The sequence below is a fragment of the Sorex fumeus genome, unplaced genomic scaffold, assembly GCF_029834395.1.
Source record: "Sorex fumeus unplaced genomic scaffold, SorFum_2.1 ptg000051l, whole genome shotgun sequence".
Classification (NCBI taxonomy): domain Eukaryota; kingdom Metazoa; phylum Chordata; class Mammalia; order Eulipotyphla; family Soricidae; genus Sorex; species Sorex fumeus.
Genome location: NW_026606108.1, coordinates 37,675,360 through 38,148,619, shown reverse-complemented (window position 1 = coordinate 38,148,619; position 473,260 = coordinate 37,675,360). Strand labels below are relative to the sequence as shown.

The window sequence follows — 473,260 nt, the reverse complement described above, 5'->3', positions numbered from 1 at the left end:
AAGAGTGGGGGGCTGGCAGCTCCCCTTCACCCTGGAAAGAAGGTTCCATGCTTTCTCCCATGGGCATCTCGGTGAGATAGGGTCAAGCCACCCCAGGTGCTCAGCCTGGCTGGGGGCAGAGGGAGGGGCTCAGACCTGAGGGGCAGGGGTGTGCTGGGGGATGGAGCTGTACCCCAGCCCCCACCCCCACTCGGCCCTGCACCCCAGCCCTCAGCTCTGTGTACATGGAAAACAAAACATTTTTAAAGTTAACAAACACTTCACATTCACTCTTTCCTAGTGACTTTGAATCTAATTCAGGTCAGCCGGTCCATTTGGGGGGCAGAAACATGGCCTGTGGGGCTTCCAGCCCTGCCTTTGGCCTGCAAGCCACAGGCTTGGGAGCACTCATAAGCGAGGTTGGGAGATGCTCTAAATCAAGGCTTAATGTTTTGTTGATTGTCTAGAGTCTAGACTGAAGAAAATGTTAATGCCAATTAAACTTAAAAGCATGTCATCTTAGCACAAAAAATTGAGGAAATTGTCTTACAGTGTTTGAACAATTATTACCCGATTCAGCAAAGAAGTCACTCACTGCCAGGTGAAATCCCCAATTCCATCCTGTTATTCTTCCTTCACTGTCATCCTCTTCCCACCCCCGCCCCCTGCTCTCTTTGTGTGATGCAAGGATGGAAGATGGAACTCGGGACCTCATACATTACAGGTAGGTGCCCTGCAGCTGAGTCACATCCCAGCCACTGTCTATACCTTAAGTAAACAAAAGTATCGTCTATACCTTAAGTAAACAAAAGTATCGCCAAAAGGCTGCGAGATTTCAGCACCCTCCCTTCACCCATGTGGTTCCCTTTGAGCCCAAAGGGCCCCATGGAATTTCCCATATTGTGAATTGTGGGCCAGTTTCTCTATGAGTGAAATATATTGTGAATCAATGTGGAGACACAGTCCTCAGTTTAAGATGATTCTTTTACTTTTAGGTTTTTTTTTGGCGGGGGGGCATGCCTGATGGTGCTCAGGGCTTACTCTAGGCTTGCACTCAGGGATCACTCCTGGCAGGCTTGGGGTGCCAGGGAACAAACCCGGCTTGCGCCGTGAGCAAGGCAAGCTTCGGGCCCTTAAGATTCCTCTAAAGACTTGCCCACAGGAAAAATGGAAAAGTATGAGAAACTGGATTGGAAATCTGACCCAGCTGCTGTCCCTGGTGTTTGGAGAACACCGTATTTCATGTGACCATGGTTCCTTGTCAGTGTGTACGCATACCACTGTGTCAGCAACGGCCCTCTCCTGATTGTTTTAGATGAGGAGCAGTTCAAAGAGTTCTGCAGTTGTCTCTAGCACACAGCAAGCCTTTTCTTGGGTGAGGGGGAGGACACCGGTGCTGTCTCTTCCCTGTGTGGTGAGGGATGACACTTCTGTACGCCAGGAGGGGAACTGTGGTACCAGGGATGGCAGTACAAGGTAAAGCAAGGTCATTACCTATTACTTCAGTGGCTATTAGTGTAATTAGCACAAACGCGATTTTGGAGAGATCACTCTTAAGACTCCAGAGTGTTCAGCCCCCCAACTGGTCTTTTTAAAGTATTGTGGGACTCCACAATAGCTGCCCTCTTGGTGTTCTGGGCCTTGAGTAAAGCAGAGTCTTGTCCACGTGGAGCTGATGGCACCCGGACAGTCTGCAGTGCAGTGCTCTGGGGCGAGCCTGGACCGGCTTTAGCTGGGGTTTCTGCTCAGGGAGCTGGAAAGTGCGTTCAGGTGGGTGCCAGAGCCTCGCACTGAAGGGGACACAGCTGAATGTGTCTTTCGGGGGTCATGTGATAGTTATGCCTAGACAGAAGTGTGGGGTCCAACATAGCCCATCCACGTTCACACTTTAACCGAACACTTGGCTTTTGTTTCTTTTGGTTCCTTCACACTGAGAAGCCATGCACCATGTGAATTGTCTGAGGGGTCCTCATGGCAGGTGGGGTCTCCTCCTTCCTACACTACTCTAATGACCACTGGAAACTGAGGTCATCAAAGTATTTTTTAAACTAATTTTGGGAGCAATTATATAATAGCTAATTAGCCATAATTATATGAAGAGCCAGTGAGCAGAAGCAGTGAAAAGCAGATACTGGAAGTTGAGAAAGGCAGTTCAAAAGGTGAGTGTTAGGGAGAACTCAGTATGTTGGTGGCTATTAGACTGGGGGCACTGGAAACCATACCACACCACTACTGCTCTCAATCCCCGTGTCAAAGCACGGTATTTTTGTGTTCCAAGGCCAAGGGTTTCTCACTACTCAGAATTACTATTCCTTTTTTTGTTTATTGTGAGAAATTATATATTTCACATGCTATCCCCTAGTACTTTCACCCTTTCGTTTATCAGGAAGCCCTCCACCCATTGTACAGCAAACTACGCATGGTTTTAATCTTTTCTTACTATTAATACTTAATAGTATTCCATTAAGTATATGGCACAATTTCTTCATCCATCTGTTGGTTGCTCCTACAATGAGCTTAGATATAGATGTATCTTTTCAGATTAGCGTTTTTGTATTTGAGGGATAGATGCCAAGAAGTGGAGCTCCCCGTGACATATTCGATATGCCAAACACAGTAATAACAAAGTCTCCAATGGAGACGTTACTGGGCCCCCTCGAGCAAATCGACGAACAACGGGAGGGCCTTTACTTTACTTTATCAAGGATGTAAGTAAGATGACGGGAGTTATATCAAAATGCCACCAGGATTCCAACATGTCCCTGGAAGTACAGTGTGGATTTCAAAAGTGGGTATGACCTTTCCCGATGGGCCATCAGCCAGGTATAGCAAGCAAATAAAACCCCACTACTCGAGCCTTTTTGGTTTCATAGTGGACTTTATTGGGAAAAAGTTAGTGTAAAAAACATCAATTTCATAAAATTTAAATAAGACAGTAAAATTATACCTTGCAGCTATAGTAATCGCTATAGTAATCACAAATAAGGTAAAGGCTAAATTATTGCCTAAGCAAACACTATTTTGTCAGGCTTCTATGGCAAGCCCAAGGCAGGAAACATTCCAATTATTAGAGTGAGTCCAATGATGAATTTGCATTGAAACTAAAGAAAGGGAAAAAGTGTGTTCTGATTATGGCACCACAACATTCTAGCCTGAAAAAAGCAACTTTATTAATGTCCTGCAGCAGAGTGCATTAGTAATTGTAACCATGCATTAAAATTCTTATTTTATGTCATAGAGTAATCATTTTTATTCATGATACCTTTTCCCCTGACTGAGCTTCATGGGGTTTCTCTCTGAGGGGAAGACCTTCCTGAAACATTCCTTCTCCAGGGCTGGCCAGATCCCTACCTCTCAAACCCTAATGCTAAGACAGCACAGCTTGGTCAGGGGTGTTACCAACAAGTGAAGTTGGGGTTTTCTTTGGTTACAGAGTTTTTAAGCATATAAAAATATAACTAGAAATTTGCTCCTGAATTCCATAAGTATTTTTTGCCAACGTGAACAAAAACACAGTTCTTGCAAAATTTACCACCTGACCAGGTTTAAAATCTGCCCATTTGTTTCCCTACTGAATCTTAACATTAGTGTTCTGTTTAGCAAATACGTTTGAATGAAGAATAGTGATAGATCTTAAGGAACATTAAGGGGTGGGGACAACTGGCGTGGCGGCCTCAGATACTGTCCATAGCTTTGAACTCGCTAAGCGCCTGCACAGGGTTCACGTGCTTCTTCTGCGATGCTCGTTTAATTTTGGTCTGTGTCTCATCCTGTTTCTCTCTCTTTACCAAGGGCTTTTTCTCAGGCGCCTTCATCTTCCATGACACTGCAGGGAGGTTCAGAGAAGCCATCCCCTGAGACTTTTGGTACTTGGTGGAGGCCACGTAAGATGCCTTCACAGTCTGCACCACAGCATTCATCAGGTTCTTGGCAGCCTGGATCAGGGACATGGCGCTGTCGACCTAGGAGGCACAGAGAGTAGTGAGGGACAAAAGGTCTGGGGGAGAAGGGTTCCATGGGTGGGCAGCTGTTCAAGCAACGATCTGTATGTCTGAAGAAGGGAGGGTCTACCGGCAATAGCCACCAGCCTGTCACCAAGACAAACCCCAGCCTTCCCCTCACCTCCCTTAGAGAATATGTGTAACAGCATCTATAGTAGCAGGTGAGCAACTGCTAAAACAATGCTGCTTTAAAAGGAAGTTCCATGGCATCAGCCTCAGAGATGTCTTGTGTCCTGTTCAACCTGACAAGGGGTGCAAACCAGGACATGGTGAACAGATGAGGGATGGAGGATGCTTCAAGAAGCCTATCTATGGGTCTTTACAAATTTTGAACAGGCTCATTTCCTCTCAGAGGCAAGGCAAGGGAGATAAAAATACTTTCCCCCTGTGGGAGGGGGTGTGGCCACAGGCCAGCAGCATTCCCTGGAGCCCTTCTTTCCACAGAAAAAAAGGGTACTTACCCCAGAGACCACGAGTTCCCCACCCAGGTTCTGCACTTCAGCCTTGACCTTGCTGCAGATGTTGAGCTGGTGGCAGTAGAGGGCAATGCGCTGCAGGTAGGCCAGCAGATCCTGTTTGCAGGCCGAGTCAGGACACTGAGGAGAGAGCAGGCCGAGCCTCAGCACTCCAGTCTGCCTGAGCCCACCGCCCCCTGTAAGGAAGGCTCACCAAGCACGGGCCTGAGTATGGAGAAGAGTCAAGAGCACTTGAGCTAAGTGCTAACCAAACAGCCCTTCTGCACCTGCCAACGCCAGAAGGGCCAAGGGCGGGATAAATGAGAGGACTTGAGTTCCAAGTCATTTTGTCCATGCTGCTAGAGGCGAGGTGGAAGCTGTGTGAGCAACAGAGTGGCCAGTCATGGCCCATGAAGGTCTAGAGCTGATATAGCAGAAACCAGACAGAGTCTAGCTCTCTGCCCTATGAAACGACCAGCTCAAAGATATGAGCACTTGGGGCAAAGGCTTGTGACAGGTACTGTTATTACCTCAGGACGAACTCTGTAAGCAACCCACATGGCACTTACATGGTCTGCGATGGTTCGGCCGAGCTTATCCATCCGGGATCCTGCTTCAGCAATTTTTTTGGCAGCACTAATCACATCTGATGTGTTTTTGAGAGGGCCTTTACCTCTGGGGAGAAAAAAAAAAAAACCCATAAGAATCTAAGAAGTCCCTCCTAACTGGAAATGAACAAAGGAGAGAACTCCCCCAACTCCCCCCAGGCCCACTCACCGAGTGAAGTCCGTCATCTCCATCATGATCATGCACATCTGCTTGGCCAGCACGATGATGTCATTGCCACTGTCATCCCACTTGGAAACTTCGGCATCCAGCTTGCTCTTTTCTTCCTGGAAGCTGGCCACCTGTTCTGCAATCTTTGCCTTTTGCTCCTGGGGAAGCTGAGCCATGATCGCCTAAAACCGGAAGCAAAAAGAGTTCATACATGAAGAGAAGATGAAGTTCTCACAATGCACTAGCCAAGAGTATTTTCACCAAGCAATCTCTGATTTAGGTAAGATAATGCTTTAGTAGGTTCCCTCTGCCTCCAGGGCCATTGCTTCTGATTTTGCAGAAGTTTAGAGCAGCCTAAATTCCAGACCCACTTTTAAGAACAAATTTTACTTCAGAGGAAAACAGTGTGAGGGGTAGAAGGCGTTAGTCTTTGTGTTCATTCCTGCTCAATTCTGTGGAAGATTGTTCCAGTTCCCTCCACTGGGGAAAAGAGATGGTAAGGGCGAACAGCACCTTTCCCAGGTGATTTTAAAATGTAAATTTTTGAGGACTGTTTGTTTTGGCAACTTGAGGTGGCATTCATACCTGACGGAGCTTCATCACTCAGCTTCCCAAAGTATTACAACCCGGTGAAACTGAAAGCAAAGCCTCCCTGTTCAAAATTATTTCAGTGAAAGACTCCTTTAAAATATTTCTTGGCATCCCCCCAAAAACATAAATGCTATTGATTGAAGATTTAATGACTCAAATGAATGCAATGTTCTTTCAACTTTCTTGAATATACCACTGTGATTTTTTTAAAAAAATCCATGAATAGCTCATACTCATGGTATCACTGAGATGGGCAGAATCTTTTTCAAATTTCACAACTCTGTTAACAACTAAGAGCACTGAGTAGCTCCTAGGACTTCCCTGATGCAAGGCTCTGCATTAAACCAAAGCCTCAGGGTACAAGCGAGGAGACACCGGAAGAACCTCCAAGACTAGCAGGTGCCACAGAGTAAGAATAGCATCACTGGTGTGCATGGCTGGAGGGGGAAACAGTATTCTCAATGATGAGGTTTCCTGCAAAGGAGAAAGCCAGGGTCTGCAAAACTTGCTACACTACACCCATTCTTTACCCGGGCACTTTGGCCAGCTATCAGCTGATCATCTTCTGTCTGGACGCTTGTCCTGCTCCTGACATCGAAGTCTTCTGTTTCAAAGTCAGAGTCATCTAGCTCCTCAGGGGTCTGCCAACAACAGAAAGACCATGAGTCAGAAGTACAGATACACAGGATTATGGATGCTCAGGGTGACACATACAATAAAGAGTCGTCTTTTAATGGATTTGCACTTCTTCAGCACCTGCATTTTAAGACATAAGTGAGAACTTCCCTGGGTGGAAAAGATACAGTATTAAGGAAAGAAATCTTAGCCATCACGTGACAGATCCTGACAATTTTCCACTACATGACCAAAAAATGAGTGAATTTACTAATACTGTAGTCTTCTTGGCACCAAAGTCTGCTTTGAGAAGTAAAAATAGACCATGTATTTTCACTATTAAAAATCAATTATCAGAGGAAGAGAGAATCTGGCAGCAAGAACTTTGACTACCAAAGGGTTTGATTACTTGGTCCTAGCTCTGCTTTAATTATGAAATAAAATTCTTATTTTGCATAACCTCTTGTGATTAGCTGCTGTCCTGAAGTGTAATTCTGCCTTCAGGAAGGTATCAGTAACAGGCTGCAAGCGGATGCGTAGGTCTAACACAGCTAGTTGACCTGTGATAGGAAGGCAGGTAGTGAGGTAAGTCCGGCACCTCTACCTGCTTGTTGACAGGTTCAGATGTGTGAGAAAACATCTGAAACCTGCAGGGGTAGGAGGCCTGGGTTTGATCCCTGGCACGGCATGGACACTCTCTACCCCCTTCCCCCCAACAGGAATATCTTGTGTTTGTGTACATGCAATAGTCTTCACTGAGGTGAAGACTAAAGAGTTACTGCAGAACAACAAAGAGCATGTCCACACAAAAGCCTGTAGTCTGTTCCAGAAGCACACATGCCCATTCTAACCCTGGCACCTTTAGAGTTTGGTGACTTTCGAAAGAGCTTTCTCAAAGAGCAACTGCTATCACAACCTTCATATTTGGATCACCAAGGACATGTTGCTAAGAAAATGAAATCCCTCACTTTTATTCCTTTACTGAGTACCTCTGTCCTAAGTCTGGAGATAGGACATGACTAATAAAATGGAATTACTTGACTTAATACAGAGCAATCAGTGCTATGACTGCAATTTCATGTGGTTGGTCAAGACAGTCTTGTAAGGTGACATCTGAGCACAAACCTTAGAATGGAAGAAGTCTTCTAGCATGAAGGAGTTGCTGTAAAAAGAGCCCAAGCAAGGAGCTTGCTGAGGGAGGTAAAATAGGAGAGGCCAGAGAAGGAATCGGCTCATGTAAGAAGGAACCCAAGGAGAAAGGGGACGGGGATAGGCAGTGGAATCTGAGGAGACACATCCAAGAAAGCCTTGTGGTCCAGTTAAAATTGAATGACATGCCATTTTCGGAGGGCTGAGAAGTGGAACACTTGAGCTTGCTCTGAAGCCTAAGATGGTCACCAGCAGCTCTGTCAATCCTAAGACTAGAGGTGTGAGTCCAGGTGACATGATGGTGTCAGGACAAGGGAGGGGACAGTGTTCAGATTCCATTATTTCTTGTGAAAGAAAGTCCAACAGGCTTTGCTGATAGATCAGATGTGGGATGAGGCAAAAAGAATTAAGGGGTCAACCAAGAATTGGTGCTGACCATGTGGACGACAGTTGCCATCCCACGATAACTCAGGAGCTCACAGGTATGAGTTCAAAGTAAGCTAATGCTACACTAGTAGTGACAGAGGAAGCAGGCCTGGTGGCTGAGTGTGAACTCGAGTTAGCAGGTTCCACAGTTTTCTCAGGTTGGTGCAAATCTGATGGTGAGAGGTTTAAAAGACAAGAAATTCCCAAAGGAAACCAAGGAGAGGGGTGCCCAGCAAATCCCTGCCCCCCACCAACAGATGAGAGAATCAAGAGGAAATAGGAAAGGGGCCAGCGCCCAGAAAGGGCAGGAGCACTGGGACATCACAGAGAACATGCACAAACAGAGCAGGGGGCAGTGCTCAACTGCTTCAGTGTTGTCTGGGAACCCAGCACCGCGGAGGGAGTGGAGAGGAGGAAAGCATGTGGCTGATGGTCACAGGGACAGTTCCAGATTCAGTGGGCACATTTTTCTACAAACACTCAGTAGAAGATGGACACCACTCAAAACAGAGATCAAGTCTCAGGCTTCTCTGATGAATTCTCTATGTAAGTGTCAAAGAACTATTACTCATCCCGTTGAAATTCTTCCACAAAGTCAAAGGGAGCAGCTAGGGGTGGGGATACATCCTAAGAGGCCAATATTACCTAGGTCCCCAAATTAGAAAAGAGCAGCACAGGAAAACTAGAGTCAGGCTCATGAATCTTAGCAGCAGTAACACAGGCGGTAAGGCATTTCCACATACAGGAGTGGAAATGCTAGATAATCTCCCTCATGTGTGGTATATAAAGCAATGGCCAGGGAAAACAAGCCTTTTGACTCTTAAGGGCTTCTTCAGAGAGGAGCCATGTGTGAAGTGGACTGGAGGGCTTGGGGCATTCAGTGGTGGTGCAGGAACTTTGTATGCTAAAAGCATATACATTAATACTGTAGACCATGTTACCACTCAAAAATGAAAACTAAAAACACACACACAACAAAAACAACAACAAAGGGAACGAAAAACAAAAACTAAACTGTCCAGCACAAACACTGGCCTACTTGCTCTCCTTGACCCAAGTTTGGGATCCAACTTGGAACTAATTTATTTTCAGACTATGTAATTAAGTCTATTTCATTCTAACAGTTTTAGAGTCCATGATGTGTTGCTGAAGTTTAGGGAATGATAAGAAACTGTTGAAACATCTGAAATGCAGTTCCTCACCCTTATCATCAGCACGGCTTTTCTGATGTCTCGGATGCCGTCGTACACCAGGCGGGAGGCATCAATAAACTCGTTCTCATCCATGGGCTGGGCAGGGTCCGAGCTGAGGGCCTCCACAGCTGCTTCGACTTGCTCAGTAAACCGTGGCATGACTGCAGAGGAAAGAGGCTTCATCATTCTACCAGCCCCCCCACCAAGTCCCTCAGTCAGATGGCAAAGGGAAGGAAAGTGATAAAAAGGCCTCTGCTTTTACCTCTACAAGAATTTATAGTTAAAATAAATTAAATGCCACACTTTACAAAGACTCAAGTCACCATTGTTGTCTCTGACCAGATTCTACAATAAGGGATCTAGTGGTTGAGGACTTTTACTTGAGGACTTATGTGATAACGGAACCCTCCTTAATTTATTATTTATTCACCAAAGGAGAACTTAATTTGCAACTTCATCTTAAACAGTATGTTCAGAATAATTCCCTTCATTAATCATGGGTCACACGAAAGGGAACTGTTTATGAGACTTAATTTAGCTTTCAAAAATCAGAGGCATTACTCAGAGTGCTTGTCCTAAGACCTCCTATTCCTAGCCATAGGGAGTTGCCTACCCGAGCGGCCTTACTCCAGCCAGGCTGTGTTTGGGGAACACTCAAAGGGAGGACGGCAGCCCCTTACCGGTGTTTGAGAGCAGCTTGGTAGCTTCCAGCACTTTTTCTGTGTAGACCCCTGGCTCATAGTTGTCCATCTCTGAGGTGACCACGTGAATGACCCGGGCTGCCCGGCCTCGAATTGCACCAGCTGTGCGATCAAGCCCATCAACATCTTTCTCTTGGAGAGCAATGACGCATTTGTTCACATCTTCCAAAATGTGATTCTCTGAGAAAGGAGCAAAAAGCCTGAATGAGAGACTGACCCCTCACTCGAAAGGGTATAACTGGAAACTGGGCCTCATTAGTCCTGAGTGGCCACTCTGAGCCAGTTAAAGTGCCAGAAGCTTTACTTGTGTCCTTTCGTTGGATTATCTGCTGGATTAACTGATCCAGAAACTCAAGTTTGTAATCTCCAATAATAACCATAATTTTTCCAGGTTTGAAAATGGGCATTTTTGAAGCATTTTTTTTTAATCCAGATAGAAAATTCAGCCCTCGGAAATCTATTTAAAAACTTAAATTATCCTTAAATCATAATAAGAAAAACAATAATAATAATTTCACTGATTTCCCATCTAAAGCAAAACAACCAAAGTTCATTATAAGACTTGGTCCTTCCCCACTCCTTCCAGCATATGCCAATGGTATTCAGACAATAGACCAAGCAGCAAGTCTCTTTGGCAGAAAGGGATGGGTGTGTGTGTGTGTGTGTGTGTGTGTGTGTGTAGTCCTCAGTGACGTCCTCATAGGGGAGTGGGCTTATGTGACTTATGAAAGCTACTGGATACTATTACACCGACACATGGCTCCTACTTATATGGAGCTGGATTTGAGGGGTCCACCAAAATTCAAAGCAAGAAGCCTGGCACCAGATTTCAGGAACCCCAGTGCAAGCAGCTCACTTCCTGCTAAGAAGTGTTAAGACATACAAGAGCTCTGAGCGGCAGTGTCTGCTGCCCTCCTTTATACCAAAGGACTCAGCCACACTAGGGAAAGTCCTTGTTCTTCTGGAAGAGTCAGAACACGTGGAATCAGTTTCAGTCATTTTCTTGCCAGCCCTGGATTTGGTGATTATTCAGGACTGGCTCCAGTTTGAAGCCACTTCCATTGCTTCACATGCTCTGTCACATTACATATGAATGTCCCAAACAAAGGGAGACAAAAGATAACTGGGTAATTCTGACCACTTCAGAAACCTAAAACAAGTTGGCCTGGTGTGAGAGAATAGGAGGGAAGGTGCTTGCCTCATATGGAACTTCAGCTGCCGTGGCCCTGGATCAAATCCGCAGCACCCCCCCTGATTAAGAAGCCTGAGCATTGATGGTGTCCAAACACCACCACCACCAAAAGCCCAAAGCAGAAAACAGTGATGATGCTATTCCTTCTCCTTTCAAGGAAAGCTGGAGGCAAGTACTACTGAAAAAAGAACAAAGCCTCCACAATGCCCTGCAATTGGGCCCCGAAAGACAAAGTCTCTTCCTTTCAGTTCCCAAGAGACTGCAGGAGTTCTACAATGGTTCTTTTCAATTCAAGACCACAAAAAGATTAAAACTCCCAATAAGACTGTAGCACTGTCCTCCTGTTGTTCGTTGATTTTCTTGAGCGGGCACCAGTAACGTCTCCATTGTGACACTTCTTGTTACTGTTTTTGGCATATCAAATACGCCACAGGGAGCTTGCCAGGCTCTGCTGTGCGGGCAAGATACTCTTGGTAGCTTGCTGGGCTCTCCGAAAGGGGCAGAGGAATCGAATCTGGGTCAGCTGTGTGCAAAGCAAACGCCTAACCCCCCCCAAAAAAGTTGGTAAATCTCAATAAAAAAATCAAGATAGATTTGGTAAAAACATCTTTCACACAAAATTATACATACATTTACCATATGATTCAGCAATCACACTCTTCAGTATTTATCCAAAGGAACTGAGAGCTTATGTCCTCATAAAAACCTGCACACATTTATAGCAGTTTTATTCATGACTGCCAAAAGTTAGAAGCCACCATGTCTTGCGGTAGGTGAGCAGATAAAACTGTAGACTGCTATTCAATACTTAAAAGAAAAAATCCTATTATGCCATGGAAAGACATGTCAGAACCTTAAATGCATACTGCTAAGTGAAAGAAGACAATCCAGTAAGTTAATATACCATATGATCCCAACTACAATATTTTCTGGCAATGGTAAAACAGAGAAAACACTAATGGGAGGTATGAAGAGGATTTTTAGGGCAGGGGATATTCCATGAAACTATCAAGATCAACACATTTGTGCGAACCTACAGGCTTTCCATACCACCAAGACTGAACCCAAATCCTCGTATGAACCCTGGCGTGACAGCGATGTGTCCATCACAGTAACCACAGTTTACTGTGGCAATGATGCTTCTCTGGTGGGGAAGCTGAGGGGGCAGGAAACTATAAAAATCACTGTACCTAGCTATTGATTTTGCTGTGAAGCTAAGATTGCTCTAAAATTCCGTTAATACATAAAAGTATTTTTCTTAAACGTTCAATGACATTTTATGGTATGTCAGCATATATTGAGGTTTTTTCCTTATGAAGAAAACTATGGATTAATATTATAGCTAAGAAAATCATAACTTAGAATCTACTAATTAAACATTTAAAACAAATTCTCAGCAGTATACAGACCAATTATATAATATACTTTAAACTTACATTGGCTTTCTACATAATAACTTAATTTAGAATAGTAGTAACAATTGTCACAATGGGGATGTTACTGGGCCCGCTCGAGCAAATCGATGAACAATGGGAGGACAGTGGTAGAATAGTAGTGAGCCTGCCCACCATATGAAGCCTTTGGGTTAATAACTTGAATTTTATTTTTTTTTATTTTTTGAATTTTATTTTACATAAAATAGGGAAGATTGCATTGGTGGTGGGACTGGTGTTAGAATATTGAATGTAATAAATCATGGACAACTATATAAAAATAAATACATTTTAAAAATAGTTTATGCTGGTATCTTGGTTTCACTTAGCAATAAAAAGGCAAGGAAAAAAATGTTAATAAATCAGCTATACACTGATGCCAGATATATGGCCCAGGGGGCTGCAGTGTATGTTTTTATTTTAGTTTTCTAAAATTTCTTGCACTACAGGGTCCCCCCCTCGCCCCAAGTGCGGGCAGGAACCACTGCCAGGTGTTTACTAGGGCCTCACACATGCAAGGCAGAGCTCTCCCACCAAGCACGTGCGGCCCTGCTGCAGGGCTGTCTGCGGGGACACTGAATGAAGCATGGTGTCTTTCTTGGTACATTCAACAAAATGGCTCAAACTTCCACCAAGCATTTGTGAGCTTTAGTCTAGACAAGTCTGTTTTTTAAAAAATAGTTTAGACTTATCTTGAGTTTAGACTAGCTTTCTTCTGGATGAGCCCCAATAAGGGATAGGTTTGCTATTTGTTAGCAAAACATGAAGCTTATTTCAGGATGCTAACTAAAGTGACATTCTCAGCTCTTCCTAAACAGCTTTTTCTAGGGAATCCCAGACTGCTGTGGGCATCACACCCCCAGGACACTGAGTCAACACACTTTCTACCCATAAGCTTGAAAGGAGAACAAAGTTTCCACTGGGCATATCCATACACGGAGGTTATATGGTGCCCACACTGTAATACTTTAACTGAGTTTCCAATTAATTATAAATTGACATAACAGTCTGTACCCCATTAAAGATTGAGTGTTTGCAACAGAAAAAGAGTCATAGGCACATATGCAACAGTCTATCCCCAGGGTATCGTATAACAGAAACTATGGCATCTGTTTCACATGAAAACCTTTCTAGTCTGCATCCACAGATCTACATGATCAACCATAATGGCTACATGCCACCCCAGTGAATAGATAAAGGGCTCAGAAATTCTTTCACCTCGTCTTTTTTAGACTTTTGGCTGAAGTGAACATTCTGGACAGGTATCTTGGCAAACACCTATAAATCTATCCCTGGATAAATTTTCTAGCAACTGGATTACTAAGTCAAACAACATACGTGTTTAAAGCAGATGTATAATGTCTAATTGCCCTTCAGGAACCAAGCCAACTGGCATTCTCCAGAAAAACTATGTGAATATGTACATCAGTTTACACTGTACAACTGAGCTGTTCTCCATATCCTCTTTCTAGAAATCTCTATCAGTGCTACCTTAGTTATACACAGGAGGTAATACTTTATAGAGAGGGCTTTAATCTAAAACAGAAAAACTTCTGAGTGCTTGTCATTTAACATAACATGATAAACATTCTCCTAAAAATCGCAATGAACCAAAAACACACACACACACACACACCCCAACAAAAAATCAATGTTGGTCACACCTGGCAGCGCTCAAGGGCTATTCCTGGCTCTGTGCTCACTAGTGAACCCTGGTAGTACTTAATCAGTACTCCAGGATGTGGTGCCAGGGATTCAAACCAGAGCCACAGACGACACAGTCACATTCAAGGCAAGTGTCTTCCCTCCTGCACCTGCACTCTCTCTCTGACCCATAATGGTCTCCTTTCCTTTGTACAGTGTGACACTTAATGAAAAAGGGTGCCATTCATCTGTCACCTGAAAGTACTTAATGCACTGTCATTTATTTCCAAGAATATCAGGTCTGGGAGTGGGGTGGGGGTTGCAATAGGCCCAATTAGTACCAATCCGACCATTCGCTTAATTGGAAAAAAGCCAAAAACAAAACAAAACAAAAAACCCCAGGGAGCCAGGGTGACAGACTATTTATGTATTCCCTGGTTTTTAAGAGGGAAAAAAAAAGCAGAGGAGGGACCAAAACTTCCCATATAAGCAGAGTAAACGAAAGTAAATTACATTTCCACAGAAAACATTTATCAAATACAATTCAAATGAAATTCAAATAATCTTTATCGCTTTGATAAATTTCAAACCAATGTCCTTGAGGAATCAGTCAATATAAATATGCTCATGGTTTGCTAAATGTTCTCTAGTACCACAAAGCATCACTAACATTTAAAGGGGAAACTAGGAGTCAGAGAACTTGAGACCTCCTTCCTCGGCAGCACACATGCTCCTCTCTCAGTTTTCAAGTACAGATGTCACACTTGATACACACTCATCCAGGATTCTCTTCCGCTGTGGCCACAAGATACATTGACAAGATTTTGGAGACTTTGCCAGGTTATACACAAAATGACCGTTACTTTTAAAGTCACAAATCAGGACATGACTTAAGATAAATGACAGAATTTCTAGAACCAGTAGGACAAAGTATGTGGGGAGAGAAGAGATAAAATAGCAGAGGGCCCCATGAGTCCTGTTCTCCAAATAACTTCTATTAGGTTCTCAGTCTGAGGATAGGACTATAGCCAACATCCAGTCTCCACAGATTCCAAGAGAGTGGAGAGATTCCTAAACTACTCACACTGGGACATAAGGCCCCAGAATACAGCAGAAAATAATCACTTCAAAGAGTGAAGCAGCAGAACCCAGTGATCCGCCTTATGCTAAGACCCTAAGTTGAGCCTTTCCCTGCAACTCCCTATCTCAGACCAGTGGGCTCGGGCACAATAAACATAGCAGATCTGTGCAAGGTCAAGATGTGGGGTCCTATCTGACACAGGGACAGATGACACCTGCAAGTGCACAAGAGCCAAGGACTGAGACTGACTACGGCCTGCCTGGTTATAGAGGATACCTTGAGATGAAGTGCAGACACTTTGCCACAAGCTGTGTGTCAGATGAGGTGAAGAGCTACCTCTAGGTCCCCCCAGCCCCACCCTCCTTGTGCAGTCGAGGTCTAAGGATATAAAGGAGTCTGAACCCTAAAATTAACTGGCCAATCCGGAGGACTCTACAGAAGCACTTGTTAGCTTTCCCCATCATTACAGTATACCAAGAAGTCAAAGGAATAGTGGACAATATAAATACAGCCTTGGTCCATGTTTTTATTTGCTAAATACAAGCAATCTAAACTTTTCAACAAGCTACATCTTATACCCTTTTTGGTTTCATTTGTTTGTTTTTTGTTTGGGGGCCACACTTGGTGGTGCTCAGGGGACCATTGAGTACCCCCACTGTACTATAGCTCTCGCCCCTTAAATTGAATACTTTTTAATATTTTCATAAAAACAGAACATACCGATCAAAAGTATCTGTTAAAGTATTTCATTTTGTTTTACCATTCTTCTGTTTTATAGCACATACCCTAAAGTTACTACCTGGATTCCACTAAATGGTATTATAGAATTCCTTTTGTTCGCAGATTTAAAGAATATTGCATAAGGGACATTTGCTTCTCCTGGATCTTATTTTCCTGCAAGAAGGACTGCCAATCCCTTGAGACCAAGCGTGAGATATACCCAACTCAATCACAAGAAAGTAAGTTTAGAAAAGGAGCGTCTATCTCTGGAGGGGACTTTCATTTAGATTTCAGAATTTATTGTTTGCTTAAAAGTAAGCTGTGAAGGTGGAATGTTTTTCTCTAAACCTATGAAAAAGAATAATTCAGTACTTCATTGGGAAAAACAACAGAAGGCCAAGATTTCCCAAAAAAGCCATTGCTGCATTTCTGGCACCTGCAAAGATATGCTTGCAAGTGGATTTTTGTTTTAAAGTACCAGCACCTGCAATTTGGCAGTCCTGTAGCATTATGTTTTTGCCCCCTCTTTTTTGCAGTTTACAGACTGTCTGTACCCCACTTGCTCAAGTAGAGCCTAAGTTACTAATCCCAATGAGAGTGGCAGAGATAGGGAAACATTGGTATGCGGAACACATTGTCACCTTATATAGGTCACTGCTGGAGGACTGTGCTGTGCATATACTTAAGCCCTGCTTCTGTTTCAAGCCCCATTGCCACTCGCATCGCCCATGTTTCCAGCCTGTGGTTCCCTGGGGTGACAGAGAGTTTTAGCCCTACAAGTTGGCTGCTGATTCTGCCCACAGCTACTGGCCTCAGGAAGCCTGGCACTTCCAGAGTAGGCACTGCAGCCAAGGGCAGCAGAGGCCCTGTTAAATGGTGATTGCATTTATACTTGCTCGACTCCAAGAAGATGAATTGAAATTTATCTCTGTGTGATAAACACTGAACTGCAGTTGACAGATATTTTCTATATAAATGCAATTTACTATGCCATTACCAGTTTATGTTTATATAATGAAATCAGCTGTTTTTGTGAGGTGAATAACCAGATTTATTTTTTGCAAGTTCATAATTAAATAGCACTTAAATATTTCCTTTCTGTTTTCTATCTATGTATCAGGCAGTCTTGTGAAGAGCATGCAGTTAAGGTATAATCATTTCTACGGAAGAGAGGGAGGGAGAAGCTTTCCAAGGTGTTGAAAATCTCTTCTCTGTTTCACAGGCTCATAACCAATAGCCACAGTCTTTATCTACCAGGACACAGGTCAATGTTTTTCCTAACATTAACAGCGAGAGAAGTGGATGGTGATGAGGCAGAACAGTTAGCTGCTGCAAGACCTTATTCAATGCGAACAGGGAAACCCTGCTAGCTAGCTTTGTAATTCATGCTTCTATGATGCAGACCAGCCCCATCTCCCACTGCTAAGGAGTTAGTGGGAATCTTTTAATTAAAAAGAAAACCAGAACAATATTACTGCTAGAATAATTTACCTGTCCAGACTTGGGGGTGTTCTTATTGTCCATTATTTTAAGTGAGTCAAAAATAATTATGCACATTCTCACATGCTCCTCTGGAAAACCAGCTCATTACCTGAGACGGCCAAGAAGTCATCGATGGAAGTAATGTCATCAACAGCATCTGTTAAAACGCGAACTTGTTTTTCCCACTGTTCTTTAAAAAGATCCATGTTCTCCTGGGCCAGCTTACTCTGTGGTTTTGCTGCTAAAGCCAGGGCAGCGTTGATAACCTGCAATAATATTAAATTTCATTGTTTACTCTTTCCAAGTCATGCAAATAAAATAGGTGGTACAATTTGGTCAGTCTCAGTAGCGATGGCTTTATCTCCCCCATATTTCACTAAGACACATGAATCCACATGCTCCATTAGTACTTAAAAGATAAAGTAAGAAGAACGAAACAACAGGATATGTATGTGCATATATAGACACTGACTATAACTTGAAACACAAGTGTATTGAAACTATGGCAAGAGAAAAATTAAAATATTTTAAGTATCTTTTTAATTCAGTAATAGCAACTGTTCAATTTTTAACATTATACCCCAGACTATTTTCTATTCGTATATACATGCATGCACACATAATTAGAATTACATGTTATAATATATACATGTTACAAGTGCATCTCTAAACCATTAAATGTTAACTAACATTTTGAACTATAAACTAGCCCATCAATTGAATATATTACTCCTATATTACATAATGTCTAATTGGAACTAGCATTTGGCATTTTAGGTTCTTGATAGATTATCAAAGTTTGTAAAAATCTATTTGTAACCCAATTCCAAGCATTTCTCTGAGACATATTTTACTCAATAACTGCAAAGAAAGGGTTTAACTAATAGTTTCTCATAAAAAATTTCTCACAATTTTTATGCATACCAAATAACCTACCAAGTTATCACTTAATGACTTTAACCCAGTGTAACCACCAGCGCAATCTCTTTTAGATCATTTCACCCTCCCGAACAAAATCACATTAGCAGTCATTTCCTATTTTTCTCATGGGGTGGGGTGTGTGTGGGGGTGGGGTGGGGGCTGAGGTAGAGGGAATGCTGGGACAGGGGAGGCAGGACAGAAGCACCAACCCCTGCAGTGTTCAGGAGCTAAGTGCAGCTCAGTGCTTGCAGGACCAGGTAATGCTGGGAACTGAAAGGGCCTCCTATTCTTTGAGCTACTTCTTGGAGCTCTCAGCATTCCTTTTTTTTTTCTTTTTTTGCGCTTATATCTTAGTAAGTAAGGTACAAAGTACTTATGGATTATCAAAAAATAAGTGTCTTTATAACAATGTGACTTAGAAGGAAAACAAAGGCCAGAAAATTAGTTTGGACTGAAAATCTGGGTAAGGTAGAAAAACAGTTATGATACAGAAACATTAGAGCACACAAACCTGAAGGTCTGAGATGATTTTTCAGATGCTCAAGGTCATATACATAGTTCACAATACACTAGGGGGTAATCAAGAATGATGCTATCAACTTAACCCCTAAAGACCACCACCCACAGAATGGTGCAATTACTCTTCTTCCCTCCTAATAGGAAGTAACATGCTGTCAATTACAGAGTCTAAGCATAGTGGACTATGCTATTTCAGATTTCAACTGTTAGTAGCCCACCATTTTCAAAAGAATATGAGTTGGAGAGCTGAAGTTGTAGGAGCGGGGTTAAGGTATTTGCCTTGCATGTGGCAAACTCGAATTTAAGGCACCACAGATGGTCCCCAGATCAACCGGGTGTCTGCTGGAGTTTAAATTATAACTTATATGGGAGAAGAGCCTATACTATACTTTCTCATGTACTCTCCCTTATTCTCATCAAAACTTTGCCTCCTTTTGTTCTTACTATTTATTTCCCACTGGATGTTTCACCACTGTGAACTATGCTCTTCATTAATTAACTCATTAATTTACTAATGTATCAATGAATCACAGTGGAACTAGACCCTGCAAGAATTTTTGGCTGAAGAAAATGTTCCTAAGAGCCAAGTAAACACAGGCAAGGAATTAATTATATGTTTTAAATACTAATATAATTTTCTGTTACAAAGAGAAAATTGTTCTCTTTGTTCTGTAATATATCTTATCTTGTGAAGTATAATGAAAGAAAAGCATCCTGTCAAAGGTTAACTTTCCATTTTGATTACAAAACTATTTACATAGGACATTTCTGATGATTCATAATAAACTAGGAATAAAAGATACTAAACATATTTGAAATGATCATCAATCATGATACCTTGTGGTGAAATTCTAGAATCATCATTTACCTTAAAAACCAGGATATTGTATTTCAAATCTGTTATTAAGTAACAGTATTATAAATATTAGTTAAATAATAATGCAAAGACTTCACCTAGCCAATAAAATAAGAAGTAGAAATAATAAGGAAACACTCAGGGATCACTCCTGGCAGTGCTCAGGGGACCATATAGGATGCCAGGGATCAAAACCAGGTTGGCTGCTTGCAACGTAAATGTCCTACCCCGGCCCCAGGCGTAATTCAGTTTCAATTAATTTTCGTGCATGGTATAAGAGATGCAGTTTATGTATTAATACTCTCCCCCCCACATAGACACAACGGGATGCTTTTCAGCTGACTTGATTCTTGGAACAACATAGATGGATTCTGAGGTGATTATATTAAGTGTTGACTTCTCGACCTAGGTACAAATAGCTGTTGCATTCGGAGATGGCCGTTCCGTTGAGAGCGAATGGGACATCAGGAACGAGGCTGTTTCTCATAAACATTGTCTTCATAAGATTCAGCTATAGAACTACCTTTCCACACTCACGGTCAAAGTCGGCCAGCATTTGTGCCGCTTGGCTGATGTTTGGTGTTATTAAAACAATGTCATCAGCAAAGCGGAGGTGGTATAGTTGCCGACCATCTATCTTCACTCCCATTCCTTCCCATTCCAGTCGTCGCATGATGTTCTCGAGGGTGGCACTGAAGAGTTTCGGTGAAATGGTATCACCCTGCCGCACCCCTCTCTTGACATCAACGATCACTTCTTTGTAGAATGGTGAGATCCTGGTAGTGAATCCGCAATACAGCTCACGGAGGATCCTGATGTATTGGGCTTGAATGCCCTGATTGGCTAGGGCTTCAATGACCACTTCCGTCTCAACAGAATCAAAGGCCTTCTTTAAATCAATGAACGTTAAACAGAGCAGCATCTTGAACTCCCGAGAAACCTCAATGAGCTTGGTTATCGTGTGGATATGGTCAATGGTGCTGAATCCTTTGCGGAACCCGGCTTGCTTGCATGGTTGTCCTTCATCTAGTGTTCTGCCAATCCTATTTAGGATGACTCGAGTGAACAACTTGTAGATGACAGACAATAGGCAGATCGGGCGATAGTTGCCAATGTCATGGATGTCTCCCTTCTTGAACAGTAGTACGGTCCTGCTGGTTTTCCACTGGGACGGAACCTTGCATTCAGACAGGTAGCCAGTGTATTGATGAGTACTGACGGCAGGTTCTTCAGGTGTTCAGGTCTGACCTTGTCTGGGCTGGGTGCTGTTCGTTTCTTTACTGACGAAATGGTATGTCGGATTTCGGCGTTAGGAACGACATATCCATCCTGTGGAATTTGGTATGTCGGCACGTGGACATGGCTATCGAAGAGATTTGAGTATAAGTCATGGATAATCTCCATTGCCGTTCTGGAGGATGTGATGGATCCATCAGGACGTCGGAGGGCAGTCATCTTGGTCTTGTAGTTGGCGAAGGACAGGCAGGCGTTACGAATACTTGTCCCGGCTTCTGCCACATCTACAAGCACTTCTGCTCTTCTCTCTTTGAAGTCTTCCTTGATCGCATCTCTGCACTGCTTTGCGAGCTCGGACGTTAGCTTGCGGTTACCTGAGGCATGTGCCAAACCACGTTGGAGAATAAGCTCAAGAGTTTGAGGACAGGCGTTTTTTTGTGGCTATCTCTCTCTTGGCATTCCTCGTACAATCATGGAGGTGCTGAACCAGTCGATCGTATTCCTCGTCAATGTTGTCAACAATGGCATCTTCCCATGTTGCCGCAATAGTGCCAAAGAGTTCCCAGTTGGTGGTCGTTCTGGGAGTTCTCTTTTTAAACTTTGCAGCCCTTTCTCCCCGCTCTGTGAAGTAGAATTTTGCATGACAAATGACCTGGCAGGTGGAAGAGAGCGGCCTTCAAGAAACTGCTAAGAGGACGAAGAACCTCCGGCTCCAGGCACATCTCTTTGATTCCACTATTCTTCCTGCATTAACATATGCCTCAGAGACCTGGGCCCTACGCAAACAGGATGAGAACGCTATTCAGGTCTCCCAAAGAAGAACAGAAAGAGCTATGCTTGGAATATCACGTTTCACTCAAATGAGAGAAAGAATCCAGAGTTCCGACATCTGTCGACGATCAAGAATCAGGGATGCTGTCTCGTTTGCCAGAGTGTCAAAAATCAGATGGGCTGATCACGTAATGAGATTTAAAGATGACCGCTGGACTAGAGCTGTTACCGACTGGATCCCACGGGATGTCAAAAGACCGCGTGGCCGCCCACCTACCAGATGGTCAGACTTCTTCATCAAGATCATGAACGATCGGTTTGAGGCTCTTCATGTTCCCAGAGCGAACAGATGCCATTGGGCTACACTGGCACGTGATGGAGACGTTACTGGCGCCCGCTCAAGCAAATCGACGACTAATGGGAAGTTAAGTGATTATATTAAGTGAAATTAAGAAGGAAAATACCAAATAATTTACTTATATGTAGAAAATAAAAATAAAATAAAACTACAACATATTCTTTGAAGAATGCATGGTAGTTATTATGGGCCAAAGGAGAAGGAGGTGGGAGGGACATGTGGGTCAATTTTACATGACAAGATTGTAATTAGACATTTGGAGATAAAAAATTTGTGGTATATACATCTGTGAAAGTGCAAAGGCAATAATCCTGAAAAATGATGGTATGAATTAATGTTACCTCAATAAAAACAATAACTTCTCTGTAGGAAAGCAGAGATTACCCTGTGTCTGAGGTATATAACAATAGGAAGCAGAATACAGGTAAGAAGAAAATAGTAAAAATACAATATAAAGCTAAAGTAATTAGAAAAGTCCATGTGCCAAGATGGTTTCAAAATAATAATGAACTGAATTGAAAATGAAAGGCTATATAAATGTCATCATTCATGTGTTGAACAAATACACATATTTTTTCATATCTTAGTTTCCTTCTGGACTCTGAGAAAGCACACTGGTTAAAATGCTTAGCTTGCATGAAGCAGACCCAGAATCTTCCCCCACCTGGTTGTCCCTGCTCCCATGTTCCTGACCCAGCACTCCAGGAGTGACTCCTGAGTGACATTCAGTGCCAGTAGGTGTGGCTTAAACTCACCCTCTGCCCCTTTAAAAAAAAATCCCTCTATTTCCAAATAAATGAGAGGCCAATTTATATTATTCCTACGTTTAAAGAGCGATAAGCATATTGTTAAGAAAGGTGTCAAGAATAACCCCAAGTGTGCTGGGAGCCCAAAACCAGTATATATAAGTCCAAATGCTGAGAAACAACTAGGGGAAAGTTACTCTCACAAAAAACAAAAACAAACAAAAACACAAGCAAATGTGGGTTACTTTTTGGTCATTAAGCTTGAAAGGAGGTCAAAACTAGACACCAACACCATAGTGAATGGAAATTTTTAAACGCTGCTGGACCACAATCTATCTCTAGCATCATGCTGAACAGGATGCCCTGTCTTGTATCTTATGAAGGAAGAGTGGTCAGCTTTTCATCACTGACTACGAGTCATCATTAGCAGGTTAAAAATCCTTGCAATTCCTTTTCTCTTCCAAATTATGCTTTTTAAACCAAGCCTGATGCTGGATTTTTGTCTCCTGTTTTATTTCCACCACCCTGGCAATATCTTTTCTGTTTCTTTGCTCCCTTGCTGCTTCCAAAGCAGGAGTTCCTCAAGTTTCAGTCCTCTGCTACCTTCTTTCCTTTTCCCACTGTGAGCAATTTCATTTATATACCACCCATTTGCCAACTGCTTCCACATCCTCTACCTGCATCACTTATTTTAATCCCAAACTCACACTCCAGCCACACATCCTGTAAGTACTATTCAGATGTTTCTGGTATTTCAAAGTAAATATGTTCAAAATGAAATGCATGATTTCCTGTTTCCAACTATGCTGAATGGTTCTGACTTAAAATTCTTTGTTTTGGGGTTGTACCCAGTGGTGCTCAGGTCTTACTCCTAGCTCTATGCTCCTCTTTCACTCCTGGCAGTGCGGGGGCAGGAGCATGGGGCCATATGGGGTGCCATACCCAGGTCAGTGGTATGCAAGGCAAGACAGTACAGCCTCATTCACTATACTATCTCTCCAGTCCCTTCCTTTAAACCTGATACCACAACTTCAAGGGGAGAGCAAAGTAATCTTTGTTACTTTATTTAATTTCTCATACGTCTGAACTCTAAATTAGAATAACGGTTTCATGCCCTTTCTTTTAAATCTTTCGGGACTCTCAGATTTTTCCCTATTTAAGTGAGATGAATGCGATGGAAAGGGTATCTACATAGACTGCTGCTCCCATATACTTGCTCGTCTCTGGCACCATTCACCGCGTACCATGTCCTCTCGTCTTCCCACTGGTGCACCTGGAGTATACGGATTCTCCAATCTGTAGGCTCCATCCCAGACCAACCTTTCTATTTCTGCCCAGTGGATCTCATCCCCTGTACAACTCCAATCCACTGTGCCAGCAATACTCTTCTCTTTACTATCACTATTTCCTCTCTGCTAAGTTATTTCGAACAGCATAAAACATACTTTTATAGTACTCAGTAAGGATGAACATTCTTAATCCAATATTTACCTCAAGCTACAAACACCTATGCCTCCATAATCCTTACATAAAAGTCAAAATGGCTATTCTCAATTCCTCTCCCCTCTCTGCTCAGTCAAGTTTGTCTAATCCAAACTACAGAAAACTCTCCTGTGACCTCTACGTTGCTCAATTTGAGACCCATTCTCAGTTTAGATTCTCTATTTTCACTAGTAAATAATCACTCTTCCTAGAAACACTTTTTCACTGTTTTCCAAGTTTGTGTTCTTCTGGTCATAATAACCTTTTTTGAGACTGGATATGAAGTTAGAGATAAAATACATGATTTGCATGTGGACTAGGACTTCAATTTTCAATTATGTTTCCTTAGTTTACTGCTCCTTTCCCTCAAACTCTAAAATTCCAAAGAACCCCAGCTTTAATTCTCAGTCGTTTACTCTAATGTGTGCTTGCTTCATGTTCTCTTATCTAGGTTTGTGGTTTTAAGCACCCTGTATATACAAATGAATCCATTAAATACCCTTGTTTAATAGGATCACAAAATTAACATATCCAAAACAGAGAAGGATGAGAGGTCCCAGTTTGGCACTATCAGGGACAACACACAAGAGACCTGGAAGGACCCCCCAAACAAAAACAAACAAACAAACAAACAAACAATAACAACAACAAACAGAAAAAAACAGAGTTCCTTATTTCTTTCCCCAAAACACTCTGATTAGCTTGCTGGTGGAACCTTGCACTTGTGAAGCCATGAGTTCAATTCCTGGCACAGAATGGGCAGAAAAGAAGGAGGGGACATGAGGGGTGGGAAGATCCAAACTCTAACCCAGTACTTAACACTACTCTTGCCTGGATGGTAGCATATAACTCATTTTGGTTTCCTAGTGCTGCCACTAATGATCAAGACTGTGCTTCAAACAACACAAATGGTCAGGGAGATAGTTCATCATGTGGGAGAGCGGTGGGTAAATCCCCAACCCTGCATGGATCCCTGAGCACTAGAGGGAGCAATCCTAAAAGAATATCAACACCCCCCTCAAGAGTGCTCAAGGAAATCAAAGTGTTGGCTGACTTGTGCTCATTCTGAGGGAAGTTCAGTTCACCTATTCTTGTTTTAGAGGCTGCCCAGTTTTCTGAGACTCTTGCTTACTCATATCATGCCCCTCGTGACTATACTGGGAACCTACTTCCATTGTCTGGCAAAACCTAGCCATCAATGGTCGCCTGTTAGTTTGTTTACAAAGTCTCTTTTGTCATAACAGGTAATATATAGGTTTCAGCAATGAAGAAATGGACTTTCTAAGAAGGCTATAATTCTGCTTATCACAGCTTATTAATGGGTTCTTGCTACTTCAATCACCTCTACAGAAGTCAGAAAGTCAGAAAACGTATTGAATTCTAAGTTAGAACATGCCAATTCTCTATTCAAATCTTTCAACAGATTCCCATCTCAGAGTTTAAAAAAAAAAAAAAGCAGAGATCCTAAAAAGCCCTCACCACCCAAACCTAGGTTACAATATTTGATCTCTTTCCTTAAAACCAACACACCTGAGGTTCCTTTCACTTAGAACACTCTCCCCACAGACATACACTCTGATCTGCTGGGCACCTTCTTCAGGTCTTTGCCTCTACAACACTTTCATGGTGAAGTCTTTTTCACCATGAAGTCAACCACACTAGTTAACAATCACATCAGCATTCAAGGCATGCACTTAAAGCAGCATTTTATGAGAAATTTATAGTATCAAATGTTTAAATGTTAGTTTTGAGAAGGTCTCAAATCAATGATCTAAAAGCTTCTAACTTTAGAAATGGGAAAAAAAAGAGAACAATAAAACTTACAGCAAGCATACAGAGAAAAATAATAAAGAAATAATTAAAGAAATGCAAATTTCCAAAGCTCTCCAAGAATGAACAATTAGTCTGAGTATCCTTTATCTATGAAAGAATTCAAATTCTGTACTATAAACCTTCCCATGAAGAAAATTTCAGTCCAGATGGTTTCGTTGGTTAATTTCCCCAAAATATTTAAGATGGACTAATACCAATTGCATAAAATTAAAAAATAAATAAACAGAAGAAAGTATTTTCCCATTTTCATGATATGGGAAGCAAACTATACCAGAAAGCAAGGCAAAATAGATACATAAGTCAGTATTTCTGAAGTCTGGTCCTACAGACCTTGATAGGAGGGGGTGCTGGGAGGTGGGGGGGGGGGGGCGGGAATGTAGGTGCAAGAAGGAAGAAATACAGAAAATGTTGAGAGAAACTTTTAGTCAGAAGCATCTCCTTTGAGCTCTTCTGTGAAATTGCTTTGTAAGGAAAGATTAGAGAGTACCAGAGATGGCAAAGAGAGGTGATTCAAAGATAGATAGTCCTATGATTATAAAATAACAGATGAGTGGGAGCTGAGGCTGCAGGCTGACTGGTCTATGTGACTTGAATCCCATAATAGTTCTTTAGGGCTATATATTTTCTTACCACCTATGGGCCAGACCTGGCTGGATTTGTGGTATTATGACTCTTGTCAAGTCTGTCAGTCAAGAAAATGATCAGCATTCCCACGGCACAAGGGACTAAGAAGCAACATGGAAGATAAATTTAAGGAGAAAGAACAATTTCACAAGTAACTTCTCAATTTATTGAGTAGTACAAAAAAGGGAAGAGTTCAAAGGAAATGTAGATTAAGTGTAGTTTTAAATACTTTAATTCACCTTCATGTGAATTTCCAATAAAGGTCATGCGTTAAACCAGGCAACATGAATTATTAAAGTGCCAAACTATTATCTTAAATGTACAGTGCTCATTCTTACATAATGAATTAAGAAAAATAAAATATTAAGAGAGAACATCTCTGAAATACCCACCTCCAGAGAGGGGAAAGGGACCACAGATAATGGTGGCGGGACTGTGAACCACTGGTGAGGAACTGGTGTAGTAACTTCTGAATCTGTAAAGCAATGACTTCGACGGTATCATAAACTATGTATCTCAATTTAAAAAAAAAATCTTCCTCCAAACCTGACTCAAAAAATTTCAGAAACCTGCTGTTGATATTTTGGTTTTTATTTTATTTTATTTAGTCTATTACCTGCAGAGCTCAGGGGCTAGTCCCTGCTCTCTCCGTGGGGAACCATGGGGTGCAGGGGACAGAACCTGGGCATACAAAGCAAGAGCATGGCCTGTTGAGTTCTCCCACTGCCCTTTATTCCTCTTGCCTCTTCCCAGCCAGCACCAAATAAATTGAAAAACAAATATTTCAACCAACTACCATGAATTAAGTAAGATTCAAGTGCAGCCACAAGAAAGATAGTAACAGAAATATATGGGCTACAGATTAGCGCACTATACCAAGAAGCGTGGCTTTTTTTCCCATTTTAAAAATAGGGGGCTGAAGCTAGCTCTGCTGAGACAGGGGTTGGTCTGCTTTCTGGATATCTGTCAGTAATGTGGTCACCAGGAAGACTAAGAGGGGAAAGAATTGATCTACTTTCTTATTCAGACTAATCTCTCTCTCTCTCTCTCTCTCTCTCTCTCTCTCTCTCTCTCTCTCTCTCTCGGTCTCTCTCACTATCTCTTGTCTGTCTCTTAGGTCCTTTTTCCAAGAAACAAAATAATGTCATGTCCAAGTTACTTTCTCCTCAACTCAATCATAATCCTTCAAATATTTCTAAGTTAAAATCACTGTGTAAAGTTCTAAAGTTAATACTTTAGAACAGAATCTCCCCATTGACAAAAGTTAATTTGCTATCAGGAAAATAAAAAAGTTGGGGAGAAAACTCCTCCAGTGTTTTTGTTTTGTTTTGGAGCCACGTCTGGCGATGTTCAGGGGTTACTCCTGGTTCTGCATCTAGGAATAACTCCTGGTGGTGTTCGGACTATATGGGATGCTGGGGATCGAATCCAGGTTGATTGACTGCATGGCAAACACCCTATTCACTGTACTACTGCTTTGGCCTTTACTCTTCCAGTATTTCATCTGCTATTTCTTCCCTCCAAAATGGAACAATAGTACCTAAAGATCTCGTCCCAAATGAAGGCAGGGCCAGAGAAAAGGTAAGCAGCACCTGGGGGACCCTGAGCAGAGAGTGCAGCCTGAACAGAGCAGACTAGGTGTGAGGTGCCAAGATGACCCTTGGAAATACTAACGTGTTCCCCATCATTTAGATAAGACGGCTGGCAGTGGCCTTTTAAGAGAGAAACATGTTACATTAGGGTCAGGGGTGCAAAGCAAAGGAAGAGCCCAACCACACTCAACCCCGGCAGCACACTGCGTCTCCAGCACACACAGCACCACACTCACGCCCTACCTGAACTAACTGTCAGGCTGAGTGAGTACTGTCGAGAGTGGCCCCTGCTCCCAGAGCACTGCCTGGGAGGTCCCCAAATGAATGAAAGGTAACAATAAAAGCAAACACATAGTTTTATGTAAGAACTGTTTTCTCCACATGCTACAACATATTAAAAACCAACTTAGAATTCTTTGGCAAATGAACTAACCAGCCTAATAATTGTGTTGTCTTGCTAACTGACCTGCACAGAATTTATTTACTGAATAAGTAAATGCCTCAAGGCTGGAGTCCCCAGGGCTGAAATCACTGCCCAGGCTACACTGTAGTGAGCTGCACTCAAATCCCTCTTCCTTAGAAAGAATCATCGCTATCTTCAAGGAGAAAGCTCGGACTATGAAAGCTATGGAACGATAGGTTAGATTCCATTCCCAGAAATTTGGCTTACCTGCCTTATACATAAAACTCATTACTGATTGTTTAAAATGGAAACATAACAGAAAAATGTTATGAGTGACTTTTCTTTAAAAGTAATATGGAGATGGCAAGATGGACAGTACAGGGGTTAAGGAATCTGCCTTGCATGCAGTTGACACTCGTTCAATTCCTGGCATCACAAAAGTCCTCCAAACACTGCCAGGAGTGATCCTTGAATACAGGGCCAAAAGTAAGCCCTGAGCACAGACAAGGATAGCCCCCATACAAAAAGAACAAACTTAAGGATCATACAGCTATGAGTTGGCATGGACTCTCTGCCTGCTTTAATAATGCCACCATACCAAAGGCCCACTAATCTGCCACCAGCAACCTGTTGAGCCCCTTTTGTGAGCAAGGGTGGAATAAGCCTAGGTGAGAAACTGGGATAACAATCACAATTGGAAAAACAACTGAATCCAAAACAGATAAATGTGACCTTAGCACAAGCTCTATAAGCTCACTCCCTTTAAGGTCTGTTCTAGTAAGAGAAATGACAAAGAAAAAGGAGATGATGTCTTCTATGATGCGCAATCAAACCCAAACGTAATGGCCAAGGCACGCTTGGTCTCTGCATACTATCACTTTTATTAGGATCAACTAGACCTTCCCCAGCTATCCCTCCCACCCCGGCTTTAAAATCATTTATATAAGTACTCTGGGAAGGTGTGATCAGCGTATGCTACCATCTGTTACAGCCAATATGGGAAAGCATTGTCGCTTTTCAAGCATTTCAAAACCAAAGAGAGAACCAAAGACATTTAAAAACAAAGTGCTGATAGGGTAAAACGGCAAACTTAAGAATGCCAAATTTTTATTTTTTTAAAAAAATTTTTATTAATGAAACACCATGAGGTACAGTTGTAGACTTACAAATTTTTGTGCTTGGGTTTCAGTTATACAATGATTAAACACCCATCCCTCCACCAGTGCCCATTCTCCACCACCACTGATCCCAGTATCCCTCCCACCCCCCATCCCCCTCATCCCACCCTACCTCTGTGGCAGGACATTCCCTTTTGTTCTCTCTCTCCTTTTGGGTGTTGTGGTTTGCAAGAGAGGCATTGAGTGGCAATCATGTTTGGTCTATAGTCTACTCTCAGCACGCATCTCCCACCTTGGGAGGATCCTCCCAACACCATTTGGTGCTCCCTTCTCTATCTGAGCTGCCTTTTCCCCTAGCGTGTGCGGCTGGCCTCCAAGCCTTGGAGTAAACCTCCTGATACTTATCTCAGCTATTCTTGGGCGTTAGTCTCCTATTTTGCTACTTTATGTTCCCCAGATGAATGCAATCTTTCTATGTCTGTTCCTCTCTTTCTGACTCATTTCGCTTAGCACGATACTTTCCATGTAGTACCACTAGTATATAAATTTCATGACTTCATCTTTTCTAACAGCTACATCATACTCCATTGTGTAGATGTACCAAAGTTTCTTTAATCAGTCATCTGTTCTCGGGCACTCAGGTTTTTTCCAGAAGAATGCCAAATTTTTTTAAAAACCTGCTCCAAATTTTTCATTCAACTTTGTTATCAACAAACTTTCCACGGTGAATCAATCCATTCTGTTTATAGTCTATGTAAGTTACCAATCACTAACAGGTTTCATGATTGGACTAAAGCTAAATAATGTCCAGCAGATAATGTGAATTCCCAGATGATCCTTTTCACTACTATTTAGACAAAGCAAATCTCAGTGGCAAACTAAACAACCTGGTTGAGAAGAACATATGCCCTAAACACTAATTAGAAAGCTAGGTTAATAACTGGGCTTAATCAGCAATCCTGAGTTTTAAAAATTATTTATATGGAGGAAAAAAACACACTGGTTCATAGTTTTATTATTTTAATTTAATGGAGCATCACAAGTAGTACTCAAGGGCCCTCTCAATCAACAGCTGGATGTGAGGGCCGAGGAGCAGGAAGGATACACCGGATAGTGCCTGGGGGAGAGCATGTGGTAGTGGGGATCCAACCCTGTACTTTCTCCCTATTCCCAGGATATTTTCTTTCATTTTTTTATTTGGAGGCAGGGATGCAGAGAGGGGACAGCTCACATTCGGTGGCCTGCTCAAGGACTGCTCCCAGTTTATTGCTTGGGAGGACAGGGGGAGACCAGTGGTGCCGGGCCTGCACTCAGAACTACTGCATATAAAGCATGTGCTGTAGCCCTCTGAGCCATCTTCCTGCCCCCTCACACTGCATTTTAAAGTTAGTCATAGACATAACACAGAAGCTTCACTTTCTATGGTCTCAATTCTGTTAGTCCCACTCCTTTGTTTTACTCCCCTTTATTTGCAGTCATTGCCATTTGGCAAAAGAGAGGTAAATATGCATCATCTACTTGGGAAATGAGAGGTAATCTCTTCAGTCAAAACAAAAAAACAAAAAAAACCCAGCACTCAGAAACCCCCTATGTCTGATAAGTGTCAAGGAGCAACAGGTCACACAGATAGAATGAGTCCCCTCACAGGAGGAAAGAGGCCACGGGGGCAGCTGATGAATCCATCACTCTTCTATGTGCTTCAGAGTCTTTGAGTCTCATACACTTAACCTAATTGCCAGTCTATCAATGTGCCATTAGTAAAAGAGAAAAGTTATAAGTTTTCTTCAGTAGCTGTCTATATTGTAAGTATAACTATCATAAGCCAACTTTACAACATTACTAAGTAAGGGTTAAAGCTCTTGAAACTTGTTCTTTCCAACGGCAAGCTCAAATGTCAGGCATTAATAGGGAGTACAAGTAGGCAGCTGTCATTCTGCTAGGTCTCCAAGGGTAACTAGTGGTACCAGGACTACCATGTTTCTGCAACCCCTCAGATGGGCAATGACCACACTGTTCACTCCAGAAGAACAATAAGAATCATCAGAGTCCCTGAAAACAAATGTGATTTTAAACAATAGTTAAAGAAATCATTGATAGGAATTTCCCAGATTTGAAGATTACAGGCCTAAAGATCCAAGAGGCCTGAAGGGTCCCAGTGAAATCAGGCTCACTTAAGAAAACACCAAGACACATTATACTCAAAATGACAAAATACAAAGAGACAGAATACTGAATGCAACAAGATCAAAAGAGGAACTCACATACAGATGAAAGCCCATAAGATACAGAGCAGATCTATCAAATGAGATGCTATGAGCCAGAAGAATATGGAAGGATATAGTATAAAAACCTCAAGAAAATGAACATCTCACCTAGGATATTCTATCCAGCAAGATTATTATTCAGATTTGAAGGAGCTATACACAGCTTCATGAACAGGCAAGAGCTTAGGGAATTCACAGACTTGAAACTAGTTTTATAAGCAGCATTAAAAGAGATCCTTTAAAGTATAGGAGACACTTCCCAACATGTAGCATTGAGTATGGCACTCACTACTGCTGTATATGGTTGTCCTCTACTAGATTTAAAAAGGTTAAGAACATATGATTAATCATGACAAACTGACTTTTATTTACTGATAATCCTATTTGCCACTCCTTTAAGTTTTACTGGACCAAGGACCATGAAATAAAATTTTTATATGCCTGCCAAGGAGGCAGGCTGCAGGGTGGGAGAGAACATGGAAATATTGGTGGAGAGAAGGGGACACTGGTGGTGGGACTGGTGTTGGAATGCTGTTTGCCTAGAACAACTCACTTATGAACAACTGTATAAATCACGGCGTCTCACTAATCATTCTTGGGGGGGAAAAAACAGAAAACTAAAAACTGTATTTTTACTGAAACCAAAATCTACTTTGGTGGTAACTTAAACATTACTGCTGGCATTACTTTACCTGAGGGCACAGGGCTTCAAGCTGGCTTGCAGACATTCGCACAAGCTTCACACCTTCCTCATTATTTGAGATGGAGCAGGCCAAGTTGGCAACCTGTAGGAAGGAAACCATATAAAGATCTTAGAAGAGTTTTCCCTTCAGACTGCATGCAAATGTTTATTTTTTCCGCTACCCCCTTTACAGAACAAATGGCAGAAGCACCAATAAATGTCTTATTTCTTACAGACTGTATCAGCTTATGAGACAATTTTTTTAGTTCTGTGGTAAGGAAGTTATTCAGACTCTTAACAAAACACCTGTAAAATGATGACAGAAACTTGAAAGATTTCCAAAGCCTATGACTCATGGGCTTTACCTGGGCTCAGAACTGTCTAAGTTGAACACATGCATTTCAGATAGAAGTTATCCTGGTACAAGCAATAATGTGAGAAAAGCTAAGGAACCAAGGGCACCAGAAAAAAACTGTTGGTATTCTCATATAAAAATGTACTTTGCAGCTGTTTTTGAAGGAAGGAAATAAAAGCTCTCAGTTGCTAGTCTCATTTTATGGCAAATGAGTGTTTAAGACAGATTAGTTTTATTTGAACACAAGGCTATTTTTCAAACAAACAAACAAAAAGCATTAAGACTACATAAAGATGGACCCAAGGCCATCTTCATCAGAAATAGAAGAAGAAACAGGGCTGATGTCCTATAGCTAAGAGCAAAACTGTCCTTCAGCAGGGTTCTCTAAAAGCTGACAGCTGGTCTCTTTGCTGAATGATGCTGCTTCAGTTGAACTAGAATCTTTACCTACCCATTCAACTATCTCAGTGATACTGCTCATGTAGCCAGAAACAATTTTTCCAAATTGTGTCATCTTTCTTCTACTGAAGCTCTGGCTGTGCTGTGAATGTTGCTCTGTGGAGACTATGTCTGTGATCACTTAACCATGTTTCTAAATGAATAAGCTTGCCAATTCCATTAGCAATACCACAGACCAACTAAATATGTGGTTCCAAGACATATCTTCCCCTGCAAATTAAGTTATGAATGATATGGCAAAAGCAACAGCAAATCCTGAGATTTAAAAGCCAGTAAATAGGGCAATGGCAATAACCTCTGCTTTGCATTCCTACAGCTAACTTAAGGAGCCGGATAGTACAGTGGGTGGGGTGCTTGCCTTGCACATAGCTGATCCAGGCCCCCAATACTTCATATGGTTCCGAAGCCCTGCCACAAGTGATCCCTGAGTGCTGAGTCAGAAGTAAGCCCTGCGCATAGTTAGGTGTGGTCCAAACCAAAAATTAAAAACATCCAACTCAAGCAAATAAATGCACAAAAAATTGCACGCTATTATGGTTGTTCTTTGCAGTTTTATAGGTAATAATTACCGGTTTTCTAAGATTGCTAATCACCGGAATCCTGCAATGCATAAGCATCATGAAACAAAGGAACAAACATACAATTTAAATATGTATATGGAAGGAAACTGGAAACTAAACAGATCTATAATACTTAGGGGTCTTGAAAATCATATGAAGGAGCACTTACACTCTGAAGATTCCTGTTCAGCTTTGATGTCAACTGAACCCGAGCAATTCTCTTCATGATGATAATCTACAGAGCTGATTATTGCTGTTTATTTTTTGCTTGTGCTGAAGGCCGATCTTATGACTTCATATATGCAAGTCACGTGTTTTATAACTGGCCCATGTCCCCAGACCACCAATAGATTTCTATGCTTAAAAACTGCCACAATATATAATCTAAGGTAAATTTTGCAGAACATGCAACTGCTCAAAAAAATTATCCCTCAATTGTGTACTTGTAATGATGCTACATTTAAGGAGAGAAAAATTTGATGTGTCTACAAATCTGGAATTTCTATTGGTTGTTTCACTATCTAAAAAAATCATTCTTAAAAAACAAGTATAAAATCTGAGGTTGACTGCAGAATTAATAGCAGAATTACTAGAATAGCTTCTATTTCAATTTAATTATCCCAATTTTTAAATAGGAAAAATAAGAAAAGGCTATAGTAGGAATTCTAAACTTGAGATCACACATATGATGAATGGTTGGTAGTTAAAAGCTGAAATGGAAGAACCATCTTCCCAGTTTCAAATATCATCTTTCCTGTTTCAAACACCAATAAACAAAGGACAAAGAAGACAGTCCTGTGGGCCAGAGAGATAGTACAGTGGGTTGGGTGTTTGCCTTGTAAGTGGCAGACCTGAGTTTGACCCCCGGCATCCTATAGGGTCTCCTGAGCACTGCCAGAAATGACTCCTAAATGCAGACCCTGGAGAAACCCAAACACTACCAGGTGTGTCCCCCCACCCCAACAAACAAACAAAGACTTGGTTTTTATTTTAAAACATGTCTTTAAAAACATTTTTTGATGTATGGTTGAAGCAGCAATGTTCTCTCCAAGAGTACATAGGGCTTGCTTCTGGAAGTCATCTTGCCTGGCCTACCAGAAGTAAGCAGGCACACCGTCACCAACAGTCCTCTCCAGATGAACAAGTTTCAATTCACCCTCCAGCGACACGGCTACTCACATATTACAATGGCAAATGTGCAAATGCAACACCCCAACCACAGCTTTCTGAGAGTTTAGCCTCATCTACCAGTGCCAGCCTCGCTTACAGAGAAAGCTGAGGGTAGTGGGAATAAAGGTGGGCTTGTTTCTCAATGCTCCTTCTGGGCTCCAGAAATCCAGGATAACAACACTGAGATGGAAGAAGATTCTGCTGTTTAAATTTTTAAAACTCAGAGCGGCTAATTTCCAGAGAACCTGGCAAAGCTCTGGCTTTGTAGAGTGATGAGCAATATCTCTAGTTTTATTCTGGGAATAAATTTTTATGTTTCTGTTACCACAGTAACTTGCACATTAGCAACTTAAACATCTTTGTTCTTGCATATCCAAGAGGTGAATGCAGACTGACACTGTGATCACATGCTGTGAAGTCATGAAGGCCCCTTTTCCCTTACTTTAGCCTATTTCAAGTGAATTTTGGACCTTGCAGAAACTTGTGATCCTCTAATTTAAAAAAAAGCAGCCCTGGGTTGTTTTATTGTCTTCCCCTCCACCCTCATTTTGGAAGGAGCCCAGTAATTATGATATGGAGGAAAAAGAGTCTCAGGCTGTGTCAAACCAACATAAACAACATTTATACGGAAGCACAAGCTATTTTAAAGACATTTAGTATAGTTCTATCTTTATTACAGACCATATTTTCTTAAATACAAAGTATAAAACAAATTTCTGTGGTAGAAAATATTCCACTAATGAAATCTTTCTTCTATCATACATGTGCTGAAGACTTTAACTAAAGTTCAAATTTGTTTCAAATACAAATTGTTTTGACTGTTCTAGGTTTTATATTTGGCTGAGATGTTCACTTATCCCTTATTCTGAAATCCTGGCAGGAAGAAAAGAAGGTATTTCCTACTTCTTTCAAAAAATGAATGACCTATTCTTTTAACACTCTATACACACTATGGAAGTAAAACAGTAAGAAAAACAGTAAGAAAGGGAGCTTTTAAGTTTTATTGTCGGGGGCTGGAGAGATTGTACAGCAGGTAAGGTGCTGCTGTGCATGTAGCTGACCCAGTTTTGATTACCAGCTGGACCCTGCCAGCAGTGGTCCCTGAGTGGAAAGGTATGACCTGAGTCCTGGCCAGTTGTGTCTCAAAAACCAAAAAGCCAAAGTAAGTCAAAGCAATGTCATAAAATATAAGGAGCCGGTCACAAGGGTTCAAACTCAGCTGCTAGGTTCAAACCTGGACTGAGTCAAACAATCACTTGATTTTCTTCCTTAAAATATCTGAATATTCAAAAACTTCAAAATAACTCCCAAATCAAAAATTCTTAGTCATAAAGAAAATCCAACTCTAAGTTATACAGATTCAGAACCACTCAAGAAATTCCAACAATTTCTTCTAAAGAGAGGAAATGAAGCAAAAATGTAAGTTAAGCTTCCATTTTTCCAATTTCCAGAGAAAGTGTTGGAAAAAAATCAAGGTTAAGGCAATAGTACATGGGCTAAGGCGCTTGCCTAGCACAGGGATGACCCCAGTTCAAATCCAAGCACCTCATATGGTCTCCAGATCACCGCCAGGGACTAAGTCCTGAGTACTGTCAGCTGTGGCCCAAAACAAAACAAAGAGACCTAGAGGAAAAAAATTACATTCTTGGGGGCCAAAGAGATAGCACAGTGGGTAAGGTGTTTGCCTTGCACATGGCTGATCTCGGTTGATCCCTAGCATAGCATAAAGAGCATTGAGCACTGCCAGAGGTGACCCCTGAGTAGAACCAAATGTAAGCCCCGAGCACTGATGGGTTGTTCCTTCACAACCCTCAGCCCTTTTCAAAAAAGAACTGAATTATTTAAAGGGCTGGGATGTGCTATAGCAACAGAACTTAATCACTTAATCACTTAACTTCCCGTTAGTCGTCGATTTGCTCGAGCGGGCGCCAGTAACGTCTCCATTTGTCCCTGTCGCGTGCTAGTGTAGCCCAATGGCATCTGTTCGCTCCAGGAACATGAAGGGCCTCAAACCGATCGTTCATGATCTTCAGGAAGAAGTCTGACCATCTGGTAGGTGGGCGGCCACGCGGTCTCTTGACATCCCGTGGAATCCAATCAGTAACAGCTCTAGTCCAACGGTCGTCTTTAAATCTCATTACGTGACCAGCCCATCTGATTTTCGACACCTTGGCAAATGAGACAGCGTCCCTGATCCTTGATCGTCGACGGATGTCAGAACTCCGGATTCGTTCTCTCATTTGAGTGAAACGTGATATTCCAAGCATAGCTCTTTCTATTCTTCTTTGGGAGACCTGAATGGCGTTCTCATCTTGTTTGCGTAGGGCCCAGGTCTCTGAGGCATATGTTAATGCAGGAAGAACAGTGGAATCAAAGAGATGTGCCCGGAGCCGAAGGTTCTTCGTCCTCTTAGCTATTTCTTCGACGTTCTTGAAGGCGTTCCAAGCCGCTCTCTTCCTCCTGCGCAGCTCGGGTGCCAGGTCATTTCTCATGTTGACCTCTCGACCTAGGTAGACATAGCTGTTGCATTCGGAGATGGTCGTTCCATTGAGAGCGAATGGGGCATCAGGAACAAGGCTGTTTCTCATAAACATTGTCTTCGTAAGATTCAGCTGTAGTCCTACCTTTCCACACTCACGGTCAAAGTCGGCCAGCATTTGTGCCGCTTGGCTGATGTTTGGTGTTATTAAAACAATATCATCAGCAAAGCGGAGGTGGTGTAATTGCCGACCATCTATCTTCACTCCCATTCCTTCCCATTCCAGTCGTCACATGATGTTCTCGAGGGTGGCACTGAAGAGTTTCGGTGAAATGGTATCACCCTGCCGCACCCCTCTCTTGACATCAACGATCACTTCTTTGTAGAATGGTGAGATCCTGGTAGTGAATCCGCAATACAGCTCACGGAGGATCCTGATGTATTGGGCTTGAATGCCCTGATTGGCTAGGGCTTCAATGACCGCTTCCGTCTCAACAGAATCAAAGGCCTTCTTTAAATCAATGAACGTTAAGCAGAGCGGCATCTTGAACTCCCGAGAAACCTCAATGAGCTTGGTTATTGTGTGGATATGGTCGATGGTGCTGAATCCTTTGCGGAACCCGGCTTGCTCGCATGGTTGTCCTTCATCTAGTGTTCTGCCAATCCTATTCAGGATGACTCGAGTGAACAGCTTGTAGATGACAGACAATGGGCAGATCGGGCGATAGTTGCCAATGTCATGGATGTCTCCCTTCTTGAACAGTAGTACGGTCCTGCTGGTTTTCCATTGGGACGGAACCTTGCATTCAGACAGGTAGCAAGTGAAGAGCCGAGCCAGTGTATTGATGAGTACTGACGGCAGGTTCTTCAGGTGTTCAGGTCTGACCTTGTCTGGGCCGGGTGCTGTTTGTTTCTTTACCGACGAAATGGCGTGTCGGATTTCGGAGGGGAGAACCTGACCCTGAAGGCTTCACCGACATGGCAGCACTGAGAATGATGAGAAAGGAGAGGCCAACAAAATCTCAAGGCCGACCTAGGCTGCCACAACGAAGGAAGACAAAAATGATCGTCTGTACTTTCAATGCACGTACGCTAGCATCTTGCATCCATCGAGGACCTGATGGTACAAGCGCGAATGATCAAGTACGACATCATTGGTCTGACCGAGACAAGAAGGCACGAATCTCACCACGCCGTTTTCGACACTGGAGAAGAATTGTTCCTCGGAACATGCCATAGCAACAGAACACACACATAATATGTGAAAGGTTCTGGGTCTTCCGTATGTCAACCGCTGGAGGAAAATAAGCCATTTTGGGCAAGAACACGTTTTGTGAAAGCCAGCATAGCTAGAATGAAGATATGCAAATGATCACAAATGAAATTTTTAAAGTATGTTTCTTGTGTTAACAGAAATAAAGTATGTATATATGAGGGAAAACACTCAAAATGACTAGGCAGATTTGAGAAAGATTAAAATATAACGTCAAGGAGAAAGTAGTAACTTGTACCACTTCTGGAATTTTTAAAGACAATTGCTGAGTTAGAAATATAGAAAATCAAATTAAAGAAATTATTCAGGAAAACCAAGACATTTTTAATAATATCAATACATGCTGAACTTTAACTAAGCATACATCTGTACACAATACATTCAAAGTAAAGAAACAGACAGAAGAACATTCACTTTTCTTTAAAGAGAAAGTGACTCTGGAATGATCGAAGGAAACCTTTGATTCATAGCACTCTGCCCTCCAAAACTGTCATGGTGGAGGCCAGAGGTCCCAAGATGGAAGGGCAAGACCCCTTATCACATCTCAGCTATTTGAATCATAACTCAGTAGCTTGTCTTTTTGAAAAAAAACATAAGGGAGAAAAAAATCAGGTAAAATCTGTCATTGATGAAATCTGTGATTTTAATGTTGGCCAGAAAGATACCAAAAAGGGCTAGTGACATATGCTTTACATGTGGGTGGCTCAGGTTTGACTCTTAGCACATGGCCCCAAACACCACGCCAGAAATAAGCCCTTGAGCACCACTGGATGTGGCCAAACATCCAAACAACAAACGGATGAAACAAAATAGTGATGATTCTATTCTAATTACTCACTTTCTCTTACATAAAATCCCTGCGAAGAATTACATTTTAAAACAAATTAATTTCCCATGAAAAAAAAAGGGCTATTTCTACTTCCTGCATTCTGAAGAAATACACATCTGGTTGTATTCTGTTCTTTTGCTCCCCTTGCACCAGAAAAATGCAGCACCAAAACTGAAACGGAAGTATGGAAATTACTGTTTATATATATAGTCCATATGTATTACTTTATAAGACCCTATCTAAATCCCCTTATAAAATCTCGAAGGAAACCTAGAAAGAGTTGCCATCAAAACAATCTGTCAGCACTAGTGGAGAGGACACAGGAGTTCTATTATTTTTTAAGCATGGTCAAAATTGGAGGAAGTACTTCTTTAAACATGTCTAAGCATGGTCTTGATGCTCTAAGAACAATGGCCAATCACTGTCTTCTCTTGAACGTCCTAAAATTTGACTAGTTAAGTTCAGCCAAAACAGCTTATTTAAAATTGATAAGGTATTAAAATAGTACACGAGACACTTTTGTTTCAGAGCCCCATTCAATTAAACTTACAGATCCTTCAAAATATTAGAGGACCATGTTCAATTTGCTTACAAAATTTTTCTGAACTCCAAGGTCAGAAGTTCCCCCGAAAGAGCAGTTAACTGCTTTTACGCAAAAATCCTACAGTCTTGAAAAATTTAATTCTAGGCCACAGTACACTAGACAAGTGCTGAGAAACTACTCAAGAAGTCACAGATAATACAAGACGAGTGTTTAAAATATTCCTTACAGAAAGCCTTCTTCAAGGCCACTTCAATGTGCATAGAAACATACCACAGAATGCAAGATACACATCATTCCATTTGCAGTTAAAATGCACATTTTAAACCAATAAAGTTATACTCTACAGAATTCTAGATAATGGGAAATGCCTTTGGGAGGGGGGATGAAGGGGCATAAAACTCAAACGCACACACACCAGTTACATTTATTTTGAGGTCCTTAATTCACAAGGCAGTGAATGAAGTATTATCTTATTGTAGTAAATTTATCATAGTAAGGGGTTAATCTCAATTTCAATGTCTTGGGTTAAGAAGAAGGGATACTGAACAGTATATACATTTTATAGGCAAGATTTCATGTATAACTTTTTTCTTATTTCATACTCAATTCATGAAATTGAGAAAGGATTCAGAAAAGCACAAAATTATAAAGAGAAAAATTACTACGCTTCCACTATTAGGCTGTTCATAACCAAAGGAGGAGGACAAAGAATGAAGCAATTAAAAACAACATAGGGTTTTGCACCACTGGCAAAAAGGTTATTAGTTTGACAGAAAAAAAAATTTCACCTAAATACACTTTGAACTGTCCGGCAAGCTATTGAGAGTACCTTGCCTGCACGGCAAAGCCTGGCAAGCTACCCGTGACGTATTCAATATGCCAAACACAGTGACAACAAGTCTAACGATGGAGACGTTACTGGGCCTGCTTGAGCAAATTGATGAACAACGGGAGGACCGTGACCGACACTTTGAACTGAAGAGCAACATAAATCATGAATCTTATATGAGAGAAAGTCAAATATAAAAAAGTATTATGGTTACTCTGAAGTACAGCCATACCATTTAATAAATAGTTAAAAAAGAAACAGTCCTATATTCCAAAACAGAAGATGATAAAGTTCCCCTAGCTCACCAATACTGACCCTGGGCCCTTGTTTTCCACTCATTGCCCTTAGGGAAACCAATCCACACACATTTCACATAAGAAAGTGGGACTCAATACCGCATTGTGAAGTTCCAGATTCAAACAAGATGTGAGGCAGTTAAAGGTTCAAATCAGATTCAATAAAATAAGTTAAGAGCAACCTCAAGGAAAACACTATTTACTTTTCTTTGTAAAAAGTTATGGCCCAGAGAGATGGTACAAAAGTAAAGGCATTGTTTCACACACTGCTGACCCTGCTTTGATATGAAACATCACATACAGAGTGGGCAGAACCAGAAGCAGCTCTTAAACACCACCAGCTATGGTCCAAAACTTAAACTAAAATCACATTACCTCAAACCAAGCCATTTAATAAAAATCCAACCAGCAACCAGCACCAATTTTTTGGATACTATGTGTACATATTCTCTTAAAATGAGCATACTTTTTTTTTTGCTGATAAAATCTCCAGTCAACATGAGATTTTTATTCTTGAAATGAATCTTACACATCCACAAGAGGATATCCAATGTAAGCACCACAAAAGATTTCCACTTCTACTTTTCTTTTCCGGACCTCCATGCAGGTCTCTTCAGGAGGCCTGGGTTCCCTCCCAGCAACTCCTGGCCAGCGTGGCCAGCAGTGCAGTGGAGAAGTGGTGGTGTGCAGGCTCTGCGGTGATGGGGATTACCTGGGAGGGGTCTCCAGACCGGCACCCAGTAACATGCAAGGGACAGTGTGGTGTGAGGGGTCAGACTGGAGTTGGTCACATGCAAGTCGTATATACCTTAACCTCAAACTAACTCTCTGGCACCAAGAATTCTAGGGGTGATATACCTAATAATATTTAGAAACTTAATAAGTTGAAGTAACTTTATGTTATAACCCAGGGGTCACACCCATAAACCACCTCCTGCAGGCGCCAAATAATCTTCTCATCGACCACCCTCCAGAACTCATGGCTGCTTCTCCCGAAAGGGGGCATAAAATGAGGCCCCCATAATTATGCCACCGGACTCTGCACCAGGCTGTTTTCACCTGGCGCCCCAGAGGGGGGTGGGTGAGAGCCCTCCCTGCCCCAAGGGACCCAGCCCAGGCAGCAGACCTCCACCACCCAACTGCCACCACGCTCCAGGCCTCTTTCCACATGCTCGGGCTGAGCTTCACATATTAGCGAACATATTTCTGAACACATCATAAGACACTCCCTACCCATTTTCCATAATTACCAAACCATATTTGATGAGGTTCAGACAGTAGGCAACAAATAAAAAAAATATATATATATATACACACACACACACACACACACACACACCTCTCGGAGAGCCCAGCAAGCTACCGAGAATATCCCGCCCGCACAACAGAGCCTCACAAGCTACCTATGGCGTATCTGATATGCTAAAAACAGTAACAATAACAGGTCTCATTCCCCTGACCCTGAAAGAGCCTCCAATACTCCAATACTCCACTACTGGGGAAGACAAGTAAGGAGAGGCTGCTAAAATCTCAGGGCTGGGACAAATGGAGATGTTACTGGAGCCCACTCAAGTAAATTGATGAACGACGGGATGACAGTAATACAGTGAACTTTATGTTATACCCCAACTTCAAGCATAATCCTTTAATACTATTTTATTTGGTCTGGGGGAAAGTATTTCTATTAAAGCAATAAGCAAAACTTCCAGAAACCAAGTTAGCAAGAACCAACACATCTGCTCCAATTTTATTTTGGTCACAAATTAAAATGCTGCTTAAATAACAGTTTTTGCTCAGCTTCCATTTCAAATGCTGATAAAATGAGTAACTTTTTCTTCACATATGTCAGCACCATTTATATCACAAATATTATACTAAATTAACTATTATATAAAATACATATACCATACACATTTATTTTGATTTTTATCTCTTGCAGACAATGTGCAGGTATGGATTTTTGTTTTATTCACTGCTGTATCACAAGTACCCAATCATGTGAAGACATAATATGAATTCTATAAATACTTGTTATAAAATTATTACATTTTTTTGCTTCCAACTATACAAAGCTCACAATAATTTTTGATAGTCTTTTTCTAGTAAGTATTTCTTAAATGGACAACCTTTAAAAAAAAAAATCCAAATTCCCTCCCACCATCTCCACAGTTTTTAAAAAAGTTTTACAACTCATGCCTTCATATGCACATTATATAGAGTGAGGCACGAATCTCTTTTTTTATAAAAGTGTGTATATGTAGGGGGAAACAAGCTCTGACAATGAGGCTCAGTCACATTAAAGAATTCTGCATTTCTGAGTACAATCCTAAGAACAGAGGATCAGAATTTAGGGGGACAGAGAATGCTGAGCATCTGCGAACTCTAACATTCATTACCTTGGAGAATCAGTAATTCCATTCACTTAAAAAGTTACTGAGCATCTACTACATTCCAGACACTATTCTAGTTCCATGTTCACTAAGAACTTAAACTTTACTGAAATATGGTCTGGAGAATGACAAGAAAATAAAAGAAGCCTAGCATCAGATAATAGGTATTATGTAGGATGAAACACATGCAACAGGATGAAAAAGACTGATAGTTGATGAGAAATCATAAGTCTCTTCACAAAAGCAACATTTGAATAGAGAGTTCCCTATAAGAAACAGGCAGCACTCTAGACAGAGAATCCAGGGAATATAATAGACACTGGAAGAAGTTAGGTAAGGCCAAAGAGGCAGTTGTTATTAGAGGAAGTTGGAAGGTAAGGGAGACATAGGTACAGAGACAGCTGGAAAGGGAGGAAAAGTGTCTTATGGTTAAAAATCCAGATGGTGGAGCTGAGAGTGCAACTCTGCAGTTGAATATGTACTTCAGAGATGAGGGCTGGGTCTGAACCTTGGCACCAAAGTATCTCTTATCCTGAAGCCAAAGGAAAGAGGGAGAGACAGAGAGGGAGAAGGGGAGAAGGGGAGAGATGCTTGCCTTGGACACAGCTGACCCTGATTCAATTCCTAGCACCGTGAGCCCCCCAAAAAGTGATCCCTGAGTGCAGAGCCAGGAGCAAGCCCTAAGCATGGCTGGGTGTGGCCAAAAAAATAAATAGGTAAGAGAGAAGGGCAAAAGTGCAGAATAAGGGAGAATTCCAATGAGAGATGATGTCTATCAATTCAAAGAATAAAAGAGAAAAAAATCACCAAAAAGAAAAAAAACACCTGATATGGGGATTAGCAGATTAAGTATGGGACGGGAGGGAGAAAGAAAGATCACAAAATTTCTGGTTTGAACAAAACAGACAATTAGAAAAAGAGAATACAAGGATGTATTCTGTCAAAAGACCATATGTAAAAGATTAAAATAACCTAAATAAATTCCTAAGAGCAGGGTATGGTGCTGCCAATAGGTCAACATGTACCTGTGGGGCAAGTGCATCAGGAGCCTGATGGTGCCTTCAGGCTTCCTGACACCTCAAAATTGCTGCTGTGCCTTTGGCCAGACCCCAACAACTTGCAACCAAGTTTACCAAGAAATTAAATGGCCAAAAACCACCTCCAGCTCAGCTATACAAGCTCATTTTTGGCCTTATTTCAGAGACCCATAGATAAATCTCAAAAGAGATCAAAAGCCGCACTTAATCTCGGATGCACACATGGCTGAAGAGACTGGGCTAAATTGGAGTGGGGTGAGGTTGGCCTGTGGCCACCCAAGCAGAGTCCACAGCAGCCACTTGCTTCCACAATCCAAAATCGCCGCCATACCCTTGGCCTGACTCCACTGTCTCAGGACAACCTCACATAGATATAATCTGCTGAAAATTTTGGTATGCGGATTTTGTGACTAAAATCTCCAGGCTTTCTCGGGGTCAGGATGAGCTACCTCTCCCCACCATCCTGTACTTCTGGAAGCTTCAGCAGTCACATGCACACTGCAAAGCTGCCACCCAATTGAAAAGCGACTCCAGCCTTACCGTCCAGATAAAAAGACTGAATGCCTGAACAAACACCATGACTTCTTAACACTTGTACTGCAAATCATAATGCATAAAAGGAAAAGGAGAGAAAGAGCAAAAAGGAAAGTGCCTCCCATAGAGGGAGGCTGGGGGCAGGGGGTGGGGGATGGTGGGAGGGAAACGGGGGACATTGGTGGTGGGAGGTGTGCTGGAGGTGGAGGAATGGGTGCTGGATCACTGTACAACTGAAACCCAATTATGAACAGCTTTATAATTGTCTATCTCACAGATATTCGATTTAAAAAATTTTTCAAAAAAGTAATGTGGAGTTCATGCCCAGATAAACTGGCTTAATCAATGACTGAACAAGTAGCAGTATTCCTACATTAAAAACGAATAAATTCCTAACAGCACTGTCCTCCTGCTGTTCATCGAATTGCTCAAGCGGGCACCAGTAATGGCTCCATTGTGAGACTTGTTACTGTTTTTGGCATATCAAATACGTCAAGGGGAGCTCGCCAGGCTCTGCTGTTCAGGCGAGATATTCTCGGTAGCTTGCTGGGCTCTCCAAGAAGGGAGGAGGAATCGAACCTGGGCCGACCAGGCCAGCCACATGCAAGGCAAATACCCTACCCACTGTGCTATCGCTCCAGCCCTAGCAAGTAAATATAAATGCTGCAAACACTTTGTTATGTTATTAAACGTCTGCAAGATGATAAGAAGCAATAAAACATGGTACATTATGAAATATTACATTATCATTAAGCTTAAAGTATAGGGGCCAGAGAAATAATACAGTGGGTAAGGCCTTATATGCAGCAAACCTGGGTTCAATCACCAGCATCCCTTATGACCCCCCAGCAGGCCAAGAGTGATCCCTGAACACAGAACCAGGAGTAACCCCTGAGCACTGCCCAAAACGGTAACATGCTAAAAACAGTAACGACAAGTCTCACAATGGCCCAAAACCGCAACAAAATAAAGCATAATTTCAAGTTTCTTTTTTTTAAACTAATGCACATATAAATAAAAATCTACTCAAAATGTTCTTTTTCCTTACGCTTTTCCTTACTTTCCAAATTTCTACTGAAAATAAGCATTTCTTTTACAGTTTTTTCAAAAAGCTGTATTTTAAAATGGCAGTGTCAGAACAATGTACCAGATCGAAACTGGCACTCATCTTTTCTCCCCCTCAGCGCTCTATCACATTTGGGACGCTCAAAGATTCTTACAACACCTCTAGTAAGGAGGTTGGTCAAATGAGCACAATCCCCCTTGTTGAAAAAACACCCTGGGGCAAATGAGGTTGATAAGAGCTTTCTAAGACACCAGAGCCTTACAAGAGCAATCACATTTATCTCAAATATTTTTGCTAAAAAGGCCCAGCTTCATTTCACTGATGAGGGGCACATTTTTTAACAGACAATAAATCAGACTACACACATTAAGAAATATATAAGCGTTTATCTAATCCCAGAAGCAAGGTCACCATAAGAAAAATTTGGGGGGAAGGGAAAGTAACACTGGGACGATATTAACAGAACTTGCTCTCAGAAGGGTCAAAACTGGAATTCAAAAATATATCATACTTCTGGTAGTTCCCTCAACTTTTAATGGAATAATCATAGATGATACTGAAAAGGGACTGAGTGAAAAGAGTATCACAGATCACAGATCATCCTGTTATTCGTTGACTGTCTCGAGCAGGCCCCAGTAACGTCTCCTTCATCCTAGCCCTGAGATTATATTCAAGGCTCTTTAGGAGAATGAGACCCATCATTGTTACTGGTATTTGGCATATTGGGTACGCCACGCGGAGTTTGCCAGACTCTGCCGTGTGGGCAGGCTACATTTGGTAGCCTGCCAGTTTGTCAAAGTAGGAATGAGATGTCATAATAAGATGTTGTGTGGCCGCAAATGTGGCCGCGCAGTTCCAGGAGCTGGTTTTTATAGTCTCTGAGTCTTGGCCGCTGATGGGATTACACGGCGCCAGGGGGCCAGTTGGTGGGTGTGATCCCCGCCTACTGGAATTTGGAGGATCTGGGTGGAGGATGCTCGACTCCAATCCAAGTAGGCTTGGAGATCTCGGCCCCGGAACCCACGTGGCTTTGTCCCTCTGCAGGTACCTTCAGATGTGCGGAGAGTGGTCTCAGCATGGTGGTGGCTGGTCCTGGAGGTCTTCGGCTGCCGGGGCCCTGGTCAGGGCGGGGAGGAAAGCTCAACCCGCTCCCCTCCAAGGGGCCTCGGCGAGGAATAGCCAGGCGCGGGGGGCAGGGACTGCACTGTTCTCCCTCTTGCACAGTTTTTTATATTTAAACAACTTAAAAAGGAACCAAGTTTGATCCCTGTCACCCTGTAGAGTCCTCCAAGTCCTCCTAGGAATGATCCCTGAGTACACAGCCAGTTATCAGTCTGAGCACCTACCCCCAAAAAAAAGTGGGGGTGGGGGGTGGGACGGGGGACAGGAAAGGAACCAATAAAAAGAAAGGGAGAAGTTGAGTGATCACAAAACGATTCCGATTCCAATTAAGTATTTTACCTGTTCTTAAAACAAGTCTCTCACTAGTTCTGTTTCATTATAAATCATAAGTGGGGAGGAGAAGCCTTGTCACTGAAGAATAAAGTTCCAGCTTAAGTCAAGAACTTGAGGCTTGTACAACACTTTTAAAGAAACTAATTTCCTTTTGTGCACATATGCAATTATACATCTTAGGATCTCTATTATTATAAACGCAATTTAACTGTTTGCAGAATGATATTGCAATGACTTTGGTTATGCCTCAAACAATGAAAACCCATGTCACTTAATATACATAGGTGTGGGGGTGATGATATGGAAGGCAAGAAGAGAAAAGGTAAGACAAAGGTCAGATGGGAATTATAAAAGAAAATAACACCACACTCTAGATCCTGAAGGGCCCTTAGTAGTGATGTTTAGAATTAAATAAAAAGTACAAGTACTTAAATCTACAACTGTACCTCATGGTGTTTCACTAATATAAATAAATAAATAAATAAATAAGGGGGGGGGGGAGTACAAGTACAGGAAAAGCTTCAAAGCCATCAGCTGCTCCTAATCTTCTTATTGGGCACTAGGTGGCCCAGGAAGCCAGAGTGCTCTAGTGGCACAGCCCTCACTGATGGAGAGAAGCCGCCAGGATGGCCGGAAGCAAATCACTTAATCTAAGCCATAGTTCCCTTACCTGAGAAATGCAGTTGTGGGAAGTATATAGTGTTTACATACACCTAGTATACAGGAGGGGCTCAGCAAGTGTCAAATGTTGGCCAGGATGTCTAAGAATAACAAAATAAGCCCTAATTAAAGGGTTCTTTGGCTATGGTAAAAACAAGGGTAGCTCTCTAAGGCACTGCTACCATATTGGACACTTTCCAGTTCCATTCCTGGTTGGTACCTGTTATCCAAGCTCTTGGGAATAGTGCTGTGCTTCCTGGTTCACAATATTTTCTATTATGCAAGGTATATATAAGACATAGGCGAATGAAAGGTAACTTTTTACACTTGGAGCTTACACTTCATGCTGTTTTGTGACTATTCAGAATAAGATTATAGAGATCAAAATCAAAGTCTGATTTTAATTTCAAAGGCTGTAATTAGTAACTAGCTGGTTAGCCTATCACTGTATGACTGTCATACTGTTGGTCATCGATTGCCTCAAACAGGCCCCAATAATGTCTCCTTCGTCCTAGCCCTGAGATTTTAAAAAGTGCCACATTCGAGGCTCTTTCAGGGTCAGGAGAATGAGACCCATCATTGTTACTGGTGTTTGGCATATTAAATATGCCACAGGGAGTTTGCCAGACTCTGCCGTGTGGGCAGGATACTTTTGGTAGCCTGCCAGGTTCTCCAGAGTAAGACCTAGATAATAAGATGTCGCTTCCGGGAGCAGGGTTTTATAGTCTCTGGGTCTTGGCCGTTGATGGGATTACACGGTGCCGGGGGCAGTTGGTGGGTGTGATGCCTGGAAGATGGGGGATCTGGGTGGAGGAGGCCCCAGTCCCAATCCGAGCAGGCTTGGAGATCTACGTCCCAAGTCCCACACACCTAAGTTCCTCGGCCGGTTCCTTCATGCATGAGGCTTGTCCGAACGTGTGGAGAGTGGTCTTAAGCATGGCTGTGGCTGGAACCGGAGGTCTTCAGCTGCCAGGGCTCTGCTCGGGGTAGGGAGGGAAACTCAACCCACCCTCCGCCAAGGGGCCCTGGTGAGGACAGCCAGGTGTGCAGGCAGGAGACTGTGCTGTTCTCTTCCGGGAGTAGGGTTTTATAGTCTCTGGGTCTTGGTCATTGATGGGATTACACAGCGCCAAGGGGCAGTTGGTGGGCGTGACGCCTGGAAGATGGGGGATTTGGGTGTAGGAGGCCCCAGTCCCAATCCGAGCAGGCTTGGATTGGGTTAGCCTATGTATCCTATATATTATTAATTGTAGTAAGAATGCATTTCACGTTCAAAGAAAATTATATATAAAATAATGCACTGAACATGATTACTGATGTTTTCCTTGCAATATTTGCAATATTTTTATAGTATTAACCTGGTCTAATGTTACTGTAAATCCAAATATACATGACGTACATTTTCACAAAATATTCTTACTAAAAGGCCACTTTATCAGAGACTATAGATTATCTTTCTCAAACATTAGAGGGTGTATTAAGGTTACAGAATCAAGTAATTCTGGTCTATTCTTACTCCTGCCCCCACAACTGGCTGTCCTCACCAAGGCCCCTTGGAGGGGGGTGGGTTGAGTTTCCCTCCTCGCCCCGAGCAGAGCCCCGGGAACCGAAGACCTCCAGAACCAGCCACAGCCATGCTGAGACCACTCTCCACACGTCTGAACAAGCCTCATGCATGAAGGAACCGGCAGAGGAACCCAGGCATGCAGGTTCCGGGGCTGAGATGTCCAAGCCTGCTCGGATTGGGACTGGGCCTTCTCCACCCAGATCCTCCATCTTCCAGTAGGTAGGCGTCACACCCACCAGCTGCCGCTGGCGCCACGTGGTCCCATCAACGGCCAAGACCCAGAGACTATAAAACCCAGCTCCCGGAAGCACACAGCCGCAACTCGTTCTTACTTTGGAGAACCCGGCAGGCTACTGAAAGTATCCTGCCCACAAGGCAGAGTCTGGCAAACTTCCTGTGTTGTACTCAATATGCCAAATACCAGTAACAATGATGGGTCTCATTCTCCTAACCTGAAAGAGCACTGAATATGGCTCTTTTAAAATCTCAGGGCTAGGACGAAGGAGACGTTACTGGTGCCTGCTCGAGGCAATCCACAAACAACAGGATGATGGTGATCTTACTATGTATCAATTCCTTAAATAAAATAATGGCTAATAACAAAATATAGTTATGGAAAAAGGGGAGAAAGGCTAACTTACCTGGAAATTATCAATCTTTTCCCCTTATAAACCAACTGCTCACATACAGACTTCTTACTATTTAAAGATCTCTAATCAGCACATATTAGGGCTAAGACTTTTTTCCTCTTTTCTGGGGGGAGGGCACAGTAGGGGAAACCGAGTGGTGCTCAGGAATTACTCCTGGCAGGCTTGAGGGACAATGCCAAGATGAAGCCAGATCAGCTAAATGCAAGGTAAGCTCTCTACCTGCCATATCTCTCTGGCCTAGAGCTAAGCTTCTTAAAAAAAAAAAAAGAAACAAAAGTATGATGATTGGGTTAAGTCTGTGTCCCAGGCAAAGGATTAAATAGTTGTCATTGACATCTCTTTGGACCTAAAAATAATTGTGAAGCAGATATCAGTATCCTTATTTTATAAACAAGAAACGAAGTTCAGAGACCTTAAGCAACTTAACAGATGCAAGACTCAGGTATGCCAAAATTGATCTTTACTTAAATTAACATTATGTGGAGGGGATAGAGGGATTCAAGTGCTTGCCTTGCATTCCACTGACCCTGGTTTAATCCCTAGCACCAAATATGTGCCCTAAGCTTATTCCTTAGCAGAGTTAGGGATAGCCCTTGAACACCATAGGATATAAAAACATTTTTCTAAGATAGAGAACATCTATATTTAATCCAGCATTTAATTAATAAAATCAAAAGATCTTCATCATATAAACATCCTGTATTAATGATAAGGACTGTTAAGGAACCAGTGCCCAGAAACTAAACACCCCTGACCCACATCAAATAATTTCTTGCCTAAGTCACCTCCTAACAGGATATTGCAAAGCTAAATCTGAAACTAGCAGGTTTTTCCAAAACAGCCCAAGAAGAATCCAAAAGGCCTGCAGAGACATGCATGCATTAAGAGACCAGATATGAGCAGTGACGAAGCTGACTGGAACCAAGCTGACTGGAAGTAACCCAGAGAGCCAGTGCCCTTTTAGAAGTGCTAGACAGTAGGCCTCCAAAGAGCCTAGCAAATAATAAATGAGGTAGACAACAGAACACTTGAGAGCAATGGTCTTCTTTCCCCCAGATACGCCTTCCCAACACACATATTATGCATCATTAGTGTACTTTTCCTGGGTCCTGTCAAATAATCTTTATGGACAAGACAAGAACCTTCCTTTGTACTAAGGGATTCTCTGCCTATGACATTAGGTGAGCCCCTAAAATTTTTTAGCAGATTAAATAATGTGAATAAAAAAAGAAAAAACCCCACTATATTCTCCCAAACTTCTTAAAGTTAATGAAACTGCGAAAATGCTTACCTCAATCAATTTGTTGGCATGTTCACGGAAAACTTGGGCATACTCTTTAACTTCTTTCTCATTTCCATTCTTCGCAGCTTCAATCAACACTAAAAGCGGAACGTTGGTTTCCAGGAATGAATCTGAAACGTGGTCCATGACAGCTTTGCGAAGCTAATAATTAAATTGTAAAAATTTTTATTTCTACCAAGAAATTGCTTTTTTACACTTGTAGTTTTAAATCATATGGAACATTTACAGCTCAATGTAATTTGGCTTTACTTGATAAGAACACCGCATGTAAGCCATACTGTTATATAATCTGAAACATAGAGCGTATATATTGATGGAAATAATGATTTGCACTAAGGTTACAGCCTTTTAGTAAGTTTACTCACTTTTCACAATACTATTAACAACCTACTCGCCGGTCCCCGGAATTACAAAACTAAGGCTGATATTGTAAAGGAATAAAACCAAAAAGAAAGTAGCTCTAAATTGACCTGGCACATAGCCTCGAAGTACATGTTATCAGTCCAACCAGTTAAATAAAGATGAGAACAGAGGAAAGAAAACACTTTCTTAAACTTAATCTTAAACCAGATTAGCCTAATATGAACATTAAAGTCTGATTTGAACAATAAAACTTTCAAAAAATCAGAAATTGTATTATTACATCTTCTCTTTTAGTATTAATAAATTGTTTTATAATTTATTCAATGCTACCTTTCTGAAAAACAAAAAGTTTGATTTCAAAGCAGTTAACAAAATTATATAATAGTAAATGAGTGTCTTGCTTCTGCATCGACTATATCAGAAAACTGAATACACCAATTGTGTATCACCACATCTGTACTATACAACTCTACGAAGAAGAATCTAAGGAAACAGAGTATGTAATCAAAATGGAGTCAAACAAATAATTGCAATTTCTGTCCTCATTACATGTATAATAGTAACAAGAAATTCTTTAGACTCTTCAAAAGGTCCCCAAGTCATTTCAAATTGATTTCTTACCTGTACATCATTTTTACTCTAAGTCTAATTTATTCAGACCATCCCAGTGGGACTCTATCAACCCAGCTACCCAAGAGGTTGTATTAGCCATTTTGAAACTTATTAGTAACAAAACAGATGCAGTCATTTTGATGAAACTCCAGTCTCAGCCTAGAAAACCAGATGGGGCCAAGTACTTAATAAGATTTTAACTCAAATTACAGAGAACATTGTAAAACAATCAGCATTTCTTCTAGCTTACCTGTCTACGCAAATCTCTGGTCTTCTTGGTCATTTTGTCAATTGCAGAATTCAGTGCATCACTTCTTTCTTTACGACCAGCCTGGGAAAAAGGACAGGAAGACAAATTTTAGTATCCCACATGAAAACTAGATGATTGTTGGTTGTTACTTATGTTCAAATCAACATTAAAAATTTCAAAGTTGGAAAATACCTACCAGAGATAAAAGACAATGTGGCTTTGTTCCTAAAATTCTAGCTTACAACAGTTAGCCTCCACATAAACTAATGATAGGTACTGAAGCAGTTTTGCAAACATAAGAGGAATAGGGAGCAGAAAGATAATTTAATGATTCTGGAAACATACTCTGTACAAGAAGGAGCAAGTCCACTCCCCCTGAGAATGCACAGCTGCATGGTCCTCCAAGTTGTTGTTGCATATATATACACACAATGGAATATATGCAGCTCTCAGAAAGAACAAAATTATGCCATTTACACCAATATGAATGGAGCTATGGAATATGCTGCTGAGTGAAATCAGAAGGAAAGGGACAGATACAGAAAGATCTCACAGAATGTGGAACCTAAATAAAGATACACAGTAAGGTAGCAAAAAAGAGCCTAAGGCACACGGGAAGAAGTGACACACAACTGAGTTGATGGGGAGAAGGGCGCTGGGTTTCTTGGGAGAGGGAACTAGGTACACTGTGATGGGCATGGTATTGAAGTTATGTATATGGAAATACAAGTATTTTGAATCAGAATTTTGAATAATAAAAATTAAAAATAGACAACCCTTCTTTTAAAGTTCTTTTAAATGTATCATTTATGTATTTTTTAAAAGTATTACTGGGAGGGCACATTCTATGTGGTGCTTGGGAGCCACCAGACCTATCCCAAATGACACATGCAAAGCATTATGTTCTACCACTTGAACCACTCATGTCCTCAGCCCACTTGTTTTACTAAATTTTAAGATTCTGCAAGCACCAGTTTCATTCATGAACCTCTCCTTGAATAAGGAAGAGAAGTTACACCTGATTTTTATGAATCCAGATGTTTAAAGAATGTCACGTGTGAAAGATGACAACAGGCACTAAAACAATGTGAAACATGATTTTTAAAACTACAATGGATCCAAGTTAATAATGTATACCATGCAGCTCAAATAAATTTTTAAAAATCTTTATATTTTACCCTAATTTAAAAAAATACTACACTGAGCTTAACAAATTTACAAAGCACAAGAGTTATATAAGTCTGCATTTTTTCAGGGGGAAGGGAGGGTGACACTTGCCCAAGATAAAATTCCAATTGAAATAGGGATAATGAGAAGGCTGGGGATAGAATATATACTTTGCAGGCAGGAGCCTTAGGTTCAATCCACAGCATTGCACATTGGCCCCAGTAAACACACACACACACACACACACACACACACACACACACACACACCCCTATATGGTGCCATGGGTAAAAAATAAACCCCCTCAACCCCACCCTGCATACACACGCTATAGCAAAATAGATGGGATATGAAAGAAAAAGAGGGTACAGGTTGCTATTCCAGTTATAGCTAGCCATATGCCTTATGAAAACAACAACTAGGTTCATCTAAAGGTATATTAAACTTTTTCCCTACAATACTTCAACAAATGATGGGGCTAGAGTGATAGGACAGTGGGTGGGTGGGCACATGTCTTGCAAGTCACCAAGCTGGGTTCTATCCCCAGCACCCAATATGGTCCCTGAAGCTCTGCCAAGAGTGATCCCTCACTGCTGGAAACGAAAAGCTCTGCCAAGAGTGATCCCTGAGTACTGAGTACAGGAAAAAGCTCTAAGCAATGCCACATGCGGCCCAAAACAAGAACAATAAAATGAATGACTGTTACTTTATAATACGTATTAATCACAAGACTGATACAAATGGACAGAGAAATGTAGCTTTTGGGTACCTTAATGATATTCTGAATGGCAATGTCATCAGTATATAAGCTAGCACAGAAGATAAATGGTTGGGAATGAGGCGCTGTAGTTATGCCTTTTCTAAGTACCTTTAAAAAACACGATTACTCAAGACACCTCTTATCCCCCATCTACTATGTGGAGATTATGACACTTGGTCCCTCTGCCCCTGTATCTATGAACTGTTAGAGGAGAAAGAAAGAATACTGAGGGATATCAATTATTCAGCAAAACACAAGAAAAAAAGAAGGGGAGGTTTATGAGTATTAAGTGCTGCCATCTAAATGATAAATTGATACTCTAACTATAAAATCTTGTCAACATTATTTCTTTTACCCTTTCCCCACAATACCCATTTATTGCTAGGATGTGATTGGGCCTACTGATAAAATTAAGTAGAGTCCAAAACTATTAATGGCTAAAGTAGAGTCTCAATAAGTAGTTGATTCAGGCATGACAATTTCTACTGGAGAAAGAAACTGTGAATTATTCAAAGCCATCAGAAAAAAAAGCATAGTACAAAAACAATCAGTGACTAGAAATGTCAAAGATCATAATGCCAATATCTAAGAAAAGCAAAAATTTCTATTTTTTAAAAAACTAACCTCATAATTCTAAGTAGGAAAGTCTCGGTCTTAGATACTAAAACACTTCAAGGAAATTTCTCTAGTGGTTGGAGAAAATAGTAAAGGGATCAGCGTGCATGCTTTGCATATAGCCAACCCAGGTTCAATCCCTGGCATCACACAGATCCCCGAGTTATGGAAAAGCTATTAAGCTACTCCAAGCGCTGTCCAGGTGACACACATAATCTCCCACATGCAAAACCCCAGTACCAGCGCAACCCAAGCCCAGGCTCTGAAAAGCTGGCCTGGTCAGAAAAAACCCAGTAGGGGCGTGTGAGCCTCCTGAATGCTGAATTTGGAGGTCACAGAGCAGTTTTAATCCCCTAGTCAAAAAAAAATTTTTTTTAATTGAATTGTAGGCTGTAACTGGTTGCAAAACTGATTTTGAAAATGTTTTTCTCTAAATAATTTCACAGAACATTGTATTTCTGAAATATTGTAATCCCATTAACCATTTTCTAAGTAATTTTTTATACAGCTGTCATTGTTCCTAGTCATATTTCTAAAGTGTTTCTAATTGATTATCTGTTCCAGGAAATATCTAGAAACTGAAACCTAAACTGTAGGCTCAATGACCCCATAAGAGCTCAATCCTTTGTCACCCCAAATACCCAGAAATGTCCTCATTTTGGGTATAAATTTTAGTTAGAAAGTTATATAAAAGCAAATGCCTAAACTGACTTTTGAGGTAATTATAGAAAAATTCACTTTAAAATGCAACCCACACCATGAATCTCTTAATTCTCTCTTTGTCAAACTATCCTAAAAATCAATTTGTCTTTCTTGTTACTTAAAAAAATAGAGGTTTATGCCTCATTAACAAGGTCAGGACAATTCAGTAGCTTGCCGGGCTCTCCGAGAGGGATAGAGGAATCGAACCCGGGCTGGCTGTGTGCAAGGCAAATCCCCTACCCTCTATGCTTTTGCTCCAGCCTCTCTCTCTCTCTCTCTCTCTCTCTCTATATATATATATATACACACACACACACACACACACACACACACACACACATATATATATAGCCGGCCAAGCCAGGTTCAATATCTCCACCCCTCTCGGAGAGCGCGGCAAGCTACCGAGAGTATTCAATATGCCAAACACAGTAACAAGAAGTCTCACAATGGAGACGTTACTGGGCCCACTCGAGCAAATCGATGAACAACGGGAGGAAAGTGACAGTGACAGTGATGTATATATATGCATATATATCTCAAGAGCCAGAGAAATAGTATGGGGACCGAGGCTCTTACTTGCCTTGCAAGTAGCTGATCCCAGTTCAATCTCCACCATCCCACTGAACCCTGAGCAGAGCCAGAAGCAAACCCTGAATACAGCTGGGTGAGACCCAAAACCAAACACTAAAAAGAAATAAAAAACAAAACAAACCCGACCCCCCCCAAAATCAAAACAACAAGTTTAGGGCTCCATTTAAATTATTACAGAGATAAGCATATACACATTTTTTTAAAAAAAATACAACCATAATAATGCCTTTACAAATACCACTTTTACCAAACTATAAAATGAGATTCTACTTCTCTTTAAAATTAAAGCTGTTATGAACATATCTGTAGATTCAGCTAGGTAGCACTGTAGTACTGTCCTCCCATTGTTCATCGATTTGCTCAAGCGGGCACCACTAACGTCTCACAACAAATTGTGAGACTTGTTACTGTTTTTTGGCATATTGAATATGTCATGGGGAGCTTGCCAGGCTTTGCCGTGCGGGCGAGATACTCTCGGTAGCTTGCCAGGCTCTCCAAGAGGGGCGGAGGAATTAAACCTGGGTCAGCCCAGCCGCATGCAAGGCAAACGCCTTACCAGCTGTGCTATGGCTCCAGCCCAGCCAGGTAGCACTGTAGCACTGTCCTCCCGTTGCTCATCGATTTGCTCGAGTGGGCCCAGTAATGTCTTCATTTTGAGACTTGTTGTTACTGCCTTTGGCATACTGAATACGTCACGGGGAGCTCGCCAGGCTTTGCCATGGGGGCGAGATACTCTCGGTAGCTCAGTAGCTTGCTGGGCTCTCCGAGAGGGGCAGAGAGATCGAAGCCAGGTTGGCTGCACATAAGCCAAATGCCCTACCGCTGTGCTATCGCTCCAGCCCAGTGAAAAAAATGAATCTTCAAATGATTGACTTGCAACTACGAGACTCAATTATTAAGCACAGGCTACTCATTAATAATGCATGTCCCCACTAAGCAGTGACAAGAAGGCTTTCCAAGAAAAAGGAAAGGCAAGTTTGAAGTTTCATCATAAAGCTTCTCAACAGGTAAATACCAGCTGGTGAATACGGGGATCACTAACAGGTAAATATGGGAATGTGCAAGTTATTAGCAGGGATGGCTTCCAAAACCAGTTTTCTATAGTGAAGTGTTTTTAAAAATCAGCCTCAAAAGAACCTTCCTCCTGCAAAGACAAGCTTCTATTTAGACACATGCTTTACTAAGCTTCCACTGGAGTGGACCAAACTGCCCATAATCATTCTCTATGTGGGTTCATAATCTGAAATAAATTAATCAATAGCAACAAATAATTCCACAAGGCTCTGTTAATCTGTCACACATAACTGGAGTTAACTGGAGTTCTGAATGACAGAATAATTAGTTGAAATATTAAGTTTAAGTTATACAAGATGTTACGTTCAAGAAAGGTACCAACACCAGTACCCTTACCTGCCTTTTTGTACTAGGGATCAAACCCAGGGCCCTCCTAGAATTTCCTGAAGGATTAGATCCATTTTGGCGATGATCTTTGAAAAAACAAGTATTTTTATTCCTTCCAAAGAATGGACTGTTGTCTCAGAGAGAATAAACATTCTCCTATAATATACTGGCAACTCCTAAAACTTGAACACTTGTCAGAGATAACACAAGGTGTCAATGCTATGCTGGTGAGTATGCTCAGCAATTCTTCACCAATACCTTGCAGTCTTTGTTTTACCCAGACTCTACTCTCATCTGGCCTACCTAAGAAGGGACTATATAGAAACATTCAAGAATGATGCATATGTCCCTGGCCTAACTTTTTTTTTTAGTCCCAAGAAGTAAGAGCAGAAGTGCCTAAGTGAGCCTACTACTCAAAGGGCCAGAGAATACAGGATATGAGGCACTTGCTGTGCATTCCGATGGTCTAAGTCTGTACCACATATGGTCTCACAATCATAACCAGGGTTCACTCCTGAGCACTGAGCCAGGAGTACCACATCAGTGAGTACTACCTCTGGGTGTGGCCCCAAATCCAAAAAGAAACAAAAAGATAACAGTATTTACCCCATCCCAAACCCCACAGGAGAGGTATGCTTAGTTGTAAGATCTACCTGATCTCTTCAGGAACTTGTGCAGAGGGCTCCTTTCCTTCTTATTCTGCACATACTCTCCCTCCTTGCTGAAGTTCATATACTCCCATTGATTCAGACATAAATGTCTACAAGCATTGCCATTTTCCAAGCTATGATCACCCGCATGCATCTTTAATTCTTCAGGCATACTTTCCCTCATTCTTCACCGTCTCCTATTCTTTCTTATCAATTTTTATATGATAAGTCATGATTCTTGTAGAGCTTTTTCTTACCACCTTAACCCTAATTCCAAACTAGATATCCTTTTGAGTGTTGCCACAGCATCTTGAACCCCTCCTAATAGTCATTCTCAAATCATGCCTTGGGATAACTATCTGTTAAGCTGTTTTCTAGTGAAAGGAGAGAGCAATAAATGACTACAGACATGTGTAAACGTCACAAGGCTCTGTATGTAATATGTAAATGCATGTTAAATTATCAGCCTCCTATTTACTTATTATTAGTGAAAACATAAGGTTTTGTTTAAATAACCCCAAGAAAGTCTCTTGCATTCTTATCATTAGAAAAAATATAAGACCTTTCAAGTAATGCCACATTCTGTTTTTTCCCTTCCTTCCTTCCTTCCTTCCTTCCTTCCTTCCTTCCTTCCTTCCTTCCTTCCTTCCTTCCTTCCTCTCTCCCTCCCTCCCTTTCTTCCTACCTTTTTTCTTTTTTTGTTTTGGTGGCCACACCTTGCTGTGCTCAGGAACCACTCCTGGTGGGCTCAGGGGACTATGTGGTGCTGGGGGTTGAACCCAGGTTGGCTGCATGCAAGACTAGTGTCCTACCCACCATACTATCTCTCCAGTCCTCCAAATTCTATTTTCCATCTTCATTTCAATCTACAGTAACGCTGGAGATAATCAGTGTAAAATTCATCATTTAGCCCTGAAACCCTTATGACTGTCCAAAAGGTAAAGGAATGATTATTAAAAAATCTAATAGATAAAATTCTTTTAAAATAAAATTTAAAAATCCAGAACCATGGCATTCTATGACCCTATTCAGACTCAGAAGTCTCTTCTAAGCCAAGACAATGAGAAAGAGTTATGCAGCAGCATCTCTTCCAGGTACTAAAAGAGGAAAAGCTGCAGCTGTTGCTCAGAATCGACACTGTCTTTTTTTTAAACGATGTTTTCTAAGGGGCTGTATGGAAGCTTCAGAAAAGAATGGAAGTTTTTGGAGGCCAGCCACACATGCTAGGGGAGAGGGGAGCTCAGATAGAGAAGGGAGCACCAAATAAAGGGTGTTGGGAGGATCCTCCAAGGATGGGAGAAGCATGCTGAAAGTAGACTATAGACCAAACATGATTGCCACTCAATGCCTCTTTCGCAGGCCACAGCACCCAAAAGAAGAAAGAAACAAAATAGAATGCCCTGACACAGAGGGGATGGGGGGTGGGAGGGATACTGGAATCCGTGGTGGTGGGGAATGGGCACTGGCAGAGGGATGGGTATTTGATCATTGTATCATTGAAACCCAAGCACAAAAATTTGTTAAGTCTACAACTGTACCTCATGGTGTCTCACTAATAAAAATTTTTTTTAAAAAAGGAAGCTTTAAAATTAAAGATGTATGCCTTACAAGTGACTGAACCTGGTTTGATACCAACCTCAGCATGGGCCCCTGAGTACCCCCAAAGTTTCTGGGGAGTCACTATGTGGATTTTTCTGAAAAGGTGGGAATAGGTCAAATAAGTTTGGAAACTTATCCATCAATTTCAATAAACGTTAATATTTTAGCTCCAGATAGGGAGGCATTTGGCTTCTGAGGTATTCCACATCACTGTAGGACAACTAAGTCACGTCACTTCCCTGACAACTTTAATACAAAAGCATAATTAAATGAACTACAGTGAACAATACGTGACACCTTTCTTCTAAATCCTCTGAGTCCAGAATAAGCTATTAATCACTACTTTTTCTAGCAAGGTGGGGAGAGATTAAAAAAAAAAAAAAACACGATGATGAAATGTTAGAAAGTCACCAACAGAAATGGCCCTGCTCCACAACTAAGCTTGAAAAGAACATGAAGCCACCAATATTTCCAAGCAGACTGGTCTGGGGTGAAAATCCTGGGGCCTTCTCAGAATGGGGGCTTGCAGACAGCCCTTTGTGCACAGCTGCCTGTTCTCACACCCAATACCCTCGGACTTAGAAACAGCCCAGGTCTACAACTGAACCTCCTCAAACTGACAGGTCACCATATCATTCCAAGCCATAGGTCCTAGAACACATGGCCACATACACCTCCTAATTTCTTAGTACTGTCAGTCCAGTAAGACCACAGCAAATATGATGGAGAAGTTGCATGATGAGCATTTATACTTAACTCAGAAGGCTCAATCAGCACTAACCAGCCTAGTAAATCCGCAATGACTTTAGTAACACCATTGGAGATGTAACAATTATCACAAATTGGCTTTAATTATCTGTAGCACTGTCCTCCCATTGTTCATCAATTTGCTCAAGCAGGCACCAGTAACGTTTCCATTGTGAGACTTGCTGCTATTTTTGGCATATCGAATATGCCACGGGGAGCTTGCCAGGCTCTGCCTGTGTGGGCGGGATACTCTCGGTAGCTTGCCAGGCTCTCCGAGAGGGACAGAGAAATCGAACTTGGGTTGGCCGCATGCAAGGCAAATGCCATACCCGCTGTGCGCATGCAAGGCAAATGCCCTACCCGTTGTGCTATCACTCTAAGTTTTGATAATTCCACTTCCCTATGTGTTGTAACAGACAATATAAAGTAAATTTGTGTCCGCTAAGAGAGGAGACTGGGGTGGTAGGTGGGAAACTGGGGACACTGGTGGATGGAATGTCACATTGGTGTAGGATTAGTGTCGGAGCATTTAATGCCTGAAACAACTGTATTATTAACAACTTGGTATATCACAGTGTTATAATGAAAAAATTTTTAAAAATTGAGTCTTAGCACAAAATGAATTATATAGCTGAGATAAGTCTAATCTCTTTTTTGAGACACCAAGTTTATTCTTTAAAAACACATAGTAATCACCTACTTGTTAATTAGCTACGGTGCATAAGAAGGGGAAATTTCAAATATCTTTTATAAAGCAAATAGATATAAACTAAGTACATGAAGATCATAAACTAAGATCTTAATTTTGAAGTTACTAAAAATCTGGGGAGGGAGAAATCAAAAGACTCAAAAGTGGAGCTGTTTCAGAGGAATCTTAAGATGCTACTAATTGAAAAATAGGAATAATAAGGTCAATGAAAAAATCATAGAACTCTCTGATTTCTTAGTTGATTAAAAAAGTAATGGGGTACTAGAGGAATAGTACAGCAGGAAGGGTGTTTGCCTACACATGGCTGACCTGGATTCAAATAGTCCCCCAAGCCTACCTGAAGTGATCCCCTGAGCACCAATGAGTGTGGCCCAAAAAATAATAAATAAAGACAGCGATTAACTGTGAGGAATGACCTTGCATGTAAACTTAACTAAGAATATAAAGATAGGCTTGCTCTTCAAGCCTGTGCTCTCTCTTGTCTCTATATTTCTTTGCTTGCTTATTTCCACTCTGAAGAAGCCTGTGTTCTCTTTCATAATTCTCTCTTTATCTCCTCTCATGTCTTTCTAAATAAGTTTCAATAGAAACTTTCTTGTTTCACAAAAAAGAATGCAAAAAAAAGAGATATTCATTTTATACCAAAGGCAAAAGTATCAAAATAAACTACATGTTCATAAAATATGGCCATCGAGGCAAAAGTTATACAGCCATCTAAAACACCATGAGTCAACTACAAAGTCAATAAATACAGTATCTCTCTCTCTCTCTCTCTCTCTCTCTCTCACACACACACACAAAGATCCATCTGAGTCTCTACCATGTACACAGAAGGTATACATGTGATAAATTTCTTAATTTTTCTCTTATTAATCTATCTGATCTTGTTAATTTGTCTAGGCTCTAAAGAATCCACTGTGGTATGCGCTTATTTCCTTTGTAATGTGAATTTACTAACAAAGGAATGAAAAATCTGAAGAAATAATGCAATGGAGGACAAGGAATTGATTTCAAAATGAAGAACTGGGGGGCTAGAGCAGTAGCACAGCGGGTATGGCGTTTGCCTTGCACGCGGCCAACCCAGGTTCAATTCCCAGCATCCCATATGGTCCCCTGAGCACCACCAGGGGTAATTCCTGAGCGCAGAGCCAGGAGGAATCCCTGTGCATTGCTGGGTGTCACCCAAAAAAAATAAAAAAATAAAAAAATAAAATAAAAAAACAAAATGAAGATTGGTGCCAGAGTGATAGTACAGCAGGGAAGGGGTCTGCCTTGGTCTTTGCATGCTGCTGACCTGGGTTCAATCCCTGGCATCCTATATGGTCCCTCAAACACTGCAGAAAGAGAGGAATAAAGGAAGGAAGGGAAGGAGGGAGGGGATTATGACATAATATGAACTACCTACTTTTTCAATACACCTTCAAAAAGAAAAGAGTCATATCAATGAGGATGCTTATTTATACTCCAACAGTGGTCTCCTATGACTGCAATGAATCTCAAAGACATACACGATGCATTAGATCTATTTAGGACCATCAACTACTTTTTATCCCAATTCCAACATGACAAATAAGAAAAGCCACTAATTTTTATATATTCTATATTATAAATTCTGCTGGATGCAACTGACATGGAAACCCAGATCTGGACCCCAAAGATAAGTGAATGCAGGGTTGGCAAAAAGATATTTATTACAAGATTTTTAAGCAAGAGCAAATCTTATTGAAAGAGTACACTGATCAGAGAGACTAAGTGGGGCCAGAGCGATAGTACAGCAGGTAGGGTGTTTTTCCTTGCACGGGGCCAACACAGGTCCAATCACCAGCATCCCATATGGTCCCCCAAGCACCACCAGGAGTGATTCCTGAGCACAAAGGCAGGAGTAACCCCTGAGAAAAGTTGGGTGTGGCCCAAAAATGAAAGCAAGAAAGCAAGGGGGGGAGGGGGAGGGAGAGACAGGTGTGGTGGGGAGGGGGGAGGGAGAGGGGGGAGAGAAATTATCTCTTTTGAAAAACTTTCATTTTAGGAATAACATGAGTTTGAGGTCTCATGTGTTAGAAATAGTGCATGTTGGGAATTTTGCCACTGACTACTGGATTAATGGGGTCCATGCTTGGAATGTGTGTCTGATACTATGCCTCTGTCACCTGTGCTAACTAAATGAGTTACCGGTGCCTGGAGTCACATCTATAACATTGAGAAACTTGCAAAAAATCCATTTTAGTTCTTCTTGGAAGAAACTAAACGGACCCAGAATCCACAAGAGTTACATCTTTTTGAAAGCATTGGGGACAGGATTTGAGCTAAGCCATGTTTCACTCTGGGTCCTGATGATCTTCATAACCAAAGTTTAGTGCCAAATCTGTTATTTTTTAAAATAACGGGCCATATCAAACAGTGCTTGTAGGCAGTCACTCCTAGAGATGCTCAGGGGAGCAGTGCTGGAAGACACCAGGAAATGCTCCACTCTAATTGCTGAGAAAGTGGAATGGAGGGAAGATCATGGATGGGGCCAGGGATCAAACTCTGGGCTTCTGCATTCTACCAACTGAGTTATCTAGCCAACCCCATCAGTGATTCTTTTTAAAAGAACAAATGGAAAATGTCTCAAGTCACATTTTTAATTACACATACACACTCGCATACAGTTGAGTTACTACTAGAATTTACTGTATTTTTTCCTACCATCCTTTATCCCTTCATTCAATTCACTCTGAGCCAGCTCTAGGACTAGGGTGTTACAATTTGGGAAGTTGAACAGACTAAAGAAACATTTTTGCTCTTCAGAACAAAGCCAAAATTCCAGCTCTCCTTTCAGCATATAAAAACCAAAACTCCTATGTTTATATATTTACATCTGCTTCTCCAAGTAAGGAACTAAAAACAAACTTTTGTGCAGACAAATAAAGACAACTACACTTTTGTGCAGACAGATATAATTACAGCACCTACGTCCTACCACATGACTCAACGTGTGCAAGACCACATGAGAAAAGAGAGCTGTTACTTTCTTCTTCATATCTACTTTATATGTACCTTGTCATGAACGACTAAAACAGTGACAACTGGAACAGATCAAATGGATAGCACCTTTCAGAAGTTGTACTGCCACTTTAAGTCAGCAACCAAAGAAAGTTGCTTAAAAACAAAACAACACTGTCACTGCCCTCCCGTTGTTCATCAACTTTGCTCGAGCGAGCAGTAACATCTCCATTGTGAGACTTGCTGTTACTGTGTTTGGCATATCGAATGCGTCACAGGGAGCTTGCCAGGCTTTGCCGTGCAGGCGAGATACTCTCGGTAGCTTGCCGGGCTCTCTAAGAGGAGCAAGGAATCAAACCTGGGTCGGCTGGCTGGCCGCTGACAAGGCAAATGCCCTACCGCTGTGCTATCATGAAAATAAAATCATGAAGAGAAAAAAAGAAAAAAATAGACAGCAAAAATAAATAAGGGGCTGGAGCAATAGCACAGCAGGTAGGACGTTTCCCTTGCATGCAGCCAACCCGGGTTCGATTCCCAGCATCCCATATGGTCTCCCGAGCACTGCCAGGAGTGAACACAAAAAAAAAGGTTAATTCAGAAAGTATATGGGTTTCAGGTTTTATTTTTTATTGCTTTTGTTTTTTTGGGGCCACACCCAGCAGTGCTCAGGCTTATTCCTGGCTGGTTCACTGGTGGGCTTGGGGGACCATGGGGTACCGGGTATTCAACCAGGTCATGCAAGGCAAGCACTCTACAGGTGATACTGTCATTCTGGCACCCCCCTCTGCTTAGTCCTTTCAGCTATAGATACAAAATTCCATCTATTAGAACTGGGTACACCATCAATTTTAAGAGAAACAAATGTACGACTTCTTTAGTTCCACTACTTGGACCCTCCGAACCGAACGAGACGGCAAGTGAGCAGCTTGCTTGATAATCTAAAAGAAACTATGCTCACTGGATGCTGGAAACAGAAGGCAGTATTCTAGAGACAAAAAAAAAAAAAATCACTCCTCATTGCACTGGTGACTTCTGTTTTGTTTCATTTGGGAGTCACACCCAATGATGCTTGGGGGTTACTCCTGCTTCTGCACTCAGGAATTACTCCTAGTGGTGCTCAGGAACCCATATAAGATGCCAGGAATTGAACCTGGGCTGTCTGTAAGACAAACACCCTACCCACTGTATTATTGTTACAGCCCCTGCACTGATGCTTCTTTGGGCAATTGTCCTTACCCACTAATGTTTTATAATAGAGAGGTAACATAACTTAAGCATTTTCCATGTGCTAGTATATAAGTGGTTAAGCCCTTGAGAGTATGGTGCCGCTAGCAGGTCAAACTGTACCTGTGAGGCGAGTACATCAGCAGCCTGATGGCACCTTCAGACTCCCAGATACCCCAAAATTGCTGCTATGCCTTTGGCCAGACCCCAAAAACTTGAGGCAAAGTTTACCAAGAAAGTAAACGGCCAAAAGTTAGGTATGTGGGAGACACACCCACAAACCACCTTCGGCTCAGCTATGTAATTGGAGGCATGGCCTCTCTGGTTCCTGATCGGACTGCTTAACGACCATGATCCCAGAGACTCAAAAACAAATCTCCAAACCCAAAAGCTTTTGGCAGAAATGCATCAGGTGCCTGCAGTAGGTTACCAGCGCCGGGCCACCCCAGGTGGGAACAGGTTTCGTGCCTTGGCTTGTTCAGTGGCCGTCATCCTCCAGAGGCCACTGGAGAGTCAGGTTTGGGCCCACAGTGACAAGACACGTAGAGCCTCACGGGATAGGGGTGGAGCTGGCCCTTTCCATCCCGTCCCAACGAAACACCAAGTCGCCGCCCACGAACAGCCTTCTTTGGCTCCTGATCAAGCTGCTTAATGGCCATGATCCCAGAGACTCAGAAACAATTCTCGAAACCCAGCAGCTTTTGGCAGAAACGCGTCTGGAATGTGCAGTAGGTTACTGTCACCAGGCCAACCCAGGGGGAAGAGGGTGCTGTCCCTCTAACTGCTCCCCCTAGGCGGCTCAGTGGCCACCATCTTCCAGAGGGCATTGGACAGTCAGGTTTGGGCCCGCAGTAACAAGACAAGTGGGGCCTCACGGGATGGGGGTGAAGCCAGCCCTTTCCTCCCCACCCCAACGAGATCCTGTCACCACCCATGAACAGCCTCTCTGGCTCCTGATCAAGCCGCTTAATGGCCATGATCCCTGAGACTCAGAAACAAATCTCCGAACGCAGTGGCTTTTGGCAGAAATGTGTCTGGACCAGCAGTAGGTTACCGTCACTGGGCTGCCCCGGGGTAAAAGAATGCTGTCCCTCCTCCTGCTCCCCCTGGGCGGCTCAGTGGCCACCATCCTCCAGAGGCCACTGGGCAGTCAGGTTGGGGCCCTCAGTGACAAGACACATGGGGCCTCACAGGATGGGGGTGGAACCGGCCCTTTCCTCCCCGTCCCAATGAGACCCCGAGTTGCCGCCCATGAACAGCCTTTCTTCCTCCTGAGCAAGCTGCTTAATGGTCATGATCCCAGAGACTCGGGAGCAAATCTTGGAAACCAGCAGGTTTTGACAGATATCCCTCCAGATTTGTTAAAACTTTGAATTTCCAAAATCGTGCAGCCACTACTGCAGCCACGCAACACCGTATGTTATTCATAATCAGCAACAACACAAATTGTCTAGTGTTGCCTTTTCAGCAGATCTGAGTGTGGGGGTAAGATCTCAAATAATAATGGTGGATCTGGTGTCAAAATAGTGAATGTAATCAAAGTAGAGAGAGAGAGTAATGTGGAAATCATCTGCCCCACAGGTAGGTGGAGGGTGTAGGATGGGGGTATACTGGGGTTTATGGAGGTGGACAATGAGCACTAGTGTAAGTATGGGTGTTTCATTGTATGACCGAGACTTAAACCCGAAAGTTTTGTAACTGCTCTCAAGGTGATTCAATAAATAAAATTATAAAAAATGGAAAAAAAAAAAAGCAAGGTGGCGTTCATGCCCAATTCAATCAGCTAAGCTAGTGGCTGAATAAATAGCTGTACTCCTACATTAAAAAAAAAAAAGAAGAGGTTAAGCCTTGAGAGCAGAAAGAAACTAAATGGTGGAGGCAGGTAGGATGCTTAGTGGTCATTTGCATGCCGACCCAGGTCTGAACCTCAGCACCACCAATAAAAAAAAAATCAAGGTTTTAAAGAGAATGAGACATGAGTCTTTCCTAATTTTCACATAACTCATTCCTAATCGTGATTGCTCTAATCCAATTGACTCTAATGCTTTTCTCCACATGGAACTAAAGTGGTTACTTCAGGGAAAAATTTAAACCAGCTCCTCCAATCTAGGAAAGCTCTTCTTTTTAATCAAAGGGTGACCAGCTGGCTTTTCAATAAGGGCATTTACAATACTCCAGGGGCTTGTTTTCCTTTAAAAATATATACACATATATTTATGTTATTTACATATATGTTTGTATATATGTCTGTATATATATTTAGATATAGTTTAAGGATTTTTTTAGCTTTTGGAAATTTTGGGAGCAAAGCAAGTTCCTACAGAACAACAATCGTAAGTTAGACCCTGTGAGACATTTAGTAAACTGATCTACAGAAAATTAATTTCTTCACCAGCAAACAGCAACAGAGTGAAGTGCTTGTGCAGACTCACAGTGCTGAGAAGGTGTTACATTCATGGGCAACTCGAGTCTTGGTTATTTCCTGCGGCCTGGGAAAAGCAGAGCTGCAGTGCTATCTAAACTTCCCTGCTCTCCTCTCACGGGCATCACAACCCATATTTAGTCTTAAGATTCGCCATACTTCCTACTTTCTGCTGTCTTCTTTCTCAGACATTTTCCTTGAACATTTCTACTTCCAAGTCCCTCTGGTGTCAAACAACACACCTGCCACTGCTGCAGTTTTCACACACCTTTACACAGAGTCCTGAGACTGCCTTGAGCAACAATCAGCACAGAGCTATACTTGTTTAGAATCACTGAGAAGGATAAAGCCAAAATTTGGCCACTGATGTTCTTGTTTCACAGATTTCACGAGTAGTTTTAAGATTTCTGCCTGCAGGTCTGAGGAAAATACCCACAAAGAGTAAGTACCCTCAGGAAGGCAGAAATCAGTTTGGAAAGCCAAGTCAGTAGGGTAAGAAGACCTTACACTTTGTTGTGCCTGAAAATGTGAACACTGATTTATGCCAGAAACAGGCCTCACATTTACAACACTGAACATGGAGCTATGCATCTATAACCAAGTTCTGAGAAGTGAAGAAGAGAGAAGACAGTGTTAGGTCAGGTAAAACCAGCCCTCAAAACTCCTACGACAAAATGAGTGATGTTTTTATTCACTAGGGAGATTTCAACAAGTTTGAACAATACTCAAAGTCATTCTTAAATGTGACTGTATATGCTACTAAGTGTGTAAATAATTATTTGAGTGCCACAATGCCCCAATTCCAGGATCAGCTGAGTCAGTTGAAGAAGTAGGTAGAATTCTGAGATAAATATAAGGAATTGTGTCAGAAACCAACCATGCTCTATCACTTGTCCTAAATCATTTCTGTACCACTCTCATACTTCTAGTACACAGCACTAAATGACTACCAACCTATTCTTTTTATCCAAGTGAAATATCCCAAACCTAAATCAGCATTGTATTTCAATAGGATTATGGTAACGTGTCAGAAGTAGAGAAGTCTTCATGAGAATTACCCTAAAATTCTTGAAATGCAAAATAACCAAATGCTGTTTTTTAAGGTACCCTCCTCCACCCACCACCTTTATTCTTGGATTATGCTGTTATGCTCTTAATGACAAAGAAACTAAGCTCACTTACTAGTTTACCAACACATCTAAAACAAATTCAACAGTCATAGTTCTATTTTAACCGCGCATGAAAACAAGGTGATTAAGAAGCTTTCTAAACTATCAGAGCCAGGGCTTTGCCTCACAAAGGCTGGCATTAAATCTGTATTTCACAAGACATGCAGGCTCCTGGCCATTAGAGGATCTCTCTATGCAGATCGGCAGTCTAACACTAGCTTTCCCAAGCATTAAAAATCATCACTCTGCTAACCCCACTCACTGTTCAGACGGGTCTTCTTGAATGCAGCCTTTATTACAATTTCACTGCTGTTTCCTACACTGAAGTAACACCATGTTTTTAAGCCAGGAGTTCTTCTTTTTCACTTTATTGTAATCAAGGGTCTTGCAATGACCCTGATACTGTTACAAAGCACAGTGCTTTATAACAGTAAAGCTTCTGGAAAACCCAAACAAAAGACACGTCACCCGGTGACGTCAGCCTATATACAGTTCTGTGTGGTCGCAGCACATAAGCAAATCCATTCTTGTGCCGTTTCTCGGAAAAGCTTTTCAGTAAATGCACTCATGCTGCTCCAGGAGCTCTTCTCTGCAACAAGCCGCCCATCTGCCATCAACAAGTTAAGACCAAGAGAACTAACGGCTGCGGGAAGGAGAGACTGAAGCTTTGATTAACCAGCTGAGCCGTTAAAGAGGGACGAAATTAATAACGTGTTCAAAACTGATTTAGGAGATCAGAGTTGTCACAGAAAACGAAACCAATGCTTTCGAGAGGAATATCCTAAGAGGGGAAAAAAACAACTTATCCTAGTGGATTCATTTTGCTCCGGAAAGCTGGGGACACAGAAAACAGGAAACTGGTCAAAGGCTCCTGCATGTTTGAGCCTTTTACAGACTCACTGCGTTGAGTCTAACAATCGCGACTGAATGCAGTCTCCAATGTGCTCAGAAGAATGGGTAAGTCCATGCATTTATGTGTCTTGTACAATCAGTGAGAAATCGTGTTTTTAAATAAGCCAGTGAATGCACATTTTGAGGAAAAGCACTGTCACATTTTTTAGATTTTAGGATTTAAATAAAACCAGATAGCTTATAATCAAGTATGTGATATATATATATATTTATTTTTTTAATGATTTAAGTTTTGTTTGTTATGCTAACCAGGATAGTTATTCTGCAGCAAATGAAATAATAAGTTACAAACAGTGAAATCTTTCACCATAATGTGCTGCTGCTGTTGTTGTTATTGTTGCTGTTGTTTAATATCCCAGATGCCCTACTGAAAAAAAATATCCTATCTTCTTGTTTTCCTTAAATTATATTCTGCAGGCTTACATTTCAAGTGGCCATTAGGGGCTCCTATGCTGGCAGCAATATATGCAATGAGTATGGTTTTAAAAATGCTGCCTGCGCTGGGTATGGCGTGTCCACCCAAATGCCGCTGCGAGAAGCTGCTCTTCTACTGCGACTCTCAGGGCTTCCACTCAGTGCCAAATGCCACAGACAAGGGCTCTCTGGGCCTGTCTCTGAGACACAATCATATCACAGAGCTGGAAAGGGATCAATTTGCCAGCTTCAGCCAACTTACCTGGCTCCACTTAGACCACAATCAAATTTCAACAGTAAAAGAAGATGCTTTTCAAGGACTCTATAAACTTAAGGAATTAATCTTAAGTTCCAACAAAATATTTTACTTGCCAAACACAACTTTTACCCAATTAATTAATCTGCAAAATTTGGACCTATCTTTTAATCAGTTATCATCTCTGCACCCAGAGCTCTTCTACGGCCTTCGGAAGCTGCAGACCTTGCATTTACGATCCAACTCCCTGCGGACTATCCCAGTACGCCTGTTCTGGGACTGTCGTAGTCTGGAGTTTCTGGATTTGAGCACAAATCGTTTGCGAAGTTTGGCTCGTAATGGATTTGCAGGATTAATCAAACTGAGAGAGCTTCACCTAGAGCACAACCAGCTGACAAAGATTAATTTTGCTCATTTCCTCCGGCTAAGCAGTCTGCACACACTCTTCTTACGATGGAACAAAATTAGCAACTTGACGTGTGGGATGGAATGGACCTGGAGCACTTTAGAAAAGCTAGACTTGACTGGAAATGAAATCAGAGCCATTGACCTGACAGTATTTGAGACAATGCCTAATCTTAAAATACTCCTCATGGATAACAACAAGTTAAACAGTCTTGATTCCAAGATCTTAAACTCCCTGAGATCCCTCACTACCATAGGGCTCTCTGGCAATCTGTGGGAATGCAGCCCTCGAATATGTGCTTTGGCCTCCTGGCTGGGCAGTTTCCAAGGTCGGTGGGAGCACTCAATCCTATGCCACAGTCCTGACCACACCCAGGGAGAGGATATTCTAGATGCAGTCCATGGATTTCAGCTCTGCTGGAATTTATCAACCACTGTCACTGCCATCGCTACAACTTACAGAAATCCAACCACTGAATATACAAAAAGAATAAGCTCATCAAGTTACCATGTGGGAGACAAAGAAATCCCAACTACTGCAGGCATCACAGTTACTACTGAGGAACACTTTCCTGAACCAGACAATGCCATCTTCACTCAGCGGGTAATTACAGGAACAATGGCTTTATTGTTTTCTTTCTTTTTTATTATTTTTATAGTGTTCATCTCCAGGAAGTGCTGCCCTCCCACTTTAAGAAGAATTAGGCAGTGCTCAATGATTCAGAACCACAGGCAGCTCCGATCCCAAACACGACTCCATATGTCAAACATGTCAGACCAAGGACCATATAATGAATATGAACCAACCCATGAAGGACCCTTCATCATCATCAATGGTTATGGACAGTGTAAGTGTCAGCAGCTGCCATACAAAGAATGTGAAGTATAATATATCAATCCATCATCAAAACGTACATCAGATAAGTAATCTATTTTACATGTAGGGGGCTAAATACATAACTAATTTTTATCAATGGTGACATTCAGCCTAATTTTCCAAACGAAGTGGAAATTTAAGTTTTTGAAGTATTGAAGTATTTTTAATTTTTTAATGAAACCATATTTTAAGTGTTATAATGAAGCAATGCTCACATTAATTTGCACTCTTGTTGGAAAGTCTAAAAATGCTTACTTCAAAATAAGTAGTTCGTGTATGTAATTATATACTATTGTGTGTAAACATTTACACTAAGATCTCCATAAGCTATTTTTTCCCTATTGAAAACAATATGGAAAGAAGCTACTGAGATAAAAAAAAAAAATCAATACTTGTTTGATCATTGCTCTGCATTCCACATAGCACAACTAGCCTGCTGCTTAAAGGAGACTTAGCAAAGTTCTCTTGTATAATAATTTGGCTTTTACTCAAATCTGCAATTTATTGCCAGTGTGGGGAGTAAAATTTCATGTATGTTGAAGACTGGCAAATATTAAACACTCTTCTCAGAGTTTCTGCCTGAGATAGATGCTATTATCAAGTCCACACCATGAAAACAGAATCCTTTATGTAACTCTAATAAGCTGAGTGACTTTAATGTATTTAAACAATGACTCCAAGTGATTGTGAAAAGATCTCATTATAATGAAATCAATACTAAATAATTATACTGACTTTGTATTACATTATCTCTAGTTTGACTTATTAATTGACAAGTTGAGTTTTGTGGCATTTAGACAATTTGAATTAGTTTTAAATGACTATTTTGCTTATTAGTTTACTAAATCTTATATTTAAAATTGTATCGGAAAATTGGGAATTAGAGAGAAAAAGCCAAACAGTCAATTTAACAATTCTATGACTGATTCTCTAGAATGAAAGCACACACACACAAATATATTTATATTCTCTCAACTGTCATAATCAAAGATGCCTTGACAGAGCAGTTTAAACCTCTTCTGCCTTTTCTGATCTTCAAACCTCAGAGTGAAATTAAAAATAATTTGCTAGCAATGGACATAAATACTGGTTCTTATTAGACTACATTATAAAGAAATCAAGACAAAATTATTTTCTAAATACTAAAATTTGACCTTTTTATAAAGATATATTCACACTGTTAAGAGCAGTTCCTCCTAAGTGAAAGAAATGCATTACTGACAAATCTTCTCATGGTAGAGCAGTCTATATGCTTATGCAGCCACACAGTGGCAACTTGAAGGTGGCGCTAAGGTAAAGGGATAAAAGGAAAAGCTAGCATTTTGAAGTCTAGCTCTAGAAAAATCAGCCTGGCTAAACTTAAAAGGCAAACAAGAGTGAGGTAAATTGGTAACTGTACATAACCTGTGTCAAACAGTCAAGGGTCTGGGACCTGGGACCCAGGAAAGATGGGGAAAGAAACTCTAGGTTAATATAAACATTCCATAATTACAAATGATAATGATGCCACAGTTTTCATACAGAAAAGAGTCACAAGTATTTTGTTTCAATGATTATGACTCTTCACTGGGAAACATACATATTTGTGATTTACACGCAAGCTACCAATTTATACAGAATTTCTCTATAAAAAAATCTATATACACACACACATATATATGTATATATAGGAGAAAAATTGTAATGTTAGAATACAGATTTGATTTCAGAAAAAAATGAACATTTTTACAGACTATTTACAAAATGTGGGGGGAAAGTCATAAATCCTTAGAAAAAGTCACTTCCCCCTAAACTATTATCTTTTTCTTAACATGATTAACATGATGTTCTCCATTAAAAGTATGTTTTCTTCCCATGACTGAGTTAAATACATGACACTTTAACCAATAAAATTTAATCCTAACTTTTTTTCTTCTTTAATACTAAAAGAGGGGTAATCTACTATGTTCCAAAGACAGTATCTCAGTAAAAAGCAGAGGTCACAAATTATGGCAAAAAAGTGTGCTCAATTTTTAAGATAGGAATATTAGTTTGGCAAAGACTTAGACTAGTCAAGTTCTGCTGATCTGGAGCAGTAAGCATTTCTATCTCTTATTCAATCAGATCCTGGGTTTGACTGGCCAGGGACAGAAGCTGATTTTACTGCATCAAGAGCAGCTCACTGTTACTCTACAGAAGAGCTGGATCAGAAACCCCATTACAAATGAACGTTCGAAAAACTAGAATTTACCAATCCATTTATCAGAGTAAACACAGCCATTTGTCAGGAGACAGCTTTGTCATAATACAACTATATCCTGAACATAGGAAATTTCACTACCTGTGAAGGATACAGAGAAATGTTTTTCATCCTTCAACAGCATTTGAAATTGATTCAAATTAAGTAGCACTGTAACACTGTCTTCCCGTTGTTCATCGATTTGCTCGAATGGGCCCAGTAATATCTCCAAATGGCTGGGAATTCCCACATTAATCCTAAAGATTACAATTAATAAAGAGTAGAACAACTGGCAAACTCCTTAATGAATTTAGAAAAGTACACTGGAAAAGCAACTATTTTAATGATTTAGGGGAACAGTATACTCATGTCCACCAAGGCATACTTCATAGTAAAAAATAAATTAAAATTGAAAATGGTTATTTTGCCTTTCATTTGGGGGTTGAGGTAATGCTCTTTAAGAAAAGTTAATATCCCCAAAACATTTTTTTCCCGATTTAAAGCACAAACACCACTCTTCAGTTGCCTATGAAATGCAGGGCTTAATTTTGATCTATTTGTCCTTTGGTATCTGAAGATGAGACTGTTAGTCATAAAGTGCTCTTTATCAACTGGCTAGAGTAGAACCACATCCCAGCTTCACTGCAGTTCCAAGTAAAACTATGGTAGGTCTTTTTTTTTTCTGGTATCTACCTTTTAACTTCTTCACCCTCTCTTCTTCCGGAACACGCTTCTTTAAAATGTTCAAGGTTAAAGAGTGAATAACCACTTAATCAAGAACCAGAACAAGAGATCTCTCTGGGAAAAAGAAAGCGGGGGGACGGGGGAGAGAAAACTATGATGCTATATAATAGCTTGCCATGGATTTCTATCACCTTTCTGAAATGGAGTGGTCTGATAAATTTACAAATCCATACACAACTGAGAAACCATCCACTGCCAACAAACAGCAAAGACACTAATTTTTTAAGCCAAAAAAAATCTGTACTAACACATGTAATTTCTTAATGTGCCTAAGTTACTATCTGTACCAATTCAATGAATGGATTTGATTGAACTTCCCAACTCTACTAATTATTAAAATCCATCTGCTTATCTGAATGCTAGTCACCAAGAGCCAGCTCCATCTTTGCAATAAAAATGATAACTATGTAGCACTAGGTCTGAATCCTAAAATTCAGAACAGGTATACCATTTTCTCGAAGCATACTTCCTACACACATCTATCAGGGAAGAAAGCTATAAATGCCCTGCTCTGTAAGTATGGATATCAATATGAAATTTGAGTATTTTTAGAAGATGTCGTACATGATCATTTTCCTAATAAAGCAATACAGTGACAGACCTGTTTCAAAAATCTATATGGGGAACAAGCTTTTCATATCTTATTGATTAGAGTGCTTCTACCAGAAAAAGATGAAGGTAAAAATGATAAGGCCATCATAATTTTTTCTTTCATAGATAATTAAATATTTCTCTTCCTAACCTAGGTCAGACTCATACTACTTGAATAATTTAAGGCCAAAAACAAATAGAAAATGACTGTTTAAGCTTTCATACTGCTATTGCAAACATTTGGAAACATCTGTTACTCCTTCAACTAATCTATTTTTCTTTGGTAATTAAAAAAAAATCTAATCTATGGAATGTTTGCTGAACCTTCCTATCAACACTGAGACTGGAAACCAAAAGTCCAGTTTGAACAAATTGTGTTCAATCACTGTAAGAGCCATTGGGGGCAGGGTGGGAGGGAGCAGGGGGCTTAGGGGATAGTCAAGTGGGTTAAGGGGTGCGAAATAGTATTATACTGGGGTAGTCTGGGGAGGGAAACAATAACAAAGTACAGTGTACAGGAAAGTTTTGTTATTAAAATTGTGTATGCTGTAAAAAGTCAATGTCTTTTTCTTAAGTGTTTTCTTGACAGTCTGACAATTTTGATATATGAAACTTGAAAATAATTTGTGACAGAAAAACCTTAAGTGAAAAGTTGTTTAAACCATGTTTTCTACCATGCAAAATGTGTCCATTGAGAAGAGGGCAGCTAAATCATTCAGAGAGGCAAAACTAGGCAAAGAAGCCACCATGCTGATTAAACACTAGCCATGTAAGTAAGAAGCTAAGTCACAGCCTTCACCAATGGACAGAAGAGTTGTCCATGAAGGCAAATCAAATAACACAGACGGGGAGCTTTGAAAGGGCAATCAGTTGCCTAACTCCAGTAAAAGCAACCTGACCCCCACGCTTCATGTCAGTTCAACACCCCCGTGGTAGACACCATCGTATTAGCACCTTGTGCATCATTTCAAGGTAGAAGGTCTACAGATACTGACATGTTTAGATCTTTGGGATCCCTACATGACCCACAATGGTCCGGATGCCAGTTTAGTAAACACAAATGGGGCAAAGGAAGATTTTTGCTATAGGGGTTAGGATGCTGATAATGGAACCAGAGCCTCATGCAAAGCATGCGCTCTACCACTAAGCCTATCCCAACCTTCTGCCTCTCTGGAAAGGAAAATGAACAGGTTTCTTGTTTGGCATATACACACAATCCCAGAAAAGGATACTAGTCCTGGGGAGTACTGGGTCAGAAACGCCATAGACTAGCAGGAGTTGACTGCCAAGACTGCTAAGACACACCCATTGCTTCTCCAGCAGTGAAATAGTACAGGCAGGAAAGAAACTGGAGATAGAGAAACATGGCTACCCATTCTTTTGCCTTACACCCAAGGATAGGTATCAGAGAGGCAAGAGAGTTCTCACAGCAAGAATCTCAGCACTAATTACAAAAGAACGACAGCATAAATTTTATTAGCGAACTTATCCAGTATGCAATGGAGGGCCTAGGTAATTTAAAAATTCACAAAGGAAGACATTCCTAAACACTATTAAGTTAAATGGTAAGGTTTTAAACAAAATTCTCAAACATCTTAATCTTAAAAATCCCATGTAAAGCAACATCTGATTTACCAGTTATTTTAATTAGTTTTGCCTGTATGTCACAGTATTCTCAGGTTCCCACTCAAATTTATAATAGATTTCTTCAAGGTCTGCTTAAAGGGTTTTTTTTTCCCCCTTCTCTTTAAATATCTAACCAGCTGGGTACTCAAAATCTCAAAATCTCCCTTACAAAGACAAAATGTACTACAAATTGTCTTTTTCAAAAAAGAGAAGGGGAAAAAAGGTGAAAGCCTTGGCTTCCCAAACATCTCTCTTCAGCCTGAGTTTTACTTTCCTCCTCACTAGCCAATGACTGGGGAATAATCTTAATATGGATAGATGATGAGCCTTTGCCATCCTCTCTCTGAAGCACACATTAAAAGGACACAATCTCCAATGAGGAAATACAATGAGGCATCCCAACCTACAAAACCCTCTAACTACAAAATACTCTAAAGGCCCAAAAGCAAAATCTACTAACCCATAGCCTTGATCCTGGGAACTTCCCCTAGAAATCCCATACAGAGGAATGGCTATTCATAACAACCCTTCAGGCAGGAGTCAAAGGGCGCTCCCCACACCCAGGAAAGAAGGCTCTTTTATACTTAGGAATCAGATAATAAAACTTCAGCTCTAGAACAAGAGAAGTGATCCCCAAAGCCATTTCACAGCTTCATCAAGAGATCTTACCTTATGGTGAAGAAAAGTAGAAATATCAGAGTTAAGCAGAATTAACAGAATATTCATTCACAGTGTGTTAGAGCACAAGAGCTCTCTGGTATTTATAGCCTTCCACTACCCACCCACTCCCCCCGCACCCCAAATTCTCTCCTGGCTTTTTCTGGAAAAATAAGACCAAAACTCCAAATCCATTTACATCAGCCCACTATATTCATCATTAAGAGAACCAAAATGTTTCTCTAAGATTTTGCACAGCCTCACTGTCAAATACATAGATAACCGATAAAAAACCTGAAGACAATGTGTATCATTTATATATACAACCTACTTCAACAATATTCAATAAATATATAATTTACTCAATAAAGTTGAGGAAACAAAATAATATTTTTATATGTACAGATTATCTGATATAAGGATGTAAAAAGATTGAAAGAGTTTTGATTTAGGGCCACACATCTGGCAGTGTTCCAAGCCTACTCCCTGGAGTTGGAGGGGACTCCTTAGTGCTTAGGGGACATGCAGGGAGGTCCAGGATCAAATCAGGGCACCCACATCCAAAACTTGTGCTCAGTCTATCTTTCTGACACCAAAAGAAGGGATTCTTAAATCTAAGGGATACAGGTCACATTTCTCAGGATTCAATAACATGTTGAAATTATAATAAAAATATTGTATGAGTCTAGATATTTCTCCAGATCCTAAAAGGTATTTTAATTCACCCGAAAAAGCTCTTATACAGCAATGAAACTTCAATTTCTATTACACATCATTTTCCTCCTGATCTTTGTCTTCAACCAAGATAAAGAATAAAACCAGTGACTTTCAGCTTTTGCAACCTGGTTTTTTAGGGGAAAAAAACATTTCTTTCACCTGATAAAGAAAACACACTAGTTTGTTTGGGGGGGAGGGGGAGGAGAAGGCACAGTGAGGAAGTCTGTGAATTACTTATAAAATGAACCCCACTTCAGGAATAATTAAATAATTCCCTAATGTTTTCTTGTGGTGGGAGTATTTAAAAAAAAAAAAAAAACCTCCATATCCATTTAGAAATACACATGTCCACTTAGAGAGAGTATCTGAAAAGGTTTTGGAGATTAGGCAGACTTGTTTTGTTCTTTTCTGTAGTTTTGGTTTGGGGGCCACAGCAGTAGTGCTCAGGAGCTACACCTGGCTCAAGGGGATGGGGGATGTGTGCTCATCACTTACAGCAGTGCTCTGGGGACCAGGAAGTGCTAGGGAAGGAAGCGAGGCATCCCACATGTGCTCAGTTTCTCATGTCAAACTCTTGAAGATAAAGGTAAGGAACCTATTCAAGCCATGTTACATGCTTTGCAGTAAACTAACTTTGTGATGAACCAAGGCAACAGCCTGTAATATTGGCAATACATGTGCACCTAATTTAAAAAAGGCTAATATTTACTTTCTCCTTATCATATCCCTGGAACCCAAACTATAGTGTTCTATCATGTACCATAATGAATACCTACTATATTACAACAAACAGGTTCCAGACAAGGTTCAAGACTTAAATTTTAAAATTCTTCCAACTATAACATGAAGCATTATTTTATGTATCATTTCTACTGTACTGATTAAAATTATCAATGTTTAGGGCTGAAAAATAGGGATTAAGGTGGGGGTGGGGTGTAAAGGTACATGTCCTGCATGCCTGAAATGAGGTCAATCCCTTCAGTTATGTCCCCATCACCTGGGTGTCCTTTAAGTATCACATGGTCCCTTGAGTATCAATGGGTGTGTCCTTGGAAGATAAAAGATAGTACAGGGGATAAGGGGCTCTCCTCACTTGATGGTGACCCTAGTTCTATCCTCTGCACGACTAACAGTCCTCAGAGCACCACCAAGGGTCACTCCTAAGCCCAGAGCCAGGAATGGACCTGAGCAATGCCAGGTATAAAATAAAATCTTAAAAAGATTTAACCTTTGTGCCAGAGAGAGTACAGTGGTAAAGATGTCTGCCTTGCACCTGGACAACCCGAGTTTAATCTCCACCATCCCATATGGTCCCTTGAGCACTACCAGAAGTGATTCTTGACCAACAGAACCAGGAGTAATCCCTGGGCATCACCAAATGTGGCCCCAAAATAAAAACAAAAGACCATGTTAACAGGTAAGGTTGGAGCGATAGCACAACGGGTAGGGCATTTGCCTTGCACACCGCCAACCTTGCCTACCCAGGTTCGATTCCTCCGCCCCTCTCGGAGAGCCCAGCAAGCTACTGAGAGTATCTCGCCCACACAGCAAAGCCTGGCAAGCTACCGGTGTTGTATTCGATATGCCAAACACAGTAACAATTGTCACAATGGAGACATTACTGGGCCTGCTCAAGCAAATTGATGAACAATGGGAGGATAGTGACAGTGACTTTTCTTTTCTTTTATGAGCCTTTTAAGCAGTGCGGAGGGTTGCAGGGCTGTGATACTCCAGAGCAATACTCTAACCTAGCAGTAAGAGCTGTGCACAGGCTGGCAATGCAGTAATACTAAGGTTTAGTGGTCCTGGCAGCCATCAAGATGAAGTCCAGGCATTGCGGGACAGGGCAGAAGCAGAAGGAGAACTACTACATGGTACCAATTATCAAACTTAGGGCTAGTGAATACAACACATGCATTCCAGCACACTGAAATATCTCCTCAGCCTTTAAGATACAATAAAGATATGCTTAGAAAAAAAAAAGTTATTCAAGTCAACCACATGTGAAATCTAAGAAACAACCCATCCAATTATGGCTGACTTGGTTTCTAAGCAGATTTTCCAGAATGAAGGCTCTGAGCAGGTAGGAAATGAGAATTTAAAACCAAAAAGATAAACCCATTTATCTAATGCACAAAAGAGGGATTTGTGACAGCTGAATAGGAATCTTCCAAATTAACAAATTTTCTGTTAAACATAAAGCCTACTCAGAATTAACGTATACACATATTTAATCTTATGAGAATGTTTGATAAAACTGGTGAGATTTCTCAACTGGTCTGAACATCTTACGGCCCAGATTTATGCTCAAGTTTTAGTCAATGCTCCAAATTCCTGATCCCGGGTTTGCTCTTTCCTCATTTAAATGCACAAAAATTATCACAATACTTGCTTCTCCAAATGCTTCCAAATTTTAGAGAACACCCTAACTGGGCCTGAAACATAGTACAAAGGTTAAAGTGCTTGCCTAGCATGCGGCTGTGGCCATTTCCCTGGTTAGAATCCCACCCAGCACGATTTATAGTCCCCCAAGCACCACTATGAGTGGCCCTTGAACATCACCAGCTATACCTGTACCCCAAAACAATTTCCTTATTGAGGGGAAAGGATTCAATTACAGCACACCCTGCTGAGCCCTCACCTTTTTGAGAAACAGCTGTACTCAGTTATAAACCGACTCACACAATTTCGGAAATATCATTAGAAAATAAATCACTCATCTGAGTTATCTTTTCAGTCTATCCTTCCACTTACATTAAAATTAAGTATCAAAGAATGTTTGTTCATATTCCCTTTGCTTACACTCTCAAAAGATCAGGAATGAGTCACTTAATTAGCACCTATTCCAAATACAGTGTTTTGTAGTGATGGAGGGGACGAAAGAAAAGGGGACAGTGGTAGGTAGTGAGTTGGGTTAAACCACTGGCAGTGCTCAGAGGACCATGTAAGCTAAACCCAGTAATCTAAACCCAGTAAGCTAAAGTGGCCCCTGACAAAACAAAGGCATCCTATACTACCTTCCTGTACTATCTCTCCAAGCATGACACTCCAGGTTCTTAATCAAATAAAACCCCAATACTACTTATCTTTAATGTGAATAGCTAGTTTGCTGACTTCATTTGGAGGTAAAGAACACACCCTTAGGCCACAAAGGACAACGGCATGTAGGACACAGCTATAAATTTTTCAGAAATGCAGAATTTGTGGGGTAAAGATAAGCAGTAACACTATAGTTTAAATTGTCCTAATAGTTTTATCATAATTCCTTAGAGCTGGCCACAAATCACTTCACATAAATATTCCACCACAATTTTTTTTTAACTACAATGAAAAAAAAATCATGAGCAGTAGGCACAGCTAAGTATTTGACACTGGGACACTACAAGTGACTAGCACTAGACTTTAAGTTCCCACATTAAAGTTTTCACTATTAATCTGCTATAAAACCTTTCTAGACTTTTTTTTTTTGGAGGGAAGAGGGTTGGGCCCTACCCCACAGGGATTGACTCACACCTGTCAAGGCTTACTTGTGTCTCTGTATTTTTAGGGATCACTCCTAGCAGTACTCAGGGGACCACATAGGGTGTGAGGATGGTGCAAGGCAAGCTCCTTAATTGCTGGACTATCTCTCCAGCCCCTAAAGACCTTGCTAAAAATGCTTCTCCACCATTCCATATTTAAGTTTTCCATTCAAGTATCAAGTACTACCTTTCAAGAATTAGACATAGCCAAATCAGAAACCCATTTTTACTTTTTAAATTACAGTACAAATTCTTGCTTGTGTTGCCTTCACTCTAGAAAATCTACATAATTTTCCATTTTTAATCATGTACTCAAAAATTCTTTTTGTAAAATAGTTTTAAACTTTTAGAACAGTGGTATTGGACTCCCTAATGTGTTACATGTATTAAACAGAAATGCAACAGCACATTGTAGTGACAACCTGCTAATTTTACTCCCTGACACACTACAAAAGAATCTTACTAATAAAGTTTAATTTGTTACTTTCATAAGAGGTTCATTAATAACTTCAGTTAGAAATCTCAGTAGGACTGCTTTCTAATTTTTTAGGTGGTATGGTTGCCCAATACAATTTTTTTAAAGACCCAAATGATTATCTACTTCCCCTCTTATCACTGTATCACTGTCATCCTGTTGGTCATCGACTGCCTCAAGCAGGCCCCAGTAACGTCTCCTTCGTCCTAGCCCTAAAAGTGCCACATTCGAGGCTCTTTCAGGGTCAGGAGAATGAGACCCATCATTGTTATTGGTTTTTAACAACAGAAATTAAAGATTGGGGGGGGGGGGGGGCGCGGAGAGAGGGGATGGACATCTTAAGAGCTGCACTTCACAACAGGTCCAACCTTCAGATTTTCAAAATCTCGTAATTTCCTATCTGAGTTTAAACTCATGCCTTTGGTTCACTATCTTCTCTTGAGAAAGACTCAGAAATAATGATTTTAAGTTCTTCAATGTCTCAACCACATTTTTTTCACATATTTATTACAATCAAGACAATTTTTCCATTTATGCAAATCTTAAAAATTATTCTATGTCCAAATACTGCCGCAGACTTGAAAAAAATTCTACATTAGGGAGCCAAAGAAAGTTCAACAGGCTAAGCATATATTTTGAATGCAAGTCTGGGATTTAATCCCTGGCACTACATAGTTCCCTGAGCACTGCAATAAGTGACTCAAGAACAGAGCAAAAAGTAGGAGGTTAAAAACTGCAAGTTATGGTCAACAAGATAAAATAAATTCTTTATTAATTGTGATTTTGCCACTTTAAGGACAAACCCTTAAATCTACATTCTGCACTGCTGCATTCAAGACTTTATCAAGCTGTTTTTGGTCTGTCTGCTGAGGCTGGAGGCTAGAGCGATAGCACAGAGGGTAGGGTAACTGCCTTATACACAGCAGAACTGGGTTCGATCCCAGGAGCCCCATATGGTCCCCCAAATACTGCCAGGAGTGAGCAAAGATACCGCCTGACTCTGAGCACAGAGCCAGAAGTAATCCCTGAGCATCACCAGGTGTGGCCCCAAAACAAAAATAAAACCTAAATCAAAATAATTCCTATTTTCTTTGAAGAAAAAGACAATAGCTCTTTTCATGTCATATGATATAAAAAAAAAAACACACACCCTTTCGCTCCTTTCAATTTCAAACCTTCTACATAGGGCATTCTATCTGATTAGGAAAAGAACACTCAACTGGGGTTGGAGCAATAGCACGGCGAGTAGGGCATTTGCCTTGCACGTGGCCAACCCAGGCTCGATTCCCAAGATCCCATATGATTCCCTGAGCACCGCCAGGAGTAATTCCTGAGTGCAGAGCCAGGAGTAACCCCCATGCATCGCCAGTTGTGACCCCCCACCAAAAAAAGGACCATCTCAACCAACCAAATAAATATGTGGACAGTGGCATTCAAAGTCTTAATTGAGAAACCTGCATATCTGAAAATAAAATTAAGTCACACACCCGTGCAATTCTTAAAATTATTTTCAAGTACAGAAATCGACAGAGGTGAAGTCACTGTGAATTCTCAAAGGAAGATCTCTCAAAGGGCTAGAGCTGGGGCCAGAGCGAAAGCACAGCAGGTAAGGCATTTGCTTTGTGTATGGCTGACCCGGGTTCAATCCCGGGCATCCTATATGGTCCCCCAAGCACTGCCAGGAGTAATTCCTGAGTACAGAACCCCAGCATCTTATATGGTGCCCAGAGTCTGCCAGGAATGGCCCCCTGAGCACTGAAGGAGTTAGCCCTGAGAACTACTGGGTATGGCAGGAAAAAAAAAAGAGAAATATTTCTCAAAGATGCTACAGTAACTAGTCAGGGGAAGGGGGAGGGAGGGGGAAGGGATGTTGAGTACCTAGAGGTACTCAGGGCTGACTCCTGGCTGTGTGCTCATGAAACACTCCTGATAGTGCTCAAGGGACTGTATGCAGTAGATGGGATCAAGCTGGAATCAGTCATATACAGGGCAAACACCTTAGATGTTCTAACAGCCACAGATGCTATTAAAAAGTTCTAAAAACCTTCACAAAACCAGCCTCATAACTGGCTTCTTCCTCCAGTCATTCGGGGTACACTAATTTTAATCCTAAACATTTTAAATGACCTGGAAAAAAAGAACCAAAGAAATAATATAGTGAATAGGGAGCATGCCATGCAAGCAGCTGATGAGGTTCAGTCTCTGGCACCACATCTGGTCCCCCAGACTGCCAGGAGTAATCCCTAAGCAGAGTCAGAAGTAAGCCCTGAACACTAGAGGGCATGACATCCCTCCTCTTCCCCATCCCACCCCAAATGCCTGCAAGAAAAGATTTTTGTTTCCGTTTTGGGGGCCAGACCTGGTGGTACTCAGGGCTTACTCGTACTAGCAGGGCTCAGGGGGAACCATATAGGTGCTGGGGATCCAGCTTGGTCAAGTGCAAGGAAGTATCCTGTGCACTGAACTACTGCTCTGGTCCCTAAGAATTTTTATTAACTTTAAAAGTCCAAAGTCAGACAAGTGGTAGCTTACATATTTAACCATAAAAATTGTGTAAAGGTTAACTAGCTAAAGCAATCCTTGGGGAAAAGAGATGGGAGGCATTACCTTCACCAACTTCAAGTACTACAAACATAGTAATTTAAACAGCATGATATTGGAATAAAGACAGATCTTCAGATCAATGGATCACAATCATGATCATCCTGTTGTTCGTCAATTGCCTCGAGCAGGCACCAGTAACGTCTCCTTCATCCAACCCTGAGATTCTAAAAAGTGCCACATTCAGGGCTCTTTGAGGGTTAGGAGAATGAGACCCATCATTGTTACTGGTATTTGGCATATTGGGTACGCCACAGGGAGTTTGCCAGACTCTGCCGTGTGGACAGTTTACATTTGGTAGCTTGCCAGGTTGTCCAAAGCAAGAATGAAACAATAAGATGTTGCGGGGCTGCGAATGCGATCAATGGAATACAGCTGAATATTCTGACACAAACCCTCACATATATAATCGGGGTGGAGCAATAGCACAGAGGGTAGGGCATTTGCCTTGCATGTGATCAAACCGGGTTCGATTCCCAGCATCCCACGTGGTCCCCTGAGTACCACCAGGGGTAATTCATGAGTGCAGAGCCAGGAGTAACCCCTGTGCATCATCAAGTGTAACCCAAAAAGCAAAAGAAAAAAAAATCCCTCACATATATAATCATTTAATCCTTGATAAGCACTGTAGCACAGTCATCCCCTTGTTCATCAATTTGCTCGAGTGGGCACCAGTAACGTCTCCATCGTGAGACTTGTTACTGCTTTTGGCATATCAAATACGCCACGGGGAGCTTGCCAGGCTCTGGCGTGCGGGTGAGATACTCTCGGTAGCTTGCTGGGCTCTCCGAGGAAGAATCAAACCCGGGTCGGCTGCGTGCAACGCAAATGCCCTACCCGCTGTGCTATCGCTCCGCCCAAACTTTGATAAAGGAGCAAGAAATATGAAGTGGAGCAAGAAAAACCTCTTCCACAAGTGGTGCTGGGAAAATTGGGCAACTACATGCAAAGAAATGAATTGAGACCTCTCTCTAATACCAGGCACAAAAGTCAGATCAAAATGGAGTCAAGACTTCAATATCAGACCTGAATTGATAGGGTAGATGCAAATGTATCCATGACATTAAAGCTAAAGGCATCTTCAAAGATGAAAAACCACTAACCAAGTAAGTGGAAGCAAAGATTAAACAAATGGGACTACATTAAAGAAGTTTCTACCCCTCAAAGGAGACAATAACCAAGATACAAAGACAGTCTATGGAAAGAGAAAAAATTATTTACCCAACACCCATGTGATAAGGGGTTAATATATATGCACTGGAAGAACTTTATAAAAAATAAAAAACATTCAACCCTATCAAAAAATGGGGAGATGAAATAAACAGAAACTTCCTCAAAGAAGAAATACAAACAGCCAAAAGGCATATGAAAAAAATGCTCTATATCACTAATCACCAGGGAGATACAAACCAAAACAACAATGAGATATCACCTTACACCACAGAGATTGGCAAATATCAAAGAAAAAAAAACCAACACCGGTGTGGATGTGAGGAGAAAGGAACTCTCACTCATTTTTGGTGAGAATACCAGCTGCCCAGTCTTATCAGAAAATAATCTGGGCATTCCTCAAAAAACTACAAAGTAAGCTTCCATAGACCCAGCAATACCAATCCTGGGTTTATATGCTGGGAGCCCTAAAACACACAGCACAAACACCACCTGCACTTCTACATTCATTGCAGTACTATTCACAATAGCCAGAATCTGGAAATAATCCAAGTGCCCGAGAGCAGATGACTGGATAAAGAAACTATGGTACATCTACACAATGGAATACTATTAGGCTGCCAGGAAAAATGAAGTCATGAAATTTGCTTACAAATGTATGGACAAGGATGGAGAGTATTATGTTGAGTGAAATGGGTCAAAGTAAAAGGGACAGAGAATGGCTGCACTCATTTGCAGGATATAGAAACACACAATATGAGACTAATACCCAAATACAGTACAAATGAGGGCCAGGAAAACTGGTCCATGATTGGAAGCTTGTGCGTGAGTGGGTGCATGGGTGCGTGGGTGTGTGTATGTGTGTGTGGTGGGGGAAGGAGGCGCAGTTAGAAAAGAAAATGGATTCACTACGACAATGATAGTTGGAAATGATCACTCTGGACAACAAATGAGTGCTGAAAGTAAAGTGATATACATGGTAACCTTTCAATACTTGTATTGCAAACCATAATGTCCAAAGGTAAAGAGAAAACGGGGGTGGGGGAGAGGAGGGAGGGAGAAAGGGAAAAAGAGAACAGTGTCTGCCAGAGAGGCAGGCAGGAAACTGGGCACATTGGTGGTGGGAAATGTGCACTGGTGAAGGGATGGGTATGGTGAACGTACACTGGTGAAAAGATGTTGAAGGGAAGGGAACACTGTATGAGCAAAAACCCAATCATGAATAACTTTGTAACTGTGTATCTCACAATGATTCACAGAAAAGAAGAAAAAAAGAAATGTACTCCAAATAATGGGGGGGGGGGGGGTGCGGCAGCAGGGAGAGAAAAGCAAACTGTGCAAAGAAATTTGTGCCTGCACCATTTGTACAAACTCATTTGAACTGTGAGATTCTTTCCTAGAACCACTGAGGTAAAATACAAAAACACATTTTTCTATATGTGTTTCACACTACATATACTGTATCTATTATTGTTGTTGGATAGTTCTGTTTAAAAAATCTTAAAAACTAAGAAGTATACCTTTGTTGTACAGATGTTGCTTTATGGGTATGGAAGAGCCAAGAATTTCATTCTATGCAATAATCACTGGACTCTGGGAAATAGCTCAGTTGCTTAAAACAACGCGGCAACAAATTAAATCTACAGTGCGAGAACTAGGGTTGCAGCTAAGCAGAAGAAAGTGGAGAATGATCCTGGCAGCTCTGCTGTGTGAGTGTTGAAATTGTGCTGCTTGTGATCCACTGTGCTACCGGCAATTTGTACCCATCCTAGAGACAAATCTGTGTGTGTGTGAGAGAGACAGTGAAGACCACAATGAGTTGGTACAACTCCCCAGAGAGTCCTGCAATCAAATGAACACAATTCCCTAGCTACCACCACACTCAGTGTGTGAGTACCATGGTCAGGTATATATGTTCGACCCAAATTAGCTCAACAACAAAAGGAAGAAAATGGAAGAGAGATAAATATTAACCACGAACACAGGCATCTAAAATTAGAGCAGCAGCTAGTGTGCTAAGTAATTTCTTGCAATACAGGAATAATAATGAGCTATAATTAAAAAAACTAATTGTGGATATACAGTTAATAAATGTACATAATGTACAATTATTCATCTGTAGGCATTTTGAAAAATAAAAAATATTGATAGTGTTGAAGCACTACTAAATTGAGACCAGTTTCTCAACTGAAAATTAAAGTAAGTATGTGTAAGTATAACAATGTAGCATGGTGAAGTATTTTAATTCAGTAACAAAGATGTTAACTTAATAGTATAAATCCAAGTCACTAAACACTGTGGCACCGTCCTCCCCTTGTTCATCTACTCCAGCGGGCACCAGTAATGGCTCCATCTTGAGACTTGTTACTGTTTTTGGCATATAATATGCCACGGGGAGCTTGCCAGGCTCTGCCGAGTGGGCAGGATACTTTCAGTAGAAAAAAATAGTAGTCATCTCACACTGGACTAAGATTGAAATGGATTGATATTTTGTCTGTCCACTGTCCTCCCGTTGTTCATCAACTTGCTTGAGCGGGCCCAGTAACATCTCCATTGTAAGACTTGTTGTTACTGTGTTTGGCATACTGAATATGTCACAGGCAACTTGCCAGGCTTTGCCATGCGGGTGAGATACTCTCGGTAGCTTACCGGGCTCTCGGAGAAGGGCAGAGGAATCAAACCCGGCTCGACCGGCTGGTTGCACACAAGGCAAACACCCTACTGCTGTGCTATCGTTCTAGACCATATTTTGTCTAACTAGCTAAATATAATGTTTATTTCCCAGAATTCTCTTCCTATATTGGTAGCCTAGACCATGTAAGATATCCTTGAGAAAACTCAGAAGTCAGAACTAGCTGGGGAAAAAGTTTTATTATAATGAAAGTCAAGAAAATGCGTTCCTACCATATTAATTCTTTAGTTTAAAAAGAAAAAGGGGGGGGGGGGCCTGGAGCAACAGCACAGCGGGTAGGGCATTTGCTTTGCATGCAGCCGACCCGGGTTCAATTCCCAGCATCCCATATGGTCCCCCAAGCACTGCCAAGAGTAATTCCTCAGTGCAGAGCCAGGAGTGACCCCTGTGTATTGCCGGGTGTGACCCTAAAAGCGGGAGTGGGGGTGGGGTTGGGGAAAGAGAAGAAGAAGAAGAAGAAAGAAAGAAAAGTCAGAATCAGCAAGTTTCATGCAGAAACAGTAGTAGGTGCAGGCACCAGACATCACTGCAAGTCTCACACACTGCTGCCTCTCTATGGCCTTACTCTGTTATCAGGGGGCAGCGGGCCCTATTACTCCTACCTGATTTTCTCCTTCAGCTTTAACAACTTCTGGGTCAAGTACATGTCTGAATTTGTAATAAAAAGAATATATCAAGGACAGAGAGACAGTACAGTGAGGTGTTTACCCTGCATAAGGCTGATCCAAGTTTGATCTACGGCACCCTGAGCCCCACTAGGAGTGATCCCAAAGCACAGAGCCAGGAGTAAGGCCTAAGCACAGTTAGGTGTAGCCCCAAAACAAAAACAAGGGCCCCGAAAGAAGGTATTTTTGCCTTAACTAAGCCTCTACCACCAGAATTAGACACCTAGATGCAGAGAGAGGATGACAAGAGTTTTAGGCTCTCTACATGGCATATAGTTCACACCTCCCCCAAGAGTGACCCTGTTTTACATATAACTGTTTCTCCTTCCCATTATATACCTAGAACCAGATAGTATGTCAGATCCCTATAATTTATGCACACATAACACCATACACACACACACACACACACACACACACACACACACACACACACACACACGTTCATCTTCTATGATTGAGTTCTAAGTGACACAAAAATGTGTGCACAAAGGCTAGAGTGATAGTACAGTGGGGAGGGTGCCTGCCAAGCATACGGCAGCTGACTCGGACTTATCCCCAGCATTCCATATAGTCCCAGGAACAATGCCAGAAGAGATTCCTAAGTGCAAAGCCAGGAGTAACCCTGTGCACCATGAAGTAAGACCCAAAAAGCCAAAAAAAAATAAAATAAAAAAGGAGGAGGTGGGGGAGAAATGTATGCACAAATAATCTAAGGTGGGGAGAGACCATTTTCACAACAAAAAAATCTCTTGCCATAAACCAAAAGATAATAATATACAATGAAAATAAAATCCAAAAGGTTAAATGTAGAGGAAGGAAAGGGGAAAGTAAATGGAAGAGCAAAGAAAATGGAAAGCCTATACAATGCTAAAAGACAAATTCAAAGCAAGACATAATATATAATGGCAGATGCAAAAATAGATTACTTCTTACACAGGTAGTAGAACTGCAACTACTTCAGTTTTTATAAGGAAATAACCTATCAACATACATTCAATAAAAATATGTGTATACCAGTCAACTGAGAAACTTTAAAAAGAAAGTTAGAGATATAAACTTTAAAAAGAAAAAAGTACTGCACAGCACTGCAATACTTAAATTTTAAGCAAATGCTTGCTTTCATGAGAAAACTTTTAATTTTTATTTATTTATTGCAAACAATATACACCTGGCAGTGCAAAAAAGCAATTCCTGGCTTGGTGCTCAGGAGTGACCCCTGGCAGTGCGCAGGGGACCATTAAGTGGTACTAGGGATTCAAACTAGGGTCACAACCAACATGACTGGACACAACACAAGTACCTTCCTCCCTTACTATCTCTCCAATACTAAGAATTTTTGAGAGGGAGAGATCAACTAATTTATGGTATATGCATGCCATGAATAATTCTCAATAATTAAATGAGGTGATAAAGTAGGAGCAAAGGTGAACAGTAAAACGGCAGTTTATAAAAACAAAGATTCTGCTTTATATCAAACACCATGCCATAATAAATTCGAAGGGTGGGTGGAATGGAGGTGGGGTGGTAGAGACTATTCAGTACATAACAAAAGCAGGAAAAAAGAGAGATTAATTTCGAATTACTAACACTGGTTCTTTAGAAGAGGATATGGGCTGAGAGAAATGTTAATAAAAGGAAGGAGGGGAACAGGGGTACAGGACCTAGTATAAGTAAAAAGATCCCATTACAGAAAAGTTGTGTATCAATTTAAAATATTATCTTTGCTTTTATACACTATTGTATTGCTCCGGTTAAAAGTGAAGCTTAACTTCTTGATTTCAACATTTTAAAGGCAATATAGGCTAGAGGAAGGAACTATAATTAAGGAATAATAGTCACTGCATTCAGTAGATTTTGTGAAGAAATTTAACTACTGGGGGGGCGGGGAAGGAAAAAAGAGGAGGAATGAAAACAATGGAGATATAAAAAAAATAGAATCACTATCCTGCAACAGCTGCATAAAAAAGAGATTGAAACAAAGTACCTGCCTTACCTGAGCTTGGAAATAGTATGCAGATCTGGAGATGGATCTGGAGACACTGTTTCAAAAGAGACTGCAGGCCAGAGATACAGAATGGCAGGCAGGATTCTTGCCTTGCACATAGTCCACATAGGTTTAACTCCCAACACTCCATATGCCCCCCTCCCCCACCCCAAGCTTGCCAGAAGTAATCCCTGAGGACAGAACCAGGAGCAAACCCTGAACACAGTCAGGTGGGACAAGCCCTCCCCCCACCAGAAAAAAAAAAAAAAAGAATTAGAGGCTGGGTTAAAGAGAGAAGTATATCTGGAAGGCACTTGCCTTGCAAGCGGCCAACCTGGGTTTGATTCCTGGCACCACATATGGTGGTGGGTTGGGAGATGAGGAGAGGGATATCACACACAAACCATTACTTTAAAAAATAGTATCAGCAGTCAGCAGTCAGAAAGATAGTTCAAAGGGCTAGAGTGCATATTTTATATGCAGGAGTTCTGGATCTGCCCTTATCCCCTTGACTGGCAAGTTCGTGTCTCTCTCTCTCTCTCTCTCTCTCTCTCTCTCTCTCTCTCTCTCTCTCTCTCTCTCTCTCTCTCTCTCATCTCCCTTGTCTAGACACAGAAAGTATCCATCCTCTACAACTATGCCAGAATAGTTAGTTCTCCAGGCCTTGGTAGACTCACCACCCGTGCTATCATGGCCAACTGGGCAACATATCAAACACATGAAGGGCCTCAGAAACCAGGGGATCAGAGATCAAGTACAATAGTATCCAGAGGATAGAAACATAGTGAAATAGGACTCCAATAAAAAAAAAAAATCAAGCAATAGGGGCTTCTCTTAATCATTCATGACACGCTCTAGAAAGACTGTTTGTGAATCTATCCTGAACCTGAACTTTGTAGGCATATATCACTGGCAACGTTACATTACATTTTTTCTACTTGTACAAAGCAAAGGGTACTTTTTCTATTTTCCTAACTATAAAATGCCACTTTTTACCATGACTTCAAGGTAATGATCACTACTCAAATTAAATACAAGTATTTCTCATGCATGGTTAAAGGCCTGATATTAGAAAGCACAAACTACTATCAATCACAAAAAAAAAAAAAATCAGACAGGGTTTTATAGCAGACGTTACTGGGCCCGCTCGAGCAAATCGATGAACAACGGGAGGACAGTGACATTGACAGTGATTACCTTTGACACTCCAAAACCTGAAGTATCACTGAAAGTTAAAAACAAATGAAGGTGTTCTGTGGGGAAAAGTTAGGGTCAGAAATTAACAACTACAGGAAATGTGAGATACACAAAACTGATCCTAATGAAATTAAAAAAAAATCAAAGTTAGAAAAATGAATGAAGACAACTTTAAACCATCCGTAATGAGAAAAAGGTAAGAAATTAATGCAGAATAAAAGAGACCTGAGACTGAAATCAACATTTCAAAGCTAGTAAATGCCTGTCAGCTATACAGATAAAACACTGAGATGTGTTATCATTAACATTATTTGTTAAATAGAGGTAACCTCAATATTATATAAAACAGTCAATAAAGAGTAGTTAGCCTAACGCCACTAAAGCTGACTTGGGTGAAAAACAATTCAAACATGAAACAAAACACAAAGATTACATTCCAGGCATGTAAAACTTAAACTTCAGTGCAACAAGAGACATAAGCTAATGTCATAACGGAGAGAAAAGAACTAGACGTAAATAACTGAGAATAAAGCAAAAAAGAGAAAACAGCTTTCTTGGGAATAAAAGAATGGGGGGTGGGGTGGAGGAGGAGGGCAGAGTCACAGTACAGCAGGTAGGGCAATTGCTTTGCACACAGCTGGCCCAGTTTGATCCCAGGCACCCCATATGGTGCCCCCAACCACAACCTGGAGTTTATTTCTGTGTGTGTGGCCAGGATCAAGCCCTGAGCACAGCTGGGTATGGCCCAAAAATGACGAAGAGATAGGGGAGGGAAGGGAAGGGAAGAAGAGCAGAGTAAGCAAAGATAAAGTCATGCAATTTGCTGCGACTTGGAGGGACCTGGAGAGTATCATACTGAGTGGTGTCAGAGGGAGAGAGACTGACACAGAATGATCTTTCTCATATGTGGCATATAAAGAAATATATGACAGAATAAGAAATAACCAAAGAAAGTGGAAACAAAAACATGAGAAGTGGTATGCAGTAGGAAACATGCTATTTGAGGGAAATGGATGATAGGACAGGGAGGAGGAAACAACTATGATGGAGGAAAGCATTCAAGTGGAAGTAGAGAGTGGTGATAAAGGTGGTAAATGTTATGTATGAGATCCTATCAGCAACAGTACCGTAAATCACAGAGCAAAATCTTTTTTTTTTTTAAAGTGCCTTTCATAGAAGAAAACTAGTGGGAAGAGGCAAATGCAGTGGCAGGGAGGCACTGGTGGAGATAGGTGGACACTTGTGAAGGGATCAGTGCTGAAACAATGTATGCCTGAAACATAAATAAATACTTTGCAATTTCACAGTGATTAAATTTTTTAAATCTTCAAGAAAAAGGAACAAAAGTCCAAAATTTTATTTAAAAAGAAGCTTACCTTAAATGCTAACAATTTTTTGTATATAGTTCAACCCTCCTTGTTTAGGAAACAAAGCCTAAACTTATGTAAGTTTTACCACATCTGAAACATGGCCATTAAAACTCAACTAATAAGACAATTTTCAAATTACAGAGGAACACAGTTTAACTGTAAGCACCCTTGACAACTTCAGCACTCATCAGAGAGATGATAGCCTACAGAATCTCTTCCATTTTCAGTTTCTAAATTCAATTCCACTGTCTCAGGTAAAGAAACACCAATTTCGGGGCTCTAGCCAACAGTATAGTGGGTAGAGCATTTTGCCTTGCACTCAGCTGACCTGACTTTAATCTCTAGTATCTCATATGGTTCCCCAAGCTCACCAGGAGTGATCCAAGCATTACCTGGCAGGGGGCGGGGGTGACCCACCAATTTCATCACTATCAAGCTCTGAGCATCAGCATCAGAACTATTACCCATATATTGCCTTTCTACATACCACACAGAAAACATACTTGGATTCACAAAGATACGGCCCCCATCTTCAAGGATATCAATGAATTCTATATTCAAAATGGGTTTCACAGACAACTCCACACACTGACCTATAGAATATTTCTACTAAAAATTGGTTTCTTCCTGCCATAGTGTCTGAGATTCCACCATCAGGATTGACTTTGAAATGTTTCTCTTCTTTTTTTTTCTTTCTTGAATCTTGACTGGGGGACCACAATACAAAAGATCAGAGTCTACAAAAGATCAGACTCTACAGCAGGCAGGCTCAGTAATCAGGGAAATCTCCTGGCAGTGCTTAGAGACTGAGCCCAGGCCTGTCCAGCATGGAAAACATGCACACTAGCTCTGGCCCTAAAATTTTTCTTTTGAAATTCAGAATGAAAATACCCACCCCAATATAACAACATTAGAAAGAGGAGGGATGATTTGATTTCTTTTCAATGTGTATTTTAAAAATGTCATGACAGCTAGAAAGCAATTATTTTTTATATTCCCTCCTAGTTGCAGTAAAAGGTTAAGAGAAATTTTCATAAGTGTCTTATTAAATGTGTTTTTTGCTGCCTGCAATACACTCCAGTACAACAGCAAGCACCAGAAACTACAACTAAATAGAAAGTTAACTACTAGAATACACCTGGTGATTAATCTGACCCCTTCTTACAAGATACAATTTTACCTGTTAGTGAGATTCCCATCCTCCCCCCTTTTGTGAAGTTATTGCTGGCTTCTATGGTGGAACTAAATTAAACACGAAAAAAAATTCCTGGCCACTGAAAATTGTACTGGGGTGTAGGATAACACTGTTTTGTCTTCCTGCATAGTCTCAGGTAGTTTTGTGTTATTGGGTTGCTCCCAATCACAGTGCTCCTGTTACTCTGTGTTTATCTGTAACTTATTTCTTTGTGCTCTGTTGACTTGTAAAGATTGTTTTTCTCTTCTCCCTAAGTCCTTTGCATAGTTTATTCAGAGAAATGTCCTTTTTGTTATGGACACAAGAAGACAGCCTATGCTATGTCTTTTTAACATGATTCTCAGTGATATTTTCTTCCTGGGCATCTGTTCTTTCGACCTTGGCTGCCCTTACTTCCTAGTGCCCCCCAAAAGAAGGGTCCCAACAAGGGACTGGATGGAACCAAGGCAAGCGGTAAGCTATGTGCTACACTGGCATTGGGATGGGGCTGGCCAAAGCGCCATAATGCTTAACTATAAGTTAAGAGCTTGGTCATGGACAAATGCTGGCATGATCCAAAAAGTAATAACTAGATTGGACCCTGCTAGGGTTAGGAATGATTAATCTGGCCTGAGCGCTATAGTCTGACAAGATGTTCCCAGGAGAGCTGCCCTACAAGCCTCAATGTTATCTCTTACTATGTACATACAAAAACAACTAGTATTAAGATGTTGATGAATTATTGGACTAAGGAAAGGAGGAAAACATTACCTTAAGAGATATTTTGCCTAAGGCAGTCAGGAAGAGCTTTGGAATACCTCTTAGGTCGTGTTCCCTATGAACTTGGTGGGCCTTCAGAAAGGGCTTTCTTGTGTTGATTTGGCTATCAGACAGAGTGCAGTGTCAGTCCAGAGTGCTGGGGAGTTGGAGAGACAAGAGAGCTGAAGAGGATGAGAGGGAGAGCAGGGAAGCAAGATGGACCGCGGAGTGACTAGCAAGGGGCACAGAGAGAGAAGAATGTAGAAGAAGAACATAGGCGCAGGCATATGGAGAGAGCCCCCAGGCTACAAGACGGAGAGATGAGCAGGAGAAACAGGAGATGGGAATGAGAAGCATTGAAGACTAGAATGGGAGAATAGGAAGGAAGGAAGGAAGGAAGGAAGGAAGGAAGGAAGGAAGGAAGGAAGGAAGGAAGGAAGGAAGGAAGGAAGGAAGGAGTGAGTTAGTTTAAAGTAACTAAAAACTTGATCGTTTAAGGATGATTCAGACTGATACCTCTTTCACAAGAAATTTTAAAAAATAGGGGTGAGGGGGTGTGCTGGCGTGAAATGAAATTAAACTTGTTCAATCTGATTTCTGAGTTTTGAGCTATTTTTCAATAGCAATCCTTAACTCACGTTTACAATTAAATAAGACATTCACAGAAAATTGAAGGCCATTAGTGTGGTCACAACAAAGCCAAGACACCAAGGATCTGTTAGCTCTACCCAAAGAAGACCTTTAATGTACCCTGTCATTCTGATGTCAATAACAGACACAGGCACCATTTCAAAGTGGGAAAAAATTTTTGCTTCATAAGAAATAAATATATTGCCTTGACTCCTGTAAGAAATTTAATTTAAAATACCCATCACCTGCATATCTGTGAAAAGATTTATGAATAATTTAAACAAGCTTCTTAAGATACTTCTTAAGATGTAATCCCATCAACCGCCAAGACTCAGAGACTATAAAACCCAGCTCCAGGAAGAGAACAGCAAAGAGTCTCCTGCCCCAGCGCCTGGCTGTCCTCACCGGGGCCCTTGGAGGAGAGCGGGTTGAGTTTCCCTCCCCGCCCCGACCAGGGCTCTGGCAGCCGAAGACCTCCAGAACCAGCCACCACCATGCTGAGACCACTCTCCACATGCATGAAGGTACCAGCAGAGGAACAAAGGCATGCGGGTCCCGGGGCTGAGATCTCCAAGCCTGCTCGGATCGGGGCTGAGCATCCTCCACCCAGATCCTCCAAATTACAGTAGGCGGGGGTCACACCCACCAACTGGCCCCCTGGCGCCATGTAATCCCATCAACGGCCAAGAGACTATAAAACCCAGCTCCCGGAAGCGTGTGGCCGCATTTGCGGCCGAGCAACATCTTATTATCTCATTCCTACTTTGGACAAACTGGCAGGCAACCGAATGTAACCTGCCCACACGGCAGAGTCTGGCAAACTACCCGTGGCGTACCTAATATGCCAAATACCAGTAACAATGATGGGTCTCATTCTCCTAACCCTGAAAGAGCCTTGAAGAGCTTCTTACGATACTACATGTTAAGATATAATTCACCCCATTAAAGGACACAAATTTCAAGTATATGCATTCACAGGCATGTGCCACCATTATCACCATTTTTATATTCTCTGCTTCATTTCATAACATTAGAATGTTTTCATCACCTTAAAAAAAAAATCAACCCACCGCCCCCCCCAAAAAAAAAACACTCCAAAACCACACTCCTTGGGAATCAAGAGATAGTACTGAAGATTAAGGCAACCTGCCTTACATTGCAGATCAAATCCCTGGTATCACCTATGGTCCCAAGTACCTCCAAGGATCATTCCTGAGCACAAAGTCAGAAAAAGCTCCTGACCACAGCTAGGTGTGGCTCAATGCTGCTAATCCCCACCCCCCAAGCCCTGTACCCTTACCAATCTCCCCCTCATTCTGGCAAGTGCTAAATTTTTGGAGAAGGGTATTTGAGCCATACTCAGCAGACCTTAGGATTACATCTGGCTCTGTGCTCAGGGGGACCATACTGGGAATCAGGGATTGAACCAGGGTTAACCACATGCAAAGCAAACATCTTAACCCCTGGCATTACCTTGCCAATTCTGCAAGTCTAAATTTTAAGTAGACTATGATGAGCACACTTAGTTAAGTTCAGAAGCTTTATGCCCTTTCCTCAAAAGTAAATTTTAGTATTCAGTTCAAATTTGCTCCTTACACCTCCAGAAAAATTCTTTCTTAAAAGACTTTCAGAGAATTGATCTGTAAAAGGGGTACCAAGGCAATCAAAACTCTACAGTATACCCCTTTCACACACAAAGAAATGTACCACTTCTCACATCTACCAACAATTAAACAAAAATACATTTTAAAAAAGCAAAGCCTATAAACACAAACTATTTCTAATATAATCTATATAATAACTACTTATTCTATGAAATGTGTTTTTCTCAGGTTTAGAAGTAGAAACTGGTATCAAGTCCAATTGGACTGAACTTAACAGGGCCTTAAAGAATGTTAGACACTCTTCCTCCACCCACATTAAATATACACCCCCTAAAACTGTTGATTCACCGGATTCTCAGCTGCCAAAGAAAGTAGACTAGCTTAGTGTTTGACATTTCCTTTTGGCAGTCATTAGTCCTTAATGTGTCACTGTCTAAAGGCTAAATGGAATAGTTTCATTCCTTTCTACTTTAGCAGATCATTTTCTTGGGCCTGAGGGTAAGCTTCAAAGGCTAAATTCACCCTACAAGAAAACTATCAATGGAAGATTTTATACTATACGAATAATATGATCAAAACAACTCTTTCCCACAAGTCCCTTATCACTAGAATCTGAACAGTAAACTCTCACAAAAACAAATTAAAGGGGGGGAAAGTAATCATTTGCCGACACCACTGACAGTGTCAGGGAGCCATCCACGAAGAGGAAGCTGTTCTAGTCAATCTTCCTTATAAAATAGTTCTCTATGGTTTTTCATTCCCAACAAACCAAATGTTTGCAGTCCCTACACACTAGTGTCTGATTCTATATCCATTACTATTTCTACCTTTAATCGCTCCCCAGTGCCAGTTGAACATCACACTTGTCATTGCATATTCCCTATAATATAAATAGTTCTATCTCCTTTCTATCTTCTATAATGATAAGGCTATTTTTGAAATGGATGTTATTTGTATGTCATTTTGTTTTGTGCTAACCTCTATTATATCAACATCTCTTCCAAGTTAGGTCTTCTCATTCTTAATTTTGGCCACAAAAAAGAGCACCATAAAAAAAAAAAACAAACAAGAGAATGACATGAGCAAAGCAAAACACAGGGTGTTTATAGTCAAATAAGGCGTGTATACTCTTTCTACCTAGAGGCAATGTTTTTAAATAATCAACAAAAAGAAGAAATCAGAAATCATGCTGGCCAACAAAACAGTGTTTTGTCACTTGAAACTGTCATGAAGCAACTTCTCAATTAGTAGGAAACCTGCAGAAGTTATCTCCCACAGCAAAATAAAGAGGCCTGATTAATGCCACTTATTAAATACCATTAAACAATAAATATCTGTCTGTAGCACTGTCCTCCCGTCGTTCATTGATTTGCTCAAGCGGACACCAGTATCACCTCCATTGTGAGACTAGCTGTTACTGTTTTCTGGCATATCAAATACGCCACAGGGAGTTTGCCAGGCTCTGCTGTGTGGGCGGAATACTCTCGGTAGCTTGCCGGGCTCTTGGAGAGGGATGGAGGAATCAAACCCGGATCAGCCACATGGAAGGCAAATGCCCTACCTGCTGTGCTATCACTCGAGCCCAATAAATATCACTCATTACTAAATTTTATAATAGTTAAGTGTTTAGGAACGTCGAAGAAATAGCTAAGAGGACGAAGAACCTCCGGCTCCGGGCACATCTCTTTGATTCCACTGTTCTTCCTGCATTAACATATGCCTCAGAGACCTGGGCCCTACGCAAACAAGATGAGAACGCCATTCAGGTCTCCCAAAGAAGAATAGAAAGAGCTATGCTTGGAATATCACGTTTCACTCAAATGAGAGAACGAATCCGGAGTTCTGACATCCGTCGACGATCAAGGATCAGGGACGCTGTCTCATTTGCCAAGGTGTCGAAAATCAGATGGGCTGGTCACGTAATGAGATTTAAAGACGACCGTTGGACTAGAGCTGTTACTGATTGGATTCCACGGGATGTCAAGAGACCGCGTGGCCGCCCACCTACCAGATGGTCAGACTTCTTTGTCAAGGTCATGAACGATCGGTTTGAGGCCCTCCATGTTCCCGGAGCGAAGAGATGCCATTGGGCTACACTAGCACGCGACAGGGACAAATGGAGACGTTACTGGCGCCCGCTCGAGCAAATCGACGACTAACGGGAAGTTAAGTGATTAAGTGATTAAGTGAAGTGTTTAGGATACATGGTTTCTAACTGTGCACGATAAAGATTTAAAACCATGATTCAGGTGGAGGGCAATGGCTCTGGTAATGCTTGAATAACTGGACTATGGAATAAATACCTAAATCAGTGTTTTCTAAAGTGGGAGCTATCACCCCTGGGCAACTCTGGAAAAATCCAATAGCATCCTTGGCTGCAAATGGGGACACTTTCTGTTTCTTCACTTCAAGAAGGTAAGATTTTCAGGTGTGCACTGAGTGGTATTCCACCATTACCCACCCATCTACCCCTAACTGGAGAAAATAAACCAAATAAGTAGCAATTCCCTCACCCCCATTGTTTCAAATCCAGGGAGCCCAGAGCCACCTCAGTTAAGCTCGGATCTTCACCTTGCCATAGGCATCTTCCTAAGTTACTAAACCATCTTCTCACCGGAAGTCCTAACAGCAGAGTCAGAACTATTTTAGCACAGGCCAACAGCACAGGTTTTTGAACTCAGGATCATGCCAAAGGGTACTTAATAAGCCATTTTGAGACATTTCAGGCCACCAAGCAATGACTATTTTGACAAAAGGAAAAAGAAAAGGAAATAGACTCAACTCTTCCTCTTAAGAGGCTCCAACTTGCAGCCTTCCCCCAATCTCAGATACATGACCTATTTTTAGTCTATGCCACCTACCTAACACACCTCTGTGAAGCACGAATTAGAAATAATCAGGGGTCTCAGTAGAAAACCCCAAAGATTTTACTGACCAAAAAGACCTTAAATACAAAGTTTGTAAGAGCAAAAATACTGGGGCTGGAGTGAATAATACAGCAGGGAGAATTTGCCTCGCATGCGGCCAACCAAAGTTCTTTCCCTGGTATCCCATATGGTCCCCCAAGCACTGCAAGCAGTAATTCCTGAATGGAGAGCCAGGTGTAAACCCTAAGCATCGTCGGGTGTGACCCAAAAAGACCCCTCCCCCCAAAAAAGCAAAAATACTAATGAGAGTGCACTGAAAATGTGGGATGCTGAACATAATAAAGTTTATGAGAGAAAGTATTAATGTAGATGCTGGGAAAAGACAAACCAGGCAAGAACCTGAACCCGGTTCGACTCCCAGCACCATGTGGTGCCTGGAGTTTATTGCCTGATGAAACATGGAAAATCAGAAATCCCTGGAAACACAGTGCCTGAGCAACTTCTGGTCTTCAGACTCTTGCATTGAAACCAGCACCTGATTGGCTAAGAATTGCCTGTGGGACTTTCACACCTTCTGAGCACTGCTCAGGAGACCCAAAAAAAAAAAAAAACCCTATATCTCCATATCCACATGTAATAAAGGAGATTCTTTACTGTAACAGAAAAACAGAAATCATTGGAGAGGTAGTTAATAATCAACTTTAAAAAAACAAAGAATCTTCCTGCACATTATGGCTTTATCTATTTTTTAATCAACAACACAAAATCCTGAAAACAATAGTCCCCAGCAACAAATGTAATTATGAACTTTAAGGATCATAGCTGAGTACCACACTGGTCAAGTATTTCTTTTTGTATCTTGTGATATTACATAAGGCAATAATAAGCAATGTTTATATAAGCACAAGAACAAGCCAAAAACATAAATCTTTTCATTACTAGAAAAGAAATTCTGTATTTGAATCTATAAAAACAGTAATTCTCCCTCAAATCAGGGAGAAGTAATTAAAAATAAGTGTACTCAAATTAAATTTAAAGGTGAATAGGAAAGAAGTCTTGAAGATGACATGCTGCATTCCATTTGCTAGACTATGGCAAGCTGCAAATAATAAAACCAAAAATTCGTTTATCGTAATTGGAGTAAAAACAGAACATAGGGCCAATCGTTTCAACACATCTAAAAATACTTCTAAGACAATTTTCTATCCAGATCTCAAATAAAAAAATTTTAAAAGAAAATATCCTTATTATGTCTTCAATAATACCATTATAAAATGGTGCCCCTTTTTGTTGTCTTGGTTTGTTTTTTGGTCTTAGGGATCCAACCCCAGAACAGCCTCAGACACATAGAACATGTGTTCTACCATTAAATTAGATTTCAAGACCTCAAAAGGTGCCATTTTCAGTTCAGATAGAGAAGGGAGCACCAAATAAAGGATGTTTGGAGGATCCTCCCAGGAGGGGAGATGCATGTCGAAAGTAGACTATGGACTGAACATGTTTGCCACTCAATGCCTCTTTTGCAGACCACAACACCCAAACGGAGAGAGAGAACACAGGGGATTGCCCTGCCACAGAGGCAGGGGGGGATGGGGGGATGGGGGTGGGAGGGATATTATCCATGGTGGTGAAAAACGGGCACTGGTGGAGGGATGGGTATCTGATCATTGTATAATTGAAACCCAAGCACAAAAAAAATTGTAAATCTACAACTGTAAAAAAATAAATAAATAAAATAAAAATTTAAAAAAAAAAAAAGGTGCCATTTTCAGAGAATCACTGTCACTGTCCTGCCACTGTTCATCAGTTCTCAACAGCCATTGGCTCAAAATGTTCAATATTCTACTTTAACATAAGCTATTTAATGACAGGCAAGTACATATGTACTTAGCAGTCATCAAATGTGAACACAGATTCAACACTAAGTTAAAAAAGAGGGCAAATCACCCAAACTAAGAAAAAAAGATCACATTCTACAGTTTCACTCTTCTAATTTTATAACTAGAAAATATGAAAACTAAAGTAACATCAAGAAGGCAGCCCTGAAAACAGGAGGAAGAAATTTTCTGGTAAACAGCTTATCTGATCTCAGACAAAACTAATTTGAAAAGCTGAGTTTTTCTTTATGATCTAACGTTCATCAAAACACCAATCAAGGAGCCAGTGTAATAGCTCAATGGGCTGAATGTATACTTTGCATATAGGAGGCCTAAATTAGATTTCCAGAACAATATCATCCCCCAAGCACTTCTGGGAACCTTAGCACAAAGCAAGAAGTAGTACCCCATGGTGTGGCATCAAAGCAAACAAAATATCTAACTTTAAAAATCATTTTCTGGGGGCTGGAGCAATAGCACAGCAGGTAGGACATTCGCCTTGCACGCGGCCAACCCGGGTTCGATTCCCAGCATCCCATATGGTCCCCTGAGCACCGCCAGGGGTAATTCCTGAGTGCAGAGCCAGGAGTAACCCCTGAGCATAGCCGGGTGTGACCCAAAACACCAAAAAAAAAAAAAGAAAAATCATTTTCTGGGTGGTGAGATTGGTGCTGGAATATTGTATGCTTAAAACTCAACCATGAATAACTTTGTAAATCACAGTGCCTTAAAAAAAAAGTGTTAAAAATAATTTTCTAAACAATGGACAGAAATAATTAGGGTAAGATTTGACAAATAAGTATCCTCCCCAAACAACATGCCCTATTTCCTTTACATTTCAACAACGCCTAGACCACTGCTGTTTTCCTCTGTGTGTGTGTGTGTGTGTGTGTGTGTGTGTGTGTGTGTGTGTACGCACGGGGAGGGGGGGCGGGGGGGAGTAATACATTCAGCCAGTAGCTCCAGTGCAACTGGGCAGCACTGTTAGCTTAAAGAAGGTAGATTCCAAGGGAGCACTGATTCCCCTCCCCCCAACCCCTGAAAGGAGTATAGTAGGTCAAAGAAGTTTGAGGAATTTTGTCCTAGAGGCACTCATCAAGATTTGCTTTACTTCACTTGCAGTGTTTGCAATATGTGCTCACTAGGGGTTGCACTCTTGAAGAGAGGCATTAAGTTTTGGTTATAGTGCTTGCTAAGGGGTGGAGCTTGTACATCTTTGTAGTGTGGAGCTTGTACATCTTTGTAGTGTATTTCCAGGGTGTTGAACTCTTTGTAGTGCTGACATACATTTTTTTACAAGTCAGAAATTGCTACTAGTGCTGGAGGTTGAAGAAAACAGAGCTGCTAGGATCATGCTTGGTGTATAGGAAATACTGTGGTTTCAACTCATGAACATGCTTACAAGGCAGGCATTCTAAGCCATCGCACTATTCCTCTAGGACAAAATTCCTCAAACTTATTCAGTCCAGGAGATAGCTCAAAGAATTGGAACAAAGGCTTTGCATGCGGGACCCCACATGAGATCCTTAGCATTGCTAAAGCACTCCCCCACACAATGAGCTCAGGCATGGCCCTAAATCAAATCAAACAAAAAGAGTAAATAAGGATAATAATTTTCCAATACTAATATGTATGTACACAGAACTTTATAGCTTCAAGTTCAATTATTTTAGCTCCCTCTCTCCAAATAAAAAGGGGAAAGACACTGTTCGCTATCATTAAGTAGATGAGCTAACTAAATCTTATAGACTGGGGTGTGTGGGTACCGGAACTTTGGCTTTTTGCTACTGGGAGACAGCAAAGAACAAAACAGTCACCACTGCTTGAAAAGGACCTGCCATAGATAGAAGAGAACATCCTCTGCCTTCCCATATCACTGTCTACCTTGCTCTCATCTCTGCTTGTATTCCAACTCCAAAATTTTACTTGGTTTTGAGTGATTCTCTCTGCCTTTTAACAAGTAAGTCAGTGGTAGAGGACAGGGATTAATGACCCCATTTCACAGTTGAGAAAACAACCCTCAGGAGACACCTTGATCAAAATTAAGTCAGTACTACTCTGAACACATTAGTTTACTGAGCACCATCCATGACATTAAATGTGAAGTCTACAGGACATTACAGGAGTAGCTTGAAATTAAAAATCAAAAAATCTCAGTCTCATTGTTTTTACCTGGTATGATCAGAACTAAGTTAGTTTACTGGTTTCAGGCCACTCTAAAGCAAGAAGCTGGGTTTTAGTTCTGGTTAAAATTAATTAAGTACGCTACCATCCTGTCTATCCTCGCACTGAATTCAACTAAAATCTAAAGACAGAAGTATGGAGTACCAATTTGGGAACTAAAAAAGGGCTAAATCCATAATTATATTTAGAAACTGAAATACTCAGCAAGCATTCAATAAACAAAATATAGAAGAACTTAACAATGTCACCAACTGGATCTAACTGACAGCTACAGAACACTATCCAACAACAAAAGAATACATATTCTGGAGCTGGGAATGTGGCTCAGGGATAGAGAGCACTTGCCTCACATGTGTGAGGCCCTGAGTTTAATTCCACGCACCTCATAGTCCCCCAAGCACTACCAGTTGCAACCCCTGAACATCAGTCTATGAGTAGGCCCTTTGCATCGCAGGTTATAGCTCCCAATACCCCACATCCTGCCAAAATCTACCACACACATACAATCTTCCCAAGTAAAAATAGAATATTCACAAAAGTAGTGCTGAATCATAAAACAAGACATCAAACAACTAAAAAACTAAAATTATACAAATAATATCCTCAGATCATGCAGAATTTCAACTAAAGAAGAAATCATTAACAATGGCATTATAAGAAAAAGTGCCCAATACCTGGAAATTAAACTATGTACTGCCAAATAATACAAGAACCAAAGAGGAAAACTCAAGAGAAAAATGGAAGTATAAAAAAAATAAAGAATATTACTACTTTTTAATACAGATTCATTTAATATGAAATACTTTGTTTGTCTGAGATCTAATTACTACAAGTAATATTAAGAACGTTCTAACGCAATCCCTTGGAAACTAAAATCCTAACTATCTGTGGTCTGACACTGGGCAAGCCTCCATGTCTGCTCCATCCTGATTTGAAGATAAATAAATCACTTCATTTAATCTAATACATAAACATATATCTTTATGTATATAAAAGGGTAAGGGTCTGTCTGTCAAAACTTACAACTCTGGGGACCAGAGAATTACTACAACAGGTAGGGAGTTTGTCTTGCATGAGGCCGGTCCACTTTTGTTTTGTTTTTTCATAATTTTATTTATTTATGTATTCTTATATTTATTTACTGAATCACTGTGGGAAAAGTTTCCAAGCTTTCAGGTTCAAGCATTCCAAATGGTCCCTGAGCACCACCAGGAGTAATTCCTAAACACATAGCCGAAGTAACGCTGAATACTGCTCGTGTCACGCAAAAACAGCCTTGCAACTCCAGATACCAAAGTAGCACACAGAGGCAGTACCTGAAGTCTTAGAAAGCAACATAAAATACAACTGGGACAAAATGCCTCTCATAGTAATGGCCGTGTTTTAAAACCTCATCTCATACCATAAGGAAAAAAGCCTGGCAAACTCCCCAAGCTCCCCGTGACGTATTCGATATGCCAAACACAGTAACAATGAGTCTCTCAATGGAGACGTTACTGGGCCCACTCGAGTAAATCAATGAACAACGGGAGGACAGTGCTACAGTGCAGTGCTACACATATTTTTAGAAACAGATTTTCAAACTAAATATAAACATTTCTCTGTTAAAAGCAGCAAGTTCTAAACATATTTTGTATTTACATCTAAATTCTCCAAGATAGGCAACTCACCGAAAAACATTCTCTCAAGTCAAAAAAATGATATGCAAGTAGCCTATAGATTAGTAATTCAAGGGAGTCTATTGAAGGAAACCCAAGGGTTCGTACAAAGACAGAAATCACAGCACACTGTATATCAAAACCTAATCCCTACTGCTTGCATCAGAGCCAATTGAAACATCTTTGACCTCAAGTACCATCACAATCTAGTAATGAAAGATATTCTTAAAAGCTTTCTTATTCTGCTCAGTTCAAGTAGCCAGACAGACATGGGTCAATTTTATTTCATTGGGAGCATTTCATTTCAGTAATTTTATTTAGCTGGGAATATTTCATCTCAGAACAGCATAAAGCTATACTGTTAAAAACTCCACTGCCATTAGAGATGATAATGTAAATTCCACTTCCTGACCTGCAGAGAGCACAATGATAAAAATAATAATATGGGGGTATGGTGCCGCCAGCAGGTCAATCTGTACCTGTGAGGCAAGTGCATCAGCAGCCTGATGGCGCCTTCAGACTTTCAGATACCCCAAAATTGCTGCTGTGCCTTTGGCCAGACCCCAAAAGCTTGGGGCAAAGTTTACCAAGAAAATAAAAGGCCAAAAGTTAGGTATATGGGAGATACACCCACAAACCACCTCCGGCTCAGCTATAAAATTGGAGGCATGGCCTCTCTGGTACCTGATCAAACTGCTTACTGGCCATGATCCCAGAGACTCAGAAAGAAATCTCGAAACCCAGCGGCTTTTGGCAGAAATGCCTCCAGACTCCACAGTAGGTTACTGTCAACAGACCACCCCAGGGGGAAAGGGTGCTGTCCCTCCACCTGCTCCCCCTAGGTGGCTCAGTAGCCGCCATCTTTCAGAGGCCACTGAACAGTCAAGTTTGGGCCTGCAATGATGAGACACGCAGGGCCTCACGGAATGGAGGTGGAGTTGGCCTTTTCCTCCCCATCCCAACGAGACCCCGAGTCGCCACCCAAGAACGGCCTCTCTGGCTCCTGATCAAGTTGCTTAACGGCCATGATCCCAGAGACTCAGGAACAAATCTCAGAACCCAGCAGGTTTTGGCAGAAATCCCTCCAGATTTAAGTGTTAAAATTTCGGAATTTCAAAATTATGTGGCCACTACTGTAGCCGCGCAACATTATATGTTATTCATAACCAGCAATAGAAAACAAATTGACTACTGTTGCCTTTTCAGCAGATCTGAGTGTTGGGGTAAAATCACAAATAACAATGGTGGGTCTGGTGTCAAAATACTGAATGTGATCAAAGTAGAGAGAGAGTTATGTGGAAATCATCTGCCCCACAGGTAGGAGGATGGTGTGGGATGGGGATATACAGGGGTTTTTGGTGGTGGAGAATGGGCACTGGTGAACGGACGGGTGTTTCACTGTATGACCGAGACTTAAACCTGAAAGCTTTATAACTGCTCTCACAGTGATTCAATAAATAAAATTGTAAAAAAAATTAAGGTTGCATTCATGCCCAATTCAATCAGCCTAATCAGTGGCTGAATAAATAGCAGAACTCTCATATTAAAAATAATAATAATGTTTAGACTTTTAGGGAAGAGAGATCTCAGTTAATTTGTAGCTGTTTACATATGTACTTTTGAGCAAATAATCCAATCAGGTTATTATAGACGTAGCACTGCACTGTAGCACTGTCCTCCCATTGTTCATTGATTTGCTCAAACAGGCCCAGTAACATCTCCATTGCAAGACTTGTTATTACTGTTTTTGGCATATTGAATACGCCACAGGGAGCTTGCCAGGTTCTGCCATGGGGGTAGGATACTCTCAGTAGCTTGCCGGGCTCTCTGAGAGGGAGAAACTGAACCCGGGTCGGCCGTGTGCAAGGCAAACGCCCTACCCACTGTGCTATCGCTCCAACAATCTCTACTACAGGAAAATTGAACCACATGCCCTAAAACAAAGGGAAAAAGGAACATACCAAAAATTAGTATATTCTTTGTCCTTTATCAAAATAGAGTGTGAACTAAAAGATTACAGCAGTAAAAAGATAGGGCTCTCTCAGAAGGAGGGCTTTCCACTGGCAATAAAATAACTTCAAAGAGAACTTTATAAAACACATACTGGGCTCCAAAGAAATGCAACTCACTATCCCTGCACACACACACACTCCTATGTACCTACCCACTCCCCACACTCCTGTCTCTTCCTGTTCATTGATGCTACTTACAATGCAGCAGTGATGGGGTTGCACAGATGCTTGGCTGTGGAGCTCTCACATCTTTATAACTGTGGTGCTTACGCACTTGGCCAAGGTGTTCACTGGGGTTGTGACCCTTGCATAGGCTCACACTCCAAGTTGAGGCATGTGAATTAGGTTGTGTAGCTTGCTGTTTTATGCTGATACACATGCTACTCGGAGGTCCTACCTTTTGACTATGGTACATTGTAGGATAACACTCTTTCGTCCTTCCTCAGGTAGCTTAGGTTTGTCAGGTCACACCCATCTAAGAACACTGAACTTGTATTGTAAGCAATGTCCTTTCTGTGTGGACACAGGAAGACAGTTAATATGCTTTGTAACTTGGGAGTTGATTGACTCCGAATAATATTTACTCCTGGGCATCTGATTTCTTGACTCAGTTGCCCTTAGTTCCTAGCACCCCAAAAGCAGGGTCCCAACGAAGGACTGAATGGACCCAGGGCAAGTAGTGAGCTACCCTGGCATCAAAATGGGCCAGGCCAAAGAGTCACGATACTCAACTATAAGTTGAGGGCATGATCATGGACAAATGCTGTCATGATCCGAAAGTAAGTAACAACGAGACTAGGACCCTGCTGGAGCTAGGAAGATTAACCTGGCCTGAGGACTGCAGAATGTATAGTGAGATGTTCTCAGGAAGAACCAAACTAAATTTATATCTCTTACTGTGCTCATACAGAATGACATTGCTAGAAATATTAGAAGTAGATTTATTACAACTATTTTAGTAGATTACTAACTGAGGGAAGAACACACCCTTGTTGGGATCCCACCCTTGGGTGGATCTCCTAGTAATCTGAAGTAATCTCTGTAGATGAGATTTTATCCTTGAGTTAATATCCTGGAGGAGTGGTTTTACCTCTCTTTGTTGATTCGTCAGTATTCAACCCACCTTTATGTCACGGCCTTATGTGACTGCTATATAAACTAAGACGTAAGCTCGGAAAGGGAGTGAGAAGCGAGAGAGCTCGGGCTCCAGAGATCCAGAGTCAGAGCTTCCAAGACTGGGGCCCAGGAGAGAAGGAGGCAGAATAAGACAGGAGTGAAGAGGATTGGAATAAACTACTATTGATATAGAACGGTCTGGCCCCCGTTTCTTCTTCCGTCTGCCCTTGGCCAACAGCCGTTCCGATCCAGGCCACACACAGCGGCTCAAGAGCACCGAACGCAGGCGGTGAGACAGTGCCATCCAGTGAGCCCGTGAACACACAACCTTCGGCGTGATAAGATTTTACAGTACATCTTTGTAGTTTTGATACTCATGGTTTGCACCCCATTTTGTGGTGCTGACATAGGTGCTAACCTGGCTGTGGTATGCATGAAATTCCCTACAATGCCGGAAATTGCAGACAGCAGAGCTGTCCGGATTATTCTAAACCCTGCAGGAAACTGAGGGCTTCGAACTTGTGCCCATTCAATAGCAATAAAAGGTCGGGGGTATGGTGCCACCAGCAGGTCAATCTGTGCCTGTGAGGCGAGTGCATCAGCAGCCTGATGGCGCCGTCAGACTTCCAGATACCCCAAAATTGCTGCTGTGCCTTTGGCCAGACCCCAAAAACTTGGGGCAAAGTTTACCAAGAAAGTAAACGGCCAAAAGTTAGGTATGTGGGAGACACACCCACAAACCACCTCCAGCTCAGCTATATAATTGGAGGCAAGGCCTCTCTGGTTCCTGATCAAACTGCTTAACGGCCATGATCCCAGAGACTCAGAAACGAATCTCGGAACCCAAAGGATTTTGGCAGAAATGCGTCCTGTTCCTGCAGTAGGTTACTGGTACTGGGCCACTCCAGGTGGGAATAGGTTTCATGCCTTGGTCTGTTCCCCTTGGCGGCCTGGTGACCACCATCCTCCAGAGGACACTGGACGTCAGGTTTGGGTCTGCAGTGACGAGACACGCAGGGTCTCACCAGATGGGAGTGGAACCAGCCCTTTCTTCCCCAACCCAGCGAGATCGAAGTTGGTGCCTACAAATGGCCTCTCTGGCATCTAATCAAGTTAATTAACAGCCATGATCTCAGAGACTCAGAAACAAATCTCGAAACCCAGCGGCTTTTGGCAGAAATGCATCTGGATCGCACAGAAGGTGGCCGCCACCTCAGAGCTTATTGAAAAGCCAGGTATGAGCCAGCAGTGACGGGGCAACTGCAGTCGTCAAAATAATGAATGTAATCAATGCAGAGAAGAGTTAAGTGGAAATCATCTGCCTCACAGGCATTGGGAGGGGTGGGAAAGGGTTATATTGGGGTTCTTGGTGGTGAAAAGTGAGTACTGGTGAAGGGAGAGGTGTTTGATCATTGTATGACCGAGACTTAAATCTGAAAGCTTAGTAACTTTTCCCACAGTGATTCAATAAATATAAGAAGAAAAGAAAATGAAATTATGAAAAAAAAAAATAAGGTGGAGTTCATACCCAATTCAATCAGCTAATCAGTGGCTGAATAAATAGCAGTACTCCTACATAAAAGGTAAAGGTAAAGGCCCTCCTGTTGATCGTCGATTTGCTTGAGCGGGCCCAGTAACGTCTCCATTGGAGACTTTGTTGTTACTGTGTCTGGCATATCGAATACGTCACGGGGAGCTTGCCAGGCTCTGCCGTGCGGGCGAGATACTCTCAGTAGCTTGCCGGGCTCTCCGAGAGGGGCGGAGAAATCGAACTCGGGTCGGCCATGTTGGCTGCTTGTAAGGCGAACGCCCTACCCGCTGTGCTATATCGCTCCAGCCCAAGAATAAATAAATAATAATAATAAAAAAAAAGGTCTCTAAGACCCTGTGCTTTATTTTAGAAAAAAATTTAAGGGGCTGGAGAGATAATACAGCAAGGTTAGGGTACTTGCCTTGCATGAAGTAGACCCAGGTTTTGATCCCCAGTGTGCTCCATGGAACCCTGAGCACCTCCAAGAGAGATCCCTGAGCACAGAGCCAGGAGTAAGCTCCAAGAACCAACCAGGGGTGGTTCTCAAACCAAAGAAAGAAATAAATGAAACCCAGAAGCCCCAACCCATTAACTAATAGTTTAAATCCTACTTATTTAGGCTATTTTGTTTATATGCAAAGAAACACAGAAAATCATCTTAAAATTTAAAAAAAATACTGAGAAAAGAGGGGAGAAACTAGAAATACATAGTCTCAAGTGTTAAGAGTATTGTTGTGCGGCTGGAGCAATAGCACAGCGGTGTTTGTTGTGCACGTGGCCAACCCAGGTTCAATCCCAGCATCCCATATGGCTCCCCCAGCACTGCCAGGAGTAATTCCTAAGTGCAGAGCCAGGAGTAACCCCTGAGCATTGCTGGGTGAGACCCAAAAAGGAAAATGAAAAAAAATTTTTTTTGGTTGTTTGGTTATTATTATAATTATTATGTATATTATGTATAGCACTGTACTGTCACTGTCCTCCCATTGTTCATCGATATTTGCTCGAGCGGACCCAGTAATGTCTCCATCGTGAGATTTGTTACTGTGTTTGGCATATTGAATACGTCAAAGGTAGCTTGCCAGGCTTTGCCATCCGGGTGAGATACTCTTGGTAGCTTGCTGGGATCTCCGAGAGGGGCAGAAGAATCGAACTTGGGTCAGCCATGTTTATGTATGTATAATATACATGTATTATTCTCAAATTATGAAAAAATAAAGTGTCAATAACTTTTCAAATTCAACTACATTTTAATTGCAATCCACTCACACTTAAACCTTTAAAGATTACAAAACCTATTCATGCTATTTTTTTTCTTTCTCTAGAACCTCTACAAGGCAAAGCACCTTAGGCTGATAGAGCAGAATCAATTTATACTTAACCACAATAACCACATTTCCTTTCAAGTAAACCCGGAAGTCATTTGTATAAACATCCAATGAAATATCCAATGAATGGTCAAAAAAGCTCTACTGAGGCATTTTCATCATGTTAAGGATCAAATGCATTATTTTTAACATCAATCTCTCTTAAGAGCTTCATATAGTCAGCAATAGAGCCAAGATTACTCTTTCCAAACCACAATGAATGAAGGAGCACTAACATTGCTAGTCTCCCAATCCCTGGATCTACGAACAGTAGTTTAGTCCTTACCTAATGAATTAAATTTAATTCTTAGACAAGATATCACAATGGAGACACTACTGGTGCCCACTAGAGCAAATCAATGAACAACGAACGGGAGGATGTGCTACAGTGCTACAAGTTATCACTTTCATTCGCTGCTTATCTCAGAGTTATTTCATTTAAGCTTTCTACAAATATTATCTACAAAATATATTAAAAAATCGTCTATTGCATTCCCCCCACCCATAACACTACAGAGCAATGTTTTTCAACCTTTATAACACCTGTGAACCTCAGAACTTGCCTGACTACCAGCCCAGCAACAGGCAGTTAAAACCAAAATCGTAGACACGTTGTTTTCAACCTGTGAACCAGTATTGAAGACCATTTCTCTAGAGTGTTAGGGTCACAAGGACAAGGATCTTTGTATTTGTCTTTCACTAACACCCATGAATCAAGAATTGTTTATTCATTCTCTAAAATTAACCAGAGTTTTACTAAGCAAGCATTCATTGAGTACCTCTTTCTAGCTTTTTTACCAGATCTTGAAAGATTATTGGGAGGCATGTAGGTTGGTTTGGACCACACCGGTGGTGCTCAGGGATCAGACAGGAGATCAAATTCAGACTTCCACCATGCAAAATGTTTCTCATTAACTCAGTCCACTGAGCTATCTTTCTGGCCCCAAGACAGAATTTTAAAAACAGTTACTTCTTTTAAAAGCTTAAAACCTAGCTGCAGAAATTACATGGATAAAGGATAATATAAACAACAATTCAACAATTAGGTACAGCAACTTCAAACAGCAAAGAACAGGGTAAAATAAAAAAAATGACCTCCAGCAAAAAAAAAAAATTAATGTGAAATGATGAAATGGCCTTCAACAGAGAAGAAAATGGGTCCTACAAAAGAGCAGGTCCTACAAAAGAACAGGACTCTGTGCCAGGCTGTTTTCACTCAGGGCACCCCAGAGGGGGAGGCAGGTGAGAGTCCTCCCCGCCCCAAGGGACCCAGCCCCGGCAGCCGACCTCCACTACCCAACTGCCACCAGGCTCCAGGCCGCTTTCCACACACTCGAGCTGAGCCTCATGCATGAATGAAATCCCACCGAACCTAGGTAATGCACATCCTTGTGACCTTGGGCTCTGGGCTCAATGGGACCCGGGAGCAGAGATCCTCTGCCTGCTTCCCCCAGTCTCTAGTGACCCAGGGGTCACACTCATAAGCCACTCCCTGCTGGCACCAGATAATTTCATTGGCCACCCTCCAGAACTCGTGGCTGCTTTTCCCGGAAGGGAGCATAAAATGAAGCTCCCATAGCCATGCCACCGTACTCCGCACCAGGCTGTTTTCACTCGGGGCGGCCCAGAGGGGGTCAGGTAAGAGCCCTCCCTTCCCCAAGGGAACCAGCCTTGGCAGCCAACCTCTACTACTCAAATGCCACCACACTCTAGGCTGCTTTCTGGACCACATGACAAATCATAAGACACTTCCTACCCATTTTCCATAATTACCACACCATGTTTGATGGGGTTCAGACAGTGGGCAACAAATCGTAGAGAGAAATATATACCTCTCGGAGAGCCCAGCAAGCACGGGCAGAGCCTGACAAGCTCCCCGTGGCGTATTTGATATGCCAAAAAACAGTAACTATAACAGGTCTCATTCCCCTGATCCTGAAAGAGCCTCCAATCGTTGGGAACGACGAGTAAGGAGAGGCTGCTAAAATCTCAGGGCTAAGCGGAGTTCAAGCACAATTCAATCAGTATCAGTGGCTGAATAAATAGCAATACTCCTCCTACATTAAAAAAAAAAAATCTCAGGTCTGGGACGAATGGAGACATTACTGGTGCCCACTCAAGTAAATTGACAATCAACGGGATGACAAGTGATAGTGATACAAGGAAGAGGATTTCAAAAATATAATAAATGTTTTACTGAAGGCATAAGCTCAGATTGCCCTGAATAGGCAGAACAGACTGCAAGATGGAGAAAGTGACAAGTCATGAGGTGAAACAGAAAGGGACAAATGCCATAAATGATCAGGTGTTCATTCACACTTAAAAGCAAGCATTAACTGAATCATGTGGGGATTTTTTTTTAAATACTGGCACTTGTATCCAGTCGTTCTAACAGTATTAGGACACAACCTTACAACAAAAATTTTTTAAAGTTCCCCAGAAATTTTAGTCTGTAACCAAAGTTAAGAAATCAGAGGAAGGGGGGGACAGCAAAAGTGGCTCAAGGGCAGAAGTAAATAAGCACTTGCCTTGCATGTGTGAGGTGCTGGATTTGGGTCCCAGCACCAATCTAACCCCTTCACCAAAAAAAGGAGAAGAACCAGAGCCAAATGGCAAAACAGGATGAAGAGAGACTCAAGAAATAACAGCTAAATTTTAAGAGTATCTATAAAAAACAATGACATTATTACAAAAATCGAGAATGTGAAAAAGTAAAAATATGTGAATCCTTCTGGATATTACTACTTTGTCTACAATATTCTATGGAATAAAAGAACCAGTTTTAGTTTACCATATTGTTTCCATTCTCCACATACATATATCCCCATTTGGAGTTATCTTGCAGACCACTTTTATCACAATGTTCACTCCAAAGTATATTTCCTGTCCTCCTCCTTTATCATCAATCCATCACTTTCACTGGGTCTAGTTAGCTGCTTCATGAGTCAATACAACTAGGTAAAGGTAAAGGTAAAGGCCCTCCCGTTGTTCATCTATTTGCTCGAGTGGGCCCAGTAACGTCTCCATTGGAGACTTTGTTGTTACTGTGTTTGGCATATCGAATACGTCACGGGGAGCTTGCCAGGCTCTGCCGTGCGGGCAAGATACTCTCGGTAGCTTGCCGGGCTCTCCAAGAGGGGCGGAGGAATCGAACTCGGGTCAGCCATGTTGGCTGCGTGCAAGGCACACGCCCTACCGCTGTGCTATCGCTCCAGCCCATATCCAGTCTCAAAAAAGATAATTATGACCAGAAGAACACAAACTTGGGAAACAGCTGTGCTCCCCTGCTAGAACCTCCAAACAAACTCTCAATACAACTAAATAAAAGTAAAATGCTTTAAAATTTTTGAAAAAGAGGAGTGTAGCAAGGAACAACAGGATGGCCTCAAAAGCAATACTCAGAGGACCAGGCACCACTTGGTGATACTCAGAAAGTCAAGCCAGGTGATTCAATGCTAGGGCTAAGGATATGGTGGTGCTGCTTAGGCCGGGGGGGGGGGGGGGGGGGGGGGCACGCACTTCAGGATCTCTAGGGCTATACTGGCAATGCTGGGGCCAGGAGTCTGAGTGCTACCAGACTGAAAATGGAATTGGGGTCCCATGCATAAAAATCATGTGCCCATGTTCCCGGTGCTATTTCCCCAACTCACCTTTCCTTGTTTTGCTTGGTTTTGGAGTCACACCCAACATCGCTCAAGGCTTACTCCTGACTGTGCTCATGGCACCATATGTGGTACAAGCCATATGAAAGAAAAGCACCTATACTACCTCTCTGGCACAGAAACTATAAGTATTTTTATCATTAGGCAACTATCTCCTAAAGTTTAAGTTGAATCTACTTTCAAAACGCACACAATTATCCTTAAATTTCAGGCAAACATCATTATTCTAGTTTTCACCTGCATAATCAAACATTATGTCAATATCCTTAATGACACTGACATATGCACATTTCCACATCTTTAAATTACAAATGTTTCCCATGTTGCTTACATATATCCATGACAAAACAGATATACAAAGAAAAAGCACTATTTCTATGGCACTCAGCGGAGGTAGAAAAAGGTAATGGCTTTTCAACTAACCTCAAAATTCAAGGTATACCTTGTAGACTAGTTACAGCAAATTCCAGTATGAGCTTCTGAGAACAGATTTGTCATATCCTCTTCCTCACCAAAGGCAGTATTTTATAATGGTTACCTAATGATACTTGGGTAGTTTTGCTACTCAAAAAGAGAAATGACCTACACACATGAGTTCTTTATACCCCAGTTTGACTCCAACATCATAACCATTATCCAAATTATCCATTCTTTAATTTCCTACATTTCAAACTTAGAAATGCATTTTTTTTAATTAGTGAGACACCATGAAGTACAGTTGCAGACTTACAAATTTTTGTGCTTGGGTTTCAATTATACAATGATCAAACACCCATCCCTCCACCAGTGCGCAAGAAATGCATTTTTTAATAGGTCCTATATTTTCACTGACTTATCAACTACTTTGTTCATTTGATTCAACTCTATTTTTATGAGATTGATAGGATACAATTAAATCATGGCTTAAAAATCTCAATATAGGGGCTAGAGCCACAGCACAGTGGGTGAGCGTTTGCCTTGCACGTGGCCCACCTGGGTTCAATTCCCAGCATCCCAGATGGTCCCCCGAGCACTGCCTGGAGTAAGCCCTGAATGCAGAGCCAGGAGTAACCCTGTGCATCACCCTGAGAGCCCACCCCGCCCCAAGGGACCCGCCATGCTCCAAGCCTCTTTCCACACCCTCTGGCCAAGCTTCACATATGAGTGAACATATTCCTGGACATAAAACACTCAATACCCATTTTCCTGGACATATGACACTCCCTGCCCATTTCCATAATTACCACACCATATTTGATGGGGTTCAGACAATAGGCAACAAATCATAGAGGGAAATATATATATGCATATATACGTATTTTCAGACATATATACTAAAGCTCACATCACCCAAACTTTAACAAGTGATATTTTATAGAACGTCTTAATGGCAGCTGCCAAAATAGAACAATCTTCACAGTGTTTTCTACATGAACACTTTTTTGTAAGCATGTTCAGCAGTTCTTCATAATAGACAATACAAAATATGTTCTTTCTTTCGTTTGTGTTTTGGGACAGAGACTGCTTGGGATGGAAACATCCCAAATTTGGTGGTGGGAAGGTGTAATGGTGGTGGGATTGGTGTTTGAATATTAAATGTAATCAAATATTGTGAAGTAACTTATAAACTAAAAAAAATTTTTTAAAAAAAGTCAGAAAGTCAGAGAACTAGCACAGTGTGTAAGGTTATTCCTGGCATCCCATACAATACGGTGCCTTGAACACTGCCAAAAGTGATATCTGAGTATGTAGTATATCAGATATCTCTTGGCAGTACTGCGTACTCAGATATCAGTACTTTCTCTGAAGTAAGTCCTGAGGCACCACTAGGTGTGGCCCCCCAAAAAAGCCCTAAGTGACATTAAATTTGCAAGTAATTTGAGCAAAAGAGGAAGTAGAAAAATGGAGATTGTGACAGTATTAAAAAAATAAGTTTCTATTATAAAAAAGGGCAGGGGAAGCAGGGATGATGACATCACAAGTGTCAAGTTTGACAGTACAGGTTTTCAAACACAACCTTAAAAATTCAAAATCACTACCAAGTTTGCCTAATACTGCTCTACTTGGTAATTATCTACTGTACATGGTTCATGGAAAAAAAATTTCCTTAGGGAGGGCAGGTTCTCTGGTTCCTTCTACCCAAAAGTAGATCGTCAAAAAAAAAAAAGTTAAAGATTGCTACTTTGTCCCCACACACACACACACACACACACACACACACACACACACACACACGCATGCAAGAAAACTGATGAATCTAAACAGAGGGTATGTGGGTACTTATCACTGTATCACTGTCATCCTGTTGGTTATCGACTGCCTGGAACAGGCCCCAGTAACATCTCCTTCATCCTAGCCCTAAAAGTGCCACATTCGAGGCTCTTTCAGGGTCAGGGAAATGAGACCCATCATTGTTACTGGTTTTTGGCATATTGAATACGCCACGGGGAGTTTGCCAGACTCTGCTGTGTGGGCAGGATACTTTTATAGCCTGCCACATTTTCCAGAGTAAGACCTAGGTAATAAGATGTCGCTTCTGGGAGCTGGGTTTTATAGTCTCTGGGTCTTGGCCGTTGTTGGAATTACACAGTGCCGGGGGCAGTTGGTGGGTGTGACGCCTGGAAGATGGGGGATCTGGGTGGAGGAGGCCCCAGTCCCAATCCGAGCAGGCTTGGAGATCTACGTCCCAGGTCCCACACACCTAAGTTCCTCGGCCGGTTCCTTCATGCATGAGGCTCATCTGAACGTGTGGAGAGTGGTCTTAAGCATGGCTGTGGCTGGAACCGGAGGTCTTCAGCTGCCGGGCTCTGCTCGGGGTAGGGAGGGAAACTCAACCCACCCTCCTCCAAGGGGCCCCAGTGGTGGGTACTCATATGCTTAAAATTTTTCAAAATAAAAACTTGGCCAAGGAGCTTACAAAAATACATTTATTCATTATTTAAAAAAAAAAAAAAACTGCCCCATAGACACACAAACAAATCTCAGAACCGAGCAGCTTGCTACACAGATGCCTCCGGACTTTGCAATAGGCCACATTCACTGGGGTACTACAGATGGGGGCAGATGCTGTCCCTTCACCTGCCCCCTAGGAATCCCTGCAGCCGCCATCTTCCAGAACCCAAGGAGAAACTCAGGTATGCGGAGCAGTAGCAGCAAACGCCAGGACTCACAGGACAGGCAAGGAGCTGGTCCCTCTCCTTCTCTCCCACCCCCCTCAAAATGGGACTCTGAGGTGACGTCCATGAACTGTCTCAAGCTACTCATTAAACTCCTTAACAGCCACAACACAGAGACACACAAAGGAATCTCAGAACCAAGCAACTCGCTGCAGAGATCTCTCTAGACCCTAATTATTAAAATTTTAGAATTCCAGGAGCATGCGGCTGCTAGACATTATATGCTATTCATAACAAGCAATACAAAACAAATTGTCTAGCATTGCCTTTTCGGCAGGTTTGAATGGTGGTGGGAAAATTCCAAATAATAATGGTGGGACTGGTGTCAAAATATTGAATGTAAGTATAGAGAGAGAGTATTGTGGAAATTGTGTGCCACACAGGCAGGGGAGGGGTTGGGATTGGGGGGATAGTGAAGACTTTGGTGGTGGAAGATGTACATTGGTGAAGGAATGGGTATTTGATCATTGTATGACCAAAACTTAAACATGAAAGCTTTGTAACTATCTCACAGTGATTCAATTAAAACATATTAAAAAATAAAAAAGGGGCCGAAGCGATAGTACAGCAGGTAGGGCGTTTGCCTTGCACACAGCCGATCCAGGTTCGATCCCCGGCATCCCATATGGTCCCCCCAAGCACCGCCAGGAGTAATTCCTGAGTGCAGAGCCAGGAGTAACCCCTGTGCATAGCTGGGTGTGACCCAAAAAAGCAAAAAATAAATAAATAATTTTTTAGAAATCTGCGCCAAGTAACTACAAGAAAATTATTTGATATTTATAGTTAAAGCAACTCAAATCTATCAAATCTTACGAAAAACTCTTTCTTATATAAAACAGTTCAGATACTCACATTGCCCATGTACTCTGAGAGCAAGTCCTGCAGGGCCTGACGGACAGCATTACACTCAGCTACGATTCTCTCCCGCCGATCATCCCGAGTGCAGGAGGAGTCAGCCATCAGCGCTGCCCCACTAATAATGCTTTCCAGGCGCTCCTCTAGGGAAGGCCTAAACCGCTCTTCGCTGAAGCTCAAGGGATCCACAATGATTTGTTTCTGCAAAGGGAGAAAAGCATGATAAGGAATATAAAAATTTAAACATGAGATTTTAATAGCATGAAAAAATATTTTTAGCAAATAACAGGTGATCCCATTGAAGTTAACCTACATATGTAGATCACTTCTCAACGAACACACTGGAGCATTACTATCCCACTGAAGAGGGCCTGCATAATACTACAAATGCAAACATAATGTCACCCTAAAACTTTTGTTCCCCACTACTTATTCTGAACATCTCAAAGTAAGCCCATATAGTATTAAAATAGTCAAATACTGTATAGGTTATATAATGAAAAGAAAATCACTTCAGCCCTGATTTTACTTTTCTATATAAAGAATCCTATATGACATTAACAGAACTATTTCCCCACAAAAAAATAAAAATGAAAAAATGGCTTCTTGCTTCTTTCCTCAAAGTTTCAGAAAGAAATGTTCATAATTTCAATCTTTTTCCCTCACCTTACTATCTCACCTAATTTCATAAACATTTTAGGAGCCGTAACAATAGCACAGCACATGGAATGTTTACCTTCCCAAGGTTCAATCCCCAGCATCTGAGCACCACTGGATGTGGCCCCAAAACAAAAATAAAATACACACACAAACTTTCTCCTCGCTCTTCTCTCCACTCCCCACTCCCTTCCCCTCCCCTCCTCTCCCTCCTTCTCTCCCTCTCTCTTTCTAGTCTTATGTGATTCATACTACAGAGAGTTCCCCCTTTTCTTCTTTTTGAACCACACTGATTCAGTGCTTATTATGGGTTGCTCCTGGTGTTACTCAGGGGACTATGAGGTAGATGCCAGTGATCAAACCCAGACTCCTATATGCAAAAGATGTGCTTTAGCCCTTTGAGTTATCTTCCCAGTCCCACATTCAACATATACATCGCTCAAAAACCTTCAGGTAATCTTTTAAAAAAAGATAGAAACCCAACAAAAGCATTCCGTAAAGCATCAGTATACCAGTAAGAATAAATGCTTCATCTGTCTTCCCTTCACTGACCTGACTGAGTTTAAATTCAGCTTTACCAACAAGCAGTCACTTCAGATCAAAATCAAATTTTAAGTACAAAGTTAAACATTAACCATCCCCAGGACTGCAATATTGACCTCCCTCCAAATTCTCCAATGATACAATTAATCTTTACACTGGTAACAAGTGTGCACATATTTTTCCCTCAATTTTCTTCAAAGGGTCTACTATATTCATATTAATTTCCAACTTTATTTGCCAATTTTTTTTCTTTTAAAAGTGTTCCTTTTACATGTATACATTTCTTCTTTCCTTTCCAAAGAAACTTTAGTTTCAAAACTAAACATCAAAACTAAACATCTGAGTTCATGATTAACCTACATTTCCACTGATGGCTTTTCTTACCATATTGTTTTCTGTTTTGAGACACATTCGACAATGCTCAGGCATCTCTTGCAAGGCTCGGAGATGCCAGGGGTCAAACCCAGGTATGCTGTGCACAAGGTAAAGGCATTCCCCACTGTACAACTGCTCCACCCTCTTACCAAATTATTAAGATTTCTGTGGCAAAAATTACCTTCTGAGCAACAAAAAAAAGAGTAGAGAATAATCACAGACACAGAGTTACAATGGGCTGGAGATCATTTAGTCCAAATTCCTCACTTTATTAATGCAATTTCACTTTAGACCTAAGAAGTTAAGTGACCACGAATAGATGTAACTCATTTTAGGGCAGAAATGTCACCTTTACTGACTCAAAAGCAGCAATAACTGATACTGCCAATTTGGGATGGAGACAGTAATTGTAAGGTACATCAAAAAATTTTGCTATAATACCATGTTTAAGCTTCATGTTTGAATTCCCAATGTAACAATTCAATTCTAACACTGTGGACTGTCGACTTTACACTGCCTTTATGATTTGTGGGAAGTGAGAAATCAGGCATCTACATCAGCAAGACTCAATTACCAGAGCCAAAGTAAAGGGTAAATCAAAGGAAGAAGAGGGAAAGGGAAAGGTAAGCAAACTGATTTATTAAAAAAAAAAAAAAAAAGGCAGCGGGCTGGGCTACAGGAAGTAAGGTTCTTGTACTGCACGTGGTCAGGACCAATTTTATTCCTGGCACTGTTCTTGGGCTCCCTGAGCACTGTCAGGCATCACTCTTGAGCATAGATCTAGGAATAGCTCTGGAGCCCTAATGAATACTGCTCCCAAAAGAAAAAATGCAGGGCTAAGGAGACAGCACATTAACTGACAGCACTAAGCTGAGAGTAACGCCACAGCACCATTGGGGGGGTGTCACAATGCATTTCATTATATTGACAGTATACTTTTAAAAGAAATACTCTTTACTTTTAAAAGGATGGTAAATCATCCGGCAGGCAAATTTTCCCTTAATTTTTTTTTCAATATTAATCCCAATAGTTGGTTTAAAAAAAATTTTTTTTTTAAATCTTAAACTGCTGCCATCTACTGGAAGCCATGAAGCATTGTGGGTAAGAATTATAAAACCAAACCCCAAAAATAAAGATCAGAGTTGATACACAGGACAGTAGTGTGTGTGTGTGTGTGTGTGTGTGTGTGTACCTGCACGCACACACACACACACACACACACACACACATATACTCGGCAGGTGTGTATATCATTAACAGAAGATAATTATGCTAAAAAGGCAATATTTTTGCATTTGCTTTCCTGAAATGCAGGAAATGGGCTGGAGCGATAGCACAGCACAGAGCTTTGGGCGTTTGCCTTGCACACAGCTGACTCAGGTTCGATTCTTTCATCCCTCTCGGAGAGCGCGGCAAGCTACCAAGAGTATCCTGCCCACACGGCAGAGCCTGACAAGCTCCCCGTGGCGTATTCGATACGCCAAAAACAGTAACAAGAAGTCTCACAATGGAGACGTTACTGATGCCCGCTTGAGCAAATCAATAAACAACGGGAGGACAGTGCTATAGTGCTATGCTAAAAAGGCATTTTAATCCAAAACTTGATTACACACAATTAAATTAGGTTATTAATATAAACAATATTATTGTTAAGTAAAACAATGTAGTTAATGAAGAGTATTCCTAGACAAAGAAGATTAAGGTAACAGCACTTCAGTTATGATCACTTATGGTTTATTTTTGTCTCCCACTAGACTCAAGGTTCCCAAGCTTATTTGACTATCACCCACTTCTCAAGGAGGAACAAAGGATATCATTCAGTGGCCCCTACAAATCTATCTTCTTTCCCCCTCCCACCAGGGGAGAATGTGAATGCAGCCCCCAAATTATGCAGTCTAGTTTCCCACATTTGGGAAAATCACAGGAGTCAGCATATCGGGAGTGCAATGGACAAGCCTCACCCTGGAAAAACCACCTTCAAGATCATGGTATCTCCCGTGCCAAGAGAATCTACCTTCTTTGAACAAACAAGCATACAGCACACACTCCCAAGAAGCAGTGACTGCCCTGAATCCCGGAAACACGGCACTAGACTCTGAGTCGCTGAGGGGCAAAAGCACCCAAGAGCTCCAGTGTGTCTCCCAGTTTCCCATCTGCTGTAAGATCAAAATGTGGGTTGGAATGAACCAAACAAATCCATTAAAAAAAAAAAAAAGGCTGCAAGGAAACAAGCTGTATAAAAGAATTCACAGGTTTAACAAAGCGGGGTGAAAAGAAAAGTAGGGTGAAGGGAGGAAGAGAAGGTGGAAATAAAGAAAACACTTTATCAACGACTACTTACAGATGATCCATAAAAAGTAGGGGATGGAGGCAGGGAGTGGGTGAGAGCCACTCCTAATGTGCTTGGGAACCACTAGGGCTGCCCCCAGCAGTGTTCAGGAGAGCAATGCTCGGGGAACAAACCCAGGGCTTCCCAACATGTGGGTCATGTGCTCTACCACCTGAGCTACATCCTGACCCCAAGATTGCAAATCTAAGTAAAAAATAAGCCTTCATTAGAAATCCTGATCACAAGTATTTTCCTAGAAATTTGTTAACTTCTAGAAATGATGACAGCCTCCAGTTTCTGGGGCAAGGGAAATGGCTCAAAGAGCTACAATATCTGCCTTACATGCAGAAGCCCAGGGTTTTCCAGCATAACATGGTCTGTCCCTCACCCCAAGCACTGCCAGGGACTGGGTCACCCCTCACCCCACCTGCTCCCCTTAGGAAAGCTTCATCTCTTCCCAAACAGAACTTACATCGAAGTTGTTGAGTGCATACGCCAGTTCTCCTCCTCCTCCACCATGGTGCTGGGAGGCATCATCTGACGCAGTGGCCTGTGCAGCATTGGAGATGCCGGTGACTGCCTGCTGCAGCTGCTTATAGATCAGATCCCTGTTGGCTTTGTAGGCTGCAACATCAGGATGCTGGAGGCACGCCTGGGATGCAGTATAGAGAATCGGGACATTTTTCTGCAAGATTCCTCTGGCTGCAGCCATCTGATCACGATGGCCCACATCTTTTAGTTCCTACAAAAGTAAAACAAGAAATTAGAACAGTCTTTATATGGGTTCTATTCATACAAAAAGCTAAACTGTTAAAACTTCTACTAATTAGGCACACTGCTTTCATTTATAGTCTTGTTTGAAAGTGTATCACAAAGGAGACAGTACTGCTTAGAAGGTAAAAACCCAAACTTTTACAATTCACACAAAGGTCTGAATTTTAAATCTCCCGTTCTATTTTTCCCTAGCTATTATGACTTTGCATGCTCGGCTTCACCTTCTGTACAACAGGAGCACCCTTAGTTTTTAAGAATTAAATTAAACAGTATCATGTCAAATACAGTATAACACTAAATAAAAAATCAAAACCAGGGACCAGAGCTATAGTACAGTGGGTAGGAAGTTTGCCTTGCACATGGCTGACCCAGGCTCGATTCCCGGCATCCCATATGGTCCCCCAAAACACCACCAGGAAGAATTTCCTGAAAGCTGGGCCAGGAAATACACCTAAGCATTGCTGGGTGTGACCCAAAAAAGAAGGAAGGAAGGAAGGAAGGAAGGAAGGAAGGAAGGAAGGGAGGGAGGGAGGGAGGGAGGAAGAATCAAAACATATAATCTATAGTATCTTGAGTACCTACTACAATCAAAATAGGAAAATTTACTAGTTACAGTGCAGTAACTTTATTTTAACACTAAATATTAACATTATTGTAAACCATGTAACTCAGTAATTAAAAAATAAAAATTTTTAAAGAAAAAACAGCCCTTACATACTGTAAATAAAGTATGGTTCAAGATAAAAATGAATTTTAAACAAAAAAATTATGAGGATATTTTTCAAAAATTAAGAAACTCACTCTGGTTATTTACAAAGATAGTCACAGCTGAATTTCAGACATACAATGTTCCAACATCCATCCTACCTCCAGCATAGACTGCCCCTGACCACTGTCCTCAGGTTCTCCTTTGGTTTGACTGTCTCATGTTTTTAGTGTTGTTAGCTGTGTATATAGAAATATATACCATACCTCTACCCCACCCATGTACCCAAGCCCCCTGAGCATTGCTCTTGTTACCCCTATCGGCCTCTTACCCCCAACTCCATTTCTTTCCTTCCCTGTCCTTCTTATTTCTATAATCTAGGGTCAAGAATAATCTAGGTTTCCCTTCCTTTGGTACCTCACATTCCCTTGTCCTGTTAATTTTATATACCACAGGTGAGACCATCCAGCATTAGCCTTTCTTCTGACTTACTTTGCCTAACATGATATCCCCAACTTTCATTCAATGCAGTAAACTGCATAATTTCATCATTATTTGCAGCTGCACTATGTAAATACATGCAACACCTTCTTCATTCTCCACTCGTCTGTCTTTAGATACCTAAGCTGAGTCCATATCTTAACTATTGTGCTGAAAGCTTCAAGAATAATGAGTGTTTTTGTGTCCCAATATTTCTATTTTTTATAAAATTATAAAACAAGAGTTTTGTGAAATTTGGGATGAGAAACCACAGGTGTACATAAAACTATAAACCTACCAAAGACCGGCTGTTCTTCCAAGAATGCTACACCTCTCCTCTCTCTATTTCCTCCTCTATTCCCAAAAACCAACCTAGGACACAAGACATTTATATATAAAGCTAAGGCTCATATAGCCCTTATTTCAAATGTTTTTCATTTAACATTTTTATATGTAAAGGATCTTATGTGACATTTTCTTTATTCAGAATTCTCATAACTCAAAATCCTACCTCACAATTACAATTACAATTGAAAGGATTCGAGTTTCCTGGCATGGTTTCCACTTCTGGCATCTACCTGGTAGATGCACAGATAGGCCAAATAGTGGCAAATAAGTGATGCCAAAAATAAGCCAGTTTGAAGGAGGGTACTTCTGGTATCTCATGACAGGGGGGCCAGAGTAGGATAAGAAGTTTGCCTCGCACACAGCCCACCTGGTTTCACTCTGCTATCCCAAATGTTCCCCCAAGCACTTCCTGGAGTTATTACTGAGTGCAAAACCAAAAATAACCCCTGAGCATCATCAGGTGTGGCCCAAAAACAAAACAAACAAGAAACATGCACATTAATAAATGTGTATAGCCACTGAGAAGAAACTCTGATCCCCAGATCTACTGCTACTGCTATTCTACTTCACACATGATCACAAAATTTCTATTTAAGTGTCACCAACTGAATCTTAGAGTAAAAATTTAAACATTTTCAAAACGTGTGTATGTGTAAACAGTAAGAGAAAATTGACTAACTTTAAAAGGCCAAAGTCAATTACTCAATTTAAAGTCTAACATAGCTATTTAATGGCTCATCTTTCTAGATGAGTTCCTAATTAAGCATTAGACACCAAACTTCCTTTTCCTGAAATTTCACTTCGCTATATATTTTTGGTTTGCATCTTTATTCAAACCTTGTATAATGTGACAGCTTACTAAAATTCCTTTTCTCATTTGGAATCTGAATTTGCAAGTACTTGCTCACAGTACTCCAAATGCCCTATAGCACAGTATATTAGGCTAAATATTCAGAAACAGGACCCTGTAGATTTAGAAAATCACTGATCATTTCAAGACTCAAGCTAGAACAAGGGGCTGAATAAAGCTAACTAGTATGCTTAAACAGTTGATACACAGGCTCTATGTGGCATTTTCTAAAGGTTTTGCCCTTACAACATCTTAGGAACTCTAATTTTCTAGAAAGGCATCTGCATTGAAGCATTTATATTATCCCTGATTCATGAAACTCTTCACAATTAACTTTGGCACTCTTCCTCAATATGTATAATATGTGTAATCAAGATCAATACAGATTCATAAAGGTTACCAAAGACACCCTGTGGTCACCTAAAATTGATAGGTGCCAAAATTATAATTAACAAGCTGACTTTCCTAAAGTGGTCTGGTTTGAGAAATTTCTAGCTTTCAGAAGACAACATCTGTTAAAATAGCCAAAAATAGGATATGGTGGATTTGAAAACTGAGGATTATATCAAGACTGAAGCTGTGACAAGAAATTATGGCTAACCATTATATTTAAACTGCTAGTACTCATGTTCTGTGTGGCATTTTCTAAATGTCTTGCCCTCATCACGAAGTATATCTGATAGACTTCTATTCATCAAGCATGAGAGATACATTTTAATCTGTAATGAAAATGACAGCTAAATATCATCACTTGTCCCAACCGCTAAAGTGTTCTACTTTGTCTCTTTAAAATGGCTTTTCCCTTAGCATAAAAAAATTAGATTTTGTTAAGTGAAGATAGAAAATGGATACTATTCAGGAGTCAGCACCATTTACTATAACAAGAGTGACAGATCACATGTATTCATTCCAAGTTATATATACTAATAATCTAAATTCATGGAAAAAGCTATTAAGCAATAATAGCTTATCTATGAAGAATCCCTAGTCTAGTAGAGCCTTACATATATGTATGAATAAAAATTATATGTATATCATTTCAACTTTGCCGATCCATCTTCATTTCAAACAAACCCAAAACAAACAGAAAGCATAACAATCAATCAGATACAGGAATAAAACTAGCAAGAAATAGAAACTAACTTCTAAAGTATATCTAACACTCTTTATCCAATTCAAGTGAAAGTTTCCTCTCACTTCCCTCTTAACAACATAAAACTGTAGCCATATATACAATGGATCTGATATCTTCTCTTAGATTTAAACAAAATTAAAGAAATGGCTAGAGTCAAATATACCAGGTTCAGATTACTTACAAATAAAACACTGGCACTACACCATATAATCAATGTTTTCCAAAAAATGATCCCATAAATCAGTTTAAAGACTACATGTTTACTGAACAGTTCAACAAGCTCCATGTTCCATCTCTAATACACCAACATGTATTACAACATGTTGCAACCACAACAGAATTATAACATGCTGATGACAGCAGTCCTTACAGGAACCAGGATCAGGGCCAGCCCATCCTCACCTCTGCCATCTATTTTACCCTTAAAGTGAAAGAATCTGTTGTCTACTGGAAATTCTTCATTAGTAATATTCTAATCCAAAAAAGCAATAGAAGGACCACATTTATAACCCACCCTAGAATTACCTATATTAAAGAGCTCATTGAATGTTTATTGAACACCACTATATCATACTCAATGTTTTAGGTAATGGGGGGAAAAACTGCAGTAGCAATTTAAAAAGTCAAATCCCTATCATAAAGAGCCAGTTAACCTGGGTCAACACCTGTCTGTACCACTTACTGTATTAATGGCCTTGCCAAATTAACCTTCTCTATGCAACAACTCCACCATCTATAAAAATTTGAGAGGCCAGAGTGACAGTACAGAGGGTAGGGTGTTTGCCTTGCATGTGGCTGACCAGGTTCGAATCTTGACACTCCATAAGGTCTGCCAAGCCCAATGGGATGATTCCTGAATACAGAGCCAGGAGTAAGCCTTGCGTACTGCTGGGTGTGGTCAAAACACTTAAAAGAAAAAAATTATCTGATCAATTATACTATCTAGCCTATACTATCCTGTAAATTTTGTTTAAAGAGTCAGCGTTTTAGCACATTTTATAGTTTGAGCACATTTTTGTTTTTAGGCCCCACCTGGCAATGCTCAGGGGTTACTCCTGACTCTGCATTCAGGAATCACTCCTGGCAGTGTTCAAGGGATGATATGAGTTCAGCTGTATGCAAGACAAGCATCCTATCTACTGTACTACCACTACAACCTCCAGTTTTGCCACATTTTTAGGGTAATTCACTATTTCCTTTAGAAACATCGTCACCATCACTCCTAAACCCCAGATAAAATGACAAATAGGTACATTTCAGAGCGCCTATAGGCCTTTTTAGGTTTAGCATTTCCTCAAAGGGCTGCAGCTTAAGTAACGCAAGGGAACCTAAGAAGTCAACAAGCACATCACGCCCAAATGCTACTCATACTTTGTTTTGATCTAGAATTGCCTGCGAAGATAAAAGGGTCAATGCAGAAATAAATTATTACATACCAAGCCTGAGGAAACAAGAAAAGTCAAAGATAAAAATAGTCCAGAGGTCTAAGCATCCAGCAATCCTAATAAAAAGCATACAGTGTAGAAAAAGTGAACAGTTTTTAAAGGAGATCAGAAGGCAGATTCCAGAGGGAATATGAAGTTTCTACAGAGTCTTAGGGTAAAATGAATAGTAGTGCACCTGCCCCCAAATAGCACTTCTTTATGAGAATGCATACTAAGTGCAAAGAAATTCAAGTCCTATAAAGGACATTTTATGAACAGTTAAGTGCACAGAAGCCTACTCAATGATTAACCTATTTAAATCATTCCATCATGGAAGTCTAGAGAAAGAATTCCAAGATTCCTGGCTGACCAGATGTGCCCCCCACCTAACAACCCCCCCCCAAAAAAAGTTGCCAGAGCACATAGTACAGCAGGTAAGGTGCTTGCCTTGCACAAAGCTGACCTGGTTTTAATCCCCAGCATCCTCTACAAAGCACCAGGAGTAAATCATGAACACAGACAAAACCCAAGAGAGAAGGAAGTGGTCCCCCAAGCATTGAATCAGGGGTAGTCCTAGTACTGTCAGGTGTGGCCAAATCTCCCTCCCCCAATCACAAGGAAATATTATTGAAAACTTTCTTTTGGAGGATTTGAAGAGATAGTATAGTGGGTAGGGAACTTGCCCTATACACAGCTGACCCAGGTTCGAATCCCCAAAACCAGACATGCTCTCAAACCCACCAAGATTAATTCCTGAGCACAGAGACAGAAGTAATCCAAAAAATACTTTTTTCTCTTTTTCTTTCCTTTGGAGATGGTGGGCTGGTTATGTTCTCCCAGGTGGTGTTCAGAAAGCCCTGGGGTCCTTCCAAGTAATTCTCCCAGTAAGTGTGGACCAAAAAAAAAAAGATTTTCATGATATCTTTAGAATGTCTGAAACAAAGCCAGAGCAGTAGTATAGCAGGTAAGGTGCCCTGCCCTGCACTTGGCGGAACCGACTTAATTCCTCAACATCCCATATGGTTCCCCAAATACCACCAGGAGTAATTCCTGAGTTGAAGAGCGAGAACCAGAAGTAATCCCTGAACACCATCAGGTGTGGGCCCCCTCCCCAAAAGGGGGGCTAGGGTGGGGGGAGAAATGTTTGAAATGTACTATCTCTTAAAGTAAAACAGAGATTGTGTGTAAGGTATATTATGTACATTCAAGACACATAGAAAATTTAACTCAATTCCATTGTCTTCAGTCTTCAGAAGCATATACAATTTCAAAATATGACTTTAATCTCAATACCATCAATTTACCTATTTCATTTTTCAAGGATGTGCAATAGTGTCAGTCTCAATGTGCTCACTTTCCTCAAAGAGTAATATATCTTCACAAACATACTATTTACAATAGTATGCATTTATAAACATATGAAGGTAAGACAAGACTCTCTGTCAGAGGTTTTTATAGCTTTTAATAACAGCTATTATTTCAATGTTCAAAGAATAGAAATAATGTTAAGCAAAATAAATCCTGAGCGAATTTTGCCTATTTACTAAATTACAGAATTACCATACTATTGAATGCATTCTTAGGACCAGTCAGTTCTACGATTGAGCACACTGAGCTCGTTTACACAAACTGTACCTAGATGATTAAGGTAATCAACAAACCTAATTCTATTATCATCATTTGTAATACTAACTACTAAAATTATAAATTGGGACCTCATCTGTATAGATTCAGTCTGATCATATCTTTTTAGCCTGAAATATGAGCAGTAACTACCTTACTGAGTGTCACACTAAATTAAATGATATACAAATAATATTTATTATTATTTCATTTAATCCCCTCAATCTGAAATAAAATCTAGTAAATATAACAGGATAAAAGTTACTTATAAGTCTCCAAATATGGGGTTATCATAAACTAGACATTTATAGTATTGACCTCATTCTCCTGTCTGTCAGAGCTTGGACTGGATATTCCTGTTCTCAAGAATTTATCCCCTTCTAGAAAGTAAGATAGATCTTCATTTCTGCATCAGATACGGTAATTGCTCTCCTCCTACCAATGATTAGTGATGAATGATTGTTATACAATGAGATAGATTTGGGGTAAATATTTTAGGGGCTTCAAGACCGCTTGCTTATTTCCTTATTTATTTATATCTAAGTAATAAGTGTTAAGTAATAAGTATTTATTTACTTACTTATTTTGGGGTTTGGGGGTCACACCCAGCGATGCTCAAGGGTTACTCCTGGCTTTGCACTCAGGAATTACTCTTAGCGGTGCTTGGGGGACCATATGGGATGCAGGGATCAAAGCTAGATTGGCCGCTTGCAAGGCAAACGCCCTATCTGCTATACTACTGCTCCAGTTTGCTTATAAAGAAAAGCTTAAGAAAGAAAACAGTTCTTTTTATTTCTCTAGACATACTGAAGCATCCAAACGTCACGTCCAGAGCTCTATAACTAACTAGTGCCAGACACACTGAAGATGGTGTTGCTAGAAAATTTCAAGAATCTGGGTTCTTATTGATACTAAAGTCATTTGAAATGTACTATCATGGCAGTGTGATTTTTGCTATTGTTCTAGGGCCTTTCCAGGCTGCTGGGAAATACTGCTTTTTTTATTTAGTTTTGGCTTTTTTAATCACACCCAGCAGTACTCAGGGTTCACTTCTGACTGCACTCAAAGATCACTTCTGGTGAGACTCAGGGAACATATGCAGTGCTGGGAATCAAATCAGTTAACACTCAGGCAAGCATCTAACCTAAGTTCAACTGCCCATAATGCATGGTCCCCTGAGAATCACCAGCTATGGCCCTGGAAGTCCCCAGCATCACTGGGGCAGCCCAAGTTTCCCCAACACACAAGGCAAGAACAGCACTGCAGTCTCAAGTCCTTGTTTTGATTGAACCAATGGCCCAGTTGGCAGAGAATCACTAGTGAAGCCCCTGGGTCTCCTGAGCACTGCTTAGAAAACTCTCCTCACCCTTAAAATACATTTAAGTAACAAAACAGTATATGGAGGGGAGTTTCTGATACAGAAGTATTTCCAATATGCTTCAATTTTTCAAAGAAGTTTTCAAAAGTCTGAATTAAACTCCACTACCAACTCAAGTTAATCCCTGAACACACAAAACAAATGTGTATCACCTCTCTAGTCATAATCACAACAAGCTACTTAAAGTAAAAGCTTCACAACAAATAGAAGTATAACATGAATGCAACTTAATTATAGCTTTATTACAAGAAATAGTAAAAGATACTTCTTAAATGTTTTCATCTAAGTCTACTGATAGAATGAGGTACTGGTACCTTCAGAAAGTTTATGTAAAATAGATCTTTACCACTAGATAGTATTTAAAAAAAAAAACCTTGAATTGTTACCAAATCATGACTGTACCTGCTGTCTTTTGGCTGCCATGATATTCAGTTTATCCACTTCAGGTTTCAGGGCTTTATACTGTATTCCTAAATCTTGTTCAGTGCCAGCATTCCTCAGTTTCAAAATACCTTCTTCCACCTAGAAAAAAAAAAAACCAGAAAAGCTTTAAACAAATCAAGCCTGTATATAAAGATCTAAAAAATCTATGTATCTTTTAAAAACTATTCAGATTGCAATGCAAACTTTTAATTTAGATGGATAAATATTTGAGTAGCTATTAAGATACCTTTACATGAGGTGAGATGGGCTGTATTATGCTAATTTCTACCTAAAAAGATAAAATTTAATGTATCTTAATTTCTCAACTCTGGAACTTAACTGGCAGAAGGAAATGTTTAATCAAAACTGAAAAAAGGGGGAATGAAACTAAAACAATACCTTTGGCAAGTTCCTCAATAAACCTAAAACAAAACAGGCTCATAGCAGAGCCAGTTGAATAGAGAAGGTTAAGTGTAACAAAACATTCCTGGTCCCTTAGGTAAACCAAGATCAAAACCAAACCAAATCCTAAGGAATGCTGAACTAAGTATGGCCAGCAGCAAACTCACTGTGATAGAGAAAACAAATTACAGACATGGGCCTGTACTTACAACTTTCAGCTGAACAAGTAATTTGTAGACATCTGCCATGTCAGCCAAAATAAGCAACCGGGTAACAGCAGAGAGCAAAGCTCTAGCTGCCCGAACCATGTTGCCACGTTTCACAGAAGAACAGGGATCATCTGCAAACTCTCCTGCAGCGCTCTTCATCAAATCACCTATGTTACAAAATGAAAAAATGAAAACTCAGCAGGAATGAACCTGAATAATTCATTTACAATGTAAATATTAAAAAAGGAAAACAGTTCAAACCCTGAATATTCCATGCACAGAATTAAGTTCAAGGATTCTGGGTTTTGTTTTGTTTTTTTCCCTGTCTTTTTATAGTTGTCACTAAGAAAAGTGTTCTTGTACATTACTGGTGAAAGCACAATTATCTGGAAAGCAATTTGGCTCCGAATAAAAAACCCTAAAAATACTCATTTCTGGGCTAGATAGACTGTAGACGTAGATAGTTTGCACATGCTTGACCCTTGTTCAATCTCCTGAGCTGCTAATGATCTTTCAAGTCTCATCAAGAGTGATCCTTGAGCACAGGAGCCAGGAGTAAGCCCGAGGCACCGCCAGGCATGGCCTTCCAAAAACCAAAATAGTAATAGTAATAATAATTTTTTAAATACTAATTTCTAGCAGCACTGGAACAGTAAGCAATAGAGTACCTGTCTTATATTCAGGAGGCTAGTGAGGTCAAGGCTTCAATCGCCAGCTCACACAGATGCCCAAGTGCGATCCCAACAACTTTACTATTTGATACCCCCACAAAAGGACCACAACGAAGTGACACTGGCACACCACAAAATCTCTAGTGCATAAAACCAAGTATATAAGTAACAAAATTAAATGAGTGTAACCCTCGGCTAATAACAAAGAAAAACAGGTGTTACTTATGTCTAGAGCTAAGAATAGAGTAGCTCCAGAATACACTTCCCATTTATGAGGCCCTGGGTTCAAAATTCTCCTTTCTGTTCATCTAATACTATTATTCCTTTCCTAAAAGATCCATTAAGCAGTAAGGAAAGCCTCTTTAACAAATTGTGCTGGCATCACTGGACGTCTACATGCAAAAAAATGGGCTCAGAACTCTGCCTAACACCATGTACAAAAGTAAGATCAAAATGGATTAAAGACCTCAACATCAGACCAGAAACCATAAGGTACATTGAAGATAAAGTTGGCAAAACCCTCCATGACATTGAAGCTAATGGTATTTTCAAAGATGCCACGCCACTGGCCGAGCAAGTGAAAACAGAGATAGATAAATGGGACTATCTTAAACTAAGAAGTTTCTGCACCTCAAAAGAAACAGTGACCAAAGTACAAAGACAGTCTACAGAATGGGAAAGGATATTCACCCAATACACATCTGACAAGGGGTTGATATCAAGGATATACAAAATACTGGTTGAACTCCACAAGAAGAAAACATCCAACCCCATCCAAAAATGGGGCAATGAAATGAACAGAAACTTTCTCAAAGAAGAAATCCGAATGGCAAAAAAAGCACATGAGAAAATGCTCTACATCATTAATCATCAGGGAGATGCAGATCAAAACCACAATGAGATACCATCTCACACCTCAGAGACTGGCTCACATTCAAAAGAACAAAAGCAACCGATGCTGGCGCGGATGTGGTGAGAAAGGGACACTCCTTCACTGTTGGTTGGAATGTCGACTGGTTCAGCCCTTCTGGAAAACAGTATGGATGATTCTCAAAAAATTAGAAATTGAGCTCCCATTTGACCCAGCAATACCACTCCTGGGAATATATCCCAGAGAGGCAAAAATGTACAGTCGAGGTGACATCTGCACTTGTTTGTTCATTGCAGCACTCTTTACAATAGCCAGAAACTGGAAGAAACCTGAGTGCCCAAGAACAGATGACTGGTTAAAGAAACCTTGGTACATCTACACAATGGAGTACTATGTAGCTGTCAGAAAAGATGAAGTCATGAAATTTACATACAAGTGGTACAACATAGAAAGTATCATGCTAAGGGAAATGAGTCAGAAAGAGAGGGATAGACATAGAAAGACAGCATTCATCTGGGGGATATAAAGTAACAAAATATGAGATTAATACCCAAGAATAGCTGAGATCAGCACCAGGAGGATTACTCCATAGCTTAGAGGCCAGTCGGGCATTCTAGGGGGAAGGGCAGCTCAGATAGAGAAGGGAGCACAAAATAAAGGGTGTTTGGAGGATCCTCCCAGGAGGGGAGATGCATGTCGAAAGTAGACTATGGACTGAACATGTTTGCCACTCAATGCCTCTTTTGCAGACCACAACACCCAAAAGGAGAGAGAGAACACAAGGGATTGCCCTGCCACAGAGGCAGGGTAGGATGGGGGGGATGGGGGTGGGGGGAATATTATCCATGGTGGTGGAAAATGGGCACTGGTGGAGGGATGGGTATTTGATCATTGTATAATCGAAACCCAAGCACAAAAAATTGTAAATCTACAACTGTACCTCATGGTGTTTCACTAATAATAATTAAAAAAAAGATTTAAAAAAATCCATTAAGCAGGGAGATGGCTCAAAGGACTACAGAGGATGGTTTGCCCCAGTTCTATCCCCAGGATCACAAGGTCCCACAAACACTGCCAGGAGTAAGCCCTGCACACCAAATGCCTAACCCACATCCAGAACTGCTGGATATAGCACACACACTCCCACCCCCAAAGAAATCCAAGAGAAGCACTGTATGTATCTAGAAGTGTAAAACCCAAGATCAGAGGGGAAAATACCTAAATTTAATACAACCTACATTCATATTCACAAAATGATAAAGTTATTATTAAGTACTTTTAATGTTATACTTTTAATGTTAAAAGTTATCACCACTGTTCAATTAGCCATTCCAACTACCAAATGTATACCACCTGCACAAAGACTCTGGTACAATCATTGACTAATTTTTCCATAACAAAACATTGAAACAATATTTCAGGTCAGATTAAACTCTGAAATGTAAATAGCCGTGCATAATATAAGTTTGCCAACCCAGTTTATAGCGGAGCTTCTCAACCAGGCTGGGAGGGGCTGGGTAGGATGGGAAAAACTGCCGTGGGATACTCGCAATTGTATACTCGCAATTGTTCGAGTCATTTTGGTAGTCACAGCTGAGACTGCTGTAGGCTTCCCAAGTAGCAGAGTTCATTTTCAATGCTAGGACAGCCCCTATGACAGAGCATCCATACTCAAAAACATCAGCAGTGATCAAAAAACGCTTGCATAATTGGTGGAGGGAAGTGTCACTCACTGGTGAAGGGATTAGTGTTGGAATATTGTACACCTGTAAATCATAAATATCTTTGTAATTCTCAGTAAAAATTTTTCGGTTAAAAAAAACATTGAAACAACTCAAATATTTAACAATAGCATTCAGTAATCAAGCTATGGACTACAAGTGATTGTTATGCAAATATCAGCCTTTATGTAAAAACCTTTAAGAATACAATAAGGGGGGCTGGAGCAATAGCACAGCGGGTAGACGTTTGCCTTGCATTCCCAGCATCCCATATGGTCCCCTGAGCACTGCCAGGAGTGATGTCTTAGTGCAGAGCCATAAGTAACCCCTGTGCATAGCTGGGTATGACCCAAAAAGCAAAAAAAAAAAAAAAAGAATACAATAAGGGCCTGCTGGAGATATTACACAATGCCCAGGGCATTTGCCTTGCACACGCTGACCCAGGTTCAATCCCCAGCACCCCATATGGCTCCCAAGCACCGCCAGGAGTGATTCCTGGGTGTAGAGCCAGGAGTAACTTCTAAGCATCGCTGGGTGTGACCCAAAAAGCAAATATATATATATATATATATATATATATGTATATATATATATATATAAATAAAATTAGAGACGGACTTGGGGGTGAAAGAGGACAACAGTAAGGCTGACACAGGTTGATCTACAACACCCCGAGCCACACCAGGAATGAGCCCTGAGTATGACCCTTCAGGTATGACCCAAAAACCAATGGGAAAAAAAAAAATGAAACCATATAGGATTTAAAAGTAAACAATAGTTCGCTGCGATAAATCTAATGGCTGGGGATACATACAATCCTAAAGTAAAAGAACTAGCCTTACATGTACAAGACCCTGAATTCGATCCCTAAAACTTTTTCGACTACCCCCCAAAAAAAATATGGAAGATTTTCTATAAAGAACATATACCACTCCATGATTTCAAAATTCAACAATACTAAAAAAAACTGACATTAAAATAACTAATTATTGATCATGCATTTCTGTAACAAATCACTTCAGGTACCCAATGTTCTTTTTTTAGCTAGAAGAAATAGGAGGGACAGGCTGTGTCTGGTTCCACCAGTTATTAATATGGAAAATGCCTCTACGGGATCTATCTTTGCATAGCCAGGAAAGCAATTACTCCTGCCCTTGGCTGAATGTGTTCACTTCAGATTGAACCCCAAAGGGCATTCACTCTCTCATCAAATCCAAAAAAAAGCTCACTCTCAAGAAGCCTAGATACTTATAAAGAGATCTGACTATATTTCTCCTAGGTTGTAGGATAAGAACCTAGTGAGGAAAAGTTAAGCTCACCCTCAAATTATTAATTATACCTAGAAGCAACATACACTACTAAGAGCAAAAACAAGTTCTACATACTTATAACACATAACTGAAAAACTCCAGAGCTCAATAATTTTCCTTGATCCAAGATTCAGATCTAGACATATGGCAGGTTTTTTTTGTTTGTTTGTTTGGAGCCAGGTCCTCAGTGCTCAGGGGCTACTCTGAGTTCCATGCTCAGGGATCATGCAGTACTAAGGTCTGAATATAAATATACAATCCATATAGACAATCTATAATTCTGTCTATAATATATAATCAGCCTGTTGAGTTATCCCTCTGGTTCTACATATGGTACTATTATATGGGGATTTAACAATTAAAATTATATCTTATGGTACTTAGAGTTCACTCAACAAATAATTGAGGGCACACTATATTAAAAACTATTGGGGGCAGGAGCGGTAGTACAGCGGGTAGGGCGTTTGCCTTGCACAGGCCGACCCAGGTTCGATCCCCAGCATCCCATATGGTCCCTCGAGCATTGCCAGGAGTAATTTCTGAATGCAGAGCCAGAAGTAACCCCTATGCTTCTCTGGGTATGACTCAAAAAGTAAAAAATTTTTTTTAAAAATTTTAAAGACTATATTAGATGCCAATGATACAGCAACACACACTTCCAGAAGAATATCCTCATGGTGCTTTCTCTAAAGAACAACAATTGGGGACAGAGCAAAAGTAAAGAGGGTAGGGCGCTACCCTTACTCATAGCCAAGCCAGGTCCAATTCCTGGCAACCCACATGGTTCTCAGAGCCCACCAGGAGTAATCCCTGAGCATAGAAGCAAGAGTAAGTCCTGAGCACAGCCAAGTGTGTCCCAAAACCAACACACACACATAAACACACACAACATAAACGACACACCTGTTCTCAAATGGATCACAATTTAAAGAGGACTACAATGCCAGAATTCCAAAAGTACCCTGGACAAGGTGCCATAGAAAATTAATTTGTAGAGTTTTTTATTCATGGGAGAAGTTGCCTTAGGTACCTCGCAAAATGAGGAAATTGAAACAACATTAAACAAATGATGTTAAGAACTACTGACTTTATTGGGCCAGAAGGATAGTTAGCAGAATGGATAGCATACTTGCCTCAACCAAGATTCAATCCCCAAACCCTGCCAGCAGTAACCTCCAAGTACAGAGCCAAGAGTAATAAGCCCGGACCTCCACCGGATGTGGCCAAAAGATGAAAAGAGATAATAATAATAATAATAATTTATAAAAATAAATTACTGACCTTATATAGTCGGTAGAATTTCACCTATTTGGTGAGAACTTTACTCACACTACAACAAATTTACTGGCAGAGATACAAAGCAAAACAAAGACTATTCTTGCCTTCAAATGATTTGTGATTCAGGAAAGAACATAAAAGGGGGTATCTTGCCTTCAAATGATTTGTGATTCAGGAAAGAACATAAAAGGGGGTATTATATGGCATTTTAACATATATGGTATAAGTACAAAATGCCATGGAGTTTCCAGCAAGACATGGGGCCAGAGAGATGGTACAGTGAGTAAAGCACTTGACTTGCACACAGCTGATCTGGGTTCAATTTCCAGCACTACATATGGTCACCAAGTCCAGACAGAAATGATCACTGATCACAAAGCCAGGAGTTAAGATCTGACCACCATCAGATATTGTCCCAAAACAAAACAAAAAAGACCGTACTTCGAAATGGACCACACTCTTATTAAAGAAGAAAATACAGTTTAGGTAGTACAATTAAAGGCATTATTAGCATTTAAGGCATTAGAGGTTTCGAGCAAAAAATCAAACACAGTACCATTCAACAATTGTGTTTTTGTTTTGTTTTGTTTTCTTGAGGGGAGGAGATAGGTTGGGCCATACCCAATGGTTTTCAAAGTCCTGGCTCGATGCTCAAGGATTACTCCTGACAGCTATCAGGGGGCCATATATAGTGCCAAAGATCAAACACAAATGGCTGCAAAAAGGCGAGCTCCTATATTTCTAAGTCTCTTATCCAACAATTGTTAAATATCCACTCTATGGCAGCATACCTTTTCTTGGGCAGGGAGGTGAGAAGAAATGGGGTAGAGGTGGAGGGCACATCCAGCAGTGCCCAGGGTTTATTCAAGGCTATGCTCAGGTACCATTCTAGTAGTGTTCAGGGGATCATATGGAATGCCAAGGATCAAACCTAATCTGCCACATGCAAATCTTAGAATCTTGCACGTGGCTGTATTATCTCTTCAGCCACAGCATCTTACATATTTTATTTAATCCTATCAATTACCTAGAAAACAAATTATATGAGACTTTCTTTACAAATAAGAAAACTAAAGCTTAGGCAGTTTAATTAACTCAATCACCGAATAATAGCAACACCAAGACTTCTAATTCTAATGCCAATCCTTACAGAACCACTTCTTATATTGAGGTATACAGAAGTAGGCATGTTTGGGAACTAAGCTCTCTAGTCTGGATAATAAGGGATGTATATAGAAGCAAGAGAAGACAGGGTATAAAAAGGCCAAGAGCAGTTCTTCGTCCCCAAAGCTGTGCTGCTCTTCTTCCCCACCCAGGAAGGAAGCTTTTATGTGTTCAAGCCATTTCATAAATAGAAGGAACAATATATCACCCAACTTCTCTCGCCCTTTCTCCCTGTCACAACAATGAAGAACTAACCCCCCCACAAAAAAAAGGCCAAGAGCAGAATACACAGAATTCCAAGGTCACAGAAATAAGTCAAAAGAAAGAATTAACTAAATTACACACAATGAGTTTAATAAAAGAGATGAGTCAGAAGGCCAAAGAGAGAGTCCAAGAAGGAACAGTAGAAATTTTATATAAAGATAGGGGTCAAATAATACAGTAACACATTCTGATTATAAAGAGTGAGGGAGAAGAAAACACCAAATCACAAAAGAATTTCAAGTTAGAGAAGTTCTGGAATAGACAAAATGACCTAATGGTTCTATAAGTGAACATAAATTGAAAGGGAATTTTTTAGTTAGAGTTCTTGAAAAATGTGAGTTTAGGAGTAAGGGGAGGATGTGCCAAGAGAAACAAATAGAAACATGATGAACTATTAAAAACGAAAAGGCAAAACTTGGGGCTGGAGCGGGTAGGGCATTTGACTTGCATGAGGCTGACCCAGGTTCAATTCCCCGCATCCCATATGGTCCGTCGAGCACCGCTAGGGGTAATAATTCCTGAGTGCATGAGCCAGGAGTAACCCTTGGGCATCGCCGAGTGTAACCCAAAAAAGAAAGAGAAAAAAAAAAAAGACAAAACTTTCCAAAAGTAAATTCATCAACAAAACCAAATGCAGGCATATATGAATTTATATTAAATATCAATGGAACAAGCCTTGAATATGGCACTTTAAAAAAAAAAATCTCAGGGTTAGGACAAAGAAGACGTTACTGGCACCTGCTCGAGGCAATCGACGAACAACAGGGTGGTCGTGATCGTGGTCGTGATCAATGGAACAGAATTGAGACTCCACAGAGATAGTATATGTTTAAAGGTAAGGCCCTCATCTTGCATGTGGCTGACCCCAGTACTATCCCTGGCATACACTAAGTCCTTTGAACAGGACTAGGAGTGATCACTGAGCACAAAGCCAGGAGTAGACCTGAGTACTACATGTGGACCCAAAATCCCAAAGAAAAAAGCAAAAAGGGGGCTAGAGCAATATTAGAATGGGTAAGGCATTTGCCTTGCATGCAGTCAAGCCTCATCCAATCACCAGCACCCCCAGATGGTTTCCAGAGTCCTGCCAGGAGTGATGTGATGCTTGAGCACAGAGTCAGGAATAAGCACTGAGAGCCTCAGGGTATATCCCCACCGCTGCCCCACCTCCCCCCCAAAAAAAAAAACACCTCTGCCCCCCCCCCAAAAAAAAAGAGCCAATTTTGAACAAGACTGCCAAAATCATTTATTAAGAAGGGGGGAAGTATTTCCAACAAACAATGCTAGGGCAATTAGATATGCACATGCCAATGAATGAAGCTGCCCCTACCTCATACCAAATAATAGAATATGCATTGTTTAACAACATTTAATCAGAAGGGGATATGGCTCAGTGGCACAACTGCCTTGCAAGTTTGAGACCCTGGATTTGATTCCTGGCACCATAAAGAAAAAAAAAAAGTTTAGTCAATGATAAGCCATATATATGATGGTGATTCCAATAAGCTATATTTTATGCCCTAGAAATGCTGCAGGCTATACCAGAGTTCTCAATAGAAGCCACATGGCCCTGTGGGCTCCCAGGATATTTGAAGGAAGACACAACACCAGACTAGGGGGTTGGCTGGTAGGATAAGGAAGCCACAGGAAGGAAACACAGTCAGAAGAGGGCCACAGCCAGAAAAAGGTTGAAAAACACTGAGCTAAGCCACCAAGATGTATGTAATTATACTCAATGACATTCACACTATGGTGAAATTACACTTCTCACAAACTATGCCCTTAACTAAACAACATATGACTAAATCAGTATGCCCTTAATTAAACACGACAACCAAGCTCATTGAGGTTTCTCAGGAGTTCAAGATGCCGCTCTGTCTAACGTTCATTGATTTAAAGAAGGCATTTGATTCTGTTGAGACGGAAGCGGTCATCGAAGCCCTAGCCAATCAGGGTGTACAAACTCAATACATCAGGATCCTCCGTGAGCTCTATTACGGATTCACTACCAGAATCTCAACATTCTACAAAGAAGTAATCATTCATGTCAAGAGAGGAGTTCAGCAGGGTGACACCATTTCACCAAAACTCTTCAGTGCCACCCTCGAGAACATCATGCGACGACTGGAATGGGAAGGAATGGGAGTGAAGCTAGATGGTCGGCAACTACACCACCTCTGCTTTGCTGATGACATCGTTCATCGTTCATCGTTCATCGTTCAACACCAAACACCAGCCAAGCGGCATAAATGCTAACCGACTTCGACCGTGAGTGTACAAAGGTCGGATTACAACTGAATCTCACAAAGACAATGTTCATGAGAAACAGTCTTGTTCCTGATGTTCCATTCACTCTCAACGGAACCACCATCTCCGAATACAATAGTTATATATACCTAGGTCAAGAAATCAACATGATGAATGACCTGGCACCTGAGTTACGCAGGAGGAAGAGAGCGGCTTGGAATGCCTTCAAGAGCGTTGAAGAAATAACTAAGAGAACAAAGAACCTCCAGTTCTGAGCACATCTCTTCGATTCCACTGTTCTTCCTGCATTAACATATGCCTCAGAGACCTGGGCCCTACGAAAACAGGATGAGAACACTATTCGGGTCTCTCAAAGAGGAACCGAAAGAGCTATGCTTAGAGTATCACGCTTCACTCAAATGAGAGATAGAATCTGGAGTTCCGATCTCCGTCAACATTCAAGAATCAGGGACGCTGTCTCATTTGCCAAGGCATCAAAAATTAGATGGGCTGGACACATAATGAGGTTTAGAGATGACTGCTGGACTAGAGCCATTACTGACTGGATTCCATGGCACGTCAAAAGGTCACGTGGACGCCCACCTACAAGATGGTCAGACTTCTTAGTCAAGACCCTGAATGATCGGTTTGAAGCTCTGCATGTTCCTAGAATGAGCAGATGCCATTGGGCTACGCTAGCACGCAACAGGGATGAATGGAGATGTTACTGGCACCCACTCGAGTAAATCGATGAGTAATGGGGTATCAAGTGATCAAGTGATGACTAAATCAAAACCTAAACAAGGGCTGGAAATGTGGCTCAGGGCAGAGCAGAGCACTCATCTTGCACATGTAAGGGCCTAGGTTCAGTTCCTAGTAGCACTGCCCTCAAGTACCAAAAAAAAAAAAAAAGAAGGAGAAAGGAATTTAAATGTAAGAGCTACAAATGTTCTAAAACACTTGTAAGAAAAACCAATGAGTCTTTATGATTTCTGACTGTGTGTGGTTTCTTGCCCATAAACAAGGAGAGGGGTGAGGGAGGAGGGGCAGCGGCAAGGAGACAAGTAAACTGAACATCAAACCTTTTCATTTATGGGCTTCACAGGACACATAAAAAAACAGGAGGCTTGAGCAAAGAGACAGCACAGAGGTTAAAAGCGCTTAGCTTGCACACAACTAACCCTGGTTTGATCCCCAGCGTCGCATACAGTCCCCCAAGCACCACTAGGAGTGATCCCTAAGCACTGAACCCGCAATCCTAAACAATGCCAGTTGTATGGGCTGGAGCGATAGCATAGCGGGTAGGGCGTTTGCCTTGCACGCGGCTGACCTTGGTTTGATTCCAGCATCCCATGTGGCAAAAAAAAAAAAAAAAATTGCCAGTTGTGCCACAAATAATACTTTTTATAAAAACAAAGTTTTTTAATCAAGAAGGTCACATATTGGGAGAAAATGATAACTTCACAACAGCAAAAACCCATGTCATGATGAATGAATGGTTCCCAATCATAATGCCCTAAAAAAGGAACTCAAAAATCTAGTTATGAAGATTTCAATGGCCTTCAAAAGTCCTCCAAGAATGGTACATAGAACTATGTAGCTGTTAGAAAGGATGAAGTCATGAAATTTACATACAAGTGGTACTACATGGAAAGTATCATGCTAAGCGAAATGAGTCAGAGAGGGACAGACATTGAAAGACTGCATTCATCTGGGGAACATAAAGTAACAAAATAGGAGACTAACACCCAAGAACAGCCAAGATAAATACCAGGAGGTTTACTCCATGGCTTGGAGGCCAGCCGCACACTCTAGGGGTAAAGTCAGCTCAGATAGAGAACGGAGCACCAAATAAAGGGTACTGGGAAGATCCGCCCAGGATGGGAGATGCATGCTGAAAGTAGACTATAGACCGAACATGACTGCCACTCAATTCCTCTTCTGCAAACCACAGCAGCCAAAAGGAGAGAGAGAACAAACAGGAGTGCCCTGCCACAGAGGCAAGGTGAAATGGGGGGATGGGGGGTGGGAGGGATACTGGGATCAGTGGTGGTGGAGAATGGACACTAGTGAAGGAATGGGTACTTGATCATTGTATAACTGAAACCCAAGCACAAAAATTTCTAAGTCTACAACTGTACCTCATGGTTACTCCCTTATCCAGGGAGTATTAAAAGAAGAGGGGAGTAGGAGAAAAAACCCACTATCAGTTTGCTGTAAACTGTTCTCCATCTGAAGAGCTTGGCATACTTTTATACAACTCAGTGAAACCAATCAGTCTAGAGTTCTCTACTAAAATTTCCATATCATGGGATTTCTAAATATTGAAAATTACTTTTAGTGCTTTGGTTCTACTATCACTTACTCTATACCAAATTCTTCTAAATAATCTGGGTAAGGGATATCTCTCTTTCTCTCTTCTCTCTCTCTCTCTCTCTCTCACACACACACACACGTGACGTAAATGTTATCATCCTATCAACTACTATTTCATAAAATAAATTGACAGAACCAAGTCCTTATAAAATTGCTCACTCAGGGCAGAGAAATAATACAGGGGGTAAGACACTTGCCTTGCATGTGTTTGACCCAGGTTAAATCCCTGACACCATTATGGTCCATGAGCCCCACCAGGAGTGATCCCTGGGCACAAAGTCAAAAGCAAGCCTTGAGGACAGCCAGGTTTGACCCCCAAAAAATTATCTGCTAACTTCAAAATAATCATGGGCAAATGTGCATTTCCTAACCTGTCCACTCTTTCCCCCAATTTTAAAATTTATTTTCCAAGAGTTGATAAAAAAAAAAACATTTTTCACACTTGCTAACAAAATTGCTAATACAATAACAAAGAACAAGAGGTTTTATAGGATAGACCTTATATGGGAAGGAACCAGATGGTGGTTTATAACTGGCATAACTAACATGACCTGTGATTTGTGATGAACCTGAATAAAACATTTCATCCACTCCACCTTCATCTCATCTTTCCATTCATTAGTGGGGAATTTGGCCCAAACCACTGACTCCTAGATAATATCTCTTATAACTATAGGAAAACTGAATTGAATCAACAAATTTCTGGCACGTGGTTTAAGAGAACTTTTCCAGGAACAAAGAGATAGCAGCGCAACTGAGCAGGGTGCTTGCCTTTGCACGCGTCTGGTTCAGGTCTGATCCCCAGCACGCCATGTGGTCCCCTGAATACTGTCAGGAATGATTTCTGAGCACAGAGTCAAATAAGCCCTGAGCAAAGCTAAGTATAGCCCCCAAAAATAAGAAGATAGACACCTTTCTGGAACATCATTTTCAATCCACAAAATTATTTTATCTTTTGTGATGGGGTACAGGAGTCTAAGGGATACAAAGTATCAGGGAATAAACCCTGGACAACACACGCACGCGCACACACACACACACACACACACACATGCAACGCAGGTGTTCTACTGTTAAGTTATATCTTAGCCCAAAAGTGTTTATCTTTTAAAAATTGGTCCAGGAAATAAACATTCAGTATCACATTATTTAAATCCATAGCCCATCAGATATGATGGAAAAACTGAACGAACATCCCTTTCCTGATTCACTGGGGTTAGGAAAAGAGCTTTTAAATTTCTTTTTCCAGTTGGCAGGATGGATTTTTTAAGTTAAAATAGAGTACCACACATATTCATGTTCTCATTTTCCTTACTAATTCAAGTGTGCCCTGCTGCTATTCAGAAACACTCCAAAGAGAGGCACTTACTTCCTGATTACACATTCAAATAAATGCATAACATGCATTTCCACTTGGAATCACTTTCTTCAGAAATTAACCAGTACAAACCACAATATCGCAACATCATAGTTGAAGTCATGCCAAAGTCAAAATTATTATACCTAAGATAACTTCCGCAGCTATACTGTAAAATATATTAAGGCAGTAATATTGCCCACAGTGACTTAAAGGCATTTTCCTATTTCATGTTATTTTTGTCAATTTAGTAAAAGACTTGAAAGAGGGAAAGTAGCAATTTCAAAATAACAGGAAACATTTTAACCTAATGACTTCATTCTTCTTTCCTCACTCCCAACTGGCTACACCTTTGCAGAGCAGCACATGTTCACGCACATGTAGCCATCCAGAAGTCAGTGGCAGCATCCTTGATACATCCCAAGTAAAAGAATACATACAGCATTCACCCTAGAAACTTAGATTAAGTAAATTTTAAGACAGTAAACAAAAAACAAACAAAAAAACAGAAAACAAAGGAATGACAAGTTCATCATTATTTAATTTATATTCTGCTATTACTGCTAACGTTAAATGAAGAACAAGAGAAAGCAGATTAAAAAAAATAGTAAGGCCGAAGGAATAGGGGTCAGTAGGGAGTCATTTTTAAATTAATCACAACCCTCAAAAACATGTGAAGGGTAGGAATTAAAAGGGGAGCACTTCTAATAACAGACCTAGCCATCAAAGGAATCACATAAAAAGAGGTATCGGGCAGGAGCTGAAGCAATGGGCATTTGCCTTGAATACAGCCTACCTGGGTCTCTCAGCACTCAGCCACCAGGACTAAGCCCTTAACACTGCTTGGATATGACCCCAACTCTACTCCCCAGCCCAGGTACACACACACACACACACACACACACACACACACACACACACACCCCACCCAGATGAAAAAAAATCTAAGGGGAGAAAGGCAAAGTAACACATGAGAAACCAGAACTCAAGAAAAAGTATAAGGAAAACTCAGTTAATTAATTTTTTTGTTTTTGTTGTGTGAGCAATAGCACAGTGGTTGGGCATTTGCTTTGCAAGCCACCGGCCCGGCCGAGCCAGGTTTGATTCCTCCGCCCCTCTCGGAGAGCCTGGCAAGCTACTGAGAATATTTCGCCCACACGGCAAAGCCTGACAAGTTACCCGTGATGTATTCGATATGCCAAACACAGTAACAAGTCTCACAATGGAGACATTACTGGGCCTGCTCCAGCACATGGATGAACAACGGGAGGACAGTGCTACAGTGCTACAGTTGTGCTTTTTTAGGTTTTGGGGGTCGCAGCAAAGCTCAAGGGTTACAGAGGGGACTATATGATTCTGGGGATTGGAACCCAGTTGGCCAAATGCAAGGCAAGAGTCTTACCCACTGCATTCTCTCTGCTGCCCCATGACTTCTTGTTACATTTAACAAAGTGATTACATTAATCTGAAAACATATGTAAGATCAGCTCATAATATTAACCTGATTGAAACCACACTAAAACCAGCAAATAAAAATGCAAACTCTCAAATGCCCAAAGTTCCTCAAAATTTTGCTTCAAGTCTTTATGAACTAACAAGCCTACTGTCTCCTGTTTACCTCTCAGAAACTATTCCCAATATTCACTGATAGTTGCTTTGTACTAATCACACCTGTCTTTTAAGATCCATTTCCCAGTTTGTGTATATTAGATGTAGGTACATTAGTCTGAAACTGTCAATGTCTGCACTGGACAGGACACCAATTTTCACTTACTTCAATATGACTCTAGTCAGTTACCAGGGAGAAAATTATGCCTCAAGAGTCTGACAGCCTATGCTCAATATCCTTTTGTCAAGGACAAAATAAATCATTATTTTTCTTAAAACTGCCAAGAATCACAAACAAAACATATACACATAGCCTTCAATATATGTATAAATATTTTCCTCCCCATATACAATTCATTCAAGCTATACCAAGAACGATGAAATCGAAGTCTTCAGTTTCACTTTACAATTACTGAGATAAATAAAAAGAATTTTATCTTAATTTGAAATCCTCATTGCCTATCTATGACAACAATGTCCTGTAAATTTGAAAGACAGGGCAGACAACAATGTCCTACAAGACAGTTCAGAAAGACAGGTGTACATACATACATGTGTACATACAAGATATATACAAATAGACAAGAGACCACCAGTCCGAGCTGAAAAATTTCAAGATTTAGAAAAGCCAAAAAAAAAAAAAAAAGATCTGTGCAATAAAATCAATGAGCATGTTTGCCAATCAATTACAGATACTAAGGTCACCCAGAAGCTAGCTAACTCAATAGTTTTCAAATACTGCTTCAAGCAAGACCAACAAAGACTACTTTCTTGCTCTAAAAGCAAGGTTATTTGCTTTAGAAAAGAAGACTCTTGTAATAATTGAGATTTAGTACTAAATACCACTGATTTTTCTCAATAATCCCAAGTCCTACTTTTCACTTTTTTAAAAAAAAATTGTATTTCTTTTATTGAACCACCGTGAGATAGTTACAAAGTTTTTGTGAGGGTTTCAGTTATACAGTGTTTCAACACCCATCCCTCCACCAGTGCCTACTTTTACAATTAAACAATAAACTTGCACTATAATCAAAATTTAGCTAAAATCGAATCATTATCCAAAAGCCAGAATATGAGTCTCCAGAAGTCGCTTTTTTTTTTTTGCTTTTTGGTCACACCTGGCAATGCTCAGGGGTTACTCCTGGCTCTCCACTCAAGAATCACTTCTGGCGGTGCCAGGGACCATATGGGATGCTGGGAATCAAACCCAGGTCGGCCGTTTGCAAGGCAAACCCCCTACCTGCTGTGCTATTGCTCCAGCCCCTCCAGAGAAATCTTAAGACAAATACTGCCTGATCTTTAAACAGCCATGAAAGAGGGAAAACTTATAAGCAAATATCAAAATGTCTGTTTTCTATTTACTAGACAAGGACAGTCAAAGAATTTGTTCTATTTGTACCTTCTAGTCAATTGTATAACAGGCATCAGTATTAGATTTTTTTTAATTATGGATAAAAGATTGCAGTGAATTATCCAGGTACTTTCTGGTTGTCAACCATATGAACAACACAGGTTAAACTGGCTGTGGTTCATCCCATATGGTCCCCCGAGCACCGCCAGGAGTAATTCCTGAGTGCAGAGCTAGGAGTAACCCCTGTGCATTGCCGGATGTGACCCAAAAAAAGCAAAAAAAATTAAATAAATAAAATAAATTGGCTGTGGTTAATGGCATGGCACAAAATCATGGAACAAAAATCAAACCAAATGATCGAATCAACAGTAAATATCATAGCCTTTATCTGTGATCTTTTCTCTATGCAAAAAAACCTAACTTTTACAGGACTACCATAATTCTTGCCCCACATTAAAATGATTGCAAATACATGCAATCACTTCCTGATTTTCAACTCCAAGTTAATTCTATCCCTGCCTTGTTTTTTTTTTTTTTACATAAGATGAAAAAGTCTAAAAGATTATCAACTTCTCAATGTCTGAACACATGGTACAATCAAGAACAGTAATAGAGAAGCCACAAAAATAGCTCAAAAAACTGAGCATAAGCTCTGAATGCAGTAGACCTGAGTTTGATTACTGTCGCCACGGGAATGACACCAAACAGAGTCCAGTGTGGCTCAAAAATAAAATATTTATAGAAACTCCTTTAATGCTTCTTATAAAGCTGGCTGCAAGGCTATGAATTCCCTAAGCTGTTGCCTATCCATGAAGCTCTGTATCATTCCTTCAAATCTGAATAATTTATCAGATAAAGTATTCTTGATGAGGTGTTCATTTCATTGAGTTTTTGTACTATATCCCTCCACTCTCTGCTGCTCAGTCTCATTTGATAGATCTGCTGTAAATCTTAAGGGTTTTCCTTTGTATGTAAATTCCTTTTTTGATCTTGCTGCTTTCAAATATACTGTCTCTGTCTTTGATTTTATTCATTCTGAGCACAATGTATCTTGGAGTTTCCCTACTTCGAGTCTTTTTTTATTGGGAACCTTTGGTCCTCTTATATTTGGCTGCCTAGATTTAACTCTGGGAAACTCTATTATTTCTTTAGCATGAAAAGCATGTGATCAGTATTGTAAATCCCAGTAACTTCAGAAAAAAATGGTTTTTTAAAAAATATTTAAAGGAAAAACAACAGACCTTTGACAAATCAAGAAATGTCTATAGATACTTATCACTGCCCATGAATGGCTCACAAGCATCATCATACCCTATATATATTAATAACCAAACATGAAGAAACCAAAATAAATTACCCCCAAATAACACTTTTGTTTTTAAAGGAAGCATCCTGCACCTATGAAAACAGTAAAAAAGAAAAAAAAATGGCTACCACCCCATTACGTGTCAACAGAATAGTTTGCTTCTACTAAACATCATTCTATTATAACCTCTGTTCCTTTGGAAAACTCTCACCCCAGTCTCTGTGTCCTGGGGTGAGCTCACTCTTCTGATCTAACCTCACTCTTCTACGACAATAGAAACTAGTCCAATAGTAATAATGACCAAGCAGAGTTAGTGAGTTCCCCAACCTGCACTGTAGAAGGAAAGTCTCTTCCTGCAGGGATGACCACCTCAGTTGGTCATGCTCTCCACCACACACCTATGAAAACTGAGTAACCTAAAATATGTGGAGGTAAGTGAGGATGAAAGCCTCAGATCCTTTGTCAGTCACATGCATCCATGCCTAAACTCCACAAAGGCATTAATTCCTCATTTTATATACCTGATTATCTCAAGCACTTCAAAATCTAAACAAGGGAGTCAAGATTCGATGCAACAAACAGTGACATTCTAGGTATGTTTAGCAAAAATAAGTTAGATATAGGAACTTAGGTACTTGCAAAATTGTTGGGAGAAACAGAGGAACTGGCTCAAAACTCAACTCCATGTGTTGTCTCCCCAGACACAAGAATCCATTAGGAAAATAGATACCAGATAAGGGACTTAGATCAAAGAAGTGAAGTATCTGCCTTACATGATTTTGTTCCCTGGCACCTGTAAGCCCGCCTCAAACCCCTGAGCACTGCTAAAACCACCCAATGAAAAAGGGGAGGGGATTAGACAGTCAGGCTTGGGCCCGCAGTGACGAAACTTGTTGGGCCTCACAGGATGGGGGTGGAGCCAGGCCTGTCCTCCCCACCCCAATGAGACCCCAAGTCATCGCTCATGAACGGCCTCTCTGGCTCCTGATCAAGCTGCTTAATGACCATGATCCCAGAGACTCAGAAACAAATCTCGAAACCCATTGGCTTTTGGAAGAAATGTGTCCGGACCCCGCAGTAGGTTACTGTCACCGGGCCACCCCGGGGAGGAAAGGGTGTTGTCCCTCCGTCTGCTCCCCCTTGGCAGCTCGGTGGCCGTCATCCTCCAGAGGCCATTAGACAGTCAGGTCTGGGCCCGCAGTGACGAAACTTGTTAGGCCTCACAGGATGGGGGTGGAGCTGGTCCTGGTCTCCCCGTCCTAATGAGACTCCAAGTCATCGCCCACAAACGGCGGCCTCTCTGACTCCTGATCAAGCTACTCAATGGCCATGATCCCAGAGACTCAGGAGCAAATCTCAAAACCCAGTGGCTTTTGGCAGAAATCCCTCCAGATTTAAGTGTTAAAATTTCAGAATTTCGAAATCATATGGCCCTACTGCAGCCACACGACATATGTTATTCATAACCAGCAATAGAACACAAATTGTCTACTGTTGCCTTTTCAGCAGATCTGAGTGTTGGGGTAAAATCTCAAATAATAATGGTGGGTCAGGTGTCAAAATATTCAATGTGATCAAAGTAGAGAGAGAGTAATGTGAAAATCATCTGCCCCACAGGTAGGGGGAGGGTGTGGGATGGGGGTATACTGGGGTTTTTGGGGGTGGAGAATGGGCACTGGTGAAGGTATGGGTGTTTCATTATATGACCGAGACTTAGACCCGAAAGCTTTGTAACTGCTCTCATGGTGATTCAATAAATAAAATTATAAAAAATGAGAAAAAAAAGTAAGGTAGAGTTCATGCCCAATCCAATCAGCTAATCAGTGGCTGAATAAATAGCAGTACTCCTACATAAAAAAAGAAAAGAAAAGAAAAGAAAAGAAAAGGAAAGGAAAGAAAGAGAAAAGAAAAGAAAAAGGGGAGGGGGAGAAGTACAGAGCTTCCCTTGTCACGGTCAGGAAATTAGAGATCAAGAGGCCAGAACCTAAGTTTGAGATTCAGAAAATAAAATATATATATACAAAAAGGGGGTGGGGGCAACGCATGTGGCAGAGATAGTATAGGAGGTAGGTCACTTGCCTTGCACACGGCCAACTGGGGTTCGATCCCTGGCAACACATACATATGATTCCTCCAAGTCCCATCTTTGAGGATAGAGCCAGGACTAACACTATGGAGAGGCGATTTGGGGGAGTTCTGGAGGGCAGGGGACTAGAGCAATAGTATAGCAGGTAGGGAGTTTGCCTTGCACACAGCCAACCTGTGTTTGATCCTCAGCATCCATATGGTCCTCTGAGCCCAGCAGGAGTGATTCTCATGTGCAAAGCCAATAAGGAATAAAACCTGAGCACCACTGGGTGTCCCACCAAAACCCAAAAAAAAAATAAAATAAAATAAAATCCATACTATACACAGTCTAAAATACCACTCGGTAATCTAAGAATAGAAAACAGTAATCATTTCCACAACTTGTAACTGATGAGGTTATAAGATTGACAAATTAAAGATATAAACCTACTGGAGATTACTTTAGGAATACTTTTCTGGAGGAAAGAAGAGGTAAGTAGCGAGAGATTTAGATTTTTGAGTCACACCTGCCTTTGTGCTCAGAGACTCTGCTGGGGATCAAACCCAGGCCTCCTGCATACAAAGCATGCATTCAGCCTGCTGAGCTACTCTCTGGCCTCATAAAAATCCATTTTAAAAGTTCTACAACCTGTCTGTGAGGGAACTTTAATCACAGTTATATAGGTATACGTAAGTAACACATATTTATATTTGGTATTTTGTTTCATATACATTTTTCTTCAACTTATAAGAAGACTTGCTTCCTATAGTTCTTCTCCCAGAAATGTAACCTAAGGATATAAACACCACACATATAATAAAAAGAAAGCATTATATCTACATGGTGTTCATTCACGAAGCATTGTTTATGTTACAAACGAAAAAATGGGGATAGAGAACATAGCTAAGAAACTGTGTGCTCAAAATCTCTGGTACCGAAACATAATGAAACAAACACATAAAAATAACCATTAAGTTCAATAACGGGGGGGGGGAGGAGAGGAGGGGGAGGGAGGGCGCACGAGCACGAGGCAGGCAAGTGAGATCCCATCTAGATCTCTCATCCTTCTACCCTGGAAGGGAGCAACATGACCATGCTGCCAGCCAGGCTATTTCACTCAGGGTGTCCTGCAGGGGGGCAGGTGAGACCCCTTCCCCACCCCAAAGAACCTAGCCCCGGCTTCCAAAAACCTCCAGAACTCAACCACTGCCCAGCTAATGGCCGCTCTCCACACGCTTGGGCAGAGACTCACTCATGACTGAACCTTTTTCTTAACTACCCAGCCTCGACACTTCATAGGACACACCCTTCCCATACTCCAAGAGTACCGCACTACATTTGATGGGATTCAAAGAAGGAGGCAACCAACCTTAGAGGAAAACATTATATTATTTCAGTTCTGTTTTGGGGCAGGGGTTGGGGTTCGGGATGGAAATACCCAAAATACGGTGTTGGGAAGATGTAATGGAGCTGGGATTAGTGTTTGAATATTAAATGTAATCAAATATTGTGAACTACTTTATAAAATAAATAAAGTTCAATAACAGAAATGACGCAATAGAAAGTATGTAGTTCTTGTTTTTTGGGTTTTTTTTTTTTGCTTTTCGGGTCACACCTGGCAATGTCAGGGGTTACTCCTGGCTTTGTACCAAGAATCATTCCTGGCAGTGCTCAGGGATGCTGGGAATTGAACCCGGGTCGGCCACATGCAAGGCAAACGCCCTACCCTCTATGCTATCACTCCAGCCCCAAAAAGTATGTAGTTTTTTGATCAGGGATGTGATTCAGTAATAAAGCACACATTTTGCATGTGTGAGACAAAGTTCAATTCCCAGCACTGCACCAAAAAGAAAAAAAAAAGTATACAATTTTAAGGAATACAAATTTCAAAGTTGTACTTAATGATTTTTTAAACGCCTCCAATTACACCAAATTTCTATTTGGCAATAGAAGAAATCCACACCATCAGTGCTCAGAACTTACTCCTGGCCCTGCACTGAGAGATTATTCCTGGTGGGGCTTGGGGGGACCATAAGTGGTGCCAGAAATTGAACCTGGGTTGGCTGTGTACCAGCTGTACTATCAGGAGCCTGACCTATTGTACTATCACTCTAGTCCCATGTTCAACTTTTTAAAATAACTAAAAAAGCTAAAATTAGAAGTAGGATAAAATGTATATTATAGATATGCATAGCCAAGGATTATAAAAGGTATTACAAAACTAATAAAATATCATAATAATTCAAAAAAGGAAAAATAACATATGGAGAATTTGTATGCTAAATATTAATTTTTAAAAATCTAAGTAGAAGAAAACAGGGGCTGGACTTGCAAGCGAGGGTTTATCGCGGCACTACACTCAGTCAGCACTCCTGGTGGTGGTGTGGGGGGGGAGGTTGTAGAGAGGGGTGGCCAGGCAGCAAATTTAGGTGAGTTAAGCACCCTGCTCACTGTACTATCTCTCCAGTCCCCTCAAGAGGCTTTTCAACAAATGATAACACAGCAGCTAGATATAGCATTAGAGACAGATGAACTTGACCTATTCCCTATAGATTATACAAAAATTAATCAAGATGAGTCAGAAGTTTAAACATTTAAATGTAAAACTATTAAAGTTCTTCAATGAGAGAGGCGTTTGGGACATACCTGACTAAAACAAAAAAAGATCCAGTTTTTGTTTTTTTTTTTATAGAGGTAGACAAGATTATCTAAAATTTTCATAGAAAGCAAAATGGCAACAATTTTTAAGTTTTTTAAAAATTAAGTGAGGAATCACTTTATGCCATCCTAAGACTCCCATTACCATAGCAAGACTGTGCAGGTGGTGGCCAGAGCCATAGTACAGTGGGTAGGGTGCCTGCCTTGCACAAGGCCCACCCAGGTTCAGTTCCCAGGATTCATATCATCCCCAGAGCACTAACAGGATGATTTCCTGAGTGAAGAGCCAGGAGTAAGCCCTGAGCACTGCTAGTTGTGGTCCAAAAATTTTTTTAAAATAAATAAATTTAATTTAAAATTAATCTTAAAAAAGACTGTGTGGATGGAGCCAGAGAGAAAATACAGGAGTTAAGGTGATGTCTTGTATCCCACCAACTCTGGTTGAATTCCCTAGGACCATATGTAGTCTTAAGCACAGAGCCAAGACAAATCTCAGAGCACTGCTAGGTGTGGACCACAAAGATCCCCTCAAAAGAGACTGTATGGAATGACATATAAATCAAGGGGACAAAATAAAGAGCTCAGAAATAATTCCCAACAAGTACAGCTGTACTGAAAGGTACAATAGCAATGTATAATCAAAAAGTCAAGTTTTTTCTTATTTGAGGGGATGGGGAGGCGATATTCAGAAGCTACTTGTGATAACACCAGTGATCAAACAAGGGCTAGTTGTATGCAAGGTATCCACCTTAATCTCTGTACTGTCTGGCACCAAACCTCTTGTGTTTCAAAAGAACATGCGAAAACCTATGTACTAAGACTTGATAATTCTTTCTCACAGGCAGGAAAGACAGTATAGGGACCTGCCTTGCATGTCACTGACATCAGTCTGTACTACACAGGGTCTCCCAGTACTGCCAGGGTGATCCCATGGAGAACCCATGTGCTCCCCACCCCCCCAAAAAAGAATCCTTTCACATACGTCATAACATAATCCACAAATAAAAAAAATAAACTGAAGTTTCTCAAATCAAAAACTTTGAGGACTGGAGAGATGGTACAAAGGTGTTTCCTTGTGTATGACCTGTTTTGTCCTTGAAACCAGGGGAGGTCCCCAGCATACTGCCAGGTGTGACTCCTGAATAGAGACCCACAGGTAGCCCTTGAGCAAAAGCCCTGGGGTTATAAAATACACAAACCAAGAGCCAGAGAGATAGTATAGCAGGCAGACATATCTCTTGCCTTACATGCAGGAGACTAAAGTTCGATTCCCAGCATCCCATAAGATCCCAGAGCACCACCATGGGTAATTCCAAAGTGCAGAGCCAGGAATAAGTCCTCCTGTGCACCACTGGGTGTGAACCTCCTAAACAACAAACAAACAAACAAACACAAAAAAAGCTCCCAGCAAAAAATTTCAGTTTTCCTATGCAAAAAAGAAAAAAATATTTTTACTACAAAAGAGAATGAAGAGATAAGCTATATCCTCTCACAGGATATACTTAATAATAAAAAATATAAACTTGGATGGCTCATAAGGGCATTGTGCTGAGTAGGGAAGAAGGAAAAATGAGAAGCCAATCTCAAAAGGTCATATACTGTATGACTCCATTTATAAATGTTCTGGAATAACTGTCAGTTCCCAGGGGTTAGGGATAGTGAGGTATGTAAATTGTGGGTGTAACTATAAAAGGATACCATGAAGATGGGGCTGGATAGTACAGTAGGTAGGGCCTTGCATGTTCAACCCAAGTTCGATCTCTAGCACCACAATACTCCTCATGTCCCAACAGGAGTGACTACTGAGTGAAGAGGTAGGAATAATCCCAGAACACTGCCTGAGGTGGCCCAAAATTTTTAAAAAAGAAAAATTCCGCATTAGATGCCATGAAGAGAGCTATAAATGATAAAACATGTTGCAGTGGTAGTTATACATACCTGAACTTGTAGTAAACTAAAAAAATGCACGCACGCATGCACATACACACACACACACACACACACACACACACACACACATTGCTGGCAAGTTCAGGGGCGATATGGGGTACTGGGAATTAACTCAGGTCGGCCTCATGCAAGGCAAATACCCTCTATTGCTCCAGACCAATAATTTTTTTTAAAATAACATTAAAAACTGACACATCTGGGGCTGGAGCGATAGCACAACAGGTAGGGCATTTGCCTTGCACGCAGCCAACATGACCAACGCAGGTTCGATTCCCAGCACCCCATATGGTCCCCTGAGCACCGCCAGGAGCAATTCCTGAGTGCATGAGCCAGGAGTAACCCCGGAGCATCGCCAGGTGTGACCCAAAAAGCAAAAAAAAAAAAAAAAAAAAAAAAAACCTGACACATCAGGGGGCTAGAGATAGCACAGCAAGTAGGGCATTTGCCTTGCACGGGGCCGACCCGGGTTCGATTCCCAGCATCCCATATGATCCCCTGAGCACCACCAGGAGTAATTCCTGAGTGCAGAGCCAGAAGTAACTCCTGTGCGTCACCAGGTGTGACCCAAAAAGAAAACAAACAACAACAACAAAAAACCTGACACATCAGAATCTTAGAAATGCCAAGTGCTAATTCTATATAATTCACCTGGAGTTCTTAGTAGCACACACTAGGTCAACACACCCTAGATGACGCAAGTCATATGAAAACAATTTTTCACATACCATTTCCCTTCATTTTATCTATGAAAAAACATGAGCACTTGCAGTTAACCTATATGACAACCGGACAATTTTTCCTTTTTGCTATTAGTTCCAAAGAGCTTTCCATAAGAGCTCCACTTTAACCCCCACCACTGTGAAGTCTCCTAAATGCTGATCATGCCTCCAGGTTCTCTCCCAAGACCTTTAACTCTTCCACTAAGCAACCAATACTGAACTCTATAAAGCACCACTTTTCCTCCTATACTGTGATGCCTCGCACACAGATGGCAGAACTTCTTATAACAGGAAAAAGGTTAAGGAGGCATATTTCAGTTTAATTTAGGAAGAAAGAAATTTGGCTGGGGATATAGTTCAGTGGTGGAGCACATGCCTACCATGTTTGAGGTACTGGGGGTAGGGGGAGTAAGAGGGAGAAGAGGGAGAAGAGGGAAAGAGAGAGAAGATGATTGGGGAGGAAGAGAGTGACAGAATTGCAGCGGGGGGGGGGGGAGAAAGAGAGAGACAGAAGCCAACTTTAAAAATAAACACACTGGGTTTTGAAGCCTTAAGCATAAGAGAAAGAACACATGGAGGGTGCGGGATCCCGGAGGAAAAAAAAAAAGAAAAAACAGGTTCCAAAAAGAGCCGAGTTCACCCGCAAGTTCCAGATGGAGTAGGTGCCGCATCCCGCCTCCCCCAGATGGAACCCCGGTGACCAGAAGCCTCTACAAACACAGCTCGAGTATGCGGGAACGAGGACTTTTTCTCAAATCTGCCGGACTACACCTCCCAGGTAACCTCTGATTCCGGAAGTCATGCCCACAGCCCGCCCCCCAGCGCCATCTTTGAAGCCTTAAGCATAAGAGAAAGAACACATGGAGGGTGCGGGATCCCGGAGGAAAAAAAAAAAAGAAAAAACAGGTTCCAAAAAGAGCCGAGTTCACCCGCAAGTTCCAGATGGAGTAGGTGCCGCATCCCGCCTCCCCCAGATGGAACCCCGGTGACCAGAAGCCTCTACAAACACAGCTCGAGTATGCGGGAACGAGGACTTTTTCTCAAAACCGCGCGACATCTCTCTATATACAAAGTGATCAATGAGAAGTAAACCACCCAATCTTTCTCCCTGAAAGTCAGAGTTAAGTTTGGAGCACGGCCACAGCCCCAGAAACACAAGGACTTAATGCAGAACCCAGCAGCTTAGAGCAGAAAAGTGAAAGGACTATGCGTTAATCCAGGCCATCAGGTCTGCCGGAGGGGAAAGGGTGTTGCCCCATTCGCCCTCTCTTCTCTGGAAAGAAGGATGGCGGCCGCATGGGAGCCTTGTGGACAGCAGGTATGAGCCGGGGGTGTGGGGGCGACTAAAACCTCATGGGAAGGGGGGCGTTCCGGTCCGTCCTTCACGCCCTACCGAGGTCACCAGTTGCCCCCCACGAGCGGCTCTCCAGCACGGCCACAGCCCCAGAAGCACAAGGGCTTAATGCAGAACCCAGCAGCTTGGAGCAGAAAAGTGAAAGGACTATGCGTTAATCCAGGCAATCATTTCTGCCCAGAGGGGAAAGGGTGTTGCTCCCTTCCGCCCTCCTCCCTCTGGAAAGAAAGATGGCGGCCACATGGGAGCCTTGTGGACAGCAGGTATGAGCCGGGGGTGTGGGGGCGACTAAAACCTCATGGGAAGGGGGGCGTTCCGGTCCGTCCTTCACGCCCTACCGAGGTCACCAGTCACCCCCCACGAGCAGCTCTCCAGCACAGCCACGGCCCCAGAAGCACAAGGACTCAATGCAGAACCCAGCAGCTTGGAGCAGAAAAGTGAATGGACTATGCATTGACCCAGGCCATCAAGTCTGCCGGAGGGGAAAGGGTGTTGCCCCATTCGCCCTCTCCTCTCTGGAAAGAAAGATGGCGGCCACATGGGAGCCTTGTGGACAGCAGGTATGAGCTGGGGGTGTGGGGGCGACTAAAACCTCATGGGAAGGGGGGCGTTCCGGTCCGTCCTTCACGCCCTACCGAGGTCACCAGTCACCCCCCACGAGCAGCTCTCCAGCACAGCCACGGCCCCAGAAGCACAAGGACTTAATGCAGAACCCAGCAGCTTGGAGCAGAAAAGTGAATGGACTATGCATTGACCCAGGCCATCAAGTCTGCCGGAGGGGAAAGGGTGTTGCCCCATTCGCCCTCTCCTCTCTGGAAAGAAAGATGGCAGCCACATGGGAGCCTTGTGGACAGCAGGTATGAGCCGGGGGAGTGGGGGCGACTAAAACCTCATGGGTCGGGGGGCGTTCCGGTCCGTCCGTCACGCCCTACCGAGGTCACCAGTCGCCCCCCGCGAGCGGCTCTCCAGCACGGCCATGGCCCCAGAAGCACAAGGACTTAATGCAGAACCCAGCAGCTTGGAGCAGAAAAGTGAACGGACTATGCGTTGATCCAGCCCATCAAGTCTGCCGGAGGGGAAAGGGTGTTGCCCCATTCGCCCTCTCCTCTCTGGAAAGAAAGATGGCGGCCACATGGGAGCCTTGTGGACAGCAGGTATGAGCCGGGAGTGTGGGGGCGACTAAAACCTCATGGGAAGGGGGGCGTTTCGCTCCGCCCTTCACGCCCTACCGAGGCCACCAGTTGCCCCCCACGAGCGGCTCTCCAGCACGGCCACGACTCCAGAACACAGAAACCAATTTCTTAACTATCTGACTTTCAGTAGAAATACTTCCAGGGTCAATAGGTAAAATAGCAGAAATCCAAAACCAACATTTAATTCTTGAACCCAGCTGTAGAAAGCAAATCACTTCACAATGCTTTTTCAGCATGTCTGATTTGGGGGGGGGGTAAACTCTAAATAATAGTGGTGAATCTTTTATTGAAACAATCTAATCAAAGCGGATAGAGTGTTAACTAGAATTCATCTGCCTCACAGGGACGGGGAGGGGTGGGGGGTGGGGTTTTATTGGGGTTCTTCATGGGAAAAAATAAGTATTGGTAAAGGGAAATGTGTTTGATATTTGCATGACTGAGACATAAACCTGAAAGCTTTGTAACCTTTCCCACAGTGATTCAATAAATAAATTAAAAAAAAAAATAAAATAAAATAAACACACTGGAAAAAATAGCTTCCAAACACTGCAAGTTCAATGTCACCAGATATATTCAAATATATATGAACTTGAGCCTGTTAAGGTCGATTCCAAACACAGAATTCTCTAAATTTACATCAATTATCCATTACTCTTCCACTAGCACTCCAAATAAACCTCTAAAATCTAGTCCAACCTCTTTTCTTCTAACCTATTCTCCTGATATTCTTCTTCCATTCAGGGCCCTCATTTTGTGTAATCTATTTTTCTTAGATTATTATATTACCGGGCTCTCCGAGAGGGGCGGAGGAATCGAACTCGGGTCGGCCATGTTGGCCATGTGCAAGGCAAACGCCCTACCCACTGTGCTATCGCTCCAGCCCGGCAAGCCACCTAGAGTATCTCACCCGCACAGCAAAGTCTAGCAAGCTACCCGTGACGTATTAATGTTACTGGGCCCGCTCAAGCAAATCGATGAGCAAAGGGAGGACAGTGACATCAATGGTGACTATATTGCCTAGATTACTTTTCCTCTTGCACCTTCAAGAAAGCACTTCCACACAGTGCACCTTCAGGAAGCTTTTCCCTCTCATTCTACTCCAGTCCCTAGATTTAACTCATAATATTATTTTATTTTTCATGTCCATATGTCTTGATTATAAACACTTCGACAAGATTATCTCCTATCTACTAGAAGAGACTTTCTTCACAAAGAATCAATCTCATATGGTAATCGATTTTCTCTGACCACAACCTTTCCGAGGATATTCATTGTTGCCCCGTATATCAATCACATATTTGGCCCCGTTGCTAAGCAGAATATATCATTATTTATAAGAATACATAGAGGCATACTGGACCAGACAGAGAGGACAGGGGTTTGGGTGTTTGCCTTGCACAAGGCTGCCTCCAGTTATAAACCAACACTACATATGATTCCCCAAGCACAGCCAGAAGTGATTCCTAAGCACAGAACCAGAAATACACCCTAATCACCATTGTGTATGGACCAAAACACCCCACGATGAAACTGAAATAAAATAAAATACAGGGAAGAAGATAATAGCTCTGTTAAGGTGCTTGTTTTGCACGCGGCCAAACTAGATTTGATCCCAGGTACCCAATATGGTCCTCAGGCCTGCTAAAGAAATACCAGAGCACAGGACCCAGAGTAAGCCCTGAGCCCAGCAGAGTGTGTGCACCACAACCAAGTGTGTGAAATCCCTTCAATCAAAATTGGAGTCCCAGCACCCCCATAATCACTGGTCATCACAATTAACACCACCACAACAAGAGAAGGAGCAGAATATTTAAGGGACATGCCACGCCCCCTGGCTCATGCACTGTCTTTAGCAGTGTTTCTCACCCTTGCCCCATATGGCCACCTATGGGCCCCAAGGACAACCCCGGGGGGCCCACAGGTGAAAACCACATAAATGGGAAAGGGTGTGGTGGTTTATGACACTGAAGACTAAGGAGCCAACCAGGAAGCACAAGAAGAAACAAGTTCAAAAAGGGGCCGTGTTCAGAAAAAGGTTGAGAAATACTGGTCAACAGTGCTTTCCAAAACATAACAGTGTCTTAAACTACGTAGATGCTAACCATAAATGATACTAATATCAATTCCAGTTGTTTACGGCTATCATTATCTAAACCTTGACTGAAGCCGGGCTCTACTTCCAAGATGAATTACATACATGATTAGCAAATGGGCGCTCTTAACAGGAGATGTTAGCTTCTCTCCACAGGATCACCTTGCAGGCTCTGCATTGCCTAGCCACCAGCTTCTCCCTATACCCTACCACCCCCCGCCCCACCCCCATTAATCCCTGAGAGAGTCAGGAGGACAATATACCCTTTTTATGACTTTGCCTTGGAAGCAGACAACAAACATTACTTCCACAACATTCTACTGAAGCAAATTTCAAAGTCTATCACACATTCCAGAGGATCAGAAGCTGCACTTCTTTGAGGGATGCTAAAGAACCTGCACAGAGTCTCAAATACTGAGTACTCAGTTCCAACAACATAACCAACCCAGTTTGGTGGATTAAAAAAATATGTGCTTGGGGGGGGGCTGGAGTGATAGCACAGCAGGTAGGGCGTTTGCCTTGCACGTGGCTGACCCAGGTTCGATTCCCAGCATCCCATATGGTCCCCTGAGCACCACCAGAGATAATTCCTGAGTGCAGAGCCGGGAGTGATCCCTGTGCATCACCAGGTGTGACCCAAAAAGCAAAAAAAAAAAAATGTGCTTGGGGCCAGAGTGATAGTACAGCAGGCAGAGTGCTTGCCCTGCACAAGGCTGATCCAGGTTTAATCCCCCGAGCCTGCCAGGAATGACCCTGAGCACAGAGCCAAAAGTAAGACCTAAGGACTACTGAGTATGCCTTCCCTCAAAATTGAACCCCCCAGATTCAAATCCTAGCACTCCATATGGTACATCTCTTAACAAGCCCCAACAGAAGTGATCCCTGAAAGCAGAATCAGGTATGGCCACAAAAAGAGGAAAATGGGAGAAGAAAGGGGGGGAGGGAGGGAAGACGGGAGGTAAAGGGGGAAGGGAAGGAGGAGGGAAGGGAAAGAGGGGGGAGAGAGAGAGACAGACAGACAGACAGAGAGACAGACAGACAGACAGAGATATCTGTCCCCAATTTGTTAAGATTCTCCAAAGAGGATGCCAGAGATAGGGCAGGGGTTAAGGTGCTTGCCCTGTAAAGGACAAACCCAGGTTTAATCCCCAAAACCTACACATGATTCCCCAAGCTCAGCCATGTGAGATCCCTGAGCACAGAGCAAGGATTAAGTTGGGTTTGGCTCAAAGACAAAAGCAAGAACAAAACAAATAGATTATCTAAAGAAAAAAGTCAAATGGGAGAAAAAAAAAGGCATTTAAGTTTTTCAAATCTTATACAATAATAATGATGGAAGAGAGAGAGAGTGAAGAGTAAATATTTCTGAGTCCCTCCATTTTTTTCCAAGGAGAAGGAAAATTATGGTGAATAGATCTTAATCATAAATAACTTGGATAAGGACAGAAAAGTACTTATGATTCAAAGCCACATAAAAAAAATTTTCTCAGATATGGGGCCAGAGAGAAAGCACAGCGGATAGGAAGCTTTGCCCTTGCACATAGCCAAACTGGGTTGATCCCTGGCACCACATAAGGTCCTCCAAGGCCTGCCAGAAGTTATCCCTGAGTGCAGAGCCATGAGTAAGCCCTGAGCACAGTCAGGTATGTCCCTCACTTCCCTCCAAATAAGATTTTTCTCTGATATAAGCAAAAATAACAGAAATAGAAATTCTGATAGTCAAAATTGTGGAAGCTTAGGAGGAAGAAGAGGGTATATACTGTACCAAAATTTCTGTATATATTTCATCAGAGAAACTTCTGAAACAAAAAGCATATATATGCCAGAGGTGTAGTTCAGTGATACATGAATATATGACAATGAAGGCAGAGACTAGAATGGTAAGCCAACAAATTAAAGAATGCCAAGACGCCAAGGATTTCTAACAACTACCAATAGCTACGAGAGAGGTATGGTACAGATTCTTCTTTCTCTGGATCCACATAAAGGAATCAATCCTGTTGATTGATACCCTGATATCAGATTCTTGGTCTCTAAGAACTGACAAAAAATAAATTTCTCTTGCTCTAGGAGGACTTCTTCCATTCATAACCTCTTTTCAAACAAAAAAAATTTTACACAACCCCAGGTATAGGTATACCACGCAAGTATATAAACCAAACATTTACTAATAATAAAAAGCATAAAGAAATTTATTTTAAAACATTTTTTACATGTTGTATGACCCACACATTTTCGACTCTGGAGAAGCCCATTTTTCTCTTGAATACATATTCCTCTTCTCTACCCTATGTCTTTCTAAATAAGTTTCTTTCAGTAAAAACTATCTTTCTTGGGGGCTGGAGTGATAGCACAGCGGGTAGGGCGTTCGCCTTACACGCAGCCAACATGGCCGACCCAAGTTCGATTCCTCCGCCCCTCTCGAAGAGCCCGGCAAGCTACCGAGAGTATTTGATATGCCAGACACAGTAACAACAAAGTCTCCAATGGAGATGTTACTGGGCCCGCTCGAGCAAATCTTTCTTACTAAAAAAAAAAAAAATTTAGATGACCCAATATGGGGTTGCAAGCTACAGTTTAAGAAGTTAGAACGGGGCTGGAGAGATAGCACAGCGGGTAGGGTTTTTGCCTTGCACGCAGCCGACCCGGGTTTGATTCCCAGCATTCCATATGGTCCCCTGAGCACCGCCAGGAGTAACTCCTGAGTGCAGAGCCAGGAGTAACCCCTGTGCATTGCCAGGTGTGACCCAAAAAGCAAAAAGAAAAAAAAAAGTTAGAACGGGGTCAGAGAGATAGTACAAGGTTCAAGTGGTTTGCTTTGCACATGGAGAAACCAGTTCAACACTGCATCACCAGAAATGATCCCTGAGTAGAGTCAGAAATAAGGCCTGAGCACTGCCTGATTTGGCCCCAGAACAAATAAAAAAGCTAGAATGTGAAACATCCAAAAGAAAAAGAATTGTATTCTCAAAAAAAAAAAGATGTTTCTTTATTAACATCTCTACATTTTAAACCAGTAAACTTAATACATCTCCAAAAAGTTAATATTATGAGTAAGTGATAAATAAAAGAATGAGAACATTGCCCATATAGTCTTCATCATGATTGCTCCCTCAGAAAGCCTGTCTGTATTAAAGCAATATTGACCTACCTTGTTTTCGGACATCTTCCACAGCAGCAACAAGTTCATCCTTGAGAAACTGACTCTCCTTTGCAATTTTATCACCCTTCTCCAAGAAATTCTCGGTTGCTTGTTCAACAGATGCAGCCAAAACATGGGCCTTCTTAGAACGTCCTCTCTTCTTATTAGAGGGCCCCTTACTATTAGTGTTTACCAGAGTTGTAACCTAAAGGTTTCATTTGGAAAAATTAAACTGTCATAAAAAATGAAAGACAACAAAAAAACTAAACAAACATCTTTGCTCTTTAAATAGTAAAAATTATTCATAGTATTCATGAAGTGCCCTTCCCACTGTACTCTCTCCAGCCCCCAGAAATCATGTATCTTCATTTCTCAATCTTCATTACAACTTAAAAACTGGATTAGAAAAAAAATGAGATACCCCAACTATACACATGATCAAGTTTCAGAAAGTAGCTAACTACAATAAGCTTAGCTTTATAGTCACATTTCACCACATTTTTCTATCTTGGCAAAATATTTTAAATAATTTGCTTCTGAAATGTTTTCACTATTAACACAAATCTCAGCAACCAGTAAAAACCCTTCAAAAAGAGAGGAATGACTGCTCAATGTATCACCACTGTGATAGTGTTAATTCCCAGCACATTAACCATCATTATTACACATAATCTCAGAGAACACAGTTTAAAAATGGCTAAAAATGTGCTATTATAATCTGCAACACAGAAAAAAAATAGAGTGCTGTAGGAGACTTTTAAGAGTAAATAAATATTCCTGAGTCCCACACCTAGACACATATTTTACAAATATAAATGCATGTGTATGTATGTATGTATGTATGAGTGTGTGTGTGTGTGTATATATATAACACTAGTTAGGATGAAATGAGCCTTTTGAAAGACAGAACAGGTGACTACATTTCTTCCATTCTCTCTCACGTATACTCAAACTATGCCAAAACACTAAATGTTCAAAACTAGCTGATGTTAATAAAATGTCGTCATACTTTGATATCTGAATTTGTAACAGAACATGCCAAATCTACACCCTCCCAAATTAAAATACCTGTTAATTCATTCTACACATAAAAGGTGTATAAAGAAGGGTAGTGCCTAGAGCCATAGTACAGTGGGCAGGGTATTTTCCTTGTACATGGCTAACTGGGGTTTGATGCCGGCACCCATATGGTCCCATGAGCTTCTCCAAGAGTGATTCCCAGTACAGAGTCAGGAATAAGCCCTGATTACAGCCTCGTGTGGCAGAAAAAATAAAACCATATGAGGGTAGAAATTTAATATTAAGTATTCTATATCTTAGGTATGTCTTCCAAGAAAATGTCTGCAAAACACAAATGTTGGGAAGCTATTCTAAATACTACCACTTCATACTTAATGCCAGTGATAAGGAATTAATTGTAGGAACTAAGTTTCTAAAAAGGTATGTAAAACTTGCAGTAATATTTATAAACGGAGCCAAATTATTTAAGGACTATCAACCTAAATTCATCCACTTAAATTAGGGCTTGAGCTAAATAAATACCACATAGTGTCCCAAGCACAGAGCCAGAAGTGACCTCTTCCAGCAGCACACAAAAGAAAAATAACTGTGTTCTTTGTGACCCAGGTCTATAGAACCGTATTGCAACTGTCTTATTTTGGGATTCTTACCTGTGTAACAAGAGGTTCCAATAATCTTTCAACTGCCAGAGTCCTAATCTCTAGGCTTTTAGGATCCCATTTAAAATTTATGTTGCCTGCGTGGACAGCAGTCATTTCTGAAAGAAAAACAAAAGTCTGAGTCAGGTGAACATCAAATACGATCAAGAAATACATTAACAAATCTCCTACATAAGGACTTTTATAATAGGAAAATTATAATCACTACAAAATGGAAGGGGGAAAATGTCTTACTAGCCTTCATGTGAAGGCATAGTAACCTATAGCCCCTTCAAGACTTTGAGGTTAAAAACATTAGTGGTACTGTAAGATGCCATTCCCAAACAGAGCTATTCCCTCTGGGCTTCTCTGGCACAAAGATATTTCTATTTTATTTTTCCACAATGACTTAGAAGCAGGATGAAAAGGTAAATTAAACAAAGTCTAATACAGAAGATGTTGTTTTTCTCTCACTTCACAACATTTATAGTATGGTATTGTCTAAAAGGAATACCCCACTTCACTTGTTGATGAATTCTTAGAAAATCTTGTCTTACTCTACTAAAACATAATTCTTAAGGATCGGGGAGAGGGCTCAGGGATGAGAGCACATGCCTTCTGCCTAGTGCCACGATGTGCACTGGGTGTTCTCCTAGCAGCTAGGCTGTTTTTGACCCCTGGAGCCAATTTTCGCCGCTGAAGCCAGGTATACACGAGGAAAGAACACAAGAGGTTCTATCCCTTTGAGCACATATATTGTATGAATACCACAGCGACACCAAGCAAGAGACTGCAGCTAGAAAGGACACTAGAATCAGAACTAAAGCTTTGCGCAAGCACCTTGGCCATTTGCAAGCCACCACAATCAGATGCATGACTTCCAGAGAACACCACAACCAAAAGATGGGGAAGCACCAAAGCCTGGGCTTATGTATAACCCATAATCATGGCAATAACAGTTAAAATAGCAACAGTAAGAAGGGGACAAAAAAAAAACCCACTCAAACTTTCATACTGTTCACAGGAATTTGAGACTTTAAAAGGTCCATTCTTACAATTAAAACCTAGAATTTTTATTCGATAGGGAAAATCAGATTAGTGAATCCAAAAATTTGGATGCAAATGATATAACAGCTCTGTATGTATCATTAAAACTGCAAACTAACCAAACTTCAAATAACAGATCTTTAAATGTTATCAACATTTTGATGCCAGAGATAGTACAAGGGGTAAGGCACTTTCCTTGCATGCAGAAGAACCAGACTCAATCCCGGCACCACATATGGTCCCCCTGAGCACCTCCAGGAGTGATCCTTGAGTGCACACTGAGGAGTAAGCTCTGAGCAAAGCTAGGTATAAGTCCTGACCAACACCACTCCCGAATACAAACCAAAAATAGTTAAAATTTAGAAAAAAATAAAAAAGGTTCTCACTGTTCTAGTCTTTGATTTCTACTAAATACCATTCCCCAAAACACTCTGGCCGCCAACTTCCAGAACCCAATGAGAAATGCAGGTACACGGGGTTCAGTGACCAAAAACTCCAGGCCTCAAGGGATAAGGGATGGGCTAGTGCTTCTCATCCCCATCTCCATGGAACCCTGGAGGTCAGGCCACAAACTGCCTCTGGCTGCTACTTAAGCTCCTTGGCAGCCATGATTCAGAGACACAAAAAAGAATCTCTGAACCGAGCAGTTCACTGTGGAGATTTCTCCAGACCCTAATTATCTGGAATTTTGGAGTTTCAGGAGCTCAAGAGCAGCCAAGCAACATCATGTGCTATTTATAACAAACAATACAAAAGAGAGTATGGGGGAGATTTCTACCATAGAGGAAAGGGGAGGAGTGGGATGGGGGGATACTGGGGCTCTTGGTGGTGGAAGATGTGCACTGGTGAAGGATTGGGTGATCGATCACTATATGGCTGAAACTCAAACAGGAAAGCTTTTTAACTGTATCTCATGGTGATTTAAAAAATAATTTAAGAAATAATAAAATAAATAAATACCATCCCCCATCAAACTTACTACAAGCACAGTATCAAGGATGGTAACTGGAATGGAAAGTGAGAAGGGAGAGAAGGGGGAAGAATAAAAGGAAGGAGGAAAGAAAAGGAAGAGGAAAATAAAGGGAAAAGATGGGTAAGAAAGGAGAAGAGATGGCAGAAGGGACAGAAGAGGAGAGGTAGCAAAAAAGGAAAAGAGAAAAAAGATAAAAGTAAAGGGAGAAGGATAAAGGGGGAAAGAGAGGGAAAGGTGAGGAGGAGCAAGATGCCTGGTAATGTGGTGAGTAGGTGAATTTGGGGGTAGAGTTTGTTTTGGCATCACACCTGGCAATGTGGGTTACTTCTGGTTCTGCACTCAGGAATCACTCCTGTCAGTGCTCGGGAGACCATTTGAGATGCTGGGGATTGAAGCCAGGTTGGCAACATGCAAGGCAAGCACCCTACCCACTGTATTCTGGCCGCAGTAGATGAATAGGTTCTTAAATCTCATTTTAATTCACATTAAATAACCACTAGTGACCTTTCAGACAATACAGTTCTAGACACTTCAGAAAACATCAAATTAAAATGTAACCAAAATAATGTGGCTGCATAAGGTTCATAGAGGAAAATAAAGGCAGAACTCTCTCCATGATAATGAAGCTAGAGGGATCTTTAAGGATTAAACACCACTGAAAAAGCAGAAGCTAAGATAAATAAATGGGGCTTCATTAAATTAGAATTCTGCACCTCAAAGGAAATGATGACCAAAATACAAACACAGCCCACAGACTGAGAGAAACTACTTGCCCACCACTCATCATGAAAGGTTAATATACATGATAAAGCACTGATGGAACATAAGAGGAAAAAAATCAACCCTATGCAAAACTGGGGAGAAGAGATGAACATAAACTTCTTCAAAGAAGAAATACAAATGGTCAAAAGACACATTAAAAACTGCTCTGTATCACTGATCATCAGGTAAACACAAATCAAAATAAGGTTATCACCTAACACCAGTGAGATTGGCACATATCAAAAAGAACAAAAACTTGTATTGCTATAGATCCAGGGAAAAGGGGGCCCCTCATTCACTGTTGGTGGAAATGTGAACTGAACCGTCCTTTTGGGAAGACAATAGACATTCCTCAAAAAACTAGGAATTTAGCTTCCCATGATTCAGCAATTCCACTCCTAAGAATATACCCCACAGGCCCAGAAGCACAAAGCAGAAAATACATCTGTATTCCTATGTTCACTGCAGCTCTACTCACAATAGCCAAGAAATAAACAAGTAGCCTGCAACAACCCACAATGGCCTGGAAAAGTCTGGAAACAACTCAAGAACAGATGACTAGATAAAGAAGCTATGGTACATATACTCAGCCACAAGAAAAGATAAGTCATGCAATCTGCTGATACATGTATGGATCTGGAAAGTATTATGCTGAATTGCTAAGTGAAATGAGTCAGAGGGAATGGTAGAGACACAGAATGATCTGTCTCATATGCAGGATATAAAGAAGCATAGTAAGGGGATAACTAATGCCGAAAGGCAACAGAAATTAAAAGCAGGAGAACTGGTTCTTAGAAGGAAGTTTGTCACTGTGGAAGGAGGGGTAAGTCAGGAAGGGAGCATTCCCACAAAGAGAGGGAAGTGTCAGCTAGACAAGGACTGGGTGCTAAAAGGAGATAAAGTGATACGCCTGATACCCTATCAATGACTGTGTTGTGAACCACAGTGCCTAAAAAAAGAAAAAAAGAAAAAGAAGTGCCTGCCATGGCAACGGGTACTAGTAAGCTGAGGGCACTGGTGGAGTGCAGTGGACAATGGTAAAGGGATTGGTGTTGGGCTATTGTACACCTGGTGCTCAATCATCAATAACTTTTTAACTTTGTAATTCACAGTGATTCAGTAAAAAGTTTTATTTTTAAAAAGGTGATTGCACACATGCCTATACTTGAACACACTTAAAAATTCTGTTGTTTCTTCTCCTATAAACACATGTTTGAGACACAAATAGGTATCTATCACTTCATCAAGATTAATCTAAGCATCAAAAACTGTAGAATAACTGAAGAAGCCAAAGGGTATCAAAAGGAATTTGAAATTGCTTAATCTGGTAGAACAATACCAATTTTACAGGGAATCTGTTTCATTACAAATGGGCACTCTGTTGTTCAAAATTATGTCAAAATCTATACTTCAGTTTTTAATGATTGTCTGTCCCCTAAACTGATCAGCCCAAGTCAGCAAAAGTTAGGAGTCAGAAAGGTCTTGAACTGCTAAAGGGCCAACAAAAGCTTAAGCAAATGTCATTAAGTGTCACAGTTATTTCAGAAGGAATGGTTTACTCCATGATCCCACATTCCTTTACCCTAGAGATATTACATCAACAAAAGTAAAACAGAAAGTCTTTCAAGGGAGCTGGAGAAATACAACAGTGAATAAGGCACATGCCTTGTACAAGGCCAATCTAGGTTCCATTTCTATCATATGGTCTGCAAGCCCAGCCAGGAGTGATCTCTGAGTGCAGAGCTAGGGAGAAGTCCTAAGCACAGCCAGTTGTAGCCCAAACCCCTTACTCCTTCCCCAAAAAAAGCTTTCTTGGGGCTAGGAATGTGGCTTAGTGGCGGAGTGCAATGCTATGGGTTTGGCCCCTTCCCCACTAGTACCACTTATAACAGTTGAAAATTAAAAAACTGGGACCACATGTGAGACAGAATCTCAAAGGCACAAGAAGTTGCTGATACTTCTAAGAGGGGGGAAATGCTTAAAACGGGTCTGCCATATCTGGGTAGACTCAGTGAGGGATGATAAAGGTCTCCCACCCTTTAAGGGAAAAAAATGATTTATTTTGAAAAAACAAGTCTCTTGAAGACAGGTATACACTATACACACACACACAAACACACACGTTTCAAAATAAAAATTCTCAGGGCTGGAGCGACAGTACAGCGGGTAGGGGATTTGCCTTGAACACAGTCAACCCGGGTTCAATTCCCAGGATCCCATATGGTCCCGTGAGCACCGTCAGGAATAATTCCTGAGTGCAAAGCCAGGAGTAACCCCTGTGTGTGTGTGACCCACAAATCAAAAACTAATAATAAAATAAAATAAAAATTCTCAGTGTTTGTTCTGGGTTTCCCCTTCCTGTCATGGCAGTGATCCCGGTGGTAGTGCTCCCACACTCTGGCCACGGTGTTCATGGGGGTTGTACTCCTTGAGTGGTGCTTGAGTACTTTCTGGCTGTAGGGCCCTGGAGGAGGGGAGGAGTCACTGTGGTACTCACACATCCTCTAACTATGATGCTCTGGGGGATACATACCTGACTGTGCAAGGGAGATCACATTGTTGAGGCCTAGGAACCCCACACAGCAGAGCTATCAGTACTAAACTTAGTATATGGCCAAGAAAATTTGGGAGCAACACTTGGAAATCATCTAGTTTTTTGTCCCTCACCCTTGATGATTTGACCCTCCCCCCAATTTTGTTAGGGATAAAAGATAATTTTTTCTGAGAGGGGGATAGAAGGAGTGTAAGCTTAAGGATGAACTGTAAATGACACCTGACCTCTTAGTATGGGAAGACTCCTAGAGCAAGGGCCTGAACATGTTAATTTGAAAAGCTGGGTCTGCCTCTGCGCCACCACAACCCATCATATCCAGAAAGTCTTTACCACGCAGATCTAAGATTGGAAGATCATTCAGCTTTTCAAAAGAAAAGAACAAAATCTTTGCAAAATCCTTAACTTTATTATTCAAACCACATCCAGCTGTGCTCAAGGATCACTGTTGGTAGTGCTTGGGGGAACATCTGCAGAACCCAGTATCAAACCCAGTTGGTCACATACAAAGTAAGTGCCCCACCTGTTACACTATCTCTGATCCTCAAGACCTCCCAACCTTAATGTTAACAATTCATATCAAAAAGATTGGTAATTACATAGGACAAAGAGTCTGATACAAAATACTTGCCAATTACGCACCACTTTATAACCTCTGAATAAGACTCTCCCTTCCAGTTCTCCATTTCCAACCTCTAAAGAACTCATCTCTTAGGAGGTCACCAGTCTCTCCCATAAAAGTTCACCAGATTCAGGGGTCAGACCAACAGTACAGCAAATAGGTCGCTTGTCTTGCATATTGCTGACCATATTTGGTCTCCAGCACCCTATATGGTCCCCAAACCTATGAGGAGCGATCCTGCACACAGAGTCAGGCGCAAACCCTGAGCACAGACAGGTGTGGCCTAAAATATATAAAATAAATCATCCGATTCAGGTTCAAAGGTATTAGGGCAACAATCACTCATCTTGAGAAATTTCAAATTCTTAAAAACTGAAGACCTCATTCAGTGAATCTTTTCATAACCATACCAGAAGCAGGGTAGGCCATTTGCCTTGAATGTGGATGACCCAGGATCAACCCCCTGGCACCCCATATGGTCCCCTGAACCCAGAGCTACCAGTGATCCCTGAGTTCAGAGACCAAGAAAGAAAGCGCTGGGGGCAAAACCTATAATGGAAGCAGAATGTCTCAGGCAGAATCCTTAATCAAAAATTCTGCCAAAAAATGATAGCTTTATTAACCAAGTTATGCTTTTAGTGACTAACCCAAGTATTTAAAATTTGGGAGCCAGGGCCAAACAAGATGGCCTCTCAATATCTGTATTGTAAACCATAATGCCAAAAAGGAGAGGGAGGAAGGAAGGATGGGGGAGAGAAAGAAGGGAGGGAGGGGGAAAGGGTAGGAGGGGGAGGGGGAGAGAGAGAGAGAGAGAGAGAGGTGCCTGCCACAGAAGCAAGCTGGGGGGGTGGGAGGTGGCAGGAGGGATACAGGGAATACTGATGATGGAAAATGTACAGTGGTGGAGGGATAGGTTATATGACTGAAACTCCATCATGAGAGCTTTGTAACTATAAGCTTTGGAACTGTATCTAACGGTGATTCAATAAAAAACTAAAATCTTGGAGCCAGAGAGATAGTTCAGTGGGTAAGGCGCTTGCCTTGCACACAGCCGACCAGAGTTCAATCCTAAGCAAGCCCTATCGGTAGTAAGCCTGAACACTGCTGGGTGTAGGGAAAAAAATTTTCAGTTGTCACTATTTTAACTCTGACCTCAAACAATCCACCTCACCCTTATAGATCCTGTTTGTTTATCTATAAAATGAAAGAGGTCAGATATGTGACCCCTGCTAGCACAGCAACCAATTATGCAACATCCCAACCACACATCACAGCAGCAACAACAAAGGAAATTGAAGAGTGGGGAAAAAAATAGATAAATAGATAAATAATACTTTTTTTTAAAATGAAGAGAGTCAGGAAGATAGCTAAAAAAAGGCTGGAGAGCAAACACACTAAAAGCCAAGGTTTAATCACGAACACCAGTAGGTTCGGCTCCAAAACAAACATAAAAGAAAGGAAAACATGGGAGGAATGTCAAATCCTAACCTCCAAACCCTTCCAGCTTGGAAGGGTTTTCTAGTATTTCTTTCGTTTATATTGTTTCTCAACCCCTTTGAACAGCTATATTCAATATAATTAATTTTCCCAAGTTTATCCTGATTTCCTACACTATTATTTTAGCTTAGATAACTTTATTGTTCAATGCAAGTTTGTCTCTTATACTAAGGCAGATGCTTTATACGCAGCACCCACAGTTTTGGCTGAACTAATGTATGCAACCTGCTTTTAAATATTTACAAGCACCCCAAGACAAAGTTCCTGCCTTAATTTTAGTCATATGTTCTGCTCCTGTACAATTTCATAAAATTGTTTAGAGCAGGTAAGTAAACATGTAACTTTTTAACTTGTAGCAGTTTCTATTTTTCCAATTAACAGAGAACTCCTTAAGATAAATTACAAAACCTACCTGAGCTAGCTAGCCACCTTCATGAATTACAGCAATCTTAAATTTTTCCAGGAAGTATCATTCTTAGTGAAACTAAATAAAAAGCTAAACTGTAGTTATTCAGTCTTCATTACCTTATAAATAGCAATCTTGGCTATAAAGCAAACGTTCACTATAAATTCAGAAAGGGACAGAGATGTAGGTATGTGACTAGCAATCTTCATGATAGAAAGAAATGGAGAAGCAACAAGCAGAAAATAAAAGTATTGTTCCATCAGAACCAAAGAGGCTGATTGCTGGCAAAGTGCCTCATTTGTGCAAAGAGCTACATACCTACTCCAAAGACATTAACTGTTCATTTACAACAGAATGGCCACATCATTCTTAAAATGTGTCTGCTCCAAAGCTTTAGAGTATCCTTGCTATACTATTCAATGCCAATATTTTTAACAGCAAGGTTAAATTAGTGCAATGGTAAGATAGTTCATTTAAATGCAAATCAGGACATGTAAAAATTAAAAGTACCCACAGTAACTGTTAACTGTCACACTGCACAAGATAAAAGATTGTGGATTACTCAGTGCAGGCACAGGCATGCCAGGTTACATCTGCATTAAACAGAGTTAATACAGCTTTGGAATCATAAATCTCTCTTGGTCACTGTCAAAGAAAACCAGGTAACACTTATAATTAAGATTCACGCTGAAACCTGCCTTTTTTATTAAATCCCCCAAGCCTGTCACCTTCTAAAATGTAAACCATTGGGGCAGAGAGATAGCTTAAGTTGCTGGAACACATGCTTCTCATATGGAGGTTGTGTTCAATCCCCACATACTAAGGCCTGAGTATTGCTGGGAGCATCTCTGGGGCACTAACTTTACAGTACCACTGAGCAGTCCCAGGTGTAACCCCAAAACATAAACAGAAAAAACGTAAGTCAGTTGAGGAGTCAAAGAAGTAAGGAAAGTAAGAAAATAAGAGGTATTTTGAGGATGGAGAGACAGTACAGTGGGTAAGGTCTTTGCCTTGTATCCAGTTCAATTCCTGGTACCCCAACGTACTGCCAGAACTGATCCTAAATGCAGAACCAGGAATAGTCTGTGTGGTCCAAAAACAAAAATAAATAAACAATTTTTTAAAAATACAAGTACAGATTATTACCATTTTATTTATTTTTTTTCTCATAGCAAAGCCTTTAATTACTCCAATAGGGCTGGAGGGGCACAGCAGTCAGGCCACACCCAGCTGTGATCAGGGCTTACTACTGGCTCTGCACTCAAGGATCACTCCTGGTAGAACTTGGGGAACCATAGGCAGTGCTAGTGACTGAACCCAGGTCAGATGATTGCGAGGCAGGAGTCCTACCCCTCTAATATCCACTCCAGTCCCTCACTCTTAATTTTGTTTTGTTTGAGCTTGGGGGCGTCAAACCTGGATGTGCACTCAGGCTACTCATGACAGTGCTAGGGGGGAAATATTAAAACTGGGATCCTGCATGTAAAATATGAGCTCCAAAAGGACTATGCGTTAATCCAGGCAATCATTTCTGCCCAGAGGGGAAAGGGTGTTGCTCCCTTCCGCCCTCCTCCCTCTGGAAAGAAAGATGGCAGCCACATGGGAGCCTTGTGGACAGCAGGTATGAGCCAGGGGTGTGGGGGCGACTACAACCTCATAGGTCGGGGGGCGTTCCGGTCCATCCTTCACGCCCTACCGAGGTCACCAGTCGTCCCCCACGAGCGGCTCTCCAGCACAGCCACGGCCCCAGAAGCACAAGGACTTAATGCAGAACCCGGCAGCTTGGAGCAGAAAAGTGAACGGACTATGCGTTGATCCAGCCCATCAAGTTTGCCGGAGGGGAAAGGGTGTTGCCCCATTCGCCCTCTCCTCTCTGGAAAGAAAGATGACGGCCACATGGGAGCCTTGTGGACAGCAGGTATGAGCCGGGAGTGTGGGGGCGACTAAAACCTCATGGGAAGGGGGGTGTTTCGGTCCACCCTTCATGCTCTACCGAGGCCACCAGTTGCCCCCACGAGCGGCTCTCCAGCACGGCCACGACTCCAGAACACAGAAACCAATTTCTTAACTATCTGACTTTCAGTAGAAATACTTCCAGGGTCAATAGGTAAAATAGCAGAAATCCAAAACCAACATTTAATTCTTGAATCCAGCTGTAGAAAGCAAATCACTTCACAATGCTTTTTCAGCATGTCTGATTTGGGGGGGGGGGGGGGGGTAAACTCTAAATAATAGTGGTGAATCTTTTATTGAAACAATGAATCTAATCAAAGCAGATAGAGTGTTAACTAGAATTCATCTGCCTCACAGGGACGGGGAGGGGTGGGGGGTGGGGTTTTATTGGGGTTCTTCATGGTAAAAAATAAGTATTGGTAAAGGGAAATGTGTTTGATATTTGCATGACTGAGACCTAAACCTGAAAGCTTTGTAACCTTTCCCACAGTGATTCAATAAATAAATAAAATAAAAAAAAATATATGAGCTCCAGCCTACTGAGCAGTCAATCTCTCCAGCCCGTACTTCCTTTACTTGATGTACTATAAAGGCAATGGGAAAACACAGGATACAGCTGAATGAATTCCCATGCCATGAGCATCAGGATAGACTAAGATTACCAAAAGCATTAAGCAAAGAACAAACTGTAAACTAAAACAGAAAAGAAAAATTCGGTCATCCACTTAGCCAGTCAATCAGCAAATATATGACTGATTTCTCATAAACACAGAAAAAGACAAAAAAATCTCTGCCTTCATCAAAAATAAAATACTAAAAACAAAAACTGCCTTCATAAAGTATCCACTGCGGTGAAGGTATAAATCACTGTCACTGTCATCCCATTGTTCATAGATTTGCTCGAGCGGGCACCAGTAATGTCTCCACTGTGAGACTTGTTACTGTTTTTGGCATATAAAATATGCCACGGGGAATTTGCCAGGCTCTGCCCTGTGGGCAGGATACTCTTGGTAGCTTGCCGGGCTCTCCAAGAGGGACAGAGGAATTGAACCCAGATTGGCCACATGCAAGGCAAACACCCTACCCTGCTATGCTATCCCTCCAGCCCCTGAAGGTATAAATCACTGTCACTGTCTTCCCATTGTTCATCGATTTTCTCGAGTCGCCCAGTAACATCTCCATCGTGAGACTTTGTTGTTACTGTATTTGGCATATTGAATACGTCAAGGGTAGCTTGCCAGGCTTTGAAGGTATAAATACATACACAAAACAAAAATCACTGCTAGAAAGAAAAATAGTTACTGGAAATGTTTTAGCAAAATCTGTTGAGGGGGTCTTCTGTCTTAATAACTTCTGAACTGAAATCTGGAAGTCAAGGAACAGCCAGTCAAATGAGTATATAGGAGTCAAGCGCACATTCAGAGTTAAAGTTAACAGCAACAGGAAGGCATCTCCAAGGACTCAGCCAAAGAGAAGACCAATGTCGCAGTGGAGAACAAGCCTGTGAGAGAGCAAATGAAAGAAAAATCAAAAGCAGGGGGGGAAGCTAAACTGCTGGAGTAGCTGTAATATGAACTGGATATCAACCTTTTGTTCGTTTACTTCCAACCCATTATGGTAGAGATCTTTAGCGGTAAGTTTTTAAAGGGCCAGAGTGATAGTAGGGTGGACAGGGTGCTTGCCTAGCACACAGCCAACCCAGGTTGGATCCAGAGCATCCCATGTGGCTCTCTACCCCCATCAGGAGTGATCCCCAAGTGCAGAGTCAGGAGTACACCCTGAGTACCACTGGGTGTGGTCCAAAAACCAAAAGAAACAAAAACTAAATAGAGTGCTTAAAAGAAAGCTGAGTAGAAAGAGGGAAACTCTGCCAGAGGCAGGGAGAGGTGTGTGTGTGTGTGTGTGTGTGTGTGTGTGTGTGTGTGTGTGTTTTGGGGGGCGGTTGGGATACTGGGCACACTGGTGGTAGAAAATGTACCCTGGTGGAGGGATAGGTGTTTGATCATCGTATGACTGAAACTCAAACATAAAAACTTTGTAAGTGTAGCTCACAGTGATTCAATTGAAAAAAAAAGGTTGTGTTAAGTCCTCATAATAAACAATTTATTATGGATGCATAGGAAGCCTGTTTCCATAAGACTGATTTCTGGTAAGCAAAGAGAATGAAACTGACATCTGGATTAAAAGCACAGGAGAAAAGAGAGACAAAAGGAAAAGTTTTTGTCTTAGAACAATGGGACTAAAAGGGCGAGAAACTCATACAGCTGAGGGGAAAAAAGCTATAGAAAAAGAGAACTGTATTTTTCTGGAGAAAGAATAGATGCCTGGATTTGACTAGAGTCTAGGAAATTACCCAGACTGAGTAAGAAAACAAAGATTGCCTCTAAAACTTGTATTGAGTATATGACTTGCATAGTTTATTTTGTTATTTATTATCAGTGACTGACCAATTACTACATCTTGATATTCTGGGTGCCATGGAAACAAAGACTAATTAGAAATCCCCACCAGATCATCACAGCAATTAATTAGAGAAAGAAGCAGATACCATTATAATAGAGAAATCTGAGAGATATCACTTAATGTGTTTAAATTTAGCATCATCAATGGAAAATCCTGACAAATACTATAATGCTGAAAAAGTTGCATCATCACTTATGAAGTATTCTTGCCAAAACTGGGAACCATCAAAGCTGCACAACTACTAAATTGGCCTAAATTTACTCTTTTCGATATCATGAAAACAAAACAAAACCCAAAAAAAGACAGAAATCAAAACAAAAACATGCCACCTAAATGCAGGATGCAATCTTTTATTAATTCTTGAACTATAAATAAATAAATTACAGGGATCAGAAAGGCAGTATAGTGGGTGGGGTGCTTACCTTGTCTGCAGGCAACCCAAGGTTCAATCCCAAATTCCCATATGGTTCCCTAAGGCCCACCAGAAGTGACCCTTAAGCACAAAGTTACGTGTAAGCCCTGAGCACCACCAATTGTGTGTCCCAAATGCCATATAAATAGCACTGTAGCACTGTCCTCCCGCTGTTCATCAATTTGCTCGAGCGGGCCCAGTAACATCTCCATTGTGAGACTTGTTGTTACTATGCTTGGCATATTGAATACGTCACAGGCAGCTTGCCAGGCTTTGCCATGCAGGTGAGATACTCTTGGTAGCTTGCTGGGCTCTCTGAGAGGGGGAATCGAACTCAGGTTGGCCAGGTCAGCCGCATGCAAGGTAAACGCCCTACTGCTGTGCTATCACTCCATCCCATATAAATAAGTCACTGGGGAAAATTAATGAATATAGACCATACATGAGACCCAAAATTCTGAGAATCTTGTTAAAAGATAAATCTTAGGGGCCAGACAGCTCAACAGGCTAGCATACACTTTGTATATGCATGAAGGTTTCATCTGCCAAGTGCTGCACCCAGACCAAGAAACAACAGCCCTACCTGCTGTGCTCTCTCCACCCACAAATGTCCATTTTTTAGCTAGGAGGATGAAGTAACAACAACAAAATTTACTAATGAACAACGTACTATCTTTGATTTCAAGTAGCAACACTTGTTGGAGGGGTAGGAGGATGATTATGGAAAGACAATTGGCAAAAATTAGGTATACATTGCTAATTTGTATCTAGCAATGATATTACTAACACTAACACACCATTAGTTTTACAACTGGTGATTCACACATCCTTAACACCTCAACCCCACTTGCTTTGTGTGTCAGATTTTTATTAAACTGAGCCCTTACCCCAGTAAGGGTAATGTACAACAAATTAAATACTGCCTTAGACCCTAACACAATAAAGACACCTAGGAAAGATCACATCTTAAGAACCTTAAATTTCTCTCAAAGGTTGACATCTTCCATTTCCTTGAGCTTTTCCCCTCTTCCCAAGGTTCGATCAAGCTCACATTTCACTTATCCACTTCTCTGAAAAATCACAGGTTTCTAAAGATACACTTCAAAGTCAGACCAATGCTACTGAGAACAGGATGACCTCAGGCTCCTGAAAGCCGGAAAATGTTGAGATGATTAAAGGAAACTCTTACCAATTTCGAGATCCCTAAGTACAGAAAGACCCCATGAAAACAGATGCAGCAGAAACAGTATTTACTTAACCTTTCAGCTTCTGCCTTATTTACTGCACTACTATGTCACAAAAGGTGACTGAGTCTAGATTAATACTGAAATATTTAGCATAATGGAATATTTAACATATTATGAAAGAATGGTAACAATGCATCTTTGCTAAGCAGAGTCCAGCAACACAAGACAAACAGCTCCTTTCCTTCTCATCACCTGAAATGGACCATGCTCAATATTTTTCTAAGTGTATAACAGCACTTTCAGTTTCAAGAACAGACTGCACTCTAGCCTGGTAATTCACAATAAGGTAACCTAGTAATTAAATAGGCTTACATTTAATCCAATGTCAAACATTAACAAAATAAACCATAGCAATAAAAGTTTTAAGATACAATCAATAATCTATTTATAACATTTTTAGGAGGACACACCCAGAGGTGCTAGAGGGACTAATGCAGAGTCAGGTTCAAACCCAGACATCCATATGCAAAGCATATGCTCCAGTATATGCTCCAATCCTTTGAGTAACCTGCCCAGTGTAATTTGTAGCAATATTTAATTATGAAATCTCAGGGAAAAAAAAATGAGGTAAGTCTGCAGCTCAATATAATAAAGTGGAAGTCAAATTAAGTAATCCAAGGAAAAAATAGCTTGTAAATTAGCAATTAAGAAATAAAAACTGTTAAGTAACACTAAGATTAAAGTGGATTAAATTGTTCAATACAGAGCCAGGGAGACAGCACAAAGGGCTAAAGCTTGGACTTTTGCATGTGGAAAGCCCAGGTTTGACCCTGTTCCCAGAGTAGCCCCCCTAGCCTCACCAGGTGTGGCACAAAAACCATAATTTTTATTAAGAAATAACATGCTTATTACAAAATTGTAATGCAAATGGTAATTTTCTTTAGTAAAACTCTTAAATTTTTTAATTCTTCAAATTACAATAATTTCCACAATAATTATCTCTAGGTAAGGTAAGGTAAAGGCCCTCCCGTTGATCGTCGATTTGCTCGAGCGGGCCCAGTAACGTCTCCATTGGAGACTTTGTTGTTACTGTGTTTGGCATATCGAATACTCTCGGTAGCTTGCCGGGCTCTCCGAGAGGGGCGGAGGAATCAAACTCGGGTCGGCCATGTTGGCCACTTGTAAGGCGAACGCCCTACCAGAATAATGGGGCTAAAGAGATAGGACAGCAGGTAGAGCATTTACCCTGCAAGTACCTGACCCAGGTTCAATTCCTGACACCATATATGGTTCCCCAAGCAGTGACAGTGGTGATCCCTGAGCACTGAGTGATTCCTGAGCCAAGAGTAAGTAAGCCCTGAGCACAGACAGGTGTGGGCCTCCCCCATGAAAAAAAATCAGAATGACAAATGCTTTTTAAATCAAATCACAGAAATAATCCAATCTTTGTTACAAATATTTAGCATAGCGCTCCACTGCCTTTCAAGCTGTATTTACATTATATGTTTTACTCCAAACTTACAGTCAGTGAAAAAATACAAATTAAACACTAATCAAAAAGTGGGACTGATGGATGACAATCTATCAAAAAATAAATAGAAATGCTTGCTAATTTCAAGCTCCATTAGAAATGGGGTTGGGGGCATACTTGCACAAGAAGAAGAAAGTTTGATAGTTATGGAAAAGTAAATAAAATAATAAACAGTTAGTGACTCCAACAATTCTATAAAGGGCAATGTTGAAGTTTGATTTTGAAGCATTGTTATTTCTGCACACTTTGAACTTTCAATAATGGATAAATTTAGTATAGTGCTCTAGCAACTGAGTGAACAACATCAGACAGGACAAACCAAGCCAAGCTTTCCTCTTCCTCAGAACATGGGGACTGAGCAGACGCCCATACCACACAAGTAACTCCCTCAAGATCTGTAAGCAAGCACATAGAAGCAAGCAAATTTTAGGAACTGTTGCTCTGTGAGATCTTTCAGATGCTAGATGCCTTTAACTTTTTCTTCTTGAAAAAGGAAAAAAGGAGATACTAAGACTTAAATCCTCAAACATGTACAAAACAGCCAAAATTCCTTTAAGAGGTTGACAGGGACATTTATACTACTGGTGACTCACATTTGAATGTGATTTAATCAACATAAATTGCAGCGCATCACCAACATGTAAAGACTTCAAAAGAAGGGCCAGGGAGACTATTCAAAGGGCTAGAACCCAAAAGAACAGAGGTAGCAGTTACTAGTCTTACAGCCGACCCCAGTTCGAACCCCAAACCCCGACACTGCATGTGGCCCCCTGAGCCCCACCAGGAGAGATCCCTGAACAGAGAGCAAGGAGTAAGGCCTGAGCACAGCTGAGAAAAGCCCCAAAACAAAAATACCTGAGGCTAGGGGCTGGAGGATAGTACAGTGGGTAGGGTGTTTGCCTTGCATGCAGCTGACCCAGGTTTGATCCCCAGCATCCCATATAGTCCCCCAAGCACCACCAGGAATAATTCCTGAGTGCAGAGCCAGGTATAATCTCTGAGTACCTCTGAGTAACCCCTGTACATCGATGGGTGTGACTCCCCCACCAAAAAAATAAACTGAGGCTAGAAGTTATGGATAGTCCATACCCAGTACCCTGGATTCTTTCCCCACATGGCCTCCCAGTAAATCCTGGTGGGCCAAACAATGATGGGGAGACTAATAATAATAATAATACAAAAATCAAATTTTATTTTCAAATGCTATGGCTTCAAAATCACTTGAGAAAAAAATCTGGGGTGGGGAAGCAGAAAAGACCATTGCTTTCATGTTTCTACTATTTATCTATTTAGACTAATCAAACTTACAAAAATACATTAAATAAATTTTTCATTTATTTATTATTTTCACTGTTTATATGTAAAAAGTTCATGCTGGGAACCAGAAAAATAATACATAGGTTAAAGCACTTGCCTTACACACAGGTAACCCCAGATCAGTCCCCAGTATTGCAGTCCCCTAACAACTGAACACAAAGCCAGGAATAACCTCAGAACACCACAGGGTGTGCCCCCAGAATCACACATACACAAAATTCACTCTGGTGTACTATTCTAGAGTTTTAACCAACTCAAGCAGTTGTGTAATAACCTCCACCACCAAGGTATAGAATAACTTAAAGAATTTTTTTCTAAGGAATGGGGAGCTTGGACAGGGGTGGGGTGGTTGGGGGTGTCACAAATCGTTCTCAGGACTTACTCCAGGCTGTGTTCAGGGACCATTCCTGGTGGTGCTCAAGAGACAATACACAATGACAGGGATCAAACTGGGGTTGGCTGTGTGCAACACATCTTTGGCCCCATAAATCAATTTACTTTTATAACAGCATGTACATAACATCACAAAGTTATGTTCAAAGTAGTACTAGTTTCAAGAGTTAACTGGGGGGTGGGGAGTGAGGGCAGACTGTTAGACCATCCAAGCAGGATCAGGGCTCAGGAATCAATCCTGTGATGGCTCAGGGAGGGCTTACATAGTACCTGCATTCAGAATCATGTTGACTGCATTCGAGATAAGTGCCATACCTGCTGTACACTCCAGCCCTAAAGAGCTAATTTGACACTAATTTATGACTAAAGTTCTAGTAATCAAATCACTGTGGTGCAGGCTAAAGACAAAAAGAGAGTCCAGGGACATAAGGAGAGTCCAGGGATAGCTCAAGGGGCTAGAGTGCATGCTTGGCATCCAAGGGGCTCAGGCAAAGGATGTACCAGCACCAGTACCAACATTGAGCTGGGACTAGCTCAGAGCATCACTGGGTATGGCACAAAACCAGGAAAAACAAACTAAAAAACAAATTTTCACATATACAATGTAATGTTTTAAACAAAAGGATCAAATCATTCCATAAGCAAAGGACAATCTTTCAACAAATGGTGCTGGCAAATTGAATAGCCACCCCATGTAGCCCAAAAACCCAAAAAAAACAAAATAAATAAAACATGGGTGCCATCCCCAGGTGTTCATGGACAACTAAACAGATAAATAAATGTTTATAAATAAGTGGTATTATTTAAGTGAATTCTGGCATATGCCACACCAAAGATGAACCTTGAAAACCTAATGCCAGGTAAAATTAGCCAGTCACAAAGACAAATACTGTTAATCAGACTTATGAGATACCTAGTGCAGGTACTTTCTACTTTGTCTCTTACTGTGGGGAATAGGGAGCAGATGAAAATTTCAATTTTGCAAGATGAAAAATGATAAAGATGGGGGGGTCGCCCCTGCGCGACCACCCAGGCATCCAGTCTCCGCCTGTGTTGCTCCGTGCCTCAGTTTCCCCCTCTTAAAAAGGCCAGTAGCGGGTAGAGGGCCTGTGTCCTTGTTTCTGACCTCATGGTGGAGTTGGATGTAAAAAATGGAATTAAAGTCTCCCATCTGGGGCCAGAGCGACATCACATTGCCCTGCATGCGGCGGACATCACATTGCCCTGCACGGGTTCGCTCCGGGGCACCCCATTTGGGCCTCCCCAAATACTGCAAGAGGTTGATCCCCGCACGCAGAGCCCGGAGGAAGCCCTGAGCGCCGCTGCGTCTGGCTCGAAAATTAAAAAATAAACAGATTCAAAAAAGGATAAAGATGGATACAGGTGATAGCTGCTCACAAGATTATGAATGGATTGAAAACCATTGAAATACACATTTAAAAATAGTTAAGACTGAGACTAGAGATATAGGACAGTGGGTAAGGTGCTTTCTTTGCAGTCACCTGGAATTCAATCTCCAGTATTGTATGGTTCCCCAAGCACTGCCAGGTGCCAGGTGTAAACCAGCCCCCCCCCCCCCCCGCAACCACCACCACCACCCACATACAAGCCGTCATAATTTTTATGCATGTTTTACAATTTAAAAAATAATGATTAAAAAAGGAAGTTCTGGGCAGGAGAGGCAGTCCCACAGATAGAGAACTTGTCTTGCACACTGCTGACCCAGACTCAGTTCCCAGCACCCTATATGGTCCTCTAAACCCATGAAATGTGATCCTGAGCAGAGTCAGAAGTAAACCTGAGCACAACCAGATCACCCCCACCCCAACATCCAAAAAAAAGGTGGGGCGAATATGAGAGATAGTACAGCAGATAAGGAACTTGCCTTGCACATGGCTGACCCAGGTTCAATCACCAACATCCCATATGGTCCCCCAAGCACCACCAGAAGTGATTCCTGAGTGCAGAGTCAGGAATAACCCTTGAGCATTGCTGAGTGTGTCCCAAAAGAAAAAGGTAGCGCATATCCTGCCTGAGCCCACATGCTGCTTGTGCTGATGCGGTCGTGATCGGGCACCTGTGTCGCCTGCATCTCCCCTCTTGGAGATGTGTACTCTCATGCTTCCATATCTAATGCTGTGGGGGAGGGGGGAGGGAGGAGGGGAGATCTCTCCCCTTTGGAGAAGCCCATGTTTTCTCCTGAGCATGTTACTCTATCTCTCACTTTTCCTCTCTCCTTCCCTTCCAAAAAGCTCCAATAAAATGTCTTACTTCAAAAAGAAAAAGGTAAAGAAGTTTGACTGCAATGTAACATGCATGAGTCTTGAAAACATGCTAAGTAAAATAACCTAGACAGGGTCGGAGCAATAGCACAGTGGGCAGGGCATTCGCCTTGCACATGGCAGACCCAGGTTCGAACCCTGGCATACCATAAGTCCCCCTCAAACACCGCCAGGAGTAATTGCCGAGTGTAGAGCCAGGAGTAAACCCTGACCACTGTCAGATGTCACCCAAAAGGCAAAAAATAAATAAATAAACAAACACTAAAGAACAAATATCGCAAGAAAGAGAGGGACAGACATAGAAAAATTACATTCATCTGGGGAACATAAAGAAACAAAATAGGAGACTAACACCCAAGAATAGCCGAGATAAGTACCAGGAGGTTTACTCCATGGCTTGGAGGCCAGCCACACACACTAGGGGAAAAGGCAGCTCAGATAGAGAAGGGAGCACCAAATAAAGGGTGTTGGGAGGATCCTCCCAGGATGGGAGAAGCATGCTGAAAGTAGACTATAGACCGAACATGCCACTCAATGCCTCTTTTGCAAACCACAGCACTCAAAAGGAGAGAACAAAAGGGAATGCGCTGCCACAGAGGCAGGGTGGGACTGGGGAAGTGGGGAGGGGGAGTACTTGGATCCGTGGTGGTGGAAAATGGGCACTGGTGGAGGGATGGGTACTTGATCATTGTATAACTGAAACCCAAGCACAAAAATTTGTAAGTCTACAACTGTACCTCATGGTGTTTCACTAATAAAATTTTTTTTAAAAAGACACTCTCAAAAATAAAACAATGAAAATGAACCCTGGAAAAAAAAAAGAACAAATATCATAGTTCCACTTATATGTACCTAGAATAGACAAACTCAAAGAAAAATCAAAGGTTACTGCAATTAAGGGAAGAGAATGAGGAGTCGTTATTTAATGGACAGAGTTCCTGATCTTAGAAAAGTTCTGGATATTAATCTTATGATAATTTTTACACAAATTAATGTACTTAATACCACTGAATTGTATACTTATAAATTACTAAAATGCAAGTTTTATGGTATTTAAATTTTACCCAAAAAATTTTGCAAGTGGGCCAGAGCTACAATACAACAGGCAGGAAATTTGCCTTGCATATGACCAACAGGGTTCAATCCCCAGCATCCCATATGGTTCCCTGAGTCCTGCCAGGAGTAGTGCAGAACCAGGAGTAACCCCTGAACATTGCTAGGTATAAACAAAAAGCCAAAAAAAAACAAGAAAGAAAATTTTACAAGTAAAAGCCTTCCCCCCTCTCAAGAATTCCACTTTCAAAAAAGTAATATATGATAATCAAAAATGAACAAAATGGAGTCAGAATGATAGTACAGTGGGTACGATGGTTGCCTTGCATACAGCCAACCAGGGTTTGATCCCCAGCACCACGTTATGGTTCCCCAAGCACTGACAGGAGTGATCCCTGAGCACAGAGCCAGGAGTAAGTCCTAAGTATTGCCAGGTGTAGCCCAAATAAAATATAAAACAAAATGATGGGCAAAAGGGAAGCTATAGGCACTCCATTATGGGTCACCTACTTCCTAATTTATCTTCCTTTATGGGGTTTTCTCTCCTTTCTCTATGTCCTCCTCCCCATTTCCAAAGTAAAATGATTTACCTTTATACCTGAATTTACTAAAAAATTTTAGTAAATTTGATCAAACCAAAACAGCTCTGAAAGCTAATTAAATGTCCAGCAGATTGATTAAATAAACTATGCAATGAAATGAAAGGGGTTGTTAACATGCTTTACTTGCACTGTACAATTACCAATCACATTTCCTCAACTCTAAAATATATACTTTTTGAAGTTTATAGGAGGGGATAGTGCTCCCAACCAGTGTGAGGGGGCCACTCATTATAGCAGATCAGCTTCCAAGGATTTTCCAAGGATGCAGTGCTGCTCAGGTCTTGTGGTGCCGGAACCACCCCCCAATGCCATCCTGGAAATGTTTCCGGAAGCCGTGTGGTGCTGGAGATTGAACCTGGGCGAGTCATAATCCCACCACGCTGACCCATACTTCATATTTTTATGTTTCTAAAACTTGGCTGTGTCTTACAATTGACACATTTCCTGCGCAAGAGGGAAAGGATGTAGTATTTTTCTTTTCTTAGTGGGTGAGGCTGGGCCATATCCAGCAGTACCCGGGTTACTCCTGATTCTGTACTCAGGTCTTACTCCTGGCTATACTTAGGGGACCATGTGTGGTGCCAGGGATCAAACTGGAGTTGATCACATGCAAGGCAAGCACCTTCAACCCTTGGACTATCTCCAGCTCTTATTTCTTGTCTTAGTGCTACTAAAATAAAGACTAATCTTATAACACAAAAAATTCTGTGATATACAAATTTTTTTTTGTACATTACAAAAGAGCAAAGGAGCGAGCCAGAGACAGAACAATTAAGCCATTTGCCTTTCATGCAGCAGACCCTAGGTTCAATACCAGGCACCACAAATGGTCTGGGAGCAGCCCCTGAGCAAAGACCCAAAATAAATAAAACAAAAGAGCACATAAAATACAATCTTAGGGATTGGGATGGGAGGTACAGGGTGAATTCTGAGTCACACTAGGAGGTACTCTAAGGCTATTCCTGACTATGTGCTCAAGAGTGACCTCTGGCGGTGTTTGAGGGACCATATGTACTGCCAAGGTTAGCACAGGTAGGTCATCTGATTGTATCTTATCTTAGGATAACTCTCCTGCCCAAACAAAATCTTTAATAAAAGTTATACATAACCAATATACATGACCAGAAAAAAAAAGGACTGGAGAATATACATTAAACACTGCCCATAAATTTTAGAAACTGAGGTTTTATTTTTGCTTGGGTTTGATTTGGAGGCCACACCTCATAAAGCCCCAGGGCTTGGTGTTCTGGCTTTGTGTTCAAAGGACTTAGGGCATGATGTAGCTAGGATTGAACCCAGGTCTCCTGCATGCAAAGCATGCACTCAATATGTTGAGTTAGCTCTTCTGTCCAGAAACTAAGACTTCTAGGATTCGGGAACCTTTTCTCTGCCAATGGCCACTTAGATGTTAATAACATCATTCCCAGGCCGTATACAAAGGCAGACAGTTGTTGGCAGCTTACAAAAAGCACACATGCCTATATATCTAGTTATATACCAGTATCAGACTACTGATTTCATGGGGCCTTTTATGGCTTAGTGGCCATACCTGTTTTTTAAAATAACCCCGGGGGCTTTTCAAGGCATGTTCAATGAACACTATCTCACCTGCTTATCTCTGTTTTTTCTGCTTGTTTATTTCCACTGTGAAGAAGCCTTGTTCTCTCTAGTTTCAACAAAAACTATCTTGCTTCACAAAAACACCTTGGGGCAGGAGACAGTACTGCCCTAGCAACCCACATAGTCACCCAAGCACCTAGGAGTTATCCCCAGCAGAGAGACAGGAATCAGACCTAAGTACAGGAGTGGCCTAAACAAGCCAGATGTGATCCAAAAACTAAAACTAAAAATAAAAATTTTAAAACTTCATTTAGGGGACCAGGAAGTTAGTTCAAAGGACTACAGTCAAAGGCATAGGTTCACTCCCTAGCTCTGCAAAGTGTGCAGAGCACTGCTCTTATGGTATTCATGATGGAGTATATGTCCCAAAAGCATGAGGAAGCCCTGAGTTTAAAAGAAAAGCAAGTCCCAGATCAGAATGATAGTACAATGAGTAGGCCACTTGCCTTACACATGGTAACCTGGGTTCAATTCCTTGGTACCTGCAGTGGTCCCCCGAGCCCACTGGGAGTAATCCTTGAGCAGAGCCAAAAGTCAACCCTTAGGACTATTGGGTGCGGTCCAAAAAAAAAAAAAAAAAAAAGAGGGGTAGAGCTATAGTGCTATAGTACAACACCTAGGGCACTTGTTTTGCATTAGACCAACCCAGGTTTGATCTCTGGCATCCCATATGGTCTCTGAACACTGCCAGGAGTGATTCCCAAGTACAGAGCCAGGTATAACTCCTGAGCACCACCAGGTGTGGCCCAAAAATACAAAAAACACAAAAAAAGTAAAGAAAAGTAAAAAAAAAAGTAAAGCAGGTCCTCCAAAAACACCCCAATTGCATGAAAAAATGTAAAAGGTGATTATGATTAAGTAAATGTAATTATGGGTGGAAGTTTCATTTAAAATAAACTTTATTAATAAGACCCAGTAACGTCTCCATTGGAGACTTTGTTGTTATTGTGTCTGACATATCGAATACGCCACGGGGAGCTTGCCAGGCTCTGCCGTGCGGGCGAGATACTCTCGGTAGCTTGCCAGGCTCTCCGAGAGGGGCGGAGGAATCGAACTCGGGTCGGCCATGTTGGCTGCGTGCAAGGCAAACGTCCTACCACTGTGCTATGGCTCTAGAGAAGGCCTTTCTTCATTCCTATCAACCTTGCACAATCCTAAATATAGCATAAGAATATTTACTATAGCTAATTCAATATTTACTGAGTAATACCTGGTATGGCTAACAAATCAGTTATCACAGGAGATAGAAAGATACAAAATAATTGTTCTCCACCTCCCAAAATAATTTATGGTCTATTCTAGCACTTTTATGGATGGTAAATCAGCATCTTAATACAATTAGTAATTAACTAGTTCACTGGTTTTACTCTTAAAACAATCCACTTAATATGGATAAAAAACATGTCCTGTCCAGCATTCCATAATTGAAAGAATAAATTAGCATTTTATCACATTAAGAGATTAAAATTAGTATCCTTTATAATAAATGTTATTCATTAGACAGATGACAAAGTTCAAACTTGGGACATATAAGATTAAAATCTCTTAAATGTTATCATAATTCATCAGATAAGAGACAGATAATCAATGACAAATTAATAGTAGCCAGAAATATTAACAGCTTAACTATTAAGAATTTTAAAAAATTAAATTTTTTGAAGATTTTAGGGGCAAAAGAGATAGCTCAAAGGAATGTCCTTCAAACCCAGGAAAGCCCAGGGTTGGAGCAATAATATAGCAGGGTGCTAACCCAAAAACGAATGGAAATTATCTTAAATGCTACAACTGGAGGCAACTTTGAAGGAATAAGTAAAACAAAAATAAATAAGTGGAGAAGGGGGAACACGGGGCCAGAAAATTATCTCAACAAGCTGAGCACATGCTCTAATTGCAGGAGACCAGGGTCTTATAGGAGTCATCCCACCTCAGCTCCCCCTGACAAAACACAGCTGGAAATAGAACCCATCACCAGCAAATGTGACCAAGAAACCAAAATAGTATGTAAAATCACCTTCAGCTATGGTTAACAATGTCTCAATGGAAAAAGTATCCTAAACAAAAATAGCTCAGAGCCAGGAATAAGCCCAAGTAAGCACAGCCTGGTGTGGCCCCCAAACAAACAAACAAGACCTAGAAAAGGAGAGGCCCTTTTACATATTTTCTGGACCACTTAGAATATAAGGGGTTGTTCCTGTGTCCAAGAGCATGTGGACCTATAGGAAAGCTGATATTGTAGATATAAAGGAATGGACACAGATCAAAAAGGAAAGCCCCACAAATGTTACCATGGCAAGACTGAAAGTCTACAATATTACCCAGCATGCAGCTGGCACTGTGTAACAAACAAGGGCAAGAGTCTTGCCAACAGAATCAATGTTAGTATTAAGCATATTAAAGCACTCTAACAGGAAAGATACTTCTACCTATGAAAATGATCTTTTTTAAAAAAAAAAAAGGGGGGGAGGAACCAAAGAGAAAGGTACTTTGGTTCACAGCTGAAGCACCAGCCTCTGCGGTGGAAGGAGCAAACTATGGGAACCAAGAAAACAGCCTGAGCAGCTGGAACCTATTTCCATCGCATGAGAGGTGTTTTTAAAAACTAAAAATCTCTGGTCTATTTAAAGACCTCGCATATGTGGGGTCCATGGTACCACACACATCAAAATTAAATTTTAAATAATAAAGGCTTAGATTTCACTTCTGAGAAATTCGGGGGAGGGGGGGTGGCGGAGGGCGGGACCAGGGAGTCCTAGGTAAACTGTTACCAAACAACATGAAAGACACAACCAAAGACCATGCACAGGATACCCAAAGAGCACTGAGACCAAATACTGAGAAAACCCAGAGGCAGTGACATCTAATAAGTGTTTTAGAAAATTAATTTGTGGTATGATGAGAAAAAAGGAAATCCAGCAGAGAAAAAATAAGAAAAAGGCAACCAAATAAACAATAGAGAACTACTAATAGCTAACAGACCCAGGAGCAGGGATCCTCTGCCTGCTTCCCCAAGTCTCCAGCAGCCACCTAGGGGGTCACACCCAGAAGCCACTCCCTGCCAGAGCCAGATAATCTCATCGGCAACCCTCCAGAACTCGCCACTGCTTCTTTGGGGGGGTGCATAAAACGAGGCTCCCATAACCATGCCACCCGACTCTGCGCCAGTCTGTTTTCACTCAGGGCGCCCCAGAGTGGGGTGGGTGAGAGCCCTCCCTGCCCCAAGGAACCCAGCCCCAAGAGCCAACCTCCACTACCCAACCATTACTGGCGCCCGCTGTAGTAAATCAATGAACAACAGGATGACAGTGATACAGTGATACTAATAACTTCAACAATTCAAACACAAGAAAATAATATGGAAGGGAAACAGAAGAAAGAAATTTGTGTAAAATAAAACCAAATGAGGGCAGGAGTGAAAGTTACAGGGATAAGGCGCTTGGCTTGCAGGGAGCAGCCAGGGTTCTATCGACAGTACCACATATGGTTTCCAAGCCCTCCAGGAGTGATCTCTGAGCACAGGGACAGGAATATGCACAATACTGAGCACATCCAGATGGAGATTAAAAAAAAAAAAAATCATCCCTGGCTAGGTACTGGGTGGAAAGAAAATAAAAGACAGCTCTTAAACACTTTGCTTTTGTTTAACCAAAACACTTCGCTATTCAAGGACCTCTGTAATCTGACTTTTAATCTCATCCAGCATGGTGCAATACCCCCTTGAACATTTTTTTCCTCCTTCAATAACCATCAAATTTGTACTCCAAGCCAAGTACCAAGTCAAAGGCTAAATCCAAAATAGTCCTTTCAAATTGCTCACAGGCTTTTTGTCTAGAAAAAAAGGCAAACAGGGACAGCAATAAGGTACAGCACAATGTAGAACACCAGCAGTGGGGATAAAAAAAAAAAGAAAGAAAGAAAAAGAAAAGTTACCTTAAGGATAAGAGAAGGGACCACTAAGACAATGATGGTTGGGGGGTATGGTGCCGCAAGCAGATCAATCTGCACCAGTGACGCGAGTGCATCAGCAGTCTGATGGCACCGTCAGACTTTCAGATACCCCAAAACTGCTGCTGACCTTTGGCCAGACCCCAAAAATTTGGGGCAAAGTTTGCCAAGAAAGTAAACAGCCAAAAGTTAGGTATGTGGGAGACACACCCACAAACCACCTCCGGCTCAGCTGTATAATTGGAGGTATGGCCTCTCTGGTTCCTGATCAAAATGCTTAACTGCCATGATCCCAGAGACTCAGAAACGAATCTCGGAACCCAAAGGCTTTTGGTAGAAATGTGTCCTGTTCTTGCAGTAGGTTACAGGCGCTGGACCACTCCAGGTGGGAATAGGTTTCGTGCCTTGGCCTGTTCCCCCTGGCGGCCTGGTGACCCCCATCCTCCAGAGGCCACTGGACAGTCAGATTTGAGCCTGCAGTGACGAGACCCACGGGGCCTCAACAGATAGGGGTGGAACCGGTCCTTTCCTCCCCCTCCCAACAAGACCTCGAGTTGCCACCTACAAATGGCCTCTCTGGCTCCTGATCAAGCTGATTAACGTCCATGATCCCAGAGACTCAGAAACAAATCTCGAAACCCAGCGGCTTTTGGTAGAAATGCATCTGGACCCCATACAAGGTGGCCACTGCCTCAGAGCTTATAGGCCCCCACGAGCAGCTCTCCAGCATGGCTATGGCTCCAGAGGCAAAAGGACTTAAATCAGAGCCAAGCAGCTTGCGGCAGAAAAGTGAATGGAACGTGCTACGGTGCCATGCCTCCCAGGGAGGGAAAGGGTGTTGCTCACTTCCGCCTTTTTCCCACCTGGCAGCAAGGTAGCCACCACCTCAGAGCTTATTGGAAAGCCAGGTATGAGCCGGCAGTGACGGGGCAACTGCAGTCTCATGGGATGGGGGGCGGAACCAGCTCGTCCTTCACATCCTACCAAGGTCACAAGTTGCCCCCACGAGTGGCTCTCCAGCACAGCCATAACACCAGATGCACAGAAACCAATCTCGTAATTATCTGGCTCCTTGCAGAAATCCAAAATCATTATATGACATTATATGATTCTCATACCAGCTATAGAAAACAAGTATTTAACAATGCCTTTTCAGCAATTCTGATTGTTGGGGAGGAATTCTAAACAATAATGGTGCATCTTTTGTCGAAATAATGAATGTAATCAATGTAGAGAAGAGTTAAGTAGAAATCATCTGCCTCACAGGCACTGGGAGGGTTGGGAGGAGGGGTATATTGGGGTTCTTAGTGGTGAAAAATGAGTACTGGTGAAGGGAAAGGTGTTTGATCATTTTATGACCGAGACAAACCTGAAAGCTTAGTAACTTTTCCCACAGTGATTCAATAAATAAATATAAGAAGAAAAAAATAAAATTATGAAGAAAAAAGTAAGGTGGAGTTCATACCCAATTCAATCAGCTAATCAGTGGCTGAATAAATAATAGTACTCCTACAAAGAAAGAAATTTAAAAAAAAAGACAATGATGGTTGGAAATGACCACTCTGAATTAAAACTGAGCACTGAAAGTAGGTAAAGGGATATATGATAATCTCTATTAGTTCCTCTATTGCAAACCACAAAGCCCAGGAGGAAAGAGAGTGTAAGTGAGATACAGAGAAAAAAAAGAAAGAAAAGTGTCTGCCAAAGAGGCAGACAAGGAAGAGATTGGTGGGAGAAATGTACTACTGGTGGTGGGAAATGTACACTGATGAAGGGACTGGTGTTGGAATATTATAAGATTAAAACTCAATCATGAACAACTCTAACTATCTCCCCGTGATTCAATTTTTTAAAAAATGTTAAGTCAAAGGACGAAGAACTCATCATGTAAGCGATGGATAAAATGGGAATGGGAGAGACACACCACTGAAAAAACAGCATTCACAAATAACTCACAATGTCAAATCTATATATAATTTTTATTTCTCAAAAATACAGCTCCCTTCACCTCCACCAACTTCCTAGCTCAACCCCCATTCACTTTTACACTAATATGAACTTTCTTCCTAATATTAGCATTTTGTTTGTTGGGGGGTGGGGTTGGGGGGGTTGTTTTGTTTTGCAATACCAGAGAATGGACCTAGAAATGCAGGCACTTCAGCCCAGGGGTGACTTTTTTGTTATTGTTGTTGTTGTTGGATGTAGACCCAGAGTGCTGATACCCAGTTAATACTTGAGCTGAACCTAGGGCTTTCATATGCAAACCATGTTTTTCAATCCATCTTCCAAACTGGAGCAATAAGATAGCAGGTCGGGAGCTTGCCTTGCACATAGATGAGGGAGCCCCAGAACCCGATTCTGAACCACAAACCCCACTAGGAGTGATCCCTGAGCACAGAGCCAGAAGTCAGTCCAGAGCACCAACAGGTGTGGCCAAAAAACTTAATAAAAATAAATTGGAAATCAGATCCAGTTCCCTACAATGGTTTCTCTGGCTATTTCACAAGAGTCTTCCTTCCCACCCTGGTGGTAACTAAAGCTATCTATATATCTCCTCTTAGGTCAATAAACACAGAAGTCAATAAACTCCTTTCTCACAACCACCTTCAGGTCAGAACATGAACCACTATCATCACCCCTTCCAGAGTCTGATTTTCATGTGGTACACAATTTGTTGTTTTTTCAAAGAAATTCTAAGACCAAACCAGTTGCTGCAGATAATCTAGTATCTAATTTAGTTCTCCAGAGAAGCATGCCATTTTGGCACAGAGCAATTTAGAAGCCCTTACTGTCAAACATGGGTCAAATACATAGGTGAACACGGATCACATTAAGATATCTGCACTTAAATATTAAAGCTTGGGAGGAAGAGGGTTGCTGGTGATAGCTCAGAATTGATACAGCATTCATTTTAAAGATACTAGGCCAGGAGTTGGATCCCCAGAACTGCTCCATACATGAGCACCAAAACCAAAGGTGCAGTCACTCTGCCCATCACTACAATAATGACTAACATGGGGAGAAATAAACTAGTTCAATCTAAAATATATAGTTCAGGGGTCTGGAGCAATAGTACAGTGGGCAGGGCATTTGCCTTGACCGTGTCCAACCCAGGTTTGAGTCCCAGCATCCTATTCAGTCCCCTGAGCACCGCCAGGAGTAATTCCTGAGTACAGAGCCAGGAGTAACCCCCGAGCATGGCCAGGTGTGAGCCAAAAAGCAAAAAAAATAAATAAAATATATAGTTCAGCGGGCCTGGAGCAATAGTACAGTGGGTAAGTTGCTTGTCTTGCAAGCAGCTGACTCGGAGCTGGATCCTCAGCACCCCATATGTTCTCCCAAGCCTGCTAGGAGTGATCCCTAAAAGTAGAGCCAGGTGTGCCCCCCAAAAAGTTCAATCTAAAGTTTAAAAATAAAAATAAAGGTATGCACTTTGGCACACAAGTTTGATAACAGTGAGATAACAAAGTAGTGATTCCTGCAAAGGAAGGCAAGGACACCTCTTCTCACCCTCAGTCACTACGGAGTGAGATGTGACAGAGTGGGAGAGAGGGGCATGCCTGCCACATAGTGTGGAGAGGGTCAAGGTAAGTTGTCAGGAACCTTCAATTTGAGTCAAGCAAGTGGAAGGGTGGGTGGAAGACTGAGAAGGGTGAAAAGTATAAGGGAAACCTTATATCACAAGTCTATATCACAATCCCACAAACTCTTCTCATGTTTCATCCGCTCAAGAAAGCCATTCCAGGGCTATCCAAACAAAAGGTACCAGCCCTCTCACCACTTCTTCCCAAGTATTTAGTGTTTGCTTTTTTCTTTTTGGAGGTCAGGGGGTTGTTCGGGGGCCACACCGAACCTCAGCTTACTCCTGCTGGGACTAGAGCATCATATGGGGCGCAAGGCAAGTGCCCTACCTGCTGTAGGATCTTTCTACCTACCCCCTCAAGTGTCTTTCATAGTTAATGTTACATAAGACTGACACACTAGCTTCTCAGTATTGCTGATCCTGTGGGCAGGGCACTACACTGGGGGGTGTGCCTTCCCTGGTAACCCTGCCCTCCCAGAGCCTCAGACCTTTCTCAATCACTCGTGAGCCCTTTAAGAAAGTGAATTTTTGTAAAGTTTTAATTGAAGTCAAGAAGTCAACTGGGCAGAGAATCTAAAAAGTTCTCCCCTTTTCCCTCTAGCAAACCAAAATAATCCAGTTAGCTCGACTTTCCAATTTCTATCTTCTTCAAGTGGCCTGCATCTGTAGAGTCGTTAATAAAAACGAAAGAAAAAAGAAAACACTGCTTAACAAAACAAGTCTCTCATCCAAAACCCTATCCCGTAGCAATAGAAAATGATGCCATCATTTCCTTCAATGTCCATAAACTATGAAAAGCCCTTCATTTATCAGAGAACACGGTTGGCTCTTTCCGAAACTATTGAAATTCTGTACAAGACCAACCCCGCCTCTCCCCCACCACCCGCCAAAAAAAAAAAAAAAAGTCCCGAATCCGGCGGAGGGCTTGCGGGGCTGGGGTGGGGGGTCCGGCAGGGCCTGGGGCCAACAGCCGCCCGCATTACCAGGAAGCCATGGCCGCCCGCCTCGGCCGGGCATTCGGCGAACTACAGTCCCAACAAGTGCTTCTCCCCCCCAAAACGCACGCTCCAAGGAGCATCCACAACCTAAAAGAAAACGAAGAAACGCTTGGCGCGTCACCAAGCCCTCAAACAAGGTAGACAGACGGACGAAACGACGCGGCGCGAGGAGCGCGAGCCGCGGCCGGTGCGCACGGGCGGGGCCCCCGCACCTTCCCGGCCGCGGCGCTTCCCGACTTTCACCTCGGCTCGGCTCGGCTCGGGACGGCGCGCGGGCGGCGGCGGGGAGGGGGAGGGGCGCGGCGGCCGAGACCACCGCCCCGCGAGCCCGCGCGTCCCCCCAGCCCGGCCGGGACGGGAGCGCGCGGCGAGGCCACGCCAACAAAGTTTAGGAGTCGCGAGAAACTTTCTGAGTGGAAACGCGGCAGGCGCGCCGCGGCTCCCTCCCGCCGCCCCTCAAGTCCCAGAGCGCCGGGGAAGCGCCGGGCCCCCCCCACACACACCGGGGCTGGGCCCAGCACAGGGGCCCCCTCCGAGGACGCGGGCCGGACGCCTCCTCCCCGCCCGCCCGGAGCGCCCCCGAGTCGGGTGGGGTCGCGGAGGGCAGAACGGCCCGCCCGGCGCTCGCGAACAGGCCCGGGCCAGCCCGGCCGGAGAAGCCCCTCCGCGGGGCCGAGGCCCGCGCCCGCCCCGAGTTACCTGCGGCGAGCGGGGCGAGCGCAGGAGTGCCAAGAGCCGAAGTCAACGGCCGCCGCTTTGTCTCCCTCCAGGCCGGCTCCGAGGAGGAAATGGGCCGCCCGGCGCCCCCGCCCCCGGCCCGCCCCCCGCCCGCGGCCCCCGCCCAGCGGCCCCGGCCCCGGCCCCGCCCGCCCTTCCCGGCACCTCCCTCCGGCGCGCTCTTCCCGGCGCCTCCCGCCGCCGCCCCGCCCCGCCTTCCGGGCTAGAGCGCTGGGAAGCGCCCGGGACACTCAGACAGGCCGGCCACGCAAGGACTTCTCTGACGGATCCCTCAGCTCAAAGTTACTTCGTGGGGGCACGCGAGCGCTCACACACACACACGCACACACACGCTCGAGGAAGGGCAACAAGGAGGAGCACTGAGTCCCGGGAACAGCCTGCCCGCGGGGGAGGGCAGGTGAGTCACTGCTCCCCGCACAGGTGAGTCTCAGGGCGCGGCTCGCGCGGGCCCCGCCCCCGGCTGCTGCCCCAGTGCCCGGGCGCGGCAGCGCGGAGACCTGGGCGCCCTCATCGGAGAAGGGCCGTGGGTGTTCCCCAGTAAACGGCCAAGCGCTCCGCCCGCGGCCCCTGGTTTTACTGGAGAAGAAACTGACGCCTCACCCGGTCCTCACCTGCGCCTGAGTGGGACCAAAATCCGACTCTCAGGATCTCCTGCCGTGAGGTGGAAGAGCTAGAAGCCACCTAAGCTGTCCCCTGATGGAGGACAAGAGGCCATCCCAGCAGCAGTCACCTGCTCCTCAGACTCACCACACACACACACACACACACACACACACACACACACACAGGCTCCTCCGAAGACTGATTCCCCCCCCCCACACACACACACGAGACTGATCTCCCCCCTCCCCCACTCACACAGATTTGAAGGTCTTACTTAGATCTTTATCCCTCTGGTCACAGGGGAAAGTTTATTCCTACTCTAACTTATCTTCCCGGTGAATAATTTAAAAAAAAAAACTACAGCACAAAAAGCAATCATATATTCATTGTCAGCCTGCTGTAGGAACCCTAATACCCTAATGATTTCCCCCACACCCTTCCCCCATCACTTGATGAACAAGGTTTCTTTCAGTATTAAAACAAATAATAGGAGATGATACCTCCTGCAGCAGGGTGCTAAAGTATGCTGCCTCTTTAGGGCTCCTCTTGACTACTCACATTTCCCTCTGTCGCTGAAAAGAGAAACTCCCTGGAGACAACAGCAACTAAGGAAATGGAATAGAAATAATAAAATGGAGCAAGGAGGCAGGGGCCAGAGAGACAGCACAGGAGTTGAAGGCACTTGCCTTGCGTCCGGACCCACCACGTTTGACTCTGGCACCACATATGGTTCCCCCATCAAGAATTATGCCCTGAGCACTGCTGGGTGTGACCAAAAGGCAATAAAAAGGGAGGAAGAAGCAGCCCTCAGCACTGCTGGAATTAGTACCCATGTAAAAGAGGTCCCAGAGAAGCATAAAACCTGTGAGAATCCCAGATTCCCCAGAACCACACCACATTCTTGAGTGTGACCCCAGTGGCTCTCCTGTTTGAGATCCAGGAACGCACAACAAAGTGTACTCTTCAGTGCCCCACACCCAGGCATCTGCAGGCACCGAAAGTAAAAGTATGAGGGCAGCACAAACCAGTCTCTATGACCCCTGGTCATACTAACAGAGGGAAGGAAGGAGGAAAATTAAAATAAAAGAGCATCAGAGGGACCAGAGTGATAGTACAGCAAGGAGGGCATTTGCCTTACAAGACCCAGGTTTGATCTCTGGCATCCCATATGGTCCCCCAAGCACCGCTAGGAGTGATTCCTGAGTGCAGAACCAGGAGTAAGCCCTTACCATTGCTGGGTGTGACCCAAAAAGCCAAAAACAAAAAAAAAAAAATCAGAGAACTCTGTTCTACCATGAAGAACACAGCAAGATTCTGAGCCAGGAAGGGAGCTCTCACTGAATCACCACCATCTGGGACCTTTGTCTTAGACCTTCCAACCTCCAGAATATTGAGAAATTTCTGTTGTTTAAAAGCTACTCAAGGCTGGAGAGAGAGTTCAATGAAGTGCATGCTTAGCATCCAAAGATCTAGGTTCCATTCTTGGCACCTTATATGGTCCTCCACGCACCAATACAATCAAACCCTAGGTACCACTGAATGTGGCCCAAAACCAAAAAATAAATAAACGTAATGCTGCTCAATCTGTATTGTGCATGACAGTCCAAATGGGTTCCAAAATTAAAAGGTAAAAAAAGGCCCTCCCGTTGATCGTCGATTTGCTCGAGCGGGCCCAGTAACGTCTCCATTGGAGACTTTGTTGTTACTGTGTCTGGCATATCGAATACTCTCGGTAGCTTGCCGGGCTCTCCGAGAGGGGCGGAGGAATCGAACTCGGGTCGGCCATGTTGGCCGCTTGTAGGGCAAACGCCCTACCGCATGCAAAGTTTATTTTGGAAAAAGAGGGGCACCAGCGAGAGAACTCAGAAGACTAGATTGGAGGTGCATGCTTCAGGTTTGATCTCTGGCACCCCATGAGTGTAGACTATTCTCCCCAAACAAAGAAAAGTCAGGTGACAAAAGAACATGTCAACAGAACCCCGAGACAGCAGAGGGTAAAGGTACATGCCTTGTATCCTGCTGAGCTGTCACATTCCCAATATTACATATGGTCCCCTGATCACTGCACTGGGGTCACTCCAGAGCAGAGTCAGGAATAGCCCCTGAGCAGTGCTAGCTATGCCCCAACAACAAAAAGAGAGAATGTGTAGGGAGACTTGCTTAGGTCCCATAACTTAAGAAAGATAGTTCCCTCCAAGCAATCCAGAGGGTTTACTAGAGAACATTTAGCATTTACTGTTTCCCAGGCACATGTGCCAAGTCAAAGGCACTAAAAGTTGACTTGATTCCCTGTTCTCCCATAAATTAAAAATGTAGTAGATGAGACAGGAAGAGACAGATCTTTTTAACAGAAAAACTACTAAAGAGCATGTTCCTTGCAAAGACTAGGGTTAAATTCCCTACACTGCATGGCCCCCTACAATAATAAGACAATCAAATTGGAAATGTCAAATGAGGATAGGGAACAGCTAACATGGATCAGAGGGAAAATAACCTAGTGTGGGGTTCAGTGACTGAGAAGAGACTCCAATCAGACTTTAGCACTCAGCTCTCCACTAAAACTGCTTTAATCAAGTTCCTGACGTCTTCCAAGAAGCCAAATGCAGTGGTCAGTCTCTGTCCACAGTGATTTGTATCGTCAGCAGTGCAGGCTTGCTTTCTTTCTTAAACACTGTATTTGCTGGACCTGCAAGTCACTAAGAAAATCACCTGCTTTTCTTTCAACTTTCATGGCCTCAGCTTCTTAGACTCTTTATGATTCCTTCCAAATCCTCTCAACCTCTAAATGTTATTGCAGCAATTCTCAAAGTGCAGTCTGAGGACTCCTGAGACCTTTTGGGGAATTGCAAGGTAAAAACTATTTTCATAATAATACTAAGATATCATTTGCCTTTTTTCACTCTCATTCTCTCATGGATCACAGTAGAATGTTCCACAGCTACATGATATTATGATATGGCATCACACAGAATGCAGAAGCAGATATGAGAATTCACTTATCTTTTATTAAGCCTGATATTAAAGAGACTTGCAAAAATGCACCCCAAAGACATTTATTTCCAAAATTTTGCTTTTTAAAATTTGATACATTTTCTTTAAAAATGTTTTCTAAGCCCAGAAATTTAATTCAGCGGTAGAGTACTTAGCTTGCATGTGTGTGGCCCTGGGTTCAATCCCCACCACCACACACTCAGAAAAATTATTTATGGGGCCTGGAAGAAGATATAGTGGCTTAAAGGTCTGGATCGCAAGTATGAAGATGTGCCTCATTTTCAGGGCCACTGCATGCACCTCAGTGATATGGCCACAAGATACATGTAACACAGTAAACAGAGATATAAGCTAAATAGATGCTCAAAGCTTTTTAAATTGGGTGTTGTATATCAAAGCCTCGTTTGTACAAAGCATGTACTCTACCACTATGCTACATTTTCAGCCCGTCAGGAAATTTGATCATTGATCACTTGACATCCGGTTATCATTAATTTGCTTGAGCGGGCACCAGTAACATCTCCATCCGTCCCTGTCGTGTGCTTGTGTAGCCCAATGGCGTCTGCTCCCTACAGGAACACGAAGAGCCTCAAACCGTTTGTTCAGGGTCATGACGAAGAAGTCTGACCATCTTGTAGATGGGCAGCCACACGTTCTTTTGACATCTTATGGAATCCAGTTGGTAACGGCTCTAGTCCAGTGGTTGTCTTCAAATCGCATTATGTATCCAACCCATCTGATTTTTGATGCCTTGGCAAACGAGACACTGTCCCTGATTCTCAATCATCAATGAAGGTTGGAACTCAGGATTCCTTCTCTCACTTGAGAAAAGTGTGATACTCGAAGCACAGCTCTTTCGATTCTTCTTTGGGTGACATGAATAGCGTTCTTATCCTGTTTTCGTAGGGCCCAGGTCTCTGAGGCATATGTTAGTGCAGGGATAATGGTGGAGTCAAAGAGATGTGCGTGGAACTGGAGGTTCTTTGTCCTCTTAGCTATTTCTCCGATGCTCTTGAAGATGTTCCACGGTGTTCTCTTCCTCCTGAGCAGCTCAGGTGCCAGGTCGTTCATCATGTTGAGTTCTCGACCTAGGTACACATAACTGCTGCATTCGGAGATGTTCATTCCATTGCGTCAGGAACTAGTCCATTTTTCATGAACATTGTCTTTACGAGATTCAGCGGCAGTCCGACCTTTCCACACTCACAGTCGAAGTCGACCAGCATTCCTGCCACTTGGCTAATTTAATTCAGGAAATTTAAGAGTATAAAAGGATGGATGGGGGTATGGTGCTGCCAGCAGGTCAATCTTTACCTGTGAGGCAAGTGCATCAGCAGACTTATCGTGCCTTCAGACTTCCAGATACCCCAATATTGCTGCTGTGCCTTTGGCCAGACCCAAAAAACTTGGGGCAAAATTTACCCAAGAAAGTAAATGGCCAAAAGTTAGGTATGTGGGAGACACACCCACAAACCATCTTCTGCTCAGCTATATAATTGGAGGCATGGCCTCTGGTTCCTGATTGAACTGCTTAACAGCAATGATCCCAGAGACTCAGAAACAAATCTCAAAACCCAACTGCTTTTGGAAGAAATGCATCCAGTTCCTGCAGTAGGTTACAGACGCTGGGCCACCCCAGATGGGAATAGGTTTCATGCCTTGGCCTGTTCCTCTTGGCGGCCCAGTGTCTGCCATCCTCCAGAGGCCACTGGACAGTCAGGTTTGGGCCCACAGTGATGAGACACATGGGGCCTCACGGGATGGGGGTGGATCCAGCCCTTTCCTCCCCATCCCAACAAGACCCCAACTCGCTGCCCACGAACAGCCTCTGTGGCTCCTGATCAAGCTGCTTAATGGCCATGATCCCAGAGACTTAGAAACAAATCTTGAAACCCAGCGGCTTTTGGCAGAAATGTGTCTGGAGCCCGCAGTAGGATACTGTTGCCAGGCTACCCCAGGGGAGAAAGGGTGCTGTCCCTCCACCTGCTCCCCCTTGGTGGCTCAGTGGCCACCATCCACCAGAGGCCATTAAACAGTCAGGTCTGAGTTCGCAGTGACAAGACACTCGGGATCTCACGAAATGGGTGTGGAGCCGGCCCTTTCCACCCCACCCCCATGAGACCCCCGAGTCGCTGCCCATGAACGGCCTCTCTGGTTCCTGATCAAGCCGTTTAATGGCCATGATCCCAGAGACTCAGAAACAAATCTCGGAACCTGCTTTTGGCAGAAATGTGTCCAGTCCCTGCAGTAGGTTACTGGCACTGGGCCACCCCAGATGGGAATAGGTTTTGTGCCTTGGCCTGTTCCCCCTGGTGGCCCAGTGGCTGCCATCCTCCAGAGGCCACTGGACAGTCAGGTTTGGGCCCATAGTGATGAGACACGCAGGGCCTCATGGGATGGGAGTGGAGTCGGCCCTTTCCTCCCCATCCCAACAAGACCCCGAGTTGCCACCCATGAATGGCCTCTCTGGCTCCTGATCAAGCTGCATAATGGCCATGATCCCAGAGACTTAGAAACAAATCTTGAAACCCAGCGGCTTTTGGCAGAAATGTGTCTGGAGCCCGCAGTAGGATACTGTTGCCAGGCTACCCCAGGGGAGAAAGGGTGCTGTCCCTCCACCTGCTCCCCCTTGGTGGCTCAGTGGCCACCATCCACCAGAGGCCATTAAACAGTCAGGTCTGAGTTCGCAGTGACAAGACACTCGGGATCTCACGAAATGGGTGTGGAGCCGGCCCTTTCCACCCCACCCCCATGAGACCCCCGAGTCGCTGCCCATGAACGGCCTCTCTGGTTCCTGATCAAGCCGTTTAATGGCCATGATCCCAGAGACTCAGAAACAAATCTCGGAACCTGCTTTTGGCAGAAATGTGTCCAGTCCCTGCAGTAGGTTACTGGCACTGGGCCACCCCAGATGGGAATAGGTTTTGTGCCTTGGCCTGTTCCCCCTGGTGGCCCAGTGGCTGCCATCCTCCAGAGGCCACTGGACAGTCAGGTTTGGGCCCATAGTGATGAGACACGCAGGGCCTCATGGGATGGGAGTGGAGTCGGCCCTTTCCTCCCCATCCCAACAAGACCCCGAGTTGCCACCCATGAATGGCCTCTCTGGCTCCTGATCAAGCTGCATAATGGCCATGATCCCAGAGACTCAGAAACAAATCTTGAAACCCAGCGGCTTTTGGCAGAAATGCGTCTGGACCATGCAGTGGGTTACTGTCGCCAGGCCACCCCAGAGGGGAAAGGGTGCTGTCCCTCCATCTTCTCCCCCTTGGCGGCTCAGTGGCCACCATCCACCAGAGGCCATTGGACAGTCAGGTTTGGGCCCGCAGTGATGAGACACGTGGGGCCTCATGGGATGGGGGTGGAGCCGGCCCTTTCCTCCCCACCCCAAGGAGACCCTTGAGTCATGAACAGCCTTTCTGGTTCCTGATCAAGCTGCTTAATGGCCATGATTCAAGAGACTCAGGAACAAATCTCGGAACCCAGCAGGTTTTGGCAGAAATCTCTCCAGATTTAATTGTTAAAATTTCGGAATTTCAAAAGATCTGAGTGTTGGGGTAAAATCCCAAATAATAATAGTGGGTCTGGTGTCAAAATATTGAATGTAATCAAAGTAGAGAGAGAGTAATGTGGAAATCATCTGCCCCACAGGTAGGGGGAGGGTGTAGGATGTGGGTATACTGGGACTTTTGGGGGTGGAGAATGGGCACTGGTGAAGGTATGGGTGTTTCATTGTATGACCAAGACTTAAACCCAAAAGCTTTGTAATTGCTCTCACGGTGATTCAATAAATTAAATTATAAAAATGAAAAAAAGTGTAAGGTGGAGTTCATACCCAATTCAATCAGCTAATCAGTGACTGAATAAATAGCAGTACTCCTACATTAAAAAAAAAAAGATGGATAAGTTTAAGGTCTGCTATTCAAGTGTCCCAGGCCTCCATAGCTGGTCCTCTTTCTTTCATGAAATCAACCATGGGTGATCTCATTCAGTCTTCTGGCTTTCAACTCGAGGTTTATATGAACCTGAACCTTTGACCTAAAATATCGGCGGGAATCAGGGGTTATGAAATGGAGTGGAGTTAATTTTGGCTCCTGGTGATGCTTAGGGACTATTCCTGACTCTGTGCTCAGGAGTGATCCACAGTGCTCAGTGATGTAATGCTGGCGATCAAAACCGGCTGGCCATGTGCAAGGCAATCACTAACCTTCATACTATCTCTCCAGTCCTGCCCTAAAATTTTTTTTAATTTATTTATTTGGGAGTATTTGGACCACACCAAGTGTTGCTCAGGGTTTGCTCCTGGCTCTGCACTTAGGAATCACTACTGGCTGTGCTTGGGGACCAAATGGAAATCCAGAGATCAAACCCAGGTCAGCCACATGCAAAGCAACCACTATCTTGCTGTACTCTTCTCCATCCCCCACTGCCCTGAATTTTTAAACCTTGATTTCCGGTTTCTACTTGGACCTACGGTTTGACCCCACATATCTCAAAATGTGACAGTTTTTCCACACCTGAGTTCCTGAAACTACCATTGTCTTTGTTTCATTAAATAGTAATGTCATTTTTTGTTTATTTGGCTTTCTGGGTCAAACCAGCAGTGCTCAAGAGTGATCTGCACTCAGGAATTATTCCTAGTTGTGCTTGGGGGACCATATGGGATACCGAAAATCTAACCTATGTCAGCTGTGCAAGGCACTGTACTCTCACTCCAACTTCCAGAAATGCTATCCTTATAGTTGTTTAGGCCCAAAACTTTGGAGTCATCATCCTTAAGTATTTCCTTTACCTCATCCATTTCAGAACTCATTCCCCAGTCGCTCCTGTGTCTCTACCTTCAAAATGTGTCTCTGCACAACCAATTTTTTTACCATCTCCACTAGAACCAGCCAGTCAAGTCACCATCATCACATAACTTGAATTTCAAAGAAGTCTCCTAACTGGTCTCCCTATTTCAGACTTTGCCTCCCTCTGTCTAGTTTCAGCTGGAGTAAGCCTGTTAAAATAGACATGTGAACATGTCACTTCTGCCTGGCCCCAAGCCCTCCATGGCTTCTCTGTTAGTGTGGAAACTAAGGTCCTTATAAGGGCGGCCAGCACTCACCTGCCCCCACAGAGAGCTCCTACACACTGACCTTCTTGCTATTCCACCAGGCAGGCTCTAGCCTTGAGGCCTTAGCTTCTGGCCTTGAATGCCTCCCTCAAATAGCTGCCTGACTCACTCACCTCCTCCAGGTCTTTATTCAGCTGTCACCTTCCCAGTGAAGCTTCTTCTCTGGAAACCCCACCTGAAATTGCTCCCCCTATCCCCAACATTCCAACGCTCCTTTCTAGGTTTATTTTTCTTCTTAATGTGTATCACCTGACATTGAAGTCATATGTGTGTGTGTGTGTGTGTGTGTGTGTGTGTGTGTGTGTTTCTTACCAACTTCCCTGTTTTCCTCCCTTTAGATTGAAGCCACAAGACAGCTAGAACTTTCGTCTATTTGGTTCAGCATCTTGTCCCTAAGATAGTATCTGACCCTTAGCAGGTTCCCCCAATATTAGTTAAATGAATAAAAAGATAATAAGTGGGGATCTAGAAAAGAGACTGGACAAGGTCAGCTGGGAGAAAAAGGAATAAATTTGAAGGCGCTGATTCCCATCCAAGAAAAATTCTGTTCTTAGGGGGCTGGTGAAGCTGGCAGAGGCCAAATTGGAGAGAGTTTTGTAAAACTGAGCTTTTACAAATCTAAAATCTGAGGTGGGGGTGGTATGGGAAATGGAGGGCGAGGGCAAAAAAGAATGTTAAAGAGACAATATAATAATATGTCAATGTTTTAAAATTCACTTTGCAGAAAAGCAAATTGTAGAGCAATTCACATAATATCCCACTTATGTTTAAACAATATAAACATGTTCCTTTTAAGTTTTTTTTTCTCATAGCAGCTGAAACATTTTAAGTATATCAAGTGTTCAAAACCTATCTCATGACACACAACAGAAGCCAAAGCGATAGTACAGTGGTAAGACATGTGCCTTACATGCAGCAGACCCAGGTTTGATCCCTGGTATCTTATATGATCCCCCTAAGCATTACAGAGCCAGGAGTAAGCCCTGAGCATCACCTGGTGTGGTCTTAAAACTAAAACAACAACAACAAAACCTAAAGAAACACAAATCAATAATGTTACAATGTCATAAGAACAAAAAGATGAAAAATCACAGGGCTGGAGCAATTATAGGGTGCATGCCTTGCACACAACTAACCGGGGTTTAATCCTGGCACCCCAGATGACCTCCCAAACTCAAGAATGATCCCTGTACTAACAGCAGGGAGGGCATTTGTCTTGCATATGGCCATCTCAGGTTGGATCCCTCACATCCCATGCGGTCTCCAGAGCCTGCCAGGAGGAATTCCTGATTGCAAAGCTAAACCTCTAAGCATTGTTGGGCGTGTCCCAAAATGAACAAATGAACAAACAAACAAAGAACAATCAGAACCAGAGAGTTGTCTCAAAGGGCTAGTACACAGGCCTTACATGCAAACATGGTCTCCTGAGAACCACCGGGTAGGGCTGCTCCACTCCACCCCACAAAAAACAAAAACATAAACAGCTGTCAGTGATAGTTTCAGAGATTGTCTACATTGGGATGACTTCTTTATTACGTATCTATCATGTTGCAGTTCACAAAGCACTCTCCTAAAAGCTATCTCATTTGAACCATTGCACACCTTCAAGGAAGATAGAAAACCAAATGAAGGGCCAGAGAGCACAATGGGTAGAGTGCATCCCTTGGATAGAGCTCATCTGAGTTCAATTCCTTGCATCTCTTTGGTCCCCCTGAGCCCTGCCAGGAATGATCCCTGAGCACTGCTGGGGTGACCCCAAAACCAAGACAAACAAAGTGAAAAATCCAAGACCAATGAGAATTGGGTAGAGGTTGCTCTGAAAATCCCACTTTCTTTTTTTGCAGGCAGTGCCAGGGATCAAACCCAAGACTCATGTGTGCAAGTCATGTGTTCTATCATTGAATCGTATCTCCAGCCCCTGCCTTGGCAGCTTTGTCATGAAAGATTGGAAAATCTTTAGTCCTTAGTGTGAGCATGCAATAATGAGCACCCTCTTTCCCATTAAAGTCTCAGAAAGAAACTTGAGGGATGTTGGTCTGAGGAAAGCCAACAAAAAGGATGAGATTTGGATGAGCGTGAGTACATTACAGTGTCCAAGGTGGCAGATTCCCGCTGCCCAGCTGGACTTTCGATTTATTTTCAGATGGATGGGGCAAAGCAGGAAGGCCCTGCCCACCCAGTCAGCTTTGTCTCTTAGTTTACGTAATCTCGGTGCTTTCCTCATTCCTGGGTGAGTCAGTCCCTCTGAACTCTTGCTGTGTGTTAGAATTACCTGAAGAGCTTTTTGAAACACACAAGAATGAAACCACTCCCAGGGGCACAGATTCATCATTCCCTGCATAGGGACTACACAGTTTTATCAGCTTCTGGGATGATTCTATGTGCAGCCAGAGCTTGGAATCACTGACATCTCATTTAAGCCAGAGCAGAAAGCAAAGTAAAATCCATCCATTCACGCATACAATAATCATTGTTTTCACATTCCATGACTAAAAATACTAACAGCTCATTTTTCTGACGTCTTTGGTATTTGTGCTAAGCTTCACATTTCATCCTAGCTTCTCAACAATCCTAAGGTAGCTACAATTGTATTTCTTCTATAAAGAGAAAACAGACATAGGTCATCTCAGGAGTATGTGGCAGTCCTGGCACCAGACATGCCAGAATGTAGAACCAGGCTCTTAACCAACCCTCTGAAATGTCAGTAACCTCGGAAATGTAAGTGGCTTTTAAATTTTTTATTATTTTGTTTGTTTGGGCGCCACACCCAGCAGTGCTCAGAGCTTACTCCTGGCTCTGCACTCAGGGATCACTCCTGGTGACAGTTGAGGGACTACTTGGGATGCCTGGGATTGAACCCAGGTCGGCCTTGTGCAAGGCAAGAATCCTGCTGCTGTACTGCCGCTCCAGTCCTCAGTCACGATCACGATCATCCTGTTGTTCGTCAATTGCCTCGAGCAGGCACCAGTAACGTCTCCTTCTTCCTAGCCCTGAGATTTTAAAAGAGCCATATTCAGTGCTCTTTCAGGGCTAGGAGAATGAGACCTATCATTGTCACTGGTATTTGGCATATTGAGTACAACACGGGAAGTTTGCCAGACTCTGCCGTGTGGGCAAGATACTTTTGGTAGCCTGCCGGGTTCTCCAAAGTAAAAATGAGATAATAAGATGTCGCGCGGCCGCAAATGCGGCTGCGGGCTTCCAGGAGCTGAGTTTTATAGTCTCTGGGTCTTGGCCGTTGATGGGAACCACCTGGCGCCAGCAGCAGCTGGTGGGTGTAACACCTACCTACTGGAAGATGGGATCTGGGTGGAGAAGGCCCAGTTCCGATCTGAGCAGGCTTGGAGATCTCAGCCCTGACCCGCATGCCGGGGTTCCTCTGCTGGTTCCCTCATGCACGAGGCTTGTCCAGACGTGTGGAGAGTGCTCAGGGCAGGGAGGGAAACTCAACCCGCCCCCCCCTCCAAGGGGGCCCAGTGAGGACAGCCAGGCACGGGGGGGGGGGGGGGGCGGGGGGGTGCAGGAGACTCACCAGTCCTCAGTGTTTGTTTGTTTGTTTGTTTTTAAAGATCCTTGTTGAATAGTCACATTCAAAATAGTTTTCACGTCAAGGCTGCACTATGATGTAGTTTTGGTTTTGTGGTGCAGTGATTGAACCTGGGGCCCCTCGTGTACAAACCAAATCCACTACCATTGAGCCACACCCTGGGCCGTGTGGGTGTCAGAGACCACTGCATGCCTGCTTCTTCAGTTCTTTTTTTTTTTTTTCTGCATAGCTTCAAGGAGATAAGACTAGCAGGGCCACCCCAGGGGCAGGATAGAGACTTCGCTTATTTCTTCTAATAGAAGAAGCTGATGATTTACTCAGTAAGTTAAGTTTGAAGTAAAAGTGCCAAACTTAGGCCCTCAGCACTTCTGGAGCATATGTACAGTTCTCCTTATTCATGTTATTCATCTTCCCTGCAGAAACAAAAATCAAGATCTGGTTCTTAAAATCAGTCAGCAGTGGGTGTTCATGATTCTTTCCTGCCTGATATGATCAAGGCTACGTACACAAAAACAAACACTTCCCACCCCTTTCATGCTCCTGTTTTTGTTGATAACAATGGAGAAAGAGAACCTGAGAGGGAAAAAGGTAAAGACTGTGACAACCAAGCAAAATTATATCTAAAAAGCAGTCTTTTCAAAAGAAGAAGGGGGAGTTGTGCTTTCTTCTCTCTAAAGTATTAGCGGGCTTTATAACGGAAACCTATTCCTTGTATTCACCATATTCAAAATTGGGTTTATTTTTGTCTGGCATTTTTAGATTTTTAAAGAAATATGAAAAGTGCTATCAAAATAAGAATTGTTGCATTGTAATATAAACGGAATTAAATTAATAGGCTTTAGATCTCAGATGTATCACTGAATGAGTCATTTGTCTCCATTCATTGCTTCTGTTGCCTAACAACAATTGTTCTCAATTCCAAGAAACTTTGAGCGGGGAGAAACCAGTTGGAACTGAGCAGAGAGATGCATCTGCTCATAATCTTTATCCACAGATTCCCACGGAGCCATTCTACGTACAGAAGATCTTAAGAGTGAAAGCCAGGCAGCCATTGGCTTTGGCTTTTCTCTTACTGATTTTGGGTTGACAGGAGTCAGGTGTATTGAGCAGGCCTTGGGATTAGCTTACAGTGGGGTCAGGCAAACCTATTCCATGCCAGCTCCTTCCATCAGTTCTTATCCCTTCACTTTTCTTTGTGTCTTTAATCACAAAAAAAGAAAAATAAATAAAAACATACAAACACACACACACAAAACACAACAACACACCACTCTTCTGCCTACCTGAGTCTGGTGGGCCCTGGCCTTCTATCACAGATGCTATTAGAACTCATACTTTTTCCATTCCTGAGTTCAATCTACTATGTGAAATCCATTGTAACAGACCCTGAAGGTACAGTGGTGGGAAACCCTCATGAAATTTACATTCTAGAGAGGGAGAAAGACAGTAAGTAGATGGCAAGTGAATGAACAATGGGATTTTATGGATGGGTGTTATGTGGTGAAGAGGAGGGGTAGATAGAGGGAACAGGAAGGGCCTAGTTGAAAAGGTGATGTTTAAGTTGAGATATGAGAGATATGAGTGACCATAATGAGCCCTGGAATAAGGCAGACTATCCCCCAGAAGGGAGTAGCAAGTTCACGGGAGCTGGGGTAAATGGGCCTGGCATATTTAAGGAGCAGGAGGAAGGCCAGTGTTCAAGGTTGGTACATGAGGAAAAGAAAGAGTAGTACTAGATAAGGACAGAGCAGACAGGAGTCGAATCATGTAAGACCTTGTCGACAGTAGTAGAGTTTGGGTTTTCCTTTAAGAGCAAAAGGAAACCCCGAGGGATTAAGAAGTAGTGTGAACATGCTTCGATTTGCATTTTTAAAAGGTCACTGGACTGCTGAATTAAGAATGAAGTGTAAGGGAACATAAGTGAATGTCTGTCATCATTTATCCACTTCTTCATCTATTCAAGAATAATTTTGAGGGTCTTGCTGCCAGGCAGTGTGCTGAGCACTGAGAAAGCACCATGGGCAAAACTTCCTTCCTCCCCTCAGGGGGCGTACAGGATAGCTGGAGAGACAGAGGCACAAAAGGTCTTAGAACAATGAACTGAGCACTGCCTTGGGAGTAATCTTCACATATTATAGGAACCTAGGGGACTGCATTCATTCATTTAGAAAATACTTATGTGCTGAAGTCTCACGATACAATAGTGACTAAACATACCAGGCACATATCCCATGGAGTTTACAGATTAATGGAGGAGACAGACACTAATTAAACACTCTCACAGACCTATCATTACCCATTGTAATATGAACTATGAAAGAAAAATAACCCAAGAACATAGCAGAGGGGAGCCTGGTCTAGTCCAGGAGGACTCAGAAGACCTGACGGGTGTTAAGTAGTTAAGTAGGTTTATTTTTCATTTTATTTTTTACAAGGGGGTTGGGGAGAAAAATGAGTCAATTAGACTTCAATAAAACCAGGGGTGAGGGGAGGAGGGGGAAGGTGCCATAGATCCATGAGCCACAACCCCAGCTTCATTAGTCAAGACTCTCTGGCATCTGGGTCCTGAAGGGTGAGTAGGACCTAGCCTCAGGAGAAGGAGCTGGAAAAGAAAAGATGAAATCCCAGAGCAGCAAACAGCCTATGCAAAGGCCAGGAGGCAACAGAACTCAGTGGATTCTGGGCAAAAGCAGAGTTATCAGTGTTCTGTATGGTGGGATCACAGAGAATGTACACGAGAGCAGGGTTGGCATCATGCCATACTAATAAAGTCTGTGGGGCTCCACTCTGAGAGCCACAGGGAATATCGAGAGAACTTTAAGCAGGAGAGTGACCAGGCCAGATGGAGGTTTAGAAATATCTCATAGTTTCTTTAACCTCCCTAAAATAGAGGCATGCGAAAGGAGTTCTTCCCACCTGCCAGGCTTTATCCAGAAGTGGGGCCTACTTAGAGGGAATTATGCCCTCAGAAAATCCTCTTGAAACCTAAGCAATGGCCAATTTCACAAATGACACGGGCCTAGCCCAGGGCTAGCAGGACCCTATCACCCTGAGCAGAGCCCACATCTGACCCTCTAGGAACCTGGGATCCAGATTCCTCTGCCTAATAGACCATCATGGAGTGCACATGAGGCCTCCTTAGAACATGTTGGCATTCTTTAATTAGTTTGCTGAAGGTGAAAGTGTGACCACTTGAACTTTCTCCCTTACTGTCAATCTTTTTTTTTTTTTTTTTTTTGCTTTTGGGTCATACCCCGTGATGCACAGGGGTTACTCCTGACTCTGCACTCAGGAATTACCCCTGGCGGTGCTCAGGGGACCATATGGGATGCTGGGAATCGAACCCGGGTCGGCCGCGTGCAAGGCAAATGCCCTACTCGCTATGCGATTGCTTCAACCCCCCTTTTATTTATTTATTTATTTTCCTTACTGTCAATCTTTTGCTTTTAGCTTGAACTCGGAGCTGATGGGCTGACTCTGGACCTGGGAATGGGCAGGTCTTCTGATAGTTTGGCCCTCCAAGAAGTCCAGAGGCCTATGGCGTGGGGTGAGAGAAGGTATTTTGTGTTTCCACTGAGGCTGAGGCCCAGGAAATCCAAAGATTCCAAGATACAGTGCCTATCACAGGGAGTTTCCTATTGTCGCAGGGTACTATGTGACATGGTGTGTGTGTGTGTGTGTGTGTGTGTGTGCATGTGTGTGTGTGCATGTGTGCACCGCATCTGGCAGTGCTCAGGAGCTACTATCAGCTTATCAGCTCAGTGCACTGAGAAGTCATTCCCAGTGGTGCTTGGGGGACCGGGGAGTGCAAGGTATCAAACCTTGGAATATGTGCTTCAGTCCTGCTCTCTCACCCTGCCGCCTGCAGAATCCTTCTGCAGATTTTCCTGTAGAAATGTCTTTTTAAAATCTTTCGGTTGGGGGTCCACACCCAGCAGGTCTCAAGGCGATCCTAGGCTCTGTGCTCAGGGGACCATAGGTGATGCTAGGAATTAAACCTGGGCCAGCTGCATTCCAGTCTAGCACCCTACCACGGGACTACCGCTCCAGCCCCTGCTAATGTCTTCTCATCATCAGGTTGCAACTCAAATGCCACTTCCTCAAATTAGCCTCTGAAAACCCACTTTATGGTGGTTGCAGAGTCCCACTCTAATCCTTCATCTTGTGTGCCTCACAGTAAAATCACCACCTCAAAGTATCGTTGGGCTACCCACTTACCACTGGTCTTCTAGATCCAACTTAGTGCTTGTCTCTTGTTTGTTTTCTTCCCTCCCCTTTCTGCTGCTGTGTTTGCAGTCAGTGACTGGTGGCAGAACCAGTGACTGTGTTCAGAGGAGGTTGCATACCTGAATGGCAGCGGTGGCACCCACCTGCTGGGGTGTGCTGGAGGTTGTATGCTCTGCTGCAGCGCCCAGACAGCAGAGTGGCCTGACCCATGCTCTGCATATGTCAGTGGCTTCAGAATCAAACTCACAGCCTCAAGCTTGCAGGGCATGCACTTTTTAACCACTAAGACATCCCCAGGGCCCCAGAGCTTATTAATCTTGTTTACTGTTTTATCCCCAGTGTCTAGAACAACGTCTGGTACATAATAGGTGTTGATGGAATGAATGGTCCTGTCTATCTTTCTTATCTCACCCCACTGCATTCCTTTGCTCTTTCTCTGAGATTTGAAGACATAGAAGTAGATGGAAGTCTTTAGACCTGCCTTGTTCTTTGAAGCCCCTAATTTATTCAATTTGGAACAGTTTTCCAAATTCCTATCCATCTGCCTCCCATCCTTCATTCTTTTTCTCCCTTTTCTTCCAGATGCTGAAATATTCAATCTTGGTATACACCTCTGTCAAGGTTCATCTCACTGTATTATAATGACACTTTCCTACCATTTCTCCTGTCTCCCATGTCAAAGAGCTCTTTTTTCCGTTTGTTTGGTTTTGTTTTGGGCCCAACCCAGTGGTTCTCAGGGCTTACCCCTTATTCTGTAGTCTGGGATTACTCCAAATGGTGCTCAGGGGACTATATGTGGTGCCTGTAACTGTAACCCAGGTCAGTAACTAAGCACCCTACCCACTGTCCTATGTCTTGGTTTGCATATCTAAGCTCTTCGTGGGAAAGATCTAGGGCTGGTGATGGTCTACAGGACCTGAGTGCATGAGAATCCTGGGTTCAATCTGGGATCTAATTTTCTCCTGAGCACTACCAAGGGGAGTCCTTGGTGGTCCTGAACACTGCTAAATTACCAAGTATCAATCTTTCTTAGCTGAAGCCAAGTAGCTCTGGGAATGACCCTGGGCCCTGAACAGTGCTAAGAGGTCCAAACATATTTTTAATTAAAAAAAAAGCAATGAATAAATCCAGGGGGAAAATGGACAAAAATCAGAGCAAAGGGAGGTGGATGTAACCAAAAAGACCAGTTACTTCTCTTGTCCCAAGTTGGAGAGAGCAGTTAACGTAAGGATGAAAGGCATGAAGGTGTCTTCACTACCTTGTGTTTGTAGGATCCATCAGGGCCCAGAGAACTGCCTGCTCATGTCTGTACAATGCTCCCCACCTCTCAAGAAATACTCTCAAAGGAGAGCTCACCAGGTCTGGGAGAGAGGGAGTAGGTTTCAAAAAGCATTGAGGCCCTGAGAGGTTCAATAGCCCAAGGAGATACCACCAGCAAGGGATTGTTCTATAGCTGTGCATCTTATTCTGCTGTTTGGGAGCCAATAACATGCTCCTCCAAGGTTTAGTTGCTAAGCTCCTAGAAGTCTGTATAATTATTGTTGTCTAAAATACAGAATAGCAGCATGTGTAATTAGATGCTTTTAATAAAGTCCTTTTGGATGATGCTGATGATACTGAAGATGATGTGATTTTGATGATGATGATGATGATGATGATGATGATGATGATGATGATGATGAAGATGCTGTTGTTGGAGACAGGGTGGAGAGGGAGGCAAGGGAGGCCTTCTCTTAGACCATATGGATGCAGGGATTGTACCTTTAGCTGTGTGCAAGGCAAGAGCCTTACCCTATGCACTAGCTCTTTGTCTTTCATTTTTGGTTTATTTTTGTTTGGAGGCCACACTCAACAATCCTCAGGGGTTATTCCTCGCTCTGAATTCAGGAATCATTCCTCTTGATGCTCAGGGGACCATATGGGATGCAGAGGATCAGAGGATTGAGCCCAGGTTGGGTGCATGCGAGGTAAACAACCTACCCATGGTACAATTGATTGCTCTGGCCGCTCTCATTCATCTTTTCAGAGTGAGATGAGATGAGGCAAAGAAATGAGGCAAAGAAAGAGGAGAGGAAGGGAGAGGAGAGACAGAGTAGTCTGTCCCTAGAGATGCTTCCCATCATTTCTTAGTTTAAAGAGGCTTCAGGTAGCAAACAGGAGGCCCCTGAAAGAGTCTGGCATTGGGGCCAGAGTGATAGTATAGTGGGTAGGGCATTTGCCTTGCACACGGCCGACCCAGGCTCAATCCTCGGCATCCCATATGGTCCCCCAAGCACTTCCAGGAATAATTCCTGAGTGCAGAGTCAGGAGTAACCCTTCAGCATTTCTGGGTGTAGCCCAAAATGAAAAAGAAAAACAAAGAGTTTGGCATCATCCCAAGCTACCTTCTCTTAGGAATGCAGTTGGTTCAACATAAAGTATGGAGTTCAAAGTTTTGGAAGTAATGCAGGAAAAATATGAAAATTCTGCCTTCTGGAGCGATAGCACAGCGGGTAGGGCGTTCGCCTTACAAGCGGCCAACATGGCCGACCCGAGTTCGATTCCTCCGCCCCTCTCGGAGAGCCCGGCAAGCTACCGAGAGTATTCGATATGCCAGACACAGTAACAACAAAGTCTCCAATGGAGACGTTACTGGGCCCGCTCGAGCAAATCGACGATCAACGGGAGGGCCTTTACTTACTTTACTTTTACTGCCTTCTTCTGAGTAGGAATCTGAATTCCTCATCAACAACAGCCATAGCATTGCCCATCACAACTTTTGCAAGAGAAGGCTGCAGCTCAGCAGAAAGTATTGTTTCAAATATGTTTTGATATTAACTTTTCTTTTGATTGGCAGCAGTTGACATATTATTTCTTTGCATCCTGTAATTCTTGTTGGCCAAGTTCTATTTTAACATATGGGTATAAATAAAATTATTCAATGAGATAATAGCAAAAGGGCTCAAAGTGTGCTGACAGGCACCACCATCTCATTAAATGTGAATATCTTTACAATGTAACTTGGGTTTTCTGAAAAGAAGAAAAAAAAACCGATAGACAACCATGATGTGTTATTTTTAGGTACGTAGGTAAGGCAGGCACCCACACATGCCACCACATCCCTCTCAACAGTAAAGATGGTGCCTTGGTTCTTCCTGAGCTTGTGGGGGAGGGGACAGAGAGGATACGGAAGTGCTTCCTCAGTGTCATCTTCCATGAGAAACCCCAAGTCTCCCTTCCTAGACTGACTCCCACCTACAAAAGCAATGACTAGCTAAGCAGTTGCTAGCAAGTAACAAGTGGCACAGGGACTGAAGGCCCATATGTATGGTCAGTGAGGCCTTGGTGTTGAGATGAACAGTAAAGTGCTGAGTCCTTGAAACTGGACCTGTGAGAGCAATGACCAAGAACCATGATGGCGAGGGGTCTTATATCTTATTCATGGAAGAAATGTCACCAGCTCCCAATAGGGACAGGCCTACATGGCACTGTCACTGGTGGGTGAACACCCATGGTCTTTTCAGCCAATTTGGCAGTCAGGGTAAAAATAACTCCAGCCGCATCATTTTCCAAAATTAAGGGTGATGCTATAGCAAATGTATGCAGATGTACACAGACACAGATGGGAACAAGTGTATTTAATTGTAAATGAGTCAGAACGAAGCAAATGAGATTTCCCTTATATTTGGGTTCCAAAAATTACAGAGAAAAAGTGCCTGAGGCAGAAACAAACTAAACATACACACACACACACACACACACACACACACACACACACACATACACACACACACACATACACACACAGAGGGTTATTGAATCACATGGGAGGGACCCTCTGACACTCAGAAGGCCAGTGTGACTTTTGTCTCCTCTGTGGGTTCTGAAAGCATCCTTGCTCCTGAGAACTTGGTCCCAGAGGCCCTAAAGTGGTCAAAGGGCTAATAGATGGACACAGGCACCTCTGAGCAGCGCTCATGGGGCCAGTGTCTGTGGGCAAAGAAAGCGGGACATAATGAAACTGGACCCAGGGAGGGGCCAAGGTCAGTTGTGTCCTTGGAGAAGTTGGCTGAGGCTACAGAGAGGGAGAGAGACAGAGATGGGGGAGGGGACATAAAGCGCTTGCAGACAAAGTCCCCTCAGGAACTGTATGGAAGGCACTTAGTGGAGTGCCAGACTCTGGGTAAATGTTAAGAAAATATTAGGTGAAGAAGGGCTGGGATAGAAGAATAGAAGGAAGGAAGAATATGTCATCCTGCAAGACCCTCCCTTTCTGGGGCCGAAGAGCTGCAGGAGCAAACTGCGGCAACAGAAAGGTCCAGAACAAGGGGACAGGCTGCCAATGACCCCAGAAAATTGGGGGTGGGCAGAGAAAGGAGTCAATAGTCTGGAACTCATACCTACCTGGTGCCAGCACAGTGGTAATCTGCCCACCTGCCACCCCCCAGAGCAGAAAAAAACATGGGTTTTACCACAGCAGGCAAGCAGTTCCGAAGGGCAGAAGGGCAGAGGCTGACCCAGCACACACACGGAAGATCTGTGCTCCTGCTGCCTCGTGGCACTCCCTCACAGCCCACAGACATGCCTGCATCAGCCAGGGAGCAAATGCCACAGACTCTGGCCCAGCCCCACAGCCCTGTTTTCTCTAGGAGCAGCAACCCCCCTTCCCTCCCCTACTGTGGAGAGGGGGGAGTAGGGGAGAGCAGATGGATTCTAGGAAGACAGGGAAGCAACCCAGTCTTGCTCCAACCCATTTGCAAGCCTTGCCTGATCTCCCCAGAAAGCCCAAGAGGATGGGCTGGCCTCCCAGTGACCCTCTCGCCTATTTCCAGTTCCCTTGACCAACCCCCAACGTTTCAGCCTTAAAGGACGCCAGCACTCTGCTCCAGACCGGGTGCTCATGTCCCAGGAGCACATATGTGGGTCCTCTGAGCACCAGTGGAGACCAAACAAAGAAGGAACAGGAGGGACATGGCCGCTTTGATCTCAGGCCCTGACAGGATGAAACCCAGCTGAGGGGAGGCCCACATCCTCCCAAAGATCAGGGGCCCTTCCCGCCTCTCCACGCGCCCCCCCCCGTCCCCCCCCACACACACAATCCTCTGGCTTTTTCTTCCTGCTCCTGTTGTTTCCCCTCCTCCTCATCTCTCCTGCTTTATAGTTGATAAAGCTCTTTCCAATGCTGAAACTTGAATTTCAGATGCTGGAACTTGAATTTTGTGGCCTGTGTGACAGAGACGGTAAAGGGCAGGTCAGAAGGCAGGGTTGGGAAGGACAGATGCTGTGAGCAGGGTAAGTACCAGGGGCAGAATCCTATAGAAGCTTCCAAGCACTGGGCTGGTAAAGCAGCGGTCTCTCTCCCTCCCCTCTGAGCAGGACAGAGGCTGAAATGGATGCTGGTGTTAGGGACAATATGGTCTCGGTCAGGGTTTCTCCTAGGTGGACCCAGAAACAGGGATTGAATTTGAGTGCAAATATTTAGTTGGAAGTGATTTCATAAAGCACTGGTGGCGGAGTGAGGAAGTGAGATCAGGAAAAAAAGGAAGCCATGAGAGCTGTGGGTGAGGGGCTGAGTGACAAGCTCAGTTCCCTAGAAGTCTGGGAGTCTATGAGGAAACTACCCACCTACAATTTTCTCTCTCTCCTCTTTTTTTTTTTCCTTGTGGGGCCACACCTGACTATGCTCAGGATTTATTCCTGACTCTGTGATCAGGGGTCACTCCTGGTACTATTTGGGGGAACCATAGTACCAGGGAACAAACAGGGCAGTGGAAACAATGCAAGTGTCTAACCCCATTCTCTTTTCAGTGGAGCCCTGCCCCCAGAGCTGGGCTCTTCACTAAGGCACCGTCACTTTCCCTACACTCAGAACGAAGTCCTCAGGAGCTTCTAGGATTTGTTGTGAGTGACTCTGGGTGTAGAGGTGAAACTAGCTACCAAACAGGATCACCTGCCAGCCAGCACCCTTCAACTTGACCTCTCTGAGAGGATCACTAAGCACATTTGGTGCGTGTGTGTGTGTGGGGGGGGAGGAGGAATGACTCTTGGGTCACACCCAGGAATGCTTAGGGTATTCCTGGCTCTGCACTCAGGAATTACTCTTGGTGGTGCGCAGGGGATGCTGGAGATCGAACCTGGGTCAGCTGTGTGCAAGACAAGTGCCCTACCCACTGTACTATCACTCTGGCCCATGAGTGTACTTCTATGCCTTGAAATTAAGCTAAGATCTCCCCTTTCCATAATCACACCTAAGTAGTTGACATAGTTCTTCAAAACTCCCACACATTTTCTCCTTTCTTTTGCCCCTGAGCTTGAGAAAGTCCTACTTGTCCACTCAAAATGCCTTGAATCTCAGATAATTTTTCATTCTACTTTTTCCATGCTTTGGAATATTTTCATTCAAACTAGCTTTTGTATATGCCTGGGTGTCTGCACCCGCAAACACACACACACACACACACACACACACACACACACACAACCATCCTGCTTTCTCCAATATTTTTTCCATTATTAATATTAAGAATAAACCTTCTCCATCCAGGAAGATGACTTAAAGGGTTGGAGTTCATGCTTTGCAGCCTGGAGCAACAGGTTTGATCCCTAATACCACATAGTCCTTTGGAGCAACACCTGAGGACCACAGAGGGAGAGGGAGAAAATCCAAAAAGAAAAAAGGAGGGGAGAGGCATTGCCTCCTTGAATGAGGGGCTGTTCTGAAGAGATGTACTAGGCAGCTGAGCAGCAAGAGCCCAGACAAGACCCAAGAATGCCCTTGGCCAGAGCCTTCCAACCCTCTTCACAAGGAGCCTAAGTTCCTGAACCTGGAATTCAGTTTCTTCACCCAATTTACTGTTTTGTTTTAGTTTTTAACCTAACTTAACCGTTTTTTCCTATGCATTTGATTAGTCAAATTTAAAGAGGACTTTACTATCTGCCAGGCACGCTCCGGCTTGGGGAAGAAGAACAAAGAGGGAGATATAGTCATTTTCCATCCTGGGAGTAGCAGCTGAGCAAGGTGGAGCTCCCGGGAAGTGAGGCCTATTTGAGCTAACAGCGTTCAGGGAAGATCTGGTCACCTGCCCTCCTCTCTCTGTGTCTCACCCATCTAGAGGTAGCCTCTGTAGGAGGTGTGTGACCAATAGAATATGGCAGCAGTAATGACATGTCACTTGGGAGATTAGGTTATTGAACATGCTGCGGCTTGTTTTGAGCCTCCGTCTCTCAGGACATTTGCTCTGAGATCAGGTTGTCCTATCCTTGGCATCTCTGTAGAGATACACTTGTAGCAAACAATCCCATCAGCAATTAGAGGGGCTTCTAGCCCCAGTCAGTCTCCCAAGAGACACTGGGTCAGAACCACTGCTCTATCCTGTTCCCTGCTTCCTGACCTTCAGAAACGGTGTGAGATAATATGTTTGTTTTGTTTCAAGCTACCACACTGGGGAGTTATTGGTTACCCATCAACAGATCACGAATATACCGCTTTTGGCTCCTCACCTTGCCTCAGAGGCTGGAACCTTTCTGCTTGTTCCGTTCTTCTCTCTGTCCACCTCCTGGCCCCATCTCTGGTAGATACAACAAAGAGCATTACCACATGACACCGAGGTGGCATAAAGTCTTAGACTTGACTATAACTCCAAATTTTCTTTCCTTGGTCCTTTTTCCCACCTTAATGTGCATTGCCTTACACACTGGATGGGAACATAGCAAGGTTCCTGATGTATTCCCACTCAGCACTCTAGCAAGACCTCATGAGTGCTCTGGTGTGAGCGAGGTCTCTCTGTCTGAGCCCCTTAAAGCTCCTTAAAGGAGATGACCCAAAGAGCTAGACTGCATGCTTTCCATGGGATCCCCACGTTCAATCTCTGCCCAGCATCACTGAGAGCACCATGCCCAAGGTAGCCCCCAAAAGCACCACTAGGTATGGGAAAGAGCAAAAAGGTTTGAGGGGCCAAAAAAGATAGTACAGGGGGCAAGGCACTGGCTTTGCATCCCACTGACTCTGGTCTGAATCTGTGGAACCACGTTAGTCCAATACTGCCAGAGGTTATTCCTGAGCACTGAACCAGAAATAGCCCCTGATCACTGTAGATGTGCCCAACCCCTCCAAAAACAAACAAACAAAAAACATTTCATTTCATTTCATTTCATCATCCTGTTATTCGTCGATTGCCTCAAGCAGGCCCCAGTAACGTCTCTTTCATCCTAGCCCTGAGATTATATTCAAGGCTCTTTAGGAGAATGAGATCCATCATTGTTACTGGTATTTGGCATATTTGGTACGCCACGGGGAGTTTGCCAGACTCTGACCTGTGGGCAGGCTACATTCGATAGCCTGCAAGTTTGCCCAAAGTAGGAATGAAATAATAAGATGTCATAAAAAGATGTCCTGATAAGACATTGCGGCCGCAAATGCGGCTGCAAGGTTCCGGGAGCTGGATTTTATAGTCTCTGAGTCTTGGCCGTTGATGGGATTACACGGCGCCAGGGGGCCAGGTGGTGGGTGTGACCCCCGCCCACTGGGATTTGGAGGATCTGGGTGGAAGATGCTAGACTCCAGTCCGAGTAGGCTTGGAGATCTCGGCCCCGGAACCCACGTGGCTTTGTCCCTCTGCCAGTACCTTCATGTGTGCGGAGAGTGGTCTCAGCATGGTGGTGGCTGGTCCTGGAGGTCTTCAGCTGCCGGAGCCCTGGTCGGGGCGGGGAGGAAAGCTCAACCCGCTCCCCTCCAAGGGGCCTCGGCGAGGAACAGCCAGGCGCGGGGGCAGAAGACTGCACTGTTCTCGTCCGGGAGCTGGATTTTATAGTCTCTGGGTCTTGGCCGTTGATGGGATTACACGGCGCCAGGGGGCCAGGTGGTGGGTGTGACCCCCGCCTACTGGGATTTGGAGGATCTGGGTGGAAGATGCTCGACTCCAGTCCGAGTAGGCTTGGAGATCTTGGCCCCGGAACCCGCGTGGATGTGCCCAACCCCTCCAAAAACAAACAAAAAACAAAAAACAAAAAAAAACCACAAACAAAGTCTTCACTCTATCCAAACATAGTAAGGGCAAATGAAACTTTGAACCTTAAAAAGTTGGAAAGTTGGAACTGAGGTTCAGAGAGTACAGGGGTTAAAAAGCACTTGTCCCAATATGAGGCTAATCCAGGTTTGATCCCCAGCCCTCATGGTCCCCTGAGCACTGTCAGGAGTGAGCCCTGAGCATGAGCTGGGAGTAGCCCCAGTACCACTTTGATCCAAAAAAACCAACAAAAAATGATTGGAGTTGTAATTTGGGAGTGGGGGGCATATGGGGGGTGTGGAGCCACAACTGATGGTGCTCAGGGGCTATTCCTGACTTTGTGCTTAGGGGTGACCCCTGGCGATGCTCAGAGCATGGCATATGGTGTCAGGGATTGGAACCAGTGTCACAGCTGTCATAACCACATGCCAGGAACGTGTCTTCTGTCTGGCACTATCTTTCCCACCCCTGGAGTTGGGGTTTAAATCTGGACTTTGTGTTCCCTGGATGGGTTTAGCCCTGGCGGTCTCTGCCTCATTGGGCTGATCTTCCCACCCAAGTTATACAAGCACTTCGGGGGCCTTCCTCAGAGAGCAGAATGGAGCTATACGATGACAGAGCACAGCACAGCTGAGTGGCACAGCACAGGGCTGAGACTGGCTTAGAAATGAACCACAGGGCTGGAGGCTATGACAAAAGGAACTCAAGCTTGGGGATTCATTTTTCCCCTTTAGTTTCAATTTCCTTCCCCTGTTCTTGGGTAATTTGATAATGTTTAATAAGAGTCACATAGTTTATCTTTGAAACAGGGTACAAATTGTAATCCAAACCAGAATGAGATCCAGCCTGTTAAACTACAGCGGCAGACTTTGGAGAGAATATGCAAGTCATTTGACCTTGGCAAAGGAGGAAGTCAGGAGCTTTCGGAAAGACCAAGCAAGATTGTTGGTTGAGTACTCAGGGCAGAATAGCAGAGCCATGGTCATTGGAGAGGAACATGAACTGGTTTGCTTTGAATAATTATTGTCGTCAAGGTAACATAGTTATAAGAGTGTTGATGTTAATGCATTTGGTGTACGAAGTTGCTACCCACTGCCATCACCAAAGAGCCAATGACCCATCCCACTGCTCCTATGTTACTCCTGGTCCACCCATTCTGGCTTGATTTTCTATCCTGAAGCTCTGAAAATTCTCAAAACCATAACCTAGGTAGAAAACCACCTACCTACCCCAGTCACCACCCAAAGGTTTGGCATTGAGGGACCCTTTGTCCAAGCTTTGTGCTAGTCCAGAAAGGGAGATCAGGTGGAAATGAGAGAGGCTGTGTCGGTTACTTGAGCAACTGAGGTTGTGTTCCTCTCCTTTGGAATAAATGAAAATTGTTGTAAACAGCCAAAGGGAGTTAGGGATGGGACTCCATGGAACGCTAGGTCAACGGCTGGGGTTTTTGGGGTTGGAAAGGCAGCCCCCCTGTCTATTGAGCCCCTATATATATTGAGCCCCTACTGTGTTATCAGAATTCCCTGCACGATTGTTGCCACACTCCTTATAGGAGCCAAGTGAGGGAGGTGGGGATCAATGGCAGTGTTTTTGTTTTTTGTTTGTGTTTAAGTAACCCTCAGCTGTGTTCAGGTCTTCCTCCTGGATCTGAACTCAGGGATCACTCCTGGAGGTAAGTTCAGGGGACCACATGTGGTGCTGAGAGTCAAATCCCAGGGAGAGTATACTCAAGGGAAGAGATAGGACCTTACCTGCTATCCTATCTCTCCAGATCCCTTGATGGCAGTTTCTATGTGAAGTCTCTATGACTTCACATTCTTTGATCCTCACTGTGAGCCTGGAGTCTCTTCTATGTCTCTCCCATGGTATCTGGGCAGTCTGGTGACATCACCAACATCAAATTGTGAAGTATGGTGGACATGATGCTAGGTGACCCCCAAAGTCAGATCATAAAAGACCATGGAGTTCCTGAACTATGAACATTCACATCTGGACCCTGCAGTGACTGTTTAGGAGTCCCAGGGGCCTCGGCACTGGAGGCAGTCTCACAGATAGCCTTGGTGTGGGGACTCTGAGGGTCAGACCTGGTGGAACTCGGTTTCTTCAGCAGCACCTTTGCTGTCCTCCTGGTGGCAATGACCAGATTTGTGCACTCTTAGTTAGGAGGCCAGAATCACTCTCAGCACCTGGGGCAGTGGCAGGGATCCAAGTCTCAGTCTTACGCCCCAACAAAGATGTTCTCCCACCAGGTCCTCCCAAGGAATCTGCTCCAAGTCACCCCTGGGCTAGAAACCCCAGCCAAGAAGCAGAAGCAACCTGTCTCCACAGTATGGATCACTGACCCTCAACGTCTGTGAGTATGACAGACTGGCTGCTGTTTCATGACACTGAGCTTGGGACTGCAACCCAGCAGTAGATAACCGCCAAGTATTTCTAGCCTAGTGCCCAATGTGGAAACAGAGACTTAGAGAAACTCAGGTTTTTTTAAAAAATTTTTATTAGTGAAACACCATGAGGTACAGTTGTGGACTTACAAATTTTTGTGCTTGGGTTTCAGTTATACAATGATTTAACACCCATCCCTCCACCAGTGCCCATTGTCCACCACCACAGATCCCAGTTTCCCTCCCGCCCCCCATCCCTCCCCCATCCCACCCTGCCTCTGTGGCAGGGCATTCCCTTTTGTTCTCTCTCTCCTTTTGGGTGCTGTGATTTGCAAAAGAGGCATTGAGTGGCAATCATGTTTGGTCTATAGTCTACTTTCAGCATGCTTCTCCCATCTTGGGAGGATCCTCCCAACACCCTTTATTTGGTGCTCCCTTCTCTATCTGAGCTGCCTTTTCCCCTAGCATGTGTGGCTGGCCTCCAAGCCATGGAGTAAACCTCCAGGTACTTATCTCGGCTATTCTTGGGTATTAGTCTCCTATTTTGTTACTTTATGTTTACCAGATGAATGCAATCTTTTTATGTCTGTCCCTCTCTTTCTGACTCATTTCGCTTAGCATATTTTCTATGTAGTACTACTTGTATGTAAATTTCATGACTTCATCTTTTCTAACTGCTACATAGTATTCCATTGTGTAGATGTACCAAAGTTTCTTTAACCAGTCATCTGTTCTCCGGCCTCAGGTTTTTTCCAGATTCTGGCTATTGAAAACAGTGCTGCAATGAACAAACAAGTGCAGATGTCACTTCGACTATACTTTTTTGCCTCTCTGAGATATAGTCCCAGGAATGGTATTGGTGGGTCAAATGGGAGCTCAATGAGTAACTCAGTTTTAAGGTAATAAATGACAGCAAGATGAGTTAAACCCCAGGTGTCTGTGACTATAAAGATTCTTGTCTTCCTAGTTAGGACCCAAACGGGGCTGAGATCACAGGACTGTCTGTGAGGACTCCAATATCTGTATCATTCTTCCACTGGATTCTGCACGTTCCATCTCAGGATACCTACTTTGCTCACCTACCCGAGCTCCTGGGGACTTTGGCCAAGGCCGTCCAGCTCCCCAGCCTGGTTCTTGTCGGATGCTGAGCTTGGGTGGCTGCAGCTAGCATTTATGGGTCTGGAGGCCTCATTGTCAGTAGGTCATACCCGCATGCTGGTGCCAAATGATCCAGGAGAAGGTCTGAGTTAGTCTCTGGTCACCAAGTAAAAGTCTTTGGAAGCTGGTCTAAAAGCATCTGGATTCATGTGGCCCTGGTTAGCCCTCAGGACTGAGGTCTAGTCTGGCTGAGAAGTTACCACCCAGCTGCTTGAGGAAACACTTGTGCTGTCCTGTGAGGTCAGCAGGGCCTGCCCACTGCTAAGGACTCAGCCCAGGTCCCTTAGGCCACCTGGACCTTGCAGCTGTTTGTTGGCCTCTGTTCAAGGTCCCCTGTGAGCCCCAAACTGGATCTCCATGCTCTTCACAGGCCTGTTCTGAAACCTTTGGACAAAATTTTAGCAACAACCCAATAAGCCATTTACCCAGATACGCATTCTAACTCACCTAGGAACAAGTGGAAACTGATGTGTTTTTAAAAAACAAAATCTAGGTCTACCTGTGCGATGGAGAGAGGCAGACTGGTGGGGGTTGGCCAGTGGTCTCCTGAGAGGGCATGGGGCCTCCCCTCCCTGCTTGCCACGGTGCTGAGGGTTTCATTTCATTCATTTCATAAAGTCTCTGGAGGATGTCAGGTGTCAGGCACCATAATAAGTGTGAAATTTTACTGCTTTCTCATCAAGGCCAAAAAAAAAAAAAAATCCAGCCTCAGAGATTGGAGCCCAGGGAATCTGCTTGTGAAAGGCAGAAGCCCTATTGTCAACTTTAAATGAATCGCTACTGAAGCATGATGGCCAAATTGTCATCACAAGTCCTCTCACAGGTGCTCCCTCTCGAGCGAGGGACAAGCCACGAGAATTGGCGCAGCAAGGAGGCTACAGCAAGCCAGGGTTTGCTCCCTCTTACAACTGGGGGCTTCCCATAATCTATCTTCTTTTTTGTTCCAGAATGTAACATTCTCCCAATCCTACCCCATTCCGCATATCCTTGACACATCCTCTCGGCTCCACCTCCCTGTGGGATTATTTCTGATGAGTGACGTGGGCCGAGTTTTCCAAAGGTGCAGCCCTGGCCATTAACCTTTAAAAAGCAAAATGCCAACAGCGCTGCATCATGGGGCTCACACCTTCTATTTCCAGCCGCTTATTCAGATCACAAGCGAAGAGGGAGTATTGCTTTACTAACAAGCAGAATTAATGCAGGGGAGAGACAACTATAAAGGGAGCTGAGACAAGCCCCAGACAATCAGATCCTTGTGGGGACCCTAGAGCAGCCAGCAGGGTACTGCTGAGTATTCTCGGCGCTGGGGTGTGGCTCGGATGGAACAGCACAGGTCTTGCCTGTAATATTGATCCCCTATATTACGTACCCCAGCCCCCTCCCCACCCTTTGATATGATTCTGGTGGTCCCTGAGCACCTCCAGGTGTGGCCTCGCCTCACAAAACATTAATAAATAGATTTTAAAAACAGGGTTCTGAGGGCAAAGCTATGTTTCAGCCAATTTTCCAGGGAAGGGAAGCCCCCATTTTCTGAGCTCTTACTATATACCAGGTGTTATGCAAGCTATCTTACAGATGTGATTTATTCCTCCTTTCAAAGCTGTGAGACTGGTGTCACAGCAATAGTGCAGTGAATAGGGTGCTTGCTTTGCAAGCAGCCAACCTGGATTCAATCCCCAGGACCATATACAACCCCCCAAGTTCTGCCAGGAGTTATCCCTGAGCACAGCGCCATGAGTAAGTCATGAGCACTGTTAGATGCCCCTCTCCCCTGTCCCAAATTGTGTGGTACATCTTAGGCATGAGTGAAGTGAAGCTCAAAAATAAGTCATTCATCCACTGAGTTTGCCTGCCCCAAACCACACAGCTAATGTTTCAAACCCCATCTTGTTTTCTTTATTTTATCTACTCTTTATTTTATCTACTCTTTATTTTATCTACTATTTTATCTGCACTCTTTATTTTATCTACTGCTCCTGAAGTGTTCTTGCCTTGGTAGAGATATCCCAGTGCCTGACAGTCCCCCTTCTCCCCCTCCCACACAAAAAAAGAAGATTAAAGGTCATTCCTAACATATTTACAGAATGAATTGAATAAAAAGATTATTTTAGGGGCCAGAGAGATAGTACAGTGGGTAGGGCATTTGCCTTATACACAGCCAACTGGGGTTCAATGCCCAGCACCTCACACCCCACGTGATCCCCTGAAAACTCCCCTACCAGGAATGATTCCTGAAAAAAAATCAAATATCATTTTTATCCCCAGGAAGTTTCCAGAAGATCTGAATGCTGTGAGTTGGATTCAATCTGGAGTCGATGTTGTTGGTACTTGCTTCCTGAACCTACCCACAACCCTTGTAGTTGAGTCTAAACTTCTGACTATCCACAGCTTCTCAAGCCCTCCCTATTCCTTACTAAACTCACTGAAAAAATGACACTGAGAGGCCAGAGTGGTGGTACAGGGGTCACACTTGGTTTCAGGCTATGTTGCTACCTTTGAAAAGTTCAGTGTTTCCAGCAAGATCCAGAAGTTCTTCCACATGTCAGCTGCAAAAGGCACCAGGGACACACTGTCACTTTGGGGCTAGACTTTGAGGAGAGGGTTTTGGGGGCTCAACCTCTGTAAGCACCTCCATCAGAGGCACAGACAAGGAGTGGGGTTCAGGCTTGTACAGCTCAGAGGGTCCCTGACTTTATTCTTCCCAAAGAGGTTGCTCCCCCAGGGGCTGGAGCAATAGCACAGTGGGTAGGGCGTTTGCCTTGCACGTGGCTGACCCGGGTTCGATTCCAAGCATCCCATATGGTCCCCTGAGCACTGACAGGGGTGATTCCTGAGTGCAGAACCAGGAATAACCCCTGTGCATTGCCAGGTGTGACCCAAAAAGCAAAAAAATAATGAGGTTGCTCCCCCAAAGGGAACTTCTCTTTCATCAACTCCATGACCCCAGTAACTCTTGTTTACAAATTAGGGTTTGGGGAAGCAGGGACCAAGTAACAAAAATTATGAGCACTTTCTGCTCATTCCTGATTTTGTACACAGGGGCAAGCATTGAAACCATTGTTCATCCTGCAGCAAGCACAAAACCCTCCAGTAGATTTCAGGCTTGTGCTTCAAGCATGTGTTCCCCCTTGAACATGTATCTTGTTTGCTTGTCCCCATGTTTCTTTGCTGCTTCTGTTCTTTCTTAACACATATTTCCCCTTCCTAAGTAAGTTTCATTAAATAAAAACTACCTTGTGTCACCAAAAAAAAAAAAAACCAACAAAAACAAAGAATAGTTTTCCATTCCTTTATTTCTCTGATGCTCTATAATCTCCAGTCTATCAGCCTGGTGGCTTTGCCTTCAGTAGAGATTCAGAATTAGCCTCTTCTCTCCATCCCCAGACTACCACCTCAGTCCAGATATGTAACACCTCTTAGTTGGACAGCTGTCCTCCTAATTCTAGGTTTGAGAATTGCACGTGGCCGTGCAATTCTAGGTTTGAGGTTTTTTTTTTTTTTTTTTTTGCCTTTGGTTGGGATGGAGAGGGGCCATTCAATTCTAGGTTTGAGGTTTTTTTTTTTTTTTTTGCCTTTGGTTGGGATGGAGAGGGGCCACACACTGACGGTGCTTAGGGCTTGCTCCTGGCTCTTCACTCAGTAATCACTTCTGGCTGTGCACTGGGACCACATGGGATGCTAGGGATTAAACCCAGGACTGTTGCATACAAGGCAAGCACCTTACCTCTGTACTATTTCTCTGACTCCATCTGCTCAATTATTGGTTTGTTGGTTGTTTTTATTTTCCTGTGTGTTTGTTTGTTTTTGGTCACACCCAGTAGTGCTCAGGGATCACTTCTGCAGGGCTTGGGAGACCATTTGCAGTTCCAAGCATTGAACCCAAGTTGGCCATATGCAAGGTAAGCACCTTACCTGTTGTACTATCACTCTGGCCCCATTCTTAATCTCTTTTAGTGTACTTTATGTACACATGTAATGTTATACTAATACACCACCGACTCGTGACTATTTAAATATAGCAGCACTGTTGCACTATCGTCCTGTTGTTCATCGATTTGGTTGAGCGGGCACCAGTAACATCTCCATTGTGAGACTTGTTATTACTGTTTGTGGGATATCGAATATGCCATAGGGAGCTTGCCAGGCTCTGCTGTGCAGGAGGGATACTCTCGGTAGTTTGCCGGGCTCTCCGAGAGGGACGAAGGAATTGAACCCCGGTTGGCCGTGTGCAAGGCAAACGCCCTACCCACTGTGCTATGGCTCCACCCCATATTTAAATATAAGTTAACTAAATCAGTTAAAATAGCATTTGTTCAGTTATACTCAGTAGCAACATGTGGACACTTCTACTGTTTTGTCTCATTTTTAGTGGTAAAATGAAACAAAAGGGCCCTAGAAATAGCTCAATGGGCAGAGTGCACACTATGCATGCACTCCTGGGTTCAATACCCAGCACAAAGCCAGGAGTAGCCCTGAGCAATGCTGAGTATGACCCAAATACAAAACAAAGAGAACAGGGAGAGAGAACAGGGAGTCAAGGATATAACTTTAGCCAGTGAACTTGGATTGTGTGAGTCCTGGGTTTGGTCTCTGATCCTCTCCCCCTCAAAAAATGAAAAAAAAAAAAGATGAGAAGTAGTACTTGTAGTAGTAGGAGAAGGAGGAGGGAGAGGAGAAGGAAGAGAAGTAAGAGAGAAGAAGGAGAGGAGGAGGAGAAGAAGAAGGAGAAGGAGGAGGAGGAGGAGGAGGAGAAGAAGAAGAAGAAGAAGAAGAAGAAGAAGAAGAAGAAGAAGAAGAAGAAGAAGAAGAAGAAGAAGAAGAAGAAGAAGAAGAGGAGGAGGAGGAGGAGGAGGAGGAGGAGGAGGAGGAGGAGGAGGAGGAAGAGGAAGAGGAAGAGAAAGAGGAAGAGGAGGAGGATGAGGAGGGCAAAGATGAGGACAAGGATGAGGAGGGCAAAGATGAGGACGAGGACGAGGAGGATGGGGAGGACAAGGAGGAGGACGAGGAGGAGGAGGAGGAGGAAAACATAGGCCCCAAATGGAGTCACTTATGTTAAATCTCATGTAACTGAACAGACACAATTTAATTGCCGTTTAGGGTCTCTAAGAAAAGGAATCCTAAAGGAATTGATGAGAATCCTGGGGCTAATGCTTCTGATGGGCCCTCTGCCATCAAAGGGACTATGTAGTAAATAACTTGCTTTTTGTTTTCCGTGTTCCTGCTCCGTCTCTGTCTAGAAGTTTTTCATTTTTGTACAACCTGTCAGAGTTTCTTTTTATCAGCTAGATTGGATGCTGTCTGCTCCATGAATCACTGAATAAAGAGAAGAGCTTTAAAATGTGCTCAGTTGAATTTTGCTTTTTAACAGTAGACCAGAATGCTTTTCTTTTTCATCATAAAATCAAGTTCTATTGGTATCAGTGAGCAGAAATTTTCCATGAGCCTGTTGACACAAATAGGATGCATAGCAGGGTACCTGGTGACTTTGCACGACGTTGACAAAAGGAGAGCCCCACAGTCCTGGAATGATGTGGGACAGTGCACCCAGGTCCCTTGCTATGCCTCCTCTCCCACCGCTCTCTTCACTTCTCACTCAACTCTGATACCAGCCTCCAGCACACCCCTCAAATACACCAACTATGATCCTTGCTTAAGATTTTGAGCTTATTTCCTTTGCCTTTAACATTTTTCTCCAAAATAATGGCCTGGCCAGAGTCAAAGAGATAATATAGGAGGTAAATCTGCAGAACCAGGAATAGCCAGGCATGGCACCAAACCCAAACAAACCCAAAATGGCATGGCCTAGGGCCTGGGATGCGGCTCAGAGGTAGAGCATTTGCCTTGCATGTGAGTCCCTGGGTTTGACCCTCTACACACACAGAATTATTTTTTTAATAGCCTCATCTCTCATTTCATTCAGATCTCTGCTCTCATGTTCCTTTTGCACAACTTGCTCCATCTAGAAGGGACCCATGTTTTCTCCCTCCAATCATTCTCTAACCACTTACTCTGCTCTCTGATATTGTGTGGGTGTAGGGGGTCTCCAGCAGGAGTAGGGGTGGGGCCAGACACTAGTCCTGCCAATGCAGCCTGATGGCTTTGTGCTTGGCCCTGCTGGTGGTGCTGATGGGGAAGTGTGTGGTGCCAGTGGGGTTTGAACTTGGGGCCCCTGGTGTGCCAGTCATGTGCTCCAACCCTCTGACCATCTCCCTTCCCCTTTTCTCTCTATTTTCTTACAGCACTTTCCACAGCAGGACATTCTGTTCTCTATTTCTTTATTGTCTGTCTTTCTGACTGTGCCCTCGATCCATGAAGACAAAGGCTTTGTGGTTTTGTTCACTGCTCTATCCCCTTGTGTCCAAACTCTGCCTGGAAGTTTTGGAGGAACTCAATGAATGTCTATTGACTGATTGAATGACTGCATGTTTTCTGTTCTGCAAATATCCCTGAGGCAAAGAATTACAAAGGACTTGACTAACTTCTTGGACTGGATAAGAGAGAAAAATGTGGAGAAGCAAATAAATTAGCATCTTAAATAATGATCTGTTTATAGGCCTGTATTATAGAATTTGGTCTATCCATGTCTATAGGCTTCTGTAAGGTTTGTTCAGAAAATGTGAACTTGTTCCTAAGCAGTTGATAGCTTAAAGAGCACTCTGAGCAAAAGCACAATTTTTTCATTTGCTTCTGTACTATTTTATCCACAAGAAACACTAGGTGAGAACAGAAAATGCACCCACCTGAACCAACCCACACAGAAATTCTACATAAAAAACACAAACACGACACATGGATTTTGGACTCCACCCGCCCCAACTGCTTTTAGAACTTTCCACCAAATTTCAGATTCCCCTCCTTCTACACAGAAGCTGCAAATGTTCCATCACCCACTTCCACAGCAAACTTCTCAAACTAAAGTGCCACAGTTATTACAGAAGTTCTGATTTTCTTAACCATTCAACATCCATAAAGCTGCAGGACCAGAGATATGGTACAAGAAGAAAGGCATTTGTCTTACATGTCCCTGGCTCAAATCCCAGTCACCTCATATGATCCCCTGAGCACCACCTTGTACCCCCACCAAAACAAAACAAATCAGCATCACCAGATGCCCCGAGAGCACTGTCAGGAGTGGGACCCTAAAACAAAAACCCAAAAAGATCCAGAATTGACTGTACAGGGTGCTCTTACCCTTTTCCCTGTTCCCCAACCAGATAACTATATAAAACATACCTGAAAAGCAGGCACTGGCTTGTATTTATTTATTTTCATTAATTGGGGGATTGGGTCACACCTGGCAAGTGTTCAGGAGACCAAGTGGTGCCAGGGAGCAAACCAGGGGTCTCTTACGAGACCACTGAATATCCAGCTCATTGAGTTGTCTCCTGACCTGGTACTGTTTTGCTTTGTTTGGTTTTGGGGTCACACCCAGCAATGCTCATGGTTTGCTCCTGGCTCTGTTCGCAGGAATTACTCTTGACAGTGCTCGGTGGACCATACGGGATGCTAAAAATCAAACCCAGGTACAGCACATGCAAAATAAGTTCCCTATCAGCTGAACTATTTCTCCAGCTGCTGGCACTGTTTTTTTTGGGGGGAGGGGGCTTGAGGGGGAACATTGAAGACACAACATTTGTTACTCAGGGGTTATTCCTGGCTCTGTGCTTAGGAATTACTCCTGGTGGTGCTTGGGGGAACTATGTGGAGTGATGGAGATCAAACCTGGGTTAGTTGCATGTAAGGCAAATGCAGCTAACCCACTGTACTTTGGGTTATACCCACTGTACTACTCTCTGAACCCCGACACTGTTTTTTGTTTTAAATTCCACTTTTATTCCCAAGGTTTCCCAGCTGCCCAGAAAGCACGTGTAAGAGGTGCTTGTGACATGTGTGTTGTTGTTCATGACAGTCCCTTAGCATTTTGTCAAAATGAGGTTGGAACAGGGATGTCCAGAAGGAAGGTCTTTGCCATCAAGATTGCCCTCCTGGAAGCTCCAGCAATATTACTCCAGGAGGCCATGAATGTTCCTCAGCGCAGGAGGGGAACCCTCATCTCCCTGCCCTGGCCTCCTGGATGGAGAGGCAGGCTGTGGAGGCAGGGCGGGCATAGGGCCTCACAGGGTTGTGCAGCAGGGGGCCCCCAAGCTGGTTCTGCAGCCCCCAACAGAGGTGACAGCAGCTCAAGCTGTGAGGAGGGCCCAGTAAGATATATTAACATCACAAAAGTTAATGGACCAGAAAGGGGAAAAAATTAACATAAATTACCTTCTGCTGAAATCCTACCTTCCTTGGCAGCCCAGGAACAAGTTCATCTCCGTGCTGAGGAAAATTGGGCCTCAGGAAGCAGAGGCCTTAATGGGTTAAAATATCATCTCTAAGCAGAGGCCTTAATGGGCTAAAATATCACCTCCGACCCATCCTCAAAAACAATAACTCTCTAATCATCCGGGCCTGCCAGTAAATCATGCCAGGCCAGTGGCACACAGAGGCCAGCTCCCCCGCCCGGCTGTCCTCTCTGCCAGTGCAGGAGGCTGGGAACGCTTTCTATCTGCCTGGACTCTGGATGCTTTGGATAGGGAAGGGGCGAGGGCAGAAAACGGCGCAGGCCAAGGCACACAGTAGGTCCAGAATCTAGAACTAGGTCACAAGAGTCAATATCCTCAGAGCATTTACGAGAGTGCAGATATGCTCTGAGGGCTCGATAGTCCTCTACTGCTGGAACGGTTCATGCTCTTACTGGAAGCACAGAGGTCTGGCCATTCTGCCACTCGGGAGCAATCAAGAGAGACGAGGGGAGGGTTGAGACTGAGCCCTACAGGCAGCGAGCTGGCAGCTGACTTGGGTCCTCAGAGCCACAGTCGTGACTGCGCAATTTGAGCAGCAGTTTTTTAGAGTAAAGCACAGGGACTCTCGTGTTTACGAAGGGCAGGTTGCAGGCTGGTGGTGATCAGTACACTGCCTTATTTGCAAATCTGAATCAACGTTTTCTTAACAGGGGTTCAGTCTGTTCGGTCTTCGGGTCCAATCTTTCTCGGGACAACAGATGGCAATGTTTAGAGATCACTCCCAGCAGTGCCCGGAGACCATGTGGTGTAGTGGGTCAAACCCAGGCCCCCACATGGAAAGTGTGGATTCAACCCTTTGAGCCATCTCTCTCCCCTCCTCCAGACCAAGGCTTTGACAAAAGAGAAAATTAGGGAGACTGTTCTGGAAGCAATGGTGTCCACCTTGGGGTGACAGTGTCTGGAGTCTCATTCCAAGCATTCCCCTGTCCTTTCCCCCACCTCCAACCCCCTCATTCTTGCCATTTCCCAGATTTCCTCTTATTAAACCACCAGGACACAGGGAAGGCCTGTGGAGAGATGAGAGAAGGATGGGCAAAAGCTGGGCTGGTCTGTCACTAGGGCACTGACCGCACAGAGCACTGGTTCTTGGAAATAGTCAAGAGGCAAATCTGAAGGAAGTTTAGACTTTCCATCTCACCATCTTTACTTAACATTTTTGTTTGTTTGTTTGTTTGTCTTGGGGGCTCACATCTGCTGGTGCTGAGAGCTTACAAATGGTTTACTCTTGGTGAGGTTCAGGGGACCATATGGGGTGCTAGGGATGGAACCCTGGTTGGCCACATATAAGGCAAACATCTTACCACTGTACTATCTCTCCAGCCCCTTAACCTTTGCTTTCGAAGTCAGATACAATTCACATACAATAATATCCACTATTGAATTAATTCTGTTATTGTTTTGGGACAAAACCAGGAAAGCTCAAGAGACTTCAAGGTTCTGAGTATTGAACCCGGGGTTCTCAAATGCAAGGCATGCAGTCCAACTCTTTAAGCCATCACCCTGGCCCCCAATATTTACTATTTTAAAACTTGCAATTCTGGGGACAGGAATGTGACCTGCCTTGCATATGTGATGATGTGAGTTAGATCTCTGACTCTGCCCCCCATCAAGGGGTATGACCCCAAGTATTGCCTGGATTACCCCCATTCTCTAGCACTTCAACAAGTGTGACCCCCAGTGCATCATCACCAAGAGTGTGACCATCACCACCCTCACCCCTCCCTTAACACAGGACTAGGAAAACAATTCAGGAAAGGAAAATACATTAAAAAGAAACATACTGGGGGTACAGTGCCGCCAGCAGGTCAACCTGTACCTGTGGGGTGAGTACATCAGCAGTCTGATGGTGCCTTCAGGCTTCCTGATACTCCCAAAATTGTCGCTATGCCTCTGGTTGGACCCCAACAACTTGGAACCAAGTTTCCAGAGAAATTAAACGGCCAAAAGTTAGGTATGTGGAGTCACACCCACAAACCACCTCTGGCTCAGCTATACAAGCTCAGTTATCGGCTTCCTTCAGAGATCCATATATAAATCTTGAAAGAGATTCAAAGCAGATCTTTTAAGTCCATCAGTGGTCATGACTCAGAGACTCACAAATCTCGAGAGAGAACAGCACGTCACAGAGATGTCTCCCTACCCCACGCCAGGCTGATTTCACTGGGGCACATTGGAGGGGGCCAAGTGGGTCCCTATGCCTGCCCCAAATTAACCCTACAGCCCCAAAGCTCCAGAACCCAATCACCACCACACACAGACAACCTTCATGGGTTTGTCCTAAGCCTCCCACGCATGAGAATAAACTCGCTATATTTGGAACCAGTGACTGAAAACTCCAGGCTTCACGGAGTAAGGGATGGGTGACCTTCCTCCACCTCCCTGCCCTTCTGGTTTCTTGGTAGTCACGCCCACTTGGGCGTCATTTAAGCGCATTAACGACCATGATTCAGAGACAAATGAATCTCAGAAGAGAGCAGCACATCATAGATATGCCTCCAGATCCCAAATATTTAATTTTAGAATTCCAGGAGTGCACAGCTGCTTTCATGGCTGCATGATATTTCATACTATTCATGGCTGTCTTCCCATTCATCGATTTGCTCAAGTGAGTCCAGTAAAGTTTCCATTGGAGACTTTGTTGTTACTTGTGTTTGGCATATCGAATACATCACAGGTAGCTTGCCAGGCTCTGCCGTGCGGGCGAGATACTCTCGGTAGCTTGCCGGGCTCTCTGAGAGGGGCGGAGGAATCGAACTCGGGTCGGCCATGTTGGCTGCGTGCAAGGCAAACGCCCTACCACTATGCTATCGCTCCAGCTATATTCATGGCAAGAAATACATGGCAAGAAATACTATTCATGGTAAGCAATACAAAATAAGTTAGTTATCATCTGCCTAAGGGAAAGCTGGGGTGGTGGTGGGAAGATTCAAAGTAATGGTGGTGGGAAGGTGCAATGGTGGTGGGATTGGTATTGAAATACTGAATGTAAACAATTACCGTGAACAACTTTATGAAAAATTTAAAAATTAAAAAAAGTAATGCAGAGTTCATGCCTGCTTCAATCAGCTAAATCAGTGGCTGAATAAATATTAGTAATCTTATATTAAATAAACAAATAAAAAGAAACATACAATTCAGGCCTGGGGGTGTGGCTCAGAGGCAGTGTCTGGCTGGTAGGCATAAAGCCCAGATATTGATCCCTGGCACCACCCCATCTGGCCACTAGTATCCCCCGTGCTATAACCAGTGTGCAAAGCATCACAACCAAGCATGTGACCCTTGAACTTCACAACAACAATAAAGAAAGGGAAGGGAATGGAGAGGAAAACAAAAACTTGCAATTCATTTTAATGCTTTCACAGAGTCAGGATGACACCTCCTCTGTATAATGCCAGAATGTTTTCCTGATCCCAGAAGGAAATCTGCATCCATCAGCCTTCTATCCTCACCCCTGCTCAGTCCACTGACTGCTTCTAATCTACTTTCTGTCTTTATGGATTTGCCAATTTTGAACATTCCATACCAAGAGGATCATGTAACGCGTGGTCTCTTGTGACTGGCTCCTTTTGTTCAGCAGAATATTTTCAAGGTTCATCTAGATCTCCAGGCAGTATCTTTCAGAATGTCTTTCCCACTGGTTCCTGGTTTTAGCAGTTTTGCTTCAGGTAAATGGAGGCCCTGCATTCTCTGTATCCACCTGTCTCTCCAGTTTAGTGGGAGGGTAAACAGTTGGTCCTATGACCTCAGCTTTAGATGAACATAAGAAAAAAATTGAGGCTGGAGAGATAGTACAAGGGGTTAAGGTGCTTGCCTTACTTTGCAGCAGACACTTGTTCACTCCCTGGCACCACATGATCTCCCAAGCACTGCCAGGTATGGCCCACCTCCCACCCCAATACGCTGATTTTTCAAAGTTTATTTTATTTATTGGGGTGGGGCTCCTAAGCAGTGCTTGGTGGTCCTACAGCCACTCCCAGTGATCCTTAGCCAACTGGGCCTAACCAGTCAATGTTCTGTGGCCCAGAGTGTGGTTCTACTCGGCCCAGTGGTGCTTTGGGCCCGCCAAGGGCACACCCAACAGCATCTGGAGTGATCTGTACTTTTCCAGCTCTTTTCTTCTTCTGAGGCAGATGGGATTCTCCTAGGCATTGAGCTGAGTCTGTAGATTAATGAAAGTACTGCCACTTTAATAGTACTGAGCCTCATGAACTCGAAATGTCATTCTGTTTATTCAAGTTTTACAAGTTTTCTTTTCAATGATATTTTGTATTTTCCAGCATCACTTTACTTAATGTTTGTCCTTTACTGGCTCAGATAGTACAAGGGGTTAAGGCACTTGTCTTACATTGCGGCAGACACCGATTTAATCACTGGCACCGCAGAAGAGGGACCAGAGAAATGAATCATAGGACCGGACACATGCTTCAATCCCCTAACACCAGCAGAAGTGACCCCTGAGCACCACCAGGTGTAACCCAAAAATAAACAGAAAGTGAGAAGAGGTAGGAGTTGTCACATACCTCTTAGCAAGATCACGATTCCCCAAAAGACCATGCTGGCTGCTGGGCAGTTGCCAAAGGCTCTTCATGCTGAAGTGCTGGGCACAGCCTTGGCCCCGTTCCACTCTGGGCCACTCTCCCAACTCTTGAACATCGAGATGGGAAAATCTCTCCATCTCCTTATTCCAGGAAAGAACCTACTTGAGCTGGTATTGGAGCCTCGGCCCAGGGAGCCTGAAGTCGGTCCCCAGTTCCCTCTGCCCTTGGGGCATCTCTTGCCAGGAAGGACAAGGTGTCTTCTCCAGGAATGTCACTGGCTGAGAGGACAAGCACCATGCAAATTCTATTTCCCAGTCTCTCCCTAATCACATCAAAGTCCTGTGCAAGGAGTCTTCTGGCCTAACTAGAGTTTGATAATTACAAATTATTTCTAGCAGAAATGCTGAGTGTGGGAAAGCAGGTTAGAGTCAATTCAATTCATATTAAAGCCATAGTCCAAGCTTCATGAACTTTCAGGGTATTTATTTTTCCATCAGCTCTTCCCTGGTTCCCCACTCCCTTTTTTTGGCCGGATTGAGCTGGAGACTTGCCTAATATAAATAACAGCATTAAAATAAAATCATGTGAAAGCTCCAGGGAACACGCCTGAGTAATGGAGAAGATAATAAGCTTGGACAACCACCCCCAGCCTCTTACTTACTCCCTTCAAGGCAGGCGAAAGTTCACAACTGATTTGGGATCTCTTCTAACAGCAAGCAGGGGGGAAACTCGAGCTTAAGAGGCTTAAAGAAAAAAAAATGTAATAATGTACCAGATTGCTATCATTCCACTGATCCTCAGTCAGTCCCTGCATCTCTGAAGTAATTTCCACTTTCTAAATTATGATAAGGGGAGCTCTGGGGATTGAACAGAACAAAAAGACAGAGCCTGGGCTGGGGAGAAGGCTCAGAGGATGCATCTCATGCTGTGTATATGGGAGCCCTGGGTTTGGTTCCTGGCATGCACGGTCCCTTGAGCAGTGTGCCAGGAGTGGCCCCAAAGCCCCGCGAGAAAGAAATACAAAGTCATGAGAAATAAGCCAACAGAGCTTATTCATTCGTTAAGAGCAACAGAGCTCTGTTCATTCATTCATCCAACCTGTGAGAGGCTCTGTCCCAGGCAATGTACTGGCCACAGGAAGATGAAGGGAAGGAGAGAACTGGGGCTGCCACCCCCCCCATCCCCCAATCACCCCTCCAATCCAGTGCTCACAGTGTAAGAGGAGAGACAGAGTAGTCAGATAACCCACAAACACGCTGCTGACAACAATCTGCAGGTTAAGTCTTCCTCTGGTTTTCATCGGGGTAGGAAAGGTGGGAATGATAGGGGTGGGTGGCGGTGGTCTATATGTTGAGGGCCTGTACATTACAACTACTCATTCATCCTTTGGGAGTGGGTGAGTACTCAGGACTTTTCACTGGTTCAGTGCTCAGGAGTTAGCCCCTGCCAGTGCTCAAAGGAACATCTGTGGTGCTAGGGAATCAAATCAGTCATGGCCGACATGGCTGTATGCAAGACAGGCGTCTTCTCTCTGATACTACCTCTCAAGCCCCATTGCTTATCTTTTGTGTATAGTTTAGTTTTGTTTTGGGGAGGGGTCACACCTGACAGTGCTCAGGGATTATGCCTGGTTCAGTGCTCAGGGATCATTCTTCTCAGGGCTTGGGGACCATATGTGGTTCTGGAGATCAAACCCCAAGTCAGCTGTGTGCAAGGCAAGCACTATTACCTGTTAAGCACTATTATCTGCACTCATTCATCTTTTGTTGGGCTTTTTGTTTTGAGGCCACACGTAGTGTAGTGATGCTCAGGGGTTACTCCTGGCTCTGCACTCAGGAATTTCTCCTGGCAGTGCTCAGGAGACCATGTGGGATGCTGGGAACCAAACCTGGGTCAGCTGCATTTAAAGCAAATGCCCTACCTGCTGCACTATTGCTTCAGCCTCTAGTTCATCTTTTAAAAGCAAAAAAGATAACTTTGTAAATTACAATGCTCTAATATAAATTTTAAACTGCAAAAATAAAATAAAATAAAATAAAAGAGAAAAGAAAAGAAAGAAGAGAGGGAGAGGAAGAGGGAGGGTTGTCTGTCCCTGGAGGAGGCTTTCCCACTATCCAATGACCCAGTACCTTGGGAAAAGACAACACTGTTGACCTCAAAGATCTAATTCTTTGGAGTCTGACTTGAAGGGTGAGGAGATGATGCAGAAACACAGAAACACGAATGTGTCTGTACCTAGAAGGAAACATTTGGAAGAAGCCTTTTGGGGCTGCCCTCCTGACCGAATGAGACAAAAGAGTGGGTGGGGGCAGGAGTCTGTGGAGCGGCTGGCCTCCAGCAGCATGAAGGGGCAGGCCACTGCGGGCGCTCCCTCAGAATTCTATGGCTTTTTATGATTGGTCACCAAGGACGTTTTGGGGGGCTCCCAGGGCCTGGCTGTTTGGGGGAAGAGTCATCCCTCCAATCTTCTCTCAGTGTGAAATGGATTGCTGCATTTCCAGGGCTTAATTGTCCGCACAGGCTAAAAGCATTCTGCCAGTAATGAAACTACATTCACTCTTTTTATCCAGAAAAAAAGGAATAATAACTCAGCCAGCTTTCAGTTCCATTTTATTGAACATCGGCCCAGCTTGTTTCTGAGGAGTCTCTGGCGGGAAGCACAGAAGGCTGCTGCGGAGGTGGGGCACAGCTGAGGAAAGATCTGGGGGGACCGAAGGGCAAGAGGGTGCCCAAGGCTGCCCCTACCCCCTCCCGAGCATATGCAGCTTTCCACAGCAGCAGATGTCCCTTCCCGATGAGCTGGGAGCTGGCGGATGTGGCTACTCAAAATTTAAAACCTCTTTGTTTCTTATGAAAAGTGAATGACAGCATAATAAAAAAAAACTTATCAATAGCTGGCGCTTTGCTGTTTTCAAAGAGCAGAGTCTTGCGTTTGATCCTTACAACATCCTTGCTGTAGGAGTATTTGTCTGAGGCCTGAGAAAAGACGGTCAGGTAGATCTTTCTGTGGGGTTACACCAGAGTGGGTGATGGAGGGAGTAAATAGACAAAGGCAGATAGAGCTTATAGGGACATACATAGTTTTGTGGTTTCTTTGCCAGTTTGTGGGCTAGGAGGGTCAAAGCAGGGGCTTCATGCATGCAAGACATATACTCGACTACTGAGTCACATCCCCGGCCCCTATCATTCTTTAAGATTGCATTTGAAGACCCTAAAACAGGCTCTGTGTTCCCCAAGTCCATTGCCAAGCTCTTCGTATACCAAGGTCCATGCTAACCCCCTGCAGCCCATCTTCTTGAGCATCTATCTACCTCTAGTTGTTTTCTCCTTCTTGTCTTGCTCACAGAATCCTAGCTTTTCTTTTCTTTTTTCTATTTTTTTCTTTTTTTGTTTTGGGGCCACACCTGATGGTGCTGAGGGCTTACTCATGGCTCTGTGCTCAAGGATCACTCCTGGCGGGGCTTGGGAGATCATATGGGGTGCCAGGGATCCAATGCATGTCAGCCTTGTACAAGGCAAGCACCCTACCTACTGTACTATTTCTAGTCTTGTTCTTTTGTCAATAATGGGTAACAATGAGTCTTCAATGAAGTTCAGTAGTTCAGTTGGGCTGTTCCCTTCCCAACTCTGCAACAGTCAGATAATTTCATCTCCCTGGCTAAAGACCAATTTGAAAGCAGACATGTAATGAAGTTGTTATGAGTTGTGAAGGGAAAATCTGGGCTAGTCCAGGGAAGCTTTTTGTGTTGGGAAAAGGGAAGGGTGCGCCGTTAGCTCCACCCTTGGATATTTGGGTGAGGAAGTGCATGAGGCTGGAGCGTTGGTGGCCCTTTTGGCATCAGGAAGGAAGTCAGCACAACAGTGGTTGAACAGAGAGGAGTCTGGTCCTTGGTGATGTTGATTTGCTAAATTAACCAACCTCAGAACCTCGCCCAGGTTTCTTTACATGATTAATAAAATTCTTTTTCTTTTTTCCTTTTTCTTTTTTGTTTTGTTTTTGGACCACACCCAGCTAAGCTCAGGCAGGCCTTACCCCTGGCTCTGTGCTTGGGATCTCTCCTGGCAGGGCTCACAGGGCCATATACAGTGCCAAGGATCAAGCCCAGGTCACCTGCATGCAACGTAAACACCTTCCCGCTGCACTCTCTCTGATACCTTAAAATTCCTTAATAAAAAAAGTGCCTCTTTAATAATAAAGTATTAGTTGATAAAGAAACTAATACAATTCCTTCTTGTATAATTAATACAAGGCCTTCTTTAACCCACTTCTTTATGCAACTTACGAATTGGGGTAACCTTTTTTTCCCATCCTCAGTGACGCTCCTCCTTTTCGTTCCTCCAACTTCATTGTCATTTCAAAGTGTCTTCACTTGATGTCCTCAGTCTGGAATCTTCTTCCATCACATGCATGTTCCATGACTGTCATCATCAGCTAAATGTAACACTCACTTCTCCAGAGAGACTTTCTATGAATTAACCAATCTAAGCTGATTTTGCAGGCACTATGTTTTCACTGATTAGTATTAGAAATCATTTTTATTTGTATTTACTAGCTATTTTCCTCATGAGGGTATAAACTATAAGTGAGTCAGAACTGTGCCTTGCTTGCCCACTACTATATATTTTTCTTTTTTGTGGGGGGAGGTGGGGGACAAGTGGTATTAGAAATCATTTGGTGGTGGTGGAGGGCTGGGCTCCACCCAATAGTGCTCAGGGATCACTACTGTCAGGGGTTGGGGGACCATTTTCAGTTCTGGGGATCAAATCTGGGCCTGCCATGTGCAAGGCAAGAGCCTTAACCCCTACACTATCTCTCTGATCCCTCACCGCTAGATTTCTAACACCTGGCACAGAGCCCAGCACATAGTAGGTACTCTAAATATGTTTGATGAATAAATGAATCTCAGAGTCAGTCTTACCCGCTGTCTGCTCCCCAGGCTCCCTCTCTCCCAGGGTTCTGAGTAGCGATTTCTATACCCTTGGCCTTTCATCAATTCCTTTTACAAAAATCTGAATCACAGGACCAGTAAAAAATAAAGAAGGCAGAGAGAAGAAAATATCATAAAAGCAAAATTATTTTAGGCTTAAATGTGAAAGGAGAGCAGACTGATTGCATAACATATGTAGATCAATGCAAATTACCATGCAAGTTAAATAGGGGAGAAGTTTGAAGTGGTGGGAAGTCCAGAGTCCCATGTGGGGTGTGTTTTCCTTCTCACCAGGAAGTGGTATCAACTTCTTAGGCTCCGAAAATGGGGGTGATGACATACAGTGCGAGGAAAATCAAATGAGAATTAAACAAGTAAAAAGGATTTCATTTAGTTGTTGAGTTTTCTAAGAGATAGTAACCAAAATCATCCCACTTTAGAGAGTAGAAATCAGAAGCACAAATTAGTTTTACAGAGTGGCCGAGATTACAGAGGAAGTGGGAGAAAGGAAATAGAAAGGAGAGGGAGAGGTTGAGAAACAATCCCTAAATAACCCAAATTCTTCAGAATCATGGACTTAATAATAATTAGGTAATAATCATCATTTATAATTTCAGAAAACAAATCAAATAAAAAAGCCCGTACAAACTGACCTATAGGTTTTAGAAAATGGAATCATGGGGTTGGATTGATACAGGTTGACGTTTACCCTGCATGCAACCGATCCAGGTTCAAACCCCTGGAACTGTGTATAGTGCCCCAAGCGCTGCGAGGGGTCACTCCTGAGCTCAGAGCCAAGAAGAGCCTTTGAGCACCACAGGCTATAGTTCAAACCTCCTCCATCTTGCCCCTCAAAATGGATAAATGGCTGGAGGTATAGCTCAGCAGTACTTGCCTTGCATCTTGTGACTTCCTGAGTTTGATTATCCAGCATAGCAAAAATAAATAAATAAATGAGTCGTTTAAAATATTTTAAAAATTGAATGGGTATATCTTTTCAGACTTTGTTACTTTACTAAAATATGAGAGAAAGGGGGCACAGACTCTCTCATTTGTTCAATAACTGTTTTGGAAACAACCTTGTCCTGGACCTTGAAGCAGGACATTGCACATCCAGCAGACTATGGTCACTGTGCATGTCCCCCAGGAGTTGACCCTCCATCTAGTTCTCTATTCTAATTTTCAAAGGGGCGAAAACTCTCTATCTGCCTTCTCTGGAATGAAAATATTATCTAGGACTGGGAAAGTAATTCAGAGGCAGACTTGTGTGGAAGGAAAAAAGAAAGGAAGAGGAAAGGGAAGGGAAGGAGAGGGAGAAGAGCAGAGCAAAGCAAAAACAATATAACTCATTTTACAAAGGTAAAAGGGACACTGTTGGGAGCCCACGTATGATCGATGAGCTGCAATTAAGGACTTGAGAGCCCTGTTCCTATTTCCCAGGGCCAAGCACCAATGGAATTGCCTGTTGGCAAAAATCTGAGGTGATTGCTAATGTGTATTTTCTAGGCCATCACTGATTTCAAACATTTTAAGTCAAAACCCATTCCCCCACCCTATCCTCAAACTCCTCTGCTCTTGCTCTGGCCACTACTGTATCTCCCTCAGTTCCTGCAAGTCTCCATCCTGGTGGCCCTGCTCCCAGCCCGGGTGCCCTCCTGTCTGTGCTCCACACAGCAGGCACACTGCAGCTCTCCTGTAAAACCAAAGGCAAAGTTTAGCTCCTCTCTGCTCCAACCAGGCTCTGGTTTCCTGTTCAGTGATTCCAAGGCCCGCATCTCATTCTTCTTACCTCTTCTCTTGCTCAGCTCCCCCAATACCTGCCCACACTCCTGTATTAGCCTTCTCCCTCTGCATCCCTTTGCCCAGAGGGCTCTTATAACCCCCATAGCCTCCTGGCTCACCCCTCACCTTTTCAGATGTGGGCTCAGATGTGAAGACCTGTGGAGGATTTCCCAGACACCCCATTGAAAACTGCAAATCCCTCTGCCTGCCACACTCCCTAGTCTGGCTTCATTTTTCTCCATCAGCTTGTAACTTATTGCGCATTTCACTCATTTGTCTTGTTTATTGTCTGTCTCCCCCTTCCAATAAAAACTCCAGGAGAGCAGGGATCTTTGTCTGTTTTGTTCAGTGCTGTATCCCTGGTCCCTTGAAGAGTTACTGACAAATTAGGCACTCACAAACTATCTGTTGACAGCTTAAGTTTTATAATTTTATAGAAAATGTGACTACATTCTTCTCGGTTTTTGCCATCTTCCCAAGGAAGAGTGAAAATGTCATTAAAGGCTTCATGCCTTCATGCATGCTTGGGAAACCTGGGCCAGAAGCTGTAAGATCCTGGAGACCAAGCCTGGTCCAGAATCCCCAAGCCAGTCAGGGAAACATTGGCCCCCTTTGCGACTCGGCTCCTATCAGCTAGGAGGAGCCTGCACAGCAAATGTCAGAGTCTCCTAAACGCGGGCAGATTTACTTTGCAGACGGTGAGGATGCATTTTAATTTGTTGATGTGAAATCTTAATTGAACTAAACTGCTAGAGGTAGTCTCTGTTCTCTGTCATAGTCTTAATTTAGTTGGCAAAACAAGATATCATCAGAGGAAAATCACAGGCAAAGACGCCATGCCCAGAGGCTTTGGGGAACACCCTTGGATGTTGGGAGGTGGGCTGGTGGGTGGTTGGCACCAGCATCAATCCCATCCTCACAACTCAGGATGCTAGCTTGCCTTTCCAGGGCTATTCAGGAGAGCATTATGAGGACGCAGATATATGGGGACCCCCCCTTGCCCCACAGCAGCCAGGCCCCCTTCCTTTATTCCATGTTCTGTTTGTAGTGTCAGATCATGGAAACTGCAAGGAATTCCTCACTCGGGATGAGGGAACAGAGGTAGGGGAGGGACCTGCTCCTTAGTTCTCTCTTTCCCTTCTCCTACTGGGGGCCTCCCTTTCTCCATCTGTATAATAATGAGGTTGGAGTCCACCCCCAACATGTCATATATGGTTCCCCCGATATCCTGAGGTCTGGGTCCATATCCAGCTGAGCTCCCGCTCCTATCAAATCACTGACAAGGACTCTATTGTGACCAAACTCACATTGATGTCCTCACCGTGCTGTCCTGATGTCCTGCATGGGGTCAGGCATCAGGTCTTACACTAATATGGCCTCATCTCCAACCCACAAAACCCCAGGATGCAGTTCTGCTCTGGTCTGATCTGAGGAGGGGAACCTTAGGAGAAGCTTTCTTGGACAGCAGAAGCCCATGCAATCTCCTTCCCAGGCCCCCAGCCCATGGCCTTATATGAAGGGTAATTGTCCCAGGCTGGTAACTTCATCTAACAGGCCCAACCAGATTTAGGGAATCTTCTGCTTGCTCCATGCTCACCCTTGCTGCAGTGCCCAAAATGGACAGGGTCATGGTGGCTGGGAAAGTGGCCCCCTGGACAGTCTGGCTCAGGCATTTGCATTTTCTTCCTCCATAGACAGTCTCTGCAAGGGATTTCCTGGGGAAGTGACTCAGGCCTGAGCTCTCTCTGAAGTCCTGTCACTGAGACAGGCTACTGAGGGTCAGATTCCTGAGCTGGCACGTCCTCACCCAGCAAATGATGACTCATTTGCTGGAACAGAAGGGTTGCAGGTCCTAGTACCTGCATTTAGTAACAATTTCTCCTAACACTGAGTATCAGGTGCCAGGAGGTTTAGCAAAGAGGCAATGCCACGTAGAAGAGAGAACACAGCTTGCAATGAAACCAGCTGGCAAGTCCTTCTGCTCGCTGCTCCTGTATCTTCATCTGTTACCTGGGATAACAAAACCTATCTCATGTGGGCTAGAGAAATAGTACAGGGGTTAAGGCACTTGCCTTACAAGCAGCTGACTTGGGTATAATCCCTGGCACCATATGTGCTCCCACAAGCACTACTAGGAGTGATCCCTGAGCACAGAACCAGGAATATGCCCTGAGTACTGCTGGATATGGCCCAAACACCTCCCCTCCACCCAAAATATACACAGAATAAAACCTGCCTCAGGAGCAAAGCCTCAAATTCAAACCAGCTTACACTGACTTTATTTTTGCAGGATATGGGTTGTAGGGGTGGGGTCTTTGGGCCAAATCCAGTATTGCTAAGAGGTCACTCCTGACAGTGTTCAGGGGACCGTGCCAGATCAAACCAGGGTCAGTCACTTGCAAGGCAAACACCTTAGCTCCTGGACTATCTCTCTGGTCTGCAACCACCCAGAGCAAGGCGATCTTAAGGGTTCTGCTGTTAGGGATCCCCAGCAATGAAGGGCCTGACAGATGGCTCGGCAGCTTAGGTAGCCCCAGAGTCACACTCAAGGTCGTGAGCTTCATGCCAGGTGTCACACATGTCCCAATGGGATCTTAACTGTCTCACTATCTAGAGTCTCCAGTGAGGAAAAATTAAAAATCAAAAAGCTCACCTTGCAGTTGGTGTGAGACCCAGAAGCTAGATGGTTCTAGAGTGCCTAGCACTGTGCCTGTTCAGAGCCTGCCCAGCCAAGAGGCAGCTTCAGTGCATTATGGCTGTTAAAGTTCCAGCATGTATTGTGTGCCCTGATGGCTGTACCCAGGGTCAGCAGGGAGCAAAATGTGCCTCTGACTCTCTGGGTGGACTTAAGCTGCAGGTCACACATACACCTCCTTAAGGTATTCCTCCCCCCAAATTCTTCTGTCCTGTGCTGCTGCCACCTCAATGACACATAGAAGAAAGAACAGGGTCGGAGAAAATTCGATAAATGGTCAGTGGGGTGTTGGCATTTGGGAGATAAATTATGAGCTCTGCTTGCCTCTGCCTTTGGTGGGAGCCGGAAATGACCTTTTTCCCCATCACAGGATGCAAAGCTGGAAGATGCTAATCTAAAGTCAGCAGGCTTCTGGCACAGGAGCCTGGATTTATAGCCTCCTTCACTGGGGTGGGCTTCTTTGGTGAGACTGTCTTCAGCCTTTGATTAGGCAGGACTCTTGCTACTGAAAGTGCAGACAATCTCTCAACTCCTTCAGAAAAAATCAGAGATATTGTCTCCCGACTTGGGGAGGATTTTATTTCATTTATTGTTATTTATTTTATAGGGGGAGGAGGTTGGTGCTTGCTCACAGGCTTTTCCTGGCTCTGTGCTCAGTGGTTACTCTTGGTGGGGCTTGGAGAAAAAAATGTGGTGCTGGGGATCAAACCAAACCAGGACTAGCCATATGCAAGGTGAGCTATCTCTGTACTATCTCTCCAGCCCTTGGGAAGGATTTTAATCAAAGGAGTTTAGAACCCAGGATCTGGAACCAGGGGCAACTTCTCCCATGAAGAAAATAAAACTGTGGTGGTATGGTAGCAACTGGGTCCACTTTACGTTGGAAGGTCTGAAAAGGGCAATTAAGGGCAGGATTGTGGATTGGGTAGTTCCAGGCAGAGGTAATAAAACAGCCAGTGCAAAGGTCTTATGTTGAGAATGGGCTTGTTAAAGGACAGCTGGAAGTCAGTGTGGGTGGAGAATCAGAAACCAGGAAGAGATGGCTCAGAGATGACAACCAAGAAGGGGGTGGGGCTAACACAGGGAGGTTTATTGTGTTCAAAGAACTGTGGGAAAGCTTTGGAAAATTTTAAACAACAGAGGGAATGACGTGTGTGTGTGTGTGTGTGTGTGTGTGTGTGTGTGTGTGTGTGTGTGTGTGTGTGTTTTAACTAGGAGCGAAACTCAGAGGTGTTGGGGGTAGAGGAGGAGCCAGAGATGCCAGGGATCTGATTCAGGGCCACACACAGAAAAATTCCGTGTTTTTCCACTTGTCCTACCTCCCAGGCTCCCTGATGCCTTTAAATAAGCACTCAAGGGGGCCAGAGCGATAGTACAGCAGATAAGGTGTTGGCCTTCCACGGGGGTGACCTGAGTTCAATCCCCGACATCCCATATGGTCCCCCCAGCACCACCAGGAGTGACCCCCGAGAACTGCCAGATGTGAGTAAAAAAGCCAAAAAAAAAAAAAAAAAGCAAAAGCACTCAACTATGGCATGGTAAAGAGGTATGGTCAGAGTAGAAGGAGGATTTGAGGATTTGAGACAAACATGAGCCAAGCAGCAGTTCTTGGGACAGTTTAAGAGCTATTCTAATAAGGTTGAATTTGAGCTGCTGATTAGATACTGTGTCATTTCCTGGAGCTGCAATAAAAATGACCCCCAAGTCTTATTTTGTTGTTGTTTGCTTTGATTTTGTTTTGGGGTCACACCCAGCAGTGCTCAGGACTTATTCCTGGCTTTGTGCTCAGGAATCATGCCCTGGTGGGGTTTGGGGACATAAGTGGTGCTGGGAACTGAAGCTTGTTTGGCCACATGCAAGCTATTCACCCTACTATCACTCTGACCCCAAACTCCAAGTCTTAAAACAAGAGCACTTGTCTCATAGTTGTGGAGGCCAGAAGCCTATGATCTAGGTATTACCTGGGTTGGTTCCTCTTGGGTAAGCTTCTAAGGGAGAATTTTCCATGTTCTGGCTTCTGAGGGAAGTCAAGGCAGTCCTTCATTTACAGATACACCTACAGATACAGATACACCTGCTTCACCTTACATGGCATTTCCCCTGTGTGTCTTATGGTCTCGATGGCTTCACTTCTGAAAACACCCACACTAATCTCTCTTTCTCATCTTTTTTTTTTCTTGAGACATACCAGGCTGTGATCATAGATAGATCACTCCTGAGAGGGCTCAAGGGACCAGATGTGATACTAGGGATTGAACTCGGGTTGGCGGCACGCAAAACTAGCACCTCACCTGCTGTACTATCTCCTCACCCCACTCCACACCAATCTCTTATGATTTTATCTTAAAATTGATTACACACAAAGGCCTTATTCTCAAATAAGGCCAATCACAGTGTCAGAATTTATAATGTCAACATAATTTTTTGGGAGACATAATTCATCCTAAAATAGATGTCAAGTGGGATAGATGAGTGAAATTTAGAGGCAAGGTCTAGTTTGAGGATATTTATTTAGAATTCCTAGAAAATGGCTATGGATTGGATGTAGAAAGCCAAACAGTGAGGCACTTGATTGATCTTGGAGACTATCCCATATTTAGTGGATTGTGGGAGGGGGGAAAGCCAGCCCAGGAGACAGTGAAGGGACAGTGAGGGAGAAAACCAGTAGAGGACAGTGTCTTGAAAAGCAAGAGGAAATCATGTTTCCAGATGGGAGAAGCAATGAACCATGCTGAGAGTGGCTTTCAGAGCTGGAAGCAAGCTGACCACTGATGACCCTAATGTAATTCATGTTAATGAAGGGAGAAAATGTAAGCCCAACTAGAGCTACTGAAGAGACTTCAAGAGAAGTGGTAAAGATAGTCACGATATATAACTATTTTAACAAATTTAGTCTAGAAGCATTGTAGAAAAATTGAGTACATTAGAGAAGGGAAGAATAGATAGTTTGGTTGTATATGTTTTCAAGCTGGAACACATTAGGAAATGTCTATGGTATTGAATATATTCAAGTGCAACAATGGACTATTGATGGGAACAGGTGCACTCAAACCACTGTATAAGGAGGGAAGGAAGATCGTGTGGAAATACAGGTAAGTGAGGGAGGAAACACATGTTTAACTGCTTCTATGAATCAAGAAGTAAGGTCATGAGCTGTATGTGAGGGGTGAAGAGAGGGGAAAACGTTGAACAGACAGGAGGGAGAACTTATGAAGCTGGAGGGGTTTTTTTGTTTTGTTTTGTTTTTTTGCTTTTTTTTTTTTTTGGATCACATCCAGCGATGCACAGGGGTTACTCCTGGCTCTGCACTCAGGAATTACCCCTGGCAGTGCTTGGGGAACCATATGGGATGCTGGGAATCGAACCCGGGTTGGCCACGTTGCAAGGCAAACGCCCTACCCGTTGCACTATTGCTCCAGCCCCGAAGCTGGAGTTTTGAAGAGTGGGCATAGTAGAGGACTTTAGGAGAATTACAGAGCAGTAGTGTCCTCTTGAGAGCTCTTATTCTAGGGACTCTTTCCAGATACCTTCCTTCTGGGTCTGTGCAAAATCTTAGAAATGGGCTCGAGTTGGCCCTGTTCAGGTCACATGACTGTCTCCAATCCAATCAGTGAATTAATCAAATGAGATACTAGGATTGAGCAGAACTGGTTCACATATCTCTTCCTATACCTAAAGAAGTTGCTGCTGTGATGGGCAGCCCTCAGAGCCACATGGAACCAGGGAAAAGGTGTTCCCCAAAGGACATTGGATGTTCCATAAAAAACAAGCTATAATATCAACTCTCCAGTACTACTCTGCAGAGTTGCCCTATGGCCCAATGAGACGATGTCTTTGAAATTAATTCTGGATTCATGGAAATGCACAGGTATGAGATTATTATAGTAGTATTTAGTAAGTTATAGACTTGTTTGTTTGTTCACTGAGTATATAGTTACTGAGTCTATAAATGACGCTTTGTGCTACATTCATGCAAGAGGAGAGACAAAGTCATTATCAGATGAAATCCTCTCCTTGGATGAGCTTGTACTTTAGTAAAGATGCCTCCGTCAGCTTTTGCCATATTGTGCTTTAGGATAACAACCCCCCAATCATTGTGTTCGATTTCTAGCTTATCAGTTTCATATTAACTTTAAAAATATCTAAGGATCCAGGGAGATAACTCTAGTGGCAGAGCACATGCCTAGCATGTTCAGGGACCCGAGTTTAATCCCTGCCCTGCATGGACTTCTGAGCTCTGCCAGGCTGAGCCTGCCAGGTGAACCGAAACACTGCAGGGATAGTGAGTAGCTCCTATTAAAAAACACATATTAGTCTCACAACTTTCAAAAGTCTTCTTCATTCTAGCAAATGTCATTCTCAAGATAAAGGATAATGAGGATATTGTGATAGCGTCTAAGAAATTTCTGCTCTGATCACTCCTATTCTCATTTGATTGAGAAAGCAAAGTCATGTGATCATATTTGATAACCAAGTATTGAAGGATGCTCCTTCCCCAGGGAAGCAATGTCACATAGTGATATGTAGCAATTTATAATACTTTTACAGTGAAGATAAGTTGATTGTTGGGAAAGCAGTATCACTATCACAAAGAAGTAAAAGCACATGAATCTCACTATGTATTGATGAGAGCCTTATGAACCAGGGAATTAAGGGGTCAGAGAAGGTCTTTTGAAGAAGTGGCATTTGAGCAATACAAGGCTCCCAATGGAGATAGAAGAAGGCAGGACGTTCTAACAGACAGTGTTACAAAGGCTTAGAAGAGGAACTTTGGATGCTTAAGCAGGGACTGATGAATGTTTCCGTTAAACAGCAGCAGAAAAATTAGGAAGGAATACTAGGAAGACGGTAAAATGGATGCCGGCTGGCTTTTGAGAGTACACAGAGGCACTTATACCCCCCACCCCATCTGGATGTCAGCCAGGGCTTCCTGGATCAGGGAGGCGCCCATGATTGCTGCTAAGTGAATCCAAATAAGGTGGGTCCTTGGCAAGACTCACCTGCCCCTCTTAGCTTGGTCAAACCTTGGTTCAATCTCAGAATCAGCTTCTGTTTCTCGGTGCCCCTTTCAAAGCTTGCTGAGAATAATACTCCTAATGTTCCCATACATTATTTTATTTTTGTTTTATTTTGGGGGGCCATACTCCACAGTTCTTAGGGCTTACTCCTGGATCTATGCTCAGTAATCACTCCTGGAAGGGCTTAGGTGACCATATGGGATACCAGTGATCAAACCTGGGACACAGCCATGTGCAAGGCAAGTGTTCTACCTACTATACTATCATTCTGGGCCCATCCCATAACATTCTTCTAATGGGCTTGCTATTTATTTATTCTAGGAAGTTTGTTTCTTGCATTAACCTGGCATCCAGAGGATATTTCCAATCAGGATATATTAAAATCCCAAAGAACTCTTCCTATGGGGGCAGGAGGAGCAAGGCTGGATGTCCTGGAGACATGTCTGTCCATGCATGAAAAACCTGTGTTCACCCTGCTGGCTTTTCTCTTTCATTCCAGCAATAAGATGAGGTTCGGTTTGGTTTGATTCAGAATGAAGTCCCATAATTAATTTTGTTCATAATGTCATAAAAAAATACAACAGCTCTTTACAATGCATGCATTAAAGTATGAATTTCATTGTCTTTTTGCATTCAGCTTATTACCACAGTGATTTGAGTTAAATGTTTATGTAACAGAAACTTTCTGCTTCTTATTATGTGATAAGAATGTGATGATCAGTAAAATTAATTTTATAACCATCTTATTTATTTTTTCTTAGCAAATGCAGCACACAGATGGAAAAAGCTTGGTGAGAGCAGGTCCTGGTCTTTGGAATTAATGAGCTGCCCACATGGTGAGTGTGTGGTCTAATTGATACTGGCTTTGGGCAGACTTGCACTTTTAATCATTAATGCCTTACAACCTTCTGGAAGCATAGAAGGGAACAAGCTGACTAGAAAGTGCAGGAAGCAGTGAGTGAGGCCATGGCGGAGCTTCTTTCTGCTTAGGAGGGGCCTGTGAGAAGCACACGAGGCACTCAGGGCTTGCTGCAGGCATAGACCTTGGTGAGGAAGGCCGGGAGCTCTCTCCCTTGGGTAGCCTCCAAAGCTCAGCAGCTCAGTGGGAGCCTGGATATGTCCTAGACAGGAAGAGAGCTCAGACACCCCTCATTCTAGAGAGCCATCATTCACTTACTCCAAAACGCCTGTGAACATCAACTTGGGTCAGGCACTGTATGTGGTAATACACAAGGCAGAGAAACTCAGTTCTTCCAAAGATGCATTTCAGTTAAAGACGCACACAGTAAACCAGTTGAGGAATAAATCAGACGATAAGATCGGTGAGTAATAACTGTTGTGACAGTGACAGAGGAGTGATATGATCAAAGTTGCTGGGAGTGTGGGCAAGACTTGCTCTAGACTTTCAGACTGGGGAGGCTACCCCCACAAAGCTGATATTCCTGCCAGGACTGAAGGCATGGGAAAAGAGCCAGCTTGCTGGTATCGGGGTGGTGGGGGTGGGGGAGCTTTCTAAGCCCCAGAACAGGTGCAAGGGACTGCATCAGGGAAAGACTGCCATTTCTTTGAGGAACAACAAACAAAAGAAAAAAGGTTAAGTGTAAATAAAGCATAGAAAATAAAGAATAAGAGGAAGAATTACTGAAGTTGAGTTTGGAGCATTAAATAAAGGGAGGCTGCACAATATTTTGTCAAGTGTATTTGTCCATAGATATGAGGAGAAATCAGAAACCATTTTAAGGGGGGCCAGAGAGATAGTACAGTGGGTAGAGTGGTTGCCTTGTACACAGCCAACCCGGGCTCAATCCCTGGTATCCCATATGGTCCCTGAGCACTGTCAGAAGTGATTCCTGAGTGCAGAGCCAGGAGTAAGCCCTGAGCAACACCCGGTGGGGCCTAAAAACTAAATCTAAAATTTAAAAAAATACACTCTAAGGTGAAGGAATTTAATTTGAAGAATTGGGAACAAGCAGATTGGAAGGGAATGGGAGAACAAAAAGAAGAAAATGAGATTATCCAAAAATCTGTCATAATGGGAGTTGCTATCAAACATAAAGTTGGAAAGAAAAATAAGACACAGGGAAAACTGTAGTGAAAACTGCTGTGTTGCAGAGAATTGATTCGAAATAGAACAGACTTAGCGGGGACCCAAGAGTAAGTCAATGAAATGATCATTGCTAGTGATACCCTTAAAATACAGAAGCAAATATCTTTAGGAGCCAGAGCAGAGTACAGTGGGTTCGGTATTTGCCTTGTACAATGCCAACAGGTACAATCCCTGACATTCCATCTGGTCATCCAAGCCCACCAGGAGTGAGCCCTGAGTGCTGGGCCAGGAATGAGCCTTGAGCACTGCCAGTTGTGTCCCTCAGCCCCCTGGAAAAAAATAAAGGAAAAACTATGGCTTCTCTCTTACTCATGGGCAGAGGTGGGGACGTGTACCAGGAGAGCTTCATGGAAAAAGCACCTGCCTTTGAAGCTGACTGCCATGAAGGCTTTGAGGTCAATCCCTGACCTCACTCCAGATGATTCTAGCAACTCCGTTGTTTGGGATCCTTGCTGCCACAACAAACTGTGTGATCTGTAGCGCACCACAATCAAGTGTGTCTAAGCACTTCAGTTAAAAGTATGCAAACCCCACAATCAAGTATACAATTCCAGTCATTGCAGCAGCAACAGCAGGAAGGGGAATAAAAAAAAGGATTCAAGCTGGAGAGATAGTATAGTGCGAAGGGTGTTTGCCTTGCACACGGCTGCCCTGCGTTGGATCCTGGCACCGTATATGTTCCCCTAAGCCCTGCGAGGAGTGATCCCTGAGCAAAGAACCAGGAGTAAACCTTAATCTCTAGGGATAGCTAAAAAAATGGGTATATATAATGAAAATATAGAAAATATATACAATAAAAATATAATATGCAAATATATTAAAATTAATATATAACTTAAATAAATCTATTAAAATACTTTTAATGTTTATAATTCTCTGGGTTAAGAACTGGCCATGATCGTGAGACTGCAGTGAGTAGGGCATTTGTCTTGCACATATGTGACCCAGCTTTGATCCTTGGGACCACATATGGTCCCCTCGAGTGATTTCCAAGTGTAGAGCCAGGAGTAAGCTCTGAGCACAGTTGGGTATGGTCACAAAACAAAACAAAATAGACAGGAACCAGTGGGGGACCCACTTGTGTCAGTTTCACTGCAGGACCACAAGCTAACTGGTGCAATTGGAAGGACACAAGTGTCAGGCACCAAAGGGAGCCACCCGCATGCCTGGGGTGGGGCTGGGCTGATGTGATAAGGAGGACTGGAGGTCACAGCACCCTTGCCTGGCTTCACCACGCAGTGCTGTGTCCTTACTTCACAGAGCCAGTGGATGGTCAGTCTCCCCATGGTAACTCAGGGCTCCATCATGAGGCTTTTGGCTAACAAGTAGCTTCACCTAGAACCATACTTCCATGGATTCTCAGTATCCTTCTGCTGAAACCTAGTGGTCTCTAAAGGGTCATCACTAAAGGAGTCACAAACACACCAGGATCAAGAAGGTGGTTACAAATGCCACTCTTGAGAGGGAAACAAGGTTCTAGAATACCATAGGATATGAGAGATAATACTTTGGTTATTTAGTGAAGATGCAATCTGCCATGGGCCTGTGTGTTAGAACTCTTGGTCCCCAAGGGTCCGGGTCATCCATCCTAGGAAGACAAGGTCTGAACCCTTGAAGCTGGGGCTAACAACCCTGTCTTTGTCCTGCCATGATCTTCAGGGAAAGCTCCTGAAATCCAAAAGAGAATGGCTGGAAGGTAACACAATGTGCCACAACACTGGGTTTGACCCCTGGCACTACATAGTCCCCCAAGCAGAGAGGTATCTTGGAGACTGAGTAGGGAGTAGAAACCAAGCATTGCTGAGAGTGGCCCTCTTCCAAAAAAGAGCCCCAAAAGGAAGCTCACTGGTCATAATAAGCCTTTAGAGACTGTCCTGGGGCACACTCAGGGACATGTGTCACATTAGAAAGCAAGAGAGATGAAAAATGTGCTGGGAAAACTGTCAGTCACATACGACACTGAGAAAGGGGGACAATTGGGATGATAAGATGCTTACTGAGGACCTATTTAGGGTCAGAAACTTAAATAAGTTTTTTTATTTGCTCTTCTAAAAGGAAACAGAGCCTTAAATGCACATCTTAGGAGAGGGGAGGAATAGAAAATTAATGGGCTAAAGATCTATCTTAATAAGTGAGGGAAAGATACAGTAAAATAAACTCAAGGAATGTAGGAGGAAGGAATTGGCAAGATGAAGAATAGAAATGAAAGAAATAGAAACCAAATGTGCCACAGAGAAGATCAGTCAAGCCGAAAGCAAATCCTGAGAGAACTGATAAATCTCTGACGATACTGATCCAGAAAAAGTTGAAAGAAGACAAATAAACAATGTCAGGAATGAAAAGCAGAATATTGCTGTGGATGTTTCTGGTATTAGGGAGAAATGAGAAAATAGTATGAATAATTTTGCGCCAATAAAATGGAAAATTTATGTGAAAAAGACAAATTGCTCAAAATATATAACTCACTAAAACCAACTCTGCTTGAAATAGGAAATCTGAATAATTCTATAACCATTAAAGAAATTGCATCAAAAGTAAAAAGAAATCTTTCCACAAAGAAAACCTAGGCATCATAGAAAAAGTTCTATCTTCCTTCCTTCCTTCCTTCCTTCCTTCCTTCCTTCCTTCCTTCCTTCCTTCCCTCCTCCATCCTTCCCTCCCTACTCCCTTCCTCCCTCCCTCCCTATTCCCTTTCTTCTTTCCTTCCTCCCTCCCTCCTTCCCTCCCTCCCTCCTTCCCTCCCTCTCCTCCCTCCCTCCCTCCCTCTCCTCCCTCCCTCCCTCCCTTCCTTCCTTCCTCCTTCCTTCCTCCTTCCTTTGTCCTTCCTTCCTTCCTTCCTTCCTTCCTTCCTTCCTTCCTTCCTTCCTTCCTTCTTTCCTTCTTTCCTTCCTTCCCCCTTTCCTTCCTTCCTTTCATGTAGGGAAACAAACCCTGATATGCATTTTACCACCAAACCACGTTCCCAAGATTCTGATTCCTTTCCTTCTTTGGATAGTTTTATGGGTCACATCCCATAAAGAGCCCAGTGTTCAAGGCTACTCCTGACTCTGTGCTGAGCGCTTGCTCTGGCTGCAGTCAAGGTGCCAGGGATCCAACCCCCGGCCTCCTGCACAAAAAGTCAGCCCATGACATGCCTCTCCAGCCACCAAGGATCTAATTCCTTAAATACCTCCTGAGAATTAGGGCTCCTTTCTTCAAATAAGGTAAGGTTAGAATCTCTGAGAGGTCAAACAACTTGCCTCAGAGCCCAGAGCCAGCAAGTGTCAAAGCCAAGATCTGTATTCTGCTCGGTCTGGCTTCATAGTCAGAGAGCGGAGCTGTTCCCGCCCCAGCCCCCTCTCCAAATGCTGTAACGCTACACAGCTCTGAAGGCGAAAGACAAGGCCCTGATGCAAAAATGCAAAAATAGATTCCAGATTGGCAGAGATGAAAGTTAAAGCTCTTTCTGCCTGGGGAAGCCCTAGAAATGGAATGCTTGTTCTGTCCACAGAGAGAGAAAGAAGCCAGGCTTGATTCCCAAGACCCCACCTTCAAGGCCACTTCAAATGCTGTTTCTCTGCACAGCAGCACACGTCCTGGCCCAGGCCCCATGGCTGCCCAGCATCTGATGCCCTTGCATGCCCATGGCCTCAAATCGGGGCTTCTTTTTTATTAGCCAAGGCTCATCATTCTCGTTTCCCAGCATTGAAAATTCCTGATTCCCTTAGAAGACCAAGCCCAGTTTGAAAAACCAGCATTAGAAAATTAAATGCTAGCTGGCTCGGAGATCACAGGAGCTTTGAAAACTGTACAGCAGCTATCATCGCCATCAGGACCATTCAGAATCTGCTCTTGTTAGGAGGCATTGTTAAATTTCTCACTAAAATAAAAACTGAACATTTAAATATTCACCCAGCAAAAGTTGCGGTCCCTGAAGATAGATTTTTATCTTCGTAACAAGCATGAACATAATGTCGGATTTCATTCTCTCTAGAAATCAAATTTTAATCCCGCTTAGGTTCTGCGGAGTGCCAGATTGTTCCATCTCATCACTCCCTGCTTGAGAACAGGATTCTATCTGCATGCGTTAGTCCCCAGGTACCGAGCAGTCTCCTCCTGTGCGTGGAGTCTCTCTGCCCCTTGACTCTGAACTTGACCATCTAACCTGCTTTCAACATGGGAATTTTAGCGGAGACTTGCATGGGTTCACGCATGTCCTCTGTCTCTAGGTTTAGCGGCCCTCTGGCCCTGGCAGGAGGAGAGAGACATTGCCCAGAGCCACATCATACCAGCCAAAACTAGTCTGGAAGCAGCTAGCCCCCAGGACCTGATTGAGATAAATGTTTACTGTGCCATGCACTGAAATTGGGTGATATTTTAAAAATTAATAAATAAATGCGGCTGAGAGACAGGGCCACTAGTGGTGATGCTCAGCCTGCCAGGTCAGACCCTGCATTAGAGGGTCATGTGCTGCTGCGGGGCTGGACTCGTGGCCCTCCACATGCTACATGTGTGATCTGTCACAGGAAACACAGGCTCGATCTCTTTTTTTTGTTTTTGTTTCTGGACCACAACCACCAAAGCTTAGGAGTTACTCCTGGCTCAGTGCTCAGAAGGTCACTCCCAGAGGTGTTCTTTTTTTTTTTTTCTTTTTGGGTCACACCTGTCGATGCTCAGGGGTTACTCCTGGCTCATGTACTCAGGAATTGCTCCTGGCGGTGCTCGGGGGACCATATGGGATGCTGGGAATCAAACCTGTGTCGGCCATGCTGGCTGCATGCAAGGCAAAAGCCTTACTCGTTGTGCTATTGCTCCAGCCCCTCCCATAGGTGTTCTGAGGACTGTTGTATGCAGGGGAATAGAATCCGGGGCTCATTCACATGCTAGAGCCCTTTGAGCTGGCTGGCCTCCCATTTTGAAAAACTCATCTGCTGTTGCTATTGCAATGTTACAGGTTGTGCCTGGTGAGGTGGGCAGGCTGGGGCTCCAAGCCACGGGCCTCAGACACATGAAGCACTTGCTCAGCCGCTGATGTACATCCCTGATCCCAGACAGCTTTCTTGTAGCCACGGTTAATTAGTATAAACCCTTCGACCCCAAATGACCAGGTGCTCAGTTCATACCAGTTGTCACAGCTAAACACCTGGCCTGGGCTGGGAAGTGTACCTGAAGGTGGGGTTCGAAGCAGCTCCATTGCCTCTCTGACACATGAGGCCCTCTGCACCTGCCCCTCTCAAGTTTTCACGCACCCCAGGGAGTACCAGGGCTTGATTCTCAGATCTATATGGTTGGGCAATTCATTTATTCTTTCTCAGACTCAACTGTAAAGTAGAAACAATAACAGCCCTTCCTTCACAGGACTTTGAGAGAAATAAGTAACTGGGGGGGGGGGGGGGGAGAGGGGGAAGGAGTCTCAGTGGCAAAAAAGCCACTTGCAAGCACGAGGTCAGGAATTGGCTCCCCTGGACTAGATGCATGCGCTGATCCTGGTGGCCCCCCACTGTCTGGGACCCCCTGCCCCAATACGGAGCATGAGCTCGGACACGGTCCAGTATGTGTGAACCATGCAGCAAAAGGAGCCCTCGTGGGCGCTGCAGCCAAAAGGATATGGGAGCACCGGAGCCAGGAGGGTGACAGCAGTGAACACTGTACCCCAAATGTCACTAAGCAACACAGCTCCATAAGTGAGAGCCCCAGCAAGCATGGTGCAGGCACCGTAACTGCAACACAGCACGCAGCCCTGGGAGAGCGCGCCATAGCCTGAGGTATCCACCCCGCAGTGAGATGAGCAGCTTCTACTCATCACATCAGCAGCAGCAGCAAAGGGAGGGAAGGAGGGCACTGACCACAGGGTCAGCATTCAACACCATGCTGGCTCACACTGTGTGCAGTGAGACAGAAGCTGGCACCATTACCATGTATTTTTTATTTCCTCCAAAGTCCTCCAGTCTTCAGGAAGGAGCTCGGGTCTCTGCTCAGATGGAATCCATGCATCCATGCTTGAGTCCCTTTCCAGTTTTGAGAGTCCAGCTAATTCTGGAGTCAGGCCCATCCCTCTTTATCTAAAAAGCACTAACACTCCATACATATCTGTTATGAAAGCATGTGAAGGGTTGGAGCAATGACTCATGCTTTGCATGTGGGAGCCCCAGGATCAATTCCTGCCACCACATAGTCTCTGCATCACTTCTGGGAGTAACTTCAAGCACATTAGGAGTGACCCCTGAGCACCACTAGATGTACCCTTCCTTAAAAAGAAAAGAAATGAAAAGAAAGGGTCAGAGAGATAGTACAAGTAGGACAATTGCCTTGCATGTGGCTGACCCATGTTCAATCCCTGGCACCTCATATTGTTCCCTGATTCTCACCTGAACTCAGAGCCAGATGTAAGCTCTGAGCACCTTCAGGGAAAGGAAGGAAGGAAGGAAGGAAGGAAGGAAGGAAGGAAGGAAGGAAGGAAGGAGGAAAGGGAGGGAGGGGAAGGAGCAGAGGGAGGAGGGGGAAGAAAGGGAGAGAGGGAAGGAAGAAAGAAAGACAGAAAGACTGGAAAGAAAGAAAGAAAGAAAGAAAGAAAGAAGAAAGAAAGAAGAAAGAAAAAGAAAGAACCTATAGGGGTCAGAGATATGATTTACAGTAGCCTATGCCTCCCATGTATGAGGCTCTGGTTTCAACAACCAACAACCAGATCCGGAATACCACTGGGAGTGGCCCTGACCAAAAAAAAAAAAAAGGAAAGAAAGACTGTGTGGAAGTTTTCCTTTGGGTAGCCTGCTGTTTGTGGCTTTTCCTCTCTACCCAGGAACACAGGTTTCTTCCCCTGGGAGGTGTGGAATGCCTCTGAGGTTGAGCCTACAGCTGAGAGAGACGAGCCAGGGGTCTGTTCTCAAGGGATCACCCTAGGCCATCTGATTCCCAAAAGCACCACTACTCAATTAAGTTACAGGGCTCTATTTTATTTGCTATATACCTCCAGAGCTTAGCAGAAAACCCGCATTTAGTAGATGCTTGATGAATGTTGGGTCAATTAATGAATAAAGAGTATAAAAGTGCGGCTGGAGCGATTGCACAGCGAGTAGGGTGTTTGCCTTGCATGCAGCCGACCCGGGTTCGATTCCCAGCATCCCATATGGTCCCCTGAGCACTGCCAGGAGTAATTCCTGAGAGCAGAGCCAGGAGTAAACCCTGTGCATTGCTGGGTATGACCCCAAAAGAAAACAGAATATAAAATTTAAAGAAACAAACTAGAGTGGAAGGTGGCAAACCCAATCTGAGTATAGCCTGTGTCCTTAGGCCCGACAGCAGGAACCAGACCCTGCAGCCTAGACTCGGTCCTCCAAGACCATCTGAAAAGAGAGTAAAGTGCCACCACACAAACCCCTTGCTGCTCCCACATCAGAGAACCCACTAAGGTACTTCTTTCAGAGGATGCCAGGCTTTGGGAAGGAAGGATCTGGACCAGGCCCAGGGCTTGGAGGTCTGAAGGGGTTCAGACACTCAGCAGAGGGTCACTTGTTTATCGGGTGTGAAAGAACACTGCAATGAGGATGTTATTTGTGGGAAAGAGCTGGAAGATCAGCCTGACCTGACTGTCAGGCGTTTGACAGGGAGGCAGGGGAGATATACTTGGTTATTTCAGGCTGTGAGCTGAGTGTGGAGATCTGCAAGTCACGTGGCTGTGGCTCCTGATTGGTGCAGACCAGGGAGAACAGGCTTCTGAGATGAGTTGTGTGTGACCTGGGCCCCATCTCAGCCAGAGCTCTCCCCTCTTCAGGACTAGAGGAGATCTGAATCCAAGCCAGAGATTCCAGGCTTGAGCCCAGGAGAGGGGCAGACCCCTCAGTTCCTCTGCACAAGAGAAATTTACATCAGCAAGAATGTTTGGTTCCAACTAACAGAGAAATTCTAGCTGAAAAGAAATGATATTAGAAAGAAGGGGGTTGGGGTCAGTGCAGGAAGATAGTACAGCGCTGAGTACTGTCAGTTGTGGCCCTCCCAAACTTCAAAAGAATATAACAACATGAAGGAAGGGGGAAATTCTCTGACTGATTACTGATGCTGTGACATCTTTTTTCCCCTGCCCTCCGCTTCAATCTCCAGACTGGAATCTGCCCTCAGTGCTCAGGCTTTCAAATCATACCAAATTCCCTTTAGATAACAGACCACCCCCTCTAACTTTTCAAGCTTTGTTACTGTGAGCCAAAGCTCTGGAAAAAATCTCCTCTCCCATTCTGTAACTGTGTGTGTGTCTGCATCTCTCTGTGCCTAAACCTGCTATCTAGTCCCCAGCTGCTGCTGTTCTCAGGAGAACCCTGAATAATGCAGCTAGCATTTAGGACTAGACCCCAAGTCTGGCACTCAGAGACCACCCCATGTTCCTACCTTCACAGCCTGCAGCATGAATCTGAAGGACTGAGTTGGGAGGAGTCCCTGAGAAGAACTGGGTGAGGTGAGGATCCAGAAACAAACCAAAATGAGTTCATGGGATTTTTTTTAGTAATTTGTGCATCCTTTATTTTTTATTTTTTTATTTTATCGAATCACCGTGAAATATAGTTACAAGCTTTCATGTTTGAGTTACAATCACATAATGATCAAACACCCATCCCTCCACCAGTGCACATTCCCCACCACCAATATCTCCAGTATACCCCCTTTCCCACCCTCCCACTGCCTCCTTGGCAGACAATATTCCCCATACTCACTCTCTACTTTCGGGCATTATGGTTTGCAATAGTTACTGAGAGGTTATCATGTTTGGTCCTTTATCTACTTTCAGCACACATCTCCCATCCCAAAAGATTCCTTCAACCATCATTTTTTAGTGATCCCTTCTCTATTCCAGCTGCCTTCTTCCCACCCTCCCCCACCCCCATGAGGCAGGCTTCCAACTATGGAGCAATTTTCCTGGCCCTTGTATCTACTGTCCTTGGGTGTCAGTCTCATTTTATGTTATTTTATACTCCACAAACGAGTGCAGTTCTTCTATATCTGTCCCTCTCTTTCTGACTCATTTCACTTAGCAGAGTTCATAGGATTTAATCATTTAACAGTTCTTTCTTGGGAAGCCAGAGAGATAGCACAGTGGGAAAGAGAGATAGTACAGTGGGTTGGCCTTACGCATGATCGACATTCAGTCTCCAGCACCTGAGTCCCGACAGGAGTGATGAGCCCTAAGCCACCACTGGGTGTGGTCTAAACGCCAAAAAAAATTTATCTGGGGAGAATCACACCTGGAGATATTTGGAAATAACTGTTATTCCCAAACTAGGGGCAGCAGTGCTAGGTATTGAACCCAGGGTCCCTGCAGGCAAAACATGCACTCCAGACTTTTGAGCCAACTCCAGGTTCAATAATAAGAGTTCTAGGGGACAGAGGAGAAGAACTTGACCTTTCTAGAATTATTCCAGTGAGGTTGCAGGCCCTGTCTCAGCATCTGAAATGCTGAGTGAGTCATGGTGCTCCCCCAGAATCCCCCAGGTCACAATAGCATTTAGAGGTTAAGGGGCAGAGGCCAGTGCCCAGGCCTGGGAGAAGCAGGGAGAAACCTCCTGCTTCATCTAGTTGGAAGAGTCAAATGGGGGCAGGGGTTTATTAGGAAACTATAATTACCAGCCCGCCTGTTCCTACAGCTTGGCAGGAGGAGAACGGGGCCATCTGGGAATGCTGATGCGGAACAGCAGAGAGAGGTAGACTCAGGACAACTGAATCCTCCCCTGGGGTGGGAGCCTCCTCTGAGCCTGGCCCAGACCTGGCCCACCTTGGCCTGAAAGACTGAATGGGCCTGAGCATGCATGAGCAGAGACTTGTTTTGTTTTGTTTGGGGGTTACACCTGACAGTGCTAGGGCGGTGTTGCGGGGGAGGATAGAGGGACATGTGTAGTGGGGATCGAACTCAAGGCTTATGCAAGCCCTGGGACACCTTTTGTTTGGGGGGCAGAGGTGGTGGTGATTGACCCACACCCACAGTGCTCAGGGCTACTGCTGGCGCTGTGCTCAGGAGTCTCTTGGCGATGATGCTCAGGGACCATATGCGGTGCCAGAGACCAAACCCTGCAAATATGCGCAAGGCAAACGCCTTAACCTCAGTCTCATCCATCTCTTGTATGCTTTTGAAGGCCCAGGTAGAAACGGGGCAAGCTCAGGGTTGCTAACAGGGCTCAGGAGGATGAGCCAGGAAAGTTCAGATTCATTTCCATTCTTGTCTGCTCTGCTCCACCAGGGAAGAACACCTTCCAGGATTGTCTTATCCTCCTGCACTCAGCTTCCTGTTGGGTTTGGACATCAAGAGAACTGACTAGAGAAACGCTGGCGGGAGAAGAGCCACTCGTCACCCTCAGCTGCCCGAGTACATCAGTACCTCCACTGCCCTCCCCACCCAGGAAACAGCCCTTTCAACTGTGTCCTGAGTGTACCCTCTCTTTCCTGCAGGATACCTGGGGTGCAGTGGGGTGGGAATCTGCCCCCTGGGCCTAGTCTGGCAACACTGCACAGGCCATCAGATTGGAGTCACTGAGTCTCAAGGCCATTCTGGAGAAGCAATGTAGCACAGAGGGGCCAGTCGGTAGTCAGCCACGGACAGACCCTCTAGCTTCGCCCCACTTCCGCCCGCTGTGGCCTCAACCTGCTCCTTTCTTGGTTTTGAGGGGCTCGCACCCAGTGGTGCTCGGGGGTTACTCCCAGCTCTGCACTCAGGAATCGGTCCTGACAGTGCTCGGAGGGCCATTTGGGAAGCTGGGATCAAACCCCAGTCAGCCGCGTGCAAGGCAAGCTCCCTCCTGCTGTACTATCGCTCCAGCTCCCGTCCCAGCCTGTTCCTTCGTCTCCGTGGACTCTTTCCAACAGCAAAGCAGGCCCCGTCTCCCCGCACTCCCACCTTGTACTCTACTCCTAATCTTCAGCTGTTTCCCACTTGCCTCCTCTGCCCGGCGGTAATCCCTTGGTTTTTCTTCCCACCTGCTTCTGAACAAGGTGGAGGGGAGCCTGGAGGAAGAGAGGGATCCTTTGAGCTTTCCTCTCCCACCCAGACCTTGGTTTCCCCAGGAAGCAGCAGGCAGGGGGAGGCCTGTCTCAGACAAGACAGCTGCTCATTAAGGAAGCTGAGAAGCGAGGGAGGTGACTAATGGTGTCAGGAGCAGAGCCCAGTTCTAGCAGAGAAGTGAACAACAGCCTCGGAATTGACAGAGGCGGGGGGGGGGGGGGGTGTCACAGTTTGATCCTTCTCCAAGGATCAAATAAAACCAGCCTGGCCCTCCCTTTCCTAGAGTTGTCACCCTGGAGGGAGAAAAGGGGTCCCACTTGTGTCAGCTGAGGCTATGGTCCAGCTTTTGACCTTGGAAGATCCCAGGGCACCACAAAGGCTTTTCTTATTAAGAAACACCGGGTCGAAGGATGGTTGGGACCTGGATATAGGTGAGGCAGCTGTGGGCTAAGTGCCTGCTGGGCACTGTGGACCTTCCCTTCTGGAGGTTCCGGACAGCTGGGGAAGGCAAACTCCCCACATAAACTCCCTACACAGCCATCCTCCTCCCCAAGAGCGTTTTTGTGCCCGTCTGCTCCAGCCACAAAGGCCTTCTTGCTTTACCCTGAGCATGCCAAGTCTGTTCCTGCCTCGGGGCTCTTGCGTTGGCCGTTTCCTCTGACTGAAACATTCCTCTCCCACATCTTCTCATGAGGCCCTCTCTCTTGGTCCTTTCGATCTCAGGCAAGAGACTTTGTTGGCCAAGAGAAAAGCACACTCTGGGTCATGGGAAAAGCTCGGCTGAGAGTTCTGGGGTGGGAGGGCAAAGGAAGAGGAAAACGGCTCTTGAGTGGTCTCTACCCCCATTGTCAAGAGTTGCCCCTGAGCATCAGGCTGGAGAGCCAAACAGTTCCCCGGCAAGCAAACCCAGAGTGGCAAGCAGAGGAAGGGGGCTGAGGAAGGGGGGCAGCAAGAACCCCTGCAGCAGAGGCAGCTGAACCACACAGAAGCAGCCGCGTGAGGGGGAGGCTGAGACACTAGAGCAGATCGTGAGAAGGGGACACGGCGGGAGGCTGGAGAGGAAGGTGAGTGCCCCAGAGATGAGCATGTCAAGGCAGATGAAGGATCCTGGCTCGTGTGCAGGTCAGAGGGAGCCATAGTATCTTGGGTTTCCAGAGGACACCTCCTTTTCAGAGGGTTCCCACCCTGGCCACCACCCTTCATCATGCCCCAAAGAAGCCTCTCAACATTCTCTTGGGGACATTTACTAGTATCCCAGCATGGCAAACGCATGGGAAAGGTAACAAGGCAGGCCGGTGGGTCAATGGTCTCTGCATGCTGTGTGGGATAAAAGGGCAGGAAATATGCTCCAGGTTCACCAGGAGACTCAGGCACAAGGCTAAGGAAGTCCAACACTCAGGAATCCTCACCTATGTGACCAGGCACTGTCCCAGGTGCCGGAGACAACATAGGGAGCAAGCGCACCTTGGGCCCAGCCTTCTTCATCCCAGTGGGAAATGTCTTGCACGTTTCAAGGTCTCTGCAGCACCAGCAGGTGCTAGCTGGTGGGGGCGTAGTGCTGCTCCACTTTCTCTGTGAAGACCCCCCACTGTGCCACCCCCACCCTTGCCCCCCAGACCCACACTGACAGCCCCAGGCAGGCAAACAATTGCAACCCCCTCGAGCTGGGGGCTAGCTCCTTCTCATTTCTCAAGAAATTTAATTTTGCCAACAGCCAGAGGCAACAGATTTCCAGCAGCTCTGGAAATCTGGCAGCTGGAACTCTGGGCAGGGATCGGCAGCCCAGAAATAATCACTTCTTTGAGTGTTTCATTGGAATGTACACGTGCTTTGAGCTTTTAGGGGGGAGGCACCCCTCCCAGGCTGCCTGGGACCTAGGAGTCAATGGGGGCTGCTCCCAGCAGTGCTTGATGGAAGGGGGATCTCAGGATCTCAGGGTCTCTTATGCCACCAAGAGTTTGGAGAACCTCTGAAATCTGGGCTGTCCCAGTCTCCAAAGCCTCACCGCCTTGTGCTCAGTCTCAAGCTGCTCAGCCCTGCCAGCCCCCTGCCCTGCGGCTGAGGGTGGGCAGTACCCTGAGACTCAGGATCCAGGCTCTAAATTAGGCTCTGCTCTCAGAACCCCCTTCCCCACCCCACCTCCAAATCCCCACACACACATGCACCGTCCTTAGCGCAGTTTGCACCTGCCCCTCCCTCAGGAGGCGAACAGAATGCTAACGCTGGTGCGCCCAGATTTCCCCCGGTGTGGAAACAGCCAGATGGATCCGGACGGCACATCCTGGCTGTGTCCGCTAGATCTGTGACTGTGCCAGGTTGGCACCTCTATGGCACCTCTGCTGCAGCTGCTGTGAGGAACAAGGCCAGCACCCAGGCAGGGGAAGGAGCAGCAGGAAGTGACTGTAAGGAAGGAAGAGGTTTCAAGTCTCAGTACCAAATCCAGGGTCTTCTCAAGGTCACGGACCCTGTCCCTGACACCTGTCTGCCCAGGTCAGTGTCTCCCAGGCACTCCACCCCCGCACTCCCATATCTGCTTTGATGGGCCTGTGGTTGGCAGTGGATGAGGGAAAAGGAGATTATTTCTTTTCTCTTTTGAAAAGAAGCTTATTTCTGCTCTGCAGCGCAGCGGAAGTCATCTGGGATTGCAAGCCTGTGTATAGACACGGCATTGCTAGACTTTCTCTGGGAGAACCATCTTCATCTAGCTGACGACATGGTCTTGAGGGACAGCGAAAATTGTCAGGGTGGTGCCTAGAACCACACTTGGCATTCCATGGTGTGGGTCAGGAGCAGGTACAGTGGGTAGACAGTACAGGGCCTCAGACCCCTGTACCATGTGCTCTCCTGAACTTTGCCACGTGCAGGCCTGCAGACCCCCGAGACTGCTGGAGCTGCAGTGTGTGACAGCGCTGCAACTGTGGGAGCTTACATGGACCCACCAGCCTGGTTATCTAAGAGCTGCTGGTGGGGCCCCTGCAACACCTCTTGGGAGCCCCACCTGCACCAAAATACCCTTGAAGTATGGGGGACCCAGACCCTGCGTGCAGCTCCCTCCTCTGGTAGGGCCACCAGGGTGCCTCCCTCCCTGTTCTTTCCCTGTCTTGGATCCTGGAAAACGCCTGCTCCTTCCAGCTCATGCATAAATTCACCTCCTCCCTGACACCTTCTCTTGAGCCCTTTACAGGCAGAGCTGACCTCTCTCCTTTGACTCAATACTACCCTCTGCAAACAAACTGATTTTTTTTGTAAGGTCTGGTGGTTGAGAGGCCAGGAGGTTGGGTTGGAGGACACGTTCAGCAGTGTAGAGACTACTCCTAGCTAAATGCTGAGGGTCACTCCCAACAGTGCTGGGGGACCCTTTTGATGCCAGGGATTGAATCTAGGCCTCTCACATGCAGAACAAAAGCTCCAATCATTTGAGCCATCTTCCCGGTCCAAACAGCCTCATCATAAGCAAGTCATTAATCATCCTGGACCTCTATAAAACAAAGGTAATAGAGCCTTTGCAGGATTACTGGGGAATTAGACACTGTGGCTTTAGAACCTTGGGTTGTGTCAGGCACGTGGTCAGGGTTCAGGAATCTCGTGAGTAATGGCAGCAGAGGTCACACTTTTTCAGAGCTCTAACAGATGGTGGACCCCTTCAGACAAGGGCCCACCAGGTCCAGGAGTAGGGTCCAGTGCTTGCCTGGCATGTGGAAGGCCCAGGGTTCAATCATCATCACCACACAAGGAAAGGACAAGGGTCACAGCTGAGTCACTGCTACAACACAGCACTGGACTGTCTAAGAAAGAGCTCAATAAAGGGTGCTGAGTGTCAGCATTATCATTAGGGCACAAGCTTAAAATAATACTTAACCGGCCTCTAATGAAAATTTAAGACTCTTCAAAGCAATTTTCCTGGATTATCTCACTTAATCTTCACAACTACCCTATCAGGCAAGTACTATCCCCATTTCACAGATGAGCAGTTTATACAGTTGCCTGAGGCCATACTGTTTAAAGCCTGAGATGAGGGCTAAAAGGTAGATGTTTGAACAAGGTCAATCTGAGACAATGTTTTTGAACTCCCTACTTGGTCACCAGGCCTGCTCTGCACTCTGTCACATTTCAGCTTTCCCCTTCACCCTGACCCCAGGAACTGAGTCCAGCTTAATTAAAGTAGTCCTTGACCCTGGAGATCCTGGCACACCGCAGTCCACCTAGACAATTATTCCTGGATAAGTAGATGAGAAAAGGAGAGAAAGAAAGGAGTGTCTGGGGTTTGCAAGACGTCTTCTATTTTGTTGCTGTTGCTGGGGACTTCCAGGGTCACTCCCAAAGGCAACATAAATCTAGGGATCGAACCCAGAGCCTCACATATGCAGGGTGAGTACTCTACCACTTGAGCAGTACCTCCTGCCCCCAAACACCTTCTGGACTGGAGCTGAGGATATGCTTTTCTTCCAAAGGCCCAGCTTTGATCCCAGCACCAACGCAAGAGACATCTGATTCAGAAAGCAATGGGAAATGAGGCCGAAAGAGGTTGGGGAAATAGTCCTTCCCTCGGTTCACATACTTTTCTGGGGTCTCTTGCCATTCCTACCACTCCAATATCCAACTGTTTTTGAAAGGGTGTCTTTTGGGGACAGAGGGTGTTTGCCAAGAGCTCAGGTGCCCCCCTTTTCCCAGCCCCTTCATATCCCCAGGACCACCCTGTCCCATGCTGGGGGTGGTGCTCAGAGAGAGGTCTGTGGTACATGAGGAAGCCCACAGATGAAAGAAAAATTACCAGGAGAGAACATCTCTCAGCCTCAGAAGACTAGACCAGAGGGAACAGGGTGTCCCCTACATTCCTTGTTTCCACACTCAGGGCCTGACCTCACTGAGCAGGGACGGGCCCCAGACTGACATCCCTGATGGGGGTAACTCTCTGTTCTGTGCTGTCGCAACAGCACCCTGGGGTGGGCCCGCCTGTCTCTCTGACCCCAGTGGGGTGGTCTCTGCCAGACGCCTCCTTGCTCAGTTGATGCCAGGAGAGAAAGAAAAACTGTAATTTCTATTTCTCCCCTCGATCCAGACTCTGGGCAGCTATTTGACTGCTTCACTGGCATATTCTTTAATTCTGAGTTTCTTTTTCTCATTACAGCTGGAAAATTAAAATCTCTATGCCTTGGGCAAGTGGAGGCTGAGTGAAGGACGGGCCACTGCGGTCGCACATTTCTTATTTAAATCAATTTGGAGGCAGCTACTGCTTTCTCCCAGGGCAGGTGACGGGAGACCAGGACAGCGCAGACCGCTGACCACAGCCTGCCTGCTGCCCATGGCGTTGGCGTTAATCTGCCTTTATTCCTCCCAGACCAGCCAACTCACAAACTGAATCACACCCTGTGCTGGCCAAATTCAGCTGCGCATCCTTTCCAAGCGGTTCCTCACAGCAGCCTGTGAGGAAGGAAAGGGGTTGTTCTCTTCCTTGGTTTTCTTTTGGTCTTCAGAAGATACCAGGTAGTACTTGGGGATTTCTGTTTCATTGTTCAGGGGTCTCAGGGAAACATGTGGGGCTGGGAACAGAAACTGGGCCTCCTGCATGTAAGCATGCACTTAGTCTGTTGAACTCTTTCTTTGACCCTCTTGTCGCTGGTGTTTTGTTAGGGGAAGGCAGGCACACCTAGCAGAGCTGGGCTTACTTCTGGCTCTGTGCTCAGGGATCTCCTGGCAGTACTCAGGGGACCTATGTGATGACAGGGATGGAATTAGGGTCATCATCATGCAAGGCAAATGCCTTAACCCCTACATTATCTCTCCAGTACCTTGTCCCTCATTCAATTAACAGGACATATGGGCTCAGCCCATTTTCCAGGTGACAAGACAAGCTCTTAAGTTCTTAATAAAGGTTTGGAGGTGAGTGGCTCAAGTTATGACCCTTCCCCTTGAGGTCTTCTTGTTCCTGAGAAGATAGTTGGGTTGAAGGCACCTCTTCGCATTGAGCCCAGAAGCCCAAAAGGCAGCAACCCCTGTCCTTTCTGTGAACTTCAATCTCCCACACTACTTACATGTAATAGAGGGTTGCAGGCTAGGGCTATAGCTCAAGGACTGGCATGAATAATCTAGCATGCATGAGACCTGGAGTTTGATCCCCAGCATGGTATGACCTCTGAGTAGCAAGTACTGCTGGGTGGGCCTGGTAATGTGTAATTATTACCAGTCCAGGCACCAAGCCTGTTTGTCCAGGACAGATAAAAACAAACAAACAACAAATAAGTTAACTAAACGTAAAATCATCCTAAATCCAGAGCTCAGCAGAAGGAACACTGATCTCTGAGTTTTGGAGTTCTCTGTCCTCCATCAATGCTGGTTCCTCTCCAGAAGGGAATAATATGGGCCCTGCTGTCTTCCCCACTGCAGATCACCACTCCCGTGTTTGCTCACAGACCCCTCAGAAGGATAGCTGGTCTACCCACTTTCACCCAGGAGCACCCCAGAATATCCTTTTCTGCAGACCGGGGAAGGGGTTCTGCTGAGAGGTGACTCTGGGTTGCCTTGGCCTTAACAGCACCCTTTGGCCAAGAGCAGGTCAGGGAGCTGCGGAGGTATGACAGGGTCCCTTCCCTTGATGGACCAGTGCTGCATGTGAAGGCTGGCCTGGCACTCAGGCAGCACTAAGTCACGCCTGCCTATTAACAAACAGAAGCTCCAGCTTTTAAGGATACAAGTTTCAGATGCACAGGAGTATCCTGTTTCACCTTGGCCCCCCATCTCCAACTCCCTGGAGGATCAAGTCCTTTTCCACATTCTTCTATTCCCTTTGTAGGACTCTAGAGCTCAAGGCACCTAAATTCCTCTGACCACCTCTGAGGGTTGTTCCTGCTGTGAAATGACTCAGTCTCTCCTCCCAGCTTCTTCTGCGGGATCCCCCTGCCGCAGGGGGGTGATCTGCTCTAGGTCACCACCTCAATTCCCAGGGCCATAGATGCCACAGAAACAACAGCTGGATAACCAAGGGACATCCAAAGGTTGGAGCAGGTGGACAGCAGAGGAAGGACCTCACGGTAAAGGTTTTCTTGATCTCTACTCAAAACCAAGAAAGAGTGAGGCCATGGGTTTGATTCCTAGCATCACAAACACAAAAACAAAAACCCAGAAGGTGGTTGCATTGTGGAAGCAGGAAAGTCAGACAGACCTGGGATTAAATGTCACCTCCTCCTTAAGCTGTCACAGTCTTGACCATGTCTGAAATCCTGTTTCCTCCTCCACTCTCCGCAGTGTGATTATCCCATCCCTGGGGCTGCTGCAGCAATGCGCACCCAGCCAGGTCTCCAGCACGTATTAGTTACTCAGTAGCTGCTATAGTTACAAGTCTTAGCATTAGAAATAATACTGCTGTTACTGGTTTTGTTCACACAGCATTCGGAAGTGGTAATAGAGACAAACTTCCTTGGCCACAGACAGGGGGATGATCTGCCCAGGAAGAAACTCAGTCTCAGAAAGGAGTAGCCACTCCCCACTGGCGCCATCACGTTGACTCGTTCCTCGTGGCTCACTTTACAGGGAACAAACAGCATCTTGGAGATCTAAACCACAGAGCCTTGGGTAAAGTCCCTTCACAGTTCAATAAAAGGGTCCCTGTTCTCACTGTCGTCAGAGGCACGGGGTGACCGGAGCCTGCCCCTGAGCGCAGGACCCGGCCAAAAAGAACAGTAGTTGGCAGATACCAACAGGAGAAACCAGAGCTGCCCTCGTGGCCTTCCCCTTGGTGCCTCTGGTTCTTTGCTGCCCTCCCCCGCCCCCCCTCCTTGTTTCTAGCCCCAACCCCCATCTCTAAGGAGGAAAGTCTGGTCAAACTGAGGAAAGCAATATCATTGCTACTGGGGGGTCCTCTTCACTACATTCCTTGTTCTGGGGACCCAGATAGGATTGGAGGTCAGGGAAGTGGAGTGGCAGCCCTAGGGTACCGGGAAGGGACAGGTCCCACTCTCACCACTTCAGCACCATCATGCCACAGCCCTGCTTCTCTCTCTCTCTCTCTCTCTCTCTCTCTCTCTCTCTTTCTCTCTCTTTCTTCTGGCACAGTCTCGTCAGCCCCAGAGCCCCTTAACAGAGAGGAAAGGCTCTCTGTTTCAGCTCTCTTCCCCCGCCTCTTGCCTTCCCAGGGCAGGAAGTCCAACATTCCTGAGAGGCTCCAAGGAGAGCTCAGCCCCAGGGTGGGGTAACTCAGGATTCTCAGGGGCACATGGGCTGGGCCTAAGCTACGTGGAAGGTGAGAACATGAACCAGCTCATTAGAGCATAAATATGGACACATGGAACCCAGTGCTGGTGGAGTTTCAGGACATTCACAACCTCAGGGGAAAGAGGCAGGAGAGTGATGTCATTGCAGAGATGCTGGTGACCGGGCAGCTGCGGTCACCCCTGCCGTGGGACTGGACTGACTTCGCTGGCTTCCTTGAATTTGTGTGGGGGGTGGGGTGGGGCCACACCTAGCAATGCTTAGGGACTATTCCTGGCTCTTGTCTCAGGAGAGCATATGTAGTGTCAAGGATTCAAGCCAGGGTCAGGGGGGATTCAAGACAAGTGTCTGAACCCCTATGCTGTCTTCCCCTGACAGGACCGGGCTAGGGAAGCAGATTTCCCCTTGAGCACCTGTAGAACCCCAATGTGATCTCTCAGACTGAGAACTTCCTACATCCTCACCCACCTCCATTTTTTCTGCTTGCCTTAAACATGTACTCCTGTGCACAGGCATTCACATATGTGTGTTTTATGTGTGTGTGTCGCTTACATGCATACACACACACACTCACTGCCATCTGTTTCCATCAGCAAGGAGATTAAACTGGGCTTCCAAATAGGCTAGGGGTCTCCCCGGGGGCTGGTTCTCTCAGGGAAGGATCTGGGAAGAGGGTCTGCCTGTGTCTGTCTGTTGGCCTCTTGTGGCCAAGTGCCTCTTGATATCAAAGGTCCCACTACTGAGACAAAGATGTCTCAGCACTAGGACAGACGTGTGTGTCCTTGCAGATGAAGAGTTCCAGTTTCATACTCCCGAGAAACTGGCAAGGGCTGAGGTTGGCGGGGATCGTGATATGTGGAGGAGGACGATTTGAGTAGGGCCAGCGACTTTGGAAACTGACTCCAAGACAAATGTCATCATCATCCCCCTCTCCCCACCTCCCCCAAATAGAATGTGTCTCTCCTTCTGCATCCTGTGAGGAGAGCTGCATCTCATTTGTTAACTAAGACCTAGGAAGAACCTAGCCGGCGCTGGGGCCAAGAAAGGGTTCCAAACATGAGTGTGAATATTAACGTGATGTAAATCACATGCAAATGCGCTGAGAGCAAAAATAAATAGCCTGTGGGTTCTGAAAATGACATGAAGACAGTGGAGAAGCCACAGCCCACGGAGTGGGGTGACTTCCAGAGACTGGGTGCCTCCTGCCCAGAGACAAGATGGAAATGGTTCGTTTGACCATAAGCAGCCAACTGGAAGCATTTGTGAGAGGCAGTACAGCAGTGGCCTTTCAGGGAAGCTAACGAAGCCTGCAAGTCAGGCTCTCATTTGCACAGCCGTCCTCCAAAGCCTTGGCTTCGTTTTATTTTCACAGTCTTATGTTCCTTTTCCTTCTTTTCTCTGTTTCTTTCCTTCTTAGTTTCCTTCTTTCTTATTCTCTCCCTCCCTCCCTCCCTTTCTTCCCTTTTTTCTTCCCCTTTCCCTCCCTTTCTTCCTTCATTCCTCCTTCCCTTCCTTCCTTCTTTCTTTCTCCTTCCCTTCCCCTTCTCTTCCCTTTTTTCCCTCCCTTCCTCCCTCCCTCCTTCCTCACTCCCTCCCTCCTTCCTTCTTACCTTCCTTTCCTCCTTCCCTTCCCTTCCCCTTCCCTTTCCTTTCTTCCCTCCCTCCCTCCCTCCCTCCCTCCCTCCCTCCCTTCCTTCCTTCCTTCCTTCCTTCCTTCCTTTCTCCCTCCCTTCCTTTTATAGTTTCAGGTATCAAGCCCAAGACCTCCTATGTGCAAGATATGTGCTGTTTCATTAAGCTATCTCCCCAGCCCCTGTGATCCTTGACCTAAAAAGAACTTCCTTAAATTGTATAAGCTTTAGGACCCACAAATCCTGGTTCTACCTCTGCAATGAAGATCAGACACTTAGTAGTCTCCTTTGAGATCTCCACATCTGTGTGTCTGGCCTCCAAGCCAGAGAGATAGGTCAGGGCTGAGGTTCACCCTGGCTGGATCAGTCCCTGAGTACCTCCAGGAGTGATTCCCCCAGCACAGCTCCTCCAGCATCACCAGGTCTGACCCAGAACCCCCCTGCCCCAATACTGTCTGCCTGGCCTTGCACACCTTTCTCTGGATAGACGGCAGCATGGCCCCAAGTCTGCTCCTGGCTTCAGGACTCCACTATTTGCTGCCTTGAAGGTAGCTACTTTGTTATTAAAGGGAATGTGGCTGCTTTGCCCAAACCCTAAATGCCTCAGGAGCAGGGACCTGAAAATGAACAATCATCATCACCATCATCATCATCATCATCATCATCATCTCTTACATTTGTAAAGTCTGGGAAGGTTCCTAGTAGGAATGTGTCTCTTGTTCTTTCTAACACCCAGAGGCCCTGAGCAAGGAAACTTATTATTATGGAGATTGTTAGAGACCAGAGGTTCCCAGAGGCAAAATTTCAGAATAATAGCACCCACTGGCCACACTGTCACTGTCCAAAATCAGCTGGCAGGGCTTTATTGTTGTGCTCATTTACTCTGCACAACAGTCCCAAGGGGCAGAACCCATCATCCGCTCTCAGCCTGGTTTCAGGAGCAGAACCGCACCCAGATGTTAAGTACCTAGTCCCTGCCAGCCTAAAGCCAAGAATCAAACAAACACAGGTGATCGAACAGGGGAGTCCTTACTCTGAGAGATCGTTGCTCTGAAAGGCATCTGGGTAGATCCCCATGTGGTAGAAAATTAAATGAACTTTCATTTTAAAAAAACTTTCTTAAGCCAAAAAAGGATTCTGCTACTCATGAGCATGTGCATAGCCTTTGGCCAGGATTCAAATCTAAATGCTTTTCCCCTCTAAGCACTGTCCCCTGCCTGTGAGCTAGGAAGGACTCGCTGATGGGGGCTAGGGGCTGAGAGGGATGGGGTCAAACAGATGGGACATGGAAGGGGTTGATCCTAAGAACCAGAGTCCAGGCCACGAAGGAAGGATGAATACCACTGTTCCTGCCACTCGGGAAGTCAGCCAGACATCACCAACCTGTAAAGAACCTGGGACTCCCTTTCCTTTCCTGGGGCCTCAAGAACCAATTCTTTGACCATTTCTCTCCCCTCTTGCAATTCGTTTACAAATGAGATCAAAAGGGATGAAGATTGTGGTAAGGGCCGAAAGGTTGCTGAGTGGGCTGAGTGCATGCTGAGGGGAATCAAACCAGTAGACACAGGTTCAATCCCCAGCATTGCCTGGCTCCTGGAGCACCACTGGAAGCGACCCCTGAGCACCAGAATAGGAGTAACCCCAGAATATCACTGGGTATGCTCCCACTCCAAAAAAAAAATTATTTGGAGTGAATTATTTGATGTGAGTTTTGGGGAATGGCCATGGCCCTAAAGTAAAAGATAATGGATTAGGGGTGTCACGAATTATAAAAGTAACCTGAATCCAGGAGAGAGGATCCCAAAGGAACTCAGGCAGAGAGACAGAGCAAAGGAGGGAGAGAGGCTGTAGGAGCAATGCAACTCCCAGGAAGAAACGCGGGAAAGGCTGGAGTGAGGGGTGGAAGATGAGTATCCGGTGGAAGTTCCCAGAGGTGGTAACTGCCCATCTTGTGCACTCAAGGTCCCCAATCCAGCTACTTCCCAGAAGGTGAGGTACACATTTATGTGTGTAGAAGTGACAGTCCTGGGCTCTGGGGCCACATCACAGGGAGCTGAGTTATGGGGAACACTAGGAAAGTAGGATTTAGAGCCTCATTCTCGTGTCCTTCGCTGTGCCATGAGGACAGTCCAGGGTATAATACAATCACAGCCACCCGTCAAGGCCACACTGTGCACCAAGCTCCTGCCTCCGCCCACCTTCACACTGTAAATCAGTTTCCAATCCAGAGCGCTCCCCGCAAATGTTCCAGCTGGGAATCCTCACCTCGCAATCCTGTATGCCTGGGGGTTGGCTCAGGATTGAAATGGGCCCCTGGCCCCAGTCCTGACTCTGGCAGCCTGACATTGTTCCTGCCCCCGCCTGTGAGTGGAAGCAGCTGGGGAGCGATCACTGGTTCCCTCTGGATCATTACGGGTAGTGCGGATGGGTGACTGTCTCCTGGACACTGCCCGGCACACAGCATGTGGACCTGCTCAAGAGCAGTTGTGCAAGAAGGCATTGATGTGGGCCCCTGACAGGCAGTTGTAACTCTCAAGTCTGCCAGCCAATTACACACACACACACACACACACACACAGAGGCAGATTTGCCAGGAGGAGGCAGGTGAGCTTCTCTGGAGACCCCCTCAAAGATAGTGCCCTCCCCTGGCCAGAACGGAGCTGAGGAGACACCAGTCCTGAGCAGAGCTAGGAAATCGCATGATGTACCTTGAGAGTGATAAAAGGATAAATCAAGATTGGACTGTGTGAGTGTGTGTGTGTGTGTGTGTGTGTGTGTGTGTATGTGTTGCCAGAGATCAAACCCAGAGCCTCACACATGTTGGGCATACACATTTTCCCTGAATCACATCATATGTTTCCCCTGGTTCAAGAGAGGAATTCCTTTTTTGGAGGGGGGGAGGGCGTGGTACACACTGTATCATCTCTTTGTTCCCAAGAGAGGAATTCTTTGTTCTTTGTTTGTTAGTTTGGGGGGCCACACCCAGAGATGCTCAAGGCTTACTCCTGGCTCTGCATTCAGGAAATATTCTTAACGATTCTTGGGGGACCATATAGAATGCCATGGATTTAACCCAGGTTGGCCATGTGCAAGGTAAATGCCCGACCTGCTGTATTATCTCTCCAGCACTCCAAGAGAGGTAGTCTTGATTTGTATCTAGTAAGTCCCTTAAGAATATTGAGCCTACCTTAAAAGTTGAGGGGCCTTGGGGTCAGAGTGATAATACAGTGGGTAGGACACTTGCCTTGCTCAAGTCAACCTTGATTCTATCTCCCGCATTCCATCTGCCCCCAGGAGTGATCCCTGAGTGCAAAGCCAGGAGCAACCCCTGAGAACCACCGGGTATGGCTAAAATAAATATATACGCACACACAAAAAAATTTTGGGGACCAGAGATATAGCTTAACAGGTTGAGCACATGCATTGCATGTAGGAAGTCTGGGTTCCATTCCCAACACTGTATAGTACCCCAAACATCAACAGAGGTAACCCGCTGAACACTGAGCTATATGTGGTTCAAAGAACCACACACACCAAAAAAACTGGGTCAGAGAGGTAGTAGAGTGGATAGGGCACTTACCTTGCATGCAGCTGACCCTGCTTCAATACCCACACCCCATATGGTCTCCTAGCCCCACCAAGAGTGCTCCCTGAACACAGAGCCAGGAGTAAATCTGAGCACTGCCAGGTGTGGCCCAACCTCCCTCCCCCCCCCCCCCCCAAAAAAAAGAAAGTTGTTCTCCCTCCCTCCTTCCTGCCTCTCTTTGCTTGGATGGCCAGTAGCAGACTTCCTGGACACCTGTACGCACTTTTTTCTTCTAACACTGCCCCCAGTGAAGGAATTCAGGTTGCCCCTCTTGCTTTCCTCCCATTCCTTTCCCCCACCTTATAACACCACAGTCTTCCTCCCTTTAGCTCTCCTCCCCTCCAGCCGTACATTCTGTTTCACCTGCCACCCTCAGGCTCTTCCCCAGGCTACTGTTCTGCCACATCTGTGGAGGGCTCTATCTTCCCTGTGAACTCCTGGGCGGATACCTGGAGGAGATCCCCAGGCCCCTGACCACTCTCTCGAGTGCTTCCTATGGACAGGTGGATTTTCCCCTCCTTCCTTTTGTAGATTGTGATGATCACGCATGGTGGTGATGCGGCAGACCAAATGCACCAGAAATTACAGTATTCCTGTTGGGTCAGAGGAATCTTTGGCAGTAACAGTGCCACCAGGATCACAGTGGACTTGGGGGGCAGAGCTGGGGATCAAACTCATACTCACAAGCTTAGTGCTCTACTTCACAGCCATGCGCCAGGCCCCTAGAGGCTGACTATACAACTTGCGACCTATATTGATTGGCTGGTGTCCTCGTTTGGGGGGTGAGTGTCTCCCACTAGACTGGAGAAAGGGGGCTACACTGTTTTGTTCTCCACTGTATTCCAGAGCCTTCGCAAAAGGTCTGGTGAGTGGTGGGTGGCAGGGCAATTCTCTTTGAGCGGGCTGAATGTATGGGAGGTGTCTCCAGGGACTTGTCTTGGAAGTTGAAACTGGTGGGGCAGAAAGCTAGTATGGGGAATAAGAAGCCACTCACCCTTAAACAGTCAATCCCAGTCCAACTCCCAGCACTACAGATGGTCCCCTGAGCAACATCAGGAGTGATCCCTGAGCACAGAGTCAAGAGTAATCCCTGAGCAGAAGGCGGGTATGATGCCAATGCACACACACACATACACCCATAAAGAGAAAGTTAAATGGATCCCATCTACCCTAAATCACACCTCCCTTGAACATGGCATTGGGGTTAGACCTTCCTTAGTTCAGCAGCACCTGGGGGCCCAGGAAGGTTTCCACCCTCTCATTTGGGGGGTGAGTGCAACAAGGTTACATCTTCTCTAAGGAGGAAAGGATGGGGAGGGGGCAGAAAAGAGGGAAGGAGGGAGCTGGACAGCGCTAAGTAGGTCAAGGCCATACCCAGTCACTCTCCACTTCCCGCTTCTCTGAACTGTGACCCCTCTCAAACCTGTTCACCACCACCCACCCCCTGTCAAGGTCTCTGGGTTGTCCCAAAGCTGACTACAGGCCCAGTGAAACAGGGGGCGGGGGAGGGGGAGACGCAGAGAAGTGGGGCTTGAAAGGAGGAGGGGGTGGGGGTCGGGCCAAGGACCTAAGCTGAGCTGAAGAGGAAGCACTTGCACATATCATATTATTGGTGAAGTAAATGCAAAAGACCTGAAAGCATCTTTGAATGAGCAGCTTTTGGGGGGGGGGGGGGAGCTGCTGGAATCCCTAAATGGCTTTATTGATCGCCTGGCACTTCCTGTGGGGAGGGGCTGACCATGGAGCATAGGGTTCTCCCACACCCCTCGCTTCCACATTCCAGACATACTTCTGGTGGCTAATGGAGCTCATGCCTGCTCTGTCCCACCCCCGAGCCTGGCCCTGTGAGGCCAGAGGCTACCCTGTGAGTCTGGTGTTGAGGGAATCTCCGGGACAGGAAGGGACTCAGTGAGGAGACAGGAAAGCCTGTGGGCACTCCAGGCACCAGGGGAAGGTCACCCTGCTCCAGGGTATAAAGGGGTGCATGTGAGATTAGTACCAGGGGGTTTGCTCCATGGCTTGGAGCCCAGCCACACATGCTAGGGGAAAAGGGAGCTCAGATAGAGAAGGAAGCGCCAATTAAAGGGTGTTGGGAGGATCCTCCCAGGATGGGAGAAGCATGCTGAAAGTAGACTATAGACCAAACATGATTGCCACTCAATGCCTCTTTTGCAAACCACAACACCCAAAAGGAGAGAGAGAACAAAAGGGAATGCCCTACCACAGAGGCAGGGTAGGATGGGGGGTGGGAGGGATACTGGGACCCGTGGTGGTGGAAAATGGGCACTGGTGGAGGGATGGGTATTTGATCGTTGTATAATTGAAATCCAAGCACAAAAATTTGTAAGTCTACAACTGTACCTCATTTATTTTAAAAATAAAAATTTTAAAAAAATGCTGGAAGTCAAAATTACAGAAAAAAAAATAAAGGGGTGCATGCCTTTGGATTTGTGGCCATTTGCATACACAAATGAACAGGGTGTTTGTGTGTGTGTGTGTGTGTGTCCCCGTCCCTCAGATTGTGGGGGGGCTGGTTTCTATTGAGTCTTGCTTTTTCAAACACTAATGAGTTATCAGAATAATAATCAGCGGATGACACACTGAGGTCCCCACCTCAGGGACCTGACCATCAGAAAGCCCACTGTCTTTGTGTTTCAGAGGGTGAATGGTGGCAATAGGCCCAGAGCTGTAGGAAGAGCAGCAGCAGCATTCCCAGACCCGGCCTGCCACCTCTTCCAGAACCCTCTGCTCCCTACTTTACTACCTCAGTTTTTCAGAGACATCCCTGGAGTCCTGGGGTGAAGAGGGGCCTTCCTCATCATGCCTATACCCCAAGGCAGGCTTGCCCAGAGATGACAGGGGTACTCCCCTGGGCCCCCTACTGTAGTATTCTGAGAGGGTGTGTTGTGGGGACACATCCTTAGTCCCTGGCACACTGGAAACAGGGAAGCCAGCCCTCCTGCCAGGAGCCACCAGGGCAGACCAACCTGCTCAATGCTTCACAGATTCAGAGGCAGGCAAGTCATTCCTGGGGAACAAACTCTCGAGAAGCTTTCAGGGCCCCCGAGCTGGGATCACAAAGTCTGAAGCCCATCACTGGGGAGAGGAGGGAATCCCCTCCTACCGGGCTCAGAGCTCACTCCCTCCAGGCTGAACCAGCAGCTCCCAGGCCCATGGCCCCATCAGCACAGCAGCCAGGGAGCCTGGCCTCTTAGCGCTCGGCACACAATGAGTTCAACTAATATTAGCCTCGGCTCTGGGCCGAAAGTCTCCAGCAGGTTCCCCAGAGAGGGCTGAGTACCTTGGACCATGGGGATCAGAAGGGGCAGGGTGGGGGCAGTATGAAGCAGGTCTGGACCCCCATAAGCTGCTGGAGCATGGGGGAGGCAGGGCCCCCAGCCTGCACTGGGGTCTCTCCTTCCCTTGCCCAGCTTCCCAGGGGTGCCTCTCACTGAGCCCAGCTGATTCCTCCCTCTGTCCCAGGCAGGCCCGGGTGACCTTTCGTTCAAATCTGCAAATATATTCTTGGCGAGTCTTGGAAATTAAATTGAGCTCAACATTTGTATAGAGCTTTTCTGCAGCCAGCCCTTTACAGACATTAGCTAATTAAAGGGAGGAGGAGCTGCAGGCAGAGGGGAAGAGGGGGCGGGGGCGGGATCTGGCTTGGGCAGCCTCTTCTCCTACCCCTCTTCCTCTTCCTGCAAGGCTACACCTTCTCTAAGAAGGAAGGGAAGGAGGGGGGCGGAAAGGAGAGGAGGAGAGAGCTGGACAGATGCTGAGTAGGTCAAGGCTTTGCCCACGTCACTCTCCTCCTGCTTAAAAGTGCACAGATGAGTCTGCTATGGACACGCTGGCCACCTTCTCCCTCCTTAGCAGAGGTCAGGACCGGACTCCCGTCTTGCCCCAGACTAGGGGCACACACAGCTGGCAGCCTGCTCTCAGGACAGGGCCAAGCTCTTAGCCATCTGGGAGCCCCAAACCTTAACAGCAGCTCGAATTCCCCCAAACCTAGGAGGGGAGTCATGCCAGCACTAGCAAAGAATTCACCACAGCATGCACCCCTTGTCCCCCATCCTCACACCCCACTTGTGCTGGCAGTGAGTCAGGGAGCAGCAGAGCACCCTATAAGAGACAGGGGGAGCAATAGGATTGCGAGGAGAGAGAGAGAGAAACACACACAGAGAAGAGAGAGAGAGAGAGAGAGAGAGAGAGAGAGAGAGAGAGAGAGAGAGAGAGAGAAGGGCAAGACCAAGAGAGAAACACAGGCCAATTAAGTAGTTACAGGGATGATCTGGGGAAAGAACTGGCCACTTCTCAGACTGGCCTGTAGGTGAATGGCAAGGATGAAGACTAGAAGGGGAGACGAAACAGGAAATCATTCTTGACACAACAGTGTCAAGCCTGAGTGTTTCTTGGCCTAGCCAAGGGCAGCCCAGGTAAGAAGGAGGCCCGAGTGGGCTACAACATCCCCTTGAGACATTCTCCTCTCTGATAGAAAGGAAGCCAAGCCTGCGAGAGGAGCATCGCACCCCCAGGCCTGTCCCTCCTGCACACCCTCACTTCTGTGTCTGCCTGGTGCTGACGAGGAGGCAGCGAATGAGTCTGGAGGCCCCGCCAGGCCCAGCAGAGGGGCCTGACCTGCCCTCACTGTAATTATTTGTCTCATTAAAGATAGGCATTAAACTTCCTAAAAGCAATTAAGAATTCAGGGCCAGGGCCCCATAGCTGTGGGGACGTGGGCCACGCTGTCAACAGAGGGAGATGTCTCCAAGGGCACAAACAATACCTGCCAGCTCCCCACTCAGCCCCAGCCCCAGCAGCCGATGCCACAGAAGAGACAGGGGGAACCGGAGGCTGGAGTGGCCGGCCGACTGGCTGGCAGTGAGCCCCAGATGCTTCTTCCCTTAGTGACAGGCAGTCCCCCAGAGCCTGGTTCCTCCCTCCATCCTCCTCTCTGGTTGCAGAAAACCTCCAGCGCTTCCCAGCAAGTTACCAAGGCAACCGCAGCCCAGCAAGACTCCGAGATGCCGCAGAGCAGACACTGGCAGCGCTCCACAACAGGCTGGCAAGGGGGCTGGGGGTGGGGCGTGCTCATCTTGGGCCAGAGGCATCAGGCCAGAGCAGACACCCCCTTCCTCCCCATCTAGCTGCCCCCACCCCCAATGTATCTTCCTGAAGTTTATTTTTATTTTATTTTAATTTTTTTTGTGGTGGCGGTTGTTTTATGGGAGCCACACCTGGCAGTGCTCAGGGCTTACTCCTGGCTCTGCGTCCCAGGATCATTTCTGGCAGGGTTCAGGGCATCATACGTGACGCCAGGGATCAAACCCAGGTCGGTTTCATGCACGGCAAGTGTGCCCACAGTATTATCTCCTCCAGCCCAGTTTTTGGATTTAAACAGCATTGTCTAAACAGCTTTGTCCAAACATCTGAGATCCCCCTGCCATTAGATTTAGGGTGGGGTGGGGGCAGGCACACTTTCACACACACCCCAGCCCTGGGTCTGCTGCCTTTGAAGGGATCTACTCCCTTCCTAGGGAAGCAGTTGGCTGAAGGGGCAGGAGTAGGAACTCGGAAAACCCTCGTAAGGGGATAGGCTCCTGGATTGAACCTTCCTCAGACTGTAATTTAGGGCCGTCACTTCTCAGGTGCCTTATCCCAAGTGGAATCCCCTGATGAATTCCCTGAACTTAATATCTTCCATTTACCGGGCCTGGGCAGAGCCTGGCACCAAGTCAGTTTCTGGGAAAAATTGATGCTGTTAAAATGTCATCATTGTTATTACTATCTTAATTACTATTATTAAATTGTGACTCTGTTTACTCATCTGTAAAATAGGAATCAAGATTCAATGGGTTGTTTGAAGATTACAAGATAAAGCAAGTGAATGCATAGACCGACACTTCCCATAATGTAGGATTCCCGCCTCTCGCTTTCTGCCTCCAGCCTTGAGATCATATACCCACAGCCACAGAACTGACTCAAAGAAATTCCCTAAGCAGTAGAGGTGGTGAAGATGAAGCTTCTGGAATTGCAGTGGCAGTGGCGAGAGGTCATTCATCCTGATGGCCATGCCACTGAGCTTTGATTTCACTTCTAGCCCAGGAATGAGTTTTTGACTCCTGTGTTTTGGGAGCCTGAGGGTCCCCAAGGAGCATCCTGGAGAAAGGGGGTCTATAGTCACTCCAAATGGAAAAAGCTATGTATGGACACTGAAAATCTGATGCTAGACTGGTGGTGGTGTGGGTGGAGAAAGGGGATGATAAGGCAGAGAATGAACAAGGGAGCATGTGGGGTACAGAGTCCCTGAAAGGTTCCACTCTTTGGGTGGTCCAGCAGAGGCTTCATTTGCATAGAAATCTCAGGTTGAGCAACTGTCCAGGGCTCCCAACTCCTCACCCCTTCCTCCTGAAGGCCCCATGCTTGAATGCTCATGTATTTTGTTTGTTTGTTTTTCTATTTGTTTTTGGTGCCTGGGATCAAAAGTGGGGGCCTCACACTGAGCTGTGTCCATGCACATGGGCTGTGGATCATGTTTTTATCCTTTGACCTACACAAAAATAGATTGCCTGGGGGTGCAGTCTCTTTCAGCTTGGCCATTTGCACACATTTGCACCTCACTGGCCCAGGAGCCCAGAGGTCGAATTGTTGAGTGTTTCAGGGGTCTTTGCAAAGTACCACAAGCCAAAGGGTCAATGAAACTGCAGCTGGAAAAGCAGGGAGGTAGGAAAAACAAGCAAGTCATGGGATTTGCTTCTCTTAATTTCGGAATCAGAGAAGGTCCCTGCCCTCCCTCTATTGCCCGGCCAACACCTCTGTAGGAACAGGCAAGGACTGTCAGGACCCTGAAGACAGTGGTGTGTGTGTGTGTGTGTGTGTGTGTGTGTGTGTTGGACGGCGGGGAGGAGGTTGCAGTTCTGGGGCCAGAATCCCAAGCTAGGCCTACTCCTTCCCCTAACTCTTCGCAGGCCTGAAGACCCATGCCTTAGTGTTCACAGCACACTCACACCCCTGCCTTGTCAGGGTGGAGGGGACCCTGCCACCAGACTCTGGGTGCAGGGTCCAGATAGCAGTTCTGGGGGAACTTGAACATGGCCTTCCTGCCTCGGAAGAAACTCATAGTCTGTGCCCTCAGCCTGCTGGAAGACAAAGCCTTTGTCTCCAGCCCAAGAGATCTATTGCACACCAGCCACTAAGTTCAGGGACAAACCGCCCCTCCCCCCACACACCCTAAGGACAGGAGGGCTTAAGGAGCTGGGAGCCCAGCGGCCAGCAAGCCTTTTCTCAGGGTTGTGTAACCTGATCCAGGCATCTGACTCTCCCCTGCCCGAAAATCAATTACTGAGAAGAAGGAATTCCTGAGGGTCAGATGGCTAAGGGGCGGAGAGGCGATCCAGGAACCCTGAAGAGACAGCTAGAAAGAACGCAGGACTCAGGCCCTGAAAGCCTCCCCACTTCTGGGCTTTTCCTCCTGGCAGCTGCTGCCCAGAAAGTCCCAGCTTTGTGGCTAGGGCTCAAGAATGAGGCGCACCCACCGACTGCTCTGTACCCCCTGTCCCGGATTTCCATCTGACTCCAGGAACGATGAGAGAGAAAAGGCCTTTTTTTCTTTATTATGATGGGAAATCTAGTGGCCAGGACATTGGCAATCACAGCACACACCGATCCAGAAAGCATCTGAAAACAATTCAGCTCTCCAGAGACAGACAAACCAAGGCCCGCTGCTGGGGACTGACAAGGGGACAGGCGCTGCTTGATCCCTAAGAGAAACCCAGCTGGAAACTTGGCGGCTCCTGACTGTAGACCCGCCTTAGCGGATCTTCCAGACGCAGAGGTTCAAGGGGGTTCAGGGACGAGTCAGAAAAGCTGGTTTTATCTCGTCTCTGTCTCTGCTGCTGGGAAAAGATTGCTCTCAAGCAAAAGATTGTTCTATGATCCAGCTCTCAGAGGGTCTGCTCTGGCCTCAGATTGACAGGTGGACAGAAAAAAAAATTCCCAACGTTCTCAGAGGCCCTGCGGAAGCAGCCACGCAGAATCCCCTCCTGGGATGACCCGGGAGCGCCCCCTGCTGTCTATCTTGGCTGAAGTCGGTTGGCACGAGGAAAGAAGGACTGTCAGATGTGACCACCTTTATGCACTCTGAAATACACAGCCAGAGCCGGCACAAAGAGGTTTCCCCGAGAGCAGAATGTTCAAGGAGCAGTCGGCCCAAGGGCACGACTCACGCCGGAGCCCTGCCACTGGCCTCTGGGCACGTGACCTCGCTGAGACCCGTGCCAGGATTCAGGGAAGCAAAATGAGCCTCCCCAGGAGGCCATATTACTCCCAGTAAATCATCTTTAAGTGTGTGTGGGAGGGAGATGTGCCAGTACGAGGAACACAGGAGATCCCGCTTCTCCCCAGCAACCCCCAGTGCTAGGGGGACATGTCCAGATTTACCGCTGGCAAATAGCACCCGCTGCTCCCCAGGGGATGTGGGCTGCCTATCTGGAAAGGCAAGAAGGAGTCTTCAGGGCCCTTAGCACCCACTGCCTATGAACTCCAGGGTTGCCCCAGCCTCCTGACCACTCTCTCCTCCCCACTGCCAGCTCTTCCTTCCATCCTACTGAAGTTTGTCTTGCTGCGCCCCATATAGGGGCATTTGGAAAAGCGGAGGGCAGAAAGAGGAAGAAAAGCAAGCAGCAGGTTGACACTCAAGAGACCAAAGGACTGTGTGTGAGAGAGCCCAGCTGAGCGGCTAGAGAGGTGAGCAGCCACCTCTGCTCATCGACACTCACACACACACACACACACACACACACGCTCACACACACTTGCTCATACACACACTGTCAACACGATCACTCACACACCCTCATCCACTTTCACTCACACATACACACACCCTCACACACTCATACACATACTTGCTCATACACACAGTCAGCACACTCACACCCACTCACTCACACACTCACACCCACGCTTGCTCATACTTACAGTCAGCACACTCACACATGTACACACACACAGTTGTCACACACTCACACACACTTTTACATTCATTTACACTCAAAACATATACACACACATACAGACTCACAGCCTCTCTCTCTCTCTCTCACACACACACACACACACACACGCACGCACGCACGCACGCGCGCACGTGCATGCCCCACACTCAGAGACAGGCCCGACTGTGAGGGGGCATCAGTCATCAGTCCCCTCTTGGCTCACAGAGCTCGATCCCCACCAAATCGTTGTCATTGTCGCTCCCTCTTTGCATCCCCCCTGCTGTCTTTCACCTCTAGGTTTTTGTGCTTTCCAAACAGTACCCTCCCTGAGGAATGCGAGCTAGTCCTCAGCCCCCCTCCATTCCCTTCTCCTCTGCCTCTTTCATCACTGCCAATGACAGCTGCCAAAACAGCTCTTCTCGCCCCAGCATTGGGCTCACCCCAAGAGGAGATGCTTATGGGTGGGGGGCTGGGATGACAGTTGGGACGCAGGCCTGCTGGAGCATCATTTCCAGCAATGCCAATGCCCTTTGCTTCCCTTTTTCTGCAAATTAAAGAGGGGACAGGAGAGTTCTCCCTGCCAATCCACTATGCCGTCACCCAGCTTCTTCCAGTCGTGCCCAGGCTGCTCCCAGAGGTGCCCTCCCGAGAGAGCTCTATCCCTCAGACCTTGGGAAGTCACTTCAGGATAACTCACCCCGAAAGACAGATCCGCTCCTGGAATGCAGGGCGACAGTGATGGATTCGCCCACACACCAGCAAACTACTTCCATTAACTCCTATGTCCAAATCATTTCTTTAAATCACTAAGGATGTGGCTGGGGAGGGGAAGGCCTGTCGGTGACATCAATCTGCAGTGGAGATTCCTGCTTCAGACCTCACCGGGCCTAGGCAGGACCAATTCCATGTGTATGCCCCCGGGGGCTTCTGGGGCAGAACTATGGAAATGGGTCCTCACCCTGGCCCCCTAGCCCTTACGGCCCCCCACCCCAGCTTTCTCTGATCAAAGTTATTTTCCACCCTCCCCCACCCTTGGGTCCTTGGAAAGACAACAAAGATCTAGCACATACCCCTCCTTGGTGATTTCAGGGCTCTGGCTGCTAGAGGGCAGGGCATCGCTGCTCCTGGGGCCATGACAAGCCCCCAGAAGGAAAGACTCGCCCGTGGGACCCTGGGAACAGGCACACTCTGTACTGCAGCTCCTGGAGAACCCAGTCTTTCTTCAATGACCTAGCTTATGCCCTCAGTTTATGAGCAAGGGGGGACTCAGAGGGGCCAACTGGCCCAAAGCCACTAGCTAGAGAGTGCATCTCAGGGCTTCCATCTCTTAAAACCTGCCTTCCGGAGGTGGCGCCCTGCTAGGGGACTTCAATTGTTGAGTGTCCACTGACCCTTGGCTCTGGAGCACCAGATCACTGACTCAAACCCAGAGTTCTAGCCCTGCCCGACTTACACTGCCTCCCTCCCTCCACTGACCTGCAACTGGGAGAGCTGTACGTTTTGGGGTGGGCCAGAAGGGGCCTGGAAGGCAGAAGGGACAGAAAAGAGACATGCTGGCATTTCTCCAGGGCCCAGGAAGGGAGCTGGGCAGAAGGGCTTGATAGGTAATGTGAAAAGGCCAAGTCGGGTGCCATGTGGTCTGGCTGTGGTGCCCTGAGCACTTCTCCCTTCCTTCCTTCTCCCCATCTCTCTCAGATCCCCCTGGTCTCCATAAGTGTCTTGCCCGCCAGGGCCTGCCCCCCCCCCATGAAGGGACTAGGGTGCAGAGAGAGTAGGGCCCTGCCTGCTGGTTCCGGAGCCTGTTCCAGCAGCAGCAGGCCGGGGAGCTGGCAGCACAGCCCACTGCAGGAGCAGCCTGTGAGGTTGTGGAGCAGCAGATTGGAGAGGGTTCCCCACAGCCTGCAGCTGAGGAGCCAGGATGGGAAAAAAAAACAGAGGAGGCCTCCCAGCTCTTGGCCCAGCAGTTGACTGACAGGATCCTGGACTACAGGTGCCCAGATGGGTTCTCTGGCTGGAAGGAGAAAAGGCAGCCTTAGCCAGCCCTGTGACTCGAAGGGTGGTTGGCACTCAACCAATCTCAGGCCCTGAAGAAACACGGGGCAGGCGGGCAGGACTCACTGGTTTCCTCCATGCCTCTTAGCAGCAGAAAGTCACACGTTTCTCAGGGGGTTCACTGAAGGTCAGGGGACAGAGTGTCTTTCCCTTCTGACATCTGTAGACCTGCCAGTATTTGCAGTTATCCTCATGAGATGCCAAGAGGAGCAAGACACAAACGCCTGCGAGTAGGTTCAGGGCATCCTTTGAGAACAGTGCCAGGTTACCCAGGGCATGGCTGCTGCAAATACTTCCTCTGTACCTCTGAGCTACAGGACCCAAAGTCCACAGTGACGAGCAGGAGTATAAGCCAATGCAGAACCAGACTCAGGGCTAAATGGTGCTCAGGGACCCCCTAGATTCCAGGTCAATGACCCACACCCCTTATTTGGTAACAGAATGAAGTACAACTTCGAAATTTGAAAGGAGGTAGGAGAGAGATTTTCCAGGCACAAATGCTCAAGAAATGCTGGAATTCACTTCAAAGGAGTTCAGTGTCCTCTATTTTGAAGAGAGCAAGAAGGTGATTGCTAGGGAAGGGGGCTGAGAAGGAGGGATCTTGGCATTTCAGCCAAGGTGATCAGGGGGCCTGTTCTGGCATCTCTACCAAAATAGGGACGGGAGCTGAGGTTTCTTTCAGATGAACCTCCCACTCTGGCATGAATCATTCTCAGGACACCTATGAGGCTACCTGGGCCTGATCTCGTCTAGACGCTTCCTCTCCAGCTGAGGCCAGGAAGCTGGTTTCAGACGCCACCTCCCTCTTCACAGCACTGCTATTAAGGAGCCTGATTAGCAGAACCCCATGCCGGGCTGCTAATGGGTTGGAGACATTAAGTATAAATGCTTTCCCAGACATCGGCATGAACAGATCCCGGGAAGAAACAAATATTTTAATCTCAAAAAAATAGAAGTATAGGGGGAGGGATGTGCAGTTCCCACTGTTTATTCTGCGCTTATTGCTCTCCCATTCTCCATGGGGAACACTGTGTGTGGTGCTCAGTGCCCTGAGGAGGCGTGTGGCAAGGGGACATTCTTCCCTCACTCATCCAGCTCTACAGGAGTGGACAAGATCCTTAAACAACTGCAGGGAGGGAGATTCCTGGGATTGCCTGGTCAATAGCCCTTAGAGTCGGGAAATCCTTAGCTTCTAATTTGAATCAATCTTATGATAAGTTGAGGCATGTTTCTTTGTGTTTGGGGGATGGCAGGAGCACAGAGGCCTTGAATGGAGGATTAGGAATATGCCACATTTAGAAACTAATTAGTTACATTGGCCAGTGGTTGTCCCCATATGGTTGAGGCCACCAGGCCTCAAGCAGAATCTGCAAATGTGCAATATTCATCCCTACCCAAGAAATGTAAATGCTCAGTCCCCACTCGAGATCCACTGAGTTAGCAAACTCAGGTATGACAAACTGGATTTCTGCTTTTTGTTTTTTTGGGGGGACACACTCAGAGGTACTTTCAAGGCAAAAGCCCTACCTTCTGTTCTATCGCTCTGGCCACCTGGATTTCTGCTTTAACAGATATTTCAAAGGGTTCCTATGTGCTTTAAGTTGTGGCTTTTGGTGCTATGTCTGAGATGAAAGGTGAATGTAAAGAGAATTAGGACAGGATGCAAAAAGATGGAACTTTGCCATTGTGGAAATGGAAAGTCAGGCCCCAGAGAAGGCCTCTGATTCCCCAGGGCTGTAAATGTCAGAGCTGTGGCTAAGTGAACCTGGGCAGAGGAGTGTGTGTGTGTGTGTGTGTGTGTGTGTGTGTGCGCGCGCGCGCACACGCGCACATGCATGGGGAGACCCAACCTCCACCAAAATCCAGACTTTTAACTCACCTGTAATAATAAATATTTGATCACTTGAACTGAAGGGCATTCCTAGAAGCAAGAAATGAACAAGTCTCTTCCTAACTAGAACCACAAGATCAAGAATGGGGGCCAAGAATCAGGCTCAGTAGTAAAACTCCTGGATGCAGCTCTGGCACTGTCCCACAGTAGCAAGCCTGACCCCTGAATGATAAGATCCACAGCACCAAGCAACCAAGTGTGTGCAGGACTGCAGTCAAGTGGACCACCCCAGAACTGAAACAATGATGGCAAACAGTCATTCATTCACTCTTTTATGGAAGGGGACACACTGCAAATGCTCAGGGAACACTCTAAGCAGTACAGGGGGACCATATGTGGTGCCAGGGATTGAACCAGGGCCAACCACACACAAGGCAAGCACTTAAACATCTGCACTATCTCTATAACTCTCAGCAATTCATTTCATTTATTTTTCTTCTTTTTGGGTCACACCCAGCAATGCTCAGGGGTTACTCCTGGATTTGCACTCAGGAATCACTGGCGGTGCTCGGTGGATCATATGGGATGGTGGGAATCAAACCCGGGTTGGCCGCGTGCAAGGCAAACACCCTACCCGTTGTGTTATTGCTCCAGCCCCAGCAATGCATTTCAAAGAAAATGGTTTCTAGAGCCAGAGAGATAGGGCCAGACAGTAGGTAAGTCACTTGCCATGCATGTACCCATAATGCCTGCAACCCTGGTTAGAATCCCCGGTACTATATGTAGTCCCATGAATACTGCTGGGGCCACTCCTGAGTTTAGAACTAGGAATAACCTCTGAGCACCTCTTGATCAGGAAGGAAGGAAGGAAGGAAGGAAGGAAGGAAGGAAGGAAGGAAGGGGGAAGGGGAGGAGAAAAGGGGAGGGAGGGTTGAAAGGAGGGAGGGTTGAAGGGAGGAAGGAAGGAAAGGAAGGAAGGAAGGAAGGAAGGAAGGAAGGAAGGAAGGAAGGAAAGAAGGAAGGAAGGAAGAAAGGGGTAGGGAGGAGGGAGGTGGGGGAGGGGGAGAGAGGGAGAAGGAGGGAGGAGGGAGGGGGATGGAGAGAGGGTCGAAGGGAGGGAGGTTTGAAGGAAGGGAGGTAAGAAGGAAGGAAAGGAGGGAGGGAGGGAAGAAGGAAGGAAGGAAGGAAGGAAGGAAGGAAGGAAGGAAGGAAGGAAGGAAAGAAGGGAGGGAGGGAGGGAAGATGGAAGGAAGGAAGGAAGGAAGGAAGGAAGGAAGGAAGGAAGGGAAACGGTCTCTACCTGAATAGAAAAGAAGCCCCATCTGAACACCTGTAAGCCTGTGAGCCCATGTATCTGCCATCTTCCTCCACCCATCCCTCCTATTTCCCCACCCACAAGCATGTTCAGTAACTGCTCTATGTGAAATGTGGACTGAATGTTCTATCAAGGAGAATCACCAGATCTCAATAAAGTATTTTTAATTCTTTTACTCACCTAATAAAATAAGTAAAACATACTTCAGATACTGCTAATTGCTTTGGATAAACAACCAAGTAGGGTTTAAGATACTTGGATGAGGAGAACAGGGGTCAAGAAAACTTATTCTCAGTACCATCTCACACCTGTGAGAATGGCATATGTCGAACAGTCTAGAAACAGTCAGTGTTAACGGGGTTTGGTGAGAGAAACTCTCATCCACTCTTTGTGAGAATGTTGTCTGGTTCAGCCTCTATGAAAAGCAATATGAAACTTTCTCCAAAAAACAGGGATAGAGTTCCCAAATGAGCCAGCAGTAATCGCAGGACTTCTTGGCATCTATCCCCAAAACAAAAACATTTATTCAAAAGGATATGTGCACACCTAGGTTCACTGCCACACTTAGTACAGTAGCCAACACATGGAAACAACCCAAATGCTCAACCATAGATGAATGGATCAAAAAGCTATGGTACATACACACTGGAATACTATGCAGCTCTAGAAAGAACAAAATCATGCAATTTGAACTACAGGATATTATGCTGAGTGAGGTAGTAAGAAAGAGATAGACACACAATGATCTCTCTCATATGTGGGACTTAGGATTCACAACAAGGCAACAACAAAGGGTCAAAGGCAACACCACAGGGAGAACTGATCCACACAATTGAGTTGGTGGGGGAGGGGGGTTGCTGAAAGGAAGGGGCACTGGGGGAAGGGAGGTGGGTATACCGGTGATGGATGTGGTGTTGGAATTATGCACATGAGAAACCAACATTAACAATATTGTAAATCACAGAACCTCAATCTGTTAAAAAAAAAAAAGAAAAGAAAAGAAAAAAGGAAAGGAAAGGAAAGGAAAGGAAAGGAAAGGAAAGGAAAGGAAAGGAAAGGAAAGGAAAGGAAAGGAAAGAAAAGGAAAAAGAAAACTTACTCTTGGGAGGCAGCACTGAGCTTGAAGGAAGTGAAAGGGTTGGACACACAGGTGTCAGAATGGACATCACCACAAAGCCCTGAAGTGGCAGTATTTAGTCAGGAGTCCAGCCTTGCTGAAGTAGAGTATACCAGAGAGGTGGGCAGTGAGAATGAAAACTGGTGCTGCAGTCACATAAGGCCCTGTAAGATGGTGACAAGGATTTCAATTTCATTTTGAATCAGAATAGGAGCCACTAGAAGGTTCTAAACAGAGGAGTGACATATTATGATTTCACTGGATTACTCTGGCTACCAGGATAAGAACAAATTGTAGTGAGAAGGGGGCAGGGCTGTAGTGCAGTGGGTAGGGCATTTGCCTTGCATGTACAACCTGGCTTCGATCCTTGGCAAACCAACCTCAGAGTCCACCAGGGGTGATCCCTGAGTACAAAGCCATGAGTAAGCATTGAACACTGCCAGATGTGACTCAAAAACAAACAAAAAAATTGTAGGAGGTAGAGCAAATCTGGAAAACCATGTCAAAAGATGACAATGGAAGCTTCTAATTTCCCCCAAAATTCATTTTCTCCTGCCATATTGGAGTTGAGCACAAGGTTACTCAAAGGACTATATTCACCAGATTCCCTTGCATGCAAGCATGGCCATTTGACAAAATGTTGGCCATAGATGTCAGAAATCTTCCAGCCATGTTCTTTTTATTTACTTGTTTTTGTTTCATTTGTTTGGAGTCCATTTTAAGCCATGCTCAGGAGCAGCTCCTAATTAGTGCTTAGGTATTGCTCCTGGTTACTTAAAGGACCATGAAGTACCCGAGATCAAATCCAGGCCTCCTACATGCAAAACAAGAGCATCTCCCTGGCCTTCCAACATGTTCTTAAATGAATGAGTCTGTCCTCCCCTTACCCCTTTCCCCATTCTACAGGCTGAAATCTCACAGTAGTTGAACAGCTTTCTTCTCTTTTTAAAATTATTTATTTATTGGTTTTGCAGTCACACCCAGCTGTGCTCTGGCATTACTCCAGCTCTACAGTCATGGATTAATCCTGGAAGTTCTCTGGGGGACCATCGGGGATGCCAGGTATAGAACTGGGTGGCCACATGCAAGGCAAGCACCCTACCTGCTGAACTGTCTCTCCTGCCCCAGTACAGCTTTCTTAGAACACAAGATGAAAGTTACAAGTTGAAGATGACAGAACATCAGACCATGAGAAGCCAGTATCTCTGACATTGTGGTGGGACTATCTTAAATCCATTATATTTCTACTTATATAGAAATACATTATATTATATATACTATATTACATAGAGTATATGGAGAAATATATGATATTTCTACTTATATTTCTACTTCAGAAAGAAGCAAGAGTGGCCAGAGCGATGGCACAATGGGTAGGGTGTTTGCCTTGTACAAGTCTAACCTGAGCTCAATCCCTGTCACCCCATGTGATTCCCCAAGAGCTGCCAGAAGTGATCCCTGAGAGCAGAGCCAGGAGTAAGACCTGAGCACTGCCAGGTGTGGCCCCCAAACCAAAAATGTTCAGTCTACAACAGATGGGAAGCTACACTGAAAGAAGCATGATTTTTTGTTGTTTTTTTGTTTGGGGGCCACATCCAGTGATGCTCAGGGGCTATTCTTTTTTTTTCCCTTTTTTAATTTAATTTTATTTTTATAAAATAGTTCACAATATTTGATTGCATTTAATATTTGAACACCAATCCCACCACCATTACACCTTCCTACCACCATATTTTGGATGTTTCCATCCCGAACCCCAACCCCTGCCCCAAAGCAGAACTGAAATAATTTATATTGTATTGTTTGTTATGAATAAACCACTGAAAATGCTCCAAAAAAACTTTCCCTAGTGGAGAGTGTTTGAAGATTGTTGTTTTTCACCCACGGTCATTAAGCCCTTCTGTAAGAATTATTAATATGTTGTTAAGGGTTTAGCCTTGTGTGCTTATATATACATATATAAGTATATAAAGGTAAAGGTAAAGGCCCTCCTTTTTGCTCGAGCGGGCCCAGTAACGTCTCCATTGGAGACTTTGTTGTTACTGTGTTTGGCATATCGAATACGTCACGGGGAGCTTGCCAGGCTCTGCCGTGCGGGCGAAATCCTCTCGGTAGCTTGCTGGGCTCTCCGAGAGGGGCAGAGGAATCGAACTCGGGTCAGCCATGTTGGCTGCGTGCAAGGCAAACGCCCTGCCGCTGTGCTATCGCTCCAGTATATATGTATATGTATATGTATATGTATATGTATATGTATATGTATATGTAAGGTAAAGGTAAAGGTAAAGGCCCTCCCGTTGATCATCGATTTGCTTGAGCGGGCCCAGTAACGTCTCCATTGGAGACTTTGTTGTTACTGTGTCTGGCATATCGAATACTCTCGGTAGCTTGCCGGGCTCTCCGAGAGGGGCGGAGGAATCGAACTCGGGTCGGCCATGTTGGCTGCGTGCAAGGCAGACGCCCTACCCGCTGTGCTATCGCTCCAGTATATATGTATATGTATATGTATATGTATATGTATATGTATATGTATATGTATATGTATGTGTATAAATATATTTCCCTCTAAGATTGGTTGCCATCTACTTTAAACCCCATCAAATGTGGTGCACTACTCTTGGAGTATGGGTGGTGTAAGGTATGAGATGTCCCGGAGTAGGTTCACTTGTGGGTGAGGCTCGGCCGGAGTGTGTAAAGAGCAGCCGTGAGCATGGCAGTGGTTGAGTTATGGAGGTTTTTGGCTGCCAGGCCTGGCTCCCTTGGGGCAGGGAGGGGCGTCACCCATCCCCGCCTCCAGGGTGCCCTGAATGAAACAGCCTAGCATGGGGTCTGGCAGCATAGTTATGGCAAGTTTTATGCTCTCTTCTGAGAGAGAAGGACAATGAGTCTCTCATGCTAAATCATCTTAACTATGACAATAGCACTATGATTAGAGAGAGACATCCTTGTTTGTTTTGAGATTGGATGATCTAAGTCACAGAAAAAGGAGATCAGAGAGGAGAGTAAAGATTTTAGAAAAATAGGACTGGCTGGAGCAAGACCCTTGATGGTAGAAAACTTACTGTTTTTCATATCTATTGCCCAAAACATAGAAGATTCAAAATATCTATTACTTATTTGCTCCCAATGTGCACTTTGAACGGATAGTTCATCTCTGCTTCAAGTCACAGGACTGAGAGGTGGGCGGGAAGCTGCTGGTTGGAGTAGCTGCTGGTTGCCTAGGTCCCTTGCTTCTCCCCAAGCCGTTCACAGGGGCTATTCTTGGTTCTTTGCTTAGGAAGAAACTTTGGTGGTATTCAGGGGACCATATGTGGTGCTGGAGGTTTGAACTAGGATTGTGACCACTATTGCCCCACCTGGCAAGGCACACAAAAGGGAAGTGAGCCCTTTCCTCCAGCTCAGTGCAAGTTTCTATCTTATTTAAAACACTATTTTAGGGGGCCAGAGTGACAGGACAGTGGATAGGGCATTTGCCTTGAATGGGCCGACCCAAGATCCCACCCCACAACCCCTTATATTCCTCTGAGCACCACCAGGAGTATAGAGCTAGGAGTAACCCGTGAGTATTGCCAGGTGTGGCCCAAACCAAACATAAATAAATAAATATTTTTTCTTTAAAAAAAAGCAAAACACTCTTTTAGGGATAGGGGATGTAGCTTAGTGAGCACTTGCTTTGTATGTGAGGCCCAGGGCTTAATTGCTGCGCGCACGCGCGTGCGCACACACACACACACACACACACACAAAACAATATATTATTTTGGAAACTCTGATATAGCAGCCTAATCTATACTCTTGCTAATTCAGAGGCAATTGCTCAAGCAATCAATGGTAGTTGCTCTGAGGTAATGGTGTAACTAGAAATTAGTAACTAGATTCTGGAGACAATTTAACAAGTAGAATGAACCATATTTTCTGAAGAAGTGGGCCATGAAAGAAAAAGAAGTTCCAGACCTGACTCCCAAGTTGGGGGCCTGGTAGAATAAGTTGTATTTGTTATAGGAGAGGATCTTGGGAGTCATGAGTTTACAAGGCCGATGGGCAACATCATATGAGGATGTCAAGGAGCTGCTGGATATGAATCTCATGTTCAGGGGAGAGAGGGGCTGAGGATAAATAGCAAATAGGATTTATCAACATGCCACTGGCTTTAAATTCTGAGATCAAGATCATTCCCAAGGAAGAGTAGACAGGAGCACAGAAGTGTGCACACAGGGCAGGGGACATCCTGAAACAGGGAAGTCAGTTCAGGAGACAATGGAGGGAGAAGCAGGAGAGGAGTGGTCTGGAAACCAGAGTTCTGTGCTTTAGGATGAACGACCGCCCAGGTCAGCCTGGGGAAGGTGAGAACAAAAAGAAAAGCATTACAACTGGCCCAGGTGAAGGGGACACATACAAGAGAACCTGCAGGGGAGCACAGAGAACAAGAGGAAGTGAGGGTTAAATATAGTAAAGCAGGTCAGACACTTACTTTGCCTGCAGTTAACCAGGTTTCGATTCCCCCATGCCCCATATGGTCCCTGAGCACTGCCAGGAGTGATTCCTGAGCACCACTGGGTGAGACCCCCAAACAAACCAAAGAGGCAGTGAAAAGACTGGTTTCCTTGCAGATAGAAATCATTCCAGCAACCTAACTCCCACTCTTCCATGAAAGTTCTCAGCCAGCTGAAGGACAGGATCAGGGGTGTGATCATCAGAGCCACAGATCTAAATCACCCTGGGTTCCCTTGGAAAGCTCCAACTTTCCTGGAGCTCTGCCTCTGCCCTGCTCGCTCCCAAGACCATTGTCAATGCCTTCATGGGAAGGCTGTGCAGCCAGGCCCGACTCTCCAGGATCATAATTAGTGTTGCTGCTAACGATGTTTGGCCCCTGTGGAATTGCAACCTGGGAAATTCTTATACTTCCAATTTTCCCCCTCAGTGCTTTCCCGGATGCAATTTCCCAGCCAGTGCCTTTGCTCCAGCCCTGGGCCCTCACTGCCTCTTCACCAAGGAGATGAAGGCAGAGCCTCAGATGCCATTGCAGAGCACCTAATTAATGAGTGGAACTTATCCCCTGGCCATAATCATGGTGCTATTGTAGTCACATTGAAAAGGAGAGCAGCAGGGGGGGATGGCTGCAAGGAATAGTCTGGATACCTGGGTACTGGGCGAGCTCCACATAGCCTCATGAGCAATGCTGGTGGTGTAGTCAGAAAGCTGATGGTGGGAGAGAAAGGGACCCTCCCCCCACAGCTGAGATGCAGGTCAATCATCTGCTCTCCTGCTCTTCCTCACCCCAGCATCAGAACCCCAATAGTCCACTGCCTAGCACTGTGCGGCAGGGCCTGGCCAAGTGTCAGAGCAGCTCACTGCTGCCCCAGCAACCTCAAAAGCCTGCCCTTTGCTCCTGCACAGTGCTCTGCTCTCAGGTCTGAGCACATGTTTTGCTTGCAGGAGGCCCAGGTTTGAGTCCTGACACCACAGGGTCCCCCAGCACTTCCAGGAGTGACCCCTGAGCACCCAGCCAGGAATAGCACCTGTATGGCCCCAAAACAAGTAAATTAATCTGACTGGGCCCAACCGACAGAGGGAACTGGCCATCTCATGAGCCAGCTGACCTTAGAGATCAGAACCCCTCTGGTATCCTATTATCTAGGCAGAACAGAGTGGAGAGGAGAAAGTGGTGGTTTAAGAATCTGCGTGGGGACTGGAGAAAGAGTACAGTGGGTAGGACATCTACAAGATCCACTCCTGGCGTTTTATTTTCTTTTGTTGCAATGGGCCTCCTAGTCAAAAACCAAATGAGAATAGAACTCTATTAAGTTCCCAGACCTGTTTTGCTAACAAACCCTCTCCAAGAGCTGTCAATGATGGGAGCAAAGAGGACTCCTGGTCAAAAGAAAGACAGATGCACTCCCACCTTTAGGAGGACACTTTGATGGGAAGTCTTTGACAAGGCAACATTTGTCTTTGAAATGTTATGAGATAATAAAAATAAAAATAGGTCTTTCCCCATCTCAGAATCCTGGTAAAAAGTCTGCCCCGATCCCGCAGTGGTTGATCTATGTGCAGGAGTGTCTGAGGCCTGACTCAGCAAAGACAAAATGAAATGTCTGTTTTCAGGGAATTTAGCAATTTCACCATTGGTCAAATAATCTCAGTCATGAACCTGTAAGTACCAAGATGACTGTAATGAAGAAAAGGAACATGATTCTAGATTGTAAACTCTATTACTAAGAACCTGATCTTGGGTGGGGAGTCAGACCTATGTTAAGGAATTTTATCTTGGGCTGAAGAGATAGCACAGGGGTTAAGGCTCTTGCCTTACATGCAGTCAACTGTGTTTAAATACCTATATGGTTCCACAAGCACCACCAAGACTGACCCCTGAGCAATGAGCCAGGATTAGCCTCTAGGCAATGGGAAGAACAGATTGAAAGGGCTATGGGAAGTGTGGAAATGTTGTGGTAATTCCAGGAATAACTAATGGTGTTTTTGACATGGGGCTGATGTGGGAAGGTCAACGATTCCAATTTCTTGATCAGGATGGAAAACCATGGAGAAGACCACACATGGAGCATTAGGTGGCTCTTTAGGAGCTTCTGAGACATTCAAGGGATAATGTTGAGTCGATAGACAAATGCATGAATCTGGAGCTCTAAGAAGAAAGGACTGGAGACAACAAAGATGCAGGAGATCAAAGTGAGTGGAGAAGTTTATAAGAAGGGAAATAAGTGAGAAGAAACGAAAGCATAGGGATCAAAACCTGAGGAACTTGGACTTTCCTTTAAATCAGTGGTTCTCAAAGTGTGATTGGTGCACCTGAATGTCCCCAGGAAAATAAGAGTTCACAAGTTCACAATAATTAAAAACTATTTTCATAATGCTATTAAGACATTGCCCTTTTTTATTTTGTGTTGAGACTTGCACTGACAGAACAAAACATGATACATGGGAAAGCAGCGTGCACTTAGATGCAAATCAAAGCAATGGTTCTAAACTATACTAGCAGTCCCTGTATGTCCTGCTGCCATGAACATACGGTAAAAATTCACTTCCAAGGCAGATGTGGTAGAACATGCCTTGCATGGCCAAGGTCTGGGTCCTATTCCCAACAACACATGGCCAGCTGTGGCCTCCACAATCAACAGTAAATTATCTTTTGAGCTGGGGAGATAACTCAAAGGACTGAAGTGCATGTAGGAGTCCTGGGTTCAATCCCCGGACTTGCACTGGAGAATGGTTCCCTTGCACTGGAGAATTGTTCCTGGAAGAAACCCAAAAATTCACTTTCACTAAGGAACATCCTTGATAGAATCGTAAAAGTTATGAATTTGTACTAAATCTCTACTCTTGAATACATCTTTTCAATACTCAGATGAAATAGAAAGTATTCTTGAAGCCCTTCTGCTGAATCCCAAATACAATCAATAAAGTATTTTTGCAATTGTTAGAGTTTCAAGCTGAACTATCTTCTTTAATCATGGAACATCATTTTTACTTCAAAGAATGATTGAAAGATAAACTAAGATTATTCAGATTGAGTGTCTGGCAGACAGTTTCCCAAAAATGAACAAAGTGAGCCTGTCATTTCAAGGAAAACAACTGACAGCATTTGTTGCCAATGATAACATTCAAGCTTTCAAGCGATAATTAGAATTTTAGAACATTTGTATCTGCCACCATGAACTTGACAGCTTCCCAATGCTTAAAGACTTTTCAGATGAGATTGGTGGTGATATAATGAGTGTGACTTTTAAAATATTGTATAATAAAATGTATCAACATTTGGAATATCTGCATAATGCAAAGGATCTATATTTTCCAAATGACCAATGCATGATGTTATGAAATCTCTTCAAAGTGCAAGACAAAACAATGTATTTTAATGTAGTAGAATAAGAATTAACTGATTTAGCGTCAGATTCCACATAGCAACTAACATTTAAGAAACTACCATGTGTTTGGTGTAGTATCAAAGAAGAACACCTGCAATTGTCTGAGAACTAAACAATGCCTCCTTTCTACAATTCTAGTTGGCCAATCATAATTAATCTTTTTATTTTGAAAATGCAGTTCTTTTTTCACCAGAATGTGTTATGTTAACATAAAATGATTTGTTATTGTAATTTTTACTTCACAGTTTTAATCTTTCACAGAGTAAATATCAATAACTTTAGCCACCTAAACAAAAGTTTTAGGAAGACCTTAAGAAATTTTAGGGCAAACCCAGGTTCAATCCTCCGCATCCCCCAGCACCGCCAGGAGCAATTCCTGAGTGAAGAGCCAGGAGTAATCCCTGAGCATCACTGGGTGAGACCCCAAAAAGCAAAAAAAAAAAAAAAAAAGAAATTTTAAGAGTATAGAAGAATCTCAAGGACCACCCACCACCCAAAAAATTTTAAGAACTGTTTGCAAACTGCAACCTCCTTATTTTAAGAGGTCATTTTGCTCATCTCCAGAACAAATAGCTTGGAATAAATGGCTTCCCCTCCTTTGCAGATATCTCTAGGGATCAGATTTATGATTCCCATATAGCACAGCGGGTAGGGCGTTTGCCTTGCATGTGGCCAGCCCAGGTTCGATTCCTCCGTCCCTCTCTGAGAGCCTGGTAAGCTACCAAGAGTATCCAGACTGCACGGCAGAGCCTGGCAAGCTCCCCATAGCGTATTCAATATGCCAAAAACGAAACAAGTCTCACAATGGAGACGTTACTGGTGCCTGCTAGAGCAAATTGATGAACAACAGGAGGACAGTCTACAGTGCTACATATATACTCACAACCTCTTATGGAGATGGAGCCCACAATAGCCAAAAGGATCCAAGAAGAGTGTCTTTTTCTCTTCCTCCACAAAAGTAATAGCACAAGGGAGTTGGTCCTCCTCAATATCTCTCCTCCTGGTACACATATCCTCCCCTCGATTTTTCAACCTGAGGTGGGGCGGGGGTCCACGGGCTACAGTCAGGGAGCAGGAAGGGGCACATAGGGTCAAGCTGGTTTCTGAAGTGTCAGCACATTCAATTTGTTGGGTATTTTGCGTGAATTTCCTCTTGAGTTCACAGGCTCCTAACTCAGCAGAATTAAAATGGAATGAAGTAATTAGAGCAGCAGGCTGAAAGGATGTTCTGGGCCTGGCACATACAGCAAATGTGGGGCAAGGGGGGAGGAAGATGAGAGCTCTGCAGCAAAAGGCTGGCCTAGAGGCCCACCTAAGGTCTACTCTTTGTAAGAACCTCCCAAGCTCCCTAGGCCCTGGACCTGCAGCTCCCTCCGCAGTCCTACTTCCTCAGTTTGCTCCTGGTCTGGCTCATCGGGTCAACCTCCCTTTCCCACAAGAGGCATCTTTCAGCTGGAAATATAACACAGCAGGCAGGGCACTTGCCTAGCACACAGCTCACCCAGGTTCGATCCCTGGCACCCCATCAGGTCCTCTGAGCCCATCAGGGATGATCCTTGAGCACAGAGCCAGGAATAAGCCCTGTGGAACACCAGTGTGCCCCCTCCATAGCCCCAATAAAGAGACACCTTCTTCCTTCTACTAAACTTCTTAGCTTCCCTGATGTCGGGACTCTGTGCCTCTGTCCAGGCATTTATTCTCCAACACTGAGATCATTGCTTCCATGTCTGCTCCTATGATGAGACCAATGGTGCCCTAACTTCTGGATTCTAGGCATGCACTGCACCCTACTTGGTAAACAGATTGCCAACTCACAAGAAGACTTTTTCTGTTTGTTCCTCAGAGTGAGCTGATCCCTGAATTAGTTTAAGCCCATAAGCCCTAAGTTATAAACAGGATAATGCAGTCTTATAATAAAGCAGTTATTTGAGTTTAGGAGCTAGTGTTTGGCTGGGAGCATGGCTGACTGGATGATAGGATTGAAGTGGAGAGCAGGTTATTTGAGCCTGAGACCTGGAAACTGAAATGCAGTCTCGATTGGGTGGAAGCAAGTGACCTCATAGGATGCCATTCCTGGGGACAGACTGGGCCAGAAGCTCTAACTCTAGGGAAGCCTATTCTGATGCACCAGCTTATCCTGCCACCCTTGCAGGATATGTCTGTGGAGCTGCAGTTCTTTCCAGCTGAGATGAACCCAGGCCTCATGGACCTAAAACATCACTGGCCATGCCCTATCTGTCTCGGGAGAAACAGCTGCTTCCTAGGGAGAGGACAGTCCAGTCCAGACTCTCCCTTTCCCCTATTTCTGAGTTTGGGGTGTGTGTGTGTGTATCTCCTGATTCTGTCTCAATTATGCCTGATAAATTCATGTTTATGTGTAGTTTCTATTCCTTTAGATGAAAGGGTCTCCTCTTGTGGGCCACAATGATAGTACAGAGGATAGGGTAACTTGCATTGCATGCAACCGACCCAAGTTCAATCCTCAGAATCACATATGATCCTCCAAGAACTTCCAGGAGTAATTCCTGAGTGCAGAGCCAGGAGTAAGCCCGGAGCATGGCTGGATATGGACCAAAAACTAAAAAAAAAAAAAAAAAGAAACAAAGAGGAGAGAAGGTCTCTTGTGGGCTGGAGAGATAATACAGGGATTAAGGTGCTTGCTTGCATGTGGTAGACCCTGTATCAATCTCTGGCACCTCAAATGGTCTTCTGAGCACCACCAGGCGTCACTTCCGAGCACAAGGCCTGAAGTAAGCCATGAGCACTGCCGGGTATGGTCAAGGAAGGGAAGGAAAAAGAGGCCTCCTCAAAGTACCACCAAGAGAATAAGAAAATTAACCTCATGCCTGCCATAGAGGCAGACTGGCGATTGGAGAGAGGGAGGTGATGGGAGGGAAACTGGGGACACTGGTGGTGGGTAATGTACACTGGTGGAGGGATGGGTATTGAAACACTGTATGACTGAAACCTAATCACGAACAGCTTTGTAAATATCTTTCTCTTTGTAAATATCTTTTATTGTATTTTCAACAATAAAATCTTTTTTAAAAAGAGAAAAATAAAATTAACCTTTACTTTTATTTTACTTTTTATTATTGTTGGGGCCATGCCTGGCAGTGCTTGGGAGTGGAACATGCAGTGCCAGGGATCAAACCCATGGCCTCATGAAAGTTATATACTCTACTGCTTGTACCATATCCCCAGCCCCAGGGGGAAAAAATAATTTTAACCAGTAAATTTCACCCACACACAGACTTTTGAAATATGACAAAAGATTGCTGACTTCTCATTTTGCCAAGTAAACTCAAAAGACAAAAAATTATCACCTACTGTCATCGTCTCATGAAAGAATGAACATAAGAATTTAACCTCAAATAAAAGAGGACAGTTTTATTTGGAATATATTTAGCATTATTTAAATACTCTATGATCCTTATTCCACCATGATAGTGAATAATAATAATAATAAATGGACCAGGAAGAGCTCTAGATGGATGCTGGGAAAAGCTAACCAGACTCTGAGTTCCTTAAAGCAGACATTGGTTTTCAGGTATTTGTGACTTCCCAGGATCTAACTCAAGGCTACTGAAGGCAAGTGCTCTCTCTATTTTGTGGAAGAACATAGGAATGGAGGAAGGAAGGAATTCCCCAGTGGAGGATCAAGATGTTAACTGCCATTATACTAGGAGCCCTGGAGGAATCATCTCTACCTCTCTTCTAAATCATGCCCTCTTATAAAGCAACAAGGTGACTGTCCTACCGTTTGCTTGATTTACTTATTTCAGGGCTACTGTCTTTTCAGTGCTCGAGAGTTGCTCCTGGCAGTGATGGAGGGACCATGCAGGGCTAAGAATCAAGCCTGGGCCTCCCCTCATGCAGTTCAGCCCTTTCTTGGTGTCGAATAGGAGGGTTGATTCTTAGGCCACACTCCATGGTACTCAGAGCTGACTCCTAGTTCTGTGCTCAGGAATCACTCCTGGTGAGGTTCAAGGGATCATATGTAGTGCTGGGGATTGAACTTGAGTGAGCTGAATGCAAGACAAGCGCCCCATCCACTGTACTGTCTCTCTATCCCCTCCTCTGCTAAATGCTTAAGCACCATACCCAAGAGTATATGTGACCCCCCATCAACATCAACAGAGAAGGGAAGGAAGTATGAGGCAAAGATCCAGTTTAAATGTTTCTTTCCTTGGGGCCAGAAAGAGAGGGGTTAAGGCACTTGCCTAGCACGAGGCTGACCGAGGTTTGATCACTGGCATGGCATATGGTCCCCCAAACACTGCCAGGAATGACCCCTGAATAAAGTCTGGAATAGTCCCTGGATACTGGTGAGTCTAGTCCACAGCATCCCACAATCAGTCAATGATTAATCAATCAATGTCTCTTTCCTTCCCTGATTCACATTAACGTTTCCTCCTCCATTTCACATGACCTATACAACAGCAATTACCAACCTGGATTTTGATTCTTGCTATGCCAGCCTCCCTAGCAAGACTATGTCTCTTAGGACATAATAAACAGCCTATTCCATCCATACTTGTCCAGTTTGGGCCATAATAAAAAGCAATGCACCAGACCGCTATTCTTCCTTTCTTGCTGGGTAGTGCAATTAGCGAAACCCATGGAGAAGGGGAGTAAAGGAGCACCTTCTCCTAAAGCTACTGGGATCATCCCATGCCCTGATCAGAACCCCAATGTAGCCTTCCTAACTCCTCTCTCTCCCCCTCCAAGTAGCCTTCAATTCCTGGGGACTAAGCATGGAAATCTCATTGATGCCAACCCATTCAGCTCTGCCTTGAAGTAAACCATTGCCATGGGCACCAAAAGAGCCTTTAGTGCTCAGTGAAGGAAAAGATGTTCTGGGTGGAGGGTTTCATATTACAGTTTTCATTGAATGTGAAGTTGCAGCTTAAAAAGTAGAGTTCGAGTGTGCTGCTCACTGCCACAAGCTCAGCAAATATAAAATGTGGAAAAATATATATAACACTACCCTTCGCTGTGGTCTCTCTCTGCTGGTTCCTAATTATTATTATAATTTTAATGAGTCACTCACATCAATTCCATATTAACTTGTTCCAAATCTCTAAAGCTGATATTTTAAGGGTGGGAGGCAGGAGATGCTTTTTGTCTCTTTAATAGAGCACAGCTCTGACCAGGCTCCACCTGCCTCGCACAGATTCTTTCATTTGAGAAGTTTGTAACGTCTGAAAAATCAGGGATATCTGATTAACCTCCCCTGAGCCCTACAGCAATCTGCAGCCAACTACTTGTCACCAGGGGGAGGCGGAGTGCTGGGAAGACCAAGGGATAAAGTACACAGAGGGTAGGAAAGACTAAGTGGGAGAGGGAGAACAAAGACAAAGAGAAATGACCAACGCAGCAGGAAAGGGTCACAAAGCAAAGATGACAAGGAAAAATGTGTATGTTGCGGGGGAGGGGAGGGGTGGCCAAAGATGACTCAGTGGCTGAAAGTGCCCAGGACAAGCATGAGACCTCATTCTGGCACCCACACAAGTGATCCTGACAGCCACCAGCCAATAGTCCCTGATGAGGGGAAAAAGAGAAGGGGTGGGGCGGTGTGCTCTAAAGTTGGTACAGTGCTTGCCTGGCATGCAGCTGACTTGGACCACACCAGGAGTAATCCCTGAGCACGGAGCCAGGAGTAAGCCCTGAGCACATCCGGGTGTGGCCCCAAAACAACAAAAAGAGAAAGAAAAGGAAGAGGAAGGAACCCGACAGGTGATTCTCATAGGATGCAGGTCTGGCCTGAGTGAGAGCTTGGGTTCTGTCTCTGACACAGCAAGAGAAAAAAAGAAAGGAACAACAAGGAGGACTATGTAGGTCACAGGAAAACAAAGAAGAAGAAAGAGGGTGAAGGACAAAGGGTGAATGTTCCCCCCTCTTTGCTTTACCCCCTTCATCAGGGACTGTTGACTGTGGGGCTGTCAGGATCACTTGTGTGAGTGCCAGAATGAGGCCTCATGCTTGTCCTGGGCACTTTCAGCCACTGAGTCATCTTCGACCCCACTCTCCCCCCCTCCTTTTTTTTTGATTTTTTTTTTTTTAAGAAAATAGAGCAGGCCCCAGTAACGTCTCTTTTATCCTAGCCCTGAGATTTTTTAAAAAGTGCCAAATTCAAGACTCCTTCAGGGTTAGGAGAATGAGACCCATCATTGTTACTGGTATTTGGCATATTAGGTATGCCACGGGGAGTTTGCCAGACTCTGCTGTGTGGGCAGGTTACATTCGGTAGCCTGTTACATGCGGCCGTGCGCTTCCGGGAGCTGGGTTTAATAGCTGGGTCATGATCCATGATCGTGATCATGATCCCCAGAAGCGCGCAGCTGCATGTGGCCGCACGACATCTTATTATCTCATTCCTACTTTGGACAAACTGGCAGGCTACCGAATGTAACCTGCCCACATGGCAGAGTCTGGCAAACTCCCCGTGGCGTACCCAATATGCCAAATACCAGTAACAATGATGGGTCTCATTCTCCTAACCCTGAAAGAGCCTTGAATATGGCACTTTTTAAAAAAATCTCAGGGCTAGGATCAAGGAGACATTACTGGGGCCAGCTCAAGGCAATCGACGAACAACAGGATGGTCGTGATCGTGATCGTGAAGAAAAGAGAAGTTTACTGAAAACTAAGGTAGAAGAGAAACAAACTCCCCAGTAGGAGAGGAACTTAGTATAAGACTAACTTCCAAGTTAAGTTTTTAAGAATAGGAGCCTTCTTGGCTCACAGGCTAGTGTAATGGGCCATTGGTTTGAGCAAGAGCCACTAGGTACATCCCCTGAGCACAGAGATGGGAGCGGTCTCAGCACTGCCATGTGTGCCCCCATTAAAAGGCCATCCCAAAAGAGTTTTTTTACCCCCACCCTATCATACTATTTTTATGCATCCCTCATATAACAACACTCCTCTACCCCCTCTCCCGTTCGAAGCATCAAGCACTATTTATGGACAAGGCTTCCCACAGAGAACCCAGATGCCTGATTCTGTCAGGGTCCTGGGCTTGAAGTTGGGCCACCCCAGCACCTTCTCATTCCCTTTCTGTCCCAGGCTTAGTTTTTGTTGGCAGCAGGATTTCAGGCTGGGGGGCCTTCCAGTCAGCACAGTCTACTCCAAGGGCAAAAGCGCTCCCTGTGCTGGTCCCCTAACAGAGGCCGCAAAGTTTGCTGGCCCATCAGGGGGTGATTTTCACCGATTTCTTCCAATTGCAAGTCAGTGCCTTCTGCAGGATGTGGAGAGCCACTGGAGAGTTCTGGAAAAGGATGCCCATTCTCAAGGGAGAACCCTGTGGGTCTGCCTTGTTGGGAATAAGTCTTCAGAGATCGTCTCCTGAATTTCAGCACAGGGGCTGCCTCCCTAGCCTGGACCCCTCACCAGGAAGGTGACTGCTTCAAATATTCCAAGTATTCCGCTCTGCTAGGCTTTCAATGCCATGGGGAAGGTGCTTCCAACTCCTTTCCCTCAACATCCTCTCACAGTGTATCCCTGGAGTCATACTCTTGATAGAGATCCAAGAATATCATAACATCTTTTTAAAAATATATAGATTCTTACTTGATCTCCCTTCAATTTTGTTGGTAAACCCAGGATAGTGCAACAGCATATATATTCCTCAGAGACTTGATGACTAGTCCTCAACTTCCAGCTCTCATTTCTCTGAACCAAAATATCCAGGAGCCTTTGAGTTTTCAGCACAGACCCTGCTGGAACTTCTCTGAACTCCACCATTCATCTTTAGAAAAGCACCGAAGACAGCAAGAGGCTAAGGGCGTGCTGACATCTGCTCGTCAGCAGGCCAGAAATGATGGCTTCAATTTCCTTTCTCGTTTCGTTTATTCCCAGGCTGCTCCTTCCTCACCTTTGCAAGCCAGTTCTTCAAAAATTCACAGTAATAAAGCTGCTTGCCATTATTCATTGGCTTGCATGCTTCCTCCCTACCACACACCCCTCATCTCCTCTCCATCTCTCCCCTTCCCCTTCTCCCCTTCCTTTTCTCCTTTTCTGTCCTTTTTGCGAGGCAATTTGGGGTCACTTTCCTTCTTCAAAGTCCTCAATTCTTCTAAACATGTTCTCAGCTGAGTTGGTGATCACAATTTGAGCACATACCTTATGCTATGCTGTGCATTCACTTACTTTCTTCAGCCCAGATCCCAAGTTATATGTCTATTGGAGCTGACCCTACCAAAGCTGCTGTCCCAGAGAGAACTGATACTCTTAAAGGAATTTGTGAGACATAATCAAATTCTGATTATCCTAACCCATCACATAGGGATTATCATCTCTGAGCCAAGCACCAAGGCACTGGCCCTGCAGGTTGTGTCTGAACTAAGAAGGGCAGAGAGCCTTCTGAGGCACCTGCATGAATGTTACATTCCTCTTGTGTGTGTGCCACCACATCATTGAGTATTAGATGCAAAAGGGCACAAGAAAACTTGTATAGAGCCAGTAGCTCAGTGGTGGAGCTCATGCCTTACATGTGTGAGGTCCTGAAGCTGTTCTGCACATACATGTAATACCAACATGGACTTTGTTAAGCTGCTTGATGCCTCTATTCCGTAGTATTTCTTTCTTTCTTTCTTTCTTTCTTTCTTTCTTTCTTTCTTTCTTTCTTTCTTTCTTTATGTTTTGAAGCCATACCTGGATGGGACCCAGAGCTTACTTCTGGCTCTGTTCTCAGGGATCACTCCTTGTGGGGCTCAGGGGGTCCATATAGGGTGCCAGGAATTGAACCTGGGTCTACTGCGTGCAAGCCAAGAACCCTGACCACTGTACTATCGCTCCAGCCCTGATGCTGTTATTTTATTATTTTTCTTTATTTTTAAGGGTGGGGTCACAACAGGCAGTGCTCAGGGCTTACTTCTGGCTTTATACTCAGGTATTACTCTTGGTAGTGCTCAGGTGACCATATGGGATACCAGGGATCAAACCCGAGTGGCACATATGCAAGGCAAATGCCCTACCTGTTGTACTATCGCTCCAGCCCCTGGTACTGTTACCCTCTATGACTTTAGTTGAATACAGCAGGTAGGGAACTTGCCTTACACACAGCCAACACAGAATCAATCCCCGGATCACCACAGTGTCCCCTGAGCCCCACCAGGAGTGATCCCTGAGCACAGATCCAGAAGTAATCCCTGAGCACAACTGGATGTGGTCCAAAAAATAATAATAATAAGATAAAACAACAGCACCTCCTTGGTTGGGAGGACAAAATAAGGATACATGTGTAAAGCACTTAATACAGTGCCTGGTACATGTCTCCTAAAATGTTAGTAGGTATTATGATCATATATAAATAGACATCACTAAGTCAGATGCTCGCTTCAAACCCACTATAGGCTTTTTAAATAAAGAAATACAGCCTTACTGGTTATTTTTAGGTATTGCCTCTAGGAGTTGATTTAATGAATTGCTAGAAAGGAGTGATTTATAAGTACCATATTGTTGGAATGCAAATAGATACTTCAAAGAGATGAAAGTAACTTGTTTCCTTGAGTGGAATAAACATTTCCCTTGGGATCTTGTTTACAAACTCAAATATTTTGTAAGCAAACAGTCTCAAGATGAAATCCAGTCCTTATTTAGGTAAAATGATCACAAAACTCTATTTCAGAACTTTGAATAAGTGAGAATTTTTACCCTACCAGAAAGGAATCATTGCTCAAAAGAAAAACCATAATTTCAAAAGCACAAGGAAAAGCCTCAATCTGGGGTTTCTTTCTTTTATAAGTCTTTATTCTAATGTTTAAAAATATTGGGTAATGGCCAACCTATTGCACAAATAGACAATTTCCAATTATGTGTGTGTGAGTTAATCCAAGGTAGCTACCAACCCTGTGTTTCTTTCTGTTCTTTACTGCTCCAAACACACAGACACAAACTCACAAACTAATATACACCTACACAACTCTCTCTCAATTTTTCTCTCTCAATTTCTCTCCCTCTCTCTTGCTCTCTCTCCCCACCCCCCACCTCCCCTGCTTTGCCTTAAGCAAGCAGAGCCCAGAACAGCCTGTTCTGTTGGTTCTTTTTTTTGGGGGGTCACCCTGGTGATGTTCAGGGGTTACTCCTGGCTCTGCACTTAGGAATTACTCCTGGCAGTATATGCTCCCATATGCTCAGGGGATTCTATGGGATGCTGGGGATCGAATCCAGGTCAGCTGCATGCAAGGTAAATGCCCTATCCACTGTACTATAGCTCTGCACACACACACACACACACCCCATCAGTCCTTTCACCCCTCTCTGCGGGTCTCCCTTCTCTGACTATCACTTAGGGAGGGAAGGGGAAAGAGGGGGAAGTAAGGAGGAAATCACGGTATCTCTCTCTGTGAGAAACAGAAGGCTCCTCTCTCTCTGTGTGCTGGCATCTCTCTTGCCATTTTACTGAAACTTTGGGGTGTTTTTCTCTCTGCAGCACCCACGCTCCCTCCCTTTCTGCCAAAGCTCCTTGTTGTGACAGAATGAAAAGCTGGTGGGTTGGGGGAGGGGAAGGCAGCTAGGTAGCCTGAGGACTGAGTTACAGCTCCCCCTCCAGGAGCAAAGATAGTGGGGGACTGGGGGACAGTGAGTGGGGTGGGGTACAGAGAGATTTAACTACAGAAAAATCCTATAAGCCCCCTAGCGCTGAACTGCAGACATTCCCAAAATATCTGTAAAATACAGAGCTAAACAGCGATCTCACAAACACACACACACACACACACACACACACACACACACACACACACCATTGGGATTGGAACTGCATAAGCAGGTCAGTACAACCACATGTTCAGCAGCACCAAGTTCCAACCCACGTGCTCTGGGTCCCACTCTGCCTTGGATCACTTTTGATTCCCATGGGTCAGAGTGTGCTGTGGGGTGCTGGAACACCAACCCTGTAAGAATCTGAGGGATCACTCTGTGCTTGGAACAGGGCCTAAAGTGGCAGGACCACAGACTTGTGACAGTAACCTCTGAGCACCCATGGGCTCTGGCATAGGACTTCACTCTGGAAATGTAGACACAACCCCAGTCATCCCACACGCACAAAAGAGAGAGAGAGGAGAGAGGAAAGAAAGAGAGAGAGAAAGAAAGAGGAAGGAAGGAAGGAAGGAAGGAGAAGGGAAGGGAAGGGAAGGGAAGGGAAGGGAAGGGAAGGGAAGGGAAGGGAAGGGAAGGGAAGGGAAGGGAAGGGAAGGGACTCCATACTCCATTGAGAACCCTCCCATCTGCCTCTGAGTGAGGCTGGACTTGTGGTGCAGTTTGTGTGTGAAGAAGCTGGAAGTGGAAGAGCTTACTTGCCACTCCTTCCAATGTGGATGGGACTTCTGACCATTTACTTGCCCTCTGAACACTGTGAGAAGGACCTTTTCCTGGGCAGGCTGTTTCAGGTAACCTGGGTGATCCATCTAGAGCTGTAGCTCTTTTGAAAACCCCACTTTTTTTGGCCTTTGTGCTGCATGGTTGCAAACAACCAGCCCTGGAAAGGCAGGAATGGGTGGATCCAGAGTCCAAGAAATCATGGTACCTGGTGGTGGAGGCAGTTTGCTTAGGGTCATGCACTGACTGAGCATGTAAACTCGGCCTGTTCTCCTATCCCCTCCCCCGAGCTCCTCCTCTTTCCAGGCCCTCGCTGTTCCCCAGAGAACAGCCTGGCTGTTCTGGCGGAGTCCATCCCCCCATCCCTTCTTTCCTTCTGGCGCAACTGTTTGCAAAGCTCAACTTGCCAACTGAACAGCTTCCCCAGGTGTGTGTGAGTAAGGTTTATTATCTTCTTCCTAAACCGAAAGATGGTGAACCATTGGTTCCTCTACCTTCTGGAACATTTCCTGAGCAGACAGTACTCCATTTTCCATCTGCTTTCAGGAAGCAGGCATAAGCCGCTCCTCCTGGAGATAAGAACCACAAATTAGGCTTTTCATTTTCTTTTGTTTTGTTTTGGGGGCCGCATCCAGCAATACTCAGGGGTTACTCCTGGCTCTGCATCAGAAATAACTCCTGGCGGTGCTCAGAGGACTATAAAGGGTGCCAGAGATCAAACCCAGGTCGGACAATTGCAAAGCCAGCACCCTACTCACTGTACTATCTCTCCAGTCCCAAAATTAGGCTTTCCTGAAAGTGATCAAAATTACAGTTAAAACTTCCTTTAAAAAGCACTGTAGCACTGTCCTCCCATTGTCATTGATTTGCTCGAGCGGGCACCAGTAATGTTTCCATTGTGAGACTTGTTATTAGTTTTTGGCATATTGAATACACCACGGGGGGCTTGCCAGGCTCTGCCTGTGTGGGCAGGATACTCTCGGTAGCTTGCCAGGCTCTCCGAGAGGGACAGAGAAATCGAACCTGGGTTGGCCGCATGCAAGGCAAACACCCTACCCACTGTGCTATCATGCCTCCTTCAGAAATGCCATCAAAAATTTCTCTCAACTTATCCCCGCCTAAATTGCATTGCTCTTCCCTTCATGCCATTCTAACATAATTCATTCACACACTCTGGCATTTAGTCATGCTTATTGAGCACCTACAGATGAGCCAGAAACTGTTTTAGATGCAGGGATTTAGTGGTAACAAGGCTGGAAAAGCACCCTCCTTTCATAAAACTTGCATTCTAGTAAAAGAAAACAGATAAGAAATGTGCAAGTCAGGGCAGGGCAGAGGGTCAAAGGGCTGGAGCACATGCTTAGTGTGCAGTTATCCTGCACACTGCCCTGCCAGATGTGGTCCCCTCCCCTCCAAGAAAATACCATATAAAGGGACCAGAGAGATAGTACAGAAGGGAAAGTGCTTGCCTTGCAGGAGTTTGATGCAGGTTTGATCCCCAGCACCCCACTTGGTCCCCTGAACACCAAGACTGATTTTCTAAGCATAGAGTTAGAAGTAAGACCTGAATGCAGCTTTTTGTGGCCCTATAAAGCAAACCAAAACAAAACAAAAAGAAAAAGAATAATATGTAAAGAAATAATCAGTGCCAGGATGAATATAAGGTAAGACAATATGACAGACTAGGAATCAGAACAGCAGATTAGGGTGTATGGGGGTTTTGTAAATAAAATTTATAAAATAAAGGGTGTGCAGCAGGGAGGATAATTTTTTTTCTCTTTTTAATTGCATTTTAAATGAATTTTTGGATGGATAATATAGTCAGTGAGCCTAAATCTAAAAGAAAAAAATAGGAAAAGATATGTAGAGAAGTCCCTCCAGTTTTCTTCCCTATAAGCAGAAAATGTTAATTTCTTGTGCACCCCTCTAGAGAAATTATACATATAAAAAGCATATGCATGTGTATCGTCTATATTTTCTCCCCAAGGAAGCTATTTTAAATTGGGAGATCAGGAGACTTGCAAGTTAGGCTAAGATTCAAATGATAGGAAAGTGCCAGCCAGACAAAGATCTTGGAGCAGCAGCTTTGAAGCTGTGGGAACAGCTAGTACAAAAGTCCAAAAGCTAGACCAGAAGAAGCATATATTGAAAGGAATATGAAAGCTCATTGTTTGCGAAACACTGAGCCAGAAGGCAGAGGTTAGATATATGCTCAAGAGAAATTAGGAAGGAGGCATATTCTCTTTTGTTTTGTTTTAGAGGCCACATCCAGCAATACTCAGGAGTTACTCCTGGCTCTGCACTCAGGAATCATTTCTGGTGGTGCTCAGGGGACGATATGGGGTGCTAGAGATGAAATCCAGCTCTGACAATTGCAAGACAAGCACCCTACTCATTCTACTATCTAATAAGTGCTCTCTACAGTACACATATATATTTTGCTCTTGAATCTCTGTCCTGGGGTGAGAGAGAAGTCACTTCTCACAACTAATTCTAAACATTTTGTTATTTTCTTGAGTCTAAAAGAGTGGCCATTCCACTGCTAATGATAAAATATATCTGGATATGCTGTGTATATTTATCTATGTATGGAGAAAAGTACAATTCATATAAGGACGGTAAAGGGATTAAGGGAGAACACAATTAGCATTTTTTGTTGTTTTTTTGGTCACATCTGGCGATGTACAGGGGTTACTCCTGGCTCATGCACTCAGGAATTAGCCCTGGTGGTGCTCAGGGGACCATATGGGATGCTGGGGATTGAACCCGGGTCGGCCACGTGCAAGGCATATGCCCTACCCGCTGTGCTATTGCTCCAGCCACCAGACTTAGCATTTCTAGGTGGCAGGTCCTACATTCAGAATTCTGTTTAGGAGCTTGCTAAAAGCTTTGCAAAGATGATGACGATCAACCAGCATTGAGCAGATGGGTCCTTTCCTAGCACAAAGATAGAGTAATATCTAACTTTCCACCAAGAAATTTGCTTTGAAAAATGCAGGGAATTACCAATTTATGCAATAGCTAATGTGGCCAGAAATTTTTCATCTCGAGTCTTTTCATCCACACCTACTATGTGTTGGTTGGTATCTCAGGTATAGCTAGTGAAATAGATCACCTTGTCCCTCTCCAGAAGGAGTTAATAATCCATCAGTGAGAACTTGAGCCTGTCCAGTGAACGCTGATGAGTTAGCTTAGACGGTGTAACGTGCTTCAGAGAAGACGATATGGGAACCAACATGAGCAAAAGCTAACAAAGAAAGCCTCAGGGAAGTGAGCTGTGGGCTGGGTCTTCAAGGACAGGGATGGTCTGATAACTTGTTTAAAAAGAGATCATGTGAGTAAAGAGCAAGACTCACAGTCGCTGCTCAGTAACTGCAGCAGTGGTTGCTCCTCCTTCTCGTTGCTCCTTATAATTAACAAAATACTTCCCCAGCAAGTTATTTTATTCGATATAAACAATAATCTAGTGATGGATGGGGTAGATGTTATTGTTTCCATTTTACAGGAGATCAAATAGAAACTGGCATGATTAAATTCACTATTCGTGTCACAGGGCAGAAAATAAAACGCAGGCATTTTGATTCTCCACAGCACAGGCTTCCCTCAGTTTGGAGAGAGCAGGAGGCAATTCACGCAACGAAGAGGAAGAAACATGGCCCCCATGTTCCCAGCTCACAAATCCTGGCCTCTGGAAAAGGAGAAACAACTTCAGCAGAAAAGAAAATTCGTGAGGGAGAGAAATGCATCACTTGTATAATCTCATTAGCACTTCAGACCTATACGCACAAGTGCACACATGCACACACACACACACACACACACACACACACACACACACCCCTGCAGACAAGTCACTGAGCCTGAGGTCTGAAGTAAATGAGGACACATCTTAGAATAAAAACAAGATTATGTTTCTCATATTAAGTAGCAAGTATTTGTGTGGATTAAAATGCCATCTCCAGTTTGCATATCCTTTCTTCTCTCCAGATCCTGCAAAGGACTAGCATGGGTAGATTTCACCTGAGCACAGCGGCCTTGTGCTATCACTTCCCAGAGGGGCCAGGCTGCTGCACCACCTACCCATTGTCTGTGAGAGCCGGCAGGGAGGCTCTGGGGAGGCGGGTCTGACTGCCTTTGGACTGAAGCTGCCTCCAGGGTTGTCCCTGGCAACCAGGCTGCCCCAGACACATTAATCTTTTAGAGGAACTGGGGGCAACTGAGCCATAGGCTGCTCTGTAATGAGAAGTATGGCTGAGATGGTGCCCTGTCCTCCTCCCAGCCCCACTCCATTGTTCTCCCTATAAGTACCCCTGCTTTCCCTCTGAAGTACCCCTACTTTCCTGTGGCAGCAGAATCAGTACAAGATTTTTCCAAGGACTCAAGTTTAGGGAGATCTATCTGGTGTGCCCTGCCACAGAAATCTGGCTTCCCAATACATCCTCCATCAGATGTCCACAAATGACATATATTCCCACCTTTCAAACTTCAACACCCCTTTCTCCAGGAAGCCCACCCTGATGTGCCTCTAGTAGCCCAGATGGGGATAAGTACTCCTGGGTATGGAACCTGAGCATCACTGTCGCTATGTACCATCTGCCCTGTAATGTTGGTCCTTGAGGTTATCCCAGCACAGGCCCTGGCACATGGAAGGCATAGAATAAACACTTGGTAAATGGAGAAGTGAATGAATGAAAAGACACAATTCTGAAAGGAGGAAACGGAGGAGGTGCAAGGAGCCTCAAGCATGGGTTGGAGGAAGCAGCAAAGGCAGAGCACAGAGGGAGATCCCCAGAATGATTCAGTTTCAGCTCAAATGTAGGGCAGGAGGAGGGAGCAGGAAAGGTGGGCTGGACCCATCAGGACTGTCTTAAAAACTAGATGAATTAGGATTAGAGCAACAGTTTAGTGCACACGGTAAACCCGGGTTCAATCCCCAGCATCCCATATGGTCCCCTGTGTACCATCAGGAGTAATTCCTCAGGAAGAAAAAGAAAAAAAAAACCTGAATGAATCCACCTGGGACTAGAGTGTGGCTAGCTCACAAACTCTGTTTTAGGAAGAAAAAATCTAGCCAGGTGTGCAGGATGGACGGGGGCGGGGAGCCAGCTGGTCAGGAGGCTGTTTTGACAGACCGTCCAGATTTGACAAGGAAAGGGTCTCAGATAGGAGCAGAGACAGGGGAAATGAAAGCAAGAAGTGAACCATCAGTGGCAGTTCCACAGCCTGGGAGCATCACAGTGGCCCGGCCTCAGTGAATGGGCATGCTGAGGTTGCCATCAGGCCGACTGGGAAGCCAGCTCTTTACTCCCACGGATATCTGAGCAACCATGCCCAGAAGAGCTGTTCCTTGCGGAGAGCTGGGTGTTTGGAGTGGAGGGGAAGCGGGCAGGGGCCAAGCCTTGAGGAGCACTTCACAAGCAGTCCATTACATATCAGCAGGCATTTTTACAAGGAAAGAAGTGTTCTCTGTTCACAGCATTTTGGGAAATTCTAGATTCAAAACTATTGTTTCAAAACCTTGAGGGCCATACCCCTGCCACTGGAAAACCAGTCATCCCTGCCCACACCCGCCACCCCAGGACTCAGATTCAGACCAGTACACTCAAGAATCACAGATTTGTGCTTCCTGAGAACCGGTCTCTGCACAGGGTACAGGCATTTTGTATGTTTGTTTGGGGCTAAGAGCTTACTTCTGGCTATATTCTCAGGAGTGACGCCTGATGGTTCTTGAGGGACCATATGCAGTGCTGGGGATCAGTTACATGCAAGACAAAGAGCCATAACCCTGTACTATCTCTCCAGCCCCATAGGCATCGCTGTGGATAGGAGGGTGAGTAACACCCCCAAATACCTAGATTTGATTTTGGAAGTGACTTTCGAGAGGAGTTGAGCTGGCAATGGCACCCGGGGGTGCCAAAAGCAGGGCCAAGATCTGTGCATTTGGCCCACTCTCATTGCATGCTCCCCAAGAAATTGCCAGCATCTGTGACTGGGGGATTCAATGCTCTGTCCTGAAGTGGTCTGACAGCAGCTAAAAGGCTGGAACAGGAAGGAACAAAGACTGAAAACCCCCTCTGTGGAAATACAGCTCTGGTTACTACTGTGCACACAGTGGCACCAGATTAAGGGAGCCACACAAAATTCCCTGGGAAACAAAAAAAAAGGCAATAAATTTATACTAAAGACTCCAAATGAATATAGAGGGAAGCACTAAGGCCTTTCTATTTTTTTACAACACACACACACACACACACACACACACACACACACACCCCTCATAGTCTCTGTTTCTCTCTCCTGCCCTTTATCCAAGAAAATGTTAATGGAGTTGTCCGTTAAATACAGCCGCCGCCAGAATGTGAGGCTGACTGCGCAGAGGGCTTGAACCCATTTATTACAAACTACAGCCCCCATCCTGTATCTCAGGTTTCAATCTTTTCATTTCCACATTGTGCCTCAGCCGGGTCACCGAATGCCAGCTCCTGCTTGGTCGAAGAGCCCACACTGGTTCCTGTTTGCCCACCAGCCATAGAGCAGCATCAAGACAGAAGGAAGTGGATGGGGGAAGCGTGACTCAGCACAGTGCCCACCAGTGCCTGCGGAAACGTGGTTAAAAGGTCCTCATTGTGGTGTACCACAACGCAGTGTGTGTATAAGCACCACAACCAAGGGTTGACACCCGCAACACCACATCACAAGGGAAAGGAAAGGAGGAAGGCTCAGGTTATGGAAACTTTCTCTATGACATTCACTTCTATTTGTGATAATTTACTACAATGTCATAACATCTAAAGATTGGCCTTTAGACTATAATAGAACATTGCCTGTTTCTGAAGTCACTGGCCCTAAGATCAGTCATTATTCACCCACTACCTGGTTCCTGCCCTGGCCCTCTTGCTGAGTTATTGGCAAGTCGATCCTTTCCCAGTCATTTAGATTAGAAACAACTAAGCAACTTTAATTATAGTATGGGAAAATCCTATAGTATCAATCCTGGATAATCTGGAAAATCATGGGAACACAGTTTTAGTCAAAGACTAAAACTCTAGAATGTCAAGGCAATGTACAGAGCATTTGCCTCTGTGTTGCCAACTCAGGTTTGATCCTGACCAGGAGTGATCCTTGAACACAGAGCCAAAGTAAAGAAGTAAGTCCTGAACATTGCAGTGTAACCAAAAGACACAAATCTAAGGGAAATAAAACTCTGGCTGTGCATGGGACTCTGCCTTAACTTGTGGTTTTTCCTTCCTCCACTTTTCTTTGAGTTATAATTCTTAGAGAAGCCATTCTTCAGATATTAACTGAGTGCCACTGGGTTTCAGGCTGCTCCTCCTGGCACCGTTCCTTGGTTCATGGCAAGACTTCTGTCCCCTTCTGTGGTTCTCCATATCCCTAGCTGTCTCCCTAGACACACTATGATCCAAAGTTTCCTCAAACAAACTGGACTGACTTTGTTTGCAGTGCTAGGGGTTGGACCCAGAGCCTCACAGGTACTCCTGCACACTACCACTGAACTTTTTAGCCCTGGCTGCTGATCCTCTCTCTCCCTCTCTCTTGCTCTCTAGGGGGCAGTTGGGAACACACCTGCTGTGCTCAGGGCTTACTCCTGGCTCTGCATTCAGGAATCACTTCTGCAAGGATCAGAAACCATATGTGGTGTCCAGGATCAAACCTGGGTTAACTATATGCACAGTAAGCACTATACCATCTATACTATCTCTCCAGCCCACCTCTGATCATGTTTTGCATGAAACTTGCTTTTCTACACTCCTGAATCTAGAATATGTCATTCATAATTGACTATTGCACTCCTTTCATGTTTTTTAAAATTTTTCATTTGAATGAGCTTGAGATACTCTAGAATCAAAGAGAATACCCAGTTCCTCCATTTTTACGCACCAGTCTCTCTCCCATCCCTAGTTATTCAGTCTGAGCCCTTCCTCACAAGGTTCAACCAGACCCAGCTGAGCCCATCCAACTACATACCACCTTCAAGCACAGACCTGGTTTAGAGAAGGACATACAACTCAAATCACACCAACCACAGGCTTTTATCTGAGATTTCACAGGAACTATAGGAAAAGACACATGTCATCTACCTCTGGAATGTAGGGAGCACTGGTTTGGAGGTGCTAGTGGCCATCTGGATGGCATGATTAGAAGATTTGACTCAGAATGAAGCAATACAGCAGCAAGCAAAGCCAGTATTCAAATGATAAAAATAGTTTACACCTTGATGCATATTTTGAACTGATGGATTTAGTCTCTCTGAAGCCAGTCTTACTCTTTGCTAGAGATGTTTGAGAAGAAAGCAGATAATTGCCTTCCAGTTGGTTGACAGAGAAAAAAGTCCTCCTAGCCTCTCTTTTTCATTCCCTCCCACATAATATTTTGGGAGAAAAATTATAGAAATGATTAAGATTTATCCAAATTCCCCTTTCATCTCTATGTCAGAAATACAAAATGTTAAATCTCTTGAAAACAAGGATCAGAGGCTGTTCTCATTCTTAAATATCAAGTGAACTTAGTACTTACTAATGAAGACATTTGAAGCATCCCCATAAGAATAATCGATGCCATCTCATGCATTTTTCTTGGAGCCACTATCAAAATAGGTGGGCTAAGGTATGTGCATGGCATACCAGGTTATATGGCATACCAGCGCTGTATAGTCATTGAGGTTGCTCAGTACTCTATAATATGGGAGTATTGTCTTAGCTAGGATACCCTGGTAGGAGAGTCTGAAACCAAAGTCAGGGCACATGACTTATTGAGAGAAATGTGCACTCAGAAAAAGAGAATCTAGGGGCATACGTAACAGTAGGGTGTAGTTGTGGCTTGGTGACTAGCCTCAGTGTTGATGCCATGGGCACTGAGAAAAATGAATGGCACCAACAAACGGTATCCTTCCGTTAGGTAAGGAAAACTATCAGGGGTACAAAAGAAATCTTTCAACCATTAAGAGCAATTTTCTGGAGAAGGGAGCAACTGTCACTCATCTGAACCCACTTTAGCAGCTAGATAAAAGGATCCACTGATGTAGCAAAGAAAATTTGGATAGAACAACTGCAACATCCACTAGAGTTACTTTAGTTGTCAACTTGGCTGCCCCAACAAAACACCATAGAAAATGAAGCAGCTTAGAGGTAAAACCCATACCTTTATGTTTGTATAAGAATCTGGGCTTCATTCCCAGTACCACAAAAAGCAAAACCAAAAAAAACAGCAACATACGACAGGAGAGATTGATCAGGGGTTATGAAGGCTGGAGAGATAGCCCCCCAAGCACGCAGGGAGTGGCCTAAAAACCCAAAACAAAACAAAACCCCAAAATGGTTTATCTGGGGAGTCGGAGAGATAGATTAGCAGGTACGGCATTTGCCTTGCATGTAGCCAACCCGGGTTCAATCCCCAGCACCACATCTGTTCTTTAAGCCCACTAGGAGAAATTCCTGAGTGCAGAGCAAGGAGTAACCTCTGAGCATTGCTGGGTTTGGTCCCCTGAAAAAAAACAAACAAAAAAAGGTTTATTTGGTTTTGTTTGGGGAGCCACGCCCAGTGGTACTTAGGAGCTACTCCTGGTTTAGTGCTCAAAAGACCATGCGGTGCTGGGGGTGGAATCTGCAGCTTCCTATGTGTCTTTACTGCTGAGCCATGCCATTGGCCTGGGGTGGTTAAGCCTTCAACATACAAATGTTGTGGACACAATTCAGCCCGTAGCAGCTGCCATTTTATAGAGAAAAGAACAATCCTGCTAGTGAGGATTGTTCAGTGAGAATCATCTCCCGCCACCTAGTTTCTCAGGGAATTTGAATTACTGACTGGTGCAGAAGAGACAAATTAAACCCAGCTCACAACTGCCCACTCAGTGCAGGATCTCTCAACACCTTGTGACTCTCCATATCAGCAGCCACTGCTTTCTGCCCTGGGACACTGGATTCAGCCTTGGTGAGTGTTTTAGGGACAGCAGAGGCGTCTGTGCGCCATCCTCACCGGCTCAGGCTTTGAAGTTCAGGTGCACAGCTATTAACATTCTCTTCAGCCACAGACAGCTCTCTTCAACCCTTGTTAGTCTCATTTTCTCCTCTCCTATTTTTTTAAATCAACAGCAGCAGCTTCCTTGTTCCTAGAATCTTTCCTCTTCAAAGAGTATGGGCTCCAGGGAGGCCTGTGGCCAAGAGACTTGCCAGACACCTTTAGATTCCCAATGAGGAACTGACTGAACTGTAGGCTTCACAGCAAGAACTGGGTACCTGGACCTCCCCCTGCTTCAACACTGCAGGGTAGTCTCCAGTGGTGAGGCCCCGGGGGTATGGTGGCTCTCCCACTGAGTTCACAATTCACTCTGACTTCTGGAATTGGGTTATTGATTCAGAAAAAGTCTGCAGGAAGAGTCACAGGTCCTGACTTCAGAGTGCTAAACCCCATCTACAGTCCATCTCTATTCGCGCGCGTGTGTGTGTGTGTGTGTGTGTGTGTGTGTGTGTGTGTGTTGGGTGGAGGGGAGTGAGGGAGGGGGAGTGTGGAAAAGAGTTCTCAATGAGAGCATCATTCACCATCACATTATTTGGGGGGGGGGTGCTGTGGGGTACTCTCAGCTTGGTGCCAGAGGTCACTCCCTTGCGGTACCCAGGCAGCACCAGGAATCAAAACAAATCCTCCTGCATGACATTTGCACTTAAGCCCTTTGTGTCATCTCCTACCTCTCAACTCATATTATTTGGGGGAGGAAGAGTTAGAGACACACCTGGCAGTGCACTCAAGGTCTATTTCTGGCTTTGTTCTTGGGAGTAACCCTTTACAGTGCAAGAGATCAAACCAGTGTCAGCTACATGCAAGGCAAGTGCCTTAACCCCATACTGTTTCTCCAGCTCAATTCACATTATTTATTTTGTTTTGTTTGGGGGCTATACCCAGCTGTGCTCAAAGTACTCTGGACTCAGAGATCATTACTGGTGGGTTCAGGGGACCATTATGTGGTAACAGGGATCAAACCTGGATCAGCTGCATGGAAGGAAAAGACCTTACTCACTGTACTATCTCTCTGGCCTCCAAGTCACTTTATTATGAGTTGTCTTATCTCCAGATATGTGGTGGTTTTGCAGAAAATGATAAGAAGCCATCACAGGGAAGCTTAAATTCTGCTACTGGCCCAAAGTAAATTTCTTAAGCAAATGGTAGATTTTAGCAAAAGGGACTGCAGGGCCTGCAACTCAGACCAAGAAAACTAAGTTATGTGGAGGATAATTTAGCATCACTGTCCAAATTTTCATTTGAATTCTGCCCTTTTCTGCCAAGAGCCACTGACCACATCCTCCTCCATCTTTTCAGGACTGTGCCACAGTCTCCCGCTGCTCAGAGGCCATTGGGCAGTCAGATTTATGCCCTCAGTGACTAGACATGTGGGGCCTCATGGGATAGGGCTGAAGCCGGCTCTTTCCTCCCCATCCCAACAAGACCCTGAGTCGCCGCCCGTGAACGGCCTTTCAGGCTCCTGATCAAGCTGCTTAATGGCCATGATCTCAGAGACTAAGGAACAAATCTTGGAACCCAGCAGGTTTTGGCAGAAATCCCTCCAGATTTAATTGTTAAAATTTCAGAATTTCAAAATCGCGCGGTCACTACTGCAGCCACGCAACATCATATGTTATTCATAAGCAGCAATAGAAAACAAATTGTCTACTGTTGCCTTTTCAGCAGATCTGAGTGTTGGGGTAAAATCCCAAATAATAATGGTGGGTCTTGTGTCAAAATATTGAATGTGATCAAAGTAGAGAGAGAGTAATGTGGAAATCATCTGCCCCACAGGTAGGGAGAGGGTGTGGGATGCAGGTATACTGGGGTTTTTGGTGGTGAAGAATGGGCACTGGTGAAGATACAGGTGTTTCATTGTATGAGTGAGACTTAAACCCGAAAGCTTTGTAACTGCTCTCACAGTGATTCAATAAATAAAATTATAAAAAATAAAAAAAAGTAAGGTGGAGTTCATGCTCAATTCAGTCAGCTAATCCGTGGCTGAATAAATAGCAATACTCCTACATTAAAAATAAAAAAATAAATAAGAAAACCTATATCTTCTATAACTCATCAGTGAATCACAAATTTCATTTATATTTTGTTTATTTCTAAAGATGTCTCTTCTGTCTTTACCATGTAAATTAAATTCTATAATATGTGCTCTGCCAGCCGTCACTGCATATTGCCTTCAAGATTTTTACCTTGTAGGACTGGAGAGATTGCACAGTGGGTGAATAGTACTGCTTGCCACAGTTCGATCACAGCCAACACAAATAGTCCTCCCAGACCTGTCAAGAGTGACCCTTGAGCACTGCTCCATCTTCTCCAATCTACTGTGTTACATGGAATATGATACATGTTGTTTATTCTGCAGTATGTCTTTTATAATAAATACTGTTTTTGGTTAAAAAAAAAAAAAGAAGACAACTCTCTCAATGTCCTATTTCACCAAACTTGCAGACAGCCACACTGACGGCAATGAATGCAATCATGTGTATTGGTTTCCTGTCCCTTTTGACTGCAGAGCCCGGCCACTGAGAAGCCCAGGCGGCTCACAGAAGGGCTGCTGCTCCATCTGCTGGCTTAACAGCACCTCTGGGTTGCAGCCTCTGAAACCCTCATGAAGCTCTGATCAGAGAACAAGATGTCTTTTCATCATGATAAAGTAAAGCCAGTCAGCCATTTTGTCAAAACTGATGACAGCTATCCCTGCCACCTGACACAGACACTGACTGCTCTGGCAGGTGCTGCCGGGGAACGAAAAGGGGCAGGTTTAGAAAAAGAAAACAGGTCCAAGGCAAAGAGTTGAATGACCCGGAAGGTGGTCAGAAAAACTCTAATTAAATTCTTTACCTCTTTCCATCAACCCCTTCATCTCTATACTTGGTTTCTTCATTAAAAATTTTTTTTTAAATCTTTCCTGTGGATTATTGAATTGTACCCAGGGTCTGTGGTCTACTCAGGGTTGTTCTTCTTATACTCACAATTTCTTCTCTATCTGTCCTTACTGAGGCAAGGACAAGGCGGGAGTCCATTTGTATTACAGCATTCAGGCAACAACTAAGTGTCCTTGGCAGAAAAGAAAAGGTGAAAAAGATTTCAACTCCCTGACTGAGCCACTGATCTCTTGGGTCCTGAAGTTCTGTGTGACTGCAGTAACTACCAGTGCAATTTGGAAGCTTTAACAGAGGTGCCACTGGACAGTGTTTCTGTCATACTGAAGTGAGGTGCCAGCAAAGTTCCAAGTTCTCACAGAATTCTCACAGTGGGAAAGATAACACAGGAGTAAGGTGCTTGCTTTTTTTACGGCCAGCCCCAGTTCCATCCAATGTATTACCCCCAAAGCCCTGCCAGAGAGACCATTAAGTACAGAGCTAGGAGTAAGCCCTGAGCACCACCAGCAGTGACCCCAAAACAATTAACTAATTAATTAAAAGAAAATATAAAATAGTTTTGGAACTCTAGAACATTCAGTTATACCAAGGATTTAAAAAAAAAGTTGGGGATAGCGCGATAGCACAGCAGGTAGGGCGTTTGCCTTGCACGCGGCCAACCTGGGTTCGATTCCCAGCATCCCATATGGTCCCCTGAGCACCGCCAGGAGAAATTCCTGAGTACAGAGCCAGGAGTAACCCCTGTGCATCGCTGGGTGTGACCCAAAAAGCAAAAAAAAAAAAAAAAAGTTGTTGGACCAGAGAAACAGTACATTGGTTGAGGCATTGCCTTGCACGTGGTTGACTAGGGTTCAAGCCCCAGCATCACACAGGTTTCCCAAGCACCACAGTAAAAGGAGTAAACCCTGAGCACCACCAGGTCAAGCCCAATCTCCCCTTGACAGAAGTTGTTATAGGGACAGAGATATAGTTCAACAGACTATGTGCTTTACATTCAGAAGGCTGGAATTCAAGCACCTCTTGGGCCCTTTGCACCACTGGGCGTGACCCTTGAGCACTGAGTCAGGAGTCACCCCTAAACAAAAGTTGTTAGATAGTAAAAGAACATTATTTCATTTAGGGGTTACACCTGGTAGTGCTAGGGGATCTTGGCTCTAAGTTCTGTGCCCAGGAGTCACTCCTGGCAATGTTCACGAGACCAGGTGGTGCAGGGAATTGAATCCATGTCCCCTGCAACAATGCATGTACTCAGCATATTGAGCCATCTCTCCAGGCATAATAGGACATTTGGAAAAAGATTTATTTGGTGAGACTTGCTAGTGTGCTGTGAGGACCTTCTCTGAAGAAAGGGAAGTGCCTACATTTTACCACAGAACCAATAAGAAAAACTTACAAAGGACTCCTCAGAAAGTTTCCTGTGTGTGCCTCCTGCAGAGAGACACAGGCAGCAGACTAATAATTTACTCTAGTCTAGGAAATGTAGAAGTCACTGTATGGGCTAGTGCTACTTTGCAGTGATGAGATCTGCCTGGTGTCAGATTGAATGAACAAAGAACTTTCTTCTCATTGGAAAACTAAGATGGATTATTGAGTTACTATGATCTACAAGGAAGAAAGCAATTGACAGAGGAAAGTATACTTGCCCAATTTGTGTGTGTGTATGTGTGTGTGTGTGTGTGTGGGTGTGGGTGTGTGTGTGTGGGTGTGAGCAGGGCGATACAATCTTTGGGAAAAATCCAAAGTAAATCCAGGAGAAAGTCAGATGTAAGCCTTATCCACATGTGGAGAGCACACAGAGCCAACTTCAATATCATAGGACAAAACAGGACTGGACAGACTTGCCCCCCAGAATTGTCTCTGTTTCAAATTCCTCTGTGCCATTTATGGTTCCCCCAGCACCACCAGGAGCCACTTCTGAGATCAGAGTCAGGAAGAGCTGCTGAGCAATGCCAAGTGTGGCTCAATCCCTTTGCCAATCCCAAGCCCCAAATTAGGACAAGTGCAATATTTCCTGAGGCACTTTCTTTCTTTAAACCTGAAAGGATCAAAAATTTCAGGACAGAAAGAAGGCCCACACAATCTCTCTTGACTTACATCAAGACCTTTGGTTGTAACCCTAAACCCCCTCCCCCACTCACCACCACCACAAAAAAAAAAAAAGGAAGGAAGGAAGGAAGGAAGGAAGGAAGGAAGGAAGGAAGGAAGAAAGAAAGCTCTGGTTTTAAGGGAATTCTGAAGTCACTGTGCCCATGTCTTCAAGCTCTGTCCATTTCCCCCCCCGCCTTTTCTTCCTTTCTTTCTCCTTTTTTTAAGGGAGGACATAACCAGCAGTGCTCAGGGCTTTGCATTCAGGAATCTCCTGGTGGGTTCAGGGACCATATAGAGTGCTAAGGATTGAACCCAGGTTGGCCACATGGCAAGTACCCTGTACCAGATCTCTGGCCCCTTCCCTTCCTTCTTACTTGCTCAAATCATCCTATAGGTTCCCAAAGTGGGCGATACTCTTGGGGAGGTACTGAAAATATGGGAGGGGACAGTAGTAGCCTTGGGTATATATGGGAGTGGAGGTTGAGTGATTTTTTTTTCTGAAAAGGGGGCAGGAGGCCTAATAGGCTTGGAACCTCCTTCTGCTGCCCTACAATAGTTGCCCATGCCTTGGCACGATGTCCATGCTCAGGGGTCAGAGTATCTTCCCTATGGCACACTTACTGCCATCTTTGCAGTTTTCCTCCTCTGCCCCATCACAGCCCAGAGAGTGGAGGGATGAGAAGCATTCACACCCACCACATTCAAAGCACTGAACAAGCAAAATTATATAGACTTTCTGGCCTCCAGGAAGGGACATTTTAAGACAACTAACATTAAACATAGAAGCATAAATACATAAATAGCAGAAAAGCCAGAATACATAAATGAACAGTAGGAGAAATGCAAGACCAAGATTCACTGCAGAGCTGGGCAGTGCCAAATGGATGTTTACCAAGCAACTGGTGGATATCAGGCATGGGGCTAGGGCTTGGCAATAAGTTTTTGAAGAGCAGAAACTTAATTTCTGCATACACTGAGTATTCACAAGGCCTGAGAATCAGGGTTTTTTGCCTTGCATGCTGTTGACCCTGATTTAAATTCCCAGTACCACATATGGTCCCCTGACTACCATCATTGTCACTCCCAAGATCAAGGTCAGGTACAGTCTCTGAGCTCTGAAGGGTGTGCCCCCCCAAAATATACAAACTGAGAACAGGGCCTGAGATGTGACTCAGGGATAGAAACTTTCCTTGTAAGTATAAAACCTTGGCTTCAATCCCCAGTCCTGCCAAAATAAATCAATTAATAAAATAGGAAGATAAACTCTAAATACACTTTTACTAATTAGTGAATATAAGCATTTAAAATTCTGTGGAAGACAATATGCAGGATGAGTCTGGAAATTAGGAATCTAATCTAGGCTGAGAGAGAAGCTTCCCACACACAAGTGGCATTTTGAGTTGGTTTTTGCTTGTTCTGTTTATTCTGGCTGGTACTCAGAGGTCACTGCCAGGACTTCTGAATGCAAAACAAGAACACCAAGCCTGTGTACTAACTCCCTGGCTAGATTTGTTTTTCAGTTTCTTTTGAAGACCCTTCCCCCAGCAGTATCCTGGGTCCAAGGGCCCATTCCTGGCAATACCTGGCCAAGTGGTACCTGATATTTTAGGCTAAGATCCAGCAGTGTGATGCTGCTTGGACCAGAGGTGCTCAGGGGGACCATGCAATGCTGGGGATCAAACATGAGCATGCAAGGCTTATGTTTAGTCCTTTGAGTTATCTCCTGGGTCCCCAAGATTCTTTATTAGTTTTTGCAATGCTATGAATTGAACCCAGCCTCACCACTGAGTTATGCACTCTACTATCGGTCCATATACTCACTCACCAGTGGCATTAAAGTTGGAACCTGAAGGGGCTTGAGAGATAGTCAACAGTTAGGGCACTTGTCATGCACAGCAGGCCCAGATTTGATCCCCGGCACCCACCAGGAGTGATCCCTGAGCTCAGAGCCAGAAGAAAGTCCGAGCGCCTCGCAGTGTGCTCCCCGCAAATAAAATTTGGAACCTAAAGGCTAAATAAGGTTAGACAAATGGCCAATGTAGAGAAGTAAGACTTAGGGAGAAATAAAGGGCAGGTGAGAAGGCAGAATCAATGAATCAATTTACGAAACTGAAAGAAGACCTTTGTGGTTAGAATGGATCTATCTACCAAGAGGAAAAGGGGACAAGGTGAAAAAACTGGATGAATTAGAAGGAAGCTGGGGGATTTGAAATATTAAGAAAAAGAAAGTAAAAACTAAATATATGTGTGTGTGTGTATGTTTAAAAAGAACAACAGTAGCACTGTAGCACTGTCCTCCCATTGTTCATCGATTTGCTTGAGCAGGCACCAGTAACACATATCGAATATGCCACAGGGAACTTGCCAGGCTCTGCCGTGCGGGCAGGATACTCTCATTAACTTTCCGGGCTCTCCTAGAGGGATGGAGGAATGGAACCTGGGTCGGTCATATGCAAGGCAAAAGCCCTACTTGCTGTGCTATCACTCCAGTCCAAAGAACAACAAATAAAAGTGTCAGAGTTCAAAGTATTGGAGAGAACTTTTAAAATTTCCTAGCCAGGAGCCAGAGAGATAATATAGGGGTTAAGGTACTTGCCTTGTCCCACCAAACCCCCATTTCAAATCCCCAGTACCACATACATTCCCTAAGCATGGCCAGGGATCACTTTTTTTTCTTTTTTTGCTCTTTGGGTCACACCCGGCAATGCACAGGGGTTATTCTTGGCTCTGCACTCAGGAATTAGTCCTGGAGGTTCTCAGGGGACCATACGGGATTCTGGGAATCGAATCCAGATCGGCCGCATGCAAGGCAAATGCCCTACCCACTGTGCTATTGCTCCAGCCCCAGGGATCACTTTTGAGCACAGAGGCAGGATCAATCCCTGAGCAACCCCTTAGGGTGTGGCCCAAAACAAACAAAAGTTACCAATATAACCCCCAAAGTGATGTGAAAATCCTTGCTGACCATTCCTTTGATGAACGGTGGCAGAAGTAGCTTAGCATGAGATCACAGAAGGTTGGTGTGAGGTGTACTTTCCAAGTGAGCCCCCAGGAGCCCAAGGTTGAGACAAAAGGGCTCATAGTTCTGTCTCTGTCCAGAGTCTGAGTCAGAGCAGCCCTCTGCTCAGTCTGGCAGCATGAGTGAAGACACACTGGTAAGGTTGGACAAGAAGGACTACAGTCATTTGTGTTTAGTAAGCAGAGTTCTGTGGGAGGGGAAAATTGCTCTGAGCAGGTGTCTGGGAGGTTTGTTAGTTCAAAAGCATATGTCTAGTTTATCCGCATGACAGAGAAACTTATGAGGATCAGGCGAGGCAACCTGTGCAGAAAGCCAAGGACGGGAAAGTCAAGAGTTTCCACCACCATAGCAGCTCTGACCCACCTACCCTGATCATGGCTCTGTCCATCACTCCCAGCTTAGCACTGATGCTTCCTGTAGTTAGGACGTGGAGATCATTCCTTGGTAGTATAAATCAATGAAACACTCATGCCTTTTATGGTACCAAGGATTGAAACCAGGTCTCATGCATGCAAAGCATGTATTTGACCACTGAACCAACCCTGGGTCCTGAAACACTCATATTTTGATGATAGTGATTAAATCTGCCCCCTTTCTCTTTTTATTCTCTACTTCTCACAGGGCTGAGTGCACTCAGGAAGAGTTCCCTATCTAGGTCAGAGCATTGTGAATTAATCCTTATCAAGCACCCTAGATAGACTAGGAAGAGCTCTAGGTGGCTCAGGGGAGAAAAAGTGGATTTTTCACCTGAGAGGTTTCCACATCTAGATGGGGAAAGTAGAAACATACAGCAGCAAATAAATCATGATCTCAGGTACCAGACACTTGTTCAGAAAAGAATCTGGCTTGGGGGGTGGAAAGATAATACAAAGGATAGGGAGCTTGCCTTGCATGTAGCCGGCCCGGATTTGATCCCTAACATTCCATTTGGTCCCCTGAGCACCACCAGGAGTGAATCCTGAGCATAAAGGCAGGAGTAAGCCTGGAGCATCTCCAGCTGTGACCCAAAAACCAATAAATAAATTAAAAAGAAACTTACAAGACTCAGAGACTATAAAATCCAGCTCCCGGAACCGTGCGGCCACATTCGCGGCCGCGCGACATCTTATCAGGACATCTTTTTATGACATCTTATTATCTCATTCCTACTTTGGACAAACTTGCAGGCTATCGAATGTATCCTGCCCACAGGGCAGAGTCTGGCAAACTCCCCGTGGCGTACCAAATATGCCAAATACCAGTAACAATGATGGGTCTCATTCTCCTAAAGAGCCTTGAATATAATCTCAGGGCTAGGATGAAAGAGACGTTACTGGGGCCTGCTCGAGGCAATCGACAAATAACAGGATGATGAATAAATGAATGAAAAAGAAACTTAAATGGAAGAACTAGATTAATAAAAAAAAATTGGCTAACGCCAAGTTTTCTGAGGGAGCAATCATTAAATCTGAGTGTCACATCAGAGTAAGGTGTGGTGAGGAGGTGGGAAGGGTGTGGGGGTAGAGGAATAATGTCTGGTCAGGAACTTCTGACAAAGAAGCAATGAAAAATCAGAAATCAGATTTGAAAGTTGAAGATAATCATGGATAGCCCAAATAGTAGACTAAGGAAAAATTTTTTAAAAAAATCCTGGAGCTCCCATTTTATTTTGGAGGCAGTAGGAAACCATTGAGGCTTCCTGGGTAAGAGTTTTAGAATAACTATTCTGATTGGAATGTGCAAAATAATTTGACTAGAGAAGAGGAGGGGAAGACTTCAAGGAAGACAGTGAGTTGATTATCATATGGCAGGATTTGACAACTTAAAAAAATCTTTTTTCTTCTCTTTTTCTTCTGAAAGAACTGGATTATAGTCATTTCCCTTAACCTCCCAAGGAAATTTAAGGAAATGAAAATAAAACTTTTGGGGCCGGAGTGATAGTATTGTAGGTAGAGAGCTTTTCTTGCACATGGCTGAACTGGGTTTGATCCCCACAGAACCCTGTCAGAAGTGATCCCTGAGTACAGAGTCAGGAGTAAGCCCTTAGCACCACAGGGTGTGGTCCAAAACCACAAAGAAACAAAAAATAAAATGTAACTTTTGGTTGTATCCATTGGATATTTAGATCTAAAAGAACATCAAAATTATAGTAAAAGGACACAATAGCTGTTAGAACTTGAGAAATTTGCCTCAGTGTACCATGTTGTATCCTATTAAGAGATGTCTCTGGGGGATAGAGCAATAATACTGTGGGTAGGGTATTTGCCTTGCATGTGGTCAACCTGGATTCAATCCAAGACATCCCATATGACCCCTGAACACAGATCAAGGAATAACCCCTGAGCACCACTGGATGCTGTGCCCCCTGCCCCAACCCTGCTGAGAGAGAGAGAGATAAAGAGAGAGAGAGAGAGAGAGACAGAGACAGAGAGACAGAGAGAAAGAGACAGAGATGCCTCTGAGTTGCAGGTGAATAGGAGTGTGTGAGACCAGGTTTGGGAGACACAGATCTTGCCCCCTACCAGCATCTGAGGAGGGAAAGAGAACCTGGAGAGGACTGGCTCCATGAGGTATGAGGGGACGGGACTTGAGACAGCAGCAATCATAGCTTGCCAAAGAGTTCTTCAAGTGGAAGATGAAAAGTGAACACACAACCCTGGGACTAAAGGAATTGGGCACACAAAGGAACAAGCCACACACGTCTCAGCTCTGACCTCAACTCAAAACCCCTTCAAGTCTCTTGACAAAATGGCAGATCCTGGAACCACAACTCAAGTCTAAAGATGAGAAACAAGTGAAGTTATTATTTCTACCAGTCAGATGGGACAGGAGCATATAATTAGAGTTTATCTTTAAGAATAGAAATAAATGGAATCTTCCTACACACATGAATTTATAAACTAAGAGTCCTCCCTGCCATAATTAATTGCTGTAGTTCAAGTGTAAAAGAATGACACTTAGATTAGAATGATTTCATGGAGAAGACAAAGACATAAAAGTCCTATAGCTATTATGCAAAAATGAAGATTAGGGCTTGATATGCCCAGAATCCACAGAAAATCCCAGGACACATTGAGAATGCAAGAAGTTTCTCCTTGCCTCTGTCATTCTCTCGCCTTAGGCATCCCCATAGGGAAGTCAAGTAACAGTTTTATGAGTTCATCTTAGCATCCATAAATGATGATGAAACACACCCTTAAAAGTTTGTTCTCTCCCAAGGCTGTTTATTAGTATTTGGATAGGCAGTGTAATGAGAGAGAGAGAGAGAGAGAGAGAGACAGAGACAGAGACAGAGACAGAGACAGAGACAGACAGAGACACAAAGAGATGAGATTTAGTGACTGAATATCTACTCTGTGTCAGGTATGGTGGGTAATAGCAATACCCAGATAGATAAAATAGTGCTCTTATCCTTGGGATGCTCACAACCTAGCAGGAGAAAAGTGCATGCTAGCAAATAACTAAATGCCTTTGTGTTATGCCCTGACAAAATTGTAGATAAATAGCCTGGAAACACAAAAGATGAGGTAACAAGCACTACCTCAGGGAGCCAGAGAAGGCCTAATAGAGAGAAGATGCTATTTAAGGGTTTTACAGGATAAGTAGGAGATAAATGTCTGGAGAAGAAAACAAAGAGAGGGGGGCTGAAGTGACAACACGGCAGGTAGGGAGTTTGTCTTGCACATGGCCAATCCTGGTTCCATCCCCGGCATTCTATATGGTACCCCAAATACTGCCCAGGAGTAGTTCCTGAGCACAGAGCAGGAGTAACCCCCAAGGATTTCTGAGTGTGACCCAAACCTCCCTCCTCCACCCCCCAAAAAGAAAAGAACAAAAAAGAGCTTTCCAGAAAGTGGGAAAAGAAGACATTAGACATGGGGGCATGAAACTATAGTGAGCAATGGTGGAGGAAATGAAGGGTGGAGGTGGGAAAAGAAGCTGTAGGAATGAGCTCCCGGTATTTTTTTTTACCAGGTTAATTAAGCTCCCGAAACCACAGGAGTGAGCTGAAAATTCTATAACAGGTTAGAACTTATTTCCAAGCCTCAGAGTTGAGAGTCACAAGGTCCAACAGGATTATTGCATCAAAGAAGAAAAGACTTGCTTGCTCTCAGTGAAAAAGATGTTCTGCCCTACAAGATGTTCCCCAAGGGAGGCTACTCATGGGTGAACACAGCAGAGGAGACTACTTCCAGAATCACCGAAAAGGGTTTCTGAAGGTCACCAAACGGGATCACCAAATGGAGAAAGCCACAGTCTTATTTTCTTTTTGGGTCACACCCGGTGATCAGGAATTACTCCTGGCTTTGCACTCAGGAACTACTCCTGGTGGTGCTCAGGAGACCAAACGGGATGCTGGGAATCGAACCCAGGTCAGCCGAGTGCGAGGCAAATGCCCTACATGCTGTGCTATCGCTCCAGCCCCAGCCACAGTCTTCTAATGTACGATCCTATGCCGGAGGCCACTTCAAGGGATACAGACTTAATAACTCTCCTTGGAAACCCTAATAGTACCTGCAAAACTTCATTTTACTCTCGGGAAAACTTTTGTTATCATTTCTGCTTTTGCACCAAACCCAGCGGCACTTGGGGCTTACTCCTGGTTCTGTACTCAGGGATCATTTCTGGCAGAGCTGGAAGGAACACATGCAATGCTGGAGATCAACTGCATGCAAGTCAAGTGCCTTAACCCTGTACTGTCTCTCCAGGCCCTCAGGAAACTTTTCATCAAAAGTAATATTATGTTTTCTTTCCTAAACAGCATCCAATCTGGAGAGGTGATTTTGGAGTTAGGCATTTGCCTTACACATGGATGACCCCAGTTTGATCTCTAGCATCACATATGGTCCCCTGAGTACCTCCAGAAATAATTCATGAGCACAGAACCGGGAGTAGGTGCTGAGCACTGCCCAGTATGGTGATAATAATATCCAGCCTCATAGTTTCCATCATCTACCAAATGAGCAGCTTTCAGAGAAAGCACTTACAGTTAATATCCATATTCTAGGGTCTGGATAAAGACCTGGGAAGTTAAAAGGATACAACCCTACAACAACACAGCTTCCAGCATTCTGTCCCAGGGTCACTGCTTTTCACAACTCTCTCCTTCCCTGTCTTTGGTCCCAGAGTTGATATAGAAAAGGGCTACTATACCCGCCTACTATCCATAAGAACTTCGTGAAAATTTTAGTACAGGAAGAAAGTACCTCCCAAACTAGAGGGAGTTTTTTTTCTAATAACACACCACAAGATTTACTAAAACATCCTACTCTCATTTTCAGCACACCAAAAGTCTGGATCACAGACATACTGGTAAAGGCTTTTGTGAGAAAATATAGAGAAAAGGAAAGATACTATCACTGATATAATATTTGAGAATGGGGGCTGGAGCCATAGTACAGCCAGTAGGGCATTTCCCTTGCATGCAGCCAACCTGGGTTCAATCCCCGGCATCCCATATGGTCCCCCAAGCACTACCAGGAGTAATTCCTAAGTGCAGAGCTAGGAGCAACTCCTGAGTATTGCCAGGTGTGACCCAAAAAGCAAATAATAATAATAATAATAATAATAAGAAGAAGAAGAAGAAGAAGAAGAAGAAGAAGAAGAAGAAGAAGAAGTGAGAATGAAGAGACGATCTTAGAAAAACAGATGTCAGGGGTTGGAGAGATAGTACAGTAGTGGATAGGGCATTTGCCTTATTCACAGCTGACCTGGGTTCGATTCCCTGCCATCCCATATAGTCACCCATGCACTGTCAGGACTGATTCCTGAGTGCAGAGCCAGGAGTCAGTCCTAAGAACATCCAGGTGTGGCCTGAAAACAAACAATATTTAAAAAAAAAAACTGATTTCAACCAAAGAGAGAAAAGCAATTGGACTTTCCTCTTCAAATAAAAGGTGTCTTTGATTTGAGACGCAATCATCAGGACTCACATTTGTGCTTCACAGCCACCTTGGACATGGTCTCCCTCAGAGGACAACATGACTTGTACTTTCTTAGTATGAGAGATTTATGATATTCAAACTAGAGCCAACGACATCAGTTTTTCTAAAACTGGCACCCAATACCACCCACCTGGTAAGTGAAGGTGAATGATTTATAAAACTCACCTCATTATGCAGAGGTGCATGAATTGTCTTATGTGTGCAGTCTATAACTCCCAAGACAGGTAAGGAGACAGCTATGTCACAGAATTTATGGTCCCTGCCTGCTAAAGTTGAAGTGTTGGTGAAAAACGAAAGAAATAACTGGCCCTTTGGAGAAAAATAGCTTTAGCTAACTATTATCCACCCCACCCCTAAATGATGAACCAGCTATAGCCCACCACTATATCTTACAGGAGCAAAGAGGCTAACAGTGAAAGTCACTTTAATCACAGCTCTGAACTGTAGCCACAGTTTGAATGTTGCAGTAATAGACAGAAGCTATGTGACTCTTTGGGAAAATCAAGTACTCTGTCAGTTTAATTTCGCCCCCAGTTTGCTTTCTGAAATCTCTTGCTGAGATTTCTCATCAAGTAACCCAACCAGACCCATCAACATGGACATCAGAGGGGAATTCAATACTTTTTTGTACCCCAGGACTTCCTGCTTGTACCCTCAAAGTGATGAAAAGAAAACACTGGTTTGGGTTCTGAAAGGCAGTTTGTTTTTAAAGATATTTTATTTTAGGGGTGGTTTTTTCTTTTTTTTTCCCAAGGATTGGAGCCAGAGATTCATACATGCAAGGCAAGTACTCTTACTGCTAAATTATACCCCCTAGACTTTCAGAGATATTTTACAAATGCCACAAATCACTCTCCATTTTCTGGGGAGATGGTAGAGGAATACTGGAGGATTTAAAAGCATGAATTTATAGATCTCAAGAAAAATAAGATTAAAAAAAGAAAAATAAGATTGTATAGACAGGGGCTGGAGAAATAGTACAGTAGGCAGGAAGCTTGCCTCGTCTGCAAATGACCCATGTTCAATCCCTGACATCCCATATACTCCCCTCAAAAGCCCACCAGGTGTTATTCCTGAGTGCAGAGCCAGAAGTCAATCCTGAGCACGACTGGGTGTGGCTCAAAAACAAACAATTACATAGACAACCATTAAGAATAACAAGGATTACATAGATGATCATTAAGAATGACAAGTCCCCCGCCCCCCAGAAGCAAGGTGGCTGCCGCCTCAAAGCTTATTGGAAAGCCAGGTATGAGCTGGCGGTGATGGGGCAACTGCAGTCTCATGGGAAGGGGGGTGGTACCGGCTAATCCTTCACACCCTACCGAGGTCACGAGTTGCCCACCACAAGCGGCTCTCCGGCACAGCCATAACACCAGACGCACAGAAACCAATCTCGTAATTATCTGGCTCTTGGCAGAAATCCCTCCAGACTTACCTAGTAAAATATCAGAAATCCAAAATCACTCGGCCACTATCGTGTCCTCGCGACATCATATCGTTTTCATAACCAGCTATAGAAAATAAATTATTTCACAATGGCTTTTCAGCAATTCTGATTGTTGGGGGGAAATTCTAAACAATAATGGTGCATCTTTTGTTGAAATAATGACTTTAATCAAAGTAGAGAGTTAAGTAGAAATCATCTGCCTCACAGGCATTGGGAGGGGAGGGAGGGGGGTATATTGGGGTTCTTGGTGGTGAAAAATAAGTACTGGTGAAGGGAAAGGAAAGGTGTTTGTTCACTGTATGACTGAGACTTAATCTTGAAAGCTTTGCAACCTTTCCCACAGTGATTCAATAAATAAATATAACAACAACAACAAAAAAGAATGACAAGGATCCCCGTCCCAACAAGATCCCAAGTCGCCACCCACAAACGGCCTCTCTGGCTCCTGATCAAGCTGATGCTTAACGGCCATGATCCCAAAGACTCAGAAACAAATCTTGGAACCCAGCAGGTTTTGGCAGAAATCCCTCCAGATTTAATTATTAAAATTTCAGAATTCCAAAATGGCGTGGCTGCTAATGCAGCCACCTAACATCTTATGCTATTCATAATCAGCAATAGGAAACAAATTGTCTAATGTTGCCTTTTCAGCAGATCTGAATGTTGGGGTCAATGTCACTGTCACTGTCCTCCCGTTGTTCATCGATTTGCTCTAGTGGGCCCAGTAATGTCTCCCTTGTGAGACTTGTTACTGTGTTTGGCATATTGAATACATCACAGGTAGCTTGCCAGGCTTTGCCATGCAGGTGAGATACTCTCGGTAGCTTGCCAAGAACTGAGAGGGGCAGAGGAATCGAACTCAGGAATGTTGGGGTAAAATCCCAAATAATAATGGTGGGTCTGGTGTTGAAATATTGAATGTAATCAAAGTAGTGAGAGAATAATGTGGAAATCATCTGCCACACAGGTAGGGGGAAGGTGTGGGATGGGGGGTATACTGGGGTTTTTGGTGGTGGAAAATGTGCACTGGTGAAGGGACAGGTGTTTCATCATTGTATGACTGAGACTTAAACCTGAAAGCTTTGTAACTGCTCTCACGATGATTCAATAAATAAATTTTTTAAAAATTGGGGCTGGAGAGATAGCACAGCGGGTAGGGTGTTTGCCTTGCACACGGCCGACCCAGGTTCGATTCCCAGCATCCCATATGGTCCCCTGAGCACCGCCAGGAGTGATTTCTGAGTGCAGAGCCAGGAGTAACCCCTGTGCATCGCCAGGTGTGACCCAAAAAGCAAAAAAAAAAAAAAAAAAAAAAAAAAAAATCTGTAAAAAATAATGACAAGAACGTGGGACCATGTACTTCTTAATAGCAGTTAACTTAAGACAAAATAATTCTCAGCATAAAAAGCAGAACACAAAGGCAGGAAAGATAACATAAAAGTTAATGTGCTTGCCTTGCATGCAGCTGACCCTGGTTCTTTGTTTGTTTCTTTTTGGGTCACAGTGATGCTAAGGGGTTACTCCTAGCTCTGCACTCAGGAATTACTCCAGGCTGTATGGGATGCTGGGGATCTAACCCAGTCTAGCTTCATGCAAAGCAAGCACCTTACCCGCTGTACTCTCTCTCCAGCCCCTGACACTCATCCTATTTCTGTACCACACGGTCCCCTGAGCACTACTGGAAGCAACCCCCAAGTTCAGAACTGGGAGAGCCCTAGCAGCACCAAGTGTATTTCTAAACACACTCCTATGACAATAAAAAACAAAAGTAGGGGGCTGGAGAGATAGCACAGCGGGTAGGGCATTTGCCTTGCACGCGGCCGACCCGGGTTCGATTCCCAGCATTCCATATGGTCCCCTGAGCACCGCCAGGAGTAACTCCTGAGTGCAGAGCCAGGAGTAACCCCTGTGCATCGCCAGGTGTGACCCAAAAAGCAAAAAAAAAAAAAAAACAAAAACAAAAAAAAAAAACAAGCCACAAGCAGTAGAAACACACATACTGATTGGAAAAAGCCAAAAGGATAGAAAGACATGGTGTTTCCAGTCTACATTTTCAATACAAAAATAAAACTGTTAAAAAATAATTAAATTCTAAAAAAAAATTTCAAATATACCCTACCAATGAGAGAATAGACCCTTTTTACATGGCTTCGAACTGTCCTGAACGAACCCTGTTTCTCTCTCCTCTGTAGAACTAATTAGTGTTCTAACCTCCCTGGCCTTTGAAATTAAAAAAAAAAAAAAGCCAGCATTCAATTACCTACAGCAATAGAAAAGAAGGTAATAACGCAAAAAGTCTTTGAGTAGGCTAGGAAAATTACCTGGGGAAAAAGGAATGTAGGGAACCAACTTCTAATTTTAACAGAAAATTTTGTACATTCTTGTATGTTTTAGGGTCACATTCCAGTGTGCTGGGAGACTACTCCCAGCTCAGTGCTAAGGGTCACTACTAGAATGCTTTGAGGGATCATGTGTTGCTGGGGATCAAATCTAGGCCTTCTGCATGCAAAGCATGCTTTAGTCCTTTGAGCTTTCTCTCCAGCCCTGGCATCTGAGTATTAAGTTACTTGATTTTCTCAGTGTGTCTGGGACCTGTTCAGTTCTGAATTTAGGCTCCAAGAATGCTTTGTGTCTGCTTGTTCAACTGATGTTGCCCTGTCTCACAGAACTGAGGCCCCATTCAACACATGGTTCCCTCTAACAAGAGAGTAATATCACTGTCACTGTCACTGTCCTCCCGTTGTTCATCGATTTACTTGAGCATACCCAGTAATGTCTCCATTGTGAGACTTGTTACTGTGTTTGGCATATTGAATACGTCATGGGTAGCTTGCCAGGCTTTGCCGTGAAGGCAAGATACTCTCGGTAGCTTGCCGGGCTCTCCTAGAGGGGCGGAGGAATCGAACCTGGGTCAGCCAGGTCGGCTGCGTGCAAGGCAAAGGCCCTACCCGCTGTGCTATCGCTCCAACCCAAGAGAGTAATATCAAAGAGCCACAAATTTTATCTATCAGGAAGGAAAAATGAAGTCTCATTAGTCATTGAGTGTGTATCCAAAGCACAGGGGGAACTACGTATGGGGGCAGGGACTTAGTTACTGCTTCACATTATGTTACCTGCAGACACTTGACCGCTCATAGATGCTGTTCTCCAAGGATCTGGGAGCTAGTGATCTGTGAGTTACCTTTGTTTTGGAGCCACACCTGGCAGTGTTCAGGGTATACTCCTGGCTCTGCACTCAGGGCTTACTCGCAGCAGACTCAGTTGGGAACCATATGGGATGCCAGGAATTAAACACTGGTCAGCTGTGTCTAAGGCAAGAGCCCTACCAATTATATTATCTCTCCTGCCCCCTAGCAGCCTTTAATCCTGATGGTAACCTCAAGACTGAGGCCAGAAAATTATGCAAAATACATGAAAGAGAGGGACATGAGAAAGCAACATACAAGTACACACACCCCTCCACTGGGAAAACAACCCTGCACAAAGCACAGCTTCTTCTAAGAAGTCACACAAAACAGCAAAGAGCACACACTGAGCACACACTAGGTGGTCACTGGAAGATGCTGTCACACTCTGCAGAGTTTGAAAATAGCTCATTAGTTTATGGTGGGAGAGAGGTACTCAAATGAGAGCCATTGGGCAGTCATTTGCTTATTGATCCCTTTCCCCCCATGAAGCATCTGTTTCTTGTTACAAGTAAATCATCTGTTTCACAGAGAGAGAGAGAGAGAGAAAGAGAGAGAGAGAGAGAGAGAGACAGAGACAGAGACAGAGACAGAGAGAGACAGAGAGACAGAGACAGAGAGAGAGAGCCAATCCCACACTAGATGCACACTGAATAAACCAAAGAAGTAGACCTAAATCAAAGGGTGAGCCTGTGAATGTACCAGTGACGACCCTGGAAACAACTGGGCACTTCACCCAATAAAGGCATTCCATATGGACTGCATATTTCAAGCTACACAGAAAGGTAACACGAGTAGTGCAAGCAGCCAAAGAGATACTGTTGGAGTAAAGAAAATAATCAAATGCATTTATAATTATTTTTAAGTTTGGGGGCGGCCCCACCTAGCGGTGCTCAGTGCTTACTCCTGTTGTTTTTTTGTGCTAAGGAATCACTCCTGGTAGTGCTCAGGGGCCGTATGGGGTGCCAGGGATTGAAGCCAAATCAGCCACATGCAAAACAAGTGCTTTAGTCTCTGTACTATCTCTCCTGCCTCTAAGTCAATTTTCATCTTGCCACAGGTAGAGTGGAGCTGGTAGAAGGGGGTTAGGGCACTTGCCTTGCACACAGCTGAACCAGATTCGATCCCCAGCATCCCATATGGTCCACCTGAGCACCACCAGAAGTGATTCCTGGGTGCAGAGAAAGGAGTATCACTGAGTGTGACCCCAAAATGAAAACAGATTAAAAAAATGAAATATACCAATAATGGAGGTGTGTGTTCATCCAAATTCTTTTTAGTGAAACAAAATAATGTGATTGAAAGATAATTAACTTAGAGAAATATGAGAAGGAAAAAGAGGTGTTTAAGAGATAACATGAGCTTCTCTGTTGTTTAAAAAAAAAGCCTAATTATTATCACTTATTTTTGTTTGGGGATTACACCTGGACATTTCAGGGGTTATTTCCAGCTCTGCACTCAGGGATCACTCCTGGTGATGTTCAGAGAACCACATGTGGTGCTGGAGATGGATCCCAGAACTACTGCATGCAAGACAAGTGCCTTACTTGCCATACTCTTGTGATCTCTTTTGAGCTGGGGCTGTTTCTAGGTAAGATGTGTTACTCTACCCTAACAGAATCTCCTGTGGAATTTGATAACCATGTCAATTTCTTGTGGCACCCCAAACCTAAAATTCCTGAGTCTTGACTGAGAGGATGCTGTAAGAACTTCTGACACATACTGAAACCCAAGAACTATTGCAATAGAAGAATTAGAAAAGCAGATATAAGAAACTGAGCTACAGAAAGTGCAAAATCAATGCAAAGAGGAGCACCAGAAGCCTGATGGAAAAGGTTTTCCTGAGAAGACTGATGACTTGTGCTATAGCCAGTTCCTGCAGGGCCATCATTCTTGTTTTTCCAGAAGTATGGTTCTATGCGTATTGAGAGAATGCCTGGTGCCCCCAACCAGCCTTGAATTCAATTCCCATCATCTATGAAAACTTGGGCACTTCCTCTCCTGAGGGCTGGGCAGCAGGGATGGAGAATATTCCCTCAGCAAAGAGAGCATATAATTCAAGAGAAGGAAAGAGTTCATTTCACTAGTTCTGTAACTTAAGGAGTGAGGGTGATGTGGAAGCAGGAAACACAAGCCAGAGTTATCTGGGAAAGGTGCTGTACCCACTGAACTCTTCACCTGAAGTAAGGTGGGTGGTTTTCTGAAAAGCACGCCAGGTAAAAACAGGTAGAACAAAAGTTAACACCATATGACCTTGGACATCTCCTCAACTCTCCTTGTTCCTCATAGAATAAATGAAACGGTTTTAATTATATATAACAGTTTTTCAGGGGCTACAGCAATAGTGCAGTAAGTCAGGCACTTGCTTGGTTCAATCCCTGGTGCCCTATACAGTCTCCTGAGCACTGCCAGGAATGAACCCTGAGCACAGAACCAGGAGTAAGGCCAGAACCCCACCAGGTATGACCAAACTGAGACAAAATCTAAAAAAATTAACTACTCTTTCAGTATTTCCAGGTTCCAGGCTTTAATTCCTAGCTCAGGCTTTCTTTCACTATACCCTGGTGACCAAGAATAAATTAAGGGGTGGGGATATGGCTCCATGGTAGAGAATTTGCTTGCCTTGAATATGTAAGATGACACCTGACTTCAATCTCTAGCACCACACAAAAATTAATTGATTAAAGTTCTGGTCTTTAGGGGCCGGAGCGATAGTACAGCGGGTAGGGAGCTTTGCCTTGCACACAGCCGACCCGGGTTCGGTCCCCGGCATCCCATATGGTCCCCCAAGCATTGCAAGGAGTAACTCCTGAGTGCAGAGCCAGGAGTAACCCCTGAGCATCGCTGGGTGTGACCCAAAAGCAAAAAAAAAAAAAAAAGTTCTGGCCTTTAAAAAAAATTCATAAAAGTCCCCAACATCATTCATAATCATCAGGCCACCATCACTTTGGTGTTATTTCTGCAATGATAGGGATCACACACACATACACACACATCTGGTTGTGGGGCTCTCATACAGTTTAGATACAGGTGCTATCCTGAGGGGGCCATGTACTTGGTTGTGGCACCAGTGAATCCCAAACAGCAGAGCTGCTAGTATTGCCCTCTGGCATGTGGGGTGGCAACAGAAGATCAAACTCTCAGTCTCACCAGCATCATGCTTACATGTATGCACCCTACCACTGAGTTACACACTGATCCAGGATGAATTACAATGAATTTTTGTGTGTGTGGGGGGGTGGTATGGGGGATTGTCTAAAGCAGTGATAGGGAGGCCCGAAGCCCCACTGGCTGCATTGGTTCAACTCAGGCACCTATGGGATGAGTGCTGCTTGATCCCTACAGTGCCAAGGCTACCTGGACCATCCCACCGTTGTGCAGAGTCCTCCAGGGTCACACCCACAGTGCCCAAGGACCTCCAGGGCTGAATCCAGAGATGCTAAGTGACCATGACCAGGAATCAAAATTAGGCAGGTCATGTGCTAGGAATGTGCTCCAGCTGTTATACTCTCACTAGGTCCCTATAATGAATCTTTGAGAAGAGGAAATTTCTACTCTTGACAGCCCTAACTACAACCCCTCCCCAGAAGGTCCTTCAAACACAGGTCCTTGATTTAGCCAATAGTCAACAATTTTCCAAATGTGAATGAGCTGGAGATAGCACAGGGGTTATGAAGTTTACCTTGCATCCCACTGACTCTAGTTCAAATCCCCAAGGGTTACTTCTAAGCACAGAGTCAGGAATAGCCTCTGAGCATGGATGGTCTATGCCTACTTTCCACCCGCCTTCCAGAAAGGAAGAGGAAAATCCAGGTTCAGGTAACTGATTTTCATCCCATGCAATAAGAAAGCTTTACCCTGAAATGCAATGCTCAGCTTACTCAAAGTGACATCTTTCTTATTTTTAAAAATCTTTTTGTTTTGGAGTCACGCATAGCGATGCTTGGAGGATAATCCCAGCTCTGTGCTTGGGGGTTGCTCTCAGCAATGCTCAGGGAACCATGTGGTGCCAGGAATGAAACACAAGCATCCAGAATGCAAAGCATACACTCAGCCCATTGAGTTATTTCTCTAGTCCCTCAAAATGACATCTTAATTTGATTTATTGCCACCTTGCTTTTCTTTTAGACTCATTTCTAGTTATCTTTTCTCCCATCATCTATTTCTCTCCCCCTTCCATCACAGGCTGTAGCGTTAGCAGGTTGCTGGTACAAAATGAAATCTGCTAATTGCCATCATCCCTTGGGAGGGATGATGTTTCTCTGGGCAAGCTAGGTTGAATAAGACCTGAATGGAATAACACTACCAATACACCCCAATAGAAAGTTGTTAATGACAAATTTGGAAATGTGAGAACTTTTTCTTGAAATCTGCTTCATGTACACAAAAAAATTTTAAGGAGAACACAAATGACAAATCCCTCGAGCATTTCTCTTTCTTGAAGATGGAAGGTGCCATAGCACAGTATTTGTCTAGGAATAGTGAAGAAAACTTCATCTGAGTCAACAATTTAAAGATATTTTGCTTGAGGGGCTGGAGAGAGAGTAAAGTGGTCAAGGCATTTGCTTTGCACATGGTCGGCCCAGGTTCGATCCCCGGCTTACCTATATGGTCCCCCAAGCACCACCAGGAGTTAATTCTTGACTGCAGAGTCAGAAGTAACCCCTGAGCAATACCAACTGTGGCCTAAAAACAAAAACACAAAATAAAAAAATAAAGAGATTTTGTTTGGAAGAAAATATTTTCCCACCTCTCAAATAATAGCGGGTTAATATCCAAGATATTATATATGGTCACGGTCACGGTCCTCCCATTGTTCATCGATTTGCTCGAGCGGGCCCAGTAACATCTCCATTGTGAGACTTGTTGTTACTGTGTTTGGCATATTGAATACGTCACGGGTAGCTTGCCAGGCTCTGCCGTGCAGGCGAGATACTCTCGGTAGCTTGCCGGGCTCTCCGAGAGGGGTGGAGGACTTGAACTCGGGTCGGCCATATTGGCTGCGTGCAAGGCAAACGCCCTACCCCTGTGCTATTGCTCCAGCCCAAGATATTATATAAAGGACTGATAAAGCTTAACAGGAAAAAACATCCAGCCCCAGGGCTAGAGAGACAGTATTAGCAGATAGGAGGCTTGTCTTGCATGCAGCCGACCTGGGTTTGATAGTTAGCATCCCATATGGTCACCTGAGCATTGCCAAGAGTAATTCCTGACTGCAGAGCCAGCAGTAAGCCCTGAGCACAACTGGGTATGGCCCAAAAATCAAATAGAAAAGAGAAAAAAATATCCTATCCCATTCAAAAATGGGATGAAGAGATGAACAGAAACTTCCTCAAAGAAACACGAATGTCTAAAAGGCATATAAAAAATGCTCTGCATCAATTATAATCAGGGAAATGAAAATCCAGCAATAATGAAATATCACTTCAACAGCAGTTAGACTGGAACACATCACAGGGCATCCAACACTCACTCATACTGGGATAATTCAGACAACCAAAGAGCCCAAAAGTGACACTTTTAGATTGGGGGAGAGGTACCAGGAGGAACCCACCTAGACATGGGCAGAAATGGCCACCTCCACATAAGACTATGTCTCGCTGGGAAGAGATGCTTTACCCTCATCTAGGTTAAAAGGAGGTTAAACAAAGCGGCCTTATTTGAGGACTTGCTGTACCAGACTGCTTCCTGCGGCCCCTGCTGTATTTAGATTCCATAGCCACCACACCCCTCTTGTGGTCATGTGGAGTATTTTCCCGATCCACTGGAACCCTCAATCACATTGTCACAATCTAGTCTGAGGCACTCTCTCTTCAATATCATTTGATCCCAGGATTCTTCCCATTAAAATTTTATGGCAGGGCTGGAGCAACAGTACAGCGGGTAGGGTATTGGTCTTGCACGCAGCTGACCTGGATTCAATCTTAGGTATTCCTTATGGTCCCCAGAGCATTGCAAGGAGTAATTCCTGAGAGCAGAGCCACGAGTAAGCCCTGAGCACCACCAGATGTGTGGCCCAAAAGAAACAGAAAACAAACAAAAAATATGACTTTTCAGCATATACAACCAGGAAAAAAAAAAGCACTTTAATAGAGACCCAGTTGAGAAAGTAAAAAGTGAAAAGAATGTAAGAATGCAAAAGAATGTAAAAGTAAGAATGTAAATTAATTAAATTAATTAAAAGAATGTAAATTAATTAAAAGAATATAAGAATGTAAAAGTAAGAAGTGAAAAGAATGTGGTTATTCCAGTTATACTTCTTGCCCTCCTCCGTCCCCATCATTAACAAGGTAAAACATTCCATTTCCATTTTTCTTCAATGTTTAACTATATTTTTTACATTTCTTTCTGCGTTCCTTTGCATCCTGTATCATTTTAGAATGTACAGCACCACAAACAGGCAGTCATTAGCTGTAACTCTGATTCTCTCACAAAAACCAGTCTGAAGGAATTTAAGAGACAAGGGGAACAACAGAGGGCTCAAAGGGCTGAGCACATTTTCTACATGATTGAGACTATGGTTGGGTCCCCAGCATTGCCAGGTTTTCCCTCAGAGGTAACCAAGCCAGAGTGGCCCCTGAGCACAAACCACTCGGTGTGAGGACCCCCCCCCCAACAAAAGACAAAAAGAACAAGTGAAAGAATATATAAGGGTTACAGTGATAGACCGCTGCCGAACTGGGTTCAATCCCTGGCACCCCACATGGTCCCCCAAACCTGTCAGGATTAATCCCTGAGCACAGAACCAGGAATATGATCTGAGCACCTCCGAGTGTGGCCCCAAAACAAAACCAAACCAAAAAAAAAAACAAGAAAAAAAAGATAAAGAGTATAATTTTACCTGTTATCTTTTGTGGACTTGGGGTAGGAAATTGCGGGGGGGGGGGGGGAGGGAGTGGTAATAAAGATATCTGGATAATCAACGATCATTATGTTAGACTTTTGTTTTTTCTTACTCCCGTTCCCAACCTCATTCTATCAACTCAGGCCCTGTTGTTACCGTGCCACATTTTCTTTATATTCCCCCCACACAAGGGATCACTTAACAAGGGAGCACCTTTCTCTTTTGAAATGGAACTGGGGTCGGGGCGGGACCGGGCAGGGTGGGCAACCCCCAGCTGCAGCTATGCTCTTGGTCGCTCTTGCTGGTGCTCCAGGAACCATAAAGTGTCCATGGCTGAATCGAACCCAAGTTAGCAGAATGCACTCTTACACATTTGTTTCATCTTCGAAAGCAGTTTAGTTCACGAGTGGGTTCCTGTTTTACTTTCAAGCAGTCCCACTTGACATAGTAGGTACTTCATTCTCTACTTGTTGAATCAATGATTCTTTTGTTGTTGTTGTTGGGGGAGTGGCCTACTCCCTCTCAGTGCTTTGCGTGTACCTGTCCTTAAGTGCATTTCCCCTACCCCTTTTACTCGGGAAAAACAACATAAGGATTTAAGAGAGTGCTTTGTAAGTAGAGCACTCGCCTACGTATGAGACCCTGATTTCCATCCCAGGAACAGCATACGAATCAGCAAAGTTGCTAGACCCTATGAGCCCCCTGGCACCAGTACTCAAAGTGGTTTGACCCGCGGTCCCTGCATCCATCACCAGATGGAAAGGTTCAGTCTCCCTGCTACCTTCTCTACCCTCTGGGCGTGACCCCTGTGAAAAAAATCTGAAACTGGAAACAGCACAGCGCACTGGCATTGTTAAAGAAATCACAGCCTGATTCCTAGCAACCAGCACAAGGCTTGAAATGGGTCTGAGGAGCCTCCGTAAGCCCCAGCAGAGACTGAGACCAGGCATTTTGTCTCGATGTTTCGCACCGAACGTGACCAAATGCTGTGTGAACTAAGGCTGCACCCGATTCCGGTGACGAGGCAGGAATTTATCTAAGGACTGCATATCCGGGTGGATCTCAAGTTATGCAACAGCGAAGGGCCTACAGTGAACAAAAGTCTTGAGGGTCAAGGCAACAAGGCTCAAGAGCCGGAAATTTCAGCTCACAAAGGCGCAGAACAAGATGGCGCTCTGCGCGCGGTGCGCAGGAGGGCTAAAGCCGAGGCGCCGCGGCAGTGCCCGCCCACGTGCGCGGGGGCGCCCAGTGAGCTAGTAGCTCTGAGAACGCCACCCCCGCTTTCCACCGCCCCCGGCGCACATGCGCCCCAGGCCCTCGGCGCGGCCTGAGCTGCGCAGACGCGGCAGGCCCCGCCCCTCGAGCAACTGACGCAAGGAGGCTAATCAGTTTGCAATTTATCCCGTGTGACCTTGAGTCTTTCCTGCCGCGGAGGACCGGGGCTGTCCCGGATACTGCCTTTATGCCTTTCTCGGCACCCTCGCCCCTCACAAAGTCGAGACCCACCGGAGCACGGAGGAAAGGGCAGTTGTCCCAAGCCAGCGTGTTGTGGAAAGGGTTGGCCGGACGTCCGCCCTCCGGGAGGCGCAGTTCCACCGTTTCTGATAAGGCATCACGGACGGCATCTCAGCGGAAGAACGGTCCTCCAGGTCGCAGCGACCAACCCCCGCCCCCCACCCCACGTGGTTGGAGGTTTCCAGAAGCGCTGCCTCGGCCGTGTAGCGCAGCTCCCCGCTGTCCGAGTGCCTGTCTGCTGCCGCGTCCTGCCGCTGTCTCGCCGCCATGATCAGCGCCAGCCGAGCCGCGGCAGCCCGTCTCGTGGGCACCGCCGCCTCCCGGGGCCCCACGGCCGTTCGTCACCAGGTAGGGAATTGCCTGGCCTTGCCCGAGGGGCTCACGGCCTTGGGCCTCCATAGGGCAGGCCGTGTCCTTAGGGGTCAGAATTCTCCGCGAGGGATCAGGAGGTGAGAAGGATAACGTGCCTTTAGGCGTCGGCACTGCGGATCCAGGCATGATTTAGGGTTTGTCTCTGTGTCGCCAGCCTTGCTGAGTCACACTCTTACGCGCTCCTAGAGCCATTTCCCACCAGGTAGGAGATGGGGTCCCGCTCGATCGGTGGCTGAGGGTGCTGGTTTGGCCTTGGGCGCCAGAGACCTCAGTCTACAGGGAAGGAACCGCAGTAATGGTTTTTAATCCTATCTGTAGTTCTATCTGTAAGTCGAAGGACAATTGTCCTTTGCCTACGCAGAGCCCAGTAATTAGTACCCCGTTGCTTTTAATGAATCGAAAGGAGAAAGGTGCCTAAATGGTACCATCGAAAATCACTCTCAGGTTTTCCGGGTTAGAAACATTTATCTGATTTCCCCCAGAATCTCTTGATGTTTGTCATCTTTTGTACTTCGGAAAGAAAAACTCACAACAGAACGGCCAGAGGTTGATTATTTATTGTCTAACATGCGAGTTTTTAATTTTAGAGACCATGAATTACTTATCTTGCACACAGGCGGGGATAAAGGGACGTTTGTCAGTATCCTAGGAGTTAACAAAACTCTTTGGTCCTAGTTAGTAGTCGTTCCTGAAAAAACTGTTTTCTAAATGTATTATACAGGATTACTGATCCTTAACCCCTTTAATAGTTGCCTGGCAAGGTCAGGGCACCTTAAATAAAAGCCAGCGGTGTACAGATTTACAAATATATAGGAATAAGGTACACTCTACTCCTGACAAGGAAATTAAAAGCCATCCGAGTACCGTTATAAAGTGATTCTTAATTGGGGTATTTTTCTCTTTCCGAGATGCATTTGTTGGTTATAGTTTTGCTTGCCACTGCTTGGCGTCTAAGTATTTTGGTCAAGATGGCTTTCCAGTTAAATATTCTGTAGTGCACAGTAAAACCGTACACACCCCACTCCCAGCAAAGAACAGGTTTAAAATCCATTAATGCCAAGACACCTTGTAGTGTAATTCAAGTAAGAGGGGTGGTGCTGGGCTATATCCAGTGGTGTTCAGGGGTCACTCATGTTTGTGCCAAGGCTCTTACCCAGGTCAGTGGCATGGAAGGCTCCTGCCTTGCACCTTAGACTACTTCTGCCCAATTCAAGTAAACTTGAATCTGACTTAATTGGAAGACAAGCTTAGATTTTTATATCAACACCATAATTCATATCTGAAATATTTTATATTTTTCATTCAAGTTGTGGTATGTATGCATATACAAATATACATGTATAGCCACTAGATTAAAAGAGTGAATGCCTCAAACTGACCATGTTCAGAATAATAATCAGAATAAAACCAAATTATCCTGTGTTGTTAATGGCATTTTTTTTTTCTTTTTAGGATGGCTGGAATGGCCTTAGTCATGAGGCTTTTAGAATTGTCTCAAGGAGGGACTATGCGTAAGTACCATTTTATTTTTTTGAGACATATTAAGTATGAAACCCCAAATACGAGTCTTCTCTAAAACTGTGATTAACCAAAACCAAAGTCATTAGTTCAAGAGGGTGTATGCATACCTCTGATCACTGCAACACTTAGTACAGTGCCCAAGATACCTAGTAACACGAATGCTCGACTATGGATAAGTGGATCAAGAAGGTTGTGAGGGGTGTGTGTGTGTGTGTGCGTGTGTGCGTGCATGCATGCGTGTGTGCTAAGGTGGGGAAATCACACAATTTGCCACGACATGGATGAAACTCAGGAGTTTACATTGAGTGAAAATTTAGTCAGGATGAAAGGAATAGATACAGAGTGGTCTCACTTGTTAGGGACTTAAAGATATACAGCAGGGTAGCAACAAAGGGCCAAAGACAGCATAGCAAGAGAACTGATCATAGAACTGGGAGGGGCTGGGTACACTGGTTATAGGTGTGGGGTTGGAATTACGTACATGGGGAATTGTTAACAATATTGTTAATCAGAGTATCTCAACGAAAAAAGTAAATTTTGATGAATCTAGTCCACTAAAAATAGCTTTAAGCGTTCTCACAATCATTGGAGAGCCATTGCTAAGATAACTATAACATTGTTTTGAATGTCTTACAGGTCAGAAGCAATCAAGGGAGCTGTAGTTGGTATTGATTTAGGTACTACAAATTCCTGTGTAGCAGTTATGGAAGGTAAACAAGCAAAGGTGAGCATGATTGGAAGCTGTGAATGATATTAGGGGTTAGCACCAATTTCGAATTATTTGTTCTTAGCTGAAGGAGACTTAAAGGATAGCTTTTAAAATTCTTAAGACTCTCTGAAGTTTTGTGCTTAATTTTATGGTGTTGATAATGGATTCGATTTCTCAGAATTCTTAATGTTCTTTTAAAAGCTGACATGGCTTTGGGGTGGCTTAATTAATCAAATGCTACATTTTTGTATGTAAGTTGAGCCAACATTGGAAGTTCAAGGGCAGTTAAAAGCAAGTGCAACTCATAAGCCATGGGCCACATCCAAAGTAAAGTGTGTCTTTAGGAGCTCTGCTGTGATAGATATCATTCCTTTTTTTTTTCTTTTTCCCTTTTTTTGGGGGGGGGTCACACCCGGTGATGCAGAGGGGTTTCTCCTGGCTCATGCACTCAGAAATTATTTCCGGCTGTGCTTAGAGGACCATATGGGATGCTGGGAATCGAACCTGGGTTGGCCACATGCAAGGCAAATGCCCTGCCCGCTGTGCTATTATTCCAGCTCTGATGTCATTCCTCTTGAGGCTTCCTTATTCTGTTCAAGAATATTTTGTTCCCACCATATTAAGATTTACAGTGCTGGCTGGGGCCAGAGAGATAGTTCATCAAATAAGGTGCTTGTCTAGAGAGAGAACAAGGGGTAATGCCCTGCCACAAAGGCAGGATGGGGCGGGGGGGGTGTTGGGAGGGGGTGCTGGGACCTGTGGTGATGGATGACGGGCACTGGTGGAGGGATGAGCACTTGATTATTGTATAACTGAAACCCAAGCACAAAATTTGTAAGTCTATAACTACCTCATGGTGTTTCACTAATAAAAAAAGAAAAAAAAATAAGGTGCTTGTCTTGCAACTGGCCAACCTGGGTTCAATCCCTAGCATCCCATAAGGTCCCCTGTGCACTGCCAGGAGTGATTCAAGTGCAGAGCCAGGGATAACCCTTGCGTATCACCAGATGGGGCCAACTAACGACAGCAACAAAAAAATTACAGTACTGGGCTTGGGAGGTAACAGGCTCACGCAAATGTTTTATTTGTTGGAGCACTCCCAGAGGTGCTCCGGGCTTACTCTTGGCTCTCCATTCAGTAATCACTCCTGGCAGGACCCTAGGGAACATTGTGGTGCCAGGGATTGAACCCAGCCAGGCTGTGTGCCCAGCAAATGCCCTAGCTGCTGCACTATCACTCTGGACCCTGGAGTACACATTTCATGTTTTGCGTGTGATTCCCCCTGTGTGATGTGTGGATTGGCTGGGGAATACCCAGTGGAGCTCAGGAACTATTTTCCAGCTCTTTGCTGGGGTGGGGTCATTCCCAGCTGTATACTCTTCAAGTCTAGGACCCAGGGAACTTCAGATTGCTTCTTGATAATTTTTTCTTTAAATATGCCCGAAACTTTATTTTGCTGATTGGGGAGGGGTGAGGTGTAGGTGTTGCTCAGTGCTGTATTCCTTGGTAGTGAAGGAATATTCCCAATATTGCTTAAGGGACCATTTGTGCTGCTCAGGATCAAACACAGCTTCATGCACAGGCAAGCATCTTTTCCCCTTCACTAGCTCTCCAGCTGTACAGATAATTTAAACCTCTATTTCCAGTGATTAAGTTGCCAGCATTCTCAGCAGGAAAGCTTGCTTGTTAGAACCTTCAAGCAATTATTTGGTTAGAATCTATTTCGTGCTTTCAGTGATGTTTTCAATGATATAAAAGACACCACTAGTAATTAGAACCTCGTTCTCTCTGTTGGGAGTTTTAGGTGCTGGAGAATGCAGAAGGTGCTAGAACAACTCCATCAGTTGTGGCCTTTACAGCAGATGGTGAACGACTTGTTGGCATGCCAGCCAAACGACAGGCAGTCACCAATCCCAACAACACTTTTTATGCCACCAAACGTCTCATTGGCCGGCGATATGATGATGCTGAAGTTCAGAAAGACATGTGAGTGAGAGCAGAAATGTTGCATGAGACAAAGAAGAATCTAGAAAGATTCTAGAGGGGACTTGTTTAACTTTACATTTCCCTACGAGCACATCCTGCTTCGGAGTAGTTTATGCTATGTACTGACTGACATGAAAGTTGGGCTAGTCATTTTTGAACCGTGAAATGTTAAATCCAGAAGACAGATAATGCCATACAATTTCGTGTGTTTTATTGGGTGTATTGTCAAGGTCATCCATATTGTGCCATTTATCAATATTTTATTCTACCTTGTGGTACCTATGTTAAGTACTACATTCTGTTTGTCCACTTGTCTGGGGAGAAGGTGCTCCCTACTAAAATGGGGCTATGTGGATCCATACCTATTAGTATCTCATCTTCCTTCTCCCCTCCTCCCCTTTAAAAATTTTGGTGCCAGCTGTATCCAGCAGTGCTCCAAGGCGTGTGGCATGGGTGTTAAGAATTGAATTAAGAACTTTATACTTTTAAGGATTATGCTCTACCACTTGATTTTATGGGTGTTTGGTTTCCGCTTTTTAACTCTTGTGAACAATGCTCTTGTAAATGTTTGTGTCAACATGTTTTGGGCAGATTTTACTAGTAATGGAATTGGTGGGTCACATGGTAATTTTGTCATGTCATTTTTCAAAGCATCTGCATAAAATATTGGGGAGACTATGACTAACATAAGTTTAGAGTTCACTGGGGGTGGGGGGGCTTACATGTTAATAATCGCTTTCTTGGGGCCAGAATGATAGGATTGTTTTTGCTTTCCATGTGACCTGCCTGGGTTCAATCCCCGGTACCCTACATGGTACCCCTAGCCCACTTATTAAAAAAAAAAAAAGGAAAAGAAAACTTCCATCCGTATTTATTTTGGGGAAGAGGGGAATACCCAGCTGTGCCTAGGGCTTATTCCTGGCTCTGCACTCAGGGATGACACTCTGAGCTCAGGCAACAATACATGGTGCTGGGGATCAAACCTGATTCAGAGATGAAAGAAACCTGGGTCAGAGATAAATGCAGGGCAAACACCTTGCCTACTGTACTATCTCTCCAACCCCAAAATAATGTGGTTATTTTGGGATACATCCAGTGTTCGGGAAACCAATTGCTCAGCCCTTTGTATTATTTCTCCAGCCCCAATGATTGCTTTCAAAAAGCTCTCATTTGGGGCTGGAGAGATAGCCCAGAGGGTAAGGCGTTTGCCTTGCACGCAGCTGACCCAGGTTCGATTCCCAGCATCCCATATGATCCCCCGAGCACTGCCAGGAGTGATTCCTGAGTGCAGAGCCAGGAGTAACCCCTGTGCATCGCCTGTGCGTCGCCGGGTGTAATCCAGAAAGCAAAAAAAAAAAAAAGCTCATTTGACACATTCTAGGGATTCTAATTTATTAGTCATGTGTCTCTTAGGATGGAGGGTGAGAATTCATGATGTATGGTAACCTTATCACAGGAAAGTTCCACTAGCATATTTTCTTATGTAACATTTGTGTCTTTCAGTAAAAATGTTCCTTTTAAAATTGTTCGTGCCTCCAATGGTGATGCCTGGGTTGAAGCTCATGGAAAACTCTATTCTCCAAGTCAGATCGGAGCTTTTGTCTTGATGAAGATGAAAGAGACTGCAGGTGAGGAAGTTTAGTTCAGATATTGGAAAATCCAAAGAACTGGGTGATTCCAATTAGACCGCTCGTTTCCGTGTCCCAGTGTGCGTGAATAAATGGGTTAGGGGCTTCATACAGAAACTCTAGGAAAGGCAAAACTTGGTTTCTCTTGACTTTTCCCTACAGATTGAATATATCCTACAGGTTTTTCTAGAATTTTTCTCTTTCCCTTAAGGGAATATGGTGGATGTTGAGTAAAATTTTAAGGTCAGATATTGGGTTTTTAACCAGTGAGTGTTGTCCTGAAAGGGTTCTAAATGCTGGGATAATGTTGAGGGCTGTCTATTACATATAGATTGTTAGACCACAATTTAGTTACTGTTAACTTTCATCAGACAAGTTCCTGTGAAGAAATTTCATTATCACTTTGTTTTACAGAGAATTACTTGGGGCATGCAGCAAAGAATGCCGTGATCACTGTCCCAGCTTATTTCAATGACTCTCAAAGACAAGTAAGTTCAGTTAGCTTTCCCCCACCAGCCAAAACCTAGCAAGGATGGAACTCAGGCCTCCTTTGCATATCCCCGCCTGTTTAGCTCTCTTCAGCCCCAAATACATTATGTGACATTCTTATTCGGGAAAACAAGTGTAGAAAATGCTTGCTTTTTCTTTAGGCCACTAAGGATGCAGGACAGATATCTGGATTAAATGTGCTTCGGGTGATTAATGAACCTACGGCTGCTGCTCTGGCCTATGGTCTGGACAAATCAGAAGACAGAGTGTAAGTTTGTGTGGTAAACTCTATCTGATAAAAGATAAATTATTTTGTTGTTGGATTTGTTTACACTCAGAAAAACTCCTAGCAGTGCTCTGGGGGACCATATGGGATGTTGGGGGTCAAAGCTAGTTCAGTCATATGCAATGCAAACACCTTACCCGCTGTACTATCTCTCCAGCCCCTAGAAACAAAAAATTTTGTAATGTTGAAATCTCTGCGTATTCTGTACCGCCTTGACCTTTTTCAGGGCTGTGTGTATTTCTGTTTTGTTTGTAGCCTGCGATGTTCAGGGATTGCTCCTGGCTCTGCACTCAGGAATTACTCCTAGTGGTGCTCGGGAGAGATATGGGATCCCAGGGATCGAACCTGAGTTGGCTGCAGGCAAGGCACCCCATCCACTCTACCATCTCTGGCCCTTCATGTGTTTTTCTTTTCTCCAAGTTGTTTATTGTTTTTTACCCCTGCGATAGCACAGCGGTAGGGCGTTTGCCTTGCATGCAGCCAACATGGCCGACCCAAGTTCGATTCCTCCGCCCCTCTCGGAGAGCCCGGCAAGCTACTGAGAGTATTCGATATGCCAAACACAGTAACAACAAAGTCTCCAATGGAGACGTTATTGGGCCTGCTCGAGCAAATCGATGAACAATGGGAAGACAGTGGCAGTGACCCCTTAATTACTGGATTATGGATTTTTTTAACCCTTTCATAAATATAATGGCAAGCATTTACCAAAAAAGAGGGGAGGAGGTGGCATACTAGCAATTTTGCTTTCAAAGGGTGAGTTTAGCACATGGCTAAATTAAGATTTGATCCCAGCACCTCATCTGGTCCAGGAACACTCCAGGAGTAAGCCCTAAGCACTGGCTAGGTGGTCCAAAAATGAGCAAACATCAGAGTTGAATTAATTTCATTGAAGCTGTGCCTGTGTTTTACTTGTAGCTTCTAGAGTAGTGGGGGTTTGTTTGGGGGGTTTTTTGTTTGTATTTTTCCTTTTTGGTTGGGGGGGAGTGGTGAGGAGGGTACCAATCAGCTATCTCTGGTGCTCGGGTGGTATATAAACATACCATTCGGGCAGGAATAGATTTCATGATTATTTTATGAGGGAAATAGCCAGCTTTGTGTTATTGCTGAAGTATGATAGCATTGTGATTTGCTATGATAGATTTGTTCCTCACAGCCTTTTTTTTTTTCTCCCTAGCATTGCTGTTTATGATTTAGGTGGGGGAACTTTTGATATTTCTATCCTGGAAATTCAGAAGGGAGTGTTTGAGGTGAAGTCCACCAATGGAGACACTTTCTTAGGTGGTGAAGACTTTGACCAAGCCTTGCTACAACACATTGTGAAGGAGTTCAAAAGAGAGGTTAGTGACTGGTGTGGCTAGTATGTAGACATACAGATACTGAGGATTCTTGGCCCAAATTGCTCATTTGTTTATAATTTATTTTGCCATTTAGAGTACTGAAATAGGGAGGTAATAACAAGTTATTTCATTTTCATGAGTTGGTTGATATATACAATAACAACATCATTGCCTTTTCTGACTGGGTACATATAACAGATTTGAAGACTAAGTCACTCGGTGTACAGTATTGGAAAAAGTATTCCAGGAACATTTCACTTTTCCTTCATCGTTTAGTTGACTGAGAGTCACATGTTGTGGCATTTGTGGCAGTTGAACATGTGCTTTCTTATTAGTTTTATTGCAGCAGGAAATCTCTTTTAGCCCAGGGATTATAGACAGTAGAGCTGCCAGGCTGAAACAGGAAAGCCATTGGAACCATGTTCAGCACATTCAATGTCAATTTGAAAAGCAGATGTTGAGGAGCTCCTGAGTTATGCCCTCCATCTCAACAACTTATTTTTGAGCTAGAATCTATAGTCGTAAGGAACTGTTTTATTACAGATCATCTTTAAGATTTAAATCGTGGGGCTGGAGCAATAGTACAGTGGGTGGGGCATTTGCGTTGAACACAGCTGACCTGGGTTTGATTTCCAGCATCCCATATGGTCCCTTTAAGCACTGCCAGGAGTAATTCCTGAGTGCAAAACCAGGAGTAACCTCTGTGCTTTGATGGGTATGATCACAAAAGCTCCCCCCCCCAAAAAAAAAAAAAGATTTCAATTGTTTATGTCTTTGCTAATACTAGTATGATATGATATTCTTTTATAGACTGGAGTTGATTTGACCAAAGACAACATGGCACTTCAGAGGGTTAGGGAAGCTGCTGAAAAGGCTAAGTGTGAGCTCTCTTCATCTGTGCAGGTAAGATAAATGAATCCAAACAGGGTTTTGGGGGGGGGGGGACTTGCTTTTTGTGGTGCTGGGGATTGAATGCAGGACCTGCATGCAAGAAAGGCACCTTGGTGGGGGGTTGTCTCTTGCTTTCTGGACCACAACTAGTAGTGCTCAGGGCTACTTCCATAGTACTCGGGAGCCAAGGATTGGCCCAGGATTTTATCATTTAGAGCATGTGCTCTGGCTGTTACAGCTGTCTCTGGCCCAAAATATTTGTTTTCATATTGAGGCTAGCAATGTGCACAAGTTACTATTCTGAAAATACTAGGGAATACAGGGCTATTTCTTTCTTGACTTGAGACATCTCTTTGAGTCTGTCTCTCTTTGGATCACCTGTTTAAAAAAGTGAGCTATAAAACTTGAGGATGGGGTTCTGTATTGTGGGCATCAGATTTGTAAGATACCTCCTTCGGTTGTATTATTTCACTTCTGAGAGGGGAAACTTGATTTTGGCTTAACCACTAAAAACAGTCATAGGTCTGGGTTAGATAGTCCCGGAGGAATAAAATCTCTTGGGTTCACAAGTTGCAGCCGAAAAGCAGGGCATAATTAATTGAGTTAGTTGTCTTCTGACCACCTACCTTTTTTGTTAGTTTGGTGTGTAGCTACTACTCTTAGATCTGTGGGGGCTCAAACCTGGGTTTTCTTTTTTTTTTTCCTTTTTGGGTCACACCTGGCAGTGCTCAGGGCACCATAAGGGATGCTGGAAATCGAACCTGGGTCAGCCACATGCAAGGCAAACACCCTACCCGCTGTGCTATCGCTCCAGCCCCAAACCTGGGCTTTCTGCATGCAGTGTCCGCCCAGATAAACTATTCCAGGCCTGATCCACCCACAAAGGGGAGAAGTTGGTTTTGGGGTGTTTTGGTTTTTGTTTTTTTGGTTTTTTTCCCCTGGGTGGGGAGGGAGGGGGCGGTGCACACTCAGCTGTGCTTGGGGCCTACTTCTGGCTCTGCACAGGAATTAGCACTGGCAGAGCTCAGGGGAGCCAGGGTTAGAAGCTGGGTCTGTTGGCTTGCAGGCAAGCTACCTACCTACTGTACTTTCTCTTCAGCCTAGTGTGATCTTTTAATAGAAGTAATGGATGCTGGGAAGATAGATCAAAGGCTCATGATTTATATGCTGTAGGCCTCAGTTGGATCCTTGGCGACATATGGTCTCCTCTGCCTGTCATTAGCACCACTGAGTGTGACTTACCCCCAAAAACAACCAAAAAGAATACAGATTTCAAAATCTGGGGAGATGATATATATATGATTGCATACACCTAAACCACGTTTGATCCCTGGTACCACATGGCTTCCAGAGTATAGCCAGGACAACCCAAAAAAGCAAAAGCTTCCCAAAATTTCACTATTACTGACCTCCCTGCTTCTTTTGCAGACTGATATCAACTTGCCATATCTTACAATGGATGCTTCTGGACCCAAACATTTGAACATGAAGCTGACCCGGGCTCAGTTTGAGGGAATTGTCAATGATCTAATCAGAAGGACCATTGCACCCTGCCAAAAAGCCATGCAAGATGCAGAAGTCAGCAAGAGTGATATAGGAGAAGTAATTCTTGTTGGTGGCATGACTAGAATGCCTAAGGTATGGACCTATGGAATGGATAGCTAAGGGGAACCAGCACATTTTCTTGGGACAAATGTCTTATGTTCTGTAGGTTTGGGGGCGCTCCTAATTGCATATCTTCAATAGAGATTTGTGCAGTGATGCATTATATTAATCAACACATCATTCTGAAAAGACAGATGTGTAGAAAACTAATGACTGAGCATGAAACCTGTTGAAGATGTGATTCTTCTTTATGTCTTGAATAGAATCATGTTATGCCTTGGTATTTTTATTTTGGAGTGTGTGGGGTTAGGAAAACAGGCACTTGTTAAACTTAGAGGGAAAGATGGATATCTTTATGTAACAATACACTATTCAAGTAGCACATTTTTCTTCTTTTAGTAAAATATTGATAATGGTATTTCTAAAATGCTAATAATAGTAGAAGGGAATGTTTTTTTCTTCTGTTTTGGGGGCACACCTGGCTGTGCTCGGAGTTTACTCACTTAATTACTGCTGGGCTCAGAGGATTGAATCAGGTCAGCTGTGGGCAAGGCAGGCACTCTGCCATGTACTATCTGTTTTGTCCCCTACTCCCACATCTTTTATGCTAGTTTTAGACTATAATTTCTAAATCCCTTTGATTTACATCCTTTCTTATTTAATGTTTTCTGGACAAACAACTTTTAAAAATATGTGTGCACGTAAGTGTTTGTGTTGGGAATATTCAGGGTACTATGCAGTGCCAGGGATCAATCAATCCCTATGCCTTCTACGTGCAAAACATGTGCTCAGTTTTTTCTCTCAACTCTGTCTTGAAAAATATAAAGGGGGCCGTGAAAAGAGTGCATGTGAACAACATATGTATTACCTATATGAAATACATCATTTACAAATCATCTTTAGTAAATTTAAATATTCTTGGATCTGAAAACTTGGATATTCTTTATTCTTGGACTGTTACCCGGAGTAGTGGATGACTTTCTTTTTTCCTTGGTGTCTCAGGTTCAACAGACAGTGCAGGATCTATTTGGTCGAGCCCCTAGTAAAGCTGTCAATCCTGATGAGGCTGTGGCCATTGGAGCTGCTATTCAGGGAGGTGTGTTGGCTGGTGATGTTACAGATGTGCTGCTTCTTGATGTCACTCCCCTGTCTTTAGGCATCGAGACTCTGGGTGGTGTCTTTACTAAACTTATTAACAGGAACACCACTATTCCAACGAAGAAGAGCCAGGTAAGAGTCACTCTACCTTTCTACTATATCTGTAAGGAATACCAGCCACTGGTGAAACTTTACTTTTTATTTTCCAGTCCACTGCTTTGTTGTTTCTGGGAATGTTCTTTATCAGCTAGCTATGGTTACTATATAGGGAAGAAACCAATAATTTCTCCCTCGTAGAGTTAAAAATAAATCACCAAAGGAGCCTTACCATTTATTTGTGATTGAGTTTCTGATTTCCTGTACTTCGTTCCTCAAAGGCAGTAAAATAAATAGCCTAGCTGTGACTGGGTAAATGATGGAGGTCTTAGGATACCACCCAGGCTGTTTGGACAACAGTTTAATCTTGGGTTAAGAATTATTCCCTGGCTTCTGTAATTTTGGGTTTTTGTTGTTTTGGGGGTTCCCCCCTCCAACACACACAAAGGAATCTGATTTTATTATTATTTATTTAGCCTTTTGGGTCACACCAGGTGATGCTCAGGAGTTACTCCTGGCTCTGCACTCAGGAATTACTCCTGGTGGTACTCGGGGAACCATGTGGAATGCCAGGGATTGAACCTGGGACTGCCACATACAAGGCAAACACCCTACCTGCTGTATATCTCTCCAGTCCAATACTGGGTTTGTGGGGTTTTGTTATTGGTTTGGTTTTTGTGTGTGTGTGAGAGACTGAGTGTGGCTGTATTTGTGCAATGATGTATTGTCAACACATCATTCTGAAGAAAATGGTGACTTCCTTTGACTGAGCACAAAATACATACCCATCTCTGGCTATTTTTGACAGATGAGCGTATTTCATATTTTTAACTTTTTTTTTCTTGAGGCTGTGCTAATACTGCATCTGTGTACAATGAAGTTGTTTAGCTGAAACAGTAACTATTGTATATGCTTTTGCTATGCCAATCCTACTCCTGTTCCCTACAAAGACAAAAGCCTTTGTTTTGAACATAAAGTACATTGACTCTTCCAACGTTAAGATTTGCTGTTTGTATGAGGGGAGTTAATTTAATCAAACTGCCATTCTAGAAGTTTCCTTCTCCCTAGGTGTTCTCTACAGCTGCTGATGGACAGACACAAGTGGAGATTAAAGTATGTCAGGGTGAGAGAGAAATGGCTGGAGACAACAAACTTCTTGGACAGTTTACTTTGGTAGGTTTCAGAAGTACTATTTTGTTCCTTTTCATCCATCCCACACACTTGCACGCACTCGCGCGCGTGCACACACTTGCTTTTACTCTCAAGTTTGGCTATCAGAGCAAGGTATAAACCGTGAGCACATCCAGGTTTGGCTCAAAAGATAAAGTTCTGCTATATCCTAATTTCTTACAAGCTGGGTCACATAACTGAATATTGGAGTCCAAAAAATTTGACAGTCATATATTTCTAAACTTGCAACAACTAAAAATTATTCTGAATTAGCTGTATTATGAATCTGAAATGTATCTGGCAGCATTTGTACTTGTTGCATTTCTGGGGCAAGAAAGGGATCAAGTGGGGAAAGCTATTCTTTCATTAGGTTTAGGATGGGAGGGGGTGCCATGTTGTGCCTAGGGCCTACTCCTGTCTCTGTGTTTGGGAATCATTCTGGCATTGCTTGGGGACTGGCTGTATGTGGTGCCAGGGACTAAACCCAGGTCAGATTTTGGCAAGGCAAGTGCCTTGCTCATTATATTCTCTCTTTGGCCCCAAATTGGAATAGTTTTTAAAAGCCCTGAACTGTATCATAGTACCTAGTAATCATAATAGCCTCTGCATATGAACAGGAACATAACCTTTGACTCTTACAACTGAATGTACAGGCTTTGCTTACTTAACCTTGCTTGTTCCTTTGTTCCTGTGCCTTAGAAACTCATCAAGAATATAAGACCAAGTAAACAATTATTAATTCCTTTTTTTTTTTTTTTTTTGCTTTTCGGGTCACACCTGGCAATGCTCAGGGGTTACTCCTGGCTTTGCACTCAAGAATCACACCTGGCAGTGCTCAGGGGACCATATGGGATGCTGGGAATCAAACCCGGGTCGACTGCATGCAGGGCAAACGCCCTACCCGCTGTGCTATTGCGCCAGCTTTTTTTTTTTTTTTTTTTTTTTTTTTTAGGTAGAACACATTTGTTGGGTGAAAAGGAATGAAAGGAGAGGGGTAGCTAAAGACTGGGGTAGCTCAAAAGAGAACACAGGCTTCTCCAGAATGAAAAGAGCATCAATTTTTAGTCCACAGTATTTTATTGGTTGTTGGTGAGATGAACAATGAGGAAGAGAATGATCTCATTTGCTATATTCCCAACTGTTAGCAGTTTCTTAGCTGACTTTAACTGTCGTGTGGCTAGTTTATTTTAGGTTGCAAAGAAACCATACTTAATATCTTTAATTAGTATAGGTATTAGTTGTTCCTCTTAGGAACAACTGCCCCCAAGAAAAATGAACAGAGGCTGGAGCAATAGTACAGCGGATAGGGTGTATTACTTGCATGCAAATGGTGTGGGTTCCATCCCCAGCATCTGATGCTTATCCCCAAGAGCACCACCGGGAATAATTCCTGAATAAAGAGCTAGGAATAACCCAAGCATCACCGGTATGGCCAAAAAACTATGGCAAAATAGATTTGAATAGTGTGCTAAACCCCTTTTTGTGAGAGTCAGTTACATCTGCATATTTATTTTAGGTTGGGATTCCTCCAGCCCCTCGGGGAGTCCCTCAGATTGAAGTTACATTTGACATTGATGCCAATGGGATTGTGCATGTTTCTGCCAAGGATAAGGGCACAGGACGTGAGCAACAGAGTAAGTGCTCTTATTTATTGGACTGTAAGGGTGAAATCAAGAACCTTAAAGGTTTTTGCATTGGGAATAGACGTCCTCTCTTCATTAAGCATCTTGACTTCCGTATTATCATTTCTGCTTTCAAGTTTTTAGATTCTTTTTCTCTTTCCCCCTTCCCTTCCCTCCCTCCTCCTCTCCTTTTTCCTTTCCTTGACATTTTCTGTGATCCAGTTGTATATTTTTTCATCTTAAGGGAAGATGACTACTTTTGCTCTCTATCTCATCAATAGATTAAGTCAGGTTCATATTAACAGAAAATAAGCACCAGGCTCCTGGATTGCCGAAGTTGTTTATCTCAAATCCCTGGTTTCCTTCTGCTTAAGGGTAGTTAAACAGAGCATTTCTCTTCCTAGTTAACATCAAGCCTGGCTAATCTGAGCAGGGGATAATCTTACAATAGTGCAAAACCATTTTATTTGGAAACTAACAGGGTGCCTTTTCCACTCTAGTTGTGATCCAGTCTTCCGGTGGATTAAGCAAAGATGACATTGAAAATATGGTTAAAAATGCAGAGAAGTATGCCGAGGAAGATCGGCGAAAGAAGGTAATTAGTGTTTACCTTTTCAGAGGGGAGAAAAGTGGAAATTTAGGCTTGTACCATTGATCTTCTCTCAGACTATTCCTTTATTCATAATTAATGCATGGAATGCATTTCTTATTTTCAGTCCTATATCAAAGTGTTATGTTACAGAATCCAGTAATAAAACTCTTAATGACAGCCTCAGGTCATGGTAATTTATTTGCTGCTGTTGAACTTATGTTACAGTTATCAGGATATTCAGCCAAGTAGTTGTTTGAGAAGTCCTTCATACTATAATTTCTTTTAGGAACGAGTTGAAGCAGTTAATATGGCTGAAGGAATCATTCATGACACAGAAACAAAGATGGAAGAGTTTAAGGACCAATTGCCTGCTGATGAGGTAAGTACTCTTTAAATAGCTCAGAGAAATATGGGGCATATTATTGCTCATATTAAGAGTTCATTTTTTTCTACATGGTTCTTGATAGGAAACTAAATCTTTAAAGATATTTATGTATTCATTGCTACATATAATAAGTAACACAGTGGGGAAATGATGATTTGATTTTGTTTTGAAGTGCAACAAGCTGAAAGAAGAGATTTCCAAAATGAGGGAGCTCCTGGCTCGAAAAGATAGTGAAACAGGAGAAAACATAAGGCAGGCTGCATCTTCCCTTCAACAAGCATCACTGAAGCTCTTTGAAATGGCATACAAAAAGGTACAAGAACTCTGAAAGATGTTTTGGTTAATGAATATTTTGTTCTAACTTGATTAACTTGTTATTGTCACTGATGGCTTCTTATATAATTATTTATGATACTGGGAGTATTAAAGTTAAAATAGCCTTCTTGGCTGTTTTGAGGTGGGTCGGGGAGGAGATAAAAGGAAAAGGGGCTTAGAAACTACCAGTAGTAGGAGACAGTACAACAGAGTATTAAGTCTGAGTGGTTTTCAAATATTTTCTTAACAGATGGCATCTGAGCGAGAAGGCTCTGGAAGTTCTGGCAGTGGGGAACAAAAGGAAGATCAAAAAGAAGAGAAGCAGTAATTGCTATGAACATTGGAGCTGAAAGGACAGCTCCAAATTATGACGCTTGGGAGTGAAGGGACTTCCTGAGCAGAGCTGGGCCGACTTCAATCTTTTACTGTGTTTTTGCAGTATTCTATATATAATTTCCTCAATATGTAAATTTAGTGACCATCAGTTAATGATCATCTTAATGATTGATAATTTCAGCAGTACAAAGTTCACAGTGTTTTGTCCTAACCTCTCATTTTCCAGTTTCATGCAAAAAGGGAAGATGAATTATTGATTGGTAAAAAGACCTAACATTGTTTTGTGCTGAAGTAACCATATATTCAAGGGGTTAAACCATCTTACACACAGTGTAGTTAGGTAGCCAAAGTCCTGGAATGAGGAGCCATCCTTCTAGCTGAGTCCTGCCATGCCAGCCTGTGTATACATGGATTATTAAGCAGATGCCTTGCAGGCAAGCCATTGTGCCATGTTCAGAGAATAGAAGCTAAAGAATGGAAAACGAAGCAAGCTATTTATATTAAGTTTAGCTTCTAAAAGAAGGTAGTAGGAGCTCAACTTTCCTAACGCATACTTTTGTAACTACCTTCACGTCTATTTGACATCTGTATCCTTGATGATTCTTTCTGATCCATTCTGGATTTTTTAAAAAATAAACATGAAAAGCACCTTAATATCTCGTTTGTGGGGTGTGAGACCTTGAAATGCAGCTTCAAGGAGAGCCTGAGAATAAGAACCACATTTAGTAATTCCCATGAACTAATGAGCATTGTCACCAAATACAAGTTCCTTTCAACTATGGTTTTGGTTTTGGTGTTTGGCTACTCTTTAGGTTTGAGGTGTTGAAACTCTAGATGTCTATAAATATGAAAAATGAGCTAATCTCATCTAGATCCAGCTTTAACTGGCTTACAAAAAAATGTGTAGTAGGTAGTCCTCACACTAAGTGTCTCAGTGATACCAAGAACCAGGCCAGAGTGGTAGTACAGCAGGTAGGAAGCTTACCTCCATGCAGCCGTGGTTCCTAAGCCCTGCCAGGAGTAATCCTTGAGCACTGTTGAGTGTGACCAAAATAAGGGGATGAGGGTGAAGGACTGTTAATCAGTCTTCCTCACTTGAAAATCATACCCTTGGAAGCCCCCTTGCAAGTCTAGGCCATGAGTTTAATCTTTCATAATCCTGGTACAAGGATCTCTTCCAACACTGCTATTTTGGGGGACCTCCAGTGTTGCAGTCTCATGAAAATTGCACATAAGCACCACAACAACTTGGTGTGAAATGCCCCCACCAGGGGCTCCACAACCAAGTATATAGGCCCCAATTACACACTTTGGAAAATAGCTTTGCTACTTTAATGTTTTCCTCTAAATCATGAGATTATTTCTGGGCTCTCATGCTCCTTTCCTCAAAAAAAAAAAAAAAAAAGACTTCGCCTGCCTCAAGGTTGCCATCTTGGTCATTTTCTTTCTTTTTTTTTTTTTTTTTTGAAGTAAAACATTGTATTTGGAGGTTTCAAAGGGAAGGAGGAAGAGAAAGTGGGACAGAGTGGAGAGTAACATGCTCAAGAGAGAACTTGGGCTCCTCTAAGGGCCAAGAGAACCCCTACACACATACTAGCATTAGACGTGAAAGTACACATTTCAAGAGGGGAGATGGGTGCCACATGAGCTCAGCCACATGGGCACAAGCGGCTCATGGGCTGCTTGGACAGCGTAAGTCCCCATCTTCCTCATTTTTTCAACATTTTACGAAGTTCTATTATTTTGCAATAATGGTGGTCAAAACCAGGGCCTCTGAGCCAAGCAAGATCATGTACCCAAAGCAGGTGTACATCCCAGGCCTCATCTTTTACAATGGCTCAAAGATTTGTAGGCTGTGCACGCAGGAGCCTACATTCAATCTTGGGCACTGCACAGCAACCCACACAGCACAATCAGGTAGAGCCTTTGGGAAGTGGCAAATCATATGAGGGCAGCCCTAGCCTGAGATTAGAAACTTAACTGCTGTTCCTAACAACAAACCCTGGCATGTAGCATACATCTTTTGGCAATAAAAATAATCTTGGGGGGCGGGGAGATAGTACAGCAGGTAAGGCACTTTTCTTTTTTTTTTTTCCTTATATTTTTATTGGATCACCATGAGAACAGCCACAAAGCTTTTCAGTTTAAGTCTCGGTCGGTCATACAATGATCAAACACCCATCCCTTTACCAGAAGGCACTTTACTTGCACACAGCCTACCTGGCTTCAATCTCCAACATCCCATTTAATACACCAGAAATAGTGTCGGAGTGCAGAACCAGATGTACCCCTAAGAATTAATGGATGTGGCCCAGAAACAAAAGTATCTGAGGGGCAGGAGCAATACTACAGCAGGTAGGGCCTTTACCTTGTACACAGCCAACCCAGGTTTGATCCCTAGCACTCTATATGGTCCCGGGAGCCTGCCAGAAGTGATCTCTGAGTACAGAGCCAGCAGTAAGCCGGAGCACTCCCAAGTGTGGCCCAAAAACAAAAACTATGAGATGTATGATGAGAGACATAACTGGACTTACCGTGTGGTCATTTGACTATATGCAAATACTGAATCACACCATGACTAATGTACTACAAGCAATAACCTTGATAAATGTTCTAAAAACTAGTACTAGGGAGAAAGTGACAGTATATGCTTGTACAGAAATGAGAAGATAGGGGGAGAGCAACAGTGTACAGTGGGTAGGTCTTTTGCCTTGCACGTACACGGGTTTATTCTCCAGCATCCCATATGGTCCTCCAAAGCACCACCAGGAGTAATCCCTAAGCATCACCAGGCGTGACCACCACCCAAAAGAAAAAAGTTTTAGGGGGAGAACTGGAGAGAATACAGCTAGGGTGTTGCCTTGCATGCAGCCAATCTGGGTTCAATACCTGGTATACCTTATCCCAAGTAATGTCAGGTTCGATTTCCAGCATCCCATATAGTCCCTGAGTGCAGATCCAGGAGTAACCCCTGAACAGTATCAGGGTATCAGATATGGCCCCAAAATTCCCCTCTCCCCCACCCCCTCCCCCGACATACACACCACAAAGTTTCAGGAGGAAATTGTGAGGTTTACAGGCCAAGGAAATAAAGAGTAAAAGGCGAAGTACATGCCAGTGTGTGGAAGGCCTGGGTTCAATCCCCAGCACTGCATGTTTCCCTGCGCACTACCAGGCATGACCCCAAAACAAAAATATTAAAATGTGAAGTTTCTGGGTACAGCGGGTAGGGTGCTTGCCTTACATGTGGCTGAAATGGGTTCAATCCCCAGTACACAATTTGGCCTCATGAGCCAGCCAGGAGTAAGCCCTGAGTACCACTGGGTATAGTCCAAAATCCAAAAATAATTTTTTTTAAATGTGAGGTTTCCTGGGCCAGAAAAACGGGGAATAGAAGTGATGAGAATAAATCTATAACTCTTCAATGTATAAGTCAAATCCTGTTTTGTACTCATGCTATGTAATCTTGAAAAACTGGATTAGTTACCCAAGTGGAATAAACTTTCCTTCAACATTTGTTTTGAAAATACCAATGAACACACAAATACATCTTTCACTTAGATTTAATTAACAATTTGTGACAGCAACTTTTATCCAACAAAATCACATATGGGCCTCGAAGTACACAGCTCAGTGGTAGTTTGCCTAACATGTATGAGACTGAGTTCAATATTGGTATTACCTGGCACCACCCAACAATGCCTAATGCTCCCTCCCCAAGACTCTGTAGCGCCATCCCATGACACCATAAAAAATAGTGCCACATCCCCAACACCCATCCAAAAGTGTAAAAAGTACACCTGGCACTATCCCTAGCACAACAAAAATATCACATGGTATTCAGTTGTCAGATACTTTTCAAAGTATTTTATTTTGGGCAACACCTTGCAGTGTTCAGGGACTATTGATGGCTCTACTTAGAAGTGACTCCTGGTGGTGCCAGGGAATCTGACATTGATATTGCTAAAGTGCAATAGGTAATTTTATTTACAGTATAGCCTTGGTTTTAATTCATCTGATGACTCCCATCAGTACAGAATACAAAGTAGGGCCAGAGAGATAGTAAGACGCTTGCCTTGCACACAGCTGACTGGGTTCAATCCTGAGTACCATTTTGATACCCAGGAGTCCACAAGAAGTGATTCCTGAATGTAGAGCCAAGAGTAAGCCCTGAGCATTGTTAGGTGTGATTCAAAAACAAACAAACAATAAACAATACAAAGTGTGGTAGTATGGTAGGAGTGCTGTTTTTTTCTTTTTCTCAGGAAGTGGGGGCACAATCAGCAGTGCTTAGGACTACTGACTCAGTGACAGGGAGTGCTCCTGGTAAGGGACCATGCTATGTCTGAAATCAACCCAGGTCTCCCCGCTGCAAAGCATTCTCTTAGGTTCTTTGAACTATCTTCCCAGCCAGGAGTGTTGCTTTTAAATCAAAACATCGACTACCAGATAGAATAAGGTGTCAGTTCTATTTCTTTGATCCACAATTCCTTATTTTAAAAATACCTTTAATAAGCAATCTGTAGTAGTAGTTTTTATACCAGAAATTCTACAGAAGGAAAGAGCAGTAAGAGCTTCAGGACTGATCTCAGAGAAATGCCAGCAGCTGAGTTATTCTAGGTGAGCATTGCCGCCACCAAGCCGAGATCTCTAGAGCCTTAGCAGGATGGGGGCAGACCAAGTTCCTGCCCTACCAATGTCCAGCACTCTACCCACACCCAGCTTCCACCGCTGCCAAAGAGAAAGTCCAGCTTCAGGAATGATCTCAGAGAGATGCCAGAAAGACACCTGCAACTGATCGTCCCAGCTCCACAGCCCCTGAGGCATGCAACCGCGTATGTAGTCATGCAACACCTCCAAATTTCAGAGCTGACAGCTCCGTAAAAGCACAGAAAATGAGATGGGGAAATTGAGAAGTCTACTAAGCTCAAAGAGTGAAAACAATAACACAGAAAGCTCAACTTGCACCTAACATCTCAGTAAATCCTCAGAACATGACTTTAACAACACCATTACGATATTTGTAACAAGCAATATAAAATAAGTTATTTTGTGCCTGCTTGGGGAGTGGGTAGGAAACTGGGGATATTGGTGGAAGGAGAGACACATTGCTGGTAGGACTGGTGTTGGAATATTGAATACCTGAAACAACTGTATGGTGAACAACTTCGTAAATCACCGTGTTTAAATAAAGTTTCATTCTAGGCCAAAAAAAAAAAAAGATTAAAATATAAAAACAGAGGCCAGAGAAATAGCACAGTTAGTAGGATGCTTGCCTTGCACGCGGCTGACTTCATTTCGATCCCTGGCACCACACATGCTGAGCACCACCAGGAGTGATCCCTGAGCACCGCTGGATGTGGCCTAAAAAACAAAATAAATAAACATAAAATCAGGTCCTTAAAGATAATATGTGAGAGTGGAGAGCTAGTACAAAGGGTAGAGCACTTGCCTTGCGCTGCAGCTGACCTGAGTTCAGTCCCTGGCGTCCCAAATGGTCCCCAAAGCCTGCCAGGAGTGATTCCTGAGCACAGTGCCAGGAATAACCATAGCACTGCGGGTGTGACCCAAAAACAGGGGGAAAAGTATTTAAGACTGGATCAAGAAAAAACACCTAAAAAAAAAAGTTGCGGGGGAAGAGGGAATTTGGGCCACACCTGGTGGTGCTCAGGGCTTACTCCTGACTCTGTGCTCAAGGATTCACTCCTGGCTGGCTAAGGGGATCACATCAGGTCCTGGGGATTGAACCCAGGTCAGCCACATGCAAAGCAAATGCTCTACCCACTGTACCATCGCACCAGCTCCTAAATTTTAGAAATAAATTGCTTCAAGAAAAGAACCTTCACTATTTCAGATACAACTGGGACTCTCCTACAGTCCTAGGCTGCTATGGAAAATCACTATCTCCTTGCTTTCCTGTCCTCTGACAGAACAATTAAGGGTGATAAGCTGGATTGATAGTACAGTGGGTAGGGCATTTGCCTTCCAGACAGTTGACTAGGTCTGATCCCCAGCACCCCATATGGTCCCCGAGCCTGCCAGGCGTGAGTGATCTCTGAGAGCAAAGTCAGATAGAAGAAACAAGCACTGTCAGGTGTGGTGTGGTTTTCACTTTTCACAATTAAAAGTGAAAATCCTAAGTAAACAGGTATAAGGCTAGCTACATTAATTCAGTGAACAGCATTGAGGTATTTTAGCAATTACAGGAAAAAAAAACATTGAAACAGCCATTTCAAGAGGTCAAAAGCAAATGAATAGCAACAATTTCAAATGGTTAAACTTAATAACATCAAACACTATCTGCTACAGCAGGAAACAACCACAGAGAATACTGCAGCTGAATCAATCTTAATTATAAGCTTCAATTCTGTGTTCAGAAATAGGAAAACAAAATACTCCACCAAAATTAAAGTCTCTTTGATGGATCCTCCTAGTCTCTGATTCAGAATGTAGAACCTTAGGGTAATGGTAACAGGATAACATGGGAAATTTACATTAATGGACTTAAAGGAATTTATAAATCTCTGATTATATAAAGCAGGATTGTAAATATTAATTTTTCTTGAGAAATGAGAATAAGAAATGTTCAAAGGCTTACTACTTCTTGATAGTGACACAAAAAAGCATAGTCATAATTTCCTTGGAAAATCAACTGTTATTGACTTAAATTCAAGTCATATCCACTTGCCCTCATTTCAGGTTGCAAAAAAACCATACTTAATATATTTAACTGGAGCGATAGCACAGCGGTAGAGCGTTCGCCTTACAAGCGGCCAACATGGCCGACCCGAGTTCGAGTAAGTCCTCTCAATAATTATGGATTTTGGTTGTTATTGTTGGGCTGGAGCAATAGCACAGTGGTACGGCGTTTGCCTTGCACGCAGCCAACATGGCCGACCCGAGTTCGATTCCTCCGCCTGTCTCGGAGAGCCTGGCAAGCTACCTAGAGTATCTCGCCCGCACGGCAGAGCCTGGCAAGCTACCTGTGATGTATTCGATATGCCAAACACAGTAACAACAAAGTCTCCAATGGAGACGTTACTGGGCCCACTCGAGCAAATCGACGATCAACGGGAGGGCTTTACCTTACCAATATATTTAACTAGTAGAGGTATTACGTGTTCCTACCAGGAACAATTGCCCTCAAGAAGAATGAATAGGGTCCAGAGGAAAAGTATAGCAAGTAGGGACTTAATTTGCACACGGCCAACCTGGATTCAATCCCCAGCATCTCATATGGTCCCCCAAGAGCGTCTGGAGTAATTCCTGAGTAATTCCAGGAGTAACCCATGACCATCACTGGATGTGGCCCCCAAAAGCAAAACAAAACAAAATTTTTAAAATCTAGCTTACTTTAAGGTATTGTTAATATGAAAAAAAATCTTATTGTTTCCATTTGTTGCAATGCTAAATTGTTCTTTTTGGCTACTGATTCTTAAAAAGTTTTTAATGAGGAAACTTTAGCATTGTTAATTTCAGATATAATAAAGTGTTCCTGGTTCATTTTGCTCATTTCTACCTCAGTCCTAGAAACAGCTACTTCTTTTACTGTTATCCATTTATCATTCTTATTCCACCTCCTCCCCCCAAAAAAGAACTATACATCTGTTTTCTACTTTGGGGTTTTGGTTTGGTTTTTGGGATCACACCTAGCAGTCCTCAGGGATTACTCCTTGCTCTGTGCTCAGAAGGATCACTCCTGGCAAACTTAGGAGACCATACGGCATGTCAGAATTAAGCCGGGATGTGCCATATGCAAGGCAAGAACCTTACCCACTATATTATCTCTCTAGCTCGTAACTACACATCTAAAGACTATATCATATCTAATATCTTTCCACATTTGCCCAAGGTTAGACAGGAAAAACTGGTACGCAATATTTGTGAAACAATTGAAAAGTCAGTTTTGGTCTATTTTAATTATTACCTTAATAATAATACTATTTTAATGAAATATTAATGTATCAGGAAAAATAACCATTGTGAACATTAAGCACTTACCTTCCCAAGTGATCCAAGGGTATATGGCTCAATCTCTCCATGCTAATTATTCTTACATGTTATGGGAGGACTTACTCCAGCTAGTGAGTGCTGCCTAGAACAGGAATTCTAAAAAGAAGAAAAAATATTCTAGGATTGAAACTAGAATTTTTTTTTTGTGGCTATTTTGGTTCACACCCAGCAATGTTCAGAGGTAATTCCTGGCTCTGCACTGAGACATTACTCCTTCTGGTGCTTGTGGGACCATATGGGATGCCGGGGACTGACCATGGGGTCAGGTGAATCCAAGGCAAACTCCCTACCACCTGACTATCACTCTGGCCAAATTCTTTTATTACATGTCCCTTCCCCTCTGTTGTTGATATGGCAGGGAATGATACCTTTAGTTGTGGTGTGGTACTGGTACATCAGACTGAAGTGTTCTAGTATAAGTTGCACATCTTTTGGTTATGGTGCTCAAGTACATTCTAGGTTGTAGCACTTGAAGTTACTACTAGCGCTCAACACAGTTGCACTCCTGGCATACATAGTGCTCATACATATTGTTAACTCATATACCTTTTAGCTGTGATGCCTGCAAGCACACTTGGCTGTGACACAGCTAGAAATGCATGTGGTTCTAGGGATCACATAAAACACTGTAGTCAAGCTGCCTGGATATTGCTCCATGCATGCATTGGCAATACCTATCAAACTGCAGTCTCACATTTGCAAAGCAGGCTCCTTTACCACTGTGTCTTTTACTATCTCTTCTATTTGTATTGAAGTTGGAAATTGTAACCCAAGTGATCACAGACAGGGTGCCAAGATGGGTTTGATATCCAGCACCATGGATAGTCCCCTGAGCCACAAAGAGTACAGAGCCAGGAGTAAACCCTGAGCACTGCTGGGTATGGCTCCAAACCACTCCCACCACTTAACAAAATACAAATTTGTGCAAAGATGGAGAGCTGCAGTAAATTGTTGTCATTTACTCATTGGTTGTGGTCCATCCTCCCAATGAAGGATCACATTTCATTTCTGGTTGCCTATAGGGAAGTAACTTATCTATTATATTAGACCACATACTTTTCTGATGGGTTGTGAATGGGGTTGGGCCACATCTGGCTATGCTCAAAGCTTATTCCTGGCTGTGTTCATGGATCAATCCTGGTGGTGTTCAGGGTATCAAACGAGAGGATACCATATAAAAGCGCCTTTACCCAGTATGCTAGCTCTCAGGTCTGACAGTAGGCTATTTCAAGTCATTTGCACATAGACCTCTGTAGCTAAATAACTATATAATGTCAATTTTATTTTTAAAAAATTTTATTGAGGTTTTGTGATTTACAATTACTATATTCTAATGCATGTAATTCCAACACTACACCCATCATCAGTGTATACATCTACCTCCCCCAAGTACCCCCAGACAGCCCTTCCTTTCAAATCTCACCCCACCCTTGCCTAGACGCACATGATGTCAATTCTGTAGATCAGTACTCCATTGTGTTGCCTCTGGCCTTTGTTGCTATCTTGCTGTGTATCTTTAAGTCCCACATTGTACCATGTCAATTTTACACAATTCTTTTGGGGGTTTTTCTTTTTTTAATGGACGTATATTAGATCAAATCTAGGACAAGGCAAGTGTACTACCACTGACCTATATCATCAACCAATTTACATATAAAAAAATTTTATGGTGGCTCAGGAATCACTCCTAGCAGTATTCAGGGGTACCATATGTGGAGGTGGGGATCAAATCTAGCCACACGAAAATCAAGAGCCCCATCCACTATGCTATCTCTCCAGCCCCACTTTTACACAATTCTTAAACCTTATTTTGTTTTTGGGCCACACCTAGTAGTGCTCAGAGATTACTCCTGACTCTACACTCAGGACTCACTCCTGAAAGGCTCAGGGACCATATATGATGTCACGGATCAAAATACTGGTTGATCATGTGCACTGCAAGAAACCTACCTGCTGTACTATTGCTCTAGCCTCTTAAATCCTACTCTTTGTTTGGTTTTTAATTTTGGGGTCACATTCAGCAGTCCTCCGGGCTCACTCCTGGCTCCGTACTTAAGAATCACTCCTGGCTGGCTCAAGGGACCATATGGAGTGCCAGGGATTGAATCCAGGTCAGAAGCGTGCAAAGCAAACACCCTCCCTGCTGTACTATTTCTCTGCCCCCTTAAATCCGATTTTAAACTAAATCAATATAGCTTGGGTGGTTTTATTTTTTTATGGGGGGAGGAGACAACACCCAGTAGGGCTTGTTACCGTGCCAGAGATTGAACCTACACATCTACATGCAAAGCATGCATTCCATTTTGAGCTATCTCCCCAGCCCAGCCTGAATATTTTTTCATGGGCTTTTAACAAAAGATTTATTAATTTACTTAAATAATTATTATAGGGCTGAGAAGAGGGCTCAAAGGGGTGGAGTGCATGTTCTGTATCAGTGAGGCCGAGGGTAGGCACCATGTGGTCCCCCAAAGCAGTGCTGGAAGTGATGCTTGAATACCAAGCAAAGAGCAACAGCTTCCAGAAACCAGTAAGTGGTACCCCTCTCCCCACCAGAGAAAAAGGGTGGAAGACATAGCACAGGGGCAAAGCACTTGACTTGCAAGCAGCCATCCCTGTTTTTTAATCCTCTGTACAGTCACTAAGTGGCGCTGTACTGTCCACTAAGTACCAACAAGGTGTGACTCCTGAGCACCAAAAGGAGCCCCCAGCACCAAGATGTGGCCCAAAAATCAAAAAATCTTTTAAAAAGAAATTATATTCAACTGCCATCACTTGCATGTCTCAACAATTTTAAACTTAACAGGATCAAGATAAAAGTTTCCAATTATCTCCTAAAACCTGTCTCCTGTCTTCTGTCGTATATTCATAAATGTAAACATTTCATACTCAAGGAGTCATTCTCTCTCTTCCTCTACATCCAATTCATTACTTACTCAGACCTAACCATTCAAACTCCCATTCATAACATCCCTTCTATCTACACCATCACCACCACAATCTAATATCTGAAGCATTACATTTTGCTTTCTTTAATCCATGTAGAAATGTCACCTTAAAAACATAACTTTAGGAGGCCAGAGCAATATTACAGCAGATAGAGCATTTGCCTTGCAAGCAGCGAACTCGGGTTTAATCCCTGGTATCCCATATGGACTCTCTGAGTGCAAAGCCAAGAGTAACCCCTAAGCATTTCTGGGGGTCGCCAAGAAACAAAAACAAGAAAACAAAGTTAGGAGGTGGAACAATACAGTGGGTAGGGTGTTTGCCTTGCACACAGCCAACCAGAGCTCTATCCCCAGCACCTTATATGGCCCCCCAGCCTACCAAGGAGTGATTCCTCAGCACAGAGTCAGGAGTGAGTCTTGAGCACAGAGCGAGGAGTAAACCCTAAGCAACACTGGGTGCTCAAAACAAACCAAAATAAACCTTTAGGTCTAGGAAAATATTTGAGGTTAAGGTACTTGTCTTGCATTCTACACGCCCACCCCACCCCCAGGTTTAATCCCCAGCACTGAATGGTCCCCTGAGCACAAAGCCAAGAAGATTCCCTAGGAACCTAAACACCTACCCCCAAACATATCTAATTTTAGGGCCAGGGAACAGGATTGAGGGTGCATTTTGCTATTTAAAAAAAAAAAAAAACCTAAACTCTAGAGGGAGCTGGAGAAAAAGCGCAAAGAAATCTCATAGTGCATGAAGAACCAGGTTCCATTCCCAACACCATATGCAGTCCCAAGCAGAGACACAGGCCAAATATCCCCGGGAGTGGCCCTATAGCCTTCTGAGCACTACCTAGAATTTACGGCCTGAGAAATTTGCTTTACATACAGGGGATCCTCAAGCACCCACAGAGCGTCGCGCTGGTAGCAGCTAGATCCTGCCCTGCACCAACCCAAGCCCAGTAAGTCACCTCCTTCCCTCTAAACCCTTCAAGTCTGTTTTGCTCAAGAGGCCACACTACTAAACCTACACTCAGCTCTCCTGTCCATCTCCTCCAGCCACTCTCCACGTTCCTGACCGACCCTGCATCAGCAGTCGGGCTCCCCTTGGTTCCTTAACGGGCTATGCAGCTCCCACCACTATCAGCTTTTGGGTCAGTTCCAGAGTCGGGTCCCCTTCCAGGCCGCTCGCACAAGCGTCGTTATTGCCGTACTTGTACAATTATATCACTACACAAAAGCAGAAAATCACAAGCGTTGTTCTAAGTTCACGTGGGTCTAAGCCCCTCAACGAAACTGAAGGCGCCACGGAGGCTGGCCCGGTTATCAGCTTGGTCCTCTCGGTACCCCGGGAACCCAGGGACCAGCACACACAGTTTGGGCGCAAATATCTGAATGAACACAACGAAGAGATAAACGACTACAAAACTCCTAAGTCAAAATGATAAATCTCTAACTCATACAACTGCTCATTTAGCTTCTACATCCTCCTCAGCTCCACTCTCAACAGCTGCGATCAAACCAGGTCTAATACCACCTCACGCAGCCCCTAGTTTGTCCCCTTCTCCCTCCACCAAACCCCCCCCCCCAAAAAAAATTTCCAGATCCGAAGTGAACCCAGCTTAGTACGGGGTGAGAAAGAACGTGCCTCTTCTGCCCGGCGGGTGACGAGGTCCCCGATCACCCAGGAGCGCGTCCCAATCCGGACAGTGGCCGCGAGTCTAGTCACCACGGACGTGACGCGCGCAGGCCGCAGCGCTTCGTTAACTATCAAGCCGTGAGGCGCTGCCTTGAGGCTTCTCCCGGTTGCATTCAACCCGCGAGTCCCGGTCCGAACGCCTTCGCGTCACAAACCCTCAGAAGTCCATCCCATTCAGGAGAAGGAGGGAAAAGACGAAGAGTCCTGCGCCTCAACATCTAAGAACCACCCCATTAGAGCCCAGCGGCGCTCTGAGAAGATCCTCGCGAGAGCCACCGGCTTCCGCCCGTTTCCTCCTCTCAGAGAGCCGGGCCGGAAGTAACGCGGAACCTCCCGGCCCCCGGCCTTACCTCACAAGGCAGCGCGGCCCCAGCTACGGCCAATAGGCGGGCTAATTTTAGGCCACGGCGCCGACAGCCAATGGAAAGTCGCGGAGCGCGCAGAGCTGGCCCTCTTCCGCACCGGCCCCCTCCCTTCCGCCCGCCGACTTCCACTCAGGCCCGGGCGGAGGAAGTGATGTCACAGGCCCCATGTGAGCGGATTGCAACACATGCAGCTGCTTGGAGAGAGGGAGCCGGTGTCCTACGTCAGAGCCGCCGCCGCGGAGCCGCCGCCGGGGAGGAGCAGCCGTTGCCGCCCAGGACTGGGCCCTTAGGTAAGCCCGGAAAAGTAAAGGCCAGCGACTACGGCGGCGGGCCGTGCGGGCGGGAAGAGGAGGGCCTCTCGGGGGTGGCGAGCAAGGGGGCCGCTCTGCCCCAGCGGCGGCGCTAACTCTGTGGTCTTGGTGTCTCCGGGCCCCGCCGGGCCGCTCTAGGGAGGAGGAGGCGAGAAGATGGCGGACGACCCCAGTGCTGCCGACAGGAACGTGGAGATCTGGAAGATCAAGAAGCTCATTAAGAGCTTGGAGGCGGCCCGCGGGTGAGCGCCGCGTCCGGCCCCCCCATGCCCTCTTGGTTCCCGGACCCCTCTGGATGGCCGCCCCCTTGCCGCATGGCCGGATGAGGAGAGCCGGGCACTCGCTAACTCCCGCCTTCTGGACCTCTGGGTCGTGGCCCCCGCCCTGGGGGCGAGGGTCTGCACGGTTGGCCGGAGAAGGGCTTCTTTCCCCGCTCGGGAGCGGGGTGAGTGGCCGCGCTCCCCGGGCTCGGACCCCTTGACCCCCTCGTGGCAGCTCATTGCTACTTTTGTGTCCCGCTCTGGCCCTGGAGTCCGGCTTCCCACTCTCGGAGCTCCCGGGGCTGCCGCCCGAGTCGGAGCCTCGCGGGGGACAGGGCTCGGCCTTGCCGGCCGGCCGCCCTGCCCTGGACTCCACTCCCCTCGCTCCCTGCTCGCTCCTCTTCCCGGCCTCGTTAAAATGGCCTCCCCTCCCGGGCTGGGCCGGGGCGGATCGAGAGGCCGTCGGGGACAACTTCTTCCCACTTCCCCGCGCTCTCTGGGTCTGAACAGCCTCCCCGAGATGACCTCTCCCGAGTCCTGTGTCGTCCTCCCCACCAGCGCCCCGGTTGAAGCTGGTCCCAGACAGCACCACCCCCCAACTGAAAATGCCAACGTGTCCCGGGTGGGGGAGTCCGGGAGAGTCGGGGCTGACGACCGGTCGGGACGTGAGTGAAATCCGGGGTGCGTGGCCCTTTGAGAGGAGCTGGAAGTGCAGGGTCTCTGAACCTCACTCTGGGACTTGCGGGGCGAGGGGAGGTGTAGAGGTGCCTAGCAGGTGGTAATGCTTGAAATCCAGCACGAACTCAAGAGGGCTGTGAGGCTCGGTGCATTTGGGTAGGTGTCAGTTGCTGGACTGGCTAGCCAGAGAGTCACCGCCTGGTGTGCTCTTTACGTCTGCGGGGGAAACGACCGGTGGCTTGTGGAAGGCGTGTCAGGGGTGATCCTATTTTCTGACTTCATTATTTTATTTTGCCCCAGTTATAGGAACTTTTTTTACTTTACAGGAAGTGGCAAAAGCATTTAGAACATTACATATTTGTGTGTCTGAGGAGTCTTAAAATAGCAGTGAGTTGCCCCAGGCCTTGTTGAAGTTGTTTTCAACAGAGGAATTGGACTTTTGGTTTCCAGCTCCTTTATCAGTAGTGTTTTTCCCCTCCTCTTAGAAGATTTGCCATGGTAGAATGACCATCCCTCAAACTCTTGTTTTGGTGTGAAGAATGTAACCGTAGGCCTCATTTATGTGAAATATACACCCAATCTCTGAGCTCCATCCCAGCTGGAGGGGTGGAGAAAAGCACCCTTAGCAGTCCTGGACCGGATTGTACTGGATGGTTACTCCTGGGGCTTGGAAGATGCCTTAGTGCTGGGGTAAAGCCTGGAACTGCCACACGCAGCATGCACTCGGCCTGTTGAGCCCCCTCCCCACAACCCATGCTTTGTGAAATTAGGTGGACTTACCCCTCGGAAGGCCCAGGAATAACAGACTTAATTTTGCTTGGTATGAAACTTTTGAAAGTTTGGTTCTATCTAGTGAAGTTGACTTTAACTCACTTTTTCTTTGAGACGAATTGAACATAGAGCTTATTTTTTGTCCTTTAAGATGTAAGTAAAGTAAGTAAAGGCCCTCCCGTTGATCGTCGATTTGCTCGAGCGGGCCCAGTAACGTCTCCATTGGAGACTTTGTTGTTACTGTGTCTGGCATATCGAATACTCTCGGTAGCTTGCCGGGCTCTCCGAGAGGGGCGGAGGAATCGAACTCGGGTCGGCCATGTTGGCTGCGTGCAAGGCAAACGCCCTACCCGCTGTGCTATCGCTCCAGCCCTTTTGTCCTTTAGTATTTGTTTTTTAATTTAATAGACCCTTCAGATCTAACTGATCATCGCTTTAGAAGAACTTTAATACAGGCAGTTTTGTGCCACACAGTAGAATAAATAATTCCTCTAGTGTGAGACTGTTGTACAGGCGGGGTTAATATATGTGTTGTCATCCATCATGATCATAATACCAGAAACTAGCCATTTGAGTATAGAGATAGCTGTTGTTGCAACATGTAAAGATGAGTGTTAACTGTAACTTTGTGCTGTTGTATTACTTTAACACGTTAGAATTTGCAAGCATTATGTGAAGAAATCTAAAATAGGAATTGATAATTACATATTTGTGTGGCAGGGCAGTCAGTGATCAAACTTTAGTGGGGCATGTATACTACCACTGAGCTACTTCCCTGGCCCTGCAACTATAATTTGCCTGTTGTCCGAGTGGAGTAACATTGAAGAGAGCTGTTTAATAAGGAACAGCATTCCTTTCTACTGCGTATTGAAGGAAATTCATTGTTAAATTTATTCTTAGTCATGTTACCAAGCGACTTACACATTGAAACTCTTGTAAGCTTTTAAAGGCTTTACCCCTTTTGATTAACAAGATCCAGTGAAGTTTAAAGTGGGCTGAAAATTACTCTTACAGAAGTTTGATAGTTAAACATTTTAGATACTATCTGGACATGGGGGAGTCTTTCTCTAAATAGTATAGTTGTTATTGGTGTCTTATTTTGCTTTTTATTCAGGATTTTGTTGCATCTTGATCCCATGAAAACTTGAATCCTGCCCACAGAGATAAGGCTGAATAAGATGCTTGCCTTGCATGCAGCTCACCTGGGTTCAATTGTCAATACTACATATGGTCTCCCGAGCACTGCCAGCTGTAGCTACCCACCCACCCAATAAAAGAAAGAAAATGTAAGCTCCCTTTGCTATCTGAGTAAGAAGATAGAAGTTTATTCTGATTTTCTTAGGATTTTTCCCAGTACATTCTAGTTGCTTTTCTAGAATGCCAAGATTGTGTTAGATCTTTCTTTGAAGTGCAAGGAATTGTACCTAGGTATCATTCATATGAAGCATCTGCTTTATTCTTGAGCCACACCCACTGTGCTCAGAGGTTGTTTCTTGCACAATGGTCCGGGGACCGTGCGGTTCTGGGGAATAGACCTGCATGCAAAGCATGACTTTAGCCGGTTGAGCTATCTCTCTGGCCCTGGAAGTTTTTTATTTTACGGGTTTGGGGGCCATTTCTGGCTCTCAACTCAAGAGTGACCCCCTGAGGGTGCTCCTGCAGCACTGTGTAGTGGCATGGATGAAGGGTTGGCGTGGCCTGGAGGGTGTGCAAGGCAAGCACCTTAACCCCTGTACCATGTTTTTATTATATTTTTCATTGGTTTGTTTGTTTTGCTTTGGGGCCACACCTGTCAGTGTTCAGGACTTAGTTCAGCTCTGTGCTTAGGGATCACTCCTTGTAAGGCAAGGACCCTGCCCGCTGCCATCTCTCTTCAGTCCCCCATACTGTGTTTTCTGTTGTTTGGGGGCCATACCCTGCAATGCTCAGGGATAACTCCTGCTTCTCTCTGCATTCTAGAATTACTCCTGGCAATGCTTGGGGGACCATATGAGTTGCTGGGGATTGTACCTGGGTCAGCTGATGCAAGGCAAGCATCCTACCCACTGTACTGTATCCCTCTGACGGGTCGACCACATGCAAGGCAGGTGACTTAGCCCCAGTATTTTATCTCTCTGGCCCAAGTACCATATTTTTTAAGGAGTAAATTTTACTAAAAGCAGACTCAATTCGTGTATCATAGTTACAATAAAAAATGTTTGTTTTACCTCATGCTTAGATAAATTTAAGAGCAATGTAATGAAACTTAAAAAGACAGACTGGAGGATAAAATGAGTCTAGAGTGTTTGGTGAGACAACCTGTGAGTTTCATAAGAAAACAGGTATTTAAGCATGGTTGTTAGCATTTGTTAGTGAAAAATTTTTGGTGTATTAATAGATTTGAGGGGGATGAAAGACTGATCTCCCCAGCAGTATAGAGTTCTGGGTGTGAGAATCAGATAATGATTTTTTCTTAACATTATTGAGATATGCTTAGATAAAAGTAATTTTGAAATTGAGATCAATTGGGGCTGTATAAAAAAAAAAAGGCCCTCCCGTTGATCATCGATTTGCTCGAGCGGGCCCAGTAACGTCTCCATTGGAGACTTTTGTTGTTACTGTGTCTGGCATATCGAATACGTCACAGGGAGCTTGCCAGGCTCTGTCATGCGGGCGAGATACTCTCGGTAGCTTGCCGGGCTCTCCAAGAGGGGTGGAGGAATCGAACTCGGGTCGGCCATGTTGGCTTCGTGCAAGGCAAACGCCCTACCGCTATGCTATCGCTCCTGGGCTGTATAACCCCAATATAATGTATTTTTTAAAGAGTTATATATAAAACACAGTAGTTTCTTGAGCACTTTGTATGTTATTAGACACTGTTAAGCAGATTTGCCCCGGGGGGGGGGGGGGGTAGTGGGTGTTGGAGATTGAGCCTAATACCTCTTACATGCAAGGTATGTGCTCTACAACTGAACTTTATTCTCCACTATCCTAGTTCCCTACATTACCTGGGGCGGGGGGGTGTTAGGCCACACCCAGTGATGCTTGGGATGCTCTGTGCTCAGGAGTAACTCCTCAGTTCTGGGAGACCACAAGGTACCAGACATTTCACCCAAGCTGAATTGCGTGCAAAGCAAGCACCTTATCTTCTGTATTATCTCTCAAACCTTTTTTAAATATATATACAATTTAATCCCTTCACAGCATAAAGTTTTGCTACCATTTGATAAACAGGACAGCTGAGGCTTAAAATTGCTAACTTCCTGTTGGAAATGGAATGTAGCAGAGCATTATAAAAGAGTCCTGGACTTTAACCAGTTTAGTATGCCACAGACAAATGTTCTCAGAAACTACAACATTGTATTTAATAATTGTAATCTGTTGGATATAGAGGTTCCTCTTGAAAGCATTTATGGGAACCAAAATGTCTAAAATAGGGACTTGCTATGAGTCTGTTTTTGAAGCAGCTTGTTGTACTTAATCTTGTGAATTAAAAGGAATATTATGTATAACTTAAATTTAACCTGGCAGAACAGAACCTGTTTGTTTATTTAATTTATTTTGGGTTTTTGTCATACCCAGCTGTGTTCAAGGCTTACTCCTGGCTCTGTGTTGAGGGATCTCTCCTGGCAGGAACCAGGGCGACCATACCTGGTCCTGGGTTGGCTGTGTGTAAGGCAATCACCCTACCTGCTGTATTATTGGCTCTGGCCCCAAAAGAACCTATTTCTGTTTAGTTTCATGTGCTAGGAAAATTCTTTTTATTTACATTAATTCCCACTCCAAGTTGGTGGTAGTTCTTCCTGGTTTATGACTGCTTCTTGTGTGTTCGTCATAGTTTGTTTGGTGAGGACATAAGCCAAAACTGGAACAAGGGCCATGTGAGTGGAAGCTTAGTTGCCAGTATTCTAATAAGGACTAAAGCAGGTGCACATGTTACAGGAAAGAAAGGTGGAAAACTTTGGCGGTTAAATTTGGTTCTAATGTTTTTCTGAACTGTCATGCGGTAGCCATAGAAATAGCGTTGGGAGCTTTATAGGTAATAAAATCATTAAACCAGAGCCTGTAAACAAGAACAGTGGTGATTGTAACAGAGAAAGCAACAGCGTTAATCCGAGCTAAATTGTGTCTAAAAATTAAAATATTTCTTTTCAGGAGAGATAGTAGTGTGAGTAGTGTTTGCCTTACACACAGCCAAACAAGTTTGATTCCTGGAGCCCCATAAGGTTCCCCCAAGCCCTACTAGTAATGATCCAAGAGCACAGCTGGGTGTAACCCAAAACACAAAAGTAATAGTAATTTGTAGTGCCTAACTTTTGCCTACACATGACTTTTTCATACTCCCAGATATGACTGTTGTGACTGAGGGGGTGGCGGAACTATTTTTCTTTTCTCCCTTTCAGTAGTTGTGATACTAGATATGGGAACCTTAGCTTTCTGATTTTTGTTTGTTTGGTTTTGTATCACACCCTGCAGTGCTCAGGAATTATTCTTGGCTCTGCACTCAGGGATCACTCCTGGCAGTGCTTGGGGGACCATATGGAATGCTGAGGATTGAACTGGGGTTGGCCATGTGTAAGGCAAGAGATCTACCTCCTGTACTGTCACTCTGGCCCTAGCTCTCTGTCTGATTTAGCAGCTACTTCCTGAATGGATGCAGTTTAATTTGGACTTGAGTTGTTAGCATCATATTTACCAGGCAGAGGACTCAGTCCCACAAGAGTAATCAACTTTCTAGAAAAGTCAGGGCTTTTAGGGTTGCTATTTCTCTTAGAGTTCTGTAATTTGCCAGAGTTATTAGACCACAGTACTCAAAAAAGTACTGTTTCAAATATAGTTAATGACATGGTGCTATTAATTTATTTTTGGCTTTAGAGATCTCACCTGGTGCTCAGGGTTTATTACTTCTGGCTCTGCACTCAGGAATAACTCCTGGTGGGGCTCCAAATCATATGGAGTGTGGGATGTTGCACTCAGGTTAGTGTGTGCAAGGCAAACAAGCACCTTACCTGCTGTACTCTCTCTTGCTTTTGGGCCACACCTGGCTGTGCTCAGGGCTTACTTCTAGCTCTGCACTCAGGAGTCACTCCTAGTGGGCTTGGGGGACCATATGGTGTGACAGGAATTGAACTCTTTTCAGCCAAATGCAAGGCAAATGCCCCACCCACTGTCCTAGTGTCCTGGCCCCACCTGCTGTACTAGTTCTTCAACCTCTCAATATCGAATGCTCGGCTTATAGCTCAGCAGTAAAGAGGTGTTTCCTTGCAGTAGGGAAGGTTTGCTTCCCTGCACCACAGAAAAAATCAAGCTTTATTTGGGGGAGGGGGGACGAGGTGAGGGAGAATTGAACATCTTACATGGTGCTCAGGGGACCATTTGATGCCAGGGATATAACCCAGACATCCTGTGTGCAAAACATGTGCTCAACCCATTGTGCTCCCAAAAGGTGTTTCTTTGTTTTTAATTCGAGCTTAATTTGCTTAGCACCACAATCTCTTTTCACTAAGGACCCTCTATTTTCCTCATACTTAGAATCACTTGGTCTTACTCAGTAACTTCATCAGCATAAGTTCAGGTTTGCTTTTGAAGTGATTTTCTGAATAACCAAACGCTAGTAGCAAATTCTAGGAGTTACATGCAAAGCTTAGGACAAGCCTAAGTAGTATAATGTAGTTCTGCACTTTCAGGTATAAAGGGGCTGGAAATGTGTTTTTTGTCTTGGGGTTCGTGTTTTAACCATACCCAGTGGTACTCAATTCTGGTTCCACTGTCAGGGATCATTACTGACAGTGCTCTGGGACCATAACTAAACCAGCTGATATGGGTGTCTCAGCCCCTGAAAACTATACGTGTACGTTCCCCATCCCACCAGCCCCAAGCAGCAGAACCATCAGGACTGCTTCATGCTTTTGCTGCCCCAAGCATTAGGCTGAGCTTATGGCCATGCCCGGTGCTACCAGGGTTTTGGTGTTTTTTGTTTTGTTTTGTTTTTTTCTTTTTCTTTTTGGGTCACGCCCGGTGATGCATAGGGGTTACTCGTGGCTCGTGCACTCAGGAATTACTCCTGGCACTGTTCGGGGGACCATATGGGATCCTGGGAATCAAACCTGAGTCAGCCGCATACAAAGCAAACGCCCTACCCATTGTACTATCGCTCCAGCCCCATTTTTTTTTTTGTTTTTTTATGGGGGGTGAACATATATGTTTTAACATATATAATTTTGGTTTTTTGGGGGGGCCACCCCGGCAATGCTCAGGGATTGTTACTCCTGGTTCTGCACTTGGAAATCGCTCCTGGTGGTACTCAGGATACCATATGGGATGCCAGAGATCAAACCTGCGTCTGCCCTGTGCAAGGCAGGCATCTTGCCCGCTACACTTATCATTCCAGCCCCTGAGCATATAATTTTTATTAGAATGTAATTGTTCTCTCTTATTGTTGTTAATTTCCTGCAGTGCCTGATTTATAATTAAAATATATCACAGCTCTATATACATACGCACAGAATAACAATATACTAGGGTTAGTGGTTTCAGGCATCCATATCTACAGGGAACTTGTGTACCCAGTAGATAGAGAAATCTACTGTGTTTCTTTTAGGGGGGTTATTTGGTTTGGGATCACACTCTGGTGCGCAGGGTTATTCCCAGCTTTGCTAAAGAATTGCTCTCAGGTGTGCTCAGAGGAACACGTGGTGCTCAACATACTCTAGCCTTTTGAGCTAGCCTTGGCCCTTTTTGGCTTGGTGCTTTTTGGCTTTGTTTGGGGGCATGCCTGAAGGTCCTTGGGGAGCTACCCCTGAGTCAGTGATCAGGCGAGCCATATGGTGGGAGGGAGGGGGATCAAATGTGGGCTTCTTGTGTCAAAACATGCACACTCCCCTGTTGTGTTCTTAATACCACTTACCACAAAATTCTTCACGTTTTTTGTTTAGAGGGCACACCCAACACTATTTAGACAGCACTTAGGAAGTACTCCTAGCTAGATGCTTGGGGGGAGGGGCAGCAACAGGGGCTTCGAGGTTGGGATTTCTATTTGACCTCTCACCAGAGGATTGATTGAACCTGGGGCTCATACGTGCACGGTATACTATGAAGTCATCTGAGCCATCCCCCCAGCCTCACATGTTGAAATTTATTTTTTAAACCTTTTATTATTATTGTTCACACCTGGCAGTACTCGGGGATCGTTCCTGGTGGGCTTGGAAGACCATATGGTGTGCCTGGGATCTACCCAGTTGGCCACGTGCAAGGCAAGTGCCCTGCCCACACTACTATATCATTCCAGCCCACAGGTTAAATTTTAAAGGCTAGTAATTTGATGCTGGGGAGGGAAATGGCTCCTAGCAAGGCCCTGGGTTCACTTCTCAGGACCAAACTACTGACCTAAGCATCTCTGAGAGCGTGCCCCCGTCCCTTTTTTGTTTGGTTTGTGGCCATACCCAGTAGTGCTTAGAGCTTGTTCCTGGCTGTGTGCTGAGGGATCACTGGGGGAGGGTTGGTGGGTGAGGGGAACTATATGGGATGCCAGGGGTCACATCCAGGTAGGCGACTTGAAGGCAAGCACCCAATCCTCTGTACTGCTCAATGCCATCCCCCCACCATTAAAGGGAGAATACTATGTAGCTCATAGACCCCGTACTGTGCCTCTCCCACTCATGCACATTTGTGTTCTGTTTTTGTTGTGCTTTGGGGCCGCATCTAGAGATGCCATCGGGCTTATACCTGGTTCTGCGCTCAGGAATCACTCCTGGCTGTACAATCAATCTCTAGCCCTACGTTGTTTCTTACTTAGATTTCTGATGAAGTTCCCTGTGAGCTCTGGCCTTATCTTATGTCACTGGACAGACATTCTTTGAATTGTAGTCTATTTGAAAAGAAATGTTACCTCTCGTCTAGTTAACGGTTTTAGGTTTGGGAGACACCAGATTTGGTGCTCAGGATTCTCTCCTGGTGCTTGGAGAACTGTGTGGTGCTGGGGGTCAAACCTAGACCTCCTGTTTGCAAAACTTGTGCTCAACTCCTTGAGCCTTCTCTCTGGCCTTGTCATTTCCTGACATCTTTTTCTCTGAATCTAAGTGTATGAAGAATAAGGAAAAGAATGATTTTGTTTTCTTTACCTCCTCAAACATAATTGAATCTTTCAGATTAAAAGCCTTACCTTCATTATTGGTCTCATAGATAACAAAGGTGAGAACAGATTCCATTCTTTTATATTGGTATGTTGGTCAGTCTTTCTCTTAGTTCAACCCTGATCTGCTTGATTTTGTATATAATAGAGGATGTTACTTAGTGGTTTTGTCCTTTTTTACAAACTTGCAAGTTACTTAGTATCTTTATAATACAACTTGTCAGAAGTAGCTTTTGGGCCACATTCAGTGTTATTCAGGGCTGACTCCTGGCTCTGTGCTCAGGAATCACTCCTGGTGGACTTGGGGGACCATATGGGATACAAGTAATCTAACCAGGTCAGCTGCATGTGAGACAAGAGCCCTACCCACTGTACTGACTCTCTGACCCCTGTAATTTTTACCCTTTTCTGGGGGGAGCGGGGTACTTATTTATTCTTGTCTCTATCCTTCCTGCCCAGTTCAGAGGACTCCAAATATTACGGGTACCTGGTAATTGCTGCTGGTCATGCATACAGCTTTGGGATATTGGACTTGCATTCTCGTTTTCACATTATCATCTGGTCCTCTGAAGTCTCCTTTAAATGAAAACAGGAGCCCTGAATATCGTCCCTTTAATGCCCCTGTATGTGGCCCAAAAGCGAAGTTTTCTTTTTCACTATCCTACTCCCATTTTCTGACATCTTCTGGTCCTGATCTTTATGATGCCTTTTAAAAAGAGGATCCTCAGGAAGTACCGATTAAGAAGTTTTGGGGTGTAGGGATTGCTCTTTTGTTTTGCTTTGGGGCCACATCTTGCGGTCCTCTAGGACTACTTGCCGTGTACTGAGGAATAACCCCTGGCTTTGTTCAGGGCGACCATATTCCATAGGGGGATCAAACCCCAGGTGTCTGTCTATGGTATCTCTTCATCCATGAGGTATGGTTTGTGTTTTTGTTTTGGGGGTACACCAAAATGCAGTGTTCCGGGTTGATTTCTGACTGTGTGCAGAACTCAACCTGGGTTTGCTATTCTTTGTAGAATAGGAACCTCTCATTCCTTCCTGAAAGGAAGGCTCTTATCTAAGAGACTTGCAGTTTGCTAGAGGGAGCAGGTATTCTAAGACCATGAGGAAAGATAAAAGAAAAACAACCTTGCTATTGGTTAGTCTACCTTAGGAAGACCCTGGGTACTGAGAAGGTTTATATTTAATGAGTATCAGTAGTGAAGGAAATAAGTTGGCTTTTAAATCCCTCCCTGGAAACTCATTCCTGTATTAGATTTAGCAAGGGGACTCTGACCTTTCTTTTCCCCTACCCTTTTTTGTTGTTTTGATAATGGGGTTGTCACTCACAAGCTTGTTTGCAGTGTTCACCATGTCTTTTCAGCTACAGTGCACACATCAGCCTGCCTGTGGTGGCACATTATTGTTGCAAACGGGATCCAGACAGTAGAGCAGCTGGTCTGTGCTTGGCACATGTAGTTGCCATTGGGGATCAAGCTTTAAGGTTTTCACTGTTGCAAAGGAGGTACTTTTCTATATAACTGAGTAGTCCCCCTGGTCCATTTTGTTTTGCAGTGCCAGGGATCAAACCCAGAGCCTCACACTAAGCTACACCCTGCTTAGACTATTGGGCTTTGTTTTGTTTTACTGGGACCACAACCTAGCTGTGTCCAGGGACCATTCCCAGCTCAGTGCTTGGGTGTTATTATGTATAGCATGTTAGGGCTCTAGCTTTGCAATCTGCTTAACTGGGTTTAGTCCTCAGTACTTACAGACCCCTGAGCACAACCAGGTATGCTCAGAAAGATGAGTTGAGTTTTTTTCATTTATAGGGTTCTGTGTAGAACCCTGGTAGTAGATTTCCTAATGCTGATTGTGATTGGTATCTCATGGCTTTGTACTGATTGAGAACATTAGGGAAATTTTTCAGCTTTTGGTACTCCCTGATGGAATATTCCACTAGGTTATAGCAGAATCGTTAAAACTTTGTTTTGTTTTGTTTGGGGGCCACACCCTGCGATGCTAACGGGTTATTCCTGGCTATGAACTTACACTCCTGGCGGTGTTCATAGGACCATACGGTATGCCAGGGGTTGAATCCGGGTCAGCCATGCATAAGCCAAGCACCCTACCTACCCACTGGGACTCTTTTCAGTCCCAGTAGTTAACAATTTTAAGACAAAGTAAATGCCTGTGATTATAGAAGTAATATTTATAGTAAGGTGAAACATTTTGGTTTATATGACTTAATCTTTGTGTGTGTGTGTGCTAGGGGATACCAGGGCTACCACTTGTGGTGTCTGGAGGCCATGCAGTATCAAGGATCAAACTCAGGGTCCTGTGCATGTAAAAACGCTAAAATGAGTTTTTGTGAACTTTTTTTGCTAAAAAATGGTGGGGGTTTAGTGGAGGTGTAGGGGAGATAATAGAGTGGCAGGGCCCTTGCCTTGCATATGGCCAGCCTGGGTTCAGTGCACTACTAGTCCCTTGAACATTGCCAGGAGCACCAATCTAGGAGTAAGCTACCACCGGGTTGGCCCAAAAACAAAGTAGGTGATTTGATTTATCTTCTAAGATAGATAAAAGTATATTTGTGCACTGATCTTGATTTCCCTCATTATCTTCCTAGCTGATGACAGATCTGATTCGAAGGTCAAGAGCATGACTTTTATTATAAACGTTCATTATAAAAAGTCCCATTCACCTCTTGCCTGCACCGTAGATGGTGTGTAGGGGTAGATATTCTGAAGTGTTTTGTTACAATAAAAAGACTGATGTTTTGGGCATTTTCATGAATCCGAAGGTGGGGCAGTTAGCAGTGTTTATCTGCAATGATAGACACACCCAGCAATGCTGGGGTGAGGGTGGGAGTTATTCATAGCTCTGCCCTCAGGAATCACTGCTAGCAGTGCTCTGGGTTCCTTCCTGGGGATTGAACCTGGGTCAGCCACTGTGTGCAGGGCTAACACCCTACCTCCATGCTATGAATTTGACCCTGTGATTTGTTTAGCAAAGTTTTTCATTGGTATTTTATTCCATATTTTGGGTATTTGGGAAGATTGTTGCTTGGGGAACAGAGGTTGGGCCACACCCGGCAGTGCTCAGGACTTTTACAGCAGCTCAAGGGGCCAAACTTGATGCAGGAGATCAAACCCAGGTTGCCCTCCTGCACGGCAGACACCCAACCCACTGTATTATCTGCCAGCTCCGTATTTGGTAGTTTAGAATAAATCTCTGGTGTCTGCTTCAAAGATTCTATAGAGAAGATTCTATTTCTGATGTTAGAAATTTATTCATTGAATGTTTGTGCACCCACTATATACTAAAATTTCTGCCCTGAAGGAACATATATAGATCTAGACTAAGAAGTGTTGTTTCACAGTTTGATACATGTCAGAAGAGAAAACCGGTCAAATTTTGAAGTGACTGATAATCAGATGGAAATAACTGAATTCCATCAAATACTAAACCCATGTCACAGTGGCTGTAAAGCCACCTGAGCTTGAATATCTTACCATTTAAAGTTTTCAGAGGTGATGAATTTCTTTTGTATTTCGGCTGGAGTGATAGCACAGCGGTAGGGCGTTCGCCTTACAAGCGGCCAACATGGCCGACCCAAGTTCGATTCCTCCGCCCCTCTTGGAGAGCCCGGCAAGCTACCGAGAGTATTTGATATGCCAAACACAGTAACAACAAAGTCTCCAATGGAGACGTTACTGGGCCCGCTCGAGCAAATCGAGGATCAACGGGAGGGCCTTTACCTTTACCTTTCTTCCTTATGAAAGAATAGTTTCTTATGTTGTGTCCCCATTGTTTTGAGCAAATGTTTTGTTTGGTTCCTTTGTTCCATTGGAAGATTCAGAAAGCCTTATTAACACTTAAAGGTGATCACTGTCCATCCCAAACTTAGCCTTTCAGGGGCTGGAGCAATAGCACAGCAGGTAGGGCGTTTGCCTTGCATGCGGCTGACCCTGGTTCGATTCCCAGCATCCCTCGAGCACCACCAGGAGTAATTCGTGAGTGCATGAGTCAGGAGGAACCCCTATGCATCGCCTGGTGTGACCCAAAAAAAGAAAAAATAAAAGTTAGCCTTTCTTTTGTTCCTCCTCCATTTTGCAGTCTCACTACTTCTAGTTTTGTGTGACATTCATTTTTTATTTGGTGGTAAAGGAGAGGGACACAAAGATCTAAGTGGTGTCTGTCACTGTCCTGTCCTCCCATTGTTGTTCATCGATTTGCTCGAGCGGGCCCAGTAACGTCTCCATTGGAGACTTTGTTGTTAACTGTGTTTGGCATATCGAATACATCACGGGTAGCTTCCCAGGCTCTGCGAGAGGGGCGGAGGAATCGAACTCGGGTTGGCCATGTTGGCTGCGTGCAAGGCAAACGCCCTACCGCTGTGCTATCGCTCCAACCCACTAATGGGTTGAGGTGCCTACCTTGCCAGAGGCTGGCCAGGCACCAGCACCCCCTATACACCCCAGAGCTCAGAATCAGGTGTCAGTCCTGATTTTTAACTTTTTTTTGAAGTGAAAGGATTTAGCTAGTCAAGAGTGCCTAGATGTCCTAGTTTGACAGTCATATGTTATTTTGATTTGTTTGGAGGCCATTCCCAATGGTGCTGCAGAAAACACCAGGCAGTGCTGGGAATCAGTTCTGGGCCTCTCCAGTGCTCAGTCCTTTACACTATCTCTCCAGTCCCTGCCAGTCATTCTTTGGTTTGGGTGCCACACCTGGCAGTGCTCAAGGGACCATATGGGATTAAGGGAATTGAACCCAGGTTGACAGCAAGCAAGGCAAGTTCCCTACCCCACTCCACCCCCCTGCACTTGCTGTCAGTCATCAAAAGGTACTTTGCATATAAAGGCTAAAACTCCCGGTGCTGTAAAATTACACACACCACAGCCCAGTTATGTGCTTTTAATGACCTTGAGTTTCCTTCCTGAGAGACCATACAGTTCTATGAATTCAAGTAATCCTTACTGTCCACATTTTAGTCTGTTTACAAGTACTTGTATGGTCCTGTCTCATGGTTACTTTATTTCTCAGATATTAGTCTCCTGATGGAAGCATTTATGAGCCCTCCTTCAATAAGCCAGTGTCAGAAGGAAAGAGTTCCTCTAAAGTAATGAGAACAAAGAGGAATCTTAAGAACAGAAGCCTTACACAGCACGTTATTGTAGGTTGTGTCTTGCTTTGAACAGTTTTTACAGTCTGTGAGTCAGTGCCGTACTTCACATTCTCTGACTCAGAATAGCCTTTTTGATTTCGGAAATAAGGACATAGTAACAATGCAGAAGGATGGTTAAGAGTATTAAAGTTAAATAAGGATATAGAGGGTGATTTCCCACTCTCCCCTTGGGTTCTACTAAAAATTAAATAGCTCGTGAAATAGTAAAGCAGCAGGTTAAGTACTTTCTTGCACACTGCTGACTGGGTTCAATCCCCTGCACCCCATATGGTCTCCTGAGAATAGCCAGGTGTGGTCTAAACACCCCACCCTTCAAAAAGGAAAAAAATAGCTTCCTTAGTTTTATTTTGATGTTTACACAAACTGGTCTAACAGCTTTTATTAACTTACCTGTGGGGTTTAGTGAACCTTTATTTTGTTTTAAAACTTCCCTGAATTCTGTTTCTATTAAACCTACAGCGGCAGCACAGCGGGTAGGGTGTTTGCCTTGCATGCACGTGGCCAACCCAGGTTCGATTCCCAGCATCCCATATGGTCCCCTGAGCACCACCAGGAGTGATTCCTGAGTGCAGAGCCAGGAGTAACCCCTGTGCATCGCCGGGTGTGACCCAAAAAAAAAAAACCCCACATATCAAGAGATTGTAGTAGCTTTTTAAAATTCTTAAAATAGGACCGAGAAATTGTACAGCAAACAGGGTGCTTGCCTTATAGGTGACCTACCCAAGGTTCGTTCCCTGGGACCCTATATATGGTTCCCCAGACTGTGCCAAGAGTGACCCCTGAGCACAGAGCCAGTAGTAGTAGGTTCTGAGCACGTCTGGGTGTCACCCCAAAACAAAAAAAGTCCTAGTGTGTGTGTGTGTGTGTGTGTGTGTGTGTGTATACATATATATATACATATATATATATATATATATCTTCCATATAGTCATTCTTGTTTCCCCCTTCCCGTGAGTTATCAATAATGTTGAACTTAGAAGTAATGTAAGAGGCATAAAAAGGACAAAGTTAGTTTTCAAATGTCTCTGAGCAAATTTGTCAGGCTCTACTTTGGAATCTTTGAGATGGGGGTGTGGGTGAAGCATGTCTTCACTAGGATGAACCAGGCTGTGGCATGCAAAACATGCCCTCCAGCCTTTGAGATAATACCCCACCCCTGGAATCATGGGTTTGTGTTCGGTTAGGGTTCCCCCCCCCCCATGGAATTCTTTAGTAAGATTTCCTCAGTTGTCTTCCCTACTTGGTTCTCTGTAGAATGTTAAGTGGTTGCCAGTTAAAAAGTTCTCAGCCCAGAGCCTGAGAGCTATAGTATAGCATTTGCCTTGGGCATTTGCCTTGCATGCAGCGACCCTGGGTTGATTCCCTGGCATACCAGATTGTCCCCCACCCTCCCCCAACACCGCCAGGAGTGATTCCTGAGTGCAAAGCCAGGATTAATCCCTGAGCATCACCAGGTGTGATTTCACCCCTCCCCCCAAATTTTTTTTTTCAGCCCTAGTGATGTACTGTGGGGTTTTTTTGTGAATGCTTGCTTATATTCTTAAGCTATTTCCCAGGGAATATAAATACTTGCTTATCTTAAGGTCATTGCCTCATCCTCCACTAGATGGTCTTCTTGCTTTAAAGATTTCCTTGACTTACTCTTTAGTTTCAGACTTCCATCCTTTGAGATTTAATGCCTCTTTTCTTTGTGAGCTCTAAACCTTGAATGGAGCCCCTTATCTCTCCATTCCCTATTATGTCTCTGCTAATTCCATGTTTTAGGAAAATACTCTGTAAATTATAGAAAATCAGCTTATAAAAACTGAGTGTCCTTCTAAAAGAAGTGACTCCCTTCTAAAAGAAGTTGCTAAAGATCCCAAAAGCACCGGGGACAGAAAAAAAATATTTTTGGGAGTTATTTAGCTGAAGTAAAGGAGTCATTAGTTTTGTTCAAAATTGTGTTTTCTCCATCTTAACTTGGGAAGGTATTGGGCCACACCCTTTTAGTGCTGGAGGCTATTCCTGACTGCACAAGAGAGTGACCTGGCAATGCTGAGGCACTGTATATGGTACCTAGGGTTTGTTTTGGTGTTTGATTTTGGCCCACACCCAGCAGTGCTGAGGGGTTACTCCTGCTGTGCTCTGGGGACAGTATATGGTGCCAGTATTGAACAGGGATGGGCCACAAGCACCATAACCCTAGACTGTTGGGAGAATATTGATCATTTACGTTTTTAGCTGTTTTGAAAATGGGATCATATATTCTAGATTAGCAGCAATTACAGATCAAGTGTGGTAGGCGGGGGGTGGGGGGGATTCATCCAGTGTGGTGCTCAGAGTTGTTCCTGCTTTGTGCTCAGTAGCAATCCCCTGCAGTGCTGCTGGAGATTTAACACCAATGACCTTGTAGTTCCGTACAAGGCAAAGTGCCTTACCTACTCTATCCCTGGAGCTTGGTTTTATATGAGAGTTTGTGATTCTTTTATTTATGGTCTATAGATTACTGAAGGGCCTAGTGGCGATAGCACAGCGAGTAGGGCGTTTGCCTTGCACACAGCCAACATGGCCGACTCGAGTTCGATTCCTCCGCCCCTCTCGGAGAGCCCGGCAAGCTGCCGAGAGTATCTCGCCCACTCGGCAAAGCCTGGCAAGCTACCCGTGGCGTATTCGATATGCCAAACACAGTAACAATGTTACTGGCCCCGCTCAAGCAAATTGATGAACAACGGGAGGACAGTGATGGATTACTGAAGATATTTACCCTACCTTTGATTCTCTGGTCTGGTTAGATCTGCTCCTTCATCCAAGAGGTAAATACAGTAATTTACAAGTATTGATACTAACCACCTTGTAGTTTATTGAGAAAGAGCAGCAAAGGCTATGAGCTAGCCCTGTTGGTTTTTAGTGGAAAAGGTGCAGGTTTTGTCCCTGAAACATCCATAGACATCTTTAGGTTTCTATTTTGATGATAGATGGGCTGCAGAGCCCTCTGCTGGAGAAGAAAACATGTATCTTCTTAGAGTGACTGTGGACTTGTTAGGAAGGGAAAGCATTCATGGGCAGACTGACTGAACATGAGGTCCTTTTTTCAATGCCAGCTCAGTAGTAAGGATAGAGAAGTACAGTGGTGAACACTATATTCTATATGAGCACAGTAAGAGATATATCAACTTAAAGATTGTTCCTTCCTGAGGATGGCTTACTATATATTCCAGACCACAGTCCTCAGGCCAGGTTAGTCTTCCTGACCCCAGCAGGGTCCTAGTCTCACTATTACTTTTGGATCATGACAGCATTTGTCTATGATCATGTTCTCAACTTAAGTTGAATATTGTGGCGCTTTGGCCTGGCCCATTTTGATGTCATGGTAGCTCACAGCTTGCCCTGGGTCCATTTAGTCCCTCATTGGGGTGCTAGGAACTAAGGAGAGCTGAGTCAAGAGAGCAGATGCCCAGGAGTAAATATTATTGGAGTCAGTCAACTCCCAAGTTACACAGCATAATATTAACTGTCTTCCTGTGTCCATACAGAAAGGACATTGCTTTAAGGTAAAGTAAGTTCCCTGCAGCAAGACTGAAAGACAAACCCAATGTTATCCTACATCAACTCTCATTGCAATAATGTTTAAATTAAACTCAGAAGTGATTAATCAGGCCCCAAAGATAGTTCATTGGCAAAATGCACCTGCCTGCAAGCCTGGGCTGGTAAGGTCTCAAAGTTCATTTGCCAGCATTGCCCCACATGCTCAAGTGCAGTCCCAGCAGCTCAAACGTTGGATGTCTATCCTCACAACCTTGTGATCACCCCTACCCCACCCCCAGCAAGCACAGCAACCCTGATTTTCCACAAAACAGGGAGCAGGAAAGCAAAAAGTAAAGTTTTATTTTGGAGTCACACCCAGCGTTGCTCAGGGGCTACTCCTGGCTTTGCTCTCAAGGGTCACTTCTGGCAGTCTCAGGGACCATATGGGTTGATTAGGTAATCAATAAAATGTAATTTGAGATAACCTATTTGATGAGAGATTCCTACCTAGGATATTTGGGTGAATTCCAAGACTCATATTGGCACAGATCAGTGATTTAAATGTTGATGCTAAGCCAGGAATTTAAAGAAAAGGGAGGAAGTAAGACATGGTAGTCAGTGGCGTTGCATTTCACTTAGAAACATTTTCTACATCCTCAGATAGCATCTGCCACCAGAGAACCAGCAGATCGCAACCCTCTACAGTGGGAATTGAACTGCTCTAAGTATCCCTTAAAGTGCCTGCCTTCTTCACATAATTAATACTATATAGCGCATACATTCAAATAATTGAGTGCCTGCCACACTCTGAAACACTTGCTTAGGGGCCAAAGAGATAGTACAGCAGGTAAGGTGCTTCCCTTACATGCTACTGATGCTGATTTGATCCCCAGCACCATGTTCACTGAACATAGCCAGTTATGCCAAAAATGATAAACACTTGCTATTTCTGATGCTAGCTCTGGATATACTTCTGGTACTATCCTTACCTTCCTGTTGCTTTAAGGATGGTAGACTATTTTTCCTATTTTAGGAGTGATTCACACTAGTTCTTCTAAGGATTTTTTTTTGGGGGGGTCACACTCGGTAATGATCAGGCGTTACTCCTGGCTCTGCGCTCAGAAATTACTCCTGGTGGTGCTCAGGGGACCATATGGGATGCTGGGAATCAAACCCGGCTCGGCCATGTGCAAGGCAAACGCCCTACCCACTATACTATCGCTCCAGCCCCAATGATAAGGAATTTATTTATTTATTTTTGGCTCACACCTGGCGATGCACAGGGGTTACTCCTGGTTCTGCACTCAGGAGTTACTCATGACGGTGCTCAGGGGACCATATGGGATGCTGGGAATCAAACCCGGGTCAGCTGCGTGCAAGGCAAATGCCCTACCCGCTGTGCTACCTCTCCAGCCCCAATGATAAGGAATTTAAAGTCTTGGAGAGGGATGGGGGGATTTGGGGTATCAACATGCAAAGCACGTACCTCAAGCCCTGCATTTGAAGTCTTATTGGTACTTGAACCTCTGTTATTCTTCCATTCTGCAGCAATGGCACAAGCATGATATCATTGATCATCCCTCCCAAAGACCAGATTTCACGAGTGGCAAAAATGTTAGCAGATGAGTTTGGAACTGCATCTAACATTAAGTCACGAGTAAACCGCCTTTCAGTCCTGGGAGCCATTACATCTGTACAACAAAGACTCAAACTTTATAACAAAGGTAATATCTGCAGCTTGGTTGTTTTTCTTTACTTTGTCTTGGTTATGTGTTCTACTCTGTCATCAGTCCTTGATGCATTGGTAACTTTTTAATATCTTGGGAAGTTTTCAAATGAGGGAATTCTGCCTTCCAAATTGAAAGGCAAGGGTGATAGGCTTATTCCCTTCCTCCCTGCCCCCTTCTTCCCCCAGTTGACAAACATTAGCTGTGGGTTAAATAAAGAGATTGTTTTCGTTCTTTGCAGTACCTCCAAATGGCCTGGTTGTTTACTGTGGTACCATTGTAACAGAAGAAGGAAAGGAAAAGAAAGTCAACATTGACTTCGAACCTTTCAAACCAATTAATACGTCATTGTATCTGTGTGACAACAAATTCCATACAGAGGTAAGAATAAGAAGTTCAAGCACAGGATATTTTTGTCACTTTAATTAGCAGTCATTTCAATTCTCTCATCCCTGAGATATCTCAGCTCTAAGCAACATTAACATCTCTTTTCTTCTCTAGATTTGTTTATGGCATGTGTTTACGGTAAAGGTAAAGGCCCTCCCGTTGTTCATCGATTTGCTCGAGTGGGCCCAGTAACGTCTCCATTGGAGACTTTGTTGTTACTGTGTTTGGCATACCAAATACTCTCGGTAGCTTGCCGGGCTCTCCGAGAGGGGCGGAGGAATCGAACTCGGGTCAGCCATCTTGGCTGCGTGCAAGGCAAACGCCCTACCCGCTGTGCTATCGCTCCAGCCCGTGTTTATGGTATCAGTTATAATAAAAGGGGGTCTTAGATACATCCTTTAAAGTGACTGTCTTCTTTAGCCTGATATTTTCAAGGTTCACCATTGTTTTGTCAAATGCATCATCCTTTTGTTTTGGTATCTGCCCAGCAATGTTCAGGGGTTACTCCTGGCTTTGCGATCAGGAATTAGTCCTGGTGGTGCTCAGGGGACCATATGGGGTGCAGAGTTTAAACCCAGGTCGACTGCATGTAAGGCAAGAACCCTACTCACTGTACTAACTCTCCAGCCCCGGCTTTATCCCTTTTTACTAACAAATATCTAGCCATATTTTACTCATTCTACAACTTGTGTCATTGCCACTGTTTGAAATAATGCAGCTATGAGTATATGTGTACAAATTTTTGTTTGGCTGCATTTTCATTTTTCTTGGATGTATACTTAGGAGTGGAATTTAGGAATCATACAGTAACTTTGTTTAATTTCAAGACATAGCAAATTACCTGTGTGTGTGTGTGTGCGCGCGCGCGCGCGCGCGCATACATGAACTAGGTGTGGTATCTTTTACAGTGGAGTTACTCAGCACATACAAACACCAGGAATTTTTTTAATTAAGAAGGCAGCTATGCTGAACACTATACTACCAACAACAGTTTTTTTCATATTAGGAGAATTTACAGTTAACTGTTTAACTGTAAATTGATACCAAATTACATGACCATTTCTCCTCCTCGTTTGGGGTTTGGTTTTTGGGCCACACCCAGCAATGCTCAGGGGATATGCCTGTGTGCCTGTCCCCTGCACTCAGGAATTACTCCTGGTGATGCTTGAGGGACTTTATGGAATGCTGGGGGTCATCCTGGTTCAGCTGCATGCAAGGCAGATGCCCAACTCATAGTAATATCACTCTGGCCCCTCATTTATCATTTTTTGAGGAAGTGCTACGAACTGGGTTTTTGGATTTGGTTTTGGTTTGATGGCCACAGTGGTGGGACTCGGGGATCAATTTTGGTGGGGTTCAGGGGACCATATGGTCCCAGGGATTGAGCCTGGGTCAGCTGCCTGCAAGGCAAGTGCCCTGTCTACTGTACTATTGCTCTAGCACCCTAAACTGGGTTTTAGAGAACTCATCAGAGATGCGAATTATCTGCTTAACTGGCTCCCATCCCTCCCTATATGCCCATCATAGTTGACCATTTTGTACCTTAGTGAACTCTTTTTTTTTTTTTCCTTTTTGGGTCACACCCAGTGATGCACAGGAGTTACTCCTGGTTCATGCACTCAGGAATTACTCCTGGCGGTGCTTGCGGGACTATATGGGATGCTGGGAATCGAACCTAGGTCGGCTGCGTGCAATTCAAACGCCCTACCCGCTGTGCTATTGCTCCAGCCCCTGCAGCTCATGAACTCTTAAACCTTTAGCAACAGGACTGTATGAGCCTCCTGCCCCACCTCCCCCTCAAACTTTTGAGTGACAGCTAAACTTTAAGGATGGAAAGGAAACCTCATTAGAGTGACCTAAATCAGTCAACAGTAGAACAATCAAGAATTTACAGCTGACTTCTAGTTCAGTTTCTTGCCTTTCATCAACCTAGGGGAAAATCTCTACTGTAGACTTGGAATTGACATTTGTCCACAATTTACGGTGGATGATTTTTACTGACTTGACAGAAAGCCCAATTCCAGTTGGATCTTGGTCAGTGCATAGTTTATTTCTGATAGAAACCAGTTTTGCTTGACTAGCTCAGCCTTCTGGTGGAAGTGTCGTTAGGAAGCTCTTAGCACTCTGTTTTTACCCGTGTCTGCTTTGATGAAAGCACATTTTTTTTTTGTCTTGTTCTTTAAAAAAAAGCAGTACCTGATTACTTGTATTACCTAGCTTTACCTTTCTTAAGTAAGTTAGCCTTTTTAACAAGTTAGTTTTTCTAAATCTTTACTCCTTCCTAGGTTTCAGTTTAATTGTATTGGCTTTATTTTCATTTTTATGATGTTAGTAACTGCAAATGAGTAACATAGGTCCCATTTAATCAGGAGAGTTTTACATTCTTAGACTTGAGACTATTCTCTGGGGAACAGCCTTGATGAAAACTGAAATTAATCAAGGCTACCTAACATTTTGATGAGGCAAAAATAAGGAGACCGAGGTTACACACACTCCCAATGATTCTCATCCTGTTGTGCTAACTTGCGGGTTAACTTGTCTGGCAGTGCTTGGGAATCACAGAACCACACCCAGCTGAACTGTGAGACCTGGTGTTGCCTGGGATTAAGCTGGAGCCTTTGCATGCAAATATTTGCTCTAGGGTTTTTTTTTTTTTAAGTTACCTCCCTGACCCAACAGGGGAGAAAATTAGCATGCAGTATTCATTTCTAGTGCTAATTTTTAAACATGGTTTGGTTAAATATTGATTCCTAGTGATTAATCTTTCTAGTCCATTCTTGAACTATTCTCATAGAATGGTTGTGAAGATTTATTTCTAAAGAAGATGCCCATCCAGCAATTTGCATCTAGTGATTAATCTTCTGCAGAGTATTCAAACTCCATAAGAAAACTCTTTGCTTTTTAGGTCACACCTGGCAATGCTGGAGCAATAGCACAGCGGTAGGGTGTTTGCCTTACAAGCGGCCAACATGGCCGACCCGAGTTCGATTCCTCCGCCCCTCTCTCTCTCTCTCTCGGAGAGCCTGGCAAGCTACCCGTGACATATTCAATATGCCAAACACAGTAACAAGAAGTCTCACGATGGAGACATTACTGGGCCCGCTCGAGCAAATCGATGAACAACGGGAGGACCGTGACCATGACTGTGACCTGGCAATGCACAAGGGTTACTCCTGGCTCTGCACTCAGGAATTACCTGTGGAGGTGCTCAGGAGACCATATGGGATGCTGGGAATTGAACCCAGTTTGGCCTGCCCTATGCAAGGCAAATGCCTTACCCACAGTGCTGTTGCTCCAGCCCCCGAAAATTCTTGTTCATCTCTGTGGGTTCAGAATTATTTGGGTTTGATAGTTATGAAATATAATACAAATACAGAGGGACATTTTTTCACACCCACAAAAATTCAGACACTACCTATGAATCTTCTCGGTTTTGTTATAGAGCATCTCAAGATTGGAAGATCTTTATGGACTATTCCTGGGTTTTTAATATGTACTACTCCATCATTGGGCTTTTTTCTGCACTGGGTTCAAATTTTCCCATGTGAGTTAGCCTATAAATACATAGCTAAAATCTATAAATTACTCCATAAAAGAGGGTGGGTGTTTTTGTTTTTTTTCTGTAGTACTATATCATTCTAAGGGGGTTAAAGAATCCTTTGGAACTTTATCTTGACCCTAGCATAGCTTTGGGATTTATTATGTGATACTTGTGTTTGCTTTTCAGGCCCTTACAGCACTTCTTTCAGATGATAGCAAGTTTGGCTTCATTGTAATAGATGGTAGTGGTGCACTTTTTGGCACACTCCAAGGAAATACAAGAGAAGTCTTGCACAAATTCACTGTGGATCTCCCAAAGAAACATGGTAATATAGGAAGAGAGCATGAGCCCATTTACTTTGTCTAGCAAAAAAGAAATATAGTGTAATGGGGTGGGGGGTGAATCCACATACCGGGACAATCATCATGAAATGACTTAAAACTCATTGAGCTCGTGACTCTTCTTTGACTTGAGCATTAGTAGTCACTCTAAAATGAGAAACAGTTGGTGCCAGGGGATAGTGATTTTTCTTTGTCCTTCACTTGGGTAATGGTGTAATAGTTCACTTTTAATTAGCAAAGCAGCTTTTACTTCATAATAATTTCCTTTTCTCACCTCTTTTTTTGTGTGTGTGTCAAAGGTAGAGGAGGTCAGTCAGCCTTGCGTTTCGCGCGTTTAAGAATGGAAAAACGACATAACTATGTGCGGAAAGTAGCAGAGACTGCTGTGCAGCTGTTTATTTCTGGGGACAAAGTGAATGTGGCTGGTCTCGTTTTAGCTGGATCAGCTGACTTTAAAACTGAACTAAGTCAATCTGATATGTTTGATCAGGTAAGTCCAAGGATGTTCTGTTATGGAAGTTTCTAGGGTGGAGTAGTGAGTCCTCCACACACATTTGGGTCAGGCACACCTTTTTCACTTTCACTGTGATTGCCTGTATTTAAAAACCTAGTTCTAGTTGGAGTAAAATGTTTGCAGAATTTCAGGTTTTTCTTAGGGAATATGCTTGGGGGCTTTTTGGTGGGGGGGGGGGGGGGAGTGGGCCACACTTGGCGATGCTCAGTGGTAGAAACTGGGATGGCATGACAGATCAAACCTGGTTTGGCCACGTGCGAGACAAGACTTTCTGTACTATCTCTCTCCGGACCATTTTGTTTTGTTTTTAAATGGGGATAACCTACCCTTAGTGGGTGCTGGGGATTAAAGTCAGAAACTTGCACCTGCTCAGCACCTGACCTATAACTATTTCCCTGGCCCCTTCTCCATGCTTTTCTGGCCCTCTTTAGAAATCAGAAGTCTTTGGAGGTACAGGTTAGTGGGGGCTTTTTTGTTTGTTTTTGTCTTTCTCTTACTCCTGAAAGTAAGTAAAGATGTGAAACTCAGCAATATATAGGGGTTAGTTAAGCCGAAAGCACTTAAATGTGAAAGAGCTTTTGATTTATTATATGGGCCCAGTCATAACACATTCCCCAGATGTTATATCTGAAAAGAAGTAGAAGGCTCACCAACTCAACTTTCTTATATTCTGCCGCTTTATGACTAGTTTTCCCTCTGTTTTGTTGTGTCTGCTACCATGCCTGGAAATCACACACTTGACTGTTACGGAACACCAGAGACACCGCTCTGTTGTGGTGCTAGGGAACCCAAATAGCAGTGCTGCCAGGATCACGCTCAGTCTTTGGAGTATTGCACGGGATCAGACTTGAGTCCTCATGCTTGTTTGCAAAGCAGGGCCTCTACCACTGAAACGCTTAATTACCTTTTGTATGTCTAGTTGGATGGCTTCGTTTTTACTCTGGCAGAGTTGCATACTGAAGAATAATTTGGGCTGCTTTCCATGTTGCTGAACAGGTAGTTGGTCTTGGTAAGGGTTTTTGAAATATTAATAATGCTTTTTTTTCTTTTTGTGTTAGAGGTTGCAATCAAAAGTTTTAAAATTAGTTGATATATCCTATGGTGGAGAAAATGGATTTAACCAAGCCATTGAGTTATCTACTGAAGTCCTCTCTAACGTGAAATTCATTCAAGAAAAGAAATTGATAGGTATCAATGAAATGCAACTTAATATATGAATTTTGTGTGTATATGCATGTACATGATTGTGTGTATAGAAAAAACACTGAAAAAATAATAAAAGGAATATTGGCATTAAAATATCTCAGTGTTGTGCTCACTTCGGCAGCACATATACTAAAAATTGGAACGATACAGAGAAGATTAGCATGGAATAAATAAAATATCTCAGTGCAATCAGTAATTACTTTTGGCAGAGTTGGGGGAGTCTTTTCAGTGTTCAGGAGATGCAGGGGCCACTCCTGGCAGTATTTGTTTTGTAATGCCTGGGATCATTTGGCATTGACTGCCTGCAAACCTGGGTCTTTAACCCACTCCCCCTTCTCTATCTCTCCAGCCCCCTCCACATTCTGTTCTTTTGTAATAGTGTTTCGGTTTTAAAACTTTTTTATTTAATGTGTTAGCTTAGACTAGTTTGTGGTTTAACTAAACATACCCATATTTCAGAATAGTTGTGTATTTGGCCCAACTGTTTTGTTTGGGGCAGGGGAACAATTTTGACGGCCACTCTTGGTGCTGCTTGGGGGACCATATCGTGCCAGGGATAAAACATCTGCCATATGCAGTGCTAGCTCCCTGCTCCCTGGGCTGTCAGTAGCTCCCCACGGGTTACTTCTTGAGAGATGATTCATGAAATCTCAGATTGGCAGTGCGATTTTCTTTTCCCCCACTGATGTTGGTGGTTTTTTTTTTTTTTCTGGGTGGGGGGAGTACGTCGAATTGGCCGAGGTCTAGGGAGACAGGCCACCATGTGCTGGAATAGAAGTCAGTTTCACACATGATAGACCTGTGCTCACCATTTTTCACACATGATAGACCTGTGCTTAGTATTTGAGCGTTTACCCAGACCCAGCACTATTTAATTTTAAGTTTTCTTCTCTTAGATAAGAGGTTCTGTAGTTCTGAACAGTAATATGCCTTTATCTGTCCCTAACCACAGGACGATACTTTGATGAAATCAGCCAGGACACGGGCAAGTACTGTTTTGGAGTTGAAGATACACTAAAGGCTTTAGAAATGGGCGCTGTAGAGATTCTAATAGTCTATGAAAATCTGGATATAATGAGATACGTTCTTCATTGCCAAGGCACAGAAGGTATGACAGTTAGAAAATAATACTGCTATTTTTACTGCCCTGTGTACTTAAGAGATCTCGGGTAGAGATTAGGGAGAGAAGTGCTTGTAGGAGCCATCGGGCAGCTTCATGTGCTCCCCATCTGGTCTAGAACACTGGTCTGCATGTATTTTCTGTTTGGGCTAATTGCTTAATACTGTTTGCTGAAGGCAACAGTTGTATCACGAATGTTTTCTGTTAGAATCTTAGTGCATACTGATTATTAATATGCTTATGTACCTAAGGTTGATAGCACATTCATATAACCTACCTGTTTGTATATGAGATCCAGGTTAATTTGGTAAATTATATACTTACATATAATTTTTTTCCCCCACATTACAGAAGAGAAAATTCTCTACCTAACTCCAGAACAAGAGAAGGATAAATCTCATTTCACAGACAAAGAGGTATGTGATTCTTTCCTTCGTGGTAATTTCAAGGAACAGTCTGTTAGATAGAAAACTCTAGCACAGAGCCTGGCTTCTATGTTTTCAGCAGCACCTAGCATTGCTTGGGCTGTCCAGGGGTCACTCCTAGCAGTGCTAAGGAGACCATGTGCCAGGACTAAGCTTCTTATACTGTGCATGACAATCCCATACACATTTTTAAATCTTGTCTTGAAAACAAACTTGTTTTTTTGTTCCTTTATTTTGTTCTGTTTTGCCAACCTGGTGATTCTCAGGGGATTACTTCTGGCTCTACACTTAGGAATTAGGGGAGCAGAGCAAATGGGATGTCAGGGATTAAACCCAGGTCAGCTGCATATAAGCAAGACAAGCGCCCTACCCACTGTATATTCTCAGCCAAAAATAAACTTCTTTATGACTTATCAGTGAATGCATGATTTGTATATTTAACCTATATACCTATATATCCAGAAGCACAAAAATTTCATGAGTTGGAGGTTTTTAAGAAAAACCCTCGTGTAATGGTTAATGCATTTGTCTTACAGCCTGCTGGTCCTTGTTTGATTTGTGTGTGTTTGGGTTGCTCCTGGCTCTGCACTCAAGTTACTCCTGGCAGTGCTCCAGGATCCAGTGAAATGCTGAGGTTCAAACTCAGATCTAGCACCTTACTCTCGTCTCTGGTCCCGCTGATCCTGGTTTGAATCCCAAGTGTCAATTGTGTTGGGGCTAGAGCCAGGGGTTACCCCTGTGCATCGCGAGGTGTGACCCAAAAAGCAAAAAAATAATAACCTAAAAAAAATAGTGTCAGTTGTGGGGGCTAGAGTGATAGTACAATGGGGAGGGCATTTGTCTTGCACACAGCCGCCCCGGGCTCAGTTCCCAGCATTCCCTGTGGTCCCCCAACCACCTCCAAGAGTAATTTCTGAGTGCAGAGCCAGGAGTAACCCCTGAACATTGCTGGGTGTGACCCAAGAAGAAAGTGTCATTTGTCACTTAGTTGCTTTTAAGTGATAGCTTCTTAGAATCTAAGAGGGTTTCATTTTTTAACATTGCTGTTCAAAAAAAGCAGTTCAGCCTTCTCCTGGGTTGTTGGGTACATTTAATCACTAGTACTACCACCTAGAGGACAATATTTGAAATAATCATAAATTTTTTGTTTTCAGGTTACTCTTGTCAGTTCTTGGTGGACCATAGGTAGTGCTAGGAATTGAACCAGGGTTTACCATGTGCAGGGCAAACACCTTACCCCCTGAACTCCCTCTCGGTCCACTAATACGAAATTTCTGTGCTGTTCCTATTATGTATTCAGAAACTAGAATTTTCTTTGTTTTTTATTATTATTTTATTTGGTCTTTTTGAGTCATATGCAGTGATGCACAGGGGTTACTCCTAGCTCTGCACTCAGGAATTACTCCTGGCTGTGCTCAGGGGACCATGAATGCTGGGACCATGAATCCTCGGCCACATGCAAGACAAACACTCTACCTGCTGTACTAATGCTCCAGCCCGTTTGTTTTAATTTGGCGGGGGCGATGGGAAGGAATACCTGTCAATGTTCAGGAATTACTCCTGGCTCTGTACTCAGGAGTCATTACTGGTGACGCTCAGAGAACATATGGATTGCCGGGGATTGAACTCAGGACAGGCTGCCTGCAAGGCAAGCACTCTACCCACTGTACTATCACTCCGGCCCCTCACTTTTTTATATTCAGTGATGAGGAAGAATGAGATTGATGGGCAGAGGAATAAGGGTTGCTAAACCTTGATATATCTCAATCCCACTACTTCTGTATCTTATGGTTGCCTATATAGACAGGACAAGAACATGAGCTGATTGAGAGCATGCCCTTACTGGAATGGTTTGCTAATAACTATAAAAAATTTGGCGCTACGTTGGAAATTGTCACAGATAAGTCACAAGAAGGATCCCAGTTTGTAAAAGGATTTGGTGGAATTGGAGGTGAGTAATAAACTAGAAAACTAAACTTCAAGCTGTATTTTCGTGCAGACTCCTTTCCTGGCTATTCCTAATTAAGTTAATTTGGTTGGGGTGGTCATTACTGTGGCTGGAGGTTGGGTCAGTACCCAGCTGCAGCTTCTTGCTTTTGACCATTTTATCGTCACCTCTGTTTTTTGTTTTGGGTTTTCTTTTTTGTAATTCTGCCCAAGAATTGGGCTTCCCTTAGAGTGACCGCTGTCCGTTTCACAGCACGAGTGGCTTACTCTTGATTTGTTTCCCCAGGTATCTTGCGGTACCGAGTAGACTTCCAGGGAATGGAATACCAAGGAGGAGACGATGAATTTTTTGACCTTGATGACTACTAGGTAGTCGACACGGGTCCGGCAAAACGTGCCTCACCCTCCAGCATCCAACCCAAGGAGCATACCCGTGGTGGAATCCAAACAGATCCCTGCCTTACAATTGGAACATTTCCAGAACTTAATCCATGAGCATTGGATTTTGAAAAGAAAACCGAAACTAAACCAGACCCAACCCTACACTTTGGTTTGTCATGGTGTCAGCGCAGCAGCCTACAACTAAGTTCCTAAATGCCACTTTGGACTAATTTAAAAAAGAATCCCAATTTTTACTTTTACTCGATGGTGAAATTGGTTGCTCTTGTATTTTATGAAAAAAATGATTTTTTTAACCTTCATACATAGAAGCAAAAATACTTTAACTGCTGTAAACCTTCAAAAAGTTAATAGAAATGTGATCAGAATGGTTTGTTTCTTATTTTGATTGGAGGAAAATTAAATTGCTGCATTTCGCAGTGACCCATTTACATGGCATTCTCAGCTTAGACTGCATAAGAAGAAATATATGTGGTGAAATGTTGGAACCATTTCTCTCTTGGTCTCTGTTCAATGTTGAAAGGGTGAGCTTAATAAGGAGGCAATATCAACTTCACTCCCTCAAACTATATCCCTTTCCCCTCAAGGCTGTCAGTTTCTACAGTACAAATTATATTGCAAAGGCAAACTGACACATGAAGCATTTGGGCCAATGCACTGTTCCTTCCATCTGTTTTGCGGGCGCTTTTGTGCCTGGGGTTTGGGAGGCCTTAGCATCCATTGCTTTGACAAGGGTTCTCGTACTCTTAAACTACTAGAAACCAGTTTGGGATGGATATGATGGGGCTTCTGTGCTATTGCTGGGATTGGGAAAAATAAAACATGTGATTTAAGTGGAAGCAAAGAAATTTAAAGAATATTTTATTTTGCTTGGGTCTGTCCTTGGTAAAAGGGAGGTGGTCGTGTTTCCTTGGTTTGGATGGCATGAGATATGAATGTTTTGATTTTTAAAAAATGAACTGCAAGCTTTTCACAGGAACGACAGACAATACATGTATGACTATGCATGTAATTATAAACCCCTGACCTCCTGGTGGGGTAGGAGCATCTGTTTCAAATATGGGACTTAAAAGCACCTCTCATGAGAAATTATGGGAGCGGGGTGGGAAGGGGGAAGGGAGGGAAAGGGATGGGACACAGCTTTTGGCACCAAGGACTTAACCATGTTGGATCCAAAAGTGGGCCTGAAAACCCGAAGCTTATGCTTAACAGCTGGGCTGTATGTAGGACTTGACATGCAAGGTCATGGCGTGCCCGAGGTGGTGACAGTGAACAAAGTGTATAGGATGTGCCCAGTGGTAGCAATGGAGAAAAGTATACCAAATGGACTTTGACGGACCAAAGGTTTTAAAAGTCAGTTGGTATCAGCCCCACACTTGCAGGGTCGTGGGGTGCATTTGGTTTTCAAATTGGGTACTTCAACACTTTAGTGCCTGACTGCTGTTCTTCACTGACTTGACTCAGTCACTCGTAGCTTTATTGGTCTGAACCAGCTCCTTGTTCCCAGGTTGCAGACCTGCCTATCGTTCCAATAATCCTGTTTCACTTGAATGAAGGGAGTATGTCTTAAATGTAAAGCTTCTGGTTCTCACACTGTACTCTGAGGTCCAAATAACTGTTTGTCATTGTATAACCTAATGTCTCAACCCCCAGTGAGAAGTCAATTCTTTGGTGTTCACCAATGTTGGAGACATCACCGGAACAGGCTTTTGCTTTGGGCTCTGCTGTTTGTTTGCAGAACTCCCAACAGCAAGCAAACATGCTCTCTTCGCAGCAGTACCTTAGGGTTTTGCCATTGTAAATGGGTCTAATGTGATATGACAAGAGCGGAGAAATTGGATGTAAATTTACATTTTTGAATATGCTTGTTGTTTCACATGATAAGTTAGGGTATGCAGCTCCTTTTGTAGTTTTTATTTTTACTATTTAAGTTTGGAAATGATGCCAAATTTTTGTATTCCTTTAATCAATGTGTTCTCTTCGGTGATATATATTGCATTATATATTGATGTGTGTATCAATATATACTGATATGTATTACACTTACACATACAAACACATAAATAAGAGGGGGTGAAAACCATAGCCTTTGCATTCTCTATAGCCTCTACAGAGAGATCCTAAGCAGCGAAATCTTGGTGTTGTGATGTACAGAAATGGAGAAGAGTATTAAACCATATTTAAGAATACATGTTGTGTGCTTGAGATTATTTAGGAATATTCTTAGAAAGTTCTGAACCATGAAGACAGCTCTCAGAAGCATGTGTCAGTCTAGCCATTGGCTAATAACTGCAGCTGCCCACTTGTTTAAGGTTGTGATCCGAAAGGTAACTCCAGTGGGAGATTTTCAGATAGCTGGGGCCAAGTTTATCTTAGTAAATTCAGACCAGAAGAAACAACTTCCTTTTTTTCAGGGCAGTGTTGGAGGAGTCATATCTGGTGGTGCTTGAAGGGCTTACTCCCAGCTAGATGTTTGGGAGGCAGTATGATACTGGCCGTTGAACACAGGGCTTTCAGCCCTTTTAGCCATCTCTTCTGCCCCCCCCCCCCTTTTTAAGGCATTTAATCAAGTATGTGACAACCTTCTGTGAAGGTAGATGGAATACCCCACTTTATAGGTGAGAAAATTGGAGAAGTTTCTTCAAAAGCAGTTCTTAAATGGTAAGGCCAAGTTTTATCCAAGGCCTAATTCTAAGGTTGAGTCTCAATACATTTGGTTGCCTTTGTGCCAGAATAACCCAGATGAATGATCCAAAACAGCCTTCCTCCATGCCTGGCACCAGGTAGGAGCAATAACTCCCATGAAGCAGGGTAGTGGCTGGCCCACTGGAGCAATTCTTGGCTAGGCCAGAGGAGCAGAAAAGGATATGTTTCATTTGCCTTTTCCTAAAGACAGGTGCATTTCCTATTTGACAATTTATGACTAGTTGAAGCAATGTGTCTGGTTTGTACTTTAATTTAGGGAATAATTTCAGTAAAATTGGCCAATACCTGCACATTTGCTGTGACTTTTTCAGCATACTTTTGTTTTCTCACCTGCTTAGACAATAACCTTGGTGAAACCCAGTCATCCGCTGGAAAGGGGCAGACATGCCTGTGCATGGAGAGATTTCCTCCTAATGCATCCCTAACATGTTTGAAGTCAAAAGTTAGAGTGTTGATGCCGGATGTGTGGGCTGTGGTTCTTGCCTGTCTGGGCCTGTAGTACTTGCCATCTTTTGTTCTCTGACTCCAGTTCTCATGCCATGATGCTCCACAGGTAGGCACTATAGGTTCATGGCCATGTACCAAGGTGGAACTTAAGCCTCATGCCAGCTTTTCCCATGTTGCCAGTTTGAGTAAGTGCTTCCCACCTGTCAAGTTCCCATCTTAATGGGACTGTGCCCCCAGGGACATAGGATCTGACCAGCCAAGGAGTGTGGAAGCATTGGGTGCCAGAGTTGCCAAGGATGTGGCTCAACTACAGGAATTAAAGGTGTATGTGCAAACAGTTTATCTCCAAGATTCTCTATAGTCAAAAACTGTCGCAGGTACAGTCTGAGAGTGCCTATGGCAGCCTCATCCTGGAGCTCAGTGAAGAGCCAAGACAGGCCAGAGCAATAGTACAGGTAATGTTTGCCTTGCACGCAAGCGACTTAGATTCGATCACTGGCTCCCCACATAGGCCCTCAAGCCCCACCAAGAGTGATCCCTGATCATCACCGGTGAGGCACAAAAATAAAAAGGCCCAGGACGGAGTCAGGCTTTCAATAAAAACTGATTCTGGTGGCTGCAACAATAATACAGCTGGCAGGCACTTGCCTTGCTCACAGACAACCTGGGTTTGATCACCAGCATTCTATATGATCTCCCGAGCACCATCAGGAGTGAGTCCTGAGTGCAGAGCCAAGAGTAATCCCTCCGTATCGCCGGGTGTGGCCTAAAAATCAACACTGGTTTGTCATTAGCCAGTCTTATGACAGGTAAGTTCCAGCCTCAGTTTTCCTCTCAGTGTAAGATTGAACCCAAAAGCCTTTCTAGCCAAAACAGGATAGCAATGGGATAATCAGGAGACCTGAAGTCAAATGTTACGGAAGTCAAGAATTTCTCTTAAGGATTAAATGGAACAAGGCATGGGTACACTGGCGCCTGTGGTTAGGTTCAGTTTGCACTGATAACCACGAGGTGGTGCTAAAGTTAAAAATACTGACTGGGGGCAGGGGGGAATGTATTGCTGCAGACTAGGGAGCTTTCTGACAACTAAGGTATTCTAGACCACTTTTTACCTTTAAAATTTGAAAAGATGAAGAGGACCAACTCCAAGAAGAGGAAATGAGTGAATGGAGAAGAAAGCCCCGGAGTCTCGTGCTTTCAAAGACTTCCAGCATCTTGGATTGCATCTGGAAGGTGCCTGTCTAGCAGTTCTGACCTTTCCCGGTGCACATCTGGACAGCTCAGCCCACCACAGCCACAGCTGATGGATAAAAGGAGCCCATGGGACTGTAGAGGACCCCTCTCCTTTATCCAAAGAATGTATATACATGATGGGATTTCTCCAACACAGGCATCTACCTCTGCTCTTAAAATATACCCTCAGCAGAATAATCAGAATGGAATGTGGACTATAGATTACTACATCAATGTTAAACTATATTACTATGTACAAAAGTTTCCTCTTTATGAAATATACATAAAATAGCAAAGGGATTAAAATAAGACATTGTTTTCTACTCTAGAATGACCTACATCCTAAGCTGAGGTGTATGATTGCTTTGGGGGCAGGGATATGGTGGATGGGGCCTCACGCAGCAGTGCTCACATGCTCCAGACCCGTGCTCTGAGGCATGTGGTGCTGAATATCAAACATGCCTCCTATATGTAGCACATGCATTCTACACTGAGGTCTCTCCAGTCCTATAACTCTTTAAATCAATGAGTCTCTCATCAGGAAAATCCCTTGTTTTTCCCCATTGAATAAAATGTCTTTACTTCAGAATCCTGCTTAAAGAGATCCCTCCCATATCCTGGGAGGTCTCTGCCTTCTTTTCCCTTTCCCATCTCCTAAATTTTTCATATTAAATATGAAATTCCAGCCAGATAGAAGAAAATGCAGGACCAGAGCAACTGCATAAAAAGAGTGCATGTGGGAGGCCTGGGTTCAGTTCCGGAATACCACAGGGTGTGGAGGGAAGGCATCAGACTCTAATCCCTTGTCTACACCCACACCAGTAGCCTTTGAGAAGTTCCATACTTTCACTCCTTAAGGAATCCTTTTAGTAATGAAAGAGCCCTGGTCCTTACCTATCCCTCAGTAAGAGAAAGCTGGGAACCAGAGCCAGCAGGTAGGGTGTTTGCTTTGCACATCAGTGGTTGGATCCAGCATTCCATTTGGTCTCCCAGCACCTCCAGGAGTAATTCCTGAGTACACAGCCAGGAGTAACCCCTGAGCATCACCAGGTGTGGCCCAAACCACCAAGAGAAAGAAAAAAAAAGCTGGGGAGGGGCTGGAGAAATAGTACAGCATGCAGCCAAACCAAGCTCAGTGCCTGGCATCCCATGTGGTCCCCCCAAACACTGCCAAGAATTCCTGAGCACAGAACCAGGAGTAACCCTTAAGCATCACCAGGTGACCCCTCTCCCCAAAAAAAGGAAAGCTGGTGGGCTGGAGAGAGTTTGGCTGGTAATGTGCTTGCCTTGCATGCAGCCAACCCAGGTTCAACCCCCAGCCCTACCAGGAGTGATTCCTGAGCATCACTGGTATGGGGGGGGGGGGGGGGGCGGGGAAAACTAAAACTAAAATCAGGTTGGAGAGATTCAGTATAGAGGTTAAGGCACTCACCTTGCACACAGCAGATCCTGGTTTGGTTCCTAGTACCACATATGGTTCTTTGAGCACAGTCAGTGTGACCCCCTTAGAGCCAGGGGTAAGATCTGAATACCAACTTTGCCCCTCCTCAAAGAAATAAAACCCAGAGAGCAAAATTAGTGACCTGTCAGGCTCTTGGAGCAAATTAGCAGAGCCAACAGGAGCACCTAATGTTACAACTCCAATTTCAGAGCTTGAACATGCTGGTGATCTTGTTACTCATCTAAGCCCCTTGTTAGAGATGAGAAAAGGGAGGATCAGAGAGTGAGCCAGTGGCCTGAAGCCAGAGCCAGAGCTGGGAGTGGAAAGGTGGCCAGTATCCAGGTGGGGTTAGGAAAGTTGTTTTGAAGTCACTTCCCTGTGAGTCAGGGTTGGCTAGAATGTGCAGATTAACTTGCTTCTCCAGCCCCCGGGGTTCCAAATTAGCCCAGGGAGGTTCTCCCCCTACACCTCTCCTCCACTGGACTAAGATTCCCCGCCTGGGCCCATCTCTGGCTCGGTTCTCCAGCCTCTCCCAAAGTAAACCTCGAGGGTACATCTACCCGTGGAAAGCCTGCAGAAAGACAGGGAGGGCAAACACTTCAAAAATCAAAAAACGAAAACGGGACTAGAGAGAGCTCAACAGGTTGAGTACATGGTCCCTGGTCCCCAGCACCACAAAGATACCTGAGAGAATAGCCCTAAAGCATCCCTGGGTGTAGCCACAGAGGAAAATTAAGGAGGGCGGGGTGGGGGGTGTAGGGGAAGGGCTCTCCAAACTCAGATGGCAAGGATCTTCTACAGGAAGGGAAAGCAGGAGGGAGCTGGAAGCAGGACACTTACCTCACTGGTGTTAAGGTTGTCAGGTCAACTGCTTTCAAGGCTCCTATGGGAGGCCAAAAGCAATAGTAGAGCAGGTAGGATACTTTGCATGCAGTCCACTCAGATTCAATCCCTGCCATCCCATATGGCCTCCTCAAAACCAGCAGGAGTAATTCCTGAGTGTAGAGCCAGGAGTAACCCCTGAGCATGGCCAGGTATGACCCAAAAAGCAAATAATGATGATGATAATAATAATAATAGTAAGTGTATGGCCCTGAATGGGGGAGTGGGGGGAACACAGTCTCTTCGGACTGAAGAGACCACAATGGGTAAGGTGGTACAAGAGAATAAGGTATGTGGTGCTCTGGGCTTAATACTTTTTATTTTTGTTTTGGGGTCACACCTAGAAGGTGCTCAGGGCTTATTCCTGGCTCTGTGTTCAAGTCTCCTGGAGGCACTCGGGACCATATGGGGTACCACGATTGAACCTAGGTCAGTGGAGTGCAAAGCAAGTACCGCACTGGTTGTACGATCTGTTCAGCCCCAGGGCTAACTGCTTTTTAAACACTAAGGCCTTCCAGCACAGCCAGTTGCAATTCCCTGAGCACCAGGCATGGCCTAAAATAGAAGCAGGGGTCACAGAACACAGGGGTTAAAGCACTCATCTTGCCACAGTGACCTGGATTCAATCCAGGATCACCAGCACTGCACCGGGTAGGGGGTTGGTTATCAGCGGGTCCAGGGTGGAGGGGAAGAATCCAGACTCCTAGGGTGGGCTGGAGAGAGAGTACAGAGGGTAAGGCACTTGCTTTGCACATGGCTGACCCTGGCTAGATACCCTGTACCACATGATCCTCAGAGTCCCAAGAATGATCCCAGAGCATCAAGCCACGAGAAATCTCTCAGCACCACCAGGTGTGGCCCCCAAACAAAACAAAACAGCCTCTAGACACACCCCACTGCTGCCTCTTAAATCACACTTGGATTAGCCCCCATTATGTTATTTTTATTGTTGTTTGTTTTGACTCGGGCCACACCCAGCAGTGCTCAGGGCTTACTTCTTGCTCTGTGCTCAGGGATCACTCCTGGCAGTGCTTGGGAGATCATATGTACTGCCAGGGATTGATCAGCCCTTGTTTACCAACAGCTTTGTTGGGGTATAAATTAAGGTAAGGTAAAGGTAAAGGCCCTCCCATTGTTCGTCGATTTGCTCGAGCGGGCCCAGTAACGTCTCCATTGGAGACTTTGTTGTTTCTGTGTCTGGCATATCGAATACGTCACAGGGAGCTTGCCAGGCTCTGCCGTGCAGGCGAGATACTCTCGGTAGCTTGCCGGGCTCTCCGAGAGGGGCGGAGGAATCGAACTCGGGTCGGCCATGTTGGCTGCGTGCAAGGCAAACGCCCTACCCACTGTGTTATCGCTCCAGCCCTTTGTTGGGGTATAAGTTATAAGCTATAATACTATAATAGCTGCTGTAAGTATAGTCTGGTGACTAAAGAATTTGTGGGGCCAGAGCAATAGTACAGTGGGTACAATGGGTAAGACTTTTTTTTTCTTTGCCTTATATGAGGTCTACCTGGATTCTATCCCTGGCATCCCATATGATCCCCTGATCTTGCCAGGAGTAATTCCTGAGCACAGAGCTATGACCCCTAGGCATCAGTGGATGTCACCCAAAAAATTGAAAAAAAAAGAATAGGGAGATAAGGAAGATAGCTTAAGAACTAGAGCTGAACACACGCTGTGCATGCAGGAGGCTGGATTCTACAAGAACATGGCATGGTCTCCCCAAGTACTAACCTGGTAGAAGCCCCTTTAATGTCTGCCTGCAATATTTTATGGTTTTTAACGTATAAATCCTTTAAATTCCTTCGTTAAATTTATTCCTAGGCATTTGATTATTTTTCAAACTATTGTAAGTGGAACTTTTTTTAAGTTTCCTTTTAGATTATTCATTAATGGTGTCATTCTGATTTTGATTTGCATTCTCCTTAATGACTAATGATCTTGAGCATCTTTTCATGTGCATATCAGCCATTCATCTATCTTAAGATTAAATGCAGTCTTTCATTCTTAAGCTCCAGTTCTTCATTTCCCTGAGTGGAGAAAAGGAGAGTTCCTTTGTCTTCCAGATACCTTTCTTCTCCCCTTCTTTCCTTTTTGCTTAATTTTTAAAAGCTATGTAACAGGTGTGCGGGCAGCCCAAGACCCTGAGCACATTATTCTCTTTCTCTTCAGATTTAAAATAGGGTGTTTTGTTAAACTGTGTTTTTATTTCATTTGTTACATAAAATAAGCTGCTCAGGAGATGAGTCAAAGGCCTACAAGCACCTGCTTTGAGTGCAGAATATTTTTTCCAGCAACATAGGGTCCGCCAACGCAGCCTGGAGCTGAGGCCCTTGGAGCAATGAAGCAGGAGTAGCCTCCAGCACTGCCAGGTATGGCCCCCCAAAACAAAACAACCAAACAAAAGTGCCTACTAGAGCCTCCTACTGTGCTGGATGGTACAATTCAGACCTAAGTGAAAGAGACAGTCCCAAGTCGGCATCCAGACCAGTGGATCCCATTGACTGTGAAAGCCAGGGTTAGGGCAGTGGTACAAGGTTATGGCATGTGCTTAGCACGTGGCTGAGACGAGATCCTCCACTGGTGAATCCCAGTGCTACATGCTGTCCTCCAAGCCTGGCCAGGCACAAAACCAGGTGAAACCCAAAATGCAAAAAATAAAAATAAATGTTCAGACCATACAGCATTTACCCCCAGAGCAGACACAGGTGAATGTCTGCCACAGGGAGCTGAGCTGGCCTGAGAGCCAGGGGAGAAGGACAAGGGGTGGAAAGAAGAGAGCCAGGAGCTAAACTTACAGCACAAGAACATAATGTCCAAGTAGAGGAGGTTTGGGGAGTACAGTGATGGATCAGAGCTTTGTCAAAGTCATAAAAGACAGGGCTTCAAGAAGAGACCATCCTTGGGGGTCACAGAGACAGGAAAGTAAATAGGTCACTACTTGCCTCGCATGCACATGCCTGTGTGCTGGAAGCCACAAAAGAGCTCGATTCCAGCACCACACAGTTTCCCCCCAATACTGCTAGATATGGCTTTGGGGGTCCCAGCACTGATGGACCAAGCAGAGCCTCCAGGCCCATACCACTAAGCTGAGGAGCACCCCCATGGTCCCATCCTCACACCCCTAGCATCACAGGGGCAACCCTACAAAAAGAAAGAGCACAGGGATTTGGAAGCTTGCCTTGCTCACGGGCGGCCCCAGTTTGCTCCCTGTCCGCCTGTCTGCCATCTGTGCCCCCGCCCAGCCTGCCACAGGCATCTTCCTCTTCCTCAGGTGCATTCCCCCAGCTGCACTGGCTTCAGCAGGGGAGGCCTGTGCCACTAAGTCTGTCCCTCTCATCAAAACCATCAAAATCACCCAGACACACTGATTGACTGGGATCAGTTTAAAGGCAGCCTGAGCTCACATGCTCAGATGCACTTCCTGACACGCCTTACCCCAATCAAGATCTTGTCAGAAGATACTTAGAAGGCTGACAGGTTTTTCCATTTGTAAAACACTAATTAAAGGAGCCAGGAAACCTGTACCAAGTGCTTCCCCAACTGAATTTGCTACTGTGGCTTCACAATCATTCACCCCACAACTGCTAAATGGGAGGCCAGGGAGAGAAGTCAATAGCCTGGAGCACTTGCTTTGCATGAGATATACAGAGCCAATCCCTGGCATCATCGGCCCCCTGGACACTGGCAGGTTTGGTGCCCCCACCACCACCAAAGGAAAAACTGTAATTGTTTACTGGGCCAAACAATGGGATCTAATAGCCACAAGGCAGACACACCTTTAGGGGTGAGGGCTGGGGAAGCTGGGGGTGAGGCAAAAGTTGCACCCAATCTTGGTGGTGAGGGGTACACTTTCCTAACGACTTACTATGGCCTGAAATTGGTGTTACTGGCAAGAGTTTAACTCCTATCCTCAGAGAACATAATTTGGCTAAACAAACAAGGAGAGACAAGTATGAGAAAAATGCATAAAATTACTATACAACAAGTGAGACTGGAGAGACAGTACAGGGGGCAGGGGGCTTGCCTTGCTTGCCGCTGACCTAGATTCGATCCCCTGTATCCGATATGGTCCCGAGCCCACCAGGAGTGATCCCTGAGTTCAGAGTTAGGAGTAACCTTTGAGCATCACCTGTGTGGCCCAAACCGCCATCGCCCCCAAACAAAAATACCAGACAATGGTCATATTGGGATCACACTGGCTTCTCCCACCTTTCGGTTTTAAAGCCGTACCCAGTGATCAGATCCAAGCTGTGCTTTAGGACCATGCAGTGTTGGGAATCTCCCGCATACAAACCATGCAATGCACTCAGCCAACTGAGCTATCCTTCTAGTCTGCCTGCAATTTTTTTCCCTGCAAAAAAGTCTCCCTCCTCTTATCAATTCCCAGATTCCAAATAATCCCACCATGGGGCCAGAGAGATAATACAACAGGTAGGGCACTTGGCTTGCACGCACACAACCCTTATCAGGGGTGGCGCAAAAAAAAAAAAAAAAAGTAAATGATTAAAATAACCCCACGGGAGAGCCCAAAAGGCAGGTCTCAGGAACACTGCAATATCTGTCTCAAGCCAGGCAACAGCCCGGGCCCCCCTCCTGCTTTAAAGGGCTCTCAGAGGTTCAAAACCCTTTCACCCAGAGGAGAATGACAGCCTGCCCAGCAGAGACCTTAAGTTCCTATAAATTCTCTAGCTGGAAACGAGGCTGCTAGAGCTTCCTAATGATGCTCAGGCCTTCCCTCTCGGCTGGGCTCAGCTATAAATAGTTGCTGGTTTCCAGCCGGAATCTCCCAGCCCTACAAGGAGCAAGCACCGCCTTCTTACCCTGAGTTGCCCAAGGCCTGGAACAGCAGAGAGTGGAGGCCGCCTGGGGAAGGAAGTGAAAACAGGGCGGGAAGCGGAGGAAGCAGGCTCCCAGGACTACATTACCCACAATCCTCGATGGCCGGTCGGAAGAGCTGCGGGAGGCCTAGGCTGTCACTAGGAAAACAAGACCTAAGACCCTAGGTCTTAAGCACGCAGCCCCGGACCTTAGAGCCTTTTTTTGTTTGCTTACTTGTTTTAAAATCAAATTGAGGGGCCCCAGCGATAGTGCAGCGATAGTGCAGCGGGGAGGGCGCTTGCCTTGCACGTGGCTGACCCGGGTTTGATCCCCAGCACTCCATAGGGTCACCGAGCCGGGACAGGGGACAGAAGTAATTCCTGAGTACAGAGCCAGGAGTAACCCTTGAGCACTGAGAGGCGGGTGACCCAAAAACCAAAAATAAATGAATAGACTCGAATTGTCTCCTTTAGTCCTGGATCACTGAGATCACCTTTCCACACACCCCATCACGGGGAGGGGGGGAACACGAGGGAGAGGGGCTTGTCCTAGAATATGCAGAATATGCTTGCTTAGTGGTAGCATGCTATGAGGCTGGGAGCTTCTTTGCTCCTGCCTCATCCGAAGCAAAATAAAAGTTCACAGGTTGGTGCAGCGCTGTCCCTACAGTGGAGAGTGGGGTGGAACTCAGGAATTGCAGCGGGTTTGGTCTCCTCTCTGACCTTTGCTCATGGGCAGAAGGACCAGGCTAACCACCGGGTTGGCCCACGTTTGAAGCGGGGGTGGGGGGCTTGTTGGTTCAGAGGCTGTGGTTAACTAGTTAACAGGCAGAGGAAGGCCAGCGGCCAGGGGATAGTGCAGTGGGTAGGGAAGTTGCCTTGCAGGCTCCCGATCTGGGTTGGCATCCCATAGGGTCCCCCAAGCTCTACTAGGAGTGACTCCCGAGTACAGGACCAGAGTAAAACCCTGTTGAGCACGGCCTGGTCCAGGGTGGCTCAAAACACCAAAGGAATACAAAAGAGGCCCTTTCTCGGATGGAATGGGATGCACCCTCTGCAGGAATTACTCGGTCTCCCTTTGGGGTTCCTCCTGCCCTCCCCTCCCCCAAGACAGTCAAAACTATTGGTCTGGGTGTAGGAACCCGCCGAGAATGCAGCAGGGGGAGATGTGAAAGGCTTATCTAAAGTCCTTGATGGAGAGGCTGGGTCCTTTCCCAGGCGATGGCTGGCACTAGGAAGGCAAAGCTGGGGACAGAGGACACCCAGGAAGTCCCTAAGCCTGAACCACAGAGAGGCCGAGCGGTTCCAGGAGGGAACGAGGGCAGGACCAGAAACTCAGCCCGGGGGAGGAGGGACAAAGACCACCAACTTGCCAGCGGCGCAGCAGGGGAGGCCGAACTCCACGCTTAGAGGTTTGAGCCCTGGGTCCGGGCAGGGAAGGGTCCCCGGCAAGGTGCTTGGTGTTCGGAACAGGGCTGGGGAGCATCTGAAGCGAAACTTGAAAGTGCGGGAAGGGCAACCCCAGGCGACACGCGGGCCGCGGATTTCCGACCCCAGTCCCGGGTGGGGTGCGGAGAGACCCCGGGCGCGTCCCCGGCGCCCGCCAGCCGCACGCAGGCAGCCCGCCCGCCAGCCGCGCCGGGAAGGAAGCGCCTTGTTTGGGCCTCGGCCGGAGGAAGCTCCTTGTAGGGTGCGGAGGAAGTGCCTTACATGGCCAGGGGCGGGCGGGGGCGGGCAGCCCGCCCGGGAAGGAGAGCGTTTCCGCCGCCCCGCAGTCCCCCTCCCCCTCCGTCCCCGCCACGCTCCCCCGCGCACCCTCAGGCACCCCTCCCTCCGCGCCTGCCGAGCCGCAGCAATTTGCCGCCGCCCGCGGGGCTCCAGCCTGGCATCACGCCCTAATGGCCCAGTTGGCTTCCAAGTTCTGCCAGGCACCCCGCAGTGACCTTTGGTGACAGTGCTTGGGTCTCCCAGAGCTGCAGGATCCTCTTCCGAGGAATTGGTCCAGACCCAAGAGCTATGGGTGGCCCTTGAACCAAGGAGATTCTAATCCGGGTCTCTCCCCTTACCAGCTGGTTGATGCTGCAAAAATTATTTAACACAGAGCTGGAGCCATAATACAGCGTTTGCCTTGCATGCCTGGGGTTCCAGTAGTAACTCCGGAGTGCAGAGCCAGGAGTAACTACTGAGCATCCCTGGGCTGGCGCGGCCTAAACCCCCACCTCGCCCAAAAAGTTATTTATCTTCTCTATCAGTTTCCTCATTTGTGAAATGGGGATAATAACAACACCCCATAAGTGCCCCTAAGCTCTGCCAGGAGTAAGCCCTGAGCACTGCTGGGTGAAGACCCCACCTCCCAAAGACAAAACAAAAGGCATGAGTGCATACTTCGCAGGGCGGAGGCCCTGGTGCACTGCATGGTCACCCAGCACCTTCAGATATTACCCAAAAACTCTGTCAGAATTCCTGATTCAGGGGGCTGGAGCAATAGTACAGCGGGTAGGGCGTTTGCCTTGCACGCGGCCGACCTGAGTTCGATTCCCAGCATCCCATATGGTTCCCTGAGCACCGCCAGGAGTAATTCCTGAGTGCAAAGCAGGAATAACACCTGTGCATTGCCAGGTGTGACCCAAAAAGAAAAAAAAAAAAAGAATTCCCGATTCAGGGTGGGGGTGGAGGGCTAGAGAGATAAGTATAGCAGGGAAGGCACTTAACCCTTGCAAGCACGTGGCTCACCCAGGTTTGATCCCTGGGATCACATATGGTCAGTCTCCCAGAGAACTCCAGGAGTGATCCCTGAGCACCTCCAGGTGTGGCCCCTAAACAAAACCAAAAGCAACAACCTGATTTAAGGTGTTATGATCATCCAAAATGTGTACGCAGGTGTCAGTTCTGCGGTGCTTCCCGACTGGGGCGTGGAGGGAAGGAGATGAACAGGCTGAAACACATTCTTCCTGTCTCCTCCAGGGCAATTGTCTCTCCTTCAGCATCTCTAGGGCCTCATTGTGAGATCTGTGCCTTTACCGGAATCCTCCGAGTCACCCTGCAGCTCCCCTTCTCAGCCCGGCCACCACCCCAGTGACAACCCTTCCCACTGCTACCCAAACCCGGAGCAGGGGTGACCTGGAATGGCCAGGGCAAATAGAACCTGAGGAAGTTCCCATCACAGCCGAAGCCTGGTATCTAGGACACCTCCCCTTCCACAACTGCCTCAGTCAGTACCACACCCACACATTTCAACAAGAGATGGGGATCAATCTCAGGGGGACAAAAAATATTTCCCAATAGTCCTGTGTTGGCCCTGCCCTGTGCTCAGTTCTGGAATCCTTCCTGCATCTACCCTGAGAGATGAATTTTGGGTTTGTTTTCTGGGATGGAGCAGGTAGGGGCACTTTTTTCACGTGGGCAGTCTTTTCGGGGGACTTATGGAGGTCTCCCTCTGAATCTTCCTGCTGCTCAGCTTCAGCCCTGCTCAGGGGTTCCAGGCAACTTTGCGTCCCCCTAAGGCCTTGTTTCCTGTCCTCCTGGCTGGGCAGGAGGCTGTTGTTGGCATGGTAACCTTCCCTGTCACACTTGAAGCCCCAAGGAGGTTTTTCAATTTCCGCAGGGACTAAGCTCCTTTTCCCTTCGTAAATTCCAAGGTGGCCTGTCACTGTGTCCCTCCAGCCTCCCCCAGGATGGGGTCGTGGTGCCGGTGACACTAAAAGGCCTTGTTCCTGGAGGGCAGCAGAAAGTTCATGGAGATGCTGATTGACTCTCAGAGGAACAGTTTCTTTTCTTTTTTTTTTTTTGTGGGGTGGGGGTTGGGGGGATGGTTTGGTGCCATACTCAGTAGTGCTCAGCTGTCACTCTTAGCGGGGCTCAGAGAACCATACGCAGTGCACAGGATCAAACCTACGTCGGCTGCATGCAAGGCAAGCACCTTGTCTGCTGTGCTATCATGACAGACCCTGTGGGGAACGTTTTCTCTCTTTCCCTGTTGATCCTCCACTACCCAGACAAACCAGTTTTGGGGCCTAGACAGTAAAGGGGTAAGGAAGACTCTCTCAGTCTCATGGTAAGGGATAAACATATCTTCAAGAAATTCATGTAGGGGCTGGAGCAATAGCACAGTGCCCTGCACTGCACGCAGCCGACCCAGGTTCAATTCCCAGCATCCCATATGATCCCCTGAGCACCTCCAGGGATAATTTCTGAGTACAGAGCCAGGAGTAACCCCTATGCACTGCCGGGTGTGACCCAAAAAAAAGAAAAAAAAATTCACACAGCCTACAAACTGCCTGATTCCCCCTGACTAATTCTGTAGGGGGGAAATTTTTTAAAAGGAATGAACCCTAAAAGTTTCCTGACCCAGTGGTTTCCTTTCTCCTCTGTCTCTCTGTAAAATAAATTAACTTTGGGTTTGTCTCCAGGACTGGAGCTATAGTATGGCAGGTAGGACGCTGTTTTTACTTGGTGGGGACTCCCCCACCAGTGTTCGAGGGCTCCTCCCACCCAGCCTGGTGCTCAGGGGAACTGTGTGATGCTGGAGATTAAACTTGGACCCACCACCCCCACCACAGGCAAAACGTGCTGCATCCCATTGAGCTGTCTCTCTGGCCGTCAGTGAAATCTTATTAACCATCTCACATCCCAGCTCCATGTGTGATTTCAACGAATCCTTCCTTCCTCAGACAATCTGACATGGGAGGGAATGGTTTGCACGTTCATCTTATACTTTCACGCCAACATCTTAAGCCACTTGACCAGAAGTCAGAGTCACAGCGTAGTCCCCAGGTCTGGGGTCCGGGTTCTTTGATCCCCAATCCTGTTCTTTCTCCTCCATCCCGAGTTCCTCTCAATGTCACTGCTGAGCTCCCAGGAAAGAAATCCTCCCTGGGCAGAACAAGATTGACGCAGGGAGGGCGCTTGCCCTGCACATGGCCCACCCAGAATTAATCCCCGCATCCCATATGGTCCCCCAGCACTGCCAGGAGTAGTTCCTGAGTGCAGAGCCAGGAGTAAGCTCTGAGAACCCTCCGGGTGTGGCCCCCCCAAGCTCTCTCCCCCACCCCCCCAAAAAAGAAAAAAAGACAACCTCCCAGCTCGCAGGAAGTTCCCGGGAAACCCTCTGAAGGAAACCACTGGCACTTGGTCTCGGTTTCTGGGGTCTCAGGGTCGCGGTGGCCCTGCCTGGGGCTGCATCTTTCTGAAACCTGCTGCTTCCTCCTGCCGGCTGCCTGGCCTCTGTCTGGGAGTTTCCCCAGCAGAGGGCAAGCTGAGGGAAAGTGGTTCCCAGCTGCCAGCTTCATCTAGGCAAGATCGCATTAGCCTCGACTTCCCTCGGTCCCTCCAGAGTGAGCACATCCAGCTCCCCCGCAAAAAGGAGGGGGAGAGAGGCATTGCCTAGAGAAAAAGGAAACTTCCATTTCTCTCCCTGGCCTGTGAGCGCTTGGCTTCCAGCTGCCACTCACCAGCTGGATATGGATGGACACTAACCCTCCTAAAACCTGGTGGGGGGAGGCATGTGGCAGGGACAGGGAGGGACAGGGAGAGACAGCTCCCAGGAGACTCGTGGCATCTCCGCCTCTGTTCCTACTCTGTTTCCCGCGGGTCCGCTGGTCCGTATCTAAGAGGACCTGAGAAGCATCACGGCTAGAAACTGGAACAGGAGAGAGGAGGAAGGAACCGCCAAGGATATGCCTGCAGATAAACAGGGGAAGTATTCCCAGATGATTAATAGTTAATGTTCTTTTTTAAAACTGTTTTATTGAATTACTGTGAGATAGACCCTTACAAAAGCTGTTTATGGTTGGAATTCAGTCATTCAATATTCCAACACCCATCCCTCCATCAGTGTACGTTTTCCAGTACCAGTATCCCCAGGTCAGCCTCCCATCACCCCTCACCCCACCCCCTGCTCTTTTTTTCTTTGGTTTTGGTTTTGAACCACACCTGGAGATGCTCAGGGTGGCTCCTGGCTCTGTGCCCATGAATTACTCTTAGAAGTGCTCAGGAGACCATCAGGGATGCTAGGGATTGAATCTGGGTCGGCACTGGCAAGGCACATGTCCTACCCACTGTAATATCTCTCAGATCCTTCCCACAAATCATTATTACATCATCATACCATGTCAGGAAGAGCTTACTGTTTTGCTTAAGGTTTATTTGGTTTTGGAGGCTCATATCTGATGGTGCTCACAGACTACTCCAAGCTCTTTGCTCACCTGGGAGTTGCTCCTGGTAGTACTCAGGAGACCATGCTTTACTAAGGATTGATCCCTAGCCTCCCGCATGCAAAGCCATGCACACCAGCACTTTGAACCTCTCCCAGGCCCATAGTTCTTACTGCTATCCTTGTTCTTGAGATAAGGAAACTGAGGCAAGTGGACTCCTCAGCAACATTTACTTCCAGTGGAGGGGACAGGCGGGACACCCTCTGGACAAGTCTCATGTCATCCTTACCACCAGACAATTCGAACCATTCTGCCCATTCACCATAGATCACCTCCAAGGCTGAGAGTTCTAGGGAACTTGCCAGCGGACCCCTGGACTATCAGGGGCAGCCAGAGAGACTGAGACTGTTCTGTGAGGTTCCAAAGCTTAGTGCCTGACTTTGCTTTGCTGCCCCAAAACCTTTACTCTGGGGGAACCTGCTAGGCTGAGACCCCAAGAATCAGTCCACACCTACATTTCCCTGGTGCTCCCCACCAAGGTGACAACCTGACCACCAGCACTCACTTGGCTTAACTCACACATGCCAAAGGAGCAATTCCAGGGCACAGCCAGAGATGCCGGGTCAGAGGGAGACTGTGTCAGGATTCAGACTACTTACCTTGCAGGAAGCAAGTCCTGGAGTTCTTCACAGCCCTCCTTCCCAAGCTTGGAGATTGCTACAAGAAATGCAGGCATCTAAATGGGCTGGCCTCCTTCAGGAGAACTCCTTTCCAGCCTTCCATGCCCCCTGGGCAGTGCCTCAGGGACACCAGATCAGGGCATCAGGGCCACCTGTCCAGAGGCTGGCCCTCAGTCGCCCTTCTCAGAGGCTCCTTTGCATGTTGGCAGATGCCTGGTCCAGCGCTCCCGCCCACAGCAGAGCCCCAGGGAGGGGACTCATTAGGAATCCTCCAGAGTCAGAAGGAAGCTTCCATTTCACTTTCCCTGGGACCATTAATCAAGGACTCATAGTCTATCCCAAGAGGAAACTAGAGGGAAGGTAGGTGGAAAGGAATGCTGCTCATTTTCTTCCCTGCTGTCTTTTAGTTTTCAGACATTTCCTTCATTTATTTTTCATTCACCCCTATGTGACACACGTGTACTGCAAAAAGTACACATGAAGGAAATTAGATTTATTAGTGACTGTTTCTCTCTTTCCTCTCTCCTTTCACCCAGCCACCATAGTTTCAGTTCTGAATGCCGCCGTTTTCCAGTTTAGAGTTTAGTCTTTGCCAGCCCAGTTCCTGCTTCTTCCATAAAGTAGAATCCAAAGGGGTCTGCAATTAGAAGAGAAAGAGATGTAGATATTGCAAGCCTAGAAAAACAAAAGGCAAGACTGGAGCACAGAGGCAAAAAGTGATGCATTTAATAAAGAAGGAAGGGAAAGGGAGAAATATTAGAAAAGGAAAGGTGAACAGAATTTAATAAAGTATTGCTCTAAATATTAAGTGGATTCACTGCTATTTCCCCAGTAGAAACCAGAATGATTTTTTTTTAACCATTTAATGAATTATTTTTTTATCTTTTTGGGTCACACCCACCGATGCTCAGGGGATACTCCTGGCTCTGCACTCAGTAATTATCCCTGGCGGTACTCAGGGGACCATATTCGAACCCGGGTCGGCCACATGCAAGGCAAATGCCCTACCCGCTGTGCTATCGCTAAAGCCCCCAGAATGTTATTTTATATTATTCTGGCTCCAGGATCGTACTTTTTGTTTTGTTTTGTTTTGTTTTGGGACTAAACCCGGCAGTGCTTAGTAGCTACTCCTGTCTCTGCTCAGAAGTGATGCCTGGCAGTGCTTGGGGGACCATATGTAATACAGGAATTTGAACCACAATTGGCAGAATGCAAGGCAAGCTCCTCTGTTAACCTCTTTCTCTTCCCACCACTTTTTAAAAAGATAGCAAGCCCATGCTTCATACATACAGACATGTGCATTACCACCGAACCAATTCTCAGTCCAGCCCAGGATCATATTTATTGATTACTTATTTATTTAGGATGTTCTGGGGTTATGTTTTGTTACTGGACTACACCCTGTGCTCAGGGCTTACTTCTAGCTCTGTACTCAGGGATCACTCCTGGAGGTACTCAGGTGATCATATGTGGTGCTGAGGATGGAACCAGGGCTGGCCACACGCAAGGCAGGCACCCTACCCGCTCTACTGTCACTCCAGTCCTCTCTTACACCCTCCTTTGAGCAGTGCTCAGGAGTCACTCTTGTAGATGTTCAGGAAACCACATGTGGTACTAGGGAACAAACCAGCTGGGGTAAGCCAGTGCCTTAACTCCTCAATTGTTGCTCCAGTCTGTCACCATTATTTTTTATCCTCTCCAGTCTTCTCTTCCCTCATCACTGTTGTTGTGACATCCGGGAATTGCTCACGTGCCTGATGCTGATGCTCACACATGTTTAACTGTGATTTTCACAATGGATCAAATCTCAACATCACAGTTTTGTATTTACAAGATAGTACAAAATATCATTACATGATGATAAATTACACCATCCCTCCTTCTTAATTATTATTATTTTTTTTTTTGCTTTTTTGGGTCACACCCAGTGATGCTCAGGTGTTACTCCTGGCTCTGCACTCAGGAATTACTCCTGGTGGTGCTCAGGGGACCATATGGGATATTAGGGATCGAACCCGGATTGGCCGCATGCAAGGCAAACACCCTACCCGCTGTACCCCCTCCAGCTCCCTTATTAATTTTTTAAACAAGAATTCTTTATAGAGAAAAATTATGGGTAAGGGTTTGCTTTCTTTCATTTCTCCTATGTTGGGGATCAAACCCAGGGCCTCACATAGGCAAGGCTGTGCTACATCTCCAGCCTCATAAACAAATTCTGCCAAAATACACAAATGGAAAGACAGAAATACAAAATCATGGGGCTGGAGCGATAGCACAATGGGTAGGGCATTTGCCTTGCACGCGGCCGACCCGGGTTCGATTCCCAGCATCCCATATGGTCCCCCGAGCACCACCAGTAGTAATTCCTGAGTGCAGAGCCAGGAGTAACCCCTGTGCATCACTGGGTGTGACCCAAAAATCAAAAAAAAAAGAAGAAAAGAAATACAAAATCATGATTTGGTGACCTAGAAGAAAACATTTGTACAAGCATTCCTAAAAGGAAGAAAAGGCCCAAGAGTGGGGGTTTCAGGAATCTCACAGGGGCACGAAGTCAGGCCTGGCAGTCTCTGAAATACCTAGAAACACAGATTAAATTACCAGCCTCGAGGCTGGAGCGATAGCACAGCAGATGGGGCGTTTGCCTTGCACATGGCCGAGCCGGGTTTGATTCCCAGCATCCCATATGGTCCCCTGAGCACCACCAGGAGTAATTCCTGAGTGCAGAGCCAGGAGTAACCCCTATGCATCGCCAGGTGTGACCCAAAAAGCAAAATAAATAAATAAATAAATAAATTACCAGCCTCCTCTATGCCATATTAGTCCCTGATGCTCCTAGGGAAAAAAAAAAATTAAACTATCCAGAATGACCCCAACCTGCCTTTCCAGCCTAGTTCCCAGCCCTTCCTCACCCTGTTCCTGGTCCCACCACTCCTCATTCATTCTTTCCTGAACACTCTGACCTTCCCTTTGCACTTGATCTTCCCTCCACTGCAAATTCTTTCCCTGTCAACCCTGTCTTCCTTCTACGCCCTCTCCTTTCACGGAGTGAGTTCTCCTCGTTCCCTACACACCTCTACATATCACACTGCAGGGCCTGTCCTCTGTATCACCCCCACCCGCCCCTGTTGCTAGCCCAGACTGTCCTGTGTGTCAGTGCCTCACTTGAACTTGGTATTCAGTCAACAGACTGACTGAGTGACTGAAGCCCTGCGGAAACTTCAAATGGCCCAAAGCAGAGTGTGGCCCCAAGAAAATCTGCCCAGATGTGTGCCCTTCCTTCTGAAACTTCTAAATTGGGCATTGAAAAGCAGTCTGATCCAAGAGTCACCAATAAGATCACCATGAACACCAGCCAGAAAAAAGTTCAGAAAAAGTCTTTGAGTAGCTGGAGAGAAAGTGCAGCAGGTAGGGCTTTTGCCTTGAATGCCGCCTATGCAGGTTTGCTCAATCCCTGGCATCCCATATGGTCCCTGGAGTACTGCCAGGAGTAATTCCTGAGTGCAGAGCCAGGAATTATATTTGAGCATCTCCAGGTGTGGCCCAAAAACCAAAAAGAAAGAAAATAGAAAAAGACTTTGAGCCTGATGTATATATAAATGTGTTTTGGAAATACAAATGGGATAGAGAGGTAATGATTCTGTGTTGGAGGCAAAACACTGCATTTTTTTGGTTTTTGGTTTTGTTTTGGGGTCACATCCAGCAGTGCTCAGGACTCACACCTGGCTCTCTACTCAAGGATCACGCCTGGTAGGGCTTGAACACCATATGGGGTGGTGGGTATCAAACCCAGGTCAGCTAAATACCAGGCAAGTGCCTTGCTTGCTATACTATCGCTTTGCACCTCAGAGGCAAGAGCTAAAGAAGCGCAGGAAATAACTGAAGGAGCTTGGAGAAATAATAAAATAAGAGACGTTTTCTGAACTTTTCAAAATATTTTGTGATTGTTAGCCGTACTCAGCAGTGATTGGGAGTTACTCCTAGCCCTGCGTTTGTGGGGTAAAGCAAGGCAAGTGCCTTAAGGCCTGTACTATCTCTCTGGTCCCATGGCTTTATTACTTATTTAGGGTTTGTTTTGTTTGCTTTCTTTTGCTTTTGTCATGCTGGAGGTCAAACCCAGGACCTCACACACACAAGACACAAGCTCTTTTGCTTAGTCCCCAGCCCACCCCCAACACTACTTCACAGCAACATTTCCTCCCTTCCTTCCCTTCCTTGTAGTGTTGGTTCACACATTTGGTCATGATGCTGGGGGGGGGGGGGGGAGCTCTCTCACTGGGGCTCCAAGGATACCGCTGCCAACCATGCTCAGCCTGGGGGCAGCACCAGGGATTGCATTGGTGGTTTCTTACCTGCAAGTCTGGTACTTTTACAATTATTGTAACATATTTTTAGGGGGCAGAGTCTCCTGCCCCTGCGCCTGGCTGTCCTCACCGGGGCCTCTTGGAGGGAGTCGGGTTGAGTTTCCCTCCCCACCCCCCAGCAGAGCCCCAGCAGCCGAAGACCTCCAGAACCAGCCACAGCCATGCTGAGACCACTCTCCACACGTCCGGACAAGCCTCATGCATGAAGGAACTGGCAGAGGAACCCAGGCATGCGGATCCCGGGGCTGAGATCTCCAAGCCTGCTCGGATTGGGACTGGGCCTTCTCCACCCAGATCCCCCATCTTCCAGTAGGTAGGCGTCACACCCACTAGCTGCTGCCAGCGCCAGGTTGGTCTCATCAACGGCCAAGATGCAGAGACTATAAAACCCAGCTCCCAGAAGCACGCAGCCGCATTGCGGCCGCACAACATCTTATTATCTCATTTTTCCTTTGGAGAACCCAGCAGGCTACCGAAAGTATCCTGCCCACACGGCAGAGTCTGGCAAACTTCCCGTGTTGTACTCAATATGCCAAATACCAGTAACAATGATGGGTCTCATTCTCCTAACCCTGAAAGAGCACTGAATATGGCTCTTTTAAAATCTCAGGGCTGGGGCTGGAGTGATAGCACAGCGGGTAGGGCGTTTGCCTTGTACACGGCCGACCCGGGTTCAATTCCCAGCATCCCATATGGTCCCCTGAGCACCGCCAGGAGTAATTCCTGAGTGAAGAGCCAGGAGTAACACCAGTGCATAGCCAGGTGTGACCCAAAAAGCCAAAAATAAATTAATAAATAAAATCTCAGGGCTAGGAAGAAGGAGACGTTACTGGTGCCTGCTCGAGGCAATCAAACAACAGGATGGTCGTGATCGTGATCGTGATTTTTAGGTTTATCTGTATGATAGCACTTTCTCATATTTTTCCCTTTTTATTGCAGAATAATTATTTCATTGTTTGGATATGCCATATCTTGTTTTTCTATTCACCAGTGGAATAGACATTGTTTTTGTGTTTTGCTTTTGGGTCACACCTGGCACTGCTCAGAGCTTACTCCTAGTTTGTGCTCAGGGATCACTTCTGGCAGGGCTCAGCAGACCATGTGTGATTTTGGGGATCAAACACAGATCGGGCTCATGCAAGACAAGCACCCTACATGCAGTATTATCTCTCTAGCTTGAGTTTTTGTTTTTTTATTTTGGCTTTGGGGCGACACGTAACAGTCTTCAGTGCTTATACCTTACTTTGTGCTCAGAGTTCACTCCTGGAAGATGCTCAGGAAACCATACTCAGTGCCAGGGAATGAAACAGGGTCAGCTGTAGGCAAGGCAAGTGTCTAAACCCCTGCACTGTCTCTCTGCTCACAGCTCCCCACCTGTTCCACAGTCCTGGTTCCTGTTGCAGTGGAAGGACATCCTCAGTACGTGACCCTCCCCCAGTTTTCACTTCCTAGCAAAGTGACACAGGGCTTACATATATTTGCCAAACTGTGTAAATAATAACCATGTACCTTTGTTAGCTCCAAGATGTCTCATTACCATGATGGTTTAAATAAATGGGAGGGAGTTTTGAGCAGAGCAATAAAAATGATGAAGAGGCTGACTCTGTTTAAATAAGGAATGATGAAATGAGGTACACCTTTTTTTAAAAGTTTTTGTTTGGGGCAACACTCTGCGGTGTTCAAGAGCTACTCCTGGCTTTGTGCTCAGGGGTCACTGCTGGTGGTGCTGGTGGAACATACAGTACCAGGGATTCAACCAGAGTCAGCCTCATGCAAGATAAGCACCTTATCAATCTCTGCACTTTTTGCTGTCCCCGAGGCAAATCTTTTAGGAGACAAAACTTTGACCTATATGATGTGGGTGAAGATGTTAGATCATTGCTTCAGAGCACACAGATGAGTCCAAGTTCCATCTCTGCAAAAAAAACAAAAACAAAAACAAAAAACATCCATAGAGCAAGAATGGGAGGGTGGCACTTTGTAACAAATTGGAAATATCCATTCAAAGACTATACTCTAATGTTTATAGCAGCATTGTATAGTAATAGCCACTGAAGGAATAGCCACTGAAGGAACCAACCCAAATGCCCATCCACAGGTAAAAAGCTAAACCAATTGTGCTATCACCTTACAGTGCCATCCTCCTCCCACTGATCAGTAATGGAAGGGAATGAACTTTTCTGTTGGTTGTTTTTGGGCCACACTGGAAGTGCTTGGGGGTTGGTCCTCAGAACTCAGAAGATGGAACCAGGGCACACAGAACAAGTGCTCCAGCACTTGGAGCCAAAAGGGAGTGAACTATTTATACAGACAATGTGAAGAAATCTCAGAGGAATGATGCTAAGAACCCCAATAAGGAGCTGGGGGTGCAGCCCAAGGCTTAATTGCCAGCAACACACAAACACAGCTAGAAGAAAATGCATGTAGATTGAGCTAGTCAATGCATATAAAACTCACCAATAAGCTTATCTGTACAGCTTATTGTTCATCCATTTTACCTCCATAAATTTGCAACAATAATAGTAAGTACTGAGGAGAATGCGCTTGTTAAAGAGACCTCCCTAAGAACAGAGACGGAATCACTTACTGGGATCTGAACCTGCGAGACCTTCTCAAGCACATTTTATTTTGCAGGTCTCCTGGATTCCAGTATGGGTATGTCATTCCTTCCTTTTACTTTCTGGGGCTCTCTCTCCTATTTCTTAAATAAAATTAATTGCTTACATAAGAAAAGGGGTGGAGATTGGGAGAAATAGTACAAAGGGTGGGAAGAGACAGGACGAAGGGTGAGGTGCTAGCATACGGCTGGGACTCCAACCCTGGTTCAAATCCTTGCATCTGAGCATCACCAGGCATGGGCCCCTGAGCACAGAGCCAGGTGTGACCACTTAGCTCTGTCATGTGTGGCCCCCTCAAAACAAGGGAGAGAGAGGACTGGAACGGAAGTTCAGGGGCTAAATACGTGCACTGCATGCTGATGGAGCAGGCTTGATCCTTGACAGTGTCCCAAAAACACTGCTAGACGCAATGTCCAATCATAGAGCATCACTGGGTGACCCAGAAAACAAACAAAAAGAGAGTAAGAGCTTCTCAAATTGCCTCTAGGAGGTGGCTGGAAAGATAGGAAAGTAGGAGCTGGAGCCATAGTACAGCAGACAATGCGCTTACCTTATAACATAGCTGACCCCAACATCCCATATGGTTCCCTGAGCCCACCAGAAGTAGCTTCTGAACACAGACGCAGGAGTCAGCCCTGTAGCACTGCCAGGTGTGATCCCAAAACAAACCAAAATAATAATATTAATAAAAACAATAATGCTCTCCTAGGTTCTAGTAACAGGTAAAGGGAGACAAGAAAAATCACTGAAGTGACGAGCTAGATTTGCTCTTTGGGTGCAAAAATTTTATCAGCACCCAAAGACTTATGGGTAAATTGTTGAAATCTTATTAACCCGACACTTGATTCTTTCAGACTTGGCCTCATTTTCCTCAGGACACTGGGACCTCACTCTCCCCAATCTTCTCTTCTCTGGTGGCACAAGGATGAACCAGGGAAAAGTGCAGAGAGTGGGACACAGGGGAACTTTGCAGGATATACTCAGACCCTATAGTACTCCTTTGGACTCCATTGCTGCAGGGTGGGGCTGAGCAGGCGTCAGGGAGTGCTTGAATTGGTGAGGTAGAAAGACAACACACCTCAAACTCAGTTTGAAAACAGGACTAAGGTCTGCCTCCCTGGGTTAGAATCTTTCACAGTGACTAAAGCTGAACATTCCTGAAATTCTGGAGAGAAGAGTCCTTCTCAGGTACTGGGGATGGGTTAAGGGTTCAGGGGTCCTGTTTCTTTTTTTTCTTCAAAATCTAAACCTCTCCTTATCTGCAAGATTTCCTCTCCCTGTCCCAGCCCACTCCTTTGTCCTACCCCACATCTATGAAGCCCTAGACAATATCCCCAGATTGCAATCAATTGTTCAACACTATCTGGGACTCATCCCAAACCTCAGCCTTTATGATGGTGGCGACTTTCATCGGCGCTGCCCTATGGCCTTAGTTTCAGAGTTCCTTCACAGCAGTGGAACTTAAATGAATACATTTTGTTTCCTTTATATTCTAGGACTGTGAAATGGGGCCATTTTTGAGTCTTACACTATTTCACTCTTTCAACCATGCAAAGGAATTTGCTTTTGTTTTTTAGGCCACCCTCTGGTACTCAGGAGCTACTTCTGGCTCTCTGCTGAGGTGGGGGTTGGGGGGGTCACTCCTGGAGGTAACTGGGAAGGAACCTGAGCCACCCTCATGCCAAGCATGTCCTTCAGCCTTTTGAGCCTTCTCTCAGACCCCACTCCTGCCACCAATGCAAAGAAACCTGATTGAGATTATTAGAACTGAAAGAAACCCTGGTGACAGAACCTGGAGCCATAGGACAATGGGTAGGGCACTTGCTTTGCATGCAGTCGACCCTGGACTCATCCCCGGCACCCCATTCGATCCCCTAAACTCTGCCAGGAGTGATTCCTGAGCTCAGAGCCAGGAGTAACTTCTGAGTACTGCTAGGTATAGGCCCCCCACTCCCCTTCCTGAAAAAGGAACAGAAAGAATTAGATGTTCTGGGATTTGGGGCCTGGACTTCTAAGTTTGAGACTCTGTGGCAACACTTATTATTATATACGTGTCCCCAGCTTGAAGAGCAATAGACTCTCTTTGCTGCTTCTTTCTTTATTCTTGCCATGTTTTATTTTCTGGTAATATGTGGAAAGAAATTCTTAAGAATGTCTAACAGGTGTAGACTTGTGTTCCTTGACCTCAAGTGAGATGGGGAAGGGTAGGTGGGGCTGGCAAGAGATGTGCCAGCACAAATATTGTTCCATCAGGACTTGGCAATGTTATTAGAGGCTCACAGGGAAGTGCCCCTTTGCTAGATAAGGGAATCGGTGCCTCCTGCTCCAGACTGAAATCTTGTATCACAGACACAGGCAGCCATCATCAGTGTTGGTGGGCAAAAGGCAGAATGGAAGAGAAAGAACTGGGCCAATGACAGGGGACTGATGGAATTTCTTGGCCCCAAGAGAAGGAATTAATCAGTGTCCTGGGGGACTCTATAAAAGAGAGTGAAGTTAGATTGGACTTGCCCTGGGGCCAGGGGACCATACCAAGTAAAGGGGATGTCTTTGATTCGGGGATTCAGTAGTTAGGAAGGCAGACAAAGCTTGGGAAGTCTGGAACCAAATCTATTGCACTCATCTGGCTGGTGGTGTTTGGCCAATAAAAGGGGTGAGATGAGGGCAGGAGGGAAGGAGGTAACGCTTCCCTTAAGGGAAGCTCTCCAGGTCAAGGACCCAGCCAACATGCTCTCAGCCTCATCCGTCTCCTTACCTTACAAGTCAAATTTTCCACTTTTCCTAAGCTGTTGGGTGAACTGGGAACCTTTTTCTATCCATCTAGTCCCAAGCCTGCCCATATCATATAACGTAACACAGTGTTATTTTGGGGAGGGACTTATATCTGTGTGTATGGGGAGTTTTCTTTTTTTTCTTTTTTGGACCACACCCAGCGGTACTCAGGGGGCCATATGTGGTGTTGGGGACTGAACCAGGTCAGCTACTTGCAAGGTACTTTACCCACTGTACTTCCTATCTGGCCCTTCTTTTTCTTGCAGTGCTGGGAATCAAACCCAGCCTCACGCATGCAAGGTAGATGCATTATGCCAATCACATCCCTGGCACCTGTTTGGCTGATGTAATGTTGTAGGTAGTTCAAGCCTTGGACACAGAAGACAGCAAGGGTTACTGCAGTGTGAGTGTGGGCTGCTTGGAAGCCAGTAAGAGAGGATCCTTCAGGCTTCCGAAGTAATGGGGTCAGGGCCAGGCATGCAGTATAGGCCTTGCCTGCGTGAGACCTGTTAGATCCCTGGCACTGCCAAGAGAAAAAAATGGGGAGAGACAGTCTGGATGTTTTGGATCCTTGGGGAATAAGCCAGTCTCCTGCCCACTCTGCCCCATGTCCTAGGAAGCTGCCAAGGATGACAGATCCAGCTGGCAAGTAATGAGATTTCTTCCTGGAAGGATTCTTGGCTTGAGAACTGCTTGGCTTCTTCGAGGCCCTCAGGTTTCGGGGGACAGAGGGTAGGAGGGAGAGGCTGTCAACTCCAGCTTTGCTGCTTCTCAGTCTCTTCCGTTCTCATCGTTCCCTAGAAGAATCCAAAGAGGATCGTAAAGATAGAGGGCAGGGCTGGCCAATACTTGGTGTCAGAATGGCATTGCCTCTGGCCACATGTTCTACTCCCCACCTCTGAGATAAGACTGCTACCCACCAGATGGAGGAGGAATGGGCCAATGGCCAGTCTGAGAGTTCACTCTGCAGATTCCTCAGGGGCTCTATGGGTGCTCCTCCAACTCCTTCACAGGCCAATCTACTACAAACCCCTTCCCCTAGGAAAAGCACGACGAACCACAGCTAGTTTATTTGCCGTTTAATTTTTCTGAAGGATATACACCACATATCCCATGGGCAATAAAGCGCATTCAATGTGTTTATAAGCCAAACAGTCATTTTGTTTAAGCAAACACAAGTACAAAGTAAAATAAGACCACAAAATAATGAACTGCATGTTCATAACATACAAAAAACGCTGCCTACTCAGTAGGTAACTGCAACATTCCAACTCCTGAATATATTTATAAATTTACATTTTCAGTTAAAAAAATAGACCTTTGAGAATTCAGATTTTTTAAATTTTGTTTTCTTACATTCTGGAGACCCGAGGCTCAGCTCAGCCCTCTTCTTTAGTCTGCTCCCAAAGTCGCCCCACATCTTCACTCCCTGCCCCCCTTAAGGCGAGAGGTGAGCCCATCCCTCCCAATTGCACATGTCAAGCCATCTGCAAGGCGCATCACACAAAAGGCACCAAGACGTGAAACTTTTTAAACCAAGAGGACCAAAAAAATAAAAAAAACAACACTTTCCCAAAAAAAAGAAAAACCAAACCATATTTTGCCACATGTGAGAGTACAGTCGGGCAGTATTTACAAAAAGGTTAACGGAACGTCACTCTGACACATGCTGATTAATACCAAGGACTGCTGTTTCAAAAGAAGCTTCAAACTTAATTGTCACAGCATCATCACAAAGTAAAGGATCATCATTGGTTTGCTTGGCTTTTCTTTTTTTTTTTTTTACCCTCCCCCCCAAAGTGAGGACCTAACTCCAAATAATACAAGAGAATATGCAAATTATTGTCACATCAAGAGTACCCCAAGGAATAACGAAATCCATGGCACAGACACTGTACAAGGGTACAGGGCTGGGCTCTGAGGGGCCCAGACCCCATTTTGCCAACTGAATTTTCTAGCATCGAAGGGAGCAAAGGGTCAGGCATACAATGGAGATGATACTGAAAAGATATATTCAAAATCCATGCAAATCAAGTTCTTTGGATAGAGGCGAAGAACTTGGACATGGCTGTTTCAGGCAGCTGAATTCAAAGAGATTGGGAAGTAGGGGGTAAGAGGGAGTGGATGGAAAGGACTGTTGGCCAAGAGTCCTTCCATTTGGGCTCTGGGGAGGATTTGGCTGAGAACCTCCATCCGACAGAAGAGGAACCCGCCCATGGCCATCTCCTCCTCCTGTCCTTCAAGTCTCTGTGTTTCCTTCTCTCCCTTTTCCATTTTGCCCTCTTTCTCTTTAGCAAATTTCAATTGTCCTGGGAGAAAAGGTTGTTGTCATGTCCGAGAGACCTGTGGAGGCGCTGAAAGAGTTGGTGACGGCTGAGGACGGGAAGCTGCTGACTTGGGCTGGGAAGGCCGGTGGCACTGCCGTGTAGGTGGTAGCCACCGAGGGCGAGGGGAAGCCGCTGTGGACGGGAGACGGGTAGGTGGAAGAGCCAGGAGAGGGGTAAGAGGGCACAGGGGAAGGGTAGGAGGTGGCGGCTGGGGATGGGTACGAGGTAGCCACGGGGGACGGGTAGGAGGTAGCCACGGGGGACGGGTAGGAAGAAAGGGAGGAGGCGGCAGAAGAGGCCACGACCCCCTTGTCTGCCTTTTTGTCCTTCTGTCGCAAATGGATCTTGGTGTGCCTCTTGCGCTCATCACTCCTGGCAAATTTTCTCCCACAGATGTCACAGGCGAAGGGCTTCTCGCCTGTGTGGGTGCGGATGTGCGTGGTGAGGTGGTCGCTCCGGCTGAAGTTGCGCATGCAGATCCGACACTGGAAGGGCTTCTGGCCTGTGTGGATGCGAATGTGACGTGTGAGCTCATCTGAGCGGGAGAAGCGCCGGTCACAGGATTCCACGGGGCAGGCATAGGGGCGTTCGTGAGGGGGGGTCTTGCTGGGCCTATTGGGGTACTTGCGCATGCGGCTGGGCTTGATGAGCTGGGACTGGTAGGAGGTGTTGAGCGCCTTCAGGTCCTGAGAGCCCGACTGTGTGGCAAAGGCCTTGATGGTGGAGAGCGGAGTGAGCGAAGGCTGCTGGGTGCGGCTCTCCAGGCCCTGGAAGGGCTTCTGGTCGGGGGTGCCCAGGCCCAGGTCCCCCTGCTGTTGTGGAAACAGGTAGTCAGGGATCATGGGGACCTGGAAGCCACCCTTGGAGGTAGGGTAGGCTGGAGGCGGATACTGGAGGGCAGTACTGGCGGAGCCAGGAAAGGCCTGGCTCTGGGGCTCCGGGAAGAGGTCAGTGTTCGGCGTGGGGAAAGTGGGTGCCGCTGAGTAGATGGGACTGCTGTCGCTGGACTGCACCCCACAGCTCAGCGCTGGGCTCTGCGAGGCGGAGGAAGACGAAGAGGCCGCTGGCGACGGTGCTGAGGAGGAGGAGGCCGGTGGGTTGGTCATGCTCACCAGGCCACTGACCAGGCTGAAGAGGGGCTCCGGCCACAGGGGATTGCCACTGTTGGGGGCGGGCTCCAGCGAGAAGCGACCAGTGTAGGTGATAGGCGGCAGCCGGGTGGTTTGGCTGGGGTAGCTCGTCTCCACCAGCACCTTCTCATTATTCAGAGCGATGTCAGGAAAGGACTCTGTGCGGGGGGAGAAAGAGGGGGGAGGCCGGGTTACTGAAGAGCAATCACCGGAGGACGAGGAGGACCCGCGATGTCAGGCAAGAGGTCGCTCCAGCTACCATTGACTCCCGGGGCTGGTTAATAATTGATGGCAGCAGATTGCAATGTTCCTGGCCCCGCTCCAGCGGTGGAGCCCATTTCAATAACAATTGACGCAAACACAGAGAATCCCCTCCACTGCAGCTCCCCGCGCTCCGCTGCAGCGGCTGCGCAGGCAAGGGATTCCCGCCAGCACCCCCTTGGCCGCGGTGAGCACGCGCCCCCTACTCCGGCCGGCGGGGACATCCCTGGCCACGGGTCACAGGCTCGCTGCCAGGTGGCGCACAAGGCAAGGCTCTCCCAGGAGCTGGGAGCAGGGGTGGAGGTGGGGTTTGGGGGCGCAGCTCAACTCGTCAAAACAAGCTCTCCCCTCCCCCCATCCACCCACGCAGCCCCACATCTCTGCGTCCAAAACAAGAGCTCGCTCCTCTGCGCCTGGCTAGGGATGAGGAGGGGAGGGAGTGAGGGGAACGGATGTCCCCAGGCATCGGCTAACACCAGCCCCGGGGAACGAGAGCAAATGGAAGGGAAACCCCACTCGTATCCCGGAGCTCCCAGGGCGCCGCTGCGGTGAGGGGCGCTGCAGATGTCGTGGGGAAGGACTGCATGCCAGGATGGTGGCGAGGGGGCTAATCCTTGGCTGAGGCCACCGCTTACCTGCAGTCAGGTGCTCGTAGGGCTGCTCGCCGGCCTCCCCCTGAGGGTTAAAGGCGCTGCTGCCGCTGCTGCTACTGCTGCCGCCGCCACCTGCACCTCCACTGCCCCCGCTGCTGCTGCTGCTGCTGCTGCTGTTGCTGTTCCCGGCGCTGCCCTCGGGAGCCCCCGGGGCCCCGAGGAACTGGGGAGTGCCGTTGCTCAATAGCATCATCTCCTCCAGTTTAGGGTAGTTGTCCATGGTGGGCGAGTGGGGAAAGGAGCCGAACGGGTCGGAAATCTGCAGTGGGGACATCAGCTGCATCTCGGCCTTGGCTGCAGCCATCCCGGATCGGCGGGCTGGAGAGCGGATGTTGGGGCGGGTGGGCGCAGCCCCGGGGCCGCAGCTTCTTTGGGGACACACTCTGGGGGGCCCTGGCCGGGTCACATGCGGGGCGCGGGGAACAGTGTGGCGAGCGCAGGTGGGGTGCCCGGGCTCGCCCGCGCCGCCGGCCGGTGAGGACGCGGCGTTGCTACCGAGGCTGGGGCAGGGGCCGCTCCTGCGCTGGCGGCGGCTGGCGGCGGCTGGCGGCGGCGGCGGCGGCGTCGGCGGCGGCTCCCCAAGTTCTGCGCGCTGGGATCTCTCGCGACTCCCCGGATCCGCTTCTATTTGAAGGGTCTGCCGCGGCACCGGCCCGCCTCCGTCGTGACGTACATGGCCAAATATGGGAAGCAGGAAGCCCTAATATGGCAAGCCCGGCCGGGAGGACCCGGAGTGACGTGAAGCCCCTCTCGGAGGGCGACGGGGCACCGCCATCCCGCACCGCAGGCCCCGCGCCAGCTCACGAACCCTGGCAGCCCAGGCGTCGGGGCAGCGCAGGGCTCGAGCCGCCGCCGGGGACTCCCAGGTCCGTTGGGCTCCCGAGCTCCGGACGCGGCCCTGGCCGTGGCACCCGGGGCCCCCGCCTCTCTCCCTCCCACCGCGGCCGGAAGCGGCCGGGCCATATCGGGCCGCTCCGTATAAGGCGCTGCCCAAATAAGGCTTGTTCCGGCGGGGGATCCTTCCTGCTCCTTATATGGCCTTTCCGGGTCGCTGCGCGCCGCTCCCGGGCTCCCTCCCCCACAGCCCCCCTCCTGCCTGATTCCCCGCCGGGAGCCCGAAGAGCTCGAGAGCGGGGGACGCCCGGGCGGGGAGGGCTCGAGATGCGCCGCGCTCGGCGCTCGGCGGCTCTGGAGGCTCCCCCGGCGGACTGGGCTGGGGAAGCCCGGGACCAGGGCGGGGGCGAGGGCGAGTCGGGCCGGGATTCTGCCGCCGTCATCCAGGGCCGCCCGCCCACCTCGGGGACCGTGGGAGCCGGGCGGGAGTCGGGGGGGGGGGGGGAGGAGCGGCGGGGCCGGCCGGGCCGGTGGCCGCCCTGGAGAGGCGGGGCCTTGACCCCGGTCCTTGGCCAATGCCACGGCTCTCCAGGTGTCGCAGGGGAAACTGAGGCTGGCAACTCCGAGCCAGGAGGTTCCTGGGCCGGTGTGGCGGCCAGCCACCTGCTTCTTCTGCGCCTGCGGCCAATGGCGTGGGGCTGTTGGGTATCCCTGTGCGCCCCCCAGAGCGAAGGGCCGGTCCCCGGGTGAGGGATCCTTATTGCCCTAGGGAGGACCTGAGCCCTGGTCCCACCAGGCTGTCAGGGGGCTCCGCGCAGTGGAGAGCATTTTCCACCCCTCCTCAAGAACAGGTGTACAGGAGGCGGGGGGCATGGGGAATCTGAGACGGGGGCTTCCCCACGGGCTGTCTGGGGACCCCTGCCCTGTTGCTGCCCCCTGTAGGTCCCGGCTGCGGCGTTGTTCCCCGGGACCCAATGGGCTCTTCCGCCGCCTCCCGGCCCCCCTCCCGGCTTCTGCGCTGGGCGTTGCGCCAGGCCGGGGAGCCTGAGACGCAGTGAGCGCGCTCTGAGCAGGCGCCGCAGCCTGGGCTCCCCCTGCAGTCCCCGGGGAGCCGCCACCGCCGGGGTAACACTCCCTCCCCGAGCCTGGCCGGGGGCGGGGCCGGCTCCCGCGGGTCTCCCCGGAGCAGGACAGGACGGGGAAGCCCTCGGGGTCCTGGACCCCTCCCCCACTTTCCTGCAGTCTAGTGCGCACCCCGAAGAGAACTGGGATTCCCGAAGGAAGGCTTCTGCCCTAGCTCAAAATGTAGGGGAGGTGCTGTTTTCCAGATTTAAAACAAAACAGGAAGTGCGCGCGCGCACGCGTGTGTGTGTGTGTGTGTGTGTGTGTGTGTGTGTGTGTGTGTGTGTTGGAGGGAGCTTTGTGAGAGGGAGGGGGTCTCAGTGAACCCAGACTCTTCTCAGTTCGGGGTCAGGGGGCTGCGTTCAGGTTTACACATACACATACACGCACACGCATATACACACGCGCGCTCTAACTGTACGCTCCCCATCCTAAATGCTGCAGCTCTGTGTGTTGGAGGTTTCTTCCCACGGTCTTTAGGAGGGATGCCTCCTTGTTCAAGTGGTCCTGTGTTTCTGGATGCCCGTTTTGCTATTCCCTGGTGGGTTACAGGTCAGGCTTTTAAAAAAATTTTCATTTCATTTCTTTTTCTCTGCAGTACCAGGAGTGGAACCCTGAGCCTCACAAGGTAAGTGCTCCACTACTGAGCCCCATCCCCTGCCTCTCTCACTTTCTTTTATTTGTTTTGGGGTCTCACCAGTGGCTCAGGGCTAATCCCAGCCCAGGCAGTGCATTCCTCACTCCTCTGTGCTCCATTCTATGTCCAGCACTAGGGATTAGATGGTGCTGCAGGTCATCTAAACAGGGATCTTTTTGGGACGGAGGGGAGCTGTAGTACAGCGGGTAAGGTGTTTGCCTTACAGGGTCCACCTGGGTTTGATCCCAGCATCCCAGATAGTTCCCCCAACCCTCCCCTCCCCAGCATCACCAGGAGTGACTGCTGAGCGCAGATTCTGTGTGGCCCAACAAACGAAAACTGAGCAGGAATGGCTGGAGAAAGCTGGTGGGGTTGGACAGGTAGAGGGTGAGTCCTGCTTACAAAGCTTGAGCTCCAGCCTTTGCATCATCCCTAGCCCCTGCATCTCACTTACTTTAACTGGAAAATCTGATGAATGTTAATGATACCCACATGGAAGGATTGTTGTGAAGACTGACACTGACATGAGTGGCCATCTGGGAAGTCCCCTAGCTTAGAGCGATTCTTGCACTTGGCATTCAGTAAACAATGACTGTTGTTATCTTCAGATTGTTAACTTCAGAGGTTTTTGACCCACAAGGGCACCCATAAAATTGTCTTCCACCCTTCTCAGTCTCAAAGCAAACCTTGTCACCCATTTCTGAGAAATTGTGCAGGGGGGGAGACACATTCCAGTCCAGACACAGGGGACATTGTGCCCAAGAGCTCATCTGAATCTTCTTGCTTCAGTAGAACATCATTTCCCAGGGCAGAAATTTTCAACATTCTGCGAAAGTAATCACCCGTGGAACCCCAAAGAAGAGAGGGTTTCCCTAGATTGCCCGAAGCTCACAAGTGGCAGGCCTGAGTAGGCGCTGGTTTTCTCAGAGCCTAGTCCTGCCCCTGTGAACTGCCCAGACATCACATTGCAGGAGGCAGATGGAGTTTTGCCCTCCTGGGGAAACTGCTGTTCTTGTTAGATAAAATGAAAGAGCTATGTAAATCAAAAGGACAATTTTGGATTGTGGGAAGTGTAATATGCTGGGGGGGGAAGGGGGAATGCATGCTGAGCGGTGACAGTTATGCAGAGATGGGAAGACTGAGAAGAGGGGCCAGAAAGAGCTCAGTGGGCTGTGTGCTGAGTTCCATCCCTGGTACTAAATGTTTCCCTTCTGGCCCCACCCCAGCACTACTGGGTGAGACCCAATTTTTAAAAAATAATAAAAATAAAATTGAATGAAAAAATAAAAACAAAGTGAGATAAAAGCAACTTGCACTCCAGGCAAAGCAAAACAAAGAGCAGTGCAGCCCCTCCCCCACCCCCACCCCTATCTGACCCCTCACCAAGGATGAGTGATCAGGTATGGGCAGAATGGTATGGGTGAACCGTACCCTTCAACTCTCCCCTCTCTTCCAGTCCTTGAGACAGCTTCTGCAGATTGGATGGTGACATTCTCAACCAGCCCAAACCCCCCATCTTCCAGAAAGTGTGTCTTGCAGGATGCCCCAACTTGGTGCCTGTCAGCCTCACAACAAGGTGACCGATGCCAATGCCTCCCCAAGAGAGCTTGGCTGCTGGCCTGCTTCCTCCACAGCAGGGTTGGGCATCCAAGCTACCCCCTTTGCTTATCTGCTGTGTCTTTGGCCTCTGACCATTTTCTGTTTACTGAAGCTGGGGACCAAAGGAGTTGAGCCCCGCCCCCAGCCCAGTAGGCCAGTGTTTTGCATGTAGGAGGATCAGCTATTTTCCTTTTTTATTTTGGGACCACACCTGGCTTTTCTCAAGGACTTACTTCTGGCTCTGCAATTGGAGGTCACTTCTGAGACCCAATATCTTCAAATTTGGGGGGCAGCATGCCTGGTGATACCCAGCAGTTACTCCTGGCTCTGCACTCACGGATCACTCCTGGCAGTGTTTGGGGGACTATATGGGATGATGGGGATTGTCCTGCATTGTCCACACGCAAGGCAAGCTCCCTATACCCATTGAACTATCACTCTGGCCCTGAGGTCAAACTTTCTGTTCCTGGTACTCCACAGTCCCCTAAGCACCACCAGGAGTGACCACTGAGCCAGGAGCAGCCCCTAAGCACTGCTGGGTGTGGCCCCAAAAAAACAAAAACAAAAAGCATGGCTGTTTCCTGAAAGGCCAAGTCTCAGTTGAGCTTGTAAGCACCAATTCAGACAGGACAAGTGGCCTGAGGTGTAGGGGAAAGCAGATCATGGGTAAGGGAGCTGGGTGAGGGAGCTGAGTCTGCACCCGGGCCTAGGTGCCAGCAGGCCCTCCAGCTGGCCTTAGGAATGAGCCTGGGACTTGGGCCCTGGCACCAAGGCGTCGGGTGCAGAAGCCCCCGGACCAGGGAGATCCGCTCAAAGGGCCTGAAGGTCTGAATCAGCCACTCAGAGTTTCCAATGGGAGAGGCCAACGGGAGAGGTGGCAGCAGAGGTGAGAAGCGGCTGAATCTATGGACCTGACCTTGAGCTTGAAGCGGAGGCCAGGGGGGCCATGAGCTGGGGCGGTGTGAGTGGGAAGGGCAGCTGAAGCTCCGGAGAACGCTGGAGAACGCCGGCGGGAGCACTCAGGTCTGTGACACCCAGGGCCCCAAGCTGCCGCTCTCAGAGCAAGCCAGCCCCATTTTCCATCGCTGCTTCCTCTTCCCCTGCGACGTCAGCACCCGCATGTGCTGCTGAGACTGTGGTTTGCACTGCTGTGGTCGCGGGGGTGCAGGAAGTGACTCTTGGGTTCTGTCTGGGGCTCCTGTCACACTTTCCAACAAGTCACGGGCTCCCCGGAAACATGAAGGGCCTAAGAGAAGGGAGAGGGGCTGGAGAAATAGTACAGCAAGTCAGGAGCACACAGCCAACCGGGGTTTGAGCCCCAGCATCCCATATGGTTTCCTGAGCACCACCTGGAAAAAATTCCTGAGCACAGAGCCAGGAGTAACCTCTGAGCAACTCCAGGGGTGGGAAATAAAAAAGAGAGAGGGGGAAGAATGAGAAACTGGGAAATGACAGTCATTCCAGGGCATGTATGTCGGGAGAGACCCATCCATCTCTCCTCCACTTCCAGATGGGGAAACTGAGTTCTGAAGGTGGGGCCTTGGGCCAGGAGGAGCAGGCAGGTCTGAGGAGGACCTTCACAGTAGGACCTGAGGCTACAGGATGAGATCTGGGGGTTGGGGTCTAGACAGGAGGGGCCATGGCCTGGGATTGTGGGCGTCTGGACAATTGTCTTCTGAGTCAGCCCAAAAGGCTATGGACCTGACCTTGGACTTGAAGCGGAGGCCAGGGGGGCCATGAGCTGGGGCGGTGTGAGTGGGGAGGGTAATCACTTGGGAAGGGCTCTACCAGACCCTTCTGACCCAGAATGCCACTGCTGGTTTTGGAGGTCCCCGCTCTCCCACAGTGGGTATCCTCCGGACGGGGGTCAGGGAATGGTCTGCGTGGTGCCTTGGCTCCCTGCCCCCCCAAAGCCTGGTGTGCAGAAAAGCCCGCTGCAGAAATCTCTGCAGGCGAAGGGAGGGGGTGTTACATAAGCGCCGCGGATGCCGCCCGGAGCCGCCTTTAGCGGGGAAGGCAGCGTTCCCTTCCAGCTCAGGAAAGCAGGAATAGCAACGCGGTTATTTCTGGCCCCGCACCGCCCGCACCAGAGCTGCTCAGCTTCTCGGTGGGTGAGCTTAGAATTCGCGGCCTGGGGAAGGGGGAGGGGCTGGGGAGGCGGCAGGCAGCCCCTGGGGTTACCCGACTCTGGCAGTGACCTCACCAACACTCCCAAACACCCGTCCCGCCCGCCTGGGAAGAAAAAAAAATCCAAAGCCGACAATAATGACAATAATATCAGCAGGGCTTGTTTCCTCCCATTTTCCTTAATCTGAGATACAATCTTTCTCCCCATCCTGTCCCCAGGGCACATTGCGGATGCCACAGGCTCTGTACTAAGCCCTTGAGAGGCATTTGTGCTGTCAGTACTTTAAGAAGCTGGTGGGTACCTTCTCACCCCAGCGCCGAGAGGAAAGTGGCTCAGAGCACTCAGAACACCTACTTCAGGATCCAGGACCCTCTGGATGAAGCCCCCTGCCCCCTCAATACCAGCCAAGTTCCTTCTTTCCTTCCTTCCTTCCTTCCTTCCTTCCTTCCTTCCTTCCTTCCTTCCTTCCTTCCTTCCTTCCTTCTTCCTCCCTCCCTCCCTCCCTTCTTTCTCCCTTCTTTCTCCCTTCTTTCTCCCTCCTTCCTCCCTCCTTTCCTTCCTTCCTCCCTTCTCTTTTCTCACTCCTTCCCTCCCTCTCTCCCTCCTGCCATGGCCTCAGGAAAGGCTTGTGATCTCCCACTTCTACCACTGAGCTTTTCATTTTCTTTGTATTTTCTTTTGTTCAGGGCTCCATGCCAGACCCAAGAATCCAGGACCTTAAAACTGTTTGCGTTTGGATTCTAGAATGAACCAGTCAAAGCTGTTGCCCTGTAGGATGTTTTCTTTGGGGGCACCGGTGGTGCTGAGGGCTAATCCCAACTCTGTGCTCTGGGTTATTTCCTTTGATGTTGGGGCCTCATGTGGTGTCAGGGATCCAACTGAGGATGGGTTAAGGTCAGAGAAACAGTACAGTAGGTCATGTATTTGCTTCCCATCTGGCTGACTTGGGTTTAACCCTGGCACCACATAGAGTCCCCTGAGCCCCACCAGGAGTGATCCCTGAGCACAGAGCTAGGGGTAAACCGTGAGCATAGTCACTGTGGCCCAACTCCCTAGTAATAAACAAACTAGGGTTGACTACAGGCAAAGCAAATTAACCCTTGTACTGGCTCTCTGGCTCCCCTTCAGGAGTTCTTGCAGCAAGGTGGGTAGAGGAGACAAGTGAGAAGGATCATCTTATTCCTTCAAGAGTTCTCAAATAGCAGCTCTGCTCCAGGCATGTGTGTGTGTGTTGGGGGGGGGGGGGGGCGGCGCATACCCGGTTACCCGGTTCTCCTCATTGCTCTTGTTACTTGGCAAATGGATTCACTTTGGCTTCTTTTGGTGAAGGGGCTGGTCTGAGCCTTCAGAAACCAAGTAGTGTAAGGAGGGAGATCTGGGCACAGCAGGCCAGCTCTCACAGACTCAAGGCACTTCCCAGTCAGAGAGCAAGAGAGAAGTCCTGAGCACCATATTTTGTAGGCTGGGGAGATGCGCAGAGGGCTGAGTGCATGCTGGGGTTTGGTGCCCTTCCCTGTACCACAGTCCTGGCCAGAAGTTATCCCTGAGCATCAACCTAGTAATAGCCTGTGCATTGCCAGGAGTGACCCCAAAACCTCAAAGCAATAATGCCATTGTACGGGGGCTGGAGTAATAGTATGGAGTAGTGGGTAGGGTGCTTGCTTTGCACATAGCTGACTGGTTAGATTCCAGGTACCCCATACCGCCTGGCCTCCAGAGCCCCACCAGGAGTAATTCCTGAGTGTAGAGCCAGGAGCATCACTGGGTGTGGCCCACGGGTGAAGGACAGGGGCGGGGGAAGCCAAAGTGAATCCATTTCCTGAAGAGTTGAGCAAAGGAGTCTTTTATGTTTTGAAGTGTTTGTATAAAGGTCATCTCTTCCTCCCCCAGGAACCATCACTTTATTGACTGCACCCAGAGGAAAATCCTATTTTAGGGAGCAGTCAGCATGCCAGAAGAGGAAGCGGGTCCTAGAAGCAGGGAGCAGAGTCTATCGGGATGACCACACGGGTGGCCCGGAGGAGAGGGGGCAGATGGCCGGGATGGTGAGTGGTTCTCATCTGTAGGCTCATCCCTCTGCCTTGGCACTGGGGAGAGGCTGCAAAATGCCTGCCAGCAAAGGCAGAGGATCTTTGGGTCTCCTGAGACCCAGTTTGGGTTTGGGTTTGGTTTTTGGATCACACCTAGCAGCTCAGGGGTCATTCCTGGTGGTGCTTGGGGGATCACACAGTGTGGGAATCAAACTTGGCCCCCTGCCTGAGAGCAGACCCTCAGTCCATTGAGCTCGCTTTCCCTGCAGGCCCTGGACTCAGTGTCTTTTAAAGAAATTTATGTTGGTGAAATACACATCACATAAATTTTACTTTGAAAAAAATTTTTGGATTTCATACATACAAATCATGTCCTCTACCACTGAACTACAGCTGCAGCTCCCCATTATAACCACTTTTGTTTTGTCCAGACTCTATGCTCAGGTTGAGTGTGGTGCTCTGAGGACCATGTGTGGTACTGGGGACTGAACTCTAACATGCAAAACTGATGTTCAGCCCACTGAACTATCTCTCCTGTGCAATCATAAAGAAAATAATTGTTTTGGAGCCAAGAAGATTATGCCGTGGGTAAGGCACTCCTTGCACGCCTTGCATGCAGCCGACCTGTGTTTGATTCTCAGCACCACATAGGGTCTCCCAAGCCTGCCAGGAGTGATCCCTGAGCACAGAGCCAGAAGTAGTAGATCCTGAGCACAGCTGGATGTGCATCCCCCACCCTTAAATTTTTTGTTTGTTATCTTTGGCATTGCTAAGAGCTTGTTCCTGGCTCTCTGTTTGGGATCACTCCTGGCAGAGCTTGGGGTACCATATGTGGTGTGGGGAGTCAACTACATAAAGACAAATGCCTTAATCTCTGAACTATCTCCCCAGTCCCTCTGTCATAACCATTTTGAAGTGACAATTAGTAGCATTAAGTATATTCACAATGTCCCACGACCATTATTATTATTATCTATATTCAAGACTTTTATGTTGTTCCAAACAGAATTTCTCTACCCAGAAAACAACAATTGCCTCTTTTTTTTTTTTTTTTTTGCTTTTTGGGTCACACCCAGCAATGCACAGGGATTATTCCTGGCTCATGCATTCAGAAATTACTCTCGGCGGTGCTCGGGGGACCATGTGGGATGCTGGGAATCGAACCTGGGTTGGCCGCGTGCAAGGCAAACGCATTACCCACTGTGCTATTGCTCCCGCCCCTAATTGCCTCTTCTTGGTTCCCTGCCTTAGCCTTAGATAGCTGCTATTACAATTTCTTTCTCTATGAATTTTTCCTGCTGTAGGTTCTCTTGTGACGTCTTCACTAGGTGTCATGTTTGCAAGGTTCACCCCTTTTCATGACTGAAGAATATTTCATTGCATGGACAGATCACTTTGTGTTTCTTCATTCACCTGTCGTTGGACATTTTGGTTGTTTCCACCTTTTTTTGGGTCTGTGTGTGTGGTTTGGGGGCCACAGCCAGCAGTACTCAGGGCTTACTCCTGGTTCTGCACTCCAGAGTCACTACTGGTGGTGCTTGGGGGACCTTATGGGGTGCAGGGGATCAAACCTGGGTTGACTGCATGCAAGGTAAGTGCCCTACTGCTGTACTATGACTCCAGCTCCTGTTTTCATCTTTTGATTAGTGCCATTATACTTTTATAAATAGACATTGACAAAGTATCTAGCATTGTTTGTTGTTTTATTATTTGTTTTTTTTTGGGGGGGGGGACCAGAGCTGCTAGTGATGTTTGGGAGATCACATGTAATGCATGTTTGGGGGAATCACATGTGGTGCTGGGGATTGAACCAGGGTTACCTGCATGCATAACAAACACCTTATGATTTGTACTATCTCTCTGCCTCTTATTTTACTTTTTTTTGGGGGGGAGAGGTGGACCCTCAACACTGCCAAGTGCTACTTGAGGGGTCCTGGGGTACCAGTGACTGAACCTGAGCCTTGTGCATGGCAGAGGCTTGTGCCTCACCCCTTTGAGACAACACCCCAACCCCGAGGATCCGTGTCTATTTGTCATCTCTCAGCCGTCACAAGAGGGATGAAAGATAGACTTGGAAGAAGATGCTGGTTTCTTGCCACCAGGGACGGAAGCAGCCGGCCCCTCCCTTTAACTCATCAGCACAAACTCTTCCCCCTCCTGGAATGACCCCTGAACTGGGCAGTGCCCGGTACAGCTGCTGTGCTAGAGAAAAGTGACCTTGAGGGTCCCTCTGAGGTTCTAGCTCTGGGTGACCTATTCTTAGAAGCTGGGTAATGGGGTGTCATTGTTTTCTCTGGGGTTCTGGGTATATTTGCCACCACTCCCCACCCCAGGCCCAGTCTTCTTCCTTTGCCTGGCAACATCCTGGCTGTCTCCCCTTTTCTCTCCGGGGCTAAATCGGGCTAAATTGGGGGTGTGAAGCTGCTCTTCTTCCCAATTTAGCTTTTGAATTAAAGTGAGAACTGAATGTGGCTGCAAAGCTGCCTCCCATCTGTGTATGAGGGAGAGGGGGGAGCAGAGAGCTCCCCCCTCAGGGGAGGGGAGTGCAGACACCCCACTCAGGGGCAGGCGCATTGCTCAGCACAACTCCCAGGCCTGGAACGCGGTGTTTTTCCAGGAGTGGAAGAGTTTTGAGGGCCATCACTGGAACGTTCCATCGAGACATGCCCACTGCTGGCATCCTGTGTGCCAGGCCTGGTGTTAGATGCTGAGGAGATCATGACCCGGGAAAGACAGGGTGATCTTTGGGGGAACTGGAGGCTGAGATGGAGGTTGGGGCATGGGAGGTAGCTAAGTCACATCAAAGCTGGCACTGGAAGGGCATGAAGGAAGTGGCCACGTGAGGCAGGAGAATGTTTTTGGGTAGCAGGCCCTGGACCCCCAAAGATTTTGGGGGGTCCTCACTGGGGCCTGGCTTCCCGGAGGGAGCTGGCCCAGGGTTAGCTAGGTTCAAGAACTTCCACTTTCTCTCTTTCCCTTCTTTCTGGGGAACAGAGGTGGGGAGCCCCTGTGTCTTTTTTACTCAGGTCGTTATTGAGGTGGGGTTTGGAGAATCCTGTCCTGGGACTTGGAACTGAGGAGTGGGTTTCCATTGCAGTGTAGAAGAGAAAGCCCCTAGGAAACTTTTCTACTTGGTTCAAGACCCCATTTTGGGGTATGGGATGGGGAGCTGGCTGTCAGTCTCTGGGATACTGTTACTTATTTGAAGGGAAAGCGTCGTGGATGGTTGGTTGACTTTATTATTTATTTATTTATTTATTTATTTTTGCTTTTTTTTTTTGATCACACCCGGTGATGCACAGGGATTATTACTCCTGGCTCTGCACTCAGGAGTTACTTTTGGAAGTGCTCAGGGGACCATATGGGATGCTGGGAATCGAACCCGGGTTGGTCGCACACAAGGCAAACGCCCTACCCGCTATGCTATCTCTCCAGCCCCTGGTTGGCTGACTTTACCTGCTGTGTTCAGGGTCTACTCCTGGCTCAGTGTTTTGGGTCACTCCTGGCAGTGCTGGGGGACCAAGTGGTGCTGGGATCAGATGTAGGCCTGAGCCAAAGCCAAGCACATGCTCAGTCCTTTCAGTACTCTGTCCAGTCCTGAATCTTGATTTTGGTTGAGATGGGAATGGGTAGAAATCTTGGCAGATCAGGATCCTGAGTGGGCACCGAGACAGCCAAGCACTTTTTGGGGGGCCCTGCATGCCTCTAGCAGCTCTCAGGTTCCCCCGTGAAAGGCTCAGCTAAGGGATGCTAGTGTAAAACTCCCCATGAATATTTCAGGCAGCATTATTTATTGATCACCCATTCATCCGGCTGGGACAAAAGGAGAGGGGTAACTCATTAGGGATGTGAACCGGGGGGTCACTTGGGAAAGAGGCCAGGGAAAGGCAGTGAGGAGTTGGGGCCGGAGAGGTCCTTCAGGGGAAGGCACTTGCCTTGCACACAGCTGATTCTAGTTCAGTCCCCAGAAGCCCAGGTGATCCCCTAAGCACCACCAGGAGAAATCCCTGAGCAGAGAGCCAGCAGGAAGCCTTGAGCATCAACGGGCGTGGCCCACTCACTAAAGAAAGATACCCAGCCGTGGCACCTGCAAAAATGTCTTGGGCCCGGGCAGATGGCTCAGAAGCTGAGGAGCAGCCTTCGGATAGAGGAGCCTGAGTCCCTGATCGTTTGCTCCCTGCGATCCCCCAGGCACCACAGACGACCCTCCGCCCCCCACAAAGCGTGGAGCAGCCCCAGATGATCACTGGGTGTGGCTCCCAAACCCCAAACCCTCAGAACCCCTGGGATTGGACTTGGGAGATGGCTCAAGGGGCTGAAGTGCATGCTTGGATGCTGGAGACCCAGGTTTGACTCCCAGCACCTCAGGGTCCCACAGCACTAACTGCCCTCCTGCCCTGCGCCGCTGGGTGTGGCCCCAGACCATACAGTGCTCTGGGATTCCAGAGAGTGGGGATTATAGTCTTTGTTCCCTTCCTTCTGTGCTCAGGGACCACTTCTGGAGGGGATTAGAGGACCATTATGGGATGCTGGGGATTGAACCCAGGTCAGCTGTGTGCAAGGCAAGTACTATTGCTCTAGCCCACCGTTGTCCCACTTTTTGCTTTTTTGTGTCATACCCGACGATGCTCAGGGGTATGAGCATACTCCTGGCTCTGCACTCAGAAATTACTCCTGGCGGGCTCGGGGGACCATATGGGATACTAAGAATTGAACCTGGATCAACTGTGTGCAAGATAGGTACAGCCCTACCTGCTGTACTATTGCTTTGGCCTGTTGTCCCACCTTTCAACCCCTCTGTACCCCAGATATGTGTAAGGGGAGAGGCAGGGACAGGGGCCGTGAAACTGGCCTGGGGTTGTCATCATGGCCTTCTAGGCAGGTGCAGTGGGGGAGCTTCCTTCCCTGGGCCCTGCACACGTGGCTGTTCTCATTGATTACTCCTGGCTCTGTGCTCAGGTCTTACTCCTGTATGGGCTCAGGTGCCCAGCACTGAACCCTGGTTGGCCCTTTGCAGGGCAGCACCTTAACCCTTGAACTATCATTCTGACCCCCTTTTCCACCTTTTGGGCCCCTCGCTCCATCTGAAATCAGTTCCTTCATCCTCACTGGACAAGAGCCACTTCAGAGGCCCAGGCTGGGCCATGGGATACACACAGCATCTCCATCCCCTTGCCACCTAGGAGAACACTGCATTGTCACCCGAGGCAGGTCTCTGCCCTCTGGGGCTCGATCATTGGCTGTGAGTAGTGATCAGGGGTGGTGTGGACTCAGGAATGAACGTTTCAGCCCCACAACCCTTCTGTGCACCTTCAAGGATACTTCTACAATGGAGCAGTCCTTAGGGAGGAAAATGGTCCGGCAGCCCTGGGAATCCCAGACTAGGAGGGAACTGCGCCACCTAGTGGAGATCCTCCTCCTCGCAGGCATCCTGGGACCTGGAAGGAAGCTGTCCAGGCTGAGCTGGGCACCGGCCATTCTGCGATCAGGGAGAGCTGGCATGAGCCCCGGTTTTTCTCTGCAGCCTGTGGAGGCTCCTGAGTGGGAGCTCCTGCTGAAAGGAACCAACAGTTGCGGCTGCAGTCAGGGACCCCAGGCCAGCAGGGCTGCAGCTTTGTCCCTGTGGTGGTTTGGCTTTTTTTGTGTTTGTTTTTGGGCCATGAGGGAGATGCTCAGGGGTTACTCCTAGCAGTGCTTGGGGGACCATATGGAATGCCAGGGATCAAGCCCAGACAGATCGCATGCAAGGTAAATGCCCTACCCACAATCGCTCCATCCCTCCCTGTCTTTTTGTTTTTGGTTTTTGTATTTGAGCTTACTCCTGGCTCTGTGCTCAGTGATCACTCTTGGTGGGGCTTGGGGGGACCATGTGCAGTTCCAGGTATCAAACCAGGGTGGGCTGCATGCAAGGCAAGTGGCTTACTTCTGGACTCTCTCACTGACTTTTTTAATTCTGCCATACCAGGGATAGAATGCAGGGCCTGACACATGCAAAGTAAGCGCCCTACTGCTGAGATGCCAGCCCAACCCCGCTCTTTGTCACCCTCCATCTCTCCTCTCCTCTCCTCCCCTGCACCACAGGGGCCAGGCCCTGTGCCGAGTTCTAGGAGACCAAGTGTTTCCATGGCAACGCACCAAAGAGCTTGGGAATCTGAGCATGTTCCTGTTGGCAGAAGAAACCTAGAGGTGCTCAGAGAGCCTGGCAGCGCGGGTCTGACCTCCTTAGCCATGGACATTGTGGGTGCAGATGAATATGTGTGTGCGTGCGTGTGTGCGTGTGTGCATGCATGCAGACGTGCTGCGTGCTGCGTGCTGCACATTCTCTCCCTCCACCAGAAGTCTTCATTCCCACACCTTGGCATGGCTGTGGCCCTCAGAGCTACTATGGCCACCATGCCAGCCTGCTCTTCCCGGGGAGTTGACACTTCAAAGGTGAGACGGCCTTACCCACCTGAAGGCCTTTGCCCTCATCTACACATATAGGCTGGGCGGGTGCACGTGAGGATGAAAACCAGAGTTAAGAAATTGCAAGTGGCCGGAACAATAATATGGTTGGCAGGGCATTTGCCTTGCACGTGGCCAGCCTGGGGTTCAATCCCTGGCACCCCATTCCTCCCTGCTCTGCAACCACCACTACCAGTAGTGATCCCTGATCTCAGAGCCAGGAGTAAGCCCAGGAGTAAGCTGTGTGTGTCCCCAAAACAAATATAGATGGCTTTTGGAGAAATTGAAAATCTGGGGGGTGTCTTTTTCTTTTTCCTTTTTGGGCTATAATGAAGTCAGAGGGCCCCCATAGGTGGCTTATGTGAGGCAGGGAGGAGAGAGACCGTCACCTTCTTCTGATCCACCTCTGCCATCCTGGGACTGGCTGATAAAGTCTGCGATGAGTCCCTGCGCAGCCCAGACCTGAGTCCCACCAGCCCGACGAAGTGGCATCAAGCCACACCTGCATCCGCTTGGTCTTCTGAGCACTAAAGCTGATCCCTGCCACCGGAGTCGTAGACTCGGGCTAGAGCGAGGAGTTGCTCTCTGCGGGAAGGGAAAGCCCGTCCCAGGCCTTACCCAGGACCACCAAAAACGACTTTCAGCAGTGAAGTAAAAACAGATTTTATTTGGAGGTTTTTAGGAGGGGAAGGAGGGAAAGTGAGAGCAGTGTTCGAGAGAGAATGCGGGCTTCTCCAAAGGCAGAGAGCCCAGCACACATCGCAAGAGAGGAGATGTGGGCACCGCATGTGCTTGGCCACGTGGGCACAAGCAGCACCTGGGCTCCGGCGGCATGTGCACGTGCTTCCTTTGATCAAGGTGACCTTTGCAGGGTATTTCCCAAGCTGCCCCATGTGCTTCTAGGGAAGATAGAGTCTGTTGCTAGGGTGGTTACCAAGGAGGGTAGAGTTGGGCTGGTTGTCTTTGTAGCTCCTTTTCTTGACCTTTGTTCGCACTGGAGCTTCTCTCCGAGGGGGGGCCCCACCTTCTCTGGGCTGGCTCTAGGTAAAGGTCTTGGCAGGTTTTAGTTGCTTAGAGCTGGGTGGCCTTACGACTCCCCAGAACTTCCATTCCCGTGAGGGGGGCCCTTCCCTAATCTACCTGCCTGCATCAATACCTGCTGTGCCTCTTTGCTCAGGGGTGCTGGGGAGTGAGCCCTTTGTTTACAAGGCAAAGCACCTGCAGTGCTCTCTCCAGCCCCTTGTGGGGGCCTGATTTGAAGGGTCCAACTCCACAAGCAGCCCAAGCATGCACGCGTGCACGCATGGGGTTCAGTGAGCAAAGGCCTACACTGGCTGCTCACAACACTGCTGTACTCTACTCTGGAGATTTTTCTAGAACCAGGGAGTTCTCTGACTTGTTCTCTTCTTTCTCAGAGACCAGCAGTGGCTTTCCCAGGGCTGCTGGAGGAAGATGCCTCCCTCCCCCCATCCCCAAGTTCAGAGGGTTCTCGGCCAGCATAGTGCAAGCGGCCAGCATAGTGCAAGCGTTGAAGGACAAAGCCTCTGTGACACCTGGGGAGGGAGCCCGGGGCCCCATGCCCTCAGCCCTCTGCTAGCTGCCTGCTCCTGTGCCCCCTCCCTGAGCTCTCCTCCCCCTCCTTTCCCCCTCCCCCAATTGGGGCCCTTCTTCCCCCTCCTCCCAGGGACCCTTCCCAAGTGGTGAGGGCACAGGAGCGGACACTGGTCAGTGAGGGGCCAGAGTGGTTTATTGACTCTTCCGGTAGCACAGGGCCTGTCTGTGGGTGCCCGTGGAGCCCTCAGCTCCTCACTTCCCTTCTTCACCCCTTCTTGGCAGGAGTTGGGGCAGGGGTGTGGAGGGCAGGCCCAAGAGGGGAGGAGCGGGCTCCTGGAGGCAAGGGGGAGTCCAGCCCCAGGGGATGGGAATGGGGACTGTGGGCCAGGGAGGTGAGGGGGGCTATGAGGAAGGAGGGCTAGGCAGGGGGGCTGGGCAGGGGTGCCGGCCAACTGCCGGGGCTGAGGAGTGGGGGGTCCCTGCTGGAGGAAAATCTCCAGAGCCCCTGACCCCCAGACTGAGACACGCACACACATGCTCACACGTGCACCTCTGGAAGCCATGTCCTTTTGGGGCCACGGAACACACAGCCCGCCCTGTCATGTGTGTAAGCACCCGCAGAGCCCCGGGCTCCCCGAGGCCTTCTGCTTGCACCCAGGAGCCTGAGGGGGGCTCCATGGGGCCTGTGACTGGCCCCTGCTCACCCCCACAGGGGAGCACAGTGGGGGGATGGCCATGGTCTTCAGCAAGGCACTGGGTAGGTGGGGACAGGGCTGGAGCGGGGACACAGCAGCCCACGATCCGGACCCCCCCGCCCTCCACCTCCTCCAGCCTCGGCCCTGGGGCCCCCCCACAGTAGGGCGCCCCCTTTCCCAAGCCCTTCCAGAGGTCACAGGTGGGCTTGAGGCAGCCCCGTGAGGGTCCTGGGGAGAAAGGAGGGCTCTGGGCACAGTCTGGGCAGGGGCTGAGACCCTTCTGGAGAATTCTCCTCGCCCTGTAGCCTGGAGGGGCCTCAAGCTGAGTCCCCCCCGCCAGAGGTCTTCTTTTTGGGCCGAGCTTTCAGTGTCTTGGAGGCCAGTGGCTGCAGGAAGAAGGGGGCGATCAGCAGCCTGGCCCAAATCTCAGCCCAGACCCCAGCCCATGCTCCCGCCCGGTCGGCTGCCGCACCTCGGCTTTGGGCACTTTTTTCGTGGATTTGACCTTCTTCGGGACCTTGTCTCCTGGGTCCTCCTCGGAGGCCTCCACACGGGGATCGGCTAGGCTTGTGCTGGTCCTGATGCTCAGCGCAGGGTTGTCTCCTGGTGGGCATGTGTGTGTGTGTGTGAGGTGGGGTTTAGGTGTCACCCCTGTGGGCCTACCCTGTTCCCGCGCCCCCGCCCCCCCGGGGCGCCATCAGTACCCCGGTCCTCGATGGGGTCCAGGAGGCTGCTGGGGCGGAGGCGGCCGTCAGGCCCCTGCAGGGTCAGTGCATCCTCATCCCGGAGCAGGGTCAGGTCTTGCATGCTGAAGCTCCGCAGCTTCTCTGAAAGCACCCCCTGGCCCTGTGGGGTGGAGGGAGCCGGTGGCGGGGATGGGGGCTCAGAGGGACCCAGTGAGCCAGGGCCAGCCCTGGGAGCCAGCTCCAGTCCTTCGTTTGTTGGGGGGAGTCACAGCTGGCAGTGACCAGGGAGGCAGGTGGTGTCCAGATGGCTGCTGGGCCCCCCTACTGCGAGCACCCCCGCCCCGTCCCCCTTTACCTTGGCTGCAGCAGTGACCGCGGCATTGGCCGCCAGGTTCAGGCCCCTCTTGCCCACTCTCATCATGGTCTCGTAGCTCCGGTCTCGGGCCTGGGTGATGTACTCGTCAATCTCCTGCGGGGTGACAGGGCAAGAAGACAGAATGGGTGGGGGTCCCGGCCCCCCTCGCTCGTTCATGCTGGACAAAGCCATGCCCCCCTCCTAGTCCACTTCAGATTCTTGATTCCCACAGGGACAGCGGGAAGGGCCCAGCACGGAGGGGTCAAACCTTCTCCTTGTTGGACAGAGTCGGATGCACGAACTTGCGGTAGAGCACGCTGGAGCCCTTGGTGTAGGGCGACAGCAGCCAGATCACAAAGGCGATCTTCAGTTCGAAGTAGAAGGGGAACCTGGGGGGTGCAGAGCCGGGCAGTGGTCAGGGGGGCTCCTGTGGCAAGTCCTAAGGTCAAGGGAGACCCCCCAGCTTTGTCCGTGGGTCAGCACCAAGGTGTGACCCAACTTTCCAGATCACGCCTGTGTCTTTGAGTGTGTGTGTGACTGTGTATGTGTCAATGAGTCTGTGTGTGTGAATGTGTGTATGTGTGTGAATGTATCTGAGTGTGTGAATGTGAGTGCGTATATTAGTGTATTGTATGAGCGTGTATATGTGTATGAATATGTGTATGAGTGTATGTGTATGAGTATGAGTGTGTGTAGGAGTATGAGAGTGTATGTATGTGTGTGTGTATGAGTGTATGAGCGTGTGAGTGTGTGCATGTGTGTGTGTGTGTACGTATGAGTATGTGTATGTATGTATGTGTGTGGGGAGCTCCAGGGAGGTGACCCAGGGCCTCACACACGCAGGGGGAGCACTTCTCTGCTGAGCACTCCTGTGTCCCTGTCCACCTGGTGCCTGCGCTCTCACCTAAGGAGACGGCCCTGCCCGCTGTGCTGCTCCTGCCCCTGCATCGCCACAGGCCACCACTGCTCACAAAGCCCCACCAACTTGCCCTGTTCCTTTTGTGTTGAGACACCTTCCCTTGCTGCTTTCAGTATTTTTTGGGGTGGTGGGGTGGTTGCTCCCAAGTAAGGATCAGAGAACCCAGGGGCCACTCCTGGTAATGCTAGGTCAACCAGGGTGGATGGTTCAGTGCTCAGGGGCCACCGGGGCCACCCTGGAAGTGCTTGGGGAGCCATGTGGTGCTAGGGATCAAACTCGGGGCCTCCCGCTCACCAGGCATATGCTGCAGCCCACTGAACTATGTCCCTGCATCCACCCTCTTTATTTATTTGTTTATTTTTTAATTTTGAGGTTATACCCAGGGTGCTCAGGGATTACTCTTGGGTCTGCACTCAGGAATTACTCCTGGCAGTGCACAGGGGACCATATGGAATGCTGGGGATCAAACTCAGGTCAGGTGTGTGTAAGGCAAGTGCACCACCCTCTGTACTGTCGCTCTGGCCCCAATGTCCTCTCTCCTAGTCTCTCTTTCCTTCTGCTCCAAAGCCACAGCCTCTCCCCATCCATCCTGGACCCTCTTTCTCCTTGGTCTCTTCATGGACTTGTTCTCTCACCTCTGCTGCCCTGGGCTAAGCTAGGCCCCGCCCAAGAGGCATCTGCTCATTCAATAAACATTCACTTTTTTTGCTGTTGTTTTGTTTTAGGGCCACACCATGCCCAGGGTTTACTACTTGCTCTGCACTCAGAAATTACTCCTGTCACTGCTTGAGGGACCATATGGGATGCTGCATGCAAGGCAAGTGCTTTACCTGCTGAACTATCAATCCAGCCAGCACCTTTTGTTTTGTTTTTTGGACCACATTCAGTGGTGCTGGTACTCAGGGCTTACTCCTGGCTCTGTGCTCAGGGCTCACACTGAGGGTACTTAAGGGGTTTGAAGAGCAAGCCTTTTTTGGGGAGGAGGACACGCTGGCAGGGCAAGTGCCCTACCTGCTGTACGATCATTAATCACTTTGAGCCCTGGATTCCTGAATTCTGTGGTGATACTTTTATTTATTTAATTTTTTTCTCTTTTTGGGTCATTGCACAGCGGTAGGGCATTTGCCTTGCACGCAGCCAACATGGCCGACCCGAGTTCGATTCCTCCGCCCCTCTCGGAGAGCCCGGCAAGCTACCGAGAGTATCTCGCCCGCACGGCAGAGCCTGGCAAGCTCCCCGTGATGTATTCGATATGCCAAACACAGTAACAACAAAGTCTCCAATGGAGACGTTACTGGGCCCGCTCGAGCAAATCGACGATCAACGGGAGGGCCTTTACCTTTACCTTTTGGGTCATACCCAGTGATGCTCCGGGGTTACTCCTGGCAGTGCTCGCTCAGGAGACCATATGGGATGCTGAGAATCGAACCGGGGTCGGCTGGGTGCAAGGCAAACGACCTACCCGCTGTGCTATCACTCCAGCCCCTCGGTGGTACTTTTAGATGCCACCAGAAATAAATATGGGGTCTGTGGACTGGAGAGATAGTCAAGTCAAGGTGCTTTACATGCATGTGGCCAAGCCCAGTCTGATCCATGGCACCTCCTTATGGTCCCCTGACTCTAAGCACAGAGCCAGGAATAGTCCCTGAGCTCTAAACTGCACCCCTAGCCCCCACCTATAAAAGCATAAGGGCTTTGCTGTTCTTTTATTTTTTTGTTTTGGGCCACCCTGTGGTGCTCAGGGTTTAATCCTGACTCAGTGCTCAGGAGTGTTCTCTGGTAGTGCTCAGGGGATTTGGCCACCATAGCTGCTTGCAAGGCAAGTGTCTCCTCTCCTGCATTATCTCTCCAGCCCTTGTTATTTGTTGGTTTTAATCCTGTGGTACCAGGATTTAAGCCCAGGCATCTGGCATGCATCCTTGTTCTCTGAGCTATCTCCCTAGATGTGTGTGTGTGTGTGTGTGTATGTGTGATGGTGGCAGTGGGGTGTTTGGGCCACACCCAGCAGTGATCAGGGGCTGTGTGTGTGTGTGTGTGATGGTGTATTTGGGCCAAACCCAGCAGTGATCAGGGGAAGTGTGTGTGTGTGTGTGTGTGTGTGTGTGTGTGTGTGATGGTGTGTTTGGACCTCATCCAGCAGTGATCAGGGGCAGTGTATGTGTGTGTGTGAGTGTGTATGTGTGGTGGTGGGGTGTTTGGGCCACACCCAGTAGTGATCAGGGGCTGTGTGTGTGTGTGTGTGTGATGGTGGTGGTAGTGGGGTGTTTGGACCACACCCAGCAGTGATCAGGGGCTGTGTGTGTGTGTGTGTGTGTGTGTGTGTGTGTGATGGTGGTGGTAGTGGGGTGTTTGGACCACACCCAGCAGTGATCAGGGGAAGTGTATGTGTGTGTGTGAGTGTATGTGTGTGGTGGTGGGGTGTCTGGGCCACATCCAGCAGTGATCAGGGGCTATTCTCAGATGGGTGCTGGGGGTCACTCTCAGCGGTGCTCTGGAGACCCTCTGTGGTACCGGAGACTGAACCTGGTTTTCCGACATGTAAAACGTGCACAGCTTGTTGTGGTCTTTCTGTATGTATGTATGTATGTATGTACATATATATATATATATATATGCATGTATATATATATATATATTTTGTGGGGGGGCATACCTGGCAGTGCTCAGTCCTTACTCCTGGCTCTGCACTCAGGAATCACTCTTGATGGTGCTCAGGGGACCATACAGGATGCCAGGGATCAAACTGGGGTCAGCCGCATGCAAGGCAGGTGCCCTACCCGCTGTACTATCTCTGTGGCCCTGTCTGATTATTGCTGGCCTGGTGTAAGGGGCCATCCAGAGCCCCATGGGACTCTGCGGGGCTGTGCCCTGGGTCTGGCCTTCTGGGGCTGGCTGAGTTGAAGGAGGAGAGCCCCGGGCCCGAGGGACAGTGGCCTCACTCACCAGGAGAGCACGATGTCTGTGAGGGTCTCGGCCGTGGTGAAGAAGGCGAAGACAATCCAGTACATCATCCATTTCACCTGGGGCAGGAAGAGCAGCGCTGGGGGGCCTGGGAACCCCCCGAACCCTCTGCCCGCCCAGGTGCTGCAGAACAGGACCGGGCAGAATGGCCTTGAGGGTCCTAGAGGGTGTGGGGGTGGACAGCCCCCACAGGACTCCTTTGAACCAGGGTCTCCGTGCTGATAGCAGCAGTGCCTAGGCTCCCCCATCCTCCACTTTTTTCCCCCTCTGCCCCCAACTCTACCATGTGGGGGTGGGTGGGAAACTCACATATTCCTTCACGTTTTTGGTCTTCACGGCCTTGTAGGAAGAATAGGCTGGGTAGAGGGTGCCAAAGACGAGCCTGGGGAGGCACCGTGGTTGCTGGGTCCCGAGGCCGCCAGGGCACACGCTGCTCCCTCCCAGCTGGCATCAGTCCCGGGGTGTGGGGGAGGGATGGACTCTGAGATGCACAGCCCTGAGGTCCCACAGGCCAGGGGCACTGCCTGTCTCAGCCCCTTTCCAGGTATGGGAAGACCCCGGAGCCTTAGCTCTACACAAAGGAATCCTGGGGGCGGGGTTGGGGGCATCTAGTCTGATGGGGTGTGATGGGGGTTCTCCAGACCCCCGGCCTCTTCTACGCACACATGGCCCTCTACCTCTGTGCCTCACAGCTGTCACTTCTAACGGGGCACCTGCCTGGCACTTAGAGGCCCTGGGGTGGCCCTGACAGCAGAGTACAGGGACAGGCAGCCCTGGAAGGGTAAAGGGGGTGCATTCCTTCCCCTACACATTCAGGAGTGGGCTGGGGTATGGGGTGGCAGGAGCAGCAAGTGGGGATCCCTGAGAAGCAGTCACCCTCCAGGCCACACTGAGAACGCAGGCCCTGCACCCCGTCTGTAGGATGGGGATCCCGGGGTCGGGGTCGGCCAGCTTGCCAGCACAGGGCAGGAGAGCGGGAATGGGGGTTGAGTCTCCCAGGGCGGGCGCGGGCCTTAGGGAGTGGCTGCCAGGAGGGAAAGAAGGCCACCCGGTGTCCTCCCTTCGTTGGGGTCCAGGCGGTGCAGGGGGGCGGGAGGGGACGCAGGCCCCGCGGGAGGCCCGAAGCCACAGAATGACGACGCTCCACTATGCTCCCACTCTTTGCTATGAGCCCGGTCCCCTGGGAGCTCGGCCAGCCCCGATCTGCGGGGCGGGTGGGGGAGGGGACATGCCGCCTCCCCCCACCCCATGAATCACGCCCAGCGACTCAGCCGGGAGGATGGGGCGAGGGCACCCGGATTAGAAATAAATGGGGGTGGGAACCGGGGCCGGTCGCGCTCCGCCCGCCGTGGCTCTTGTGTGCTGGCCTCTAGCCCTGCGGGTCTCTGGGGACCTCCAAGAGGCGCCCCCCGCCCCCCCCCGTGCGGTCCTCGACGGCCGTTGCCGGCCCCCACCCGCCGCCCCTCGCCCCGCACCCCAGCCCCGGGCCGCTCCCGGCGCCCCGTCACTCACACCACCAGGCGGGAGATGATCCAGGACACCATGGCGGGGCCGGGCGGGGATGCAGCTGCCGAGGCCGGGCGGCGGCGGCGGCGGCAGCAGCGGGCGCCGCAGTAGCAGCCGCAGCAGCAGCCGCCGCGGGGGCCGCGGAGCGCGAGCCGCGCCGTTAAAGGGGAGGTCCCTGCCGCAGCGGCCGGCCGTGGGCGGCGGCGGCTCTTAAAGGGGAGGCGGCGGCGCAGGGGCGCGCCCCCTGCACCTGCTTGGCTCAGGCGCGCCGCCTGACCCTCAGGGCCCGCCTGCAGACCACCGCGGGAAGGTGGTGGTGGTGGGGGGCGCGGAGCTTGGGCTTCCCAGGCCTGGGGTAGGGGGCTTCAAGGGCCAGAGGGATCCACCTGAACCGCCGTCCTGTTAGCAGCTCTGGCTGGGCCCTCTGGAGGGCTTAGCGGGTGCTAGCCATTATTTAGGGCAATAAAGCTGAGGGTATCATTACCTCGGACAATAAGCACACTCAGGGAAGCCTGATAATTAGCAGGGTTTCAAAACAGTCCTGCAGCTACGTCTGAACCCAGGCTGCCTGCATTAAATAGGCAACTCTCCCCAACAGCTGACAACCCTACCCACCCCCTCTCATCAGGGACTGGCCTGGCAAGGACCCAAGAACTCCTGAAGTCAGAACTCAGCTGCACCACATCCCCATCCCCGTCCAGTTTGTCAGTCCTATCCTTTTACTGGGCCAGGGGGGTCAGACCCTCTTTTGAAGTTGGGCGATGGCTGGTGATGGACTGAGGGGGTCCCACTGCACCCGGCAGCAAGCACTGGCAGGCGGCGGATGCCCCAATTCTGAAGACATTTATATCCAGAATGTAGGCTAGCCCGCCTCCCAATTTCCACCAAAGCCACACAGCGCCTACCTCTGCACTTGTCCTTGCCCCCATGGCTTTCTTTTTCTGTCCCATTTCAAAGTGGCCACTGCCTTCTGCCCTCTATGCCCAGGTGACATCCTTCCAGCGATCACAGCTACAAGCTGTGCCCACACAGGCTGAAAGGACGCGCCCCGGGCTCTGTGTGTGTATATGTGTGTGGCCTATTCAAACCTAGTATCCTTGAACTGCACAATAGTCTATTTCCATCTTGATAATTGGATTTCCAGGCTCAAATCTTTTGAAAGCTGTTTTGCAACAAGCTCCAGAGAAGCAGCCTCTGATGACCCTCTTGCTATTCTTTACTTCTTCCTCTCCAGAAGGTCTTTTACTAACTGAAATGCAATCTGTCCTCATTATTCACTTTGCTGCCTGATAAAGAAATATAAATTGCATTTGGGTCTTCTGGATGAGGTGGATCTGGGGCCACTTGCTTCACATGTGGGCCTCCAGGCTCCCACTTTGAGGGACCCCACTGTCACATCCCAGAGCTGTTCCTCTCAGACAGCAGACCCACAG

At 45.0% G+C, this 473,260-nt stretch overlaps 6 protein-coding genes, 1 long non-coding RNA gene, 2 other non-coding genes and 2 pseudogenes across 13 annotated transcripts; 6 read left to right on the top strand and 5 right to left on the bottom strand.

The window, feature by feature from the left end:
- Positions 1-2,837: 2,837 nt before the first annotated feature.
- Positions 2,838-299,944, bottom strand: CTNNA1 (catenin alpha 1). Of its 4 annotated transcripts, none has more exons than XM_056124865.1 (18): positions 299,848-299,944; positions 169,836-169,942; positions 168,175-168,370; positions 135,466-135,632; positions 134,834-134,953; positions 126,186-126,455; positions 121,807-122,010; positions 53,526-53,606; positions 52,289-52,441; positions 32,855-32,947; positions 17,549-17,705; positions 9,867-10,067; positions 9,196-9,347; positions 6,334-6,444; positions 5,213-5,394; positions 5,005-5,110; positions 4,442-4,576; positions 2,838-3,941 (listed from the first exon to the last, which is right to left on the bottom strand). In XM_056124865.1, the coding sequence occupies exons 1-18, from the start codon at positions 299,912-299,914 to the stop codon at positions 3,654-3,656; spliced, it is 2,790 nt and encodes a 929-aa protein (XP_055980840.1). In that variant the 5' UTR covers positions 299,915-299,944; the 3' UTR covers positions 2,838-3,653. The 4 variants fall into 4 exon arrangements, with proteins under 4 accessions (XP_055980840.1, XP_055980841.1, XP_055980843.1 ...); XM_056124866.1 differs by lacking the exon at positions 299,848-299,944 and adding an exon at positions 201,717-201,836; XM_056124868.1 differs by lacking the exons at positions 121,807-122,010; positions 126,186-126,455; positions 134,834-134,953; ... (2 more) ...; positions 169,836-169,942; positions 299,848-299,944 and adding an exon at positions 70,529-70,673.
- Positions 70,793-74,010, top strand: LRRTM2 (leucine rich repeat transmembrane neuronal 2). The gene is made up of 2 exons (XM_056124869.1): positions 70,793-71,223; positions 71,596-74,010. Exons 1-2 carry the CDS (start codon positions 71,220-71,222, stop codon positions 73,140-73,142), a joined length of 1,551 nt encoding a protein of 516 aa, XP_055980844.1. The 5' UTR covers positions 70,793-71,219; the 3' UTR covers positions 73,143-74,010.
- Positions 125,242-125,396, bottom strand: LOC130033161 (uncharacterized; annotated as a pseudogene).
- Positions 299,945-356,154: 56,210 nt separating the features above from the next.
- On the top strand, positions 356,155-373,095 carry HSPA9 (heat shock protein family A (Hsp70) member 9). The gene is made up of 17 exons (XM_056124311.1): positions 356,155-356,348; positions 357,825-357,883; positions 358,530-358,617; positions 360,407-360,588; positions 362,092-362,216; positions 362,631-362,704; positions 362,867-362,973; positions 364,169-364,331; positions 365,142-365,234; positions 366,651-366,860; positions 367,830-368,057; positions 369,090-369,194; positions 370,708-370,825; positions 371,314-371,408; positions 371,692-371,784; positions 371,963-372,103; positions 372,356-373,095. Exons 1-17 carry the CDS (start codon positions 356,268-356,270, stop codon positions 372,431-372,433), a joined length of 2,040 nt encoding a protein of 679 aa, XP_055980286.1. The 5' UTR covers positions 356,155-356,267; the 3' UTR covers positions 372,434-373,095.
- LOC130033194 (small nucleolar RNA SNORD63) lies at positions 366,975-367,049 on the top strand. The gene has a single exon (XR_008793916.1). It is a non-coding gene; the product is annotated as a small nucleolar RNA SNORD63 (small nucleolar RNA).
- Positions 368,733-368,796, top strand: LOC130033196 (small nucleolar RNA SNORD63). Its single transcript, XR_008793917.1, has one exon. It is a non-coding gene; the product is annotated as a small nucleolar RNA SNORD63 (small nucleolar RNA).
- A 2,891-nt stretch (positions 373,096-375,986) lies between the features above and the next one.
- Positions 375,987-380,552, bottom strand: LOC130032754 (uncharacterized). The gene is made up of 2 exons (XR_008793883.1): positions 380,443-380,552; positions 375,987-377,805 (listed from the first exon to the last, which is right to left on the bottom strand). It is a non-coding gene; the product is annotated as an uncharacterized LOC130032754 (long non-coding RNA).
- Positions 380,553-385,592: 5,040 nt separating this feature from the next.
- ETF1 (eukaryotic translation termination factor 1) lies at positions 385,593-418,060 on the top strand. Its single transcript, XM_056124491.1, has 11 exons — positions 385,593-385,747; positions 385,907-386,010; positions 405,813-405,988; positions 406,233-406,372; positions 410,106-410,244; positions 410,560-410,750; positions 411,833-411,962; positions 412,933-413,088; positions 413,452-413,516; positions 415,329-415,476; positions 415,759-418,060. The coding sequence occupies exons 2-11, from the start codon at positions 385,925-385,927 to the stop codon at positions 415,839-415,841; spliced, it is 1,314 nt and encodes a 437-aa protein (XP_055980466.1). The 5' UTR covers positions 385,593-385,747; positions 385,907-385,924; the 3' UTR covers positions 415,842-418,060.
- On the top strand, positions 412,086-412,145 carry LOC130033150 (uncharacterized; annotated as a pseudogene).
- A 26,990-nt stretch (positions 418,061-445,050) lies between the features above and the next one.
- EGR1 (early growth response 1) lies at positions 445,051-448,932 on the bottom strand. Its single transcript, XM_056124434.1, has 2 exons — positions 448,340-448,932; positions 445,051-447,601 (listed from the first exon to the last, which is right to left on the bottom strand). Exons 1-2 carry the CDS (start codon positions 448,659-448,661, stop codon positions 446,277-446,279), a joined length of 1,647 nt encoding a protein of 548 aa, XP_055980409.1. The 5' UTR covers positions 448,662-448,932; the 3' UTR covers positions 445,051-446,276.
- A 16,587-nt stretch (positions 448,933-465,519) lies between these two features.
- REEP2 (receptor accessory protein 2) lies at positions 465,520-471,997 on the bottom strand. Of its 2 annotated transcripts, none has more exons than XM_056124406.1 (8): positions 471,834-471,997; positions 470,631-470,703; positions 470,304-470,380; positions 466,710-466,830; positions 466,442-466,555; positions 466,105-466,246; positions 465,873-466,003; positions 465,520-465,786 (listed from the first exon to the last, which is right to left on the bottom strand). In XM_056124406.1, the coding sequence occupies exons 1-8, from the start codon at positions 471,863-471,865 to the stop codon at positions 465,718-465,720; spliced, it is 759 nt and encodes a 252-aa protein (XP_055980381.1). In that variant the 5' UTR covers positions 471,866-471,997; the 3' UTR covers positions 465,520-465,717. The 2 variants fall into 2 exon arrangements, with proteins under 2 accessions (XP_055980381.1, XP_055980382.1); XM_056124407.1 differs by having other exon boundaries at positions 465,873-466,000; positions 471,834-471,995.
- Positions 471,998-473,260: the final 1,263 nt, after the last annotated feature.

Excerpts from the sequence above, each read along its gene's own strand:
- REEP2 (XM_056124406.1), bottom strand. The coding sequence starts at position 471,865 with ATGGTGTCCTGGATCATCTCCCGCCTGGTGGT. Across the intron at positions 470,704-471,833 it reads ATCATCTCCCGCCTGGTGGT|GCTCGTCTTTGGCACCCTCT; the intron begins GTGAGTGACGGG and ends GTGCCTCCCCAG. Across the intron at positions 470,381-470,630 it reads CCAAAAACGTGAAGGAATAT|GTGAAATGGATGATGTACTG; the intron begins GTGAGTTTCCCA and ends TTCCTGCCCCAG.
- EGR1 (XM_056124434.1), bottom strand. The coding sequence starts at position 448,661 with ATGGCTGCAGCCAAGGCCGAGATGCAGCTGATGTCCCCACTGCAGATT. Across the intron at positions 447,602-448,339 it reads CTACGAGCACCTGACTGCAG|AGTCCTTTCCTGACATCGCT; the intron begins GTAAGCGGTGGC and ends CCCCCCGCACAG.
- CTNNA1 (XM_056124865.1), bottom strand. The coding sequence starts at position 299,914 with ATGTCCATTCTGACACCTGTGTGTCCAACCCTTTCACTTCCTTCAAGC. Across the intron at positions 135,633-168,174 it reads GGAAGATGTCCGAAAACAAG|GTGATTTGATGAAGAGCGCT; the intron begins GTAGGTCAATAT and ends TTTGTAACATAG. Across the intron at positions 5,111-5,212 it reads GAGATGACGGACTTCACTCG|AGGTAAAGGCCCTCTCAAAA; the intron begins GTGAGTGGGCCT and ends TTTTCTCCCCAG.
- HSPA9 (XM_056124311.1), top strand. The coding sequence starts at position 356,268 with ATGATCAGCGCCAGCCGAGCCGCGGCAGCCCGTCTCGTGGGCACCGCC. Across the intron at positions 362,217-362,630 it reads GAAGATGAAAGAGACTGCAG|AGAATTACTTGGGGCATGCA; the intron begins GTGAGGAAGTTT and ends TTTGTTTTACAG. Across the intron at positions 370,826-371,313 it reads CACAGGACGTGAGCAACAGA|TTGTGATCCAGTCTTCCGGT; the intron begins GTAAGTGCTCTT and ends TTTCCACTCTAG.
- ETF1 (XM_056124491.1), top strand. The coding sequence starts at position 385,925 with ATGGCGGACGACCCCAGTGCTGCCGACAGGAACGTGGAGATCTGGAAG. Across the intron at positions 410,245-410,559 it reads GGATCTCCCAAAGAAACATG|GTAGAGGAGGTCAGTCAGCC; the intron begins GTAATATAGGAA and ends TGTGTGTCAAAG. Across the intron at positions 410,751-411,832 it reads AATCTGATATGTTTGATCAG|AGGTTGCAATCAAAAGTTTT; the intron begins GTAAGTCCAAGG and ends TTTTTGTGTTAG.